This window comes from Gambusia affinis, linkage group LG03, assembly GCF_019740435.1.
Source record: "Gambusia affinis linkage group LG03, SWU_Gaff_1.0, whole genome shotgun sequence".
NCBI lineage: Eukaryota > Metazoa > Chordata > Actinopteri > Cyprinodontiformes > Poeciliidae > Gambusia > Gambusia affinis.
The window spans coordinates 3,090,639-3,611,617 of NC_057870.1; the positions used below are offsets into that span (position 1 = coordinate 3,090,639).

General features: G+C 40.7%; 6 protein-coding genes and 1 non-coding gene across 16 annotated transcripts; 5 read left to right on the plus strand and 2 right to left on the minus strand.

Moving 5' to 3' along the window:
* Positions 1–139,702: 139,702 nt before the first annotated feature.
* trnak-cuu lies at positions 139,703–139,783 on the minus strand. Its single transcript has one exon. It is a non-coding gene; the product is annotated as a tRNA-Lys (tRNA).
* Positions 139,784–160,015: 20,232 nt separating this feature from the next.
* Positions 160,016–369,467, plus strand: unc5db (unc-5 netrin receptor Db). The gene is made up of 18 exons (XM_044110930.1): positions 160,016–160,423; positions 161,213–161,691; positions 256,461–256,673; positions 285,557–285,700; positions 288,658–288,761; positions 300,727–300,853; positions 301,563–301,730; positions 312,644–312,808; positions 316,240–316,272; positions 320,235–320,420; positions 327,171–327,533; positions 330,764–330,848; positions 343,939–344,110; positions 350,081–350,308; positions 354,551–354,700; positions 356,921–357,085; positions 361,761–361,939; positions 365,160–369,467. Exons 2-18 carry the CDS (start codon positions 161,607–161,609, stop codon positions 365,422–365,424), a joined length of 2,832 nt encoding a protein of 943 aa, XP_043966865.1. The 5' UTR covers positions 160,016–160,423; positions 161,213–161,606; the 3' UTR covers positions 365,425–369,467.
* Positions 369,468–377,000: 7,533 nt separating this feature from the next.
* hdr (hematopoietic death receptor) lies at positions 377,001–385,519 on the plus strand. The gene is made up of 10 exons (XM_044109692.1): positions 377,001–377,159; positions 379,016–379,154; positions 379,235–379,363; positions 379,478–379,589; positions 379,699–379,790; positions 380,190–380,291; positions 381,607–381,626; positions 381,723–381,911; positions 383,801–383,837; positions 384,332–385,519. The coding sequence occupies exons 1-10, from the start codon at positions 377,148–377,150 to the stop codon at positions 384,637–384,639; spliced, it is 1,140 nt and encodes a 379-aa protein (XP_043965627.1). The 5' UTR covers positions 377,001–377,147; the 3' UTR covers positions 384,640–385,519.
* Positions 385,520–389,730: 4,211 nt separating this feature from the next.
* Positions 389,731–396,613, plus strand: LOC122827937 (lysosomal membrane ascorbate-dependent ferrireductase CYB561A3). 8 transcript variants are annotated; one of them, XM_044111066.1, is made up of 8 exons: positions 390,311–390,397; positions 390,548–390,583; positions 390,711–390,854; positions 391,190–391,376; positions 394,637–394,845; positions 394,941–395,095; positions 395,181–395,337; positions 396,068–396,613. In XM_044111066.1, the coding sequence occupies exons 3-8, from the start codon at positions 390,714–390,716 to the stop codon at positions 396,089–396,091; spliced, it is 873 nt and encodes a 290-aa protein (XP_043967001.1). In that variant the 5' UTR covers positions 390,311–390,397; positions 390,548–390,583; positions 390,711–390,713; the 3' UTR covers positions 396,092–396,613. The 8 variants fall into 8 exon arrangements, with proteins under 8 accessions (XP_043967005.1, XP_043966999.1, XP_043967002.1 ...); XM_044111070.1 differs by lacking the exons at positions 390,311–390,397; positions 390,548–390,583 and adding an exon at positions 389,731–389,746; XM_044111064.1 differs by lacking the exons at positions 390,311–390,397; positions 390,548–390,583 and adding an exon at positions 390,180–390,263.
* A 1,447-nt stretch (positions 396,614–398,060) lies between these two features.
* Positions 398,061–432,493, plus strand: loxl2b (lysyl oxidase-like 2b). Of its 2 annotated transcripts, none has more exons than XM_044111063.1 (14): positions 398,061–398,187; positions 400,463–400,822; positions 402,164–402,339; positions 412,273–412,484; positions 416,006–416,222; positions 420,779–420,959; positions 422,306–422,457; positions 422,762–422,929; positions 424,663–424,828; positions 426,000–426,240; positions 426,953–427,068; positions 428,767–428,903; positions 429,006–429,117; positions 429,895–432,493. In XM_044111063.1, exons 2-14 carry the CDS (start codon positions 400,474–400,476, stop codon positions 429,963–429,965), a joined length of 2,298 nt encoding a protein of 765 aa, XP_043966998.1. In that variant the 5' UTR covers positions 398,061–398,187; positions 400,463–400,473; the 3' UTR covers positions 429,966–432,493. The 2 variants fall into 2 exon arrangements, with proteins under 2 accessions (XP_043966998.1, XP_043966997.1); XM_044111062.1 differs by having other exon boundaries at positions 398,065–398,187; positions 420,776–420,959.
* Positions 432,494–438,182: 5,689 nt separating this feature from the next.
* LOC122828069 (golgin subfamily A member 7-like) lies at positions 438,183–456,892 on the minus strand. 2 transcript variants are annotated; one of them, XM_044111300.1, is made up of 6 exons: positions 456,814–456,892; positions 454,788–454,913; positions 449,096–449,248; positions 448,364–448,465; positions 446,227–446,281; positions 438,183–439,567 (listed from the first exon to the last, which is right to left on the minus strand). In XM_044111300.1, the coding sequence occupies exons 1-5, from the start codon at positions 456,820–456,822 to the stop codon at positions 446,240–446,242; spliced, it is 432 nt and encodes a 143-aa protein (XP_043967235.1). In that variant the 5' UTR covers positions 456,823–456,892; the 3' UTR covers positions 438,183–439,567; positions 446,227–446,239. The 2 variants fall into 2 exon arrangements, with proteins under 2 accessions (XP_043967235.1, XP_043967237.1); XM_044111302.1 differs by lacking the exon at positions 438,183–439,567 and adding an exon at positions 439,575–442,767.
* Positions 456,893–486,867: 29,975 nt separating this feature from the next.
* On the plus strand, positions 486,868–501,975 carry sfrp1a (secreted frizzled-related protein 1a). The gene is given in 4 exon segments (XM_044111874.1): positions 486,868–487,577; positions 487,579–487,736; positions 491,955–492,035; positions 500,798–501,975. Coding segments are annotated over 4 exon segments (804 nt in total). The 5' UTR covers positions 486,868–487,338; the 3' UTR covers positions 501,124–501,975.
* Positions 501,976–520,979: the final 19,004 nt, after the last annotated feature.

A 520,979-nucleotide genomic window follows, 5' to 3' on the forward strand; every position in this document is an offset into this window, starting at 1 on the left:
TCCTTCTGCCTGCTTGTTTAGCATACAAATCCACTCATTTCCTCTGGAAAACTCAGAATTAATAAGCATGTTACAGAGGGTGTGGAATAAAGCTGACTGTGTGTCCTCTGTGGAACTTCCTGATCAGAAATGTCCTAGTTTCCACCTTCTGGAGGTCGTTCCACTGACTTTGACACGATGTGCATCGTCCTCCTGCAACAGAAAGTCCAGATCACACAAACTTGCTGCTCCCCTGGTCTGTAGTGAGCTCTGCTCAGCCAATATTCTTCACAGCGTTGAAGTGAGCCAGGCCTCTGCCTCTCTCTGCTTTTTTGGGGGGTTGATGTCAGTGAAGCTGCTGCAGCTGGTGTGCCCACTACCAGCCAGTAGGGGGCAGAAGCAATCTATATTTGATTCTCGGTGTGGTCTGGGCCCCACCATCTAATTTGGGGCAAGACGTAGAACAGAGGGGTTGGTTTTTTTAGATCCACTGCCTCTGTAGACCCGTATGCAGCAGGGAAGAGCTGCTGCTCCCAAGGTCAGCCATCTGAGGACCAAGCACCAATCTCAACCCGGCTCCACTTCCACTCTCCACCTCTGGACTAATTGGCTATGAGTCGCCTCTGCGACACAGGAGATGAAACTGAAGAGAAATGACAGCCCCCCTCCCCAGACACACACACACACACACACACACACACACACACACACACACACACACACACACACACACACACACGCACACACACACACACACACACACACACAGACAAACAGTGTGTGACGCCGCCTCTTTAAAGATCCCATATGGTGATTGTGAGAGCCAAGCCTGTTTGCTGGAAACTCTACATATCCTGTTTCATTAGCCTCGTCTGCTGTTGTGGATGTAACGGCAAAGTGCAGCTCCACGTCCTCCTGTCTGAGGCGAGCTGTCAGATCAGCATCAGGGCAAGTGAGCTTAGTCACGGACATGGAGTCGAGTCCCTCACTGCCTCTGTTTGCTCACTGATGGCTGCTGGTTTGAATTGGTGGCCAGAAGTCCTTCTGATTGGACGCGTCACAGGACTGTCACAGATCTTTGTGTCCAAATTGAAGATATTTCTCTTGGTCACAGCATGCAGGATGGACACACTTGATCTCATGCCCCAGACTGTACTTCATTTATCTACAGAAGAATTCTGACATAAGTAAAACCAAAGTATTCAATATCATCCTTATTGAGAGAGGTGTTTGTATTTGGTCTAATTGGTATTCTCAGAAGGTCAAGCGTTAAACGAAAGCCCATTGTGAGGAAATAGGTTAACACAGACTTTAATATCAAAGAAAACAGCACACCTGGCATGTCAGAGGTTTAAATCAAATAATGCTTAAAGAGCTTAAGCCCTGATCCCTGGCTACATATATGAAGTCTTGTCTTCAGTTTATAATGAAGCTAGAAGAAAGCAAATCCACACAAGACACATTTTCACAGCTCAACATTCAGGTTTTGTGAAACAAAAGGAGTTTGTGTTTAATCCGTTGGGCAGAGAGACTTGTCACATATGATTTTAAGCTGCTGTCTTGCTTTTTTTTTCTTGCATGTATTGCTCATTTCCTGGCTACATGTTCATATTTTGATTTCACATGATGTATATGTGGTATTTATTTTTTTTAATATCAAAGCCAGCAGTGGTCTATGAGCTTCTATATTACTGGCCAAGACGCCATCAATAAAATAAAGGCTGTTTAACCTGCAGCTCACTTCCAGAAATTGGAAAGAAATACTGTGAGGTTCTTTCCAGTGAATTTATTTCCCAAATCCTTTCCAACTGTAAGGTCTGAGAGAAGATTCATCTTCATGGTCTGGCTTCTTATTGGATTTCACTTAGTTTCATATGAGATAGTTTTGAACTGTTGGCTTCTAGGACTTTGGTGGCCATCTGATAAGAGAGCACAATAATGATTTGGCTTTACAATTTCCCCTCTGAAGCAGGGCAGCAGTCACAGCTCTGAAAGGACAACAGTGTTTGTTTCAGAGCAGATTGATGTGTCATAAAGATGTGGAGGGAAGTGGAAATGAGCTAATTGCTGTTCATGCTTGACGCAGACTCCTACCAAACTTTACAACAGTTCATTTGGCCAAAGTTTGATTTTCATTGCTGCTATTGTATTCATTTATTTATTTATTTATTTTGCCATATGGGATGAGATATTTAAGTGCTGGAAGACTATAAATTGCAGGATTATGTTAATCTGCTAAAACAAAAGAAATATTGAGTTTGGCTTGCTAATCATACTATTGATAATCATGGTAGCATGGCAGACTGACTGCCACATCATTTATTTTGCCCCAAGTTTAGTTTCAGCCAATAGTCAAAATACAAAAGTAACAAAAGATCAGCAACAACCAATAAAATCTAATTTTAACACGGATTATTTCCTGACATCTTTAATTCACCTTTATTTACCAGAAAGAACTAAATCGCATCCTTACACACAGTCTGCTTTTCCACATGAAAGAATCTCAAATTCACAGCATAGTTCAGCATCACCTTTAAAAAAACAAACACATTTTAATAACTAGCAGAGTCTTAAGCTCAAATGTAGATGGACAGCAGAAACCCCCCAAAATGTTGACCTGTTCCAGCCATTTTTACAACATTATTTGATTTTAACATATTTAGAGTGCACAATCTCTGCACAATCTGTATGATTGCTGCCGTCTTTCATCAATTGCCACTGCGTGCTTGAATCAGTCCCACAAATCTGAGGAAGTGCTTGCATCACACTCCAAAACACCCGACTCTGCTCCTTGAATGACACCCATTTAGACCTCACTTTGGTGCTCCCCATCCATCCATTTTCAACTCCCAATCAAATATTGGGCTGTGGAGGAAACAACCCCTAGCAGAGAGCCGCACGCCGCTGCCGTGGCGCCACTGAGGCAAGGCAGCCGTGGAAACGACGCCATCCTTTCCAGGGAGTCCTGGATGCCCAAGTCATCTCAGCTCATCTCAGCAGCGGTAATCTCCGAGCTTTATAGGTCAGATATTCCTGTATATAAATTGGATTTGTTAGCTTGGTACAGTGAACAAGGATTCCCACTTCAATGCATTTTAATGTCCAGTCGCTCACTTTGCTCCCTAACTGACGAGACCTTGAAGATCTCTTGCGTTATTATTGGATTATGCAGAGATGAGGCTGTAAGGAGAAGGCTGTTAAGAAATAATCCATCATACCTGGAACGCATTTAAAAATATATAATTAAGAATGAAACGTTTATTTACTGAAGCTGGAATCTCTAAGACACCATAGAGTTTTTACAGCAGGTCATTTTCTTTGTGTCTCTGTTCCTCTTAAAGCGTCCAGTTCTACTGGAGGTTCCTTTCTGAATGGATAGGAGGATGGATTTCACGTAAGGTTTGACTCTCCATTGTTGAGCTGCGGTGGAGGGACAGGCAGCCAGATGTTAGCTGGTTGGGAGCTAACCAATCTGTACTACAAGTGTGCCTTGCCACGCCACTTCCTGATGAAGGTGTAGTTTGGTGGTGGTGAAAATGCAGTCTTACATAACTAAGAAAAACACGGGCTTGGAACTGACTTAATGCACCAACTCAGTCATGTAAAAAAAACAAAAAATAAATAAATAAATCAACTCACCTCTCAGAGGAAGAGCTCCAGTTGCAGTTGGATCAATTTAATTTAGACTTAGCAAATGATTCATTTATGAGATTTAGACCCAACTGGCTAGAGAAAGGTGAAAAGAAGATTAGAAAACAAGAAATGTTAAAAGAAAATTAGATCTCAGTTATTTAAATCCCAAAGGCTTTGTTTTCAATGAAGAAAAAAAAAATCACCAGGTATTCTGTAGTTTTGCATTCATTTTTAGAACATATACAAACCCGTTATTGTATTTGTTTATAGAATGCATCAATCATGAACAGATGTCTACTACAGAGAATCAGGGTATCATATTTCTTGTCTTTTAGCCCCATAAAGACGCCTTAATGTGTCCTATGAATCCTATAACTCTATTGATCAGAAGACTCTGACCTTAACATACACTAGCAGACTAAAGAAAAGTCTACACACTATATTTGCTGAACCCAAAATGTTATTAAAAGATCACAATATTAACAATAACACTCAAATAATTTTGGACTTTCTTGTTTCTAGACTCTATAAGACCTTTGACACCACTGAGCAGAATGTGCAAAAAAGCCCAATGAGAAGTGTGGTGTGTAATCATGTCTTTCTCAGCACAGCTAAGGCTCCACGTAAAAGATTTAGCTGTGGATATGGCTTCATGAATATTTCATAAGTCAGCTATTTACGTTTTACAGTTCTCTGCTGGCGAGCCTGCTGGTTATCTTCCACCTGCAACGAGCAGACACACGAGGGAGTGTTTGAAAGTTTATTTTTATAGCGACATCAGAGGGACGATCCAGTCCGCCTCAGCATGACAGTAATACACCGAAAACCGCCATGGCAGCTAAGGAGGTGAATCCAGCAAGCTTACACAGTTTTTCAGCAAAGGAGAAGCAAATGTAAGGAAAGCAGACAAAAGCAAACGGAGGAGAGATTCTTGTGTGGCTCAGTGTGTACATTCGTCTTCCGTCGCATGTGCTGGTGTTATGAACACTTGGGTGGATGAAAGCAGATGAGCACCGTGGCTTGTTGGTTGATCTTCTGACAAAGTTTTTCTTCTGCTTGTTTTCTTACTAACTGACAACTTTAAATTGCCGTTATGAGCGAGTTTGTGTCCAAGGGTGGTTTATCTCATGTGTCTCTGTGTTGCCCTGAGGATGACTAGCAAACGATCAGCAAACACTAAAAGACTCTTCAGTTTCTGCTAGATGGGGAATATGCAAATCTGCAATATTTCTGAAATCTGATGACTGATTGGCTCCTAATGTCATCCAGCTTATCAGGTCCAATCTGTGCACAGGGCGCTAACCTTCTGACACAGACAGCATGTAGATCCCATGTGTCAAATTCATAACATACTGTAGTAGGTAGTCATGCTCAGGCTTGTTTGTGTAATTTCTCAGCTGTTCCACAAATTTCGATTCTCCAATTTAAAAGCGTGAAGAAGTCAGGGTTTTCCGAACCTAAAACTTTTTTTGTAAATCAAATCAGGAGTTCTCTCTGGTGGTCAGCAACCTCTTCTATCTTGTTGCTTTTGGTCTATCAACTGCTTCCAAAGATGAGGAAGCAGCTGATAGATTTGCCTCTAGTTCAAGAAAAAAAGACCCCATTGACCAAAATGTCTTCCTAGCTGAAACTAGATGTTTCTGTTTACTTTGTCCCTTAGAACAAACCTGGAACACATTTCCTGAGTGGACTAGGAAAGCAGAATGATTAGACTAAGTTAACTTGGAGGTTACGTATTTAAGGACAAAAGTGTTCTGAACAATGCTTGTTCAGAACTGACCGTTTGGAGACACAACCTGTGTAAGGAAAGAACCATTTTTGACTTGCACTAGGTGAGAACCACATCCTCCAGACTCTGATAGGAAGGCAAGTAACTGAACATAGATGTAGTACTAAGTAGATAACCAATTATGACTGCAAGCTATTAGGTTACTGACCTTCTGTACTCATTGGAGATTTTAGTTCATTGGTGCCAGAGCACTACATTAGGACTCAGTTCATTTTGATGGACTTCACCATGAATTTTCTACATTTCCTGCTTTGTCCCAAGACCTTATTTACTTCCTTTGTGTCACTTTGAAATGTTCATTCATGCTGTTATCACAATTTGTTACGACTAGTGTAGTGTCCTTTAAGTTGGCCTCAGTCACTCGTTGCTGTCACGATGTGGGTGTGGTGGCGGTGGTGAGGCAGACGCAGCAGACCCAGATGATGTGTGATGAGGAGTTTAATGAGAAACAGAAATTAGTCCACAGACCTGGCAGCACTGCTGAGCGGAAGGCTAATGCTCATAACAGGTAGCAACAGGCGATGACGGACGAACACGGACGTACATAGACGTAAACTGACGTAGGACCCGACCAGACAGACACACACAGGTGACACTAAATACACAAGAGGGTAATCAGGGAACGAGACACACCTGGGAACTAATCAAGGGAAGACAGGACAACACGGAGACTCAGACACACAGGAAACTTCAAAATAAACACAGGAAACTAGAAATAAACATACAGAAAAACACAGACAGTACCCCCTTAACGGGCGGCTCCCAGACGCCCAAAACGGGAAACCCAACGAGGGTGGGCGGAGGGGAGCTGGATGGGGGGTCCAGAGTCCATAAACAACAAAAAACTACCCAACATAATTGGGCGGAAAAACACAAGGGTCCAGAGTCCAAAACAAACAAAACAAACCCAACTGGGTAGGCGCGCGCCGGAGGCGGGAACCACGGAGGCGGTCCGCGGCGTCCCGCGCGCCGAGGCGGGAACCACGGAGGCGGTCCGGCGGCCGTCCGCGCGCGAGGCGGGAACCACGAGGCGGTCCGCGGCCGCCCGGCGCGCCGAGGCGGGAACCACGGAGGCGGTCCGGCGGCCGTCCGCGCGCCGAGGCGGAAACCACGGAGGCGGTCCGCGGTTGCCCGCGGGCGCCGGAGGCGGGAACCACGGAGGCGGTCCGGCGGTTGCCCGTCGCGCCGAGGCGGGAAACCACGGAGGCGGTCAGCGGCGTCCCGCGCGCCGAGGCGGGAGCCACGGAGGAGGTCAGGGGCCCGCGGCGCGGAGGCGGGAAACCACGGAGGAGGTCCGGGCGACCCAGCGCAGGAGGCGCGAGCACGGAGGAGGTCCGGCGCCGTCCAGCGACGAGGAGCACAAGGAGTCTCTGGGCGACGGGGCGGCGACGAGAGCACAAGGAGTCTCTGGGGCCGCACGGGGGCGGCGACGAGGAGCACAAGGAGTCTCAGGGGCCGCACAGGGAAGGAGCTCGGGACTGGCACAGGGAAGGAGCTCGGGACTGGCACAGGGAAGGAGCTCGGGACTGGCACAGGGAAGGAGCTCGGACTGGCACAGGGAAGGAGCTCGGGACTGGCACAGGGAAGGAGCTCGGGACTGGCACAGGGAAGGAGCTGGGACTGGCACAGGGAAGGAGCTCGGGACTGGCACAGGGAAGGAGCTCGGGACTGGCACAGGGAAGGAGCCTGGGGAGCACAAGGAGTCTCGGGGAGCACAAGGAGTCTCGGGGAGCACAAGGAGTCTCGGGGAGCACAAGGAGTCTCGGGGAGCACAAGGAGTCTCGGGGGGAGCACAAGGAGTCTCGGGGGGAGCACAAGGAGTCTCGGGGGGAGCACAAGGAGTCTCGGGGGGAGCACAAGGAGTCTCGGGGGGAGCACAAGGAGTCTCGGGGGGAGCACAAGGAGTCTCGGGGGGAGCACTCTCTGTAGCGCTGGCTGGAGCGGCGGCAGGAACGGCTGGGTGCGCCCGGCTGGAGCGGGCGGCAGGAACGGGAGGCTCGGGTGCGCCCGGCTGGAGCGGCGGCAGGAACGGGCTCGGTGCGCCCGGCTGGAGCGGCGGCAGGAACGGGCTCCGTGCGCTGCTGGAGCGGGCGGCAGGAACGGGAGCTCCGTGCGCCGGCTGGAGCGGCGGCAGGAACGGGCTCCGGTGCGCCGGCTGGAGCGGCGGCAGGAACGGGCTCCGGTGCGCCGGCTGGAGCGGCGGCAGGAACGGGCTCCGGTGCGCCGGCTGGAGCGGCGGCAGGAACGGGCTCGGGTGGCGGAAGCGCTGCTGGGGGCTCCGGCCGCGGAAGCGCTGCTGGGGGCTCCGGCCGCGGAAGCGCTGCTGGCGGCTCCGGCCGCGGAAGCGCTGCTGGCGGCTCCGGCCGCGGAAGCGCTGCTGGCGGCTCCGGCCGCGGAAGCGGTGCTGGCGGCTCCGGCCGCGGAAGCGGTGCTGGCGGATCCGGCCGCGGAAGCGGTGCTGGCGGATCCGGCCGCGGAAGCGGTGCTGGCGGATCCGGCCGCGGAAGCGGTGCTGGCGGATCCGGCCGCGGAAGCGGTGCTGGCGGATCCGGCCGCGGAAGGGCTGCTGCTGGCTCGGGAGGCACGGGAGATGTCGGAGCTGGTGTGGTGGAACGGGAGGACAGAGATTCGGGTCTGGGAGGCAGCGGTTCTCCAGCCATTACAGCTAGCGCTGCCTCCCGCTCCCACTCTGCCTCCCTCTTCAATTCCACCAGCCGCGGGTGCGGAAAGCGCGGAACCCAGTAGTCCAGCAGCAGACCCAACCGGATGGCGAATCCGAGCCGTCGCCAGGCCATGTACGGCTTGGCCATGGCCTCCTCATACTCGCGTATGGTGTCTGTTAACTCCTGAATCTCCTCTGGGTCCATGGTGGTAATAGCTGCTCACCTTTCAGTTTGGTCGGGTCCTTCTGTCACGTTGTGGGTGTGGTGGCGGTGGTGAGGCAGACGCAGCAGACCCAGATGATGTGTGATGAGGAGTTTAATGAGAAACAGAAATTAGTCCACAGACCTGGCAGCACTGCTGAGCGGAAGGCTAATGCTCATAACAGGTAGCAACAGGCGATGACGGACGAACACGGACGTACATAGACGTAAACTGACGTAGGACCCGACCAGACAGACACACACAGGTGACACTAAATACACAAGAGGGTAATCAGGGAACGAGACACACCTGGGAACTAATCAAGGGAAGACAGGACAACACGGAGACTCAGACACACAGGAAACTTCAAAATAAACACAGGAAACTAGAAATAAACATACAGAAAAACACAGAACACGACAGTTGCCTCCTGGACTCCAGTTGGTTTGAATGCTGCTGCTCGGCTTTAGGAGGTAAGAACACGTTACTCCTGTTTGAGCTTCTCTTCACAGGCTTTCAGTTCATTTTAGGATAAATTTTAAATTTTTTCCCTTTGTTTTCAAGTGTCTGCATGGCCTCGCCCCACAGTATCAGTCTGACCTGCTTCAGCCGCATGTTCCCTCACTCAGTCTCAGGTCAGCAAATCAGTCATCCTGAAAATGAAGAGGAAGCTGAGATGTGACCGCTCATTCCCAGCGGCTGCCCCCCAAGACTGTGGAATGATTTATCATCACGTGTTGGAGTTTCTTAATGTTTCTAAGTCAAACAGAAAAGTAGTAGTAAAAAAAAATATTTTTGTTCTTGTTTAGGTATTCACATGTTTTTTCTGTCCTACTGATTGCTTTTTTTCCTTGTTTTGAAAAAGCTGATTGAAATATATAAATCAAATGAAAAAGCGTTCACTTAAAGCTTAATTTTTCCCACTCATCTTGAAGTGTAGGTTTTTACAGTTCCTATTATTATGTTGTGTTTTTTTTGTTTGTTTGTTTTCTTTCCTGTCTATGGTGTGCAGCATGTTGGTCTACTGCCTTGTTTTGTAAAGTGCTTAATAAGTAAACCTGAACTGCAATGGAATTAATTGAAAATAATTGGGGATTGTGATTGAAACCATGAGCAAAATGGCTGATGTTCAACAGTAGCAGACCTTTGTGTTTTCTGTTCCAACGTGAGGCGGACTGAGCGGGATGCTGATATTTCCCACATTTTGCTCAGCCTCTGAACGCAGCAGTGAGTAACTCCGACATCCTTCTCCAGCTGTATGTCCTTTAGTATGTCCACCTCATTAACATTTAACTAGTGATGGTGAGGGAGGCCGTCATTATGAGAGTGCTAGTGAGAGTAACAGATTGTGATTGATGTCTACTGAGATGGGGCTGGAAGAACCATTAATGTGCCACACAGCGCGCCAGCAGATGGCCAGTGGTATAAAGCAGCAGCCTTGTTCCAGATAGGTTAATTAGTCTGATGAGTAAAAAAAAAAACATGTTGAAATTGGCACCTTGTCTGTACCTGGTTGATGTGTTCTTTCACACAACTTATCTATCAATATTCAGGAGCCAGCAGCTGAGCCTGCCCATTCACTCTGCTGAGCACCAACCGCACACGTAGGTCATGTCAGCTTTCTGCGCAATTTTTAATCACAGACATTTTTAAGGATAAAGAAAGAAAGAAGGCAATAGTTCACATGTCTCAATAAACGGTGACACTCTGTCCTCTCATGTTTTAAAGGGGCAGAATTATGTGTTTTCTCATAATAGTGAGATAGTCATAGTGTCATTTTACAGCACAATCAAATAACTATGTGACCTTCAGTGGTTATAAAAATACTACTTAAATCAAATATGTCTTGGAAAAAATTTGACTTTGAATTTGGATCTCTGTGTCTTTAAAAACTGCTTTTTCTGAAGCTCCAAGACCTTCAGGAAGTCATCACAACGTGGCTCTATTAACCCTTTGACAACATTTTGACCAGTGTTTTGGTGAGAAGTAGTTTGTATAATGACCTCAGCTGATATCCAGTTCCACGACATGTTTGCTAATTGCTACTGGCTAGTCTGAAGGAGCTGAGTGGGGGAGATGGAGTGGAGGGCTTTGTGAGCAGAAGCTTGGAAAATGCAGGTCTCAGAAATATATTCATGTAAATGCATAGTAAACACTGGATATTGTCACTGGTGTAGTTTATCTTTTTCTAATATAGATATATTTCACAACTTTTAAATTCAAAGAAATTAATTTGGATCATTTTTTCCTGTCTGAATTGGCTTGTTGTAATTATGATGTTTAATTGTATTTTATTTATTTTTCACACTTAACTGTGCTCTGTCAGGGCCCGATCCAAACCAACTAACTACCATTAATTCTAGGTCCGAGCCCAAAAGTAAACCCAACATACGGTAATTAAGATTTTACTGATTTCGATTTAGATCATAATTTGCGAAAGCAATGTAACTCCTCCTCTTTTTTAGCTTTTGACCTTTCGTTGCTTATTGTAACTGCAGGGTGAGTCAGGTGTAAATCTTCTGGGATGTGTGATTGACAGGAGTGGGACAGAGCAGGGCTGCTCGTGCATCTATTGTGCAGCGCGCCATGCTTGTTATGGTCTAATGCACAGGTGTCCAGTCCTCAAGGGTCGCTGTCCTGCAGTTTTTAGATGTGCCACAGGAACAAACCACTGGAATGAAATGACTTAATTACCTCCTCCTTCTGCAGATCAGTTCTCCAGAGCCTTAATGACCTAATTATTCTATTCAGGTGGTGCAGCAGAGGCACATCTAAAAGTTGCAGGACAGTGGGCCTTGAGGACTGGAGTTTGACACTCCTGGTCTAACGAATGTCTGCACATTTCTTCCTTTCCTCAAGAGGTTGAGTTTTACCCTCTTTTATTTATACTATGATAAAAAAGATTAACACAACTTTGTGTCACACATTCTCATCTGGCATCCTCTGTGCTGAATCTGTTGTAGGCTTACTAAATGTGCCACAGACACTGAAGCCCAAACCGACCGTCAGGGAAGTAGATTTTGGTTTGGGTCGGGCTTGGCAAACAAAGGAGTGATTGGAGTCAGGTGTTGAGACTGCAACAGGAAGACCAAGCCTTACAACAGAGATCTTTTGTTCTGGGAAGAGCTCTCACATTCACACAACCACGTATGATGAAGCAAACATCCCATTGATATAAGGAACAGTTTTTTAGAGAAACCATTCCTCCATACAGGTTTTTCCTCCTTTCTTCTGTGTGCTGGGTGAAATCCCCCTGCAGCTACACTGGAATCCAACACATGGAAAGCCAGTTTAATTGAGCGATGGAGTTGGCTCATAAATAGAAATTCCTGTTGCAGCTCTCAAACAGTTTTTCTTCCAGCAAGTCACTTTCTGGAAGCTCCCAGTAAGCTAAGGAGCTATTTGAAAAATGGGGGGAATAAACTGCAGAGGGATGTTGTCACTCGTCGGGTTTTATTCTGAGCTCTGTTAGCGTTCAGAGCGCTGTCGGTGCAACAGCTCCTCACTCTGAGTAAGATGAAAGAGCTATAACTTCCCATAACAACTGCAAGTTGTCGTTTTTGTACGTGTTTCAGCCGGAGCTCAAAGCATGCAGCTCCTGACGGTGTTGAGGAAATGCTGCGTATTTCATCCTTCGGGGCGATCTGATACACAGGAAAGGCTTCCGAATGCTTCCAATGTTAGAAATGATTGAAGACATCAAAGAAAGCTCCAGCTCAGTTCTCGTCTTCCCGTCGTGTTAGTCTGACTCCCCTGTTCCGTTCCGCAAAACTGGTTTTCATTAGAAACTTTGTGCAGTAATTGCTAAGCAAGTTACCTGAGGTCATTGGTGTGGTAATTATCACAGAGGTACCTTTCACTTCATTTCAGTTTGATTCAAAATTACCTTAAAACCCCAAAAGGAAATTAAATCTTGTCGTACCTCATATTATCCAGGTTTCCTTCAAGGAGTCGCTGTAGATGTTGATGGCTGTCTTTATTTCAATCCTCTGTTGTTGTATGATAATGCAACCTCTTCATCATAATGTCTGATGAAGAGGATGCTCAGGGTTGTCCTTGTGCTTTTTTTTTTTTTTTTTTTTTTTTTTTGCATTATCATCTTCAGAGGTTGTACAGTGGTCCTCACAACAAACCCAGCCTTCTTTGCTTACTTTTCTTAACTCCCTGGTTCTGACGCTGCAGAAGAGATGACGCTCTGTTATTAAAGATCTGCAGCATTTTGAAGCAAACCCTGAAGGATCAAAGCTTCTTTAACAAGTAAACTCTCTTCTTTCTCATAGATGTTCGTACTTTGTGTCTCCAGTCTGCCATCCAGATGAACACAGATGTATTCATGCTCCTCGTCCACCTCCACTTCTTCTCCGATAATGGAAATATGATAGGACACAGTTCACAACTTACCTGAAATTTAAGGAGGCAGATGTATAAAGCTGCTGCATTGCAAGGATGCAGGATTAATCCTCAGTAAGACATTAAACAACCTTGTTTAGTTATTAGTTTCGCAATATCTGTTTATAGATACCTGATTGAACAAATCTCTGTGATATTTTCAAAGTTTGGAATATTGTTTCATAAACTAACTCTTCTTTGAACTTCTTCACATCTGTCTCCCTGACCTGTCTGCCATGTTCCTGAAACTCCATGAAGCTGCTTTCTCTAGCCTGGTAAAACCCCTCTGCACTGTGCCTAGCTTCATGCAGAGGGTCTGGACTCTCGGTTATTGAGAAACGATTGCCTCCCAGACTTCGTTGAAGTTTGAAATTTTACCCGTTAGCTAACGTTTGTTCGTGACGTATTTAGTTTAATGCTAAGTAGCTTACTGGAGATTGCCTGCGCTGCAAACAGCCATCCTACACTCCAAAGAGAGAAACGCTGATCTGAATGTTAATGTTAATGTTGATTCAGTATTTGGAAGTGTGGTCACTATGGACTGAACGGCTTTTTACACTTCCTCCGCTGACATTTCTTAAACTACAAGCAGGCTACAATTCTAAAACAGTGCTGAAAATATTCATCATCCTTCACAACGTTTCCTTTTTTTAGCTGATTGGTCCAGTTGAAATTCTACAGGAATCCAAGTGAATTGGAGGAAGCCAAGCGAGCTGTGAATCAGGAAGAGGGGCTGGTTTCTCTTTTATGTTCTCTGAGGCCTTCAAAGAACAGTTGAATTTACACAGAAACAGAATTACAGAATTACACACCCATCCAATAGTAATACATGTTATTCATGTTATGTCCTCTGAACTTAATTTTCTGTTGTTTCATTTAGCTTCATGACATAATGGATATTGAAAATACAGAAAGCCGTTCCCATTGTAGCTGAAATGGCAGCTGATGTTACTAACAACCTAAAGTTACGAGATCCACCCATCAAAGTCGTTCTGCTGAGCCCGGTGTCGTCTAACTGTCGCCTGATGGAGGAAAAGATATTCCTGGGCACAGGCCTGCTTCGCAGATCAATACCAACACCCGGTGAGTCCTTTCCAATGATTCATCATGTGCAGCAGGAACTCAGTGAGATGGATCACTTTGCTCAGCTGGGCACCTGTTGATAAACAGGATGAGCAAGCTGCAGATGTATTTCTGGATCATCAGCTTTCTGCAGGCAGAGAGGCCTGATGAGGCTGCTGGGTTTGATGCCACCAGTTTGATGCCATGTGTTTGTGCGGGTATCAATGGGTGATTTTTCAAGCAGTTGGTGAGTGGAGCGGATTTGTATCCCGGTGGGAACACTCGCGGTGCCACAGAGGGCTGGGAGCGAGCCTGTCACAGGGTCAGCTCAGCTTTTTGAGGCGGTGAGGTTCGTCACAGAAGCCGGGGAGTTCTCTGCAGGGTGGAAAACAGAGGTTTGAAGCTCAACCTGGAGTTCCCCTGAGCTGATGCTGGCCCAAGTTTCAGGGAATACTTTTCAAAGTGAACAAACTGAAGATTCGAACCATGACTTCAGCAGGGTTGATGTGGGTAGTTAATCAGTTTCATCTCCAGGAGGATTCATCTTTCTAGAAATCCAAATCCTGTAGGAAAACCAATGAGTTTAGAGCTAATGCTTCCCATGTGCAAGGTTTAGTAGTGAGGAATTTATACCATAACTCCAATCTCAATAGAATTAAATAAATGCATTGTATTTAAATATTGCCATGTTTTAGGGAAAGAACGCTCCCATCCTTCTTGACAGCCTGAAACTGATCTGAACTCTGGACTGGACATATTAAATGATGATGCAATCAGTGTTTTTTGATTTATTTATTTTTTTTAAAGAGGGGGATTGGTACGGAGCTCTAGCTTCCACAAAAAAAAAAAAAAAAAAAAAATGGTAACAGTCAGGAAAGTCAGTCCTAGACTGTTATGAAATTTGAAGAAAATACCAAAAACTAGTAATAAAATGAAATTTGTCTTGGTTTGAACTGCAGCCTCACCTTGAAATAACTTTCATACATAGTTAATAATCCATCAACTTTTTGAACATGAACATTTGAACTTATCCAAATGAAATACATTTCACATGTAAACTGGGAAATGAAACCCCAGGAAATTATTTCAATAATCACTGCTAATTATTTTTCTTAATTCAGTAGACAGAGTAGAAGAATCTTATGATTAAAAATGTCTTATATTGCAATTCTGAATTACAATATTTGTTTCCTTATAATATAACCCTGGATGTAATTTTAGATACAAAACTTTTTTGTTTTGTTGGTAAAGAAAAAAAAAGAGAAGCTTGGGCTTTCAGACTTTCTTTGTTCTCGAGGAAATCAGCCAGAGTAAACAACACTAAAAATGACAAACACTGACCATAAAAAGCAATAATTCAGCAGTGAAGATAATTCAGAGTGGTTGGTTTGGTTTTCTGTTGAGAGCTTGCCTGTGAAAAGAGGCTATATCTAAGCACCAACAAAAAAGAGAGCAAACCCAGACTCCATTTAGTTTGATTTAGTTGTGGTGCTGTGTCTACTCTTACACAGTTACTGCTGAAAGACAAGGTGGAAGGAGGATAACTGTGTGGACTTGCTCAACTGAGACCAAAAGAGACCAATTTATGGACTCTATTGTGGTACTAGAAAAGATTAGTGTCCACTTTCTGTCCACATTCCTTCCAGCAAACGAATCTTTGAAATCTTCATCAGGTCTGCTTAGCATTCCAACCTAAAGTTTAGGAAAAGTAAGCAAGTTTCCTCTTATTCGGCTTCATCTTTGTCCAATAAGAATAAACTACTTGTCTTTGTTGAGCAGGCATTTAGACACAGAAGGGCTTCGGTATTAAGAGAATAGAAAACATTCCCAATCTATATCCATCACTCTGAAGCCTGAAACCTTTTCTCACAGACCTCTCACAGCGGGAGTAAAACTGTTCTTGAATTTCACAGAGTCAGGTTCCCATTGATCTTCCTGGGCTTATGAGCTGGATATACTGCAGAAATCAGGATGTTGTGACCGCCGGAGCAGCTGGGAGAACGAACACCGTGATGCATTTCTTTTGCCCCAGCTTGCTTTAACTGTTGGAACAATTCAAGAAAATGTAAGCGCAGGACAATGACAATAGTGTTCACGTAACAATTGAAATCTAAATCGTTCCCGAAGCACAGACCTTCTTAAAGGGCCAGCGTAGTCAGATGTTGATGCCAGAAAACCAAATCAACTCTTGGTATTCCTCATGTAAACGATTCACAGTTGGCATTGCCATTGTTTCTTTCAGGAGTTAATTAATGCTGAAGCCTGTTTTTACTGCAGTGTCTGTGGAATCTGCACCAACACTGACTGATGATGTGTCATAAGGAACAGCAGAGCACGGTGGGCCATTGTTAGGAATAGAAACTGATTGTTCTGTTGAGAACAAAAAGAGCTTTCTCTGTGGTGGTGCAGCAAAAAACTGGCTAAAAGCTAAAATGAGAGCTCCCACTCTCCTCAAGGCTCAGCCCACACAAGAAAAGTGGTTTAGATAGATAAAGGTGAATATCTAGAGGGCAGATTACAGCAGTCAACAGGCGGGCCTTCAAGGCTGCGGGGGTCAGATTAAGTTTCTTAGATAAGAAAACATGTTTTATTCTGGTGTTATTAAACACTTCGGAGTCCGTTTTGGGCTCTGCATAATTAAAAACAATCACATTTCTCCTATGTTAGCTTTCCGTCATCCTGTTAAATCCAGAATAGAATGTGACTTTCTCCTCCCCACATCGAAAGCCCTTAATAATCAGCTGTCATACATCAGAGATCTGATTGTCCAGATGTTGCTAACAGAGCACTTTGCTCTCAGGCTGCAGGTCTACAGCTCATCAGTCTAGCTGTGTCTCTCTCATGGACAAGCAACTAAAGGAGCTACTTCTGCAATTAATGCTCTACTTTAACATAGAAAGTACTCATAGATCAGACCTTAATATATAACATGCTGAACTCGACTATGCTGTTTTATAACTAGGATTAATTGGAATAGATGTAATTGTGTTGGAATCTACGGAGCCCCATAGGGGACATGGGGACAAATCTTTCTTTTGCATTCCCTCGCGTTAAGCCTACAGCAATATTTGCTGGTTTATTTTGTATACAGTCACAAATGTCAGTTTCAAATATATATGGAACAGTTTCCTATACCCATCCCATCATGCACATGCGGAGGCCAGTTGGTTGGACTTCATGCCATTTACTGAAACACGATTCAGCGCAGTGAGCTTCCCTACTGGTCCACTAGTCATCCTATGTACTGTAACAAAACTCCAAGTTAGCCTTTAAACATAACCTCCAACGCTACTCAGAAGCAGGGGCGATTGTGGGGATTAAAATAAAATCTACTCAAAACTATACATTACCAGTCATTTGGAGAACATTTTACAAAATTCATAGGATTAATAAACCTATAACCAGTTTATTTTTAAAATTTTTCCCTCCAGGGGGTCTTTTGTAGGGTCTAGTGTCCCTTATATGACAGTAGGCTGACAGGAAAGGAGAAAGGAGAGAGGGGAAGACATGCGGCAAATCTCAGTCGGGTCCAGGAATCGAACCTGCGACGGCCGCGTTGAGGACTCAAGGCCTCCAAATGTGGGTCACACTATCGCCTACGCCCCTATAACCAGTTTATTATCGAGGTAGAGTTCAAGATAATGACTATTGAAAATGACTCTTTAACCTGAACTTTATTTAAAAATCATACTTAGAAATTTTTATCTAAATGTTATTTTTGTTATTTTTTTCTTTAAACAAGAATGTATGTCCATCTATGAAAAAGTATAAATTATGAGTCAGGTTTTTATTATTTCAGTTCACAGTTCTTAAAATGGGTCTATCATAGTTTCAGTACCAAACACCTTTCTGTTCACACAGTAACAGCCTAACATTCTGCACTGTTCTTTAGTTTTACCTTATGTAAGTGACTCCAGGGAGATTTAGGAAATTAATTACAAAACACAAGAGTCATTAATCAAACTTCAAAAAAGACCAATAAGAGTAATTAACAAGGCTAACCAACCCATTATTTATCCAAATATTTTGCACATATACAACATTTTGTACTGAAGTACAAAATACTCTTCAAATAAATAAAGCCAATGTTGTACACAATTTTATTCATACATATAAAAATAATTCTAAATTAATGAAGCACTGCATTGCCCATTGTGAAAAATCACTAAGCGTAATATTTTGCATTGCAAATTGTCATCTGAATAAAGGTGCTGATGATACAAGTCTGACAAGTTTGATCAATTCAAATTCAATATTATTATTGATTATTGTAACACTTACTGTTTTTCATACTTAATTGTATTCTTTTTAAAAATCATAGAGGCGAGAAGGAGTTTACAAAAACAAAGTGTCACAAAGATGGGATGAACAGATGTCAAAAGAATGATTATTTATTTAAGGAGGGGGAGAGAGGGAGGCGTCCAGTCACTGGATATTAAAAGCGATTAATTATTAAGGTCATATATCACTCTTATTGATTACATTTTGAAATAAGAGTGTCTATATAGTCTCTCACAATGAATAAAAGGCAATTTCATAGTTTCTAAGGAATCTGGACGAATGGGAAAGACAACGGTATACTTTAAACTTCTACTTTAGTAATTCTGTCCTTTCCACTTTTCCTTCTCTAATGTCCCCTACCACTTAGTTAATTAAGAAAACAGAGAAATGGTAAACTGCTCTAATATTCCCTAAGTAAACATTCTTTGAACTACATACAGAAGAGCATATTAAGTTTTCAATTAACTACTGTTCTATTGTATTTGTCTGCAAAGTAAAAATAAAGCATAACTTATTTTAAATGCTTTTTGTGAATGTCCATCCATCCATCTTCCGCTTATCCGGGGTCGGGTCGCGGGGGTAGTAGCTTCAGAAGGGAGGCCCAGACTTCCCTCTCCCCAGCCACTTCCAGCTCCTCCGGAGGAATCCCAAGGCGTTCCCAGGCCAGCCCAGAGACATAGTCCCTCCAGCGTGTCCTGGCTCTTCCCCAGGGCCTCCTCCCAGTGTGACGTCCCCAGAACACCTCACCAGGGAGGCGTCCAGGTGGCATCCTGACCAGATGCCTGAGCCACCTCAACTGGCCCCTCTCGACGTGAAGGAGCAGCGGCTCTACTCTGAGTCCCTCCCGGATGACTGAGCTTCTCACCCTATCTCTAAGGGAGAGCCCAGACACCCTGCGGAGAAAACCCATTTCGGCCACTTGTATCCATGATCTCGTTCTTTTGGTCATGACCCAAAGCTCATGACCATAGATGAGGGTGGGAACGCTTTTTGGGTTAGCTCTCTCTTCACCACGACGGACCGGTACAGCGCCCGCTGCGCCAATCCGCCTGTCGATCCCAAGATACTTGAACTCCTCCACTTGGGGCAGGACACCCCCCCGACCCGGAGAAGGCACCTTTACACTGATTTTAAAATTTTTTCTTTTTGTTGCCTTATAAACACAAACTTCAGTGTATTTTGTTTGAATTTGAATTAACACAATTGTAAAGTTTAAGCAGAAAGATTTTTTAAACAATTTTTCACTATAAATATTTGAAAAGCGTGGCATTCTGATATTCCAAAATAAAATTCAGCCAATTGCTTTTTTATTTCTTGATCTGTTAACATGTAATAAATGCACTGCGAAAACACAAACTCTGACCAAGTGGATTTGGTCCAGTTTTTTAGTACATGAAGTAAGACACAACTAACTTACAAGTAACCTTTTAGCAAGATGGGAGCGTTTTAAGTAAATAATTCCTCAATGTTAATTTAAAAAAAGTATTAGTTCCACTGACAGATCATACTTTAAACAAGATATTTTTCCCATAAGCGGTCGAACTAATACTTTTTTAAAATCATTGCTAAGGAATTATTAACTTAAAATAATCTCCTCTGTTGTGTGTAAAAGTGACTTGTAACGGACAAAATACACATAAAAAGTAAAAATAAAGTGCAGTACTAACTGGTGTATCAAACCAGAAATCAAGGACATCAAAATTACTGGCAAAATTCAGATTTGCTATTAAAAAAAAAGTTATTCAGAACTTAATTTATATATATGTAAATGTCCACATCTTTAACGGGTAAATCCAAAAGCTAATTTATTATAAAATGATATTAAAAGTTGGGCCCCATATAGTAAACCACATTAATAAAATATGAGTGAAATAATACATTAAATGACCACTGGGCAATTATTCATAAACACAAAAGAGATATGTCAGATATGATTTTTGGTAATAACTCAGAAGTAGTCCAAGCAGTTTGTATGTAGGTTTTCTTTCTTTCCTTCTTACGTAAACTTTGTTTACATGGAAAGCCCATTCTTGACCTGTTTCACTTTTGCATTTTGCACATAGGTTTGTGATGCTTTTCTATCCTAAAGAAAAAGATAATAACACTTCAGATATCTCACAAAGACGATACTAACATACATGGAAAAACCTTACAAAAACCTTATACAACAGGAGAAAATATGGTGCCCACCGTAAAAAATATTTTCAGTTTTCATTTATGCCACAAAAACAGATCAGTACATTATTGCAAGAAAACGCAAAACCTAGGTGCTTTTGTGGTACGTAATTAAAGCCAAAGTTTTGAGCTGACCTTTTTTTTTATTGTACAGTGCCCTGAAATGTGTGATGTGAAATAGCACTTCATTATACTGGAAGTAAGACAAGCCTGATAATGCTTACTATAACCCAATAGGTTCCTCTCAGAACAAAAAGAGATCTGCTCTTTCTGCCAAAACTGCATGAGTGTATGTGAAACATTCTAGATCCTTCCATACTTTGTTTTATTGCTTTAAGGAAGAATATGCAGATGCTGTACAACTTGGCAATCCAGAATTTCTGTTTGTTGTTGAAAATGTTGAAATCCGTCAGATGAAAGTACACAGATGGTGGGGTGTTATGTTGAGATAATTCTAGCAGACCCAGAAACACATTTTCATCTGTGAGAAATGTCAGCTGCAATCTTCATGTTTCAAACGGTGTCAGGGAGCGAACTCACCAGGGTTGAGTTCGTGAATGAGGTGTTGACAGTTACCCAAACTGACCGCATGGAAATAATTTAACACATTGTGCGTGTGCATGCAGCATATTTACATATTCACTTTCTGACTGAAAAGAAACTGATCCTCTTTTAGAAAAGCAAAAAAAAGATCACCCACTGCAGGAGCAGTCCCTGCACAATGTGACATGGTACTATAGGTTTTTTGAAGATGTTTGGTAAACTACATTAACCTGCCAACATAACCCTTGTTCTAATTTTGTTTGTACTGATGTCTCATGTAACAGAGTTCCACATGCCCACATTAAAATTTGTCGTTTAAACATATTAATTTAAAAAAAAAGAGAAAAAAACTTTGATCGTTGATCATCAGCCATGTTAACATAGTAATTTATGTAAAATTATATATTTTTGTGTTTTCTGTGTTCTTTACCAGTTGTGTTTTTGGAGTTAGAGGACAAAGATTAATTAATGTTGTTATTCATGTTGTTATTCATCATCAGTCACTGCTCGGCAACGGTGTCAATAATTCACCAGTAGGGGTCAGTATTGCTCCAACAAGTACAAAGGCATCAAGGGAGAAACAGAGTTCTCAGGGAAATATTACGTTATCAGACAGATAGAGCGATGACCTTTTGTTTGTTCTAAATTTGTGTAAAATATTTATTTAGCATCCACACACCATTCCAGTAGATGGCAGTAATGCGCATCCAAACGTTGCTTGCCAATTGCCACAAAAAAGAAGAAGAGAGATCGTTTCTAAGACAGATGGTCTTTAATTAAATGTTATGGCATCAGCAACCCAATCTCTTTAATAACACAGGCACAACCTACAGAGAGGAGATAAGAAACACTCCCAGAACACAAGCCAGTGGATATGACATCTTCGTTTATTACTTCTAAGCCAACACGGACTAACGTCAGTGCTGAGAATCTGGAATACTTGGTTTTTAAACAATGTTGTTCACAGTCGTAACTACTCTGTATTTTCTCTGTGGTTTTAGTACGTGTCTGTTGACTTTTGTTAAATTTTTGCCTAACCTACAAATGAGCATATTCAATTAAATTAACATGTAGTTTAGACTAGCCAAACCTATTTTACAGGGAGAGTGACACAAAATACGCTACCATACGTTTTCTATGCCATGTATTTCTAGAGGACAAGTTAATTGCACAGAAATCCGAAGAAACTAATGGCAATCAGAGAAAAACTCCCTTTTGGTCCATTAAATCCTAAATTATTTATTTAATAACTTGTGTAAAGGTGTTTCAAACACATCTGTGTGGTGTTTACTGCATTTCACTTTAGATAAGAAGCTGTTGCCAAAGGAGGCAGGTATTCTAACCTGAATGATGCCCAAATTGTAAGTGATATAAAGAGAGGCTGATAGGACCGAGAAAATAAGTAGCTTTTTTGTGGCTTGATTTCTCAGCTACTGAAACACGGCTCCTTTCCTGCCTCTTCACTCGCTCTTCAAACTTCAAGTCACTGTTAAAAAATCACCCTGAGCTTTCTGCTCGCTGACTGTGCACTGGAATGCACCCAGCTGCTAAGATGATTTAAAATGCAAAACCTTGCCACGGTGCTGTTATCTCCTCTCTGCTGGTGAGGAGGCTGCACCAGATCAGACATGAACTCCAATCCATGACTCCGTCTCATCTGAGACGTTGGGCGCCGTGAAACAAGGTCCCCTATGGCTGCCGCTCCCATCCTTTTTTGTATATTGTGTCTTAGAAACTGTTATCCATCTTGGTCAACCAGGTCCATCTCCTCCACCTCACACTGGACAGACAGTGGAGCGCCTGGTCCAACAGACAGATGCAGCTCCGCCGTCCAACAGATACAGAAAATCTTTCTTGCCACATCATCACCTGTACAATACTTGAGTCTGATTGTTGCTGGTTACTGTTCTGCATTATTTCTCTGAACACTTTTATGTTGTTTCCAGAAATTAACTTCATGGACCTGATGTAAGACCTTTTTCTTCTTTTTCTTTGCCTTACTAGGGTAGTACGATGGTTTTCTGGTCAGATAGTGCCATATTGTAGCACAATCAAATAATAATTGTTGTAGAAATGTTAATATGTTATGTGTCAATGTTAATGGCTCTTGTCACAAGAGTCATTTGACCAACAACTGGATGTTAATACTGGCGGGAAAGACGAAGAAGACGACAGAAAGTCTCAAGGACTTTTTTTTTATGACCTATTGCATAAAAATACATATTCACATGTGATTTTAATTATTTAATTGAAACAGCGCAATTGTGAAATTGTGTTTTTTTTTCTACACTATGCTGACAAAATTTTGTGCATATTTGTAATGTAAATGCTGCTAATGTGAGTCTTGTCAATTCCAGGTTATCCAAAGTGCAAAAGGATAGTATTATGTTGCCCTCTTCCCTTTTAAACCTTTCCATAATCATTGTTATGACAGTTAAACTAGTAGTGTCAGAGTAAGTTCCTTGTATTAATCCACTAACTCATTACTAATGCACAACTACCCTTCAGGCAGAACCAGGTGTCTTCTATTAGCTGTTTATTTTATACTCACGTAACCATCAGCCCCTTCCGTTTAGATGCTCCCTCATTATTTTTGCATTGATTGTTGCTGCAGCAACTAAAACACAGACTCCACTCTGCCTTACTTTGTGTTCAACGCAATTCTCCTGCGACACCATTCACATTTAATTAACCTTCTCAACATGGACATAAATCGATATGGAGATCAGGAAATCCATCAGTAAGCAACATTAGATAACAGATGGCTATGCAAATCAGGCTGGTTCAGAGTCAAACGGAAACCCTTGTTAGATTGAAACCTCACCCCACATTTGACATACATGGTTATTGCGTTAAGCTGAAGCTGTCAAGAAGTGTTTGTCGTGGTTAGATTATAATGACTGGGGAGAAAAAGAGTTAGCAGCTTTCTGTCGTACAGACCTTTTATCAATCGCCAGAAGTTGTTCTTCTAAGACTTACAGGAATGAAGACGGTTACTGACATGGGATATAAGCTCAAAAGTGACCCATAAACCTGAAGGAGAGTGACTGCTTCACAGTTGCATTTTTTAAGGGTTTTGTTGACTGTAGTGGGAGACAGTCCCAGTTGTCAGATAGGAAAGTGGGTTATGAGAGAAGGGGAAGACATGTGCAAAGGTCATTGGTCTGGGGATCGAACAGCTCCATCGAGGACTAAGGCTGGTCTCCAACACACAGTTGGTTTCTGTCTTTAATCTGTACATGCGGACTTCTTGTGAGTTCAGAAGCAATTGGCCACAGACAGCAACAATACTGATGAGAAGTCATGCTCAATTGGTTCCAAAGGGTCCAAGAAAATATCACACCATTATACTAGCACCTTTGGTTTCACTGTGATGACATTACCATCATCACAGTGCAAACACATCAGGCTACCAGAACACAGAAGGATCAATTACAACACACTTTCCACGTGAAACAAATTACATTGTGCTTTCAATATAATACCATTTTGTTAACACTTTATTTGATTTGACATTGTCATGAACGTGACATTACACCTGTCATCCAACTTTTAACTTCTCATTAAAAGTGTCATTATTTACTGAATGAAACTTCATGACACTTGTTGGTATGTTCCTAGCAGATGTTGTATCATGTTTATGACAGTATCATGTCAGTCTTATGCACACCCTGTCAAATAAAGTCTTACCCACATTATTCAAGAGTACATTGCCAACATACTATCACAGAACTGTACAAATTGTCATGTCATGCTTGTGCAAGTTAGTACAATAAAACAATAGATACACTTTAGAGGAAATGTGAAAAATATTTCACCAACGACAGAGTGCTGTCCTCTGTGCTCAAATCTTAGAGTTGAAGGCCAAGTTTGTTTTTAAATAAAGTTTACAATGGTCTTGTTTATGCACTGTTTATGCTGCAGATTGACAATGTACTGTATTTATTCAGCACACTGTTAGTGAGTGTAGGGCATATTGAATGTAATAGAAAGAAATGTTGTTGTCATGGTTTCAGAACGTGTTCTGATCCACAGGCAGAACCAAGTGCTGACATAATCTTAAGATGTAAACGGGTTTATTTACAGAGATAATTTAACTTATAACAACCACTTTTTTTCCATGTTTTAGGTGAAATAATATGCCAATAGAAGTCATACTTTTTCAGCAATATTAAGAAATTATTGCCCTGAAAAGTTACTTCCAAGTTAGTTTTGTCTTATTTCAAGTGTGCTAAGATGTTTGCACTAGAAACTAGACACTTGTTGGGATTGTGTGTTTAAGAACAACTACAGTAATAAGGAATTATAATTTAGTGAAAGTTTACGTTACCCTGGTGTGATTAACTGATATTCATTGTATGACTTTGAAAGTCAGGACGGTTTTTCTCTTCCTGCTCCTTGTCTGTCAGCCATGGAGCAATGTGGAACTTTAACCGTCAACACACTGAACTCTCTCCCTCTATTATTTCTACTCTTTTCATGTTCAGCTCTGTAAATCAAACAGTTACAGAATAATAACTATAGCAGACATTGTAATTGCAGCATGGACAATTAAATAGTGCAAAAGCTACACAGAGCGGAATCCTATTAAATGTGAAATACTTAAAATTACATCGGTGGCCTGCGGAAATATCTCATTCTGTCTATTAACATGTTGGGCTTCTCGTGGAAAATTGCTCTAATGAATATGGCTATGTGCAAGTCAAAGATTGAGGTTTAGAGGGAAGTGGAGAAAAAAGGCAATAATTGCAACATTAACAGCATTGGACATGTCTGCAGATGCTCAGCTTCACTGTGTGTATTTAAAGAAACAGCAACTGGTTCGTCTTTTCAGTCTGCATACAGCCAAAAAAGAAAAAAAAAATTATGTGGCTCTTATTATTAATGATGTAAAGTAATATGCATAAGAAAGCAACATGGATATTCTTAATGGGCTGTCGGGCTCTTTTCAGAGATTTGACTCTTTGGACTTGCAAATGATTCTTCAGCTAGAATTGTCTCATTTACAATGGTTTGGTTTGGAAAGTTATATTTTGTTCAGTTTTAGTTTTTTCATTTTCAGTTTTTTAAATATTTTTACTGACAAAACCACTTTATTGCTCTTGCTGCTGTTGAATAGTTTCAGCAAAACATTCATTGAACAACTGAAATTGTACAGAAATGAACCACAACAAACAAATCGGTTCAATAAAATACAAGTTTTAAACATTATATTATATTATATTATATTATATTATATTATATTATATTATATTATATTATATTATATTATATTATATTATATTATATTATATTCTAAAGCAGTGGGACACATTTGCATTTCAATCTGTCCACTGGTTTTATTTGGTATATCTTTACTTAGACACTTTCTAGCAGTAAGAAGTGAACATCTAGATGTTGTTCACATTGGATACATTAGATTATTAGAACAAATCATCTATGCCTGTTCCTTTCCACCTGGTGATTATTTCTCATAATCCATGAGCAAGGGTTGGGGTTTTGGAACCTGTCCAGGATCTCCATCACATGATCAACACAGACTTACACTACAAACTGACCTGCTCTCACTTTAAGGGTTGATGTAAAACAATGCCTTGATGCCACATCTACCACCAAAATTGGAATCATTGACAAATGAATAAAGATATCAACGAACTACATTTGGACTAGGAAACATATGTCTAAAAAACTAAAAACTGCAGTATATGACGTTTATTACATTTATTTATTTATTTATTTTTTTTACATATTTGTTAAAATAATGATTATGTCATTATTTTCATTAAGCCACAGCTGGTTCACCACAATATAGCCTGTCACAAATGCTAAGGCTAGTTAGCATAGCCACTGAAGGATAAAGTCTTTCTGGAACGATGGGTTGTTTTTCCACATTGAGCACATTGAGCAGCGTACAGGAGGATGATTGACAGCGTTTAGACCCTCCATTCTTTTTCACAGAATTTGTGTCTCATAGCATATTGTCACAACATGATGGCGTTTGTAACAAAATATGAAAAAAACAACAGTTTTTGTAAGTTACATACTTCAGCTTTAAGTGCAGTGAGGCATAATATTTTTTCTCATCCAAAGTTGATATCTCTCTTAATTATTCTGATATTCATATGAATGCAAACAAATTCATTTTTCTATTAAGAACTCAACATAATTAGAAAAGTACAAAACTAATGACGCAGAGAGGATGATTTTGCAACAGTATAAATGGAATGAGTAATGCTGCATGAGTAATGCTGCATCAAAGAGCAGACTGAAAGCATAATTGAATGTTTTCAACTAGCTGGATTTTTTTTTCCTGTTCTCAATCTAAGCTACGTTTGTAGCAGGTTATAATCACTCTCATATTCCGATGGTCTCTCATTATGAGAAAAGATGATTTTATACCGTTTCAGGGATAAGTTGGACGGATAATGTTTAAAAAAAATAAAATGGGGGAGAAAATTCGATTGTATCAGTAGAAAAAAAAAATACAAGTTAATGACGTTTTTTTTTTTTTTTAAAGAACTAGGATAATTCAAATGTGAGAAGAGAACAAACTGAATATTTTTCAATGCTACGTTAAGATGGAATGAAAAAATTCATAGAAGCTGCTCTCAAAATGTCTCCTGCATCTGCTTTTGTTTTGTTTGTTTTGTGTTGTTTTTTTAGTTTTTTTTTACTGAAGTGAGCAAGTAAAATCCTGCTCCGTTTTTCATGCAAGCAGCTCATGATAAGCTACCGGCCAAATCTCAATTGACACTCCAGAGACTGACATCCCACCAAAGTACTCCCAGCCTGCTGGGAGACCGTTCTGCACGGAGCAGCATGAAGGTACGCAGACAAAACCCTGCAGTGCTGCTGCTGCTAGCATCTGACTCAATGAGTTCCTCTATTATTTGGTTAGTGAAAAAAGATGTGAGAGCTTTGGATTATCAAACTCATATCCAACATTTGTCCTGGCTTACAGTGCGAGGCAGACATGTTTGTTTGAACACAGCAGCAGTCAGCTGGTAAAACAAGCATCACGGTGTTGATTTTTGTCTGGCATGCAGTCTTATGAAAGGTGGATTCTGTCTTCACTCTGGTTCAGACATTCAGGGCTCAACCAGAGAACCGACCACACTGAGAAACACTACAGACATTATGTGAAACCTCAGATAATTATACATCTATGTTGGCATTTACTCAAATTGGAAAAAAAATTGCAATTATTTTGCAGCAAAAATTAAATTTACAAAATATATACACATATATTGTAGTTTTTTGGAAATTGATAACAACCTCTTTAAAAAGATACATCTTTCATTTCTTTAATTATGTTGATATTTTATTTATTTATTTATTTATTTACCTATTTACTTGTCATAAGGTTGGGTTTGTTGTTTCAAACTAATTAGCAAAATATTACAGCTCCACACTGTATATTTGGTTGCAAAAATAAAATCCTCCCATTGCTCCACTTTTAAAAGTATAACTGATTACTTGTATTTACTTTGGGACAATCTGGATCTGCTCCTCCACAGCAGCGACTGCAGCAATTAGCATTCAAAGCTCTTAAGAACGGCTGCAAACTGTGTAAAAGAGAAGCAGTTTTCTGATAATGTGCTGAAGGTGGAGTGGTGGGAAAAGCAGCAGCTTCTTAAAGAGACAGAGACCCAAATTCAAGTAAATTTTCTTTTGATAGATCAGCTGAAGACGACATATTAATTGATAGTGCTATAAAATTGCACTTTTTAGTGTCCTTCCACCCCAATGCTCCACCGTTGGATCATGTCCATCCATAAAGCTCCACCTCCCCACCGGGGCTCTTTCTGGGGTAAAGTTTTGCTTGATTTGGACCTAGTTCTTATAAAATTGACCATTTAGCTCCAACAGTGAAAATGTAGAGGACGACAGTGGGAAAACTATTCAGGATGGTGAAAAGTTTGGTTCATATGTAGAAAAAGTTATAAACATCATAAGACATAACAGAATGGAACTGATGGATCAGGACTTTGTGTAAAGTAGCAAAAGTCGAGACAGAAGTTCAATCTCCAAGTTTACTGATCCACGCACCATGCAGCAAAATAAATGATGGCATTTATGTTTGGACCAAGATTCCTTAGATCACCTCAGAAATGACAAAAAGCAGTTTTCAAATGATTTTCTTTGTTGAGACTTTTTGCCTTTTGAGACTTAACCTACTTTCCGTTGTGAGAAAAGTTCTTTTTGGGTGATGTTTTGATCCTACAGGTCAGGCAGTACTGCCTGGATGTCACTAGCGAACATGAAGCGAACAATTTGGCTAACTGTCGTCAATTCATGATGGGGAGGCAACACACAGCTCTGAGCAATACGGCGCTCCTTAAAGACGTTGGACCAAAATGTAAATCTGCTGTACATCCTGTAAAACAGCTAGCTGTGGGACGAATAAGCCTGTACTCTCTGTTCAGAACGTCTGAGTGTAGAAACAGGATGGGAAATTAAGCCCATCAGTCTTTCCATGAAAAAATCATATGCAGAGATTCATCACCGCTAGTCTGGCAATTTGTCAGATGATTGAGCTCTTTTCGTCATTTGCAAGTGGGGATATTATTAGAATTGGAGATGACTTGTCTGCAACTCTGCACAGTTTGGCGGTTCGGCGCTGCTGAGGTGGAGCGCATGAAAACGTCGGAAATGACAGGTGACCCAGACGCAGCAGTTTTCAAACTCATACTGAACTAATTGAAAGCACCAATCACTGCAGGATACTTTTACCGATCTACATCAATGGCAGAAAGCTGACTTGTGCATTTAGCATGCACGTTGTCTTTCTTCAAATCTTTCCAAACCAATTCACTTGTATTACTCTCAGCTGGATGTATTCATATATAAAGTGAGAAAAATGAGCAGCCCTCTGCATGAAGGCTATAGAAGGCGTCCATTTTTCCTGCACCTCGGCGGCTGCCAGGTAAATGAGACCTTGGGGGAACTTCACATTTTGTCATGTTCATTCTTTGCTGCGTCATATTTCCCTGTTTGCAAGTCAATGCCACCAAAGTTTCCTCTGACAAGACAACGAGAGCTGCAGCTTAAAGGGAATGTTAAGGGGTCTGAGTCTGGGTTTTTTTTCATTTACTTCATATAATTACTGTTGATATAATCTCAGAATCATCTCTCCTCATGAAATTGCTGCATGTGTAATTTAATCAACTATAAATGTAGAGAAAATGATTAAGGATCTTTAGAGGGAAGTAATATTTTACTCATCTTCTAATTATGTAAGCAGTAATCTTGTCTGTGTGCACCGTTGCCGGTTTTCTATATCTACTGCTTATGTGTAATGTGAGATGTCTGTTTATTAACTCTCTGGATTTAGCATTCAATATTGGATATACAACATAGGCACGTTTACATGGACGTAAACGATTATACTTCATAGTCTGTTACATTTTTCTACCATCAGACGTCTGTGCTTAATAATCTAACCCACCATGGATGGAAATATCTTTATTCAGCTCTTTCCCTCTGATTCAAACAACGACCTACTGAACAATCCACCTTCCACTTTTCCTCCTGCATTGATGAGACAGATATCATCTGTGTTTCTGACACATGCACTGTTATACCTTCAGTTCAGCCTCAAGCAACAGCTATGTATTCATAGCCAAACTGAAATTACGAAGATGAATTCGCATAATGAAAACACTGCAATTTTTCAAAAACACGTTTTTCGCTAAAACGTTTTTGCGTCAGGATGAGGGGGTTTTTTTTAGCTGTATGTGTTTTGCAAAACTGCAATGGAAACACTTCATTCAGCCGGATGTTACTACTGGCAAAAACAACAAAGAAGACCACAGGAAGTGGTAGAAGGATGACGGTTTATTTTTTTTTTTTTTTTTCTGACAATGTGCAGCTGTCTCCACCAGAGCTCTCACAGAATCACACAGTTCATTAAAAGTTGCGTGTCACTCCAACATGTCTGTAAAATCTCTTACCAGAATTTTCTCAAAATGCTGCACATGTAGTCGCTCCCAAGTAGGCGGGGCTTGTTGCTCCAAAGCCTGAATAAGATGCCGACGTCTCCTTGATGACGAGTGCTAGCGCTTTGGCTGAACTATAACTATATCTCATTTAATTGTTTACATCTGTCTTTGCCATGATTTTTATTGACTTGTCAAGTGGACAAGTCAATGAAATAAAATCACAGGTCAAATTAAATTCACATCTGATTTAAATTTAACTTCTTATTTAACGGAAACACCACAATTTCAAAATTCTTATTAATTTTTTATCATTAGTAGAATAGCAACAAATATTTGCCCATCCCACCTGGATGAGTCATACTAAGCTTGGTGCCAATTGACCTTTTACAGCGTTTCTTTGACGAGTACGCCAGGTTCACAACTTGGCCACCTTAACATTCTCAACAACTCACGATTTTGATAACTTTTAATGACGCACAGGATCCAGGAAAGAGCCTCTGGTTTGTCACCCCTGGTTTAGTTAATTTGGTAAATTCTCATTACAGTTTCAGTTAATTTTTCCTTTTTTAGAAATGTTAATTTTTACTTTCATTTCAGCTAATGAAAATGTTATTTTACTACTTGTTGTTTTGTTATTATGTTAGTTTTTGTTGATGGTAATAAGATTGGTGTGAACAACTATATTTTACAGCCAAACTTTGTGACAAACGAAAAGTGTGTTTTTAGGCAGTAGAATAACAGACACAATCCCATTCCATCAGTCCCTGTCTTTTTAACCTTCTTGCTGATAAGAACCAGAATTATCAGCGGTAATTAATAAAAAAGAAAAAAAAAAAAGAAAAGCAAAAGCTGATTTAAATACAAAGTCAGTTTAGTGCTTTCTCCCCTGGAGGCTCTGTGTTCTTGGTGGTAGGAGCAGCGAGGCGTGCAGTGACTACCTCTCAACACATTTCATTGACACGTCGGGTCGATGGAAGATGTCGGCGAGTGAGGATAAATATTCTATGACCCCTGTCATGTATCAAACATGAGGTGAATGTAAACACAATAGGAATCGATACAGGAAAGAAATTCCTCCTGTTCTGCAGACTTGGTCTTCGACCCATGAAAAGATGGGGGACACTTGTGCTGCAGCACTTCTGACATCACACTTGTTTCATCCCACACTTGTTTTTTTATGGTAGAATTGAAACATCTGTCTGCTAAAATGTACACAGGACACATCTACTCTAACATAGATTATTTTTTTTGTCTTTTTATTTTTAAATGATAAGTTTAAGTGTGTGTTTTGGTGTCAGGTTCAAATCCTGAAACCCAGTCAGAAAAGTCTTTCACTCTGAATAAATTGGACTGTCAGAAACAGGCCTTTCCAAAAATTTGCAGTATTTGTGCAGTAAATATCTTCTCTTTTTACAACACAGCCAGCAGACCCTGTTGCCTTCACCTGAGTTGGTTAGACACAGTTTGATTCTTGGATGTTAGTAGAGTTTGGATGTTGTTCTTGGCCCTATCTGCTTCATATTGCCACACTGCTTGGTAAACAGTGGATTGCGAGCAATACTGGCTTCCAATTTTAGGAGTGCGACAGAGTAGTTGAAGATGGAAATATTCTCGGCTCCAGTAGATGGAACCCCTCAGGACGTTTGGCAGGTTTTGGTCCTCCAGTCCCTCATTAGCTGAGTTTCCATTAACCATGGATTTGTACAAATTGAAATTACAAAAATTTATTTACTTGGAAACATGCCACTTTAGAAAAAAACTAAGAAAAAAAAGAGATGGATTTTTTTTTCCCCCCCCCGTCACATGAGTCACATGATCAACAGCCGGATGTTAGCACTGGCAAAAACAATGAAGACAACAGGAAGGATGGCGGCTTCTTTTTTTATTTTTATTTTGACAATGTGCAGCATCACACAGTTCATAAAATGTTTTGTGTAATTCCAACGTGTTGTAACATGTTTTGTCAAATGTAAAATGTCCGTAGCTCAGCACTTTCCTTTGAGGCCTGCAGTTTGTCTCTAAAGGCTTCCAGCATTCACTAAAGGCTCAAGAAGGTCCCATACTGTAACATAGGAATCTTCAGACTCAATCAGAAAAGGTCGTTGAACGGCACAGGAGTCAAACTCCAGTCCTCAAGGGCCACTGTCCTGCAACTTTTAGATGTGCCTCTGCTGCACCACACCTGAATAGAATAATTAGGTCATTAAGGCTCTGGAGAACTGATCTACACAAGGAGGAGGTAATTACGCCTTTTGATTCCAGTGGTTTGTACCTGTTGTGGCACATCTAAAAACTGCAGGACAGCAGCCCTTGAGGACTGGAGTTTGAAACCTCTGTTCTTTTGTTCGTCCTCCAACGTATTTATTAATTTTTATGCACTGGTGAATAAAAATGAATAGGATCCCTTGGAGGGATCCAGTGCTTTCACTGGATCCCTTGTGCCACCTTAAGTCACTTCTCTTGGATCTGCAACTGTTTCTGGTGGCCTTGACTGACATGGATGATGAACATGATTAGGTGTTTGATTAACTGGAGGCAAACAGTTTTGCAAACCAGAAATTGGAAGGAACACCAAGGGCACTTCAGAGTGGTGTGGTTTACTTTCCCAGACTGGATGAATCTCAACTTCATCATGAACTTGGACCCTTGCTTTGGCTGCATTGAGCCTTTTCAGCTCATCCATATAATGAACCTCTCATTCGAAGTCCTCCACATTACTCCTTCTAGCTGCTTTGCCTTCTTGTTGTTTTCTTAGAAGAGCTGCCTCTTGACATTCACTGGATCCTATTTAGTAACTGATTTTTTTTCAGCGACTTTAGCTGGGGCCCTCCAGCGTTCATAAAGACTGTTGACGCGAAGCAATTATCTATTTATAATTTTTTCTCTTTATACATTCTTTCCCCTTTTCTGTGGACTCTTGTGGCTGTTCAGACTGGCCTGATGCTGCCTGGCTAGATTCAACTATCTCTGCAGGAACCACACACTGTTTTTACTTGATATTCTGATTTATTCGACGATTACCTGCATGCAACTTTTCTCAATGGGTAGTGTACTCATTTATTCAAGAAAACCTTTTAGGCATCTATGAACTGACATAAAGACCCATTCCAATAGCAGCTCCTTTCAGTATCACTTATCCTTGCAGTTGCACGTACTAAACCCCTTTTAATGCTTGATGAAGTAGTGAATAAGTTACTTTACCAGTAAAACAGTTCTTAAGTAAAATAATAAAAGGACCAAAGAACCAAGATATACAATAAATCTGTTAATGTCTTGCCATATAGTGTAGGACCAGAGACACATTTAAAAGTTGCAGGACTCTGGTGGCCCTTGGGGACCGCAGTTGAGACCACTGCTATAGACACACATAGCACAAACAAGCATAGACACATTCCTCACTAAGATCTTTATTTGTGTGTGTTTTTCAAATATTTCTAAGTAAGTTTGCGTATATGATGACGACTCCCAGGTAAAACAGACAAATGGGGAAAACAAAACCAAACGCAGGTCCTTCCTCCTTTGAGGTCAGAACAACTTCGCTGAGTTATTTTTCATTAACCATATTAGCCATGTCATACACTGTACTTCACTTAGAATCAATTTGTAAAAGTTTGATTTCAATGTCAAAATCTCTGTGTATGATGAAACGTAACCGTTTTACAAGATTATTACATTTCCTTTTTAAATCCTTCCTGCAGCCAGAGAAGAACTCGCAGCCTCTGAACTGTCATGTTGGCAGCGATGAATTGTTGGAAGGGAACAGCCATAGATCTGTGAGGGTTTTAGTGCCTCGGCTCTCTTGTGCCTTGAGACCAGCTATTCTGATGTTAGCATTACTCAAAGGAAATTGTGCTATTTGCATTGATGAAGTCTGTTCGAAATGGAAGACATTATTCTAAAGAGGAATTTGGCTTTCTGAGAGAAGCGGGGGGGGGGGGGGAGTCATATAAACCCGTTTATAGAGCCACTGGTGTGATGATGCATGTCTGTGCGGTATCAGTGTTTTTGTGGAGTGAACTGCAAGGCAAGAAAAAGAGGCAGACTGTTTTGAGATTAACATTTTTATTTGCAGACAGTGGAGATGTATTTGCCATGAGCCTCAGCGTGCATCCTTGGAACGAACGCATAAACCATTCAAACAGTTTATCTGTCTGTTGACAGGCCGAGGGGTAATGTCTACATGCAAAACTTCACCGTCAGCCCTCTCAACTTGCGCCGCCCAGGTCAACCCAAAGCATGGAATAAAACGTCAGACGGTGATTCACAAAGTGAGAAGGGTCAAGGAGCAGAGGTTCCATTTCACTGGTTCAGGAAGGAGGGATAAGGTGCCGCTTTTGTGCGTGTCTGTGCGTGTATGTGTGTGTGCACACACTGTACATGTGTCCTTTACAAAGGCTCATAAATGCAAGCCAGTTTTCTCTTAGATCCCCAGAGTACTTCACTGAGAATGCGATCCAGCTCATAGCAGAGCGTACGGCACAAAACAAAGATGCAGAGGTCAGGGCTGCGGAGAAACAACAGCATCTATGAATGTGAATGGCCTCCCTGCCACAGAGCTGTCACACTAAGCCTGCCCACACCATGCTAACAATACTGCTCATCACTACTCCGCTCCCTCTGCTTTAAGGTTCACCTCTACAGAGAATAGAGGGGTTTTTTGGGGGGGGGGTTTACACAAATTTGGGATTCTTTGCAGATATTTAACGGATTTTTGTAAAAAAAAATAAAAAATTGCCATATTTATTAAACTGTCACCATGTTGTGGCAGTATGTTATGAGGCAATCTGTGAATAAATTGATCTCATCCAGCTCTTTCCTGAGCTATCATTCCCATCTGAAAGAATGCAAAACAACCAATCGGAGGGTCCAGGAGGAGGGGCTTAGCGCTGTCAGTCAAATTCGTGTACCTGCTGCCATATGAACTCATGGCGGAGAAGCAACTTATCTTTACAGGAAAACTGTTTATCTGCCATTATCGGTGGCTACGCTAACTAGCCTGAGCATTCATGGCAGGTTATGCCACTGGGGTCCGAAGTTGGTCCTTGAGGGCTGACGACCTGCATGTTTTAGTTCTCTTTCTGGATTAACACACCTGGGTGAAATGATGGCTCATTAGAAGGCCTAAGAAGAACATAAGAGGTTTTCACTACCAGCAGGGAGAGAGAACTGAAACATGCAGGATGACGGCCCTCCATGACCGACTCTGGACACCACTGGGTTATGCTGTTGGGAAGACAATGTAGCACAGCAGAGAGGTAGATGGGAGATGACTGTGCGAGACCCGCCTCCTGGCTCCGATTGGTTGTTTCTAGTTAGCACTGGGAGATGACAGAGGAGCTCGGTTTTTCTCCCAGATTATCTGTCTCATATCGTACTGTCACAGCGTAGCGACCATCTCAGCAAATATGGATTTGTAATCCCTTTCTGTTTATTATAAATAAGTGATTATTTCCCTTAATGCCTTTAGTAAACAAATTAATTACTTAGATAACTACTTGCTTGTTAAGCATCATGAAATATCTGGAAAATGTGCTTCATGGAATTGCTTGAGACAATGACAAAGAACCAGAAAGAACACATGAGCTGTATTGTTATCTTCTCATGTCCAGGTGAACATTGCTGTACTTCTGCTGGTTGGTGGAAAACATTGCTGGTAGAACACCATGCTCTCTGCTATCAGTTTAATCTATTTACACTGCAACCTCCCTTCCCCTCTCTGCTACATAGCATCATAAATATTTGTCATGAGGGGCTGTGACCGCTGAGGCTTGCCTTTACCACTAGTCCCCTGTATTTGACAGCTGAGCTGTTGTGGAGGAAGAGGAGAGGCTGTCCATCAGCTGGAAGCAGGACGGCTGGATCTCCAACACTGTCAGTTCACAAACAACTTCATTCTATTTTATGTCCTCTTCACGTCACAAAAACAACTGTGGTCAAGATTATGGATGATTTTCATCCTTTTATAAGTGCACTCGAGGTTGTATTTTTAGGAAACGAAATATTATTTTGTACAGAGCTCCGTAACTTACTGCCGGCTAAACTGCTTGTGTGGGTGGAAGAAATACTATCAAATCGAAAGATAATAAATACATCCATAAAAATGAAAACAAAGGATATCATACATATAATTTTAGTGTGTTTTAGTTACTTTAATAAACGTGCAGGACAGTTCCAGTTAGTTATTGTCTTTCCCATTTAATTACAGTTTTTATTTATTTCAGCTGACAAAAATGTTTTCCCATTGTCAGTTTTTGTTATCTCATTAGTTTTAGTTAACTATTATAACCCTGATGAGAAATAGGAATCACAAAGATAAAAATAATTTATTACTGCAACGTATAGCTGCTGAAACTGTTTATTTTTATAATGTATTATTACATGTTAATAAATGACAGTAGACTACTATTGAGGCATTTCAATATTTAAAAGCCAATTGAGAGACTCATATATAATATTGGTACTTTACACACTGTGTTACATTTTGAATGTGTTTGTGTACTGAAACAGTATTTTATTACACAGTACAACATATCCATTCAGCTGTAGGAAGGAAACCCTTTCATCTGAATTACTGCATCAACGCGGCTCTGGCCTGTGAAGCTCAGGTTGATTTCATAGCAGCCTGCTGCCAGCCTGCATTGTTGGCTCCAGTGTCTCTCATGACAATACTTCATAGACTCTGTGGGGTTAGGTAGGTCAGGCCAGTCTGCTGGCCAGTCAAGCACAGTGATGCCACGGCTATCAAAGCAGGGATTGGTTATTTTTAGAAGTGCAGGGAGCAGCAAAGTTCAGCACCTCCATAAAACTTATCACAAGGAAGAATAAAGTGCGCTGAAACTTTCTGTTTCTATATATTTATATACTTCTGTCTCTCCTGCTGTTAGACACAGTCCAAGTGGCAAAAACATAAAATCCATCCAGCTGTTTTTTGGCAATAAGTTCGTATTTTTTGGTGTCTGGAAGACAAGCTGTTTCAAAAACCTCCCGATTATTATGACACAAGGTGCTGGCCTGTTATCTGGCAACCCCAGCAGAGTCCAGCCCCTCGTCCAGCGGAGCTCTGCTCGCGTCATATTTCCAAGACGAGCATGTTTGGTTGGCTGATTTTATCGCTTTACAGTGGTGCTGGAAAACACAAGTGTTTTGTTGTGCAATGAGCATCATGTGTCCATGCATACTCCCAGTTATAATAAACAGAGATGTGTGGCCTTCATTTTATTTTTAAACTATGTTTCTATGAATGATTTTTGCCTGATAGTGAAACAGCTCATTCTTAAAGGAGCTCAAAACAGTTAGAACTGAGCAGGTGAAATCTATTTGTCTGCAAATGACTGTGTCATGAGCATGTTGTGTTTAACACGTAGAACTTTCAAATTTTGTTCAAGGAAGCATAATAGGTCCACTTTAATTCATTTTGATTTGAAACTTTTTCACCGTTGTCTCTGGTCTGTGTGTCAGGGCCAGATGATGTGGGATTAGGACGAGAGCAGAATGACGGATTTATGTATTTTTGGTAATTTTCGAAAGATCAGCGATCATCCATCTGATTGTGTCTGCCCTTGTATTGTAACTATGCCCTAAAATCTAGTGGCTGATCAGTAATGAGATGATGATAAAATATGCATAAAATGAAACTGCATGTCATCTTTTTAAAAATCCAATTACATGTTCTATACTCCACAGTGAGCTCAGAGTTTCAACACATTTGCACCGAGAAAAAAAAATGCGGCATCGTGCTTTTTACGGTTCGTAACAAGGCTAAGGCTTGATAGAAAGATCATGTACTGGTGAAGCTGCTCTTCACCTTCCAAACAGGCCACTTTGAGTGGAAGCATATATAAATCTTGGTGAGCTTGTCTTTACTTTCACTGTTACTGGAGCATTAAAAACAAATAATTTAAAATAATTAATTAGCTTGTTTAGGGGGGGCAAGTGAAGCCTGGTGGCCCGCCAGGCTTACGATAGAGACAGACACACACTCACAGCTAAAGGCAATGAAAGGAAACCAATGAAGGTTGTTTCTGTTGAAGGAAGTCAGATTCTAGAGAGAAACCGGCATTCACAGGAAGAACACGCAGAAAGGCAGCAACTCATGACCTTCTCGCTGCTCAACAAGCAGCGTCCCTCCTGTGCAGTCTGTCCTCCAGCTGAGACGAAGCGGTTTTGAATGTGGATAAGACAAAAGCAATGTTTTTTTGTTTTTTTTCACACTCTGGAAAACTACCAGAAATCCCTCTACTGCTCACAACTGCTGTAGGAGCACAAATTGAGTTTGTCAGTAATTATAAATATCTTGTCTTTATTCTAGATCAAGAGCTTTCTTTTAAAAATCACACAGCAAATTTGTTACAAACATTGAAAAAGAAGATTGGGTTTTATTACTGACATGGATCTTGTTTCTCTCTCAAAGCTAGAAGTAAATTGGTAGCAGCAACATTCCTGCCACTCCTGGATTATGGAGATGTTTTATATATGAATGTGTAACGGGTACCGTAGCGACAGCACCGCTGTTGACAGATATACTCCTGAAGAACAGGAGAAAGACGAGGAAACGGCTTGTTCAGTTCAAGTGTCATGCAGCAATTTATTCAAGTTTTACATCCAAACATACTTATTGTATTGAGTTTCTTTCTTTATAGTTTATATATTCAAAGTCCAACCTTCCAGCAAACTTAAACTCTCTCTTACATAGATCTGTTATTTCCCATTCTTTACCCTCTAACAACATTTTGTTTTGCATGTTCCACGAGTTCGAATTGTAAAGGGGAAGCAAGTATTCAGTGTGATGCTCCTTTGTCTGGAATCAGCTCTAGTCTGAACTCAGGTTGTCAGAACTGATTTCATTGGATTCATTTCGAGCGGTTCTTAAAAACAGGCAACGAGATTCTATTAAACAGTGTCACTGCTTTTAAATCGCTTTCTATTCTTTTACACTTGTGCATATGTACTAATTAGTTTTATTTTGTAACCAGGTTACTGTGTATTACAGACTTCTGCCCAGGTCCCTCTTGAAAATGAGATCTAGATCTCAACGGGGTTTACTAATAATTTATATATATGTATATAAATAAATAAATAAATAAACAAAGCGCTGCCTCTCCATCTGTAGCTTCAGCTAATTACATGCTACGTTCTTGATGGCTGAAAATCCTGGGCCTTCACGTTTCACAACAGGACTTCACCAGACACATTTTGCTGCGCTTACTGCTGGGACATTAGCGCTGCAGTGAAATGATTATGCTTATTATATTCTAATGGAATGATAATTGCCGCCTCTTGCCAGTTTGTTGAATGCTCTACAAAGTGTTAGCCAGCAGACAGAACGGTGAGGCGGACGACTCAAAGCCACTTGCGTCCTTTTCCTCAGGGAACTAAAACGGCTTTATTAGCTTCATTTATTTAAGTGTTCTCTTATCATGTTAAGTGCAGTGAAGACCCTTGCAGTACGCTCTTATTCACAATTTTTTCCCCAGAGGTCTGAGAATCTAAATGTTCCCTTTTATTTGAAACACTGAAATTGGTTCACCTCTTTATGCTGAATCCCTTAAAGTGCATTTTTAAAATTACATTTGAAACCGGAATCTAATACGAAAATATTTTCTGAACATAAAAATCCTCAGTATTTGGTAGAATTACTTTTTAACTGTTTCCGGAAATTTCGACCCGTTTCTCCAGACAGAGCTGATGGGAGTCGGATCCAAAAGGAAATAAGTAAAAGTCTTGCATTCTGTCGCTTTTGAAACTGATAGATTGTGATTTAAAGAGTGAACTAAATGAACTTTTCAGTGATATTCCAGCAAAGAAACTGAGCCACCGCTCCTTTGAGTCCCTCCTTGGTTCAAAAGTTTACCTTCATTTATGTCCATGTCAGTCATCCATCGTAACTCTGAGAAATCATCTGACAAAGCCGCTAAGTGCCTCCTTCCGCATTGTTTCTGTGATGCACACACACACACACAATATGAATACATTACCTGTTAGAAATCCTCTACAATATGTAAATAATAACAGGAAACAGCCATTGGTTGATTTTCAGCAAAAAACAAAAACAAACTCCCTAACAGCGTAAAAAGCTGTCGGCTTTATAAGCATCCTCTGAATGAAAGAGTCATTATTGGTGCTGTGCTACAATAATAAGGGCTCCATTAGTATTGTATATGGAAACGTTAATGCTGCTCAGCTGTTGACTGTCAGAGGTTGAGAATGTAAGAGCTTCACTGTGAATCACTGTTAAGAGAGCCGAGTGGATACATTTTATTTAACATTAATATCTCCAGGGGAGTCACATTAATTGTTCTGGTTGGTCAACAAGACAAATAAAATATCAAGGTATTCTGAGTCTATTCACTCTGCAGAAATACGTTTTACCTTTGGACTATCTTGGGAAAAGGAGTTTTTGGATTTCTTCCAAATTTATTTCAATTGGAAAAAAATAGAAAATTTACAATTGAAAAATAACCTAAATAAACAAAGGTAATTAAAAAAATATGTTTTTTAGCTTAGATGTATCCACATCCACATGGTCAGCTGAGTTGGCAGAACAGGTGATGGTGATAATAGGGAGAATTTAACCACTTGGGTCATTTTTACACATTTATGAGGCCTGGAAAGTATCACAACATCACATCTTTAACCAAACCTACATCCAATGGTTTGCTCCATTCTTGAGGGAGCTGAGATTGACTGATAAGTCGGATCTATCTGATGGATTGACATGACTGGGAGGCTTAACCAGCATAATGACACATGGAAACACAAACACGGCTCAGCTGGACAACACAGCAAGAAATGCAACGACGGTCTCTCCTCATCTCTGCTCTGGGTGCAGCCAATCAGAACCATTCACCTACCAAATGAATGGTGCTCCTGGATCGGCTGCTTTGCGAACGTCAGCCTATGGCGTTTAAAGTAGCACAGAGCCTTGCTTTGTCACCTTTCTAGGCTGCATTTTCTTTCAAACATATTAAAAACAATTGGGATTTTACCCAAATAATTTACCAATATCAGTAATGGTGTGATGAAGTTTGAGTGGAATCCTTGTACCACTACGCCTCCAGTGCTGCTGATGTTCCATTTGCTGCTGCCTGTTGGAGCTCGCTGCTCCGTCCTGGTCCTGTCACATAACGGCTCCCTTCCACATGTCCCACATGAAAACAAGTGTCATTGGATGAGAGAATGACATTTTAAACAAGTTGTCACCTAATCTGTCAGCAGTTGATAGGTGAACTTGGAACTTTGAGGGAAATTGCTTTTGAAATGTCACCAGCAACAAGAGACAACACAGAGGTTCCCAAATAAAGGAACATCTGCTATGTGCTGGATGAACAGCCTGACAGTGGCTCCAAAGGAAAGAGTAGCTGCATCACGTCCGGAAGATTCAAGCTCAGATTCAATCAGTCGATTGGTAATGCATTATATTTTAATCTGGGATGGGCTTTTTTTGGGCTATTGATTTTCGTTTTCTAAAAGGATAGGATTTTTTGTTTTCCAGTGATATAGTGCAATATTATAGAAAAAGCAAGTAATCTTCAGTTGTTAAAAAAAAAAGCAAAATATATGAAAATAAACTTTACTGTGGAATTTAATGCCTTAAAATTGGGCCTTTGTCTCTTTAAAAACTCCTGTTTCCAACACTCCGCCTTCAGGAAGTCATCACAACATGGCTCCTCTGTTAATCCTTATGTGATCGAACTGTCCTAATTTTCCAATTAACTAGAAAAAAAATATTTGTTTGTAATATGCAAAAACTCAGAATTACTTCAAAAATGTTTAATCTTTTGTTATATTTTTCACCCGTGGGGTCGCCATTTTTTTACACCAGCGCAATTTATGCTGGGTAGATGATGCATTTCAGTCCTTTCTGTACTGGAACGTGCAGCGTAAATGTTTGCCGAGTTGCTGTTTATCACATTGAGTTTGACCGGTGTAAATTTAGACAATGCCACACGGCACCACCTGGTGTTTTACGCAGCTGAATGGTTGCCACTGGAGATTCAAGAATTTGTCAAAGATGCATGAAAGCATCACGGCAAAACTCTTGGTGTGTTTTTGATGAGGGGATACTGTCATAACATGATGCAATGCTCAATTTTACATAATACTTCCCTTTAAGGCCTGTTTCACACCTGCACACCTTTGGAGTTGCTTTTATTCCAACTGATCCGCGCCAGAAACAGGCCTTTCTCTGTGAAGTTAGAAATGATTAAAGTCATCTTTGAAGCTGTTGCATTCAGATCGATGTTATGGCAAGAGGAAGGCGATGGATGCTGACAGAGGAAACACAGATGACACATCGGCAGGGAGCCTCCCTCTGTGGGAGCAGGTGGGTCATGAACTTCAAAAGTGGCCAGCGGAGGGGATGAGAAACACGGCGAGTCGAAAACGGGAAACAAAAAATACGTGCGCCTCTGATCCTCCGTGTGACTGACAGTTGCTGCAGTGAAATACTGGGCTGGAGGCGCTGCCAGGAGGAATAAAGCCTCCCCCCCGATTCCCATCCAATTTGTGGCAGCCGGGTTACAGACTCGTGCATTTACTGAAAAAGACAAGAGGTTTGGAATTGGCATTCTGCAGGATGCCCATGAGGGTTCGCAGGGGGAGCAGTGTTGCATTTGGGAGATTGATCGTGTTTTCTGGCATGGCGCAGCGTTCAAAACACACACTCATCAGCAAGCAGCTCTCGAGTGTTCCTGACAGCGGACCTGCGCTGAAGATGAAACCCACCATTCTAATCCAGAGAGCCGCCCTCCCACTGAAACCCACTCACTCACTCACTCACGTGTTGCTGCCACTGCATGCTCCTGCATTAATTGGGCTGGAACGAGACCTCTGGATGACTGGTGGTTTGTGCTTTTCTGCTGGTGGAAATAATTTGCTTCTTTTTTTTTTTTACGTTGAAGGGTAGACGGAATGATGCAATTCTGGTCCAATTCCTCAGTGGTTTTAAGCCATGTGATTCCGCCTGCTTCCTAACTCTCTCTATTTAGTATTTTTACAACAATGATGTAACTTACACACAAGAGTGGCTAAACAATGTGACGTGTAGGTCACCATTTAGACATATTTTCCTTTTAGTTTATGACCAATTTTCAATCTTTTAAAGTTTTGATGTTTTTTCCCCCCAGTTTCAGACAGATTTTTCTTTGACAGCCATGAAGAAGAACTAAATTTCTGTTTCTCTTCATACATAAATTCAAAATCTTTAAAATTCTCAAACACAAATTAGTGTTGCCACACTGTCTCTCTATGCCTCTCTGAAAATGTGCAAATACAATTAAATTAAACTTTATAAATAAAACCTCACATAATAAAAACTACACCATGTCTCAGTTATAGTCCCTATAAATTAGATCTCACTAACTTTTTGAGGATATTTTTTATACACACTAATGTGGAACTGTATCATATTCAAATAAATTCTGTTCCATTTTGTTGTGCAACTCTACATCTTACTAGAGTTTCTGCAGAACAGCCTCAACACGCAAAGTTAACTTTGTGAATTTGCCATAATAATTCTTCCTGAAAATGAGTCACATAAAGCATGCTTTCTTTTTCATTTGACTTGAAACATATTTCTGCATACAGCTACACTGTTAGCCTTTGCAGTATTTTTTACACGTAAATAGATATAAAATGACTTAACTACAAAACATGAACAAGTATAAAATGACTTAACTACTAAACAATAACAAGAATAAAATGACTTAACTACTAAACATGAACAGATATAAAATGACTTAACTACTAAACATGAACAGATAAAAAATTACTTAACTACTGTCATTGTTTTGGGAATTCGTCTAACCCACATGCAGAAACACCATCAGGAGATAGATGTAGTACTTTCTTTTATTTACAACAGGTGTTGTTCTGGGAAAGTCTGGACGCTCGCAGCAGGAGCAGAAAGGCACCAGTGGTCAATAGGAACCATAAGCCGGGAAGCTGTCGGCTTAGGGAGCTACAGCACAGAGAGCAGAGAGGTAGCCAGCGGGACTGGGTTCTGCCAGGGGATGCGCCGAACCAGAGAATGGATCACACGATCGGACAGGTATCTGGTGTAGGAGAATACCTGGGAAGGCAGGAAACAAGAATTAACAAACAGGTCCCGTCAGTAGTCCGTTCAGTTTTCTAAGACTCCAAGGGGCAGGAGTTACCACATAAGCAGACACTCTGGTGTCGGAAAGAGCTAGCAGGTGTCCAGGGGAGGATCGAGGAGGCTCAGATCCATTCCGCTCTCTGAGGATATCTAGAGCAGAGCGGAAGAACTAGCGGGATATGGCACAGGCGCCCAACACCTACTAAACAATAACAAGTATAAAATGACGTAACTACTAAACATGAACAGATATAAAATGACTTAACTACTAAACAATATCGGGTATAAAATGAGTCATTTTATACCCGATATTGTTTAGTAGTTAAGTACTAAACATGATCAGATATGAAATGACTTAACTAGTAAACATGAACAAGTAATGTTTGGTCGGCCAAACTTTACTGATAGTGGAAAATACTTATACTTATATAAATATCTGTCAAGTTTTGGATTTGAGAATACAGGAAAGTCTAGCAGGTTGCTAAACCCCTCCCTTGCGACACGCAACCCTCCTCCCCCCCATAACAGCACACTAGCCCCGCCTCCTTTCCCCCAGCACTGTAGTCGAACTGTAACCCCCCCCCCCCTCTATCCACCGGCCCCCTCACACACTCTACTGCGGTACCGACTTTGCCTCCCCTCCCACACTGTAGTGGTGCGCTAACCCCCCACTACCCTCCGGTGCCAACAACCCCCCAGGGGTTGGTGGAATGCGGTGTCAATCAAAAGGGACTCTAGGCTGCCATATAAACGCATTATAATGGACACCGAGATGAAAGTGGAGAAAAATCAATGGGAAATGTAAATGAACTAACTATACCAGGGGTCTCAAACTCCAGTCCTCGATGGCTGCAATCCTGCAGCGTTTAGATGTGCCTCTTCTGCACCACTCCTGAATGCTTCCTCAGCTTCAGGCTTCTCATGTGGCTGTAATTCAATACAGCCACATGTAAATGTGGCTCGAAGCTTTTCTCCAAGGTTTCCTAGCGCTTCCCCAAAAGCCTTTTTAAAGGAGTTGATCTTCTTCCACCGAGGCAGTAGTCGATTTTCCATTAGATCCAGTACATTTTTCTCCATTATTGCCGTACCTGCCTGTAGGACAAGGAGGATATTCTCTGCCTTGCTGCACCCCTTCAGCAGGTTCTTATAGATGAGCTTCCCCTGCCATCTAATTGTGTCTGGGCTCATGTTAAGGGCCGTGGATTTCGTTTCAGCCCAGAGTTTTCTGAAGCTTCGATTACAGATGGTCTCATATTTTTCTGGAGGGTATTCCCTCTGTCCAGATTTTTCAATAACCATTGTGATCACGTCTTCGACCAGGTTTCGCAGAGCTGTTTTTGTCCTCTCCACCTCTTCCGATTGGTTTTCCTCGCTGGTGGACTCCCTTTCAGGTTCTTCTTGTTCCAGCTCACAGATTACATTTTGAGCTGGATATGAAACTATAAACCCAGGTAGATGTGAAGCCATTTCTTTTCTCTCCTCTTCATAGCAGTCTTGGGAACCTGTTAACTTCTCATTACCGTCATCGTCCAGCACTGAAGAAGTTGAAGAAGTCCCAGTCAATCTCAGACAGAGTGAAGGAAGGTGAGGAATCATCACAGCTATCATCAGAACTGTTATCAGGACTGTTATCAGAGCTGGACACCGGTTCTGAGTTGTTTTCCATCAGATTTTCAGCCAATGAGATCTCAGGTTCTAAAAGGGCTTCAGTGGGTGATACTTCATCCACCTTTGGCTGTCCTTCTAGTTTCTGTAGATCTTTGGTTGACTTACGTAGTGTTAGAGTTCTCCACATCTGCATCAAGAGGATCGAAAAGCTCAGTGGGTGAGATTAGGTCCACCTCAGGCTCCTCCTTTGCGGTTCCTTGGATGTCTGCCGGGGTTGTAGTTTTGTCGTCTTTCGCCGACTGAGCTTCTGCCACACATCCTTTACTATCTGAAAAGTTGTTGACATCTTCCAGGGTTGACTGGTTTTCAGGTAGAGAGGTTTCCTGCGGTTCCTGGATCATCAATGGAGCCACCTTTGATGAATGTTTGCCAGCAAAATGTTTGAAAAATCTTTTCATCTTTCCCATCAACCCTTCAGTCTTCTTCGGCTCACTAGTACCTTTGGCCGGTTTCTTGAATTACAATCTCTCCAAAAAGTCTTGCAAGATCAAACTGGTTTCATCGACCAAATGTTTCTTTATGCCAGCTGCTTGCTCAACATGATTTCTTGATGGAGCACCTGAGTGCAAGCTGTCATTGACTCTTCTGAGCAGATATTGCACAATCAGCCTGTTTAAATTGTTTGTGTTCTCAGTAATAATGTCGCCGTCGATCCCCAGAAGTTTACCAAAAGTTTCGGGAACTTTGTTTCCCACGGCAGTTTTCAAATCCTTCATTGTGCACCTATCCTTGGGGGGATTTTGCAGAATGTTGGATGCAAACAAATCCAAAATGTCTCCATAAATCTCCTGTAGAGCACAGATGGTGGTGGGTTCTAGGTTCCCCTTTGATAGTCCCATCCACTCCTTTGGGTCTGATGCTTCTAAAAAATTGTTGGACCACAGCCATCAGGGCTTCCATGCTGATGGTTTGGGTCTCTGCGGTTGGTGAAGTCTGCATGGTTGACATGATAGTTTGTAAGGTTTGAAGATTAAAAAAAAAAAATCCAGTTTTCTGTAAGAACAGGCTCTGAGAGGAACAACTGCGAAGTGACGTTTAGGGGAAAAGAACGAGTAAATAAAGACCCTGACCTGTGACATCCGTCCACACGTCATAGGCATCAAACCCGCCCACACAGCAGCCTTATGTCGACAAGTACGAAATCACGTTGTCAGCAGCCACTTTACTGCGCATGTCAGACTATCTATCTAACTATTTAAATGATTTACAGTTGGGATAATTCAATCATTTACAAGCGGAGCCACCGCAGATCGCCTCTCTTCGCCCGGCGCAACTCCCGTAGCTTTGCGCCGTCAGGTTTATTTTTAGCACATTATGTGTGAAGCTCACACTGCCTCAACCCGCTGCTTTTTTAAAAAAAATATATATTTCTGAAGGCTTAGTTTGTCAAATGTCGTGATGGAGGAAGCTACAGCTTCATTTTCCTTTGGTTGTGACCGGAATAGGGAGAAATTATTTTATTTGTCCTTTGCACTCTAAATATGAATTGCGCGGTATTTAGTTTTTTCATGAAAAAAATCTCATTGAGAGCTGATGATGTTACCGTGAACAAAATGGCTTTAATATCGCTACACTGTTAGCCTTTGCTGTATTTTTTTTAAGTTAAATACCACAAAATGCCCAGTAAAACTAACATAAGACATCTTTACAAGTAGTTACTGTAACTTGCATTCCATTATGGGTATACATAGTATTACAGTAACCACCCGCTTCGGATGTGCTGATAACCACTGATAATCGCCATTCTATGGGATGATAACATCCGAAGCGGGTGACAGTAACATACTATATGTTTTGAAGTTGCAGTAATTTACTGTTTGTCGTGAAATGTGTGGTGTGAGGTGAGGTAGACGCCGTAGACCCAGGTGAGTGGAGGAAAAGGCAAATTTAATAAATAATTTCAGCTTCAAAATAAATCTACAAAATTCTGGCGGCACGGCTGAGCGGAAGCCAGGGCTCACACCGGTAGCAACAGAATTAGCAGCGGCAAACAAAACAGGCAGACTCAGGGACGCAACAATCAACGAGGACCCGACAACACAGACAGACACAGGTGACTCTAAATACACATGAGGTAATCAGGGGACGAGACACACCTGGGAACTAATCAAGGGGATAGACAGGACAACACAGAGACTCAGGGACACAGGAAACTAGAAATAAACACACAGAAAAACATGGAACCTAACAGTACCCCCCCCTCAAAGGGCGGCTCCAAGACGCCCAAAAACAGTCCAAAACTCAAACACAACACGGGTGGGGGGTGGGGCGCTGTATGGTGGGCCAGAGTCCAAACAACGAAAAACTACCCACAGGGTGGGCGGAGGCAAAAAAGGCGGAGCCCACGGGGCAGGTCCGGGGGCCGTCCGCGGCGCTGAAGGCGGAGCCCACGGGGCAGGTCCGGGGGCCGTCCGCGGCGCTGAAGGCGGAGCCCACGGGGCAGGTCCGGGGCCGCGCCGGCGCTGAAGGCGGAGCCCACGGGCAGGTCCGGGGCCGCCCATGGGCGCTGAAGGCGGAGCCCACGGGCAGGTCCGGGGCCGCCCGCGGGCGCTGAAGGCGGAGCCCACGGGCAGCGCGGCGCTGAAGGCGGAGCCCACGGGCAGGGCGCTTGAAGGCGGAGCCCACGGGCAGGTCCGGGGCCGCCCTGCGCGCTGAAGGCGGAGTGGAGGCTCGGGGACTGGCTAGGAGGCTCGGGGACTGGCTAGGAGGCTCGGGGACTGGCTAGGAGGCTCGGGGACTGGCTAGGAGGCTCGGGGACTGGCTAGGAGGCCTGGGGACTGGCTAGGAGGCCTGGGGACTGGCTAGGAGGCTCGGGGGACTGGCTAGGAGGCTCGGGGACTGGCTAGGAGGCTCGGGGACTGGCTAGGAGGCTCGGGGACTGGCTAGGAGGCTCGGGGACTGGCTAGGAGGCCTGGGGACTGGCTAGGAGGCTCGGGGACTGGCTAGGAGGCCTCGGGACTGGCTAGGAGGCTCGGGGGACTGGCTAGGAGGCTCGGGGGACTGGCTAGGAGGCTCGGGGGACTGGCTAGGAGGCTCGGGGGACTGGCTAGGAGGCTCGGGGGATGAATGTTCGAACAAGTCGGGGGACTGGCTAGGAGGCTCGGGTGATGAATGTTCGAACGCGCCGGCTGGATCGCCGGCCTCGGGCGCGCGCTGCTGGATCGCTGCCTGGGCGCGCTGCTGGATCGCTGCCTCGGCGCGCTGCTGGATCGCTGCGCCTGGCGCGCTGCTGATCGCCGCCTGGCGCGCTGCTGGATCGCTGCCTCGGGCGCGCTGCTGGATCGCTGCCTGGGCGCGCTGCTGGATCGCTGCTCGGGCGCTGCTGCTGGAACGCTGCTCGGGCGCGCTGGCTGGAACGCCGCTCGAAGCGCTGCTGGAACGCCGCCTCGAAGCGCTGCTGAACGCTGCTCGGAAGCGCCTGGAACGCCGCCTCGAAGCGCCGCTTGAACGCCGCTCGAAGCGCCGCTGAACGCCGCTCGAAGCGCCGCTGACGGCCGGTTCCGGAGATACAGGAGCTGGGTTGGTGGAGCGGAAGAATGTAATGTCCGACTTACGAGGCAGAGGGTGTCCGTCCATGATGGCCAGAGCAGTCTGGCGTTCCCACTCTGCCTCCTGCCATAACTCCACCAACCCCAGGTGCGGAAGACGCGGAATCCAGTATTCCAGCGCCAGAACCATGCGAATGGCAAACCCGAGCCGTCTGCAGGCGGCGTAAGGTTTAGCCATCGCATCCACATAGTCCTTAATAGTTAAAGTAAGATCCTCCAAGCCTTCTGGGTCCATGATGGTGCGCTACCTCACCTTGTCGTTGGTCGGGTCCTTCTGTCGTGAAATGTGTGGTGTGAGGTGAGGTAGACGCCGTAGACCCAGGTGAGTGGAGGAAAAGGCAAATTTAATAAATAATTTCAGCTTCAAAATAAATCTACAAAATTCTGGCGGCACGGCTGAGCGGAAGCCAGGGCTCACACCGGTAGCAACAGAATTAGCAGCGGCAAACAAAACAGGCAGACTCAGGGACGCAACAATCAACGAGGACCCGACAACACAGACAGACACAGGTGACTCTAAATACACATGAGGTAATCAGGGGACGAGACACACCTGGGAACTAATCAAGGGGATAGACAGGACAACACAGAGACTCAGGGACACAGGAAACTAGAAATAAATACACAGAAAAACATGGAACCTAACACTGTTTACACATTGCAGTAGTGGTACTGCACTTATAATGTCTTTGCGCTGCCCATGTAAGAATTCTATTTGATTTCCAACGGTCATCATGGATGCTTCATCGTGGTTCCCTGATTCTGTATTTTTACTCCTTTAGTGGTTAACATATTTTTAAGGCAGAAAGAGAGCATGTACTTTTGTTTTTTTCACATCCTAGCTAACATTAATATGGAGTTTATCTAGCTACGTTATCAAGGGTGGCTTCGCTTCCAATTTTTTTCTGATAACTTTTGTTTTAAACTCCAAAGCTTTGTTCCTCCAAGTGCAAGTCCAGCTCTGTCACCGTGCTGTGGGCTCACACTGCTTCAGCTCTTCGCATGACAGGTAAAACAAACACCTCATAGAAAACAGTTTGAAGCCAAAACCTAGTCTGGAAATGTACATTTTAGATGGAGTTAACGTAAGTTATAGCTCATGCTGTAATGCTTGTTTGTGCTTGTTAGCCTGGTAAAATAACGTTACCTTTACCTTACTAACTCTGGCGTATTATATAACTAGCATATTGCAAAGTTATAAGTTACGTGTCTGTAAATGAGGTGAAAGATAGGACAATATGATGGTGTTATTTTTGAGCTGGTTCGGAATTGTTAGCTGAGGTGCTAATTTTACCGTTGAAGGTTTTAGCTTGACTTTTGCCGCTTAATCTTCCTCCGGCGGCTAGCTTTGGGTTGAGATAAGCTCAGTGCGTGAGCGTCTGTTAGCATTGTTGTTACATCCTTTGTCGAACAATATAACGTTAACTGATAATTGATTGATTAGCCATTCAAATACTATACTTGTGGAATGTAATGCTTTAAAAAAAAAAAAGCTTTTAGCCCCACAAACTGTCATTCACATCCGCTGTTTCAGAGTGGTAGCAGGATGTAGGGGTAAAGTCCAGTCTAGTCTCTGGGGTGAGGTTCTCAAAAACCTGTTGTAATCTGGGTGAACTGACCCTTTAAATATAAATTACTACCAGTAATTCATATTTAAAAGAGTTTTCCTTTTATGTTTTAAAGGTATCTTCCACAAAGATGTCTGTTGAGATGGAAATGACCTTACCCACTACACCAAGGGTAATCATGCTTGGTAAGAGGAATATTTTCTATCACTATGGTTTTTTTGTAGCAATGTATGTAATTGTTGTGTGCTTTTACTCACTAGCGCTAGCCTGACAAGGGTTTGTCTATTTTAGGAAATAGCTTGATGTCTGCAACCTGGTGGATGGTCAGTATGGAGGAGAAGGTATTTTTCGAGCCTGACCAACTACATGACTTTGCCAGCGTCCTTGCTGTCTTTTTTGGGTCATATTATGTCTTCAATCTGGAGTATCAGGTCAACACCTTCCTCAAACGACTCGCTGAATTTGAATGGAGGACTTCCAACTAGGTAAGTATTTTACCAAATGTTTATTATTTTGTTGTCTTTTCCTCCTATCTTGCATGTTCTGACTTTACTTTAGGCTTTTTAATATGATTTTAATGATTATTTATAAATAGCATGTGATTCCTACACAATAGCCCTTTAGAGTAGCCTGCATCTTTTCTGTGTCCGTGGTAAAAAGTGGATGTCGCTGCATCTCTTACTAAATCACAGAAATGTATAAGTGTGTAGTCGTTTAAGTGAGGTGTTTTTTTATACTATGCAGTTTTCAGTTTATTAGGCACACCTTTGCAGTAATCTGTCAGCACCAACAAAATGACTATAAAAGATTGTTATGACATGTTGTATTTCATCGTCTCCTTGGGGACACTTGCAGGGTCTCAATACAGTACGCAATCGTTTGAATTAGTGAAGACTGACTGACTGCTTTTGCCATAAACAATCCAAAAACCTGAAGTGAAGCCAGTCCTGCTCATTCTTTATGCAGCTTCTATTATCACTTCAGTGTAATTGATTTTTTTTAAACAAATTATCAACTTAATGTTGCTTTATGCCAATGATTTTATGCATTTGGACATTGTCACTTCAGCTTAATTTGTCAGCCTTCCTGTCGATTTGAAAATGTAGATAACTTCCTGACCATCTCATGACCTTCCACATTGTCTGTCTTATTCTTTACAGTTCAGCTTCCACAAGATGGATCTCACTGGTTTTGTTTGACGAATGGAATAAAAGTTCTTCTGATGTAGGAAATGCATCTGATATAACAATATTTATTGATATGAATGCCTACCATACAGTACATTATCACACTTGCACTGTTTTTGTGATGTATTGTGTAACAGTGCACATTTAAGCTACTGTTAACTGCTTTCTGACAATGCAGCCTCTGCTGGTTTTTGACTGTTCACCATTTGAATGATATACATGTTCATGTTGGTGCATACCTGATGTGGTACATAAAATTTGTAGTGCCCAATTTTTTTAGTTGTTCTTTTGTTGTACAGTGTGCAACAAATAGAAAAGGTTATGTAAAGATTGTTACTGTTATTGGATCCAGATGCATTCAAGTGTCCATATTGAATGAAATACAGTTCATATTCAAATGAAGTTAAGTATATTCTATATATTTTTTTAAAGTCAGTCTTTTAATAGTTTATGGCTGGTACTTGATGCACACGTTCATGTTGCTACATACATGTGCCATAAAAAATATTGACATGACCTGTAGTGAGTTCTATGGTTTTGTTGTTTTATAGCACATTATATTGTATTGTGACATTGTTCTTTATGACATTGTGAATATATAAATGGATTTTATTTCTACAAATCTGCTGAAAATAAATACCTGTTGTTATTCACAGTACTTGGACTAAAATTTCTTTTGTGAAATTTTTTCTGTTTATGGTAAAATATTCTTATATTAAAAAAAATGTAAACTTTAATTTACTGTAAAACTCTGACATGTTGTGAAACAGGTTTACAGTAGACCAGCTTTACTATAAAATACAATTACAGTATTATACTACAAACGACATTTACAGTAAAACAGTTATAACTGTAAATCACTCTCAGTAAAAATTAACTGAAATATCATACAATATCATTGTAGAATGGTAATTACAGTAACTTACTGGCAACACTGTTGCCAGTAGAATTACATTACATCTTATTGTAAAATTACAATAAAATGTCTAACTGTGAAATGTCAGTGAATTTGCTCCTGTTTGGATGATTTTATGTTGAGCACATTTAGCTAAGTTGTCAGGTAAACATTAGCATGTGTTCTCTGTGTGGTATAACTCATTCAGTTTCAGTATATTGCCCAGAAACAAGCTGGAAGAAAAAGGTTGTCTTCCTCTGAACGTCGAAAATGTTTTATTTTTTTTCGTGTTTTAGCTGCTTTCTGCTCATCTCTCCCTGGTCAGTTAGCTTTATGACTTTTCCACAATCAACGTCTTTCTATGGAGGTAAAAGCAGATAGTTTGACTAGAATTCTGAGCTGAACAACATTTCCTGCTTCTTCTTCAGAGTTTCCCAGAGCCTCTTTAACTCTTTGAGTCCTAAGTTTCAAATCTCCACCTGGACATTTTTGCTTATTTTAATTGTACAAAGTTCTTTAAATGTCCTGTGAGTAAATAAATATTGCCCGTTTATTCATAACAACTGGAACTTTCAATATCTAGAAAGTTATTTTTGCAATTTACCGTCTATTATGAGAGCACTTCAGATTAATTTCACTCCCTGCTACGGCAGCTGTAAAATTACCGTATTAACCTGATATCGGCTGGAAAGCTCAACGTCTCCTCTTGCAGAAACCGTTGGAATTGTTTTTAGATAGCGCAAAGTGTGGTGGAATTAAGATACTGGAAATTTGGCTAAATGCAAATAAACAAACAATGTACAAATGTGTTTTGCTAAATACATTTTGAATCAATGTTCTGTCCTTTTCGCAACTGCCCACTGCTTTCTGTTGGTCTGTCACATCACATCCCAATAAACGAGATTGAAATTTAAAGTGGAAAGCTTCAAGACCGGGGTAGGGAACTCCAGGCCTCGAGAGCCGGTTTCCTGCAACTTTTAGATGTATCTCATCTTCAGCACACCTGAATCCAATAGCTGAATGACCTCCTAAGTGCAGTCAGGTTCTCCAGAGTCCTGCTAATGACCTCATTATTTTACTCAGGTGTGTTGAAGCTGAGATACATCTAAAAGTCGCAGGAGACCGGCTCTAGAGACCTGGAGTTCCCTACCCCTGCTTTAAGAGGTAACATGACTTCTTCAAGCGTCTGTTTCTTAAGCATCACATTCATTTGCACAAGTGACCCTTTAAGAACACATTTGAGCTTTAGCAGTGGTGTACATTCACGTCATGACTACTTGTCAGATAAATTGTGCTCGGCTCAGCCGTGGAATAACGTTGTTGTTCCCCAGAGATCGTGGTCTTGTCAGCGCGAGGACTGTGGAGGAACTTGAGTGGCTCAGTCTGGAGGTGACACAGGACGGCCATCTGATCTGTAACCGCCGTCTCTTCTCCCAGGCCTAAACCTGGATGATGGAAGCTATCATCGGCTAAACTCGACCTTTTTCCGTTGCTGCTGTGTGTTCAAGTTAGACTGCATGCAAACATGGTGTTGAATTATCAATTAGCAGTTGTTCACTCAGAAAGTGCTGCTGAAGGAGACCTATCATGCTACATAAAATATTTATAGTACATTTTTTGCTCAAAGTAATTAGCAGGTGATGAGATTTTAATCTGACATTTTATCTAATATTCCCGACATGTATGGAATGATCATGAAGAGAGCAGCAACAGAATAAGAGCGAATCCTCTGGATTTACAGAAGCTGATCAGTTTCTCAGACGGAGAGCATGTTCCAGCTTTATGCAGATCAAATATTATCGATGATAAACTAAGTCTTTTTTTGTTTTTTTAGCGGGCTTGTTTCACATCAGCATGTAACTTGTGAACCTGAAGTTGATCCGGCTCACACCTCTAATCGGCTTTTATTGATTGGCCTCAGGCTTAACAAACTCCCGGCTCTGTTTAGTCTCTGTCGGTCTGTCAGCTCTTTTCAGTACAAGCCAGCGCTCCATGTTGGAGTCGTCTGATGACAAGAGATCAAAACGGCTCAGACGTTTGAGTTTTGCTGCTGTCAGAAGAGACTCCACCCACTTCCTTAAGAAGCATGTCATCTCCAGAACTTGGCCGACTTTAGCAGGTAGAATTGAAAACGCAGTTTTATTCAAGCTAATGAGCTCGTTATCTTGGCGTTCTTTCTGAACTTCAGTCTCGGCCTTTAAAATAAATATACTGGCATGTAGAATTAGCATTTTATACAACACTTGAAATACAATATCTGAGCAAATATTTCGCCACTGATGGTGCACACATTAATATTACAAAGACAATTGTGAAAAGTGTCGTTGGACACTGTACTTGGTGTGTAAAAATAACATGCAATGTTTGTTAGTGGCTTCACAATCGGTGACTGTGTCATGATGTAAAGCACTTTGAACTGAAATGTGCTGTAAAAATAAACTTGATCGACTTGATTGTTTTGTGAGCGAATGAAGAAATCAGATGCAGGTGCAGCAGGTGAATATTTTTGGTTCCTAAAGAATATTGACAGAAATACACAGTAGCTATTGGGAAAACGCCTGTAAAAACCAAAACCAGCCGCCCAGAAGCTCTGACAGACTCAAAAAGTGACATTAATGTGCAAAATATGTTTCTGAGCTTCACATAATTTCTTTATTTTGAGCCACTTTAGAAGATACAGCTGGCTAAATGTTTACAGGACAGCAGGGGTTAGTTCGCTAGCTAACAAAGAAATACAGTTTCTAATATTTCCTGTACAGCAGGGGTCTCAAACTCCAGTCCTCGAGGGCCGCAGTCCTGCAACTTTTAGATGTGCCTCTGCTGCACCACAGCTGAATAGAATAATTAAGGCTCTGGAGAACTGATCTACACAAGGTGGAGATAATTAAGCCATTTGATTCTAGCGTTTTTTGTACCTGTGGCACATCTAAAAACTGCAGGACTGCGGCCCTCGAGGCCTGGAGTTTGAGACCCCTGCTGTAGAGTGATATTAATTAAAAGAGACACAATGTGATGTAAAAAGTCTTCAAAAAAAATGTAAGTCAAAAATTGATTCGCATGAGACCGACTTGGTAGCAGGAACCTCCTGGTGACCCCTGGAGCCTATGAATGGCTGGATGGATGTAACTGTGACGTCATTTAACTTAGTTTAGCCAAAAGAACACATAAATAAACACCCTAAACTGCAACAGTTGTCTTAAACCTACTTTTGCTAATTGTTCTGAGCCCATCTTGGGTGCCATTTAAATGTCAGGTGAAAATCCATACTTTTTAAATGAAAATGCTTTTCTCCTGGCTTGGTGACATTTTATATTCGTCATGGCTGGAGACGGCAAAGTTACAACCAGTTAAAGGCGGAGAACAAAAGCCGTTCCTTAAGGAAGAATCATACGAAAGGCTCTGGTTCAGAGCAGACAAGATCTCTGTAATGTAAACATTTATTTCTAAAACTACAGCTCGGTTTGTCCAATCTACGATTTCATTAGGGCATCCTCTGCTTTTGTGTCAGCAGTTTGGAGAGTAAAATGTAACATCTGATCCAATGTTGCATCCAAGTCTTGCTTTGTGATTGTGATTAACAGTGTCATGAGGATTGTTGTACAACTGCATTTAAAACTATATTTTAACTTGACAACCGAATAAACTTCTTATATTTATTTGAGTAAACTTAACTTGATTACTTGTAACAAATTAACTCATTTTTTAAAAGATGGATGAGCTTTTTTTTTTTTCAGTGTATTCAGGTGGATGGTGCACCGACACACACACACGTGTCCGATGCAGTGTGTGTGTTACACTGAAGACCCCATTCATAGAAACAATTTTCCAGTGAATATTTTCTTACAATACCTGATTATCTTTTGAAATACACTTATTAAATCATCAATCAGAAACAGTAATAACAAGAATCATTAGTTTTGTCCAAACCTCTGAAGAATCTGTTCATTTAAAAGTCTCATCTTTTTCACACGTTGTGTTATAGATGATTTTTACACAGTGGGAGGACATTCTGGTCAAATATGCAATTGTTTTATATTTTATTTATTCAGCAGTCTGTAAGTGCAGGTGGTTCTATTTCTTTTCTGCTTTGCTCTCACCTTTATGGCATAATCTGGCACCCATGGGTGCATAAGTGACAGAGAAACATAGAACCTCACAGTAAACTCTGTGTCCTCACAATATGAAGTTTGTCACTGTGCAGGTAGAAATCCCATTTGGGATGGTTCTTAAGATTCAATAAGACGTGTGTGGAAGGTTTGTAAAAACATATGTCAGAATTTCTCATCCTTTTAACTGGTGCAGCGATTGTGGAGAAAAGGTAGCAAAACAGAACATTCCACAAATATTACATGGAATACATGTGATCATGTAGAGTATTAGGAAAAAAAAGAAAGAAAAAAAGTTATTTGTTGCAGGTTCGTTTTGAGACAAAGGAAGACATGATATGGTTGATATGTGGTTGAGGAGAAAATCTTCAACCACTAATCAGAAACAGATGAAAACTGTTTCTGTGGTTTATTGCAGATTTGCTTGTGCAAAAGTTAAAATTACAATGTTGATAGAAGAACATAATGTGACTGGGCAAGACAAAACCAGGTGCAAGTTCCCTTGTTTACAGATTCAGAACGGGTGGATTTTAAGCTTTCTCATTATATCAAATACAGAAATAATAATAATAAAAAAAAAACAATGAAGAAGAAAGATATGGGCATTTAAATGTTGGCAGTCCAGGAACAAGATCAGTGAGAAAACTGTCCTAAAGGTTTCAGAAACGGGTAGCTGATCAGGTTTGAACCCAAAACCAAACCTGGTGATTTTAAAGAGGCAGGATTATGTAAGATTGACCTTTTTTTTTTTTTAGCTTTACATCATGTCATAATCAAAAACATATCTGGAGTGTTGCTTTTGATTCTCTCCTTTAATTTGAGGAATAGTTTTATCTCCAGTGGCAACCATCCAGCTGTGCAAAACGAGTGGTGAAATCAAACTCAGCTTTTTCCACGCAGCTCCTCCACAGCCGCACAGACAACTCCCTCACTCAGCTCCTCCAGACTAGCGGCAGCAGCAATTGTCAAACACCTGGTGGGAATGCGTGTCAGCTGATCTCATTATGTAAACTACTTCTCAGTGTAATGCTCCTATGGATGGCTGCAAACGGCTGAAAGGTGAAGCATTGTTGTGATGACGTGCTGCAGGTGGAGGGTCAGACAGAGCAGGACCTTCTTAAAGAGACAGAGACCCAATTTCAAGGTGTTAACCGTAGAACCTGCAGACACTGATTCAGAGACGCATCGAGGGAATGAAGAATTTTATGCCGTACTAAACTTGAGGTCAGTACACTTCCTGCTGGTGAATTATAAAACACTTCTCACTTCATATATCATAAAATCACCTCCTCTTGCTCTGTGAGTTGTATCATTATTGCACCGGATGAAATGTGTCTCGCTCCGCACTCCAGCTCATGCAGTGTGTTATTGCATACCTGCATTATTCATGGAGAAAATCATTAATTGCTCAACTGTGAGTGCCTTAACCGACTACAAATCGTCTTTGCAGGAGGAGACGTCGGATGGTTTGTTGAACATGTGCGGATGTGATGTCTGAAAGCATATGCTGCGTGTTTGTTCAGGTCTCACCTACAATGTTGACAGAAGAACATAATATGTTTTTGGATTATCGCCTGAAGCGCCGAAAAGTCATTACAGCAAAGTAAAGAACGACGACTGAAAAACAGCAAATATACAGATACTGATGCTGTTACTGGTCATCAAATCTATCAGCCTCGGAAGAAATGAGATTTAATTAGCTGTCCGATTTAAACCTGGATTTTAATTAACCGGAGCTGACTAATCGAAACGGAACACAAACATCTTAATTAAAGTGGTTTTATCAGTAGAGTTGAAATGACCACTTATTATATATTGTTTTTCCCAGCTCTGTGAAACGGCTGAAAGCACAAAGAAAAGAGGCCAAAGATGGAGAGAACTGTCTGGCTGACTGGTAATGAGGACGGCGCGGCTGACGGGAGGCGCTGAATGCAATATGCTATGGATTAGAGTCAAGATGGCTTTTCGGGGTCTGCTAACATTCACGCTGCATTTTCAGGAGATATGATGTCTTCATGCTTACACTCCTGCTTGCAACTTTAGGCCGCTTCGCTCGCAGCGCAACGCCGGGAATCTAATTTATAACCGTGGGCGTTCCAGCCCATATATTACTCTGTCCAAGTTTGCTTTGGTTTATGGTTGGGGCGACAAAACCATGGCGATAAATCCAGCTGATGTAAATAATATGTAAATACACGTGGCGGCAAGATATACTGCATGATCATCACTCCAAAAATAGACGCTCTGTTGTTTTTTCAGAAACAAAACACATTTATGAGAGAATTTATTGGATTCCAATGCGCGTGCGCACACACACACGCACACACACACCCACACACACACACACACACACACACACAGCTCTGTGGCGTTAAGATAAATGAGGTAGAGTTTTGGTTTAATACTGATGGAAATTGGGTCGCAACACACAGCACTTTGTTAAGGCTGAGATCAACACAAACAGTCCAGTCCTGGTATTTCCCTGTTCACAGTGTTACAGTACAGGATTTGGTTAACCCTTGTTAGAGGGACGTGATTCTGCAAATTTTGTTTTGGATCTCATACCAAATAATTGCAGGGCCGTATTGCAAATACTGATACCCATACTTTTTATTGACGTTTGTTATATTATCAGACTTCTGGCCTTTTTGTGTTTTTGTAGTTTTTCATTTGAAATATTTTGTTAAAGGATAGAACAAAATTTGGATAATGTTCACAAGTGTCTACAAAATAGTTTAATAACATTAAAATAACAAACAGAAAGTAGGAATATTAGATCTTTGGTCGATATACGAAATAATTTAGGTAATTCTGAATAAGCGAAAACAAGAGAAGTTTGATCTGATTTAACTTCAAGCAGTGATTAAAATGTGTTTGCTTCTTTTTGTTCAGCTTAAGTAAAAACTGGTTTCAACTGTAAAAGCAATGGAATCATTTGAACGAATCGAACATTGGTAATGTTACGACTGGCTCAAGGTCATAACAAAAACGGGAGACCATGCAGTGGTTAAAGTGCTTAACAAAGAATATTTATTAACAAAAACAACAATGGATTGTGAATGTCGGTATCAGTGGTGTAATGCAAATGCTTGGATGTGGTGTATGAGTGCATATGGAAGTGTTGAAGTGCAAAAACAAAGACAAACTCAAATGTGCAGAAGGAGGGGAGGTGAGGCCTGACACCAAAACACAACAAGCGTCAAGTGGCAGAGTGGACGCCGAAGGCGACCCAGAAGGTGGAGACGGCCAGGTTTAAATGATCTGTGCTCCAAATGAACAAATCAGCAGCACCTGTAAAGGGGAGGAGCACAAAGACCGACAACAAGGCACCTGCAACTCAGCCCATAGGGCCCAGGGCCGTAACAGTAAGATGTGCTCTCCGCAGTCTGTCAGGACCTTTGCTGTTTTTGAAAACATTGACTAAAAAGACTTATTTGAATACCAGAATCATTTTCCTCCGGTTGTACAATTATGATCTACTCTGTGTTGGTCCATCACATTAAGTCCCTGTAAAAAAATGGACAGTTATGCACATAACAAATGAAAATGTGAAGAAAAATATTCAAAAAGAGCTCATTTCACTGTAATGTGTGGATGCAGAAATCACACTTTTTATGTGGCATCATAAAAAGCATCTTGTTTCTTTACAAATGAAACTCTAATTTGGAACACATCAGCGTTCTGGAGCGTCACAACTATTTTACTATTTCTGTTTTTTGTTTGTTTTCTCAAAATTGGGCTCTGTAAAATTTATTCCAATTTGTGCAAGTTTTACTGAGCTGTGCCATTCTCACAACATACCATCCAGTTCTGTCACTTATGAATACTGGATTATCTCCTTTCCCATCGCCAGCAGCCTCACGCCCGTCCTCATCTGGAGAGCTGTTGTAATCAAATCTCTCTGTTAGCAAGGAAAATGCTGAACTAAACTTGAAACCAGATGCTGCGTCATCTAGTTAGTGCCACACAAGTAAACATCTGTGTTGTGATGTCTAGAGGCACAATAATGGCCAAAAATGAACATTAACCATGAGCTTGATTTTGCATGCCGTTAATGGGGAAAACGCATGTTGAAAAATAGACAAAAGACAAGTCATGATTCGAGGTATAAGTCAAATAACAGATGAGCTCTCAACAGTAATCTCGAGTAACAGCTCATGGTTGACTGTCCTGCAGATGGATGTGATGTTGGACGGCGGGAAACATATTTATATCTATTACTGGATTTAGTTTTTCTCCCTCTTACATGTTTCAGATGATAAATCAGTCATATCAGATGAAGAGAGCCGGATTAACTGTAAAAGCAGTTTTTATTTTGGATTATATATTAAGGAGGAAAATCTATCTAAGCCAACCTGTAAGCTTTAAGTGCCTTGTTTACCACAGAGGACAGACTGAATAAGCTGAAACCATGTTTGCTCTACAATATTTCTTTAGGTCTCACGATGTCACAGAGAAGTGACAGTCATGTTGTGATTTGTACAGCTGTTAACGGGCCCCGTGGATGTTCTACATCTGTCATCTTATCACGCTTGTTGATAGGACAGCAGCTTCTTTACCTCATATTATTCAGTCAGAGCATCATCCCATCTTTGCTTTTGGCTCTTTCCCTCTTTTTAAAAAACAGACCCCAGCACATGGTGAGTTCACAGTTAGCTCACAGTAACACATCATCCTGCCGTCTTTGCTAACAGTGGCTCAGCTCTGAGAAACACTGAATATATTTACATAGTGATTTCAAGGCACACGTTCCAGATATTATTTTTCGCTCTGGACTCTGGAGGCTTAAGCTGCAGCATTACATGTGACCTTTGAGGAAATTAGATCTTTACCCCAGCGAGGTGTTTTTGTATATGCCAGCTGAAACTGAGAGTTACATGTAATGTAAATTCCAACATCTATTTGTTTATTCCATTCTGCATGTTCCCTGTTTATGCTTAAGCCAACATATACGGTGGACTCTCCAGGAGTCTATTTGACAAAAACAACCAAATGAAAATACATTTAACGTTTCATTTGTTTTCCTCGGAATAAATCATAGGTTTGAACCATGGCATGATGTGTAAATTCCAGAAAACCAAATATTAATAGGAAAGTCTGAAATGGGTTTCGTAAAAGGCAGACCCAGATACCAGATGAGGTTCCATTTTAATGTCTCATTTATTGTTGTAAATATATGTGGTTAGACAAAAAACACCCTTACAGATTTCTTCTGTTTTTATGTCTGCTTGTACAACAAGGATTCTGAAAATGGAAACATTCTTTGTTGAAATCATTAAAAACAGAAATAATCAAGCCTCCTGTGTCTGTGGCACCTGAACTCCACTCTGAACACAGCCTGCAATGAACTTGTCGACTTCTTTACAGAGAGATAAAAAATAGAGGGTTAAGCTGCACATCACAATGATGGGACAAGGGTAATGACTGTGGTAGGAGTTCACCTCACACTCGGCCTGCCTTTGTCGTTGTGTCCTTGGGCAAGACACTTCACCTGCCTTGCCTGCCAATGGTACCAGTTCATGGCATCTTCGCTTCTGTGAGATTGCCCCCAGGGCAGCTGTGGCTACTCTCCAGTAGCATGTGAGTGTGCGTGCATGGGTGAATTCACCTTGGCGTCCTCTGATATTGCTCTGTACAAGTAGGAGCCATTTACCATAAACATCAAATCCAATACCAATACTTTGTCAGATCGTTATAAAGGTACAGAAAATTACACAAAGGCACCAACTGAACCAGAAAAACTTAGAAGAAATTCTACATTTATTTATTAAGTTCCTCTTCCTGCTGTCTTGATATCTCACAGAACAGAACTTTCCTGAAGAAAGTTTTGCCTGTCACTGCATATGATCTGATTCAAATAGTAAACTCATCGCTCTCATCAGGCTTTAAAAACAAACTCCTAATAAAAGACAATGTGGACAAGTCACTTCTGCAGAACTACAGGCCAATCTCAAAACTTAGATCTGTTGCCTGAAAGCTGCTACTACTTTAGCAGGAGGAGTAAAACTGGCTTTTGTTACTCAGAGCTCAGCAACAAACTGCAGTCAATCAAACTAGGAATTCCTAAAACCAATGGCTAGGTATCGCTGGAGTGCGCAGTGTGTTAACACCAGACAGAAAAAGATACAATAAAACCATTAGAGTGAAAGAATAAAAGGTGTCACAAAATGTCAGATTAGTAAAACTAGCAGGTGGAGCAGGATGAAAGACTACAGTAGTAAATAGGTACCAAAGTCTCCAAAATTAAGCAGTCTTTTAGCATAACATTATTATGATTTTGACACTTTTTGATGCCCCTCCTGGGTGTCAATACGTGGTCGGCCACCAGCCTCTCTGTCCACTTCCTGTCAACAGCCTGAATGGATCCACACCAACCGCCTGTTGAGTCCTGGTCTCTGGCTCAGGTGCTCCTTCCTGTAGCTCCTCCATGGCTTCACTGTTCGCTGTTAACAGTCACCTCTGGCAGGCTTGTTCCCCACCTCACCTGCTCATGATTGCTGTACCTTCCAGCAGTTCCTGCTGCTTTTCTTTGTCTACCCTCCTTTGTTCCAGCCACTGGACCTCTGCCGGTCTGACTCTGTCTGCCGTTTTTTGCCACGGATGTCTGCCATCTTACCCCCAGCCATTCTGCCTGTCCCTTGCTGCTCAGTGCTCGCTCTTCCTCTTGCTGGCTTGTCGATCTGCCATTTTTATTTCTGGTTTTCCTGCATGCCACCATTGCTGATTGAACACTCCTGTGCCATTGGTGTGAGTGAGCATTTCTGTTTCGGGTAGCGTAATGGGAAATGCTCAGATCTTTCCTCTTTAGGTCATTTAGTATGTAGGTTCTGTTTCTGCGTGGCCCCAATGTCTCACATGTTTGTGGAATGGAAACAGAGACTCCAGCAATGCCAGAGCAATATGCAAAACTTCCACTTTCATCATCACTGCTTATCAAGAAGTTTTAATTGTAATCATCAACAATCTATCAGCGGTCCCTTTAAAGCGCCTCTCTCAGGGTACAGACAACCTCAAAGTGGGAATTGGTGTAAGCCCAAAACAAGTAGCTTGGCTGCTGGTGGGGAAGTGGAGCAGCGTTGTGTTTAAGGTTACCACTTCATGTGGGAAACCAGGCTCCCATGTGGACACATGATATATGAAATAGAAGGAGAGGGCACTGTCTGCTCAACACACAAAGATTAATGACCAATGCACTACATAAACCCAAATACTTTATCTCAAGCATAGCAACGGGAAGCTTAAATGTGGCTGCCGTTATTCTTTCCGGGACGCAGCAGGCATGATGTCTGTTACATATTCAGAAAGGAGCGCCGATTTAAACATTCTCCTTCTGAAACTGTTTACTGTTTGTCCAATCATTTAGAAACTGGAGTGCTAACCGTTTTCACATTTTTTTTTTTTTTTAGAATTTGAAAACTTGCCAGATACACAATAAGAGCAATGTTGTGTTTTTGTGCTCAGCGCTTTCAAGGCTGCGCAGGCGAAGGAAAGGGCAGGATGACATCAATTTCACTCAATTTTCCCGAGGACCTTGAAAAGTGGGCCTTGCTTTGTGTTGCATTTCTCTGTAAAATACTGATTAACAGCTTTCAATTTCGCCAACACAAGCCAGAGTTCTCTGAAACCGCCTCAGGACTGTGTTGTGGCTGTGCATTGAGTTTGACAGCACAGTTAGTCAGATTTTGCAGAGATTTGTTTCTCTTCCAGCTGAGCTGGTGTTGGAGCTATAACACAATCATAACACTCTGGTAGTGATGTCATCAACTACATGGTTAATTAGGTCGTAGTTGTTGTCAGCGCTCCGATCCACATGTAGAATCACACTCGAGACTCTTGGTGGTAAAATGCAAAATGTTTTGTTTACAACGGCGGTTTTCAGTAAGGCGCCTCCTGGGGAGCAGAGCACTTTAGGCGCGTAGGGAAAAAGTAAACCGGAAAAGCTATCTGCTTGCTGTCTACTGATGTGAGAGAAACGTCTTTTACGCACACGATCAACTCTGTGGATTTAGGAAAAAGTTGGTACTGTGGGGTGCGCGTGTGGAGCCGGGATCAGTGGAAATGTTTCCCCCCTTAGAGGATGTTTTGGCCAGTGATATCAGTAATGTTACTGACGTCGGACCACTTTTTTTCATAACGAGTAATCTAACGCGTTGCTATTTCAAATCCAGTAGTCAGACTATAGTTACTTATCAAAATCATTTTTGCGTTACTGTGCGTTACTATCTTCTTTTGTTATTTAATCGTATTTCCTCTACTCGTCTTGTCGAGTGACCGACGTCTCTATGCAACAGAAATGTAAACAATGCAGGGAGATGCGCATTTTGTTGGTGGAAAAACTGGAACTATTTTCAGTTTCTGTCGCCAAGTCCGATTATTATAAGCGGCTTTGGGCTTCATCTTTTAAAAGTCGCTTGCAAATTTAATGAGTGGCGGGTTGCGCCTTTTTGGGCTCGTTTTTGAACGTGAAGTTGCTCATTTGGGCTTGGAAATAAGCAGAGACTCACAATAAATCCCAGAATTTGTCCGTCATTAAGGTAGTTTTACTCCGTCTCTCCCTGTTCATCATTTCCCGGATGATCCGTCCCGCTGTGTCTTTGTTAATTTCAACTTAATTTATTACCTCTCAATGACATCGAGCGCGTTGCCCAGAAAACTGCAAACATCGAGACCAATATAAACAGCGCAATAAACGTGAAAACAGCCACGAATAAACGTGTCCGTAGTTGGCAATAGTTATAATGGCAAGTTAGCACCGTTATAATTATTATTATTACGGTAAGTGTCGCAGCCATCTGAGCTGTGGAGCTGCAGGAGGAGCTTTGTGCGCTGCGACATCAAACTCAGGGGCGTAACGCAGAATCTGGAGGCTGGGGGGGGGGGGGGGGGGGCTTTAAAATCCTTCTTGGAGTTTTCCAGACAACAGTGGACCACACAAATTACTCATGTTTTTTATTTTTTGTACTGTTTTTTTGTACAATCTCCTCTTCAGTTCAACCTTATCAGTGGAGACACATTGTTGATGTTACCATTATAAAATAACTTAGAATTAAGTATTGGCAAAGCTCAATGTGATTTTCACAGGAGGCGGAGCGTTGTTGTTAGCAGCTGCTGAAAGTAACTAAAAAGTTACTTAATCCTGCAGTTAGTTACTTTCCTGCAGTTAGTTACTACTTGACTTGGAAAGTAACTTAGTTACTTTCCAAGTTACTAAGTTACTTTTTCAAGGAGTAATCAATAGTCCGATTAAAGTTACTTTTTCAAAGTAACTATGACATCACTGGTTTTGTCCAGAGCGGGGCTGAAGGTGGAGTTTTTAGAACTCCACCCCCCTCCGGGGGGAGGGGGGGGGGGAGGCGCAGCAGGCCTTAGGCTCCTTGAAGGGGGGCTCACCCTTTCATACTTTGAAAACCCCTGGTTTACAATATTTACAGGAATAGAAATGTGCGACTGAAGATGTTCTGTTTCCTGGATCAGGTTCTGGAGAAGAAGAGTACAGCTATTTGCAAAACTGTGGTAAGAATCTGGTGGTCCATGTGTCATGAGGGTACCAGAGACTGCATTGCCCTGTGCGTTGCGTGTGCATTTGCGTTCCCCCACAATAATTTAAAGCAGAAATCATTTTTAGGGGAGTGTAGAGAAACAGCATGTTACCAGATCTACCGTGTTCACCAGATCTGTGAACTTTGAAAACGTTCGCAAACGAGATGAAACAAGATGAAGATAAAGAGATGAAACGACTTTCATCTCTTTAATCAGTCCCTTTGTGTCAAAGGAGGAGAAAGATGGATACATTTGTCAGACATGACAGAGGTTTACAATGGCACGGCTGCTAAGCATAAAAGAAAATAGGATGATTGTTCCTTGTTTTGGTCACCACGTTAAAGCCTCAAAGGCACAAAGAAACATCTTTAAACTTCACAACTATGCAGTTACCTAAGACACATTTAGGTAATGTGACACCGATATGACACATCTGTCGGTTAGCATGTAGCATAATTATCTTCCAGTCAGTACATCTGAGACACGGGAACTTGTTTCTCTGACCTGTTTCTCTGGTATAAACCCACACACTAGTATGTCCTTCTATCTACACAAGGACTTGGCATTGACTTCCACTCATTCTTCATTTAAGTCTAGAGCCTAACCCTGACCTTTACTCTAACGCAGGGGTGGGAAATCCTGGTCCTGGAGGGCCGGTGTCCTGCAGCTCTTAGATGTCTCCCTGGTCCAACACACCTGAATCTAACAGCTGAATCAAATCCCAAGTGCAGTCAGGTTCTCCAGAGTTCTGCTAATGACCTCATTATTTGACTCAGGTGTGTTGAAGCAGAGATACATCTAAAAGTTGTAGGAGACCGGCCCTCCAGACCCTCCCACCCCTGCTCTAACGCAACCTCTGTTCAGATGCTTGGCTACGTTCACACAGAAGGTTTTGATGCTGCATTCCATTTTTTTTTTCTTATTGTTTGTTACTTGGTCATTTGTACTAATTAAATATGATCGCAATGAAAGTACTGCATGAGTGGTTTACAGCCCCAAAACGACCCACATGTGCCGAAGAACATAGATGTCACACAGCAGCGCTCTGTTTACTAAAGTGATAACAGATGGATTTATTTAAAAGTTCATTCAGCAATGGAGTCTGACGGTATTGTGACAAACTCAGAACAAATGAAGAAAGCTAATAAAAAGAAAACAACAAAAAACAGCTAATAGCAACAACCTTTTGTGGAGCATTGAGTGAGACAATCTTGGAGAAGTCTGATTGGATGAGTAGAACCAGGAAGTGGTGGGATTTTGATGTGATGCGCTTCACTGACAGACTTCTTACATAATTATAAATCGAAGTCATCCTTTACATAAATTTACTGCATCTGGTTTCTTCTGGTGCAGAATTATCACGTATGTCTCACGTCAATCATCCTTCAGAAGGATGAAATGCGACCCGACCGTTCAGACTATCTCAAGCATAGCAAAAAAATCTATTTGGAACTGACTCTGTTTGAACTGGACCAAAACTCTGACAACTGATCTGTAATAAAGACACAAAATGTTATTTACCTAAGAAAAAACATTAACTACCCATGACTTAACAACAAAGTCTTTAATATAAATATATATATAAAGTAACTCTTTCTTTTTGTTTCATGAAAGGTGTTAAATAAATCTGAGGCATTTTTATTTTATAAAGAAAACATTTTGTGTCCAGCCACCTACGATGTGATTTCATTTTGAAGGCTTCGTTTGTTGGACTTTTAAATATGTAACAACCATCCTGTGTTTCTAATAATACAAAATTGTCCTTATTCACTGAGAATCAACATCACTCTGCCGTAATGTTTAGGAATACAGTTTCCTAACCCAGCTGCTGTACTCAACAGTTTTTTTCCAGTCTCCAGGAGGAACTTGTAATTCCACATATAGCTGATGCTAATGTAATTCTGTGGCAGCCTTGGCTTCACAGGAAACGAGCTGCGGTTCAGCATAATCAAATTTATTCCCCATAACCCCAGAGCAGATCTGTGAACGTTGATAACCCCAATAAGCTCTGATGCATGGGTCTGTCTCATAACGTGGGACGCATCAGTTTATCTCTTTGCCTCTTAATGTGGGGCTGCAAGACTTACTCCCAACAACCACAGCTTACTCTCTGCAGGCCCAGGGGAGGAATCCAATATTGACTTTGGGGTATTATAAAAGACTAAATTAAGTCAAAGCGGGGATGTGACACTGCGTAAAAACTTCCTGATGACACTAAGCTTATTCGGGGCCATAACAGATCAATTGTGTGCCGCTCAGATACACAAACGCTTGTAATTCTTCAGACAGCATCAAACACATTCCCGGCTTCATGCCTTGTTTTTTACTGGTAGCCTCACTTGGAAGTTCCTGTCTATTAATTTAAAACAACCTGGTTTAAAGGCCATAATTCCTTAATATTGATGAAAAAGTCTTAGCTCCACTGGCAGATTATTTAACTTTTAACATGGGAAAAATGTCTTGCTCTAAGTAAAATAATCTGCCAGTGTAACCAGTACTTTTTCCATCAATATTAATGAATTGTTGACTTAAAGCTACTGATACACTGATCACTTTTTTTCACTACTGATACAATACAGATATCTGAGGTTTAATATCGGCCAATACAGGAAAACAGCTGAACTGACTTCATGCTGTTTCTGTTTTAAACAAAGACATAAATGTACTGAATTATAAATGTGTTTAATAACTCTGCACCAGTACAGAACATTTAAATAGACCAACAGCTTCACATTGTCACCAATATTAAAAACTAGAAGTTTTTAATATCAGGACCAATGCAGATATTCATATTATATCGGTGCATCTCTACTTAACACTAACTCCTATATCTTGCTGAAAAGTTACTTGTGAGTTAGCTTTGACTTATTTATTCCAAGTTTGGTAAGACGTTACATTCACTAGACTAGAAACTAGACCAAAAACACTTGGTAAGATTTATTTTTATTTTTTAATTTTTTTGCAGTGCAATTCCAGTAAGTGGGAGGTGAAAGTTGGCGTAGTCAAAGTTGAAATCCAGTTAGAGCTGAAGTGAGGGGAGAGCAACATCTGTGTGGCCCTTTTTTCTGTAGAGCTGCTGGGCATTTCTACCCTGGAGGATGCGCCGCAGCTGCTCCACATAGGTGTCCTGCCATCTGACCACCACAGCTCATCCAAGTGGAGCAAGAGAGAGTCCTGCGTGACTGACCAAACCTTTAGCCAAGGTTATCCGGCGTGTGTGGGCATGGAAGGTTATGTGTGAGCAGTGCCCAGTGAATAATTACCCCTTTGGTTTCTCATTCTGCTTGGGACGGGGTGGGCGGAGGTAATCTCCATGCCGGTGTTGAGGCTAACCATTACAGACACTTTGTGTTGTTGGAAATCACCTTGGGAGCTTTCAACACATAAAAAATCATGTTGCTTGAACCCAGTCAGTGTTTGATGGATGGCAACGTGTGGAAGGAAGCCAAGCACCTCCTCCTAGATTTACATGGCACGTCAGCTACAAGGAGCATGAGATTCCAACAGAAAAAATAAAGATGAAAAATCTTGGGCAGTAGCCTGTATTATTATTATTATTATTATTGTTGTTGTTGTTGTTGTTGTTAGTTTAAAAGTACAGCAGATATTAAAGATAGCAGAAATCATCTCCTGGGGGATTCCCAGTAGTTTATTGTGATACTGGATGTAAATGCTGGGTGTTCCCAGTCAGACAGACAATATAAACTATTTTATACATTTTCCCTCTGAAAATCAACATAAGATTGCATTCATATGTTCTGGTTTTCATATGTGTTTGGGCGTGGCCATTCAGTCCAATCCATCTCAATTCCCTCCCACTATACAATTTGAAAAGATTTTATTGTGAAGTCTTTGTCTGATGTCCATCAAAAATGAAGATACACTCGCTGCCATTCTCCTTGTTTAGGAAATAGAAAACATTTTATTAAACTCTGTTAATCACTCAGTTATTATAATGCAAACGATAAGAAATCTTACTTTTGAGTTCAGTCGGATATTCCGACTGTAAACAACACACACGCACACACACACGCAAACTAGAGGTGCAAATTTTCATCTCAGAAATTCTGGATATCAACAGCATCTATGGCGTTTGCCTAGCTCCATTTATGAGACAAACAAAGCTTTTGGTCTTGTAAGTTCAACTAGGAAAAGTTCAAGCAATAGCATCCACACCCACTCTCCTACTGTTTGTCATGATTTGCGGTGGTGGAGGTGAGGCAAAAACGCTGATGGACCGGATTGAATGTAAAATAATGAATTTAATGACAAACCAGGATACAACAAGGGAACAGGACGACGAGGAGTGACATGTGACCAAACGTAGACGTGACGTGACGAGGATCCGACAAACACACGGAGACACAGGTGACATTAAATACACATGAGGTAATCAGGGAACGAGACACACCTGGGAACTAATCACGGGGAGACAGGACAACACAGAGACTCAGACACACAAGAAAACTAGAAATAAATACACAGAGAAACATGGATCCTGACAGTACCCCCCCCTTAACGGGCGGCTCCCAGACGCCCAAAACAGAAAATACAACGAGGGTGGGCGGAGGGGAGCTGGACGGGGGGCACAGAGTCTATAAACAACGAAAAACAACCCAAAAATAATTGGGCGGAGACACAAGGGTCCAGAGTCCAAAAAACCAAAACAAAACAAACCCAAATGGGTGGGCGGAGCACAGAAAGGCTGGAACCACGGAGGAGGTCAGGGGGCCGACCTCGGCGCCGGAAGCGGGAACCACGGAGGCTGTCCGGCGGCCGTCCGCGGCGCAGGAGGCGGGAACCACGGAGGCGGTCCGGCGGCCGTCCGCGGCGACGAGGAGGAGTCTCTGGGGCCCCACGGGGGCGGCGACGAGGAGCATAGAGGGGCTCTGGACTGGCACCAACAGGGGGCTCTGGACTGGCACCAACAGGGGGCTCTGGACTGGCACCAACAGGGGGCTCTGGACTGGCACCAACAGGGGGCTCTGGACTGGCACCAACAGGGGGCTCTGGACTGGCACCAACAGGGGGCTCTGGACTGGCACCAACAGGGGGCTCTGGACTGGCACCAACAGGGGGCTCTGGACTGGCACCAACAGGGGCTCTGGACTGGCACCAACAGGGGCTCTGGACTGGCACCAACAGGGGCTCTGGACTGGCACCAACAGGGGCTCTGGACAGGCACCAACAGGGGCTGGGACAGGCACCAACAGGGGCTCGGGACAGGCACCAACAGGGGCTCGGGACAGGCACCAACAGGGGCTCGGGACAGGCACCAACAGGGGCTCGGGACAGGCACCAACAGGGGGCCTGGACAGGCACCAACAGGGGGCTGGACAGGCACCAACAGGGGCTCGGGACAGGCACCAACAGGGGGCCTGGACAGGCACCAACAGGGGCCTCGGGACAGGCACCAACAGGGGCTCGGGACAGGCACCAACAGGGGGCCTGGGACAGGCACCAACAGGGGCCTGGGACAGGCACTGGGAAGCCTGGGACAGGCACTGGGAAGCTGGACAGGCACTGGAAGCCTGGACAGGCACTGGGAAGCCGACAGGCACTGGGACTTACTGGGGACAGGAGCGGAGGTAGTCCGCGAAGCGCCTGGGCCGGGTAGCGGAGGGAAGTCCGGCGAAGCGCCTGGGCCGGGTAGCGGAGGAAGTCCGCGGCGCCTGGGCCGGTAGCGGAGGAAGTCCGGCGAAGCGCTCGGCCGGGTAGCGGAGGAAGTCCGCGGCGCTGGGCTGGGTAGCGGAGGAAGTCCGCGCGGCGCTGGGCCGGGTAGCGGAGGAAGTCGGCGAAGCGCTGCCGGGTAGCGGAGGAAGTCGGCGGCGCTGGGCCGGGTAGCGGAGGAAGTCCGGCGAAGCGCTGCCGGGTAGCGGAGGGAAGTCGCGCAGCGCTGGGCCGGGTAGCGAGGAAGTCCGCGAGCGCTGGGCCGTAGCGGAGGAAGTTCGCGGCGCTGCCGGGTAGCGGAGGAAGTTCCGCGGCGCGGGCCGGTAGCGGAGGGAAGTTCGCGGCGCTGCCGCGCGGGGAAGTCCGGCGAGCCGCTCGCCGGCTGCGGGAAGTCCGCGAAGCGCCGGGCCGGGTAGCGGAGGAGTGCCGCGCGAAGCGCCGACCGCAGCGGAGGTGGCGTTTCCCGGAGGGCGACGAGGGGCCGGATCACCGCGGCTCACGCTCGTTGTCTCCGGTGGCCTGCAGAGGGGTTGATCCGGGAAGCGACGAGGGGCCGAGTTCATCGGCGGCTCACGCCGCTTTCCGGAATGACTGCGGAGGTGGTGGTTCCGGGAAGCAACGAGGGGCCGAGTTCATCGGCGGCTCACGCTGCTTTCTCCGGGCGAACTGTTGACCTGGTGTCCGCAGAGGGTAACGAGGGGCCGGATCCACCGGCGGCTCACGTCTCTTCCTCTGGGCTGGCTGCGGAGATTGTGCTCCCAGGCGGAAAACGGCCGGAGCGAATCCGGGGGGTGCCAAGGCCAGTCTCGTCCCCCGAAAGCCTCTCTCTGCAAGTCGTAGTCCGACTTCAGACCCATCTCCTCCAGCAACAGCGGAGAAGGCAGGATCTCTACATCCTTGTAGAGATCCCTCTGTGCCAACTCCAACTGCTGCTGGATCCAGTCCTCGCGGTTCTTCTGCCCCCAAAGGGGAGCGCCCTCACCTCGGTTGTGGTCGGATCCTACTGTCATGATTTGCGGTGGTGGAGGTGAGGCAAAAACGCTGATGGACCGGATTGAATGTAAAATAATGAATTTAATGACAAACCAGGATACAACAAGGGAACAGGACGACGAGGAGTGACATGTGACCAAACGTAGACGTGACGTGACGAGGATCCGACAAACACACGGAGACACAGGTGACATTAAATACACATGAGGTAATCAGGGAACGAGACACACCTGGGAACTAATCACGGGGAGACAGGACAACACAGAGACTCAGACACACAAGAAAACTAGAAATAAATACACAGAGAAACATGGATCCTGACACTGTTTAGTCTCACACAGAAGAGAGCTTCACCTCTAATTATTCCTGCTTGGCAGGGAGTCAGACTGACGAGTCTCGCTGCCCAGGCAAAAGAGAAAAAAATCAATAGTCTAATCAGCTGTGTTTGGAAGCCATCTATGTAGCACTGTTGTAAACTAAGTTCATGTTTTATGCATGTTTTCTACCCGGCTTAGATTATTTTCAGCTTTTTTAGCTAAACTTAGAAAAACTCTTCTGTGATCCCGTTGGTGCAAAAATGATCTATTTTTTTCACCTGTTAATTCAACACTGCATGGAATACATTGAACTCCTACCTATTTACAGTCATTATTCATGGAATTATTTATTCACTGATTTTTCTGCTAATTATTTGCAGACAATTCACATCGTTGGAGATTTTATTTTTTTTTTTTTCCATTGAGCAAATATAAAATCTTCAAAAGAAAATGCAGCTTGGGAAGGTGAAATATTTAGACACAATGGCACCTGACACACTATTGGTTGATGTTTTCAAAGCAGCCAATCCAAATTCATTTTCCTTTCTGTACCTCCAGGAGATAAAATAAGGAGGACTGTAGATTTTTGCTTTTGTAGTGGCGCCAACATGGTTTGCACTGTGCATATTATGCACATGTATATTTTGTATTTTAACTGTCAAAATAGTCTGCTATAAAAATTTATTTTTGGACAGGATTTCAGTCCTAACCACTGTGAATAGCAGCGGCTAGAATCCTACTTAAAGACACATCGCTGCCACCTACAGGACTGGAGTGTAAAGAGCAGCTCAGCAGGATTGGGAACACTTTATTGGACCACAAGCTGTTCTATGAAATTTATTGTAGAACATTGACATAAATATTAGAGGGGTGTATGTCTGCCTGAGTCGGTTTGTTAATTTTTTAAGATTAATTCAGATTTATGGGAGGGAGCTGCGTGGTATAGAGGCCCCATACACAGACACAGAAAGAAAATATTACTAAGTATCTTTGGTTTAGTTTCTAGTGCAAATATCTAAACATACCACTATAACTTTCTGTAAAGTTATTTGTAAGTTAGTCTTGTCTTATAAACAAAAAGTATTTAGTAAGACTTTGTTTTTTTTGCAGTGTAGTCCGCAACACGCCGGTCCCGGGTTCAATTCCCAACTCTGTGACCTTTGCTGGATGTCTTTCCTGCCCATTTCCTATCTGGTAATGAAAAAGTATATTCAAACTTCATTGAAGTTGGACTATATTATGAATCCCCCACAAGTATCACATTTAAATGACTGCTTGTAAATTTCTGAGCTGAAGCGCGTCACCCTTTATATTTGCTGCAGTGAGAAAGTGTTGCTCAAAGATCTTTCGTGCCATTTACCGGCAAACATGAGTTGCTGTAGATTCCCACCATCAAAACGACTTCCTAATCAATAATTCACTGACATTGAAGCCCCCACTGCTTCCCTGCTCAAATGAGATAATCAATTTTCCATCCATCCACGTTTTAGAAGGCTAAACTTTTCAATGCTGTCAACAAGGTGTGTGTTTAAGAGTGCACTCTACACCGCCCTTACAGAGGCTGCAGAGGGTTTGAAAACCAGCTGGGAGCAGTTGTTAGAAAGGTCAGGTATCAGCTACTCTGACCACAGCAAATGTCAGCAAGACAATCTGATAATTCTGACCCCAGGGTTGAGGGGAAAAAAAAACAAACAAAAGGCTGTAGGTGGAATCAGTAAAAAAATAAAAAAACTAGCGCAAAATGTCAGACAAATATGCCAGGATGAAGTGATGTGTCTGTCAGAGCTCAATATTCTGCAAAGGTTCAAGTCCCACTGGTCTGATCCATCAAACTGCAGCAGCTGGTTTTAAAAGCAGCAGTGAAATAGAGTATATTACACCAACGAAAGATACATGAGCGCTTTATGGAAAACATTAAACAAGCTACGGTGCTTATATTTAACAAAATGCAACATAATATGGTTCAGGTGCTGTTGGACAATGTAAGGGGCAGTAATATGTACAATGTATTTTTTTTTTTTTTTACATGATTCTTAATTCTTTTAACAAAAGTTTCTCACTACCATCAGTAAAAAAAAAAAAGACAATTTAATAGTTCCAACAATTAAATTTAATAGTTCATATGTTTTAATTAGCACTACTGCAGAGGCTAACATGACCTTCTTTATCTTGGGGGTACAGCCAGCAGCAGTGGCCAAAAAAATCAATGGCGTTCCTGGATTGTCTGCTTTGTTAATAGAGGAGCCATGTTCCTGATTATTATGAAGGACAAAACATAATTATGACTTTGTGAAAAAATAGCATTTGATCACGATAATCAAAAGTGAACAGAAACAATGTGTGACTCTATGTGTAATAAATTTATGAACGTTTCCCTGTTTGACTTCACCTTCTGAAACAAATATACTTTATAATGTTATTCTAAGTTATTGAGATTTCTCCTCTTATGTTCTTTTTCACATCACACTTGCTGAGAAAATGCATATTTTTACTGTTTTTTTTTATTTTTATAAAGCTGATGGAAAAACTAATCTTAGTAGAATAATGTGTTGTAAAAACAGGACATGTATTTCAATGTACAGTAGCTTGTTTCCTTCACAGTGGGCTACAGAACCCTGAATATGTACCAGTGAGTCTATCAGCTACTGGGTCCACAGTCCTGCTGAAACAATCAGCTCAGGAGCGAAGCACTAAAACAACCTAACCTTTACATAAATGTAGCTTCTCCTGTTTTAGGGTGGACGATCCAATCAGGCAACACGAATAACCCCGGTGCAAAAAAAGCAATTACCCTGCAGCCGAAAATAAAAAGGTCCCAGAGCAATGAGACCACCAGGGCCAGCGGGGTGGCGCCAGGTCGCCGCTGTCGCAGATACAGTAAAATCTAATATCCTTTGCATGGAGGCGTCATTACACAGAAATAGATGTCCTGCTCTGAAATCCCAATGTTTTCTGGTGGCAAACTACGACTTTTTTTCAGGGACATGTCTGTTGTTATTGCTTTCTCCTCCCTAAAAATTCAGCGCATGTTCAGATCCTGCTGTAATCACACGCCGTCATCCGGTGAATACGGACTGCAGCAGACGATTGGGTCCAGATCATCACATGGATGAGGAGGAAACGGGATTGCCATATTCTCAGATAAGTGAGGAAGTACCCTTCGTACAGCGCATACTTTCACACTTTGTGATGGACACCAAGTAAAAAGAAAATGAAACAAGAGAAGTTTTCTTTCCAAATGAAAATCGAATTTTGCAGAATCGCCTTTAGCTGCAGATGTTTGGAGTGAGTCTCTATCAGCATGGAACAGCATGGAACAGCATGGGCGTATCTATTCATTTCCACTGGATTTCACTGAGGTACATATTAGAGGAAATAAGATTCACCACATTTTTCAGATATTTTTTGGTTTAATAACTAAACCATGTAAAATTGGCCTTTCCATCCACAACGATGCCTACTGTTGTGTTGCTCCATCTTTTAAATGGACCCACCATTATTTGAAACACATTCCTTTTAGATGTAAAATCAACAGTAGAAACACTGTAATGTAGGCTGTTTAGTTTTGAACATTTTTAATGATATATTGACACATGGACGTTGCATTTTCGATGGATTCAGGGTGGACGACTTATCTGGGCAATTGCTAATGATTCTTTTGGATATGTTCAGGCAAAACAAGCATTTTTGCACAATGAGTAACATTCAGTCCTTTCAGTTTGAACTGTAACACATTGAGACAGAAGGCAATGCAGAAATGATGGGGGGGGCAGAGGGAATAAAAACAGTGGACCAAAGGAAAGAAGAGGAGAACGTTGAGTGAAAAAGCTGGTGTTTGTGCTGCTGCTGCCTGGAAATGCTAACCCAGAAGAAGAGCAGCTACACTAAAAAAAAAAAAAAAAAATAGTAATCACTCTTTCTAAATATTTACGGCAGGGGTCTCAAACTCCAGTCCTCGAGGGCCACAGTCCTGCAGTTTTTAGATGTGCCACAGGTACAAAACACTGGAATGAAATGGCTTAATTATCTCCACCTTGTGTAGACCAGTTCTCCAGAGCCTTAATTATTCTATTCAGGTGTGGTGCAGCAGAGAAACATCTAAAGGTTGCAGGACTGCGGCCCTCGAGGCCTGGAGTTTGAGACCCCTGATTTACGGTAAACACTGGGATTAAAACATTTGATCAAACATAGAAAAATAGTTTGTTCCAAAAACTTTCACATTAAACATTCATTCACCTTTCTGTTTGTTTGGATTTGGCATTAGCTCCTGCTAGTGCTTAATAATGTAAGGTATAGGTAATGGTGTTAGCTCTTTTACAAACAGTGCTAATTAGCTAATGGTTCTATTGGTGTTAGCTCCTGCTAATGGTATTAGCTCTAGCTGTTGGTTTTAGCTCCTGATGCTTGTGTTAGCTGTAGCCTATTGTGTTAGCTCCTCATAATTTGATTAGCCCCTGCTAGTGGTATTAGCTCCTCTTAATTGTGTTAGCTCCTCTTAATCTTGTTAGCTCCTGCTAATTGTCTTAGCTCTGGTTCATTTAGTTAACAGTAGTCAGGTCTTGAAAGCTTTGAGGCAGCTTGCTTTAATCCTGACGGTTTGTGGGCTGTCCTCATCACCCTCCCTGATCTTGATGTCTTGTTTTGTTCATTGACTCAAGTCCACTATAACCTACTGCTGGAGAATTATCCGTTCTCCATGCTGAGTTCTTGATGTATGAACTTCCAGGAGAGTCAGTGAGTTGAATTCATGAATTCCATTAATCAGTACCAAAATACAGCTGGTCCATTATAACCTGCTGCTTCTAAGAGCTAACAGACAAATGGCAACGAGCAACAATTGGTAACTTCTTTTGTTGGCCTCTGTCTAAGCTGCGCTCCAAAGAGGGCGTTCCCAAGTGTGTCATTTCTCCTAAGCAGAGCTCTCATTTGCATTCCCTAATATGTCATTTCTTGTAGGTTTAGCTTAGCAATGAGCTAGAAGAGATAGAAGGAAAACACAGAATTATTTATTCTCAACACTACCCATGTCATCAGCCGGTATGGATTGTATAAGTGAAAAAATGGCGACCTCTATCTGTGAAAAATATAATAAGGAGATAACATTTTTGATATAATAGTGAGTTTTAACATACTGTATCACAAACAACAACTTTTAATTACAACATATTTAGGTCAACATGCTGAACTAGTCGTGGATCCATTTTAAAAAAATGTACATAAAACCTGTACAGTACAGTGAATTTTACATCTTTCACAGCTCTTTCTGTTTGTTACTGTAATACAGACGTCTGAAAGACTATGTGCAAAAAGCATTATTCCCTGGATCATTCTAAATTGTTTAGCATTAGCAACTCTGAGCCTCAACATGTTGCTGAATAAGTGAATCTAATTTCTAAGTGCTTGAATAGAGCAGTGTGCCCCTTTGGTTAGCCTGCCTGGCTGGCTGGGGGAAGTACAGCGGGAAAGTCAATTAAAGCATCCTCAGTAAAAACGATTGTAGATCTTACACTTAATTAAAAGCACCTCAATTTACCGCTCTTATCTTAGGTAATCATGTTAAACAATAGGGGTGCTAAAAACCCATTAGGGCCATGGATTTTAATTAGCAACCTGGTAGATGTAACATAAAATCAGCTCTCTTCACCTTCCTTTGAACAGAAATCATTTAGCTGTGGGAATGCTCAGGCTTTGTAGTAGAGCGAAGGAATAATTATATGGTATTGTGTTATTTTTTTCCTTTGTTTATTTTGCAGACATCTTATGGTAAATTATGTAATTTACTTTTGCTTAAACATGCTTACATTCTCCTGTGAAGTCTTAAGGACTTTTTTTGGTGACATTAAATCATCTGAAAACACAGAACCTGGAGCGAGGACGGGAGGTTTTCACGGCCAGAGAAATCAAGGGGCTACGCTACAAAAACACAAAATCTTCATTTACTTCTCTGTTCCAAAACACAAGGTATTTTTTGGCATTGGTTATAGTGCAAACATCTTAGTACACTTGAAATAAGACAAAACTAACTAGCAACTACATTTTCAGCGAGCAGTTCCTTAATGTTGATTTAAAAAGTCCTAGTTATTAAATGTGAAGAATGGCAAAGTTCTAAGTTAAAATCTCTCATTTCACTGGCAGATTGTTGTCAGAAAATTAGACTATTATGTAAAAGTGTGATATTTTTGGCTAGTCATCTCAGAAAGCAAAACTCTTTTGCTATCCAGCATTGTCACACATGCTATTATATATGCCACACCTTTGTTTCTTGTAATTTAGATGATTATGACCTACACATAATGAAAAGACAAAATACTGCACAGAAAAAAAAAAAAAACCTTGAGTTTTTTTTGGCTGATCCTAATCAGCCAATGAACTCACAACACCTGCTAAGGTTTCCCAAGGCTTTAATCGGTCTCTCTCTCTGGATCATTAGGACACAATCACGGGGAAGACAACTGTGATCTGTGATCCAGATCTGTCCAGAAGACAGTCATGGACAGATTAACATGTTAACAGAAATTATTGACAGAAGATTTAGTGGAAGGTAGAAGTGCGGTGGGAAAAGGTGCAGCAGCAACACGGAGAACCACCGCTTTGAGTTCAAGCAAAATCCATTCCTGGAGAACCAAAAGTAATTATCTTGGTTCAGCCTAATTAGCCACAGTCAGGCCTGAAATTCAAAAGCACTTAATTAGAAACAACCTGAAGACAGTAATTAGGCTGAACAATTTCAAAATATAGCACATTGTGTCCTAAACTAAAAAAAAAAACAAAAAACACTGGATCTTAAATTTAGTGAGTCACTAAGGACAAAGGGACAAAACATGCAACAGTGTAAACATGGCTGGTCTATGAACATTTCTCCAAGAACAATCTTTAATAAAATTAAAAACATTATCTGATGAGTGCTGTGACGATTAGGATAATGTTCCTGTGATACATGTGGAGTAAAACTAACAACATTTGAAGAAAAAACCATCCAACCGAGGTTGCTGCGGTTACGTCACTGCTTCACAACCAAGACGACGACCACCAAAGCTCTGGACGGATCCATTTACACTTAAGATATTCAATGCTGCTCTGGTTCGGAGCAAAATACAGAATAAGGAAGCAGTTTTGCACCTATCATGTTTGAATATTGATCTCAAAAGACATAAACACTCACAAATTATCGGAAGTCTTACTTTCAAGGGCAAGAAGGATGGCAGCATGTTGTATTTCCTTAAACCCAAAAGTCATGTTTTTGTTAGAATGTATTTTGATCATTTTTTTTTTCAAATGATAAAAAATTTAGATTAATATTTAATGAGCCTTCTGAAATATGGTATTTCATATTAGCATGTAGGTATTTTTCATTTTTGCCAGCTTTATCAAATCAAATTTTATTTGAACAGCACATTTCAGCAGCAAGGCATTTCAAAGTGATTTACATCAAATCAAACACAGAAACACAAAGTCATGCAACATAGAATCAACAATCAAAACACGACAATAAGTCAAGTTCCATCATTAGATTTGTAATTGATTACATTTTAAATACAACTCTAAACAAGTGGGTTTTTAGTTGAGATTTAAAGGAAGTCAGTGTTTCAGCAGTTTTACAGTTTTCTGGAAGTTTGCTCCAGATTTTTGGTGCATAGATGCTGAATGCTGCTTCTCCTCGTTTGGTTCTGGTTGTAGAGATGCAGAGCAGAACCAGAACCAGAAGACCTGAGAGGTCTGGAAGGTTGATACAACAGCAGATCTTTAATGTATTGTGGTGCTAAACCATTCAGTGATTTATAAACTAACAACAATATTTCAAAGTCTATTCTTTGAGCTACAAGGAGCCAGTGGAGGGACTTTAAAACTGGTGTTATGTGCTCTATTTTCCTGGTTTTAGTGAGAACCCGAGCAGCAGCATTCTGGATCAGCTGCAGCTGTTTGACTGATTTGTGTATTTTATCTCTTACCAACACCTTCAGATACAAAGTGACAATTAATTCCTTGTTTACTTATTTTTTCAGAAAATGTTGTGAATCTAATAATCAGTGTTTACTGCAGTACAAATTGAAATCGGGATTTTTGTCCCCTCCCTACCCCCAGTGATACTGATCAAGTTTATTTTGGATAGTACATTTGCCAATACAGCTTTCCAGTCTAATATTAAAACCAAGGCCATTCATATGTTTAAAATCTAAGTAACCTCAAAGAACAGTACAATATTTACACTCCAGTTCAACAGTCTGCACCACCACTGAGATTTACCAGCCTCTGGACTTTCCTTTTATCTGTACTTTTTTTGATAGCAACACATATTTCACCCAAACCAAAGTTTCTGAAGCATATCCTCAATTTGCAAAGTTGTGCTGGCAGAGGCAGTCGCCTGTCCATCCAAATGATTGGCTGTGACTTATCAGACAACAGGAAAAGTTGTAAAACCTAAAGAGTAAGGAGGGCACACGCCATCATCACAGCCATCACAGAAATGACAAAATCCAATCTGCAGAAGAAAATTGAGTCCACTCAAATCCATAAAAGAGGAGAAAACTTTAATGTCAAAATTCTAATTGCTGATGTTGTACACCAAAGATATTAACTCTTTGCTTCAACCATTCAACAAGAAAAGAAAGTACTACTTGTAATGAACTCATAATTTTGCCTATAGATACATCTGATTTAACAATGCGACTCCCATCAGTGGGACTCTGATGATTTTTAAGTGACGTTTCAGTTTGCTTCCAGTCTCCTGGAGTAAAAGTTGATCCCATGTTTGAATTTAATGCCAATCATTTCAGCTGCTTTGTGTCAGGGCAGCTAGAGACAACACATTAAATTCAATACAATTCAGTTCACTTCATCCTATTCAGACATACTGTACTAAGCTGAATCTTCACCACATGCAGTCCGTGCAAATGCCGTCGTCTTGCAGGGTGACCATCCAGCTACCACCTACGGAGCCTGAATGTGTTTCAAGTTTCCCTGAGGGGGGGAGAAAAATGGTGATATGAAAAGGTCAGAGGAATGAGCATCCAGAGGAGACGGGACTAAATGACGAAAGTGTTGCCAGTGGAGTGCAGTGTGTGTGGTCATAACCAGCGAGCCTTCCGGTTAATTCAGAGGGGAAACAGCGGTCTGTCCATTGCTCTGCTCCCGGTACCTGTATGGAAGCACGCTCTGCCGTAATCGATTGTTCACGAGTAAGGCTGCCGTGGACGGCTCAACGCTCAGCCGAAACATAGCAGGAGAAGTATAAAGCCGAGGCTGGCAGAGACCAGGAGCGGAGCAGGGAGAGAGGGGAAACATTTAGGTGTAAATCTGCTCTGTGCTCTGCACGCTGCGAGTGCAAAGAAGCAGAAAAGTGAAACATCAAGGTCTAAACATTTTTGGAGATTAAGTCCTCGGAGATAAAATGGAACTGCTGGAAAAGAAAAAAAAAAAAAAAAAGCATCCGTGCTCCGAAAGGAACAATGTTTTGGGCTGGCCTCATTTCCATTTTTTCTATTTAAAATACTTTGATCATTTTTAGGAACAATCATGCGTGCGGCGGTGCGAGTGCAGAGCCGTTCCCCATCACGCAGGCACTTCTTTATGCTCATGTAACACGCCTCTGTATATGGAAACAGTGTTATTGCTGCAACATCTTATTTAAATAATGTTAAAAAAGAAAAACCTTTTTTCTTTTTCACAGTCTCGATCAACTTGTCAGATCGTTCTTACACTTTGAAACCTGCTTTTATCTCCTATTTGGTTTAATTTTGCTTTTCCCAGTACAAACTCAATTTAAAGTTAAAAACAATTAACTTAAGGAAGCTTTAAAGTTATGAAGTCTTAGTGGAAAAACAAGTACAACTCGTAAAAGCATCCTGCTGTAAAATATTAAGAGTAAAACATGTTTTCAGATCGTCTATTTATTTGCCAGACGTAGCCGAAAGCAACGCGGTTTTTAAAACTATAAATAAATGAACATTTATGATTTCTTGTTTTTTTATATTACCAACATTTTTGTTTCTGACTGGAAAGCAGTGACGTGCGGTGAGGTTCATAGCTGGTGAGGCACTGACGTCATCAGAATCAGATTTGCAAATAGATGCATAGATTGACAGCAGTTTACAGGTTATGTTTCACTTCTGCATCCTTACACATACAAACTGTAGCTCACAAAACACACATTTCCTTAAAAAACAAAACAAAATAAATGTCAAAAGTCGGGATAAGCGAGAGGGAAAAAAATCACTATCTCTATTATAATCTACCGCTGCACTTGACTTGCTTCCCGAATCGTTTAGCCTAGCTCGCTGTCACTTACTCGGCAGTTGAGGAGTGAACAAGACGAACATCTGGGATCTTGAGCGCCCCCTGCCATGAGGCAAGAGAACTGCCTGCCTCACCTCGAACCTGTTCTCTGCCGTTTATAATCGCTCATTACACGAAACACGTTACACAAACACAGTTGGTGACAAAAAGCACTGTACATTATATACATAAGCTAAATTATTGGAAATAAGTTCACACATTAAATTTGTTTAAACCATTTTATTGACGCCGTACAGCAACATGCTCTCTCCGCTTAGCAGCCAGCGCAGAGCCAGGGGTTGCGCAATCCAAGGTGAGGCAGAGCTCGCTGCTGCCTCACCGGCATCGCTTCCAAGCATTTGAATTGGAAAATAAGAAAATTCAGCGATTTTGAACAAATAAAAATCGAAATTGGTGAAGCTACATGAAAAATAAATATTTTTTAGTACAAACCACCGGATGAATATAACAATTTAAATTACTTTATGATTATATATTTTCTTTCTTTCCATGATGGCTGGTGAGGCACTGCCTCACCTGCCTCCCCTGACCGCACGTCACTGCTGGAAAGAGTATTAAAATTTTAGAATGACCAGAGTTAAAAACTCAGGTAATCATAAGGAAGCTCATAACAAAAGATGAATCATTCAAAAGATGACTGGTAAAACCCCCCAAATACTTTTCCACTGATAATTGACAAGAGTCATTTTTGAAATGATTTTATTTTTTTAAATTACACCAAAATATAATTATGTCAGTTTTATATTGCTTTAAAATCTCTTGGCAGAGGTCTGTCTCATTTCATATTAAATTATTCTAAAGTCTAAGCTAGAAGCCGGGAGTAGGGATTTATTTTGGGCTTAAATTCTGTAGCTATCTTGCTTTTAAGCCCTGCTATCAGGACGAATGAGAAGTAAATCATATTAAAAACAAAGCTCCCAGGAGCAATCATACCCATCGTTCAGCAAAGTTAACCTACAACATCCGAGATTTGCTTTTCGGGGGTTTTGGACACACGCAGCAAGGACGCGGTAGCAATAAGCTGTTTGAACTCTAACAGACGAAAATGAAATGAAAACAAAAGTTCAGGGGATTACAGCTTCAACTGAGCAGGACTGAGTGATGCTCGGTTTTTACCAGCTTTGTTTGAACTCAGAGGAAATGTTTGCTTTAAATCTGTTCACTCGCCCAGCTGCTCGTTTGCCAAACACCTACATGGCGACATGATCAGAGCTAACTCACCTCATGTTGCAGTTTGTTTAAACTGGAAAAAAAAATTGGAAACCTTAATTATAACATCTACAGAAATATTATGGTTTCCAACAAATGGGAACATGTAGACATGAAACTGAAGGGGTTCTAGAATTGAACCTTGGGGTACTCCACATGTGACGTCTGTTTTGCCCTACGACAAAGACAGATGTAGCACGGATTAAATGGGAAACCCACCGTCGTCCACAGGAAGTCAGTTCAGTAAGACTTCCTGACAGTGCAATCAGAAAACTGGAGTTTATTTTGTGGCAATCAAGATGAAAAACTTTCCCATTTGATTCCTCTGTAGGTTGCGAAGGCTGTCGAGGTTTCGTGGCGGCAGAGCAATTATTCTCCCGGTTTGCTGAGGCGCCTCAGGAAGGTTATTAAAAACGCTGAGCTCCAGTGTGTGTCCTGATCTCAGTGTGTTTTGGTAATCATGAGGTGGGAGACCATCAAACACAGGTTGCCTTGGCAGAAGGGATTAAAACATCATCCCGTAGATTGATTTGTTTGTGTGCTGAGCTGATGGATGCCGCGGTGACAGGAGGGGTGGGATGACCTCTTGTGCAGGAAACAAACAATCTGATTGGTTCAAGAAGCACCAGCTTAGGACGTCCACACAAGCTTTGATTCATCAAAGTCTGTGCTGGCTGCTGTTCTTTCTGTCTGTGCAGCACTGTTTATGGTTTCTCAGTGTTTTACTTTGTGACTCAGCACTTTGATGGAAAACGTAGACATGAGTGTGTGCAGCCAGAAACACTTTTAGTAATAACATCGAATATCCGTATTGGCCCAGATTTGGACATTCCTAATCTGAACCAATGTGTAAAGGTCAATATACCTAAAGAGGTCATGAACAGGCAGCACGGCGTGATCTAAGTCAGAATGTATTCACCACTGCCAGTTTTATTTATACTAGCAATGATCAAACATAAAACGGTGCAAAATGTCATTTATTAAGACGATAAATCAATATGAGAAATAATTACTATTAATACTATTATCAATGTTGTGTTACAATTTAATGAAGTTGTCAAGTATTGCACAATTTTAACACATTAAAAATGATTGATCCTTATCAATATTGGAATGTAAATATGAATGTATTGTACCAGTTATAGACATGGATAGAAAATACTGACTAAGAAAGAATGTCATAGAGGAATGGGTGTAAAAGTAAGTTCCCTCTTCTACCCACTCCTTTGAATGTGTCAGTATACATTACTGCTGTTCTTCCTTGGCTTGCTTTCAGTTTAAAATGTAATTTCTTTGTACATAACTTTGTTTATTGTTTAATTACACTGTGTTCAATAATGTCAAACTCAAACTTTTGTTCTTATAAACCTGCTGGAACACGGTGTCAAGTTGAAGCTAAGACCTGCTGTTATAAACTACATTATCCATGTGACAACTGGTACAAAAAGCTTCTATGGCAGCTGATCGGCACCGTGGCTTGGAGGAGTTAGCCCCATCGAGCTAATGAGACGTCCTTTGATTTCTTCTGATTGGACCAGCAGGACCAATGACAAACTCGTTGGCATAAATGTGACGTTTGTGTTAGCTAAGATCAGGATGACAAACGGATGGTATTCAAAATGTTTTGCAGATGAAATACATTAAATAAAGAAGGTTGTTTTGATTTCATCTTATATGCGGTATAATATTTGTGAGTGTTTTTACATTGTTCTTCTTTGCGTTCTTTTCTTTTTTTTTCTGCAAAAGACTTATGGATATCAAAGTTTATATAGACTTTACATTTGAGTGTTTGCACAGATGATTGTACCTGCTGTTTCCCACCTACTGGTTGTTAGAATTGGATCTAGCATCTCTTAACAGGACTTAATGAGAGACACTGCAAAGACGATCCTGTCTTTGGTCTTAGATGAACTGGTTGTTATTGGGCTGGAGAAATCATAATCAGGTGTGATCCCCAATACTGTGCCTTTTTTGACAAAAATGTTCCATTTAAAAGAGAATGTCACACAGTAATTACTGGTTAAATACTGTGAAAGCACAGCAGAGTGCAGAGCCTCTGGTGAGAAATTCAAACTATCCCACTGCTAAGCCCAGAGCGTCTTCCCTACGGAGAAGCACTCAACACATTAACAACACATTAACAACACATCTATTTGAAGCCCATTTTCAGATCAGCTTGAGGCAAATGGCTGCAAATCTGTAATATTACAATATAAACTATACAGAGTTGATCTTCACTGGTCAACACCTCTCTACTGACACATAGCAAGGGATGATTTCAAAGGAACTTATCACTGACCTTTGTATCTAAAAAAATGTAAAAAAAAACATGCGCTCATCAAAGTTACTATCTTTATTTCTTTTTCTTTTTTCAGTCCCGCTATGACTTGTATTCAGTTTCTATGGCTTCCCTAACATGGAAATCAGCCCAACATCTAACTTTGCTGCTCACCTGCTGCTTAATATTAATAAGTGAAATGGCACCTGGTGCTACTTATATTGAGTGCTGTCTCTGTCTCTGCCTGTACACTGCAGTTCAAAGTATTCCTCTGCTTAGAGTTTTACAGTCTTGAAAAATAAGTAATCCAGAGTAATAAGACGCCATCCCAAATGAACCGCCTGACCAGTATGATCCCAGGATGCCGAGTAGCCGAATGATGAAAAGTCATTCACACTTTCCTTTCAGATGTTGCAGGGAGGCAGAGTTTTTTGACAAGTCGGCTGGTGGCGGTCAGTGTCACCGAGCAGAAGGGGAACAAGAACAAGCTGCTGCAGCCCATCAGGTTTAGAGGCGCGTTCCCTCTGAAACCTGTAGCCGTGCAGGGGAACAGCTGCTGCAGCAGGCTTTGTTGAGCCTGCTGACCGCTTTTCCGTGCTCGCTCACACGGGCCCCGTGTGGCTCCGGTGACATGAGCAAATCCGAACGGATGCCTCCCTGCTTCAGGGGGGCAAAATTCATTCACATTTTCTGCCTTCTGAGCAGCCACACCGCATGGCTCCATATGTTATGGACGCATGGAGCCCCAGAAACGATTAGGAGATGTTAACACTGCCGTATTTGAGCAGACACGTTTTTCTAAACTATGGAAACTGCTAGCAGATAAAAATTATGCAGAAAAATCAGTTAGCTCCGACAAGTAAATTGAATAAGAAGAGCCAAAATGAACGGGAAAGTCGCTGGCAAATTTCTGAAGCCATTTATAGGTGCAGTGTTTTTGTAATCCTTTGTTTTCACATCTTTCTAATTTAAAAAAAAAAAAAGCAAAAGAAGATTCAATATTAAAATATCTCTACGAAACAAGGAGCTCTTCTCGTTGGAGGAAACTAAGACTATATTCCAGTACATTTGTCTAAATTACAGTAAAGACATAAAGAGTTGCGCTGGGTTAGAGACGTGATCAGTGTCTCTAACATAATAGTCTTATTTAAACACTATATCAGTAGATTGTGGGAAAAAATGAGGGACGCACCGATCCAGTTCTTTCACTTCTGATCACTTCTGTATTGGATCTGATACCGATATCTGATACCGATCCAATACAGAAAAGCAGCATTAAAATGATACAGACATAAATGTACTGAATGATAAGTACTTTTGATAACTCTGCACCAGATCAGCACATAAATACACCAACAGCTTCACAAGCTTGGCGAAACATGTAAAGAGAAGACAACTTTAATCTGTTCATTCAGTGCAGTTAAAGAGTAGAACAGCCAATGTAAATGACATAATAAAGAAACTGACAAAATATGTAAAAAATAAATTGCAATAAACCTTTAAAAATTTTCAGAAAATACCAGTAAGAAGTCTAAAAATAATGTAAACTAAATAGTAAAGCTCAGAATCTTGGAAACTGCAGCTCTGAGGAGGAGCTGTGTCTCGAAGGCGGAGCTAAGGCCAATCAGGCATTTTGCTCAGCTGTGTGGTTGCCATGAGGGTTGAAGGATTGCTCAAACATGCATAAAAGAATCAAGGTAAACCTCTAGGTGTGTTTGTGATGAGTGAATAACATTATGACATGACGCAAAGCTCAAAGCAGTAGATTTTACGTGACAGTGCTCCCATCTGCTGGACTTCATGGGGTCGTTTGTGTCTCCATATATTTAGTGCAATCTGCTTTGTAAATCCAATGCTGAGATGAAGGAAGCCAGTGAACGCAAAACGTCTGCAAAAACTAAAGAGTCTTACTCTGCGTTGTGAAATCCTCCCTCAAATCGTTGGTAGTTTCTTTCCCCTAAATGTCATGACAATAAACAAAGGACTGGAACAAAATTCAGCCACTTCTGTTTAGCACACTAACAGAGAGTGGATGGATATAAAAGTCTCAAAAAGTGTCAAGTTTAAAATGGTGAAAAATGTTCAGTAATTTGTAGATTACGGAGCCTCTGTGCCCTGCAGCAGTAACCCAACTGCTGTGACAAAACTCAGGAGAGAACTGACAGAGGCTCCACAGCACATCATCAGAATCTGTAAACTTAAGGAAGAGTGAGGCATGCAAAAGGCAATCTGTTTGATGAGTGCTTGAAAATCAATTTCAAGCAACGAGGTTCAACAGCAGGCTCCCGTGATTTCACAATGGTAGAGCTTACTGGCAGCCAGATGAATGGTGGCGGGTAGACCCGCACAATTACCCAGCATAAAACACTCCTGACTCCCGCCTAATTACAAACCCTTGTGAATAATCACGGCTCCCAGCAATTAATGGAGCGACTCCTCGGTGGAACATGGGAGTGTAGATTACGGAGCCTCTGTGCCCTGCAGCAGTAACCCAACTGCTGTGACAAAACTCAGGAGAGAACTGACAGAGGCTCCACAGCACATCATCAGAATCTGTAAACTTAAGGAAGAGTGAGGCATGCAAAAGGCAATCTGTTTGATGAGTGCTTGAAAATCAATTTCAAGCAACGAGGTTCAACAGCAGGCTCCCGTGATTTCACAATGGTAGAGCTTACTGGCAGCCAGATGAATGGTGGCGGGTAGACCCGCACAATTACCCAGCATAAAACACTCCTGACTCCCGCCTAATTACAAACCCTTGTGAATAATCACGGCTCCCAGCAATTAATGGAGCGACTCCTCGGTGGAACATGGGAGAGAGCTGCAGCACATTTTTAATTTTACAGATTTATTTAGTCCTATCTATTTGTGAAATTAGAGTTCTGAAATGTGTCTGACCTCCTGATGCCACACAAGCAGACACTAATTACAAACTGCTTCATGCTATTATGCTTAAAACCTGCAGACAACATTTTCTACGTCTCTATTCATAAAGTCCATTGAACCTTCTGGTGCTTAGTTTTATTATTATTATTGTCGGTTTTTTCATCCAACACATTTTACAAATAGCTTTTCGTTGTGCTCTACTCAGGCTTGTTCTGATTTTCCGTTGTGTTTCTTTCCAGTAAACTTTTGAGTCAGGATTTTATGTCTTCCCGTTTTCACATCTTTTTCTATCTTCTGCATTTCCGTCAGCTCACTTTTTTGTCGTTTCACACATTCTGCAATTTGATCAATCTTTTGTCTTCTGTAAATAGATGTTTTATTCGGTTAATTTAAGCCTCATTTTTATTCCTCTTTTCATGCATATCTGTTTGTTTTATGATCAGTGTTTTGGACTTTTCACTGGTCCTTTTCTCTCATTCTGTTCACAAAGTCTTTTGATCGTCATTCTGCCTTATTCTGCTGGGCTAAGTTCAGCGTCAGTTGTAACATTTTTACGTTAAGATCTTTTCTATCAGAGCCAAAATGTGCTGTGATGGAGTCAAATGTTGCATTTAAAGTGAATCTATATTTCTGTAGGTAAAAAATACATTTAGAAAGATGTTATATATATATATATATATATATATATATATATATATATATATATATATATATTATGCTTCCTTTCAGTAACAAAAGAAACTTCCAAAGAAAATTTTAAAAACTAGATATTTTAATATAATGTAGTATTATTGTGCATAAGTTTGAAAGTAAAGACAAAATGAATTTTTTTTCTTACTTAGAGAAAAGGTCTTCCAGATTATTTATTCATCTTTTTATGTCTATTGTTTGTCGTATCCTTCATAGTGTTTTATGCCTGATTACTTGTCAGCCTCCCACCAGATTATTGATGTATTCACTCTTCAACAGACTCACAGGTGTATGACATCTGACCTCTTCAGGTAACAGAGCTGTGACTGATAATATTTCTTCTCATTCTCACTTAATGAAATCTGAAATATTCCTTTAAAGTTAAAACATTCTCTAATATGTAATTTTTGTCTCAGTCGCAGAGGCAAGCATAGCAAATAAAGCAGCGTGGTATCATTTGTCAGGTGTTAACAATAATTTAGGTGATGGGGGGGGGCATACCTTGTTGCTATGGTTACCTACCATAGAAGCTGAAAGAAAGTAGAAAAGTAAGAGGGGAAAAAATCCTCCCAGTTGCTCATCATCCAAAACCAGAGGGAATATTGACAAGCAATGATTCACAAAAAGTCTAGAAAACGTGGAAATCAAAAATCTGTTACAGAGACAGACTTCAACACCCTTCCACCAGGGGGCGTGCAATTCTAGAATCTGATGGCCAATCAAGAACAGCAACACTGTGGTGACCTTCAGCAGCGATGAGCCACATCAAGTCCTGCTGGATCTCCATGAACCTTTCCAAAATCCAGAAATTGACTTTTTCATCCTACTCCACTGTTTCCCTTCACTCAACTTTCTATGAACACTTTGGATACAAAATTCTCTGAGCAACCAGATTATTTGTCAGTTCTGGACTTTCCTCCAGTCAGCAGTTTTCCCTTTGACTCAGAATGAGAGGAAGTGTAAAGGCTCAGGAGACGGTTGCAGGTGTTTTGAGTTAAGCTAATTAACAACACGAGTTTCACTGTTTTCCATTAGTTAAATTTTAAGATAAATTTTGTTGTCTTAAAGCCACAACGATCAAGATGTCAGAAAATAAAGTGTTGAAATAAGTTTAACTCTATCTGTAATCGATCTATATAATATGAGTTTCAATTTCTGATTCAAATTCTTATTTCAGAATATTGTAATTCTTTGAGTTGTACCTGCCTGTGATTAAAATGGCCTCAATTAATAAATGCATATAATAATTTAACTTCAGCAACTGAGATCAGAACTCTCCAATATAAACTCCTTGTTTAGAGCAATCCCAGGTTCACAGTTCTTGAGGAATAATCTGATCTTTTACTGATTCGCTTGAAGGATGGGAAAAGTTCAATAAAAAAACCCCCAAAAAAACAACAACATTATTTTGCTAAATTTTGCAATTTGTGTATGATAAAAGAGGAAAGGGGGAAATGTAGTAGTTGGAGCCATATGTGGGTGTGGCGACATCCAATGTGGTGGAAAGCCTGTGAGATGTTCTTCATGGAGCAGCAGAGCAGCCTGTGGCACAGCGCCAGCCTCGTTTCTCAGTTTGTTCAGTTTCTTTGAGTCACTCACTCTGTTGCTGCTGCTCCAACAGATGGTTGCGAAGATAATGGCTCTCCCCCCCACAGACACAGAAGATGTTTTGCATCATGCCACTCGTACTACAGGGCTTCAAGTCTTCAAAAAGATACACATTTCTAAAAACAATATTAGCTGACGTGGCGGAGGCCAACTTTTAGATAATTTTTTTGGTAACAATCTCTTATCTGATTTATTCATTGTGGCATTTTGTGAAATTTTTTCCCAACATACATTCATACAGTTCTCCTTTTTTCTTTTTTTTTTTTTCCCCTTTACGCTCTTCAAAATAGATTAAGTTTATTTGCAACACTCTCCATGACAGATTGACTCAACCATCGTCAATAAATAGATGAGAATTCTGATCGTGGAGAGTCTTTAAAGTCATAGTTGTTTGTTTTTGAAGTCGCACGTCAGGAGGGTAAATTCTAAAAAGTTACGTGGTCAGTTGTCTCTAACGTTAAAATACACAAATGTGTAGAAATGTATACGGTTCAAAAACCCACACTGAATGAAAACCAGCCATCTGCGGCGGCCAGACTGAACGTCCCACCGAGCAGAGGAGTAACCTAGCAACAACTTCCTCTGCGTAATGCTAACCTCAACCCTTGCATATGGAATCACACAGAAAAGCAAATTTTACACAAGAAAATGTTGATAATAAGTTTTTGTCAATGGCTCAAATTCAGTTCAGATGATGTCATTAAAAACCAACCCATTCATGAGACAAATATTGTTATATTTCTAAATTCCTTGTTTGATCAAAATGTTGCTCAGCTCCTGTCACATCCATGTGGAAGTGAGTTAGTAGCCAAAAATAATAATAATAAAAAATGATCTGAAACAAAAAACAGTGGAAAAATATTTTACACTGTTACCTTTCCATCCATCATTTCAATGTAATTATGCAAATGAATTTTTATTTACAGATGGTTATTTTATCGTTCTTCCATCAGGCAGAGCGGAAGCTGAAACACTCTGTTAACTCTGCAAGAGTTTGTTTTTAAAACTGGACATGGCATGTGGTTTATGGGATTTTTTATTGTTGTTGGTGTTTTTCATTGATTATGGAAGCCTTTTTTTCATTACTTTTTGTCTTATTTATTGTTACGTGATGTGATTTCTTTATGTTCTTAGTTTCACCGAGGGATGTCGAGAAATGTATTTTTGATTCCCTCGTACGTCTCATGAAAATGATGAATTGACAACAAAATAGACTTTATTCCCATTTTATTATAATATCTTTAAAGATTTTAAGTAGACAAGACAGGAGATAAAAATGAATCCAAACAAATGAATGTTTTTTTTTTGTAATGTTTGTGAAATAAAATGGTGGATGATAATGCTTTGTTTTACACATTGTGAAAATTGCATTATATTTACTGTTTAGGTTGTATTGACCTATCTGGAGATGAACGTCTTTGAATCGTTGCCACACTGACAGAGGGGCAGCAGGAACGCTTTGTTCAGACTGACTCCACACATTGCTGTGAACCCTAATAGACGACCTGTTCTCACCGCAGCAGGATGAAAAGCTCAGACAAACAAAGATCATCCATCTCGCTCACTGCTGTTTTTTTTTTTTTTTTTCCTTCACTGGCTGTTGTAAAACTTATCAAAGTTATGGGGGTTGGTTTCACACAAAATAATTCAGATTGGTTAAATGTGGACTAAATTACACCAAATCACCTCAAACAGTTTGTGTGAATAAGTTCCAAATTAGTTTCTCTTTTCTTCGATGACAGAGGTAGCGGCTAGAAGTAGTTCTGAACGTTTCTGTTTTAGTGTCCAGGTAGATTTCCGGCACTGATCTGTGAACCACTCAGATACACGTCCGTGTTTCACAGACTACAGGAAACTTTGGCGAGGCCAATCCTGAGCGCTGAGACGTGACGACAGAGATTTTGGTGAAGACACTGGCAAATTTCCACGAAACAAATGGAGTTAAAAAGCGACCCGCACCTCAATCTCGCCGAGCGCAGGTTGGAACATAAATGATTGATGAATGCATCAACACACCACTGACGCCTCATGATCCCTTCCTGTCACCCAAGGTGCCTTATCAATTTTGCACAGGGTCCAAGTGGCAATAAAAAAGCTTCCCTTACAGTATTTGATCAAAGTTTGGAGAGTAAGGCAAAAACTTCTCATATGGGACTTTCTATCCCCACCAGGGGGTCTTTTGTGGGCTCTAGTGTCCCTTATATGACAGTAGGCTGACAGGAAGGGGGGAGAAGACATGTGGCAAATGTCGCCGGGTCTGGGAATTGAACCTGCGACGGCTGCGTCGAGGACTCAGGGCCTCCAAATGTGGGTCGCGTTATCCCCTACACCACCACAGCACGGCCGTGTGCACACCATTAAAGTAAAAAATAAACTGTACCCATAGGTTTAAATTTTTAACAATTCAAAATCCAAAAAGTGTGATGTACATTTGCACATTTACTCTGATTCAGTAACAAACAGCACAATAAGAGCCTGTAACAGGATGCAAACGGCTTGAGATGGATGGAGGACAGCAGCAGTGGACGTCCAGAGCCACAAAGAAAGGGCACATTCACGGCTCAAAGTCCAGTCAAAATGGAATTCAGAAACTTTGGCAAACCTGAAAACTGATGTTTAGAGTTTTTCTCTGTCTCATCTAAACTTATCCAAAGAGGAAAAGACAAAAGATTTCAGTGTAGCGGATTCCCCTGGAGAGTTGGAGATGTTAGCAGCTACTAGATAAAATAACGACTCAGTGGGAATAAACACAGATGAGTTTTAAAAATGTTTTAAACCATCCACACTACTCTCTCCTGGTCTATCACATGCATTGTTTATAAAAGAAACCCAATATCATAAATCATAAAAGCAGAGCCCTGAGTGAGGGATTTAACCCTCTAGATATCAAATTAAGCATTAATAAAAGCACAGAAATTAGCTGAATATTGATTTTGAATTTGCTTTCATTTCGAACCGAGACCACGAGTTCCTATTCGGCGTAATGACAAACAACAGAAAGCACAGGACAGGACGCGGGACATCTCTGTCCTCGTCCTGACTCGTCACATTATCCTCCCAGACTCTGTCCTTCCTCTTTAATGAATTAATTATGAGACAGAGATCTCACCGCTCGTCATGGTTCTGCTCTCAGTCTGCAGCAGAGCTCTCTGCTCCACTGGATTCTCTTTCTGCATCAGTTTAGCTTTGGACTGGTGAGACGAACACGCAGCAGCACTGCCCCCTGTCTACTGCTGCCTGACTGTGTTTGCTGTATTTATGATTGGCTTTCGCACTGAATATATTCACTTGTTGCTTGAATACCGAAACCAAACTTAGAGTCATTACTAATTCTAGATCACCTGTCCTAGTCCAATCTGTAGAATTCCCAAACAGCTCCCTAATCTAGCAACTTGCAGTTTCACGATTTCGCCACGCTGGACCAACTGTCCCCATGTGTGTCCTTGTCTTTAACAGTAATCTCTCCCGGATTCCCGGCCTGGTTTATTTGGCAGCGCCTCCGTTTACAATGTTAACACTGTGTGGAGCTTAATGCGGCAGCAAGCGCTCTTCAAACGGCTGTTTGTGTCAGAAATCCAGCAGATGACCCCACTGCTGTTTTTGTTTGCAGCACAGCCAAACAAGCTTGTGTTGATTCAATTAAGATGCCAGTCAATAAGGGCCGGAAACCAAGATCAGATTGAAATACGTGCTGTGTACTCAGTTTGCCCAACACGTACCGGATGGGCAGACTTGCTTTCTTAGGAAAACAAATGTTGTGTTGCATAAGTCATCAGTATTAAAGCTACACCATGTAACTTTCATAAGAAAAACTTAAGTCTTTTACATATAGAATATGACAGATAATCTGTGAAAAAAAAAATGTCACCCCACTGCCTTCCCCCAGTGCTAACTAGCCTTAGCATTCATGGCAGGCTTTGTTGTGGCGAACCAGCTATAATGTGGTAGAGAAAAAGGGGGAAGTTGAGAAAATCGTGTACACCAGGATGATTGACAACGCTAAGACACTCCTCCTGGCTCTGATAGGTCGTTTCAAATCTATTTCTATAGTTAGCATAGCCGCAGATGATGGCAAATAAACAGTTCACATGGAATGGTGAGTCGTTTCTCTGCAATTAGCACGTTAAGCAGCGCATACATGAGGATGACTGACAGCGGGAACACCGTATTCCTGGCTGTGATTGGTTGTCTCATCCAGTCTCTACAGTATTTACAAATCTTGTTCCATTATCAATAATGAATAATAATGAAAATAATAATGAATCAATAATGAAACATTCTCATCTCGTCGGGGATCTGAGCGAGTAGCACAAAGAATCGTTAATGAAGTAAAGCAACGCTTTTAAAAACAGGATCTTCGTATTTTAAAGCTGATTTCTACATGATTGCATACAGATATAAAATGCTGCATACACGTGCTAGCAAATGGCATAAACTTCACTGCCATATGCAAGCCAGCCATGAACAAACAGACACATACGTCCAACGCAATACAGCCTGCCACATGGCAAGCCTTGATGGTCGCCATTGTTCCAATCTCTCTGGCTTGCAAAGGGAACAAGACATGTCAAGCCAAATATTTCTCAAACAACAGAGTATTTACAGCAGCAGTGCTACCAGCAGGGGGCCATGCTTGCTTCGACTAGGCCACTGAAACACAAACAGAGATTTGATGCCACCAGTTTCCTTCATGAGCTGGTGGCGTCAAAAAAGCAGGAATGCGGACACTGCATTACCCATGCTGCTTCATTTATTGTTGAACACAATTTATCTTACATGCAGCTGTCAAATGTAAGCAATGTAGGATAGAATAGAATGGAATAGAATAGAAAACTGTATTATCCCCAAGACAGGTTTTCTGCTCCAAATTCTATGATGTTTCACACATCAATTCCAGCCCAATTAGTTTATTTTAGTTTTTAATTTTTAAAGTTTTCCACAGTCGTATATGGTCCTTCCGCAAACAATTTGCAGTACTTTTATCATATTTTGTTATTCTAAATTGTATTCAATTATTCTCTTTCCTCAAAATCGGACACATAAATAGCCCATCATGACAATGTGGAAATTTGTTTTTGAGTGGTTTGCAGGCTTAGTAAAATATAAAACCAAGAAATCACATTTTGATTTGTTGATCATGAAGCCTCCAGCTCAGCTCACCTATCTTTAGACAATTTGCTCCGTTCTCCTCTGCAGTTCTTTTCCAACTCCATCAGGTTGGATGGGATTGGTCAGATCTCTCCAGAGACATTCAGTCAGATTCCAGTCCGGACTCTGGCTCGGTCTTTCCAGGACTCACACGGTGGTTCTGAAGCCTTTGAGATCTGGGTCATGTGCTTTGGGGTCGTTGTCCTGCTGAAAAATGAACCATCACCCAGACTGAGGTCAAGATGCTCTGCAGCAGGTTTTCATCAGGATCTTTGTACATTTCTACATTCATCTATTCTGACTAGGCTGCCAGTTGTCGCCTGGAGAGATTAAAGGATTTCACAAACTTGCATCAAAGAATCAAAGCAACACTCCAGGTCAATTCCCACCAATTCCCAAAGTCACACACACACCAAACAAATTGTAAAAGCGCACATGAGGTCAGTGCAACACCGCCAGGCTACGCACAGGCTAAAAAAACCCATAAGGTCCAAATGACTCCATCTCTCAAGACCAGAGAAATGTTAAAGCATTTGTTAAACATGCATGAAAAAATCATCCCAACACTCCAGGCATGTTTAGATGAGGGAATAACACCATGACAAGATGTAAAGCTAAAAAAAAGCCTCCTTCAGATAATACCGCCCCTTTAAATGTTCAGAGTTGAAAAACAGCCAGCACATCAGGTAAAAGCTCAATTTGTTATTACAGTTTGGTTTTGATAGTGATCATAAAATCCTCCTCAAAATATCCAAACTTCTCACTTTGCACAGAAAGAAGTTTATCTGTCAGAGGGTCAGCCTTCGACAGCGGGCCGTTCCGTTTCCAGCACAGAGTGGCCGTCTGATAAGGCAAATAGAGGGGCTCTGATCTTTTCATCTTATCTACTGTGATATTGCCGTCTTGGCATTCAGTTTGAAGTGTGAGGCAGCAAAGTAATTGTTGCCATGGAGAGCCCGGCGTAGCCCCGCAGAGGGCTTCCAGTGGCTGAGGAACATAATTAGTGAGGCGCGCTGACACGACGCATCCAAGAGCGGGAAGGTTAGCGGAGAGGCCCATGGAGCTTTGTGAGAGCTTCATGGGCCTCTCCACCACCACGATAATCATACATCTAATCAACAAGGCCTTTTGGAGATGTTAGATTAAATGATCCAGATAAGTGCTCAGGCTCTGTGGGAGCTAGAGGAGAGGGGAGCAGATGAGCACCGTGGGTAGGAGGTTAGCTTCATGAGGCGCCATAATAACCAACATATACATTAAGCTTTACATGGAGCTAAAGCTGTACTGTCCCGGAACAGCTTCATGTCTTAGAAGGCTTAAAACCCTTGCTCATTTTTTCTTATTGCATCAAACAAATTGGAACACATTATTAACAAATTAAAAACATTTAAGAGATATTAAGGTACCTTGTAGAACAAGGAAGGTCAGATATTGGTCACATCTGAACACACTCTGACCGTGGTGAGGATGTTCGTCTGCTAGCATCACGATGTCTTCGAGGTTACTTCGAACACAAACATTTGAAACTGGTGACAATATGTCGTTACCATAGCACTGGGTTACAAAAAAATATTTTTTTGGAAGTTGTCTATGTTTTTCAACTGAAGTAGGACTTTTTCTCACCACTGAATCCAAAAGTGACATCCATTTTTCTCAATCAGGTCAGGTTTTTATGCTAATTTGATTTAGAGAAATCTGATCTTCTAACTAAATCAATTACAATTTTGTGACATCGTCAACTTATTTCTGTTAACATTTCTCATCCAAAAAAAGTTTTAGGAGGAAAAACCTATTGTTTTCTAACAGAGTGTATTAATTAAATGTTACAAACTGGGATTTCTGTAAATTGAATAATAAACACGTCTTCATTGTGTAAAATTCTCCGTCTTTTTTCTGTCCTGACGGAGTCCCTCCTCCTGCTCATCACTCATTGATCCCAGATGCTGAGGAAACTGATTCATATGTGAAAACAAGTCGTGCATTTTGATGCTCATGATGCTCCACAGTTCAGAAAGTTGATGTGATGGAGCAAAACCAATGTGATTTTTGGATTCGGCACATCAAGATTCCCCTAAAACAGTTGACAAACCCCAGACGACTGTTTTGGCTGTTGACCAGTGTGGTTAACTATAGCTACTATAGTTAGTTAGAGCTGCCATAGTTAACTAAAACTAAAAAAGTAATGAAAACTGAAATTGAGGAAATAATTTTTTAACAGAAATAAATAAAAACAGTAATTATTGAGAAAAAAACTGAGGAACTGGAACCATATTGTGTGTTTATAAAACTAAGTATGACATACTGAAAATGTGTGTATATAAATATATATATATTCTTCATTTTCATGTTTATCAATCTGTTTATTCGCCTTTTGGACTTATTAAAGGCAGGCCAAAAATCACACATAAAAACAAAAATAAAAATGCTGCAAAACAAAAGAGTTGAACATATTTGGTTAAGACAGAGCTGCCAACAGTTTGGCACATCTCACACCATATAACAAAAGCCTGGGAGCAGCTCCATTACTGAACATGTAATCCTTTCCCAAACAATCTGCTCCAGAGAGGATCTGATTCTCTCTGTTTCTGATTTCAGACTCCAGCTAAGAAAAGAAATAAAAGTCATTCTTGGTTTCTTCAGGATGGCCAACAAAAACTGCAGACTAAACCAAACAACAAACAGAATTAGTGTCAGAAATTGCACAATTAGATTTCTGAGAAGATGTTTGTGTAGTTATTTTTAATGCATTATAACTGACGTCTATTGCCTTATATTTCTTTCTTTTTTTTATCTTCTTTTTTTTTGACCTAGCATGCCATTTCCCTGTTGCTGTGCATCACAGAGTTTACCTCTGCCTTACCCTGGCATTACATTTCAGACAGCTTCCCCAGCAGCAGTTATCTATCTGCTGATATCCAACAGGTGCAGGGGATATTTCTACCTCTAATATTTCCATTTCTCCCCCCTTTGTGTTGTGCCTGGAAACATAATACCTTGGAAAAACATCTCACACACAAACAACAGGCAGCTCTCAGACCTGAGACTTCTCTTCTATTTTCCCCTCAAAATATAAACCCTCACAGCAACGTAGTGGGGTTCTTCAGTAAATAAAAGGAAAACATCATTTGAAATCTCGTTCGTATTTGAGTGCAGGTCTTCCATTCGGGGTCCAGAGCTCTGAATCATCCATCTTCAAGGATTGGAATATATCTCGTCATATCATCTGTCCGTTCTGCTTCATCCTCGGGGTTCTGGCCTGGAGGTGTTGGGTGACTCTGGGGCAGAAATCTAAGCTACCTTTCATAGGACAACAGCTATGAACGAATTATGTTCAAATTGTTGAGAACCTTATGCTGCAAAAACACAAAGTCTTATCAAGTGTTGTCGGTCTGGTTTCTAATGCAAATATCTTAGAACACTTGAAATAAGACAAAACTAACTTGCCAGATATAGGAGCTTGTTTTAATAATTCTGGAATATCTAATAAAAAGTAGTTCCACTGGCAGATTATTTAACATATAAAATGGCGAAATTGTCTTGTTACAGGTGAAAGCAGTACATTTCTAACCTTTGTACCACTGTAACAGCATCGTAATTTCAGGTGACAAACTAGCACACGCTAACACAGCCACGAACACAGTTCACACAACAACATCCAAAAGGTTGGAGGTAATGCAAACTCCGGCTCAAATCTGATTAATCTTTAAAGCTTCCACTCATCAGACGTGGCCCTCATTCTCTCATGTCAATCAAGCGTTTAGGATTCCACCTCTAGTTGTCGTTTTTGTAAGAGACACAGAGCTTACAGCCTTGGGGATTGTACATTGAACAGCCAGCAGACAAAATAGGATGCACAATTTCCAGAAACACAAAATTAACAACTGGTGTGTGGACCAGATTCTTGTTTACACCGTAAAAGAAAAAAAAAAAAAAAAAAAACTGTTTTCCAGTGAACTGCAAAACCCAACCCAAGGTGCACAATAAAATCAAGGATATCGATTTGTTGACTTTTATCAGACTGATTCTAAAACAGTTCTACTGAGCACGTTACATCTCTGTGCTTTACAGACGTCTAAGTGAGGCACTCTGACTACATTTAGGTGAAGGTCTGCTGGTATTTATGCTGCTTTGCATTATTTACACTACAACCAGAGCAAATTGCTTTGAATTCTCAAAGACCTGAGCTGTTGGGGCCGTAGAGAGAGAAACATCCTCCGTCAGAGACCAAGAACTGATCAGAAACTCCAACCTTGGTTTTGACTGAAGACAAACTAAACCCACTAAAATAACATGAGCTGAGTGTATCTCATCTTCTTGCTGTTTGTTTTCATGTTAACCATCACACTGTTAATGTAGGTCAGTGCTTTGCATTGAGCTGCACTTGCGGCTGCTATTTTCTTCTAAATCCACGAGTGCAATTTCAGACCAAATCCTTAAGACAGTAACGATTTTTCAAGTAACATAAAGGTCCTGTTCTGGATGTTGTGGTTAAATCCCCTCTGCAGTTCAGCAGGTATTGATCAGAGATCAGCAGGTAGGGACAGTGAAGTGTTCACAAACACTGCATGTTGGTTGAAAGGGCTTTAATGAGTGGAGCTGGAGACATTGGGACAATTGTTTGCCCAGCATCTGCAGGCAGAGCTTGGATTGCTCTTCCCTTTGAATAATTGATTGTACATTCATTGATTGTACTTTAAAGGGACATTTCCAGCTCACATGCCGGGCCATTTACTTACAAGATATTGGAGATCTGAAAGGCGGAGGTGGTGGTGTAGGCTCTCCTACTAAAGTCAATCCCCATTTCTTTGGTCTGATGATCAATTTGTTTGTTTTTTTCTTTCTTTAAAACATAAGCTCCTCTAGGTGCAGTCCAGTTCTGTGGATACCTCACATAGCAATGTGTGTACAGGACGGCACTTATTTGTCCTTGAAATGTTTACCTAATTGTTCTAAAGCTAGTTTAACATTTAACCTAGCCTGACTCAGTGGAGTACAGCTGGGGAAACAGTTCAAACAGCGAGAAATAATTATGTTTTCTTTACCAAATTTACTGCTCTAGCCTTTTTGTGTCCGTTTGCGTGATCTCTAGAATAAAAGAGTGATCAGATGAAATTCAGTTTATTTTGAAAGTCAATGAATGTTAATGAAAGTGAACTCAATCACAAAAATTGAATCTACACTGTGGTATCAGTGACCTGTTAGCACCAGGTCACTGATTGTACATCTGGCTCAGGGCCAAGGTTTCTGTAAGGGCAGGACAGCTGTACAAATAAACTCACACTCTGTCTGAATTTGAGCTAGATAGATCGGCCAGACGCTGGCTGAGTCCAGAAGTCTCTGGAGTTACGTTTGGACCAGGATCCTGGTGACTCCAGCCTTGTAAAGAGAAATCACTTTGGAAAATCTGCCTCAGTGTGTGAAACCAGTTTTATTCCCATTGTGTCACAGACCCTTGATTTGTGAAGACTCCTTTGTGTTACTAACTTAGAGATCCTCTTAGACTCTTTCTTCTGTTAGTCTAATGTTAAAGCAAGCTTCTTAGCTAAACTGGATCCTTTTGTTTTTCCAAACTGAAGATTTTTTGCTGCCAAACCGTCACATATCTTCCTGTTGGTCCAAATATAAACCCTCATTTTTTATGGTGATGATTTTTTTTTAGTTGACCCTCCACATACACAAAGTTGTTTGCTTTATTTTTGTTTTCATTTTTTTAAATTAAACATCAAACCGTAAACTTTTTGTAGCTGTTAGAGACATTGTGTCTGGATGTCTGATCAAACTAAAGGCGGAGTTGAGTCCGATTGGTTGCTTCTCAAAATTAGACCCCAGCTCAGCTGGAAAACCGTTTTAAACAGTTTTGTTTTGAAATTATGATCACCTACATTATGGTATGTGTGTGTACAAAGTCTCCTGTCATCTTAGCAATAGACAAATATTGTTTTCCCGATCCTGTTGTTTAAACATATTTATAAATTTGCACTATTAAGTCAGTTTGATCCCCACAGGATCCTCAACGTGGAACTAACTTCCCTATAAGGCTAGTCATACTAGTGTTGTCACACTTCACAATTAATGTTCAGTCATGTATGATCACTTAAAAAAAAACAACATAATTTTGTGCTCTTTTTCTTCTTTCTCCTCCTTTCCTGTTCTTCTCTTTTCATTTTTAACTGTCTCCCATCTTATATAGCCTACAAGGGGACGACCACTAGGCACACACAACCTAATGTGTATGTGTATGTTCTGCTGTGAGAGACAGCCTCAGTTCAATTCAATATAATTCAGTTTATTTATATAGCATCAAAAACAAATGCTATTTAGAAGAAAAAAAAAATACAGTTATTTCAGTTACAAAACAATTACGATGAGGCATGTCTGTCGCCACTGCCGTGTTTTGAAGGTTTCAGCCAGGCGGATACCCGAGCGAGACCCGGACCGAACCTTTGTTCCTGCCTCCTTATGCCACGACCTGTTTATTGCTTTAAAAGAAAAGCTAACTCTACTTGGTACAGGACATTTGTCCAGATGCTAGTGCACAGTCCAGGAGTCGAAGGCAGACTCAATTCTGGGGTAGTGGGTTTACTGACACCTTATTTTCACATAAAGGATGCCACTATCAACAAGCCTGTCTTGTTATGCAGACTTTGTTGCCAGTTAACAAGGCAACATTTTTACAGTTGTCAGACTTTCTGTAGCCCTTGTTGTAGATCTCAGTCCCAAAGGGACGCCTCGTGTGCGTATGAGACGGTTTTATTTATTAAAGCAGAAAAAAATCAACATCCTGGGAATGACAAAAGCTGGGGAGAACAATGACCTGAAGCCGGAGACGTATTGCACGATACAGTGAAGGGGGCGACCTACAGGGAGGTGTAGGGTTTCCAGCCCTCCTCTGTTCCCTATAATTTCCACCTGTGAAAGCAAAGCAGCAGGCCTTGTGTTTTACAGCTGGAGATAGTTTGTCTCGGCTCCCTGACACGCTGCTGTTGTTATCGCTTGCTCCACCTAATAAAACCAGATGCTGGATGCTTCAATTTCAGGCCAGTCTCTGGGGGATGTAGAGATTCAGTCAAGAAGTCCTGCTTTATTTCAGAGAATAAAGCAGAATGAAAAAAAAAACCTAATAAAAACATTTCAAATACACAGAGAAGGAAGTGTTTATTTTTTCATTATCAACATTGATGTCGCTGCCAATCATTGACCCGGCTCAGGACCAAGTAATTGTTACCAGCACTCATTTTTTTAAAAACAGTTAATATTGTTGTAAATACTGAAACGAATGAATATTGATCTAATTGATTTAAGTTTGTGCCTTGTTTGACGTAGAAATAACACGACATCTTGGTGGTTAAATGAAAGGAATATTTTCACACACAGAAAACTAAAACAAGCTGGTGATATTATGGAAAAGTCACCTGGTCCCGACGGAGCAGAACACTGGGAACTTAGTGTTCACTCTGGTAAAAAGTTAATAGCAGGAGAGGGAGAGCAAGAAGTTGAAGGCAGCATTTTCTCAGCAGTGATGCAGTAGAAATTTATACCCATGCTGTTTGATGACTTTTCCAGTTTTCTATGCTTTGCTTCACACAGAGGGTCTGGGCTTTGAGAAATGATTGCTTCGTGGAGATGTGGACTCTATTAAGGGTTTAAATTTGATCCAACCACTAATATTTAGCACGACGAATGTAATGTGCCAGTTCAATGCTATGAAGCTTACTGAAAATGTCCTATGCTGTAAGCAACCATCCTGAACTGTGAAGAGAGAAGTGTTGCGGCGAACTGTTGATGTTAATTTAATATTTGGAAGTGTGGCCAACATGGACTCAACGGTGTTGTTCACTTCCTCCTCTGACATTGGTGAAACTACAGGCGGACTACAAAACTTACTAAAACGACGTAGAAAATCGTTGTAGTGGTTCAGAATTTCTCCTCCTGTTCGCTGATTGGCCCGGTTGAAATTCTCCTTGAGGGAATTCTAGTAAATGGTAGAAAGCCCAGATAGAGCTGTGGAAGGTAATTTGAGTCGAGCGGCAATGGCAAGGCTATCAAAAGCAGAACCTGAACAGACACTAGCCCCTTATCTGAGGATGAGAAAATATCACCTGTAACTTTCAAATGTTGATTCAGTGTTGACTGAAACTCTTCAAACAGGTCATTACTGTTTGGATGCTCACACCTCCAATTAGTAACTATCCTTTCAAGGATTTCATATATAAACTATTCTATCTGAAATCCATCAGCTCTTCAACTGAGGAGCTGAGAGAAGGTTTCTCAGGTAAAGATTTAATTGCAGGTACTTTGAAAGGTACCTCTCACAGAACCTGACCAGTGGTCTTCAATCCTTTTGGCTAATTCTTATGTTCGATATTATTTGCACTGTGCTATCCTTTTTTGGAAGTCACTTTGGAGACGTGCCCCAACACAAATATTCAGAGTGACATGCATCAAAATTGTCACGCCTACTTCAAGAACTTCTTAGGCTGCCCGAGTGAGTGTGTGTGTGTGAATGACTGTAGGGTGCAGCACTTTGGAGACAAAGTACAAAGCCGTTTACCATTTAATGTCCCCATGTTTAGACCCATTTAACACAGGACAGAATGGGAAATAGTGTGACTGCAGGAGATTCATTGTGAAAACACAAACTGAGGCTATGAAAAAAAAATACAGAACTCTCACCTGTCTTTACTTCCAGATGCTTATTGCAGAAAAGCATCTATCTGTTCTTGTGTTACAGCATGGGTGGAAAATACAAGCGAAAGCCTGTAAACAAGGTAACAAGTTCCCCTGTCATCTGATAATTAGAAGTGCAAAGGATGTGCCACCAATCCCCACGTCACGAGAATCTGACTTTCGATCCAAAAGTACCTCTAATTAGATCATACGCTCCCAGAAGGAAGAAGGTGCAAAGTCAACGCTTTGTAAAGTGAAGTGTCGAAAGTTGCACCTCAAGCCTAAAATCTGGTGCTAAAATGTGAATCAGAATGCAGACGTTGATACATTTCTACCTTACTTTACACACACACACACGCACACTTGTTCTGATATGACATTCTCTTTAGATGTCCCATTCATTTCAATTTCACATCCTAACAAAAGATAGTCTCTGCACGACGAGATGCATATGCCACAGATGATGTATCACCTAAAGAAGGTCTGCGGCTATGATAGACACTTACATAGCTCACATCACCTGATATATGCAAAGGAATTACCAGGCTGACATTCTGAGAGAAAGGGCCCAGGCTGCAGGAATATCACCTGCTCTGATCTCTCTGTGATTGTTCATTTCACGTTGGCTCACATGCCAGCTGAGCACATGGCCGGCTGCCGCAGACGGGGTCGAGAACACGGAAAATAACAAACAGGCGGAGACCGGGGCCCTTCGAATGGCGGCGCGTCACGTTCATAATGGACGCTCACCCTGAGCGTCCCGCCTTTGTCTGGCGCAAATGTGAGACTTGGCAAGGCAACGAGCGGGAGAGACACAGAGGTCAGGCCAGTTGAGCCGCTCGCTCCGTAACCTGCACATCCTCCTCATAATCTGCTGTCAAACATCCAGACAGGCCTGTCAGCCGTGACAGGAGAGCTCTGCGTCCTGGACAAGAGACGAACAAAAAACAGGACATTTTCTTAATCCACATGATTTAGATATATCTTCACACGGTTTTAGTAATAAGAAAAATCATTCAGAGACCTTCCAGCTGAAGTAGAAGGATAAGAAAGAAGGGTTTCTATTTTTTCTACAAATAAATGTCACATTCTCAGGAATTTCCCTGACTTGTATGCGGTATCAAGGACGGAATTCAAAATGGTTTTTTTGGGGTTTTTTTTATGAAGAGTTAAGTAAATGTGCAATAAAGGACAAAGTCCAGTTCTTCTAGAAACATCTGAAGGAGAAGAAACAAATGATTAAGAACCAACACTGATGATGAAGACGAAGAGGAAGAGATTGAACATTGACTGTTTTGATATCTGAAGATTATGTACAGTGAAGGACTCAATGTCCAATGCTAACACAGCCAGGGCCGGAGTACAATAGGGCTGGGCCAAAGTGGGCGGGGCCCCCAGGCCTTTAGAGCAAGACTCAGACATAAGACACTAATTACTAGCAGGTTGAGCATCTCCAACAAAGATCCTCTCTTCAAGAGGACCACACACTTTCACACAAACGGAGAAAGACACTCACACAAATCTTAAAAAATAAAAGTATAACACATTTGTCCATACCCCTAAACAAAACCCAACTCAGACACAGGTATTCAGCAGAAACCCAATGAGTAAAGAAAGACAATTGGTGTCATTCACATCAGCACTAGTGTTTCACAAAGAAGAGTTGACAAAGTAATGACAGTGTATGGAAATACGTCTCAACCTTTGCAGGTTTACTTGTAAAACCATGCATCCTTTTCCTTCTACTTCACAATGATGAAGGACCTTCTTTTTGTTTATTTTGTTAAATAATTGTGTTTGTAAATTAAGTTACAAATGTGGAACAGTTCAAAGAGAATATCTTTGGATTTATCACTACGTATAAATCGCAGTACCGAGTGAGCCAGCAAGTCATTTTTCTTGTTTTAATTTTCCCTTAACTTTTAATCTTTTTTTTATCTTTGACTCATTGTTCTGTTTTCGTCCTGTTCTTCTTGTAATGTCTCCCCTAAATTCAAATGTGCGATGTCTTGTTCTCCCTTAATATAATAATAGCGGATTGGACTATAAAGCTCCTGCGACCATAAATCCACTGAAAGCCATTTCCTTTGTCTAAATTTAGGAGCTTTTATGGGTTTCTCAGTTATCTGTCATTTGGAAAGTTTGTCTTATTTGTAAAATAAGTTTCCGCATCGCTTCCTTTGCTTTTGTGCTTCTCCGTATCTCTGTGTTCTCTGAAAGCTCATCGCTTCTCCTCCTCTACTTTGACTCGCTAGCCTTTTGCTTGAGTGCCCTCACTTCCAGATGCCCACCAAGGTATAAATTAATAAAGCTTCTTACTGAAACGACAGCATCTGTTGCCATGGATATGAGAAAGCGAGCCCTGGTTTTCTCAGCGGTGACTTGCTGGTTGCCAGTTGTGCAGCCTGCTTACAAAGATGTGTAAGTAAATAATGAATATGTCTGCTGCTAAGTGTCACACTGTGGCCACAGCCAATTGTATGACTCACTGACTACTGTCTTCAATCAGTTCTTAAATTCATTATGGGCATTTTCTGACTGGTGAAAATCATCATCATCATCATCATCATCATCATCATCATCATTCTGTATAGATGGTGAAAGTTACTAGGCAAAGATGGGAAGTCCAAACAGGAATCCTCTATCAGCTAAAACCACTCTGTTACTCCAGTGATCAGGCTGGTGGATATGATTTGGACAGATTTGTTTGAAATCAACATGCAGCCTTCGTTTCGCATTCAGCTGAGCCCACATGCAGGACACCGCCGCTAAGGTTCTGATGCTTTTTGGATCATCAAGAACAAAATGACGTGACGTTCAGCTGCAGTCAAAATCGCGTTTCCTTAAAATCCACCACCGGCGCAGAGCTTGTCCAACCACGGCAGCTGGTCGCTTTGAGGGAATCTCAAAAGTCTAAAATATTCTAGATATTTCAGAAATCTGGACGCTTACACGTCTTAGGGACGCTTGATTAAAGCAACCAGATTTGTTGGTAATATGTTTAGTATGTGTGTATATATATATAAATTTTTTAAAATACTTTTTATCATTTTTATAGTTATAAAAAGTATTTCATTAATAGCTTTTTAATGAAGAACTTTTTAGCAACAAAATAAGCAACATTTTCAATTCAAAACACTTTCTTGAATAAATAGACAGGTGAGCTCAGTAACAAAGACATTTATTGTTTTCAATTATTATTTGCTATTCTAAAAATAACACCAATCTGATAATAGATCTACTAATTTCCAGTTTTGTTTAGCATCTACAGGTGTAGATTTTATTTTTGCATAGATGATATATTAGCTAATAAAGGCATCTGAAACTGAATCCCACCTCTTGATACCATGCTGTGTAACTCTTCTCTCTTTTGACAAGCAATTCATTTTGTCTGTAAGGAATGTCAAAAACATCTGAGTCCTTAGAGTCACAGAGATTAGGAAAGGTTTTGACAGGCAGATTCATCATCTGAGGTGTTGATATGTGTTGTATTGAAGAGGCAGCATTCTGACTTGCTTGTTTCACTGCGTTTGCCTGCAGGCAAGGATGGAAGTCTTTCTAATAAGTGCTGAGGGTATTTCCCTCAACCTGAGCTCCACAAAGATGCTGATGAAGACAGAGGAGGCATGCTGCAGGTGATTGGAAACTGGGAGAGATTGAAGCCTTTCAGGTTGTTGTGTGTCTTTTCAACTGTGTCTTTTTTAAACTCTTTTCATGGTTAATAGGGGCAGAATTATGTAAAATCTACTTTTTTGAGCTTTACTCCACGTTATAATGATATTTCCTCATCAAAACCACAGCTGAAGTGTTCCCTTAATTATTTCATGCATGTTTAAGAAATCCTTGAATCTCCCGTGGCAACCATTCAGCTGTTCATAACGCGTGGGTGGACCTAGCTCCGCCTTCGAGACACAGCTCCTCCTCAGAGCTGCAGCTTCCAAGCTTCCCGGTTTCCTCCTCATGGGGCAGCTCTCTCCGGCAACATCCGAACTCAGCTCCTTCAGACTAGCCGGTAGCATTTAGCAAACACATATTGGAACTCTGCATCTGCTGAACTCATTATAGGAGCTTCTCCTCAGTGTGACGCTGGTTGAAACGTTATTAAAGGATTAATAGAGGAGCCATGCTGTGATGACCTCCTGAAGGCGGAGTTTCAGAAAGAGCAGGACATTTTACAGAGACAGAGGCCTGTTTCAAGGCGTTAAGTTACAAAGTCAAACATTCTTAAAGTCAAATTTCATATTCATAGCACTTTTATGATGACTGGACTTAACATAGTTACTTAACTCTGCTATAAAATGGCACTGTCTGCCTGGGAAATAAATAATACTGCCCCTTTAAAAAGTGTTTAATTGACCATAGTACTAATATTATGTGTGGACACTTAACAGGAGTTTGGCTAACTCTAGATTACAGTCAGCAATTATAGTTAAGATGTGTGTCTTACTGCAAACTCATTGAAACTGCTGGTTTTTCAAGGAGCATTAAGTAAGGATGAGTCCCTGCAGAGTCATTTGTGCCGAGGGAGAGAGTAAAAATCTCCTTATCCCCCTTGAGGCTTAGACATGGAATAGAGACATCATAGAAAAGGGACCAAAAGGGTCATTCATTTTGTTTTTCCACCAAGGTCTGTGCCTTTCATTTCCTGTCTATTGATTTGTGTGGCCTGAGGCAAAAGGTTGAGGGTAGACGTTGAGCTAGAGGCCACCTTTGGAAATTTTTTGCAAGGAGTTGTCGAAAGGCACCGCAACCAGAATCGTTGATTATTAATCTTTCTGCCAGCACAATGAGCATTGGTTCTACTCACTGTCTTGGAATCTAGAATGTTTTGATAGTAAAAAAAAGGGGCGGAGGGGCAATAGCAACACATGTTTAATTGTACAATAGGAAGTGGAGCTATAGTACTGCTTTTATTTTCTCTTTCATCATCAAGCCTAACAATAAATGTGTGCCTTTCTGATAAAATCGATGCCTGTTGTCTTCATCTTAGACGGCCAGCGAGCTTTGAATACCGGCAATCAACTCTTCATTGATTTAACATTCACAGGGAAAAGAAAACCTATTCAGGTTCAGGAGCGATGTTCAGCTTGTGAGGATTCAGGGAACCACGGCAGCCCTGCTGCTGCTGAGGAGGCAACTAGTCATTTATGGAAAGTGAGCTGAGTTCTTCTCATTGCGTGAATATTGCAACTCATCGTATTTGTGATCAAGCTTTGAGAGCTGATGTGGAGGATAGTGATTCACATTAGCAAGCTAATATATTTTGGATCACTACAGCGTAGTGATCATTACAGCGTCTCTGATTTATCCACCACAAACTCACCAATAAGACACAGAACACATCAACAGCAGATGGCAATTTCCTAAAATGTCCATGGGTGAGTGATTATTACGGCACTGTCGCTATTGGTCTAATATGTCAGGAAGACATTTCAATGACCAACACTTCACAAAATGATCTGTCTATGCACTGTACATGTATGTAGATTCAGAATATGAGGTATGCAATGTAACCTTTCCATAAAGATAACATGATAATACATTGGAGCCAAAAACCTCCTTTGTGCTTGCAGAGTTAATGCTACAGTCCACTGCTTGCAGGAACACAAAGAAGAAAAAGATTTTATCCTCTTCTTGTGTTGTCCTTCCATCTGACAAGACGTTCTGTTGCTAGGGGCACTGAGAGGGTCAGGACTGCAACAAGTCTGCTTTTTATACCCTCCTTTCCTTCAGCCTTTTGCATGTGGTTTTTGCATTGCTTTGTTTAAAATGCACAGTGTTCAAAGTAAAATTTACGGATCTTCTACGGATTTACTGAAAGGCAATCTGTAGGGGCAGAACGGACCAATCAGAAGGCCGCTTAACAGCATGATTTGGTCAACAAAGTACTGGACAATCTGGTTTGTGTAAGGCATTCAGGTTCTTTAAGATGTTGACACTACCCAGGCGCTCAATCTAATTGGCATCAGAGACACTTGAAGCCAGAATGAGTCTGGTGATAAATGTCGCCTCCCTGAGGTCCAGTGCATTTGTCTCTTTTTCAATTTGCTCCCTGAGTTCTCTTGGGTTTAATAGCACAGATGGGGACCTCAAGAACATGTTGGGTTTGAAATGTTACTGGTACACCTTGTGATAAGGTCAGTTTATGTGAATAGGTCTGGCAGTCTCAGTGCCCAGCCTGTGGGGGAAACGGTCTTTGAACAAGGTTGGGAATCTCTTATCTGTCCAGATGGAGCAGATAGGGAGGTCAGGAGTTTATATGTTTCTGAAACTAAACTAAAGACGGAGCAGTCTTCAGTTTAGTTTCTGAGGACTAAACTTCAGAAACTGCTAGCATAATTATAGAAAGGTGCAGATCAATATCAGCCCCTTAATGTGTCAGAGATTTAAAAATAAATAAGAGGCTTTGATTTTAACAGCCGGGAGCGCTGTACTTATGTTCAGACACACCTTTGTTGTCAGTAAAATATACGGCCCAAAGTCCATCCTGGCATCACAGTAAAAAGGGGCCGAAGAAGGTAAATCTCTTGCCTTTCATTTTACCTTTGAGGTCAATTTCATGAGTAACACCTCGCATTCTGACCCAACTCAGTGTCTATCCACAGCAGAAAATGACCCGGGTGAGGCAGTGACTCAGGGAAAGAGCCGAGGTGATGGATTCTCCTTAAAAGGGGGGGCAGATTGTGATAGATGTGCAGGTTCCCGGAGCCATTTCTCAGCTGCCTCTGCCAGCTGGGCAGCACACTGTAATGGTCTCTACAGGACACTCCAGCATATTTGGAAAACAGAGAAATTTGATTTGGGCCAAAGATAATATTTAAGTCACCTTTGTCTGGCAGTAATGGGAGTACAAATAACCACTAGTTTTTATCAAGAAGGCTCCAAAAATGCCAAACTGCCTTCACACACACGCACGCACACGCCCACACACACAAAAAAAAAACATTTTAATTTTGAAAAATGTGACCAATATGGTTGCTTTCCCACCCACCTTCGTATAATGCAACTAGAGAGCTACAGCCAACTGGACCGGTTATTATTGGCAATTTTTCATCTCCAGTTTGAAAAGCTTTGAGCTGCTAATACCGATTTCGGGCAATTCAAATATCAAATCAAAATATAGTTTGTCTAGCCTTCCTGCCTAGAGCGGTCGCTGATTTTATTTTCTACATTGGAAGCAGAGGCAACATCACACCACCTGTGTGACCTGCAATCCCAGTAAAACACAGTGTACTATCTTTTTAAAGCAACGGTTTTATTGGAGAGTTATTTCACACTATCTTTAGCATTTATGCTAGCAGTTAGCAGAGCTAGCACCAGCAAAATCACAGTCTCTGTTCTTTCCCTAAACAATGTAGGTCCCTTCCTTTCAGTCTAGGATTTTAAAATGCTGACTAAAAAATCCAGCATATTCCATGGTAGGCCAAGGGCAATTCACAGGCTAACAGGCTAACTAGCACAAAATCCTTCTTGTGTTAGGTAGCTGTCACAATAACAAATTTTGCAGGTATGTAACCAAAAAATTAGTTTTTTTCTAAATGTTTCCTTCTGCCATAGATTTTGTCACACAGTTGCAATTTTATTTTACAAAGAAATCTCATTTAATGGGAGGTGAGACATTTGTATTTGTGACATGCGAGGGCAGAAAGGAATACAAAGACAATTGTTTGAATGATGGGTTGTGGCACAATGCATGATATTGGGCTGTGCTGCCTCTCTCATAATTTGAGTGCGATCAGAGGTGACGGAGTCTGCAACCCTGTGTGGGCGGTCAGATTCTGCGTTGTGGATCCATGTCAGCGCCGGCTTGATTGGATGGGGTCTGTCAGCTGGCGCTTAAAAAAAAAAAAGAGGATGATAATTGGACAAGGTGCTATGACCTCGCCTCAAGTACTTTTCTACTTTTATCCTTCATTATTTATTTTGTTTCTGTTTAACACCCGTCACACTGGCTTCTGAGAGCGAGCCAAACGCTGTGTTTACGAAGGGCAGCACTGTTCAGGGAGACGCTTCTCCTGGGAGCATGTTGCCAGGAAACGACAAGATCACTCGTGATTTGGAACGGAGTTTTGTGCTACAGAGGGCCGTCTCCTCAGCCAGCTAAAGATGAATCTGGTTTGCTGGCTTTCAGTGAAATTTAATGGCCATTTTATTAGGTACACTCCTGCTTGGCACACATTTTTGTTTTCAGAGTTAGTCTGTTTTTATTTTTTTTTCTGACATTGATTTAGCAGGACCCTGGAAATGTCCTGCTAAATTCCTGGGTCGTGGGGGTGTGGAGGACCTGCTGGCCCAGATGTCAAGGTCAGAGGTCAAGGCCCAGCAGGATGACTCAGTGGCGACTTCCAGAGGAACCGGCTGCAGACTGAACCTGGAGCGGTCCATCGATACCAGCGCCCGCGAACGCAAAGCCAGCTGCAAGAACTTCTACTGGAAGGGCCTGACTTCCTGTTGATGCAGGAAGCAGCTGAGGCCACACCCCCTGGAACCAAACGACCAATCACCTGGGCCAGCAGGGGCAGCTGAAACGACCAATCAGCAGTCTTGCCTAAGTAATTATTCATATTTTGAAATTTTGCATTTTTTTCTGTACTGTGATTGTTTATTTAATGCAGATGGTGAAGCTGTTTTTATTGTGAAATTCACCCACAAAAACAGTTAATAGAAAACCATATTTTGGATACAATGGCTTGTTCTTCTGGATCTTTAGAACGGCTCTTTGAAGTGAACAGATCCTGAAGATTTGGTTGCTTTCGAAGAGCCATAAGTCCAATCACTGCCATTTTCATAAATCTATGTTGAACATTTATTGAGGCCTAATGATCAGCCGGGGACTTTTAATACAATCAGTTCAAAACACCAAAATAAAACAACCGGGGTTGATTTTATTTTAGTTGGTTTTTTTGTTATTGAGTGTGAAAGCAAGGAGAACCATATTTAGCCCTTCACTTCAGCGCCTCATGAATAATCCAATATTCTCTCCCACCTAATTAAGGGGTTGCTTTTTCGCCCCGGGTGCCTGGAGGGTCCCTATTCATCCCACCTTTACTTTACCTCCACACTGGGCTGCTCTTTGCACTTTCAACGAAATGTCTGAGCCAAGATTGTGGAAGAAATATTACCAAGCACAGGGTCATCCATCATCAGGGTCTGCTCCGGCTATGAAATACAGGCAGGTCCCTACCAACAATGGCTCCTATCTTGTACGTTAGACCTCATGCTCATGTATTTATCACATAAGCACCTTCACAACGTGTGATTCATTGAATGGTCTTGCTGATACAACACGCTGACTCCGTCTCTGGGCAGTCGGCCGCGCTGCTCTATGATAATGCTCCCCACCTCCTATTCCCCGGAGCACCCACAGGAGGATCTGCATTCTGTGTGTTTTGCTTTGCTTTGCTGTGCTGTGGCTGTGCGTCTCACGCTGCTGTTGTGCTTATAAAAGAGTCTCACGGTGTTGATGTATTTAGGTCGACCCCCTGGCTGGGCCTGCCGCCTGAGGGGTGGATGTGTTGCATTAGTGGGAGAAAAGCTGGAGATGCCTGGGATGCTCTTTAAAGGCAGCAGGAGCCTCCGTCTGCAGGCTTGCATCAGAGGCCGAAGGCTCGGCTTCACACGTCTCATCTGCTGCCAACTTTAGATTACATGGTGGCAGAAGTAATACTTAGTTTAAATCTCTGATTTCAGTCCTGCTGTGTGAATGTGACTTTGCCTTGTGGCTTAAGGGTGGGTGAACAATTTCAACATCTTCAGAGTCAATGTCTCAAAACATTGAGGTTTAGCTTTTGATGGAGACTAGCCCATCTTAAACCTAATGACCGCTAGAGATGGACACCAGCCCCCACCTCCACAAACCAGCTGATTGAGAAAATGGATGATAGAACAGATGAATTTGGAGGAGTCTGTGTGATCTGAAGTCAGATTCTTAAGAAACTCTCAGGTCTGTTGAAATACTTAAAACAGCCCGAGATTCACATTTGTCAATATATTTCCAGGATTTTTTTCATGGAAAGCTAAACAAAAAAAAAAAAGCATTCATGAAAAAAACCTTTATTTGAAGTGAAAAGGAAAATAAATAGAATTTACAGGATTTTACTGAAAAGTGAGGTTAGTTAAACTCCATGCACAAGCAGAAAGATTCATGTAAAAACTGAAATCAAATCTGAAAATACTGATATCTCATTAATATGTAGTGAAAGACTTCCACGGGAAAATCTTTCCAACTCATTTCTCTGACATATTCAGCGTTTTTGTCTCCAAAGGCTAAAGTGAGGTGATCCAGGGTGAGGAGTTCCCGTCCACTACCGGTTCATGATGTGTCCGTGCCTCAACCAGACACTACAATAATATTGCTGAAGAACCAAACACAACACTGTTTATGAAACAAACTATGTCATTTTTTTTTTCTGTAAATGAAGAAAGTGTGTAAACTCAGAAGATCGCCTTATTTCATTTTTCTGGTAAATGTCACTTCAGTAAGAAAAAACCTTTTGCTCCCTGAGTAGGAGTTTATATAAACTGCCTTTTAAGAACACATGTTAGCTACATTATGTTGATCACATTAATAACAAATTCATTCATTAACCGACGGATTAATGCATCCACCCATTAATGAATGCGTCAAGGCTGAATAAATTAATTAGCTGCTGTCATGATCACAATCATAATGTGACTTTCAATCGTGAAATCAAGTCTTGCCTTCAAGTGTCTGGTACAGAGACATTGTAATATCCTACAGTGATTATTAAAAGCAAAGAGACGAGTGAAGATCATTAAGCTCCCGGCTGTAGCACTAAGTGTTGGGTCATGTTTTAGAGGGCTGCTTTTGCTTTTTTCAAATTTTGTTTTTAAAGGTTTTGTTGGCTCTAATGGCCTTTAACTGAAAGTGGTACGAAAGGAAAGAGGGGGAAGACATGCAAATACCGTCAGGCCGGGAATTGAACCCGCGACTACTGCCAGGAGGACTACGGCCTCCATACGTGGGTCATGCTTCGCCACTGCGCCACCGCAGCACCCTTGTTTTTTTCTCATTTGAATGAATTTTATTCGTTCAAGCCAAACTTGTCCTCTAATGTCTCAGCACCAGAAATGACTGCCTCACTCATCTCCTCAACACAAATGCATTTCTCTTTCAATTACTGCTGATCAGACCTGTTCATTTGAAGCTGAGCCAGAGGATTCCACCCACTGTGGAAGGAAAATCTGTGTACAACCGTGTTCATTTTGAAGGATGACTTCTTCCTACCCCAGCTCAAGTCAAACGTCACCCGCTTGTCTGTTGGCTACAGCCTGGGTTTCAGACGTGTTGCTCCAACGGCGTGCCCTTCTCTTACTTGCTTCGGCTTCACTTTCTGCGGCAAAGTTCATTATGCACGCTGTCTGTGACAGACTACATTAGTTCAACACACCACAGCTGCCAGCCCCACTAATCTAATAGTGATGTATAAATTCCACGTGGCAGGCCAGTGAAACTCTGATTAGGTTCCCAGCATAGGTACACTGATGCGTCCTTTGACAGACATGTGAAGGGAAGATTAGCATATCATCAGGTCAGGTTCTCCGGGGACAGAGATGCTTGGTGGCCCTCGGTTCCACGTCCCCGCCGCCGACTTCGTCATGTTCGCTCTGATCTGGTTAACGGAGCCGTTTGATTTCGCACCAGCTCACTGCCACTGCCATGCCTCATGAGCTCATCAGCACCGCAGGTGCTTAAAGAAACAGGAGCAGAAAAGAAAAAAAGAAAAACTGAAGGTGTGAAATGGATTATGTAAATCTGCTTCTTTTTGTTTGTTTCCCCTCCCTTCAAACCTTATTGTTTTTTTTTTATCTTTATTTTTTAATCTCACTGTTTTTGTTGTTAGAAGGTAATGATTAAGACAAGCGATGCAAAGTTAGCTCTGCAGACTGGATTTTCAATTTAGTGAAAGTTATTCATAGGGGAGTGTGCTGAGAAATGGGATAAATACTCCTCCATGGTTCAGCTCCCTGAGCTTTATTGTCTTAAAATATTGCTGCATATTAGTTATGAAGGTAAAAAGTAATTCCTTCTGTTTCATTTCTAAGATTATACACACCAGGAATGAATGTTAATGCTGCAGGGGAATGCAGTAGCACCGCCGCCTTGCAGCAGAAGGTCATGAGTTTGAATCCCAGTCAGGAGTCTTTCTGCTTGGAGTTTGCTCGTTCTCCTGGTGCGTGCATTGGTCTGTTTGGCTATGCTGGTTTCCTCCCACAGTCCAAAACATGCTGGGCAGCCAGGATAAACCCACACATTCATAAAACAACTCAGAAGGCTCAGGGTCTGACCAGGAATCCTCCTGATCTTAACCAACAACGCTCGATGGTGTTTCATGAGGAAGTGGGTTAGAATAATCCAATTTAGTCTCAAACGCCACATGAGTTTTAAACGTGCAAGTTTGTTACCCAAATCTAATTTTCACCATATTTTTTTTTCTTTTTTTGATATAGAGAAATACATTGCCTGAGATACAGTAACTATTGCTCCAGCATCACCTTCCTACACATTTAACGTTGAGGTGTACATGTCTGGTATAGCTGTTGTTTTAACTCTGCAGTGTGAACACCACGGGTAGGCCGGTCATCTGGTGTGGCGGGCAATGCCCTGTGCCCACACATTTATGGGCCAACCCACGGCGGTCATAATTCATCCAAAAATTATTTTTTTCCAAATGATTTCTATTGACCATGATGGGCGGTCAACAGAAATCATTAGGCTGATTTTCTTTAGGAACATTGAATCCAATGAAATCTCTCAGCCCTCCTCGGTCCATCCGCTCACCAAAGTAATTAAATGTTGCCATTGGAGAAGCATAATGCTGCGTTCAGATCAAATGTGTGTCTTTTTATTAAGACAGACATCGAGCGTCAAAATCACTCCAGTCTGTGTAAAGTGGAACGACGTGCGATGTAAGGAGACTCCTGACTTTTGCATTTTTTTTTTCCTCTGCCAGTCTGTTTGTACAATGGCGGATGAAACTGAGAGAGTTTTGGCGTTATTTACTGAAAATAAGAGAACGTCATCACCTGGATCCACACAGACCAGGTGAGTTTCATCACCGACAACTGCTTGACGACGGTCACTTTCAGTGCTATTTTCCTCTCACTCAAACCCAGTTTGACAGCGAGCTGACCCGTATCGGTGTCTGCATCCTTTGCCACTACAGGCCACTACGTCACATAGCAGAGTCTCTCTGATTGTTAGACGCTCAACAATCACCACAGCTCCAGTGTCTGGTGCACCGGACGTGTCAAAATCTGAAATTGTGCAGCATGAGAAGCACAAAATGTGCAGTGCCAGACAAGATGTGAGAGAGACTTTTTGATGCGCCCTGCATGCGTGTACACAGACATAGCATTAAAAAGAATGTGTGCCCCACACAGTCAAATCACATTCAGTCTGAACACAGCCTAATTCTTACACCTCTGAGCTTGTTTTCTTCTCTTTGAAAAATACCTTATCAAGTTCCCCAAGTTCCTTTCTCGTACGCTCTCAAACCCAAGCTTCCTCTCAAATCTTTTGTAAATCATTTAGATTTTCAAGGACAAATCAAAGACACACTTGTTTATGTGTCCTTTAAAGCAGCAAAGTCAAGACTTCAGCCTGTATGGCATAGCATGTTCCTTGGTTTGCCCTTTCCAGCCTGTAGTTGTGAGCTGAGTCTCTGTTTGATCAGCCATTTCCAACTTGGTGTAGTTCCATTATATTGTCACTGATTTCTTTTGACAGCTCTTTGGGTTCTAGTCTTGATATTGAAGACATTGAAGTATGAGAAATGTACTGTCTAAGGCTGTGCTGAAGGTTAAGGTACTTATAGTAGATTAACTGATTGGTTTGATTGACCTGTGATAACATGACCAATCTGTCGGAGGGAGACCTCGAGGGTTCAAATTCTTATTCTGTACAATTTAATGCAAATCATTTTTTTCACTTTCATGTCAAGTGTTTTATTTGGCTAATATTCTGTCTGACCAAATGCATTTTTCCTGTGCTGTAAATACATTCACAAATACATTTTCTGCACCAATGTGATGTTGCTCTGGGTTACAGAGGTGCTCGAGCCAATCCCAGTAGTTAAGGCAAAGGAAGTGGATTACAGCCCTGGCAGTCTATCAGTCCATTATGGAGCCAAAACAAATTAATGCAACATGGATGTTGTTGGACTCTGATGAGAAAGCTGGAGAAAACCCAGAAAGCAAAAAATAAAAAATAAATAAAAACATTGCACTGGCATAAAGTTTCAAATCTACTGTTTGAGAAACCATACCAACCGTTTAATGTGATCTTTACACAAAATAAAAGGACATGTAAAATAATTAGGAGTATTTATTTAAAGAAGCAGGAATAGTTTGATGCAGCTGGGTGCACAAAATATTTGCACTCTATGCACTCTCAACTGTTATGACTAAATTAGAAGGAATTCCTTTCTAGATCAGTGATTCGAAAAAGAAAAGGTGTCAACATGAGAGCTTTAAAAGTTTACAGTGACCAACTTCAGAGTCCTCACATCTACATCATGTTACATAAGCTATAAAATCACTAACCCATTTATGAAAATGCTTCTTAACGTCAAATAGAAATGCTTGAGTTAATCTATTTTTTTTAAGCAACTCATTGCAATCAGACATGATGGTTCTTCCTCTCTGAAAATATGTCAGTACTGTACTGTCAGTACGTAGCTGAATGTCAGCTGAATGGCAGATAACAACTCAAATCTTCGATGTTTGCTTCCTGCGTAGTAAAGATGTAAAACTGTGCACAGGAACCGTGCCTATCTCACTCTCTCAAAACCAGGCCTGCTGCACACAAAAAGATTGGTTGTCTGTAAATTATACATTCAAAGATGATCCTCTTTAAAGGCCCCGGCCCTGTCACAGAGTCTCCCTCCTGGAGGAGACCATCCCAGGGAAAACACTGTTTTGTAGATCCTAAACTGCTTTTTCAAGGTCACTTGTTCCTACTCTGTTCCGGTATTAAACATCCAGCCTCAAGGCCTTTTCTATATTCATGACATAAACATTGTTCAAACCTAATATTTGAGAATTGTCCCCACCATAAACAATGGTTTCCTCTGCACCACCCGGGCTGAACTGGCTTTTTTATTGATCTGCTTGCAATAAAGGAGTGTTGAAGTACCTCTGGAAATGAGATTTTTATACTACAGAATATATGCTGGATGAAATTGCATTACCTTAGCACATTCATAACATTTTTGTCAGAAATTAAATCCCAGTCTTGTGGGCTGTTGTTATTTCTCCATGTTTAATCGTCGCCTTAGCCGTTATAAACACAAGTATCTTTACAGAAGATTTTTTTTTTTTGTATGCAGGAAAGATGCTTGTGGAAACTGTATGTCATGTTTTACAGAAATATTATTTAAAAAAAAAAAAAGCTTTGTGCATTCATTGGAACTATTTTTCTCGACTTTCCTGCGAGTTTACCTTTGCAAGATGAGAAACCCACCGAACCAAGTTCCACCATCCTACAGCTGCGGGCAGCATAATATATTTCTCAAACATAAAGGGATATCCATATTTTCTATGGGGAAGAAAAATTTTTCCCATCAATATGCTTTCTTGAATAAATCCATTTTTATACATTGTCCATGTACATATCACTTTCTGTGTCACGGAGCATGCTTTCCATGAAATTCCTTTTTTGTCTCTACGCTCATGATGAAAGTTTGGGTTCACATTCATTTATATACAATGCAAAGGACAGACAATGAGGTAGCACTCATAAAAATGTGATTTATTTCAATGTGAAACCTTCTGAAGGAAAACCAAACAAACCACATGATTGTGTTTGACTCTTCTGATCATTTCAGACGTTCTGCCAGCACTTGGCCCACATAAACTGATTTAGGGTTAAACTTAATAACCTCCAACTTGGATTTGTGTTTTGTGCAGTGTATGTTTCTGCTAGCTTAGTTCAGCTGCATCACAAATGCTTCCTCACAATATGTATGGTTAGCTCCTTGTTGTTTCCGGTGCACACACACAACCAGGTTTGTCTGCTGGTACCATAATCTTCATTTTTAGTGGAATATCGACTTGTGTTGTACTAAAGGCATTTTCAAATGATTGGATTTCTTGATGATCAGCCACCAATCCGTGTTGCTGATGTTATGTCATAGTTAGCCCAAACTTTTCAAACATGGTTTATTTTCATGTGCACAACTTGCAAAGCTGTGTTTCGAGCCGTGTACACAAATTATTGATCTAATTCATTTCAGTTTTCCAACAACTATTTCTAAGTGTTTCTCTGAAACAATGCAGGCAGTGAACGACAGATTGCGTTGACTGCTGCAGCATACGATACGTCCTGCCTGTCATCTGACCACCGTTGACTGCATGATATCCAGCATCCACCTGAACCGCTTACCGCTGTGATTGCCGGTACCCTTCAGCTCCTTCCAAGGTCCCACAGGTTCTAAAGAATCTGAAAGGATTCCTTCAGCCAACCCTTCTCAATGAGACTGTTTCCAGAGCCAAAGCCATGCATCAAGGCAAGCACAACAATATCCTGTTAAAACCTCTCAACTTCTGCACCTTCCCCAAGAGACAGGTCACATTCCATGTCCCAAGAGGCAGCTTCTGTAGCCAAGGTTCAGGAGCGCCAAGGTTCCCGCCTTTGGGCACCACACTCCTATGGCCCCTCCCACAAATTATGAGCCAATGGGCATCCAGGTGTGTCCTTTGGGCTTTCTCTCATGGAGCCCAAAGAAGAGCTGTGGGTCCCCAGGCGTTCATCAGCTTGCTCTACCTCCAAGTTTGACTCCAGAGTGGGTTGTTGTCATTAATATATGAAAGTGTCATAAGGGGTCTTTGGGCTGCACTTTATCTGAGGTATTAAAGAAAGGTGATCCCCAAAGGGCTCTTGTCTTGGGTAACCCCACTGGAGCCAGGAAGCCTCTGACAACACACCCCAGGGATGGGCGAGCATCTTTAATACATTTTGCATTGATCAGTTCATAATGCATTTTTAATTATGCTTCATTACATTTTCAAGACAGATTATATTATATTAATACATAATGTGGCATCACAGGGTTTCATAAATTGAAAGGAGTTTTGCAAATATAAATCATACTTTTATTTTAGTTTATTTATTTAACAAAAAAACCCAGACCTTTCTTCAGTTGTGTTCTCAGCTACTATACATACATTAAATCAGATTTTGGCAGGATATTTTTTTGCCGAGCCGCTCTTGTAACACTTGGACGGATAACCATGTAAAAGAAAAAAAAACAAACCGTTTCCTGATTCAAATTCTTCTTTCCAACTTTGCTACTTCCGGCAACACAATCAGGAACACTCAGGCAGCATCTGCCTGAGAGCTGAAGCAATGAACTCTCTTCCTCAGGGACATTACTATTGATAACCAAGTTACGAATCATTTAATACCATTAGAGTCTTCTTGCTGCCTCACAAGGAAATATCATCCCTACACCAATCCCACACACTGTGCGATTATCATCAGTGATGATGCAGTAGAATGCTGGATGATTTGTCAAGTTAATAAAATGAACTCCAGGGAGAGCTATTTCATGGCGCCGCTGAAGTATGTTTAAAGTAAGTGGAAGCTGTAGGTGGCCACTGCAGTCTTGCTCCGGATCCCCTGCAGCCAAGGAAAATCAAACATCTGCTCACTTAGACTCTGTGAGATTGGGGCAGATAATGTAAGAGCTCCTGTAATAGCCAGGCAGCTTCTTTGCGGAGCTACATTTACCTTACATAAGCATGCAGTCATATTTTGCTGTAGCCCTACTGGAGAGCACAATGGCAGAACAACAAAGACTCTTGGTTGGAGTTTAATTAGAAGTAGATAAAAGGGGATGGTGTCGCAGACTGCATGGTATGTGCAAAGTGACATTCACAGAAGAAGAACAAAATGTGAAAATAAGTAACATTTCACCTTATTTGCAACACCACAACAAGCGATTTCTGATTTGGGAATGCTCACAACTACCTATGGTGTGGTTAACTAAAGTCTATTATGCTTTCTCCAAAGTTTCAGTCACCATAATGTTAAAAATCATATTTCTGGATGGACAGTACAGAGTGAAATCAAAATGTAACTGGAGACTTCATAAGGTAATGATCCGTAATGGACTCTTTTCATGGAGGACTTAATAATGCCTCGGTATAAATGACTTGTTGGCTAGTCTGAAGGAGCTGAGTGGGGGTGGCAGTGGGGGAGGGCTGCTCTGTGAGGCAGAAGCTCGGAAGCTTGGAAGCTGCAGCTCAGAGGAGGAGCTGCTTCTTCACAGGTGGCGCTCTGTTCCCCAAAGCGTTTTGGGGAGCTGAATGGTCGCCATGTGGAAATTGAAGAAATTCTCAAACATGCATGAAATAATCAAGGCGACACTCCAGCTACAATTTCACAGTGTAGTGCCCCTTTAAAATACCACAAGTTAGAGAAAAGAATTGCAATGCAGGAGCCACAGATGCTTTTTCTTTATTACATTATTATTAATGATTATTTATATGTAAATCTTATTTGGAGAGATTAGAACAAAACGTCACCAGACATTCATCTTTGGCTGCATTGCAACACAAATCATCATGACATCCTGGAGGGACTGTAACCTCAATCAGCTGTTTCCCTTGTTCTGTTTTAGTAAGATGTTCCTCACACATGTAATATGTTTTCCGACCTGAGAAACATTATGCTTACAAACAACCCCAATTGCCTCCTGGATCTCTCTGCTGACTTTTGTTGTTGACACCGTTGCTCTTTATTTCCTTGAAGTCAAGATTTTAGGTGCTTATTTTATTTATTTATTTATTTACTTTAAAATATTCATATTTTAAAATAATTGACAGTCTTCTGCTCACAAGAAGAATGTTTTTAGGCAATGATGTCTGATATTTAATTATACGCTCGGGTGTAGCTGTGAATGGCGAGTTAGCTTGCAGCTAAAATATACATGTCTCTACATTTAGAGTAAGACAACCGTTTGTAGCAACACATCACCAAACCAGCCGCAGACTTTCAGATAAACTTTTTCAGCCTTGTTGCTGTTTGAACGCTTTGCACTGTGTGCTGTGACGCTTTTAGGAGGGAGCGCTGCACGGTACAAAGAAAAAGTTTGTGCTGGTGTCTCACTAAAGCTCTGCAGGCTGAAAATATGCATGCCTCGGACGCTGACTGAACGTCTTTATCTAACGGTGTTGGAAGAAGCTACACTTAAAAACATTCTGGCGCTTTTTACAGTGCAGCCTCGTGGTTTTGTAGCTTGGTTTTTCGGTTGACTTGCTAACTGTAGAGACTCGAAGGGATCCCTTTATCTATTATCACCGGTAAGTTTGGATGTCGTGGTAAACTGTGTTTTTTGTAACTGAGACATGTTTGTGAGGGACGAAGTAAATAATTCTCTGAGATTTTGCAACAGCGCTCACCAATCATGCAAGAGAAGCCATTTTTTATTCCAGTATCAGTAGCCGGATGAAGTGTCACAGAAACAGAAGAACAGGCATGAACCACTATATATGCATGAACAGAACCTATGTTTACTATAACGCATAGGCAAAAGTAACGATTATATAAAATGTGCAAAGCTTTTAGTCAAATATTCATTTCTGCACTCTGATGTCCTGTAACATGTTGTGTTCTCAGCTTCTTTTGTCAGTTGTCCGGTGTCCTGTGTGTTTTTGATGCTTTATTCAAATAGCTGAATTGCCCCTCAGTGTTACATCAAGCTCTACAGAGACTTGTGTGTGCTAATCTAGGGAAACTTCTAAAACACAAAGTGTGCTGCCCACCTTAGAGGTGACCTGCACACTAGTGTAAAAGGCATAGCAGTGAGTAACTTATTCTAATCTACTGAGAGCTGCAACTTTGTCCCGTCATTAATCAGAGTTATAGATGAAAAAAACAAAAACAAACATGCTGTATGAAGGAAATTGTCTCTCAAAGTTGATACAAAATCTGTTCCTTAATGAGAAATGAGTCTTGCAAAGACATCTCCAACTACAGCGAACTGCTGCTGAGCTGAGTTCAATGTGCTCTGGCTTAAAGAGGAAATTAAGATCTTGGCCTGCGCTGATGCAGCAGCTTGCACATAAAACATACACGAAGATGATGACAAACGGGGCAATGTAAACACAGCCTCTAAGACATTCCATATGTGGATTTTATTGCACTGCAGTAAAAGGTTTTCCTTCTGCTCCAGTTCTGTACACGGCCACTTCGTTTCAGTCTGAGCCCAGACCGACAGGATTAAAGATGCATGAGATAATCTTCATGTCCAGCAGGGCCAAATGAACACAGATCATGTTGAGCACATTGACCTTGTTCTAAGAGCTACTGACCAGGCCTTCTCTATTTAACATTATATGAAACCACTTAATTAGTATGCTGGTCTGCTGCCAAGTGATCTCCATGGACAGTTCCTCTCTCACCGTTATCTCATTTGTCTCTTTGAACTAACAGATGATGTACAGTAGCACCACGAGTCTGCATTAAGGTGTTTAGTGTGGTAAACTTGCAGGGAAGAACATTTAAAAATACATTTCCACAAACGTACAGTTTTACTGAAAACATACGTCGCTTTGGAAAATTTGATTCTTCTCAGAAATGAGAACCGTTTTTCTTTAAGCCACTTTCTGAACCCAAAGCAGCAACTCCGACGTCTCCACAAAGACTTCTTGAATATCACCTGATCACACTTTGGTTGTATTTTAATCTCTCTGGATCACATGCCAAAGGGCATGATTACTTTTGCAATGACAGGACACTAAAATGTCCAAGTGCAGTAACATTTAGTAAAAGACAACAAAGAAATACTTCATAGTAAAAGTAAAAACTGCTATTTTAAAAATAGCCCAATTCGTAACCCAGTGCTGGGTTAAATATGGAGCGATCCAAAGCTGGCGCGTTTTAACTCAACTGGGTTGGGTTGATGGTTTGACCCAACACATTGGGTTATGGCAGCTAACCAAAGGTTGGGTTAAATTGACTTGGTTAAATTGACCCAAAATTGGGTTGAAACTCATGACCCAACACCAGGGTTGTCATACCACTATATTTGGATAAAAAAAAAAAAGCTACATCTCAGTGAAACACAGGTAAAAACTTTGTTAAAGGGTTGATAGAGGAGTCATGTTGAGATGACGTCCTGAAGGTGGAGTTAAAGAAAGAGGAGTTTTTAAAGAGACAGATGCCCAATTTGAAGAGGTTGAAGTACAAAGTCAAATTCCATTTAACATTTCTATAACAGCTGGACTTAATATTGTTGCTTGATTGTGCTGTAAAATGGCTCTGTATGTCGGGAAAAAAAAAAAAAAAAAGATAATGCTCCGGCTTTAATAAAATAAACTTGAACTTGATAAATCAGCTACAAAAACTGACAAATAATCTACCAAGCCCTGATACTTGATCCAGATCTGGCCTGTTTGATTTATGTTGGTGCCCCATTCACTCTTACGATGAGAGAAAGGATTTATGATTAACATTAAATGTTCTCTCATGTTTCCCTTTTTTTGAAAGTAACTTAAAAAGAGATGATTCACAACCTCTTGGAGCTCCAGATTCAGAAGTATCATGAACAACAGCATATCTCTCTCTTGCAGTAAGATTCCGAGCAGACCTCATCCATCATGTATGCATGGATCCCTATTACAGGTTCATTTGAATGAGAGGAGAAAATCCCTCCCTCTCTATTTCTTTCGTTCCTTTTATCCCCCAAGCTCTAAAGGTCAGTGATTGAATATAGTCCTCATACAGAAGGTAACCCGATTTCCCTCTCACAGTTGCGCAGTGATTCCAGAGTTCTGCGGTTCAGAAAATAACAACGCCGACTTAGTATGCCACAGAACTTGTTGCATAAATCTTCCATGGAATTGGTGGAATTATTCTCTGCCAATTTGGCCTGGAATTGGGTTTATTATTCAAAGTGTTGTGGGGATTCGTCTTCCAGTGCGTGTTGCAGTTTATCTGAATGCGGGCGCCGCGTGTGCAGCAGCACCTTCAGTCTGTGGCATCAGTTGAACAGCTGCTGAGGCGAGGAAATGAGCCCTGACGTTACAGTTGTCCTGTGGCTTTATGCACCTGGCCGTCAATCAGTACAGAGTCTTTTAAATTAACTTTGGTATCATGTCTCTAGGATGCTCTGTAAACTTTGTATCATCCCATTGTACCTATTTGCAGATGGAAAAAAATCCACAGACATTTCAGCGTTGTGTTAATTTGCCTTAACTTGGCGATGCCTCCTCTGTTCTGATAGTGTTAAAGTGGAGACTGATGGATTTCTATTTTTAAGGCACATTGATTGTTCCAGGAGAAACATGCTACAGGCTCACATGTGCAACAAAGGAGTCTTTTTGCACAGAAACAGTGAACCAAACATTCTCTGCAGAGGCTGACATCGTAACATGCCTCTGTCCCACATTCTATGGAGTAACAGAAACTCAGAAAAAAGGACTTTAACAACACTAGCTGTGTTTTCATTGACCAAATAACTTGACATTTCCAAATTAAATTTGCTTAATGAAAACAGGTTGACTTTGAAAAAAAACAAACCTTTAATTTATTTATTTTTTTTTATGTTTTTGTTTTGGTTTTTTGCCGTACATAATTGGTTTGTTTTCATGAACTGCAATGGAAAAACTTTTCTTTGCGTCACACAAGTAGCGTAATCAGCAGCCAGATGTTGCCGCTGGCATAAACCATGAAGAATAAGAAAGCAGGAAATAGTTTGAGAATGATGTGCTGCTTGTTTTTTTTAATGACTTATCGCATGACCAAACTTACTAATGTGTAATTTTAATTGTGTTTCTTATTTCATGGAAACACTTTAAGTGCAAAATTGTGTTTTTTCGACATTGGCAGAATATTGACAAAGTTTTCCACACAATTGTAATGGAGACGCAGCTTCTGATGAGCAACATTCTCTGTGTTGTTATCCAAGGGTTAGATTCTGGAGTTTAAACATGATTTTTGTTTATGCACATGTGCAGCAAACAGGAAGTCTCCCACATGCTCCAATCTGGTTTGGTTGGTGAAGAACTCTATAAAACATGTACAGTGTCTTACAAAGTTTTTCTGACAGTTTCAAATTTTGACAATTATTTCACAGTCTTTGTTGTATTTTATTGGGATTTTATACACAAAAAACAACATAAATTATTACACAAATCTTGAACTGAAAGGACAGTAGAGCAAGGCTTTCAAAATGTTTACAACTGAAAACCTGTAAGATTTTATGTTGTTATGTTATTGTCATTAGTAATCAAAGGCATTATTTAAACAACAATAATAAAGAAAGTAATAAATTTAAAACAAGAAACAAAATCTGTAATTTAAAAACAAATATTTACTCTGGTTACTGATGAGGGGATTTAATTTTGTCCTTTTATTTCTCCATGGAACACAATTAAAGGGGGCTTAATTACAAAAGCAAGACCACCTTTTCAGATTTTTATTTGACTAACAAAAGTTAGTACCATATCATAACACAGAGCACAGTGGTTCACTACTTGAAGGTTTCTGAATACTTTTGGATATCACTGTAGTCTGATTACATACAAGAGACTTCTTAGAATAAACCCGGAAGAAAGGCCCCCCGGATGATCTGATAAGAATGCCTTAGGTAGCAGAAAATGTAGAGTCAGCAGAGGGAGCAGAGTCAGGTGGCAAATGAGGAAGTATCCGGGACGACATAACCCTCTCAATGGGATGTATCATCAGTGGCTTGGGGAAGTGGCTGACATCAAGAAACCCTATCAGGCACTCTGAAGGGCCGGCCTGGAGGATACACGATCAGGGGACCCGGCAGCGAGAGGCGACGTCCACCAAGCACCAGATCCACAGAGGAAGGGCTCCAGCTCTCTAATGCACTTTAATGACTGACATCGCTATTTGAAATCGGGGCCCAGCTTTGAAATCTGGAAAACAAAGCAGTGTCAGGAATGAAATCCTATCAGTGTGTAGCTCTGAATGAGCAAATGCGAAAGGCTGTCATTTTCAATTTTACACCCCGGCTAATGGGCTTTACGTAGCTACTTTTCATCCATCGCACTTCCCTGCAGGTCAAACCTCTGGTGGGAGACGTGGTCCGCTTTTAATATGACTCTTACATCAGTCTCTCCACAGAACCGCTGGTTGATAGCAAAGCAGCTTCCACAGCCTTGGCTGTCACACGGCTCAGATGAATGGAAATAATTAAAATGCCACACACACGTCTAATTTGAATGACTGAAGGGACGTATTCACCAAAGAACACGTAGGCTCACTATAGTCTCGGCTGTGCTAGACATCAGTCGGCTTTGATAACAGCAGCCCGGTGGTCACCCCGGCTGGGGGCCTCAGATCAACCGCGACAGTCAGCTGGGGGTCCAACAGAACAGACCATCCACAGCACAGCGGGGACTTTCTATCATCTCTGTCTGTTTTCCTCTTTCCCTTCTCTCATTTTGGCCTTGGAAATTCAACTGTTTGAGTTTCTGAAACACTTTTGAGTCAGAAGCTGCGTTTCCATAACGAACGTACGCCATCTGCCTCACCATCACGCCAATGTCGGAGAAACACAATTTCGCAATTGTGGTGTTTCCATTGAATGGGAAGCATGATAAAAATCGCAGGTGAATAAGTTTGTTCACGTGATGAGTGATTAGAAAACATGGCGTGGCATCATCATCATCCTCCAACTACTTCCTGTCGTCTTCTTCTTTGTGGCTTTCACCAGTAGGAACATCTGATTGTTTCCATTGCCGTTTTGTGAAATAAAATTTCAATCTGACCAGAAAACCAACTCATCCTAGCACCAAACATTTTTATTGAACAGAGCTTTTTTCAAAATTGCCATGTTTTCATTGAGCAAATTTATTTTCCGAATGTCAAACTGCACAATTATGTGGTCAATGAAAATGCATTTGGAGTCAAATAGACTTTATTTGGGACTGCAAATAAAAGCTGCCATTTAGTTTGTCATTATTTATCTGGAATATGATTTTTTTTTTTTCTCCAAGCAGGAAAACAACTTTCTCTGTGCCCTCCTGTGTGATTGGCGTTAATAGAATTTGAGTACATGCCAACTTCGATCCTCACAAGAGCTTTTAATCTAAAGGAGATGAAGAGCACTCTGTGCCGAAGTGATGGAAGGTTTGTAATTACTTGTCAGAGATTGGGGGTTTTTATATCAACATATTAACAGGTGCACAAAAGTAGCTCTGTGCTCTCAGTGGAACGGCAAAGATAAAGCCTTTTCTGCTCCTTGTTTGTCTCTTGACTGTAATCCCATCAAAGAGTTCCCTTTGCTTTTGTTTTTCTTGGCAGAATGCAGAGATCCACCTCAGAGTTTAGCTAAGCGACTCCCAGGACCGGCGTCTTGGAGCATAAGCTCGTTGGTGATTGCTCACTTCCCGCTGAACATATGGGAGCGTAAATCTGGCTAATCTATCATCGCCATGGCTTCACCGCTACCCCTCACCTTCACCTCAGAGAGTAAACACAAATGCAAAAGAAGTTCTGAAGAGCAAACAAAGTATTCACCGCTGCACTTGGAGGGTTTGAAGAGAAATTATACAATTTCTAACAGACAAAAATTTCAGCTTGCTGCGTCGTGCTAACATTTTATGTTAGCACAATCATAACAGTCCGTGACCGACACATGAGTCAAAACATAGTAAAAATATACACACGCCGTAAACTTTTGCTATTTCAGCCTCAGCAACCATAAGCTCCACTAACACCTGAAGAGGGTATTGTGAGTTTTTATTCATCGCCTTGAAGAAATTCCAATGTGACCAACTGAAGTAGCGTTACTTAGTAAGCATTTCCTCACAAACTAGCTGAAATGTTTCTTAAGTGTTGTCATGGAAACAAAGTCTACAATAACGTCTGAAACATTAACCCCTAGTTGACCCAAAGGTGGTCGCAATCAAAGATCAAGACAAGACTGACATCTGGAGTCAGTTTGCTGGAATTGCAAGTCTAACGTTTAGGGCAAAGAAACCACTGTCAAAAGAATGTACAAAGTCCAAGTATATGGGATATTTTTGGCAAAAATATGACAGTCAGAGAGCAAATGACTGGGATTTCACTGACCCAATGGGCACCAGTCTCTAACCCTGCGCTACCGTCTGATACATTAACCCTGAACCCTTTACACTGTCGGAGCATTCATCCAATCACACACAGTCATACACTAACATGCTGCCCAGGGAAAAACCAACATGTGACAGGAGGAAGCTAACCCACAACCTTTGGATTGTAAGTCGACTCCTCTGCCCACTCAACCACCGTCGCACTGTGCTGAACGACTTGCTTATCTCTGGGCTCCACACCAGCTCGCACACTCGTCACATTGGTCTCCCTCTGCTGTGTGTCTTCTTAAGTGCTGAGAGCACCAATAGAAACACACCAATCCTTTCAAAAGCATCATCAAAAGCATAGAAACACCTAACATACTTAGTTTTCCTCTGGCATGCAGTGCTAAAGACCCTTGTGGGTTCTTTGGGCCGCTGCGTTGGTGATAAAAAGCAGCATGATGAAGAACTCAGCAGACAGGTTGGGGAGAAAGCTTTAGTGAAGCAAAAATTTTTTAAAAGTCTTAAACTTTGAACATTTTGCAGAATTATCTTCAATCCACCATCTTGAACATGGAAAGAGTATGGTACATCTACACACTTACCAATACGTGATCATCCATCTAAACTGACCGGCTGAGGAAGCAGGAAGCAGCTAAGACATCAGATGGCCTCTAATAGCGGTGTAATCCAAAAACTTTGCCTTTATACAGACGTGGCAAGAAGAAAAGCCAAAAACAAGTACTAATTCAAGTTAAAAAACAAGCCATGCTCAATGAGGAGGATAAGCAATAAGCAGGAAGTACCTCTCTTTGCTTGGCACTATCAGCAGCAGCAGATATGTGGAGGAAAGTCTTCTGCTAACCCTAATATACCTTTTTAACTGAGAAACAAATGTGTTGTGAAAAAGCCCTACTACAGACTCACCCTTTACACACTGTGTGAAACATGGCAATGGCAGCTCAGGGAATGATTCCCTTCAACACGGACAGGAGAGATGGTCAAAGCTGAAGGGAGGATGAAGTAAGATAAATACAGGGCAGTCCTTGTGGAAATTTTTATCAGCGGATGGCCTTCCTGTAGGAGATAAACATAAACCCAGAGCTAGAAAAGGAGTGTTCAGGTCCCAGAATATCCATGTGGCGGAATGGTCCAGTAAGAGTCCAGGCCTAAAGCCAACTGAGATTTATGACAAGATTTGAAGATTGCTGCTTAGTCTGACTGAACTTGAATTTATTTGGTGAGAAGAGAAAATCCAGAGTTTGGTTCCCCGAGATGTCCCAGACAAGAAAGGTGATTCTACAAAGTGCTTTTCGGTGGTTAAAATGTGATAATATCAAAGTTTATTGGGAACATTTTGAAGGCGGTGTATCATGTCCTGCTATAGCCACTAGCTTTAAAGGGAAATTAGCACCAGTGAATTCAAATAAGTGGCCATGGTGACATAAGTCTAAGGACTTGCCTTGCATTCCTGACAGTTGCCATTACATTTGCATGATGTTGTGTTGTTGTGGGAAATTAAATCATGGTTATGGTTAGGATCAACACTCCCATAGGACATAAATGGAACCATGAGTAAAGCCATTCGTGAAGAGTGAAGGTCACCTGAAGGTCCTTATCCTAGGGGGAGCATTATGCATTACAACACAATGTAGTCAGACCTGAACAGTAACTTGACACAGTCAGTAGGAAAGAATTATTATTATTTTTTTTCAGAAGCATAGTTGTGAATTAAAAGTTGTGAAATAGTAATGAAGGAGAACAGAAATGAAAGACAGAATTAGTTTTAGCTGACTGGTATCAACGTTTCTTGTACACTCTAGCTACTCTAGTACTTCTTAGCTTTATACTTTTAATATCGGACCAAGACCTCAAGAAACACCTATTAGTTTACAAATGTAGAACAAACTTAAAAAGTTCCATCTACTCAACAAATATGGAGAACCAACAACTAGTTTTATCAGAACAAGAATCCAGAGAAATCCCAGCTAGTTTACAAATTATGGACTTATTGTTTTAATTAAACATGGGGAACCAATATGTAGTTTTATACTTTTAACTTTTTGTCTTTCTTTGTTTTTGTCTTTTGCTGTTGTTTTGTTTGTATTTCCATAAAGCACTTTGAACTGCCATGTTGCTGAAAATGTGCTATATAAATAAAATTACCTTACCTACACTCGTCTCCAAACTCCACTGGTAACTTACTGTGTTTATGGGTTTACATCAAATATCACTGTCTTTATGTTATGTACATTAAAGAAGTGGTAAAAAAGGATACAATATATAAAATAAACATAAAAGGTGCCATATTAGTTCTAAATTCACCTACATAACTTGTAGCATGAGTAATTTTCTCTTTTACCTTCGGTCTAAATGTGTTGTGCAGATTTTCTGCTGCATCTTTATTTCCAGAAAAGACGTAAGGTTTTTGAACCAGCGGAAAACTGCATTTGACCAAGACTGCACACATCCAGATCCTTCTGGGAGGAGAACTCTGAACTACATTATTATTTGTTATTGCATACTGTTTGTGGCAGAGGCAATCATATTAAATCAACCCGTGTTGCAAATAGTTTCTATTTTTATTATTTCAATCTGAGTAGAGCAGATTGATGCCTACACAACAACAGGGCTGCTAATTTGGAATATGCTTCTTTGGTTGTTTTTAGCTGACCAACATACGTTTAGTAATCCTAAAGGTAATAAAATGTAAAAAGGAGGAAGAATTGATGTGTGGTAGGATGCTGACCGCTACACATGTAACTCACACTGTGTGACATTTGAACAGTCATAACAAATGGTACACAGTGAGTATACAGAAGTATGTAAGTATATCATTCATATTTTTATGCTGTATCAACACAGCAGGTCCATGGAGGTTCCAGACAGAATATAAAACTATCTCTGCAGCAGCATGTGAGACTAAATTCAACTATTCTGCCCTCCTACAGGCACCAAGAAGGCCAGACAACAAAATGCACTTAAAGCTGCAGAATGTAACTTTTATAAATTTATTTATTGATTTTTTTATATATATGTTGAAACTGTCTCCATGTCGTGACAAGACAAATTATCCTTCTCCCGGTGCTAACTAGAAACAGCCAATCAGAGCCAGGAGGCGGGTCTTAGCGCTGTTCATCCCTCTCTTTGCCTCCCCCAATGCTCTCTGTTAGGCTGCTGCTAGCAAAGTCTGATATGAACGCTCAGGCTAATTAGCATAGCTACCAATGATGGTGGAATAGCACTTAGTAATGGTAGGTTGTTTCTTTGCCATTAGCACACTGAGCAGCAGGTACGTGAGATTGACTGACAGTAATAAGACCCTCCTGCTGGCTCTGATTGGTTGTTTTTGGCCGGGTGCATTTCTTGAGGCGGCAGTAGGAGATCAATGAGGTGGAGATCATTCTTTTCAGAGACCATGTGTCTTAGAACATACTGTCAAAACATGGTGACACTTTTAACAAGTATCTAAAAAAAAAAGAAGCTTTTTTAAAAATAAAAGTTAGAAAAAGTTTCTGACTAGGAATTGTTGTTCGGTTTAATGCTGTGCAGAATTGAACATCATGGTTAAAGAAATAAATGATTTGATAAGTTAAATGTGTTTAACTCAATAAATAAAAAGGAAAATCAACAGATATATTCTTTTGAAATCTATGGTGTAATTGATTGATTAACCCAGGCGACCATTTATCTCCTAATTTTCTGCTTTAAAGAAAACAACGTCTTTAAAGCCTGTTGTTAACAGCAACAGTCAGGGCATGTGGAGCAGCTTGTCACACTTATTTTTTTAAATGTGGGGGGATTTTCTTCCTCTACTTTCTGACCAAAATAAGACTTATTCCAGTCTGACAGTTTTACAAAGTCTCTGGTGTTTCAAAAACAAGATAAAAAAAATTAAATAAAAAAAAAACAGAGATATAAAACAGATTTGGTAAATCTGACTCAACTTTATGTATGTGTGTGCGTGTGTGTGTGTGTGTGTGCGTGTGTGTGTGTGTGTGTGTGTGTGTGTGTGTGTGTGTGTGTGTGTTTGGGGGTGGGAGGGGGGATCTTCTTTACAACTCTGTCCTCCCAACTTATACCAATAATATACCAATAATCAGACGTCTGCGATTACAGGCCTCTCCTCAACTCTCCTCAGTATTTCTGTTCTGCACTCTGAGCTTAAATCAAATTAAATATTGATGTTTGAATTATATACAAAGCATGTAGTATTGACAGAACCATGATCATACATTCAATAAACAGGTTTACAGCCAATCATGACACATATATCTGTTCAGTTAGACCGCTTTAAAACTGAGCTGAGATAAAAATGGGCTTCTTTAAACACAATGACAAAACCATTTGAGTATATGAAAAAAAAGCCATGGAGTTGCTAAGTGGTTATCAGGGTACTTAGTCACACAAAGCTGTTCATCAGTGCTTTTAGCATCGAGACACTTAATGAAAAACCCTTAAAATAAAATGGTGTCATGCTGACAAAAGGCCTTCTGAAAAAAGAGGTTTTTGAAGTGTGAATCGGTGCTACATATAATAATGTGATTTTTTTGAAATTTAAAATGTGATCACTTCTGTTAAAGGAGAGGTATCATGTATTTAAATTCAGTATGAAGTATAAACAACCTAGAAGAAATTTGACTTGAGCTGAAATAGGTCACTGTCTCTTTAAAGCACCAAAATATATTAAAGATCTGTGGTTGTATCAACCTTCCAGACCTCTCAGGTCTTCTGGTTCATGGAGAATGTGCTCTTTTTAAGCTAAATCAAACAAAGACGTGTGTTACAGGCCCAGCCTTTCCCTAGGGGGGGCGGTAGAGAGAGCAATAGGAGGAGCACGTAGAAGAAGAGGGTGTAAAAAGTTTGTGGAGACTAGACCTGGAGGTTGTTCGTTGTTCGCTTTGCCAAGAGTAGGAATAAAGTTCTGAAGCTTCCATCTGCCTCCTCCTCGTTCTTCTTTGCCGCTAGCAGAGCAGAACCTACGAGCTTGTTACCAGCAAACGAGCCGAAATAGACACCAGCCTGTTCTGGACTTACGAAGGTAACACTGGGGGCTCGTCCGGGATTGCTCTGCTTTAAAAAAAAAAAAAGTAATAATAATAATAAACGGAGTGGGGAACGGCAAGAAATGGATGAAGCAAGCCGAAAGAACTTTGTGGGAATTCCCAAGATGGCTGTGACTGGCGCCAACGCTGCTGCCGAAGTATCAACTCACGTGGAGGGAAAGAGCCGAAGAGTAAGCTTAAACCCGTTCGTGATGGATGTAGAAGAGACCCGACAGGACAATGCGGGTTTGTGTGATGAAATAGAGTGGAGTGGTGATGATCGGCGTGTGATGAGTATGGAATTAACTCCAGCTGGGAGCGAAGCTGCCGAATACGCTCCACCATGGCCGCTTACCCCGCCGCCATCAGAACACTACAACCCCTTTACAACGCCTACAAACTGCGGTGAGACTTTAGCCCATTTCTATCCAAGTCATGGTGGTGCTGGAAACGTAGCATGCACGCCTCGTGTGACGACATGTTATATGGATAAGACTGATAGCCGAGGTGTAGCTGCTGTTGAGGGATTTCCTTTTTCCCCGCTAACTGCACCGAACTGGGAACGCTGTGTAGCTTCAACGCTGACCCCCAGGGCACCGCTTACTCATCTAACGGAAGAGTTTGGACACACACTGCAAATTTCTCCACCTGCACGACTGGATTTCCCTCACCTGCGCGGAGGCTCTGTACATCATGTCGTAGCACCATTTGCCAGAGTAGAGAACAACCACAGATTTTGTATTTCGCCCCAGCCACAAGGTGCAGTCTGCAATCAGCAATCCGGTTCCTGTAATCTTATGCATGGTTTGAATGACATAGGCAACAGTGAGTGTCAAACATGTAATGAGAAGATTCCAACACTGCAGCCAGGCCATTTTGATGGAACAAGCTCATGGAAAGGTTTCCTTTACCAGTTTGAATGCTGTGCTAAGGCTAATCACTGGACTGAAAAGACTAAAGCTGTCCAGTTAAAGTTCTGCCTCACTGGTCCGGCTGGAGCCATTGTCCATAAAAATCCCAGATCAGCTGATTGGAGCTATCAACGGATTGTCGAGGAGGTCGAAGCTGCTTACGGGCCTTGTTCGGAACATGCTGCAGCTATTGGGATTGAACTGAGGCAAAGAGTCAGGAAAGTTGGAGAAGCTCTACATGTACTAAGAGATGACATCTATGAAAAGGTCTCTGTTGTTTATGCCAACTGTACAGAGAGGGAGCAAGATCGCATTAGTGTGGAGATTTTCACTAATGCTCTAGCAGACCCTGATCTGATCCAAAAACTGTTAGAGGAGCGATCACAAGACTTTGCATTGGCTTATGGAATCGCCCAAAGATATGAAGCTACAAGGATGGCTGCCCGTGCGGTCACACAATTGATGCGGCCCACCACACGTAACCTGACATCTCAGGGGGCCAGGCTAGCAATGGTGCATGAGGATCGCAACCTGTCCCAGTGGGAGCCGTCCGAGAAACATCGACAGCAATCCATCTCAAGTAAGAACAAGCATTTAAGCAATGTCATTTGTCATAACTGCTCTGGTGTGGGTCATCTACGGAGAAGCTGCCCTTCACCGCACCTCCCTGGCGCCCAACGTGGGGCTCGAACCCACGACCCTGAGATTAAGAGTCTCATGCTCTACCGACTGAGGGAGGTGCGGTGAAGGGCAGCTTTTCCGTAGATGACCCACACCAGAGCAGTTATGACAAATGACATTGCTTAAATGCTTGTTCTTACTTGAGATGGATTGCTGTCGATGTATCCCGGACGAGCCCCCAGCACAATGTTCTTGTGGCCCATGTTGTTGTCCAGCAGCAACAGTCAGCCAGCCTACCCATCAGGATCTTCAACCCCAGCACTATCCCTGTTAAGGTAAAGAAGGGAACAGTGGCTGGAGTGCTTCAGCCAGTACAGGTTGTTGCAGGAAAGGAGTTTCAGACAGCTGGAGCTGACAGAGCCAATAATGTGCATGAACCTATTAACCATGTCTCTTTTTCTATACCGAACCATCTCCAGGAACTGTATGCTGAAAGCTGTGGTGGATTGTTGGAGGAGGACCGCCATCAACTGGGCCAGTTATTGCAACGATACGCCGATGTGTTCTCCACTGGCCCAAATGATTTGGGTCGCACCAGCATTGTGAAACACGACATCCTGACTACTGTAGGGCCGCCGGTGAAACAGCCCCCCCGGAAAATGGCTCGGCAGAAACAAGAAGCAGCTGACCAGCAGGTGCTTCAGAGCTTGGAGGCTGGTCTTGCCCAACCCAGTAATAGCAGTTGGGCAGCACCAATTGTGATGGTAAGAAAGAAGGATCAGAGCTCTAGACTCTGTGTAGATTACAGGGCCCTGAATGAACAAACAATTAAGGATGCGTACCCACTGCCTCGAATTCAAGAAACCCTGGACACCCTCTCCACTGCGAAGTTCTTCAGTACACTTGACCTAACGTCTGGATACTGGCAAGTGGAGATGACACATATGGCGAGAAGAACCGCAGCATTTTGCACACGTAAAGGGCTTTTCGAATGGAATGTGATGCCTTTTGGACTGTGTAATGCTCCAGCCACTTTCCAAAGGCTCATGGACCGTGTCCTGGCAGGGCTGCAATGGGAGACCTGTTTGGTCTATCTCGATGACATTATAGTTCTAGGACGAGACACTGGTCAGATGTTAGAGCGACTGGAGCATGTGTTCGCCAGGCTGCGTGCAGCTAACCTCAAGCTCAAACCTTCCAAATGCTGCTTGTTTCGGGAGCAAGTAATTTTCCTAGGCCACAAAGTTTCTGCTGAAGGTGTTGCCACAGACCCCCAGAAGATTCAGCGGGTACAGGAGTGGCCCACACCTCAGAACGTGGGGGAGGTGCGGCAGTTTGTGGGGCTGGCTTCATATTATCGCCGTTATGTGGAAAATTTTGCCACCATTGCCAAGCCACTCCACGAGCTCACCAAAAAGTATGCACGTTTTAACTGGACGACTCAATGCCAGGAGGCTTTTGAAGAACTGAAACGACGCCTAACATCAGCGCCTGTCCTCGGCTACCCTCTGGATAGCGGTGAGTTGCTCCTTGATACTGATGCCAGTGATTGTGGTATTGGTGCTGTTCTCTCTCAGATGCAGGAGGGGGAGGAGAGAGTCCTGGCATATGGCAGCAGACGTCTGTCGGCTACTGAGAGGAACTACTGCACCACCAGACGGGAACTCCTAGCTGTGGTGGAGTTCACCTCACACTTCAGACAGTACCTGCTGGGGCGACACTTTACCATTCGAACTGACCACAGCAGCTTACGGTGGCTCACCAGACTGAGAGAACCTGAGGGTCAACTCGCTCGCTGGTTAGAGAAACTGGCAGAGTATGATTTCCAAGTGCTTCACCGCCCTGGGATTAAACACCTAAATGCGGATGCTCTCTCCAGGAAGCCCTGTCGTGAGAACTGTGCATGTAACATACCCGATCCAGAGCTGAGCAGGAAGCAGTTTCAACACAAGGCTGTGCAGTGTGACCTAATGGATTGCTCATCAGTCCACAATGACCTTTCAAATTCCCCAGGGCAGCCTCTAGTGGGGGTAGTGGGCAACTACATAAATGGTGACAGACAGAACTCCACTCATCCCAATATAAACCTGGTGAATGAAGCACCTCAGCCTAACCTGTTCTGTGGTTGGACTAACGAGCAGCTTGCTGCTGCCCAAAAGAACGACCCTGACATAGGACCAGTTTGGGAATGGATGGATAAAGGGGAAAGTCGTCCTGCCTGGGCCAGCATGTAGCCCGGCCACCAAAGCTCTATGGTCACAGTGGAAAAGACTCTACAGGAAAGATGGAATCATGTTGAGAAAATTTTATTGCAATGAGGGCAAAAGTTTCTACCCCCAGATAGTATTACCACACTCTTACCATAGCTCTGTATTGGAACAACTGCACGATGGGCCCGTAGGTGGTCATTTTGGGGCAGAGAGGACTCTGTCACGTCTGAAAAGCAGATATTATTGGTATAATATGAAAGATGATGTTACTCTGTGGTGCCGTACCTGCATCAGCTGCTCAGCCAAGGCCCGGCCAAGGAAAACGCCCCAGGCAGCCATGGGAACTGTGCGGGTTGGTGCTCCCATGGAAAGGGTAGCAGTTGACCTGATGGGACCCTTAAACGAAACTGAGAGACATAACCGCTATATATTGGTGGTGCAGGACTATTTCAGTAAGTGGGTGGAAGCTTATCCTCTATCTGACGAGCAAGCTCCCACTGTGGCAGAGAAGATTGTGTCTGAATGGGTCTGCAGATATGGAGCCCCACACTCACTCCATAGTGACCAGGGCACCAATTTTGAATCTGCTGTTTTCCAGAGCATGTGTGAGCTGCTGGGCATCGAAAAAACGCGAACTACCCCATTTCATCCCCAATCCGACGGCCAGGTGGAACGATTTAATGCTACTTTGCAGAAAATTCTGGCCACCACTGCAGAGCGATGCCACTGGGAGTGGGATCTGATGCTTCCATATGCACTTATGGCTTACCGGGCCACCAAGCACAGCTCTACTGGATTCACGCCTAATATGATGCTGTTTGGTCGGGAGATAACCGAGCCAATCGATCTTGTTGCTGTTTCCCTCCCTGACGATGGTTGTGCCAACATTCCACAGTGTGTCAGGCAACAAAAAGAGAGGTTACAACTCTCCCATCAACTGGCCAGGGAGTGGCTGGGTAGGTCTTCTGAGCGAGCAAAGAGGCAATATGATAAAAACATGCACAAATTGCAGTATAAGGTTGGAGAAGCTGTTTGGCTCCTGATTAAAGGCACCAAAAGAGTGAAAAACAGAATACGGAAGTTCCTCCCTTCCTATGAGGGTCCTTATTTTGTCACTGGAACATTGGATGACCTTGTTTATTGCATCAAGAAGGGCCCAAAGTCACGAACTAAAGTGGTTCATCATGATAAGCTTAAGCCTTATTACAGCAGAACCCCGTTGAACAATAGCTGGGTTTTCCAAGACTCTCATGGCCCAGCGTCAGTTGAGGTGCCTCCACCAGTGGTCGATGCTTCTTTGGATGTGGATCATGATGGTTTTTTGAATCCCCGAGATGGTTTCTCAGAGATTGAGGAATCAACTATGGACCATCCATCTCAGTCTCTGCCTGCCCATTCACTTTCATATGGAGACAACCAAATTCAAAACGAAGCTTGCCAGTTTCCACAGGACGGAGTTGACACCGAGGATTCTGTGGAGGAGCAGCGGCCGTTGGTCCTTCAAAGAACAGGACCTCAGCAAAGACCAAAAAGGAGATGCAGACCCCCTGACCGATTTGGTCAGTGGGTCAATGGCTAAATGCCCACATGCATGACTGTACTCTGTTTTCTTTTCTTTATTGGCCTGATTCTGGGTGTAGGCGGATCGCTGCCCAGTTCAGGTAATGGACATTTAAAAAAAAAAAAAAATGTATTCAGCATGCCTGTTCCAGTTCCTAGTGTAATGCACTACATGCCATAGTATTATTTTTCTTTAAGTTGACTTCGGCTTGTTATTCTGCAAGTATGTTGTTTTGTAACACTGTAGTCTCTGTCCGCATTAGATCATCGACGAACTGTTCTAGTTTAGATTTTGGGGGATTTGTTCTAACCAGTTTTGTTTGCTGGAGTAATGTTAAATCTGTTTAAACATCATCCAGAGTGGGGGTAGTGTTACAGGCCCAGCCTTTCCCTAGGGGGGGCGGTAGAGAGAGCAATAGGAGGAGCACGTAGAAGAAGAGGGTGTAAAAAGTTTGTGGAGACTAGACCTGGAGGGTGTTCGTTGTTCGCTTTGCCAAGAGTAGGAATAAAGTTCTGAAGCTTCCATCTGCCTCCTCCTCGTTCTTCTTTGCCGCTAGCAGAGCAGAACCTACGAGCTTGTTACCAGCAAACGAGCCGAAATAGACACCAGCCTGTTCTGGACTTACGAAGGTAACACGTGTAACTCTGCATTTGCTTTTAGAAGAGCTTTCAGTCTGTGGGTCGAAGGTTGTGTGTTGCGGCGCGGCTCCAGGATGATATCTTTCTAAGATCGAAACAACAATAAACTTTGAATACTTGCCTGAACACTTCCACTGGACTGAAATTACAAAGCACTAAACCAATATGTTTTAATATTTTACTGAAAGTTAATTGAGAACATTGCTAAAGTATTTATGTCCCTTGAACCTTCACACATTTTGCCCAAAATCTCAAATGAATTTGATCAGGGTTTTATGTGGCGGACGAGTGTGACGTAGGAGATGGTTAAGTAAGAAAAATAAATAAATAAACCACCAAAATAAAAGAGCCAGACATCTCCTTAAACAGCTCTGCAGTTTGGTCATAATGATCCTTGTTTTTAAGGTTAAAAATATTTAAATGCCACCAATCAGGCAGCATTACGACAAAAGGTCTGCTTTTATTTTGCACAAAGTTAAACATGCTTTGTGCAAAACAGAGACTGGTTTAAGGAGCTGGTGGTTTTAAAGGAAAGAAATGGAACCATTTATCCAAAGTGCCTGTGATGGATTACTTGTTGGGTCTCAGAGACAAATCCTGAGTTCCTGTGAGGTGATTTACATGGTGCAGAGAAGCACACAGAAATCTGTTCCAGCATGAAAAATGCATTTAATGAATATTTCTGGTATGTTTCTGAAAACAATCAGCGTTTTTTGTTTTTTTTTTCCTAACAGCATTTTGACAAAGAAATTGCACATATGCAGACTCAGACTCAGATATACCATGGGCCAGCTTGATGACAGTTTGAAGTCTGGGACAGAGGGGCGTCACGCTGCAGAGCGGCGGGTTCATCCTCTGGGTTTAAAACAATTAGTGGCAATGTTGCATTTTGTTGTTGTTTGTTGTTTGGTTTACTATTTCAGGATTACAGGTGATAGTGTCATCACTGCGTAATAACCTTTTTGTGGCGGTGGACATCCAACTCTATATCCTGAATTTAGATGAAATATTTAAGCCCAGAATGAACCCATACGTGGAGGAAGGAGGGCTCATGAGTGAGCAGACCGCACAAAAAAACAATCAAGGATCTGGATCGTCTCCTCGGCAACTAGCTCAGGTAATATACAACCAGACTTCATATAATAGTTACAGCTGTCTACAACAGGCATGCATGTTGGCAACATATTTAGCACAGTTGCCTCAGCTAAATGGTCACATGAGCGCTGCTGGCTGGAGCCTCTCTGTGTGGGGATTGCGTGATCTTCCTGTGCCTGACTGGGTTTTCCCTGGGAATTCTGCTCTCCTCCCGCTCCAAAGACATGCTTGTTAGGTTTACTGCCAATACTTAATTGCCCTTTGGTGAGAATCTGAGCGTGTGTGGTTGTTTGTCTCATGTGTTTTTGTGTTGGCCCTGTGATGAGCTGGCGACCTGTGAAGTGTGGAGTTTTGTCCTACCTTTGGCTGTTTATGAATCCTGTGTGTATGAATTGCCCTCCTGTTGCACTGTGCCGTTTGTTTCGATGGCGTAGGAAGACATGGTGCCATGAAAAAAAGATACTGCTCCGACAATGCGCGCCTCGCTGCATGAGACACTGTAGCACACACAACCAGCTCTCTAACTAAGTCAGGGTACAATAAAGTCAGCTGCATAAACAGTGCAGCTCTAACCATCCTGTGGAGAAAGTATGTTACCAAATGTGTAGCAACTCTACCTGCATTTCCATTAAAAATTTGCAAAGAATATTTGACCATGTTTTGCTAATGTAGAAAAATATTAATAATTTTACTGTTGAGATGCTTCCATTAAATATGAAATTAAAGTGACATCACACGTGAATAAACTTGTTCATAGCAGCAACAGATGTAAACATTTACATGAGATATATTTATAAGTCAGCCATGGAGCTTGAGCACATCATCTATCAGTCAATCAGAGAAGACGTCGGTGTCTTATTCAGACGTTGGAGCCACAAGCCCCTCCTACACTTCTGTGTTTTACAGAAGAGTTATGGATTTAACACGCTGGAATAACAAACAGGTTTTTGCACTGAGAGCTCTGGTGAAACCAGCTGAACCTTGCCTTAAAGAAACAAAAATAAACTATCTTCCTCCTACTACTTCCTGATGTCTTCTTTGTAATTTCCATCAGTAGTAACATCCGGCTGTTGATCACGTGATCCGTGATGTGGAAAAAGTGTGTTCATTGCAGTTTTGTGAAATATCTACTTCAGTACAGCTAAACCACGTCCTTCCAGCTCCAAATCTTTGTTTGTTTGGGTTTTTTTTAAGTAGGCATGTTTTCATTAAGAAAATGTATTTTTGTCATTTCAATTTGTGTCATTTTGTGGTAAACAGAAACTCAGCTGCTGTAAGCTTGTGATCTTGTACCACGTGTGTCTTTGCCTAACAAATGCTGCAGGTAGGCATCATCCTATGTTTTCAAAAATATACAAACTCAAGAAGATTGCATTCTGTGACTGATCAAATGATTTTTTTATCATCAGTTCACTGCTGCACACGTTTTTGCAACCGTTGCTTCTTTTTCACTCATATCATGCAGCATTCATGTCATGCAGAAAAAGTTTTTTATTGATTCATCAGCTTTAACAAGTGAATGCACGGTTTAGAGCGACTGTAGCTTTAAGGTTTCCACAATCCTTTTAAAGATGCAGGAGTTTTAACCCTTTGTATCACCTACCATAGTCTTGTTTCCAGTATATTAAAAAAAAAAAAAAACCCGGTTTGTTTAAAGATAAATAACAACCTAAATGTTCAGTTGAACAACACAGCATTTGATACTTAATCCTGTCACACATGCCATTGATCTGTGGTGAGATAAGCCCACATGTTATAGTGTCTGGATGCCTGCAGTCTCCCCGGAGAGGAGAACTTTACGCTCAACTGCCTGTGCGAAATAAGACCGTCCTCCAATATGCTGTCATGGCTCTTTTCTGCATTCTGACTCGAGCGCTGTGCCTTTCTGTAGCCGTGTCTCAGCATCACTTGCAGCTGTAAACGCTACAGAAATGTTTTATGGCTCAGGCCAAGCGCCATGCAAAGCTGATTAAGTGCTATAATATCTCAGTTTCTTTTAAAGCTCCCTGGCTCCGGGCTGTATTAATTCTGCCAAACACGATTTACAAGTGGGAACTCACGTAGAACTGGTTATTCCCACCCGGCCATCGGAAGTCCATCAATTGCGAGTTGCCTGCAAAGTGTATTAATTAAAATTTAATCTGTGTTTGGTCTGTCTTCTCATTTGTGCTTGGCAAGCTGGCGACCACGAAGAAGCTTTCTAACTCTTTTATAGTTTGTTCTCAGCCCCCGTGTTGGCATTAGTCATAATAACAACCTCTACCTCCTGATATTATTCATATGTCTATGATAATAGATATCTGCTGCTGTAGAGAAATATCAAAAGTGCACATCAAACAGGCTGGCTTTAACCTTTTTTCTAAGCATAGTTCATAGTTCATTTCAGCCATCCTCTTTCTGCAAAAAAAAAAAAAAAGCACCAAACAGAATTTATTGTTTTAATGTTTTGCGACAGAGTGTGCTTTAACAGAGATCAGCCCCAGTTTTCATCTCCTATTGCCCTTCATATATCTTCCAGTGCTCACAGTCTCACTGCAGAATTGAAGGTTAGCAAAGCAAATGCTTCAAATATTTCGGGTGTTTTTTCCTTTGTGCGTTAAAACGCATAACTAGCATAAACCTCTACAACTTTTCTTCCAAATGCTGTAGGCTACTCTCTCTGCCTTCAACCCAGACGTCCTCCATCAGCTCCGAGTGTCAGCCTCCACCTTTCAGAGGATCCCTGACTTCCTCATCAGCTGCATTTCCACCACAATTGTGTGCAAATCTTTGTCTATATCAAAAATTGTGTCGAAAAAAAAAACACAATTTTACAATTGCTTTGTTTCCATTAAAATAAGAAATGAAACTGAAATCAAATATAAATAAGATTGTATACGTGGTAAGTGGGTAAAAACCAAGGTAGGGACGCGTGTAAACAGTTACATTAGATATTCTCCTAATTCAGCCATGGCTCTAGCTCTTATCATCTATCAGCCAATCAGAGGAGACGTCGGCGTCTTATCCATGGGGTGGGAGTGACAAACCCTTCATACTTGGTAGCGGCTACTTATGCGGTGATTTGTGGAAATCATAGTCTGCGATTTTACAGAAGAGCTGTAGAGTCAACACCTGTGAGATCTCCGGTGGAGCCAGATGGACAGTCTGGAAAAAACAAAACCATCATCTTCCTACTTCCTGTCATCGTCTTCAATGTTTTTGCTAGCAGTAACATCCGGCTGTTGATCATGAAACTGTGTGGTGCCAAAAAAGTGTTCCCTTTACAGTTTTGTGAAATTATATCTGTTTCAATATGAAAACCGCCTCATTCTAAGACTTTTTTTTTTTTATCAGAAAATATGTTTTGTTTTTTATTGATATGTTTCTATTAAGGGAATTCCTTTTCATGTTTCCCATTTGTGCAATTTTATGGCTAATAGAAATGCAGCTGCTAATAGGCAGCAGAAGGAATTTCCTTAGTTGTGTTTACAAATCAAATAAAGTTGATTCTGAATCTGAAGACAAATGTGGACTAAAATTTGTAATGGATTGGCTTTTTTCGTTGTACAGCCTGTCTCTTGAACTACTAAATATAGTAAAATTATGATATTAGCAACCAACCAAACAGTGGCCTTATAGAACAATTATGTAAATTGATGTAAATTGTGTGCTTGTGTTTGGACCACATGCACTTTCAGGCATGAATACACCTGTGATTGACTAGATGATTTTCTTGTGCAGATGGTTTCATGAACAAAGTAGCTCATCTGAAGCTTTTTATCATATGACATGATATTTATAAGCAGCTGGACTCTGTCCTGTTGTCATGACCTTGACTGCTTGGCCATTTTTAAAACAGCTTTTGTAAATTTCCAGAATGAAAACCAACACAGCCCAAGCATAATCTCATCCACAAGTTGAGCCGGTGTCACTTTGTGTAAAGGAGGAATTGTTGGTTTAGTATCTGGCAGAAACTTGTTGTCTGGAAAGCAGAATTAGACATTAGTCAGTTAATAATCAGAAGGTACAAAGCACATATTCTGACTTGCATAATAAATGCAAATTGAAATTTAGGTCAAATTGGAAATTATCTTCAGCACAAACTTGAGTTCTGTCCTTGGTGGCCAATTAATTCATATATGGATGTGGTTTGTTTTCCATGTTTTTGATGTTTTTGTCTGAACCAGCGTTAGATGCCATTGAAACCATTCTTAGCTGCTTCGTGGATCTCCTGTTTGTTTAAGAAATGTGTTAAAATAACTATTCTGTCACTTTTATCGACGTCAAAAGGTGTCTATGGGACCATAACCGCAGAGAAGCGAATCAATACAACTGCCAGGCCTTTAAATTACTCTGGCTGTTACAGCTGGCACAAACAGCAAACTCACATTTTTATTGACTTTCTGTTGCAGGGGCAGTAAAAGTCTGGCTCTCCCCTTTAACTTCTCAGCGCCTCCCTGTTGAACTTTTACATCAGCTTCACGGATTCCTTTCAGTGTAATTTTTTGAAGTGGTAAAACCTGATCCTAAAAGCCAAAACACACCCAGGATTCTTCATTCTTCCCCGCTGGAAAACCTCCTGCATACAATATATGGGCCTCCACATGGTCAAAACCCAAACTGCAGTCCTGATCATGATAAATGACAGTCACACATCTCCTCTGTTTTTTACTCTCCTAACCACAGTGTGCTGTTGTGTCTTAAAGGAAGAGTAATGTGCCGCTGTTTTCAACAGACCTTGAGGAAGTGCACCTGGAGTTCAAAAGCTCCTATCAGAAATTCTTCCACAGAGCAGCGGACGTCCAGGAGGCTGAAGTCTGACACCAGAGCCGTGTGTCTTTGGGGGAATTGATCATCGCTCAGTAAAGCGTTGCAGATTTCCTTGGACTATATTCTTGGTAATTATTGTCTGTCTCATGTGCTCATGTGCTAATTGGAAGGTTGTGTTAGATCCCAGCTTCTTCAAACCAACATAAGAGTGTGTGAAGTTGTGTTTAGAGGTGGGCGGATGGATCCAAAATATCGATACCAAGTTGGTATCGGTATCTGACCGATACCAGGTTGGTGCTTTAGTTTCACATTTCCTCTTTAAATTTGACTTCATTTTTGTATTGTAGTTTTTCAACTCTACCTCGAAAAATATTTTAATTCAATTTGCTCTCAAATTAGATTTTTCTTTCCATATCCTTGTAGACAAATCCTGTCATTAAAGACTTTGTAGACACTGTTTGAGGTTTGAACAAAAAGTTGAAAGGAAAACACAAACAAATTTATCTAAAGGTAAGAAGTTGAGATATAAAACTTAAATAAGTATCAGTTTCGGTTTCTATTGATGATACGGTTCCGATACTGTTACTGATACTTGGAATCAGAGTGATAGGAGAATAAGCAGTATCACACTCCTCTACTTGTGGGATTTGTGATGTAGAATATCCATATATAGCTTCACTCCACCTAGCATGTAGCAAATGCTATTTTAGCTTTGCCCCAGATGAAGAGGGTAGTGCCTTGCTAAAGTATCAACTTTTGCCATATCAGTCCATAGAAGATGTCTTGTTGCATTCCTAATCTGCAGTGGGTTGGGCTTTGGAGCCCTCTTAGGATTTCTTTTTTTTTTGCTCTTTTTTATTGTCGAATATCAAAGCCACAGAGGCAGTGTGGTGCTTTTCCTGGAGCAATCCCTAAAGCATCTGTTATCTGATGGAGCAGCGGAACATGATAGCCAGAGCTTCCAAAGAGGGAGGAGAACGCAAAGAAACTGCATGAAGGAGCAGAGAGATATTCAGCAGCAGAGAGTCAGAGAAAGAAAGTTGAACAAAGATGAACTGGAATGGTCTCCAATAAAACGCATCGGGATAAGATCCCAGACAGAGATGAATGGTTTTCAACCCAAACCGAACCAGAATGCCACAGTAAGCCCGAACTGTTTTAGTTCATCCTGAAACTTGTGTAAACCATCTTTGGGCAACGATGTCCTTTCAATAATGGGTGGAGCAGGCTGTTAAATAAAGCAGCATGATCAAATATCAGTAGTTATATGATATTTGCTCTAATATTTCCCACCAATCAAACCTGATCAAAATGTTAGAGACTCAGATTCATACTTAGCCCTGGGACGTTTCACGTTATTCACATTTGTGCCTGGATTGGATGTTGTGCCTAACCAAAAAGCAGATACATTCTATGTTCTTTGCACTATTTCACAACATAATGACAGTTTTTACAAATATCTAAAAACAACAAAACTTTTTTTTATAATAGTTACATACGCTAGCTTTAAGTGACTGAGCATCTTTCAGCAGCTGCTGCAATCTGCTCAATTCTCAGGATTGGAGTTGGAGATGTGATTATTTGCCCTCTCTGTGGAGCAAACTGTCTGGAGCTGGCAGCACTGTGAGCATCACGAAACAATCCCAACAGTGTACAATTACAGGAGTGGGAGGGTGGGCTTCACAGCAGCAGGATGGGTAACGGAGCACACAATGTGATAGACAGAGGACAGTTTGTGCAACTAAAGGCTTGTGTCTGTGAGTAAAGGGTCAGCAGCAAAGGAACGCCATAGTTTGACCCTGATCAGCTCAGAGAAGAATCAAATACAAAAAAAATAAAAAAAATCTGTCAGTGGTGACAAGGAAGCCAGGAACCCTGCAGCTCAAAGTTTTATAAATAAATAAGTGCGTAAATTTGTATTTGTTTGGATTGCATAATGCTAAAATAATAGCCAGGCTGAGCCATCTAGATCACTGGTCAGCAACCTTTTCATTCCCAAGGCCACTTTTCCTCTGCTGCTACGAAATAAAACTCGCTTTGAGCCGCAAAAAAAGCTTCTATAAATGTACGGGATAAATGTTTTATCATGGAAACTAACAAATTTAGCTAAAATGTATTTACATTTTCAGATTTTAGAACAAAATGAATCCTCTCTCACAAAAGAAGAAGTAAACGATTTTGTTAATGATTGTGTTAAATGAAGCACAGTTTGAAGCTAGTTACTTTTAAAAGCCTGTTATAAGAACTTACAGAAAACTCTTAAAATTTCTCATTGGGTGACATGAGTAACTACCCAGGGCAGCATCTCGTCAGGGAACGTTGAGACCCCTTATGGCTGAGATCTGACAGAAATCTCTCAGGAGAAAGTTCTCAGACCTCGATTAGATGCAGCTCTGATTGGTTGTTTCTGGACGAGCTGTGTATTTGTACAGATGGCAGTAGAACCAGCAGAAGAGCTTGCTTTTTTTTTTGCAATTTTTCTAGGCACACAGATTGTCTTATCAGCAAAACCTCAGATACTCGAGCCACAAATTGAGTTTCTTTGTGCAGAGGTCAGCTGGTAGCTCAGATTAGGAGCTTATAGTTTATTTGGGGTGAGGCACTCGTAGCCTACAAATAGTCTGCAGTTCATTCAATGGGCTCTAGTCCCAGCGGAACAAGCCTGAAAAACCTTCAGAGGGAAACGTCCAGAAGGCAACTAACTGCACCTCCACTGACTCCTTCTAAATAATAGGATCTCCTTCTCTCTATCTATCTCTAACAATACCTCTACTACTAAATGTGATGGAATAACTATTGAAAGTGTTTCAGGTGTCAGGAAGACGTTGAAGCAGATGAATGTTACAGTCATAAAGTTCCCAATTAGCCACCTTAGCTCGTGACTAATGGTTAGCAGGTTGCCCTCATTGAAAGTCCGTAAGCGTGCCATGTGTCACATCTGCATGCAGGAGTCGGCTCACGTGTTACAGAACCTCTTGGGAGCAGCTACAGTAATCTTCCACCAGACAAAGCCTTCAGGCAGTTGGACGATCAAACTCTATCTGCTGGTTTGTTTATAGATTTCCAGCGTGTCCGCTTGAAGGAATTAAGATTTTATCCTCGCAGGATGTTCATCGTTACAGCCACTCAATACTTTCTGACAGGCTAAGCGACGAGTTCTCTGGCTCAGGTGCTGGGAGTAGCCACACTAGTTTGCTCACTTAAAGCAAAAAATATATAAATGCAGATCTCCAATAGGTTTGATTTTTGCATCACAGATGTGCAGCACAGACTCCCGCCCCACAGGAGAAAATGTGTTTGATAAAAAGCCAAGCCTCATGTCTGCCATGATAAATGGCATCTCTTTATAGGCACTCTGTTAAAAAGGCAGCCTGTGGTAATAAGAATACAGTAAGTAGTGTCATTCATCCCGTGCTCGGAAGAGCCCACTTCAAGCAGAGCATTCCATGTCGCTAGATGCACTGTTCTGCAGATAGAAAAGCTTCAAGGAATAATTGAAAGGGTCGCTCTATAAAAAGGTAATGGAACTTCTCCAGCGATGCTGCTGTGCGGCGCAAGAAGACAGTCAAAAAGAGCAATGCTTTTCATCCGTGGTTTCATCATTCATGTTGGCATGATATTATGCAGTTAATGTCTCAGCATGAAGTATTTTAGCAAAGGCAGCGGTGCATGGCGCTCGTCTTAATCCGATGCCGATTCAACCAAGGATCAGATGGAATTGAGAGCAGCTGAGTTTAAAGGAGGAAATACAGGAAGCTGGTTGAAACTGGAGCTGCACCGATTCCCCCCCCCCCCCCTTTTTTTTTTTACTTCCGATACCGATATCTGAGGCTTACAGCTGAAAAACTGCACTGAATTGACTTGAAGTGTTTCTTTTTTTATTCAAACCCACTTTATTTGAGAACTCTGCACCAGTACATCTTCACAAGCCTGGTCAAACATGTCAGAACAACACAAGTTATATTTGTTCAGTCGGTGCAGTTGGAGTAGAACTAAGAAACTGAACCTGACAAATGCAACAGGTTGACTAATTCAAAATAAACTTCAACAAACCTTTCAAATAGTTCTGAAAGTGCAATTAGGAATTCTTAATATAATCTTAGGTAAATAATGACATCACTCAGAGCATCAAGCATAGAATTAGACTGAATAGATCTGCCTCTATGGATCAGGTGCATTGTCACTAACCTCATTATAAAGGAGGGAGGAAACTAGTGACCTCTGGTGGTCATTGGGTGAGAGCCGGCTACACCATGGACTGGTTACTAGTCCATCACAGGAAAACATGGAGGACGAACAAGCACACACACTTCAATCTTAGAGAAACGTGTCATACCAGTCGTTGTTTTGGGCAGTGGGAGGAAGTCAGAGTCCAGCATTCACTGGGACAACATGGAAAACATTGCAGACAGACTCCAGGCTTGGATTTAACCCCAAGACCTTCTTACTGCAAGGCAACAGTTTCAACCGCTGCTCCATCATGCAGCCCACAAAGACACTTTTTAAACCTCAATCAGCGGCGATGAAATCAGCTGATGGCCAAACCAGACCCTCCCATGGCCCCTTGAAATCCCTTCACTGGGAATAGATCTGACTCAGTGTAGGTGATGCGAACCAAACTACGTCCGTTCTACTGCACAGAGAATGGATGGCCCCTGTTGAAGGGCTCTGGACTCTGTCCGTTTGTTTGCTATTTGTATTTGTTTTGCAAAGAAAACGTAAAAGGAAGAAATGTGTTTGTGTAGCATGCATACCATTATTGATGAACGTCTTCTATTAATGATCTTTTTTTATGTTTAAGTTTATGCGGATAGTAACTGCCTCAAAAAAATGTATTGCTTTTGATGCAGACAATACTGTACAAGCAACAATACTGTTGCTAGAGTACAAGTTCCAAAGTGACATGAGATACAGATTTTTTTTTACTATTTTTCTTTTTTGTAGCAACATTTAAGCACATTTCTCTTTATCCAATGCATCTTGGTGTAGCCCAAGGTTCTGTTTGGGGGCCTCTGCTGGCTTTATTGTATTGTATCTGCTATGCAAATGATATTCAGCTGTTCAGCTCATTTTACCCAAATGAAATCCACACATAAGTTGTGCTTAGACTCTGGTAAACAGTAGATGGAAAACATTTCCGATTCTTTATTAGCTTGTGTATTTCTAATGTCAGATCCCAGGTTTAAAACTGAATCCAGTGTGTCTCTTCAGACCTCTAAGCTACAATCTTATTGCATTAAAAATAAATCGCAATCTCAGTGTTTTGCTTGTTTTCTATGATGATAAAGTTATATGCTTGCAGCATATAACCTAAATGATTGGTGTACAAAAAGATGATGTGAACTATATTCTTAAATGTTAACAACTATAAGAACAAATGTGAAATCAGAAGGTCGAACTCCGAAGCTGGAGAGCCGGGAGGTGAGTTGGCTTGAACTTCTGTGGCAATATTCATATTGGCAGAAATCCCACTTTTCATGCAGAGCCTGTATGTTCTTGATATTGTTCTCGATGTGAAGAAGCCCAGTGAAACCAGATTAGATGAGAGAAACAGGGGAAACAGACCAGATTAAACGATGAAACTCGAACTACGCAGCAGATTCTTTCATAGACAAGCTTCAGGCTGTTACTGTTCTAAAATCCCTCAACTATTAAAAAAAAAATCTGAATCATTCCACCCATGTATTTTTCTGAGAAATTCTAGTGGATGATGCTGTTGATATGACTTTCCCCACATCATTTCATGTAGTAGAGTGCAACTGTTAACTTTCAAGATGTGGAAACAGGAGATCTGCACTTTTAAAGGCTAACTTCTTTTTTTAATCAATACAGTAAAGAGCGGGAGGTGGAGGCAGAAAATACACAAGAAGTAGAAAAAACTGACCTTGTTGGAGTTCTAAACTTTGTACGAATGTCATGCAGAATCACCGTTTAGTTCATGCAATGACTGATGTGCAAATCTGTAAAAATTATATCAAGGTAAAATGTAAAGATGGTGACAATATTCAAGAAATTCTGCTGGCTAAATGAGAGAAGAAACTAAAATGTTGGTTATTGTTGGTTAACCTCATAATGTTTGGTTTTAGTTTACTTGTGCAAAAATGACAAATGCACAGGTTCCAGTTAAAAAATAGCATTTACACAAAAGCGGTCTTCCCAGAAATATCTTTGGCTGATAACATGAAAAAGGTTAAGCATATCTCACTGGATTACACATCAGATGGAAGAATATTTTCCATGAACACTTAATCCTTTTCCAGGGATGGAAGGGGACCTGTTTTTGTGTTTCAGTTCAACTCTGGACAGGTCGCCATGACATCACAGGACACAGCATGCAATCTGGAAGAGCAATGCATAAAAAAGATAAATCCAACTTGCCTGGAACCACAATATGATTAATCCTCTTTAGCTGAATTATTGGGCTCTTCAAATGTTTCTGTATTTATTTATTATTTATTTATTGGTTAAAGCTGCGGTATGTGCCTTTTATTAAGTATGTCTTTTACATATTTGTTAAAACTGTCACCATGTTGTGACAGAACGTTGTAAGACAGATAATCTGTGAAAACATCAAACTCCTTCACTTCCTCCCTGAGCTACTACAACCTTCTGAAGAAATACACGACTCCCGAACAAAAACAACCAATCAGAGCCAGGAGGAGGGGCTTAACGCTTTCAATCAATACTGCTTAATGTTCCAATGGCGAAAAAACAACTTACTGTTACAGGAAATCTGTCTGTCAGCCGTTACTGTGGCTATGATAACTAGCATGAACATTCATGACAGGCTCTGCTAGCTGCAGTGTAGCAGAGAGCAAAGGGGGAAGCAGGTGGGGGAGATGAGCAGCGCCACATTGACGATGATTGACAGTCTGCTGGCTTTGATTTGCTGTTTCTAGTTGGCACTGGAAGCACTGGGAGAAGGAAGAGGGGCTTGACTTTTTTCCACATGCTAATAATGTTACAACATAAGGACAGTTTCAACAAATAGGTAAAAATTTATTATTTTTATATAAAAGTTAAATACTGCAGGTTATATAAACCATTTTTTTAACTACAGCCATTGTATCTGTTTATTTTTGGCGGGGCATTCAAAAAATATACATTAGAGTATATGCCTTTATTTTATTGTATCAGTATGTTGTACCTTATTGTGTATGCATAATGTGCTCTGAACTTCATGTAGCATTTGTAAAAACAATTAACATGACTTTCATAAGGAGATAAGCAGGGTTGGCTTGTGGAAGAATACAGAAAACAATACCGAGTTCCTGCGGTTACCAGAGAGGTTACCAGTCAGGTGGAGAAGGACTGGCGGTCAGCTCTGGGTTCTGACCTGCAGCTCCAAACCTCGGCTGGACTTCACAGCTAAAAACTGAGAGGAACAAAGCTTCACACTGAGACTTTCCCCCACATTCCACCATCCGTTATGGATCTCATTCTGCTTGTGTTACTAATAGAACAGCATGATATTATACAACCTTCACAGTTTTCTAAGAAGATAATCTTTTTATGCTTTTACATTACCCTCACGTCTTTCCTCTGACACTTCCCATCAGTGACTAAAACCAAACACCAAAATGTCAGGACAGGTTCCAGCTGAGGAGGTCTAATCACTTCATGTGAAGGTGGTGTAATTGCAGTGATGTACGCTCTGTTTCCTTTTTGTTATTATTATTACTTTGACAGAGTATTGTCATCACAGCTTTTGAGTTTGAGTCCCATCCTGTGAACTTTTAACTTCCTGTCTATTGAACTTTTATTCAGATGTAGTGATCCAAAGTTCCCTGGATCGATTGCTTACTTCCCTGATCAAAAATGAGTAAAGTGATCTATTTCATTGTAATAGAACAATACAAACTAAAACATAACTATAAAATAGAAGGAAAGGGATGCATGCTTTGTTTTTGTAAGGGTCATTCATTTGATATTTTTGAATTTAAAATTAAATTGAATTGCCCATTAATCTGATAACATTAGATTAAGTCAAATTCAGTCCAGTTGACTTCACACGGTGTGCGTGTCCGTGTGTGTCTGTGTGTGTGTGCGTGATTTATTCTCAATAAATGCAGGACGGATGGACCTGGAAGGACACCTGTTGCAGAAAACAAAAAATGTAGACTTGGACAGAGATTCACCGCAGAAAATGAACCCCAGACATACAGCAAGATCTACAGTGGAGTGGTTTAAATCAATGCAAAATCATGTCTTGGAATGGCCTAGTCCAAGGATCTGAAACCTGAGGTTCAGACACCACAAGTGGCTCTGAAGACTTTCCCCAGTGGTTCTTCATTTTCTTGCCATTTAGTTGAAAACTATCTGCTTTTTTGTGTTGTGATGCATCATTTTATGTTTTGTGAAAATGTTGCATTTTTCCCTTTCTTCAAAACCTTTAACATTTTAGAAAAATATGTTTCTGTACAAATCAGAACAAATTCTCTGTAAAAGACATTAATCAAAAATGACAAGTCATCTTTCTCCAGAAGGTCAAGTAATATTTGTTGCTTCATATGACTTTTATTTACCTGAAAAAATTGCACTCTGCAGATCCATGACCTAGTCAAAGCCCAGTCCTATAGAGTCGAAAACCTTAAAGATGAAAAATAAATTCAGTTGGTGTAAAACTGGAAAACAAACTGAGGTGTTATTGCAGTGAATGGGTGATTCTAAAAAGTATTAACCTAATGGGAGAAATTCAATTGTTTGTCACAATTTTGAGTTTTATTTGTAAAACAGAAAAAAGAAAAAGAAGTTTGAAAACTGTCAAAGATTTTCATTTCAACAAACAGCTAAAATTAATTGAAAACGTAAGTGAGGTACTGTATACATTTATTAATATCTGCATATCAGCCCATGCTAGCCGCTACTTCAACCTGTCGTCTACCAATATGCTGTTGACTTGTCGGACATTTTGGATGAAAGTGTCGGCTAAATGAATGTGATTTAAATCTAATTCATTTAACACCTGTGCAGGTGGATCACGGCTTTGTTGGGATTCTGGAAACAGAGCAGATATATAGGAAGGTAACCCGAACATGACAGTTTGATCAGAATTATTCATCGGTGATTAAACGTGTAAAATGCAGATCCAGAGTGTGTCCTCACCCAGCACCTGCTTCACATGTAAATGAGCCCAATGATTCATACTTTCCTGTTACAGTGTTGGCACAGCAGCACAGGCACCAGTGGAATGAGATGTGATTTTTCACAGGACAGACATTGCGCTTGAATGTATCCTGCTCCTGTGTTTTGCAAACATTAGAGCCTCATCTGAGTCTGATCAAATGGCTGAGAGATAAGCCAGGGAACCTTAGAAGGCTGCGGGTCGGATATTTGAGCGTGTTTCTGGGTATTTTTTCTGTGGCGCAACGCCACATGTTCTCCTGCTCCTCAAACAGACACTCAGAGAATCATCCTGGTCATTACCAGCGGCGTATCAGTTATCAGGTAAATTAAATTAGGCAATGTTGCATGTTTCATATAGCAGACTCCATCAAAGTAACTCTCTGGGGAAGGATCATGATATTAGTGTCACAGATGTGTATTCATACTATATATATATATATATATATATATATATATATATATATATATATATATATATATAGATATATAAACGTTAGTATTGTTGTTTCTAAATGAATATGAACTTGTTTTCTTTGCATTTTTTGAGGTCTGAAAGTTGTTTCCTCATGCATATTTTTTTATTATTTGGGCCATTTCTCATTTTCTGCAAATAAATACTAAACTCTTGCTTGGTATTTCGGAGATGTTGTCAGTAGTTCATTTTCATGCATTGTTGAATTTTATGGGAATTAGTGTTAGCATAGTAGCAGACCAGACTAGTGGTTTTTCATAAGTTTGCAAGTTAGTTAGCATTAGCAGTTAGCAAATGCTAACTGCTAATTATGCTAAAGTTCACAGTAGGCTACAATTGTGTGGTTTTTTTGTGTATGTTTATGTCTTTAAATGCAGAGTTGCAGTTGTTAAGAACACACTTGTAAACCAACACACTAAAGATTTTTATTTGTCTTCTTTTCAGTTTTATGACATTTCTTTGGAATAAAACAATGGAAGTAAGAAGTACTAGTAGAAGGCCTAAGAAGAACACTGACATGCTGAAAAGGTTGGATGAAGGACCAACTTTAGGCACCACTAGCATGGTTGTTCTCTCTCTCTTTTTTTCTTTCTTTTTCTTTTTTTCTCTTGCTCCTCTCCCACCTGCAACCCGTTAGCCAATCAGCCCAGGTAGTTTGTTCCAGCTTTTGCTCTCCCAGTATTTATACACCTCTTCTCTCTCTTCTCACTTGTTCCTCTTGTTATTTTCCTATTTCTTCCCTGCTGCATTTTCAATTGGATTTTCAGTTTTTGTTCTCCTCTGCCTCCCTGTGATCGGATCTTTTTTGTATGCTTTTTTTCCGCTCCTTTTTTCTTTAAATCTAGCATTCATTCGACACCTCTGCCTCACTGCATTTTGATCCACCGTCACCGCATGACAAAAATCAAGTCGTCAGTAAAGTAACTATTACTTTTTAAACTTACTATGACATCACTGCTTCTGAATATGTCCCTTATTTTTTCCAAAAGTGGTTATTTATTTATCCTTATTTCTTTTTTTTTATTATTTTCCCAGAATCACTAATGGCAAAAATACACCTTAGGCCATTACCTTAGGAAGGTGCTTTACAAAAGAAAATATTTAGTTCATTGGAGTTACAAAGCCTTAAGGATTACATAGCTTTATGACTTAGTGACTCTTTCCAGATTAACTTCGTTTCTCACCCGTTTTTTTCCTTTTTTAGAGTCCAAAAGGCTCCACTGATGTGTTTTTCAATCCCATATTTCAGGCATTAATCAAGCCAGGATGTGATCTATCATTGATAACTTAATAAGAAGGAATGGCTGTGGTATTTATATGTAGAAATCATCGTTACCCCTCTTGCCAAACTTGCTTCTAGCTTAGGAATTATTTGACACAAAGCAGCAGAACACAAATAATTTTCTATTATTCAACACATACAGAAAACATGTAGGAGTTAAAAGTAGCAATTTTCTCAATGAATTTGGTTTTAGCATAGTCCCTGTTCTGCTTAAAAAAAAATCAAGTGCCACTGCTGACCTCTGAACCCTAAGCAGCAGCTGCCTTGGTTCGACTCCGGATAGAATCAACCCGGTCAAGTTCAGGTCATCGGCGTCTCCTCCTCTGAGTTATGATATTATTTTTAATCAAGCAGCCACCTGAAGTCAGCTGTTGTGTTTTGTTCTTTGCCTCACCGTAACGGCGGACCTCTGCCTGCTGCATTACAGTAAGAAGAAGAAGAAGAAGAAGAAGAGGTGTTGGAGCGATCGGAGCCCACCTCTCCTCCTCTCTCCTCCTCCCGCTGCCATTGGTCGGAGCGCAGCGGGCTCCGGTGCCGATGATGCTTTGAAAGGGGGGAGTAAACAGAAAGCTCACGTCTCTCCCGCTGCGCGCACACTGCACGCACGGCGAAAGTGGAGTGAAAATGCTTGTCCCCCCTCGACCGGCAGCCCAGCCCGCCAGCCGTCCACTTGTCCCCCTGATTGTTTTTCTGCTGCCAGCCCGTCACACTGCCTCTGTGCCCGCTTTACGTGAGGAATCCGGAGCGGCAGGAGGAGGAGGCGAAGGGAGACGCGAGGGATCCGGAGAGCCGTCACCTCTATAGCGCATCAGTGGGAAGGTATGGATGCGCGGACAAAAGGACGCTTTCTCTTCGCCGTGGGCCTCCTGTGTGGGTTTTACTGGCCGGCATCAGTCACCTCCAAAGGTAGGAGCTTCCTCTCCATGAAGCACGCATGGTTACTTTGCGCTCACTGACTGTTTTCTGCGTGCCAACCCTCGTGGTTGCGCACCACTTGTCGCCTGAATGAAAACCTTACGGTATTGATGTTGTAAATACTCCAAAGCGCACACGCAATCATCAGAATGCGTTTTCATTCATCCCCGTTTTTTTTATTCTTATTATTTATTTATCTTTTGCTTTTGCTTTGCGCTGGAGTAGCTCGTCCTGATCGCGCAGCATATTGAATCATAAAGCTTAAAACTTCCGCTGTCAGCCGCTGGAGCTGCTTGGGTGTCACTGGGGTCGCTGCTGATTCTCCTGTTTCACTTGTTCTGAAATAAATCCATCAGATCGAGAGCCCGCTGCGTGGAGGAGAGCGGCGGCTGATGCAGGCACGCCTGTGCAACAGGCATGGTGCGTTTTTTTTTTTTTTTTTTTTTTTTTAAATAATCTGTGTAGAAAAGATAGATTTATGCAGCAAAAAAAGAAAAAAAACAAACAACATACAATATGTGATCAAGATGCCTTCAGTGATTCCTTTAAAGAACGTTTGCTGCAGATGTAATATGAAACCTTTTTGCAAACGATCTGCATGCTGGTTCACACTAGAGGTGGTGAAGCTCAGCTCTGCTCCTCTACACACTGTGTTGCTGCATTTTTCACTCAAACAAACAAACAAAAAAAAAGAGAGAAAAGACTCCAACATTTCTGATTTAGAGTGTTTTGGACTAAAGCTGGACTCTACGCTGCTGCACTGAGATAAAACCAAAATAAATTTCCTGTAATTCTGTGAGCTGTACGGCAACAAAACCTTCTTGGTTCTTTGTTCCCGATGTACCGACTGTAAAATTCCCCAAACTGCCTCCCACACATCTGTATTACTGCTAACTCTCCAGCCCGTTCTGTGTTTTCCTGCTGCTGTGGAGGACGACAGGGTGCAGTCGTGGTGTTTGTCAGAGATGCTCCTTCTTGTGGATGAACCCTCTGAAAAGTTGCTTCATGAAGTTTGACTGGTTGTTGTGATGTATTTAGGTTGCAGCGTACAGAGGCAGAGCGCCCGCCTTTTCATTGTACATGTGGAGTCTGTTGGATCGCGTGGCTTTTATCGTTCTGCCATGCTGTCACCTCCTGCTGTGCAAAGACAATCAGAGGCTCAGCCCATAATAACTACTTGATCCAGATAAACCCGACGTTTCTGCAGACTTGGAAATTTAAAATAAGGTTTGTGGGCTTATGCTGGCAGATGCAGGTTTCCGGTTTTCTTTCTGGGAATATGGCAAACACTGATTCCAAAAGAATTTTAAAAAGTGCCACACATTGCTTGACAGAAGCAAAGGTTTGAAATTTTTACTATGCTCAGAACAAACAGATTCATGGACTGTATTTAAACTCTGATAGAACAGAAAAGGTTTTAGGTTTTATCCAGGTTACTAAAGGCAGAAAACAAAGTGTTTTCATCGATGACCGGTTTATTTGTGCATCTTTACAAAAGTTTCATGTTGTTTTTTTCTATGTTTGCATCTTTTCACCTGCATTAAAAGTGGACTGTAAGGCTGCAGCTAACAATTATTTTAGGAATTAGTAATTCTGATGATTAATCGGATAAAAAAAATGACTAGAATGCAGTAACAGCTTTACTTTGATTATTGGAGCAGAGAACTCATCTAAACAAAGTACTTCTAACATCGACATGTGAAGAGGTCGTCTCTGCTTCCCTTCTCAACAAATCAGTGTAGGGATAATTGGACTATCTCTTTATTTTTCTGATAAACCTATTAATATTTGAATAGCAAAAGGTGCTTAATTCTAGTTATTGCTTTTGTAGAATTTGATCCAGGTGAATCAAAAACTGACTAGAACATATTTACAGACGAAGATGGGTTTTTTTATTGCTAAATACAAAATGTATACATTTGCACAGTTTAGGCTTTACTGCTCTGAGTTTTTGTTTTTCCATTTTGTGGCTTCATACTTGAGCTAACGATTGATCATCTACTGAATTAGTTTGCAATTATTTCAATAATCGATTCATCTTTGTTAATCCGATGAATTGCTTCGTCTCCAGGGGACATGCTCTCTTCAATTTTTAAAACCAATCACAAACAAAAAGAACTTTTGGAACTGCATCCCTTAAATTTATATATAAATTCTTATTTATTTCCTGGAATCCCACGGCCCAGCTGCTGTATATCTGTAGAACATAAAAAGAGAAACTCGTGAGGAAGAAAAATGGTTTCCTGCTCCCACTAATCAGACCTAATGAATATCAAATTAAAGCTGTTTTTGAAGGTAAAACATATCTGTTATTTGGTACTTTGCTCAGCAGGGGCTTAATGGAATGAAGTGAAAACAGCTTCTTTGTGTTTTTGCTGCCCTAAGTGGGATTCTTGATGAATGGAGGGATCCTACAGAGTGCGTTTCATTTTTCTCATTCAGAATTCTATGGTGGAAATGAAATTATGGAGCTACACCTGATGATATATGATATTGAAACTGTTAAAATGTTTTTGTGAAGTAAAAGAGCCGTTAAGCCAGGAAAATCTGAATAAAAGGAATAATCAAAGGAGCAGAAGTGGCCGGGATCAGGTCATCAGCAGTCACTACCTGGAGTACGATGACCCTTGTAAATGATGACCTTTAGTTTAAGAAGCACCTCTTTCAACTCCTTGTGAAAAGACTCATAATGAAACCCTGGTTTACCATCCCACTAAACCAATTTTCATTCTTCTACAGATTTTCTGTCTTATTTTTTGAAATTCTCATACATCTTCTAACCAGAATGGTAAAATCGAGTTTTTTCCACTAATAGCGATGGTTGAAATTGAAACTCCAGAAAACAACAAAAGCACTTCAAGGCGAGCTGCATCGATAAGCTGTACTTAGAACTGCTGTCATTCTCTGACTCTTGATACCAAAGGAGTCATCATCAAAAAAGCTCATAGAAGAGAAAAGAGATCAATAAGTCGTGGCTCCAGAGAACTCAGGCCAGATGGAGTGCTCACTGCCTTTTTCACGTTCAATTTGACAGTTTTTCACCTGTCGGATTTATCAGCGAATGCATCTCCGAAAGGAAGCCACGCCACAAAACATAACCTGTTAGCGCTTAGCTGCATGAAACTGTCTTCGTTTTAATTAGCATTTAATCATTTGGCTATGTTGGTATTCATGTATAAATTGTAAAGAGGACTAAATGTGATTTCTTATTTATTCTGATTAGGATGAATTAAAAAAAGGCTTACACCTGTAACCATGGTGAAGGAAATGGTGTGCAAGTACAGGCAGCTAAAGAGAGTATGACAGTTTATAGAAACAGACTTTGACCAAAGGGTTTTACAATCCAATAAAGTGGATTTATTGGATTGATTACGTTTCCTCCTCCAGCAGAGGAGGAGGAAACGTAATCAAGAAAAAGTAGACAGAAAACAACCAACATAATCTAACTAAGAACTGACTAGTTTGAAGTGAAACAGAAAAAATAGCTGATCTAAAGAAATGTTTAAAACTATAAACGCACAAACACACCCTGATATCCTCACAGATCTATTATTTTTCAAACCCAAACCTTATTTAAGTATTTGTCGCTAGCCACAGTTTCAGATTCATGAAACACACAAAAGTAGTTTATGGGTATGTGGGTGTTGGAACCACCTCAGACTGAGATATGCAGGAAAACCACAATGCATAGACTGCTCAAGTCTGGACTGAATTGTTGCTTCCACCAAGCAGTTTTTGACTTGTGAAACATTTGTTGGATTTGTTTGCCCTGATACTAGGGTTAAACTGGTCATGAAGCCAGAGAGGAACCTCAGGGTCGTGTTCTAAGTCATCTGTCAAAGATAGTCTGGTGATTTAGGGTCACATTTACATCATATAGGGAGAAGGTTTCTCATATAATTTTGTGGAATTGTGAACACGGAGAATTACCACAACTTGCAACAGTGGAAAACAATAACAGCTTTATTTTCCACCCAACAGCAGCTAAATGTAATGCAAATGTAGGAAAAGTATATTGAAAGTTTTCGCCTGTCAAGGTTTTTTTGATTCCAGAAACAATATTTTTGATTAAAACTGTTTTTTTAATTTAATTTTATTTGTATCCATGCTTATAAAATTCACAGCTGCATATTTTTTTATATTTCTATATATTAGCAAAATGAAACAAAGGAACCGGTGGATGCTGGGTCTGTCGTGGTAATACATTTTGCTGGATGATAAATTGTCCCAAGTTTGCCTTGTCAAAGATTAATACACTTTAATTTAGTGCAGAACATTCCACACTGGAAATGGAAGACATTTTAAATATCCAAAATGAAATACAACCTAAAGCAATAAAGAAAACCAAGATAAAAACTACTTACTACTGACAATATAAATAAATTATGTGTCTGTAAACAAAACTAACCTTCAAAAAATATCATGAGAATGAAAATTGTTGAGCTCATTTTACAGTCATACAATTAATTGCTTACTGGAACAGGCTTAGAGATGAACTATAGCGCCTGGTGATCCGTCTGCTGGGGCAGCGAGAGTTAAAAAGGCCATGATGAAACTTGAAGTAACAGTTCAGACAACAAAAAAAAAAAAAATCACATTTCGAATTCTAAATTCTCAATCAGAAAAAAACCCAAATGGCTTTGAAAAAACTAACCTGGAATTCTTCATCTCCAGGAACACGTGACACAGTTTGTTTTATCATTTCTTTCTACGTGACCTCAGTGACACAGGTCGGAAAAAAAAATAAATAAATGTCACGACTCGCGTCACTCCCTCTCTCTACCAACCAGAGTCCAGCCAGCCGGCCAGCAGCGGTCTGCTGCTGCAGCAGGACCTGACAGCTCCAGCCCGCACACAGCAGGACTTCAGCTGCCGACGATCAATGGCCGAAGTTAGCTGGGCCCCCGGTGGCTTGAAACGAGACTTTCGTGTAGGGTCACCAATGAGGGCTCCTTCATGCGCAACACATGAATAGCGCGGCCCCAGGGGGCCGCTTTAAAAAGCTCTCCTCATGTCTCTCAGCTGTGATGAAACACGCGGGGGGGTTATCTGAACACGCACATCTTTCTTAGCGCTGCCGTGACTCGCTTTTGATAAAGGAATTGGATTTTGTTTGTAAAGATCCTCTAACAGAACATGCTAAGAGGTTGTGGGAGTATTTTGGTAACATCTCTTGAAACCTGAATCCTGATGAAGCTCTTGTTGATTTGACTTGTCATGCAGGTGCATTTATTCAGGGCTTGATGATTAATTTATGTGCTGTGTGAGTTAGCAGGAGTGGGTTCTGTGTAGAATAAGAAGAGTGGTAATCGAGGGGATTAATTCAAGTTTGAGTGTTGATGTCATCCAGTTCATTTATTAGTCATTCAGGAAGTTGTGCTAATAATTATGAAGACAATATATTTTGTGAGATGAGAATATGGTAGCATTTGCTTACATCTTGGAATCTGTGTCACTTCATTTGATAAACTTTCGCAGTTATTGGTGCACCAGCTGCAGTTTTCTACCCAATTGCCCACTTATAAAAATCCTAACCTGCCAAATCCGATTTTGTTCATTGCCAATGTTTCAACTGATGCGTCAACCAATGCCGATCCGTTACAGGAAAACAGCTGAAATGACTTAAGGCATTTTTTTTTTTTTTTAAACGGACATAAATGTACTCAGTTAAGAATGTATTTGATAATTCTGCACAAGTACAGCCCAACAACAGCTTCACAAGCTTGGTCAAAATATGTCAAAACAGAACATTAATTTGTTCAGTCAGTGTAATTAGGAGGAGATCAGCTAATGTAAATAATTGGCTTTATTGATTATCTTGGTTAAACATGTAAAATGTAAAAATAAACTGCAGCAAACTTTCTTTCAGATGGTTGAGAAAATGGAATGAGGAATTCCAAATATAACTCAAGATAAAGCTTAGCTTCGACCAACACCCAATCTAGATTTATTTTTTCCAATACCGGAACTGATACAGATATCAATATCAGAACAGTTTATCTCCGGTTTGACATACAAGTTTATGCTTATTGCCAATTCCTCAAATGAATAAGGAAATCTGAGCCGATTTATCAGTGCATCCCTAGCATACAGCCTCTTCCCCACTCATGACGTGTACTTTTGTCAAACGTTGCTCTAATAATCATCACTGCCTGGCCCGCCACGGCGTTCTCCTCCATTCTGCTGCTGCTGCTGCTGCAGCCTCAGCTTTGCCCCTGACCCGGTCCCACAAACCCAATGTCTCTTTCCTCCTTAAAATAAAAAACTTTTTTTTTTTTAATGGTAAAAAACGACAAAATGTGGCTACTTTTGTTTTCCTTACAAAAAAAGGAAAATGAAAAAATATCTCAAGGTTTTTTTATTTTGCTGCTCACAGGGCTTTCAGTGAAACGGACAAAGGTCAAATCTGTTATTTTCCTTGAGAGAAAGCAAAGGGACTTTTTTATTCTGCCTGCAGATTCAAGAATGAATCATCATAGTCGGGCTGCCATAGACGGGGGGGACAACATGCGCAGTTGAGTGCCCAGATTTACATTTAAATGAAACCAAATGGCTGTACATTCAGAAATGATATACAGTAATGATGATGGTAATAAAAGCAAAGTCCTCTTTCATATTGGACCTGCTGCTGCTTGGAATTGCTGTCGTTCGGCAGGAATTTTCAGGTACAGTCAGTGAGTTATGTCTTTGCTATGTCAAGACTATTACCTTAACGTTTCAACGAGTAGATTCATCAGCATCCTGCCTAAGAGGCTTAATGTAGTCAGCAATCAGCCCTGCAGCTCATTGGGTTTTTCAGTCTGCCGCGTAGCAGAATGGGGCTTATAAATTCTGCTCTTTTTTTTTTTTTTTTTTTCCTGCCTTCATCATGACATATGAATCTCTAAGTTTCTGCCATTCCACAAGGCTCTCATCCATTCAGGTTTCTAAAAGTTATTTGGGGGTGTCATTTCTCTGGACCCAAGCCCAGCAATCATTACAGAAAGGCTGACGCATCTAAGTTCCTACATTGGTGGCAACCCCCCCAACCACTGGGTAACACAAGTTAAAGGTTTCATTGGAGATAAATTTACTAAGGATCTTTTGTCTGGTTTTGCTGTGTCACACATTAAATACAAGTTTCAAACAAAATATATAAAAACTTTAGAAAATGTGCACACGTGCGTGTGTGTGTGTGTGTGTGTGTGCGTATATATATATATATATATCAAAGATCACGCTAGACTTTTTTGTTCTCCGTCATTTTGACCGACAGCATTAAAAATCGGTCATGTACTATTTTTACCCGTCAAATTATAATATTATTAATATAGGTTACTTAGCTGCATTTTTAACCAGTTTAATTAATATTAAGCTAGTTGAACCATGAATCCAGATCCCCTCACACATAAAGCAGATGAACGCATCAAACGTTTTCCCCATAGTGACAAACACCACTGACTGTGGCCCCAGTAACTTATAATAAATGAAACTAATTGACTCCATTTAAATTACCAGCACTTCACCCACTATGGTCTGAACACACAGCCTCACAAATTCCTCCTGGTCGCATCTGCAGAGAAATCTGCACTAATTCATCGGTCAGTTGGATCTGTCAGATCCAAGCTGATCAGTTGAACTTTTTTTTTTTGTTTGTTTGTTTTTTTTACACTCTGTGCGTGTTTACAAGGATCTTTTTGCGTAATTTCGCTTCTTCAAAACACACAGACGGTTACCACCCATCACCATGATTGTCTGGTTTAGAATGTTGAAAGGACTGATAAAAGATGTTAGCTACCAATTTAAGTCTTAAACTCTGTAATATTCTCAAAAGGTCTAAATTTTGAGTAGGTGAAACATGCAGAAAACCTGTTAAAGGTGCATCCAACAGGCCAATTGTACGACTGGTATCATGAACACACTGTACAGAGCAGCCCACCCTGTCTACAAATCAGTTTTTACAGATTGACCTATTTGCTTATTTATTTATTCATTTGTTGGTTTTTTTCCAGAGCGCATGTCTAAAATTTTTGAGACAAAATACCGTCCTGCGGCACTGCTTAACACTATTGGCTGGCATTTGCAAAGCAGCCAGTCCAGGAGTGCCTTTCTTTGTCCTTGGTGCTGATTGGCTGTAGACACAAGAACAGAGATAAGGAAGACTGTAGCTGTTATCCCATGCGGTAGCACAGAGACGGTTTACACTGAGCGTAGTATTGCTTATTAAGTTATATTTGGTGTTTAGAAGCATCTTTAGCAACTGTTTCAAGTGTTTGTGGATTTTAGTTATTTGTTTGTGCTGTGGTCCCTAAACCCATGACTGCAAGGTGTTCAGTCATTTTCTCTTGGTAGTTTTTTAATTTTTTTTTTTTAATGTCTTAATGGCTGCTTAACTTTCTTATTTATCCCCAGTCTTTCCTGCTTTTTAGGCTACATGCTATACTAGTTCAGCCCCCCAGTATTTACGTGGTATTTAGGTATTTAGGTGGTATTCACAAATAGCATCACACATGACATTCCAGGGCCCTGATGCCCCTGACTTTTGATTTCTCCAAGACCCCGCAAACATCTGTTAAGGATTGTTGCAAGAAATGTGAGCGACGCGCCACCAGGGCGGGGTGAGGCGGCCCATTGGGTCACAGCGCTAAATCATGGAACAAAGCTGCAGATACCCTTCATCCATCCCAGTCTGCAGATTCAATCAGCTGTGCTCCTGGAGCCACATGTCTTCATTCCACAGCCACGTTCACGCCGCGGCTCAGTGGCTCGCCTTTCAGATAACTATTATAAAACCTGGGGAAAAATACATGTTGATTTATCCATTTATTTATCAGGATCTTTGTACGCTCTTTCCTTTTATTTAGTGTTTATTTGCTAAGATTGAAACCTTAAAATAATTTTTTCAAATGGTATGTGAAAATGTTTACATCCCGTTTACTTTTTCATATTTTGTGGTATTGCAGCCATAAACAGCCGTATGATTTATTGCCTTTTTATGTATGAGACCAACTCAGGAGATAATTGTGGTGTGGAAGGGCAAGGATATGATCTACTCACTTTTTGAGATAAAAGTTAAAAAAACATAAATGCGTCTAGCCTGGTATTACATTTAAATTGGTTTGTCCAAAATAACAGTAAAATTTATTGAAGTCTGGCATAGAAAAGTTAAACCATTAGGAACACTTTTGTAAGGGACTGTAGAAAACTATTGTAAATAATTATTCATATTGTGAAAAACATTCATGGATTAAACTACACGCCTTTTATAGCATCTATTTAAATTTTTATTCATCGTTTGATTATTTTTTTAAACTTGAACATGATGTTTTGTGTGATCACATAAACTGCACACCAAGCAATAATTTTGTACTTGAAGTCATAAGCTGAACATCTCAGTAGTATGAAAGGATTTTTCCATACACTATATAAACACACACATATTCCCTTAAAATGTAATTAAAAATGACTAAACTTTCAGTGAAGTAGTGTAGAGTTTATGAAAAAGCAGCTTCAAGGCCTGTCCCCCCTTAAAACTCATTAAAGCTTTTCTGAAAGGCACACCCACCGACCCTTTGCAGGCTTTAATGCTCTCCACATGTGGAGTTGTCCATCTGCACACACACTATGATATCTCACTACCTGTGTTTACAGATGGTGTGCAGCAGATGAGCTTTTTACAAGGGTGTTTCACGATGCCGTCCTGTTTAGCAAACCTCCGACTACTATAAAAGCCTCTGTGTGGACGGGGGCACGTTTAGATTGGCATGCACACAAAGAGGCAGTGAAGAAGCCCACACACACACACACACACACACGTTCCTTTGAAACTTGATTAAAATAACACGGCTAACCGTGTTTGATAGGATCGGCGTGAAGGCCTCTGTATGTTCACAGTCAACCGAGAGCCAAAGCCTCGTTTCTTATCAAGTTAGAGAGAGTTCAATAATGTTATCGAAAAACATGTCCTGTTGATGTATGGCTCCTGGTTGAAATCTATCTGAGCTGATCTCAAAGTAAATGGCTTTTTGAAAGACTGGAAGAGGAGAAGTCCTCAAAGTCCAACCAAAAAGGAGCCAAGGTTAAGACTGTCCTTCCATTCCTTCCATGTTCCGAATCAGGCTTTTTTTTTTACTTGGAGTGCAACGGAAAACAATGCAGCTTAATGGAAGAATACGGATATGCTCCAAAGATCGACGATTGTTCCACAGTGACTTGCTGTAAAATTGGATATAGAATCAGTTTGAATCCAGAACCTTTGGGATTCAAATTTTGTTTCCAGAAAATAACCTGGTTTTATGTGGCTTTTATTGGTTGTCTTTGCAACTTGGCATTTCTACAATGTAAATTAGTGGTGAAAATTGGGCTCTTTTGTTTTAGAGGCTAACATGTAGACCTCTGCTGTTAGTAAAATTTCAACCGACTATTGAGAAAAATATGATTTTAAAAAAGCCTTGCATCACATTAATTTCGACTTTGGGTATAAATTCACCAGTTTCTTTGATTGCACGATTTCTCCAACCCTCTGCAGCTGTCATAAAGTCAAACCGTCTCCCATGTCTTTAGTGACAAGTTTAATTAAAGCCCAACCACATAATTAAAACACAGGCTGTGCAAAAATAACAATGTTTGTGTTTTCTGCATCATTTTGAATAAATGCTGATGAATGGCCCTTAATACGTCTTTAATGTTGTTATGGGTGACAGAGCCTCCGTTGTCTGCTTTCATAAATATAATAGAAGTTAAAAAAGAAGTTTTATAAATCTCAAACTGTATTAAAGAAGCTCTGTCCATTGTAGAGTTTTCCAGTTCAGGTTTGATGAGTTATTGAAAAGCTGTTATTGAGGCTCAGAGAGAAAGTTACAACTTTTACTTCAGCGTGGTTGCAGCTGTATGTTCAGCCCTGCTGCTGCTCTCACATAGTGAACAGAAGTCATCGCTGTCCTGTCTGTCTCTGTGATTCTTTTCTGTAGTGAAAACTGCAGAGGTTGTCTGATAAAAGATTCAGTGGAGTGCGAAGGATCGTCAGTCGACTCCGTAAACACAACAGAGCTGCTTGAGAACTACTTCCATTCTTATTTCAAAATCAGAGTCTCAAAACAGATGCAACAGGGTGTCGACACCTGTTTTCATTCAGAGCTCCTATTGAGCTCCCGCTGCACCAAACAAAGTCGTTTTCGATGCAGGGTTTTAATGTGGCCAGATCCGTTTCACAGTATCTTCTTGTCACACCTCTTATATTCCCAGCAGCCACACACAAAACCTCCCAAACCTCAGCAGGTTGTATTTCATCATCACTAATGTGAGCATGGAGCCGTATCTGCCTGTGACTTTTTATTACACCTGAATGTAATGCAGGAGGGATCATCAGACAAAATAAAAGGCAGCAGTTCATTAAATCATAAATGAGGAAGTGGACAGGACAGCAAGCCGTAGACAAACAGAAAAGCTGCAAACCCACTTCCTACATCACAGGTCTTTTTCTTGGAGGTCTGATGCATTTCCTTTGATACGCCGACCCTGATGCTGTTATGTAGCTGCTGCACTAACTTTCATGGCCTTGGGTGAACTGTTCAAACATGTCCCGTGTTGATCCATGGTGGAGCAGCAGGCCTACCGGGACAGAACAGCGCTGAAGGACAGGATGTGATGAATGGACTGCCCAGCTGCAGTCCCAGCTCACTGTGTCCTGTACCTGCCTGCAGGACCTCTTGCTCTTGTTGCCAGCCTCATCATTGGAAGAAACTATTCCCAGTGAGCAGCAAACACTCCTTGATAGGAGGATTTTAACTTTCCTCACCTTAATGCATGGAGCTGGTAGTTAGGATCATGCTCTTTTTAAACAATGACATGTAACTAGTTGATTCATCATTTTACATTGGAGCTAATGCAACAATAAAAATGATAACGAGCAATTCTGAACTATTTTTTGACCGACTGTTGTTCAAAATAGATTAGCTGATACATCACGTTGGAGTTGAATGTGTTTCAGTGTCACTATGTTCTCACTCTGTGGAAAAGCTAAAATATTCTGCTGCTGTGAAACAGTAAATGCCTCCTCACATATTACTTTGGGTATAGTCTTTTTTTTTTTTTGTCACACATTATGTTTTAAAATGATGAATTCATTTACTAAGGGGACAAAGCAGCCTGATACTCTGGGGACAAGAAAATTGTCCTTGCTTAAAAAAAATTACGCAACTTTTATAAACCACACTTTTAAGAAAACTGAAATGAAAAGATGCTACATGTTGAACCTGAGAGTAAGACGTAGACAGTGATAAACTTTCCCAGGAGTGGCCAGCCTACGAAAAATTACTCCAAAGACAAGTTGAACATGGAAAGAGCCAACAGACTTCACATACTCTGGTTGAAATCAATGTTTGTGGTTCAATATTAATGACAAAGCAATCAGACAAAAACAGCATTTATAGAGAATTATCAAACCAGGACCACAGCTGTTCAAAGATACAAAAAACACTAACACCCGATTTATATCTGCCAAAAAAATATTTTGATGATCCTGAAATATCCGATTGATTTTCGAGACAAAAGAGAAACGTTTTGGAAGATGTGGTTTAAATTGAACACAACATTTCAGAAACGGAACATCAACACCAGCGGGAGACATGGTGGTTAGGAATGTTTCCTGGTTACCACTGTTAGACAAAGTGTTGCAGATTTGCATCAAACTGTTTCTGGTCTGAGTGCAGCCAAGGCCGTGGACAAATATCAATGATAGAACTGCACCGATTGCAGTTTTCTGGCAGATCAGCGATTACCGATCTATTAAAAATCCTGACCTGCCGATTCTGATTTTAGTCGATAACTGTTTTTGTCTAAAATGTCGCTAAATGTAGCAAGAACGATGATGAGTTGCAAACAGTGAGATGACTACTGTTAGCTGCAAACATAGGCCTGATCTGGTGGGCGGGTCTGCTAGACAAACCTCTCTCTCTACAGAGAAGAAGATAGCAGTTGATTTAAATACGTATGCCGAGGTAAGATCGATAATTGAGATCGGCTTCACATGTAAAATTCGGCCAATCACAGATTTCCCGAAATTGGCACCGATAAATCGGCTGGCCAATTAATCGGTGCATCCCTAATCAATAACCTTGGATGATACGTACAGTAAGCCTAGTATTTCACATAATGGTAATGACGTGATTTTGTTAGTGAATTTGGTAAGTGTTTACTTTGTAGACTGCATGGGAAATGACATGTTGCAATTAGATTTTTGAGCAGTAGCAGCACCAATAAAATATTTATACAGTTGTGATTGGAAAGTTGATGTTGTGATGTGTGAAACCATTAACCCTGCAGCTGGTCGGTCTGGTGGTTGGTTGACCGATGGCAGCTTGTTGTTGCTTCTTCTTCTGATGTCCTGTTGCTTGAAGGTAAACCACCTCCACACGAGAAATGGTCCTCAACTTCTGAAAAATAAGACCACAGGGTCTTCTAGTTAGCAAGCTAACAAGCCTATGTTTGGTCTTTCTCCATATAATTGTTCAATAGTTCAGGAACAGCTTGGCTTCAACTGACTGACTGAATAAAATGCTAACTATAACTTTAAATAGGCCATTTATGCTCTAAAAAAATTCTGGAAAGAATAGTGAGCAAAGTGATATAAAATAATGCCAGTTATTATACAACTGTTAGGAAAAACGCTAATTGCCTCCTAAATCTAAGATAAATTCAACTAATATTTATATTTATGTTTGTCTGATATAGAAATGTGTTTGAAATGATCAAATCATCAAATCCTAAATGATCTAGTCAAAGTCTGTATTTCAATGTGATTAAGGTGTTGTGGCATACTTAAAAAGGTTTGTCTGATATAGAAATGTGTTTGAAAGTCTTAAACATGTTGGTGTGAAAAGAAAGTACCAGTATCACTTCATCATTGTTTCCACAGGGACATTTTCCCTGCAACAGGGTGGAAAAAAACATAAACCAAAATCACACATCAGTGGCAAAAAACTGAAAATAAAGTCTGTGACAAAAGCAATCAGAGAAATGATAATCACGCCCACTTAAATTTTCCATTACAAGTTTACCTAAAAAATTACAGAGTTTTTCCATCTGTATAGAATCTCTTGAATTCTTGTATTTTACTTTTTTCTCAGCACTTTGAGTTTTAGAACAGTAATTATCAAATGTTCACTATTTGGAAAAAGTAAGACATTGACATCACTTGGCCTTGTTTCCTTAGAGACAAGGGGATTTATACTTTATACAAATGTGAGGTTACTACACAATACCGTTATCTTTGAATATGTTTATCTTAGGACAAAGCGAGTCATATTCAGGGCATATTTGCTTTGGAAGATAAGAAATTTAGAGGAAAGCTTTTATTGTCAATGTGTCCAACAGAAACATCACCTTCTATCTCTAGGTTCAGACAGAAAGTCTTCTGAGTGCAACATCTTTCCATCAAGCAGCTTTGAAAGCTCCAGTCTGATCTGTAAACAAACTGCTTTAGTCTAATTATTGCAAGAATATTGCTAAGAGAGCAGAATCTGTCACACATGGATTGACTCGCAGTGAGAGAAGAAAGTGAAGGGCAGAGAGATTTACAGAGTTTCTGTATTACTGGCTGATCTGAATGTTGCTGATTACACAGGACTTGATTAAGTGAAGTATTTCTCTGAATAATTTTAAATGTTAAACACTCCATTTGACCAATTACGCTGGTGCAGAACCTAATAGCCTAATTTAGACAAACATTTCCTGTGAGTAAATGAGACTGGGGGAGGTTAGAGCTGGAGACATGGACAGATAAACATTTTCAAGCTAGTGTAGCCATAGCATTATTAAAAATGCTGTCTAAATGAAACTACAACATTTGACTTCTCTTTGAATTAAATATTTATTTAATAAACTTAATAGTTGAATTGAATAGTGTTACTGTCCCTGAGCGTCCAGCAAACGGATCTGACCAGAACTTCTAGGAGGTTCTAGTATTTAGTTTATAGTAACAAACATACTTTTGAGAAGCTTAATATTTCCTTTTTGAATGGATATTATGCAATATTCTCCTTTCTTCTGAGAAAGTAAATTTTATCAGAATTACAAGAATGACTTGAACAATGTCAACCCACCTGGGGAAGAATTCAGGCCTGGGGTTTTTATGCAGGGTTGGACATGTCAATCTGTTTAACAGAACCATGGATTCTGATTTTTTGTCCACATGACTGTGATCTGCAGTGAGACCATGGCGTAAGTAGAGGAAGAGACAGGGAGGAATAAAGATGTCATATTCATCCCTGTTGGTATTGGCACAGTTTTCCTCTTTTCAAATAAGATTCCTGCTGGTATTTGTACATCTTTATAAGATGTCGCTTATTTTAAATAGGCTATTGCTTTTTAAGCTCAAATGCATATATAGATTTTGTACCTTTTTTTTTTTTATATGATCATTCTCTGATTCATTTATTTGATTTGATCCTTTGAGAAATAACCATAAATCAGGCCAGCTTGCCACACATATAATGACCTTCAGGTCGGTTTTAAACATTATTTAGGCAGAGATGTTTGGACTGTGTGATTAGGTTTGGCTCTCTCTCTCTCTCGTGACGACGGGCCGAGTGAAGCCCTGTGCAGCTGGCGCTTTCAGTGCAGCAGCAGAAACCGTGAACACAGCTGCAGCCTGAGCCAGTGCAGCTGCAGCAGAGGGTCCAAGCTCAGCCTTTCACGGGGAACAACGAGCAATGAATGGGTCAAGTACAGTAAAGTGCACAAAATGCAGGGTTTCATCTGGATTGGAACTGGCACAGCCATTTTCTAAATGTCTGTTTAAACAGCACAGGCACACTTACTGAATATGAATGATGTGGTAAACTGAACCTGCTGCAAGGATAAACAATAACAGTTAAAAATTCTTCAACCATCTTCAGCTTCTTAAAAATGAAACCCTGGGATTCGCTGCAGTCAGGGACAACATCCACCCATGAATAATTAAAATCCACCGAAACCTGAGACCCTCTCTTCTAACTGCCTGTCTTAATAGTTCAAACACAAAATATACCTTGATATCCTTTCCTACGGACAGTAGAAACCATGTTTATGCTTCTGATGCTAAACCTTTTTGTAAAATCTACATACTGTTCCTTTAATCATGTAGATTCCCTTGTTTTGACAACAACATTCTTTTTCTGAGAAAACCAAGAAAGGCTGAAGATGAGCAGAATTAGTCCGGTCATCCAGGGCCAGCTCCACGTGAAACATAAAACACTTCTCAGAAACTTTACTAACACAACTAACTATTAGCTCTAGGATTCCTAGGAGCTACATTTTCATACATTTTTCAGTTTATACAATACATTTCTGAGTTTGTAAAGAAAAAAAAATGCTCTCAATGCTATTTTGATATGGATTATTTTACCTTACTGTTCAGTCATAGCATGTGACTGAACTTTCTTTATGTTTTCACTTGGGATTTAATCATAAAGTTTGAACTTTACTCAGACATTATTATTTTGAACACTGTTTGTGCTGCATTCATTTGCAAAGCCAAATGTTTGTCCTCCATGTGTCAAAAAGTCTATCCTCTGATCTTTTCAGCTTTGTTAGAAAACATTGCTAGCGTTTTCTATTCCTAGAAGTGGCTGCGTGGCAGGCGGAGTGCAGGGTGAACATGTTGCCTCTCTGTCACAGGGCGAACACAGATGGACAGACACTGAGTGTGCTCTCACCCTCACACACGTCTGAGGCGGCCATTAAGCACCGCATCGCCATGCTGCTCCACACATTAACAATTCATCTGTAATGACGCCCAGCGGCAGAGCTTTACCATGTTGCGATACAAATTGATCTCTACTGTGATCAATAACGCTGAAAATACACATGAAAGTGTGTAAAAGTAAAGAAGAAACTTGTTATGAAAGGCCTGAAGAATTTCCTGAACTTTTCTTTGGTTGTCTGTTGGAGTTTCTCACAGGGGATCCAGCTGCTTCAAACACCGGATTAGTTTGTATGTTTTATTACTATAAAGGTATTAGTTTTGCTCATTCTCCAGTATTTCTACTCATGTTTATGCTCTCATCTGAATCTCAACACTGCAAAAACATAAAATCTGACCAAGTCTACGTTCTAGATGTATCTTAATACACCTGAAATAACATAAAGCTAAGTAACGTTTCAGCAAATTAATTGATATTAAGGGATTATTTACGTAAAACAAGCTGAAAATTTACCTATACGTACATGTCGTCGTATTTCTAGTGTACCAAGATGTTTGCAGTAGAAACTAACCAAAAATACTTGGTATGATTTTGTGTTTTTGCAGTGAAACTTGCCAATGACTTCTCATACATTTAATAAGTGTGCTCTATATTTGGTGGAACGGCGTGAAGCCTTCTTGTTGTCGCCTATGCCGTCACCCGCCGACGTCCAAACTATTCATTTGCGACAGCAGGGAGCTTCTGACGCCAATTATGTTCTGCTCTTTCAAACCCAGATCAGCCATGTTTAAAGGTTGTAATTAACCTGAAAGGAAATCTAAAAGTACAGTAGAATCAATCTTAAAGGGACTGAAAATGGTCGGCTTCCATCTTGATTTGTGAACCAGCAGTTAAGCCTGTCGCTACAACAAGAAGCATTTAATCAGTTGTTTTCCTAATAAATTAAGATGAGTTTGATGATTTCCTATGATTATTGGTATTGTTTGAAGGGCAATTTTCTTCACAGAGATTTCATAATTAATTTTCTTTATGGTGCTGGTGGTGTTTTTTTGTTTTTTTTTTCCACGTTTCATTTATTGGTTTTTGGTTGTGTTTTATTATAGATATTTAATATACCTTTCAGTTCCAGTGTTGTGTCCTTTACAAAACTACAGTTTGTTAGTCTCTGAGAGGGATATTATTATGCCATAATATCAAGATGTTATTTGAAAAATAACAATGTTATCATTTATCGCAATAACTTTTGGAGACATTTTATCATCAGGCAAAATTTGTTATTGTGAAAGGCTGCTGTTGCTGCATTCCCTCATGATGTTGTAAATAATAATAAAAAAAACCTCCACCAGAGGACTAACTTTCTACCAAATGTCTGCAAAATTTCAAGATTAATTGAACATTGTTATTCTCTGATGTTGAAAAACACTACAATTACAAAAATTCAATCATTTTCAACCAATAAAAGCATTAGGTTGTGATATTAAATTTAGGATCTTCTCTAACATTTTAAAGTCAGAAATCTGAATGAAAACAAAAAAGTCGGAACATTTGTAGGACTATAAAGTCAATCTGAAATGATTAAAACCAGGGTTATTTTAGTTAACTAAAATAAATAAAATGACAAAAGCTGAAATTGAGAGAGCATTTTTGCTTATTGAAGTAAATAAAACAATAAGTAATGGGGGGGAAAGAAAAAGACATCAACAACTAAGTAGGTGTTTGTGCGTTTGTAAAACTAGCTAAAACATAGAGAATTTAGAGATATAATTGCTTTTGTTTGTCTTTAAGAATCTTTATTAACCTTTCAAACCGATCTAAGATCCATTTACACCCCCTCTCTTCCCCACACACAAGTAGTTTTTGTCATCAGTCACCAATTATAGTTTGCAAAACTGCTGCAGCAAAAGTTGGGTGAAAACACCAGATTATGATTTATTCAACAATGAATGAATACATCTTATGAAAATGGTGTATTCTGTTGAGTATTCCTTACCCAATACATAATCACAATAGAATGGAATTCTGCACCAAAAAAGTAACCAAAGTAGGAAAAATCTAAAACTACTCGTACAAGAAATAAAAATTAAACTAGAACTAAAGCATATTTCGCCATTTATAAGAGGAAAAGCCACTCAAAAAACAAATGAAACTAATTAAAACTAGCTGAATGAGACAAACAAAAAGTCATAACAAATAAAACTCAACTGCAATGAAAAATCCCAAACTGTTATAAGAACCTGCAACTAAGATATTTGGTGAATTCAGACTTTTAATCCCACTTTAATCTGGTGTTATAGTGAAAACTCTGTTCTCCTTTGAATGTCAGCGCCCCAAACAATCAGCTGCGTTCTTCAAAACACTTCACAGTTTCACGACATGCAAAGAACGCTCTGAGATTCCCTTCCTGCCTTAGAGGCACCTTTTCTTCATCGCCGCCCTGCTTTACGGTCTGTCTGCTTTTTGACAAGTCCGTTCGCTCACAAGCCACACCAGCCATGCCTCGCACGTAACATCGCTCACTGCGAGCATGAATCGGGACTGACGGATGATCAGAACCGGCCCCTCGACAGGCGGCGGACGCTTTGAAACAGGCGGTAGCATGGAAACACATTCACCGTGGCAGTGACATCAAGCACAGGCGAACAACGCTCAGCGATGGCTTCTGGCGCAGTTTGAGGTAGACTTGTGGACAGGAACATGAGGTAGCCATGTTGTGGGGGAGAGCAGACAGATGCTGTAACATGCTGAGTGTCTCAGCAGGGAGGTGATGAAGCACCTGGATTATCTTCTGCATTTTAGCCTGTTTCATTCTTTTAGCTTTTGTTGGGGAGTTCTCCCGTCAGCAATTAAAGGGGCAGTATTATGTAAAATGTAGTTTTTTGAGCTTTACATCATGTTATAAGGTGATCCCCTCACCAAAAACATACCTGGAGTGTTACCTTGATTCTTTAATAAATGTTTGAGAATTCCATAAATCTCCATGGCAACCATTCAGCTGTGCACAACACCTGGACGCTGCTCCTCCTCTGAGTTGCAGTTTCTAAATTTCTGAGCTTCTGCCTTGGAGAGCAGCCCTCCACTTGACTCCTCCATCCAGCTCCTCGAGACTAGCCAGCACCAATTAGCAAACACCTGGTGGAACCGTTCACCTGCGGAGCTCATTATAGGAGCTACTTCTCAGTGCAACTCTGGTAAAAATGTTGATGAAGAGTTAACAGAAGAGTTAATGTTGTGACGACTTTCTGAAGGCGGAGTTTAATAAAGAGCCAGGTTTTAAGGCAACAGAAGCCTAATTTTGTGATGTTAAATTACAAAGTAAAATTTATTTTTAGTCATACTTGGTATTTAGAGAATTTTTTTAACAACTGGAGTTTACAAAGTGTTATAAAATGGCACTATGTTCCCTTGAACACATTTTCACATCGCTTATGAAGTCCTTGAAGTTTTTTACCTTTGGAGGTTCTGCTTGCTGACTTATGAACCAATGGAGCACTTACTGGATGGATTTTACATCGCTCTCCAAGTTGCTCTGTCTTGGCAGGAATTTGCTGCATTGCCTCTAAAGCTCCTGATGAGCCCGAGGCGTCCTCCCACTCCCTTCTCTCCATACTTTCATTTTTCCTTTTGAAACTCATTTTAGCTTTTGATACAATCTCCGAGGTCTCCCCGGTCAGGACCGCTGGGATTACCCAACCCTCCCATGTAAACCAACATATTCGTCTCAACCTGCCGCTCGTAGAGGCCCTTTTCACCGATTGGTTGCAGACTGCGCCCACACACCATCCCTTTGTTCCTAGTGTCTTTGAAGCTGCATTAACGTTGGTCAGAATTAATAGCGGTTATGAAACAAAGTGGCGTGCCACTGTATCACTTCCCTGAAGCCACTGCATGTTTGGGAACATCTCATGTCTGCCGCTGGTGCCTCTATGATTCACCGTGCAATTTATGTCATGAAATGCCATCAAGACGCATGCTGTCTGAAGACATTTTTTAATAACTGCATGATGAGCAGTAAGTGGTGTTTGGTACCGACTGCATTTTTCTTCCTGTTGCCAATATGCAGCAGGAAAAAAAAGCCTTTTCTTTGATGAATGCATTATATTGCATTGGCATATTGATGAAATTATGTATTCATGTTAAATAAGATGAGTCTTTTTGTTTTGTCTTGGTGATGTCATTGTGTAAAAGAGGAATGACTGTTCTTAATCTAATACAGACTTGGATTGAAATCTAAATCTGCATGAGAAAGTGACGATTATCAGTAGTGTTATTACAGAGTATTATCTAGAAGAGAAAGTCTTGATAAGTATGACAAAATGAAAAGAAACAGTCATACGCATACAGTGGTGTGAAAATGTTCAGACTTTTTTGCACATTTATGTGCAAAGTGTTTCAGAGAATCAAACTAATTAAAATATTAGTGGAAGACGATGCAAGTAAACGCAAAATGCAGTTGTTAAATGAAGGTGGCTGCTTCTATGGAAGAAATAAAATGAGCTGCATTTTTGTTACAAATGTGCACAGAACTTTGCCTGTTTTCTGTTCATTCCACATGAACACAATGTCATTAAAAAAGAAACATGCAGCGCCATTGTGCTCCAACTGCTTCGATTTGTCGACTTCTTCTTCGTGGTTTGTGCCAGTGCCATTTCACGTCCTCGGCTCGGAGACGCAGACTGCAATAGGCAGCGTTTCTTTCCATCAACCCTTCCGTGTGAAATCCATGTCCGCTCCACTGCTTAAGATCTCCAGAATACCACAAATCACCTTCCAACAGTGAAAAGCTTTTAACGTCAGGCTGCAGACACCGCTGTCTGGGAGAGGGGCGGTTCAACGTGACACGTCGCCTGTTGCACCAATTTAGTGACTGTATCTGTGGGTGGGAGCTCAGTGATGCTAATGGTTTCAAATAAAATCTGATTAATGCAAAAGACTGTCAAATACATTAAGGCAGTGGTCCCCCAACCTTGGTAATATGGGGAAATGTCCACTATATGTAAAGGTCTTGATCTTATATCGCTTAAAATGAGTCCACAAACTGTCACTACTGCTTCTATATGGTCATCCGTGTTTGATTATTCTAAATTCATGTATGGTATGTTGGGGGTTTTACTGAATCTTCTTCTAGAATCGGGATGTTCGTGAGTGGAATCAGTTCCTGTGTGGTGTGTTGCTCTGCCATGTGGCTGGACATACGAACCGATCAGATGCTCCACAAAATCAAACATTTTACTTTCGTGAAGATTTTAACTCATGATAACACTAATGGGAGCCCTGAGCTTGTTTCTCAGTAACTAGACGGTCCCATCTGGGAGGGATGAGACACAATGACACACCAAGTGTTGCTCATGCACAGGGTGTTTGGTCTCTACGTGGTGAAACAGTTTGAAGTTTCACTCCCTCATTAACGAGCCGGTCACCATATATTGTGGGAATCACCTACCGGGATAAATCCATTCTCCTGTCTCTTCTCTGGGCTTTTTCCCTTCACAAAGAAACTTTCCAAAGACATCTGATCTATTTCTTACTCATTTTGCTGCTTGTGGGTTCAATGTTGGCGCAAGATGTAAAGGAGAGAAGGGATGTGCTGTGGTAGCGCAGGGGTTAAGCACAACCCACATAAGGAGGCCTTAGTCCTCGACGCGGCCGTCGTAGGTTCGATTCCCGGCCTGGCGACCTTTGCCGCATGTCTTTCCCCTTCTCTCCTTACCCACTTTCCTGTCAATTAACTATCAAATAAAGGCCACAAGAGCCAGAGAATCCAATGTTTTTATCTTTCTTTTTTTTCCAACACTCCCTTCTTCTTTGAAAGAGAACAAGAAGTCACTGAATACTTCCAGAATATGCTGACCCTCCAGGATAATCTCAAGTAGTACATCATAGCTGGAACTCATTGAGTAACAAGCAGCACCCGCTCTTCCTCCCCAGGTGCATTGACAAGCTGAGTGGTAATTGCAGAGAAAAAGACTAAAAACAAATCCAAAGCCTTTGCTGGATGTCTTGTTGCACTCCAGCAGCATCTGGAATATTCCACATTTAGCTCAGCTTTAATCCGCCACAGGGGAGGATTGGAAACTAAAAAAAAATAAATAAATAAAAAATCATGTCTAAGCACATTTTAAAAACACAAGTTTAAAATATGAATAGTAATAAGACAAATGTCCAGACGGGAATTAAGAGACATAATGGATTACATAAAGTATAAAACCTTAATCCGTGTCATTTATTGTAATCCCCATGAGCGGGTTGTACTTACAAAACAGAATCTGCTGCAGCGCTGAATGCAACAAAACCATTCTGAGTTTTTCTAGTTTGCACTTTGGATTAAGGCTGCAGCTAAACTTTATTCGGGTCTCGACACTCCTGAAGACCCAACTTTTCTCCATTTATTCCCCACATTTTAACCAAAACCTTCAATTTCTTTTTAATCAGGGTTTAATTTTATGAACCAACACCGTCTTGTAGAATTGCTGAGGAAAAGGAAGTGTGGTTTAAAAAATCTTTTTACTAATAAAAATCTGAAAAGTGTGGTGTGTGTTTGTGTTCAGCTCTCCACCAGGCTGCACCTGCTGTGGGAGGAAGACCTTCGCCTCAATCTCAGTTTCAGGATCCTACTGTGGATTTTCATCCCTCCCTGCATCTGTTTAGTTTTGCAGTCACTGCCGACTGGTGGTGGCACATCATGATGAAGTGTTAATGGTGGTGGCCTACCTGCCACCACCATTTATATGGTGGTGGCAGGTAGGCCAAAAGGATACATGGAACTGAGGGCTTTCTTCTAGCAACAGCTTCCTTCTTACCACACTAAAGGGTTGGACGTCTGACAGAACAACTGATTGGCACTAAACTCTGCTGCTCCTCCAGAGTTAACTTATCAGGTGATATATTATTACTTTATTAAGCTGATGTTGAATGTATCACCAGATGCAGTTTTCCACCACAATCCCCTCCCCTGATATAATATGCAATATTTTTATATTAATCCCATCAAATTTTATTTCACCTCCACAGTTTAGGGTTTTGGCAGCAGAGTCCTCCACAGCAGGGCTGCTGAACGGTTCCTTCGGTCGTTCTCTTGTCAGAAACTTTTTCATTTGTAGCTTGAGGAGCAACTTGATCAATTTGTCTGGAAGCCAATCAGAAATACCAGCATGCCAAATAAAACATTTTCCTGAATTTCCCATCTGTGGGGCAATAAACACTTTTTCTACCTCCTATCTCCATCTTCAATAACTTAATTTTTAAATATATATATATATATATATAATTTTATAATAATGACAGAAAACAAATTACATTTATATAGAAATTAAAAAGTATGATATAAAAATGTATTAGTCTTTTTTTTTTTTTCCGTCATCTTTTTCGGAGGCCTCCATGGCGCCCCCTGGCTGTAAGGAACCTCTGAGGCCAGAAACCGAACTGCTACCTTAACCGCAACCCTCCATAAAAGAGTGTAGAACCATATTAACTTTCCAATGACTTTGTGTTGCTCCATCACATAAAATCTATTTAAAACAGTGAATTTTGTAGAAATTTTTCCTGCAGTTCAGATCATGCTCTCCGCCGGTCATTCACATGTTCGCCACAAATCTTCAAAGCTGACAGCCGTGTTGAAACAGACCAGTGAAAGTCGCCGCATGCTCTTGATGCTTGCCCGCTCATGCTCAAATGTAATTCCTGTTTATTGGCAAATGGTGTAAAACTGGACTCTTTGACCAGAGGCTCTCTCGCCTGCAGACTCTGACAATTGACCAACTGCGGGAAAACTAATTGCTTTAGCCGCCGTCGGTACGCCGCTCTAACCCTGGGTAATTTAACAAAGAGTGCACAGCGAACACGGCCCAGATATCTGGCTTATCCGTTGCGGCATCTGTCCCCTGAGCAGCCTGCCGTTGATGGTTCTGTGCCGTTTGCCTTTTTTTGCTCACTTGGAAGAGCAGCTTAATTGAATTTCCACTTGCAAAGCAACACAATCAATGGGGAAAAAGAGGGGGTTGCTTAAGAGTTCACGTTTAATGGTATGGACAACCCCACAGATCACAGAGGGAAGTGAAATTAAAGTCTCTTCGATTACACGCTGGAGCCCCGCAAGGCGACATCGCTCACACCTTTACGGAGCGTTACGTCTCCATGTTGGGCGGCTCCGGTGCTAATTGAAGTGCAGCTTCTGGTAATGATAAAATTATTCAACTGCTAACACAAATTCAGAAATTATGTATGTTATCAGTTCCATTAATTATGCTTATTTTGCCGTTCTATGTTAACAGAGGCTGAGGTGTGGTTTTCTGACACAGCAACATTTAATTTGTGGGGTTATTTTTATTAAAATCAACTATTTTGAGCTTTATATGTTACCCCCCTCATCAAAAACATACCTGGAGAGTTGCTTTGATTCTTCTACGCAGGTTTGAGAAATCCTTTAATCTCCCATGGTAACCGTTTGGGAGTGCCTAAAAGCTTGCTCTCACAAAGTAATTACTTTGTAATTAGTAAACACCTGGTGGAGCATCAGCAAGAACAATGTTAACGGCTTAATGGAGCAAAGTTGTGATGATGAGCTGAAGGAAAGAGCGGGAGATTCTTAAAGACACAGAGGCCTAATTTCAAGGCGTTAAACTGCAGTGTCAGATCTTTTGAACTGAAGGCAACAGTGATTGTGGTATAAAATGGTTCTATGTGCTTGGAAGACTTTTTAGCCATCCAGAACTCTCCACCTCATCCAGACTGAAAGAAAAATTGGTCAAATTTCATAAAAGAAAAAACAAACTGAGAAAATCAATATTGATCAATACAGAATTTGTTTAAATCCCATAGTTTTGTTCTTATGCTTTGTCATGTTGCGACAAGTAGAAAATAAAGCGCTCCCTAGTGCTCCTCCCGAGTCCTCCTCCCGAGTCCCAGCCTTCTAGTGCTCCTCCTAAGGCCCCCCGAGACTCCTTGTTGTCACCCTTGGCGTTATCGACTTCCGCTGGACCTGCCTCCAGGCGACGTCCTCCAGACCTTCCCCGTGGGTTCTGCCTTCAGCACCGTGGATGTTGCCCGCCGGACCTCCTCCGTTGTTCCTGCTTTCAGCGCCGCGGACAGCTTCCCTCCCTTCTGGTTCCCTCCAGTTGATTCTAGAGTTCCCCATAAAAAAAATTAACTGAAGATTTTGTGGCCACAACTCCTTGACAATGGAGGCAGGGACACATGTCCATGTGGGCCATGTTCCACACACTTCCTCCAAAATGTGTCTGAAGCACTATCTTTCTTGTTGGTCAGTTTTCACTTTGCGTCCTACACTGTATTCGTCCTGTCCTTCTGTGGGTTTTTCATAGATATAGATGTACCCATTGCTGCAAATGTCAGCTCCACAGTCGATATTTGACAGTGACACCCGCTCATCCTCTGCCTTAAACACCAGTTCTCCGCACATCAGATAAGTGTAAAGGCTGCTGGTGTCAGAAGTAGTTGCCTGCCTCCAGCAAATGACGGAGGAGAGATGATATGTCTGAGTTCCGCATTTTACAGGTACTTCTAGGACTCTGTTAGGTATCACAGGATGTCTTACATCGTCTGGACTGTCTGGCCATGGCAGTATCAGGATCATCACATCAGTATTATTGAAAAAGCAATCCCTCTTTTTATTGGACTTGCAGGTGTCACAACTTTCCGAAATTCTACTCCAATAACACTTCAACAGAGTTGATGTTGTGTCATTTTGTTGTTCCTTTGGTAGAGGAATGACGGGACCAAGGGTACGAATAGTTTGTAAAGACATCTGACATTGTTGACAGTAGTCAGCTGTATATAGCTTAGAGACTGTGGAGATGCCATACTGGGCCAGACAGTGTGACATGTAAAACAAAAGGATTCCTGGCTTGTCCTGATGTTTTACATCTCTAATCTTTAGTATGTCAACCAGTTCATTCTGAACAGCAAAGACTTCATGTGGTGGAAAATCTCTGCCTGGATGGTACATTGCTCTAGAGAAACACTGCGCAAATAATGGTGTCTCTGCAAAAATATCAGAAATCTCCTCCGGAAACTGAGCCACCAGCCTTCTGACAACAGACAAATTCATTATACTTTGTGTTGTGGCATTCATCCAACAGTTAAAAAACGAGTTGGAGAATTTACAGAAGTACATGGCTGGAAAAATATTTACATCCATGCAGTCTAAACGATCAGTGTCATCCTGATTTCCATCTTCTGAGTTTTCTTCTTCAGAAGATGAGTCCTCAGACGAAGAATACTCATATACTTCTCCGAAATCTGTCCACATATTCGCAGCATTTGGGCTTCCAGAACAAACTTCCTCATCCTCAGAGGAAGCGTGAATGTCTTTAGCACAAATGCTGTCAAAATGGTTAGGATCAATTTCAGAATCATTGTTTGAAGTTTCTTCTTCTGAAGACCATTCTTCTGATGAAGAATACTCAGAGACGTCATCAAAATGTGACACAACATTTGCTGCATTTCTGTTTCCAAACTCAACTTCCTTAGATGAAGCATCCATCTCTTTAGTGTCCACGTTGTCAAAATGGCCTGTGTGGTTTTGAATTTCATCCTTTGAGTTCTCGTCAAGCGAAGAGGCTTCCTCTGTTGATGAATTTTCAAAGTCTTTTGCAAAAGTCATCAGATTTTTCTGGCTTTCACAGCTTTCTTTCACTGCTGGATCTATTTGTTCATAAAGAACATCAACAAAATCATCCCCAGAGTGAGCTTCAAATTCCAGCTCCATTTCGGTATCAGGCAGACAGACACTTCCCAAAGTGTCTCCAGACGTCTTAACTATCAACTCGGTATTGACGGTAACTTCCTCAACTTTAATTTCAGGAGAATCCTCTTTCAATTCTCCTGAAAATCCATTGTCTTTTGTATCATCTTCAGCCACAATGTCAAAACCAAAATATTTGGACTGTTCATCAGATGAATTCTCTCCTGAAATATTCTTGTGTTTTACACAACTGTCAACAAAAACGTCAAATCCAAAGTACTTAAATTGTTTGTCTTCAGCTGAGCTTTCTTCTGAATTGGCACTGTGTTTTACGTCATCTTTGGTGACGATGTCAAAATCAAGGGGTTTTGAGGTTTTGGCAGGCGAGGTCTCTGCTGAAACATCCTTTGGTTTCATACAGTCTTCGACGAATTCGTCAAATCCAAAATACTTAAATTTGAGATCATCTGAGCTCTTCGCTGAAATGCCACTGTGTTTTTCATCTTCTTCTGCGACAATGTCAGAATCAAAGTGTTTAGAATTTTTGTCTAGTGAGGGCTTTGCTGAAATGTCTTCATCTGTAATCTGATGTCCCAGCAACTTTTCTATTCCTTTGGTGACAATATATCCAATGCCCCAACCGATAGAAAAAATCATTTTGACGGCAGTTGCAATGGTTTCTAAAATCCCTGTTTGAAATCGACTCTCTCTCAAAGTGTTGTACCTCCAACCAAGTTGTAAAGCAAACTGAGAATTCTTGTATTTGGAATGATAATCACAATCATTTGAACCTTTATGACATCATCGATGAGAACATTGATGACATGATGATGTCAAACAACCCGTGTCAGGTTTTTGTTTGTTTTAGTTGCTATGGCAACACAAGGAGTTATGTATGAGATAAGACTACTCTCAGTTAAAACTGCATGTGTTTACATCTAGATTTGTGAATTTAAGTTGATGAATGTGCATAAATGCAAGTTTTGTATTTGTCCTGTTTTTCTACGTACGTATAAAAATCTGAGATTTTATCTATGAGAATACTTGTAAACAAATAAGTTAATATTAGTTAATTAATGTTTTTGGTAGATTTTATAGAGAGAGTAAGTATTTTTTTCCAGAAGTTAGATACACGTCAGTCACATTTAGAAACTGTGACTGATGTATTTTGATCTATTTTGAAGTGTGAGTGAGGAGGATCCTCTTAAACTTAACATGTTTTGACTTAATTGCTTGCTCTTTTCATAAGGAAAACATTTAACGACATCTAATAATTACATTGTTATTATTTTTTTTACTTTTGAACTCAGTGAAAAGGATGATTCACCAAGCAGATGGTGTAGCTAGGCCATTGTGAGCAGGGTTGTCGTTGTGAACCTTTTAAATGTTGGTGAAGAAACACCCAGTGGGTCTTCACCGTTTATCTGCCTCAAGACTCCTACTTAATCCAGCTGCTAAGGGCCATAACACAGCTGTTGGTTACAGTACAAATAGGACACAGTGTGTTACAGTCACAGTCATGTATATTGGAACATTATAAACTAAGCTTGTTAGTTTATGATGAGTCTCCTTCAGTTAGTTAAAAGACAGCACACCACCTTGCTCTCTGCTCTCCCTCAACGCGCCTCAAGCTGCTTCACTGTAAATTACTTCATTGTTTTTGAACAATTCAAACTTTGTGACAAACTCACCAGATTTAACCGGAAAACGTGAAAGTGGGGTGGAGGTCCACCGACGTAAAGCATCCAGGCAGAGCTAGAGTGGAATGGTTTAAATGTCCGCTTATTAGAGCGGCCCAGTCAAAAGATGACATTTGTTCATCGTTGTAACAAAGAACATGAACAGGCTGTGTTGAAAATCGAAGCGGTGCACTAAACAAAAATCCAGTAGCAAAAAAGACGAGAACAAAAAACTATAAACAGAAAAGCTCTGTGGTAATCAGTAATTAAAGAAATTTATAATACATTTATCTACTGGAAAGCAAAATGTAGTAAAATATCACTTTTTATCCTCCTCTGTCTCCCCCGTCATCTGGTTACGCGCCTGTTCTTGCTCCAGTCTTTACTCGTATCGCTGCTCTCAGTTTTGATTTTCAACTCGATTTTATGAATCTAATAAAAGTTCCTGTCCAGACAGTCTGTAAAATTTCAGGTGATTGTTTTTTCTTTCTTTTTTTATTTGATAAATGACATGGCTCTTCTTTGGCTCCGAGCCACTCTGGTATTCAACAATGATACATTTCACTTCTCGTGGCTGTTTTTATTTTTATTTTTATTATTATTTATTTTCTCCTGGTCAAAAGGGACACTTCCAAAGGCCATGTTTGTCATAATCAGCTCTAAATGTTGTGAACCACTTTTACAGGAGAAGACATGAGCTTAAATGTCAACCCGCAGACAGGCTCAGAAAAAAACCAAAAAAACCACAGCGGTGTGGTAGGGACAGGCTGCGCGGCCGCTTGGCAGGCTGCAGCTTCAAGTGGTAATTGCTTCGCAGCATTAGCCGCCGTTTGAAGCAACGGCCAATGTAAATAGGATCAAATGAGATTGTGATGGTGGCCTGGAATGCAGAGGATGGGTGAAAAGTAATACGAAGAAATTATATCACTGGGGAGAACAAAGTGCAGTGATTACATTTATTTCCACTGGCCTATTACTGGAGCACTGGGGGGAAAACGCGCGCTGAGCTTTCTGTTTTTGCAGTCAGCCACGGGCTGTTAAGAGCCCACAGGCCTTTTTTATTCATGACATGTCAGAAAAACAGCTTGCTTTCCCCCCTTGTCCTCTGAGGGTTCTCGAATGATAGGCTGAATTCATTTGTGGGGAAAAGCATTTTCAAGCTTACAAATTTCAACTCGAGCTTTAAATATCTAAATGTATGCCTTTGGAGGATTGCTTTTTTTCCCTCTGTTACTGTAAATTCCTTATTTTTTCCAGTTCTCCAGTAATTTGCCAGTGGGATAGATAGCTTACTTGTCAACTGTCGGCGTCTTGAAACTGACATAATGGGTGAGTGTGATTTCATTTCACCTTGCCTAGATTAAGGGAAAACGTTAGCTTTTTCCAATATGACGACTGTAAATGAGCTCGATTTTTGTGGTTTTTGTTTTGCCAGAGACTGAGATGATTAATGTTTTATTTGGTCACCATAATGGGCAAAGTGGTCAACGCATCCCCCCTGCATACATCATCGGATCATTTCCAGGTGTTCATAATGTCATCCCTATAAGCTGTTGTGTTTCCCATAGTGCATCATGAATCTGGGTGGCAGCAGCCGTTGCAGTATCCTGACAGCTGACATGATGGATGCCTCTCCATTATCTGGGTGTGCTTTCCTGCTCTTCATCCTGGGAAACTGGGGGGCAGTTATTAATCGACTGCAGATAATTCCCAATAAAGTGTCAAGGCTGAACCACAATGAGCAGTGCTTCATGCATCACCATGCCAGTGCTTTGCAGTGACAAAAAACTGTTATTGCCGTAAAGACTGCAATACGGTGAATTACGGTGGCTTTTTGCCTCAGGAAGTATTACACAGCTGTATGGAAAGTCATTGTGGCATGATGGCGACTTTTACACACACACACACCTGATGTAGAGGACAATTTAAAAGACCTCAATCAGAAGAAATGAAAATCTTCTTGTTTAAATGATGTGCAGTAACTGGGGGTATTGTGTTGTGTGCAGTGCTAGCTTTGTGCTTTTGGTAGCTTAGTGTTTGTGTTAGCTTAGTTGGTGTGCAAGTTTAATGCTGGTGTTCTGGGTTAGTGCTTCTGTTAGTGAAGACATAATTGAATTGTGTGAATCATGCCTGTGTGGAAATTGGTTTCACAAAACTACAATAGAAAGCCTTTTTTTGCATCACGAGTCACCTGATCGACAACCAAATGTTGCCAGTGAGCAAGTCATGAAGAAGAAGACAGGAAGTGGAAGGAGCATGATGGCACAGCGTGTTATAAAATGACTTATTACATAACATATTCAAGTGTGATTTTAATTGTGTAAATAGAAACATTGCAATTGCAAAATTGTCTCTTTTTTTGATGTTAGCAGTGTACTGTATTGACAGGGTTTTGCTCACATTTATAATGGAAACGCAGCTAGCTCTACCTTTACCACTGTATCCTTTTTGTCATAATGTTCCAGGGCCTGCTGCCCATGCTTGTAAGTCTGTTCTCCTTTGTCAGGCAAAAACAGGACACACACAACAATGTGGGGATGGGGTGAGGACTGTTTTGCCAAGGGAAAAGAGCAAGAACCAGTGAAATGAAAGATGCTGGAAAGTACACAGGATGGGCGAGCAGCCAGGAAGGGGAAAGAGCTTTTCATTAGTCTAATATTCCTCCTGTGCATTGGCTGCTTCATTATGCCTCATTTTGCCTAACCAGGGAAACAGCTGAAGGCAATGATTGGGAGAAGCAGCAGAACCTCTTGACCTTCGATTTAAATTAATTGAAATATTCTCTCCTTCATCTGATAAATGGCAGGGGTTTGTTTGAGTGCTCTGAGTTTCTCTGGTTTTGTCCATCCAAGAAATGAATCAGAAAGGTTATTTTGGAAGTTGGGTCCTTTCCTCTCTGGGTGGGTTCAGTTTTAATGTAATGTGTTGGATATTACATAAGGACATGGTCATCCTGAAATAAGAAAAAAAAGTCTCTATCTGTTTCTGTAGGTGTGTTTCCATTACAAAAGTGTGCAAATGTTTGTCTCTTATGCTAATGTCAAAAAAAACTTACTATTGCGGTGTTTCCATTAAATAACAAATGAAATTTAAATCACATGTGAACTAGCCACTTTTCATGCGATAAGTCATTAAAAATCATGGCAGCGATGGACGTAAACAATTACATGAGACATATTCATCATTCAGCCATGATGGTAGTGCTCAGCCTTCATACAGAGGAGACGTCGGCGCTGGAGCAACAAGCCCCTTATACTTCAGAGCGGCTACATGTTCAGCATTTTTGATTTTACAGAAGAGATTCAATACGCTTGGATGGCACACAACCTTTTATAAAGTGTGACATGCTATGAGAGCTCAGATGGAGCCAGCTGCACATTGTCAGAAAAAAACCAAAACAAACCAAAACAACCAAAATTTGCATGTTTTACACAAAACAAATTTATTTTTGTGGTTTCAGTTTGGCAAATTTACAATTAATGGTAACTCAGCTAGAGAGACCTCGGTGCGGTGTGCGGCAGTAAGTACAGACAGATTAAAGGGCAGATTGACACACTGTTGGGATTAGTTTTAGGTCCCTGAATCCCAATTCACAGTAAGAGTTGGATGATTTTAGGTGTAACTGCAAAAATCCTTTACATCATCTAGGTTTATCTGCTACATTCTTCTCAAGTTCTCAGATCACAGCACAGTCTTTACTGTTCAATTTTGATATCTTACTAATTTGCTTTGGTTTTCTGACTGCTCCCACAAGCTTCAAAGTAAGAGATTAATTAATTTATGAAATTGTTCTGCAGTTGAGAAGATGCATAAAAGTACAAACTGTGACAAACTGTCAACACGGTGTATTTAGTTGTCCTGTTTTAAAATTCTGCTCCATCAGGTTGGATGGGATTTGTCTACGCAGCCATTTTCAGATCTCTGCAGAGATGTTAATCTGACTCCAGAGCAGAGTCTCGGTCTCTCCAGGACTCACACAGTGGTCCTGGAGCCATTTGGACCATGTACATTGGGTGGTTGTCCTGCTGAAAAATGGACCATCACCCAGCCGGAGGTCAAGATGCTCTGCAGCAATTTTTCATCCAGGATCTTTGTACATTTCTACATCTATCTTTTCCTCTATCCTGACTGATTTGCCAGTTTCTCCTGGTAGAGAATGTTCATCCTGACATGATGACTAGTATTCACACCATAGAGTTCAGTCTTTCTGTCATTAGACCAGAGAATCTTGTTTCACCTGGTCTGAGACACTTCAGGTACGGTGGTCTTGTGCCTTTCATTAAGAAGCAGCTGTTGTCTGGCTGCTCTAACATACAGAAATGATTGGTGGATTTTCTCACAGGTAGTTCCTCTTCTGGAAGGTTCTCCGTTCAACAGAGGAATGGTGGAGCTCCGACAGAGTTGACCTTGAGATTTTTGGTCTCCTTCCTGACTAAAGCTCTTCTCCCCCAATTGCTCAGTTTAGACGGTTGACTCTAGGAAAAGGGCTGCTGGTTCCAAACTTTTTCCATTGACCAATGATGGAGGTCGCTGAGGTCAGTGGGACCTTAAAGGAGCAGAAATGTTTTTGGATCCGTCCCAAGATTTGTGCCTCAAGACAAAATTGCCTTAAGGATCTGCAGAGAATTCTTATAATTTCATGAGTTGTGTTTGACCCCTGACCTGATGTAAACTGTGGGACCTTAGGTGTGTGCCATTCCAAATAAAGTCCAGTTAACACAAATTTCTCTGGGTATTTGTGTGTAGAGCTTTGAGGAAAGAGATTATTTTAATACAAAGTAGAATAAGGCTGAAACATAATAAAATGTGGAAAAAGCAAAGAGCTCTGGATCCTTTCCAGATGGACTGTATAATTAACTGCGGATATACTTTTGGTAGACAAGTTTTTCCATCATTCTGGTCTGGGATGTTTTAATTCATGAAACAATGGAAGGAATTTAATTAATAAGATAAAGACCAGCAGAAGTAATACTCCAGAGATGTCTTTCTATTGTTAATGGATTGTTCTCCTGTTGTGCCTAAAAAGCTCCTGAGCTTTTATTACTAATCCACAAACAGTTATACCTAATTAACTCTGTCATTTGGTTTTGTATGATGTGCTGTTTCTGGCTTCGCATCTTAGGAACAGGGAAATCAATTAGTGGGATAGAAATCTGTGTCCCAAAAAAAAGAACAAAGGCTAATGTCCAGTCCCCGAGGCACAGTTGGCAGTAGCGATGCAGCGCCGTTCATTTCAGTTGGGTCGTTTTCCTGGATCTGACTGGAAAGGATCCTTTATTCTCCACTGATGATGTCTAAATATACGAGGAGGATTTTTTTTTTATCCAAGGACAAGTGCAAAGCACTAAGAAACTGGAGCTTTGAAGCCAGCAGCGTTTAGAACAGCTATTCCTCTCTGTGCTAAATTTATGTGAACACATTCTTCTCGACTCCTTGCACCCGCCGCCCTCCTCGCCTTCACTCACCAAATTTAGCAAAGGGGTGAGACAGGGTCTAGCACAGTGGAGGGGGAACTGCATAATGCCACCTTCCCTGCCTGAGTGCTGGTCCATCCCTCTTTGGACATTGACAGGCAGAGGCAAGTGCACATTATGCCCACTTAGCCATATCAATGTTGGGGTGCTGTTTGGTTTCTCTTTGTCACAGTTTAAGAAGAAACAAAACAAAAACTGCAGCCCAGGTCAAGTAGAAAAAGTGGGGTAACATGAACCGGTCTGTTGATAAGACTGGTTTATTGTATGAGGTGCTGTATTAATATGATCCCCCGAAAGATAAAAAAAACAAAACAATATCAATCTTGCACTAACAGCACCAAGGGAGGCAGCGTCTCGCCCTCTCTATTCATTCTCTGTGGAATTTGTGCAATGTGATGATCACTTGCTCTTCTCCAGCCTAGTGAACACTTACATGTAGACATGCATGGTCGGGCTATCAATGTGACACAAGAAAGGTGGAACTTTTGTCACAACATGGCATCACAATCCCATCCTGCATGTTGGGTTCACCCCTAATGGCTTCACCTTTTGTTGTCGTTCGTCCCTCATTGGGCTTATCCTAAATATTCTATCACTGGGAATCTTGTGTTTGTAACAGAAAACAGAAGTGAATGAATACAGGCAACTTTCATAGAGGCAAAAGATTCACAGGCAGACAGGTAGGGTCTCCTCAGCAGCTGCCTTTGCAAGGATGTTCTTGGTCTGCAGCAGATTGGAGCTACTCAGGGTTGAGGAACCAAAATCATAAATGTCCAAAATTAGGACATTTATGAATAATTAAACCTTATTCCTACATGAGCCTATGGAAGACATGTCCATGTTACACAGTGGATTATCCACTGAATAGCTTACTCTTATAACACTGCATTTGTCATGTGGACAAGAGACGGAGTACGGGAGATGGTGGACTGCTTTGAGGAAAAAATCATTTCAACTTGAATACAAACAAAACAACGGAGCTGATAGAAGATTACCAGGAAGAAGTCAAAAAAGTAAGAGGCTTTAAATGTCCAACTAATCAAGTGATCAGACTGGAGTTATGATGTGTGACCATGACAATGAGTATTGGTTTTTCAACTGAGAGCAGCTGATCAGCACCTCAACAATTCAAATGACACTTCATGACTGCAGAGCAGAACAGAAAAGTGGAGCTCGAAGGATTCCCATTCCTAAGCAGAACTGGACCATTTATTGAAACTCAGGTAAAGCTTTTAGCTGAGAAGTGACATCATTAAGTACACATCCTTCCAATTGCAGGACTATTGTACTATTGTATTGTGTTCCCTGAAGGGGACTTTGAACTGGACTTGCCAAGTACATGCTTACCAAGCACACAACAACATACTTCTTGGATACTTGGCTATTAAGAAGGGCCCCAGGCCTTTGACGAACTGACTGACATGCTAAGGACACAATTCAGCCTGAGGTGGTTTGGAACAGAGTTGCATATCCAAGTAGCAGGACAGTAGCATTTGGAGACCGGAGCTGCAGACATCTGCTCTTTATATGATTAAATAAATTATACAGACTCTTTGAAACACAGGTCATAGTTTGTAGAGATCAAAGGAAAATAATTTTTTCCTGTATTTGATTTGGATTGCAAACTCTCCATGTCTCAGTCCAGACATGTTTGATCCCCTGCAGCTTCCAGCACTTTAACAGTTCAGTGCCAGATATCACCAGATGGACTCGGGTCCAGTGGAGGACAAAAGAAGGACATATTGAGTTATTAAGCATTCGATCATAATGTTATGACTTCGCCATTGACCTCTTTTGTTTCTCTCAAGTGTTCCTTTGTTAAATTGAAAGGCACCACCATTCACTAATAAAACTATGAACTTTGTTGTCATTGGTTCTGTAAAGTAATTTGGTATTATAAAGCATTTGACCTTCAGCTTCATTGCTGCACAAATCTTCTAATTGCATTTCTGTTTTCCTTCGGCGCATTCCCTTCAGTCGCTCAGACATTAAAAGTTGCGTGTTCACAGTCATTAGAGCCAACGCAATCGTTTTCTCTGCAGTACTCACGGGTTTTTGCATTTTGAGCCGACAAACAAGCTCCATATGGCACAAAATCTACACCGAGCATCTTTAGGACTACACTACCTCTCTCGCTTTAATTCTGCCTTAGTGAGTGTTGCTGTTTAACGCAACATAAAGTCTACCTGAAGGAAGAATTGGGTGAAAACAACCTTGAAACAGTGAAGTTCCACACCCCTTTAACTTTACTTCTAGACTAACCTTGAGATAAATTTCTGCTCTACAATTCAACCTCTGCACATAAGCTGCTGCTGCACCGCTGAATCCATCACTCCACGCAGTCACGCCTATCATTTCAGTGTGTCACAAATAGGCAGAGGGGCGATAAATTACTGTTACCTGCCATGTCAGGACACTGTTCATCACTCAGTGTGAGTAGTGAGAGCCGTCCATTCAAAAAGGAGGGGGAAAGGCACCTATGCTTTTTGCACTCCTCCTTTTTCCTGTTTCCTAGTGACTTTGGGACTAGTAAACAGTCCCAAAGTCTGTTTGTTTTCCAGTCACGGCAAAATAAAGATTTCTGTGGCTGCTGTTAGGTTCAGGGAAAAATACAGTACATTCAAGCTCAATCCTCCTGCTTAAAATTAGACCAGCTGCCAGTTTGGCTAGTCTGTTCGCTTGGAGCATGTAGGTGTGTGTTAACACAATGTGAAGTTGTGTGTACACCAGCAGTGGTCTTAGTGGAAGTAACTGTTATGTCCAATCGATATGAAAATTTCAACATTTTATGAACTTCCTTAGTCTACAAAGAGACCAACACAAAGTTTAACAGGGTTTTTGTGAGATCTTAAAAAAGGTTTCAGTAAGGTATTACATCAGAATTTCTATTTATTTTGGGACTTAAAAGTCATAGATTAGCCCAGGTATTTTTCATTGTACAGTTGAGCCTAAAATTATTTACACACCATTGGAGATTGAGGTTTAAAGCAAACATTTTACTTTACCAATATTGTCTTTCTTGCGGGATAGGGTATCAATGTTTGCATGTGACTCAGTCAGGGTGTAGACATAAATCTGGGTGGGAAGTAAAGATTAGGGCGATGGCAGGGAGGCCTAACAAACCCAAAGCTCTTTAGTAAAGGTAAATAATGAAAATAACTGGAAACATGAAAAAAGATGCTCAGCAGTTATAGAAGAGGTTTGATTGCTGTGATGATCAAATATGTCCTTTGAATAATGAGAAGGGTATACAGGCAATAATTGCAGACATGCTACGTTTTACCTGCTTTCATGCAGCTTTTTCAAGTTAGTAGAGTCTGTCATGAATGCTCAGGCTAGTTAGCATGCCCGCCGATGACAGCAGATAGACTCCTTATATGTATCAGGGAGTTGTTTCTCCACTATTAGCATCCATAAGGTTGATTGACAGCGCTAAGACCCTCCCGCTGGCTCTGATTGGTTGTTTTTCTCTGATTGGTTGCAATAGCAACACATAGAGGAGGTGGAGTTTATTTATTTATTTATTTATTTATTTATTTATTTTTCCACAAATTATCTGTCTCATATTACACTTTCACAACATGGTGGCAGTTTTAAAAAATATGTAAAAAAAATTAGAAAAAGTTACACACTGCACCTTTAAAGTAACAAACGGCAAAAAACACTCCATTTACTGAAGCAATGTTGTGAAGAACAGCACTGCTGGGTTACACTTCACTGCAAAGACAGAAGGAGAGGCACACATTTTGTGCAAAATGTGATTTTAAACAAACAAGCGTCGAGGGACCAGTACGTTTTATTTTTCTGAGAGCACTCATTGGTTAGTTTGAAACGAGCCGAGAGCCAAACTCTCCCCCAAGTGTGTGCGACTCGGTGTCAAATCAAGCGTTTCACGTGCAACACGGCCCCCGTTGACTCTGCAGGTACTCTGCAGCTTTCCCATCCACAGCGTGCTTCCTCAGTCATAATCCTCATGCGAGGAGCGAAATTCGGTGCGATAAGATTAGCTGTTTGGTATTAAAGCAGTTATCGTTCATTTGGGTATTGTTTGCTGGATCCCAGAAGGGAATTCAATGAATAAAATGTAATTAACTTGTGGCTGTTTGAATGTTATTTTAGGCTTCCATATTAACTAATCAGATGGCATGTTGTTGTTGTTTTTTTTTTTTTTTTCTGTTTTGTTTTCAGTGATAATACTTGACTGGCTCTTTCTTAATCTGTTCCACAAAGGATCTACAGTGCAATAAACAGGCAGGAGTGGCGCATCGTGTTGCTGTCGTGATAAATGAAAGAAGATTATGTGATGTTGGGGGTTTGAAGTGAGAGAACTCCTTAGCTGGGAGAGACGGCCCCAATTACATTTCAAAGGAGGATTAGGGAAACTTTTCGCTAAAAAGGATTGAAAAGTAATGTTTTAAAAAATTTGTAACACTTATTATTTCTAAGCATTTGTGATTATAACCAGACAGATTAAAGTGTTAAGATGAAAAAGCAGAAGATATTAACCCTTTGGGCCCAATTAACATTTTCGGGATTAGCATAATATTCTCCATTGGGATGTCACTTTCTTTTACGTGCTTTTGGAAGAAAAAAAAAAAGAAAGAAAGCATCAAAGCCGAATAAGCCCTGAGACATCCAGAGCCACCCAATTTAGCGTGAAGACAGCAGACCCCACGGACCCCCACTAGAAACAATGAGTGAGGGAATAATGGGGTAAAAGAGGCGACAATGGCTTCAGGAGGCTCTGTGCTGGAAGATTATTACCCTTATGTCACGGCAGCTTCCGACTCAAAAGTCATCCGTCAGTCACTCAAACTTCATTTTTACCACCAAGAGATGGTGAGAACCCCACTCTGTCAAAGATGAGCTAGTAACTTTGCTAAGAGGTGAAGTCATACTGATGCTGAATGGACATGGTTCAAGTTATAACCTCACATCATAATCAGCTTGGTTCCAGATAATCAGTTTTATGTTACAAAAATGATGCTTTTAGATGTAATCATCAAGTTGTTTTTGTCCTGTTTGGTGACAAAGGAAACAAAGGTGAGCCAAAATGCAAACGGCAGCGTGGAGTAAACAAGGATTTATTTCTGCTCCGACACTCGACTTGACAGATCGTGGTTATTCAACAAGCGACAGACGTGAGACGTACAAGAATCCCACACCAGACAAAGACATGACTGAAATGTTACGGGAGACAGGCGAGGGGAATCAGGAGACACGGGTGAAAAACATGAGCTACGTTAACAGGAAGGAGATTGAGCTGAAGAACTAATTACCATGATGCATGCAATCAAGAAATAAAACCTGACATCTGAAAGATAACTGAAGCTACAGATCACAAAACCTCACGATAACGCCCCAAAACACTGGCATAGTGACAATTTTTGGAAATTAGATTGAAACCGGGGGGTGGGGGGGGCTGTTTTGTCATCTTTCTTTCATAGTATTCCAGCACTCCCATATAAAGAGTTCAAGGCAACTTCTAAAATGCAATAAGAAGAAGAGATCATTGGTTTATCTGCTGCACGCTGCCAAAAGCTGGTTTAGAGCGGTTAGGTTTGAGGTTTTCCGTTAATGAAGTGCTGACTGAAATGGTTTTCTAATAAAGTCTGTGTCTGGGCCAGGCATTGATAATGCCATCAGCTGCTGCTGGCCATGTACTGCAGTGTCCATACAGTTCTGAATCACAGCAGACTGGCCATACTAATTGTAAACCAGCTGCACTTTATGTCCATAAGCAAGTCTATATCACTGACTCCTGGCAATAATAACACCATCAAACCTTCACTTCTTTATTTACCCTGTTATTGTATTCCCCAGGCCAGGACCTTATTGCTCTCCCTTCTCCCCCTCCCAGTAGCCCCCCCTACACTCCCACTACACTACCACTACACTCCCACTACACTACCAGCTCCAAACTTTTAGACATTCGAGAATACGTTCATAAATTACTAGTGATTCTGCTTATCTTCACTCCAGCTGCGTTTCCATTACAAATGTGTGAAAGTATTTGTCAATATTCTGCTAAGGTCACAAAAAAAAACAACACAATTTTGCAATTGTGGTGTTTCCATTAAATAAGAAATTAAATTAAAATCACTCATGAATAAGCTTGTTCACATGAAAAGTCAATGAAAATCATGGCAGTGACAGATGTAAACACTACCATACTAATTGTATAGTAGTGTTTACTATACAATATACACCATGGTGTCAGCACTCATCATTTGTCTATTAAGGTTATGGTTAAAGAAAAATTCAGCTCCAGCCACCATGTAGCTCAGAGAATAGACTAAAACACTTTCATTAGTTTATAAATCACTAACCGACTTAAATACCAAAAATACATTAAAACTCACTGAACATCTGCTGTTGTAGGATGAACCTTCCAGTCCTCTCAAGTCCTCTGATTCCGGTCTACTTTGCCGAGCCAGAACCAGAACCAAACATGGAGAAGCAGCACTCTGCACCACAAACCTGGAGCAAACTCCCAGAAAACTGCAGAACAGCTGAAACACTGAGTTCCTTTAAATCACCCATTTGTTTACAGTTTCCTTTGTGCTTTAATAAATGATTTGATTTTGATTTGATAACCCGAAGTGAGAGATGGATCGCTTCACTGACTCGTTGAGGTTGGCTTGATTGTTGAGCAACAATTATCAGCACCAGTACATCACACTCATAGCTTCACAATGGGGCATTAAGGTCTTTTAAAGGGAGGTTGTGCTACTTGCCCTGTCCAGCTGGTCTGTGCCAAGCTGTCTGCTGGGACGCCGCGCGCCATGATCAGCTGCAATGGGAATTGAAATCACTGTCTCCTTCAGGTACATGATTGATGCATAATGATGTACGTGACTGAAGTAATTAGTCACTGAGGGAAAAGATCTTACGTGATTACATCTCAGGGGGTTCTGCTTTAGCAATGACCCGCAGAACAAATTCCACAGATGAGGAGTAAAGTTAAACCGAATGCTCTGGAGTTCGGATAAAATGACAACGATTCTGATAAGAGGGGAGGAAAAAGAACCCACAGTGGAAGGACCTATTTTCCCTTGGCATAAATGCACAAAGTGCTCCAACAATGTGATTTGAAGCATAATTTGATGTTAGAGTTCTTTTCAAAGAGAACCCGAGGATGGCAGAGCGCGTGATGGATGTGTCGCTTGGCCTGTTTGACGAGTTAATTGAAAGCTGCGCTTCTGTCCTCGTCGAGATTAAGTGCCGCAAATGACAGGTTACTGTCAACGAACGGGACGAATGCACCAGCCGCTCACTTAACTGGAAAATCACTCATCGGAGTTGCAGAAGAAATTGTTCAGTGTGAATAACGGCGCTCGCATAATTCCGTCATGTGCTCCATTTGCTTAATTTGATTTCCATGTAACTAATTAATTATAATGCAAAACAGCCTGCAGTTATGTGCTGTTGACTCAGTGAACATTCTGTACCAAATAGGGAGTAAATTATTAATCATGGTCATTTTCAGTGGAGTGTGAGGCGAACACCGAGGACTTCTTGCAAATATTGAATCCGTGGAGCACAGACAGAAAGATTCAGATGTAACCCTGTGTTCCTGCCTCCAGAAGCTGCTGATGTTTCTTTTTCCAAGTCTCCCCCTGAAGTCACTTTAGTATATTGTCCCCCAAGAGATCACATGGGGCCCCATGGCAAACACGCCGTGAGAGCCGTGAGAGCCGGAGCAGGCGATGGACCTGCGACAGGCAGCCAGTGTGGAAACCTATTACTGCCATCAGTCTGGCCATGGCAAGAAGCTTTATATGATCACCAAGATCAATCTGTGAGGTAGCTTTTCCTTTTTTTATGCCTGCATTCCAAGCAGCCCAGAGTGACGGATGATTTTGGCCTCCAGTTTTCAGGAAACTCTTTGAAATTCGGCCTATTCTCAGCCGTGCCAGTCAATACGTTCTCAGAAGTTGCAGCTCCGGAGCAGCCGGGCCGTAGGTGGAGGCGCTGAAGGTCCCGGCTGTCAGGACCTTCACCGTAGGAAATCTACTCATAGTGAAAAAATATTCTGGAATTTTACTCTACGTAACAGATTCTGACCAGGTTTCACTAGTAATTAAATCTAACCTTTCATGTTAAAAACTAGAGATGCACAGATTCTGTTTTTTTTGTTTGTTTTTTTTTTTAAATACAGATGTAAATATTCTGAATGGCAAATTTGATAACCATGCACCAGCACAGCACACGTAAAGCTTCACAAGCATGGTCAAACATGTGAAAACAACACAACTTTCGTTTGTTCAGTCAGTGCAAATAAAATAAATAACTAAAACAATAGGTCGACTACCTTGGACATGCATGTAAAAAATAAACTGCAACAAACCTTTCAAATGGTTCAGAAAGTACAATTAAGAATTCTAAATATATTGTAACACAAACAATAAAGCCCAATGAAATAAAGGAGCAGTATTATGTAAAATCGACTTTTTTCAGCTTGACCTCATGTTACAATGTTATTCCTCATCAAAAACATACCTGGTGTGTTGCCTTGATTCTTTCATGCAGGTTTAATAAGTCTTCTACAGTATTTTCCTGTGGTATTTTGAAGAGGCCGTTCCCGAACAGCTCACTCAGAGTAGCGCCGGTCTTAGATAAGCACAAGAAACCTTCATTTTTAAATTCCTGACTTTCTTTAATCACCGTCTTTAATCCGCCCCCAGTTTTGCCTTTTATATAAATTTTTTTAATGTTTTGTAAACCTCCTCCTCACATCTGTTTTCAGATTTTTGGCAGGAGTTTCTTGATTCAGTGTGTAATTTATCTATAATCCAAAATTACATTTTATTTTTATGTCTTTGTTGTTTTGCATGAAAAGACACTTTTGAATAAGAGAGTTTCTGGCATCTGGGTTGACCATTCATAATTAATGGACCTTTGACTATTTGAAAAATGTCTTTGTAGAGCTTTTTTATATTTGAGTAACTCTGTCCTATATTGTGCTGAGAAGTTACTTGTAAGATGGCCTTGTCTTATTTCATGTGTACTAAGATATTAATACTAGAAACTAGACTCAAAATACGTGGTAAGATTTTGTGTTTTTGCAGTGTTGTACCAGTCTGAAAAACTGTGGTCAGTAACAGGTCATCTTGGTAAATGATAAATGACCTTTTCATACAAGACAAGGTAGATCTGTGTAGCTGTTTCTACTTTAGTTGTCTTTGTCTGCTATTAGAAAAATCAGCTCTGTGTGCTGTGTCATTAAACCTCAAACCACTTTTCAGGAAAAAAGAGCCGTTGTCTTGGCAACCCCTTCAAACAGCCTTGCACTTTTTCAGGCTGCTTAGAATTGTCCACCGTTAACGTTAGTATTTAGCATGCTAACTCAGGCTTGCAGACTCTCTGTGAGCATTGCATGCATCCTTAGTTGAATTTTCTGGTCCATCCACTCCTGGGAAGAGTGTTAGCTGTCTTAATCTGGGAAATGTTACTTCTGTTGAGTCGTTGTTTTCTCTTTGCTACTACACTCCTCTACCGTACTGCCTGTGATTCCTACTTTCCCTCTTAAATGACATTTAAGCAACTCAGTTTTCCTGCACGACCATGTTGACTGTTTTATTAAAGGGGCAGTAATATTTAAAGTTAATGTTATTCCCTCAGCAAAAACCTACATGGAGTGTTGCTTTGATTCTTTCATCCATGTTTGAGAACCCCTTTAATCTCCCATGGCAACCATTCAGCTGTATGAATCTTTTTGGGGAAGCAGGTGCCGCTTTTGAAGACAAACTCTCTCCTCGGAGTTGCAGTTTCCAAGCCAAGCTTCCGCCTCACAGAGCAGCCCTCCCTCACGACGCACCTACTGAACTCCTTCAGACTAGCCAGCAGCAATTAGCAAACACCTGGTGGAAGTGTGCATCAGCTGTGCTTATTTTAGGAGCTATTTCTCAGTGAAACATTGGTAAAAATGTTGTTAAAGGATCAATTGATGAGCCATGTTGTGATGACTTCCGAAGGCAGAGCTTCATAAAGAGCAAGAGTTTCTTAAAGCGACATGTTTGATATGTACATCACTTTTATATCATCTGGTGGTGAAATAATTATTTGAATAAAAAGTAATCAAGTAATTCCATAGTACACAGTTTGGCTAGAAAAAACAGTGCTGCTTCTTTAGTAAAAAAAGGAGGTATGATCAAAACGTAATCATTTAAAATTGCGGTAAAGCCCAGGTCACTTACACTTACAGGTTCTGAAACAACCACAGAACCGAAAAGAGGGGGAACGTTTTTTTTTCTTTTTTACCTGACTGATCAACTCCACTACGCATTCCACCTTAAACATATACGTAATTTCTTCCCTGGAATGTATTGACACGACATGATGGATCGCTGATGGAAAAAGCTCCATCCATCAACCTCGCAGAACGCTCGTGTTGCTGTAGGGAACCGCCGCGCCGGTAATTTTTCACAAAGATTAAATGAGCGTGCTCATCGAAGGTGGCACGGGTCATTAGTTTTCCCAAATATTCAACACATTTTCACAATTCTCCAGCTCTGTTTTGTTTCACACCTTTAAGAAAGAAAAAAAAAAAGCGCCAAAGTGTAATTCACGAGTTTAATTGAGCAGTGATGTGCCGCGTGTTGACTCCTCTGATTTAATGAGCTGTCAGCCCCGCATAAAGACACATCAGGAAGCCTCCTTTGCTGCTCCTCATAAAAGCTTCACATCAGACATGGTAATTAGTTCGCTCTCTGACATTATCCCATGACTTCACATTGTTCAACAACCTTGGAAGAAACCTTTAAAAAAATCATGGGGGTAACTGTGGGGAATTTCTCGCCGGTGCTAAAAATTCAGCAGGCATTTCCTGAGTCCTCTAATGGCTTTCTGCAAGAAATGCTGCGTGCTGTTTCATTAACATTGAAATATCCCTGGTCACTGTGTGTGTAGTGTGTAGTGTAACCACAGTGCTGTCCGCCTTCACCAGTGCAGTAAACAACTGGTGTGGCTGTTGTCGCACTCTGTCTAATGAACCCACACAAATGAGTTAATAGGGATCCAGCATGATACCGCCGTCCTGCCTCCCAGCTTCATGGTGCATGGCTAATTGTCACAAGTTTAATGACCATTTAAATGAGCAAAATAGAATGTGGACATGTGTATGTGCGCAGACAGAGCTGAGTGAGAGACGACGTGGGGCGGCAGGGGGGGTTGTGCAAAAAGTGCGACTGGAGGCGCGTGGAGGTCCAGTCGGGTTGTGTTCCCCTCAGGGCCACCGGAGAAGGTCAAACTTGATATTGTTTGTCTCAGCGGAGGACGGCGGCCGATGCCAGCAGGGGGCCTCGCCTTTCCGTGTCAGCCGCTGAACCAGAACCCTCTGCCTCATTCGGTTTGCGGAGCTGGTCGGCCCCAAGCTCTTAAAGCAATAGCACTTATTTGTGTTTGTTAGTGGTCCCTGTCCCATTTTCTGGCACACTGAACCAGAACTGAACCAATACGCTCCATTGCCAGGTGCCGCCCAGTGTTTTTTTTTTTCTTTTTCTTTTACTTTGAGCGTAATTCGATACGGCGCCATTCATCAGGGAGCATTCTTCCCCCAGATGAGTGGGATCCATCTGAGATTCCTTCTCCACCCTATTTCATACTTGGGGGCGTCGGGAGTGGCAAATGAGGATGATGTGTGATATTGCAAGGAGAATTTGTTACAGCTGGCTTATCAGAACCACCGCAGACAGATTGAAAGGCTGTGATCGAAATAATAATCAGTCCACAGTTTGACAGGGAAGAAGTTAAATAATTGTTTTCTCATAAGCTTTAGGAGCTAGACAGATCAGGCATAATGTTATGGCTGGTGCAGATGAAGTGAATAACAATAATGCTAGTCCATATTGTTACCTGTTATTGCACGGTATAAATTGGGCAGCAGCCAGACATTCAGTTTTCTAAGTTGATGTGTTGGAAACAGCAAAACCAGGACAGGCGTAAGAGTTTGAGAGAGTTTGAATATTGTGACGGTTTGATGGATTGTCAACAGTCCAACTCTTCTGCAGGGTAAAATAGTTTTGTGTTCTCATTATGGTTCAGTTTTATTTTATTGTGACTTTTTATTTGTGAAATTCAGTTAGTTTTGCCAGTTTTTAAAGGTTATTAGTTCAGTATTAGTTTTTATCAGTTATTGTTGTGGTTTTAGTTTCTTCTTACTTTGATTCATTTTTAGGTGCAGCATTCAAAAAGGTCAAAGTATTGTGTTGTGATTGTCTATATGTTGATTTGGTAATAAATACTCAACAGAATTTTCATAAAATGGATTAAATTATTCTTGAACAACAAACTGATTCTGAATTCTTCTCCCAAGTTTTGCTCTCGCCATTTTGCGGACCAGCGTTGGCGCCGCCAGGAGTATGGCGGGCCTGACAGAAAAAGTGTTTTCATTGCAGTTTTGCAAAATACACCAGTTTCAATATGACTGAAAAACTATTTCACACATGCTCAAAAACGTCTTTTTAATCAAAAACATATTTTTTCTTTTAGAAATTGCTGTTTAGCTAAAAGTGATGAATTGGAATTCATTACTGTTTGGGTTATTTATTACTATTACTATTCAATTGGTTAATCATTACCAATTCATTACTAAGAGTAACGAATTGGAATTCATTTTCAGAATTCCAAATTACACAATTTTATGGTCATTGGAAACATGGAGCCTGATGTATGAAGTGAAACAGGACCAAGACATACTGTAGATTTAAACAGCTGAGAAAGTTCATCTTTGTTGTGATGAAGTGGCAAAGTCCAAAGTTTGTTGGGTTAGGATTAAAACTAACAACCACTAATAGGTAACTAACATTACATTACATTATCCTTATATTGTAAGGATACATTTTGAGTCAAACCTGCAGGTTCAATTCTCCTTGCCTTCATGCATTTATAGAAGGTTAGCACAGAAAACTTAGCATGTGGCAAGGGTAAATAGGAATGTAACGTACAACAATCTGCAAAGCCATGGAAGACTTGTCAAATTTTTTACATTGTATGTATGGACATATGTGTGCTGTGTTTCATTGTGAAGCCTTGGGTCCTGCCCTCCATGTGGATGTTACTTTGGATTTCACTCTCTAAGCATTATTGCAGAAAATGAGCATCTATGGCATGTCTGCTGACTCTTAGTGGAGGAATGTACCCGACAGCAAGTGAAATAAGTGAATAATGCCAGGAGCACAATAATGACATCTATAGGTTTTGACTCGGCCTTCAATTTCCCAAGACCTAGAGAAGTATCAAGCAGTACTGTAATATTAAATATGTTTTTAAAATTGTCTCCCACATCCAGCGCTTTGCTCGCTGTTTATAGCCAGTTAAGGGGTAATTGTATTTTTTTTATTTAATTTTTTTTTAAAGTGCACCATCTTTTAACCGTAATCACCGTCACTGAGCGCGTTTGATCCAACTCACGCACACAGAGAAGAAGACATGAGAGGTGCAGACAAATAAAATTAGTCCTCTTTCTGTACTTTGGTGTGCCAATTAGCATATGATAATTAGTTATGGACAATTGGCCTCCTGGATGGTCTCATTAAAAAGTATCACACTGGGACCTCATTAGCACGCTAATATAAGAACTGTTAGACCTGTTCTACTCCACTTTACGGATCTCATTCATACCAGAGTCAAGGTCTGAGATGCTTGAAGTCTCCTGCAGCGAGGAGCCAAGTGGTGCATTCGACTTGCTCACGTCTTAACTTGTTTTCGAAGTTTTCTGGCTACCTGAGCATTACATAGAGTGTTTACAGGATGTTCATCGTCTGCTCAGAATTCCCTGGCGTGTAATTATTCACGGCGACAGGAATGATTGCAGCCCCCTTGATGAGCAGAGGCTCTAGAAGACATTAACAATGACTAAAAAGGTGCTAATTTAAAATAAGTCAGACATAAAGCCTCCGAATCCCCCTGCTGCTTCTAGCGACTGTAATTGACAAGAAAGGTTACCCTTGCTGAGGAGACAGCGGAGAGGGAGGGAGGGAGAAGTTTCCCCCCTGGATGTTATGGGAGCAGCCTGCAGCTCGCTACGATGTTCCACTTCCCTGCTCCTTTCTCTACAGGCCTCCTCCAAGAGTCTGACTGCCCCGGGTTGTTTCACAATAAAGCAAAGGACAGCCGTACAGTCACACTGCGAGGATGTAGAGCAGAAGCCACACTCAATCTGCCTTTCGTGAGCTCATCTGCTTCGACTTTGGAAGTAGGAAGGAAGACTCCATTCAAAAGATCAAGCGCTTGATTGGAGCTTGCTTCCCAGCACGCCCGCTGCCAAACAAGTGTTCCACATAGATGAACTGTGCTAATCTTTCCCTAAATCCCCTTAAAAACATCTTTTTTCCTGCGTTAGCTGGGGAGGGCAACAGATAAAGTCTTGCCAGCAAGACGGAGACGGCGTTGGCAGGACTTTCAAACAAGATTTGTTTCATGAGAGGGAGCAGGGTAGCACCGCGAGATGAATTATTGATACAAACTCAACAGTGACCCGCCATAGATCAGGGCACAAAAGTTCAGTGCTGCAAATCCCTGACAGCTCTCATTATAAGACCGAGCCGTGCTTCAGCAAAACGTCCCACAGCACCTTTGTTGCTGTCCTCGAGGAATAGCTCTCAGACGGCGCCGAGCTCCAGATGGGGGGGGAAACCGTGGCGTGTGGTAACAGGTGTCAGAAAGCTAAAGCTGCTGGAAAACGGCAAACTCTATAGTGCAAATTGCTCTACAGAATCTCAAACTGAATGTACAATCTTGCTTGGTGGATGTGATTTCCTCTGAGATTCAATGGGGTTTGTGGGGGGGGGCAAACAATGCTTTGAAAATGTTTGAGAGTTTGCAGGGGGGAAAATAAATGCTTGTCTGAAAGTGCTTTGGAGGAAAAAGATCTAGCTGTGCTTTTACTCTGCGCCTCACAGGCTCGCTGCATGTTTGAGAATTATGAAAATGTATGGGAATTTGTTTTAGGTCTTCCAATTCTGAACAGACAGAAACGAGATTAGACCTGGAGTGCAGATACAGGAAGAAAATAGGAAGGAGAAGTGCAGTCATGGCCAAAGTGCTGAAGCTAACAGAATATTTTCAGCTGTTTACTGAAGACACATGGAAAAGATTCCATAGACTGCAGAGAAGCACTTTGAGTTTGAGTTGTGTCTTTGGAATTCAGTTGTTCCTTTTTTGGACAGTTCAAACGGGTTTACATCTTAGCCTTTTGTACCTTGATTGAAACCCATAACATAGTCTATAAAAATATTATAAAAACCCATAGATCAGGGGTGTCAATTTTGGGCCTTATCAAAAATCTGAATGCTCTTAAAGGGCCAGAGTGTATTGAAAAGACCCATTTAGGTGTTAAAGTATTATTACGTAGCAGTCCCTCCAGGATTTTGTGATTGTTTTTGTTGTGACTTTTTGCAATCAAAATCATAGATTTTGTGGTACTAATTCAGAAATACTTTGAAGAAATTATTATGATATTAGCGTTAGCATGCAAGGTTGAGTGTGGCGTTTTTCACCAACTTTAAGAAAAAATTGCAGTAACGTGGGAATCTATTGACTTTGTGTGAATTTTGAGGGCTTGTGAAAAACTGGAGGGACTTATTGATGTAATTTGAAGTCTAGAGGGCCACATAAATAGGTACGGCGGGCCAGCATTGGCCCCCGGGCCTTGAATTTGACACGTGCCATAGTTGCATGCTGACAACCATAAATATGGTTGTTTTATTTGGAAAGTGCAAGATTTATCGTTCAGTCAGCTGCACACATTGATTTGTCTGACAAGGAACCAATCTTCAGGTTGCTTTACTTTTCACTGTGTTTACTGCTACTACGAGAAAACAACTGTATGAAAAGCACACTGGAATGTTTTTGAATTTGGTTCAAGGTAAAAAGTTCAGAGGATTTTTGTTTACAGACGTTAGTGATAAAGAGACAAAAACAACATATTTTATTCCCTCTTATTTTCTAAATTGTCACTGGAAATAACACACCAGTCATTATCAAATCCTACTCTGAAGAGTGTTGTTAGCTGGACTTAGGTACGGTGCATTTACTGATCAGGAAAAAATTCAGAATTTATGGTTTCTGACCGGTCACTAGGAAAGCTCGATAAATACAGAATATGGTAGAAACGATAAAAATTTGGCCTATGATGGAGATCTGTAGTTTACCGGCTAACCGCCGTAACGCTTGTTGATGACGGAACCGTTTTTACACAAACAAATATACACTTTCCACTCAATTAGCACGTGATTTTTTTTTCCCATTTCTATTGTAAGTTTTATAAAGATAATATTGTGATGTGTGTATCATTATCACCACTCATCACAATATATATCATGATATAAATTGTATGTCATATTACACAGTCCCACTGGTCACCAGTCAGACCTGCTTAAGTTGAATCTGAAGCCATTCCAGTCACCAACCCAAAGATGATACATCTCAGTACAGCCCATATCTTCACAATAGAACATAAACTGACCATCTCTCATGCAGTAAAATTTTAAATTGCCAAGACATGGAAAAAAAAAAAAACCCTCCACAGATTTTAGTCTGTTTAAATAGCATCGGGAGTAATCCTTCTGGTGAGGGAGTAACGTTAGCCTGGAGCTCACAGGAACACCTCTAACTAATAATCACATTTGCTGTGATGAAATCTGCTCAGTCGGCGCGCAGAGCGCCATTACTCAACTAATACAGTGGATGCATAATAATAACCTGCAGCCACGCCAAGATCTGCCTGAGCCACACGGCAGAAACAATGGCATCCATCATATTAATTTCAGTTAATTGTCTGTACTTATTAAGTCACCAGGACTGTGGACGGCAAAAACTAATTGTCTGACTTTAATTAGCGTCAGACAGGCTTTGTGCAGGCGGCCCAAAGATGATAAACCACGAGGAGGACAGCGAGGGAGAGGGCGTGAGGCAGCCTAAGCTAAAGCCAACAGTGACAACAAAGGCACCACGGGTCATTCATAACAGAAACTGCTGCATATGAAGTAAAAGTGGTTCCCAGTGCTGCCTGTAATGAAAGTCATGAATAAAATCCATAACTTCAAAGTGTGTGAAGTGATGTTGAAAATACAAAGGACTGTATATGTGCTGTTGTTTCTTATGCCCAAGCGAGCTTGTGCCGTTGTGCCTGGAGCAGTGCATATTAACAAGACATTTGATCTTTACACTTATATTACTTTATGTTTGTATGATGTGGTTGAGTTTATTAAAAAAGGACAGTGTCTGTTCCATTGTTGTAGCATTTAAGTTTGTTCTAATGTTAAGTTTGGGTGTGTGGAGCAAATAAAACCCTAGTGGCCCCTGAGGACGTTCGTCTTGTAACCAAGTTACTTTTAAAAAGTAATTTGTTATGGTTGCTAGTTACTTTCTCAAAAAAGTAACTGAGTTTGTAACTTTGTGTGTGAACACCCGCCCAAGTCTCACTCTGATTGGTTTACAACGACTACTTCAGTCATCCTCAGCCAATCAGCAGCACATTTGTAATCCTTTTCTGCTGGTCAGTGTCTCAGTCTTCCGTGTGCTGAATTAAAGTAACGTGCCTCATTTTATCGCCAGTGGTGCCAACGCCGTTTTAACGATGGGTAAAGTAATTCCCCCTGACTGAAAAAATCAGGGGTAATTGACTGAATGATGGTGTTTATTTTAACACCATCATTCCTGTCACTGAAAAGGTTGCTTTATAAAAACAAAATGCTTTGCTTTATATCTTGTAAAATTCAATGAGCAGTGTTTCAGCTGCTCTCTGTGCTGCTATTTCCTGCATTCGTCATACATCCAGCGAGCCATGTAGCAGACTGTAAGGAACTAAAAGTGTAAGAGCAAGCCAATGACTCAATGCTAACTTTTATTTGTATTCCTGTGTCATAATAGCGGTTCCCATTTTCATACAAATAAAAATGTGTCGTCGTAACTTTGTACCCAAACATTCAGTAGCAGCTGCTGGCTTTTAATTTGATTGATTAGAATGCGGTTTCCGGACTCTTTTTCTTTTCTTTTTGTTGTTTCTCCCTGAATCATTTGCAGTGAGGATTTTGTTTTTTCTATCACGCTGAAGCATGGCCGCTTTACTCTGCAGTCAAACATGCACCCCCATTAACCTGCCTTCCTGTGTCTCCCTGCAGAGGAAGGGGAGGGCAGCGCTGATCGCTGCTCTGGTTCTGAGGGAGGCATCAAGATAATTAAAGTTTCATTCCCAGCCAAAATGCAACCTGCTCATGATTAGGCTTTGAAAGCCCCTCTGAGGAAGCAGTTGCCCTGTGACAGTCCAAATGGACTTTTCTTGTTTGCAGAAATTCTGTTGTTCTGTGCCGCATTGGCTTTGCAGAGATGTGGTCAGAAGTAAGCTGCCTCTACACGTTTTATATATATATATATATATATATATATATATATATATATATACTTTTTACGGGAGTATATATATATATATTTTTTTTTTTGTGCTAAATTGCTTCAGGGCTTTTTAAAGTGTTGATCCTTTGGCTACTTTTTCCTCCTAGTTAGTCAAGCACAGGGATGCCTTTTAGTCTTTGCTTTGGATCATTTGCGATTGCGTCGGTGGAAGGAGCTCTCGCATCAAACCACACCTTATCTGCTTCCTGTGTGAAAGTGGAGCAAAAGCTGCCTGAAACGAGTTGCTTTTTACTGAAAACCCCTGTGACATACGTACATTAGCTGGACTGTATCGTGTACATAAGGCTACAAACCAATCTGTTGCTTTCTAAATGCTGAAATGGACCAATACACCAAATCTTGGAGGAGAGTCTCAAATTATCATACAGATTGGAGGGATTTCCAGTGTGTGATTTCTCTGATTTCCAACATTTAGCCTGCAGGCGGGAGGCCTGGCTACCTTGAATAGCCGCTGATCAGCAAAGGGAGGCAGAGCTGCTGGCGGACGGGCCCAGCAGGGTCCTGGTTTGGAGCTGAAATGGGTTTTCAGTGGTCAGGCTGGTGTGAGTGGTGATAATTTTGTGGATACCACATGTTCAGGCACAGATGACCATAAATAATCACCTTTTTGTGAATATTACGGGAGTTTGCTGGTTAGCTGTATGCACTGACCATTTTGCAGGTCTTATTAGTCAGCAGTTAGGTGTTTTATAGGAGACGGCCTGCTTTTTACAAACCATCTTTGAGAAAAAAAATAGTTGAAAAACTGCTAATAATTGTGTAAAACAATCTTAGTGCTATAACTCATTTCATTCTTTGTCGACAAAATCCAATCCCCAAAATCTGTTCTAATTTTTTTTTTGTATTGAATTGAAACCTTTTTGTGTTGATTTATTTTTTTTGTCTGAGATTCAAAAATAGTCATGTGGTTTAGGTTAGACGTTACAAAGACACAAACGGTGTGTGTGCTATCAGCTGGCTACCGGCTGTCTGCAGTTTGCCCTCAGTCCAGATCGTTATCCAGAAAACTCAATGGATATTGATCCGTTCTGGATTTTACAGGTCTGAAAATCCACCACTCTGTGACTTTGGTTTTGCTGGATTGTGCTAAAGTTGTGACAACAATCTGTTGACCGGCTGTAACTGGGTCAGACAGCTGAATGCTTTGGCTGTTAGAAAATACAACAAGTTAGCATAAAAGTTAGATGGACAAGAAAAACCAATGCTCTGACACTGTTTAACCCTCTCGCGGTCTTAGCGTGATGCTCAGGAGGGGCACAGCAGATGTCACGGTGGGACAGCAGGTAAGTGAAGGGCATCTCATCAGACCATCAGTTCCTGATTTAGTACTGCTAGTCCTGATTTCTTTATTCTCCCTGCAACCAGCAGGAGTTTCTTGTTTAAGTATGTAAGTAAGTAGAAACTTGAATATGAGACATTCTGGTTTGTGTGCTGACTGTTTATAATAGTTTGACTATTTATTGTTTATTGCTGTTTGTTACTTTAATATGCTGAAATATTTATAGAATCAACACTTCCCCAGATCTATCCCTAACCAGAAGTGGCAGAATACTTGATATAAAAAACACTTTGGCCATATTTCTCCAATTGTACATCTCAAACGCAGTTTTTTTATTTTTTTTTATGTCTCAACTATATTATGGGGCAGCTCAGTTTTTGGAGTGTGTGTGCCAGTTAATTGAATCTGATACCAACTTCATCATCATTGTCCCGTAAAGTCACTTGGGCTAACCTTGACATAAAAAAGCCGTTGCTGGAATTTCTCCCAGTGGAATTAATCTGCTGCTGGCCGTCCTTTTGTCCCTGCAGTGACGATATAATGAGGAATGAGTTGCTGACAATATTTTGACATTCATCTGTGGGGCCGTAATCACCGCTGAATCAATATCTCATCTGTTATCATTTCATCCAAGCCCGTCTCCAAAGAGGGTCATCTCAGAGGCGTCGTGGCTCCCTGGCTCTTTAACCACTCAGTGCTTTGCCGTCAGAATGCCGCAGGGACATATAAATGCAAAACCAGGGAGATGAATCGCTTAATTATATTATGGAAATGGGAAAGTGGGATCAGTCAGGTTCTTTCTGAAGACATAACCACATCCTCTGTCTTTTCCCTACTGAGCTAAATGTTATGTTGAAACCAAACAACCACACCTGCCTGCTATTTATTTAATACACAGATTGCAGCTGTACCGGCAGTTTCTCTGTCCTTTGGGCCGGCACTCCTTTCAGCTCCTTTCCTCAACTGTCTCTTTATATTGGAAGTGTCCATGTGACAAAGAAGGCAATTTTCCAAGACACACAAGCTATAGGACCAGTTTGCTTGCCAAGAAGCCAATGACAAAAGCCCTGACTTCATTCAGAGGACTTGGAAGATGAATACTGTACACTGCTGCCATCCTCACTCCCTCCAGTGGAGGACAGGGAGAGCTCCCTTCTCCTCATTTTTGTTGCTTTCCTCCCACGTTGAGCTACTCTAATATGCACTTTGAGTTCTGTACTCTGTTTTTATGATGGATATTAAAATATACCATACCTATGTTCTCTTTTTCATGTTCATAAAAGGCCCTATTCCTAACTCTATTACACCATATTTATGAAATGATGATCCATAACTAGGCTGATGAGATAAAATATTTTTTGCTATATTTTTGTCCTTTGAAGAAGACTTTAACACCCCCGGGTTGTAAGACATTAAAGAAGTTGGAGTGGATTTAGTCACAGATCAACGTTTAGGAACATTAGCCGCATTTCCATTAGAAGTATTGTTATATAAATATACATTTATAAATATATTAGCCATTACAATGTTCTGCTAATGTTAAAAAAGCACAATTTCTCCATAACTGTGTTTAAATTAAATACGAAATGCAATTAAAATCCCTCGTGAACAAGTTTGTTGACGCGATAAGTCAAAACATGCAACAAGTGGTTGTTGATCATGTGACTCATGATGTGAAAAAAGTGTTGTCATCGCAATTTTGCGAAGGAAGCTAATTTTAATACCGCCAAAACCAACTCATCCTAGCGGCGCCTTTTTCTGCTTTACACGTCTTAGACATGAAGTGAGTCACCCAGTACCTAATCCAACCTAAAGAATCTCCAGACAAAAAAAAATAAAAATGAAATGGTGGAAAACCACTGCAGCCAAACAGAACACACAGCCCTCACTATTTGCAAAAGAAATCTTCATGATCCCCTTGACTTTTAACAAACTATTCAATGGAAGTTGTGCATTCCATTAATTCTGGAGGAAAAGTCACATGACATTTCAGAGAAAGGAATACAACATCTACAGTCCAACATGGTGGGAATGTGAGTAAATGGAGCTTCTTAACTGCTGAAGGCGGGCAGGAGATATTATGTAATATCTCACTAAAGTTCAACATAAATTTGAACTTTATGTTAAAATTTTTGAACATAACGTTTAATAGCTATTTGCTATTGATGCTAGATTCACATAACACAAAGTTCAAAACAGTAGAGTGTTGGAAAGAGCAGGAGCTTCTTAAAGAGAAGGCACTAAATTACACTCAACTTTCTTTTAAGTCATGTTTGATATCTACAGTTTTATCATTTTTTATAACAACTGGAGGCAACATTGTTACTTGATTGTGCTGTAAAATGGCACTATGAGCTTGGAAAAGACACAATACTGCCCCTTTAAGTACCAGGATGACTATGATGGATGGAGCTATGAATTTTGACATCTACAAGTAAATCTCGTTACTCTTGGGCTAGGTTGGAATATTTAGCTTTTGGCAACAAAAAAACCCCCATAAAAACAACAACAATAATAAATTTAAAAAAAACACCACCTCTTTTTTCCAAAAAGATGTTTTTATAAAAAAAATTAATAAAAAAATAAAATAAAAAGTCCCTTTTGGCAAAAAATGACTTATTTTACGAAGGTGATTATTTTAAGTCTTGATTTTGTAATTACTCTAATTATCATTATCTGGTATCAAAAAGTGTTTGATCATTCAAAATATTCCTTCTATATTTAAATAAAAAGTAAAAAAAAACAAACAAATAAACTCCACTCTTTCTTAAGTAGCTGTGTGTAAGTAAACAAGCCTAACCACCTGCTGAGCCTGCGCCTCCGGGCTCTGTTTTGATACTTGGTGTTCACCCAGGAAGCTCTACTAAAATGACCCCTTGCCTCACTTTGATGTGAATACTAATCATGGTAATAGCTTCAATATTTACAACCACACTTGCCAGTGACACCGTCACAAGTGGTTGGCTAATTAAACAGGCTGCTTCGCACTTTATCTTGTACTTTTGATGAAGCGAAGACTGATGCGTGTCAAGTGGAAATGAAACAGAGAACAGCTCATTAAAACAGACTTCAGTCGGAGCAAATGCAGCTGAACAGCTAAGTGTTTGGTGGCCCAAACGAGTGGCTTCGTCACACAGACCCACCATCACGAGCAGGTCTGTGTGTTTTCTCAGTGTCTCTTTGAGGCCAAAACGAGTCAATAAGAAGGAAAAAAAAGTGCTTTATCTGCTGGAAAAAAAAAAAAAAAAGATGAAAGAAAAAGGTTTGAGCAAATGGCGTTGACATTAATACTCTTTCAAACCTATCTGTTCAGGTTTGAGAGACGGGTGAGACGAAGGGGGAGAACATGAAAGGGAACAGAGCAGATTTAATTACACTGAGCGTCCATGTGCTGCATTAGCTGCCTGCTCTTCAAACAACTCGCCGCGCCTCCTCTGCCCCGCCACAATGAAAGCTGCTGACACTGCAGCTTCATTCCCATGTCATAGTCTTTGCCCTCAATCTCACTTGATCAGGATCCTTGCTTAAAAAAAATAGAAAAGAAAGAAAATTGCATAGTTCTGCATTTTTTCCCAGCCTGCAGCAGGAGAGGATAGCTCAAGATATGTCAAATTAATCCTAGTGTAAATGACCAGGAGGGACAGAGTTGTGCATTATTCTACACAAAGAGCTGTGGATCAGCCATATTGGACTTGATTCACTTGGGGTTTATTGATGTTCACATCTTTTGTAAGCTAGAATTCATCAGAGAACCTCTCACGGTTCCATAGTGCACAATGCTTCAAAAAGGTGTTACAACCACAATTACCCATCTACTGTATTTGATTTTTAAATATCTTTTTTTTACCCAAATTAGTTTGTGAAAGAGAAGTGATGGAAAATCGGACCATAATGTTCATTTTGTTTTTGCTAATAAAAAAAACCTCCAGCTCATTCAGGTTGAATGAAGAATTTTTTGTTTTTTTTCCCCCTCAGATTCTCAGTTGGATTTAGATCCAGACTTTGACTGGGCCATTCTTACACAAGTGTTCTGCTCGACGGTGAACCTCTTCCATATTCTCAAGAAATTTGGTTTTCTTCTGGTGTCCTTACGTTTGAATCTGTCCATCCTCCCAGAGGTTGTCTCAAGCTTCCTTCTGCCCCCTACTGGGGAATAAATTATTGCCAAGCATTGTTAGGCTTATTGCCAAGCACTCAGTCAGGCTTATTAATATCATGAACCAAATATAAGCAGTTGCAGAGATACACTTTTGAACTGGTCAAAGTAAAAAGAAAAAACATATTGGTTTTCTAGGAACTGTAAAAGGAAATAAAATCCTAAACATTGAGCAAAGGAAAAAATATGACAAAACTAAAAAAAGAAAAAAAAATTGTGTCATAACCATCAGATGAACAAAGACATAAGATACTAGAGTAAAATAAAAACACCTTGTTGGTGGGGGAAAAAAGCCCACTGTCAATTGCTGCCACAGTAGAGATGGTGCATTCAGGAACATGCGATTATTTTCTGTCAAATGTGTTTGATTCTACTGAACTATGCTGGAGGCCAGAAGTTTAATCTTGGTCTCGTCTGACTAGAGCACCTTCTCCTTACAGGACTTGTGGCAAACTGCAAACAAAAATCCTATTTTCAACATTAGCTTTTCTTCCATACAGCCCATATTTGTGTAGTGCAACAGATAGTTGCCCTGACAACAGATTCTCCTTCTTGAGTTTATTCATTTTCTTTGATTAATGCCTAACCAGCCGGTCACGTTGGGCATTAGGTGGACTATGGCCAAGTCTTCATAAATCTGCAGATTTGCCATAATCTCTTCATTTGGGAACGACAGATTAACTGGTTCTCTGTAAGATGTTTAAATCTTGTGATGGTACGTTAGAATCTAACCCTCCCATAAACCTCTCCACAAATTTCCCCCTGACTTGTCTGTTGTGATCCTTGGTCATGATGTCATTTGTTCATGAATGCTCTCATTCAGATCTTAGAGGCATTCACTGAACCTGGATTTACTCTGAGATTAAATTATACCCTGGTATTTACTGATCTAATGACTGATGGGAGCTTGCCATACTGGGTTTTATTTAGGCTTATCAGAGTAAATGGGGAAGGGCTGCTACTATGGCCTGTCGCAAAATTCCAAGGAAACACATTTGTAGTTTCTGTCTTTAACATGACAAAATGTGAAAAAGGTAGAGTAAAACTTAACTTTATAAGTTAAGTTTTACAAGAATTGACAACGTCCTTCCCAGGTGATTTATCTAGTTAGAAGAGAAGACTCATTCTTTCAACTCAACTGATAACTGCAAAGTTTGAAGATGGACAACCTTGAGAAGGCTTTGCCTCATTTACTTTGGTCAAGAACATTCTGGGAGCTTTCAAAGTCAATTGAGTTTCCACCATTGAGTATGGCCAGTCCTGCTCCCAGCTCAATCTCCAAGGCTATTTTTATCCATCCGACTGACAGATCAAGTGGCACTGATCAGCACACCTGCCTCTCTGTGCTGCAGGGTGGAAGGAGCAAAAACTGGAGCTCATACATCAATGTGTCACCAGCCAGGACTGTCCAGCAGGCCCTCGGGAGCACGGCTCCCACTGGCTAAGGCCGTGACCGGAGACACGTCTCAAACTCCCACTCCAATGTGTGTGAATTAGAAAGAGCCTAACCTCTGAGCTGTGGCTCTCCTAGACTTTTACTTACCAGGAGGAATTTGAAAGTTCTGTTAACAAAAGAGATTTTACGGACATGGTTTAAATATTTTAAAGGTTCCAGAGAAATGTTTCAGCGGCCTTGCCCTGTGAATCTGGGCTGACTATTTTCCATCAAACTGAAGCTGTCAAGAAACTGTTCAAACACAGCAGCTAGCGACTGCCAACTGAGCGCTGATTTACCTTGGATATGAGCCATTTGTTGGCAACCTCTGGAGAGAGAGACAGTAGGATTTCAAACTGTGTATTGTGAACCTTATATATGAGCTTATTTTCTACATTTTGTCATTAATTTGGAAGAGAATGAAATGCTGTGCAACCACAGCTTCACCAGTGTTTTATTTAATGGGCACAACTGAATATAGTGTTAATATTTAAAGCTTGCCCAAAGGTATTTCAACCTTTGCCAACTTTCCCCTTAAACCTCAGCAAAAAAAGAAATGAAAAGAAAATTCACAGCTGTCACAAAATGTCCACCTTCTACTTTTTTTGATCGTTGTGGAAGTGAGAGTAAGTTGTGTAACACCACACAGTTCCCTTTTACACAGTTCTTTGTTTGTCTTTCTAATCAATTGAGAAGTTACTTCAATAGAACCTGTCTGACAACATAAAATAACACCAAGATAGTTGAAGAAAAGTAGAAACAACTCTGAAACAGTCATTGGTATCTGTTAGCCTGGAGCAAAGTACAGAGTATTTGGTGAACCACAGAGACATTTCCCACAAATGGAGGAGACATGGAACAGTGGCGATCCTTCTAGGGATGAAATTACAGAAATTATTGCAAGAGAGCGATGTCAAAGCCTAATTCACAGAGACATTAAGCCCATGTTGGCCACACTTCCTATTGCATCAACATTGACAGGCGCCTCATTTGGCTCGGCAGATCTCTCTCATCATTGGAGGATGTTTGTGTGCAGCGTAAGCAATTCCTGGTAAGCTTCATAGCTTCAAACTGATGCATTGCGTATATAATGGGCAAATGTTAGCGATTAGTAACATTTCAGACGTCAACACAGTCCATGCCTCCAGCAATCAAACTTTTCTCAATAGCCAAGAGAAAATCTGCTATTTTCTCCAGCAGAAACTCAGTTTGGGACACTAAGTTTAAATTCGCCTGAGTTGTTTCACAGTGGATACTTATCCAAAACACACCAGCAGTCCACCCTTTCAGTGGCTCAAATATCTTGGGATGGCTTCGTCAAGACTTTGTCTTTGACTTAAGTCTTTTTGTGATACTTTGGCATCACAAACAGACAATGTGTGAAATCAAGATTTACTAGCAGTTCTAGTATCAATTTTATTGATTTGAAACGTGAGTGAAAAGCAAAAACAGAAGACAAATAATTTTTTATAGGTACTGGAAGTCGTGTAACTTGTGTTTAGATGAGTGAGAGCAGCACACTGTTGAAGTGTGATGTATATTCCAGGTGAACTTTGAAAGCCATTGAAACTCTGGGCTATTAGGAAGAGGCTGCAGATGTCAGTGGCCATTTGTAAAGAATTGTTTGACAGTTGGAGTACACAACGTCTGAATGATGGAAGACTTGCTGGATAGCTGGTGAAGCCTCCTAATTGGTACTGCATGGTTTGGACATCTCCAAAGTCATTGTCACACTCTCTGACACACAAGGCTTATGGGGCTGTTATGCTGCAGGACACAGTGGAGAAACAATTAGTTGTGGATGTTAACTTGCTAGAACGTTTGACATATGTTGTTGAGTCCTCCCAAGGGGAGGAATCCCCCAAGGGGCTGGTGCTTATTTCCTGTATTCAAATGGTCCAGCAATAATCCTGAGCACAGACACTGGAAAACGAGTCACACACACTTGCACTGTGACTCCAAAGGGTAATTTGTGATCCCCAGCTTACAAATTGGGGATCACAAGTTTGAGACTTCTGATTTCATTTTTGGACTTTGATTCTGAAGAACCCAGAATAAAAATGCACACTTGAATTTTTATTCTGAGGCTGTTCATACATTGCTAATATTACTTTCTTTTTTTCCTCTCTGCCTGGTTTGCACTGGGAACCCGCTGTCCTGAACCAATTGATTAACTAGGTGAGTGATCTCTAAACGTCCTTGCTGTTGTGCGCCACTGTGGTTACAGCCTGTTCTTCAGTTCAGAGTTCAGCATGTTTGTTTTGTGACTGGCAGCGTTACAGTCCTTGTGGGTACGAGTTGATCCACCAAACTGGTTCCAGTACCAACGCTTGTACTCTCTGTTGTAACTACCAAACCAATGAGTTTTGCATAAATAAAAACTGATGCTGTCTGGGCACAAACTCTTAACTAGTACCACTATTTCAAACTGAGGGATATGCAGAACGGGATGAGTTCTCATGCTTGTTAACCAACCAAAGCGCAACACAACTGAATGTAAATGTAAACTGCTGCAGTGAAAATACTTTGAACCATTTCTATTTTGTCACTCTGGATGTTTGAGGTTGAAGCAGAAAGAATTAGCTCTGTAATACCAGGTGGGGGTGCAGTCTTTGCTCCAGGTGGATGTGCCCCAAATGTGTTCATGTATTGTTCCCAAGAGATAGTGTGGGGCAGGAGATGGATGGACAAAACATGGACTCAACTTAGTAATGCGGGATCAGCTCTGGTCTGTCATGGGGCGGGCGCCCACCTCCACTAGTCATTAGGTGCCAGGCGGAGCAACCCTGGAAAGGTTGTCGGTCCATCACAGGAACACAGAGAGACAGTTACACCTCAGTAACATTTAGAGTAGACCACTAAATGGGGTCGTGGGAAATAGCTGGAGTACCCAGAGAGAACGCATCAGGGAATCATTTGGAAAGAACCGAGGAGCTTCTTGCTGCAAGGCAACAGTACAATCACTGCTCCACCGTGTTACTATTATCTGCATCCTGCCAATCTTTACACCAAAGAATACTCTGTCTAAAAAATGTTTTAATCATATTCTTGGTTGTCAGTGGATTTGCATCATAGTATTTCTGCCACACAACACCGACTCTGTTATTGCAGTTTGCATCCTTCTTAATAACAGCTTAGTAAAAAAATTCACAGTTAACCCTCTCAGGTACTTCACCCCTCATCCCCTCTACTTCACCTCTCCTCCTACTCTCTCATTGACAGCCGCTTCTGCGATCCCAGGTGCCCACATCAGAAGTAATTCATAGATCACTCCATTACAGCCCCGAGTGCCTTTTTACTGAGCACCTTCTCTTGTGGCTGGATGAGGTCGGCTTATTCAGGCCACCTCTCACATGGCCTATTGTATATCTTCTGTAAAAGCTCAGTGCAGATAGATTTATATATATATATGTATAAAAAGCTCATGGTCACCCTCTTCTTCTCGGTTGTTCTCTGCCGCTCACCATGATATATCGGCCTAATAATTGCAGCCACAAGTTGACCAAGAATATATTTTGAGGCCAGCGGCAGCGCCTCGAGAGAACTGCTTTGTCGTGTTGAGTACATTACATATTATTAGAAGAGAAGAAAACACGCACCTTGAGGCTTGTTGGTTTTGAGACGAGACCTCTGAGAATTTATAAATCTGCAGCCGCAATATTCTTCAGGTCGAGTATATTGAGTTGTGGTTTTAAATTAGAGAGCACAATCCGCTGCATGGCCCAGTCTATCCATAAAAAGCTACTACTTGAAACACAGCGTTGAGAGAGAGCAGCAAAATGTTGTTTTGAGTCAAAGAGAGAAAAAAACCAACTTCTACTGCTGTGCATGTGATTGGATGGGAATATTTTGTAGCGAGAAGCTAAAAGAGCGTTACTACTAACACTGGCACAGATTTCCAATTCCTCTGACAGAGCGGGCTTCGTATTGGCTTTTACCGCGTGGAGGATTTGGCTCATAGAGGCGCTTTGATGAATGTCTTGACACATCTGTGACCATTATTTCAGAACGCCCCAGAAAGAATCAATAGTGTTTGCTCCGAGTGCCTGAGGCGATGATGCCCGTGAATGCTTTATTTACCTCTTTATGCGTGAAGATTTGAAGAACCATTCACTGTTGACTAATGAATGAACTGCCCCGCCAAACGCCACGGCTGTGGCACACAAGTGCATCTAATCGCCTCCAAATGTCACTCCGGCTGTCCTCCATTCGTATTCCATCCAGCCGCTGGCTCATCAATAATAGGTAAGAAGTGAACTCCAGGGAGCCGCAGCGAGGCGGATGTCAGTCCCCGGTGCTCCATCGAGGGCCCGTTGGAGGCCTGGGGGTGAGAACCGGCGCTCTGCTTCTCCTCCTGTTTCTCCAAGTTAATGAGGCAAATGTCAGTTAGGCCAAAGGAGCTCCTCCTTGGTGCATTGAGTTTAGAAGCAAATCAAGGTCCGCCTCTGTAATTGGCACCTGATACGGTGGACGAGCTTGGTACACTGACATTCATTACACTTAATAATGCTCTCCAGGCTCTGTGCTCCCCTTTCCTAGCCAGCTGTCTGCTCAACACCAATTCCATTAGGCTTCAAAGTCAGAGAGTCAAGCAATGCTTTTGACATACGTCCTCTGTGACGGGTTGGGGGGGCAAGGAAGTTCAAGCTATTTGTCCACCAGCCTGTCTTGCCTGTTTGACTCCACTGAGCTGGAGATAGCGCCACTATCCTGGAGAGTGACTTCCTCCTGCCTCTTGTAGATTTACCCAGGGTACTGGCTCCACTTTGAGACAAGTTCATGATTGTGGCTGCCTGTCATATGGCTGGATCTGCCTATCATCAGGTGTGGTGCTAGTGGGCCGTGCAGGCTCCCAGTGCCAATCAGAGCTCAGTAGACCCGTGTCCCTGCCAGGGCTCTATCACATATGCCGAATCCTGAACACTCTGCTGGCAACGGCGGAGCTGCATGTCCCCTCCAATCAGGCTCCAGTTTCCCAGAATCGCTGCGTGTGCAAGAAGCGTGTCTTGGGAGGGAGAAGTTCCTTCGAGTTAAAAATAAAAAAAATAAAAAATAACAAGACCTGCACCTATGTTTGGGGGAAGTATATGCATGTCAAATTGTGTCTAATAACACACTTGTTTTACTTTCCTAGCAGATCATGCAGAGGCGATGATGTTCTGATTATATTCTTTGTCACATTTTGCTGTAAAGGATTTTTTTTTTTTTTTTTAAGAATTATTGCAGTGGCAGGTGGGATGAGACAAGACAAGATGAGATAATAATCCAACAAGTGGGAAATGTTCATTGTCATGGCAGGAAGTGGATGCAAGGTAAAAGTAACAAAAATTAAAAACACGATAGAATAAAAGTACACCATAAAAAACACTTGCATGTCTCAACCCATAAACTGCCACTAGATCTAGTAATAAAACTTTACTGTTTGTGAAAACTTCAAAATGTAGCCTCAGATTTGATTGGTCAATCAATACACTGACTAATAAAATCTGGGCTGTATGATTTTATGCTGGCCATAACTTTTTAACACACTGTTTGAGATTTGAAAAACCTGTTCCTCTATTTATGTGGCTGGAAAACATTTGCAGAAAGCTGCTGTTGATTGTTTTTATTACGTAACATTGTTTACTGTGGTCCTCTTGATTAAGTATGTTTAAAATGAATTTTTAAACACTTTTTAGTGAGTATTTGTGCCCAATTGGAACCAAATCAACAGAATTCAATTGAATTATAACTAAATTGTTTTACTCATCATCTCATTATAGACTCGTTGTGGAGATGTGGTGATGCCGTTTACTGGAAGGGTAGGGGTCAGAATTGCAACTAATTTAAAGAAGCCTCTGACTGAAGACTGTTGTTGTGTGTCTGTCACATGCATGTCATGACATGCTAACTGCTCCATGTCCAGGCAGGAGAGGCGATATTCCACAGTAACATGTCCCGCCTCCTTAGCTTTTGCTTCTCCTCTTTAATTCTTGGTCTGAACATTTGGTTAGAAAGCTGGGAATAAAATAAAGAAATAAGGCAGGAGGGCAGAGAGACAGCCAGAGATGTGATCCTTGTCCATTTTGATTGGTAGAAGAGATGGTTTGAATTGTAGCTTTTTGAGATGCGAATTCACACCTTCTGGTTGTCACCATGGTCATGTGTCATAGCAACTGTAGTGTTTTATTGTTGTCTTGATTCATTATAACTGTCCAATGCTTTGTTTGGAAGTGCCTTCTAAACAAAGTTATTATTCACTGTCCAACGGTGAAAATTCAAAATGATTCTTCCAGATGCACAAGATTTGGAACCAGAAGGAATAATTGTCCAAAAAAGTGACGGCCAAAGTCCCCATCCAAAAACATCACGAAAAGTCTACAAACCAAAGAGAACTCAGAGCTAATCCAACATGCTGCCACCACGAGTGGCACAATTTGAGTTGAATATTTGCTCACTTTTAGATCATTTGTCCTTTTTTTGTTCCCAGCTGGGCCACAAAAACTTAGGATATCCAGAAAACATGGTGTTCTGTTTAAGCGATAGCCTGGCAAGCATTTTCGAATCATCTTGTCACGGGGTTGAGATGTCTGAAAGAAAGGACAAGACAGAAAAAAACTAATTCCTTGGACATGAAATATACCAGCTCCACCAAACGGCATGATTGTGCTTTGTGTTGGACGTAAAATGTGTGGATTATTCAGCAGGTGCTGAGAATAAGCAAAAGCGAGACGTGAGACAGCCTCCCTCTTTGTGCCTGGGTGTCTGAACGCTTCGGCACAGCTGCGTGGTCGAGACGGGTCGGACACTGACTCACTGTCAGCCTGATCCACACTGTAAGAGCCGACCCACTGATGGCAGAAAGCAGAGGCCCACTCCATGCTGAGCAGGAGAACCAGTGTGTTTCTGTTTGAACAGATGAACCAGTGAGGTCCATAAGGTTACTGCTAGAACGCAGCGCTGCGTAGTGAGCCGAGACTGAAGAAGAGTCAAATATTTACAGTTAGAAAACCCACTACCAGCTGGCAGCCTGTGTGAACACACATTGAGTGGTTAGCTCACTGTATATAGAACCACTAATCTTATAAAGTAGTTATCTTTTTACAGTGGTTGTAACAATTTACTCTGACCAAATAAATGTGTGCTTGTGAAAAAAGCAACAGCTGCACTCTGAGCCATCTTGTAAGTTCAGTTAAACAACAAGGATTTCCATCTGGCTGCAGTCCCACTGCTGTGTGCAAACTGCGTTCATGCTGAATTGTACAAGGCATGTTCAGTCAAGAATCCCAACCGGGAATTTCACACGGGGAAGATTTTAGGAGCTGACAGTGAGAAATGGCAGCAGCATTTATTGTCTTAATAACATTTCTAATAGCTACTCTTACAGGATGTCCAGTCAGTTGCTATATTTTGTGGCAAAACAAAGTCAGAAATAAGAGAAACTTGGTTCGGCTGTTAAAAAGCACTTATTGTAAGAACTTGTAAGGAAGTGAATTGACAGCAGTTGTAGAACATTCATTTAATCTCTAAGCAAAAACGCATTGAGCTAGTAGAGTTTTGAATTCTTCCTCTGCCATCATTTCCATTTTCTGATGAATAAACGGAGGGACTCGGAGAGCTCTTTTGTTTAACCATCAACCAGGAATTAAGTTTATCGCTCCGCCTAAACGCTATTAAAGATATCTGTTGAATCACATTTATTTGATTGCAGACTGGATTTTTATTGAACAATGCAATTATGTATTTATCCATTAGCGAGGAAGAGAGGCAGTAGAGCGTCGCGAGGAAGCCGAGGGATGGAGAGACAGACGTAGGAAACGTTTCAGTCTGAGAAATGAAACCCCACAATAAGGGCCGTCAGCAAATTGTGGGTAAAGTGGATAAAGACTGCTACTGTTTTATTCATCTGAGCGAATGAGTGCTGACCACTGTTTGTTTGTGTTCAACTCATTGTGTTTGCAATCACAACTGTGAATCTGCGAGTGTGTAATTAATTCCCTTATGTCTGGCGGCCAGCTTCGGCTTCGTTGGAGGAAAATCAAGTGTTTGTCGGGCCAGCGCCTTGGCCAGTACTGCAGCTGTTCAGGCGACTCCCTGTCACGAACGGGTGAAGGAGAACGGAGAGGACGGAGAGCTCTTACCGGTACCGCTCTGTTTTGAGGAAGGGATGCACCGACCCACTTTCTACTGCAGAAAAACAGCTGGACGGATTTAAAACATTTTTATGTTTAAACACAGACAAAAATGTGCTGAATTACAAATTTAATTGAGAACTCTGCACCACTACAGCACACTTAAGTTTCCCTGTAGCTTTAAGAACTCTGTCAAACATATAAAAATGGTTTTAATCTGTTCAATCAGTGAGATTAGGAGTAGAACGATCAATGTGCAATAGATAATAAAGAACTGAAACTGATTAAAAACAATATGGCGTCTATCTTGGTCAAGCACGTAAGAAGTAAACAACAAACCTTCATTTAAATGGTTCAGAATGTGCGAATAAGAATGCTAAATATAATGTAAAATGACAAATAATAAAGCACAGAATTGGACTGAATAGATCTGCCCTTATGGATTGAGCACATTGTCACCCATTCCAGATGTAGAATTTTCATTAAACATCAGGATCAATCCAGATATTAATATCATATTAATATTGATATCTGAATTTATTTTTCAAATTCTCATTTCACTTCAATGCTGTTAAATAGAAATACCCATCGAATGCAGGGAAAGCCTTAAAATATATTCTGCCACATTTTCGAGTACATTCATGGTCTTGATGTTACCCCCAAATAAAAATGAGGTTCGACACCCCTAGTTTAGGTCAAAATATTTATGACTTGAAATGGCCCAGTTAAAGTCCTGCTCAATATAAAGTTGAGAATTTGCTGTGAAAGTTGAAAATTGTTTTTCAGCCAATGGTACAGCTGGGCTGACAGGAAGCGCTGGGCTGGATTCTCCACCCTTTGGATCTGGAGCTGAAAGTGGCTCTTAAATCTGTTTTTAAATATAGACATAATCACAAAGGTAGGTTTTATCAGTTGTTGATTTTAGTTTATTAAAAATTGTGCTGAACTTCAACAATATAATGATTAATAGTACCAGAAAAAATACTTAGATCTATTTCTCTTTTTTATTAGTATAGAAACTTAAACTTAAAAAAAAAAGTTTTCCAAAAAAAATTAACACACTATAAGAGAAAATGTATCCATCTTCTGTTCACAAAGACTTAATTATAAGATGTAAAAGTAGAAATACAAAGACAACAAAGAATGTTAGATATTAAAAATCTCAAGTCTTGTTTTCCAAGTCATGTTAAACTTATGGCTCTAAATCAGTTTTGTTTATTGTGACTGTGAGGAACATCAGTTTTTTTTAGACAGTAAAGGCTGTTGACCTCTGACCCGGAGGGAATCCTGCAGCACTGGAAGCCTTGCTGCTGCTGCCGTTTTCTCCTTCTGTGAGGAATCAATCAGATGTAACGTAACCACAGATCTCTCTTGTGGTTTATATATTATGAATAAACCGCCTCACTCACATGGTCAGACTTTTTGCAACTCTTTGCAAATCTTTCCTTTTGGACGACGTGCCCTGCTCTCTGCCAATTTAGTGATTACTCACAAGAAAAAACCTAAAAAAAAAATTAATTCGTCAGTGTCATTTTGTCTCTCTTTGCCTTGCACCCCCTGCAGCTCCGTCTCAGTGGACTTATACACAACAATTCCCTTTTTTCTCCCAGTTGTTTGCGTTCCTAATCCAATAAAACTAACCTTTAAACCATAAAATATCTACAAATAATTCAAAACAACAACGGTGAAACACAGATTTGTGCTCTGAAAGCCAGCGAGGCAGACGTAGTGAAAGCTGGACGTTGCTTTCCTGACCTTCATAAAACATTTAGGCGCGTTGTGTTTTTAGCGCGCGCTCGCTCAGGGCGCGCCGCCTGATGAAAGAGCCGTGCCCTCTGTTGTACTTTTGCCCTCTGCTAAACTTGGCAACGAGCAGCACTTTCAAGTCTGCTGAATGTGGGTCACACAGCGCTGCGTTGCGGTCTCGGCGGTCTTGCTCTGCATAAATAGCAGCACATCTAAAGCGCCCTCCGCGTTTGGAGGCTCCAGTGTGATCAGCGGAGCTGAAAGGAGAACCTACAGTACGGCTGTTTCTTCGTTTTCATTGTGGCTAACGTGTTTTTGGACCTTGGTGGCGCTACAGTGGCTTTGAAGCGTCTCTGTTGGACTGAAACACCCTGAAGGACAGTGAACACTACTTTATGAGGTTAACTGAGCCACATTTTCTCACAGACCTTAAAGTGTTTTATTTGGATTTGACAAATTATGACATTAGGGCTCTAGCAGCTTTCCATATTTCAACATTTCCTTATTCATTATTTATGTTGAACTGCTCAGGTTCACTGAAATTGTTTTAATATATTTCAATATTTATTTATTTTCTCTCTCTTTTTTTTTTTTTTTTACTTTTTTAAGCACGAGTCAAAAGAAAAAGGAATGCTAAAACAAATGAAGACAAAACAAGTACAAAAATAGATAATATTAAACTTCCTGTCAATGGCAAGAACAAAAAGTGCACACTAAAAAATTGTTGGTTATATATTCACTTTGTTGTACATAAAGCATAATCACAACCTTTCTAATACACATGATGGAAGATAAACTCAGAAAATAAAACATAATCAGACTTTTAACTACTTGCTTAACAAATGATTTTTAAACATTTGTTTTTAATTTATGGAGTGGAAAATACAGATTTAGCTCACACATCCGAGTTCCTCCAACTGAAGCAAAATAGTTTTTAATATTTGTTCTGATCTTTGATTTTTTATTTTTTTTTAGATAAATCTCTCCTAATTCGTAGTTTGATCCTGTACAATGAGACATTCATTTTCAAACCCTCTTTGTAGATTTTTCAGTATATCAACACCTTACCTTTGTACAAACCACCAATATTCTTTTAATCTCACTGCTGTTTTGTTATTCTTGTTGTCTTATTTCCATTTTTTATACTTTTTATATGTGATTGTACCATTGTTGTGCATTTTATTTATCCTAAGTTGCGTTTACGTTGTGAAGCCCTCTGTGCAGTTTGAGCTGTAGGAAACGTGTTATATAAATAAACCTGACATTGACCGCTGTGTGTTTCTCTCCATCCATCTTCCCGTTAACTCTGACCAGCTTCCTGTCCTACATGAAGAGAAGCCAGATTCCTCCACATCAGCTTCGTTAACTTTAGGACTTATGGCATGTAGATATTTTTTCAACGACGTCTTTATTGAGCCACATTTGCGGCGTGTTACCAATCTGTGTTATGTTTATGAATTCTTCCTAATGAAGCTCTCCCAGAGTTAGAGTCTCTCAGGTGATTCTATGAATGAAACTCCTCTGACGGCTTCTAGGCGTTCCAAACTTCTTCCATATTTAGAAGACAGATTGAACTGGACATTTCAGTCAGATGTTCTAAGCCTGGGATATGACTTCCTAACTCATTCCTAACTGCATTAAAATGATCCAGGACCTCAGGCCTTATAGTTTGTTCAGACATCAAGGGTGTCTGTTTGTCACTCAAAGTCTACTGTGGACATGCGTCTGGTGTCAAGAAGTCTCTCACGCTTTGAAAAATTTTTAGATGTCCAGAATTTTACTCGGCACGTCAACCAATCAGAGACTCTGCCATGTGACGTAGTGGCTGATTATCCAACTGGGTGGAAGGACCAAGAGTCCAGGAAGTTGCACCACACAAAGACGCCAATGGAGGACAAACAAATGCGGTAACCGATACGGGTCAGCACGCCGTCTTCAAATTGTGTTGTACCTGTTTTGGTTTGGGATTGTTTTTGGATTTTTTTTTCTATATATTTCTGCTTAGTAATTTTTATACAAAAAGTGATATATTTAGGTTTTTATAACAAATATTTAATGATTTACGACGAGGTGGACGCCTTTTTGATGCACAAAATGTGTTCGGTCTGAGTGCAACATCACACCTCTGCTGTCTTCTTTTCTCTTCACGATGCTCTTTGTTCAATAATGTAATCATGCAGCATTTTTGTTGAGACATTTTGAAAATCATTCATTCTTTTCCCACTAGTTTGAAGTACTTTTTAAAAAAAAAATTTGTGCTGGTCTGTCTGACGTAGAATACACTTTAAAGTGGGTGATTGTGCAGCAGCAAAAAGGGAAAGCACTTCAAAGAGTATGAATACTTTACAAGGAATTATCTAGTGTTGTGTTTGGGAATACTTATGCACTTTAATTGCAGTTTTATCTACCTGCGTTCAAGTTAATATAGATGGGTAAAAAGAAATCTTGATATGTACCTCATGGTAAGTTGGATGGGCTCTAATTGTGCTGTGGCTGACGCAGTCTTCCTCCTCACACGGTGAAGCATTTCTGCAGCTTCTTTATGGAGGATAATGAGGCTGCCAGTGAAGGAGTAATGTTGAATAAGTGGGGAACTCTCCTGGCTCCTTGTTAAGTGTCAGGCAAATGAAGCAAAAACCTTTGGTAAAGGTATTCACGCCAACGTGAGGTGAGCCTATTTTTATTCGCGCCTTTAAAAGCCTCATCTCGAGAACATCTTCGTCTGCCGTGGTAGATGGAGCCGGGGCGTCTCTTAAACTGCCTGTTAAAGACGTTTCTAGATGGAGATTGTTCGTCACGGCTTCGCTGTCACCGGCGGGGACGGTAAGCAGTAACTCAGGCTGACCTGGCATGAAGGTCAGACATGACATATTCCACTGTGAAATTCTCAGAAACGTTCATCTTTTCTCGGAACGTTGGAGGAGCTTTGGGCAAAATAATTAAGGAATTATTTAGTGAGATGATGGGAAATGGACTGAGGTTTTTTTCATATATCCAGAAAGCATGATGCAATATGTTCAGAATGTAATGTTCTAACTCAACTTATAAATTAGAACATTGTAAAATTAATTTTACAATAAATTTTATTTATTTATTTTTTTTACATATAGCATTGGAGTGGATGGAGAAGTTTTCTACAGCCAACTTATTTCCAATTTTCAGCAGAGAGTCTAAAACTGTGGTTATTATTTACTTTGTCAAAAATATCCGAGACCATTGTACTCCCAAACCCAAAATACATACAAGATATACAAAACCGCAGAACTGTAAGGGGTGTACTTTCTTTATTAAGCAAAAGTATTGGTTTGTTCTTGTAGCAGTTTCATATTTGAAGGTGATATTTGCATGTAAACAAAAAAAAAAAAAAAAACAAAACACAGAATTATTCGGTACTTTTAGAGTTTAAAACCACAAAAGCTTACCAAGTATTTTAGGTTCAGTTTCTAGAACAAATATCTTAGTTTTGTCTTATTTAAGTGTACTAACTTAGAAGTGATTATTTAACTGAAATGAAGGGGCTAGTTTTAAGTCAATAATTCCTTAATATTGATGGAAAGGGCACTAGTTGTGCTGGCAGATTATTTCACTTCATAACTGGTACTTTTTCACCAACATTAAAGTCGATGAAGTCATCAAACATTTGGATGAACAAAAAAACATGTTTTAAGCTAAAATCTTACAGGAAAACAATGAAAACGGACCCATTCTTTTGTTGATGACAAAACAAATAGGCACTGAAATGTAAAACGTCTCCTTTATAGCTCATTTTGAAAAGATTCCTCTTAAATATAAAAGATTTTTTTTTTAAACCCACAACAAAAGCAGTCGCTTTACCCTTAAAGCTTTTCATTTCATTATTATCGCAACAGTTACAGCATTAGAGTTTAAAGAAATCACAAAGAACTAACTCTGGGCTACATTTTATGGCATAACCACAAAATATTTAGCTTGTTTTCTAAACTGTCCACACTCGTATAAGTCTAGTTGTTCATGCATCGTGGCCTTCATTCATAATGAACAGAAACACACTGCCTGACTCCACTCCATGCATGTTCAGAAACAGCACAGATATCTTTTGATGTGTTTTCCTGCTGCGCTGGCACATTTCAGAGTCTCTTTTTATCCTCCTGCCGTTTAAATAGTGTGGTCAGTGAGTGACGGTTTGTCCTCCCCTGCCGCTGCTGCCAGCGGTCCGTCCTGCTCTCCCCTGCTTTAGATGCACAACCAGACCAACTCCAGCACATTCCTCCCTCTTCCTTTGACTGTCATTCAACTCTGTGCTGACTTGGCACTCCTCCCCGGAGAGCGGAGAGACATCAACAGATCTGCGGAGGAGATCTGGCCGTTCAGGCTCTCTTTTCTCTCTCTTTGTCAGCTTTTCTTTCTCCCCGTGTGCGTGGGAGGGGGATGTGCATGGGTGTGTGTGCGTGGGCGCGTATGTGTGTGTGTGAGGCTGGGTGGTGTGAAAGCAGCCGGGCTGTGGCTTTTGGCCCCTTATTTTACTACAACAGGCTTGTTTCTGGGACCAGAACCCTGCTGGTGCTGCTGCTGGGACCAGGCAGCACCAAAGTTTGCTAATTGCTGCTGGTTAGTCTGAAGGAACTGAGTGGAGGAATCATAGTTGAATTTGTTTGCTTGTCAGCCGTTGCAAATAAGATATTCAGTGATATAATTTCATGAAAGTAAATAGATATATGAGTTTCACATATGATCAGCAGATCTTAATAGAATTATCCTCGGTTGTACAGTCATATGTTGTTTGGCTGTTGGGTTTCGTAAACAAGTCTTCCTTCTGAAGAGTCTCATGTTGTCCCGCCTGCTGTCTGCTACTATTAGACCATGATGTATTGCAAGTGCTGACATTTGTCATAAGAAGGTGGATTTTCTGTGCTACTGAAAAGGTCTGGTGAGGCTGAGACCCACCAGCTCTCCTCTGCACTGATTCACTCTGCAAAGATACAGGAATGGACTCACACCACCTTGTGAAAGTGTACAGACATATACGAGAAGGTTCACTTTCCCGTCGTTCTTCACCAATCAGCTTCTACTTTAACTATAAACCTTTGATTAGATCTCACTTTGCTCTGTCATTGTTTTGTGTTTAGTGTATTTTTGATCTCTTACGTTGTGTGTTTTCTTCCCTACCTGCTCTTCTCTTGTCATTTCTCTCCTCATATCCAGCAGTCAGGCCTTCCATTATTTAAGCTCTTCATTTTATTCCAGTTACTGCAGGATTCGACTGTTGTCTTTGCTACTCTCTGTGATATTTTGCAGCCCCTCTGAGCCCATCAGTCATGTCATGATGGAAAGGTTTCATGAAAACCTTAAACAAGCAGAGACGATCATGACAGACAGAAGTGAGGGTGAGCTGTAATGACATAACGACCAATTTAAGCTAACAATCGACACAGATCCCATCACCGCATCAGCAGTAAAGCCGATCTAAACGCTGCAAATCGTTAGTTACCCCAGCAGCTGCAGTTAGAGCAACAAAGTGTGGTGCATCTGTTTTTTCTTAGATTTACTATTATAGTCTTCCTTACAGATATCACAGCATGGCAACGGCGAGCCGTCTGTAAATTTAAATGAGATCTGATCCAGAGAGCAGGAGCAGCGGGGGCTCTGAGTGGCCAACTGGTTTTTTTTTTTGTTTGTTTTTTTTTTCTGTTTCATGCTGTTATTGCCTTCTGCTGCACATAAAAACAGGCAGCAAGATCAGCAGTGAGGCTCAAGAGTGGATCTGCCACTGACACGTCTTCAAATAGGCCTTACTAAGACACAGAGAGCTGGACCTAGAGAGGCGGTTTGTGGAGTATTTATTAATGGTCAGTGCTTTACCGGCCGAAGACGGATGTCTTGATTAGAAACAGTCGAGTCTTTCCAAACCGTTCCATCACAGACGCTCCACTCTGCTTCTGACTATATTATCAGAGAAGGTGGTCGTGTCTCTCTCTCACACACACCCACACACACGCACACCCTTTCTTAAACTTGAGGCACCACGAGAAAATGGGAACAACTGGAACTGAAAACTGGAAATAAAACAAAATAACACCTATTTCTTTTTTTGCTAAATATGTAAGTCAAAGTTTTAAAGAGTGCTTTAAATAAGAGTTTCGGGAGTTTTAAAATAGTAAACATTGCATTTGAATTGTCTACAGAGTAACTGTGAGGCGTTTCAGTGTGTGGGGGGTAAACACACAGCTGATCAACAGTCCAGGCTTCATTGGTTATTCACACACTTTTGTTGTTGGTTTCGTCCAATAACAATATTTTCAGTCAAAATTTTTGGTCATGTGAAAGTAACACATGGCTACGTAACTACTTAAGATTAATTACCATAGCTACGCAAAATTATACTCAACTCTACATCATAATGTCACCTGATGACTCTGAACCCATTCAAGCACTGAACAGATGCTTAGAAAAAGATGTTCCATTAGTTCCTCCAGGGGAACAGAAACAAAACTGAATTTATTATGTTTGGACCTGAACAGAAATGATCTAGAGTCGGCACACAACTTCAGTTACTATAGCTGGAAACTAGAGAACAGACCTGAAATCTGGGTGTACTGATGAACTTTGACCTTAACATTCAGAGTCACATAAAGTCAGTTTCAAAGTCGGCCTTCTATCACCTGAAGAACATTTTCAGAATTAGAGGACTGATGTCTCAGCGAGATCAGGAGAGACTTATCCGTGTGTTTATGTTGAACCTGACATGAAGAGGCAGCATTCAGCTTCTATGTGCCGCAAATCTGGAACAAACTTCCAAAAAACTGCAAAATAGCCGAAACACAGAGTTCCTTTAAATCGAGGTGAAAAATTTGCATTTAAAGTTGCCTTTGATTAGCAGTAAATAAAACATTAACCAACATGTTTGATGTGTATTACTTGATCATTTTGATGATGGCATTAGAGAAAATGTCATGTATATTGTATTATGCCTTATAATTGATGACTACATGTCTTTATGTTATAAAGCACTTTTAACATTAAAATAAAATATTTTGTTGACAAAATGCTTTGATATAGCAATAAAAACATCTAAGCAAACAATTATGGATTGACAAAACTGCCTTTATGAGACTCTAAGAGCCCAGGAGCCCTGAAGGAAGGAGCAGCACTTGTTTCTCTGACTAGTCGTGACAACTGCATGTGTGAAATGTTAATTGGACGGGATTAAAGTTTAACGCCACACGTTGCCTTTGGAGTCTCCTGAAGCTCGCAGTGTGACAGGCAAACGTGGAAACCTGCCGCCGCTCAGAGAGACGCCATCGTTTAACAACTTGTAGCTGCTGATGCCTGAACGAAAAAAAAAAGAAGAGGAAACAGTGAGTCATCTTATCTGGTTGTGGGTGGTAAAATGACATGTTCCAAAAACAATATGTCAGTTCAGCCGTGTGGAACGGCTGATTTCATGTCAACACATTGGTAATTGAAAAACTCCCTGCCCTTCACTGATATTTTAGATAAGAGGATTCTGTTCTGCGCTAGGTGGAAGTGGATCAACATCTGCTGAACCACTCGTGAAAATGTGAAAACACATCTTGGTGGTTTTCCTTTTCTCTGATATCCTTTCTGAAATTGGCTGCAGCCGCTCGTTCGGCAGGCTCCTTTTGAATGACATGATCATGGGACGGAACGCTAATCATTTAGGCCCATATTTCAGTAATGAGCTTAAGCATTCGCCTATCTTCTTCTCTGCTGAATAAAGATTTCCCCAGCTAGCTCACCAGAGAGCTGAGGAGGTTTAAAGATAGAAATAAATAAATAATAGAAGCAGAAATCAAAGGGGGATTTGAAACTCATTTGCATTGCACAATTGATTCCTCGCATCTTACCCTGTCCGCAATGTCAGTCAGTCCCCCTTTTGAGTTTTAATTAAATCCCCGACTTAGCTCTGTTCGAAATTGTGATTTGAAGCTGCAGTCAATAGCAGCAAAGTGTCCAAAGATTGGGCTCCACTTCACTAAATCAATTCCAACAATGCTTCCAGGCCCCACTCCTCTGCAGAGGGAGTTGGCTCCACAATGGGCGTCAGAGGAGATAATATCTGCCTGCTTGTAGCAATCCCATCCCTCCTGGAGGGGAACACCTCACCAGAGGCCTATCGGTTATCCCTTCCTCCTGCCTTTCCTGATATCATCTCATTAGAACGGATCATAATGTGGTGCGGCTCATTTGCGAATGGTAATTAAGACGGAATTATCCACGTTGTTCTTTTGTTTTTCTCTTTTTTTTTTTTAACGAACTGACATTTTCCCAACCTATTGATGGCATGTTTCATTCTATACATTACAACGATGGAAACTTGATTCATGTTTCTGCTGGTGGATGCTCACCCTTGGTCGACCTGTTACTGGACGTCACTTATCGTGTGACACACGTGTGCTTTGCATTGAGTCAGCAATATTGGTGGTGGGAAATGAACATAACACAAAAAAATCTGGAAAAAAGGAGCACTATTAGTTTTCAACACTACGACAATTAGGAGACATACTCAGAGTTTGCGGAAGTAAACATGGATGCTAATGGTGGCGCCTATATAATGATTTTAAAGATGTTGTCCAACCGAAGCCAGCACATTAACAACTTAATCCTCGTTATGGTTCGACATTGGTTGTTGTTTTTCTTCCAAGACACAGAATAGTGACGTATCAATAACATTCAGATTGGATCAATGCGACTTGGCCGTTCAGACTCGGGTCACATTAGAAGAGATTGGATACGTGTCGAATGTCCAAGTGGCCTGGGTCGCATTCGAAAAAAATCTGACCTGTGTTGTTCAGACTGTCATAAAAAGATCAGATGCAGGTTGTGTCATGGAAACAAAAAACAATTGGGTCACTTCTGGCTGCTAGCAAGCTAGCATCTGTCAGAGCTAGCATAACTGACGTACTAAACATGCTCAGAATTGGCACCTAAACATGGCGGCATGTATCTTCATGGATGAAAGTCACAAGTTGCTTCAAACTCTGTTGCAAGATTGCCATGTGTGCTCATCAATAATAAATGACACAAATGGAACAAACTGCAGACATTTAGGTGTTGAATTTGATTAATTAAAATCGATTCATTTGGAATTCAGGAGCTGCTGCCATCAAGCTGATAATTACCTTCAACTGGTAAAATCTGACGATGAAGCACAGAGGAGGAAAAACAAAGGTTTCCCTGAAAGAGCGGCAGGGTGAGCCGAGGCGGACGGGCCCCAGCGAGGTCCCGGCGCCCCGCTTCCGCTCATTACTCCTCACCTCCGGCAGGCTCCTCTGCTGCATTTTTAATGAAATGGAGAGGAGAGCAACAGCTTTCATTTCACTTCTCACACGCGAGTCATCTGTCAGAGCTGATAAGCTCCAGTTTGGTGAGAGGTCAAGTGAAATATTAACAAGAGCCTCCAGCAACCCATCCCAATCAATTACAGTGTCATATATTCATAAATCAATGGCGTGGAGCTGACAGCTGAAAACAGAGATGCCTCGTTCCAGCCTGACTGACATATTGGCTTTTGGCCTAAAGTACCATTGTCCTTTCCTGTTTACTGTAAATAGTTAATGTGTATTGAGAGCCTGAAGTTGCAATTCAGGGAACACACTGAGCAAGTGGGAATCATTGTTCAGTTTTTAAGTGTAACTTGTTTCCTCCAGAAGCTAACACCACAAGCGATTACACCGTGTGAAATTTGGTGATCTCACAATAGATCAGAAAACCTGTTTCCGCTGACTTCTTAAAATCGTTCTGTCGAACAGTGAATCTTTTTGTTTTCTTTTTGATTGATGGATCTCAGGGGGTTTTTCAGCCAGAGGTGAAGCTCAAAGACGGTGAAAACCATGTGCAGTGACGTTGTCCTACAGTTCTTGTGCCAGGATCCGGTTTAACAGAAGAATTGATCTGAAGTTAAGCTGGCACCTCTTTTGTCCTAGGCTCCAGGATCTGAGCTAAAACGCTACAGGAGCTGAGCACAGACGTAGAGCTGTCACTTTTACTATTCAGTCTGCGGTTGAGACCTAAACTAAACTCTGGTATTTTAGACTTTTTCTTATGGAAATCTAAGCCACCATGTTGAATGTAGACTAGGAGCATAGTATGTTTGAAAATGGATCAGATTAAAAAAAATCATTAGAAATGTAACAGATTCAGATGTTTAGTTAACTCTTAACTACGGTAACTAAACTTAGCTAACAGTTTAGCGAAGCTTAGCTAAGCTCTACCTGAAATGAAAATATACTTTCATGCATAAATATACTTCTACCTAACATGAAAGTAAAATAACTAACATTGTGATGTTTTGTTAAAGTTAACCTCAATTTATTGTTAAAATTTGGATTTTAAAAAATGTACATTTAAAAAATAAGCTCATGAGCTGATTTTGTATTTAGCGACATTTGCACAGCTGAAAGCTACAGTATGTAACTTTTACAACTGTCACTATGTCGTGACAGTGTGGTGGGAGACAGATAATCAAACTCCTCTGCCTTCTCCCAGTGCTAACTAGAAACAACCAATCAGAGCCAGGAGGCGGGTCATTAGCACATTGAGCTAATGAAGTACATGAAGTCAATGGACAGTGCTAAAACCCTCCTCCTGGCTCTGATTGGTTGTTTTTGTTTGGGAGCGGTGCATTTCTTCAGAAGGCAATAGGTCATCTGTCTGATATTACACTGTCACAACATAGATTAATTATGCCATTGTTCATAACTTCTCCTTCTTTTAGCTGATTGGTCAGAGCACTAAATGTGTTCAGTTTGTGGCTCCGCCAAACTGAACACCTTGCTCAGCTTTCCTCTTTTGAGTTTTAATTTACCACATGGTTCATCACGCTGGGAGACTGGAGTGAGCTGGACATCCAGAATGTACTAAGAGAAGGAGGTAGAGGATTATGCAAAGGGAGCCTGGAGTTTGACAAGTTCTAGTGTTCGCCCACCCGTCGTGTTTGACAAGGGAAATGAACTGGAATTGCAACTTTGTCACATAGTCACAGTTGGTAATTAGTTTCTGGCCTTTCAATTAAATTGTGGCAGGAGAGAACCCAGGTAACGCTTAAGGCATTTGTCATAGCTGAAACAGTGATTAAAGCCATTCAGACAAGTTTTAATTCTGAAGGGGTTGGAGACATTTTTCAAACAAGGTGCAACTATGTTGGTTTGTGAGATAATGTGTCTGTGGTATTTTGTTCTCATCTCCTTTTTATTCAAATGTCAGGAGCAATAAACAGAGCTCCCACCGGCTTCAACGGGCAGCGATCTTTGATTCAGAGTTTTCTCTCTGGTTTTTTTAAGACGTTTCAGATTGGAGTTGGATTGCTGCTCTGCTCTCCAGGCGTATTTCCAGCCACCACTGGAGCGTGCCAGGAGCATTTACATTTACATGCAGATTAAAGGTACACATTATTTAGCCATCCACATTTTCTAATATTGTGTTTAAAAGTGTTTTCAAAGCAATGCAGCAGAACTAAAAATAATTAGTCCACTTTTTTTCTTTTTTTTTATTACTCTCCTTTCCTTTTTTTGTTCGTGGTAAGTTAGGCTGCCTTGCTTTTCTGGACTTCTATACCTGTGAGACAGTAATATGTCAAATTTATTATTAAAATATTCTATATTGTATACATTTTAAATATAAAAAGGCAAGAACAAACAAGATTCAGCACAACGTGGTCAAATGTCATACAAACATCTGTAACAGCTTTCACATTGGGCTTTAAAGGTAGATCCTTTGAACATGCTTTAATTTGTCATCCTGGTACTAAACAAAATGAAAAATCAATTAATTCGGCTTCAAAATGTTCTTTAAACCTCTTGGCACAGACAGAAGATGTTCCAGGATTTTTTAAAATGTTTTTTTTCCTGGAAGCTTTAAGCTTCCTTTGAATCCTACGGTCTGAGGGCGCGTCTATCGATGCTTGTCTGCGATGCCTGGGGATTCATTTTTAATCTGATGATCCTGTGATTTACAACTGGAAGGTTAGTGTAGGTGTGAGGCAATCAGTAGTGATGTTGTGGTAAAACGTAAGTCTGTGTCACCTTCATTTCAGACGTTGACAGTGGTACACTGGCTGGTCGGCTAATAACAGCCTGCTGGCTTCAGACGCATTCTGGGGATTTGGATTGAAGGTACCACTACACATTTATGTACAAGAGCTAAATATAAAAGCTGATAAGCCTGCAGCTTTTGCGTACAACCATCTGTGTCCATATTGACTGCTTACAAAGTTATCAAGCTTCCTGAAAGCCCCATCATCACAGCAATAAATCTGCTTGTTTTTTGGGTTTGTTTTTTTTTTTTTTGGTTGTTGTTGTTTTTGTTTTTTAAGCAGGAGAAATGAAGTTAGATATAGTTACTTTCATAATCTAATTAAGCACATTTTTGAGATTTCTTTAATTTTGAATTGTTCATAGTTTACAGTAGTACGTTATGTTTTGGTCAGAACTCATTTCCAGAGAGTGTCAGAATGGATGAGTCTCTTAAATCATTCTCTGCTAGCTTTCCTTTAGCTACTAGTTCTTGTTAGCAGAACTTTTTATAGGATCTTCTTTGCTGGGTTTCCAAACAAACTAAAAATGGAACACCGAAAGACGTCCTGCCAATCACAGTTTGGCTAGATCAGGGGTGTCAAACTCCAGTCCTCGAGGGCCGCTGTCCTGCAGTTTTTAGATGTGCCACAGGTACAAAACACTGGAATGAAATGGCTTAATTACCTCCTCCTTGTGTAGATCAGTTCTCCAGAGTCCTGCTAACAACCTAATTATTTTATTTAGGTGGTGCAGCAGAGTCACATCTAAAGGTTGCAGAGCAGTGGCCCTCCAGGACTGGAGTTTGACTTTGAGTTGCAAGCTGATCTCATTGTGATATTAATACCCCATATTTTTAAAAACTCAGAGGAGTGACTCATCGTCCTCCCAGCTTTGAGGTAAATGGCTTCGCTCAAATTATCACTAGCGTCCAACGATGATGTGCAGACATTTTTTTGTACTGATGTAAAGAGTGCAATAGAGATTGACCCAAAAATATGAATTGTGTCGCATACAAGTCACGTCATGTCACTTTTCAGCCTGCCTTTGTATGACGATGATGACGGCATATTGAAGTAGAACTGAATCACAATGGAAAATGACCAAAGGCTCCAAAGAATCCAGTAGAGACGACTAGGTGCTAAAAGGAAACAGCTGTAAAAGTATTTCAATAACATGAAAAGGTGGAAAACAGAGAAAATTTAAAGAGACGTGTCACTGGAAAACATCAAGAGTGGCAGATATTAGATCGGCAATATCCACATCTCCGCCCATAAAAAAATAAAATAAAATACTTTCTGCTATTTTAAAAGAAAATACTCACACACCAGATCTTTGAGCACACCAAAGATAGAGTATACGCCTTCTCGTTTCTCTCTCGCTTCCGCTATTCGTTGCCCTTTCTGGGAAGCGCAGGAACCTGTCAATAACTGTCAGAGCCTGTCACTGTCTATCAGGCCTGCAAGGCTGTTTGGGCCTCTGGTGTAACAAGAGGATCTAACAGAAACAACCTAGAACTGACAGAGCTCCAGATCCATGCACTGTAATCACTGGGGAAGCCACCTCCCCTCTCCAACAGTGGACACATGTGCCGTGTAATTGCTTTTCATACCGTTCAACCTTTTAAAATTGATTACAGGCCGTGTAAGAGGCTTTGCTGAGAAGCATACAGGCGGGATGACGGGTGCTGGGGCAGGAAAATTGCTCGACAACGTCATGCCACAGTATGTGTATCTGTAAACAATGTGGCCGACTCCCCTCTCATTCTGGGAGGCTGAGCCTTCACCCGCTGATGTCTAATCCCCTGCAGTCGACTGACCATCTCCCAATATCCTGCTACATCCGAGTCCTATTTATTTCGAACACTAATGTGAAATTTCTGTTTTGCAATATTATACATGAACATTTCACTTTGCTCATCCCCGTCAGGGTTCCTATCCAGCACACATGTGAGCAGACCTCTTCCTGTAGCCCCATATATTCACCAGTCCATCCCGCTTCACTCAAGGTTATATTTTGTGCGCACAGGAACCTGTTTCAGCCAATCAGCATTAAATGGGTGGCTGTCTAGGTGTGAAGATAACAATGGTGGGTTGGAAAGACATTAGCAGAGAAGCTTTCATCATCTCCAACCAGTGAGGAGCTACACTGAAAGGCTTTTAGTGGCGGCTTCGTCACATTCCCAGCTCACTCTGTGTAAGTAGCACGAGTCGGATAAAACATCCAATAATATAAAATGCTGGGTTCAGGAGAAAGAGGACATGGAAAAAGTATATATTTTGGGGGAAAGTGAAAATCTCCTTTTCTGTTTTCTTTTCAGAAAGAAAGGTTCACAATCTGATCTGTTTTTTGAAGAAGAATCTGTAACCTATATATAGAGTACATGTGTAAATATATTGCAGTTATTAAGTATTTCCCAGGTACGCAATCAGGTAGCTGTTACCTTCAGCAGCAGTGAACAAGTGTTCATGGATGCTCAATAGCATGGAAGCCATTTTTAGAATCAGAATTACTGAATTGCACAATTTTGGGATTCAAGTCAGGTTTATCTCAGAGTTCACGTTGGGGTCAGAGTGAATGTCACTGAATTTATTCCTGTACTGTGTGTGTGTGTGTGTGTGTGTGTCTGCCTTGCCCTAAAGGCGTGTATTCACTGAAGTCGGTGTCCTTTCAGTGATTCTGGCGACTGTTTTCTAGAGTTCACCCTGCGGTCTCTCTGCGCCGCATGCAGAGCCTTTTGCTGCTTTCTTATTCAGCCACTTGTTTTCCTTATGTGTCAAGGATTGCTCTGACATTTCCTCACTCCTTGCCTATCAAATATTCGAGAACTGTTCCTGAAAAGCTGAGAGGGTCTTCACCATGTAGAGTCAAAACTCCCACTGCTGGCGCTGCTCAGATTTGGCTCCCACCTTTCTATGAAAATCCACAAGCAGTCCCCCGTGGTCTCCTGGATGTAAGAGATTTTGAAAGGACTTTGAATCTGCAGCTGCTGTGTGAAATAGTAATGTTCTGCTCAGCCAGGAGAACCAGGAAGGAGGAGCAGAAAGTCCTGTCAGCTTTCACAATTTCTTTTTCTTTGAATTTCACACCTTTTACAAGTGATGCTAATGCAAGCTGAGAGTGAGCTGCCATCATTTACCTTTCATGAAGGAGAAGTTTGGGAACTATTTGCCCGTGAGCCTGCAGTTAGATATTTATTTGTCTAAATCACTAATTAAAAAACATGTGAGTAGATATTTACAAATCTCTTGATGTAATTTAGATGCAACAGATCATACACGACCACAATATTTCATAATTTATTATCGCATAAAGCACAACATATTAGCTTCCATTACAAAAATCACACATGAATAAGCTTGTTCACCCTACAAGTCATGAATAATAATGACAGCGACAGAAGTAAGCCATTACAATAAATATATTCATAACTTAACCATATTTCTACTGCTCATCATCTATCTGTGGGAGGAGTTGCCAGCGTCTTGTTCAGGCATTGGAGCAACAAGCCCCGCCCACTAAAGAGCGGCTACCTGTGCAGCGTTTCGGGGAAATTGTAATCAGTGATTTTACAGAAGAGTTATGGACTCAACAAGTTGTAACGACACACAACTTGTTATGAACTTTGTGATGCTGCGAGAGCTCTGGTGGAGCCAGCTGAATATTGTCCAAAAGTTAAGTTTAAAAGTAATTTTGATTTAGTAAAATTTAGGGGACCTAGTTGACCTTTTGATCTTTAAACTTTCATTAATATCTTCAAAGCCAAAGCAGCACAAACAAAAAATGTTTTGCTGCACAAACGTAGTCGAGTTGATTGACACTAATTTTGTTTGATTTGAAGAAAGTAAGAGGGGCTGCTTGACCTTTCATGACCTCTGGAAACATTCCTTAATATCTTTAAAATGATAGCGGCACAAACAAAAGATTTTGCTGCACAAACTTGCGCAAACCAGCACAAACGTCTGATTTGAAGAAGGTGGGGAGGCCAACTTCTCTCGGGTTATTTTTGCTATGTTTGATACTTTTTGTTCCTGGTCTGGTTGCTCCAGTTTTTCAGCGGTGTCGGTCCTCCCTGTCTGCTGTGGCGCAGTGCTGGGAGACGGAGTAAACTTTCGGATTTCACATCAGCGACATCAAAGGCGGCGCCGCTCCTGAGCTCTCCAGGTCTCTTGGCTGTTTGAACGTTAGATGGAGGGACTCCGATTCAGCTGAGAAGCTCACTGTGATGTCGTATCTCTCTGCTACAGCTAAAAGGAACTATTACCGATATTACCCTCACAGAAGCTCAATCCAAACAAATCCAAACTAATCCTTCAGATTAGGATTAGTGAAAAGAATAGAAATGAAAGGAAAAGTTACCTTTGGAAAGGTTTGCTTTGCTCTCTCTCTCTCTGTTTGTAGATTGAATCCAGTGTGAGACTGCAGCTGGTGTTACTCTGAGCAAAGTTTGAGGTAACCAAAGTGTAAAGATGTCAATGTGCAGCTGGAGGTAAACATATGCAGTCTCAGAAACTCTAAACTGAATTTGGACACTTTTAGAGTTGACTCTTGTCTTAGACTAAATTTTATGAGAGGTGTGGAAAAGAGGAGTCTCCACTCTGACTTGGCTGAACAGCAGACAAAGCCGGTTTGTTGTTCTATGAGCATTAAGGCAGCTTTTAAAATGGCTTCTTCTTCTTTTTGGTTTTTATTGGCAGTTGACAAGAAACGTCTGTTATGTACGCAAGTGCACAATTTACAAGTCAATTTATTTTCTTTATTAATTTTGACTTTCTTCTAATTCTCAACCAATCAAACTCCGGCTCCTATCAGCTCACTTTCTGTGAAAGAGCTGGGTTTGAGGCTGGAACACAAGATGGCCGCCACAGAAGACGCAGCCACGTGGTAACAAACAAACATTTCAGCAGTACATTCATAGACAACAGAATGTTAATATTTACACACTCTGGGTCTAAAATAGAAATTCTGCTTCTTAACAGACTCCTAAAAATAAACACTGAAAAAAAGAGAAATGTCTTTAGTTTCAAGATTCTTTACCAAGTTAATTTGCAGGCAATATAGTAAAGAAGTACAAATATAATCCATATAAACAAGCAGCAAATATTGTTTGTGCTAAACATTTTTCATTTGTCAATTAGAGCTGAGGCTTTTGGATGCGCCTTTATGAAACTTTTATCCAACTCTAATTATATTCTCCGGGCTAACACGGTGTTCTCTATTATACTGTCTAGAATCTAATTTGTGGAGGACGCCTTTGTATATTACGATACGGTGGATTAAGGGCATGAGTAAATGATTTTATGCAAAGCGGACAGAAGTTCAGGCCTTGAACTATAGTGCCTCCTAGCTGTTTATTGAATCAGTTATAGATTCTGAAGCGAAACATAAAAGTGGGATGAATCCTAAATTGATAGCGAGGTTCCCAACTCTCCCACTGCTCATTACCACTGGTGTTAAGGGTTTGTGAGGGTCGGCACTGTGGACAAAGGTCATCCAAACTCATGTTACTGAAGCTTATGTGGAAATAAGGTCATTATTGAGAATGTCAGATGTTTTAATCGATGGAAGAGTTATGGACACACTGGAATGACACACAACTTTTTATAAACTGTGTGATGCTGAGAGCTCTGGAGGATCCAGTTCTACATTGTCTTGAGAAAAAGCCAGACCATCATCCTCCTACCACTTCCTGTTATTTTCTTAACTGTTTTCGCCAGCAGTAACATCTGGCTATTGATCATGTGACTTGTGTGATGTGAAAAAAGTGTTTCCGTTGCAGTTTTTCAAAACGGTCAAAAAGAAAGAAAAAAAAAAAACACCCGATCCCATTGCACAAACCATGAGTTCTTTATGAAATTGCCGTGTTTACTTATTTTTGTAATTTCAATTCAACCATAGAATTCCAATCCTATCGTTAACGAAAAAGTAGCTATTGATAAAATAAGGTAATGGCACGAGATCCCATAATCTGACAGGAATCAACTTATCGCCTGTTTTGATTCGCCCTCTTCAGAATGATTCGTTTTTAGTGTTTGGAAGCAGAACAGTCTTGGCGTGGTTGCGGTGCGACGGTGTGCGATGAAAGCCTCTCCATCATCAAACGCCGTCCATGTCTCTAGCCTCTCTTGCATCTCCAAACAGGCTCTGGGTGCAATGCTTGTTGACCTGGCATGTCTCTGAGAGACGGCGGATCTAAGTCTGTTTTTGTTGAACACGGCCCCCCTGGCTCGGAGGCGTCGTCAGCCGTCCTGATAGCCAGGTGCGTTTATCTGCTGCAGGTCTGACTCTGCTGCCAAGTCAGGTGGAAATCTGTGACAGGCAGCCAGCAGGGCGGAGGGAGTGCTTCAAAGGCAGCGTTAAAATTAACCAGCGTAATGAGGACATAAGTGACTTATAGGAGCCACAGTCATCTCCTTCATTAAGGCCGATATTTATGAGCATCCATCACAGGTAGAGCAGCAGGCTCCACGGCTGCAGGGCTTATGGAGCGTGAATTGTCACCTTGTACCAATTATCTGCTGCTTCTGTATGTGCCGAATGCCTAAGCAGTAAGAGAAAAGGACACAGCACATCATTAATGGATGAAAGAAAGAAGCAAAAGCCGTGTCAGAGTATTTTTTTTTTTGTCCACCACAGCAGCAATTAGCTGATTAGAGCGTGGAGGCTCAGTGGTTACGAAGGGGCTGGATGGAGGCGCATTTTAAGCCCTAGCTGTTGTTTTAGTCGTTGCTTTAAATGATGGTAAGGTGTTCTGTCTGCAAAAGTATTTTTATACATTAAAAATACATTAAAGTATAACAGTTTGAATGGTTTTGTGAAGAGATTGTAATAAATCATTTCAAAGCTTTTTTTTTTTTTTCTTTCCCCCACATTTTATGTGACTTTTATTCCTGCACCAAAACAAGGTCATCTGTTAGGAGGAAATAAAATACATCAACACCAAAGAGCAGCAATAGCCCATTTCTCTAAGTGTGCACTCCTTTAAAGCTCCTGGGCCCCGTTCAGTTTTTTTTTTTTTTTTTTTTGCATAATTTTGACCATGTTTATGGAAATTCTGCATAAACTCTGGGCTATTTTGAGTGACTCGTCATTTTCCATATTTTTTCTGTCTTGTTTAAACATGCTTTTCAAGCCATGTAATTGCATTACTTGTGAAAATGAAAGTTGAATATTTCTTTGGATGAAAATTCCTGCTGAGGCTAAAGTCATCTGCGGAAAATGTGCAGATTTTTATTTTTTTTTTATATTTTAACTTAACTGAACTGCTTCAATAGCAAGACTGACAGCTGAAAAGAGCTGAACAACCTGATTTTAGTATGAAAACACCAAGTAAAATACTACCAACATTCACACAGTCAATCCATCTGTGTCCCTCCTGCATGTTTTCTGTAACCGACTTTCATTGCTAAGGATTTTTTTAAAATTTGTAAACGTAATTTGCTTTCCATGGGCGTAACAGATAGTTGGGTCACGAGGGCCAAGTATCCCACACATCTATGCCCTCTGACCCCAGCGCTTTTCTCAGCCCTTCCAACTGTATGACCTGTTGTAAGAGAGGCAAGGTTATTTAAAATTAACCTTACACCTTGTTGTAATATTATTCACGCATCACAAACATACCTCACGTGTTGCCTGGATTCTTTTATACATGTTTGAGAAATCTTTTAATCTCCATAGCAACCATTCAGCTGTAATGGTTGCCATGGAGCATGCCTACAGAGATGGAATCACTTGGAGGACCTAGCTCCGCCTTCCAGGTGCAGCTCCTCCTCAGAGTTGCAGTTTCCAAACTTCCACCTCACCCGCAACTCCTTCACCCAGGTCCTTCAGACTAGCCAGCAGAAATGAGCAAACACCTGGTGGAACTGCACATCTGGTGAGCTCATTGTAGGAGCTGCTTCTCAGAGCAACGCTGGTAAAAACGTTGTTTAAAAGGTTAATAGAAGAGCCATGTTGTAATGACTTCCTGAAGGCGGCGTTTCAGAAAGAGCAGGAGTTTTTAAAGAGACAGTGGCCCAATTTACAATCTTTAAATTATGAAGTCATAAACAGCATTTTTTTGACAACTGAAGGTAATATAATTTGTTGATTGTGGTATAAAATATGTAATACTGTCCCTTTAACATGCTGTAACACATTTCCGAATCGTGTTTAAACTGTTTTTTTTGTTTGTTTGTTTGTTTGTTTGTTTGTTTGCTACAAACCCCTGGTGAAAAACAGGCAGTTTATGCATGCATTGTTTTCTGTTTCCTCCAAGTGATTCCATCTGTGTAGCTATTAAATATGCACATACAGTACAGACCAAAAGTTTGGACACACCTTCTCATTGAACTCAATGAGAAGGTGTGTCCAAACTTTTGGTGTATACTGTATATGATAATATCTTTATATTAAGGTGAACATTATGAAAAATCATTACAAATCAAAAGAATGGTGAAGTAAAATAATCATTTTCTTGGAAGCATAAGATTGGAATTGCTACATAGGGATAATTAGGTCAAACCTGTAAACAGAAAGCAGCTTATGGCATCACAGGTATCTTGATTTAGCTCCACAGGAAGAGTCTGTCACACTGCAGCACCTGGAAAGCCCAGTTTCTCAAATGATTGTGGGGAAAGAGAAGCAGCTCTGGAATAGAGAGCTGCCGAGGGCAGGTTTAGCTCTGCTGGAGCGAGAGTTGCTGACAGGAGGTAGCTGCCCTGAGACAGAGCGGGGCAGCAGCTGGACGTGGAGCAGAGCGGGGCCAGGGAGCTGGGAACAGGGGCCCGACTGAAGACTGGAGTCCAGAACCATGAGAGAGAGAGACGGACTGAGGTAGAATGAACCAAGAACTGAAATGAAAAGTGAACAGAGCTGTGCTCTTTAATGTATTTCGGAGTAAAGGGCGAGTTCATGTGGTTCAGGAATGCGTAACAACTGCAGGAGAACAATGACCATCTCAGCAGAGGGTCAGCTGGGTCAGATTCTGGGGTCTCGCTCTCTGTGAGGCAGAAGACAGAACCAAGATGGTGGGATTGATCAGAGCAACGTGTTTACAGAAAGAATGTGGACGATGTCAGGAAAAATGTTTCTGCGTTGAGAATGTTCAGTGTTCAATGATAAGAAATGAAAAAGATTCAAACTGAAACAATTTTCTAGTTTTGCTATTAGTGGTTTTCTTTCCCAAACTTTGGCCTTTATTAGACTTGTTTCAGCATTAGTCTGCAACCGTTACAATCCTAGGAACTATATTTGTCTTCAAGTAAAGATTTTACAGAAACAGACGTCTTAATTTTCTTTGATAAACGTCTGCTTCAAGAAGTAAGTGGCTGTATGGACCTTCCACAATGCTCTTAAAACCTCTGCCTTAAAATCATTATCAATGAAAGTTTTGAATTAGAAATTAAAAACAAATGATGGTTTAAAGCACAATCATTTCTGATGATTAATATTTATTAATTTCATAAACAAATATTCCATGACAGAATCATACTAAAAATACCAGTGGTGTTGTTTTAGATCTTTGTTGTTGGAAAATAGTACTTTCTTTCATTTTCCATAACTTTCCACATCCCATAAAAGGAAAACTATCCATCTTATTGTTTTTCTTGATTTTAAAGTCTGCAAACTGAAATAAAATGGGGTGCTCTGAAAATGAAACTTCCTAACGTAGAAACATTTGCAGCTCTTAAACAGTTGTCATTTATCTGGTCTGAATGCAAATATGGCTCCTAGGATTGTAAAGGTTGCAGAACTTTTTTTTTTTTTTTTTTCAGCATATTCATGTGGTAATACGGTCAAATTTCAGATTTAGTCAAAGTCTCAATTCAATGTGACTGAGTTTGATCTGCTTTGTAAAGAGAAAGGTGTAAATTCTCCGGGTGAAGACTGGGATGCACCGAACCATTTGCTTCATTTCCGATGCCGACATGAAGTTTTAGTGTGGGCCGATACGATCTGATACAGAAAAATTGTGCTGATTATAATTTTATTTTTAATGGGTTGACAACTGTATCTGAATCGCTCCTTTTGTTAAAACAGACATGATTAATTTGAAAACTCTGCTCCAGTATAGCACACTTAAATACACCAAGAGCTTGGTCATAAATGTTACAACTTTTACCTGTTCAGTCAGTGCAATTAGGAATAGAACAGCAAACGTAGAATAAATAATAGAGAGCACAAAGCATAGAATTACACTATGCTTTGTGCATAGTCTAATTGCACAAACAGGGAGACTATGGGTGACAACACCCAATCTACGATTTGTTTTTTTATCATCTTAACCGATTCAGATATTAGTATCGGATCGGAACATCTCTACTGGAGGCGTAATCCAACTGCTGGTGGAGTAGATATTCCCTCAGTATTGACACTTTTTTAAAATAAAATGGTGGTTTTTGGGTTGTAACGCTGCAGAATGTGGAAAACGTCACGCTCTGCTGCAGACATATTCTATTCGTATTTAAATGTAGGGGAGGAGCTTAGGCATAGGAGGAAATGAGTGACCAAGCACAAGTGCGAGACTAGTAGGTCTTGAAATAAAACACACATTAATATATGTCATCTTAAACAATAGGTTGCTACTTATTGTGTTTTTCTGTGTAGTTATTTGCAGGGTTTTTTTTCTTTTCTATGTCTGTGTGCTCTGACTTTAATTGAAAATAAAACACCATCCAAACTGAGCTCTAATGAGAATCATATCTGCTGAAAACTGTGTAATATCTCTTCTCTAATCATGTGATGTTTTCTTTACTCTTATTGTAATCGGCCTCCTGAGTCTTCTGCCTCCCTGTTTAGTAGCTTATTTAAAAGTCAATTTAATGCCCATTCTTTTTCTAAATTGCATTAGATGTAATTGCAGCAATTATTTATCCACACCACTTTAAAGGAACGCTCTATTTTTTCTTCAGGTTTGCCACACTCACACATCGCTCACGATGGGAAAGTTGGCGAAACAATTGGTTGGCAATATGTGCAGCTGAAACATGATACATGATGAGCATTATTGTACACTCAGCAGGTTTTAAAAAGAAAATGAATGCCTGCAAATTTGTGGAGACACAGCAAAGTGTGCAGACGGAGCTACTTGGCAGTTTGGCTCCAGAACAGCTTTTCAACAGACAGCAGTGGTGGAAGAGGCTTGGACTGCACCTTGTTTTATAGTGTATATATATATATATATATATATATATATATATATATATATATTAACAATTATTTTAGTAATCAATTAGTTTGATAATTAATTGATCAGATGAATAAAACCTTCACACTCTGCAAATTTTTCTTTTCACTACTAAATGTGTTCTTTTTTTATACATAACATTTAATATACATCACAAGACACATATGACTCAGTTACTTTTCTAAATAAGAAAATTAAAATCTTATTCCTTCAAAAGTAATAGCTTTCTTTTAATGAGCGCTTGATTACATGTAGCAAAAGATGCTTAAAAAGAGATTTCTTTTTCCTTTCTTTAATTTTATTACAGAATTTGAAGCAGGTGAAGCTAAAAAAGCCACTGTGTGTAACATGTTTACCTGGCAGACTGCGCTGAGTGGATTATTTCAATAATCAAATAATTACTCGGAATTTGATTCATTGTTTCATATATGCAACCTTGGGTGTGTGTGTGAGCATGGGCATGTGCGGCGCGGGCGTGGGGATGTGTGCGTGTGTGTGGGTGTGTGAGGCCTTGTATTTCATATAGTGTAAGGCCCATTTTCCCAAGAAATACTGCGTTTTGAGGACTTGCTGCTCCTTATGGGCCTTGAGGCGCATAATAAGACATGCTATGTGTGTGTGTGTGTGTGTGTGTGCGTGTGTGTGTGTGTGTTACTACATATAGACCACCACTTTCACAATATTTACCCAGCTCTTTTTCATTTTTCTCCTTTCACCATTTCTTCAGTATGTATAAAATTATTGAGTCTATTTATTTTTTTTTCCAATTTTGAAAATGACACCCCACGTCTCCGTGTGTTTTACCAATATTAAAGTAGGAAATACTTCAGCATAATGTGTTAAGACATCATGTAAATATATGTATTAGCATTAACCCAACAAACAATAAATAAAAAAAACAAGATAATAACAGCAGTGTGAATAATAAATGGAGCATATTCAGTCTAAATATGGTGGCCATCCATCTGCCAGCAGGTAATGTCAGCATATTATTCCTGTTTGTTTATTTCATTTCCTGTTGGAGTGCGCCTCCTCTCTACACCTGCATCCGTTCATTTACCCATTTAACAAGGACAACAGTGATAGAGAGCCGTGGAGAGAGGTCAGATTCGATTTCAGGGGACAGAGTTGGATGTGATGGGGAGTGGGTGGTGGTGGGTGGAGGTTAGGGGGTGGTGATGGCTTTCCTGGGCTTTTTACAGCAGTGAATAGCTCAACTAGAGCCGCTTTGATGGGGTTAGAGCGCTGTTCTTAGAAGGAGCTCAAACGTCCTGTTCCTCATTGTCCCTGCTCCGGAGGAAGCAGGAACAGCACAGAAGAAAAAAACACTCCAAGTCGCTCTGCCTCACTCTTCAAGATCAGCCTGTTTCAAACCTGTGGTTAGACTGATGAGCTGCCACGATGAAGAACAGTGGAGAACCGGGCTGTGCTTTTTGCTAACGTCAAACAAAAACAGTAACGTGACATGAAGCTTCATTAAAGCTGGAGTCCTGGTTGCTGCTGCCACAAAAAGCCTGTTTTGCTTTGAATCAGAATACAGGCTGAGAAGTGATGCATTCAGACTCCACTGCCACAATTTGGGTAATCAGCCTCCTCCTAATTCCTCTCCACTTGTTCCTTTCTGATTTCATTTATCCGCAAATTGCTGTCTAGCAGGTCTGCTAGAACGAGAAGAAGACGGGGGAATTATTCTGCTGCGCTTCGGCTTCTGATGAATAGAGAGCTGTCATTTGAGCTTTCTTTTGAAAATCCCGAGCACGTCTTCTATACTTTTGTTAGCAAAAATAAAGCAAAACTAACAGCTTTTTTTGTTGTTGTTTTTATTGTTGCTAAGTCGTGAAACCGACGGGAAACAGCTCTAGTGTTTGGCAGACTGCCCGTTCCTGTTTTTAGCCTGAATGATTGACGGAGGTGCTGTGTGTTTGCAGGCGCCCCGGCCGGCCAGGCCGACACGCTGCCCTCGGCGCAGGGCACGCTGCCACACTTCATCCAGGAGCCAGAGGACGCCTACATCGTGAAAAGCAATCCCATCAAGCTGCGCTGCCGAGCCACGCCCGCCTTACAGATCTTCTTCAAATGCAACGGGGAATGGGTGCACCAGAACGAACACACGTCCCAGGAGTATAAAGACCTCAACACCGGTAAGATCTGTTTTTTATCGAACGAGAGCATAAACCCTAAGGAAAACATGAAGTGAATTCACAGGAAATAAGGTGATGTATTATTTAAAGAGGTCACACACTACTTCCTGTGACCAACAGGAAGTGGTATCCTCAATTTTGTAAGAGAATCGCCTAGGAATGTACCAATCCAGATTTTTCCACTTCCGATATCGATACAGATATCTGTTGGCCGATACATGAAAACAGAGCTGAACTGATTTGAAACGTTTTTTTTTTTTTTCTAAAAGGGGCATAAAGGTACTAAATTACAAAGTTATTTCATGACTCTACACATTTAAATACACCAACAGCATCTCAAGCTTGGTCAAACATTTAATGAAATTTTTTCAGTATCGGTCCTGATAGGTTCATCTCTGGTAGTGCGCGTGGGCGGAGCTCTGGGTTTGACTCTGAGCCTGAACTGGAATCATTATGTTCCTCTTTCTGATCACTTTTAGATGGTAGACAGTATGTATATCTCCTGGTAAATATGTATTTCAGTAAGTATTACCCATATCACAATTTTTAATAGTAAACATATCCCTAATTTTCCTCTTTTCTAGGAACAGTTTTACGCCCAAAATAATGAAATGCATTTTTTTATTGTACTTTCTGGCTGTTATGGTGAACAGCAGCGTTTATTTGCAGTTCTGTGAATTTCTCAGTTTAAGTTTCTCACTCGCCTCCAAGACAGCGCTCTTTCTTTCCTCTCTGGTGAGAAGTTATTACTAGAATTCAGTCGTTGATTCCAATAGCTTTAATGCAGCTTCTTTCCTCTAAGAAGGTACAGAATGAGATTTTCACTAAGCTGCGAAATTCGTCAGCTACTGGCACGTGTCTTTTACCAGCACAGAGGCCGCCAGTTTTCACTCGCTTTGATCAGCGCTCCTCCTTTACGCAATGCGCTCAGACGATGTATCGATGCAGCGTTTCACTCTGAGGACAGACGAGTTGAGGTTCCGAATGTCGGATGGTTAAAGCCCTGATGCGGACGGGTGGCGGCGGCGGTAATCACAGCTCGGCCCGTTCACATGTGCGGCTGGAGCTTAGGGTAAGCTCCTGGCAGGCCGAGCTGAAGCTGGGAAATTCTGCAGGACGTCAGCACAATGAGCTTCCCTACCAGCCGTCACTCAGAGAGATGCAGAGGACTGTAGATTTGTTACACCAGCAGTTTGTTCCGACTGAGAAGATCATGAAATTAGGACCTGTTAGAGTGACTGAACTGTTCACATCACTGATTTAGAAGAACTAATATGAGTTGTTTAAATCAAACACGTGTGGCTTATATTTTTGAAGCACAGAGTTGGTCCAGAGTATTATGAGTTTAATCTATTTCATAGACAAATACTACCCTGTTATGTTTGGTTTGAGAATGATGAGGGATAAAGGCAAATCACAAATTTATTAAGGGTTGCTTTGACTCTTCAGTGCATTTTTGAGAAATATTTTAATCTCCCATGGCAACCATGCAGCCATGCAAAAAACCAGGGTGGAGCCGAGCGCCGCCTTCAAGGACAAAGCTCCTCCTCAGAGCTTCCGCCTGACAGAACAGCCCACCCATGTGAATTCCCGACTCAGCTCCTTCAGACTAGCCAGCGGCAATCAGCAAACACCTGGTGCAACTGAGCATCTGCTAAACTCATTATAGGAGCTACTTCTCTGTGCAAAGCTGGTAAAAACCAGACTTAATAGAGGAGCCATGTTGTGATGACTTCCTGAATGCGAAAGAGTGTTGGAAAGAGCAAGAGTTTCTTAAAGGTACAGAGGCCCAATTTCAAGGCACTAGATTACAAAGTTAATTTTTTTTTGCTATTCTTGAGTTGGTCTCTAGAAATCCTTCTAAGAGCCCCAGATGTCCCCCGAGCCACACCTTGGACTCTTCTGGTTCAGAACAATAATCATTCACTCTCATCCAGCCCGACTGGACAAATGTTCCAAAGTAATGTTCATGATCAGCTAATGCTTCTGACTGTTGGTGTGTATTAGCTCTACACTCATGTTTCGGTTCAACAGGTTCATGTTTAGGTGCAAATAATTGATACCAATTTATCACTTAATGCAGTGGTCCCCAACCTTTTTAGTACAGCGGACCGGTCAACCCTTCATAAATTTTCTGTGGACCTTGTTCTGTGGACAAGGTTGGGGGTGCCGATGCCGTTCTTTCTTACGGGTGGCACGCGAGTGTGCGTTGTGAGGATCAAGACCGATGCAGTTGTATCTTACTCATTCTGCTGCATGTTGGCACGCAACACATAACCGACAGCATCCGGTTTAGGATTTTCAAAATAAAAGCTCCTCCAGACTCGATACAGAGAACGGACATATTTAATTATTTCTTGCGCGGCCCGGTACTAATTGGTCCACGGACCGGTACTGGTCCGCAGCCCGGTGGTTGAGGACCACTGACTTAATGCACAACAAGCATGCTTCTAATCTCTATGGCTTTTTTATTTTCTTTATTGTATTCATTAATGCTAAACTAAAATCACAGCAGCCAGAGGAATCCAGGTTGACCTTTGGGCAGAATCTCATTGGGTATGAAAACTGGTTTATTTATGGTTTATAACTATAGTTATGGCTGTCTGATACTACCAACTGATGCCAAAGTTGAAAAATAAAAATGAAAGAAATCTGTCAAACCTACAGCAGAATGTTACAGGGGAAAAAGTCCTAGACATAAATAACAACTCTACATACAACTCAAGCCAGCAAAATATGCTAAAAATACATGATTAAAATCTTCAATTTTCTTTTCTCTAACTCCCAACAATAAGGAAGTCAAAAAGCTTTCCTTTATTAAAGCTGTACGTCTTCAGACAGTGAGGCTGCACTGAAATAAAAAGAAGCCCTGACTTGTGTCCTCATAAATCCAGACTTTTCCGCTGAGTAAATATCCATCCTGGTGCTGCAAACGTTCAGTTCCAGCTTAACTTTTTCATGTGAGGATGAGCTTGTAGCTCACTGTCGTTGGATTTAATGACGTGACTGATGCTGAGCACATCCACCCGGACCTTCAGTCTGTTCTCCTGAGCCACATGTTTGATTGTTGGTGACATGTTGCTCTTCTGGAAAACGTTGCTACTTTCCAGTCAGACATAGCAGCAGGATGTTGTCTGGACATCAGAGGACAGACTTCTTTTCGGTCAGCGCTGCTTCTGGGATCAGAAGCTGTTCTTTTCTGGCCATCCTGTTTCTCATTGTTGGATCTTGAACTAAAGTTCAGCTCGGGTAGAACTTTAGATCTTTCTGCCTCCCGAAAGAGTCTTTATCTGCATTTATATGCACCATAGATCTGTGCAAACTGGAATTACGAAAATAAATTTGCTTAAATGAAACACACCAATTTGGAAAAAAAACAAAAAACTTTTTGCCTTAGGTTGAGGTTGTTTGTTGACTGTATTGAAATCAGTGCATTTCACAAAATTGCTATGAAAAAAACATTTTTAAAAACTTTTTCACATAAATTAACAATGTTACTCAAGTACAGAAAAAACTATAGTGTTGTAAAACTACTCCTAAAATTATTTAGTCAATTAAATCCCAAGATAAATTTCCCCAGTATGTTAAATTTAAAAAAAAAAAAAAAAAGTTTATTTTAAAAAAAAAAAAAGAAAAACATACACTGTTTTTATTTTCCTTTTAATAAATGAAACAATGATTTGAACATTGCTGTTTTTGTATTTAGTGTAGTTATTTATGTCTAATATTAACATTTGTTATCTTCAATAAGTCTTTGAAGAATCTAAATGAAAGAGTTACATCAACATTTCATTTCCCTTTGGGATTAATAAAATGTTTCTGAATTTGAATTGAATTGAATTTGAATTTGAAAGAGATATATAAAAGAAAAAGGCATAATGATGGAAATCTCTAGAGGTGGAGAAATGGTGAAGTTTTTCTTTTGAATGTGAGCTTTTATCTTCACTGGAGGAGGATGTTTATTGGTAGTTTTTTGTTATTTAGTTATAAATTGCTGAATCAGAAATGTTCCTCTTCCTGTTGGATAGTTTGGATCATAATCAGACGTGATTCCAGCTCAGAGTTTTTGTGTTCCATAAGATTAGTGTTTTTTATTAAATCTGGATTACAATTATACATTAATATTTAATGTCCACAAGTCAGTAATTATGCTAGTATTTATTTAAATGCATTGTTCCTCTGCTTAAAACTCCATCCTGCTGGATTCACGGGGCCTCAGGCAAACAGGCTACCAACTAATGTCAGAGTTCCTGTTAAACATGATTCACCATCGTTATGTTTTACCCTCTCATATACGTTTCAGCTTCGGATTCTGTATAAATGAAGCAGAGGATTGCCACGGCAATTCTAGTTTTCACCACGTGGAGGCGTGCCGATTGGAGGATCGAGCTTTCGGCATCCTGAAGGGATTTCTGGCCAACAACAAAGCCGATGTGACGCCTCAGCTGGAGGGCGCCGTGATTACAGGCTGCTGGAAAGCCGTCTGTCTCCTATTCATGAAGGTCTCTCCACAGGAAAGGGCCTTTAATTACATCTGGAAGTTCATTATGGTGTGACTGCTGTGCTGTGAAATTGTTGTGAGCTTGGTAATGGCAAAATGAGAAATTTGGAGCCGGAATTTTACTCGGCTTGTTCCATGGGACAGAGCACGAGGGGAGAAAAGTTTTGGCTCGTCGGCGTGAGGCGGTTGGCTTCTCCTTCCCACTTTGCTCGGCGTCCAGCAGGACGGAGGCTAATCAGTGTGGATCTGACGGATGAGGTACCAAACGTCCTCTGCCCGCAGGCTGAAGCTCTCCACTGATGTGTTAACAAAAGGACAAAGTCGATGCTAGAAATGCCCGCAAGCTAAATTTAAATGCTTGCGGACATTCCAGTTTAGTTTGAAAACTAAACTGGAATAAAAGCAGCCAGCATGGAGTTTTACTGACACAATTTCCTAGATTTCATGACTGACTGAATGGGCTGGTGTTGGCATCATGTATCACTGACCTGCGTGGAGACCCGGGGGGAGTTCTGATGAGGGCTGTGGCTCACCTCCCAGGGCGACATTGAATACGGGGCGCTATCATGAGAAGAATTTTCTGTGTTTTTATTTTCTGCATGCGGACAGAACAGAACTAGCCATGCACCGCTGATGAACAATGACAGACGAAGAAAATGTTTCTTGACATTGTGCAAACACAAAAGACGCAGCAGCAAAGAGCCACGATGAAGGTGGAGACTTTGAAACAATTCCCTCGCTCTTGTGCTAAACAAAGACTCTTCATCTCAAGACCGAGCACATCCGCATCCTTCACGTTCATACGGACAAACTGAGGGAAAATCATTTTCAGGAACCGATGCCTGCCTGAAGGAGCAGGATTCTGAACCGACATCAGTGTGAAAAGCTGCAGAGGCTCAGCAGCTGGCTGCTACTTTAACCTCAGGCTAGAGCTTGAGTTAAGTCTGGCAGCTCCCTGTGATGAATGACAGCGGGGCGAAGCTAACACTCTGAAGCTGCTCTTCAAGCTATATATAAATGTATATATATATTTTTACTGTAGACATGAATAACTTGAAGGTGCATGACTAATGCTGACACTTCTTAGATGCAACTCTTCAGAGCAAAGAGCAACAAAGTGTTCAGCTTTTTTATTTTGTCACAACGCAAAAAAAGAAGAAAAACCACGGAAGAGTTGCTACAAAAATCATCACGATTGCAACAATTACCGTCTTCTCAAGTCACACCGGGTTTATTTTTACAGAACATTTCGGCAACGAGGCAGTTCAAAGCACTTTACACCATGGAAACAGAATACAGTCATCAATTAGGAAACAGGTGACAAACGTTACATTTTGTCAAATAAAAATCATAAAGCAGATATGCATTAAATATATTTAGCAATGTTCCAGTTTGCATGAGGGCTTTAGACCTTGATTTAAAGATGTTTCAGCATCTTTGCAGTTTTCTGGAAGTTTGTTCCAGATTAGTGTTGCAGAGAACCTGAATGCTGCCTCAAAATCCTACCAAGTATTCTTGGTCTGGCTTTTAGGGCAAATACTGTAGGGCACAAACTAACTTACAAGTAACTTGTCAGTAATATGTAGGACTTTGTTTTAAGTCAACAACTCCTTGATTTTGATGAAAAAGTCCTCCAGGAGGATCTGAGGCAGTCATCTAAAGCCCTGGGACGGAACCACCTCAGGAACAACAGAGTTCTTCACTTGATGGTTTAACTTTCAGTGATTTTCATCTCCAAGACCTTCGAGTTGGGTTTAAGAGGCAGTAGTATGTATTTCCCAGGCACACGGTCTCATATTATATCTTCAGTTATGATTAAATGCTTCATGTATCAAATAAAACTTGAAAAAGCATTTTACTTTGTACTTTAGCGCCTTGAAATTGGGCCTCTGTCTCTTTAAAAACTCCTGCTCTTTCTGACACTTCACCTTCAGGAAGTCATCACAACATGGCTCCTTTACTAACCCTTTAATGATTTTAAAAGTGTTGCACTGAGTACATTGAGATAAGCTGATTCGCAGACCCACCAGCTGTTTGCTAATTGCTGCTGGCTAGTCTGAAGGAGCTGAGTGGCGGAGTTGCGAGGATGAGCTGCTCTGTGAGGCAGAAGCTTGGAAACTGCAGCTCTAAGGCTCTAAGGAGGATCTTCGTCCTCGAAGGCGGGGCTTTGTCTCACCAAATGTTTTGCTCAGCAGATGGTTGCCATGGAAGATTGTAGAATTTCTCAAACATTAATGAAAGAATCAAAGCGACACTCCAGGTGTGTTTTTGACAAGGAAATACCTTTATAACATGATTGCAAACTCAAAAAAGTAAATGTTACCAAATATTTCCCCTTCAAAAACAACAGGTTAAGTCATAGTTAATTGTTGGCAGAACCAGGTTTCTTATTTCCAAGCGTTTCAAGTTGTCTATTCGTATAGCGTACTCTCTGAGTTGAAAAGAAAAGAAACTTCTCATCTCCCCTTTCATCAGTTATGCTTATTACAGATCATTTTGAGAAGGAAAATTAATGCACATTTTATAGTCATTAACTCAAATTAGCCTGAACTTACTCATCAGCATCAGATCATCAGTAAGTGGCTGCTGCCGCCTTACTGACGGCCGCCTCTCTCTGACTGACAGCCCGTCCGCCCCTCCTCGCCCTCAGCTCCCTCATTACTCCCGTCACTTTGCTTTCTGCCGTTTCCACCGAGGCGAGATGAAAAATTACAAGCCATTGTACCTCGGCGTGCCCTGCCTCCCGTGCGCCGGTTAGTTTACCGTCTCACCGCTTTAAAGGACTGCGGCGCTGCCAGGCGGAGTGACATCTCTTTGCTATCTGCCGGCCCAAACTTGACTAGCAATTAGAAGAGCCCGGGGAATGTCCTCGTTCTGTTCCCAAGCACCGGCGCGCCTCATATCGCTAAAACAACAGATAAGAGGGAGGTACGGGGGGGCAGTCTTAATAGGAAGGCTTTGTCCTGCCACCGTAATGGACAGCAACACTATGTATTGGATTAGTCTGGCTAATCACAGGCAGAGATCAGTGAAAAATTGGAAAGTTATTGATTAGGACAAGAGCCTTCAATGCCACCAGGAGCGCTTGATAGCATCTCTTATTTACCAACCAGCCTGATGAATCACCTGGCGCTGATAAAGCTGACAATGCCCTTGAGTTCCTAGCAACAACCGTTGAGGAAGGACTGCACATTTCCAGCTTGAGCAGCGGAACACCTGAGGACAAGCAGGCTTGCAGAGTGCGTGCATGGATATTGATTACATTTTTATGGATTATTGTTGTCCTATCTATAAAAAAAGGAAAGAAAAAAAACGGGGCTGTCGGCAGCTGTTTGCCGATTACACTTTAACAAGAACATTTGAAAGTCACTTTGAACCCTAAACGTTATGGGAAAAGTAGAGGACATCTCTCCAGGAATATTTACTTGTTTGACAGTAAAGAAGTTATTATGTGGATCGTTTCGCCGCATCTTCTCCAGCTGCAACATTTTGCGGCGAAGCTTGACCGTCGCTGGCGAAGGGCGGACCAGAATGCAACGCTGCCCCAGGGCAATTAGCATTTTAGCACCTGGAGCAGAGGTCAAGCAGCACTCTCTGTCATCCATAAACGACTCAGATGATCTGCAGCAGTGCTGTATTTATTTTATTTACTCACACAACCCTGCAGAAAAGAGCAAGTTTACTTTGTTTGAGCTTACTTTATATAGAAGTAAACTTGCACAAAGAAATGAACAGCAATATCATATTTTGTCAGTCATATTTTCAATATGTTATTCATACATGAATGTCATAGTTCCAAATTAATTTCTAGCTCAAAATTAAATATTTAGCTGTACTTAATATTTTGTTCTCCAAACTAAGCATTTAATTTCCAAACTAAATCTTATTTTGAAAACTAAATATTGAAGTTTCAAATGACGCCCCTTATATATTTCTGACAAACACGTTGATATGAAAAGGAAAGTAGATCTAAATGTTACAAGTGATGATAATTCCTTTCATCCAGTGGCCTGGCGAGACTCCAGGCTGTCATTACAATTACAGGGACACTTGATAACATCTGAAGAAAATGCTGTCATGGTGTGAATCCAGCTATTTTATTACTAACAAAGATTCTTTTTTTTTTTTAATTACAAAAGCCGGACCGGCGTTTTAACATCAGATTATCTTCTATGAAAGGTTTTATTCATGCTTGAAATGAACTGTTTTACATATGTGATAACCTTTTGGCAATTGTCATGCAAATCACTGTTCAGGAATGGAAAAAGGTCTTGGAGTTACTGATTCTGGATTCTAATATTAGATACAAGTAAAAGTTTACAGTTAAGAATAAAGAAAATATAGCCCCACAAAGCATCCACAGCACAACTCAGATTATGAATTAATCTGTCAAGTTCAAATAACATCCCCTTAAAACTCATAGTAGCCTACAATAAGCATCCATGCATATGCACTGGCTACTTAGAGCAGTTTGAAGACATTATTAACCACGTGAAGCCTTCTGTTGAAACCTGGGTCATTTCCATGCTCTTTTCTGAAGTTCACAGCAATTTCTTTGTCCAATAATAACTGTCTGACGCACGAAGTGAGAGAAATATGCGAGAAGTTATATGAAAAGAATATTAGAAGAGCTAATACCAATATGGGATTAGGACTGAGCTGAATAGTGTTCAGGGAGAACCCGTTCTGCTTTCTGCTGACATAAGGAGCTGCTGCTAAAGCATTTCACTGCTCTGACAGCCTGCAGGAGGTTCAGGCAGCTGTCCGTCAGGACAAGAATGCAAACCTGACAACAGACACAGATATATATGTGAGCTATGTACTGTAGAACCCCCACTGTGAATGATCTACTGCTGACAGCACATGAACAGCAGATGAAGGTTCATTTTAATCAAGACTCTTAAGGATCATATAGCTTATCGTATAGCATAGTTTTGGTTCAAACTCTGATCATTTCTAAAGGAAAGCTGTCAAATGCCTCACAGCAGCACAGAACGGAGAGCTGCTGTTTGCTAAGCTACATCCCAAAAAAAAAAAGAAGAAAAAACAACGAGGAACACGTGAGTAATGCACATCATCTGGACCTGAAGGCTTCTTGTTCTGTAGAAAGAGTTACAGACCCTGGGATTCCTCAATGGTCCATTAATGAATGAATGAAGTACACATAAAAGGAAGAGAAATAACACTACACATTACTCACTATGTATTATTTATTAGAAAACCTCGCAGCTCTTTTTTGGTTTGAAGATTTATGATGATAATCTTCAGTTTCACAACATCCTAAAAATGCTGGAAGTGTTGGACAGAGATCAGCTGACTGAGGATCCCAAGTCCACTAAGATCTGCCATTTTGTAGCATAATCAAGTAACTATGTTACCTTCATTTGTTGTGAACATGATGCATATGCAAAAAGACAAAAGAAATTTGTCTTCACAATGGGATGCCTCAAAACTGGGTCTCTGTCTCTTTAAGAAGCTCCAACCTGCTTTCAGCAGTCATCACAACAACTCTTCTCCATTAACCCTTTAACAACATTCAAACAAGTGGTTTGTTTTTTTAAAGCTCAGCAGATGCGCAGTTCCACCAGGTGTTTGCTAATTGCTGCTGCCACTAGTCTAAAGGAGCTGAGTGGTGGAGAAGCGGAGGAGAGCTGCTCTGTTTTCTGTTTGTCATTTCACACAAACGTTCCAATTGATCCCAGTTATCAGGCAGTTCATTAAGTTCAGTTTATTAGTCAAAGTAGTTCAATAAGTTTCTAAGTACACCCAGGAGATTGTATTGAGACACTGACTTGCAGCACTCACAGCTCCTGGATGACTAGCAAAAAATACATTTCTTATGTTGTTGACTTTATAGCAATCCCTCATACCAAGCATGCATGTAGCGACAGCAGAGAGGAAAAACTCCCAGCAGAACCAGAAGTCGGCTCAATACAAGCAGCATCTACAACGACCGACCGGAGGTTTGAGAAGACGGAGCCGAACGCACAGGAAGAAACAGAAGAACTGATTCCAGAGGACTTTGTATATTAGTGAAAAGTACAGAGTTAAAGGTGGTAGTAGCTCCTTTGGTGAAAGAGAGCAAGTCACAATAACAACTCTATTAATCATTTAGTCTGAGGAAGAGCTGATCACTAAAAGTAGGGCCAACTGCTTCATCTGTAAGTAGGATGTTAAGCTGATGTTCCCTTCAGGATGGAGGTAGAACCTGGTGTGGCACGGCTAACAGGATACCAGACCAGGTGTAACTTCTGTGGAGGGTTCTGAGAAAGCTGGACTTCAACACTTTTGATGCTTTTCTCTTTTGTTGAAGAATTGAAGAGTTTCTGATGGGAGCATCTGTAGGCTGAATGCAGGTGCTGCCTCTCCTGTCGTCTCGTCTCCCATTGGGAGTCAACTCTCAGCCGTTCCTCTCTCGGTTGCCATGAAAACCTTCCTGCCTCACCAACTCCACGAGACGCTCAGTGTCGTATTCTCCCCCAACCCCTCCCCCGAGACCAATTTCCCCTCCCCAGGGATCCCGCTGTAAACTTGTCGCCTCCTGTCCAAGACATCTGGGTGAGCTGTCACTCATCTGCGTCGCCTCAGTCTCAGTGTCCAACCCGGTGGTGGGGAAAGGAAATAAAGCCTCCACCGAGCTCTTTATCCCTGTTTGTTCAAAGAGTGGCGCCGTGTTTATACTGTCAGGACTCGTGCGTTTCCCCTTTATGTGATTTTAATTGAGGCCGTTAAACCTCCCTTGGAGAAATTCAGCTATTAAACACTTGAAGTTTCAGACAAAACATGTTTCTATGCAGCATCCTGGAGTTCAATAGTTACCCGCAGAGGAGAATGCAGAAGGGAGAGGGGGGCAAAAAACCCATTGACTTCTCTTACCTGCTGCTGCGGCATGAGAATGTTATCACCTGAGAGCAGCGTGCCTTCAGATACTGCAGGAAGATGCTCCATTTGTGTGTGTGTGTGTGTGTGTTGTGTGTGTGTGTTTTAGAGAGTTTATGGTTGGGAAGAATTTATCAGTGTGGAGATGTTGCCATGTGGGCTACATGTCTGCGACTGATTTAATGTGTTATTTGCATCGGCTGCATGTTGTAAGGACATAACGAGGTGGCGCCTCGGTGTGCAGGTTTGTTCGTACGCTTATCTGGATCGACACGAGGCTCCAGTACTGTACAGCGTAAAATAATGTGTGACTTTGCAAAGTTTACAGGGCACACACACGACTCCCTGTATGTGTTGATAGTAGGCATAAAGGAGTTAAGGCTTGTGTTTGCCGTGTGTGGGCGTGGGGGTGTGGGCGTGTGTGTGCGTGTGTGTGTGTGTGCGTGCGTGCGTGCGTGTGTGTGTGTGTGAAGGCCTGAGAGAAGCAGATAAACAGCCTCAGACTCGGTCCTGCCAAACAGCCTTGGGGGAGCTACTTGTCGGCGTGTTTGTGAGGTCTGGCTGGGGTTGCCGGGCGGACAGAGGGTTGGAGATGACAAAAGGGTGGCGACACCTTACCCCACCACCCCCTCCCTCCCACAACCCGGCCCCCCAGCTGCACGGCCGCGGGGGCCTCACCTCTCTCCGACGAAGAGCCACGTATATCTCTGGCCAGACGTAATGGGCCTCAAAAGCTGGGATTGATGTTATCGTTGCCCCGGGGGTTGCTTTGTGAGCCAGTTAATAGCGTTGTTAACCAAGTGTGGCCCGGACAAAACACCTCACACACACATCCACACGTCCCCTCTTAACTCTGCTATAGACTCCTGGAAGAGGGGGTGGGAGGGGCTGTGGCGATGCGTTCTTCCTAGAGATGGTTTTATGCTGCCTCACCTCACGTTTTCTGCCAGAGCTAAGTAGTAGAGAATTTCTTTTTATTTATTTATTTATTTATTTTTATGAGAGAAAAAGCAGCCCTTTGTCACAGCTGGTGAGTCAGCAGATTCTGCTTTAATACCTAAGCAGTCACAGAGGTATCCATGCATGCTTGACTGTTTTTATATCCAATTTTAAACCTTGGAAAAGAGCCCTGAAACACTTTCCTGCAGACACCAGGATGCAGATGAATTCAGGAGCCCTTCAGTGCTGCATGAGTTCAAGGCAAAATTAAAAGTGACAAGCTACTTTAGCCTGTTTTTTTTTTGTTTTGTTTTTTTTTTTTTTTTTATCACTATTGAAATAAAACAAAGGGTTGGGCATTCAGTGGAACACAGTTTTGATCCGTGTTCCATTGTCCGGGTCAGAATATTGACCGCCGTGTCCAGGGAACCATCTTCATACATGTTCATATGATGCCGTGATCAAGGATTTTCCTTTTTACAGTTCTCTCATTTATTCTTACGCTTTTGTTCACTTCCATGTTTTAAGTCATGAAACAAATTTTAATATCCAAGCTGGCGTCTACTTTTAAAATCAAAAAATTGTTTTCAAATAATGATTTTCTTTTCTAAAACTGCAGTATGCAACCGTCATAAAAGAAATTATACTTTTTTCCCAATGAAATGTTGTGACTGTATGGTATGAGACATCAATAATAATCAAAAAACAAACAATCCGGCTCCTCTGCCTTCTGCCAGTGCTTTCTAGAAACCACCAATCTGAGCCGAGGGGCGGGTTTTAGCGCTGTCCATCACAATCTCATGTGGCGCTGCTCCACCCCCCCTGACCGCTCCCTTCCTTTCTCTCAGCTTCTGTACAGAGAAATTTTGAAACAATTTGATTTGAAACAATTAAGAAGCAAAAATAGAAAAACTCTGTAAAAGGAAAATATATTTTCAGCGTTCTACTTTTTTTTTTACTATATTTTCTGCACATTTCCTTGACCTTTTCACCTGAGGGAGGGAGAATACTTTTCAGGGAAAATCTAAACATCTACTATATCTTTGACATCAGTCTCTATTAGTAAAATTACAGAAGGTGAGAGAACATACCTGAATTACTGAATGCGCTCTCATTAATGAGACTTTAATGAAATCTACAAGGTAGCAGCATCAAAAGAAATAAAAGGCTTTATTATCAAGGTTAAATAAGTTGAAAAAAAGATGTTTTTTACATATTTTTTTAATATGATGGTTCTGTAAATGTATCCCAGGCTGAAGCAAAAATCTCCCAAGCTCATTTTCTTAGCATTGAAGTGCTCCGCACTGCCCGTCATTTAACCCCCACTTGGAAATGTGCTGCCTTTGAGCAATAATAGCTACTAGGGGCGTCATGGTACAGATATGAATCATCCATTGTCTATTTCTGCTTGTCCTTGAGGAGTTGTGGGGGGAAATGGGGATACAAACCGTTTGAAAGTAAAAAAAAAAAAGGTTTTAGAAATGTTTTCTGGAAAAGTAAAAATACTTTTTTTCTTCTTTAGTGTAGTAAGGTAAAGGCTTCACAAATTACAAACTTTGCTATGAAAAATTTGTATTCACTGCATAATATTTGACAGGTTTATATATTGATGCTAGGATAACACAAATTTTATGTTTTCTATTATTTGTATTTTCACAACTACACTTTCATAAATCTCCAATTGTTTTTTTTTTTAATAACAGAGGGTTGATTCTCTACATTCGGAACAGTTTGGGGTCAGAGGTTACTAAAAAAATATACCTCAAAAAATAGTGTTTTTGAACACTGTTTCTATTGCGGGGCTGAAAATACTCTTTCAAATAAATATTAAATCAGGCTTTATTATATTTTCAGTCATTCTTTAAGCTTTGCACACAGTCCAACAGATATTAGTCTAATATTTGCTGTTATTATAAAAAAAATCATAACAATGTATCATGTATCAGGGTTGAACCTAGTGTAAACGTTGACCACATTGTAACGGGGTTGAACACTCTGACTGTGCTATTTTATAAATAATTCATGTATTTTTCTCATATTTCTTTTATTTAGATTAAAGTATACCAACATTTGTTTATATTAGTAGAAATAACCTGCAGTTACTGGCTATTTTTATTTGTTTTATATTCACTGAAAAAATAACATTGGTCAGTGGGGACATGGTCATTTGGCTGATCTCTTCAACAACCCATAGCATTTTTCAAACCAGAATTTTTAATATATATTTGCATGTTACATTATCAACACACATGGACATCTCCATTTCTTGATTTTTCTCAAAAAATGTTGTTTGCATTATATGAAAATCTTTGAGATAAACCTGTGAGACACAAAATGCACTGAATTCAGAGAATGACCCAAAGTTTACTTTAATCAGTCGAAGCAATTTGGAGTTTGAAGTAAAGATGATCAAATGCAACCCAGACTCATTAAAAACTGAAACAATCGAAGCAGAAGCTAAATTTAGCAGCTAACGGTTAGCCAGTTGTAGTATCTTCACAGAAACAGAAGCTAACTTAGTTTTGATTATTCACATATCCAATGGATGATGTGGAATTTTTATTTTATTTTTATTTTTTTTACAATGATTTGTTTTAAATATAAAATGCATGGGTACTTGTGGTTTATGCTTACATTGAGGCCTACCTGGAGCTCTGTGTCACTCATTCTCCACTTCAGGTCATAATATTATTGTGAGATAAGATAAGATTTATTAGTCATTGTCATCAACAGATTACAACGAGATTGAGAACGTGCTTGACTCAAGTTAAAGTGCAAGTTACATACACATACACAACACACAATAAAAAGATGAAGAAACAAACAGCACAAAACGAGAAATAAATAGACATCAGAAGATGGTTGCAGCGCCTGGAGGTGTCACAGAGTATACAGAATTTACATTTTTAACAGAGAAGTTCTTATGCCTTTGAATAATATTATTATTTACGACAGTTTGCTGATTTAGCCATTATTCAGGGTCAGAATGTCACAATGTTCTCTCAGACTATCACATTAACACTTTCAATCCCCTGAAAGACCACGACAGTTCTGAGAGTGGGCCCAGTATAGAATGGTTCAGCTACATCAAGATAGAATCAATTCTTTTTTTTTTTTCTATTTTAGACTGAATTTGTTTAAAACCCAAACAAATATCAGTAAGATTAATTCTTCATTTTGATGTGCCCAATATGGCAAAGTAATTCAGAGATGTTTCGTTTGAGAGGGCAGCCCATTACATACCTCACTGCTGAATCCAGTTACAGAGAGAAGCACTTTGGTTTCAATGAGTTTCCTCTTGAGTGGGCCGACTTGATGGATCAATTTGCATTTCACTCCTCATCCAGAGACAGTAGGTAGAAAAACATTGTTTTCCTCTTCTGAGTTTTTTAACGCCATTGTTGCTTTAATTACTGATGCTTCCCGCAGCCGCCTTCTACTATGGTATTTTATTCTCCCGGTCTCATTACACCACAGGATGTGTCATTTGTGAGCTTTATGTTTTGGGTTTGTCAGGCTTGATTTCACACATTTCAGGTTTGAAATTGAGTATCCTTTCAAGGAGAGATGGCTGCGTGTTGGGACTGTCTCCAGTTACAGAGCTAAGAGTTCCACACGAGGTCTAATGGAGCTGTAAAATAGAAGCTCTTCTTTCCACGAGGAATGGAAAGCAGTCAGATATCAGATGTTCCTCTCTGGAAGGTGAGGGAAGTAGATTCTAATGACTCTATGAATCTGTTTGTGTGCCGGAGTCAGTTTTGATGGAAGAGGCGCCAGTGCTGCTTTGAAAATTGCAGTCGTTTCGTTACGTTTACTTGAGGAATTCTTTCGTGGGTTTTATGTTGTCTGAGTAGCTCATGAATTTGGCCAAGTTCATGGGCAAAACGGATAAAACAAACATCTTTTGTTGCTTTTGAATAGCTCAGGAAAAAAAATATCTGGCAAACTAACATCTCAGGTTAAATAAGTCTAAAAGTAAGAAACTTTGGCCTGCAGACAAAGGACTTCTCTATGCACTACACACCAGTGTGAACAAACCGGCCTCCATAGCTGCATTTCCATTACAAATGTCCGCAAAACTTGGCGAAAAAACATCATTTTGCAATTGTGGTATTTCCAATGAATAGGAAACGGAATTAAAATTACACCTGAATAAGTTTGTTCACTCGATAAGCCAATGAAAATCATGCCAGGCTGTGATCCTACAACTAATTCCTGTCGTCGTCTTCTTCGGGGTTCTGCCAGTGGCAACATCTTTGAGATGTGGATCATGAAACTAGTGTGAGGCGAAAATAAGCATTTCCATTGGAGTTTTGCAAAATAAACCATTTTTGATGTTTCCAATAAGCAAATTTACTTTTGAAATATCAAATTGTGCAATTATAAGGTCAGTGGAAACATAGATACTGCAAACAATGGTAATGGAAGCATTAGTAGGTTGCTTTTTATTAACATGGATAGGGAAGGAGGTCAAAGGTGAGTGGTAGACTAATGAAGCTAAATACAATGCAACACTTGACCAAAATCGGACTCAGGTGAAGGGTCACTTTCCGAAAGGAAAATGATTTTAAATATCCAGACAGAGCTACCTGGCAATGTGTTAGAATGACCCAGTCAAAGACCAACATCTTATTGGAACTCAAAGTTTCACATGCATGTGTTTGCTTGACATGAGAAGGACAAGCTACTGTTGCCTCATTGCACAAGTTCCTTACACTGTAACAAATGGCTGTAAAAACTACAGCATGAAAATACAGTAAGGTGGCTGGGTTTTGAAAATACAGTATATGAGACGTGATTGGACCGTTGGATCATGTGCGGAAATTTACAGCTGTACTGTAAATTTTTAAAGAACAGTTGCATTGTGGGATATTTACTGGCTGGAGGCAAAGTGTCACGGGCTAGAGGGCGAGACCAACAATGACTTTCACCGGGTAAGTTCTTTTTAAAAAATATTATATTGCAGTTTTGTGTTTGTGTTCGATAATATATTTTATGTGGTTATATTGAGCTACTCTTGCTTGTTTGCTAAAGTTAACTTTGATTATTTCTTCAGTTATGTGCAACACAAGTGCTTTTTAGTATCTATATTTTTAATATATCTTAGTTGCTATTGAGTATGGGAGATTACAAAAGCAAGATAATTGCATGGATTTTAAATTGTTGGCGTGCAGCAAGAGGGGTTTGCACAGCTGTGTGCATATTTATATTTCAAGCTTACAAAGTTAGACGTAGTGATTAATTGTGATTAATCAGTCAGTGCCAGATTCTGCTATGGGCAACCGCCCAGGGCGGCATCTTGTGGGGTGACAAGACCGACCCTTCACCCCTCTCACCGCCCCAGATACTCCAATTGTCTCTGTCTCTCTGTAACGTCCATCCTTCTGTCCATCGACTAATGGATGGAAGACATAGTGAGATATTTCCATCTCACTGAATCTGCCAACCGTAGGTCTACAGATAGAGGCACAGGAGGTACAGAAAGTGTCTCTGTCTACAAACATAGTATATGGACAGAGACATCAGAATGTATCTGTTTACAGAAATGTCTCTATGAACCTGAGTATTACGTTAAAATTAAAACTAATATCACTGAACATTGTTATTTTTCAGGAAACAGCATCAAGGGCACAAGCGGCTCCAGCAGCTCCTTTTGCCCCCTAGAGTATTTTTTCATAGGTGAGAACTATGAGAACTATTTCAGTAATGCCTTTACAAAACATATTTGGCAGCTCACAACCATCTAATCTAAACATGTAATTTGTACATAAAAAAACAAAAGGGTAGTTTTGAATAGTCTCCAATCTGTTTTTAAGCAATTCATAGGCTTCAACCCAGAAAGAAGAACTAAAGCTGCAAATGGAAAAGTGACATCAAAACAACAGGAGAACTTATGCAAAACACAGCAGTGAACCTGTGTGTCTCCATTCTCCTACTTCATGAACCAGTGGAACTTTTAAAATGGTAAAATTACACATTACAGACAATCAGTTCTCTTACTCCATCTCTCTCCTTATCTCTCTGTTTCTCCATCTGTCTCTCTGTTTGTCTGTCCTGTCCATTTCTATTAGACAGACAGGAGGACAGCTACAATGAAAGAAGGTCAGAGAGAGTGTCTGACCACTAAATCTGTCCTTTCATCATGTCGTTCTTTATCTGACAGAAAGTTTAATGTTCTGTTTACCTCATGTATTAAAACATGTTTTTCTTTCTTTGTCTCCCAGCAACACTTTGATGATTTCTGGAGAAATTCAGGACTGAGACAACTCAGAACTCATCCATGTTGGTTTTGTTTGGCTGTTCATTAAGTCTTAAACTTGCCCAAATGTTTAAGATGTGCTATTGGGGTTCCAATAAAGTGATTTTAATAAAGTGATTTTAAGATATACATGTATATTTTATTTAATTAGAAATGTGAAACATTTTTTGGAGTTTGGTAAATGAAGTCACAAGTTCACATTTAAACTTCTAAAAGCAAAGTATGCAGTTTCATGAACTACTGTAAAATTTTGTAAAGGAAAGGGTAGAAAGAACACTCAACAATTAGAAAAGGTACAACAGAACTGTATTTTCAAAACTCAGCCACCTTACTGTATTTTCATGTTGTAGTTTTTACAGCCATTTGTTACAGTGCAGTTCTTAAATGCCAATAGTGCCCTGCAGAGCAAAACAAATATCTATAGTTTAATGTGTAACTAAAACTGCTTTGAAGAAAACCAAAACAGTTATGTCGCGTGATCTTGTTTATCCAACAGGATTGTATCACGTTTTTGTCTGAAACATGAAATTATTTAGTTAAAAGTACATGATATTCTTTTCTTAATGTGATAACCCCCTAAGTTCATTTTTTTCAGTGTAGCGGTACTTTAGAAAATCCTTTCACTTACCTCTTCTGACACCTCTGAGAGAACATCCACATTTAATTCTCCAGTTTTTCTCAAAAGTAAGAGCAAAACTTTGCTGTGTTCTTCCTGAAAGATTTCTCTCACCAGATGCCGAGTTGGTCCGTCTGCAGCTTTTTCAATCACTTGCCAAAGAAGTTCACTGAGAAAGTTCCTCTTTCTGTAATCTGGGGTTCTTAGAGCAGGATGGACTTTGTTGGAGAATGTTTTTTTTTCACTTCTTTTTCTAAAAGAGACCTGTAAGCTTTCGTCACTCATCTTGATTGAGCTGAGCTAAAACATCCAAATGAATTTTGTGTTAACTGATCAGTTGGTCATGTCATGGACACTATGACATCACAACGTCATCCCAGAAGGGCCTCATGACACAGAGATCATTTGACGTCATGCAGATGACATCAATGTCAGCAGCATGGCAGCTGTTGCTAGGGGTAGAAATAGCACACAGTGAGCATGCGCTATGAAAAAAAAAAGAGAATCTGTGGGCATTAAATACATTATTCCCACCAGTCTGAACTGGAAGTGACCTGCGCAGTTTCACCAGAACTGCGGTGCTGGACTCGCTTTTTTTTTTTTCTAACTGGATATTAGAATATTTTTGGAACTAATTTTAGCTTTGGACCTTAATGACAGTGGTAATTATGTCAGTTCTTCAGCGTGTAACGTTGAAGCCTACATCTAATTAGTTTGAACATTTGCTTTCGAAGCATCATGACTTACCTTAGAAATACTCAGAAAATTGTTTTGACATGCTTGCAATTAACACGATGAAAAACAACTTTTAGAATATTCAAGAGTCAGACACTAATGATGCTTTTCTCTTGTAAATTATAACGCTTGACCCTCTCACATGTCACACCCACTGAAACACACACACACACACATACACATACTCTGGGATTTATGTCGTTGTGAGAACTTTTAAGCCCTTTTCCTTAGATATGCTCCACATTTTAATTTTAAGCAACTGCACAAACAAGACTCCTAAGGTATATTCACAGCTTAAAAACCTTAATGGTTTTTAGAATAAACAGTGAGCTGCTGATGTCATTTTATTACAGTTTGGTGGCTCATGGCTTCATTCTTCACTGAAGAGAATTTGTTTTAAATATCTGTTTTGTTCTGGGTAGTCGTCAGATTGTTTATTTTTTATTTTTTGAAAACTGGATGTTTTATGTTGGTGCTGGGAGAGTGGATACTTTCAGCAGGTTTAATTTTAATAAATAAAACTAAATTATTCATTTATATTATTGCTATCATCTGTTTTTTGTTTTAATTTTTTATTTTTTTTTTGGTTGTAACTCAGGTAGCAGAACTTGCCTGCCCTCCAGTTTTTTTCTTTGGTGTGAAGCACTTTGGCCAGCCATGTTGTTTTAAACTAATTTCTGTTGTATTCCTTTCTGTCGACGTCTCTAACGGCAATTATAAATTCAAGAGCACCTCTTGATCTCTGACACATCCGCCGTCATTGAAATCAAAACATTTGAGGACATTTTTAGGAACTTTTAAGGACATGGATGTCATGGTCTGTGGCTGTGTGAGCGCTCTCAGCTGTTGGGAAGAGAATCAGCGAAGGAACCGTCAATGCACATCTGTACTGACCCCAGACATAAACACTAATGAGGCTCTCTGGGCAAACCTCAAACAAAAAAAGTGCAGGAGCTCACGGCACGGTCTCCAAAACCCAGCAGCTCTGTGACGTTGTCATGGAGAAGAGGGAGAGGATCAAATGGCAACCCATGAAGCTCTGGTGAACTCCATGGCCAAGAGAGTAAGGGAAGTCCTGGAAAATAATGGTGGCTGCAAAAAAATGCTGACATTTTGGTGGTAAAATTAAGCATTAATGGTTGAGTTTTTTTGAGTTGACGGCAAATTCACTGTTCTTCTGAGTACTTCACATCATAGAATCAGAGCTTCTGTCTTGTAAAAGGAAAAATAAGGGAGAAAGCATTTGAAGAGTTGAACATGCAGCTGTTAGCTTCCCTGGGTAGCTGACCAATTCCTAATCTCTATCAACTGTGCCACTGTTTTTTTCAAAATGTAGTCTTCATTTTCTTGCTGCATTTCACCCGGGTTTTTAATTCATTCACTAAATAACTCCGAACTGTGAGAAAACCTCAGGTAGAGATCTTTTGTTGGTTTATGTTGTGACGTTTCAGACTGTTCTCGAATTATTCTTCCTAAACAAAGCATCTGACTAAACCCAGAGTTGGTTTGTGTCAGAGTCAGCCATGCCTGCTCTCACCTCTCCTCCCTCTGCTGGGTGGATGAAAGGGTGGGAGCAGAGAGTGGGGTCGACTCTGCACATGGAGGAAGCTATTTCTGGTAATAGAGCATCTCAAGTCTCTGAAGATATTTAAATCCGTTGTCAGGAATCCCGAAATGAGGGACCACAGGATGTGTCATCACGAAGGGAAACTCTGTAAAATAACATCTAAAAAATAGAGATTTTCTTTTTTTGTGTGAATTCTGTATCCAAATTATGGATTTTTTTTTCTTCTCTTTTTTTATAAGCTTTTTGAAAGGATAATATTTACCGGTAATTACAATAATGGCAACACCGAAACAGTTTACTGTAGGTATGTGCAAGTTTTAGAAATTGGAGTGAGGGAAAAAAGAAATGCAATGTTAAATTAAACCCAATAATTTAGATAAAAATGTATTGGTATTCACTGAGGTTTGGTATCACAGCCGCCTGCAAACAGCTGAAATCAGTGAGTACTTGATGGCGCCTCTCAAGAACACACACATGCCGATTTTCATTGTTCAACACCAAGTTTGGCTTAGTGCTCATTAATGCACAGAGCGGAACTTTTTACAGACTGGATCCAGAGTTTGGTTAGAAAACCAACAACATCCTCCATCTGGGAGGGAGAGAGGACATGCAGGGTGAGCAGGAGCAGGGAAAACATGGAAGCATTAACAACTTTGACTAAAGTCACAGGTTTGAGTCAACCAGAGAGGTTGACTACCAGGTGAACGCAGGTCCTCATGTAGGATCATGCACTTGATACTTAGATGCCCAGCTGTCAAATAAAACAAATGCAGTCAAAGTGTGCAGTCTGCAACAAGACAACCCTGCCCTCCAGCAGAGATCCTCCGCTCCGGAAAGAGTCTCACACATGCATTTAAAATCAAGCCCACGCAAGATCAAAGTTTATTCAATAAAATAAATCAGGTTTTCCTCTTTTTCTGCCTCGAAACAACAGCAAACTATTGTAATTCCTGTAGATAGGAAGAAAGCTCTGTATGACTGGCCTGTTACTTTCCACGCACAGCAAACTGCTTCAGTTCAAGAGTTTGATGCATGACTCTGTAGATGTCTGCTGTGATTGTCGTCTACTAGAAGGAAGTTAGGGTTTATTTTGACAGTCAGTGTCTTGTGTTTTTTTTTTTTTTGTTAGAGAAATATTTCATATACTTCTTTTTCTTCAACCCTTCTTTGTGTGTGTGATGTATATACTCTATAAACACAGCTTTACTGATTTTGAGCATGTGTTTTTGGTTGTCTGGTTAACGGTGCAGGGCTAATGGAAATAAATGTTTCCCTCTCAGTGACTCCAGCAAACAGACAGATTGATGCCACCACGGGGTTCCTGGGAAATAATCTAAAAAATGTTGTGAATGTCAGGAAATCATGCTGCGTCCTTTTTTTTTTATTATTTCTTTGTCTATGAAGGCTTCATTCTGTCACAGGATGGGGACGAAAACGAGTCCATCCGCTTCCATTTCATGGTTTTAATTTCAAGATGGTTTAAGTGAAAAAGATAGTCAATTTAAAAGACTCACTAACATCAAAATATAGTTTTAAAGTCTGTTTGATCTAATTACATCACGAGTGAAAATAATTGTTAAATTTGACTATCTACTCGAGTGTTTTGTTCCATCTGGATGGATATACTATATCAGTTATCTATAGTATTGAGTGGACCCCTGGTATTCATGGAGGTTTGAGATCACAGCCATTTGTGATTACATAAAATCTGCAAATACTTGAGACGCAGTCTAGGAAAGCCTTAGAAGAGAATATTTTAAGAATAAACGTGTTTTTATTGTTTTTATGCTGCTGTTATGGAAAATTCAGGAGCATCGAGGTATGTAGGTTCACACAAAGATAAAAAAAAAAAAGTATGTAAAAACACACAAAAATCAACATGCTTTTGCGTAAGAACAATATTATAAGAAAATAAAATTTGAATATCATGGAAAAGTTGTTTAATTCCCATAATTTCTTCTGAATATTCAAATTGTTTGAATTCCTGTTTTCGTGGGTTTTATGAGCTGGAAGGTCAAATTATGTAACAATAAACAAACAAATACTTGAAATCGCTTAAACTGTGGGCCCTGAATCTACAACCTGTGAAAGTTTAACACTTTGAGTGGAATTATGGGAATTAAACAACTTTCCCATGATATTACAGTTTTTTAGAAAGGGTCTGTATGAACCAAACAGAAACTGTCATTTTCTGCAAAGACTTATTTTGATCGATGGCACATCTTCCCGTTCCTATTTACCTTCACTAGTCTGTAAAACCAAGGGAACCAGAGGAAGTGTGTGGACATGAAGAACGATGACTTGGCTCTACTCAAACTTTTCAGCAGAAATAATCCCCATGCAGCTTTTCAACGGAGCTCTCATCATCTGCAATAACAAGCTGACCTCGGGAAGAACTTTGGCTGCGACACACTTCTCTTCACCGGAAATCAGACCAGCCCAAACTTAATTCTAAGTCTAGCTTGTGGCCGTCTTTTTCTGCATCAGTCAGCCGTTTTGGATGGCTCTGTTAGAGACTCGGGAACCTGTGAAGAGCTGGAATAGAATCGGTGGAGGAGAATAGATGGAGTAGTTTTCTCTCTAATGAGCTCTGTCAAACAGTTCTACCTGTAAACAAGCGGGGCTGTCAGGGGGATGGGTCTCCTTCTCCAACTCTCCAGCAAAACCACACGTCGACGTCTCTTTACATTCCAGCAAAGACGATGTCTCGGAAAACGGACGCCGGTTTTTCCACTTCCCGCTCGGTCTTCCTGCTTCGTTCTCTCTTGTCGGTAACATAAAGCAGGCTCAAATCCATTTCGGGGGCATCGTGGAAAGTCATTAGTCAATATTTTCTCCACTGTCTCTCTTCCCACACGTAGGCTGTCACTTGCTGGCTCTGTGCCTCTGCTCCAGAAATTATGAATTATGCCAGCGTCTCGCTCTCCACATGGGGCCTGCGACTGGGAAGCACCAACCGTAGAGCTACTACTTTGTGTATTATTCCTCTTAAAAGTTCCCTCCAGCCCTGTCAGTCCTGATTTATATGAGCCCCGGTTGCCAAATATGTGGCTTTTACCATATTCAGACATATCACCTAATTTGTATCAGTATTGTACATCTAGTCAGCCGCAGTCGGTATGACAACCTAGCAGGAGGCATCTCTTTTTCTGTTGTCTGTTATAAGTGGTGTGCAGTGCAGACTGTCCCTCTAGTTTCATCTCAATCCCTCGCTACGCATGGATTGACATTGGCACAGTACAATTGTCTTGCCTTTCACTGATCACAACATTTGGGATCTGTTGGACTTCAGGGCATACTTTTGATTCTTTGAAGCGAGGTTCTGGGAAGCTTTCAGTACCTGTAGCAGAACAGGTCGTGCAGAGGGAATGTAGAAATGTAAAGAAAACCTAGAAATGTTCAAAAGTAACCTGTTTTTAGGGTGTTATTGCAGCTGAAAGAGGAACTGTTCATAATTGGGGGACAGAGTGCTATCTGCGGCAAGTGATCAGCCATCAGACAGGTGATTGGTTCAACTCCAGTGTTACACAAAACCTGTCAAAGTGTCCTTGAGCAAGACACTAAACCCCAAGTTTTCTCTCTGTTCAGTGTAGGATCGTGTCGTGACTGGTGGAACTGTGGAAGGTTCGGATAACTTAGAAGAAATTTAACTTTGACTCACTGAAATCAGCCTCTGTCTCTTTTAGATGCACCTAATCTTTGCGATACTCTGCCTACAACAGGAAGTAGCTGAAAGGTCATGGCACAACATTTTTTTAATAAATTATTGCATGAATTAACTTCTTCACATGTGATGTTAATTGTGTTCACTTAACAGAAACACTGCATTTGCGGAATTGTGTGTTTTTGACATTAGTGCACTATCGACAAAGATTTGCGCAAATTTGTAATGGAAACGCTGCTGGTGATGGATTTAAAAGAAGTGCACATTCAGGTCACACTTATAAAAGTGATGCTACGCTCACCTTAGCTTCAAGATAAACACAATATGGTGGTTCTTCCTCTGAGGAGCTGAAAATCACATACCCGTCGAATACTATTTTACTATGTTTTGGAAGATGATTTATAAATTATTTTTTTTCCTTCAGAAAAACATTATTGGTGCAACAGAAATAACTTTGCATCTAAACCTGCTGCAGGTACGAATAACATTAAGCCTCTCAAAAAGGTAAATATTTGATGTCTGCTCACAGAGTATTTTGTCTCATGGACATATTATGTTTAACCCTTCGGAGTCTTGGGTCTAAATGGAAGTCTTTTAAATGCATGACGTCATGCCCGCCACAGGACGGGCGTAGACCTCAAAAGGTTAATATAATAAATATAATATGTTTATTATATTAAACATATTAATAATGGATGCTCTGTTGAAGATTTCTTTACTTGTTCTACAAACTTACTGTGATGTATCTGTCCACTGTATGTTTGTAAAACTTCGTAAAATAACTTCACAAAAATGCATATCACTTTAAAGTATATAGGGAGACAGATTAAAGTATCATTTTCGATTAAGAGAGCATGCATGTGAACAGGAGGACCCAGGGTGGCTGTTAAGTCTTTCAGTCCCCAGCACATTACATAACACTTGTGTTTAATCCAGCTGTGGGCAGAGGGCCCGGAGGCTGCAGTCGGCTCAAAGAAATCACATGCGACAGGCTCTAAGCCAATGACTCAGATTAAATATGGTGAGTGTTTGCCCATGTGGAGCTATATGACAGGGTGACAACATTTCAAACAGGGGTGCTTGCAGCTTGTGCCATAGAGGATTATCAAATAGAGTCTGCCTCTGTTTATGTTGATGCATTCACGTACAATAATAGGGTTGTGAGGATTTTTTGCATGTATTTTTTGTTACACATTGTGGTGGATCGTTCTGGTGCTGCGCTCTGTGCGCCTACATGTGCCTTTTAGTGTAGGCCAGCTTATTAATGCTAATTCTGGTCCAGCTGATTTAGCGTTCCTCTTGTTAGTGCTTAGAACATACAGAACAGTTCTCTGGGGGTCTGCGTTTCTGCCAATTTCTTTAGACTTCTCTTGGAGCTAAGCAGTGAGGAGGTGGGGGATGCACTGATTTAGGAAGTGTGTCAGCTTTTCCTTAGAACTTGTGCATAAATAATCTTCTACAATCCATTTATTGTTGACTCAAGGCTCGAAAGGCATCAAACTATTGATTCAGGGTTTGTTAAGAGACCCTAATTTAAATTCAGGCCATTCTAAAGTGGCCTTTACCATGTGAACCATGTGTTAGCCAAAGCAAAATATTCAGGCGATATCGACTCTCTAATGTCACTAATACTGTCATTATAGTTAAAGCATTGCTACATGTGAATTAAAAATCTTGGCGTGTCATTAAAAACTTTGATTGTTATTGCATCACAGGAAAAAATGTATTCAGTACTAAATTATTGTTACTTCAAAAGGTCCTGCCAGCATTCTGGCCTCTCAGGTCGTGAAAGGTGACACAATGAAAGTTGGGTTTAAGTACTTGTAGGGTCCAGTGAGGGACATTCCCAGGACCAATGTGTGACCCTCAACCTCCACCCTCCCAGGTTAGAGGTCATCTCCACTTTCTTGGTCTGAACACTTCTCTTTCTACTTTCTTCATTTGTCTTCTTCATGCCTGACAATACTTTGCTGTTATTCTTCCAGATTGGGACCCACCTCTGGTTTTCTTGATGTTTAAAGCCTGATAAGCTCTTCAGATTCTATAACACCGATTCCTTCCCTCACCTGTAATGGATTTGAAAAAGGTTCCTCATGATCTTTTCAGGCGAAGTTGCAAAGAACCGTTGATTTGTGGGTAATGGTGGATGATGTTGGCAGGGGTATAATCCAAAAGAACTATTTAACATTAAAACTTTCTTCCTTGCCATTCATGCCTTAATTGAGAAAAAGTGATATAATTACAATGCAAATGTGTTCTATTTTTGCTCCCAGCAGGACAAATTGCTCCTGTGCTGCTGTTTCACTTTAAGATGGCCCCCTGGGCTCCACTATTCACACTCGTAGGAGAGCCCACAGTGGACTGCTGTGCCAAGTTACTTTGTCTGGAATGAGCCCACAATGGCACTAGAGGGACGTTGTTGCTTGCATGGGTTGATTAAACACATCAGTGTCAAGCAGCTGCTCACAGTTGGCCCCTACATGTGATTACAACCTAGAGATGAAGTCGCCTTTAGATATTTCTTCCAGCTCCTCTTGCATCTAAACTTGACATCCAGTCGGTGATGTAATTTATGATTTCAGAGTCTCAGAAGCACAATGAGAACCTAATGACACGATCAGCCCAGTTCTACTAGCAGACCTACTTTATTGATTGGTCCAATTAGGTTCCTGAAGAAAACCCAGTTATGGTTCACCTCTGGTTCCTGCAAGTGGAGATTACTCATAACCGCTTCATCATGTATTATAATAACAACAGTCCAGTGTTTGGGCTTGACGGTGGACACTTCCTCCATTAATCCTTCCTTCGTCTGCTCCCAGAAGGCTGGTCAATAAATCAATGACAACATATATAACAATAGACACATGCTCAATATTAATAGATAATATTAATTTTCAATAATTTCACTGAACTCTGATCCAGAGCTGCACAGCATTCTGGGGGATATAGGCAGATAAAAAGACTTTAGCTGCTCATCCTCTTAGGTGGGTGCTAAGTAAGGTGGGTGGCATCAACTAACACATTCTTTGGTTACCTAGCAACAACATGGTGAGTAACTTGCGCAGCAGCAGTTTCAGGTTTGGACGCTGTGCCTCATAACTGCTAAAAAGTGAAGGGAGGAAATGATTAGAGCACAAACATCACAGTATTTCAGGTATTTATATCAAAAACTAATTAACAATTATCAATATCTATCGATATGAAACTCTTATATTGTGATACGTTCTTCAGCCATATTGCCCTGCCCTACTTATAGGGCCACTGGGGGCTGCTGCCTACCTCCAATGGTCATTGGGGAGAAAACAGGTTACACCCTGAGGAGACCCTGTATGATAGACACACTTCAAGCAGCAGACAACCAGCCACACACTCATCACTGTGCTTTCTGCTATCTCCATGCAGAAAGAGTCCAGGACATGGTTCGTACCCAGACTGGTATAAAAACAAAAATTGTCAGCAGATGGATAAATCAGACGACCGTCTGGGTGCAGCCTAGGAACAATCTGGTGTCTACAGTCAAATACTTCTCCATCTTACCGTGTCTCAAACCCTGGCTGACCCTACTCTATAAGTGTCCAGAACATCACATCATCTTGACCTTTGCAGGATTTTATGACAAAAAAAAGATTTATTTGTTTTTTGAAGCCATTGAGTCTAAAGTGAGGTATTTTGTGCATACATATCTGTAATAACTGATTGCCTTTATCTTCTCTTTTCTCCCAGGGCTGAAGGTGCGTGAGGTGATGATCAATGTGTCCCGCCAGCAGGTGGAGGACTTCCACGGCCCCGAGGACTACTGGTGTCTCTGTGTGGCCTGGAGCCACCTGGGCACCTCCAAGAGCCGGAAGGCAACTGTCCGCATCGCCTGTGAGTGTGGAGGTCATTCATTACCATCGCTTCTCACAACAACAAACAAACAAAATAATAGGAGAACCTGTTTATCTCTGTGTGAATTTTAGAGATGAAGCGTTTGACTGAAGATAAATTTGCTGTTTGTATGACGCCCATCTTGCTGCATTTCTCTGTCTGGTGGAATCAAGTGCACAGCTCTTAAGTAGCTTGTAGCCTGTAATCTTCCATTTCTCTTGGCTACCCCAATGATTAAATTGCGTTTTGACAGTAGACAGACCATTTCACACACTACCCTACCATCACTCAGGAGGAAGACACAAAGATAACTGTATTCCACTAGAGGCAGAGACTAACCGCTTCTAACATAGAGGAAGCACTCAAACCGTTTTTATATGTAAATAACGGCCTCAGACTCAGAAATAATTACAGTACATTTGGAGAAACTTCAAAACTGCCGGGGCAAGTCCTTTAAGTCTGCGTCTGCATTTCACCTACGAATTTCTGCTAAATATAAAAACCATTTGTCCAAATATTTAGTGTTTGTTTTTCACCAGAGTGATTTTTATTTTTTTACAGTATTGTTTTTCTTTCTCCCAGCTGCAGAACACCGAGTAAAAACAACACAGAAAACTGTAATATGAGACACTTTCAGAAAACATGGAGAACATGCATTATCTGTGACGTTGATATAGTAAGATGACAGAATGAGGTTTTTTTGTCTCTTATCACCATGCTGAGATGAATGTGTGAACAGAGGAACGGTTGACTCCATCCCTTCGTAAAATGTAGCCTGGAAATGTTCCCTTTGATGTGATCGAGGTGCTTTTAAACTCCCATTTACTCTTCTGTTAATGTAGGAGTCAAATGTAATTCACAAATAATAACTCTGGCAGAGTCACAGCCTTTCGTGAGATGTTGTGATATTGGAAAAAAAAAAACAACACCAACAAACAAAGCAAAAAACAGATTTGTCACCAAAGTGAAGTCACAAAAGGCATAATCCTGTTGCTGTCCGTTACCTGGTGAGATAAAGGTCAGCTGGTGATATGAGCTCTGGTTTTTTTAGTGTTTTGTAAGGAATGATTTTGTGGCACTACTACTTCAGTCACAGTGTTTCAGACAGGAAATGGGTAGAGAGAGAAGCTACTGAGTTCGATTACTCTCAGGTCCAAAATCTAAAATACTGGCATTGATCAAACTGGGACTACATCATTCCACCAATATAAAAGTTCTGCATCACACACTGTGTGTTTTGAAACTCAATATAGCTTGAGCCTTGCTTGAGTTCATGACGAAAGAATCAGATTCATTTAGGTTTCCTGCATAATGTGGAACATAGAAGGATCCCTACTATGTGTAGTTGATGTCCTGTTCTTCATATTTGGGGGGGGGAAGTGAGATTTTTTCAAAACAAATCAAACTGAAATTCTTTGTTTTTTTTTCCTGAAATATTGCTATAATCTCATCTCATTCTTGTGGACCCTGTTCCATCTCGTTTTGTCCCTAAATAATAGCTGAGACTTTCAGCCTAAGAGTAGCTGTGATTCCATTATACATGTGCACTGAAAACCTTGTCCGTATTACGATACTGTCAAGCAAATACAATTTTGCAATTGCTGTGTTTTCATAAAATTAGAAAGATAAGCTTCATAAGTCATTAAAAAGCAAGCTGCGACACGATCCTCTACTTCTTGTCGTTTTCTTCTTTGTGGTTTGCACCGGTGGCAACATCCAGATGTTAAACACGTGACTCAAATGGTGAGAGAAAAAAAAGTTTCTACTGCAGTCCTGCGAAATAAACCAATTTTGATTCGACCAAAAAAAAACAACTCATCCTAGCACCAAAAAATTTTTATCAAAAAATGGCTTTTGGTTTTTAAATTGACGTGTTTCCGTTTAGCAAATTTACTCTTGAAATGTCAAATCGCGCAATTATATGGTCAATGGAAACACGGCCGTGCGATGCTTTTCTCTCCTTTCTCTCCTCATCAATCAGTTACAGAAATGTTGAAATGACTGAGTTCTTCACCACAAAGGGAAAAGTTTGCACCAACGTGGGGGCATGCTGTCAAAAACATGACAGAATTTTTTCACGCCATAAAAAAAACACTTATGGTTTACATGATCCCCGGTGTATCAAGCATCACTGAACGATAATGAGCCTGAAAGGCATTCTGTGTTGAATCCAGCGGTGATGGCGGCCATGTTGTGAGAACACCAACAGTTCAATTAGGTGAAAGATTTTGAAAGGATATTTTTGGCTACTTTGATCCACTGGTAATAACAGCATATTTCTTAGATAAAAAAAAAAATCAAATCACTTTCTGAGTGTTTTTTATCAAAACTCTCTGATAAAGTTTGTCTTCTAATAGGAAAAGGAGCTGCTGAATAAGCAGTCTCTGCTTTAGTTTGGACCAGGTAGTAAAACCCAATTGAGCTGTTTTTTTTTTTTGTTTTTTTTTTCAACATAAACTGAATTAGGTTGATCAGCATTAAAACTCCAAAGCCGCCTGATCAAGTTCGACACAATCAGTCAATTTCAGCCTGTGGTGTCTAAAACCAATACTCCCACTCCAAGATGTCAGAGGTTATCTGAAAGCCCTCCTCCATATTGAATTTATTGGTTTTACCTACTGGAGGCAGAGAAAATAGAAAATCAAATGCTGTGAAGAAAGAAGATGTGTGAAAATCCTTATCTGGCAGGTTTATTTGACACTTATTTATCTACGAGCTGAGTTCTGGTTTTGTGACCTCTAAAAAACGCAGGACTCTGTTCATAATCTGTCAGGACTGAGAAAAGCAGCCAATTTAAATGTCATTAGAGGTTGACTAAGATCCCTCACCAGGTCACCCTGAACATGGGGTTTGTCCTGCAAAGCACCATGGGACTGGACCGGTGCTGCATCGTCTTGTAGAGCTGAGGTCCAGGCTAACGGTGACACCTGACATCTGCCTCTTATCTCCCCACACAGATTTGAGGAAAAACTTTGAGCAGGACCCCCAGGGGAAGGAGGTGCCCATCAACGGGATGATCGTTCTGCACTGTCGCCCTCCAGAGGGAGTTCCAGCAGCGGAGGTGAGGCGTTCCCTCCATGCTGAAGCTGGAGAAGTTTGTGCTCCTCCAGCTTCCAGGAAAGATCTGGAGGATGATTCTGTATCTCTTTGACAGGGAATTCAACATCCTGCGCCGGTTTCCCTTCATGTTATTTTTCACCAATAAGTTAAGGATCATTTAAAAAAACTAAATAAACAAAGGGGATCTTTCAGAAAATTGGATCCTGTTAATTCAAAGGAAAAACCACAAAAACACCTAAAATCAGAAGTTTGATGATATATCAAAGTTCAACGAAAGTATTGATATCGGTATTGGCAATACTGGCCCTGTATTTACTTGCAGTATCACATGTCTCCACCAGTTAGCTCCTTTTAAAAGATGTTCATTTTCCAAAAGGTTCTTCATTTTCTTCACTGAAATAATTACTTCCTACTTTAGCTGGCACACGTATTTCAAAAGGAAAACAGTGATGTGAACTACAGCATGCTGTCTGTGACTCCTGTCATGTAAGCAAAGACACCCAGAGCAACGGGAGCGTTCCAGCAAACCCTCCTTAAATAGAACCAGTGGAAACCGCAGAGCACAAACTGATTCCACTGAGTGACTGGAGACTCATTAGCTCCTCTTTACACTGCTGCTGACAAGGATTATTTCCAAACAGTGGATGTGCTGCCTTCCCTCTTTCCCCCCACACCCAAACCGCAAGCTCACATTCTATTGTGTGTGCACTTTCATGTTGCAGCAGCAGCCGCGCCGCAGCTGAAACCTCACACCGGCCGCGCTCATGGATGCCATCTCAATATTTCATGGAGGAGGTGCGCTGAAATCGACAGGGCCGGGCAGCGCTGGCTCGCGCTCTTTCCATTCTTCACTGCCGTCTCCTGTGACCGCTCTCATTTGTGTTGACAAAGGACTAGATGGGAGATTGTGATTCCTTCAGTTCGGCTCACGCTCAACTATTTTTACCACCTCTGCGGGGCCACGCCGCGCCGCGGCCGGAATGACATCAATCCTCCATTTTTTTTCCATGCCTAGGCTGACCTCTTCCTAAATCTTCATCCTGCGCACGACATCCGCACGTGCGTTTCTCACGCCGATTCAGACCGGAACAAAGTGCCTCCGGGCGGAAGCCTTTGGGTTTCCTCGAAACGTTAAGCAAATTCTAAATGTTTGCGCTACAGAAAGGAGAGACAGTCAGAGGAAAACGAAAGGAGCTCTGCCAGCAGCAGGCGCTGCTCCTCTGTCCTGTTGGACGCTTTACCTCTTTACTTCTCTGGTTTAAAGGCTCCAAGTTTATACAAGCAGGAAATCACAGTGATCTGCTGACAGCTGAACGTCCATGTTAATGTTCATTAATATCGGAATCAAATAGATGATGTAGTTAAATGACCAGCATGATTCATTTTCTATAGTTTTTATCATAATGACACATTTTTCTTAATCCAATCCAGATTCAGTGATTAGTAGATTTCTATCAACTGATTACTGGGGGTGTATTGGATTTGTGTGTGTGGTTGTGCGTGTGTATGTGTGTGTGTGTCTTGTTTTGTTATATCAACCAATCACTAGCTGCATTTCCACTCCAAATGTGTGCAAAACTTTTTCAATTTTCTGCTAGTGAGAGAGAGAGAGAGAGAGAGAGAGAGAGAGAGAGAGAGAGATGTAATTAAAATCACATAAGCTTAGCCTTAAACCTTAGATTTAAAAAAATATTCTTTAGCAGGTTGCTGTCACTTTTTTAGCCTTCATCAGTGTTATGATGTAACCGTGGTTAGAAATGTGACTCTGTTTATGACAGATAATCTACCACTAAGACAAACCTTTTCAATCTGTCTTTAGTTTCAGAGCTACAATCATTTGACCCTGAAACCACGGATGGTTCTCAGCTCTAAGAGAATGTGGCCTTTATGTTGATGAGCTTATGTAACCTTTTGTTTGGCATTTTACAGTAAAGACTGATTCTGCTGATCTGCTGCTCTTGCCTAAAGTGTAGCTCTTAAATATGGCCGCCTTTTCATAAAAAAACAACAACAACAACACATATACCAGAAGAAACTGTTTCTATTCATGCTCACAGGTTTTGTACACCAGCATTTCAGTATGTGAACCATAAGGACTCCCAGATGGTACAGAATGCAAAGACAGCAAGAGAGAGAGAGAGAGAGAGAGAGGCACAGCATTCAGCAAAACTGTAGAAAAGTCAGCGCTGTGCTTGAAGAATCTTTTCTCGTAGTGGAAAACACCTTTTATGGAGAACCAGCAAAATAATCCTGTTCGCCCAGTATTCCACAAATCTGAGGATCTTTTTCACATTCGTGACTTCAGAAGCGATGAACCGACCTTTACAGGTCAAGTGGCTCTGAAACTTGCTTGACAGAAATGATTTTGGTTTCGTAACAGCAGCTTTTTGTTCGAGCATTACTTCAGGTTCTTATTGTTTATAGTCACTTTTACCTGTCTTTCAAACTGAAAAGTCATATTCAACACTTTAATTTATTATTTATGGATTTACCCGAGGCACTGCTTCATTCAGCTAAATTTAAGGATCAGGAGAAGAAACACTTTTCAACATTTTTGCTTCCTCAGTGTCATTTTCTAACTCTGCTCTCAGGTTTGCATAAAATGTTTTATTGAGGATCCAGAAGTTTCAGCTTGATGAATAATAATGTCTGCTGATCAGTTGGAAATGTTTCATGACAGCTAATGTCGAAATCAGCAACATGACAGTGTGATCTATAGTTAGTGCATACGGCCTGATTGTGAGCTGCTTTATGATTGCACTCATTATAACTGGTGGAAGATTTTGTTTTATTATCACGTTATAACAAGAGAAATCAACGTTGAAAACAAACGGGTCATTATGGTCTCGTGTGAGTCTTACTGGACACGTTTTTTGATTCAATATTTCAAATCTGGTCATAATAAAGTCAGTGTTAGTTTTATTATATTTTATTTACCTTTGTGTTAAGTCTGATTTTAGGGTCTAAAGTTTTATTCGACTTGTTGGGGATTATGGAGGTAAATAGACATTTAGCTCATATTATATATAATATATATATAATATAATTCATATTGGTATGATTCGAATAAAGAAAAATATTAATAAATATTTGAGAAGTCATAGAAGTCAATAAAAAATGAAAAACAATCCTCTCAATGAAAAATACACTTTTTCTGCATGAATTTTGATAAGAAATGTCACAATTATATAAGTGGGGGTAAAAAAATTGTATTCTGCTGTCCCCAGTAGAAAATCAATGGGGAATAATAATAAAAAGTTGCAATAACATCTCATTATACGCTTTGACTTTAAGACTTTACATGAAGGACATGATGGAAAACTTTTCATAATTATAATAATCATAATTATAATCAATATAATAATATCCATTACCTTTTGAAAGAAATAAAAACAAGGTTTCCCATGATGGACCATCCAAAATATAACTTATTTTCGTAGTTGTTTGTTTTGCGTAATTTGTAATTATTGAAGTATTATTACAAAACTATTTTACCACAAAAGAGTATTGAGAATTTTAAAGCCCCCCCAAGTTTATTTATGCTTTAAAGTGAGTTAAAAGTAGCAGAATAATTGATAGTTTTGAGTTATAAGTGTAGCACTACCTTACAACCACAACTGGGATGGAACAAACCTGGATGAATTTACACACACACACACACACACACACACACACGCACGCCGCCAGGAAAAAGATCGAGTCAAACCTACATGAAGTAATCCTGTTTTTAAATGTTCTACCTAAAAGCATCAGTGTTTCTGATTAAAGTCCATCATTCTGCTCTATTTACTCGTTTCTTATTATTTATTTACTCATTCATTTTGTTCTGTCTCAGACTAATGAGACAGAACAATTAGACTAATGGTTCTCTGGATGTTTCAACAGACCTGTGCTTCATCAGAGCTTTCCGGACACACCGATTTAAAAACAGCTTCTAGATACAAAAATGACAGATTTTTTTTAATCGCTGTTTTCTGGTTTTGCTCACATAACCCTTTTGTGAAGTTAAAATCCTCACAACAATTACTTTACATGTTAAAGTGTTATTAAGCCAGTATTTTTTCTCTCACTTGCTTTGGAACAATCCAAGCTTGCTCGCTCAGACTCTGAAAGCAAAAGTACCCTCATATCCATTTTAAAACTTATCCACAGCCAACGTTTCAAACAAAGCTGTGTCGGCTCTAGGTGTGACATTCAGATTCTCAATTGTATCTGAAGAGCAGACAGTGTAATTTGCCCACAGTTAATAAAATGTTCGAGTCGATTATTTGCGGTTTGGTTCCGCTCCAGCCAAACAGCTCCTTTGACTTCACACATTTCTGGGAGTGAATGTAGAGCACATCCTTTAACAGTGGGAGAAAGGAAGCCATGAGAACCCCGGTATAATGAGTTTCTTTTGAGTTGATTCTCAGGGAGAAAGTGTGAAATGAGAAGCAAAAACCAGAAGCCAATTTCCACTTCCCTGAATGAAAGCCTTTAATCCGAGAGGAATCCTGCTTGATCTACAGTAGCTGAGGTAGACCGACCGGGCCACGGCACAAAGGCGGTGAATCAACTAAATGCTCCCACACTGCGAAGCACGCCCAAGCTCAGTGTACACAGTGAGCCGCTGCTTTATAACTAGGAACCATTAACCTCCATCCCAGCCACCGTCTCTGTACGACTCAGTCCTGGGTGCAGATTCTTTGTTCGTCTCATAGGTCACAGAGAGTCTCCCACAGAGACGATGAAGAGATGCATTAAGTTATCCCAGGCCAGAAGTTCCCTCTGTTTACCTGGTTAAGATAAGACAGATTGAGGTGGGCTGGTAATGCAGTGGCACAGCATTGGAAGCGAAAGACAGGTGACACTTGTGACACAAAAGGGGAGGCAGGAGCGTGACCCCCCCCACACACACACACCTCCCTCTGTCACTTGTATCCTGTGATTAACCTCTAGAGCAGGAGAGAACAGCCGAACTCCCCCAGACTCCCCCTGCTGCCGACAGGCCTGCTGTTTGAGCGAACATAGAGCAGAGTTGGGTCAGAGCCCCATCCCAGACTTACGCATGTTTTCTTCACCCACACCGCCGATTAGTGGCAGGGAAGATGCGTGAAGAGGATTAGCTCTGTGCTCCTCAGCGTTGCCTCTGATATGCAGCTCAGTAGGTCCCCGCCGGCGTCCCTGGGTCCCAGAGCGAGCCGCTCGCAGTGGCGCTTAATCCGTGTAATTGCGCTGATGAGATACTCGGCAATTAAAAAGTTCTTCAGTGCTTCGCCGATAGCGTCGGAGTTAATGTAACCCCTAGACTGACCATGACTCAGCAGACTTGTCTCCCTCCAGCCCCAGAGAAAGCTTTTTCTTCTTGCAACACCTTGACACTGAGTGACCGCCAGACGCCCTGGGCGGGGGCGATGAGGCGCGGGAGCAGCACGAAGAATGCATCAGTTACTGAGGTCATGATGGGGGCTCTCCTCATAAGTCTTGAGGAAGGCGGTGGTGTCGCTCGCCCTCTTTGCTCCCCTGTCCTCTAATTGCCCGTCAACCGCTACATTTCTCAGCATCTAATCATCGGCAAATGTCAGCTGGATGAGCTGTGTTCGTGTGCATAAGCTGATGAGAGGACCCCGCCGACGCAGCGGGCCGGGGGGAGGCGACCTTCAGGGGAGATCTGGGTAATGGGTAATCACAAAAGGAGGCTCTACCGCTGGAAACTCCTCTGTCAATGCTGACACTGATGACCGCATCCTAATTGAAACAAATGTGCCAATTAGGTAATTCATTTCTCACATCCACTGTCTTGCACAGGCAAATTTGTGTCACTGTCATCCATTCCCCCGTCTCTCTCTCCTAATATCTCCGTATTAGGTAAGCAAAGTATTGATTAAGTATTAAAAGTATCGATTAGTATTGTTTAGTAAGTATCAGTTCAGTAACGATTAGTCTATCAATTGACTTTCTTAATTGATAAGCAGCCATTTTCTTATAAAACAAGTTTTCTGTTGTATCAAGAGTGTGGTCTCCATAATATGCAAAATTTGTCATGTTAAGCTGAATGTAAAAAAAGAAGCACATATTTTTTTAAATGGTTTTATTGGCTCTAGTGGCCTTTATTTGATAGTAAATCGACAGGACAGGAGGTAATAAGAGAGGAGGGAGACGTGGTGAAGGTCATCAGTCTGGGTCTCAAACCACGTCAAGGTCTCAGACTTCCACATGTGGGCTGTGCTTTACCCCTTCGCCAAGGACAGCTAACTTTTATTTGTCTACTGTACTAAATATTAATTGAATAAACTATTAAAATTTTGATTTCTCACATTAATATACTTGCATATTTATACAATACATCAAAACAGGAACCTCTTGGTTATTGAAAAATAAAATAGGAAAAGTAAGAAATATTTAAAATATTTAGTCCCCCATGGACCGAGAGGTGTTCAGAAGTGCAGACTTTACTTTACACTCAGTGTTGAAGAAGTGGACAGACTGTGATATAGCTTTCAGCTGTCTGGACACTCTATGATCAGTGCTGACAGTGAAACTTCATGCTGTTACGGGCTCGACACACAGGAAGTGATGTCGCTCCCTTTCCATTCATTTCCTATGGAAGTTGTTCTCCTCCAGCCAAGTAACCAGCGAATTTCATACAAAACCACATAAAGAGTTGGACTTTGTTCAGAGATTCACTTTAAGGATGATCAGCAGCACCTTTTGCTGGTTGGCGGCCAAACTACAACACAGAAGGTTTTAGAGGATGTTATTTGTTTAAATGGTAAATGGCCTGTACCTGTATAGCGCTTTATCAAGTCTATAGGACCCCAAAGTGCTTCACAGTACATTCTGACACCCATTCACACACCGATGATGGTAAGCTACTGCACAGCTTTGCTGGATAGCTGGGGCAGTCTGACAGAGGTGAGGCTACCATGCACTACTGCCACCAGGCCCCCTGATCTGGGGAGTGAGGTGTCTTGCTCAAGGACACAACGACAGAGGCCGACATCCACCAACAACAGAGGCGGATGGAGTAGGGATTGGACCGCAACCTATAATTGCGGGACGATCAAATAGAACTCATTTCAATCTAAAAACCATTAATCAACAATCAGAAGTAAGTTAATGAATTGATTGCTTCCCTGCTCTGTGTGTCACTTTTTTTGCCTCATGAATCTTTTCATGACGATTCCATGGCTGCTCATGGCAGGCAGACCCCAGACTGAGAGGAGCCTGCTGATGACACACAATAATTGCCTCTTTCAAGTCAGAGATTTCTGCGGATAAAAGAGAAATAAATGCATAAAAGAGGGGGGCAGCTGAAAAGACAGAGGGTGTGGACGGGCACCACGGCTCGTGCCACCCATCCAGACGGATGACTTTAATAATGAGAGATTAGACTCTATCCCGCACTCCTCTGTCTTCTTATCGACGCACGGCGCTTCACCTCTGATGAAATCCGGGTGCAAGGCCGTCTCTTAATTGTAGATAAGAATCGAGACTCCTTTGAGGATTGGCTTCTAAGTTTGCACTGAGACGGTGTGGGGAACATAGTTAAAGTCTACCCATCGCCTTTGAAAATGACACGATTCCAGCCAGCCAATGCATGCTTTAATTAGCTGAAATAACTGATAAAAAAAAATGACAGAACAATATGGGTTTTTCTACTGGTGATAGTGATTTATGAATTTCAGGATGGGTGATGATTGATGTTTTTGCCCTACTGGTATTGAGTTGAATGCTTTCTATTTTTACCCATCATCAGAAATTCATGTAGGCATGACTGACCAATGCCCTGTCATGTGAGTGCACACACGCACTCACACACGCACTCACACACACACACGAGTAAGACGAGATCTGATAAAATCCCAACAAAGCAACTTTTCTACAGGACAGTTCATTACATTTGAACTTGGTTAACACTGATTTAACTCTGAGACCAGATTCCTGTTGGAAACCGTTGCTCAACAGAGCAAACTGACTCAAAGCTTTATCATAAGCAGCTATTTTTCTCTGAAATGACATTTGACATCTAGAAAATAACTGGCAAACATTATATAAAAATAACAAGACATCTTTCCATTTCTTCTTGTAGATATGTTTGTTCAGAACTTGTTCCCACTAGGGGTTGAACGACTACATATTTTTTAAGGTCGACTACATCATGATAATAGTCGTCGATGTCAAATGACAACTACTTGGAGGCTTTATTAGCTATTTTCACGCCGCCTCCCCCCCCCCCCCCACACACACACACACACTCCCCTTCTCCTGCTTTTACTAAGTCTATTATGGAGAATTAAAAGAGCAATAAACAGATCATTCTTCGTGAGCAGCGGGGAAAAGTTTGTTGCACAAAGTCGGGTCTGACTTCTTTTTTTTTTTCTAAACACCGGCTGATGCTGATGATCTCTGGATAGTTACTATAGGAGTCAAATTATCACACTGACTACATGGTGCTTTTGGAACATCACAAGCCAAACTTGTTATGAACGGATCCCGTTTGGTTACAGCTGAATTCAACGAAACCACCTGCTTCTCCTCCGCCCGATCTTGTGGCAGGAAGCTCTGCTGACTCAGCAGATTGAACGATTTAAGATATTTTCTAGTCAACGCGTCAACATGATAAAAGTCGAGTCGATGTCGAGTTGACTAGTCGTTGTGATGTCATAGCAACGCAAGACGCAAAGCTTTGGAGTAACGTACAGGCTTTTCACGGAAAAATACGGCATTTACACAGAACAGCAACAAGTGAAACAACAAAACATCGGGATAGTTTATGATAAATAATAAGTTGCTGGGAAACCAACATTCAAAAGGAAACGCACATCTTTTAGATGGCATTACCACAGATCTTTATTTAATCAGCAACATAACATCATAATGTATTAGTTAGATCGTCAGCCGGCTAAGTGACATCCTTAGCGGGAAGGGGGCGAGTTTTAGACGGCTCGTGTTTTGTAGTTGACTGCAGCTGCAACTCCATCTCCTTTTAAAAACACTGTAAAACCACAAATATGCATCCATCTACATATCATTTTAACTAATGTATTAACTTATTTTTCTTGTGTCTTGTGACGTATACTGTGCTGTCAGATCAGCACAGGCTGTCACCACCGGCAATCACATGACTGCGACTAGTCGACATGAAATGTAAAAACTCGCGAGACGTCCTAGAGTTGACTAGTCGACTAATTGGTTCAACCCCTAGTTCCCACTGCAAATCACTGTCGCAACAGCAGCAGAGCGCTTGGAAAACCAGCCAAGTGTGCGCCGTCAAGGCCGGATGCCCATTCTCACAAAAATATTAAAATCCGTGACCCTCGAGGGAAAATGCTAAATGTCAGAAATTCTAAGTTTGTGTCAATGCAGGTCTTGCCCCCTGCTCTAATTATTCCTAATTTTGCTCTGTTGGGCTGAGGCCAGTCAAATTTTTACACCAAATTTGCTCATCCAGGTCTTACTGGACCCTGGATTTGTGCACTGATGCCCAGTCATAATGGAGCAGAAAAGAATCGTACCAAAACATGTCTCACCCAGTTGGAAGAATGAAATTCTCTGTAATGTGTTGGTGCATTAAAACAGAAAATTAGCAGGTCTTTCCCATAGTGGCCCTCAGCATGAAATGACCCAGCTCTCTGGTTGTACCTTCCCTCATAGCTGTGTATTTTTCCATTGCTGCTATTTGATTTAACTTTGGAATTTGTAGTTGTAAGGAAATTTTGTGACTAAGGCTGCGTTTGCACAGAGCTGCTATTTAACCTGTTCAGTTTAACAGAACTCCTGACTTGGACTACATATTTTCTGAGCACTTTGTTGGAGGCAGCTGTTTATTATGAGGGGGAACCTAAGGGTCAAAAACGTATGTGATGGCATTCTAAAGTCACAGTTCTGTATAGTGGCCTGGCATGACAACTTCAGCTGACAAGGGTGTCTTAGCGGGGTCGTCTAAATGTGGAACTTTTCCCCAATCAACATCCAAAAACACCAGCAGCTTTCAGGCAATAGTTTTGTGTAAATGTAGCCTGAATTCACTACACAAGTGGTTTCCTATCACAGCATCACATTGGGATTATCTGAACTTCTTAGCTTGAGCCATTCTCTCACAGATGCTGTCTGCAAGTATTTGTTCTAAATTTATACACATATGGCCAAGGATGTGACTGGAACTCTTAAATTCCTGTTAACCCAATACCTTTACTAATACAATACATACCTGCAGGCTGTCATTTCTCCTGTCCATCATTTCTATCTGCGCCGTCTCCCCATGCCCACCAGCACTCCCTATTTGCATCCAGACAAAGTGTTGATCATTGTAAATAGTGCCACTGCACTTCCTTTAAATCCATCAGCATTTCCCATTCTGCTTTGTTACAAATGTAATTTGCAAGTGCAGCGATGCAGCTCTCTTACCAGGCTAAAACCACTAAAGCGTCACTAAGTTTGTAATTCCTAATTAGTTTTCCTCTCAGGTGCTGGTAATTGGTTCCAGTGTTTCTCCTGACTGCCTAATGGAGGTGGAGATGGTGGTGGAGCCGCGCCCACTGGGACTAATCAGCAGTGGGAGGGCTTGTAACGCAGCTGACCAGCAGTCCTGCATGTAGCGACTTGAACATGAGCGATGTGTTCACGTCGATGTGATCTGAGAATGAGTTGAGTGATGTTTCAGAGGTCGCCAGCATGATGTCAGTGTCAAAGAACCGGAAGGAACGAGATCCGTGTCGGGTCAGGATTCAAACCCTGGACCAGTTTGAATTATTTCTTTAAAGAAATTTGAAAAATAACATTTTGCCATATCAGTAGAAAAATCATTTCAGACTAACATTACCTGTTCTGTCTTTTTCAAGTTTTGACATGACCACTCAGGAGTTCTACATCTCTTTTTGTTTGTTTGTTTGTTTGTTTTTGGCCAGATGCTCCATAGAAGTTAAAGACTTAAATTGAAATTGTTAAGAATATTTATCATTGTGAGGCAGCTTTAAACACTCTTTTACAAAGAAATTCTTTACACAGTCTTTGTATGTCAGAAGATGTTTTTCCAGATTTCCCCACTTCTATTTTTCCTCCTGCTGTGTCAGTTTTCTGAAACACTTAGTGCTTCTTTGTTGAAGTGTGCTGCGTTTCTGCCAAGTAAGTCTTGGAACTGTCTTTGGTAGTTCAGACGTACTTCCTTATGTTTGTTATGTTATTTTCGCTTTAACACTTTGAAGACATCAATAAGGGAACAGCAACAAAAATGTGTTCTTAAAGAAATTACGAACAAAAGAAAATCATTTTAAAAGGGTTCTTTGTGAAAAGGATAGTTCAGATTCTAAGAAAATGATGTCAGTAATACTTTTTACCCTTATGACAAATTTGAAAAATGTAATAAACAAATTTGTATCATTCTTCAACAGCAGTTGGGGGCCACAAAAAAGTCCAAGGGCCACAAAAGGCCCCAGGCCACTTTTTTACACCCCTCTTTTAGTCAGTATGAATATGATTGCAACTTTTGTTTGTTTTATGACACTCTCCTGTTTTCTGTTGTTTATTTTGTTGCATTATATTTTCTGAGCAGGTCGTTGAAAATCAGAATTTGTTCTCAATTTACCTGGTGAAGAAAAGCTTCAGAAAAGCAAATAAATCATAAAGAAAATGACCTCAACTGCAGATTTCTGATGTAAATAAAATCCTACTGGAAAAAAAAAAAAACATGACAGCACATTTCTTTGACTTGTTGTTTCCAAGAGAAATTATAGCAGATCTGAAGTTGTAATTTGTAAAAAAAAAAAAATTAAAATAAATATTTTAAAAAGCCTCTGCCTTGCAGCCTTGTTATCTGTCTGATTGTTAAATCAGTCAATAGTCTGAATAATACAGGAGGCTCCATTAGTTTTGATCCATTATTTATTATTTAGAAGAGGACTAGGGCACGTCACACTGTGTGCGTAAGCGATGCGATTTGACCTCATTCGCACGTTTGTTTGTTGTTGGGTTTTTTTTACCTGCAGGTGGAATGGCTGAAAAACGACGACTTGGTGAGTTCACTGACCGACAAGGTGGACACCCGGGCCGACTACAGCCTCATCATCAACGAGGCTCGCTTGTCCGACTCGGGCAACTACACGTGTCTGGCCAGCAACACGAAACAATGAGATCAATTTGTTTGGCTTCCCGTAACCTTACGCAACAGTGATTAAGAATCCCATCTTGAGGCTTCAGCTGAAGAGCGCCGTTTCCTCTTTATTCCAGGGAATGCATTATTCAACGAGTCAATTTACTGCCTCTCATTTAAAATCAATGCCTGCTGTATGAAAGGAAATAAGCCACTGTGTCTTAATCTCATTTAAAGGGAGTGTTGCTTGTTAATTATTTACTTGCCTGAAACCTTGCGGAAATCTCGAGTTCGGCCCCCTTTCAAAGCAGCTGCTCGAGATTTAGCTCCCAAATACGTAATAAACTGGGATCATAGAGTAAAGGGCTTCAGTCACGGCGCTAAGTGGTCGATTCCAACCTGTCAAGCTGTTTTTGGAAATGGCATTGCTGCTTAATGGCTTTCTTTGCTTTGCACAGTTCCACGGCTTTATCTTAATACAAGAGCAGAGAACGCTGAGCTGCCAATTAAGGAAAAGGGAGCCGTATATCCAGCAATCTGCTCCCGCTGTTATGCATTGTTGCCCCGTGCCGCCGTGGAGCCCGCAGGATCATTAATGGCTCCAACCCTTATTAGAGCTTTAGAGTGTGCCAGAGTTCTGTACGAGAAAAAGAGCGTGTGCTGTTTTGCACTCACTCAACTGTTTTCTTTTGCTTCTCTTTTCTTTTCTAACTTTGCTGGAACTTTCTCCAGTGAACGGCGGCTGGTCGCTGTGGACGGAGTGGTCGGCGTGCAACGTGCCGTGTGGGCGGGGCATCCAGAAACGCTCCAGGACCTGCACCAACCCGGCGCCGCTGAACGGAGGCGCTTTCTGCGAGGGCATGTCCGTGCAGAAGATCACCTGCAACGCGCTCTGCCCAAGTTAGTCCCACTTCTGATTTTCAGCAGAGATGAACAGAACCTGGGATGGATGGTGTGATCCGCGGCATGTTGGTAAAAAAAATAAATAAATACAAACAGGAGAAAAATGTGTGGAAGAAAACTAACATAGTGGTTCCATCATGCTGTGGAGATACTTTTCCTCAGGAAAGAACTCCGAGCTAGCCAGAGTTGATAAAAAGATGGATGAAGGGAAATCCTAGAAGAAGATCTGTCAGAGGTTGGAACAGGCGTGAAACTGGGCTGGAGGTTCACCAACCATATTCATATGTCAAACTGGCCCAGTCAAAGTCCAAATCATAAACTCAAATGGAAATCTGCAAGAAGACCCATATATTGACATTCCTAAACACAAGCTGCTTTTGCATTGAGCTTTAAATTGCGCAAATTGAAATTATGGAGACTTACTTTCATAATAGAAACACAGCTATTTAAAACAAACTATTTGTCAAAAAGGTTTTGCTTCGGGATGAGATGGTTTTTCAGCTTTATCGAAATTAGTGTGTTTCACAAAGCTGCAACGGAAACACTGTTTCTGCATCACGGGTCACGTGATCAACAACCGGATGTTACTACTGCTGAAAAAGACAAATAAGACAACAGGAAGTGGTGGGAGGATGATGGTGCAGCTTGCTTTTTTTATGATTTATCGGTTGAACAAACTAAACTGCATTTCTTTATAATGAAAGCGCCTCAATTACAAGATTGACAAAAGTTTTACGCATATTTGTAACGGAAACGCATGAATTGTTTATTTAGCAGGATGACTTTGCCCTAGTTTGAAAATGGGCAATTGCGTAAATTTGCAAAACTGAGACTTGCTTCCCAAAGAGGTGTGGCAGTAATTGCACCAAAATGTGTTCTACGAAGCAATGAACTGAAACTCACAATTCAAATTCAGCCTTATTGTCAATTTACCCACAGGTTCCTGGCAGAGGAATTGAAACCGTGTTTCTTGATGTGGTACGGTGAATTCAATTCACAATCAGGTGCTACTTTGTGTTGGTCTGACACAACAAATTAAAATCAAACACACTGAGGCGTGTAGTTGTCAGAAGAAGCATGTGGGGGTGTAAATTCTTCTGTCAAGTCCCTGTAAATGAGTTCAATATCCTGACTCAGCAGCATTACGGATGACCGATATTATAGACTGTACGACACAGATCGAGTGGTGACCTCACTGTGTCCCTAATGGTGCTGGACTGAGAAGTGCTGCACCAAGGAGAATCCAAAACCACGAAGGGATTTACTGTGCAAGTTAAAATGATTAGAGGAAGTTGAGAGAGGATAGCAGTGTGTGATACACTGGGAGAGGTGGAAGAAGCTGCAGGACTCGATTAAATGAGTTTATGACTCCCAGCAGGAAACGTAGAGAAACTTAGGCTGCGTTCACACAGCAGGCGAAGGCGACCCACTTCTGACTTTTTCAGGGCAGCCTGAACGCCTCAGTTTGGATCTTTTCACCTCTCAAATCTCTTATTTGTGCCACTACCATATGTGGAACTCAGTTGGACAGTTATGTGATACATTTCAAAGCGTCTGCAGTCTGAACAGTTGTGTCGCATTTCATCCGACTTTTACGTTGTTGACATGAGACATACATCATAACTCCACCAGAAGAATCTGGATGTAATGGCTGAAAATTATGATTATGAAATTATAAAGGAAGTGTATATCACATCATAGTCCACCATTTTTAGCTCTGACAGATTTTCCTACATGAATAGCAGTCAGTGCTCTACAAAAGCAAATTAAGAGCCAAATGCTTTTAAGTTAAAGCAGCAATTTCTGCATTCACGTGTAAAATAAATATCAAGATTTCATTTTTAAATTCTTGCACAGCAACAAAACACACACAATGTGAAGCTCAACAGAGCCAGACGACTTACAATAGTTAGAATCTGGGAGGCGATGCAGAAGTGTGAGAGTGGCTGCATCAGGCTGAGTTGTTTCCTCTTCTTTTCCCATTGACTATAGAGGGTAAAAATAATGAACTTTATTGAAACAAGTTGCATGTAAGGGTATTAAAAAACTGGATAGTTTAAAAATAAATGTTTTTTAAAAAGATGGAGTCCAGCAGTTGAACAGCAATGTTCCCTTGTTTTATTTTAATCATTCCTCTCTTGTGCCTTATTCAGCTTTTGTGTTCCTGTGAAATCTATACAGCTTGGTTGGAAACCATTGAATCAGCAGGAAAACCCTTGTGTTAGTTTCCCAGGCCTGTTCACCAACTGCCAGAGACGGAGGAGGGGAACGCGTCAGGGCAGGAGTTGATAAACACTGGACGTAACAGCTATATGAACATTTTCACAAAGCTCCAAGCAGACATGGTAAATTGAAAAGGTTTTAGAAATAAGTATATTCAACGGCTGTCAAGGCACAGCAAGTATGCTTTCCATCTGTCTGCTTCTCTGATCTGAGAGTCTGTCATATCAGGACATTTGCAAGGAAAATATGTCAGAAATGTCTCGTTTATCTGCAGGTGAATGCTTTACTAACCCTGAGCAGATATCGCCCCCTATACACCTTTCAGACTCTGTCCTTGCTTTTCTGATTTACACCAGGAGAAACAAAAACACAACAGTGGTGCATCAAGAAAAGCCACCAGTCTTTAGAGGGGCAGTGTTATGTAAGACTGGCTTTTTTGAGCTCTACATCATGTTAGAATGTTATCCATTCATGAAAAACATACCTGGAGTGTTGCTTTGATTCTTTCATGCATGTTTGAGAAATCCTTTAATCTCCCGCGGCAACCGTCCGGCTGTGCCAGACACTGAATTCCCCACTCAGCTCCTTCAGACTAGCCAGAAGCAATTAGCAAACACCTGGTGAAACTGTGAGTCAGCTGAGCTCATATGAGCTACTTCTCAGTTCAATGCTGGTTAAAAAAGAAAAAACAACATTGTGAAAGGAGTTTCAGAAACAGCAGGAGTTTCTTAAAGAGACAGAGACCCAATTTTAAGGTGTTAAATTACAAAGTCAAATTTCTTCTGTCATATTTGATATATAGGTCATTTTTATAACAACTGAAGGTATCATAGTTACTTGATTGTGCTATAAAATGGCACTATGTGCCTGGAAAACACATAATACTGCCTGTTCAAAAAACTGCTGATTGGCTTTTATTAAAGGAAACAGTCAGAAAACACCTTCAAATGTGTTTTTTGTTTGTTTGGTTGGTTGTTTTTTGGGGGGGGGGGTTTGCAATCAGCAACACAATGGTGGAGTGGTCAGGCTTGACACCTCAGAGAAAGGTTTGGAGTTTTCCTGTTTTCCTCTGCATGTCTGGGTTTTTGCAGTCACTCAGTCCAACAGTTAAGAAATATTCATTTTTAGGGCAAATTCCCTCAGGTGCAGCTATGATTGGCTGTTTTCCTTTGTGTTGGTTCTTTGATGAATTGCTAACAATCCCATGATGTACGCCTCGACTTCTCACCTGGAGGGGTTCCAGTAAATGAGTCTATTAAAAATAGTGTCTTTCATTTCACAGCAGCACAGAGCGTAAAGGAGTCGATGGGGTGAATGGATGACTGGATCAGGGACTTGAACTTGGATCAGAAAAACTGAGGATTCCGAGCCTTTTTACTCAAGACGTAAGCCCGACCATGTGGGCTCAGAATGTTACGCTGTAACGTCTGAGCTCCAAGTTGGGAAAAAAACGAGAAGAGGGAACGCTGAGTCTGGAATTTCTAACAGGAACGGCAGGTCAGAGGGTTCCCAATTTTAACACCCGATGCAAATATGGATTCCAATCAAACATTTACAAGCACTTCATTAGTTTACATCTCAATAAATTAATGGAACATGTGTTTGTTACTTCGATGTTTGACCAGCTAACATGAGGAAACATTTTCTTGTATTCGCTAGTGATAGTTAGCAACCAAGATAAATAACTTGTTCTTCTCTGATTCACAACTAGAGGCACTAAATGTGGTAGTGATGTCATTCTCAGAAGTCAATCAAAGCATAAACCTAGCTGGAAAAGTGCTTGAAATTGAGAATCTTTATCTCTCTCTTTTTTTTTTTTTATCTATAATTGAAAAGTTTATATCTACTCTTTTACAATCTGGGCCCATTTATGAAAGTTTTGTATCTGGTAATTATCTGTCCCTGTATAAATCTTGTAGGCTTGTTGCAGTCTGTAAGTGTCATGCTGCTGTAAGATTACGCAAGCCGGATCATTTCTGAAAGGTGTTTATGCAACTATTCAAAAGTCATGAAGGAACAATGACTGAGGCCTAAAAACAGATGATAACGTTAACCAGGTATAATGTAGCTGCTTTTATCACTGGAGATGAGTCACATGTGAAATCATTTACCAACATCAGTCATCCTAACACAAGCTTACTGAGTGTGTGTTTGGGGTCTTGCCACTGAAACATTGTCACTGTTGGAGCAGAAGTTGTGTGCAGGTATGCTGATGGCTAAGGTGTGTGTGTGTGTGGGTGTGTGTGTGTGTGTGTGTGTGAATCATTGACAGCGGTCCCATGTATCGGTTTGGAGGGGAATATGTCTTTAAGTTGGATTATATCAGACTGACTGGTTTTGGTTTCATATTTATGTTTGTCTCTGACATCGCAGTTGGTTAGGGCTCCACGTAATCTGTTTGTTTGTTTGTTTGTTTTTTTAGTAAACTCTGCCTTCAGTTTTATGACATACTTTTTTTTCATTCTAGCTATATTTTAGCCATGCAAAAGGTATGTAATTATGGAGTGAAATAAAATGATTAAACCAGTAGACAGACTTCCACATTATTCAATGCTTTTTATGTTCAGCAGTAGTTCGGGAAGATAATTTAAAAGTATTTACCTGGTTCTTCTCTTGAAGAAGAAAAGAACATTAATTATGGGCAAAACAATGAACGTGGTATTTCATGTAAAAAAAAACCCAAACAAATAAAAAAGAGCCAATTTTGTGAAATAAAAATGCTTTCGATTTTGACTTTCAGCTGAAGAATATTTCCCACAAAGACGTGGAACAGATGGTAAAACTGTGTGAAAACATGCACACTGCTCATTTTTCATCTCTTATCATCCGTAGACATCTCCACTGAAGACGATGATTGTCAGTCTTTTTGTGTGTAGCTCTTGTGTTCTGACAGCCGTCCCCCACCCCCAACCCCTCCCACCTAACCACCCCCAGCTGCAGTGCTTTTCTAAAAACGACAAGGCTTATTCTGTTTTCCTAAAGGAGTATTTGATTCGACACGGTTACCGACAAAATCTTCCAAAAACTCACGCTTTGGTTCTACTGATTTAGATAAATGTTCAAGAGCTACGAAACATGCGCGGCCTGCACGAGCCTTCTCCCTGTTTCTAAGTTTTGGGGGAGGGAAGCATCTGTGTTTTGGCGAGCTTTTTTTCATGGCTTGTCATTGGAAAAAGGTGGATTTGGATGCTAAAACAAGACAATGATCCAAAACACAGTGAAAAAATTTTCTACTATTATAGAAGTACAACTAGCAACAGTTGAAAACTTAAAGAATGTTACAGAGAAATCATCTCTCATCTCTACCCACTGACGTCAGGATTATTGAGCCTCTTAAAACTGCAGTATGCAACTTTTAGGCTCTAGATGCTGTCATTCATGCTCGTGTACGCACTGCTCAACGTGCTAATGGCAGAAAAACAACTTACCATCACAGGAACAGTGTTCATCCACCATCAAGCTAACTAGCATGGCTAACTGACTTGGAGGAGGCACAGGATCTTGATTTCTTTCAGAGATTATCTGCCATATACTGTCGAGACATGGTGATAATTTTAACAAATATGTAAAAAACAAAACAAAAATAAACTAATATTTATATATGTAAAGTTACATACTGCAGCTTTCAAGGGGATCTTAAACATGCAACTTGGTAAGATGGCCAAAGAATTGACAGTAACTTTACGCTTAAGTATCTCGTCCATCAACATCAATAAGACATCAAGGACCTGTTAATGTCAACTTTTTATCTGGGTCAGAATGACAGTCATTGTTTCCATTTTGCTTTATAATAAGAACAGCACAATTTGGCTAATAATTGGCTTCATCTGACCACTAATAATGAGTGACATTTGTTGTGGTATCAGTCATATTCTGATCAGGGTGACTGAATTTGTGTGTAATAGTGTGTAACCTGATGATCCCTGCTGTTTGGTTTTCACAGCGTTGCCATCAAACAGCTGATGAAAGCAAAAGATGCTGACCAATCAAAGTATCTGATCCAATATAACATGAAAGTCACTTCCAGGCGTGAACCGAAGGCAGGACATTTTTTTTTTAAACACTTGGTCAACGGAGAGAACATTTCCCCTAGGAAACCATTTTTAAAACGGCACAAATATATGAAGTCGTAGTGAGGATTTGCTTGTCAGGTTTGATGAAGTATTCCTTGTTTTGCATGTTGTGCCTCAGGCCAACATTCTGCAATAAGGTGCTTCTGGAGAGACACGATGCTGATAGTGTGTTTAAATCTAATATGCTATTTGATACATTTCTGCACAAATCTACCTGCAAGTGTAACAGTATTTTTATTTTGATTAAATATGGAGGGTGGGGAGGTTTCAGCACATTTGATCAGACATACAGTTCATCCAGAAATGATTCATTGTTTCAGTTTAGAATAAAGATCATTCTAAATTACATTTAATAAATCTCCCCAGAATTCTACAAATAAATACGCCGTTATGATGATGTTGAGTGTTGCCATGCGGCTACGCTAACACCTGCAGCACTTTGTATTCCTCAAAAACAATTTCACTTTACATAAAACATGTGCGTCTCTGTTTCGTATCATAGAAGTTTCACACCGTGACTTCTCACGACATGAATCTCAATACGACACAAGGAGATGCAATTCTAAACCCCGGTTAGGTCATACATGTAAATACTTTTTATGTTTTGTCTTGTAGTTGAATGAATGAAAGAATCTGTTCTAATTTAACTGCTGAACAGTTCTGACCTTAGGTCGTATTTATGAACTGGAACAGAACTGTGAAGGAAATAAGCAACTAAACTAACAATGATCAAGGTTGGAGCTCCTGTTTTTACACTACTGTATTCAGCACTGCAAAAATATGATTCACTAAAGTTTAGGTCCTCTACTGTGGCTGTTGTAAATCTGCATTTTCTTCTGTTTGAGCGTGATGAAGCCGGTTGGACTGTGAGTTTAGGTTGGACACGTTTTGGCCCTGACACTGAATATGAAATGTTCTGTATGCTGTATGCAAATCACTGAGCCTTCACAGATGTACTCTTAGATCACAGTATACATAATAAATATTCATGGCAGCCAAATGCAACGTTCAAACACAATGAAAAGCACTTAAAGCGTTATTGATTTTTAGAAAGAAAGATTTCAAGTAGTCCATGTTTAAAAGTCTTCTCCATAATCACCACACATTTTGAAACTGTTGTTCAGTTATCGTCTTTATGAGTTCACATAAATAGACGTCTTGATCCAGAGGGTCGAACTTTAATGTCACCAATCAATAACAGTGATGAGTGGGAGTTATATGCTATATGACTATGTATGTTTATTCATTTGCACAATGTCTAGTTAGAATTGCAACATGCAAATGAAAATGACTGGAGGTGCCACCTTGGATTTTATCACAACATAGAAAAATTAACAAAGACATAAATAACAGAGAAACTGCAGCTTGTGAATATTTTCATCTTGGCAGGTTGTACAAAACATAACCATGAATAAAGTAGGACTGTAGTTACTCCATGGTGTTGAGAACTTTTTTAAAAAGTCTGTAGTTACAGACTTTTTTTAAAAAGGTCATTAGCTGCAAAGACATATTCAGAGCAGTGATTTAGATTAATCAAAAATAAATAGACATTTTGCATTTAAGTTTAAAAAAACACAAATTTGTCTATAAATGTTTTTGCCAAAACACCTGGAGTAGAACAGTTTTTGTTTCACCTGATTCGAATTCTCCAAAGTAATGTCATGGTTTTGCAATGTAGGCAATGAAATGTTCATTTTCCTATTTAGAATGTCACTTATATAACGAGACATTTTTCATCATCATTAAGGAATTATTCGCTTAAAACAAGCTCCTATATCTCGTTGAAAAGTTACGTGTGAAAAGTTAGTTTAATCTTATTTGAAGTGCACTAATGTACCTGCACCAGAAAATGGAGCAAAAACACTTGGTAAGATTTTGTGTTGTTTCAAGGAGGGAAGGTCAGCCAGGATGATCGTCTCTGCAGACCTGATTGTTTGTTGTTGTCTGACTTGTCCGGTCCGGTCCAGTCCTGCTCTGTGGACGAGCCAAACCGCACAGTGATGGACATGCACAGGGCAGACCGAATAACGGTGTAGAAGAAGAAGAGAAGTCAGGTTGGACTCTGCTGGTTCTTCTTCCTGGGAACAGGAAGTTATAAACGCGTGTTGTTGAGAACGCTTCGTGTGAGGAGTGTGTATGTGTGCGTGTGCGTGTGTGTGTGTGTGTGTGTGTGGTGTGTGTGGGGGGGGAGCCTTCCAGCCTCATTTCTGCTGTCTTGAGCAGATTAAACTCCAGGTGGTTCTGATCACACCACTGGTCCAGCCAATCTGCCCACCTGTCTGGATGCAGACTCACCAGTGGGTCAGACCAGTCAGTGCTGTCATCTGCAGACTTCAGGTGCTGTCATTGGCTGCATTTCCATTACAAATGGTCGCAAATATTTTTCTATATTCTGCAAATGTCAAAACAAAAACTGTTTCGCAAATGCAGTGACATTAAACTCACACGAGAAGAAGCTCGAATGATAAGTAATTAAAAATCATGGCAGCGACAGACATAAACAGTTCTATGAAATATGTTCATAATGCTGGCGCTCATCGTCTATCAGCCAATCAGAGGACACGTCAGCTTCTTATACAGATGTTAGAGCAACAAGCCTGTTCCCTACTTGGGAACGGCTATGAGGTGTTTTGTGGTCAATGTCTTTGGCGATTTTACAGAAGAGCTGTGTCATTCGAATGACACACAACTATTTATGATGCTGTGAGAGCTGTGGTGGAGCCAGCAGTGACATCCGGCTGCTCATCACATGACTTGCATGATGTGACAAAAAGTGTTTTGATATGTCTGAAAAACCTCCTTAATGTATTTCCCTTAAAGCAATTTCTTTTCATAATTTTAATTTGCGCAGTTTTATAGTGAATGGAAACGCAGCTGCTGTGTACAGGGGGAACGGAGAGTCAGCCCAGTCAGCCACCGACAGCTGGAGGCCGATGTCTGGTGTTCCCAGAAACTTGCCTGAACGCCTCCAAGACATCCACAGCGGCACGCAGCAGTGAGGGAAGCCCGGTTCTGCTCTGGTGTCAGCATCGCTCTGTGTCACTGTGGGAGGAGGAAGAAGCGGACCAGGTTGAAGCGTAGGCAGGAACAAAGATCTCTTGGCAGATGAAGTCAGTTTCATTTTGAACGTTGTGCCAAGTTTGGCCTGAATGAAGGACAAATACAGAGGATGGAGGCCACGTGATCAGAGGTAATAAGCAGGTGATGGTGAGGGCGTGATGGTTCTTTTGGGGAGAGAAAGCCAGTTGGAACAAGGCAGAAGCTTTAGTTTGGGGCTGCTGACGGTAAAAATGGGAAATAATAGCTGGGAACGCAACAACAACGTTTGTCGGGTTTCAGTTTGACGCTGTTGGGTAGCTGGTGACAGATGTAATATCCTCAGAATCACAGGTGAATAACACACTCGCTCCACAACAACGGTGGTTCAGCCTCGCTCCGCTCACACACTCCCAACATGCAAGCGGTCTCACTAGCATTTCAAATAGCAAAGGAGAAAAACTGCAAGAGGCAAAAAAAAAATTCACAAAGGAAATAGATCCCACTCCACCACCCACACCGCTCTGAGGTGGGGTGTGTGTGGGGGGGGGTATCACAACCAGAAGTCCTCCGGCGCCATCTGGTCGCCCTGCATTTGTTAAGCTAAGCATGATGAGCTCTTCCTTGATCAGATGAAGGAGCGCAGAGGAAGATCCGCTGCTATTAGCATGCGCCAGGCTGTCTTGGTTTCATAGCCTCGCATCAAATCTCATTATATAAACAGGCCCAGGGGTTAATGAGGAGAAATGTGTCTCAGGCTGTCCCACCACACCTCGCTGTGCATTATCTGCCACACCAAGCCTGCATGTGCAGCTGCTGGAGAAAAACATCCACTTTTTTCAGTGATGTGAACTCAAGGTAGCTTCTTGTCATCAGATCAGCTGTTGACAAAACAACTGATATATGAATATGTTTTCATTTGTCCAGATAAAAGATGAGGTCATATTGCTAAAGTGCCAGGTTTTGTTGAGGTTAGTCCAGGGGTCTGCAACCTTTCCAATCCAAACTGCCATTTCTACCTTCAGTCCTGTTAAATAAAACTCCTATAGAGACACAAAAATGACCTGACCCTTTAAAAAAGACAGAATTTCTGATTAGTGATCTAAGAACGTTGTCAGATTCATAGAACCACAATTTGATTATTTATTTTAGGCTTTAAAGTAAATAAAAACAAAACTTTTTGAAAAATGATAATGCTTCTGTGGGATGACATACTTATAATGTTATGACAAGAAACCTGCGTGATTCAACAATGACAACAGGAAGTAACTCAATAAGTCTTGCCTCAATTAGGGAACTATTGAATGTACAGTACAGCAGCCATTATCCAAGGTCCCTTTTTGTTTTGTGGGATAATAATAATCCTAATTTTTGGACACATTGGTTTTGAAATGTAAAAGATATATAACTACTAACATTACATGCATCACAGCTCCTTCTAATAATTCAGTTCACCTTCAAAAATCTGTTACAATTCTTTTGATCTTAATTGATTTTAGGGCCTCATATGTCTGACTGCTTCTTAAATCGTTGCCGCCCCTTGTGACAGTCTGTTCCGTGTGTGTCTTCGCCCTTCAGTTGACGGCGGCTGGGACGAGTGGAGCGAATGGACGGTGTGCAGCAGCCAGTGCGAACGGCAGCGGAGTCGGGAATGCAACTCCCCGGCGCCCAGACACCGAGGCAAGACGTGCGAAGGGAGCAGCAAGGCCACCGAGAACTGCACAGACGGACTGTGCACCCAGAGTAAGGACCTTCTCTCCTCCAGGTGTCGCCATAATTTTCAGGGTTTGCTTGTCGTCGTGGTTACCATAAAGACCCCCTCTGTCACAGGACAGTTCATCACCAGCATGTTGACCAGGCGGTGTGTCTGTGGACTGACAGGCTCTCAGTGCATGACAATAGTTTGCTTTTTAGCACTCTCTCATAAAAAGCATGTCAAACTGAAATTATTAATGAAAAGTGCAGATTATAATAAGTCTGAGTCTTCAAAATACACGTGTCCAACTCGAGGCCCGTGGGCCAAATCTGGCCCGCCATAGCTTTTCATGTGGCCCTCTAGATTCTAGACTAAACATTAAGTGTTCTTAAATATTATGGCATCAGTTTAATCCGTTTACTGCCAAATTATGTTAATCAGTCCCTCCAGCTTCTTGACAATTATCGTGGAAAATTCACACAAAATCAACAAATCCACACACTTTATTTGCGTAAATACATGGTTGGGAGTTTATTGCAGATTTTTCTCAAAATTGTCAGAATCTTTCTTACTTGTACTACTTTAATTGATGTAAGATTATATAATAGTCCATGTTCTATCCAACTAAATATTTGAGAGAACTACTGTTTTATTTGCAGCTTTATGCTAGCTTGCTAAATGTTTGATTCATTAATCAAACTTATCCAGGAGCATAAAAATCCTGCCAGCGGTTGTTTAAAGAATATCTACATCAGGAGCAGAGGTGACGTCACACTGTGTTACACAGCTCTGCAGTTAAACAAGACTTCGACATCATTTCAAACCAAAAACCGACGTTGGCGTCTCAAATTTGTGGTCAGCTTGAATTGTGCTGTTTGCATTGCTAGCTGTAAACATTAGCATTCATTTTGTCCTCAACGGCCGGTGTCTGGCAGGTTTCATACGCTTTCCTGGTTTAGCAAAACTGAAAGAAAGGAAACGGCAGCAAGCATGTTGGAGAACCTGATGACACGACGAAAGGCTAATTAAGTCATGTGGACAATAGATGCTGTAGCAAGTCTGCTGGACACCAGATTGGAGGGCTGCAGTTGAGCACCGCTGCAGAGATAGTAGACTCTTACACCTGAACTGGATTTAAAAAAAGAAAAAAAACCTTCAGAATATCCTGTGCAGAATCTCTGGTGGCTGTTAGAAATGAACTCTCTAGTCTAGGATAATATAAAGGGATTTCAAACCAGAACTTTAATAGTGCATCTGTCCATCATCCCAGCCTGTTTTTTTTGGCATCAATTTTTCCCCGTTTTAATATGAATTATGTTTTCTTTAATTCATTTTTTGAATAGCTTGTTAGGTCAGTGAGCCTGACCTCTGTGTTTCGTCTGCATGTCTCATTCGTTCTCTTCATGCTCCTTCAGAGTTCTTGAAAGATTGTTTCCACGATCCTTCAAGACTGTTATGCAATGTTGGCATAACAGTCATTTTGAACCACCACTAACAGAGGGTCTTGTGGATGACAGAACTGATGGCAGTAATGTTAGTCTAAACACTAGAGCGTGGCCGACTTCCATGCTGCCGTCCCGTAGTGGTAGCCAAACTCTACACAGACAAGCAGACAACACCGTCCACCACGCCTGCCTCCGTCCTGCTGAGCCATGCAGACCTGCAGTATTAGCACAAATCACTCTAGGGTGTTCAGATAACAACGATCTTGACCTTACTGAGCACTAAAAGTATTTTAATCTAAACTCAAGTAGCTACATAAAACTTGGCATTTCACATCATCATTTATAAAAAGAAAAAAATATTCCACCAGGATGAAAAAGTGAGTAGATGAAATGATTCAGCATCTACTTAGCATAGTCCTTCCTGTCTGACTTTATCGTCTCATGTTTGAGGGGTCAGTCTGCTCCAGCTCATCCAGCTTCCATTTCTTATTGTCCCTCCACAGCCAGGCCTTATTGACTGGGTCACTGCTGCAGGTTGATGTCTGCCTTTTTATTCATAATGTACATTTGCTTCGCTTTTAGGATAATTCTGCCGCTGAAAACACATTACGTATATCAGAGTGTATCACTGTTGCTCCTATGAGACAGGAGTACTGGTTATGATCCAGATCTCCCAAAACGTTTTTCAGGAAATCTTCTGGATTCTGTCCTGAGTTTCGGTGGGTCCTTCAAGGACAGATGTTCCTGTTTGTCACAAAGGCAATTTAAAGAGCCTCACATACATACCGCAACTCACTGGACTCTCTTGAACATCATAAAGGCTTCTTGACTGTAATGTAATCTATGACTGAGTTTAATAATTGGGAAAAATATTTTTACAGATGGAGTCTTTTTTTAGCAAAAGTGTCCTTGTGTCCTTAATAACGTATTAATATGACACACATTGAGATCAAAACAAAATCTATCTTGAGTTGAGAAACTACAAAAACCAAACATAACCTAAAATTTCAAGAGGCTATCTGAAACTAAAGTATTAATCTTACTATGTTAGTATGACACTGATACCATCTTTGTATGGATTTTATTGATATTTTGGTTCAATCCACCCGCATCTACTAAAAACCAAAAGTAAATTGCTCTGATCTCCCAATTTACAGCAAGGGAGATCAGAGCAACATGGAAAACATTTCAAACAGCTACCAGTCTTCATAAAAATAAATGAGACTTGAGCCTAAAAACAGACTCTGCACCATGTAGAGAAAGTACTGAAAACCCAACAGTAAACATGTGAACCAAACAATGAGACCTAAATAGAGATATTTGACCATAACGCTCACAGATATATTTGATTTATGAAAAAAAAAATAAGAACACACCCATACACAGAGAGAGAGAGAGAGAGAGAGACCTCAAATCAACAGTAAAATCCGACCTGAATGACAAAAGTCACTATTTTGCGTTGTGAAACATGGAAGCGCAAAGAAAGAAAAAAAACAACAACCGTGGAGGACGATAATGAGGATTAAAGCTGTCGATGTGCTGCTTCCGGTTGGACAACAACTTTAAAATCACAATATTTGCTCCACCGTTAATCATCCATGTTTTCTTCCCAAACACTGAGCACGCGTCTCTGACGTTGTTGCGTCCTGAACTGCGCATGCGCGACATTTTCAGGGCGCTTGCAGTTCACACAGGAGATCACATTCAAGTCGCATGTATTTGGAAATTTGAACGACCTCGCAAAAAAAAAAAAAAAGTCAGATTTCACAAAAAAATCTGAAGTGATCATGAAAGCCTGTAGTGTGAACGTACAGTAGATTCCTGTCTGCGTTTTCCTTTGGTTGGATGAGGACAGTAACAGCGTCTTCCCCCCCATCATCGGTTTCTGTCCAGTCTCTGTGAACTCAGTCAGCAGGAGAGCGTCCTCCCACTCTGCGTTTTGAGTCCTCACTTGTTAGTCACTTCACAGCAGCTTGCACTTTAATCGCCACTTCCTCTCCTCTTTGTCTCATTCTATCTCTCTGTCTTTGCAGATCGAAAGCTGCTACATGATGTTAAACCTCAAAGTGAGTCTTCCTCTGTGGATTTCTTTCATCTTCTTCTCCCCCCATCCCCACTCCTCTCACCCTCCTCCCCCCAACCCCTCCCATCTGTCACTTACGTGTAATTTACCCTGAAATCTGAGGGCAGCAGATGATTTAAATTTAAAGCTGGCAGGAAAAGAAAACAAGAAGAGTGACGGGCTCTCTTTCACGCTCCCAGCACGCGGCCTGGAAATAGAAACATCACGAATTATCAACCGTTTAGTTCACCTTGATCTGTGCAGCTCCAGAAATTAACCCAGCAAACGCTCATTACGCATTCTCCGGCATTATTCAGCGGCTGACTTTTTATGACAACCGTGACATCACAGCTGTGTTTCTACTTTGAGCCAGGAGATGGATTGGTTGTGACAAGTGAACATGTGCTGCGTTGTGGAGGATTAATGGGCTGTAATCATTGCAAACGAGCTAATTTGTCCAATTTACTGCACTGTCCTGCCATTCCTGTGGCAGCTCTCAATCACGCGCAGGACTCGGCCCGGTAAAGTGATTGCCAGCCTCTACTGTAGCCTGAGTGTTTTCATTAGCTCGCCAATTTAGTGTAAAATCTTGCCTAGTCCTTTGCTGTCAGGCTGTAAGTGTGGGTTGAATGAGAACAGGAAGTGCATTTTGTTGGACTGTGGCGACTGATCCTCTGGCAAGGAGCGATCTGATTCAGCTTCATTTAGTCTGATTCTCGTTGCATCAGCTTCTGACCGTCATCTCTACGGTCAGGTGATTGCAAATCCTCTGAACACTGTCTGGGGGGAAAACACAGGTCAATAGACACAAAGGAAGTTGGCTTCCAAACAAAGATTCTGTCTCAGCAACTACACTGTATAATGTATATAGAGTTAATACAAAGTTTATGGAAAAGTGGAATTGTTAAAAGTATTACAGAAATTTTGTGGTGACAGAATTCCTTTTTCTCTCCCTAAGGACACATTATGTGTTCTTGTTTACATCTGGAAATTCCACGCATGCGCACAACACTGGAGGCCTAAAAGACTATTATTTTACATGCCATCCACAGCAATGCTGCCATGAAGAATGTCGTTAATAAAAATGAATCCTGGAGATGTAGGTATTATTAATTCAGTGCAGTGCACCACAGCAAAGGAAGAAATAACGCTGAAGAACAACTCAAAACCACTTGTGTTCTTTTTTTTTTCTTGCTCTTGTCGACTACACTACGCTCAGACTTGTTACTATAGCAACTGACAACAGCACCACTTATGCGTCAGGATTCAACACACGCAAACATTTCCTACACAAAGAACAGAACATTGGCTCTATTGCAGTATTATGTTTTCAGGTTGGATGTTTATTTTGCGATTATTAGTGCAATTATTAACTAGTGATTTCTGTGGCAGATTAGCTACCACATAGTAGCTAATTTAGATGAGCTAATTTCAACACTTGCTCTCCTGGTGATCTGTCAGAGTTGGTCTGTAGGTCACCTGGAACACATCAAATTCCACAGCATATCTACATGCTGAGGCTGTCAAAGTCAAGCTAGCATCACTGACCTACTTCCCTCTCCCCAGCTATTTATTTTTAAATTGAGACATTTTCCTGACTTTGCTATCTATTTCTGATAGTATTGACAATTAGTAGCAAAACACTCTGTCCCATTTTGTTTTACATATACAGAACAGACCAAAGGTTTGGACACACAGTTGTGTCCGAACTGTGTGTCATGAAACCCTGCAGTGTGAACATACAGTAGGAAACTTGTTTTCCTTTGATAAATCCAACAGATACGAATACTGTCCAGACTAACCCTCATTGCCGGAACCATGCTCTCTGATGATGTGTGCATTGACACTCGTCAGTGGAGGACTTACAGGTTGTGGTTTTGATGGACTCTTTGTTTTGGTTCAGACATGTTGAAAATAATTCAGATTAACTGACTGGTTCGCTGTACGTACAAGGCTATCTTTATTGAGGCAAATTATTTAGAATTTTTAAATATGTGCAACTTTTGAATTTGGGTAATGCATTCAAAATTTGTAAAGTAATATCCACTTAAAAATCTAAACAAAGACTAAAATGCAAAAGCTAATATTATGTAGTTCAGATGTTTCAAACCGAGTAGCTCCAACAGAACGCTGACCAGAGCTGTGACGTTTCTCTCTTCTTCATTGCTTTCTGTTCTTCAGAGACACGTAATGTTGGCTAAATCCTAGTCACTCTACTCCATAAGTGGACGCATGTGCTCAAGATTACACCTCTCCACTCTGAGAAGCTCTCTGACAGCAGACGGCATGTCCGCCGGTTGAGATGTTCGGTGGTTGAGATGTTGGGACTTAAATCACCGGCCAACCAGCGAATGCGGTCTGCTGTCAGTCAAATCTCTTCTGTGCATTACGTGGCTTGGTGTGGCTTGTACAAACTCTGAAGTGAGTGGAAAAAAAACCGGAGAATCTCTCAGAATCTGCTACAGTCTGACCAGGGCGAACTAAAGCGGAACCAGTGAAAGCCACTTGAGTGTAGAAGCATGTTAGAGTAATGGAAGGTGTGACGATCGGTTTCCATTTTGTTCAAGCTTTGAGAGGTAGAGCACGGGATTGCTCCAGCTTTCCGTTCTGTGTAATGCAGTCCTACTCCTGACGGAGTTTGCCCTTGAACATCTACATAATAACAGGCTTGTCTCCAACACCTTGCATCATGCCCTTTTCACTCTCTGTGGGTCTTTATTCATACAACAAAGACACTCCTCTTTCATCTTTAAGACGGTTTCATCTCAGAAAATAACTCACTGATTCCAAGTAATGTGATAAGAATCCTACATTTGATGCCCCAGAAAAAATAAAACCTCAACGCTCTACGCTAACTCTCCTGCTTTAAAGGAGACGGTCACCTGATGATTAATTAATCATGTGTCTTTGGAAAACAGCGCCATTACAGCAACCCCATATAAACTCCAGAGATGCATCAAAGATGTTCTCTGTTTTTCCCATGACTGAAAAAGATGTCTTAGTACAAAGTACCATCGAATCCAGTTTCACTGGGTTAGAGGTTTTAAGTTGGATGTGAAGTGCTGACACCAGACAGAACTGATCCATGGTGAGCCTCTGTGAATTGGACCATCGTTCTCCTCATCTAAGATGATCAGCATCAGTGGATGTGGTCCTCTGCTGCTGTAGCCCGTCTGCTTCAAAGTTGGTTGTACTGAGTGGTTGTTTGAGCCACAGTTGACTTCCCATCTCAAACCAGTTGGTCAGATGTTGCCTTTGTCATCAACAAGGAATTTTGTCCTAGTAACAGGTAGAGACTGAATATTTTTTCTTGTTGGGCTTGTCTTGAGTTAATTGGTGTAAGCTTCTGAAATACCAAAGAGCACACCACCTTCCTCAAATCTCTCTTCTACATTTTGATGTTCGATTTTTACCCCCAGCTGTCGTCACCGTGTTTAAAAGCAATTGAACAGGTGTAGCTAAAGAAGTGCCTAGTGAATCTGTAGATACTAACAAGTTGAAGATTCTGTGCTGTTGTTTTCCTAGGGCTCTTTATATCAAAATCAATGAAGCAAACGAAGCCTCTATGTGTTTACTCCACATAGTTGAGCTCTATTATGTACAACAACAATGTAACTCAGCCGCCCACACTCCAGTTCAGGTGAGCTCGGTTTCTAGCAGGTAATGTACACCTAGCAGGGAGGATGAGCGACCTCTAGAGGTCATGGATGTTTTCCTTCCTCTGAGTCTACACCCCCACGTTTTCTTTTGTTTTTAAAAGCTCACTTCAGGTCATGCTAAAGTCACACACATTTCACAACCTGCATAAATACACTGGTTTTATCCTCAACATAACAGTACAAACAAATCAAATTGGGTAGAACTATTATGTTTAGCTTACATAACATTAAAAACACAATAAACTGTTTAAAATCGGTGGAAGTTTACTTCTGTATGAGAACTCTTTCCTGTTTTTGTGTCTTACAGACATGGAGAGCTCCATCGACGTGGCTCTGTACTCGGGTCTCGGAGCAGGAATCGTTGCCGTGGTAATCCTGGTTGTGGCCGTCATGCTGTATAGGAAGAGCCACAGCGACTACGGCGTTGATGTGATTGACTCTTCGGCTCTCACTGGGGGTTTCCAGTCCTTCAACTTCAAGACGACCAGACAAGGTGAAGCTACTTCCTCTCCTTACGTTGTGTGCTGTGGCGTTGAAAAAGGGCCAGCTGTAAAGAAATGGAGAATATGCATAATTTTTTCCATGATTTCAGCATCTAATTTGATTTTTAAAATTCCATAATTTAATAGAAACTGGTTCTTTGAGAATGAACTTCTGAATTACAACACATTGTCAAATAAATCTTGATTAAATTATTCTGAAACTATGTTGGACTGCTTTCTGTTCGTTAGTGCAGACAGAGAATCTGCACAGCATAGCATGAGAGTAGCAATCGGGCATTACTGATAACATTTCAAAGCACTCACATTTAATACATTTGATGTGTATGTGATGTATACACCAATCAGACATAACATTATGACCACTGAAGGAGCTATTCCTGAAAGATATACTGTAATTCTCCCTAGTGGCTGCTTTTGTGATTCTATTGGACTATAATTATAATTGAACAAAGTCTTTTAAAAATGGTGGCACGAGTCAGTGAAGCACTTTGTTTGCTAGTGTAATATCTGAATAGACAATCATACTGTTCCAACTCAGAAAATTACACTTAGTTATATTTTACAGTAATGAAGTGAGTTATTCATCTTAATCCAGATTTTCTGAAGTCTGCTCAGAGTCTCCCTGTTGGCCGTGATGTGATCCTGCTTGCCTGAACCTTTTGAGGCAGGGCATATAATCCTCAATGGACAAGGCCAACTCCATTATTTGGGAATATGTTTATGAAACAGTGTGTCCTCCAGCAAAACAACACACACACACGCCTACACACCAGAAAACATGCTTTAGCAGTGACTTAGTTTCATTACTCTGGTTCAGGATGTCCATTGTCTCTTCTTCTGACAATGAACCAAACTGAGCATGGGGCCCCTGACTTTCTTGCATCTCCAAACACAGCAAACTGATGCTGTGTGTCTTCTAACACCTTCCTGTAAGAACCAGGGATGAACTTCTTCTGCAGCAGGAGCCAGCTTTCTGTTAACATGTGCATCAGTGAGTTTTGGCCACCCATGAATCTGTTGCCTGGACAACACTGTTGCTTCCTTAGATGAGATTTGATAGATACTGACCTCTTCGCCCCACTGGTTGGTCTAATCCGGTGTTCTGACAATAAGACCATAAAAAAATAATAATAAAAAGCATAATTATAGCCAAAGTTCTATACATTGTGGCTCATATGCAGTCAAAAGGTGGAACTCATAAATTCGCAGTGATATGGTGTTACCTTGCTGCCGGAGTGACGGAGGGAAGAGAAGAGGAGAAACAGCTGCAGCAAGGATTAAAACCTGCTGCTGTGATCATTTCATAGTGATTACACAGGGACACGCTTCAAAAATCAGAGAAAGTTTGTAACATACACATATATTTAAAAAAAATGTAGAGCAGATGTGTCTGAACACAACATAAAGCACACACACACTAACAGCCTCAGAAAGCTACGCTGCTTCCTGCCAACGATTTCTGTAGTGGAAACTAGAGGATACGGAACAGTTGACTTTGGGCCAAAGGTCCTTCCCAGAAGACAAAGACCCAAAACATGCAGTTAGAGATACAGTGATGGGGATCACATCATAATCATGTGTTCTTATTTCGGACATCCGTCAGATGTACCTGACTGCTGTGTGTGACCTCACAGAAATGTGACATTTATGCCAAAATGTTTGGCAACTCCAAATAAGCCCATGCCAAACATTATATAGCTGATTTGTGGTGATGCTGGAAGGGTTTTTTGCCTAAGGCAGCTGATGTTCTTACCTTGACACCCAAGGCAGATACATAATAGTGTGACAAGGGTATAAAAAGTAGTGTCATCGACAGACAGCAAGCACAAGGCCAACAGACGACGTCATGAGAAAGAGAGAGAGAGCTCTGCGGTGCGATTGATGGCGTTTGCCTGCATTAAGCAGAACGGGCTGCAGCCTCCCTATCGCTGTGAGATTTATGCCTCAATAATCAGTGAAAGGACCTGTCCATCTGTTTTGACAGACCTGCACTTCTGTTATTCTGTCGCAGGAGATAATCAATCTCTGACAGACAACAGCAGCACTCAGGCCGCCTCCCTCTTGACGGCGTGTCCAACTGTTGGTCCACCAATCTTCTACATCAGATTACAGCAGCATGAACCCACTGATGGATAAATGAGGGATTTGTGGGGGTGGAGGTGGAAGTGGGAGGGGTATGGAACAGTGAGCATCAATTCAATTTTTGTTGTGCGCAGCAATAACTTCTGTAGCCCATGTGACTGCTGCTCTCCCAGCCAGCCATGCTACAGGCATTCATATTGCAGGACCCTGACACTTCTGGGTTACTGCTAGTGATAGCCATTGTGGAGACAGGTGATCCATCCAGCCAAGGGTTCCCCATTACAGGCTTCCAGAAGCCTGGAGAGCTGGTCATGAACGCCCCCTCTCCTCCCTCCCCTGCCCCAAGCGCTACGTATTGAGATTGGAAAGATGTGCAGAGTGCCCCATTCAGCAGGTCATCAATCGTATTTAAATAGGCCAGTTCTCTGTGCAGCCTGCCTGCTGTGCCCTCCACCGGACACAATCCCTCCTCTCCGTTTAGCAGCCGGGTCGAGACTCCCTGGAAAATCTGGAGCAGTTCCTTCCTCTCTTCTCTACTTATTGCTCAACAGCCACAGTTTGTCTTTAAGGCGTTTTTTTCCCCCCCTCTCAACTGGCCTATTTGATTTTTTAGGGAAAATAAAAGATTTCACAGTTTGAAGCTGCCGTATTTAACTTTTCTAAAAACATATTTTTATACATGTTTGCTGAAACTGTCACTATGTCGTGACAGTATGGAACGAGACTGATAATCTGTGAAAAAAATCGAGCTCCTCCTCCGTCTCCCAATGCTAACTAGAAACAACCAATCAGAAACAGGAGATGGATCTTAGCACTACAGCTTCTTCCCGTTGATGCTAAGGCTAGTTAGCATAGCCACTGATGACGGTGGATAAACAGTTTTCTTGTAAGGCTAAATGGTTTCTCTGCCATTAGCAATTTAAGCTGCACATTCACAGGAATTATTGACAGAGTTGAGCCCCGACTCCTGGCTCTGATTGGTTGTTTTTGACCAAGAGTGGTGCATTTCTTCAGATGGGAAAAGTAGCTCAGGGAGAATGTTTATCGAAATATATGTATTTCGATCTTCTCGCTGACTGTCTGTCTCATAACAAACTGTCAAGACACGGTGACAGTTTTAACAAATATGTCAAAGAAAAATAAATAAAAGAACACATCAAATAAGCTTCATACTGCAGCTTAAATTAGCACTTTTGGATATCAAACTTGCGTCCAAATAGAAGGCCTCTCAAAGTTAGATATTGTTTTTTAACCTGAAGCATAAAAAAAATAAAAATAAAAAATGAAAGAAAAAAGAAACTAAAGTGCTTCCAAGTTGTTAGAAATGCTCTCAGGTGTTTCTCCAGAGAGGCGGAGTGCAGAGTGAGTCTGGGACCTGACCCTGTCTTTCCACATTCCTTCTCCTTCTGAGTGATTTTTAATCAGGGGCCCAATTCCAAACCCATCCCTCAAGGTATTCAACCCGAGGTACATTTCATTAACTTCTCTCATCTCACTGCTGCCATTCCATTTGCGCGGCGCCATTCTTAAAGATGCACACTCAAGCGATAATCAGATCATTCTCCGCCCGACCAGAGGTAAAAAAAATAATAAAAATTGGCAGCGATTGAATGTCGTCTGCAGTGGGCCGACGTCCGCGGTGCTGCAGCTCCGACCGAGACCCCAAGAAGCGTATAGAAATGTTTTTAATTCATTTCTGCGGAACATTACTTACATTTGAACAAACGCTGACTCTGTACCTTTTAAAACGCTGTCTCAGTTGTTGCAGGCCAGAGGTTAAATGGCCACCATGATGATGCTGAGAACCCTTAATGCTGGAGGTTTGGGGGGAGAGAATAAAGGATTAACCACCACAGCATTTGAGGAAGCAAACCTCTTTAATATGGATGTCTTTGTAATTTCATTGAGCATATGTGTTTTAATTGGCAATAAAGTGAATCAGAGACTGACGAGAAACTGCAGAACAGCAACACAGAAGATACAGAAATCTCAGATGGATCGTTAACACAGGAATAGGTTGGTAAAATCTCAGTAGTCAAACAAGAGGATCTGTCCCAATACGCAATACATCAATTAATCACATTGGAAACTAAAATTAGCTCGATCGTTTCCGTTGGCATGCTTGTTTGGTTTTGTCATGTCTCTTTCTACCAAACAGACTGGATGCACAGAAAGCTTCGCTGTGGTGCATCGACTGACTCCTCCTCTTCTCCTTTCCGTAAGGGTTTCGACATAGAGAAGGCCACATCGATCCCTCTCCTTTCATTTCTTACGGAACTATGGCGACGAGGCGACAACCGGTTGCCGTCCTCTCGTCAAGCGACTGGCGAAATCCGTGCATGTGAAATTTCGAGAAAGTTGGAAACCATTGCTACCATTGCTGTTGCGTCCAGGGAAAGAAGGAGGAGGAGAGAAACACAAGACCAGACGGAGAGGAGTGAAATGAGAGCCAAACATAAAACACTTGCTAAGGATGAGGCTGAACAAAAAACTAAAACATATATCAAGAACTAAATCAGAAAAATAAAATCCTCATGATAATGACATCATCTGAAGGCTTTTGGGAGAACATGTTAACTTTAAATGGCCTGTGGCTTGGAGTGTTTACCATAATGTGTCATCTTTTAATTTGCATTCTGAATTACGTTAAACGACCCCTTTACTTTGCTCAAAACATAAGAAGGTAATAACATTTATATTCCATGTTTATTAGTGCTATGCGATGACAAATACACAATGTCTGTTTCTACAGACAGGAATTTAGTTTTAATTTTAAATCAGGACAAAAAAAGACCCATTAAAAAAACACCAGCAGCCTCCACAAAGCTCATCACAGATCCCATCCCCGGTAATTAATGATTTTCCTAAAAATAAAACAACATTAGCCTCCCGCTTCGCACCCCTCGCCAGGCAACAGCTGGGCAGCAAGGACTCAGTGACTCCGGCGTTATCTTGGTGCCGCTGCCAGATCGATGCGGCGCCCTGCTCGCTCCGTTTGGCAGCTTCGCCACATTTAATGGCCACAGATGAAGACCTAAGCTCCCCCACCCCCCACATACCCTCATCACACACTCTCACACACACAGTGGGAGCTGAAGGACTCCTCTCATTTACAGGACAGACACCTCCTGGCCTCCCTTCTTCCCCTTCAGGAGGACAACCGTGTTGTCCTGAGGAGCTGACTCCAGCAGATGGATTATGGAGATCAAGCTGCGTGTGAGCTTGGTAATTAAATCTGACGCCCTGACCGTGGCTCCGAGCCCTGGACCTTCTGTCCAGGTTGTGCCCCTTTGGCCCTCGTGCTCCCCTCTCCTGGAAATGCAGTTTGAACTTCAGCGGTCAGCCACGGAGCGGCCAGAGCAGATAAAGTCTGATTTAAGCCACATTTACTTCACCAAAAGTTTCTATTTGATCAAAGTATGACACAAGCTTCTGTTTTAACTGAAATGTGTCACGTTAAATGAGCAGTGACTTGCAAACGTTTTCACACTAGAACTTTTTGACATTTTATAACATCACAACTGGAAACTTCATCGTGTCGTCTGTTAAAATATATATATTAAAAAAATAGATTACCTATAATAATAATAATAATAATAATAATATACTGTGCAAGATCGTAACATAAATCATACTGTGCAGTTATCAGAAAGAGAAGAAATTGAAATCATGTGCATATGGACTGACTGAACATTAAAAAAGAAACAACAGATTTATGATATTTAATGTCCAAAAACAATGCAACATATTTTTCCAACATATTTATTTTTCATTTATTTTCTAAAACTAAAAGGAGTCAAAACACTGTGTGTTGCTCTTTTTGTTGTTGTTGTTGTTTTTAAGCAATATGAAATGTTTTTACTGAATCAAAAGAAGTGAAAAAGTATTTGTGCCCTTCCTGATCAAGGTTACTGTCATTAATTAAAAGTAACGAAATAACAGGAATTGAAAAAACATTTTTGTAAACTGAAAATATAATACATATAATATCCTTTGTTTTTATGTTTATGACTATTTGTTAGACCTTTGAAATTATGTGAAATATATATATTCTTTTCCCCACCACACAAGGAGTTTACGTCACTTTACGTCAGCTGTCAGCAGTTTACGGCTCTCCATGCTCCTCCTGGTGGCGCTAAGGCTAGTCCGCTAAAGTTGGGAGAAAACTCCAGAGTCAGTTGGTTGTTCAACAATGACTGAATCCATTTTTTTGAAAATGGTATCATTACCCAACTGATGTAAGCACAATCACAATACAATACTTAGAGCTTTTTCAATTAAGTAAAGTATGAAAAAACTTATGCTACTACAGTTACTAAGAACTAAATATCTAACTCATAAAAACTAGCAAAAACTCTCTAAAAACTAACCAAAACTAACTGAATTAGACAAACAAAAATGTACAACAAAATAAAACTAAGCTACATTAAAAAACCCAAAACTATTACAACTCTGTTCCTGATTCCCTGATTTGTGTGACAAACATTCAGAGAATAGAAAACCAGAAACACTTCTCCACATCATTTTATCCCAGAAACTCGTTCAGCTCCAAGTAGGACAGTGATGAATGTCATTTTAAAAGATTCTTTGCTCTGTCTGTCGTTTCCCGTGAACACAGAGCTTTTAGGTGACTGTGCCGTGTCTCTCCGTGTGTCCAGGCAACCCGCTGCTCCTCAACTCCTCCATGGCGCCCGACATGACGGTAGGACGGACGTACAGCACGCCGCTCTGCTTCCACGACGGCGCCGACAAGGAGCTCTTTGACCCGCTGCCGGACATCAAAGTCAAAGTCCAGAGCTCCTTCATGGTGTCTCTGGGCGTGGCCGAGCGCGCCGAGTTCCACGCCAAAGCGCCCGGCGAGTCGTACCCACAGGACCTCGGCTGTGACTTCTGTAGCACTGTGGACAAACGCAAGAAGGGCCCGCTGATGCTCAACGGGCCCCTGAGCGGCAGCAGAGAGCAGCTGAGGACCAGCGGCGTGTTTGGCCATGTTGGAGGCCGGCTGGTGGTGCCCAACACAGGTGAGCGTCACTGGAAGGGGAGATGAAGGTGTGTAGATCCCAGCTCTGTTCTCGCTCTCTCAGTGACGACAGGCTGCAGTCATCAGAACTGCCTGCAGAGGCTCCTCAACACCAGCATGCAACAGCTTCCTCCAGGTCCCGGAAGTCCTGACATCCTGCTTCTGCTTTCACCAGTAAAACACGGCCTGTGTTTTAGGCCGTTTCATTCAGCAAATGAGGAGCACCGGACAGAAAAACGGATCCAAAACTGGGAGAAAGTTCAGGGTTGCATCAATCAGAGATTTGTAGAAATCACAATAACTCCTTCCAACCGTCCATCATCATCAATAAATGTCATAATAAACTTGTATTGATAGTATAGCCACATATTGATAAACGATCTCTAAATTGAATTCATCAGCTTACATTTCACAATAAGTGTAGGATTTTGTGTAAGTTGACAAAACCTAGAGTCTTGAGCCAGTTTGTCGAGACCCTTCGAGACCTGCAATTGAATCGGACAGGAGGAGTGCTAGTGGGAATACAAAATAAATGAGGCTGTCGAGGGCGTCTCCAGCAAATGTTGCAGTTGCCCAGAAGGTCGCAACAGTGTGTGTGTGTGTGCGCGTGTGCGTGTGTGTGTGTGTGTGTGTGTGTGTGTGAACTGTGGCACTCTTCGCCATCGGCCGGCTTTCTGGGCTGAAGTGAAATCAGCCTCCTGCAGGCGACTTTTCAGGCCGGAGGATCTGAGTCGAGAAGTTGCCGCCGTCGTGAAGTGCAGCGCTCACACGGCGCGTCTGCAGGGACCGCCGTTCATTAGCCTGAATCGCCAGCCCCCGCACACACTCCACTTTGCCGCAGATTACCGGAACCTCTGGTCACCTCGGCGATGAGCCGTAAAGCAGCAGCATCTCTCACATCTGCGCGAGTCTCGCGAAAGACTTTGAAGATGCAGCCCGTCGAGTTGAGGCTTCGCCGTGGATCCCAGCACAGCAGGAGCGGACCACATCGCAGTTTGAAAGATTGAATTAAGTTCAAATTAGAATAACATTTTTAAAAATTGACTAGCAGCTTCCCTCTGTGAATTTATGTCCTAATTATTCCACAAACCTCACTTTGAACGTTTGCCGCAACTGGAGCAACTTTCTGTCGAAGAAACGGCTCCTTGTGTGGATTCAGAGGCCGAGACGTTTTAAATGGAGGGAGAAAATCACTTCTTGTCTTTCGCAAAAGCGAACATTGTGACCAAACGTTTAGCGGACCTCAACGTGGAATGGCTTCAGCAGACAACTAGAGTTTTTTTTCTGCTTTCATAACGGCTCTGCGTGAAAATTAGTTCTCATTTAATTCAACCAGTTTATTTGTGCAGCGTTATTTCACAACAAATGGCGTCTTGAGGCAATTTACAAAAAAGTTATTTTCATTCAAACATGCATGCTTTCCAAGTGATCCTAGTTATTCATAAGTGATTTAAGCTCAGTTTATTCATCAAATTAATTACAAACGTTTATCATCATGTCACCTTCAGTTGTTATAAAAATGCTGTATGTACAAAATATGACTTAAACAAACTTTGACTTCATAATTTATCGCCTTGAAATTGGGCCTCTGTCTCTTTAAGAAACTCCTGCTCTTTTTGACACTCCACCTTTAGAAAGTCACCACAACATGGCTCCTCTATTAACACTTTAATAACTTTTTTTTATTAACGTTTCACTGAGAAGTAGGTGATGTAATGAGCTCAGCGGATGTTTGCTAATTACTGCTGGCTAGTCTGAAGGAGCTGAGTGGGAGAGTCAAGGGGAGGGGTGCTCGAACAGCTCGAAGGCGGAGCTAGGTTCACCCAGGTGTTCTTCACAGCTGAATGGTTGCCATAGGAGATTAAAGGATTTCTCAAACATGTATGAAAGAATCATGGTGACACATCAGCCGTGTTTTTCATGAAGGAATAATATTATAAAATGATGTCAACCTCCGAAAAGTTGATTTTACGTAATCTGCCCCTTTAAGCTGTTGCTAACTTGCTTTGATAGCTTGGAGAAGTGATCACTCCACACTTTATATATCGATAGTTTTTAGCTTATCTCACCCTTTATCAAAAGCAAGCCTGAAGTAATGCGGTTCTACGTGTTTTCCCTCCTCTGTGGTCCTGGCAGAGCCGCTTGTCTGATGTGTGAAACAGTGTTTATTTGATCCGAACAGACTTGTTAGAATTCGCATTTCACAAAACGTTTTGCTTTCCCCAAGGCATGGAAAAGCCTTCTTTTAAAGAAGTCTGCTCTGCTCTTGTAAAGCAGGACCTTTTATATGCTCTTTGCTCCTCCATGTAAATGCGTCGCCGCTTTGCTCAGCAGCAGATGAAAGGCATTACGCACCAGTAAAGGCACAGTGCTGATGTGTTAACATCCTGAAAAGACTCTCCACTTTCTTTGCTTTATAGTTGTCTAATCACCAGCTCAGTGAACATGGATGATTAGAAGAGGTTTGGAATTTTTCTTCTTCTTCTTCTTTACTTGAGCATACACATCAAACTTTGAGTACAGTTGCTGTCAGAAGTTTTCTTCTCATGGACATGAATGTTATTTTATGCCTAGTCTCAGATTCTTGACCATCATTGGTGGGGTGACTTTGGTATGAGGGCCATGTTGCAGAATAACTGTTAAATTATTCTAAATTTGTTACCTTAATTTCACCAGACTGTGTTTTGGTTTTTGATTAAACTGTGAAGCTTTCCAAACCAACCAGTCACACCGTACCTCAGAACGGAAAAATCACGTCCAGTTAAGCCTCAGCTAATGACAGAGGCGGATGGAGTGGGAATAGAACCCCCAACCCACCGATTGCAAGATGAACTCCTAGAACTGTCGCCATCATTTTAACATGAAATTGGCTGCAAATCAACACCTTCGAGCTCCTCCAGCACGAGACAAATGCTTTCTGGGTTTTCCTGAATGGACAATAATTCTCCTCTAACATACAGTACCTCAAAGCAATTTTTTTTCTCTCTCTCTATTCTCATTAACAATTTATTTTAAAAAATGAAAAGAATTGCGTGTTAAAACAGAATTTGTTCCCTGCTCAAGTCAAGTTAAAAGATCTGACAGGAGTATGGATAAAGCCGAATATCCAAGAAGTGTAAATGAAAGCTGAATGTTGCGGGAGCTTCGTTTGGCCCCGCGTTGTCAGGCGGCCATGTCTGCCCATGTTAACACGGATGTGTGTTTCTGTGTGTGTGTGTTTTTTCCCCTCAGGGGTCAGCCTTCTTGTTCCTCACGGAGCCGTGGCGGAAAATATGTCCTGGGAGATGTGCCTGGTCATCAATCAGGGCGAGGCGAGGTGAGGCTCCACTTTTACCCAAATATCATTACAAACATCTGTCTGTCTGTTTGTCTGTCTGTCTGTCTGTCTGTTGTCTGTCTGTCTGTCGGTCGCTCTGCATCGCGTCGTCCTCGCTGAACCGCTCGCCGTCGCTCTCCTGTCGCCCCGCAGCTGGCGGCGTTGCAGTCGGACCGTGACGTATCCGGCCGCCGTTATTCTCACCGAAACCAATTAGAAAGTTTAATGTGCTCTGTAATTGGCAGCTTAATTAGCAAAGAATTAGATTGAAGCTTCGGAGCGTCAGAGTAATGTGATTTGTTACCACATAATGTCTGTTGAGTGGAGTTTAATGAGCCTGTTATGTTTTTTGTTTGTTTGTTTTTTTTGTGTTTTGAAATCCTCTCATTCTGTGTGGTGAGCGTCATAAATCGAGTTAGAAAGAAAAAAAAAGGGGGCACTTAATGACGATAACTATATTTAACATTTGTTTATTTCACAACTTACTGCACCCTTTCCCCTCTTATTGGGATTACTTTCGGGTTGTTTGCTAATCTTTTACGTTGAAAGTGTCACAGTGACTAAAAAAATATGTCGAAAGTAACAACAAAAAAAAACAAAAAACAAAAACAAAAAAAGACAGATACAGCTATCAGTTTGAAGCTATTCTAAAAGGAGCTCTTTGCAGATTTGGGCTCATAAAATCCAGTTTCTCTGGCGAGGGTCAGCACTATTCAGTCTGTTCAGCTTTGGGGGAGCTGCGTCAGCTCTGAGAAAACGCTGTGTCATGTTGGACAAGGTGATTCTGAATTTTAATTGCATAGCTGTAGGCTGAGAAGGTCGCATAGAACGACAGAGCTGCGAAAAGGTCTCTCTTCTCTTCAAGTTTTTGTTTGTTTGTTTCTCACTTTAGTCTCTCAGACGACCAAACCACGTCACATCCAAATAGAGAAAAAATAAAGTTATCCAAACAAATCTACTTAAAAGATTAATCTTCCTCTGAATGGAGATACTTGTTGTGCCAACCTTATATAAAACTATAATAATAAAAAATAATTGCATTTTTGTTGTTGTCTTAAGTCATCAAAATAAGGAATGCTGTTGTCTTTTACCGATTTCAGACAAGCGGTCATTATTTGAGGACTGGATTTGGTACCGGCCTGTCACAATAAGCAATAAAACAATTAATGGCATAATAAATTCAAAAGATCTCTATAATTTCTATTTGCATGTTTTTTTGCTTTTTCTTGTCTTTCTACTAAAAACTAGATGTTAAAACTCTTCAGTTATGGTGTTTTGGTCTAAACTAGCCTCTTTTTTTGAAGGTCACTTTTGTTTCCCAAAACTTCATAAATCATTTCGTTTGTTGTTTCTCTTGTTTTGTTTATTCATTTTGGATATTTAAAATGTCGTGGAGGTGCCCTGCTCTGTGAGACGGAAAGTCGTTAGCTTGGAAACTGCACCTTAGAGGCGGGGCTAGGTCCACTCAGGCGTTTTGCACCGCTGAATGGTTGCCATGGAGATGAAAGGATTTCTCAAACATGCGTGAAAAGAATCAAAGCAACGCTCCAGGAATAACATTGACATGATGGAAAGCTCAAAAAAGGTGATTTCACATAACACTGCCCCTTTAAGAAATAAAATCATCATCAAAAACTTACACAGTTTATCTTTTTCTGACGAAAACAAAAACTTTCAAATATGACAAGAACAGAAGCGATATTACATATTACTCTCACATCGTGTAGTAGCTGGTGGGCAGTAGAACCCTCTGTCATGGAGGCTGGATGTCTGAACCATGACCGTCTCTCTTCGCTGGCTGACCCTGAGGCTACCGCAGCAGATGTGCCCAGCCCGACTGCCGCTCCCCACAGGACTCCTCCCGGCACCGCGGCGGTGCGGGTGTTCGCATCCAGAAGCCTCTCACAGGTGGCAGTCTGTGCTTTGATGTCCCAGCTACAGGGGAGGAAGTTGAGTTCGAGCCTCTCTGCAGTAGATCCCCTCATTTAGTACTTCACTTTGCTGTAGGAAGCAAAGTCCAACCTCCAGTCCTCCAGCTTTACAGCCCTCTTTCACTGCTCTGAGTGTCAATATGTAGTTATCAACTCCCCTTGGTGTCAACAATGCCGCCTCCCTGTCTCCCCTCCTCTCCCCGGGAGGCAGTCACGACCCACAGAGCTACTTTAAACCATGATGAATGCAGAGATGAACGACGCCTGGTGCGCCGCCGACGTCTCCCTCAGGCCCTTTCATCTCGCCATCACAGCGCGTTATGCATTCCCGTCACAGCTCGGTAATGACCCTCAGACGGACCGAGCTGCTCTGCAAGAAAGGCGGGGAGGGCGGGGTTCCGCTACTCACGCTCCCCACGAGAGCTTCCAGTTCCCTCTGAAGTGTCACCGTTTATTCAGGAGGATCTTTCTGAGCTAAGTCACAGACGGAAGAAAAAGAAAAAAAAAGACCATGCAACGAACGCGTTAGCTGGAGCAATGACGGGGCCGTGGCTCCTCTCGGCGGCCCCATTAAATAAGAAGACAGAGACAGCAGAGACATCATGCAAATGGAGTTTCTTTAGATCACTTATGAAAGTAAGGATTCAATGCTGGAGCCAGAAACACGACGGTGATATTTTGGTGGAGGGTTATGACAAAAAGGAGCAAGCCGATCTTCACGCTAGAAGTGTGATGCTGCATGTTTCAGTGTCGATCTGATGCCAAGTGAATGCAGGGCCTGTATCACCGATACCAACACTGATACTGACACCTTTTATCTAAGTTTGATGTGTCATTAAACGTCTGATTTTTTTTAAATTTTTTACTTGTAAAGCACATTTCAGTAACATGTCAGTTCAAAATGATTTACATCATAAAAACACAAGAGTAAGAAGTCATAATGACAACAGAGTCAACAATTGAGAAACCAGTAACAAACATTACATTTTGATGAGTGCTATCATAGACCATCAGTACTCATCATGTATGTTGGTCAATGATTCATTTATTGAAACCCAACGCTGAACAACCTGCAGCGCTGAAAGGCACTCTGTGTTTCAGCTGTGTTGCAGTTTTCTGGAACTCTCCTCCAGATTTGTGGTGCATAGAAGCTGAATGCTGCTTCCTCATGTTTGGTTCTGGTTGCGGGGATGCAGAACAGAACCAGAACCAAATGCGAGAATCTAAAGCTGGCAGGAGAAATGGTCTCTTACCAACGACGAAAGAGAAATCCTGCAGCTGCTCAAATGGGACACCACTCTGTTTTTGTTTACCTGTTGTAAAGAAGGAAGTCGCTCCCATGTCTTCTTTGAAGGATTTTGGTGTAGCGCCACCAAAGGTGAGGAGGTGAACAGGTTTTTCAAAGGTTTCTGTTCGTTTGACAGAGCACTGTGAAAGAGAAATCACTCTTTGAGGTTAAAGGTGGAAAAAAGGTGAGGCTGCAATTTTAGTAGTGCTAGCCACTGTTATTTGTGCTAGCTGCTAATGCACTATGCAGCAAGCAGTTAAAAATGTGAATTCTGTCCCTGCATTTTAAATCTGGGGTCACAATCTTGTGTACAGTGACGGCTCGCTCCCGCACTGCGTGGTGTTGCCTCTGCTCTTAATGGGGTAAACTAACGACTGCTCAGGAAGGAAGGCCAGGAAAATAAATGGAATGCTGGTCTCATGGATCTTTATTGTCTTTAACGTTAAAAAAGAAATTGAAATCAGTCAATATTTGTATCACAAAGTTGGGCACCAAGCATTATTAAAACCACAGATTGGACATCAGATAAAACATTCAAACTGGCATAAAGTACATATTCTTGAGACACACTTCAACAGGCGTTTCAGAGCCTTTCTTTAAACTCTGGCTTTCATCTTAAGAAACGGGTGAACCCGTCATTGCTACAACTTTAAAAACAGTTTTAAATGATTGTGTAAGCACTTACTGCCTTTGCACAAAGTCTGTTACCATTTTCTGTTGTTTTTGCAACAAAAAAACGAGTCAAAAGTCAACACAGTTTGCACTAAAATTATATTTTTGTATCAACAAAGTGAATCTCAATGAGCTATCTGTCAAATTCCATGTTAGCTGTTCAGCTAAAAGCTTTTTTACAAGTGTGGAGTAGAAAGCAAGACTAACTGACAGTCAGGAAATAAACTGAAGAAACACAACAGGGATACGAAATGCAAGAAAGAAAAAAAGCACATGAAACAGAATGCCTGAATGAGTTGAATAAAATCCAAATTAACCTGTAAAACACCAAGTGTTTTACAGTTGAGAACAACTAAGTAACACAAAACCAGGCACATGAAAAGTGCTGTCACGGTTTCTTTTGGAGTTTTTATTGTCTGGCGGCTGATGTGTGCTGATGTTTCTGGTAGAAGCCAGCATTCGTTCTGTGGTGTCCTGTGGTCGTCTTCTCCCTGGCTGTCAGTGCCTGTCTACATGTTGCCAGGCTACGGGACATCCAAAGTACTCTGTCTTTGACTTTACTGCAAAAACACCAGTCCCTTCCTGACCTAGTTCTCCAGATTCAGATCGTTTCCCACTGGAGGGTTTCTAATTACCTTCAGGTTCCTGAAGCGGCCAATACATACCTGAACATTTTAAACATGGTTTTTTTTTTCAGTCTGATAATATTCACTCTCCCTTTGTGGTTACCTAAGGAGGTCTGAAAGAAGACTATAAGTTGTAAACAAAGTTGTAACGATCATTGCTCCCGTTGGACAGAAATGACTGACAGGCTGGGAAAAACAAACATGGAGGTCCTGTTGTGTTCGCCACAGCTGCTGTTGCAGTTTTTCACATAAATAAACATACCCACAAAATTCAGACCAATCACACAATAGTTTTGCATGGAGAGGGGGGCAAAAAGTTTGCCAGGGTGGTTGTGACAAGAAGGTGCAGATGACATGAGGCGTGAGAAGAAAATGACGCCATTTTGTTCATGCAGCCGTGACAATGAGAACGGGTTTCACCTCAACCAAGCAGAGCCCTGTAGAAATTGTTCTGTAACCTTCAAATATTAATAGCTGTCTAGGTCTTTGTTGTTGTTGTTTATTCTTTTCATATTGGGATTACTGTGTTTTTTTTTTTTTTTCTTTTGGCCTACTTCATGATGTCAAACAGTTTCTCTTAAAATCATTTCTTTCAGGCCTGGCAGATGAAACTGAACCCAGTTGTCAAAATGTTAGGATTTGTCACTGTCACTTCATGAACTAACAAGAACAGGTTGGTTTGGATAGCCTTTTGTCTCAAAATTTGGTTAATTACCTTAATCAATAAAGTTTGACAAAAAGTGAAGCGTAGAGAGATCTGTAACATCTGTAACAGCGCGTTGTGTGCTAGCTTTTCAGCAGTAGCAAACATTTGGGACTTGCTGTTGTATCTCCAGTCTCAGCTTTGTTTCATTAATCAGAAACCTTTCAGTTTCAAACCGCCTCAGAGGATCGGTTTTATGAAGTGAGGGCTAAACCTTTTATCTTTTGTACACACTGTGAGCAGTGAAGCCCCCCCCGAGTGTAGGCACTATACGGTTTCCTGCTTTAATTCATAACCCTCTAGTCAGAGTCCAGGTCGCCTGCAGCCATTGACCCGGCTGATCCGTGTTTCTGGATGTTGCGTGGTGGCTGTGTTTGCCTTTAGCTGTCAGCGCTCACTGTTCCCAGTTCCAGCTGCCAAGAGCTTTGGACAGAGCCATCATTCAAGGTTTCAGTCCACAGTTCACTCCTTCCTTTCACGAATGCTCTTTCACAGCACTGTATGTTAATACTTTGGCCTGTGATGAAATGTTAAAGTTAATTCAAAAGGAATTTATGCTGAAAGTAAAACATCTCCAAAAATTTAATGAGACTATTAAGTTGATGGTTAAAGTAACTTTGATGGATAAAAATACTATTTTTACACATTTATTAAAAAATTTTCATTGTCGTGACCGTATAAGACAGATCATCTGCTACACTACAGCTTCTTCCCATCAGCAGAGGCTACCATGAAGTCTAAGGCTAGTTAGCATGGCCACCGATGACGTTGGATAAATAGTTTTCTTGTAAGTGTAAGTTGTTTCTCTGACACTGGCACATTTAGCAGCGCATACACAAAGTGATTGACAGCACTTAGACCCTCCTCCTGGCTCTCATGGAGTTTTTTTGACCAAGCATGGAGCATTTCTTTAGACTCAGGGAGGAAAAGTGAAGGAGATCAAATTATTCACAGATTAATATTTACAAAATAGTTTTTATAAAGTCACTCACCGCAGCTTAAATTTCTTAATACCTTTGACTGGTTCTGTATGTACTGTATGTCTAATCAGCATTTAATACAAAAGATCAGAGCAGAACGCAGCTTTGGTTGTTCTGATCTTGAGGTAATTGCAGCGTTGACCAGTGAAAATGGTTTTCTGTGTGTTGCCTTGTTCTGCTGATTTACTCTTGTGTCACAGTTTACAGTCCAATAACTTAGAGAGGTGTTCGTATAGAAAGCCTTTAGCCCATAAATCAGCCCGTAAAGCTGTGCTTGGATCAGCATCAGCCTTCTTGTACCTCCAGGTAACAATGGAGAAGAAGGACACTAAGAGAAATAATCCGGCGTTTGGTCTCTGCCATGACAAGTCATGCAATTAAGCTGCTTTGTGTCTCTAAACACAAAGATTTCTTTAGTTTTTTCATTTGAGGGTTATTTCCGTTTAATTAACTGTTCTTGTGTTTCCCGTAAGGATATTTTATTATTGGCAATTATCTAAGAGCTAAAATGGAACGGCATTGTTCACTGATTGGATTGAAGTTTGGACATCTTTTGAAAATGCTTTCTGTTTCTTTGTCAGCAGCTTCACTGCTGCTGTGACAAAGGATTAAAGTTGTGTTCTAAGTGATAACCAACACAGCCAGGGATTATATTTCACCATGACTGTTTCCATGAGGCTTGTTCCACTTCAATGTCTCCTGCTTTTATGGGAGCACTTCAGCTGTTGTTAAATGATTATTTTTAAAGAAAAAGGATGTTTAGAACAAGACATTTTGATTTGGAATGTTGAATAAGTGTCTTTCAAATATGTCTGATTGCTAATTCTGCCTTTTCAGAATCCGACAGTCATCAAAAGTTGTCTTTTTAAAATGGTAGCCATTTTGTCTTGTTCAGGGTCACCGAGGTGAGTTTATGTCCAACCAACCTCTGCACTCATAGGCAAGATCAAAAATAAATAAATACTACGATCTATTTTTGCAATGTTGACTCCCTGTCAGGCGCGGCATTGAGATGTAACCAGATTCAGGTCAAAGTGCACAACTTTCAGCTTCACTGTTCACAACTGGCACTTATGTCTGACCGGAAGAATCCGAGGGGATTTATTTGGAGGTCATTAGATCACACAGCTGTCAGCAACACTGCCCTCACCACGCAGAGGAGAAACTGTGTGAAACACAAAGTGTTTTTACATATTAATCAAATCAAGAGAATCTCAGACAGACGGTGTGTGTTTTACTCAACTGTCAAAGTTTCTTCCAACCAACATTAAACAGAGAGGCGTGACCAGTGAGTGAGCAATAGCCTCTTTAGAAATGTAAGCTGCAGCAGCTCTATACCCTGGTAAAAAAAAAAAATAGACCCTTGTAGTACATTCATCTATTTGCTACAGAGAAATGATTGCTGCCTGGAGATCTGAATTCTGCTGAAGTTTTACATTTGACCCAGTTGCTAACGTTAGCACGTGACATATGTGATGCACCAGTTCAACGCTATGAAGCTTACCAGAAATTCCCTGTGTTGTAAACAACCATCCTCCTCCACTGCGAAGAGAGAAGTGCCTAGCTGAGCGAGTCGGCTGTTGATGTTAATTCAATATTTGGAAGATTGGCCAACACGGACTGAACGGCTTTGTTCACTTCCTCCGCTGACATTACTAAAACTAATGGCAGACTAAAACAACGCAGAAAATTGATATCATCGTTCTCAGTTTCTCCTTCTGGTCGCTGATTGGCCCTGAAGGTAGAAAGCCCAGACTGAGCTGGAAGCAAGATTTGAATCGAGCAGAATTGCACAGGATGGCAACGTCCAGGCTAGCTCATCACCAGCTAGCTTCCAATCCTCACAGGTTTAATTTCCTTCTGCCCCCAAGAGTCCTGTCACCAGTTCACCTCCGTTCCTTCCTTAGATACTGACCACAGCAGACTGAAGATCCCCACCACTCCCATAACGCACACACACTCTTACACACACACACAAGAATAGCTGCCTAAAGAGAACAAAGTAAGAGAAGCACACTGTTAAGCTTCAAGTGAGAAAAACAAACTATTGTTTGTATTCCACTGCCTAAACCTTTCATTGAACTTGCTCAGGGAGTTGATGGTATTTTTAGTTGTCAGTTTAACACTCTTGGTAATAAGTGACCAAATAGCGTGCTGAGCCGTTTCAAGTGATTAGCTTTGTTGGGGCCACTTGTTTCCTCGTTCAAGGGGCTTTGGGAGGACAGCCGAAGTGGAGTCATGTCAGAACAGTCATTAGCGTTCCGAGTCGAGGTTTTGTGTCGTGTGCGACTGCTGATTGAAATTATTGCTCACATTTCAGGTTAGGCTCAGATGAAAGCATGACTAAGGAGACAAGTTTTGATCCGCGGCGAGGAATTGGAGAAATAAGAAGAAGAAGTGAAACTCCACCTCTTCCTTGGATATTTTGGCACTTCACCTCGAGATGCCTGACTGATTAATGTATCCGCGCTGCACATTAGGTGTCTGAGTCAACTCGAAATTGACAGAAGCACCGCGGGCCAAACAGGTGGAAGACTACAAGCAAATAAAGGTGAAGGTAATGGAGCGTGCTAATGGGTGCATTCATTAAGCACCGCCGTCTCCACCCGTGACCCAATCTCTCGCGCGTCCTGGAGAAGTGAGTCATTGCTCACGTTAAATAATGCGCCTCGTCAGGGAGCCGTGCAGAGCCCTTCAGCGTGATGACAATCGCGGTATTAGAAAAGAAATCACCGCCATGGGGGCCCGAGCCCGTCGGCTACTTAAGGAGCAGGCAGTCCGCTCCTTTTCTACGCTCTGAATTAAACACATGATCAGACTCGGCGCTGGCGGCTGAGGGATCAACAGCTCTCTCAGAAGCGGTCAAGAGGGGTCGCCGTGTTGTCTCGGTGCAGAAACCGAGAGAGGTACCTGCAAGCACTGACAGCTGGAGAAAATCCTGAGTATAACACACACAGAGACACGCACACGCACACACACACTGCGCCCTGCCATCCTGAACACCCCGGGTCAGACGTTGAGACAGTAATTGGGAAGTCTGGAATGGATGTCATCACCTAGAGAGAGCATTTACCATGAAGGTGTTCCAGGAGACAGAGGCAGATCTTAATTCTGATAAGACTGCTTTAATAGCCCAGGAGCTTACATAACTGCTCTCTTTAGAAAAAAAAAAAAAAGAGGACACAAAAGTTTCCAGGAGATGTGGGCGAGTGTCAGAAGAAGAAAAAGGAGAGAAAAAAAAGTTGGAGTATCATTTCAGAGGCTTTTAAGACAATTAAGGTGGTGGGAATCACGGCGTAACAAGTAAACAATCAGTTGTTCTGGGGATAAATATGTGATTTGAAAGGGTGTTTTTATCCGGCGCGGCCCACCGTGGGTGTTTGTTGCACGGCTGCTGTCAGCGGGAAACAAGCCCACCTCTCCCCCCACTGCCGGGTTTTTTTAGGTGACACGCTACACCCTCAGCAAGCCGTCTTTCAGCTGGCTTTAAAAGGAACAAAACGAGCGCCGTCTGCCTCCCTCGGAAGAGAAGTGAGCAAGACAATGAAAGCGACGAGCCGCGCTGAAGATGTTGAAGTGTACGTGTGAACAAAAGCGTTTGCTGACAGGCCTGAGAGTCGTCTGAAAAGCAGCAAGAACCTAAAGTTTCGATAAAAAAAACACTGTTTATGTTGTCATTACAGCAGTATTTAGACAGGAGGAATCACTAATAATTGTACCTTGTTATTATTATTATCACCGCAAGGGTAAACATTGTCTTCATTTGCTTATTTAAACTAGTAAACCTATTCACCCGTTCATCCATCGTCTTGTCCTCGTCAGCATCGCGAACATAGATGCATTCTACTAGAATTTGTTTGAAATCTGCTGAATAACTGAATAATTATGTAGAAGAGAAGATACAACGTGATGTAAAGGTATTTGCTCCTGCAGATTTCTTTCTTTTTTGTGTTTTTGTTTTCCACCACTCAGATGTTCTAGAATCCAGATAATTAGACTAATTCTAATTTTAGACAGAAATAATCAGAGTAAAAACTAAGGGCAGTTTTCAAGCAAATATTTCATATTTCTAAGGGATGAGCAGCCTCTAAGCTCAGCCAACAGCGTGAAAATCCTCTTTGATGATCCGTCTTCTGAATTGACTGAATTCACCGTGATACATCACATTCCTTTAGAGCTGATTTTAGTGTCACTATAATTAATCAGAGGCGTCCAAACTGGTGGCCCTCTGTGGCCCTTGGACTGATTTTTGTGTTTCAAATCAGACCAAAAATACATAAAACATAACCAAAATACAATTAAAACAAATATATATTTTTGCATGTCATTCTTATGACAGTGTCCAAAATGTTTTGACCCTTTATTTGTGACTTGTTGCTTTCTTCTTCTTTGAAGCTGAGGTCAAAAGACTGTTTGACCTCTGGCTTCCGCTAAAGCGGAGCAGAGCTAACAAATGACCCACCGTCTCTGTGACCCGTGGATACTGATAGCAGCGCACATATCTTCGTTAAGTTGTTTTCCTTATGCACTATCCGGAGCCCATCTGCTGCTGCTACCACGTATGTTTGTTGCGAGCAGCTTTTAATGAGCACGCTCCGACTCAAAGCCAGGGCACGGCGACTCCTCACCTGCGCCGGAGCTGATGCTCGCCGTCCTTCTGCGCAGAGAAACAACTTGAACCCGCGGAGCCGAAAGTCGGCGACACGCCGGCTCTGAGGCGTCTGGACCTGGAAGTCCGACCCCACGGGGACGTGTCCGGAGCCCAGCAGGGTTCAGGCTCCTCTCATTAGTCTGCTTTCCTCGCTGCAAGAACAAAGGCTCAAAGAGAAATGAACACGACACATCTGTTGTGACAAATAGAGCAACTTCAATACGGAAAGTCTGAACAGCACTTAAAGTGTTACAGCGCTGTGTGCAATGTGACTAAAACTTTTGTAGGTATATGTTTGAGTAAAGTGAACATTGTTCTTTTATCCTATGAGCTACTGACAGCAGAAGTTCCTGGCAAAATGCAGTTTTTATTTGCAGAAATTGAGACATAAAAATGTCAAAATAAGGGGGAAAAAAATGCAGTGCTTTCTTCTTTCAGACCTCAAATGATGCAAAGAAGACAAGTTCATATTCATTTAGAATCAACAATACTAGTGTTTGAACTGAAGAAGATTTTAGAAATCAGTATTTGGTGGAATAACCATGAGGTTTTTAATGAGGTTCAGTGCAGTGGTCTCGTCATTTGTTTCCAGAGCTGTCGTTGCATACAAAAACGATAAACCCCTTTTAATGCTGTCTGACCTGAAACATCAAACCTTTCCCATTTTAGCTCAGCAGTTAATAACTTTCTCCCAACGTTATTAGCCCTTTAAACAATTTGCAACAGCCTTGGTGATGATGCAACTTTTTATGTCTCTGGATACATGAGATAAAAAAAAGGAGGCGGATAGTCAGTGGCGTGGGCAGACATCTTGGGGCGCAAGAGCTCAAATACAAACAGGGGCACCTTGTGCTGCAGATGGAGCCGCCAGCTGTGTGAGATTTATTACAGGCCCAGACTGAACATTATGGATGTACAACTATTTCAATGACGCAGGTGTTTAACAATGTCCACCCACAAAATAAAATAAAATCAACTTAAAACAAGGATATGGTCTAAGTCCAGTGTTCTCTTGATGGCAAAATAAGGAAAATGTGGCCAATGGTTATATAGGCTTTGGAATCTGCAAATGCTGCCACAGTAAAATAAAAAAAGCAACAACAAAAAAAGTTTCAGAAGGGCACTTTTTTTGTCCAGAGAAAAAAGAGCAGGTGCTCTGGCAGCACTTAGGGTCTATCTGTGCAGAGTGGCAGATTTTCACTACGTTATGAGCATATTTCTAGAGTAGAATGCAAATGTAGGCACAAGGCCGGTAATTAATCTAGCTGTTAAATTTAAAAATTTCGTATTCACGGATGTGTATATGAAATTTTCCAGACATTTTTCATCTTCACCCCTTTCTTACCGTTTTGGTTAAGGAAATTGAACTGTATTTATCCACAATTTCCAAGAGTACAAACATGAAAAATTTTAAAATTTGAATATTTTGAATTCGTCATAACGTCTGTCTTTTTTGTGTTGTTGTTGTTTTTGTATGAATCTAAGTCTTGGATTGAAATGGCCTGAAAGGCCTCTCAGAGAGGAAGAAGCTATTATTTGAAAAGAAACATAAAAATCAAATTTCAGTTTACAAAGTAACTTCATTTTCGGACACGTTTCCTGTGAGAAACATGAGACTAAACTTTGCAGTGAGATTCCATTTGGAGGAAAGAGGTTTGAGGCGTCAGCATCATCCTTACTGTGAAGAGCAGCGGAGGCACCATGGTATTGTGTTTTACTGAAGGAGGGTCACAAGGAAAGTACATTGTGTGAAAATGTCCAACAGCGTCTTAAGACATGAGGCGGACAGTTAATGGACAATGCACCGCCAAATTAGTTTCAACAGTAAATATTTTGGAGTGGTCATCACAAAGCATTCATCTCAGTCCCAGAGAACAGAATCCCAGCAAACTGATACTTGTCAAAAGAAATCTAATTTATACAGAGGTATTGTACCTAATACTGAGAAAATGTACCTAATTTTCTGAATTTGAAGGAAGTAATAAAAATCATCTGGAAAAAAAAAGAATTATTCTGGCACTAAGCAAATACGGAGGGTTTTGCAAATCATACTTGAGCTAAAACAGAACAAGCTTAGTGTAGTTTAATGTCAGATGAATGTATAACACAATTTCTTTCAGTTATTCACTTCAGCATTTACCAAGGAAGACTACACGCTTGTTTCTGATGATTTCTACAAAATCACACTCACAAAAAACCCCCAAACATTTGGTTTACTTGTGTGTGCTTTCCCGTTTAGCGCCCAGACACTGGAAGGCTGTGAAATCCTCCTGGGCCCAGAGGTGACGTACGGTCCTTCAGGCCTGGATCTCTTTTGCCCCGTTGCCATGACTGTCGCCCACTGTGCAGAGGTGGAGGCTGAGAACTGGAACATTCAGCTCAAGAGAAAAACCCAGGACGGCAAATGGGAGGTAAGCCGCAGGCCGAACACCTGTCAAGTTACATTACAGTGCGTCCGATCTGAACCTGGCTCAGCAAATGCCACTTGGTCCACATTGCTTATCTTTTCTTTTGTACTTCCTTTTTTCTGTGTAGCTAAATGTCAGCAGTAATAGAGGTTTGGTAGCTCAGGAGCCAGACAGATCTGTCAGCTCCCTTTGTTTGCTGAGGCTGAATATGTTGTCTGCCTCTTGTTTGCACGTAGTTTCTCCAAGTCAAAGCAACAGCAGCTTGTCTTTGAGGATTGGGTGATAAATATATTAATAAAATGTGAATTTTAGTTAAAAGAATGTTTTCTACATTATTTAAATTATGTTAAACATCAGCAACATGCAGCTTCTGGTTCTTGTGAAGTTTCATGGACTTGCTATGTGAGTACTAAACGGTGTTTGGACATCAGGGATGCAAATTGTAAGTTGAGCCATATTTTACTTATTTCTGATGAGCTAAGGGTAAATATTTCATATCCATATCTTTCAGACGAATGAAGTGGTTTGTTTGAATAGGTTTGTTTAATTCAATTAAAAATACTCTATTGGTTCCCAAATAGCAGCGATGAAAACCAGTATGGATTCAAATGTTTTTCAAACACATCTATACATAATATCAGAAATTAATATAATCGGAATCCTAATTTTTTCCCCTGTACCATGAGAAAGGTCAAACTTGTTAAACTGGGATTTTTTTGATTGTTAGAAGAAAAAACTGTTTTTATCTAAGAAAAAAGGGTCTTTTCTAAATCTTTATTTAAAATAACTGATTCAGACACATAACAACAAAAAGGTGCAATTTATTATAAAAACCTGAAAGGGTAAAACAATCCACAAAAATACAAAAACAGTTAAAAATTAAACAGAAATATTACAATTACAAGCATAATCTTAATTCTTAAATGAATACATTTCTATAAATATTGAGATCTTTTTTATTTACCAGTAAGAAAGAGAAGGGAAAAGGGCTAACGTAGTAGCTAGCTAATTTTGTTAGCTTTGCACGGTGTTAACAACCTGTGCAATAATGTTGTGTATGTTTTGTGAGCAAAAATCCTAGCCAATCCTAGGCTAGGATTCCTAGCATGCCTACAACTAGGCATGCTAGTTGTTAGCCGCTTCAAAGCTAACTCCTTCTCATTGGCCAGCACTGGTCGCTCAGTTACCAGGGTGACCTATCATTAATCAGATCAATATCTAGCTTCAGAATGGGCGAAGCCTCCTGCAACAAGGAAGTAGACACAGACTCGGTGAGCAATAGTCTAAATTTTGGTGCATAAAAAATATCTTTATCACCGTGGTCACCAAACAAAGATTTTCCTATCATGTTTTATATCATATTTCGCTTGTTATTCATAATTTTTTATTCAAATGACAAAAGGATTTTTTTTTCAACATTAAAATCAATTAATTAAAATTAGATTTCTGAATATCTTGATAAGAAAAAAACTTATTAAATCAAATATTAGACATTTATTCCTCCCAACACAGATCATTTAAACTGTTGGTGATCACCCTCTGCCTGGCTATCTGTAAATATGTACTTTATAAGCCAAAAGTCACTTAGTCAGTGTAATATATGGCGAGTTATGTGCCACTCATAAAAGACTGTCGGGCTTACTTGGGCGAGTTGATTGATGCGACCTCCGATCCGCTCGGCCTCCAGAGTGTGACATAAGGCCATGTGGATGTAACACTGCTGCTCTGTCAGGAGGGAAATAAAGAAACAATTACAGCTTGTAATGGCCAGAGAGAGGCATGGCTGCTGTCAGTCTGCAAGTAGAGAATGGCAGACGGGCGTTGCGGGAGTTGGAAACAGGAACTATCGATTATTAGATCAGGAAAGGCACAACACAGCAAATTTAGGCGTAGGGCAATCATGAGCAAAATCATGGGAGTTGTTCCTCCAATGACCTTGGCTCTCCGGCCACACACAGTTGATCAAGCATTGATTTTAAACTCAACAGAGTGGTATTGCTCTCACTTTTCTGTTTCTCGCAGCTCGTTAATGCTGCTGTTCAACAGGACACGTTGTGTTTTCCTGAATTGGTCCCTTCTTTTTGTTTTGTTTTTCTGTCCTTTTTCCCCCTATTGGTGCTGATTGTTTCACTTGTCTGGATAAAATCCAGAGAGTTTAATCCCTGGCCCAGAGGCATAACATGCCCCAATAGCAGTTGTCGCCTCGCATTACTTGCTCGTGTTTTGGGGCAGAAACCGGCAAAATGATTACAAGACAAGTGGGAAAAGAAGATTGCCATGTTGGGACTGGGTTATAATGAAGAGAACGGGGACTAATGGAAATGTAAAGATGATGTAAACCTTTGGCAAGCCCAGAATAGATCAGAATAATGAATGGTGCAGGTTTGCCGCTGGCTGTTATGGTGCTTGTCACTTCTTAAGTGTTATTTGGGTCGCTGCTGCCTACAGTCTGCATTGTTAACTTTTGTCTTCTGTCATTGGGAATATCTAAGAGCGCAAGCTGCTTCTTTATCGAGCCCCAAACAAAGACTCAACAGAACACTATTCAGCTGGCAAAATTCAATTCAAAGTCCTTAATTAAAGCTATGTAACTTATACATTTAAAAAACAAAACATCAATGGTTGCTCTCTGCTACGCTGCAGCTAGCACAGCCTGTTGTGAACGCTAAAGCTAGCATTCACAGCTATAGCGTTCACAACAGGTTGTGGTAGTTGGAGGAGATCCATTTTATTCACAGATTATTTGTCTCATATCACACCCTCACAACATGGTGATGGTTTACAAAATATGTTTAAAAAAAATTATTTTTCTAAAATAAAAGTTACATTCTGCACCTCTGATCCCAGTTGGGAATAAAATGTGACAGTTTTCTTCAAATAAATTCTCATGACAGTGAACAAGAAGGTGACAAAACAACATTTTAACTTAGTGTAATGTGCTCCAGATGCAAAGTGTGAATATATAGGGTTTTTTTTATTATTATTTAAAAAAAATAGCTTGGAATAATCCAGATCAACACAGATCCTCAAATGGTAGGTAGCATCAGTAAACAGCAAAAAATAAAAAGCATGAAGAAGAAACATGTAATAATAATAATAATAATGATGAAAAAAAAAAAGCCGGTTTGCACCACAAAAATCCTTGTTTGCTTCTCCCATGACCACAGATTCATGTTTACGTAACTTTGGCTTTTACAAGCAACCTCTGTTTGCTCTTGTGTGACAAAAGGGAGGCAATTTCTTAAGATGTGCCAGAGTTCTGAGTGAGAGGAGAAAAGAAAAGAAGAGAGGAAATAAGAACGGAGTCAAGATTCATGTCACTTTGAGATTTCACTCTAATATTAAAAGGGCACAGAGCTCCTTGGAGCTTCTTGGTTGGAAATAATGACTCACCGTTGAGGTTTAACCTAAAGAGGCAGAGGGAGAGGGGTTTGAAGATGTTATAATACCTCCAAATCCACAGCGCCATCAAAACACCCTCATCTCAGCTGCCATTAAAATGCATATGACTCACAGAAGAGTCCTCAACACTCCCAGCTACACTGTGTTATTATTCAACACCATAACGCAGTGTGTTAAGCTGCGCTTACGAGAAAGAAGAAGGCATAAATACAAAATGCATAAACATAAAGTATTTACAGGAGTCCTTGCACCTGATTAGGATGGAGCTGAACCAAATGGTAGCGGTGCACGTCTCATCAGTAAAGCAGAGCAGACTGTCAAATAGGGCTGCAACTTGTGCTATTGGTTAATCTATCAATTATTCTGAGGATTAATCAATGAATTAGATTTAGAAAATTCCACATTCTGCAGATTTTTTTTAAGCAACACTCCAGATATGTTTTTAAAAAGGGAACGACATAACATGATGTAAAGCTCAAAAAGGTTGATTTTATAAAACTCGTCCACTTTAATTTTTTTTTTCCCAGAATTTGAGCCAGGTGAAGCTAAAGCTGCCACTTGAAGAATTTTGAGTAGACAAATGATTTTTGTTATTATAAATACAATATATATATATATATATATATATATATATATATATATATATATATATATATATATATATATATATATATATATATATATATTTTATATATATATATATATATATATATATATATATATATATATATATATATATATCTATCTATATATATATATATATATATATATATATAGTACAATTTTAGGGTTACATATTGCTCTGGGTGTGTTGTTCTTTCAGCAAAATGGCCTTGAAGTCCCCAACTAATGATTAATGGGTTACTAAGCTAGTTGATGATCATTTCAATAATCAATTAAACATAAGGAATCACAATTAATCTGATTAATTGTTTCGGCCCTATTGTCATGTTTTAGATGTTAAACTTTATTTCCCAACAGGAGCCGCCAAAACGTCTCCTCTGAATGACATGTTATCACAAGGAAATTAAATATCCTCCTAAATTTTCTCAAAACCCTCCTCCATTTTCTTGTTCAGAGTCCACCATGAATTGTCTTCGGTCCTCCAACTTTTGCTTTTTGTGTTTCTAAAAATGTTGTTCCCTTAGCAATCTCAAGAAAGTCAATTGTTGCCGTCTGATCAGGATCTGCACGATGAGGCAACTGAAAATGCATTGAGTCCCCCTGGAGACTGAAACACAACGAATCTCAGTTTACAATACTAAAAAATCAAAACATAACGCGGTTTGGAGAACAATATCTTAGAGTCATTCAGCCTCAGATAGTGAAGCGCTGTAATCTGGCTAAAGCTGTAATAAAACAAGGCGGGCAGGGAGCGAACATGTGCGGCTCTCCTGTCTCGCATGATGTGATTGCTGCTAGCATGACTTTTAATTGGCGCTTTGCCAGTTAACTTGATTATTTGCGAGCGGAGACGGCTCCTCCAGCTGTGTTTTAGCACGCCGTTTGGTCTCACTGCTCCTCATTAAATCGTACCTTCGCATGAATTTCATGGATTCCGTCTCCTTGCCAGGGAGCGGATCACAACGCGCTGCGTGACCGTACTGCGAGGAGGTTCTTGAAAAACCACTTCAACAAATCTGAATGGGGGCAGGAATCTGAATCCTACACCCACCTTTCTCTCTCCTGGAATATTTTACTGCCATTAAAAATCAAATTCCTTGAAGAACCTGCTTTCTCTATCATTATTAGCTACTGTTTGAGGAATTTGTCCCTTGAGGTGTGATTTAGGGGAAAGCAAGAGTGAAGAAAAAACAGATTCCTTCATTCCAGTCGGAAATAATGAAGTGCTTTCCAGCTGCTCGAGTCGTCTCATAAATAAAACAGTTTGTGTTGTTTATAATGACAACATTTTGTTCAGCTCTGTACTAACAACATCACTCATGTAGGAAATGGCTTTCTACGTTCTAGCTTCCAACCTCTCTGAGTTCATGCTGTGTGATTAAACCTACCATATGTCACCTAACTTATGATTTGAGAGCAGCTTCACATCGTGCTAAAGTTAATTGTCTCTGTCATGATATTGATGCAGCTCCTGAGATGAATATTCCTCTCTCCACTGAAGACTAGCAGCTTTGTCTGCCGTGTGAAACGGCTGCAGCGGCAGTGTGTTGGTTCTGAGTACTGAGGGGTGTTTTTTCAACTCTCATGTAAGGTTTTCAATCTTAGGCCTTGTACACGTAGTCAGGTCTTTATAAGAGCGCATATCTCCACCGCATCGTTTATAAATATGTCATACACACATTATATATATTCAATGTTGAACTGTTAACCTTTATTGTGGTTTGCAAACATTCATTCATTTGGAATTGGTCTAAAACACATTCCTAATAGTTCGGGAAAAAAAAAAATTAAATCTCTCTGGTGCTTTAAGTTGAAGCTCTCTGGTGTCATTTTCATTTTATGTTGTCCATTTAACTGAGCATTCGGAAATTAGAAATCTTCAACATGTTCGTATTTGCCTTCAGGTCTGCAGTCCGTCATGCGTGTTCTCCTTGTTTTCCTTGGCAGGAAGTGATGTCAGTGGAAGAGGAGTCCACTTCCTGTTACTGCCTGATGGATTCGAGCAGCTGCCACCTGCTGCTGGACCAGCCGGGCTCGTACGCGCTGGTGGGCGAGCCGCTGACGCAGGCGGCCGTGAAGAGGCTGAAGCTGGCCGTGTTTGGGAGCGTGGAGGCTGGCGCCCTGAACTACAGCCTGCGGGTGTACTGTGTGGACGACACGCCGCACGCCTTTCAGGTGGGGATGGAACGCCAGCATCACTTTGTGCTGCTGTACAAACAAAGACTGAATTGAGGACAGGATTTGGGAGTTAGATTTGTTTCGTTGTAGCTTTTCTTGGCTGTGGGTGGGTTGCATTTTTCTTAATAATGAAACTCTCTTGTTGAAACAAACAGAGTCATTGTTTGCTAGTGGCTGAAAACCGGAACATTTCTGGGTTTTTTTTTTTTTTTTTTTAGAAAACAGGCTTAACTAACTCTGAACAGCAGGCAGATAGTCTGAGAAAACTTACTCGGCTCTGTGATTGTCAGGGTTTTCAGGTTTCAGAACAAGGTAGCTCAACTCTGAGTCATGTTAGCTTAGCCCCGCCTTCGAGACGAAGCTCCTCCTCTGAACTGCAGCTTCCTATCTTCTGCCGCGCAGAACACTCCTGCTACTTCCTCACTCAGCTCCTTCAGACTAGCCAGCAGCAATTAGCAAACACCTGGTGCACATCTGCTGAGACGTGTACCAGCGACTTCTCAGAGCAATGCTGGTAGAAACCTTGTTAAAGGGTTGATTGAGGAGCCATGTTGGGATGATTTCCTAAAGCCATAGTTTCAGAAAGAGAAGAAGTTTTTAAAGAGACAGAGATCCAATTTCAGTTTGTGAAATTTAAATTGGATCTCTATATATAGCATTTTTATAACACCTGAAGTTACCATAGTTACTTGATTAAGCCATAAAGTGGCACCACATGCCTGGAATACACATAATACAGTCCATTTAACTAATTAGATGTGGTGGTATTAAATTACAGGACTTTCACTGGAAATCGATTTTTTTGTGTGTTTTTCACCCAAGAATGGTTAACTCATCTGAGAGAAATGAGAATCTGCAGCCTTCCTTCAAATAAGCCATCTGAGCTTTGCTTTATTTCCGGAGTCTTTATCAAAAGCAGAAGGATGCACAGATGCACTCGGAACGACTGGGAGAGACTCGGCCTACATTCAGAGGCCACATCTTGTGCGGTTGTTGGCTGGTTTCTGCGAGGGAGCCGGGGCCACAGAGAGCGACGCCATGTGAGCCGAAACAAGACGGCTGCGTTGTGAGGACTCTGACATAGCGCTGACGGATGCTCTGCTTGTGCTTGTAATAGTTCGAGGCAAAGACGGTGGCTGACTCCTGGCCGCTCCTGCGTCGGGTTGCAGGAAGTCGGCAGCAGCCGGCTGTAAGATGCGCCCTGGGTTGGCTTTATGGGTTTGCAGCCTGCCGAGCAGATGGCAGACGTTTTCTCGGGCTTTCCTTCCTGTTAACGACGCGTCTCTGTTGCGTGTTTTCCAGAGCTGCGGGACAAAATCACCCTTACAAAAAAATCCCATGAAAATCACATGTGGTTCACACAAATTTCACATGTGAATTATGTGAATCGCATGTGAAAGCACATGAATACGTGTGATTTTGGAACGTTCCGTGGTAAAATCACATGTGATTCACATCTGAATCACACATTTCCACATGTGATCACATAAAAATCACATGTGAAAACATGATTTTTTGGTGTGATTTTCATATGTGAAAATCACATGTGATTACATTTGATTTTCATGTGATTCACATGTGAACACATGTGATTTTCATGGGATTTTTTTGTAAGGGCAGCCACAGAGCAGATTCAGAAAACCTTTGTGGAAGTGTGACAGTTCACCATGTCATTGGTTTAGTTTTTTTCATACTTTGGTTAATTTTTAGATGCAGAAGGTCAAAGTATTGTGTTGTGATTCTGATTCTTGGGTAATCAGTCAACAGAAGATACAATTTTTCATAAAATGGATTCACTTATTGTTGAACAACCAGCTGAACATCTGAGTTTTCTCCCAACTTTTGTTGTCGCCATTTTGTGAACTGTGGAGTTCAGTAATTTGACGACAGTTAAACTGCTTGTGAAGGGAAAAAATTATTCAATTTCACATCAGTTTGAAAGACTAATAAATGGATTAATAAACACAAAAATGAAGGATATTATATCTCTAATTTAAGTATGTCCTAATTAGGTTTATAAATGCACAATATAGTTCCAAATAGTTACACTATTTCCCCATTAAATGCAGTTTTTATTTGTTTGTTTGCAAAAATGTTTTCTCAATTTCACTTTTTGTTACTTCTGACTATAAAAACCTTGATTCAGTGTACATTTTCAAAAGTGGTATAAACATTACAGGTTTTTTTTCACATAATGATGAATTAAAGCAAAGTGTCTCCAAGGGGCCATTTCACAGAAACTGGTTTTCGAGGACGACTTGGATGCAAATTGCCAGCGAACCGTTTCCCAAATGACTTAAACTGGCAGTTTGCAGAAAAACTTCCACTGCCCTTCGTCTGCGCTCAGGCACGGAGCGCGAGACTGCCTTCTCTGATGAGACTCTTTTTAAGTGCCAAAATTAACAGTAACTTGCTGCTGGACTGTTTCAAATTTAAATTAATTAACAGGCCTTTCCAGCTGGTATTTAATGCCTTAAATTAGATTATTTAGTGGTAGTGTTTGTACAGCTTTATAAATATAAAATAAATTAAATATGTCTCAAATTAGAGGGGTTTTTTAATATATTATTTCATTATGGTTGAGACCAAAGAATCACACTGGCATTATTGGTAGTTCCAAAACCAAGTCCCATTACCAGTTGTAACCTCCGGATTAATAACGGAGGATATTCTCATCTGTTTACGGAGCTGATATCCTCCAGAGGACATATACCCAAAGCAGCCCCCAGTAATTTTGTTGACATTTAAGAGCCACGCTGCAAAATAAATTCATTATCAAATCATATTCGTGCCTATTGTGAGATCTCATTTTGTGAAAATAAAACCAAAAAAAAAAACAAAACATGAATCCTAAACTGACAATATTGCTGAAAGCATTTTAAAGGGGAAAGCTACTACTGCCGTTCTGCTGATTTTCTTCTATAAGCCCATGTTTATTGGGCTAAATTTTGCACATTTTCTTGAATGAATAATGCATGAAGCTCCCAACGTGGGTTTGCTTTGGTCCACCGCAGAAAAGGCTGATCTATGAAGGCTGGAATAAAATCCTTCACTTATCATGACACAGACGTCTATGAATTGGTCCCAGATCACAGGCTGCTTTTGGACGTGGTGGACAGCTCCAGATACGTTCTTTTTCTTCATACTACGGAGACTCATCTCGATACTGAACATGAGCTCAAGGCTGTTTGAAGGTCCGATTTAATTTTCTAGCCTTTGAAAGCACGCAGGTCCGTGTCTACAGTTGTGAAAATTGAATCGAGGCGTACACGCGAGTCACATGCGACTGACCAAACAACACATCTAGAAATGTTTACTGGCTGCAGAACCAGATCAGGTTTCTGCTGATGGTCAAACAGGTTCGACTCTTGTTGCTGTTTCACTTACTGCATCTTCAAAGGCAGCAGAAACTGACCCTATTAAAACAAAAATAAAAACATGTTGCTTGTTTAATAAGCTTAAACTCTGATCAATGAGTCAGACAGATGTATAAATCTCCTTAGAGAGGCGGTATTGTGTGAAAGCTTTCCATCATGTTATGACGTTATCCCGTCATCGGAAACATACCCGGAATGTTGCGTTTATTCTGTCATGCATGTTTGAGAAATCCTTCAATCTCCATGGCAACCATTCCTCCCCTGCCACTTCCCCACTCTGCTCCTTCAGACTAGACAAAAGCAATTAGCAAACACTGCATCTGCTGACCTCATCACTCGTTGTGATGACTTCCTGAGTTTTTGAAAGAGCAGGAGTTTTTTTAAAGAGACAGAGGCCCAATTTCAAGATGTTATCGGACAACCATTAAATGCTAAAGCTAGCATCTGCTATCACAAACTAAAGGGGGATTTTTACATTTTTTATGGAATTTGGATTAAAGACTAAAATACCTGAATTCATAAAGAGTTTTTCTAAAACACAATTTGTGAATAGTCATACATGCGGCCTGCTTCTGTGTTAATATTTGCTGTGAGTCAATTAGCGGATGTGACAGACGAAAGGATTAGCAACAGGTGTTGGTGCTGATATGCGAAGTAAGTGTACCTTCATAGGGAAAGAGGATTCTGGGTTTTCTGATTGACTCTAGTTTCTTTAGTTTGGCCTGTCACAGCTTCCTCTCCGTTTCCTTCCTGTTCTCCTCTAGTTGTTGTTTCCTCTTCCTTTCCTTTCAGTTTCATTTCCACGCTCTCCTCTCTTTGTCCACCGTTCGTCACACTGTGCGTTGCGTCCTCTCGTCCTCAGGGAGTGGTGGCCGCCGAGACGTCCAGAGGGGGTCAGCTCCTCGAGGAGCCAAAGACGTTGCCTTTCAGAGCGAACACCTTCAGCCTCCAGGTGTCGATCCAGGACGTCCCCCAGTTCCTGTGGAGCATCAAACCCTTTACCACATGTCAGGTAAGCCACTGCCGAGGCGTCTGTGTCTCTCCGGAGGCAAACGGCTCATCTGCACGTTGTTTCCACTCCTCCTGGGTTCACTCATGAGTCAAACGGTGTGAGCAGCTCTCGCGTTTCCATCGGTGAAGTCGGAGGATTCCAGTGAACTCTAAACCTGTGAGCCGTTCTCTGGGCCTCTGCAGCACAGTAACACGCTCTGGTCCCTCCATGGTCACACTCCTGTCCTCCAGGGCCGGCATCCTGCAGCCTTCACATGGGTCCCTGGTCCTATAATGTGGAATTAAATGTCTAAACTGCCTCACTAGCATGAAGTCACGCTCTATAGAAACCTGATAATGAGCTGGTATTGGAGCCAGGTGTGCTGAGGCACAGAGACACTCTGACCGTTGCAGGAGACCGTCCCCTTCAGGACTCTAGGTTGAGAGAGCTGGACTGCGTTACATCCGCTACATAAATCCTACGAATGCGATTTGTTTTATTGCTTCTTCTACTGTGTGGTTCTGTTCCCTTGGTTTCAACGTTTTGATGTTATTAGGGATGAAAGGATTAATCAGATGAACCGCGATGAATCCATTTCTTTTAAACAAGAAAGGGAAGGGGAATCGTTTGTTTAGGTTTTTATTCTACTATGTTTTTAGTAGTTAGTTTTTACCAAGTTTAATCCAATTTTTCATTATATTATTTATTTGCTTGTCTTCTTTCATAATTGGATACTGTATTATTTTTATATGGTGTAAAGCACTCTGAACTGCCTCGTTGATAAAATATTCCATGCTAATAAACTTGACTTGCTAAACGCCCTGACAGCTCATACACACATCCTGTATGAAGAAACGTAACATCCTCCATCCACCTTGCATGGTGGAAATGGAAGAAGCCCAAAAGAATCACGTTGAAACATCTCCGGGTCGGTTGAAGCCCTGCGTGTTTCCGGTCCAAAAGCTTGCCTTGCAGCTGAACGCGGGTTGACACACAGCAGCTCACACAGCCACAGCTCTAGAGCACGCAGCATTCTGACTCGTTTTGTTCTTTCAAACAGTTTGTGTCTCTAATGTCAGACTCGTCGTCTTTCCGTTTGCCTCCTGCAGAGAGCGTGAACATAAGATGTGATTAATCGCGTTCGGTTTGCCGGCAGGAGCATTCATGTGCGAACTGAGGTAGAAGGAGGACGGTCTGTTGATGCTTTCTTGTGCTTTTTGTTGCAGTTCAGATACTCTCCCTCGACTCCCCTCCCAGCTCCTTCCTGTATGTTTCTGTTGCTTTAAGATCTGAAGACAGAGTGAAACACCCGCCACCTTATTTACGGAGACCCGGGGAACGTCAGGCGCGCCGAGCGAGCTGCTTTACGTGGGGCAGGTGCAGAATAACGGCCGCCGTAGATCAAGTCAGCTCTTTAGTGTCAGGCAGCGTCACAAGGTCCATGTCTGCAGCTGTTCTTTCTGATTATAGTGGCCTGAGAACAGAGCTGCAGCAGGCTGCATGGTTCCCGGTGCTCACAAAGGTCGTCGCCTCCAGCGTCTAGGTGTGGCTGAGATCAACATGATCGACATGTTTTTTTTATTCATCCTTCCAGGTCTGGTTAGCCGTGATGTAATATGAAACTACGCTGCATGTTGTTGGCGTTTTATGTGATAGATCAGCACATAATAGTGGAAAGGAGGGAAACTGATGCATGGTTTTCACTTTTTTCAACAACAAAAAAAACTCAAAAGTGTGTGGTAGGCCTTAGCACTCAACCTTTGTGATCTTTTTTGGACTTTTTTTTTCCCTTTTGTATCATTTTAAATCATGGAGTTTAACTGGAATTTCTATTTCACACCACCACCACACAGTGCCAGATTGTAGACACAATTACAACTATTTTTTTATTTGAACACTAAGAACCTGTCAAACTAGAAACGTCAAGCAGTCTAAATTAAAAAAATATGCTCAAAATCCAATTTTTCGAGTCTGACACGTTCCAGTTAAAACGTTCACTGGATATGAGCTGGATATCCAGGACTGCTGGATCTTTCTCTTCCTGAAGCTCTCTGCTCTTCCAAGTCCTGAAAACCACTTCCTGTGTGTTTCTTCAGTCATTTCCTCACGACAGGACGTCAAGCGCTGGGCGGGCGGAGACCTCAGAGCCGGAATGTCACCTGCCGACCGGGAGCTTCTCGTGAAGCAAATCTGTCGTTTCGAGCCGACGACGATAACGTTCCCTCCGCTTTTGTTTCGCAGGAATTCTCCTTCCCTCAAGTGTGGTGCAGCAACCAGCAGCCCCTGCACTGTGCCTTCCAGCTGGAGAGATACAGCCCCGCCGCCGCCCAGCTCTCCTGCAAAATCAGCGTGCGACAGGTCAAAGGTCACGAGCAGATCCTGCAGGTCTACACGGCCGTGGCCGAGGTGAGGCAGCGCAGCTTCCCCACTCTTCCTTTGTTCCAGGAGAATGAGGTGGTGGAGGTGAGACGGGGGGGAGGGCAGCTCTCCTGAGCATGCTCTGTGTGTATTAATAGAGCGACCAGGACGCTCCCGCCCGCCTCTCTCCGCAGATTTATGTCGAGCCTCCGCTGTTCTCCCCGCCGTACACATGGGGTAACTGTGTGTTTTGTAACCTTTATTTGCCCAGGGAGACGTGTGTTCCTGCAAAGAGCCTTCACACACACACACACACACATACACTGCCGTCAGCGGCTGAGCAGCTCCAGTGGAGCGGCAAGGAGCTGCGCCTCCTCACTCAAGAGCACCTTGACGGCGGTCGGGCTGCTGAGGCCCGTCCTCCCTCCAGGCCGCACGCCGCCGTAATAAAACGCAAACCCATGCACAGGAGAAATGTTATTTACAATTACTGTTTACACTTCGATTTAATTCCTCCCCGGTGATTAGCCCAGCTCCGTAAAAGCGGCGTTTTACAGGCGCCGCGTCGAGACTTCTCGGTTCTGATTCACCTCAGCCTGCCTCCAAGAACCTTCACCCCGTTACAACGACAGAGAAAAAAAACACAAACAGACGTGTGTTTTTGTCCACCGCTCTTATGCAAATATTAGAAAGTTTGGTGCATGAAGATCAACAGCTGGAGGGAGTAATTATCCAGTCAGGTCCAATTAAAGCCAACTGGAAGCAGAGGACGCCTTGAGTATGCATAATTAATAGAGCTCCAGTCATGAAAACATGGTGACTGGCTTTTAGTCCCCCGATCTGAGGAATGCAACGTAGTTTACCCACAAGAACTGCTCAACGTGTCAGTATCACCCACAGCCAGCAGGGGGCGTCATTTTGGTAACCAGGTACAACCTCTTCAACCATAACAAACATAATAGAGTCAGCATGTTGCGACAGAACGAAGGCCAATGTAGATAGAAGAAAGAAACTCAGAAATGTTGAGATTTATCTCAGAAAAGTCAAAATATTTTTACTTTTCAAACTCAGAAATTTTCTTGTTTTTTCTAGAAAATTTCTGCATTTTCTCTTCTATGTACCGTAGCCCTAATATGCCATCATAGCATGTTTTACTGCTTTACTACAGATAAAAAGAACGACTCCACCACTCCGAAAAATGCCTGGTAGTCACTGTAACACGTCTAACACAGGAACACCGCTGTCAGCTTCAGCTCTGCAGCTTCAGGCATATCTGGGGTTTTATTTTTTGCACACTTGATGTTTTAAAACATCATTAATTGCAATTTTCAACTTTTTTTCTCCCCTTAAGAATGTTCTGTTGAATATTTAGACTTTTTAAAGTATTTCTCGAGGCCAAGTCTGTAGGGGAAACACTGAAAACCAACATCTGGATGTCTAAAAAAAAAAGACATTTGTATTAATTCCTCTTTATTTGTAGCTCATAATCTAGTCTAAGCAACCCAAAGTTCTTCATGCTATCCAGTCATTTGCCCACTGATGGTGGTGAGCTACAATATAGTTACAGTCTGACAGAAGCGAGGTTGCCATGCCACCAGCCTTCCAACCACCATTAAAAAAAACAACTAAAGACAATAATCTTATAAAGTGTAACATAAGTTTTATTGACACTCAGTAATAGCCAAGCCAATGAGTTTCTAGATTTCAGAAACTCAGATCTAGTTTCTGAGACTGAGCAGAGAGTCGGTTCTGGCTCTGGGAGGGAAACTGTCCGTTCACTGAACTTCCAGCAGCTGAGTGACGTTCTGCTGTCGCCAGCGAGGCACAAACATCTCTGGCACCGTCGCCTTCCAGCCGCCGGCCTGACTGCAGCGGCTGCTTGTTGCGACGCTCCGACCATAACGACTCCTCCGCCTGCCAGCATCTCCGGCGGCGCACGTCAACCCGTCCCGGGTCCGTCACGGCTCCGTCCACATTAAACCCACCGCAGGCCGAGTCGGGAGGACATTCCAACAAAGCAGCAACAAAGAAACAGGACTAACACGGGATCCGCCTGGCTTCCAGCGACTTCCAGCTCATGATTTATACATTTCACAGCAAGAAAAAGTTGGGCTTTCTGTTGGAAAAGAAGAAGTCTAACTGCTTTCTGGAGTTGCTGGCAAGTCGCCAATGCAGTCTTGTTGTTCTAGTTGGAGAGTTTCCTCCTCCTCTTTCTTTTTCTTCTTCCCCCTGGAGGTTACGTTTAAGAAGAAAACAAAATGCTACCATCTGTTTGTCTCATGTGACCGTGTTTCTGCAAACTAGATGTTCCTGCTAAATGTTTCACAGCCATGAAGTTCTGTTTTACTTTCAACCAGCGACTTACACCGAGACTTACACCGTTCATCTGGGAATTCAGCTGACTTCCACTTCTTTACAGAGTTTTTTTTGGGGGGGGGGTTTATCCACGCTGTTCATTTTAGACTTTTAATGATTTATTTCAACTGGTATTGTTTTCAAAGTGGAAAACTTAAACAACATCCACCTCACAAGAATTTTAGAAACAATTGGTTCTGTAAATGCAGGGAAAGTTCAGGTCAGCAGCGGACCCTCGGTTACGGACCTCAGCTTCCCCCGAAAGGCTCCCCTCAAAAACTGAATCTCTATCTAAGAGTTCAAACATCAAACCTTCTTTAATACACTTCAACACACAGAGTGGAGCTGCCACAGCGGATGATATCTTCAGTCTTCTGCTGTGTTAAGTAGCGTTGCACCCAGGAAGTTCAGCTTTCCCAGCTGCATTTCCTCTTGAATATTTTAGAAAAGTCCTTGAATAGGCAAATTTTTCATGAATAATTTGTAGTTCAAAGTTGTTGTGTTGCAAAGACAAAATCTGCAAACAGGTGAATCCTGAATACTGAACCCTGAAAAGCCGAGGGTCCACTGCACCGAATAAAAGAAAATGGAGCTCCAACTTTAACAAAACGTAAATTAGACTACATTTGTCACATGTAGTCGAATTAAGTCGGTTAAACTCGCTTTATTTACGTATGTTTAAAGGGGCAGTATTACGTAAAATTGACTTTTTTGAGCTTTATGTCATGTTATAATGTTATTCACTTGTCAAAAACATACCCAAAGTGTTGTCCTTATGCTTTTATGGTGGGCACAATGGCAACCATTCCACTGTGTAAAATGCCTGGTTTGACCTAACTCCTTCTCTTGTGAGCCTCCGCCTCAAAGAACACCCCTCTCCCTTGACTCCCACATTCAGCTCCTTCAGACTAGCCAGCAGTAATTAGCAAACAGCTGGTGGAACAGCTCATCTGCTGAGCTCATTATTTCCCAGAGCTAGCATAAACATGGTTATAGGGTGAATAGGGGAGCCATGTTGTGACGACTTCCCGAAGAGCCGGATCTTCTTAAAGAGACAGAGTTCCAATTTTAATTTGTGAAATTATAAAATCTAATTTTTTCTAAGTCACATCGGATATATAAAGTAATAAAGCGACCCACATTTGGAGGCCTTGAGTCCTCGACGCGGCCGTTGCGGGTTCGATTCCCAGACCCAACCGACATTTGCCACATGTCTTCCCCCCTTTTCTGTCAGCCTATTGTCATATAAGGAACACTAGAGCCCACAAAAGGCCCCCTGGAGGGGGGGAAAAAAAACATAGTTTTTGATTGTTGTAAGAAATGGCACAATGTGTCTGGAAAATACTAAATATTGCCCCTTTAACATGACAACTTAATAAACATAGTATATTTACCTTTAAACTTAATTTGATTACTTGTAAGCAATTAACTCAAGTTGTTTTTTTGTTTGTTTGTTTTTTATGTTGGATGACCTGTTTTTGTTTTTCAGAAAAATGTGTTGTATTTTCTGATTCAACAAAATATGTAGAAAATGTTCAGCACATTGTATGGACTATTTCAATCATTATTCACCCACATTTTTCTGACTCATCTCTTACTAAGACCTGCTGTCTCCACAGCTCCCTATGAGCTTCAGCATTGTGTGGACATTAAGACAGCGGGTCAACCCGAATTGTATGGTGTGTGGTGAAAAACACAGATTAAACCAGGGGTGTCAAACTCCAGTCCTCAAGGGCCGGTGTCCTGCAACTTTTAGATGTGCCTCTGCTGCACCAAACCTGAATAGAATAATTAGGTCATTAAGGCTCTGGAGAACTGATCTACAGAAGGAGGAGGTAATTAAGTCATTTCATTCCAGTGTTTTATACCTGTGGCACATCTAAAAACTGCAGGACAGCGGCCCTTGAGGACTGGAGTTTGACACGTGTGGATTAAACGAATGAGTTGTGACTTTCTGATCTGAACTGTAATGTTTGGAAAATGATCAAAACGGCGAAAATAATCCCTCGAGAATTACATAGATAAATGTGATTTGTGGAAAATGTAATCTTACATTGATTTTTCTACTTCAGTCTCCTATTTGCATGTTGATGCAAGACTTTTAAACTTACTCAATTTAATTTAAAGTTACTCTATTTAATTTGGGTAAAAATTTTTGAAATGTAGCAGTTCCAGAGTTTCAGACACCCCAGTAAAGCGTACTTGGTTTCCCCATCTTTCTTCTTTTGGTTCATGGCCGGCATGGAGGCACTTTAAAACATTCAACATGCTGTGTGAATGATCTCAGCCCTAATGTTCCTCTATGAAATGCTTACAGCAGCTGCAGTCATTCATATCTGACAGTTGTCCTTTTTTTGCTGTCCGACAGGGTGAGAAAGAGCCAGTTCCATTTTTTATGCAGACAGACTGCACCGTCACGTCCCAAACGGGGCCCAAGGCCTTCAAAATCCCACTGTCCATCCGCCAGAGGATCTGTGCCACCTTTGACACTGCCAACGCCAAGGGCAAGGACTGGCAGCTCTTAGCCCAGAAACTCCACCTGGACCGGTGAGTTCTCCACCACTCTGTTAACGTATCGTGTTGGGAAATCGGGTTGGGCAAATCAGAGCAGGTGCACAGCATGCCAAGCACAGGAGGTTCAACCTTTTCACACTCGATTGGCTTATCACAAACCTCTTGGTGTTATATGGAGATTTTAGTTGATAGGCCAACAAAGGTAGCGCACAGTAGATGGTAAAGAATACACTTCAAGACATTGTACAAATAAAAAGATAAGTGTGGCATCTATTTATGTTAATTTCCCCTGAGTGAGTACTTTGCAGACCTTCCGATAAGTGAAGTGACAGTTCGGGATTTGGGTTTTGAGCCACGTTTCTTTGTACATCTAGAAACAACATTATTACACATTATTCTTTACAAATTGGTTCAACCTCAGTTTCTGAACCTCACATTTCAAGTCTCATGTGGTGTTTTGGCCTAGACCATTGCCTTGTATCTGCCTTTGTATCACCTTCTACCAGGAGCTGTCCTCCTGTCAGTGATGGGAGTGCTTAAATTAGTGTTTTTTGTAGCTTATGCATAGTTTCGATACGTATGCTTAAAATATGACGTTTTTCTTCCTTGTCAGTAACTACCAGTGTTTAAGTAGTTACCGACACTACTGAAACACTACTAGTGTTTAAGTCCTAGTAGGACAGCTACCAGCTGTCCTTCTGGTAGAAGGTGAGCCTGTGCTGCAGTCTCAGGTCTTCTCCAGTCTCCAACTGGTTTTCTTTCCACGACTGTCTTGTCTCAACTGGCCACCCTGCTTGTCCCTCCCGAAAGGACTGCATGATGATTGATTGGTTTGTTCATCGGACTCATGGTCCACATAGACATAAAAAAGAACAAAAGCATAATGCACATCACCATGGCGATGAACAGGTTGATTTGGGTCAGCTTTAGCCCTCCCTGGGCTGGGGGAGCTCTATCAGACGTATCCCCATCATTTTAATACTCAGCCATACTAATGCTCATGAGTATAGATATATATGTAGATATAGAAAATGTCAATTCTGACTTTCCAGATAACCTGTCTCCTCATGGCTTTCTTGCAATACTAACACAGCCATCTCATTTCTTGTCTGGTAATTGCTCTATCACAATGATGATGAGGAGAACTTGAGGTAACCGCTTGTCTTTGCTTGTTCCTGTGGCACCAATATTTTCAGTGGCCTCAGGCACTGAAGATCTTCCTCAGAGTTCTCCTCTGCAGCTTGACCAGCTCTGAATTGAGTCCAAAGTGACCAACAGCTGCAGCCTCTCTCATGTCGGCTCTAGGAAGGTGGCTTGGCTGCTGCAGTGGCACACTGCCCCCTGGTGGACTCGGGGGAAAACCAATACATTGACGCATCACCATATTGGCATGGCAACTGGCTCTCTGTTCTTCCTAAGCAAGTCAAACTTTAGTCGATTTCAAATCCTCGTGACTCGGGCTGTTAATTTATTCCTAATTATGTTCTTGAGGTAACAGCTTGTCTTTGCTTGTTCCTGTGGCACAATATTTTCAGTGGCCTCAGGCACTGAAGATCTTCCTCAGAGTATTTTCTAGTTTTAGATTCTTAGCTCTGAATTGATCCAAAGTGACCAACATGTGCAGTCTCATTTTTGAAATTCTGTTGTGCTCCAGTTAAAATCTTTCTCTGCAGGCTCTGCCACCTAAAACCACAGTCTGACACAACAAACACATTCTGTGCTCAGAATCAGCAGAGGGAAGTCCTGCTCATAAGTTTACATACGCCGGCAGAATTTCCGATCTTTATATTTGCTGAAAGACGACACGTTTTTTTTTTACTCACTGTTAGTGGTTAGATGAAGCTGCATTTGTTGTTAAAATAAACATATTTCTTGTTTTAAACCATAATAGCTGATAGAAGTTGTCAAATGACCCTAATGAAAAGTTTCCACGGAAACTTAGAACTGAAGTGTCAATCCAAATAACTAAAGGCTTTGACTCCTAATAATTGACGTGAGATTTTATGATAAATTAGGTTAATGCTATTAAATTTGGGTTGTTTTTTAACTGAATTTTTAACATTGTACATATGAACTGATCTTCTATGAGGTAAAAGAATCTCTTTACTTTGTTAAACTTGGAATTCTTCAACATCTGAAGGCAAATTGAATCCCTGTGGGTTTAGGGATCTAGCTGAAGGCAGACGTTTTGATTAAAATACGTTCTAAAGGTTTCTAACTGGAACTTCCTTCAGGAAACAGAGTTGAAGGTTTTTTCAGGCCATTATAATTATTTTGATTCTAATTTCCATCAGTAAGTTGGTAGGATTTATGGAGGGAGACGACTCAGAGCATTGATCTGGTTGAATTCAGTCATAAAAGTTTCAAAATATTCCAAAGTTTTTCTGTTAACTTTAATTGTGACATATTCTGAATCGTCATGGTTACAGGCGTCTGATCAATATTATCAAGTAATATTGTAGGGTTTTGAACAAGCCTGTGGATCAAGGAGGTTTTTTAAAAATCTGTTTGCTGCTGTGTTTGTGTGTGGCTTATTTATGTAATATCTGTGAATGTTGAAAAATTATTTTAGAGCTTTACAGCAGAAACACTGAGGTATGATCAAAAGGTTCTGACTAGAACAGCAGATTTTAATGTCTGTCTCAACTTCTGTCTCACCTCAGAAGCGACAAACTCACTTTAAAGTTCATTGTAACTCTTTTCTATATACATATATTTGTTAAAACTGTCACTATGTTGTGACAGTACTGTATGGGACAGTCAAACTGTGAAAAAAATCCAGCTCATCTACCTCTTCCCAGTGCTAACTAGAAGCAACCAATCAGAGCCAGGAGGCGGGTCTTAGTGCTGTCAATCATGCCCATTTGCTCGCCACTCCCCCCTTTGTTCTCTGCTATACTACTAGGCTAACGGCTAGTTAGCATGGCCATCAGTGACAGAGGATATCTGGTTTTCATGTGGTTGATTGACAGCGCTAAGCCCCTCCTCCTGTCTCTTATTGGTCGTTTTTAGTTGGGAGCGGTGGATTTTTTTGAGATGTCAATAGCAGCTCAGAGAGCTTTCTCATATTACATTGTCATGACATGATGACAGCTTAATTTGTTTAGCAAAAATATTTTTTAGAAATGTTGCTTAAACTTTAACATAACTGAGGAATAAAGCATGATCAGTGGATGTAACTTAATACGTCTTCATGTTATATCATGTAAAGAGTGAAATCCTCATCCCTCCGCCATGTTGTGCTCCTCCACAGTAACCTGAGCTACTTCGCCAAGCAGCGGAGTCCCTCCGCTGTCATCCTGAGCCTGTGGGAAGCTCGTCACCAGGACTCTGCCGACCTTGACTCTTTGGCCAGCGCCTTGGAGGAAATTGGCAAAATCCACTCCAAAAGCTCCCCAAAGGACCCGGACGAAGCAGAGCCTGACCTCAATCACATAGAAGCGGGCATCCTTTACGGCACGGCCAATCCTGCGGCGGTTCCGGAGGGCGAGGACTGCGCTCCTGAATACACGGGCTGAGAGGAAAGGTCGGCCGGCTCTAACTGGCAGAGCAGCGCGCGTGTGCATGCGCGCTCGACCGCTGACGGACATGGCGCTACCCCTGCAGCGCGTCGGGAGGTTGTCTGTGAGCGGACAGTGGCAGCGGTCAGCACGGCGAGCGATCACAGCGGGCCGAGGTGAACCAGCTCCTGCTGTGGATCTGCCCTTGTGTTTTAACGGATCTGTGGACTGACTGTAAATCTTTGTCGGCATTTCCTCAGTTGTTTTTTTTGTTTTGTTTGTTTTGTTTTGTTTTGATTTTTTTTCCCAGCTCTTTGTTTTAAGTTTATGTCTTTTGAGCATTCATTAGTTTTGACTTTTGCTCAAAATATAAAGGATTTTTTATTTCGTTTAGTTTTTATTTTCAAACACACCCTCTCCTTTTTATCTCAACAACGAGGAATGGCGTTTTGTATGTCCATCCTTTTATCTTTTTTTTTTAAGCTGGATATTACTAACATCGTTGTGAAAGTGAACTTTAAAAGCCAGATATTCAAAAGTCATTCATTTTCATACCCTTAAAAAAACTCTAAAACGTCAGAAAACCCTTCGTTTGCATTATCATTTCCACCAAAACAGAATTATCAGCATTAAGCAACATCAGAATTTAAACTGGAGATGGATGAAAACAATGTGGATGAAGAGGTTTGATCACTGTGCTGTTAGTTTGTTACAGTTTGGGAGGAAGCTGTAGAGCATCATTTCCTGTCTGGGGCATCTTATCACCTAATTACCACCATGAGCTCCCACAGTGGACCTCATATCAGGCTCTGACACATTTCGACTAAACCACCCAGCAAACACACACACACAATGTAGACACTTTGTGAAATGTGTGAACACTATCTGACAGTGGAATGCATTAAAGTCACAACAGCTTTGAGGTTGCAGAAACTAAAGATGTTTTTAGTTTCTCATTTAAAAATGGCTCTAAAGTATAAAACACCAAATCCAGATGACAGAAAGAAGGATGTATTTGACTGATTCCTGGTATACTACTAAAGTTATTGTTATTACGCTTTAATCCAGATGACACCCAAAAGCATTTCTGTTGTTTGGTAAAGGGCTAAAACAGAAAACTAGTAGTTCAAGAAAGCATCAAAAGCACTCCACACCACAGCAGTGCGAGGATGACTGGTAGTTAGCAAGAGCAGGAGCTTGAAGACAAACCCTAACCAGACAAACTAAACACCGCCAAGCCCTGAACGTGTACTAATATATTCAAACAGTGGAACTCCTGGGGATTTGTAATGTGTGCCGTCAAATTGGCAACCGGCCCATCTACACAGTTCTGCTCAATTCTCATCACCCTTAACTGCTCCATCTGGGCTTTCTCCCATTCAATTTGATTTCTCTGGCAGAAATTTTTCTTCGACGAGATTCGAAAACAATCGGTAAACAACATCATCGTTCACAACTTCTCCTTCTGTTTGCCAATTGTCTCTATAGTTTTAACAATGGCAGTTGAGGAAGTCAACGAAACCATTCAGTCCGTGTTGGCCACGCCTCCAAATGTTTCTTATCTTATTATAATTAGTATTCACAGCCATCTGGTTCTTCTCATCTCTACTCTCATCACAATGGTGGATGGTTGTTTATGGCGCAGGTCATTTCTGGTGCAAACGTTAGCAACCGGCTAAAATTTACAACTTCAACAGAACTTCACGCCTCCAGCAAGCAATTGTTTCTCAATAGCTGAGGTTCCACACACTCCATACGAAGTAAATTGTAGGGGCTGGTTCTTATTAGAAGTTATTTAGTTCCTCACTTCCTGTTATTTTGCATAAGGTTGAAGGTCCAATGGCTAGTGCAACTTATTGTCTTGTTTTCTTTAAAAGAGAAACTTTTCTCTCTGTTTATGTTCAGTTTAAAGTGGATGAAGATTTTAAAGTAATCCACATTTTTTTTGTGAATCCACCATGAAATGAGCCATGTTTTGTTTCACAGTTTTCCTCAGCACCGCAGCACTCGTAGTTTTCCTTTCTGTACCTGCAGTTATGAGGTTTTGTCTAAGAACGTTAAAAGAAACCTAACTTTTGAAGTTTCTTTATGTTGTTGTACCAAACATTATGCTTAACGGACTCCCCGAAACTCAGCAGTTTCCCAGTGTCAGCCGTGCTCATGTAGATCTAGTCTTGTTTTGATACTTTTTATGCTACCATTGTATTCTCCTGCTGACCAGCAGAATCATTTCACTACTTGTTTTTTTATTTTTGTTCAAATGAAGGCAAGCTTTGTTCTAATGTCAGTAGTGTTTTTATCCAACCTGACTCCACATTGTGGCAGTAAACTACTTTGATGTTGTGAAGCTACTACCCAAAACTTCACTTTTCCTACTGATGGACTAGTCATGGCTATAATTTCCATTCTGAGGGTATTTTAAATCTTGTTTTTTATATATATATATATAACAATTACATCAACATGCCAAGAAGCATGTTCATGTAATGGACGATAGTTTGAAGCCGATAGGAACATTTGGGTTTGTCCAACAATCCGCAGCCAGATTAAACGTGAGCTGAGCTAGCAGTTTCTCCAGAACCTCCACTCACACCTGGACAGCCTCCTGTGTGACACCAGCAGGCTTATGCTGAACCTTTTATAGTTCAACTAAAATGATACTTCGGTGGTTTCGCCTTTTCACAGAAAAAAACCTGTGGTAGGGCCATCAATTTTTTCAGCTAACATCAATGTTGTGACGCTAAGCTCAAGCTAGCTAGAGACTACCAACAAGATCTTGAGTCCGCCAGGAAACCTGGGAAAGTGCAGCCACAGCCCGTCTTCAAAGGCATTCCATAATCAACAGTCTGCTGAAAACCACTTAAAACACTTTTGGCGTACTTGCAGTATATCAAAACACCCAGCAGCATTAACCAACACAGCTTTAGCGTAGCATAGTGACAACTTATCATCATCCACCAGTGAGGAATTGAGTAGTTTGTATCCACATTATTCCGAGGACATCGTCCTCTTCGGTTGTATTTGTTTGAAATAGCTAAAAAAGCAAATAAAAGTGGTCAGTCAAGCTAGCATTTTGTTTTTGTGTTTTTACTGCATTTAAATTATACAAGTCATGACAAAAAAAATAAACTGAATGAAAGAGCAAGATTTATTTTTGGCTAACTACAAATTTCAATAAAAAGTCAGATAACAAGCCACAATAAAAATCAAAGACGAAAGAAACAACATTTTTTTGCACCTTCATTTACATGTCAATGAATGAGGTGTCTGCTTTTTTCCCTCAGATAAGACCAGTTATTGATAACGAACGTGTAACCGATTATCTCGCAATTTGAAAATATAAAATCTTTGCTGCCTATCTTTTTTCACCCACATCAACATGTCCTGTGGCTATTGCTGTTGTTTTATTGCTCATTTTTCCAGTGAAAACGGCTCATCTGTATTAGGGAAACGCACCTCAGCTTTTCATCGGGTGTTGCTTTGAACACATCAAATTATTTCTGACCTGCTACTGTACATTTGAGTGGTTGTTGTTGTCCCGCTATGCTGGTGAAATCTCTTTAATTTCCCGAATCATCTCTATGCATTTCAAACAGATTATAGAACTCCTTTTGTATACTTTAAGTGAAAAGTGTTCGTGTTTTCTTTCCTTCCTTTCAATCAACTGTGACTGATTTTTGTTATTCCTGCGGGATAAAAAGAGAGTTTCTGTAGGAGCTAAGCTGCTGTTGCATCAAGTGTCCATGCCCCTTGTCTCCTGTCACACTTTGCGTCCCCCCCCCAGCAGCCTGGACGTGTCCCAGTGACATCTGCTGTGTCTCATTATAACCTGAAAGTAATGCTCACATCCTCACTGTGTATAACCCTGTGGTGTCAGATATAATCCTGTTTCATGGGAGGAAACGTTCACTGTCGTGTCAACGGAGTTGGTTGGCCCCATGCTCTCTGTTGCTACACGCATGGCCTTCGGCTTCAGATCACTATTCTTGTGCCTTGTTTACCTACTGTAAATGGTGAATGTTGTAAAGTACAGGTGATGGGAAGAACAACAACAACAACGACGACGAAAAAGAACAAATAATCACGCTGACATACATTTAAAGGTATTAGTTGAAAAAGTATTTAAGATTATAATATTGAATAGGCTGCAGAGCTTTTCTAGTGCTGAACACCTACGTTTGGTAACGCCAGGGCAGCTTTGTGGTACACTGTATCTATAATTACGGACATTTTGGATGTTTTCTGTACAGTAGAATTTGCAAATGTATATGCAGCCTTTTGGAAATAAATGTACAGCTGAAAGATCATCTCGTCTCTCGTGTCATTTTGGGTCATTTTCCCGTCGCCTCACTCACGTTGGTGTGAAATGATATGCACATCTCAGAATTCAAAGTCAGATGGCATTACCTCTCGTGTGGAAAAACGAACGGCTGGGACTGGAAACAGTCGCCGATTCTTCGACTTTAACGCTGGGCTTCTGGAACGTCGGGTTTTAAGCATAAAAAACAGATTGGTAGACGTGCTCTGGTGATACTGTCATCATTTTGTAGTTATTTTGTTTCAAAAAAAGAAATGTAGCTGAAATTTCAGAGCTAGTGTGCAAATACAGACTTCAGCAGCAGCAAACACAAGGTTTCTGCTTCTGACTGTAGCAGTTTCTGTGTGCAAAAGGAAAAGTTGCTGTTGTTATACACATTGAACACTACAAAATTCATTACTGTGTTGCCCTTGTCAATGAGCTTTAGAAGGATTTTGATACCATTGTTTGTGACATTCTGTACCAAAAAGGTTGTGATATTGGCCTGGCTGACTGTGCTCTCAGTTGGTTTATGGATTTTCCATTAAATTGAAAGCAGAGCATTAAATGTAATGAATCTCTTTTGGATGTGGTTGGTGGTGGACCTCAAGGGTCAGTGTTAGGACTCACACTTCTTACTACTTACATAAATAAGATAAGATAAGACACGCATGCATATATCCATATTGATGTCAATGATGGTATTTGTATCAACCCCCCTTCAGTCAATACTTTGTAAGACCACATTTTACTTCAGTCAGTACTTCAGTACTTCTGTTGGGTTTTGGAGACTAAATAATTTGCCCGTTCTTTGAGAAACACCTTCAACTGAGTCAGGTTGCTAAGTCCTGTTTTTATCATGAAGAAGGCCTTCTGTTCTGCAGCTGGATGCGTGACTGGTGCCCAAAGTCTACTGAGATAGAATCATCTGGCTCCAAAGAGGTCAGTCCACATCCTCGCCATGCTGAACATAGACACAAACAAAAACTCCAAGTGAAGAGCCAAGTGACAACTTTCTCACAATTTCACCAGCTAAAAGCAACTGTGCTTTCTATAAATATTTTATTTGTGGTTCTCGAGCCACAAGAGGTAAAGTATCAAAGGAAAACATTGTCATTTATTTTTGTGTTTTTAACACAAGTAAAAATATATATTTCAGAATAAAACAATAACATTCCATGTTAAATGTGAAGCACATAGGGGTATTCAATTCTGAGTATTTATTGTACTCTCTAAACGAGTTGGCATATAAACAACAAGTACAAAAGTTAAGCAAAAGTGATAAGTAAACAAGAGCTTTGAGTTTGAGAAAATTTTGGTCTTTCCGGTTATTGTTGATATGGAAACGCTTTGACGTACTAAAGGCTCACAGGTGTTCAAAAGTGAGTCAACTCAATATTTGAGTGAGTCACTCAAAACATTGAGTGGAGTCAACTCAATGTTTTGAGTGAATCAATGAGTACATCTAGCAGGATCAACAACATTGCTTCATAATGACAAGACATAGTGACAACTTATCATCTTCCTCCAGTGACGGTTTGGATGAAAATGCTAAGGGCCCTAAGGTGGCCCTTAGCATTTTTTTTTTTTTTTTACAGTTTATGTTCTGAGTTTACGGTTTAAGTAAGCAGTGGGTAATGTTGAAAGACAACCCGTGCCACACCTTTTTTTCAGTCTGATAGAGTGGCCCATTAGGAAATATCAGGACTGTGTTATTTCTCTATTCTGTTCTGCCAAACCAGTATTTCTGGAAGAGGAATCCTGGCTTGTTTGACGTCTTCACCAGCAGTTAAATAGTTAACAAACAGAAAAGGAAGAAAATATTAAACATGATTAGCTGTACTGTAAAAAAAAAAAAAAAAAAAAAAAAAAACAAGAAGCAAGAACAAAATACATAAAGGAAGAGTACGGATTTGGTTTCTGGGTATGTTTCTAGTTTATTGTGTCTCTGTGTTTTTGAGTCTTCCACTTGATTGTCTCCAGCTGTCCCTTGTTTCCTTAGATTATCTCCCTGAGTATTTAATCCCACCCGTGTCCCCTGCTCCCTACTGGATCCTTGTAGTGTGTCGTGTTCCAGTCTAGTGTGTTATCAGTGTCTGAGTACCTTGCTTCATTGCTCACCTGTGCTCCCGGGATGTCTTTACTCTTCATTATTCATCTTTAAAAACCATCATTTACTCTTCAACTCGGGTCCGCCACATCTATCCTCACCACTACCAACAACCAACTCATGACAGGAAGGATGCATGTAAACATGACTGTTGGTGTGAGAATCACACAGGAGTGAAGACGCTGGGGTGGAATGTACACACCACATTCAGCCCACACCACACCAGTTGCCGGTACAGAGTCATGGAGACTCTAAAGTCTTCATAACTTTGGAGATGAGAGCATTTTTATAAAAAAAAAAATAAAAAATAAAAAAATAAAAAAATAAATAAAAAAAAAAAAAAAAAAAAGCTTGTTAAACTAACGGCTCCTGTGTGAAAGTCAAACAGACCATCCAGTTTATTGAACCTGAAGCTTCAGGAACATGTGAGAGGCTGTTTAGGACAAAAACTATGTTTTGTCTCACACACACTACTAAAGACTCATACACACGCACAAAATTGCGCATATACACTTCTAAAATATCACAAACACACACAGCATACAGACATACTATACTGAATGATGGGTCGAAAATGTGTGTGTGGGTGTGTGTGTGTGTGTGAGACAGAACATAGTTTTTGTCCTAAGGAACACTTCAAAGTCTCACTTAGTATGCTCCGTAGGGGAAAACAAGTATACAAATTATTCATGACAGGTTCCCTTAAAGAAAGAGTGAGTCGTAAACAGCTGGCCCCCACGCTGCACCAACTTTGATACTTTCCTTCAAAAGTCTCTTTTGACGCGGGGCCTCCGATGAAGCGTTGCTCATGGAGACCGTTCAGTCGCCGGCACAGAGCCGGTTTAATTAGCAGCTCCAGTTGTAGATTTGCTTAAAATGCTTGAAAAGCATTAGAGGAAACGGTCGTGATTTCAGCTAACTCAACATTGAGTGTTATAAATCAGGCAGTCGGGTTGTAAAATAAAAACACCCAGGATGAGGGAGCAGAAGAAATGAAGGACACGTGGGGGCAGAAAAGAGGCCAAAATTATTTGTACTTGGTGGATTTAGATTAGAATTTTTTTTCATTCAACCAATTAGTTTGTTTCTGATTGGAAATCCGTCTGTCTGCTTGTCATCCATCCATTCGCCCATCCTTTCATTCCTTCCTGTATTTTCTTCCTTTTTCTTTCTTTCCTTCCTGTTTTCCTTTATGTACTTCTTTCTTTAGGACTCAGTCTTCAATGAGGTCCTGGTCCATTGACCTGTGTCCTCTCTCACAGCCCACTTTCCTGTGAAATAAAGACCACGAAAGTTTTGTTTTGTTGTTTGTTTGTTTTTTAAATAGGAAAGAAAATGGATGGAGAAAAATGTGCCAAACTCACTGATATGTTTTCCTTCAAAAAGTTCAGAACCTGAAACAGAAGGAGACTTCTCCTAGACTTTAGGCTTATCGTAGTCAATGGTTACGGTTTCACGGGTTTTATCATTTGATAAAAAATGGATGGAGATAAAGTGATAACTTTCACCGTCTTGATAAGGAACATGCTGGTGTTCCTCAGGTCCAGTTGCAAAGCGGGAGGCAGAGCAGGGCCACAAGTACGTTTTTCAGGAACATGAGACTATTCTTACCATTCTATTTTTTGATAAATGAAAGGCTAGCTGGTTTAATCAGCTGGTTTAGTTAAAGTTGTTGTTCCACAATCGGTGGAAGAAAACCTGAATCAAAACTTGAGGTAAATTTATATTTACCTCAAGTATAATTTCCATATCTTTTAAAACTTATTTCAAAAGGCTATTTCTCCTCTGTAGGTTCAGAAAATATTTCTATTCGGCCTACACCTGCCCTTCAATGACTTGATCTACATATATTTATCAGCAATGTAACTGTAGGGAACTTGGCAGATAGCCAGTTTAATGTTGTCCATATTTAATCTCTAGAATGTCCTGTACGTTTCTCTATACAGTAGATTGTGGTGTTATAGTTTTGAATTCGTCTCGAGTGTGTGTGTGCGTGTGTGTGTGTGTGTGTGTGTAACCAGGGTTGCATATTTTTGTCTGAGGCATATCAGAGAGTCCCCACACTCCTCTTTTTCTCCTTGGAATTGTTTTTTGTTTTGTTTTGTTTTTTTAAATAGGAAAGAAAATGTATGGAGAAAAATGTGCCAAACTCACTGATATGTTTTCCTTCAAAAAGTTCAGAACCTGAAACAGAAGGAGACTTCTCCTAGACTTTAGGCTTATCGTAGTCAACGGTTACGATTTCACGGGTTTTATCATTTGATAACTTTCACCGTCTTAATAAGGAACATGCTGGTGTTCCTCAGGTCCAGTTGCAAAGCGGGAGGCAGAGCAGGGCCACAAGTACGTTTTTCAGGAACATGAGACTATTCTTATCATTCTATTTTTTGTGTGAATTAATATTTAATTCGAAGGCTTCTGGACAAAGACGAAGTTTGATTTTAAGGACATAAAATTCTAGGGGACAGTGGCCACATCCTCACCCCTTCGTCTCTGCAGATCTTCCCCTGAGGCAGCCAACTTTTGCAATAAAACTGCAAACCAATGTATTCAAGACAAACACAAGGTACTTAGTGCGTAAAAAAATAAATAAACAAAAGAAGGGTAGGTTTCAAATTCAGCTGAGAGTTCAGCTTAAAGGATGACAGTGAGTTCTTATCTTCATCAATCTAAGGTTATTTTGTTGCTTTATTATTCCTAAGAATCTCACAAATTACATTTAAAATCCATCCTTGTTTCAAGTTAATTTTTGTTCCCTGACTTGACGTTTTTAAACATCAGACGCCAGATATGGATATTTATTTAATATACACGATGTTCAGGCTGTGCCTGTCATACATCTCAAACCACTAAGGCAGAAGGTGTCTTTTTTTCCAAATGAGCTCCTGACCCCAGGCTGCCTGTCCGTGCCTCTGTATGTCTGGATCTATCTGTATGTATATCATTTTTCTTGATTGACTGATAACTCGTAGATGAGTTAATGTGAATTGATGTGTGCCCGAAGAAAACTGTCCTCTCGGTTCCTCAGAAAAAAAAAAAAAAAAAAAAAAAAAACATTTTCTCCATATCGTCGGCGTCGATCTCGCTGCGGACCCAACGGAAGAACTCGGCAATGTAAATTCAAAAATTCATGTCTTATCTTGGAAAAAGTAGCTCGGAGGTTTGGTTTCAGCCCCTTCGCCGGCCTTATCATCAAAAAGCACACGTTCAGAGAGAGTTGCAGGGGTAAACAGAGCAGAAATTCACGGCAGCGGCAAACTCTGAGTGATTGGGTGAATGAAAACAGGCTGTGAGACGCAGAAGAGGATGGCGGTGAGTGAAGCGCAGACATGCAGGAGGACTGCATGCTGTCCGTTACATGTGCCTAGTAGCCCATGAACCCAAGAGTTTCTCAGCTATGAGAGCAATCTTTGAGCCCGCAGCATGACCTCGACTACTCAGCACTGTCCGACCATTTTGGCCAGAGCTGAGGTTGCCATGATTGACAGGAACGGTTTTATTTCAGCCCTCACTAACATCTTCTTGTCACCACAGCCCATTACTTCCTGACGCTCTGCATATCCATGCTCTGCAGACAACCGCTTAATAGATAACGGCAAACCTGCAAACACAAGTTGTTAAACTCTACTGACTGTTAAATAAAACTGTAAAGAACATATGATGTCTTTTTTTTATCACTCTGTGCCAAACGATTCTTCATGAATGATGAGCAGGGAACATTTTTCAGCCATTTGTTGTTGAACTTTCTCAAGTACAATTCCTTGACCTTGTAGGCCCGACGTTTTGGGAATCCATACGTTTCTCAGTAGCTGCGTTTTCATTGACCGTATAATTGCACAATTTGACATTTCACAAATAAACTTGCTTAATGGAAACACGTTAAATTATAAAAAAAAATAAAATTAAATTCTAGTTCTGTAAAACTCTCTAGATGTTATGTACCAGACTCTAGATGATGTACCAGACAGATAAACAAACCTGGTTTTCTGTTTGGTACTTTCTCATAGTTTTAATTATGTCACAAAGGGAAGCAATGCGGTCTGAGGCGTTGCCTTACAATGAATGAATCTGCAAATATGCCTGCAGTTAATTCAGAGGTTATGTCTCTATTGATCAGAAGCTCATAAAGCCATAAGATCATGACATGGTGTTTGCTTAAAGGCCTAGTAATCTCAGTAATCTTTTAAATATGAACGGATCATGAGTTGCTGTTGAATAAACTATGATGGAAGAGGAGTGGCATATTCTTGGATCAAAGACATCAATATGTTCAAATAGCTCATGTGATTTCTGATTTACTGAGGGTGAGCAGTGGGGTCAGGGGTCAGTGCTGGGCCCTAAACTATTTTTTACACTACATAAATGTATCTATGTTGCTAGCATTTATTTTATTTGCTGATGATATCATGTCTGTTGAATCACCTGAGAGGATCTCATGCCCAGTTGACTACTGACATGCATCTTCCTCCTGCATAATACATTGAGATCTTCCATGTCTGCATGAAGCAGCGGAGAGTATTGATTAAAAATGGTCTTCCTCTGTAAATGAGCCTTTGTAGCAATACATCAGAGTGACGTGACACTTTTTCATTGACTGCCACCTGAGGACAAATGTATCTGATAGCAGTTTGAAGCTTTGGACATTTCATCCAAAATAGCACACTGGTCAGTCCAGAAACTGTCTGGTGACATGTCCAGAGTTTATATTCTGTGAGAATAAAAAGGATTTGGTAAAAAATTGTTATGAAGTACTGTGTGATTAATCAGAGCATCTCATTTGATGCATAATCAGACAGAAAAAATATATAGGATTAGTGCAAATTTGTGTCATTTAAAGACTATATTAGAATATTTTTTACAAATAAATTATTACAAAATAACACATGTAGGTAGAAGAAACATTTTTTTTAAACGTATTAAACCAATGCTTACAGTAGGTTGTTAGATCATGGTAAAATGCTTCCAGTGACAATGCTTATGCCCATTGTCATGGACCTTTAGACAGCCCAGCAGGTTGGGCTGATAAAAATAAATAAATAAACTTTAGAAAAACAAAGCTGGCTTAAAAATAATACGTTTCACTTCAAAATAAATTGTAGAGTTGTGGATGTCTGTCACTTTTTTTGCAGAAAACATCCTGGCACTTCATGTGAAGTAACTCAAGGAGTGTCGAAAACAAGCCGGATGAAATATTTCCGGGCTCTAGCCCCGCCCTAGAATGACGTCAACCATGACAACTATCACCTGAGGAGGATGGAAGAGGAGTAGACGGAGTTAGAAGTTGGAAGTGTGTAGAAGTCTTTAAGTGAGTTGTTACGACTTTGAAAAACCAACATGAGCACTAAGGTAAGTTTGTATTTTCCACTCTAGTGACACAACCCTAAACTCTCGCTACCGTTGGTTTGAGGCAGATATTTATTTTTTTTCTGTTGCCAGTCATTAAATTTGGTTTATCAACGCTGTAGCGTTTTTAATTAGAGGCGGCATGGGTTTAAACGGTGACGGTTGTGTTAAAGCTTATTAACAACGCTTTTAAGTCACAGTGTCGATGTGAAACTAGTCCGTGTTCACAGTGGGTCTATTAGAAATGTCATTTTATGGGTAATAAAAGTTTTAACTGAGCCTTCTCGTGTGTATATGCCAGGGCTTGTCCTCTCCGTCTTTACGCAGGTGTGAAATTCAACAAGTAGGCTCCTCATTCATACCCTCTCCGCTCATAGAAAACATGGAGCTGGGCACAGTTACTGTTATTTCGTTTTATTTCATTTTCTGTTGCTGTTTTGGGGTAGAAAGGCTATTTTAAATTTGGTGTTGGCTTTAAGGGAAAAGCTGATTATTCGTGTGAAGGCACGAGGAAGTTCGAAACGGTTTTCCTGTTTATCGCTGTCTAATTAAATAGTAGTTTAAAACATCTGGGTTTACAGCTCAGCTGTGTGTTCTTTCTTTTCGACTGAAATCAGTGCTCCTCTTAGCACGTGCTTTTTTTATAGGTAGGAGGTGCGTGCGCACTTTTCTTTCAGGTATTTACTACCTGACGTGAAGACATTCAGGGTGTGTTTTCTTTATTTGGCCAAACCTTGCGATGCCATGGCAACAAAGTGTTTTCTTTGCGAGGTTGGCTGTGACGTGTTGTGACTGCGTAGCTGAAGGAAGCTCTCTCCCTCACCTAATGGGCTGAGGCTGGCCAGTTGCCTGGTGTGAGCTAGTGTTGCATCATCGAACGGGATCAGGAAGTGTGAAAAATGTAACTTTATAAACTGTCTTACTGCAGGTTGTCTTTCATTAACTCCTTTTTTTCTGCTTGCATAAATGTCAAAACTCCCTAAGTTCTACATGACTGATTTCGGGTTTACAGTGACACTGAAAATCAGGACTTGGACAGAATTAATTTGATAGGTAGATGGATGTTTACATTACTCAGTTCTATTGATTTTAAGCCTTTTCCCCTCCTCAACCCATCAGATCGAATCGTGGCCAGTGGTTGTAGAATATTAAGACTACGCAGAAAGGCTAGCTGGTTTAATCAGCTGGTTTAGTTAAAGTTGTTGTTCCACAATCGGTGGAAGAAAACTTGAATCAAAACTTGAGGTAAATTTATATTTACCTCAAGTATAATTTCCATATCTTTTAAAACTTATTTCAAAAGGCTATTTCTCCTCTGTAGGTTCAGAAAACATTTTTATTCGGCCTACACCTGCCCTTCAATGACTTGATCTACATATATTTATCAGCAATGTAACTGTAGGGAACTTGGCAGATAGCCAGTTTAATGTTGTCCATATTTAATCTCTAGAATGTCCTGTACGTTTCTCTATACAGTAGATTGTGGTGTTATAGTTTTGAATTCGTCTCGTGTGTGTGTGCCTGCGTGTGTGTGTGTGTGTGTGTGTGTGAGCAGGGTTGCATATTTTTGTCTGACGCATATCAGAGAGGATGAACTTCAAGTCCCCACACTCCTCTTTTTCTCCTTGGAATTGTCTGATCTCAAAGTAAACACAGGCAGGAAGACGGGCGTGGCAGGGGGAAGGATTCTGAGCTAAACCTGGTTAATCAGGGGACAAGGTTCAACGTGTGGGATTTTCTAGAGCCTTATTTGGGTATTTTGTGTTTTTATGTGCAAACAAAGATGAGTCAGTGCAACTGTAACAAGGCTTAAGATTTGAGACAAGAATAAACCTTTTGAACTTGTTGTGTTTTCCAAGGTTTTTTGGACTTCCTTAGCTGTTCTCCAGTTGGTGGTAGCCTACCCACGGCAGGGTGTGAAGACGGGCCGGTCTATTTCTTGCAAAAAATACATAGAATACCCACACAATGGCATCTGCTGCGTGAATTGTGAAGCCGGTAAGTAACAGAGGCTGCCGCTTGAGCAGAGCTAAACGTCCATGGTAGAAATTAATATGGACGTTACTTATGGCTTTCAGGTCAGTATGTGCAAAGCCCCTGCACTGAAACGGGCAAGAAGGGAACGTGTGAGGAGTGTGACTATGGAACGTTCACGGAGCATGCCAACGGACTGAAACAATGCATCAAGTGCACCCAGTGCCCTCCAGGTAATTCCTCCTGACAGTTTGGTGCTATTGATTAAAAGGCCTGTAGAGGAAAATCAATGCCGCGCTCTGAGCATCAGCTCTGACTTAACAAGGCCTGTTTAATGTTGCTTTCAGATCAGGAAATAGTTAGGGTGTGCTCTCACACCCATGATACGTTGTGCCAGTGCAAGCCGGGGAGGTACTGTCATCCAGACGAAGCATGTGAAATATGCAGGAAGTGTTCCAGGTGAGGAGACAAGTGATCTCATTCATCCAGCATTTACTCGGAAACGCTCAGTGATGCTGTTGCTAGGGTCTTTGCCATTCACTAACCTGTTTTTCTGCCAATAAACTAGATGCAACAGTGATGAGGAGGTGGTGAAGAACTGCACATCTACCAGTAACACTGAATGCAAGAAACGGCAGGGCAACTTCAGCCCAGAAGCAGGTAGTTTTCTGTTCAAAATGTTCCCACAGATCAGCGTAGCAAACACAGCAACGCCACCTGGTTTCTCACCTATTAGTAGTCTGACACTGTAGGGCAGGGGTGGGCACGCCTGCTGCTGGACGGCCGGTGTCCTCCAACTTTTAGGTGTATCTCTGCTTCAACACACCTGAGTCAAATAATGAGGTCATTAGCAGAACTCTGGCGAACTTGACTGCACTTGTGAGGTGACTTAGCTGTTGGAGTCAGGTGTGTTGGACCATGGAGACAGCTAGGAGTTGCAGGACACTGGCCCTCCAGGACCAGGAGCGCCCACTCCTGCTGTAGGGAGATTGATTCACACCAAGATGTTTAATTTTTCCTCACAAAAATGTTGCTAATGTTGTGTTTTCCTTCTACCAGCTCCTACTCTGACCACAGGACTGACTGTTTTTTTTGTGGTACTTGTTATTGTTTTGGTCATAATTATCTTGATCTTCTGGGAGAAGAAATGGAGAAGAGAAGGTAGGTTGATTAAATTAGTCTTTTATATATTCAACCCTTGGAAATAATAATATTCACATACATAAATAATAATAGTAAAACAACTGTTCTATTTTGCCCTAGACTATTAGTCTGTTGTTGACCATGTAGCAGCTTGTATAGCTGGTTTATCATAGCTCCAGGTTAATGACTGCAGCAGTCTGACCTTTCTGTGGAGCAGAACCAGGTTTCTCCATGAGTCCGTCCACTCCTGTCATCATATCACACAATCTTCTGAGTCTCCTGAGGCATTTCTTCTCTAGAAAATGTCTGCCATCAGCAGCATCCCAGCACTGCCTTGTTTCACTGTTACACAATGGATTAATGCTCAAATGTTGCACTTGTCATTTAATTCAAAACAATAAGTGACAAGTGTAATGTTTGGATACAACCCGGCTCATAAGATGCCATGTTTATTATCCCACTGCTGCCCAGATGAGTGAAGAGGACCCTGGCTAATAATATTACTATATTATTAGTACTAATAGTAGTATGACTGAGGTCTGAACAGTTCCTCTTTACATTTAGTAGGAAGTGTGAATATGCTGGCCACACCTGATTGAGTCATCACTGACTTCAAACTTGCCACAGAACCTTTTTGTCTTTTAATCCCACAGTGTGCGTTTTATTTTCAGAGCAGCAAAGACAAGTTCTTTTTCATAAATTATTAGGCATATTGCTTCCTTGGAATATAACACCCCAAGTGAAAACAGTTCTGTTTACGCCTTCTAGACTGGGTGTGAGCTTTTTAAGGTTTCCTTAATGACTGTAGGAAACATCTGTGGTATCTGAGAGTTTGGATGAGCCACACCGAGTCACCCAGCATGGCCGTCCCTGCTACCACTGACAAAAACCGTCTGCCTCTTTAACTTGATGAGCCAAGTAAACCTCATCAAGATCAAGCAGCTACAGATAACTACCGTAATCAATTTTCAATCAGACATGCCCTCATGTAAACAAACTGATACAGTAGAAATTAGTTGTTTACTCTGAGAATCTCTTTGGTTTCTTTACGTCACAAGCCTCACTAACATCAAGATGGTTATACTGAACTAGAATGGATGAGTGGTGGTGTTTTCATGCTAACGATGTCGGTGCCATGGCAACTCGCACACTTTATACTTTTGGCTTATACAACATAGATGTACAGTAATCCCACAGAACAAACATATTTTGGTCATCAGCTGATCCTCTTTTGAAAGATGGCTGCTGGTTTTTCTCAGAACATTTTCCTGTTCAGGTTCCATCACTACAATAGGGTTGTTTCCTTACACTAATATCTGTTCTCTCTCCTCAGATTCCAACAATTTCAACCAGGTGAGTCGCTTTGATTCGGTCTCAAAATATTGACTAAACAATATTTCCTGAAACTGACAAATTTCAAGTCCATATTTGAATATGCTTCCCCCTCAGTGTCTCCAGGGTTGTATTTCAGTGAGAAAGCCACACAGCACCAGTCCAAGCACATATGCAAACATGTATCCTCAAAGAAAGGAGGAGATAATAAATCTGTGTGAAAGCAATTCCAGCTCTGCCAGGAGCTCTCAGCACAACCTAACTGACCCTGCTGAAACGCTCCCCTGTGAAGATCCCAACAGGAGGGTGAGATTAACCGCTCCTCTTCACCTCTTCTTCACCCAGCCTTCTCACTCCGATGTTGGGGTTCTCAGCTCTGCTTCCGCTTTCCTACAAAACAAACCTCAACTGTCTGCTTCCCAAAACCTGTCGCTTTCTTTACTTTCAGCCACTTATACCTAAAATATATGCATCAAATATTATTTATGTTTTAGGAATTTAATGCCTCACACACAAAATTATCCAACATAAATAATGACTTTTTCAGTAGAAACATGCCATGGACCAACTGGAGGGAAAAGTCTCACCATCTGTTGGCCAAGCATAAAACAAATTAAGCAAATCAAGAGAAGTCCACATTTCAGAAATGTTTTTTTTTTTTTAAATTGGTCCAATTTTTTATTTATTTTTTTATCTTTTAGGCTCAGGCAGCTTTTGTTTGAGAGTGGCTAAACAGGAAAGAAGGTAATTAGTTCATATTGTGGCACAAGAAATCTGACTTTAGTTTCATGTGCTCACAGCATACAGATATGAAATATAAATGTATAAATTTTACAGAAAATTAAATAAGATGGCTTATTAACCTCTGGCAAATAGTTATATTCATAACCTATCCAAAATAACTATCTTAGTTAAAAAAAACAAACAAACATAGTTTCAGGATTAATGAGCTTCAGCTGGTAAAATAGTGACCAACCTTTTTTATTGCCTTTTAATTTTCCATTAGTCAGCCTTTGATCCATTCCTTGTAAAAACCTTTGAGAGTGTTTCTGAAGCGGGAAGGAAACATGTTCAGTCTCTACCAAATGTCCGCTGTCCTGTTTGTCCTCATACCATCTTCTAGCAGTGGACAGCAGGGACATATGGGTTAAACATGAGGGAAAATGTTTGGTATGTTAATGAACACATCACTTATTGTAGAGCTGTTAATGTTGTTGACCTCCCCTTTTCCTCTCCCTTCTTCTCCTTTCTTATTTAGCATTCTTAATGTTTTGCCTGATGAAATAACAGTTTAACGAAGAAACTAAATCAACCTATTGGGACAAATCCATGTGAAAATTTAGTCGTTTAAGCTGTAGATCCACATGGACTTAGCATCCTTGGAGACCAGAAACAATCTTTTTTTCTTTTAAAGATTTTTTTGTCGCTAGTGGCTTTTATTCAACAGTAATCTGACAGGAAGGGGACAAAGATATGCAGCAAAAGAACCAAGGACAGAAACTCAAAACAACTGCGTCAAGGTATATGGGACGCCCGGTCTAGGTACTGCGTCACGCAACAATCATTTATGAAACAGATGGATTAAAAAAACATTTTGCAATGCGAACCGTCTTTTTTCTTCTTCTTTTTAGATGACTTTGACGCTTCATCTCTCTCTCTCTCTAGCCAACATGTGCCTCACTCACATTAACAAACATGATGCCTTTCTGTGTTGTTCTGTGGCAGTGTTACAGTGCCACCGATTGGCTTGGCATACCTACTACACCATTTCCTGTGATGCTGCATCCTGTTGAAACTCATATTTTGTTTGAATCATTTCCAAGAATACACAGTGCTAGTAGATGGTAATAAATGAATAACATTTTGGAGCCCTAATCTGTGCTGTTTCCATCTTGTTCATTTACCATAGTGAGCATTTTTCATAAATCTGTTCTAGCTAAGGTCAGTTATCTAGATCCCCTTTTTACACTACTGTAGCTCACAGCCTGAGCTCCTGTCTGCTCCACCCGGCCTCCAGCTGGCTTGTGCTGCGGCACAACCTCAGAGTCTGATTTGTTCTTTTTTTCCAGCAGACCTCACAGGACATAGTTACTTATTAATGATAGAATATCAAATCTGGTCTCTCACATAAATAAAAACCTATGCTTTTAATAAATCAGTTTGGTACATTAACCTGTTTCCTCTGTGTGTTTTAGGAAGAAGAGCCATTCCCCACCCTCATTCCTAAGAATGGTAAATCTATTCTTTTCATGTTTATATATATTCACACGCCTATAACTTGTCACATATGATGTTGCAATCAAAAATGCAATATAGCTTATTGGGATTTTTTGAAGTTGGAACTAAACAAATTATTGTTTCAAGTGGAAGAGGAAAACAAATAATCTCAGAAAACGGTATCTTGCATGTATGCAGCTTCCTTTACTCTGATACAATAAATAATCTTTCAAATGAAAAGATACTAGCTTTTGTTAAAACCTTTCTGGTTCATGATCACTGTCAAATACAGCTTAATACTGTTAAATAGCAATTGGATGTTGTTCAGACTCTAACTGCTAGATGATAGCAAAGTGCTTCTAGTATGATCCTTGGAATGTGCAGAAAATGCATCAACAGGCTCTTTGGCTGCATTATGACTAGAAGCATTTGGAAACAAAACAAAACAGGGCTTTTCTTTCTGCCTTATAATGCAATGTTGGCCTCTCACATAGTACCTTTGTTTCTAGGTGTTGAATCTCTCTTGGCCTGCTTTGAATTCTTTGAAGAGCTGAACGTGGACTTCCACCACAGGTTCTTCCGTAAGCTAAGCGTAGAAAATAACGAGATCAGAAGCAAAGATCATCTTTCTTATGAAGACCGGATCCATTATCTGCTGTCTTACTGGGTGGAGAAGAAGGGGAAAGAAGCCAATCTAAACCACCTGCTGAGAGCTTTACTGGACTTGAACCAGAGACGAACAGCAGAGGAAATCATGAACAAAGCTATTGAGAAGGGTTATTTTGAATTTGAGAGTTCGTCTATGGGAGACGATTAAAGGAGGATATTAAGTGTTTTTCATTTTATAGTACAGTGAACAATGTTACTGTGAGTTGTGAAAATGCTGTGAATACCAAATATGTCTTCTAAGAAATTTGACTTTGCATCACAGCCGCATCTTGAAACTGGTGCCTGTCTCTTTAAGAAGCTCCTATCCTCTCAGTCTTCAGAATATTGTCTCTGATTCCGTTTACTGCTCCCTCAGCAGAGTGCAATACCACCAGATGTTGCTAATTGCTGCTGCCACTAGTCTGGTGGAGCTGTACTCTGCCTGGAAATTAACTGTAGGAACTTCTGTCTCTCTGATGATGTTTTTATATCTGTATATTTATGTTATTGAGAATCCAGACCGAACAGAATGTTGTGTTCAGGGTGGTCAATGTTACCGTTTTTTTATTCCTCATGTACATTTTTATATTACATGGTGAATGAGGATTTAAAGTGTTCCATGAACATTTATTGAAATGTGTCTGATTTCATGTATTTATGCACTGAAAACAGGTTTAATTTATTATATCATCCTTTTTCATCCCTGTTTTGTATTAAATGTTTCCCCAATCATGAGATGCTTTTGCTAGGCTCGGAATTAATTTATATTTTGAGATATAATTTATTATCCTCAGGGGTTCTTAATAATAGCAAAACATTATAGAAGATCAATTCTGATTTTGTTCTGTTTGACATTTGATTGGAGTTTGCTGAAGTTTAATGTACATATTTTTTATCCACATTTTCTATGAAGTAATGTTCTGTTTGTCAGCTGGTTCTGATCAGATGTCTGCTTCAGTCCATTGTTTGAATGTTTTACGTTCATGTTTCAGTTTTGGTAACTTGCTGTTCAGCTCATTGTGATATTAAGATGAAAGAAACAAAAATCACCTTTCCTCTTTGTCATATTCTGCATTCACACCACACATGTTTAGGCCACTTTAATCCAACTCTTGTTTGTTTACCTAGACTGAAAAAGTGACTTCTCCTTAATATTAACTTACAAAAATATTAGTTCCACTGGCAGATATTTTAGTACATTTGAAATAAGACAAAGTATATATTTCAGCTTGTTTTAAGTCAATATATATTGTATAATTTTTATATATATGTAAAAAAGCAATAGTTCTACTGGCAGAATATTTCACTTACAAAACATTTTTCCTGTTAGAAGTGGATCTACCAGTTGAACTACTTTTTTAATCAATATTTTTGGAATTATTGACTTAAAGCAAGTTCTTATCTTGCTGAAAAGTTACTCATGATGTGTTGTCCATTTAAGTGTACTAAGATATTTGCACCAGAAACTAAATACTAAGACTGTTTATTTTAAGTGCAGTAATGATTTTAGCTTCTGTCACTAGATTAGGGTATTTGTTCTTTTTTTCTTTTTTTTTTTTGGTCATATTTCATTCCATAAAAAAGAGCCATCCTTTACTTACAACATATTTTCATCTTTAAATCATAAAGATGAAAATATGACTGCCTTTATACAGAGGCAGTCATGTTACAGTCATAGCTCTAAACGAGTTTTATTTTTGCTGGCTAGCGAGGAAAAATGGCTCTTTGGGTTGTAAATGTTCCAGACCCCGCTAGTCCTTTGATAAATTCATGAATACTGAACAGAATTATAAGTGACACCGGCCACATGCAGAGCGTTTCCTCGTTATGTGACCTTCAGATGACCCTCCACTGCTGCACGTGCATCGTGGAGTTCGACATTGTCCATCCTCCACCCCGACGGCAGCAGGCAGTGACTTAGCAGGTGGACCTGTAGGGACCTGTAGGGACCTGAAGAGCCCGCAGAGCTCTTTCTGTAGAAAAAAAAAACTCAAGCTAAGACTGGAAGCTATTGCGGCCCTTTTGTCTGTAGGGAGGGCCTGGCGTCAACCTGCTTTAACCTGTCATAAATGCTACATCCGTGTATTAATCTGGCCTCACGAGCTGCTCCGACTCGGTTTCACTCGCCAATAATGTCGGCAGCCCGCTGCCTCATTTTGCCCTTCATTCTTTATTCGGCGGGCTGGGCGGCGAGCTGCGCTTGCTGTTCATTTACTCTGAAGACAAGTGTCTTTTTCTAACATTACCATAATGAATGCTGATGGCCTCTCCGTGTCCGTCATTTCATAGCGCAGCCCTACGGTGCGCACTCCTGGTCTTTAATAGAGGTGTCACAGTATCCTTCTGTTAAATGATCCCTCCGCTGTAACAAATCAGCCTTCTGACTCTCATTCATCAAACTAATGTTGTCTGAGAATATTATTAAGCGTTCCGTCGCAGCTGTCCGCCGCAGCAGCCAAATTACCGCTCAAGAAAGGTGATTTGGTTCGCTTGTAATAAGGGTGTAGAGCGTGGCTGCACAGGGCCCATATTATACTTCATTACATCAAATATAAATGTGCTTGACATTGAATATTAAGGCTATATATTGCTGTGGCGGAGTCACGCTGATGCCATAAGCAGTTCTTTTCAGTTTTTAAAAAGAATCTCCTTATTCCCGGTTTTGCATGCGCTGGAGATTATCAAGAAAACTATTTTCTTGTGTTTATTCTAAAATAGTGTAATTCCAAGTAGAACAACTTTGCTATTTTCCTTGGTGGGAGTGCCATGGTGGATTCCTCTGGATCAAGTTTTTCTTCTTTTTCAGTGTTTAAACTACAGTACCTACAAAAAAAGCAAAAAGTAGTGAGACAGGGAGTGCAGGCCAGAAAGTCTGTGGTGATCTATCCATCTATCCATCCATGAGGGGTGTGCGATTTCATATTTAGGAAAAGTCCACAATTAAAAACTTTTTATCTATAAATCAATAGACAGGTCTATTGAAAAATATCATCCATATTTCTATCCCATATTTGTATGGCATTAAAAAGATCTGGCAGTTTTGTTTTTTCCACTAAAAGCTCTGGTTTGTACAGTAAATGCCACGTGGGTGAAATTTTATGGATGATACTCTGAGACTTAGCTCTTTTTTATGTCGAAGGTAGCCAGTGTTTCAATCATATTTAGCTCTGTAACTCTTACTTTCAATAAGAAGAGTTTGAAACAGGAGGGAGGGGCTGAGCGTTACCACTAGCCGGCAGCTCCGTATGGGAGCCAAAAGCAGAGGGGCTTTTATAGAGCAGCTGGCAGTAAAAATAAATAAATAAATAAAGTATGCCTTTATTTCTTACCTTCTTCAATGTAGAGCATCGAACCATGAATTAAAATGTGAATATTTTTCTAAATCCAAATCAAATTAACCCCCCCTCCAAAAAAAAAATAAATAAATAAAATAAAATAAAAATTGCTCTTAAGAAATTTTCAGATTTATGCCCCCCCCCCTCATTCACAATATTAAAACCCTCAAAACGACTCCTTCCCCCTCGTCTCAGCTGTCTGCATCTTCATGGATCTGAGGGCAAAAACCCAAAACCCTGGGAGTGTGAACAAAGGAGCCAATCGGACCTCTGGGATTGAATCAAGGGTGCAGACTGCAGTTGGTTCCTTTGATGAAATCACTCTCAAGTTGTTTCCTGTGGCTACAAGACAAAAGCAGTGACATATCAGGGCACCGTTACTGCTGTGCTACACACACACACCCACACACCTGCACAAACCAGTTTCAAATTCCATTTTCCTAACTATTATGCCTGCATGCATGCATCAAGAATAAATTCGATTTGCTCTTGATTACCTCTCACAGTTCTCCCCACACCAGGAGAAATGTGGTTTTATCTGAAGTGTTGCTGGGTACTTCTGAGCGATGCTGCATGAATAGCAGCTGATTGTGATGGAGGCGGCCATGATCACTCCATTCAGGCTAAGGAAGACAGGGATAAAACATCTGTTGATCAGTGATGAAGAGGAGGTAAAGAGGTTGCACTATTCCATTTTTAGCCTCAGGGCTCTTCTGCAAAACTTGAGGAATAACTAAATTAAAATAGGACTCTAAAACATGGAGCTTTAAGAGGTTGAATAATATTACTCTCTGTCCCCAGAAAAAGGAACCGATGTCTCTGGTGCAGGCCGAGTTTGTTAGACTGATGTGAAACCCTGCTGGGGATAAATAGTGGAATGTAGAAGGTAGCTGTGACAAAATTCATGATGATTTTCTAGGGGTGAAAGGAAGTTGGCAGATGCTTGATTTGCAGAATCAGCCTTCTGCTTACTGACAACAGATCAACATCCCAGATTCAGGCCTCCACTTTGTGCTCTGCTTCAGGACTGAATTTATCCCACAACTCTATAAGTCTGGTGTCGCTTTCAGCGGGGTTCTGAGAGGAGTGGAGTTTTGAGAACTGGGCCGCTGCATTACAAAAGCACAGAGTCTTACTAAGCATATATGGTCTAGTTCAGGGGTGGGCAACTCCAGGTCTCGAGGGCCGGTCTCCTGCAACTTTTAGATGTATCTCTACTTCAACATATCTGAGTCAAATAATGAGATCATTAGCAGAACTCTGGAGAACCTGACTGCACTTGGGAGGTGATTCAGCTGTTGGATTCAAGTGTGTTGGACCAGGGAGACATCTAAGAGTTGCAGGACACCGGCCCTCCAGGACCAGGAGTGCCCATCCCTGGTCTAGTTTCTAGTACAAATATGGTACCCTTGAAATAAGACAAAACTAAGTTACAAGTGACACTTCAGTAAGACAAAGGAGCTTGTTTTAAGTCAATAATATCATTGAGTCAATAACCCAATAGAGTCAATAATATTGATGAAAAGGTGTCAGTTTATTTGATATATTATTTTACTAGTAGGAAAAATGTCTTTTTATAAGTGAAATAATCTGCCTGTGGAACTAGTACTGTGCTCTAAACCAGAAATACAGCTGGATGTCATTCACAGAGATGTTACAGGAAATATCAGAAAAGGAAGGATAATGCCAGGAAGTGGAATAATATAAAAGAAAAATAATAGGCAGCCCAGAAGCCTTGTGGAACCTCACAAGTTCAGGGGGTAGCATCAGAGGAGAACCTCTCTGTCTTTACACAGTATGTCCTGTGAATCAGGTGTGGACATTGAGCCAGTCCAATGCTGATCCTTCTGCCTTAAAACAGGATTGTGCTGGACCTCTGTACAATCTGGCAGAGTTTAAGCTATTTTGTTAAACGAAAATCACTTCTCCGAAGAGCCACAGGTATTGTTTGATTAACTTATATTTTTTTCCAATTGTTGTTGTTTTATCAACTTTACATTTATTCATATTTTATTTAACATTTACCCCGTAACGCACTTTGGCCGGCCATGGTTGATGTGGTAATATCTTTGACTTTAGTATTAGACAGTTACATAACATCACCTCCAGGTGGAGCTGAAAGGAAACAGAGAAATGTTGACTGACTTCCGTTCACAGAGATCCCAGCGCAGCAGCGTTGGAAGGATAAACTCACTCAACATGTTCAACTGCCTTCTTTTCTATTGCTTTATAATAACACTAGTTTCTGATGGTCCACTGTTTGATTTATTTACATAATGAATAATTTTAATTTGGACAATGCAGACTGGAGGGCTGCAGCTCAAGCCTTGAATTTCACAAATAAACTCAAGTTTAGATAAACAAAAGTGTGCAGCAGGTCAGGTTGTCCGACCAGCCTATGACAGATAAAACCACATTTCCCACAGTGCCTTGCGCTGGGAATACGGAAACGGGAAAGGTGAGGGATTCTTTTTTCCCCTGAAATGAAAGTAGTCCACCTGTTTCTTTCACACCTGGACTTAATTCTTCACCCCTTTTGATTGTGAGCTGGCCAATTTGTCTATAAATGATACACAGTGAAACGGTTTTAAGGTTAGTCTTTTATTAACTTTAATTTGGAAAACTGGAAAATTTGAGGTCGCCTCGCGCCTGGTACGTCGATAAGACGACGCGCAGCCAGAGGTTAAATATTAACACAAATTTTCCATTTAAGCGCCTGTCTGTGTGTTTTCTGTTTGGAAGCTTTTTAGCAAGAGTTCATTCCTAGAATTTCTAGAGGTATTATTTTTCGACTAATAATTTTATTATAATAAAGTGGAGTGGTTTCTGTGTTTCTAAAAACACGGTGCACTTTTCTCATTATCTTTCCATCTGTACCGCCACCTGACTCGCTCCGCGAGGGCAGACGATGGAGCGCAGTGGTACTCCATCTCCCGACTGCCCCGGCTCGTTCCCCACCGTCTTTGAACGTTTCCCCCTCGTCGGCCTCAGCACAGAGGTTGAAAACGAAACTCCGACGCAGAAAAACGAAACGATCCCGACTGGCTATGTGAGTGTCTGAGCATACTCAGGGCGGGGAGGGACTACAGTAACTCCTACATAATGTGGCGCTAAGTTCGCGGATGGTACAGTAGTGTGGCGTGTTCGCACTGCTATCAGACAACCCAGTGGCTGTTGTCGAGGTAAGGTTATCCCTCTGACTCTTGGCTCTAATGGAGGAACTGGATTGTTTACCACAACCTGGGAGGGGACTACTTGTTGAGGATTTCTGAAATATCTGTACTTGATTCTGAATAACAGCTTCAAACTTATTTGATCTTTTTTTTTAACTGCTGCAAACTCAGAAAAGTGAGGTAAAATGTGATTCTCTGCTCTGCCTTTCAGATGAGGTCCACTGTGACGTTCTACCTGTGCTACCTGCTGTGCTTGGCTCTGGGGCTGGCCTGCGTGGTGTGTGTGTGTGTGTGGAACAGCCGGTGGAGGGGCGGCTTTGCCTGGGACGGCTCCGGCCTCCAGTTCAACTGGCACCCGGTGCTGATGGTGACGGGTCTGGTGGTTCTGTATGGCTACGGTAGGTGAGCTTCACAGCTTTGGATTGTGCAGAGTTTCATTTCTCTGTCTCACTTCTGTTTCTTCTTTTGATGCTGTAGGTGTATTTGAGTAGTCAGTACGCTTATGGATTTTGTATGGGGATACTGCGTCATGTGAATGTCAGGTGTTATGTGGTACAACTCATTGGTTAAAACTCCTCGGTGATGGTGATCCCCACAAATGCAGAACCTGTACCATCCATCCTGTTTTACAGTGTGGGTTGATGATCTTTCTTATTATGGAGCAATGTGATCAGCCACTCAGGTAATATTAACACTAGGAAGTTAGCACTTCTGCTAGCGTTGACCTTTATAGAGTGTTAACACTTACACACAGGCATTATGCTGATATAAAGTTAGTTTTACACTCTCATGCTGGTTAAATATAAACCTACAGTTAATCTCGTTTTATTTCTACGTTATGACAGGAACTCCTCTCTCAGATTTTTAGCAGAGGTTAAGGTCTAGTAAACTTCTTGCAGCCAGTGACAGATGTGCTGCGTTTGACCACTTCTGCAGTTATGTTGAATATTTTGCTTCTTGAACAAAATCCCTAGTAGTGGAAAACAACTTCTAAAACTGTTGGTCCTGAAGAAGGAGCTTTGAAGAACACAATTGGAAATTGCGTGGCAGCAAATCTTTTTGCTACGAAACTTGGTGGCGTCATTTTGGTACAAAAATGCCACTGTTAGCCATATTAAACTGTACCTTTTGTTTTCCTTTTTTACTTTGAAAACTACTTCTTTGACAGGAGGAGGAAGTGTGTAAGGATCCAATTTTGCTAGGTTTCAGTTCCTGTTTTGTGGATGATTCAAAGCTATGTTTTAACTGGGTTTCCAAGTAAACTATTAGTCTGGAAATGGTCAGGTAAAATGGACTACGCCAAAGCAGAATAGAACTGACCGAGGAAAAGATCTTTGGTCCAAAAGATGGCTTAAGAAAGACTGGAGAGCCTGCAGTCTCCAGGTTCTCCAAAGACTTGGGCTTTCCAGGGGAAGCAGAGAAGGACTGAGGGCTTTAATACCAGAGATGGATGATGTTAACATTTTCCTTAGCATCATGATGGCCGTGACATCAAATACAGATTCAGTGAGTGTAGCTGGTTGTTATCTGTGGAAGAAGGCTGGTGGGATTATTTGATTGATGACAATAGTTGGTACAATTTAGCTCAAAGCGAATCATGTGGGTAACACCAGTAGGGAGCAGGAAGTACGCTTACAGGTCAATTCAACCATAAAGCCAGGGGAACTAATCTCTTGTTCCTGTTGAATGCATCTTAATTTCCTCAAAATGCTAAAGCCATTGTTTCATCTTAAAAAAATATTTGACTTAAAGTTAAAGTTATGCTTGGACTGACGGGATCATTGGAATATAGTTAAGGTTAGAATTATTAGCTCCCCAATGAAATCACACAAAACTCTTCATATTTCCATAGAAAGCTGTTCATATGTGTATTGCTACCAAAAGAACAAAATCATTATGTCCACAGAGTTTGATCAGTAGATTGTATTCATGTTCCAAATTTAAATAAGATATCTACATTTCATATTTTACACTATTTAACCTCCTGAGATTTAATAATGAGTGGTCTTACAATGCCTCTTTCTGTATAATGTATGCTTAATTATTATATGACTTATTTTTGAGAATTGTCTTTATTAATCACCAACTACAATGCTGTCAGTTAATCCAAAATGTTGATAAACCTCAAACATGTATGTTTAAGGAAGTAAAAGTGAGGTTTTGGTTTTCTTGGGGGAATACCTATATTTACCCCTTCTTGGAGTCGCTGCATCTTAAGCACACGATTGTACATGAAGTGAAAAGTACATGTGAAACAGCAGCTGCTGAATCTGTAACCCACTCAGCTTCTCTTGAGTGAAATCAGATTTTTTCTTGTCTGACTGATTCTTGCCTGCAGCGCTTAACGACTCCTGTGTGTTGACTTACTGTTAGAGTAACCTTATTTAAACAGTAAGCTGTGGCTTTTTGTCCACACACACTACCTTCCTCTGTGTCAGTTATAGATTGGCCATTTGTTTAGTCTCTGACTGAGTTCGGAGCATGACCTCACCATTTACCTACAGAAGCTGGATCAGCGTTGCTGTGGTCAGTCAGCTCGGTCCGAACAAAATGGTCCCCTGGCTGTTTTTACTCAAGTCAGCCGAATTGATTTGAAGTGCGACTCTTCTGTCAGACACACAGGGAACACATGACTAGGTCTGTAACGATAACTAATTTTGCTGAACAGTAATTTTTCAGAGTAATTGCTGTAAATGGTATTTTTGAGACTATTTTTAAGTAATTGACGAGATAGTGCAATTTTGCCCAGTAAACTTTATTATTGTGAAGTACATTTAACACTGGAACTGGAAGACTTTTTAAATATCCAAAGATCAAACAACCAAAAATAACCAATAAAATGGTAATAAATAAACACACACATAGGAAACAATGATTAAAATAGATTGTGTCTCTGTAAACAAAACTACCATTCATAAAATATTAAAATACAATAGGTCTGTGTGTGGACTAATTGAGTTATTTTGAAAAAAAACCTATCAATTAATAATAAGAATGGAAATTGAATTCATTTTAATTTATAATGTGGTTAATTGCTCATCGTGACCGACTTGGACATGACCAACCAAGCTCAGGAGTTTGGAAGAAAAGGGAAGATAAAGATTTTCTGCTGTCTATTTCATGCCAGTAAACTGTCACAAAGTCTCATCTATTGGTATGCAGACGGAGAAAAAAGGAATGAAAGCATTCATACTGTTTGTACATTTCAGTCTGAATAAAAATGTCCAGGTTTCCAGCAACAGCTTTTTACATAAACAGGATGAAGTTTCTTCCAGAAAAGGTGACCCAGATGGTGAACGGGTTAGGAAAGTCCACCAGCTGCCCACCTGGTTTCAGGGTTAAACTATTAAAAGTTGACAGAAAATATGACTAGATGTTGTTAAATTGTTTGTTTTTTTGTATATTTTAAATGTGGTGTGACTCTACATGCTTCGACTGCTTGTCTCTTTGCCTCTGTCACGCCGGTGCTTTCCCACTGTGAGACAATACAGGAAATCACTTTTCTACCTGATAAACTACGATCACACACACAGCGCTGCTGGAACACGTATTGAGAATGCATAAGATAAACGCACACGTTATTCTTTGTTCACAAAGGGTATGATCCTTACTAAAAGTTATGGCTGTGTTTTGTTTTTGTTCCTTGTGCTGTCTCCAGGAGCCGTGGTGTACCGCGTGCCGCTGACCTGGGGTCAGAACAAACTCCCCTGGAAGCTGCTGCATGCCGCTCTGATGCTGGGCTCCCTGATCATGTCCATCTTGGGACTCTGTGCCGTCTTCGATGTCCACAACGCCAACAACACCCCCAACCTGTACTCATTACACAGCTGGATTGGAATCACAGCCGTAACTCTTTTTGCACTGCAGGTACCTGGCTTCAAACGGGACAAAATATATCTTGTCGTTTTCATTAGTGTCAATGTATTTTTTCTTTTCGTCTTTTCTGACCCACCGTTGGGCAGTGGGGTGTGGGGTTCGCAGGCTTCCTCTTGCCCTGCTCTCCCGTATTGCTCCGTAAACTCCTGAAACCCGTCCATGTGTGGCTGGGCGGCAGCATCCTGCTGCTCACCACCGCCGCCTGCATCTCAGGCATCAACGAGAAACTCTTCTTTGTCCTGTGAGTTCTCCTTGTGTTGCTTTTAAAACTGTATCTTTAACATAACATCATGATGCTCAGTCTTAACATCTGCTTCTTTCCACAGAAAAGGCAACGTCACGTACTCCAGGCTTCCACCTGAGGGTGTGTTAGGAAACTCATTAGGGGCTTTAGTCGTAGCCTTTGGCCTGGTCGTCCTCAAGATTCTATCCAACATCCAATGGCAGAGACCAGACTCCAGACCTGGGGAAATAGCTTACACGGTGGGTGTGTGAGAGAAAAATAGCCAATTTGATTCAGTTGAATTATAGTGTCCTTAAAGCTGCAATATGCAACTTTTATAAACTATGTTTTTTAAAATATTTGTTAAAACTGTTACCATGTTGTGACTGAGAGATAATCTCTGAAAAGTTCACTCTTCAGCTCCTCCTCCCTGAGCTTCTATTGCTGTCTGGTTGTTTTTCTCCAGGAGCCGTGCTTTTCTCCAATCAGAGTCAGGAGGAGTGGCTTAGGGTTGTTAATTATCATGTGCTAATGACAGAGAAACATTTTACCATTACAGGAAAACATTTAATCCGCCATCATCGTGGTCATGCTCAATAGCCTGAGCATTCACTACAGGCTCTGCTAGCTGCAGTGTAGCAGAGAGTGAGGGGAGAAGGTAGAGAGTGAGGATGAGCAGCGCTACAGGAGGCAGAGGGTGATTGACGGCACCAAGACCCGCTCTGATTGGTTGTTTCTAGGAAGCACTGGGAGAAGATGGAGGAACTGATATTTTTCTACAGATTATATCTCATACCATACTGTCATGACATAGCAATAGTTTCAACAAATATGTAAGAAAAAAATGATCAAAGTTGCATATTGCAGCTTTAAGTTTTATTTGATATTGTGAAATATATATTTAGCAAAAGTGGGAACCCAGACATATGCATATTTAACATAATTCAAATAAATGATAAAATATTAACACTGATGTATTTTATCTTCCAGCCACTTCAAGACGAAAATGACTAAAAGTTGAGGAACTGCAACCAGTTCACTGCTAAATCAATGCAGTCAAAACAGATTTGGTTTCCTGATGATGCTTAAAGTTGAAAAATAATCACCTTGTTATCAATGTAAATATATATTATATTTAAGATTGCTTTTTCACCCAAATAAAACTATTTCATCTGATTTCTTTCTTAGATTAATCTGTCCCATTATACACTGCAGCCCTGCCCTAACATCCTATAGAAATGACTTCTCTCCATGCCTTTTGTAATCAATCAAGTTTATTTATGTGGAACATTTCAGCAACAATGCAGTTCAGAGAGCTTTACATCATAAAAACACAGAAAGACAAAATCATTAAAAAACATACTGGTTTTCTCAATTGTTGACTGTATCAAACATATTTTGATGAGTGTCATCACCAAAATCATCAATACACATCAAATATGTTGGTTAATATTCCATTTATTATGGTTTAAGAGCAACTCTGAACAGAAGGGCTTATAATCTTGATTTAAGTTATTTCCATAAGTACACTACATGTACTTAGGTTGTGAATATAAACACAAATATAGGCATACGAGTATATATTGTCACAGTTATTAATGGGGCCCAAGTCTTTAGCAATTTTCACTACTAAGCCACTAAAGACATCCTTACTGATAATCAAATTAGTCCACTTAAATTTCCTCAGATTAGACGGATACAGTTTATTTTTTTATTATTATCCACGACTGATTCTGACTTTGTGCCACTGTGAGATTATTTTGCAGTAGGGAAAAAATTCAGCTTTTAACATTGGCAAGAGAAACATTTGTCAAGAGTGTCAAGAAGAAAGCCTTAGTTGAAATAAAGTCATGAGAAGTTCTGTTTGCAAGCCGAGCAGGGAACACGGTAAACGTGTGGACCAAGGTTCATGTGCTCGAATAGGCCCAAACCTTTTAGTGTGTCTCTGAGGCTGAGTCTACCCCGACTATCTTCCCTAGAGGTCACGTAGTGGGGTTCTTCTTCCAACAGAACGATGACCCCACCCAGAGCTACAAACGGGTTTAAAGGGTTTGAATGGAGGGTGATGGGCGACTAGCAGTGCTTGAAAGTGAAAGTGGTGGAACACATGACCCGAGAGGAAGCCACAAAGACTACCTTCTCTCTAAAAGGATCCCAGGTGCATTAGTCACATGATGGCAAAAAAAGGAAAAACCTCCACATATCGATAAAATAGTTCTCTGACCTCTTTGTCCATCAAACAAGCTCCAATTTGATGATATTTCACTACCAGAAGCAGCATATTGAGCGGCCTGATGTGTGCTGTGAGAAGGATCAAAAAAGGAGAGGATAATCTGACGTTCATGTGGCTTAAAAGAATCACTTCCAGTTGCACAGGGCGGAACATTTCGGGCATCCGCGATCCGAGTAGAAAAGGACGATTATCTGCCACGAGATGGCAGCAGAGAGCAGTCCAGATTAGGCTGAGAACACGCGAGATGTTGAACTAATAAGATACCTGAGCTGACATAAAACTAAAGGTTTCCACTTAAAGAACCTGTCGGTGATTATTTACATTTTTAAGAAAAGGTAAATGAAAGCATATTTTCCCCAAACCTGACTGTCCTTTGCTACATTTCAGAGGTGTTGTATTTTCTATCAGAAATTATTTTATTGGTTAAATTACAATAAATTTAAATCTAAATTTATTCAGGGTTGTGAATAATTTTGGTTCTTAACGACAGCTCAGTTAACAATGAGCCTCTTTCTGTGAGCTGAATTGATGAACCAAAATAACTGAGTGTATTCAGATGGATAACTATTTGATATAATTTGCCCTTCATGTAGATTATATTAATTTTGTTAAAGTACTTTAATCTTTGTGTGAGCCTATCTTAATCTCCTGACACTTTGCAGCTGTTAGACCCAGCATCCGGAACTATTCTCTAACGCTGTGGCAGAGTCTGATATCGGACAGGGTCGGTGGGCGGGGCCTCAGCGGTTTGGGCCACTCCCTCCGCCGGTCCTGATTTGCATAAAGAGCTGTGAAAGTTCGGAGCGCGGCAGAAAGAGGAGCAGCTGACTTCAGGATCCAGAGAAGGAGCTTCATCTCGCCAGAGGGGGAAATTACAGTAAGTTCAGCTGTAGCTGGAATTTTTCCGTCTCTGAGCCCAAACTTTGAGTCCATCTTTAAAAAAACTATTTATTCTGTGCATGACATGCTTATGTGTTGTAATCTGCACTGCTTTAATTTCAACACAATTTAGGAGCATGATGAAAATAATTTCAAAACCTAAGGAGTCTGTTTCTATGCCTGAGCTGACTTTCAGTTGACATGCCCTGACTGTAGGATCTCCTTTTTATCCCTCAGATTGACTACGTTTCTCTATCAGATAAATTTGTAATCACAAAGCGATTTAGCTTTTTCTTCTTAGTGGCTGCTTGCACTGTTTGGCAAGGGTCACTCAAAGAGTTGCTGGCATTCCTGCAAATTGACATTTTGACCTTTTCAGTCCTTCTATAGACCCCTGCCATCCCCGGTGGGGAAAAAAAAGGTTCACGTCACAACAAACCCTTAAATAGTCCTTAGACCAGAGCTTATGTAGGAAAATATCAGACAGCATGATTCCCGTTTCATATTTCAGGTTTTCTGACCCGTGTTTAGTTTTCCCTCAGACTGAAGAAAATCCTGCACAGCCTCATTGTGTTCAGATGTTTCAGCTCCAGCGTCACCCAGTCTGCATGCCTCATGATCGCTGTGGGAAGAGAGAGCCGCTGAGAAAACTCAGCTCGGATCAAAGCGCAACCAACTGCCTAATGATGGCGGTGCTGTTGTTCTCCCGTCCAGAGGCCGGAGCCTCATTCCACCCGTTCCCCGTGTGCGGATCAGCTTGTGTAACTGCTGCCACGTTACAGTGAGGAACGCAGAGAGTCTGCAGCCAGATGTTTTCACACCACACAGGACAGGCACATCTGCGGTGAAGTCATCCAATAACATCAATTCCCTGCATGTTTTTCAGCTCAGTAGTGGATGTTTTCTTGGTTCTGGAATGATGTGTTAATCCTGTTTTATGGCTTCTTGTTTTGTTTCTACATGTGAGGCTTAACAGTTTGTTTGTTTTTTTAAACGTGACATCCACTCGCTGCAGTGACAGAACAATTCCAGCTGTGTTTGTTGTCCAGGACTTTAACTGGACATTTGGGAACTATATGTAACCGGTCCTGTGGGTTCTTCTGGGACGTGAGGCGGTGTCTCTGTAGACCCAACTCATTCTATGTTCTACCTATAGAACATAGGGTTGCTTCACCGGCCACATTTTAGAGTGCATTCACACCAACCCTGTTCAGTCCAGTGTAATTGTAGTTTGTTTGCCCAGAACGTCCGGTTTGTTTGGAGAGATTTAACTCATCTTTGATGAAGACCAGAAAAGTCAACTTTCGTCCGCCTACAGACCTGGGCTCGGTTGAAGTGAATTTTGGTGCAGTTCAATTGTACATGTGGATGCCAAGTGGACCAGAGACCTCTCCAAAAATGTGGACTACAGTGCAGTGCTTTCTGGGGAAATGCAACCAAAACAAACACGGTACTATAGAGATAATGGGAGAAATGGCTCACTGTCTTTTACCATCGACTAAACACAACTACAACCACTAAAATCTGATGGCACTCAGTTTTCATTTACATTTTGTGAAGAAAGAAGTGACGCTTAGTGTCTTCCTTTGAGGTTTTTGTGTTGTTTCCTTTAGTGGTTCTTGCACTGTTTGGCTAGGGTCACTCAAAGAGTTGCTGGCAGCTCCTTGGTGCAGCTCCGCCAGAGGCGACGGCGTGAACAGGTAGCTCAAAGGATTTTGTTCATCTAACAGAGTGCAGTGTGACAGCAAACCGCACCAGTCGAAACTGTAACAAATGTGGCAATTTTGGTCTCTAGTCGAACCAAGTCTACCGGATTATCAGGTGTGGAAACACCCTGAGCTCTTTGATAACAGCTAACTCAAAAAATGTTGTGTAAAGCTGACTAAATGATCTGGTACCCTGCAAACCTTTAGTCTTGTGACACCAAACAGGCACTGTCCCACAAACTAACACGGTTCCAGTCTCTCTTTTTCAATGTCTATTAGTGGAGTTGCAGTTGAGTGGGTTATCAGTTTGTTTGACTGTGACTGCGGTCGGGTCAGATTGGGTCAGATTGGGTCAGATTGGGTCAGGTCGGGTCATTTCCACTCATGCACCTGCAGACTCCAGTCTTCACTCTTTTTGTGCCGACCCAACTTGCCAGCTGACTATAGATGGCAGCTTTATCTGACTGGAAATTTTGGCCAAAACTGGGGAGAATATCATCCCAATCTTTAATCGACTGCTAGAAGCTTTTAATGACTTCTCCTTCTTACTTATTTTTATTTTAACAGTTCCTATCAAAATGTTGGCAAAACAAAAGCTATCCTACTGGGTTGGCATCTTCTTGGTGGTGTTGAGGCTGGCCCACGCCCAGTACGAGTACCTCGGATACCCGCCGGGCTACCCAGACCCTGAACAGGAACAGTACACCCCCCCGGTCCTGGCTTCAGATACCCCCAGGATCCAGCTCCGACTAGCAGGACAAAAGAGGAAGCATAATGAGGGTCGAGTTGAGGTTTACTACAACGGTACATGGGGTACTGTCTGCGACGATGACTTCACCATCCATGGTGCCCAGGTGGTGTGTAAGGAACTGGGCTACCAGGAAGCAGTCTCATGGGTCCCATCTTCCAAATATGGGAAAGGAGAAGGTAAGGCACAGACATTCTCAATACATCACATCTATTAGTTTTGTACATGGTATTTATTGGGGTAATACATCCCAGTGGTGTGTAAACTAAGATTGGGCGACTGCACAAATTTATTGACCATTGATAATAGGCTGAGCCATTCACCAATGGACTTTTTAAGAGGGATTTTCCTTTTTCTTTTTGGCCTTTGAGTTGCTGTCTTAATTAATAACAATGCTTGACTGGAGCCACAAGATGCAGCCCATGGAAAAAATAAAAAAATAATATTCCGTTTTTAATGGTGCATGCAAACTCCTTGCAGCTGCAAGCAAAGCTTTTAATTTCTCCAGAGTTCCTCCAAGTTCAGCTGTGATTTATTTACTCAAACTTCTAACAGAAAGGCAGCATCCTATAGGAAAATAAATGTATTTAAATAGTACCCTAAACCTGTGATGGACTAGCGATCAGTCCAGGGTGCAGCCTGCCTCTCCTCCTTTGACCACTGGAGATCGACACCAGCACTCCTGGGAACCCCACAAGGGATAAGCGTGGCAGACAACAGATGGACTGATCTCAAATGTGGGAGGCAAACAAACACAAAGCACAAATTTTACAGAATTGAATTTGACTGTAAAATATTCAAAATAGAAAAAAATTGATGTCTCTTTGTTCAGGTTTAAGCCTCTGATCGATTTGCCTCAGTCAAAGTACATAAACGACAGAAAAATCCTAAAACCAGATGGAATGAGGACAAACAGAAAATAGGCAACATGCTGAAGGCAACAGCTAACGGTAACAGTTACTTGATGGGTTGTTTCGATTCTGGGGTCGACTGTGGAACCTCTGGAGTTGATGATGCAAAGAAGGATTTTAAATAAAATCAAGATCGTCATCTTCATGAGACTGTCTTAGAAAAACAGAGTGTCTTCAGTCAGAGGCTTCTTCAAATTCGCTGTAATACAAACTGATGCAGGAAATCTTTCCTGCCAACAGCCATCACCATCTACAGTAACTCTTTGAAGAATTTGAATTAATATGAGCTACAACAACATTTAATTGCCCTTTAGAATCAATAAAGTATTTTTTAACTGAATTAGAATTTGATTGTGCTGTAAAATGGAACTATGAACCTGGAACTGGACTTTTGTGTTCGAAATTAGAAAATTATCGTTCTGCCTAGAAAATGTCCGCTGTGCGAGTTCATCACCCACAGTCATTTGTTGACCTGATGAACATTGGTTGGGAAAATGTTACATATCGCAAAACCTTAGTGTAAACTTGAAATATTTTGTGGCAAGAAAACCAAGGAATGCTGAATGTTAACAATATGATGAAACCTTATTTTCTGTTTTATCCCATAAGGACCCATCTGGTTTGACAATCTCCAGTGCACTGGAAAAGAGAGGACGCTGGCTCTGTGTCCATCCAACGGGATTGGTGTTTCAGACTGCAAACACACCGAAGATGTAGGCGTGGTGTGCAGTGACCGCAGGATCCCTGGATTTAAATTTGTCAACACATTGCCCAATCATGTGGAGGTAAACGTCTCCAAAAGCTGCATGCGTCTTTTATTTTTTCTTCTTATTACTGTCCTTGTGGTCTGTGGGCCTCTAAGGTACCAGCTGGTGCTTTTGGTTTGTTCTGACGTAACCTCTGTCCAACAACAGCTTAAAAATGTAATGTTTTTCTTGTTATTGGAGTTTGTTATTTAACCTGACAAACTGACCTCTTCTGAATGCATATTCCAATTTATTGAATATGATTGTACTTCCCTTCTAATTTCACAATATTAGAACCTATATATTAAAGGGTGTCAAGAGTAAAAACACTCAAGTTCTCTTTGGCAAATACATCTCATAGGGTTTTATTCTGAATTATTTAATTAGGAATGGGCGAGATATTTTATTACATCTATAAAACTCATCATGAGCCTCTGTCGAACGATCCAAACTAACTGAAAAACCTGCTCACCCCTTTGCCTGCACCAAGAACTACTGAAGGAAGTGACAAGAAAACTTAAATTGTAGCTCTCTCACAAAGACATCAATTCTTCTATTATTATGTAAAACAAAAAGTAGCACCAGATTTTAGCGATTCAAGGATTTCTCTTTTCTATTCAGAAGAAAGCCACAAGCCATTTCTCCTGCTTGCACCAGACTCTCGTTTTTGCTTTGGTTCTATTTGCCCAAAATGTCCTGTACTATAGTTTGCCTCCTGTCCTTGGAGCGGTCTCTGATCCACTTGCATTCACATATGCATTGGAACTGTGCCAGAGTTCACTTCAACTGAACAGAGGCCGATGTTTGCAGGAGGACCAGCGTTCGTTTCTTTTGTCTGCATCACAGTTTGATTGAGCATTCACACCTCCTCAACCAAAGTCTCCAAAGTCTTCTAAAGCTAATGTTGAGTTGTTCACACCAAACATGTGAGCGTCAGAGACATCTGATTTACATTCAAGGTGTATGTGGAGGCGCATAGTGCCGTTGTGGGGCGTTTCGAGTGTCCAGTGCGGCACGATTTGAAATGTTTGGAGTGTTTTGAGCGTTAGAAGAGCTGAGCACGTCAACATGCCCGATGCTCCACATAGATTTTGAATGTAAACCGGACGCGCCTGATGCTCAAAACGCATTTGGAGTGAACTCACCATAGCACGCAATGCCCAGGAGAGGTGAAAAAAAAATGCTGCAAGATTTGACTCATCCAAGGGACAGCTTAGATTGAATGCTTGTCAGAAAAATGTAAAATGGGTAACATTCAAATTTAGATGGGACAGACTGTGTGGCCTAGCCCAACCTTCTGGAAGATCTCGGTCTCTACGTTGGGGTTGTGATGATGCATATTTTAAGAAAACTTTACAAAGAGTGTGATGCAATTCTATCAAACTATAAGACCGTAAAAAACCTTTTGTTTTAAAAAAATGAAAGACATCAAAGTTGAAGGATAAAGTTTCCTGATATGTTGGAAGTCAAACAGTCTTGATGCTTCATATTCACGATGTTACTTACAGCGGGGGATTTCTACACAATCCCTGCATGGGAAATTCTTAGAGTGAGACTTTTTGTATTCAATAAACATTTACCCAACCCAAATCTCAGCACAATGGACCCAAAGCATTCACAGGGATTTGGAACCACAGCTGCCTGCACATAGTTCAAAACTGTGAATATGTGAGGCCTCCTCTAAAACAGCTTCTAACAGTTCACACACCAAATATACCCTAAGCAGCATTAATACACCTACCGTATTAACTTGTCTTAACACTGCTGTAGAAGCTAACATCTTCAGTCTTCCTTTGTCCGCACTTGCAGTGTGGGGTGGGGGGGCAGCTAATCTGCTTCACGGAAAATAAATGTATGTAGCTCCCGGATTGTTCCGAATTTGATAACACCAGCCTATGGTGTGTCAAGTAGCATTGTGCCCAGTCATTTCAGCTTGCCATGCTGTGATCCACAAATAGGCAGATTTTCCATGAATAAATTGGAGTTACGTTCCACAGAAAAATCCAACAGCAGTGAACACTGAGGCTGTACTTGGAATGTTTCTGTCAGATGTGACCGTGCAGCGCTGCGTTGAGAAAACAGTACAGCTAAAAAAAATCTCTTTGGGTTTTGTACTACAAAACTCAAAATTGATAGCTGATCCCAGGGTCCTTTAAAAGTAGTCTTAAATGTCTCTGTGAAAGTGAAGCTGAGCAGGTAATTATGAGCTGTTTGTGCTTGTAACTGTCAGTCATTTAGCCAAACCTTTTAAAGCCCTTCTGATCGGACTGAGCAGCAAGCTCTGAGCTGCTACCGCCAGTCCAATGTGTTCTGCACTCCTTGCAGGCCTCACACATTCCAACGTTGTGAGCTCACTGCAGATTGGACTTAATGCTGTGACTCTGTTATCCTTTTTTTTGTTTGCTTCTCCTTTGGAGACATTTCCTCCAGGAATTAATAGTGACTATAAAATAGAGTTTAACTTAAGAGGAAGTAATGGGCATTGATGAAGCAAGCGATTAGTGACTGTGGTACCACATTTGCCTACAGAATTTGTGGTGCCAAGCAGGTTTGACAAGTCACATCATTTGATCAAGTCAATATAGAAGATTTATTAAAGGGGCAGTATTATGTAAAATCGACTTCTTGAGCTTTACATCATGTTATGTTATTCCAGGAGTTTTGCCTTGATTCTTTTATACATGTTTGAGAAATACTTTAATCTCTTGTGGCAACCATTCAGCTGTGCATAACGCCTGGATGGACCTAGCTCCGCCTTTGAGGGTTCAGCTCCTCCCCAGAGCTGCCGTTTCCAAGCTTCAGAGCTTCTGCCCCACAGAGCAGCCCTCCCAGATGACTCCCCACTCAGCTCCTTCAGACTAGCCAGCATCAATTAGCAAATACCTGGCAGAACTGAACATCAGCTGAGCTCATTATCCCTCTAACTGTTACCCAAATACTGTCACATGCAGGTCAATGGGTCAGTGGGGACACCGGCGTCCTCATGGCAGTTAAAGGGTTACAGAAGCGCTGGTTAAAATGTTGTTAAAGCTTTAATAGAAAGGTGATGTTGTGATGACTTCCCAAAGGCGTAGTGTTGGATAGAGCAGAACTTTCTTAAAGAGACAGAGGCCCAATTTCAAGGTATTTTATTAGAAAGTAACATTTATTTCATGTCATATTTGAAATTTGCAGCCTTTTTATAACAATTAAAGGTAACACAGTTACTTGAGTGTGGCTGGAAAACCCATAACACTGTCCCTTTAAGGTCCCGATCATTGCATGAAAATTTTGCTAGGATTTTTTAATCTAACAATTGATTGCTTTGACATCCCTGTTTGAGTTAAAAACAACAAACTCAGATCACAGACTGTTGTTGTATGGACTAGTGTGTCAGCTGTTCCATGGTGTTATTGCTTAGCGTGTTTTGGGGGAATCGTCTGTACGTCCGAACAGCGGATATTGTTTGTAAAAGGTTGATTTAGTTTATTAATATACTGCCCAACAATAGTTGTTTTCAAACAGCAAATAAACTCGAGATGAAGAACTGTTTTATATGTCACACAGCTGAAACAGAGACAGTGCGTGTTGCTCATGACGGCGTTGCTCACCATGGACGACAGGAGAGCTACAGACTTTTTCAAATTGATATTTATTTGGGAAAATGAACTGAAAAGGATGGAATATTTGTGTACTACTTACTACCAAATGAATAGTGAAGTATTTCAAGCAATATTAAAGTGAATTGAATTGTGACGTTCTTAACAATACTTCCCCTAGAAATATTTTTCCAATTGTGAGGGGAAGAGGTGCACCGATAAATCGGCCAACCGATAAATTGGCACAGATTTTCTTAATTTTGGGAGATCAGTGATCAGCAGTGATCGCAGTTTATAAAAATCACTCCGCTGTTGCCAACTCTGCAACTTTATTGCAATATTTAGCAACATTTCAGACCCCCCAAAAAAACAAAATCAGTATCGGCCAAAAGCGCTTTTTAAAGATTAGTAGTCAGTGAACACTCAGAAAAATGCAATCCGTTCAGCCCTACTGAGAGATCCCATCTACCCGATGACCGTTTGGTTGAAGACGTTTCTTAACGGAGGATTTTTGTCCCTCACTAAATGAAAGCTCTCGATGTTTAGCCTAATGTTCACCAGGAGTGCTAATAGATGAGCTTGGCTCTGTAGAAGGAGATGTCCTTGGACGTTAGAGCTAAGAAGCAGATTATGATTTTCTCCACAGAGTGCAGATGGACATGTCTAGACGTATGGAGCCAGACTGGCTAGCCTAAAAAAAACCCCAAAAAGCCAAACAAAAAAGACCATCAGACTCAACTTTTCCATTTACTGAAATAAGTCAGATGGGCCCCCAGCGGGTAAAACACACCCAGCTGGGAGCAGCGCTCCACCGCTGAGGCCAGGCCCTATCGTCCAGGCAGGCGCGCCGTAATGGCAGCCATGAACTGTATGCTGCTGGGGGGTTTTAGTGGTTTGGGATGATTATTAGGCTGCGTGCAGAGACTCTATCAGGTGAGCCAGAATAACCCACACAGGAAATGGCGAGAGAGTGAGGTAAGACGGAGGTGAAACGTGAAGCCCTCCTGGCTCACCCTGTCAGCCCCGTTCACGTTCTCCTGCATTCTCTGGCGTTTTGTGACAGACACAAAGTAAACATGTCATTCCATGACTTTGCTCTGCGGTCTGAGGTTCCCTTGATTTGCCTGGCTATATTCAGCTCTGCCTCTCTCAGCGGTCCAGTAAATAACACAGTGACCGTCAGTTGTGCTGCTCTGAAGTCGCCGTCACCTCATCTTTCCACTTCCTGCTTATCTGTCCTTTTATGGCTTTGAGGAAGTCCACTGACCTTCAGTTTATTCTGATTTGGGGCATGATAAATGATAGACAGACGATTAATATCAATAGAAAACACATCCGATAGAACTTTCAATAATTTCTCTGAACTTTAATCCAGAACCACACAGCATTCTGGGGGATGTAGGCAAAGGAAAGGCTTTGGCTGCTCAACCTTTCACAGCCAGATAAGGAAGATCAGTCATTGGTAAACTAGCATATTGCGCAACTTGAGTAACTTTTGACTTGACTTGTTACTTGAGTAACAGTTTTATGTTTTTCCCACAAGGCTTATAACCAGTTAAAAATAAAAAACTGAGGTTTTTAGCGAGAACTCAAGCGGAAAATGTGAATAAAACAGGAAAGTTTGGCCTTATTTCAGATATTTAAAACAAAGAATGAATCAATAATTATTGCTATTGACTGATAGAAAATCCTCATATCATGAAAACTTTTTCTGACGTTCAACTTTCAACTGTCTGAAAACACAGAAATAATCCCGCGTCAGTTCTTCCATTTCTTTTTTGTCTCTGCTCTGTCTTCTCAAGCTCGCAGCCGTTCAAGTCTGGCTCGTACTGAGCCCGGTTCTGGTTCTGCTGGAGCTTTCTTCCGGTTAAAGGGGAGTTTTTCCTCTCCAATCCCTCATGCATGTTCTGTATGAGAAGTTGAAGTAAAGTCAACGACTCAGCGCAGGCGATCGTCGCTCCATGCTGGTCCAGGAGGAGTGATTGCTGCCAGTCAATGACTCGATGCAATCTGCTGGGTTTCCTTAGAAACATTTTTAATCACTCTGAATAATTAACAGAGCCCATGGTACCGTTTGATAGGATCAATTCGAAGGTATGTGTAATTGAATTGAAATGATTTGTTAGTTTTTTGCTTTGCTTCTTAATCCCACTGTTCCCCTCCACTTTGGGAGTTTGTGTGAGTGAGTGTAGAGAGGCAGCGCCAACTTCTTTACACTGAACAGAGACAGAAAGAACCAAATAGATCACGGCAGGTGAGAACCAGGAAAAGAAACAAGAATCACAGCAAAACAAGAACAATGAGTTGATAAAAATGCTAAAGTAAACTCAAAGTGTCCGCTTACAAATAGAAGAAATGCATTTAAAACCAGTAAGCATTTTACTGCAAACTAAAATGCAGTCTCTCTGATTATGACTCAGACGGTAGTTGAAAATACTAAAGCTAAACAAAGAGTAGTGGAAATATTCATTTGAAAGACAGAAGAGAGAAAAATGTTGGTTTTATCCAAACTAATATCATCTCGGTGTTGGAACTGCTTGGCCTTCTGGTATCAGGCTGTTGTGCTGGAAACATTCAGAACATTTGTCTAAGGACGGCGCTCAGCGCTGGCTCAGAGCGCAGCGCTCTCAGTAATTAGGATTAGGAGTCATTTGGTGGATGGCTGCATTTGTATCCCTTCCCTTTGAGAATTAGAGCAATGTGTTGCTGGTTTCCTGGTGTGGATTTTATCCGGTGCGAACTTGACTTACATTAAAGATTTGACCGCACAACCTAAAGGTAGATGGTTTGTTTACCTGCTGTCCCCACACTGGAATACACCGGACCGGGCATGATGGGAAACGAGCCAAACACAGAGAGCGAAACTATTCAAAAAATTGCGTTTTTCGTTCCCTTCTGCTCAAGTGAGTTTTTATTTGTCAAACGCCTGATGTACTCTCAGTGGTGTGTTTTTTTTTTTTTTTGTTTTCTTTTGTTTTCTTTTTTAACCTGTTTAAGCTCATTATGAGACATTCTGATCCCTGAGTACTGCAGACATTTTCCACAAGCTTCAACTTTTATGCCATGTTGAATCACTTCATTTCCATTAAGTCATTGTCTCTGTAATTTATGCTCCAGTATGGCTCAGAGTGTCCCAGTGCTGTGAAACATCTGTTTCCAGTTTGTTAACAAAAGGCCCATTTTAATGGCTCTGAGCAGAGGACGTGAGAGCCAATGTTCTCCGTTTTCTGTAAATAACTGCAAAAAAATACATAATCCTAGATTCCCGTCCACCTGGTCAGTTAGTCAATGCCAAAAATTTAGCTCACTGTATTTTTGCTTTACATCGGCACTGGGTTCATATTGAAGATCGCACCAAACACATTCAGGAGTAAATCTGCTCATTAAAGCTGCAGTATGTAACTTTTATGAAAAACTGTTTTGTTTTTTCATATTTGTTGTCACTGTCGCCATGTTGTGACATTGTGGTATGAGACATAATCTGTGAAAAGGATCAAACTCATCTGCCTTCTCCCAGTAACTGGAAATAACCAATCAGAGCCAGGACGCGGGGCTTAGCGCTTTCAATCACCTTCTGTGAGGCGCTGCTCATTCTCTCGTTCCTGCTCAGGCTGGTTAGCATGGCTACCGATGACAGCAGATAAACAGTTTTTTTGTGACGTTTAGTTGTTTAGCATGTTCAACAGCAGGTTGATTGACAGCACTAAGACCCGCCTCCTGGCTCTGATTGGCTGTTTGAGGAGGGAGTGGTGCATTTCTTCAGATGGCAGTAATGGCTCAGGCAGGAGGTGGAGGAGATCCAACTTTTCATAGATTATCTGTCTCATATTATACTGTCACAAACTGGTGACAGTTTTATATGTAAAAGACATATTTGTATATATATATATATATAAAAGTTACATTTCCTTTTATTAAAGATTTTATTTATTTATTTTTTATAAAACCATGGCCGTGTTGATGCCATTGAAATCGTTCTGCATTTTTAATTTTCTCAACCTTCATTCCAAACAATGTCAACAATCTTTTCTTGTATTCCAAAAACTGTTATCATTTGGTTGTCCTTCCCCGTTGCGGAGAGTCCTTCAAAATGTCATTTTTGTGGTATCCACTAGTTTGACATACTTTTGCATGTGGTGTATATTTTCATTTTCAAGTTTCTCCGGAAATAAAAGAAGATATCTAAACCACTGTAAGTGACATTTAATGCTGTGATGGGCTGGGGTCTATCAAATGTCTCGGCCAAAGGAAATAGGGACCACCAAACATCCCAGCCCAACCCAGGAACCGTGTTGGAGGTAATCTACCTTGTATGATGATAGGTTGGAGCATCCAGAAAGAAAAATCCAGATTGTGTCTGTTCATTATTGATAGAAGCCTGACTCCCTTCTGCCTAACACACTAACAAGCGCTCACTGCTGTAACTGTTGCAAATTGTTGCAAATTAATTCTCATTTCTATTGATCCAAGAGAAAGGAAACAGAACGGTATTGAATGTTCATAAGATATGGACTTTTAAAAGAAAATGTATTGAAAAGGGACACACAAATGTTGGAGGAGTTTGATTGTTTTTGACATAAGTCTTCTGTAACAAATTTTCCATTTCTTGTAAATGTAAATAACCATACGAGTCTGTCGTAGCAGCTGGATGCTCATACTGAACCAGGTTCTGGTTCTGCTGGAGGTTTCTTCCTGTTAAAGGAGAGCTTTTCCTCTCCACTGTCACCACATGCATGTTCAGTGTGATAGGTCACTGTAAAGTTGACACTGATGGGCTTCCTTCTATAGAAACTTCTTAGACCACTTTGAAAAATGAGCTGGTCTTACTGTCCTGTTTGATAGCTAGGATCAAATGTGTGACTGATTTTTTTCTTAAAGCGCCTCTAGACAATGCTTTTGTTGTGAATAGGTGCTACTTAAATAAACTGAACTTAAAAAGGTAAAAACAAAAAAATAGTCAAGCATTGTCTGTGTTGAAGTAAATTTTGGCTCCTTTAAATCCTCCCATCAGTTAATCTGCCTGATGCTTTTTCCATCTGCAGCCATTTTCAGGAAAAGGCTTCACTCCTGGGACTCAGCTGAAATAAAACACACATGTGAGGAAGTCGGTGCTTTTCCAAGTCAGATTAGCTAGGACTTTTTTTTTTTTTTTTTTACCCCAGAAACATGCTCCTAATCTAAACAGGAAGTTCATCAAGATAAATCCCAAGGAACAAAATGGGAGCATGTAAAGAGGTGGAGCTGGAACCAGGAAACAGACCAATCAGGATCCGTTTCACTAAGCTCAGTGAGGCAATCCAACTCTGCCAATGAAAAGGGATTTTTTTATAATTTATTCTACAGTCAGTTTATATATATATATGTATGTATGTATTCATACCCAGTAATTATTGTGTACCAAAATGTTAGTTTTTTTAAAGTTTCACATTCCCCCAGACTAAAATGATTAATGTGCAGCGGGTAGAAAAACTGATGATGTTTTCTCTCTCGTGCCATCTGCCCTTCCGTGGACGAACATGTCAATTGTGGAAACCCTCCTCTCTCATTATTCCATGTCAGGGTTTTATTTTTTTGGCTCAGCATGAGAGAAGTCTGTGAGGAACCTGACAGATTTCCCCACTAATTAGATGTTCTCAGTCCATACTGTCACTTTAAAAATCCCCTTAAAAGAAAAAACAAATGTCTGTGTTTTTGTCCGGCCAAAACGTTGTTACCTTGGAAACAGGAGGCCAAAATGCAACGAGACATTCCTGTCTTACAAAAAATTCCGCTACGTTGCTGATGTTATAGATTTAGATCTCTTTCACATGCATATCAATAAATGAGTTATGCAGCATGTCACAGATTTTAATTCATTTATTTTTAATTAAACCTTAAAATTTCTCTCTTCCGTCATAAAAAAAAAAAAAAATGTGCGTAGAAGCATAATTCCAGTTTCAGATTTACTGGTGGGACGTTGAAGCACTTTTATACCTCTTTAAAGCTCGTCACGGTGATTAACATTAACAAGCTAATTCGTTGCGAAAATGTTTTTTGCCATCTGGAAAAGATTTACTGACAGCACACGGAGGTCAGGGGTCGCAGACATGGAGCTTGAAGGGCCAGGGTGTCGCTGGTTCCATCTTATGTAACACAGGAAGTGCAGTCTCTAGACAAATGCAACAGTCTGCTTAAAGAAATGTTTGTGTTTGCAAACCGCAATGATTCAAAGTTCGGTTTCACCGAATCTAAAGTCCAGGAAAGATATTCAGACCAATCTGACAAAAGAGAGCTCCATTAGGTAAAAACCAGAGTTGTGTGTGCGCTGCAGTCTGTTCATCACCTGTTCTCATTATTTGAAGGGCCGTGTTAAAAGCGCTCTGCCTGACATATTTCTCTCAATCTTCTTCCTCAGAACCTGGACATTCATGTGGAGGATGTGCGCATTCGAGCCATCCTGTCCTCTTACCGTAAGCGGATCCCGGTGACCGAGGGCTACGTAGAGGTGAAAGATGGCGGCAAATGGAAGCAGATCTGTAACGCAGAGTGGACCGAGTTTAACAGCAGAGTCATCTGTGGCATGTTTGGCTTCCCAGGAGAGAGGAGGTTTAATGCCAGGGTCTATAAGTAAGCATGGGTGTGTTGTTTTGGTGGGGCAATGAAACACTTGCGAAGAAATTCAATGTGTTAATTGGCGCAGTTTGAGACCATAATGTTCAACTTTTGGTGTAACTCAGTGAGAGTCTTCTTCGTGGAAGGGAGAGATTTATTGAAGGAATGTCTTCAACCACTTTGACTGTTGATCTTCTTCAGAATCGCCTTGAAGAGTTGCAAAAACAACAAATTGCTGATGGTCTTTCTATGTGAATCAGGTTAGATGTAATAACAGACCATTCTTGAGGAAAGATGAGTGTATGATATAAATGCCTCAGGAGGAGGAGCTTAATTGAGTTATAATTTCTTCTAAAACATCATGGGTGAGTTGGTGAAATTTAGCCATTTTCTCTACATTTGTCTGCTGGGCATATCATTTGTACTGGACTTGATGATAAAGTGCTCTGCACACAGATGGTCGACATTTGAGACTCAAGCATACTGACTGCCAAAAGTTCTCATGAGAAGTTCCTTCATTTCCCACAATCCCAATGGATTTTAGTGAGTTTAATGAACTGGTTGGGTGTACAGCCAGGCCAGATACTGTCAGTATCTTGGGAGCAACATGAAACTGCTACTGTGCATGTTACACAACAAGTTCTTGTTAGATAACCAAAAAGTGAGTTGATGTTATCTAATCCTCGGTTGAGTGAAATTTTAGATCGAAAACGATCTACCAACTCATCAGGATAGAGGCAAGAGTAGATTTGACTGAAAGTTTCTACAGTGCTGTTCTTAAGAAAACATTTTAGTCAACCGAACTTTCAAAGATAACAGAAAAATGATCAGTCAACGCAACATCAGTTAAAGACCTTGGAAGTATTTACACCCTTATTGGTAATCAAGTCCAGAGTGTGTCCCTGACTGCATGTTGCCTGTTTCACATGTTGAATCAAACCAAAGTTTTGAAGTTTATCACAGCAGATTGTCTTTGTCCTCTTTGTATCCACTGACTGTCCCATCACCGACAATAAGAACCTTTGGTATGTTTTCTCTTTTCTGGGCCAATTTAGGAGGAACCTGGTGCTAGTGCTACACAGAGAGCACAAGAGGTTAAAAAATGTTTTTATTTATTTTTTTTAAGCCAATGTGTAAGCCATGCTGCTGTGATTTTTAAATATGCATCCAGAGTAGCACAGGTGTGTGTGACATCAGAGACTGTAACCCGTACCTGACTCCTGGCTGTCTGGCATCAGTGCATTGCACTCAGCTCATGTAATGCCTGAGAAACCACTGATGAATCATAAATCCTGCTTACGTAAGGAAACTCTCCATCCTACTAGCCACAAATTAAACACGGCCCTCCATTAAAACTTGCAGGACTTTAGATAACCGTACATTTTCTGTCTGCTCACGCTGGAAGTCTCCTGATTTAGGTAACCGCAGTGGAGAACAGATGCTCCCCAACTTTCTGTCTACGTGTCAGGCTGCTCGTGCATCAGCCTTGTGAAACATACAGTGTGCTTCCACAGTCTGCCATTATGAGAACAGACCCAGGAGCAGCAGCAGTTTCATAATCCCGGCTTTCATAAGTCTTAGCTGTGTTTCATCCATACAGTAGAGTTTTAAGGTTTTGGAAACTGGAAAATGTTCACTTTCAATTTATTTAAACACATTTTTTTTTTTTACAATCAATTAATAAAGATGAAAAATATGTGATTTGAAGTAGATAAAAAGCTAAATGGGGGTTCTTGTGTGTGGCATTCTCTAATCAGTCTTATAACATTTAAAAAGTTGATCAAAACCAATTTACATGTTTTAAGAAACGTTACATGTTGTAAATCTTCCTACATTGTATTAATCATAACCAACTACAGACTCACAGATTATGTTCATGTTTCTATCTGAAGCTATTCTGGGTGTTTTCCGGATTGCTGTGAGGCTGGTTGCTTGTTTTCAGATTGCAAATGTGGATGTTTTTGACTTCCTGCTTTAAGACTAAGAATGACAGTTAGCTGTTGTGCTAATTTCAGCATCCAAAGATCAGAGAAATGGAGCAATCTTTTAGTCAGAGGAGAGCGATACTAATAATACAGAGTCCGTATCGCCGATACCAATACTGATGCCGATACTTTTTATTAAAGTTTGACACATCATCAAACGTCTGACTTGTAGGCAGTTTTGTGGTAGGACAGAATTTGGACAAAGTTTATAAATACATGAATAACATGATTTGTGTGCAGTTTTTCTAAATAAACAAACAAACAAAAAAAAACTATCGTCTGAAAACAAATTGAAACAACTTCGTCTTTGATGTAAAGTTGAGAAACTATAACACAAAAATAAGGTCAAATTTCAAGAGCGAATCAGGAACTAAAGTATCGATTTCTCCACACCAGCATAGATCCAATACTGATGCCATGTTGGTGTCAATGTCCTGATATTGTGGATCGATCTGCCCACCTCTACTTGTAGACCGATGAAACCAATAGTTTTGGCTCTAACATCCAGCAACGTCACACCCACTGTTAGGCGAAGTGGTGGAGTTCACAAACTCAAGTAATTTTGCAGCCACCAGTGATTTTCTTCTATTTACCAAAGTATTCTAGAGCCACAGAGTCACAGCTCTGCACCACAGAGCTTGATGTGAGGCCATCTCAAAAATGTTATTCCATTCATCTATAATTGGAAATGTCGAGCTGCACAGCTTCAGGGTGAATCAAGATGGGGCCCTCTGACTGCTGGGACATGTTCAGAACCTCTCAGTGGCCCTAAACGTGATGAAGCGAGTGAGGGACATGGGCTCCATATGGACAAAACGGAACGAGCAGCTTGTGAACAGACAGCGGAGCCGGTCCTAAGCCGGCTGCTTTGAACACCAGCTCTGGAGAGCTTCCAGTCGGCAGCCAGCTGCTCCTTGCCAGCTCCCAAATGAAAAACCATCGGTGCCTGTCCTGACCTGCTCAGCTTTTTGTATCGGCACCACAGAGACGGTTTTATTGATTGTCGTACTTTAACATTTCTGTAAATGTAAAGTGTGTTTTATGGGTAGAATTTACTGTTGTGATTCAAGATGAGACAGGAAGACAGGAGAAGATCATTAAATACATAACAGAGGATTATTCATAACCGGAGTGGATGAGATTACCACATGCTGTTATGTGATATGCTAATAATATTATAACTTGCCCCAATTAAATTGTGTGACTTATTAATTTTATGTACAGCAACAACAGAAAATCTTACCAGGTTTTTCTGGACTGGTTTCTTGTGCAAAGATCTTAGTACACTTGAAATAAGGCAAAACTAACTCATAAACAACTTTTCAGCAAGAAATAGGAGCTTGTTTTAAGTCAATAATTCATTAATATTAATATTAAATTTCTACTTTCATAGGCAGATTAATTCACTTATAACATGGAGAAAAATCTCTTGTTATAGGTTGCTCTGGATTCATCTGACCAGAGCATCTGCTCGTCCACATCATAGGATTTTTTTTTGAGTTACGTTCACAAAATAAAGCTTGAATTTGTTTTGCTCCTTCATCTGTCCAGGATGTTTGCTCGCAGAAGGAAGCCAACATACTGGGACTTCGCTGTCAACTGCACTGGCACCGAGGCCCACCTGTCCAGCTGCAAGCTGGGTCAGATTCTAGCCATGAAGTCCAATGAGACGTGCGCTGGAGGGATGCCTGTGGTGGTGAGCTGCGTGCCTGGCAGAGCCTTCGCCCCGGCGCCCATGACAGGGTATAGGAAGGCCTTCAGACAAGAGGTAACCACGGCTACGCCTCAGCGTAGTAAAGTCTTCAGCTCTTTGGGCGTATTACAGTAAAATGGGTAAAGTAATTTGCTACTTACACTGAAGCCGCAGTTGCTTATGAAATCTCTCAGCTCTTCCAGAGATTAAAATAAATTAGTGGTACAGTATTATGGATGTCATAGATCTGCATGATTAAGAAGACAGTTTACAGTAAACACACATGAGGATGATCAGGATTGTCCATAATGTTCAGAATTTTATGTTATATTTAGTTTATATTCAAAATGTAATGTAATTTTTCTTAAAAGGATCAACCTACTGTAGGATGTTTAAAATATGAAGTCCTTTCCATTCTCTACAAAATATATAGAAATCTGGGCCTTCAAAATAAGAGCATAAAAATTGTTATCATCAAACAGGTTTGATGCATAATTGCATCAGTGCTAGCACTTAGCGTTCGTCAACAATTCATAGGCAGAAGTGAGAGTGTTACGCAGCACAAATAATCACCCGGCCGGAACACAGTTAGCTAAAGAACAAAACATAATTTAACAAAGCTTCAAGGCAGATAATTTGCCTTGGGGAATTTTAATAATTAATGTGTTTTAATTACCTCAAGGAATCGCGACAGCCCTAATTTTGAGATTAGTTGTGTAGCAAGCAAAGAAATAGTTCTGCTTTGGTTGACGGTGTTGACTAAAACAGACGTTAGCACGCTAATCTGCATCATGCAGTCACAAAAGCACTGAAGGCGCCTCCTCCATATTTATGGCAGCTCTGTTGATATTTAGTAGAAATAAAGAAATGATGACAGATGCGTTATGAGAAAACATCATCTGCTAACAATGGTAAAGTTAGCATCTGCTTCTTTAGCATCCGAACTTCCCATGAACTCTGAACGATTCCTTAAGCAGTCTGGATCACATTTGATCCCTTCTAGATGAAAATAGAAATTACTTGGACTGATCGGACTGAACTGGATCATTTGAACAAAAATTAGACACTTTTGAAATCTTTCTTCTATTTTAAAAAACCCCCAAAAATGTCAAGATCAAGTTCCAATTTTTACATACAGCACATTTCCGACAGCACAGGCTGTCAGTACAGGAATAAAACAAACAAAATAGTTAGACCAACAGTCACAACACACACAAAAACAAAAAACACTTGCAACAGTGTGCACCAGAAGCCAGATCATAAAAGTGAGTCTTCAGAAGTGATTTAAAAGCTCCAGACTTTGCACTGGTTTAATATTAGGATGCAGGTTATTCAAGAGCCACAGCAAAGCCTCTGTCTCCGCAAACACCCTTGTAAAATTCTTTGCCATTAGATTAGACACGCAGAGGAACCTCAGTATGTAGACCAGTCAAACCTGGACTGGATTGTTCTACACCAATTAACTTTTATGATCCCTGACAACTTTATTTGTGAGATCTGTTCTCTATGGTTCCTCCTAACCTCATATGATCTCATTAGCCTATGTTTTTATTGTCTCGTGACGCAGACGTTTCATCACACCGCTCATAATCAAACACCTGGAACTGTTTCGCTGCCTCTCAAAAACCTGCCTGGTTATGGTTCTCCAGTAATATCTCTTTAAAAAAAAAAAAGCTGATATTTTTGTCAATACTTTTATTCTATGCTAATGTAGACAGTGTTTTCACCTTTTCCTCGTGTATTTACCTTCGAAACATTCTCAGCATGAAACCCTGCTGAGTCGGCCCGGTAGAGCGGCAGTCACGTTTTCTGTCGATCCGAACTGAAAACGTGATGGAATGGTAGACAGAGTGGGCATGGCCAAGGCCTCCACGCAGGTCCTGAAGCAACCTTGGAGAACGCCAGATGTGAGCCAGGCTGGCCTTGCATCACCCACCAGTGTGGTCATGTGGATGTTTATTAGTGGGAGAAAATGACTGCCGCCCTGCTGCTTTAACATCTGGTGGAAAACCTGAAACCAAAGGAGAGGAAGGGGGGGGAACTCCCCTGTGTGTGTGTTGAATGTTCAGGTCTGTGTTGGTGTAAAAGCCTCCATTTTTTCTGAGCTATCTTCCTGATTCAGCATTTACATCTGGGTGAGTTTTACTTTGGATCACCCAGAGGCACTGACCTCTGACCTCTCCACGGAGAAGAGGGAAGCGTATCCCCCCCCCATCTATCGTGAATGAACATCGTGCATCTTGATACCTTTTCCACGAGCGGCGCCGACAGGAATTTCTGTCTGGGTGACCTCACTGGTGCTGTGCGAGGTTTGAGCCTTCATGCTTCATGTCACGTTGCACAGCTGGGTGCTGAGCTGGGAGCGGCTCTGAACCTCCTGATGTCCGCAGCGCAGCGGTCCTCACTGACACCAAGCTCCGGCCCCAGCCGGATTTGTCGTGCTACGTTCACGAAAGAAGGCTGTTTTTGTTCTTATGCGTTTTTCATTCTGTCTGCCCTGCTGATGGGCAACAAGAGAACTTCTTCTGCTAACGGCTAGCTTGCATGATATCATTGTATCATACTGGCTGCTAAGCCTGTCCAATAAGCAATTAATCAATTAATTGCATGGTAAATTAAAATGAGCTTGATGATTTCCATCTTGATGATTAATGTGTATTATGAAGGGCAGTTTTATTTACAGAGGCTATTTTCTTCTGTTTTTATTCTTCTCTGGTTTTGATTTCCATTTCATTTTATGTTTTCTGTTGTTTTATTTTCCAGTTGTGGAGTGAAGTGCTCTTTACAAAATTAAAGCATTATGGTGTTTGAGAAAGCAAACTTCCATTTTTATGCTGTGATTGTGTATATTAAAGTATACACCATTCTACTTCACTTTTGTAGTCAATAGATCACTTGAAAATGTTCTCAGAACAACAATATTATTGATTATTTCAGTAATTGTTGGGACAGTTAGTTACCGTGACAGACAGGTCGACTGGCTTCAGTTTATTTACAGGCTGCTGGGCCAGGCAACGTGGCTTAAAAATATACATCTCCAATTTTTCCTACCAGGTCGGATTTATGACATTAATCGAGTTCTTTTCTTTTCTGAAAGAAAAATTACACCTTTAAGTAGTATTTCCTTATTTGTAAAACAAGAGGATGCTGAGAGTTATCCATAATTTTCTTGATTTTATGTAAAAGTAATTTTTTGCTCCAACGTCTCCAGAGGTTCCACAGTCGTTCACCGAACAAAACCAGAGCAGGACCAGATCAGAACCAGATCAGAACCAGCATTTTTTTTTCCCCACCAGGGGGTCTTTTTGTGGGCTCTAGTGTCCCTTATACCACAGTAGGCTGACAGGAAAGGGGGAAGAAGAGGGTGGAAGATATGCGGCAAATGTTGTCGGGTCCGGGAATCGAACCCGCGACGGCCGTGTCGAGGACTGAAGGCCTCCAAACGTGGGGCGCGCTACCCTCTACGCCACCGGAGCACGCCCCAGAACCAGCATTCTTGAGCCTGTTTAAGTCCCATCCCTGGTTCTGATGTGGGTTAATTTGATTTAAGATCAGTCTCTGTGACTGACATGACCTTTGAAGTCCTTTTATTTGTAACAGACTGTAATTATTATGTAGAAAATGTAACTTTGCCTCCTCTAAAACTTCCTCTCCTGTCACTGGGAGTGATTAAATGTCTCCTCAACTAGTTGAACAAATATGACTTAATGTCTGAATGTTTATAAGTGTTCCTGCTGTACATCTGGAAGTTAACAGCGTAACAAGCTTAAGAAGACTGACAGTGGCCTTATTACACCTTTATTACTTTTTAATTGCGGTCCAATGCAGTAAAACTGCAGCTGTGCAGTAATGAGGAGGAAACCCACACGTACACAAACTTAATAATATACAATGGTGTATTATTTTCACTAGAAAATGCACAAAACCAATAAAAACACAGCTTGCCAGGAGTCTACAACGTCACAAAATATAAAGTTTTTCATCCTAAACAAACAGCTATGCAGCAACCAGACAATTATGGTTTCTATAACAACCTGTCTCGAAATGATTGCTGAAGATCTCTGAAAATGAAATCTGGACTTTGTGGTTTCCTTCTTCGCAAACCGCTTCCATCGTTAAATAACTTTCAGTCCAGTGTCCCACGCCTGCAGCCTCAACGGTGGGTTGCTGTCGGAATGAAAGTAAAAACCTTGCATGGAAAGACTCGTCTGCTTTGTGGAAATAGTTAGTTATAGCAAGTGGTGTGCAAGTGTCATTAAGTCATAACCGCGTTTTTATTTTTCTCACTTGTCACCAGGTGGACTCCGTGTATGACGGAGAAGATGCTTGCAAAAAATATAAATTTCAGTTCTTTTCTAAATAGGAAAACAGTGGCACTTAGCATTCATCGACAGATTGCTGCGCAGCACAAATAATCATCTGGCTGGAAGACAGTGAGCTAAATAGTAAAACATAAGTTATCAAAACCTCCAGGCCGATAGTTTACCTCGAGAAATTTTAATAATCGAGATCCTCGTTTCAACGCCACTCATGAGAATAATCAACATATGTGGTTTTCTCTTTAAGACGTGTGGTCATTTCTGCTCTAACGGAGGCTCCTCTGGACGCTGTGTGTTTGTCGCTTTCAGCAGCCGCTGGTTCGCCTCCGCGGTGGAGCCATCGTAGGGGAGGGCCGGGTGGAGGTCATGAAGAATGGAGAGTGGGGCACCATATGTGATGACCACTGGAACCTGCTGTCGGCCACTGTGGTGTGTCGGGAGCTGGGCTTCGGCTCGGCAAAGGAAGCGCTGTCCGGAGGACAACTTGGACAAGGTACCATCATCCATGCTGTCTCTGGAGTGTCTGTTTTACGTTCATTGGTTTATTTCTAAATGTTTGGTCGTATGACTCTTTCATCCCCACTGCTGTTTGATGCACATTCAGATTCACCAGTGATTATGGTCTACAGAAACATGTGGCCAACATGTACAGAGGGGGGGGGAAGCAGCCAAACAGCCATGCTAATTAGAAAGCAGACCTGAAGCTAACCCATAATAGTTGAGAATGACAGTTTTTATTGCTGGAACAACTCGCTGTCTATAATTTCCGACATGCCGTCACTTTTCCTGTCGAGTAAAACCACGTCTTGGTAAAATTTTACAAACTGATTCTGCCCTTTTATTGTTACACCATATGCAAGATTTTCTTAGGGTCATGACCTCTCAGATCTTATGTGGATTAACTTCCACAGCAGTTTTCTAGTTCGTATAGCTGTGAAAATTATTAGTGGTACAGCGATTTATTGGCAGACTGTTTTATCAGCGCCGGTTTTCTTAATTTTGAGAGATCTGTGATCGGCCGATGTGATCTACCTCCGCAAATGTCTAAAACTCAAACACTTTCCTGTTCTGCTCTGCTGTGAGAGAGGTTTGACTGACACACATTATTTTTTATCCTTTACATGTTTTGAAATTTAACTAGAATTGAATTTAACTGAAAAAAGGAATTTTTTTTTATTTTAAGAAAATACTTGTAATAATGGACATTTGTTGTGTGGTACTGCTGGTTTGTATTATTTTCAGTAAACATATTTCATGTTGTGAATAATAACTTAACATTAAACATAGTTTGAATAAATACTTAGTTTAGCTTGCCATGTGTTACTTTAAATTATTCCATATAATTCTAACATAACTTGCTCATATCTTCACCTAGCTTAGCTATCTTGACTTAGCTTAGCTTATTTTAACTGGCTTAGCTTAGTTTAACGTTGTTTAACGTAGTCTATTTTATCTTAGGTTAGATTAAGGCTTATATTCATTTATGAGTCAGAGGGCTACAATTCATACAAAATTCTTTGGGAAACAAAATATTAATATTTTTATCAAAAAGGATATAGAACTATCTAACAATAAAGTGAAACTTTTTTCACATTAAAATGCCCATTTGTCTGGGCTGGAAACTCTCATTCTGAAATCAACAATCTGAAAATGAGAATGAATTTCCACAAGCCTGCAGCAATCAGTGTTGTCTGAATATCCAATAGAGTTTAGGGGAACCATGTTGAGTTATATCTTTGAGTACATAAAACTATCTTGTTGATCAAGTCTTCACTTTCGAATCACAAACGAATAAGTTTGAAATCCTGATCACCTCCTACGTGCTTGTGCGCCCTTCAGGGATGGGGCCGGTGCACATGAATGAAGTGAAGTGCTCCGGATTTGAGAAGTCCATAACCGAGTGTCCCTTCAACAAGGAGGCCCTGGGCTGCAGCCACGAAGAAGATGCAGGCGTCCGGTGTAACGTCCCAGCTATGGGCTTCGAGCAGAGGGTCAGTCTCTCCTCCATTTCAGTACAAATCTGAACCTCCAACAAGGAAACCAGATCCAGTTAGGGATTTACTAGTGTGTCTTCAACAGCTGATGTTGATGAGGGTGTGCTTGCCGAACAGCATGAGACGTATTCTGAACCACTAAGCTAAAGAATTTAGTTGTTGTTTTTTATGATCACAGAATGATTCACCGATGGCTTTTCTGACTGGTAGTGGAGGAATGTTAGTTCTTAATACTTTTCAGTGATGTTGCACTAAGCTGTGTTTTTTAAATGTTTTTCTTCTTCTAATTTTTAACCCACAGCTGCGTCTGAGAGGTGGCCGAAACCCCTTCGAAGGCCGTGTGGAGGTGCTGGTGGACAGGAACGGCTCTTTGGTGTGGGGCACAGTGTGCAGTGAGGGCTGGGGAACCATGGAGGCCATGGTGGTGTGCAGACAGCTGGGCCTGGGCTTCGCCAGCAGTGCCTTCCAGGTACTTGTGCCAACACACTTGAATCCAACAGCTGAATCACCTCCCAAGTGCAGTCAGGTTCTCCAGAGTCCTGCTAATGACCTCATCATTTGACTCAAGAGTGTTGAAGTAGAGATACATCTAAGAGTTCCAGGTCACCGGCCCTCGAGGGCCAGGACTGCCCAGCCCTGCTTTAGCAGAACAAGTCTGCGTGTGTTCTTAGAAAGAGGAAACTTCAGGTCTACTCGCGTGGATCCGACATCCTGTTTCATGAGGGGTTGCGGTCTTAAAGTCTTAAGTCTTAAATTCGTCATTCTACAATTAAGACATTAAAAGGTTTTAAAATGTAATTTGACTTTAAATACGTTAATTACAAGCCTTAAACTTTCTTGTGGCAGGACTATTTCATCTTGTATATTAACATCTTTTGTTGTGTGTATAGTGCTTTTTTTTCTCACAGGACTTTTCTGTCAGGAAAAAGTTTTAATTGCGAGCAGAGGTCTTCACGGTGTTTTGTGACTCAAGGCGGTTGAGGCTAATAAAAGCTGCTAACATAACCTTGCTACATGGCTAGCTTTTTTGGTGTCTCTTAAGGTTACATGCAGCTTTATCAGCAGTTGCTTGGACAACCTTTGTCTTCGCCACCGGCTAACCCATGTGATGCTACAAGCATTCTTTGCTAAACAGTTTGGCCCTAGCATTATGCATCTTTTAAGTTCAGTAAAATATATGCCTTATATAAAATGGGAGATGCTTTCATACCAAATCAGGGGGAAAAAATCCTCTTGTCTTTGGTCATCAAAACTCAAAAATCATCATGGCAAAGAAATGTTATTTCTGAGGTTTTAAAAATCTTTCCATTCAGAATAAACCTTTTTACTTAAAAACTGAATTTTTTGCTTGCATGTGTGATCTTTGACTAATAGCTAAATTATTTTGATATTCTGAAACACTTAAATGTGAAAAACATACAAAATAATAGGAATTTGGGAAGAGGGGCGAACACTTTTTCACACCACTGTGACATCTTACATCTTAATTAAATCATCATGTTAACACAGTTACATTTCAGTGTCAGTGACCTGTTTGTTTTTGGCAAGGCTGACAGGAGTAAGTGCTAAAACAAAATTTGGGCTCCTGGCATGAAGTGAGTGGCTCATAACATGGTTTACATTCGGAAACGTGGTGGTTAGCTCCAACAGCTTTTAAAAGTGTCTACAGAGCTGTGGAATGTAGAGCTGCCTGATCACAGGACGCCTCCAGACAATTAGTAAACACCTGATGAGCTCATGTTAGGACCTGCTTCTCAGAGCAACTGGCAAAAACATTGTTAAAGGGTTAATAAAGGAGCCATGCTGTTATGAAGGCGGAGTTTCAGAAAGAGCAGGAGCTTTTTTAAAGCGACAGAGGCCCAATTTCAAGGCATTAAATTACAAAGTCAAATTTCTTGTAAGTCATATCATTTTATCACAACCGAAGGTAACGTAGTTACTTGATAACTACGTTACCTTCTACGCACGGTGTGCCTGATAAACACATAATATTGTAATTTTAAACATTTGCTAGTTTTTCTTTTTAGTCCCATCACAGTGATGTGGAACATATGTAAGGGTTTCAGCAACTTTTATAATATGCTGTAATTGAAGAAGTCTATTCTGTCAGTTCTACTCATGAAACCTCTTTTTGTTTGTTGGGTTTTTTTTTTTCTGTACTTCAGAAAACAATTTTGCCTCTGAACGTTTGTGCGTCCACAGGAGACGTGGTATTGGCCGGGTGAGGTCAGTGCTGACGGTGTGGTGATGAGCGGCGTTCGCTGCTCCGGAACTGAGATGTCTCTGTCCCACTGCCTGCACCACGGACCCCACCTCAGCTGCCCCAGAGGAGGGGGACGCAACTCCGCTGGAGTCTCCTGCTCTGAAAGTAAGACTCTGGGAAAGGCTAAATCAAGAGCCTCACTTCTGCTCAGCATCAAGCATAACATTACAAATGTGTCATAAATTGTATTTCACTTTGTTTTGGCAAAGTGTTCACACTCCTGTGAATTTGAACGTGTATTTTATGTGACGGAATATAGTGGGCAATATGGACTTAGAATTTTATCGTGATATTTTCTTGTACTAATTTGATAAAAAAAAAAATTTATAATAAAGCTATTTATTTCTTATTTTTTTGCAATACAAACAAGACAATTGTTGTAGAAAACTTGAAATGGAGATTCACTTTCAAGCAGCACAAAAACACTATAAACATAGAACCAGAGTTATAGTAGGGTATTTGTGTGCTGGAACGGCCCAATCAAAGCTCAGGTCCATAGAAACCAGCTGAGTTTCTACACTGATTTTGCCTCTGAATGCCTTTGAATAACCCAAAATATTGAGTCAGGAGGACTGAACACCAATGGTTGTTATACATAATGGATTTGGATAGCTGTTATTTATTAAAAGACAATTAAAATGAACAGCAAGAATGACTCTTAAAGATTCTCAAAACATTGCAAAAGTTTCCAATAAAATACAGTATTGTAAATATAAATACCATCATTACAGTTAATGTCTGCTTTTCAGCTTCTGTAAGCTGGAACGCTTACATAAGCTTTTCAGCTTACAGAAAATCTTCTTTAAGCTTTTGTTTCTGTTCTGGGCCAATAAAAACCTGATGTTTTCTACAGTCTCCTCTGTCATGGAGCAAAAACTTTCCTTGGCTTAGAAAAGCCCAAAGTCCAATCGGTTCATCTGTTTCCTTGTGTTAAAACCCGCTGTCAACATTTGAAGCAAACACTGTTTCAACTGCGTAGTAGTTTAAGGGGGATGAATACTGATAGTTTTGCAAAGAGCTGTAAACTGACTGCAAACCTTAATTTTTTAGTCATAAAAGTCAATTTCCTTCGTCCTTTTACACAAAGCTTACCAAAACTGTGTTAAACTATTACAGAACCTTTGTCAAAGAGAAATCCCTGGTTCTTTCTTGGAATCTGTTGTTTGGGACAGAAAACTATTGTTTTACTTTGCTTGCAGCCATCTCTATGTGTTTCTAAATATCTTTGGTCTCCGTCTTTTCTTCTTCTTCTTTTTTTTTCCCTTCCCACCTTTAGCGGCTCCCGACCTGGTGCTGAACCCTCAGGTGGTGGAGCAGACCACCTACATGGAGGACCGGCCCATGTTCATGCTGCAGTGTGCGTACGAGGAGAACTGCCTGGCCTCCAACTCTGACCAGACGCCGGCCAACGCGTACCGCCGCCTGCTGCGCTTCTCCTCTCAGATCCACAACAACGGCCAGTCCGACTTCAAGCCCAAAGCTGCCAAGCACCTGTGGGTGTGGCACGACTGTCACAGGTCTGTCAGGATGGAAATGTTTCTAGAAATAAAGCATACTGGGGTGGGCATTTATTGTGAAAAATGTCTTATCATAATAAGAATTTTGATCCATTGTTGTCCCGATAGATTTCACCTATTGATGATAAATAAGAAAAACAAAACTGACAGCATCATCAGAGATCATCAGACATCCTGAAGAAGCCACTAGAATTTTTGAATTCTCAGTTTTCTTGAATTCTTAAAATTTTATCAAGATCAGTATTTAGGTTTGTGGCACTATGACTGATATGCCATGCAGTCTAAATTTTTATGATGATGATGATTATCGCAACAGTAAACTATTAAAGAATATATATTAAAAATAAAGCAAGAAACATTTAGGCTACTGTGGGTGTGGGTGTGTGAGTGCGTGTGTTCTTGTATTTGATACATTGTAAGGACCGTTTAAAACATACTACCTTATGGGTACTATCTGCTTCTTATGGGGCCCAAAGTCCACACCCCATAAGAAGAAGTGTTGTTTTTGGGTTGTGGGTAAGATTTAGGATTAAGGTGTGCCGTGCACTGGTAATGGTCAGGTTTATGGTAAAAGTCAGGTTAGGCTGTTGAAAGTATTGAAAAAGAAATGAAGTAAATCCAAAGTCCTTTTGAAGATTGAAAGACATACTGTATGTGTGTGTGCGTGGGTGTCTGTGTGTGCGGGTGTGTGTGGGTGGGCGTGTGTGTGCAGGCATTATCACAGCATGGAGGTGTTCACCACATATGACCTGATCAGCCTAAATGGAACCAAAGTGGCAGAGGGACACAAAGCAAGTTTCTGCCTGGAGGACTCAGAATGTGACGAAGGTTGGAATCTCACTGCTGTTGTTTTTAACGATGTAATAACAACAAAAACATTTTCAAAATGTTATCTCAAATAGTCTTCATTTTAACTTAGATGTTGCCTCAAGTGAGTATGAAAGCCAAAGGTCTTTCCATAGTTTGTTTAGCTAATTTTGTTCTGCTTTCAATGGTTTTCAATACATGGAGGGTTCCACCCCAAATCCAGTTGCTGTCCTCCCTACATCTGGGATATCCAAGCCAACTCTACATTCTGACTTAACATTTGGAGAACAGTAAACTTCCAATGCAACGGTGATCCTAGCATTTAGAGAGGTTTTTTGGACAAATTCACGACTCCATTTTCTTCTGAAATACGTTCCCCATCTGGGGAACTTGGAATTTGAAAAGCACTTGTAAAGAAAAGACATGGTACCCACGAAACCAAAGCTTGTGCTGTTACTTCAGCCACAGCTTTGGCTGCGAGGTCAGCTGCAGACAAATCCTCCCCTGCCGAGTTAGATTTTTCTGCGACTGTACTCTCACCTTCATGGTGTATGGTGGTCTTTGAATACACTTCCCCAGCCGGGTCAGTTTGTTCGAAGACAGTACGATCGTCCTCGGTACTGTCTCGTACCATCTCTGTCACATCAATGTCCGTGGTCCCACAGACATTGGTCGGGTGTTCAGAGAAAACTTCCCCAGCCGGGTCGGTTTGCCCAGAGACAGTACCGTTGTCCTCTGTACTTTCTTGTCCAGTCCTCGTCGGGTGAGAGTCTGCAGGCCCACAAACCTCTGTCGCCTTTTCAGAACAAACCTCCCCAGCCAGGTCGGTTTGTTCTTGGGCGTCGGATGGAAGATCTTCCCAAAACAAATTGTCTTCATCATCCTGATGGTAACCTTCGTTGGAATCCTTTCCTGGAAAGTAACGATCAAACGCTTTCTTCAAACCCATGGTTACAGCATATCGTAAGCCCCATCCAAGCAGGATAAACAAGGGAACGAGCACCTTTGAAACACAAAACATTGTTGCTCCGCACAAATCTAAATCTCCAAGAACCGTCTGGATCTGACTGATGCTTTGAGATTCAAGCATTCAAGCATCAGAACTTCTTTGATCTACTGTGATGTACATGATGCCATCTATGACCTCATTAGTGAGCTCACTGGACTTCTGGTGCAATGTCTCGCTTCTGATCGTTGTTATGGAAACGATGAGATCAGTTTTGCATGACTCAAGCTGTTATAAATACTTAAATAAAAATCTATATTTTTTATTTATTTAACGTAAAGTGATTAATAGATTTGTGTATGATTTAATTTTTGCATTTGTGGTTTTCCATACCTGCTGTGGTAAAGCAGACTCTATCAGGAATGACTGTTTGCTAGAAAATAGTGGGAGCAACTTTTTGGCACACACCTGAGACCACAGAACCTCATTGTCCACTAGACTTTGCAACCCTGTCGAGCTTGAAGACGTCAGCGACCTTTCTTCAAAGTGTCGAGTTTCTTTAGATTGGGTGAGGCATGAAGCTCTTTGAAGTCTTATTTCATGTCACCAGATAGTATATGTGGTTTTCTTGAACATGGCTACAAAGTGTAGATGCAAATGATCACTCCTTCTTTTGTCGCCCTCTAGTGGTCATATACTGTGGCTCACCTTGTGTAAATGTATTGTTTTCTCCAAGGTGTTTGCAGTGACGTTATCTTACTTTATCTTTGTAGGTATCGAAAAGAAGTATGAATGTGCTAACTTTGGAGAGCAGGGCATCACTGTAGGCTGCTGGGATACCTACAGGCATGACATTGACTGCCAGTGGGTCGACATCACCGACGTCAAACCTGGAGATTACATTTTTCAGGTGATTTCTCCTGTTGGTTTCTTCTTTCTATCGGTTGTGTTTCTGCGATGTCTTCTCTCTGCAGCCTTGACGTTAGTTTCATTCTTGCCTGTCCTTTAACAGATTGTAATTAACCCTAATTACGAAGTGCCAGAATCAGACTACACCAATAACATCACTAAATGCAGATGTCGATACGATGGTCATCGTGTGTGGATGTACAACTGCCATAATGGTGAGACCCTGCTATGATTTTGAAGGGTGGCTGCAGCTTTTACTGTCTTTGGGGGGCTTGTTGGTTTTTTTTTTACCAAAACAATCACTTTAGTTTTTCTGCATTTAATGAGACATTCAAAGAGAGTGACCCAAAGATGGAGCCTTGTGGAATCCCACATGGAATTTCATCACTTACTGTGATCAAATAGTCCTCCAACTATTTGAAGGAACTTTATTTAAGCATTTCTTCTTGGAATATGGACCTCCATATTTGGGTCACTTTTTTTCAGTGTCTCTTCTTTGTTTGTGTCAACTATATAAAAAAAAAATCTGTATTAAAAAAAAAAAAGTATTCCCTCTGCCAGTCACTCCACACACTGTCTTATGTGTCATAGCTTTGCTTTAACCAGTACTTCTGTGTTATTTTTTAAAAGTACAAACTCCGTACCTATAGTGAGATTTTTTTTACATTAATTTAGTCACAACTCAGATTCATTACTTTTTAGTCATTTGTAAAATTCACCTGCAATAGCATTTATCAGTTTTGCTCAAAATTGCATTTTTACGGTAACATGCATCTAAAATAAGTTAATAAAACAATTAACTTATTTTAATTTAGTTTAGATTTCATATTTCTTAGAATCCACTATTTCATAGCAACATTCTTCACTTTGAGCTGAAGACTTTGCTAACCTTATGTTCTACTAATACCTTATAATCAATTTACTTTGGAAGTTTTTGATCTGATTTTATATGCAGTATTTGGTCAATTGTATTTCTGCTGCTCTGCCTCTAGATGGCTCACTGAGCTCTGAGACAGAGATGATGTTCCCAGGCCTTCTAAACAACCAGGTGACCCACAGGTAAAACCGACAGAGTGGAGTCGAGAGGCAGTCACCTCCGATGGGAATTGTCCCACCAACCACTACCCATGCTGTCAAGGCTGGATTCTACTTCCTGTCCCTGAATGAATCATCTCTTCTTCTCCTCACCTTTCTTCCTCTACCCTCCTCACTTCCCAGCACATAGTATGTGTTGACCTATTCTGTCCATCACTCTCTGTAATGATCACAGGACTGGTGAATCTTTGTTTGGGTCTGTGACAGAGAGACTTTTTCACTTACTGTGATTAAATAAGAACTTCATTTAAATATCTCTTCATGGAAGTGCAGCACTTTAAGAAGCACTCAACTGCAGAACCTGGTGGATTTTGTTCGTGTTGTTTTGTCCCCACAGACCTGGAAGATTATCTTCAATGGAGAACTACTTTTTGTTTTCTTCTCACTAGATCAACCTTTTAATGTTTGACATCCAGTCTTTAGAAAACAAGAAGTCTATTCATCACTCCTAAGTGATGCTTGAACTGCCACATTCTAACAGAACATGAGGGCCGGTTCTGAAATATTGGCAGTGTTTGCTTTATTTTCTCCTTGGCAGACTTAGTAAATTACCCTATACCCATTTTTTGAAGAGTTGCTGAATAATCCAGTGGGGGTGAAGGGTCAGGGGTGAGTTTGTTAGAAATGTGTGTTAGAAGTATTGTAATTATTTCAAAAAGTGACTCGTCATTTCATTGTATAATTCAGCTGTAATGTGAGTGGTTGTTGATGCCAAACTTGCATATAAGCTAGTGTGTCATTCATACACTGCCACCTCCTGGTTAACTCATGTAAGCACTTCAGTTACGAACTAATGACTGATATATACATGTATTGTTGGATTGGAAAACCTTGAGTTTCCATTGGTATAAAAGTGAAAGAGGTGCAAGAACTGAGATCCCTGATTGCCTTCCATCAATGTTTTATATAAAAAAAACTCTTGTTATTTGTGCTTCTCTTAAACATTCATGTTCAATGATCCTGAAGGGGCAAGTACTTCAAAGACAAAATGATGAATCATAAGTTCATCATTTGTTATAAATTCTCTTCTAAGCGGATTGTGACCGAATGTAAAGGCGACCACGATTTCAGTCACAGATTATTCTTTAAAAACTTTGATAGAAGGTTCAGAAAAAGGCCTGACCATGGAGCATGTTAGAGCTCAGGGATGTCAGCTAGCTTTGGTGACCTGACTGAAGCTAAACTTAGCGGAAACAAGTTAAAGGTGTAATTTGCTTTACCTTTGCAGATTAAGAAACGACATTCTCCATGTTTCTGAGTTAGATGTGCCTCACAGGTCATAGTACCAAGTCAGAAACCATTTGGATTTGCCAGTAGTTATGAATCAAAGCAATACAAGCTGGTAACAGTGTCGTTCTATTCTATGTTTCCCTTGTTTTCACTGCGGCAAACAAACCTAAATGATTTAAAATTAGCTTTTTGGGTGCCTTCACACCAGCCTTGTTTGGTCCGCTTAAATTGAACTGGTGAGAACCAAACCTACCTCTCAGTTCGGTTGAGGTGAACTCTGGTGCGGTTCAAATGCATATATGAATGTCAAGCGGTCCGGAGACCACTCCAAATGCAGGAAGTGGACTACAGCGCAGGGCATTCTGGGTAAATACAACCAAAACAAACAAATTAGTCAAATTAGAGAAATAGCTCGTGGTCATTTTTCAGATTTCCTTCAGCGGTTTTGGTGCAGCGGCACCACAGGCCAGGAGGGAAACAGATCAAATTGTTTGGTTGGTTTTACAGTGTGAAACTGAACCAACAGCATGGAACTATCTGGGAACAGACAGAAGAAATCAGAAGTTCATTTTCACTTTTGATTGAACAGTTTATTTCTAAAGCTTCTACTGTTCTATAAATCTATCAACTATATTGGATGTTGAGGTCATGGTTGTTCTGGCACTTTTGAAGTTGGTATTCCAGATTCAGGGAGGAGTAAAGCTAGTTTTTCTAAATTGGAACACTCCTGAAATAACTTCACATTGACAAATCCAGATGGGCTTCCTATTAAATACCTAAGTTAGTTTGTTGGCTCACAATATGAGCAAATATGAGAGCACTTGTATTATTCAAGCAAGGAGTGGAACTAACATAGTGCATAGCTTGGATTCGGTATAAACCTGCAACATACTAGCATATCAGGCCAGTATGAAACCTGTGGAACATTCTTTGTGGGTCTCATTCACCATCCATGTGTTCCTCCAGCAGCAGCACAAGTTTGGGGAAGAACATCTTTCAACCCGGTGATGGCACAGATACCATTTTTGGCATTTTTTTATTTTTTTTTAAATTAATGTTATTACTTGTTTGTAATTCTTTGTATTTTAAGGTATGTGAATTCAGTTTATTTGTACTTTTTTGACATGGTGCTATCTAACTGGTCCTCTGTTTTCTGAGGGTTCAGTACATGTTGAACAGCTGCATTATGTGTATACTAACAGTATACTTGAATTGAAACAATGTGCTTTTGTGTGTTGACCTATAATAAAGAGTTAAGCAACTGAATCAGTGTGCCACTGAATGTTCTTTGTGTATTTATTGCAACACAATTAATTTTGTCAAATTGAAATCACAAACTTCAAAGCAATTTATTAGACTCTCATGTAGACCGCTGCAATGTTGCATATAGTGAAGTAAAATGAAAACTATCATGTAAAACTGATTTTGGTTTTAGCTTTATATCATGTTATAATGTTATTCCCTCATCAAAAACACACCTGGAGTATTGCTCTGATTTTTTGGTGCATGTTTGAAAAATCCTTTAATCTCCCATGGCAACCATTTAGCTGTGCAAAACGTCTGGGGAGATCGAGCACCGCCTTCAATGACAAAGCTCCTCCTCCTTTTCAATATTCTGCCTCACAGAGCAGCCCTAACCCTGCGCCTCCCTCACTCAGCCCCTTCAGACTAGCCAGCAGCAATTGGCCAACGCCTGGTGGAACTGAACATCAGCTGAACTCATTATCGGAAGTACTTCTCAGGGAAACACTGGTAAAAATGTTGTTTAAGGATTAAGAGGGCAGCCATGTGATGACTCCTTGAAGGCGGAGTTTTAGAAAGACAGAGTTTCTAAAAGAGACAAGAGGCCCAATTTTAATGCATCAAATTATATAGTCAAATTTCTTTTAAGACAAGTTTGATGTATATTTGGTGTTCCAGACACAGAAATGAATGAACCTCTTGATTTCAGATTCTGAGACACTTTCGGTGTGATTATGGTGGAGGCGGCTGTTTGGTTGCAAAGTTGAAGGTAAATAAATATAGCAAATCGCCACTGGTGGGCGCTCTTGCTGTGCACAAGAGATGTGAGCTGTTCCTGTTCAGAGGAGATGTCCTTTGATTAAAATAAACATTGCCTTGTGCTGCTTCCAGTTATCTGCTTAAATATTGTTTTATTTAACTATTGTGTATCATACAAAAGAGTATACAGTATTTTTATAGCAACCAAAAGTAGGATAATTACTTGATTGTGCTATAAAATGGTGATTTGTGTGTGGAAAACGTAATACTGCTCCTTTAAAGCTGTAATTACAGTACAAGAGGGGGTTCTACAAAGAATTGCTTCAGGGAGACAGAGCATAAAAATGAGAAAACCCTTTTGCATTTTCCTTCAACGATACAAATACTCACCATTTTTCTTTGATGTGTCAGATATGAACCTAATAAATCACATTGAGGTTTGAAGCACAACATGACAAAACAGGAAGAAATCCAGGGCGTATGAATACGTTTTCAAGCCTGTCTATGTATTTTTGTTCAATTAATTATGTTGTATTTGGAAAGAATTGGACAAAACCAGCATACAGGATTTTGTATAGTGATGGATTTATGCTCAGAACATTCCTAAGAACTTTTATAGTTTTTTTTTGTTTTTTTTTTTCTCTAGAAGGCTTTACTTTTGTTCTTCTAGTAGACGGAAAATTCTCCCCAAAGTAGCCTGGAAGTTCTCACCAGCATTCAAAGTCTAGGCAGTTGAGGAAGACCTTAAATGTGTCCTTTTACTCTAGGATGTGAAAAATTAAACTTCATCCCATGAAATAGGTGAACTTGGGATTCAGCAAAGAGATACGATCAGATCAGATCAGATCAGATCAGATCAGATAAAATAGTAGTTTATTCATCTTCTGGGAAATTCCAGATGCAAGTGGCATCCATGAAACCTACACATACACATTATCATGTGATTAAAAATGCACGTAATAAAAATACAATACAAATGCAAGATTACTAAAAGAGAGGAAAAACAGTGTGATCATAACCCAACACTGGCCTCTTGTGGCTATCAGGAGTCATTACATGTTTTATGTCTTGAAGTTTGACATTTTCCAAAGCACAATACTGAAGTCTATCGAAGCAGTTATTGGTTCATGATGGCAGGGAGAACTACCAATTATCTACAGGATGATAATCAGCAAAACGTTTTAGTAACTTCGCAAGACACAAACAGAAAAGGCTTTCTGTACGGACACTGACACTAATCTCACCGATAAATAACGTTTCTTAAAGCTGCAGTATTTCTGAAAAATAATTTTATAGAAATAAAGTTAAACTCTGCAGCTTTACAAGCAAGATAGACCAGGGAATCACTGCTCCTAATTTAAACAACTCACAGTTCAATATAAGACCTGGCCATAGTCTGGAACACTTCAACACACTCCTTAAAACTTATTTTTATTCTTTGGCATTTAATGCCTGACATTGTAATCTACCTGTCCTATCTGTTTAATTTATTGTTTTATTCCGGCGTGTCCTTATTGGTGGTTTTATTAATGCTGCGCAGCACTTTGGTGCAGCTAATAGCTGTTTTTAAAGTGCTTTATAAATAAAGCTGACATTGATATGAAGGGAAGTTTTGTTCTCTGCTGTCGCAACATGTAAACTCAGAATGAGGGACTGCTGTAAATCCAACAACGCAATGAAAGTGATCGCCTTCACGGGGCGCCCCCTGCTGGTCCAGAAGAAGGAGGTCAATCTGCTAGGTTTCTTTAACGAGAACCTTTTAAACTAATTTAATAATAAACGGAACTCGCTGCACAGATTGAGGGTTAACTGGAAAATATGTGTGATTAAATTTAAACTTTTTTTGTAAAGTTCCTTGTGATGGCATTTGGTGTGAAATGGCAATACATTCGTAAACTGTATTAAATTGAATTGAATTTAAATTCACTTCAGCAACCTGGAGCCTCACTAACTTCACTTCACTACAAAGTGAAGGAAGCTAAACCCAAAAAAACAACTTTGGTCCTGGGCGACTTCAAATAAACTCATACAGTTTAAGAAAATGTCCAGGAAATGTAAAACTATTTATAAAGGAAATTATAAGTAAAACAAAAATTCTCTATCATCCCTTTTTTCTAACAAATGGAAACAGTTTCACTAATCATCAAACATAAATAGTTACAGCAGATGTTCTAGAGGATCCAAAACTGAAGCTAATAACAGCTTGGGATCGATCCTTTTCAGGACGATCGATCACATTGTTACATTTTTCATGGTTTCTTACGATGTTGCCAATCGGCATGAGTGATCAGAAACCAATCGAAGGGTAAAGGTCAAGCGTCTTCTAGTGCTGTTTGGCAACCAGTGAACCATGCGCGGGGGACTGCCAGAGTAGTCAACGGCATGCTGCGTTCAGGACATTTTTACTGTTTGTTCGAACACACAATCAACGGCTGTAACGAGGTGGAACCCACACAAACTGGTCAAATCCGACTGTTGTGAAACAGCCTGCGCTGGTGCCAAGATCAAGTGGAATGTAGTAATTGTAACGAGCGCAGCCAGTTGGCTTTTAAGAGCCGGTTTAATAGCCGGAGAGCTCTTAACCCACTTTATCCACCAGAGGTGAGCCTGGCATGTTGCTCAGGTGGGGTGGAAGAGGCCTGGAGCGTTATCCAGATCCTGCCAACCGCTGCTCACAACAAAACACAAAGACGACACTGTTCACCCACCAGCAACTCCTGATGAGTAATCCTCAGGGATTGGAACTTTAAAAGCTATTAGTGGTGGAAAGAAACAGTAGTAAAACAAAAGAGACAACACTACAGAGATATAGGATTTAACTATATAATTATAAGCTAGACTGAAGACGTGTCCAGACCCGCCTCTCGCCTGCTGACCGCTGCAGACTGGCACCTGCAGCCTCTGTTACCCCACTAGAGACGAACATGTTGGAAAAAGGAACAAACTTATTCACGTGTGATTTTAATTCTGCTTCTTATTTAATTGAAACGCCCCAATTGCAAAAATTGTGGGGTTTCCTTTTCCACATTAATGCTAATGAAACATACAAAATTTTGCACACATAATGGAAATGCAGGTACTGCTGGTCAGACATGGTGGTGGTAGAGTCATGGACCTGGGCGAATTCATGAAAATGATACAACTGTGAATTCTGGTCTCTACTAGAAACTGCTTGAAGGAAAGTGTCTGACCATCAGTTTGTGAGCAGTGGACGATCTAGAGCAGTGGTCCCCAACCTTTTTAGTACCGCGGACCGGTCAACACCTCCAATATTTTCTGCGGACCGGGGGGTTGTAAGGGGTTGTTTCTTACTCATTCTGCTGCATGTTGGCGCGCAAGACGTAACCGACAGCATCCGGTTTAGAATTTTTGAAAATCCTAAACCGGATGCTGTCGGTTTTGTGCGGCCCGGTGGTTGGGGACCACTGATCTAAAGCACATCAGTACAAATAAAACAAAGGTTTGACAGTGGCCTAGTAAAATACTGGACTCAAAAGCCAGCAGTTTGGCTGGATGAAATCATTTGGACCAAAATCTCTTCACTGTGATGGAAAAGCCTGATTGCCTTTTGTTGCAGGTCTAGTTTTATTTTACCACAGATGGTTGAATAAATTCTTTTAATAATTGAAATAATGTGAAAATGTTTTTTGTGCTGACTCAGGTCACCTTTGATACTAAAATTCAAGTGTGACAAAAAGGCCTAAATAGAAGAAATATGAAAGGAGAAAGTACATTTTAATGACTTGTTAACTAAAGAATCCAAGCACAGTTTTTTTGTGTGTGTTGTTTCAGAAACTGACGGTCTGACGGATCTTTTTCTAACTCGATTAGAAAGTTTGTTGAACGAAACATTCAACAAATTAATTCAACAAACTCGCTGAGCTAGTTAGAAAAAGATCTGTCAGACCGTCAGTTTCCGAAACAACACACACAAAAACCCCTCATAAATGCAAACAGGATTGCAGTCCAACTGACTCTGTCTCTTTAAAAAGCAGCTGAGGCCCAGTCATCTGGGAAAAGTCGGGTCAAGCTTCCAATGGGAACATTGTCAGCAAGTCATAATTCTGAATTGCCTTCTGATCTGAGTTGGTGTTCAAACGAGTGAAGGTCTGACTCCTGCAGGCTAAATGAGGCCAATTCCAACAGTTTATATGACTAGAAAAGCTAAAAGTTCAGACCAGTAACATAGAGGAAAGACAGGGCTGGTAGTTTAGAGCGTTCAGGACTGTTAAAACTTGAGTTGGCAGAGTGGCTTCACCAGATTCCAGTCACAACCTCTGGGAACGGCTGGACACCGGAGCAAAGTCCAAGGAACAGTTGGAAGAAACCATATAGAGTCCTCAGTCTCACACACTTCAACCGAGAACGGATGCTTGGACTGAAGTTTCCCTCGCAGCGCAGAAACTCATCCAGTTTTGTTTTGACGACTGGGCAAACATTGTGGACGCTTTGATGAGCCAAACACGCAGACATACAATATGAATATGTGAAGCTGCGTCCCTGGCTGTTTCACAAGACTGTTGAACAGTTTAGATTCATTCAAGCCATTTTGCTTACAGGCTCAGGATTCCGTGGTGCATTTATTAAACCACAAAACCTGCAGCGCAGAGAAACCTAAACGAGAATGAACAATATAAAGTTGTGTTAATCTACTTATAACCTAAGTACGGCAGTGGGAAGCTTAGCCTGTTGAGGAACTAAATAAACTAAAGGTGCAGACGTTCAGTTGAGAAGACCTTCACAAAAGCAGCTAATTGCAGCTCCGCTCCCGTCAGTCACACACTCCAAAAGAGGTGAACTCCACTCACCCTGCAGTTACAACAAGCAACAAAATGGAGCTGGAAGATGTTGAGCAAAAGCTTAAATACCTAACCGATGTTATCTGTGGGGAAAATTATAAACTAAACCCTACATTATTTTTTAAAAAAAGGACTCAACTAAGCAAAGCACAGCATCATATTAACATGATTTATTAGCATATCATTTAGAATAGTTTATCAATACACTTGAGTTTCATTTGGCAAAATAACAACAAAAAAAAAGGTTCATTAGTGGGCTCAACATAATCTAAAGAATCCAAACAGATCAAACTTTTATGTACAGAAGACATCAAGACTTTCCACCTGATTCACAATCAAACTCTGATACCAGTACATGAAGAGGCTTTACCTTTAAAAGACGAGTGAAGCCCAACATCAGCGGCTTCCAGGTCACACTGGGAGACGGGAGGATTAATTAATGCCAAACTTTACTGTCAGGTTCAGAGAAAAAGAATCCAACATTGGGTTTTAGTAGAGATGCACTGATCCGGCTTTTCCTGGTCCAAACCGATTTCTAGAACTCAAAAACAAAATGTGCTGCAGGTTCCGTGGTAGAGGTAGTGGCTCTGATAAAGGTCTCCAACCTTTATAAGATTTCTGAATCACTGATTGGATGGTTTGAGTTGTTAGGTTACTTAAAGCATGATTGGTGCATCTCTAAAACAATCCACATTTTCAATTTGGACCTGGCAGAACCAGAACATCAGCCTTGTTCAGTGAAGTTTGTGCTTTCGTAACATGTGCTAATCCGAACCATGTGTGAAAGGAAAACTGTTCTGGCTCTGGACACCGTCGGCCAACAAGAGCACTTTCAATACTTCTGTCGAAGGCAATATTGGAGTATATGTACATATTACTAATAAAAAATGAACAGCAGTCAAATATTACGCATAGCACACATTCACAGCACCTGCAGTATGGTACACTGTTAAAATCAATACGTACAAATCAAATATTTACAGAAAACTGAAAATTTGTCACTGGACATTGGAGAGTTTTAAATAAACACTAATGTTTATGAAACAGGCAGATATGGCGCAAAAAAATAAAAAAAATTTAAAAAAGACGCAAATCTAGCAAACACCTTTTAGAAAACAACAAACTGTGAGGTAAACCCTCCAATAACCAATGAGCCCATTCGTTACAGGTGACCCTGTTTGATGGCTGTACCATTCCAAAAGGGAAATAAACAAACAAAAAGAAAACACAAAGAAAATTAGGGTATTTCTCCAACAACATTAACGTTCAAACAGCTGCATTAATCCAGCATAAATAACACTGGTTAAATTCTGAGTTCTACTCTTATTTCATCATATTTGTAGTCAGTTTAAACGCACTAAAATACAAAACGGGGCACATTAAAAGTCAAATGTTGCTACCACATTTCTTCAAAGGGATTCTCTGAAAGACACATGCTCTTCTACCAGGTGGGGGGGGGGGGGGGGTAGATTGTAAAGACGCAGCGTTAAGGTCGTAGGTCGTGGAGGAGTTCGGGGTGGTCGGTTCTTCTGCTCCGCCGCTGCACAAACAAACAAGAGCAGAAATCATCAAGACGACTGAAAAGACAAAGAAAAGCACCGATGGCAAGCAGCTGAACGTTTCGTTAAAACTGAAACAAGTACGGCGACATTTTTCCAGACGTGAGAGCAGCCAGGCGTTTCGCAGAGCTGAATGGTTGCTGTGGGAGACGGAAGGATTCCCAAACATGCATGACAGAATCAAGACAACGCTCCAGGCACGCTTTTGATGAGGGAACACCAATACAACATGACATTAAGCTAAAAAAAAAAGAAAAAAAAAAGTCAATATTACATAATACTGCCCCTTTAAAAATTAAATTACTTTTTTCATAAAAGATGCGATTTTTAAAAGATTTCCCCCCTCACTTTCTTTTCTAAAAAAAAGAGAAAGAAATAGATTTTTAACCAAGTCTCCTCCTCACTGAACCCTCTGAACTAGATGCTTTCCTGAACATGTAGCCTCTAGGTGATCATCACCCAGCAGAGTGAGAAGGGAAATGTCCATTTGACTTAATTCTAGTTCTTTCCACTTTACATCATACCCCTCTTCACACCAGTAAACAGCACAGTCATTAGTCATTTCCCAAACATTACTCCTTTATCTCTTGGTAATTGGTAATGTTTTATAGTGTACCCTCGGTTCCTCGTTCCGCCATATAAACCTAGAGACGGTTCGGTTCCACTCATTAAACTGCTTAGGGGAGACCGGAGGCAAGTTGAGTCGAGTGTTACTCCTCGTTTCTAGGGAACAGTTAAAATAAAAATTAAATACATAAATGATCGATCGTGTGACGTCATTTGATGAAGTTTGGGGAAGAGCGCCAAAGCCGTTAGACTTTGATTTCTTACAAACCGCTCTTTAATTTTTGGAAATGAATTAAGTCTGGCTTTTTATAAATTGTACCGAATTGGGTTTTGGTCAAACGAATGATGCGACCGCAACCAGACTTCTGTATGAACCAAGCAGAACCCCAGAGCGACCCGCAGACGTCACACAGCTGTGAGAACGGATAACGGAGCCTTTTAAGGACTTATTTAAAAGTTAATCCAGCAACGGGGAGCTGATGTTATTGTGAGACAATCAGGAGGAAACTGATTAAAAGGAAGCGGAGCTAAAAACAACGGCCCTCTGTGGAGCACTGAGCGCAAAACATGTAAAGAAATCTGTCTGGATGCGTAAGAAGAGCCCAGAGTGATGAGGCCGGGACGGGGACGAGCTTCACTGACACACTTCTTTCATAATTAGGGGTTGTTGTTTTGTTGGTTTTTTTTCCAGCCATTGTTTACATCCGGTCAGAATTATGACACGTCTCAGGTTAATGACATAAAAGTCAGATAAAATGAGACGCGACTGTTCTGCCTGCAGTCGCTTTGAAAACAATCGGATGCGTTTCCACATGTGGAAGAGAATCTGATGCGATTTTTATTTGGGGTGAAAAGTTGAGAATTGGGCAAGTCAGACTGCTGTGAGGGGAAAAAAAAGATTTAAATTGGGAAAAACGTACTGAATTAGCCTGCTCTGTGAAAGTATTATGAATAATAAAATACTGAAATTCCTGTCATAAGACATCTAGCTAAAGAAAATGCATCAGGTTGTTGTATTTCTTTATTTGAAATATCATATTTGTAATGTAAACATAACTTAAGGCTGTCTAATCATTTCATCAAGCCAGCAGCATTTTAATCCTGCTGTTACTGAATCCTTTTAAACTGGGAGACACTGAGCAGTGTTTACCTCCAAGTATTTCAATTCAACTTTCACTTCTTCCAACAATTTTTATTTTACTGCAACAATTTTCAAAAGGACTCTCTGAGCCGTTCACATGGCTCCTGCCGGCTTCACCAACTCAAATTCCATGAAATTTCCATTTCATGTATAGTTTTTAAGACTGTGAACAAAGTTTCAAAACCTGCACTGTGACAGAAATGACTGAGTCGGCAACAAATTCGGACTTAGCCAGGACGGACATGAAAAAGCTAGCTGGCTGTCAGGGGTATGTTAGCGGCTAGCTCCTGGTGTCCAACAGAAACCTCGAGTCAGAAGACGTCTGCAGTTGACTGACCTTAGCTGGACAGAAAAAATAACTACATAGAATATATGAGAAGAAATACTTTTATACTAAGATTAACATATTTAAGATCAACTTGCATTTAAAGAAGAAAGAAAAAGATTTTTAATAAAAAGACCTTTCAAGGCCTTAATTTTAGCTGCATCAATTTAAGACTTTAAAAAGATGCACAGACACTTTGACTTCAGCTGATATACTTTGTTGTCTTGAGTTTACATTTCAGGGGGATAAATCTGCTTCAATCCGCAGCTACTAGCATGTGTGACTCGGCCACAGACTACGTTTTGTTTTAAGCTAAAAGTCATTTTCCATTTATTTGAAGACATTTTGAGGAACAGATGACATTTTAACAATGTTCTATATAATCACTGATGTAAAGCAACAGAGGGAGCAGGTTGTCACCTCTGCTGACAGCAGGTCCAGAGTTACAGGCAGCCCTTCAGGCTTCAGCCAGCAGTAATGTGTGAATCAGCCTTAATCTGATCACACAATTGGAAGCGTTAAAGTACATGCACCAGGGTGTTTGGAAGAGAGACGCCGACTGCTTGTTAACCTGATTTACAGCCCTGCATAATAACAGCAATTTAAAAAACAGAAACAGGTGAAAATTATCCCCGTTTTGGCCTGTGAAAAATGAAATTGACAGCTAAGGAAAAGCTCCATTTTCAGGGAATGAAAAAAAAAAAAAAACATGGCGCTAATGACGAACATCTCTCCTGCCCTCGCCCCGTCCAGCAGTCTGCACAGACTGGATTTTTACAGGTTTGAGCGCCGAGCCAGGCGAGAGCGCGGCGACGGCAGGATGTGTTCGGAAATAGACGCCGGGACACGGACTTGGCGCCGTCGGCCTCCGACAGCCCAGGACGGTCTAGAGCCAAGCCCGTTTCCTCTCCCACCGGGGGCCGATCCATCACCGCCGCTCAACTTTTCACCTGGCAGACCGTCAGAAAGCAGAATTCCTGCTCTAAGCCTGCTAGACCTTCGACGGGAGGGAGACGAAGGTTTTATGTGTTCTGGAGGAGCACAAGTTCAATAAGGAATCCGTTGATTAAAGCTGAACATTCCAGAGATCAGAGCTCTGGACCAGAGTAGAGTTTCTTCATTTTCAGCAGGGATGCATCAGGCCGTGCCTGGAGGAGACAAAGGAGAGACCCTGGCAGGAAACAGAAACTCTGAGATGGATGTTCCGCCGGTCCCCGCAGTCGGCTCTCTGGCTACGGTTGATCCCGCTTTTGACCTTGGTAAATATCCCATGCACACTTCTATCAACAGCTACTTATAAAAGTCCTGGCTTTACATTCCTTTGAAGGACTTGCATGTGAGCTGAGGCCCTCAGCTAGGAATTTCAGATGAGCAGAGAAATCTTTTTGGTAGTTAACCAAAGTGCAGAGTGATCCACAGGGGTCTGTGGTCACAAAGACGTTGCCAGACACAACATACCTCCGGTAACGCATTTACTGAGAAAGTCTCGCTCCTGACTGATGGTGGCGTCTCTGATGTAGAGCCTCCATCTTACCCCATCCTGCCTCTAACACAGCAGAACCTTTCAGGATGATCTGGAGCCGGGAGGTCCTAGATGACCTGGACTTTCAGAAAGATTGATGAGTTGAGCAGTATGGAAGATCTGTAGGTATTTGAACCGCCATCTGTGGCTGATGATCATGCTGTTCTGCCTCAAGAGGGTGGAGCATCAGAAATACTCCAGAGCAAAGCGAGATGGAGACGGATGAGATGTTGGAAACCTTAGGAGATGCGAAGATTCCTGAAATCAGTATTAAGTATACCTTCATAAGATGTACTTTGGGATAAATTTGACCGTTAGATGGACCCTAACTCCGTTAACGCTCCTGCAAAAGGCTTCCAATGCAATCTTTTGTATGTGTTGAATATGCAGCAACTGGCAACAGTGGGAAGCATAGCAACATTAAGCCCAGATGCAGATTGAAGCAACAGTCTACACAGAGTTGAGGAACTTTTGAAGTAGTTACTTACTCTGGGTTTCATTTGGACTCACTAGAGGGTAAGGAGATTTTGACATATTAAAACATCACAGTGTTTCTCGTTGAGGTCGACTGTGGAATGAAGAGCTACCAGCCGGTTGTGGTCAGCATTGCTTCGTCTGACCAAGTTCTAGTAGAAGAGGCTACGATTATTCTTAAATTATTTGTTTTGCTGCATTTTGGGTTTCCAGTAGGAACGATAAATGACGTTGAGTGACGGACAAGACACAAACAACAGGTAAGGTTGAGGCATCGCTATAACAACCGACAGCAAGAGGTCCAGGGCTACGTTGAGTTACGTCACAGTCACAGCTCACCCCATCAGCAGACAGAGATGGTACAGTTACCTTGAAAAAGTAACTTAGTTACTTTACCGATTACTTGATTTTAAAACTACGTTACTTCATCGGTTATGACCAGCAGCTGCAGACCTCAGCCACCGCCGCCTCAACAAAGATGACAGCCAGGCGAGTCAGCCATGTTGAAGGGCAGCTGTTCCTCCACTACATCCTGTCCAAACGACTCCTCCCACTCCCTCCTTACTGGTTTTGACCAACATGACCCAGTCCGTTTGACCGGGTCATGACACCACTCCAAATGTTTCTTCAAATGATATCCAGTGTTTATGAAGCTGTACAGTTTGATTATATTCCAAGTGCAGAACTAAAAGATTCTATGCAGTTTAAGAGTTGGCAGTGGGAAAAAAAAAAACCACAATTTACAGCCGACAGTAAAAATATAAATATTAATTCATATTAGTTGACATAAACTTTAAAAAGTTGGTTTTCCATGTTGTATTAATGCTGGTGGCATTTAAGAAATTACTGTTTGTACATCAGCAATCAGCTAGTAATCCTGATCGGTGGTGGGTCCATCCTCCACCAGGGGGCGTTCTCACTCTGTCCTCATTGAGAAGTACTGAAAATTACTCATTATCATGTCTCCCATATTTTCAAGGGTGAGACAGCAGCACTTTGTCTCCTGCACAGAGGGAACGACGAGCCTTGATGCCGTCGTCTTTAGTTCAAACAAACTCCAAATAGTGACACGTTTCCAGCTAGAGATTTTGCGCATCTCTGTCCTCCCTGCATAGTTACCTTGGTGTCACTGCTGCCATGAGGAAAGCCACAGGATACCTTTTTATTACATGAAATAACAAAACAAAGTCATGTACAGTAACTTTGATAAGCAACTGTTCTGCTGCAGGCCCATGCATAGTTGAAGCTCTGCCCCAAGGTTTGAAGAGAATGAAAGAAATCATAGAAAGAGTGTGTTGAGTTTGTGGCAAAACTCAATAAAAATGCAGGACAAAGGCCTTTTGGGGGCATACATTTGGTCTTCATGATTGTTTTTAGTCAGATCTTAATATTAGAATCTCATCTTGCCTTGTGTGTTTTGGGTATCTTTATCCTCCTACGACTAACAGATTAAACAGGATTCAATATGAACGCACACCGTAATCCAGATTGTTATTTTCATCATTCTGTGGCGACGCTTGTGTTAAGCAGAGGGAAGCTGGTTAGAGGGCAGATAGATGGAGTTACATATCCATCTATCTAGGAGAAAACCAATTAAGCGTTTAAAGCAAATTCATGTAATAAAATGGTCCAGTCAAAGTCCTAACCCAAACCTCAGAGCCGATATCTGGAAAAACTTGAGTTTAAGCTTAGATGCAAAAAGAATGGGCAATAGTTTCTTTTTTACTACGCAAATGTGTGAAGCAACCCAAACGAGCTGGGGCAAAGTGAGAGGTGGTGCAACCAAACCTGACTCAGAGGCTTTAGGCTTTTTTATTTAAATGGTAGAAAAGGTTGAAACCCATTCATCACTCTCCTTCCACTTTCCAATTATGCACTACTTTGTGTCATTCACATAAAATCCCATTAAAACACACTGAAGTTTGTACGTGTTGTGACAAATCGCACACGCTTGGAGCCTCAGTCAGTTTAAATCAAAGCTTCGTTTCTCGCCCTCAGGAGACCTAAGAGCAACGCCGGAGCTCTTCTTAGCTCCTTCCAAATTTGGCTTGCACAGTCTCCAAGCTAATGACTTTTTAAGTGTGATAATCGCCTAATTAATCCCACTTATTGAAGGACTTAATATCCACAGAGCTCCTGTGATTAAGAGATTCTCCATCACTTTGTGTTTTGGATGTGTTGCTGGGGTTTTGGCGAGCTCGTGTGTTTTAAACATCAGGCTCTCGGTTAATTTACAGGATGACTAAACACTGGGCGCTATAATGCGAACATTGAGGAGGAAGAATAATCCCTAAAAAATGCTCCATAAAAACAGGCTTCCTGGTGGGGAAGTAGCTCGGTGATATTACTCACAGCTCCTAACTTTGATGTGGGATCCGTCTCCGAGTGGGTAGGAGGCGTTCTCTTTAAGAGCAATGGACAGAGGGCCGAAAGGGGAGAGCGGCTCGTTTTATTACTCCTCTTTACTTCCAGGGCCAAAGCGCTCCAAACTTCAGTTACAACTTGGGGAAAAAATGTGCGTGCTGTCGAAATGTTTAGCTTTGTTGAGCGTGATACGTCACCGTCTGAACTACCGGAACGGGTCGTTGGTTCTGGTTGCAGTTGGACTCACCATGGGATCGCTTTTATCTGCTGAAGCTTCTGTCTTCGTAGATGGTGATCTCGATCTGGTCGAGGCTGTTAAGGGAAGAGGAGCTGCAGCGAGTTCACACTGAGTTTCGACCCAAACCAAACAGGTTCAGCTTTCAAGAGACGTCTTAAAACAGGAAGTTAAATTAGAATGTGGCTAAGTGATTGGTCTAAATTCAGCTGAGTGGCAGTGATTGGTCCAAAACAAAAGGAAATACAGAAAACATTAAGCTCATTGGTCGGATTTGCAGAAAAGTTGTGATGACTGTTAAAAATTGCAAGTCGGTACAAAATTTGGAAATGGCGAGTGGATTTGCATTAAAGGTTTTAGTTTAAGTTCAGGATCTCCAGAAACTTTTCATTAGTAATTCAAAGGCTCTTTGTCTCACTTTGGATGTAAATATAACAGAGCTCCACTTGTCATAGTTTACTCTACATTGTTACAAGTTACAATTATTTGGGTATTGTATATCTGTCTATAAACTGATCTTTTTTATGAACACTGATATAATCTGAAAAAAGAAAGGGCAGCAGAGAGTGTATTCTTTAAGGAAGTTAAATATGCAAATACCATAAAAGCCTTTCTTATTGAATCGGTTCTAACTGTTTCTATTGTTTCTTGGTTTGGAAACTTACAAATCCAGAATTAAAAATGTCTCATCAAAATCATTAAGGTTAAGATAATCTGCAATCTGGTCTCTGAATTTGTGAGCTTTTTGAAATCTTGATGCTATAAAATCTTTTTACACATTTATGAATTTATGGGTATGACTTGTCTGTTTTTAACCAACACAGTTTGAGTACTTTTTTGTTGTGATGTAAGTTTGAAACGCATTTCCCCCCCCTGGAGGACAATGAAGCTGAACTGAACTGGACTGGATGACGTGGAGCTTGTAGGGAGAGAAACGCTCCCAGACTCCCACTCTGTACGCACCAACCTGGTGAAAAGCTGCCATCTTATCGGCATAGAATGACTGAGCATAAGTTTATGTGAAAAAACATTTTGTACATTGTACAAATGAGCAAAAAACCCTAGAAACATGATCTGAAAATTAGGACTAAAACGATTAATCAGATTAATCATGATTTTAGTTGACGATATTGAAACTAATTTATTAATCGATTCATCGTTAACTGGTGTATACAGACTAAAACAGGGCCATTTTCTGAAAGATCTGTACAAACTACACAAAATATATATATTTTCAACTTGAAAAATCTTAAATGCTTGTAATTATGTTTCACCCAGAACTCCTCAAATGCCAACGTAAATTAATGCTGTTATTGCATTGTAGGCAAAAATATTTTCTTATTTTTAAAGGGGAATTTTATTTGTCAAATTGCATCCATTAATGTATTTCTAATATTGTTTTAAAAAGGCTAAAGTGGTTAAATAGAAAATCTGCAGAATGAGAACTTTCACCCGATTAATCGTCAAAATGATAAATGATCAAATAATCGATTACAACAATAATCGCTTGTTGCAGGCCTACAGAAAATATTAAACTGCCATATTCATTTTGTTAAAATGTTAAAACCTTCCCACCCCTCCACCTCCATCCGTTGCTAAAATCAGCGCAGCAGTTTGACAGTGTTGGAGAAATAATCCAGATCGCTGTCACTCCACCGGCGAGACGGGGAACAAAGTTCAGCTGCAAACAATTTCAGTCATATTCTGTTAACCCTCATCTCCTCTTCCCACCCAGCTGGAATTAAAGAGCATGGTGAGCCACCACCACACACACACACACACACACACACACACACACACACACACACAGACAGCGACAGTCAGGATGTTGGGGAACCCATTGGTTTTATGGAGATGTTACAGATTACATAGGACTTTTATGTAACTTTTTGAAGAGTTCACATTCATAGCAGCAGATTTCCTGTAAGCCGCTTTGACTGCTAGATTCCATATTTACCCACCATCAGACGGACGGTAAAAACCCACCAATATTCAGAGCCGCTATGCGCCCTTTCCTGGAAATCCAGAGGCTCATACAAGATGGCCGTTTTTATGACGAGGACTGTAGTTTACAGTCGTCACTGTGTTTGTAGAAAAAAAAACGCTATTTTAAATTGGACTTATGGTTTCACAGAGAGTGGGAGGATACGACTCGGAGTCCTCTTTCGATGGGATCTGTCAGCAGGAGGCCTCGTGGCGCGTAGATCTTGTCGTTTTGTTCCTGGATATATTTGGCAATCCTCTTCAAAACCTAAAAAAAAAACAAAAAAAAATGCAAAGTTTTAAAACAAAATTGTGACTTTTGAGAACACAAATTCCAAAGTATAAAGAAAAAATATTAGGGTAGAAACGATTAATCGCTTTGATCTTGATTAATCGATTATTGAAGTACCCATCAACTAACTTGGTAATCAATTGATTGCAGACTGGAGCATAGAAATTCAAGAAAGGCCATTTGCATGTATTTGGATGCAGAGCAGCATTTTAGCCAAAATTGTATAAAAAAACATATAACAAATAAAACACCTGGGAAAAGGTTTTAGCCAAAACTCCTCGAGTTTTAGCTTCACCATGTTCAGATTTACTAAAGGAATGCCATTACTACATTTTAGACAATAAAATGTTCACTTTTCTCATCCCAAACAAAAGGAAATTAATTATTTGAATCTTTCCATGTAGAGTGTGCCATTAAAAAAATAAAAAATCCAATTACTTGTCAGAACAATCAATAGATAAAACAATTATTCAAATAATTATTAGTTCCAGCCTTAAAATGTATACATATATATTCACTAAGCCAAAAAAACCTTTTTTGGGTACAATGGACTCACTTCAAACAAATGTGAACACTGCGTAACTTTACACAGCCTCCATATCCCACCTTCTCGTAGTGAGTCTCCATACAGAGAAAGACGGTGTAAGCGGTGAGGCAGGCCAGGCAGCCTTCGATGAACGACTGACTTCCCAGCTTCTCTGCCTCCGCGTAAAGGTTGTTCAGCGTCCGTATCGTCTCCTCAAACTGCTGCTTATCAATCTGAAACATGCGGAAGCAATAAAACAAGACCAAGCAGGTCAAATTAGGACATCGGTAGGGCAATTATTTAAAAGGTGTGCGTAGGATTCATCTTAGCAGCTCTTTTCGTCTTGATAAACGAGGGGCTGGATGTTCTCTGACCGGTCATGCATCAAGAGAATTCTAGGCTTCCTTCCCGCATTTGGAAACACCTCCGGAGCCGATCGGGTCACCTCGGCTACGAGCCTCGGGAATGTTTTCTACTCGGCAACCGGCAGGAAACGGCCCAACTTGGACACAAACATCACAAGTATACAAAGCCAAGCAACTCTCGAAACGTTCGCTCTTCGGAGACACGGGTTCTCAGATTGTCTCAGATTGTCCCCGAACCAAAAGACACGATCTGGGTTTCTAGGTGAAATTGTTGGACTCGGAGCTCTAAAGTATTTACACCCTTGAACTGTTTGGAGTTTGTTGTGACCTGACCTCAGGCATCAAAGCGTTAAAGTTTGCATGAAGAAAATAGGATTTTTAAAGCCGTTACAAATAAAAACCGAGAAAGTTTTTTTATTCTAGAAGTCTGTTAAGAACATTTACCAGACATTTCCCTTGTGCAATCATAGAGTGTTTTTATTTTTTAATATGTACAACCTATTTTATGTTTATTATACATGTCTCTCTTTTTTTTACTGTACTTATGCTTTTTGTGATTTTTGGATTTTGTTCTGCGCGGGTCTTTGAAGTGATGCTAAATGACAACAAAGTGAATCTTTATTCGCCTCTCCTTCACTGAAACTTCTAAATAACTCTCAGATTTCACCAAATGACAAAGCAAAGCAACTCGGTTACATGTAGTACAAGTGTAAATCCAGCTGTTTCTGGCCTGTTTTTGTTGAACAATATCAACAATATCATGTTGGGCAAAAGCACATTGAATCAGATTCTCCAGTCAGAAGAAGCTAAAACAAGGACTGGGCGATTAATCAATTGAATACATTAATAGTATTTCTGTTTTTAGAAGATTTTATTTTTTTCAAAATTCAATATATAGGATTAAATAGTCTAACAGCCATGATTAATGTATTTAAGGCCAGCTTATTATATATTATTTTAAATAATTTAAGACATTTTAAGGCCTTCATTTTACATTAATTTAAGACTTTTTGCTGTACAACCAAACCATTTGTATCTACTACTCACCAAACCAAATCTCACCAAATCTTGGGTCAGTTCTGTGAAGTGCCACTTGTATTGAAGCTAAACATTAAAATTTTTTTAAAAGTATGTAGCGATTACTGAACTCTGATTCCTGTGTTCTGTTGTACCCGTGGTTCTGTATGAAGTATCGAGACGGGAAGAGAGAGAAAAAAGACAAGTGAATGAGTATCCTCTGAGTGGAACGAGGAGCAGCAGGAACACGTCTAGTGTTCTGTTTCTTGTGCCTGAGGAATGCATCATATCTGCCACTTCCCACCTAAAGTTTATTTTCCCACTAATTTCCCAGTTTGAAGGCTGTGATTCATCTGAGCATCTTCCCATTGGGAGCTTCAGGACACAGGCCAGCAAAACCAGACAATTAATGAAACTCCACTGATCAGTGTAAAAAGTGAGCAGCCACACTGACTCAAAATGCTCTCCTGGTACTTTGGTCTTTAAAGAAAACAACAATCACACAAACTAAAACAACAAATATGCCTGAAGAAAAAAAACAACAAAAAAACACTGCAAACCACTTGGCTTCTGAAAACCACAAAATATGCAAACCCTGCAAAAAGGGAAAAAATGTTGGCTCAAATAACAACAACAAAAAAAAAAGCAAAATTAACTAATTAAATAAAAATGAAGGCCATAAAAGGTTTGGCCCCATCTTGTGCTTTAAAAAAAATGAAAAAATAGTACAGCTAATCTTGAATGAATGTGTGGGGGCAGAATTTTATGGCAGTGGGAATGAGCTCCTTCACAGCCTCATCTGCCCAGCGTTGATGTGGATATGAAATAAATACCGGAAAAACACTGAAGACCACCAGACTCCTGGGGAAGTGCCAATAAAGCTTCTGAAATGATGGGAAGCAGCTCTTTCGTGGGGTAATGAGCGTCAAAGCCACAGTTCTTGCCTCAGACTTCAGCAACCTGCTCCTCCATCTACACATCCGAGTTCCAGCTACTGCCTCAGCAAACACAGACCTGGAGTTTCCTCCTCCGTATTATAGGCCTGGCAGGCCTCCAGGCTTTAACTGTCCCCTTCCAGGCAAAGCGTCATTTGTTTATTCATTTTAATTAGTTTATTTAAATATGCATATATCAAAAGCAGGGACTTTTGCATTGAACTAGGCAGTTGGGGGCGCTCACAAACTGTGGCGCATCCTACAACGTCAAATAACCTACAGTTATTAGAAATAGTGTACCGTATTTACCGGACAATAGAGCGCACTATACTATATTCCGCACCTACAAATTAAATAAAAACAAACTGGAAACGTGCACAGCGGTTTGTAGCCGCACCGGGCCGTAAGCTGCTGGTATGTCCGCCGCTTTCGGTTTTCCGTAAATCTGTTGGATTTATTAAGGACGCAGCCCTCTCTCCAACACCGAACCATGGTTTCGCTCACGCCGAGTTTACGTGCAGCGGCTCTATTAGCCCTCAACTTAAAAGCTGCATCATACGAGTCTGAAAACATTTCTCCGTTGTGTCTGCTGCTAGCATGTGCTTGTTCTAAATGAAAATTAGCACTTTCTTCTCTGAGTTCCAATTTTGACTTCCAGTGATTCATTTCCTGCTAAAGAGCCCCGTGGCGGTGGAAGGAAACCCCCCCAAAAAACAGAAAAGCCGCATGGTTCAAAACGAGGGGAAAAAGTAGCGGATTGTAGTCCGAAAAATACGGTACTCTGATCCAAAGGAATGTGAAGCTGAGTGGAATTATGGTAAAACTTTACAAAATATACATGTGTATATTTGTGCACTAAAAAAGACTGTTTATGTAAATTCTATGTAAATACCACCAACTAAACACAGACGGATCTTTTTCATCCAATCAGAGTTTTTCTTGTAAGCAGTGCATTCACGTGGATAAATGACAACCAATCACAACAGCCAATCCAAAATACTGCTCTAAGAAACACACAAGAAAGCCTAACACAACAAATGCCTGAATTTGTTGTGTTAATAATTTTTTGTTTACTACAAATGATTATTCATTTGTACTAAACAATTTTTAGGTAGCATTTCTTTGAATTTATTTTACTTTGAAAATGTGACCAGTATTACAAAGCTGGTTTTAAGATCCACTGGTAGATTATTTACCGTAATTTGGATTTTAACTTTAGTGCAAGAAAAAAAAAAAATAGTCATACATTTTTATTGTATGTTATTGTGTCTGAGACTCTGTAAGTGGTTACTTATTGTCGATGGTGTCTTCCACATAATAACATATTTTCAAATTTCTCCTTAACTTTTAACATTATTTAAATGATGTGCCGCCGGTGGACCGCCCTACCGCCCCGTACCACCAGGCTTTGCTGGTTTTCTGGGGGAAAACCTTTGAAACATAACAATTTGGATTCTCAGTAAAAAAAAGTAAACGAAAAAACTAGTAAGAAAACTATTTCAATGACTCACATCCAAATATTTAACAAAGTCTGCTCTTAGGTACTGGCGAGAGGTCAGCTGAGAACAATCATTTACACATAGCTGACCAGCTCCTATGAATCCTGAAATCAAACTCCTCATGATAGAAATGACAAACACATGTTGCGCGGCCTGGTTGGGTTCCAGCTGTGGACTGAGCCATGAGGAAATGTTCAGCTGCACCATGGGAGCACATTAGTGAGGAGAGGAGAGAGACAACCTGGCTACGAAGCGCCGCTCGTCCCGGGCGGCTCTGATGACGTCGATAACGTACGACGAAGCAGGTGTTCCTCGTCACTCTGACTCTGGAGTCTCCACCAATCAGTGATTCTCTTCTTCTGTTGAGAACTTTGACTTGAACCTTGTAAACTCTGTTTTGCACTCCAGGCCCCACCAACTAAAGCCAGTTGTATTAATGGCAGAGGTCGCGCTAAACTTCTGTTTCCCTCATTTATTTGGACTGACTGTCAAAAAAACATTCCATCATATTCTATTTTTATCCCATTTTCTCCAGGAGTCCCCTGGACTTATAGCCAGTGATGCTCAGGTCTATTACCAGACTGGACATAGTTACACACATGCGCCATTACTCTGCAGTAAGTCGGGAAAATGACACAATCACCCAAAAGAACTTGAGGAAGCGGCGCAGTGCTTTGCTATTAATAGCCAACAATACGACAGCTGGAGAAGTTCCACTGGTTTTACATTTCACAGGCCAGTAAAAGTTTTAATATAAAAAAAATTGGCAAAAAGGTGGGAAGTAGGTCAGTTATGCTAGCTTGATAACCTTGACATGTTCATGTGCTGCGCAAATTTAGTTTTTTGGTTCAATTAGCGCAAAAATAAGTGAGAAAAAAAAAAGAAAAGAGAAGAACACGAGTAGTTTTGAGATGTTTTCATTTTTCTTTTGTTTGAGGTAAAATGTAATTACTGAAAGTTCAGTAAACGACAAAAACCAAACTCATTTATTTGTAGAATATTGCCATGTTTATATCAACCACCAAATAGTGTAGAATATCTAATGAAGTATTGAACCAACTATGTCTCTTACAGTGGCAATTATGTACAAAAATTAATTATTGTCCATTATAGAAAAAATTTATTTGCTTAGTTCTCTTGGATCTTGACAATAAACAAATTGTTTATGGATTCATAACCATTTTTTTAAATGTCAAAACATCTGCAATTGTCTCAACTTTAATTTAGGTAATATCTTACAGAAATCGGATAAGAAATAAGGACGCTACGACCATTTCTGCGACAGACTGCTGCTCATGCCCCCCACTGGAGCAGTCTGGCTTTATGTTCATAATGTGTAAATATGGCGCCAGGAGGTACACATCACTAGCTAAGGCGGCTAACAGGCGCCTTCCTATCCATGAATAAATATTGATGTTTATAGCAACACCTCTCTCTGCAGACCAGCCTCCAGCCTCACTAAACACTTTAGATGAAACTCTGAGGCATTTTGAACGTCTTCTGAAACGAAGCGAACGTCTTAAAATTCCCTTCCTGCCACAGGGAGCCACACGGAGCCTCTTATCAGCTTCCTCCTACAACGGTGGAGCTGTGCTCAGCTGGAATGTGATGTGACGGCAGGCGGTCTGCTCTGCCAGCTGGCTGGAGGTTTCAGGGGAGAACACTGAGACCACCTCTGGGCCGTGAGTTGTTGATGAACATCATTTCGTCCCATTAGCCAAGAACGCACAGCTGATAATGGAGAACACTGAGAAAGAACAACTGCTCCTCAGATTTCAGCAAAACTCAGATCCGTCTCCGAGTGGGTAGGATTGAAGTCTAATCTTCAATCGGAAAGCCAGCGGCGGTCATCGAGGCATTCGGCCTCCTATTGGGATATTGTCATTTTACGAGGAACACTCTGCTGTTCCTCATGAAAGGACCAGTTGGGGTCCTGGTGTAAAACACGTCTCCCACCTTGGTCTCCAGCTCTGAAGGAAACTTGGTCTGGAACTGGCACATGGTTCCGTTGGAGTAGTCTCTCTGAATGAAGATTTTGGCTGCGACAGCCACCTGCTGCCTCATGTCCTGTAAGCTGTGGGTCTGTGGAAACAGAGAACCCGTCACAGCAAAACACAAACTCCTCACACTTGGACTTCAAGAAAAATCAAAAACAGCTTTCCATTCTCAATCCATCAGCCACTGAGAACATAAATATGGGTGATAAATTGATTTGACCAATGAATCAAATTTTTGGTTTTTAAAGATTTCATTTGACAGTTTAAGAAAGCTTTACAGTTGCTATTTATTTGGACTTTGAATTTAGGGAAACTCTATGATGAAATACAAGAGTTAGGCTAAGATTTAATTTTTTTCTCCCCAGAAAATAGAGTCATACTGTTACAAGAACACTGTCATGTGACAATAAGGTCAAAATAACACAACATTAAAGTTGTAATATTATGAGAACTCAAACACCAAAACAAAAGAAATAAATTATCCAAGCTAATAATGATAACACCCTATAGAGCGGATGTCCATGTACTCTACAGAATATGTTGTCAGCCTCCTTTTGCATGAATTACTGCATCAATGCAGCGTAGCATGTAGGAGGACAGCCTGTGGTTTTGCCGAGGTTGCTATGACAGCAGCTCTCTCAGGGTCCAACCAGTTTGTTGGCTTTTAAAACACACCAGTACCATGTCCATTAAAGCATGTGCTGGTTCTGGTTTGAAGCATGAGAAGGCGCCGAGAGGCTCTGGAATGTAAAATCAGCATCTCCTTGAAGCTCGTCAGTAGAGGGAAGCATTGTGTTGCCTGGAGCCTCTCAAGGCTGCGGTCATTCCTGTTGCTTGGGCTTATTTTCCACTACACTTTTTCCTTCCACCCAATTTCCCAAGGAGAGTCCAGAGAACAGTTGACTTTTATAGTTGAGTCAGGATGAGATTTTCAATGACACATTTATGTCTATATAAAATGGAAAGTGATGCATTAAAAATGTTTTTCCTTTTATAAGCTGTGGGGAGTTTTTGCCTATATTTTAATGTAGGTGTGGCAAAAAAAAAAAAAAGACTTTTTGGGTAAATAGGTTTTGGAAGAAAACTCTTGTTTTTGTTGCTGTGAAAAGACTAATGACATTTTCCTGATCAACAAAATAGAAAACATTCCCCCCAATGTATTTTATGGCCAGGTTGGAGATAAAAATGGATTCACAATAAAAATTAATCTGTTTTTAACTGGAAAAAATATCTGGCCTCAGAGGATTTTTAACTAAGCAAATTTGGCCTTTTTGGTTTAACAGGTTTTGGTACTACTGATTGGGACAATGATATAAAATCAGTATGTCTAACAGAACTTTCAATCGGTCCTAAAATAAGTTATAGATTTTTTGTTTGCTTGTTTTACTCATTTACTGAATTTTGGTTCTCTATTATAAGCAAGTATAAAAATTAACAGAAATAAAAGCCTCATATATGGCTGTGAGTAAATTTCGTAACTTTTTCCATTGACATATTCATTAGTAGAGATGCACCAGTAAATTTATCTGTTTAACAAAAATGTTCACTCTGAACAAATGTGGAACGAAAATGGGAGAAATTATTTAATTCAGCTTCTCATTTAGCTGATATTTGTTTATTGTCTAATACAGTCTGTATTATACAGGATAACACCATATTACGCAGTCAATTTTTATAGTAGTCACTGATTTTACTTCTTTTAGGAGCCAGTTTGCTGTCAGCAGTAAACGATTTTATAGATTAGTGATTTCAGAATCAACTAACCCTAATATTTGCCCGGATTAATTTAAAACTGTTTTCAGAACAAAATAGCTTAGCATCTTAGCAACTACACAGTGAGCTTGCAGCGGGCTAACACCGCCCGTTCACTCACGGTTTACTTCTTTAATAGTGATCCAAACCCGGCACCACTACTGGCATCTCAGGACATGTGTTAATGTTCTCCAGATGTGAGGAAATACAGAGGTTTAATTTACACAGCTTACCTCCGCCATGTTGAAGATATCTGAATTCCGCACGACGTGCTACGGAGTACTATTTCCGTCGGGAAACACTTGTGTAATATTGGGTTCCAGCTAAACTTGGCCAACAGAGACAGGCTTACTGCTGAAAAAAACGTGCAAAAATACAAAGAAAAAATAGAAGATGCTTCAAATATATATATATATATATGTGTGTGTGTGTGTGTGTGTGTGTGTGTGTGTGTGTGTGTGTGTGTGTGTGTAGAAATTAAAAAGTACAGGGAAAGGATATTGTTATTTAGGCAGAAAAAATCCTCAGATTAAAGACCGTTCTCTTTTTTTCACCCGAGCTGGAGAAAGAGCAACTATGGGAAGATTCAAGTAGTTGCCCTTTTTCCTTAGAGCAAAAATATGGTGTGAGGAGCCAATTTGTTTTTGTCACAGATCAGATGAAATTAAGATTTACATTGTGGGTGTGAAAGAAAAGTTGGAATATCTGGGCAATTACCTCATGACCACTCTTGGATAAGATCAAAGGTGTGTGATGATGTCTGTTTCTTTTCCAAAAGTTCTCATTGCATTAGTAAAGCAAATTGTATCACGTACTCTATAAAACCCTAGTATATTTAGGTGGATTTATTGCCTTTCTTTTTCAGTCTTTGCTGAACATCCCCCAGCCCTCATCAAGTCTGTTTTGTTTTATAAATCACAACTTTTTACATGTGAAGTTGCGTATGCAAGTTTCTGGACCCATTTTGTATGTATGCAAGCTTTAAAAATCAAACAATCAAGTTTATTTGTCTAGCACATTTCAGCAACAAGGCAGTTCAACGCGCTTTACATCATAAAATCAAAACATAATGAACACATCACATAGTCACCAGTTGTGAAAACCAGTAACACACATTGCATTTTCTCAAGTTCCATCATCAAACGCATCAATACACATCAAATATTTTGGTCAGTGTTCAATTTATTATATGGTTCGAAAGCAACCCTGAACAGGTACTCAGTGTTACAGCTGTTAAAAACAGAATGCTGCTTCTCCATGTTTGGTTCTGATTCTGGGGATGCAGAGCACAGTAGAACCAGAACCAGAAGACCTGACAGTTCTGGAACGTTGATACAATTGCAGCAGATCAAATCAAATCAAACTTTATTTGTATAGCACATTTCAGCAGCAAGGCATTTCAAAGTGCTTTACATCAAATCAAACACAAAAACACAATGCAACATAGAATCAACAATCAAAACACAACATCAAGTCAGATTCCGTCAATAAATTTGCAATTGATTACGTTTCAAATAAAACTCTAAACAAGTGGGTTTTTAGTTGAGATTTAAAGGAAGTCAGTGTTTCAGCTGTTTTACAGTTTTCTGGAAGTTTGTTCCAGATTTTTGGTGCATAGATGCTAAATGCTGCTTCTCCTCGTTTGGTTCTGGTTCTGGGGATGCAGAGCAGACCAGAACCAGAAGACCTGAGAGGTCTGGAAGGTTGATACAACAGCAGCAAATCTTTAATGTATTGTGGTGCTAAACCATTCAGTGATTTATAAACTAACAACAGTATTTTAAAGTCTATTCCTTGAGCTACAGGGAGCCAGTGGAGAATCTTTAAAACTGGTGTTATGTGCTCTATCTTCCTGGTTTTAGTGAGAACACGAGCAGCAGCTCAATAGAGATCTTTAATGTATTGTGGTACTAAGCCGTTCTGTGATTTATAGACAGTTGTAGTATTTTAAAGTCTATTCTCTGAGCTCCAGGGAGCCAGTGAAAGGACTTCAGAAGTGGGATGATTTACTTATTAAACATTCTCGATTTATTGAGGACACAGGCAGCAGCTGTCAAATTATTTTTAAGCAGATACTGTTGCAGTAATCAACGCAACTAAAGATAAATGTATGGATGAGTTCCTCCAGACCTCGCTGCGTCAGTAGATCTGTCCATATCTGACCCAAAAGAACCCACAGCTTCAGTTGATGCTGAGAACAACCGCCATCTCTTTATTGACAAGGTCGTTATTCAGATGCCAGTCTGTGTCTCACACTCTCCAATACTCACACTTGATGTGTGCCAAATGTTTTATGAGTAATGAAGCATTGGGAGAATTTGCAAAACATGATTTAATTATACCATAAACAATGTTCTCAGTGGCAATTTGGGTTTGCAACTCACCCTTGGAGTTCTCGGCTGACATCGTTCCAGATCACAGGGAGGTTTTTTTATGGCTTGGCTGCACACGTACAAAAGTCAGTCCGGATAAACACACATGCACACACACACACACGCACACACACACACACACACACACACACACACACACACACACACACACACACACACACACACAAATCTATATTTTCTCCAAAGTGGGATTTATCACAACAATTTGTTGCTTCTCTTCCTGTACTGTGAAAACTTCATTTCACCAAGGATTCCAGCTGCGTCTCTGTGGAGACATTCTGCAGGCCAAAAAGAAACCTTCAGTTTGCTGAACCGTTTCCTTCTGCAGTCTGTCTAACGTTTTTCTCTTCAGGTGTTTCAGTTCAGAAGATATGGAGACATTTCAGTGATGCACTGGCAGCCCTTTGGAACAAAAATACTTTGATCCCTTCTACATCCCCTCACTTGTAATTTACTTTTCACTGATTTTAACTGCAACATTTTAAAGGTCTGTGTTTCCTTCTTTGTGGTTGTTAATTCTTTTTAACAAGATTTTATCATCTAAAACCAGCAAAAATACAGAGAAATGTAAGATCAAGTAAAAAAAACAAAAAAAAAAACTAAACAAAAAAAAACTAAACAAAAAAAAAAACAAGATCTGTGGAAATCCAGAAATAAATATTTGTTTTACGTAAAACTGTGAATAAATGCAAGCATAAATAAACAGAGTGAAAACATACAAAGTTCTTCACAAGCAGTCACTGGTCAAAACAAAAATTTCTATTCAGTTTATTTAGCCGGCGTCGAACGGTCATCAAATGTCATCTGAGGGCCACTTCGAAGAGAAAGTAAACAAGCTCTGTTCAAATCAAATTCAGTGCATTCCAAAACAACAACACACAACACAGTACAGTACAATGTAAATCAGGATCAGGAAAGGATGACTTCTGCCTCAGTGACTTGCTGTCTGAACTCATGGCGACTCCAAGTCCTGATCCTTTGAATGAATTATGTTAGTGGCTTCCAAATCAACATTCTAATTTGTCAGCATTGTCTTGCACAATTTTTCTTCTAAATCTACCTCTTTCTATTTTTAGAAAAGTTTATAAATGTAAACTATTGGTAACTTAGCACAAATATTAAGTGAACATTAAAGAAGTAGCAAAATGAAGAACTGACTTTAACAAATAAAGTTTCCCCTCTACTCTTCAGTCCATTGTAAAAAAAAACCCCCCAAAAAACAAAAAAAAAAAAAACAGTAGAATGTTCATGGCTCCAACTCCTTTAGATGGTGTGTGTTTGCAGAAACAAGAACGTAGCGACAATTGTTGGTGTGGTGTCACTGATTTTACAGCAATCCCTCACACCAAGCGTGCAAGTAGCAACAGTGGAAAGGAAAAACTGTCCTTCAACAGGAAGAAACCGTCATCACAAGCGGTCATCTGCCCCGACAGACGGGGGGTTGGAGAAGACGCTTCACACTACATTCAGTCATTCACACTCTGATGGCGGCAAGCCAATGACAGAGGCGGACAGAGCAGGACTCGAACTGGCAACCCGCTGACTGAGGGTTTCCACCACTGTCCCATGTGGAATCTATCATAGCCAAACGGAACGACACACCAGGTGCAGCTTCTATAGGTAGAAAAAAAACTGGGAGAAAGCTAAGTTAGCAGTTAAAAAAATAATAATTCATTTGTATATTAGAGAGCAGAAGAAGAAGAAAGTGAGAAAAAAATGATCAGCTTGTCCTCCAGCAGTCCAAACCTACAGCAGCATCACTACAGAGATAGTCTTCCTACCATGGTGTGAAAAGTACTTACCCACTTTCTGATTTCCTGATATTTTGCACGCGTGTCGCACTTCAGTGTTTCAGAACATGAAACCATTTTAAATATCAGTCGAAGACAACACAAGTAAAGACAAAATGTAGTTTTTAAACAAGGATGTCTTTTTTTTTTCTTCCCTGTCTAAGTCGTGGAGGTGTTCCTGCATGTTTCAGAAGGTGCTCACTGTGAATAAACATTGAGTTATTTCTCTGACTCACTGCGGTCGACGAATCAGGTTTAGTGCTGAAAGGAAAAAGGAAAAAAGAAAGGAAATGACAGTCTTTAATTCTGTCCAATCAGGTGTAGTGAGTCATCCATCCATCCATCCATCCATTTATCCATCTATCCATCCATCAATCTTCTTCCACTTATCCGGGGTCGGGCTGCGGGGGTAGCAGCTTCAGAAGGGAGCTGCTACCCATGACAAACCCCATGACAGTTTTTATATTTTATGACTCAAATATTCTGAATGTTTCATTTTAAATTTTTTTATGGGAATGATTTAAAGAAAAAGAAGATGCCATTGAGAGATAAGCTATATAAGGATAATTTAAAATCTGTTGTCTATCTTTAGTCTGCTGGAGAAAACCACATAGGAATCCAACATGTACCAACATAACATGCAAAATCCACAGGGAGATCCCGCCTGGGATTTACACCCAGGACCTTGAAGCTGTTTGTTTTACAACTGCTCAATATAGTGATGAAATCACCCCTTGTTTACTCGTAGCAGTACCGTCCTTCTGAGCAACTGAAAAGTCTCAGCCTTCAAAAAGAATACTCTGAAACATTTTATGGTGTCAGTCTGCTTGGTAAATGAAAGCCAGAAGTCTCATCACTTGCCCACATAATTATTTAGCCATTGACTTTCATCAGCCACCGCAATAACCACTTGAGCACAAAACAGGAAAACAAATCATTTAATCTTATTATTTTGGTTTGGACATAAGGAATGTGCGGCTGGAGAGTGCTTTTTCTAGTCCTCGTCGGAGGAACTTTGGAACTCTGTTGTATTTCATGCTTCATTGCCTCGGTCACAGCTGGTTTCTATGTACCCACTCACGGGTCCCTCGTATCACCACAAATTACCAGAGTAATGACATGACGTTATTACCTCACCTCCACATGACTCACTCGCGTCAGATGTGGTCGACAGGGTGTATTCGAAGGCCCGTGGAAATTCAAACACTCAACTTTCCCCAGGACGCCTAGAGGGGACATAAAGGGAAGTGTGCATGCCTCCAAATGTTTATTAGCTGTTTAATATCCTGTTTAGGGTCTCTTTTATCAGTGTAGTGAAGTGCGGTCCCCCCCTGATTAAGTCACTGTTTCTTTTTGGTACAAGTGTTCGCTGAGTTTTAAAACGTAAACACATGGCACCTGAGTAATTTAACACAATTAGTTTCCAATACCAGAAGAACTACAATTTATACCGATGGACATCCTGTGTGGCGAGATGTTACGCGAAATGCTAACAGCTTTACTCAGCATATCCTGATGATGGCATTGGGCATGTTTGGACGGAGATCAGACTACTTCATATTTCAGTAAGCAGTTCGAGAGGCATTAATCTTCCTGATAGATCCAGACAGTTTTATAGTGTTGTGTGTGGGAATGTTTAGAACACACATAAATCTGCTCCAGACTTGTGCACCCGAATCTCCAAGTTAACAAGGACGAAGTCTGTAGAGCTAGGCATTCCTCCACAGCGTCACTGACCGAAACATTCCTGCACGTTATTCCCTCGCCAACACTTTGTCAGTTCTCTGGGCTTGCTCTTAACATTGCTTCATCTTGAAGGCAAAGGTGAATTTCAGTGAACTAAAAGACCTGAATCCACCGGTTCATGTGGCTCATGTCGCTGTGCAGCGTTGCCTGCCAGATCGGCAGAGAGAACGAGTGTTCATAAATCTCAGATTTCCCCCAGGACCAAAAAAGCCAGGTTTGCTTCATATTTAAAAGTCTTGAGTAATTTGCCCTACGGTCACAATCAGTGGTGGCTGGTGGAAAAAAAAAAACTGTCTTTGGCGGGTCTGATATGCCAATAGATTTCAGTTCTGAATCCAGTATAAGGATTCAAATAAATGGTAGGAAAATGATTACATTTCCACAGTAATTTAACATCATACAGCAAAATAACATGAGGAGTTACATTAGCCAAAAGTAGGAGGTGTATTCATTAATTTGCAAAATATACAGAATTCTTTCATAAAATACAACCCTGAATCAAACTAAAAACTGTGGAAGACATTAGATCAGCTGTAAGTTTGCAGCTCTAATCAAATTAAATGGCATTAAATCAGAAGAGAATCAACTGACACCCAGACACCAGGCCTTACCACCTACAACACACTGATGTATGATCAAATAATCACAGCTACTCGCATAAAATTAACCCAGAAATCAGAAGGACTTTTTCTTCTCCTGGAACCAGAGCACCAAACAATCCCCCCTGGATTTATCAAACAAACAGGAGCTCAGCAAAATCTGACAGACAATGACTGTTCACCACATCAGAATGGCCATGTGACCCCAAACATCATGATGCCAACCAAGACATTAATATTAGAACAGCGTCAGAAAGTCAAAAAAGGCAGCAAGAGCATCATCATTATTAGCAATTAAAGAAAAAGAAGCTGAGCAATGTGGAAGTTAAAACTAATAAAACACGCAGACGAACAGAAGCTACATCTGTAAAATCCTCCGCATTATCATGCAAGGTGGGAAATTACATCAAATTTTCCCCTGACTGCTGTGTTCGCCATCATCAATGGAAAAGGATCAGGGCAACTGGGAAAAAAAAAGAATTCGGAAGTTTTTCTCAGAATTTTTTTTTTTTTTTTCTGTAATCATCAAATGTATCAGAAAGTCTAATTAAAGTAATTAGACTTTCTGGCATCTTCCAGGGGCCTCAAGATTAAATTCAGCAATTCTGATTGAGCAAATGTTTATTTTTCCCTAGCAACCATTGGCTGCTTAGCTCCAATACTATGTCGCTATCTGCAGCGACCAAGAAGAGAACTGACAGCAGTCTGTAGCGGGAAATTTACAGCGGAATGAGAGTCATCTGGTGTAAATGCACATTTAGGCACATACATTAAGGAAAACAGGCTAATGCAACTTTTAAATAATATTTTTCTTCCCCATTCCACATCAGCGAGCCCCAGCGCCCCCTGTGGACCAGCCGCCCCTGATCACAATCCTATCCTACAGAGAGAAATAGTTTCCACAAAAGTGCTGATCCTGATCCTGGGGCTTTTGTGAACTTTCCTGACGGTGAGGCTGCAAATGGTGCCGGTATCCCGTTTTACAAATAACTGTCACTCACAAACAGCTATTACATTCACTATTACTTCATAACTTTGCAGAAGTCTCTTCTCCTGAGAAAACACAGGAAAACCCCAAACCACTGGCCCCAGAGTGGAGGAAAGAATCTCTGAGTATGTAGAGTAAATGGCAGCAAGGGCTTTTTGTAAATGGCCTAAAGCTTTAAGAAAAACATTGTTAAAAGATCAATTGCATGACAATAAGTTGGAAACTGGATTTTTTTTCTGATAATTACCCCATGTGGGCTGCACAGTGGCGCAGTTGGTAGAGCTGTTGCCTTGCAGCAAGAAGGTCCTGGGTTCGATTCCCGGCATGGGGTCTTTCTGCATGGAGTTTGCATGTTCTCCCTGTGCATGGTGGGTTCTCTCTGGGTTCTCCGGCTTCCTCCCACAGTCCAAAAACATGACTGTCAGGTTAATTGGTCTCTCTAAATTCTCCTTAGGTGTGAGTGTGTGTGTGTGTGTGTGTGTGTGTGAATGGTTGTGTGTTGTATGTCTCTGTGTTGCCCTGTGACAGACTGGTGACCTGTCCAGGGTGACCCCGCCTCTCGCCCGGAACGTAGCTGGAGAGGCACCAGCAACCCTCCTGACCCCATTAGGGACAAGGGTGAACAGAAAATGGATGGATGGATGGATGGAATTACCCCATGTTGAAATCAAGTTAAATTAACACAGAATATTTATGTTGTAATTTGTAAACCAATAAAAATTCTCTTGAACTTACCAGTAATTAAAACTAAATTGAATTTATCCTGCATTCAATTCATTTCACTCTATTGCATCTTTGTATTGATGAAACTGTAGCTTCATTGGTAACCACTTTTTCTTAATGACAAATGCTAAGCTTTTTTTTTTTTTTTAAGTCTACAGGAAGCCTCCTAAAAGCATATTGCAAATTCCAAGGGAATTACAAATTTATTACATGCAGGCTGAAAATATTCCATCCCCTCACATTAGAGCTCTTTGTCCACAGACAGCAGTTTTTGTACTGTAAGAAACCAAAAACTCCTTTTGGCCTCCATCCCAATAGAGTGGATTTTTGCAGGTCATCCTTTTTGTATCTTCCTCTGACAAACCTCCTGTTCCCTTCTGACACAGCAGAGAAAACGATACAAGCTGAAGGCAGATCAGCTTCAAGGACCTGGTGTTCATACAGTTTATTGTCATAAAACATATTGATTCTACAGCAAATAGTGAACCCAGACCAGTAATTATTAATATTATTTTAATTATACTATAATTGTTTCAAGACATAATTTCAATTTTATTAGAACCCCTAACAATAAACGTGAAGACATTCAAACCAAGGAGTTTATGGAGTGGAACGTAAAGAAGAACATTGTTTTCTGTAAACTTTGCCTGTAGACGGTAACCTGAAACCACTGGTGGACACACTCCGAGCAGAATTACCAACAACTCGTTCCAAAACTTTGTCAACATGCTAACCTCTGCAGTTCCGCAACATCGCCAGTAGGAGGAGGTGACATAAAGAAGACTAACGGTGTAAAAGGAACATCGAAAGACAATGGCGTGCACATTTCAGGTGACCTTTTGTCAGAATCATATTAGATTTCTTAATGCAGCCCAAGGTCTTCAACTCCAGGGTTTGATGTCCGGTGTCCTGTAACATTTAGACGTGTCCCTGTTCCAACACAACAGAATCATATGAAAATAACAAGGCTGCCTTCCCAAAACTCTAGCTAGGACCGAAGGTTTTGTTTTTCACTGTCGGTTCATGTCAACATATTTATGTTTGTTTGAGTTTAGTTATGCAGTACTTATTCACAAACAATGTCTAAAGGAAATTTATGAGGCAAACTCTGCTATTTGATCAAATCAACAAACACGTCAGAGAAGGTACTGGTCGATGTTTAAGCTAGTTATTTCCAGCTTTTGCAAATACTGCTTTATGAACTCCAACCACGTGTGCTACTTCCACAAACTAGTTAGCTTAACTTAAACAAGTTGAACCCATAGACACATAGACAAAAACAACTTGGTAAAATAACTGCAGTTGCACTGTTCAATACTGGCCACACTCACTTCCGACGTCCGTCGTGGCGCATAGAGTGATCAAGAAACAAAGTTGCAAAAGGGCATTAGTCAAATATCTATTCTTTTGAAACTTCTGTATGGATTTTACGTCTGAAGGTGCTGATGGAACAGACAGATACCTGTTGAGTTGAAGCCTGTATTTTCTTATTTTTTTATATAAGTCAAATATGCCACAGACTCAGTGACCAAAAGGACACAAGACACCCAACAGTGGAGTAGCTTTGTCTTGCTAACACAAAATCACCTCTTCGGGTTCCTCAGAGCTAAACGTTAGCCCTTATTGGCAAGATATTTTTTCTACACATTTCATCAACATAGTCAAAAAATGGCCTCGCTTTGTTTCTTTTATTGAAGTCAGAGTCACTGAGCATGAGACATTTTCAGCATTTCGTGAGTAAGAAAATTGTTTACCAGCTAAAAGAGTCCCCTTTAACTTAATTGTGATCCTTTTTCTGACATCCAGGTTGAGCCCCCAAGCATCTGCAAATGAAACAGCTGGACACTATAATGTCATGACAGCCAAATTTAGACACTGATTCCAAAGTTTTCCAAACAGATCTAGGTTTTTGTTTTTCTAAAAGTTCATCTGAATAGCTAAATCCTTTTGTTTCTTAGCAACAGAAAGCTCTTTGTGACCAGGAATGTTTGGGGGGAAAAGGGTTTATTAGATTAGAGAAATTAGTAGAAGGATATTAGTCATCTTTGTAATGTGCTCAGTATCGCCAGCAATAAACTGAACTGAACCATGGAGCTAATAAATCCATCTAGAATCCATCTGGGTCAGCCCACCGCTCTTTTATCTGCAGCTGAAACCGTCCTTCTGCCTGACAGCAGACCCGATAGACCAAGTAGACCATCACAACACTCCAATTTGCATTGTCCTGGAGTTAAATGCAGAGAATAAACAAACGCATCAGACCAACTGTGAAAGGGTCTGTGTGTGTGCAGCAACTTTTTACTAGAAAACAAGCTTTAAAGAAAGCATCAAAATAACGCAGATTTGGTTAAAGCATCGTATACGAGTCCAAAAGATGTACAATTACAGAAGTGGATGCATTTCACCATCCTTGTGATGGGATGTTTACTGTTTTATAGCTCAACGAGAATCTCTGAGTTCACTTCAACAAAGCTGCTCCAGTTATTTAGGTGACCTCATTCTCATTTACCTTCGATCTAAATGAGGAACATCAAACTCACAAGCAGTACTAGCTAAAATCCAGACTCTCATGTAAACTCAGAGGATGGAGATTTACAAGTAATTGTCAATAAAAGTTTCTAATTTGCAAAATGTCTCACTAGTCATATCATAAACTGTGTGGCGCACTGAACCAGAGAGAGAGAGAGAGAGAGAAACCATTTAGAGGCCCAGGAAACCTCTGCAGATGTTTTGAGTTAATTAGCTGATTAAGGTATGACACCATAATCTTTGTCACAAAATTAAGTGACCGTTACAAGTCACTTAATTTTGACTTGTAACAGGGGTTGGCGATACAGACTTAAAATATTGTCTCTACATTTTGTGGTAACTGTGTGATAGGGATAAAGAAAATGAGAAAAAAACTATTTAGTAATTATTCTTTAGATAACTGCATGGATGTGACTGTCTGGCACAGCATTCATACTGCCACAAACACAAATATTCTTCTACAAAAAAATCTTCCTATTTACAACAAGTTTCTTCACTTATTTAAAACAAAAAGTCTGATTTACGTCAATAAGGTGCACAGAGTAACTGCATTCAATCAGATCTTCAAATTACTGACGTTTATTGACGCGTTCGTGGATCAAGAAGGAGGAAATAGTATAAAAAAAAAACAACATTCCCAACCCCCTATTTTTTATGTTAAGAATAATTTAAATGAGTTACAGCAAAGATGAATTAACGTTTTCATCATGAGAAGAAATGCTTAAATGACAAACGGTGCGATGAAGGCTGGGCCTGAACCCCGTCATATACGTGATGATTCTGTGTAATGTCCAAGTTTCCCCACGGATTTCTAAGTGCTCTGTTGTGAGTGCACTTTACCACAAACTGCTCACACCTTCACCTCCAGGTCGCCGCTGTGCAACACCTCTGTTAGTAAAAATCAGGCGCCACAGAAGCCTGATTCCCTCCAGGCAGTTTCTGTGATGAACAGAACAAACACCTTCCAGTCTGAGTAGTCATCCACTCTGCTGCGAAACAAAACCAGCATATTTTCTAACTTCAACCTGCTTTTCTTGGTTTTTCATTCCTTTGCATATAGAAAATTGACTGTACATACACATAGATATACATAGTGGTTTTATTTTATTCTTTATTTTATTTTCTCTTACGTTTATCAATTTATGTCTGAGTGCTTATTTGTGCACTCAGTCTTGACCAACGAGGCCGATTCTGATGTCACTCCAAATCTGCACCACCAGCGCCCTAATGCCTCACCCCAATCAGATGTTATTCGTTAGGATAAGGAACATTGAGTAAATACAATAAACATATACTTGATGCCCCATTTGATATGCCATCAAGGATCAATTTGTTGTGTTACATTACGGCTACCAGGTCTGTTGCTTCATAAACCGACTTCAGCCACTTGAGCAAATTCTTACCATTTTTCAAAGGGGGCAAATTAAACTGATCAAAGCAAACCGCAGTCTTTGCACAAATCTCCCTCCCGACACTGTTGTAATTATGAGTTTCATAAGAAACATAACAATCGCAACGAGTGACTTTAGCAAAAGCAAGCAAGCTGTCTGGAAGACAGATCGTGTTTATCCCTCAAAAGACATGTGACTTCACATAAATTGAAATTAAAACGTCGTTTCTCCCCCAGTGCCTTTCATTCCCTCGTATTAAAACATTGATGGGAACAGTTGTTTCATGCTGTGATTGTCAAACAATAAGGTGCTGGAAAAACTTTATACCAGAACACAAACATACCACCCTCCATGATGCTCATTTTGAGCCAAATTGTTGACCAGTAATGTTCAGAACCCTTTTAAGCATCAATCACAGAAAAGCTTCCCCACACCCCCAAATGCTCAGTTGGATAACTACAGTTTGTACCCTTATGTACTGAACAAATTTACTGAAGCAATAAAAAAAACAAAAAAAAAAACTAAAACAGATAATGAAAATAAAATTAGAGCAAGTATTGTGGGAAATATGACTGTCAAGAAAAATGTTTCATTGAGCAGTTGATTTTGGTGTTTATGAATTAAGGTCTTGTAGTTTTCTTTTCCATAAGAGTCAGAGGTTAAAATAAGCTATAGATAAACATAACAACAACAACATTTATTTTTTAGCACCTTTCAAGACACCCAAAGACACTTTGCAAAACAAAACAATCTCACAACAATGCGCTAAAAATGAAAACAGATGTAGAAGAGGGAAAAAAAACGAAAGATGACAATGGAAAGGCCAGCTTGAACAGATGTGTTTTGAGATGAGGGTTATGGAGAGCTCCAGAGCCGGGGATCAGAGGGAGAGAAAAGGTCGACGAGGAGAAACCGTTTCATCACTGTTCACTTTGAGTTCAGTTTGTTTCTGCTAAACAGGAAGTGAGGAGGGAGGGTGAATGAGTGGAGTATGGTGAAGCAGGACAAGAAGAGACGGGTGAAACTGGCAAAGCAAGAGAAACTGATAAAGAATTTACAAAAAAAACAAAAACATTGCCAACATGAAGAAGGTATGTAATGAAAAAAAAGGGGACCCAAGTCAAAACCTTTGAATACACCTGAACTGACTGGGAAAGAGTGGGACCTGAAAGATTTGTGTTGGAGTATCAAATACTTAAAATGGGCAGTATTCTATAAAAACAACTCTTTGGAGCTTTATATCATCTAACGATGAAATTCCCTCATCAAAATCCTATCTAGCGTGTTGCCTTGACTCTTTCATCCTTTAAAATCCTTTAATCTCCCATGGCAACCATTCAGCTGTGCAAATGCCTCGGTGGATCTAGCTCCGCCTTCAAGGCGCAGCTCCTCCCCTGAGCTGCAGTTTCCAAGCTTATGCCTCACAGAGCAACCCTCCCCCGCAAAAACTCAGCTCCTTCAAACTAGCAGACTAGCAATTAGCCAACAGCCGGAGGAACTGCACAACCGCTCAATGATGTATTGACCAATTAAACACTTTCGGGAAACATTTAAAATCTTGAAATGTACCGTAAAGAGAACCAATGGAACTGGAAGAGGAGTGATGGGAAGGGAGAAAACTTTGATTTGTTCAGAGGTCTGACAGCAGGGTTTCTACAACCTCCAGTCAGTCCAGTGATGTTTTGTTAAGACAGGTGAATAAAGAACTACAAAATGCATAACACTCATTTACTTGTTTAGCTTTAGGATTAGATGGATTATTATATCTAGAGCGAAAAAAAGTCATACATCAAACAATTAATTCAAAGTCAAATGTGATTCAAAAATGTTACATAGATGTAGACCGAAGCTATTCAGCTTCTCACATCTTCATTACCAATAGACTATTTCCACTCTTTATTGTTTCAACATAGCAAATGTCAAGAGAATAAAAAGAATCACTAGTTAAGTCCCACCAAAGAAACAGGAAAAGGTTAACTAAGACAACTAAATCACCAGCATTAAGGTTTCAATCAATATTTTCTAATCTAGTATTTACACTTGCTTATTTGTAGCTCATATGTCCTCCTCCTTTCCTTAAATAATTTCAGAATGTTTGTTAGAGAGTATGTTTTTTTTATGGTAATGGTAAAACCACGTACAATGACCCAGCCGGCCTCCAGCCCCCAGAACAAACTGACGGCTCTGAGCAGGACTGGACGGCAGGGAGCAGCAAGAAAAGAGGGTGAAGGGGTTGGGGGTGGTTGTAAGAGGCTCGTTTATATCCATGTGAAACGAACCCAAACAAAGACTCCCTGTTTTTAGGCCCGGACAACCCCCCACATCTCCAACCAAGATAAATAAATAAATACAAATGGAAAGGAAACCAAATACGCCCACTGAAAAGGCTCATAAGAGAGTGACTGACAGACAGCTGGAGACAAATTGTTACATTATCCTTGGAGGGGGCCGGAGAGGAGCGCGATGCGCAAAGGTAACGACGAGCAGAAGTGAAGCGGAAGGGGTCAGGGGTCACAGTATGTGTCTGACCCTAAGCTTTAAGCCACCATTGGAGCAGAAAAAGTGAGATGAAGTGGGACGGATTTGCCCAGATTGGCCACCTAAAGACACAAAATGTCTTAGGGTTCTTTTAAAGAAGATATATATATATATATATTTCTATTTCTATGAACGCGTTTCATCACAAAATAAATCTCAGCTGCGAAATGCTGACTGGACATTTCTCTTGCAGCTACTCTCTCATGTTTGACTAAATTGCTTTTCAGCTCTGGGCGGCCTGGCCTGGCTCTGACTGACAGAGCTGGAAGCCACAGGGAAGGTAAAGTTATTTTGACAGTCAGCCGAGGAGACAAGGTTGATCTGACCCATGCTCACCCAGCTGGGTTTCCCATGGTGTGGAAGGGGCTGGGAACTCAACTGTTAGCTCCATTTGTCCCCACATCTCTGTCTCTGCGGCTCCGGAGCCACACGGAGCCTCTGTGAACCTTCCACCAACGCTCTTTAAAACTTTAGCTAAAAACAATAAAGAACTAACTACTTTTTTTTTTTTTTTTAATATAGGTATATTAACAAATGCATGTTTTATGAGGTTTTCTTTTTTTTTTTCATGGAAGAATTGCAAGGCAAGGCAACTTTTATTGGATTGTAACTTTCAGCCAGAAACCAGTCAAAGTGTTTGTACAAAGAAGTTAAAAGCAACATACAAAAAGAGGGAAAAAAACACATCAAGCAGATTAAAATTAGACAGATTAAGTTTGAACAAGTTTAATAATAATAATTAGTAAATAAAACTTTAAAAAAATAAGAGTAGGGAACAGCAAATAAAAAGGTTTTTAACCTTATTTTAAATCAACTCAGGGTGGGAGCAGTCTTACAGTGAACAGGAAGCTTATTCCAGAATGTGTTTAGTTTTCTGAATCGTGTTTAGTTCTAACTCTTGGAATGACGATTTGATTCCGATAATCTTAAAAGTCTTAGTGATATATTGGGTTAAAGATGATCAGAAATCTAGAAAGTTCTATATGAATTAATGGAATTTTGAATTCTATTCTTTGAGCAATAGGAAGTCAGTGCAAGGATCTCAGAACTGGACTGATATGCTGACCTCTTTTTGTTTTGGTAAGGACTCTTGCAGAGGGATTCTGGAGAAAATGAAAATGTGTGTGACAAAACCCACACACACACACAAACACAAAGCAAAATTGTGAAGGCATTATTTTTGACTTCATGCTAGCCAGAGTGTGTGGTGTCTGGAATAAATCACTAAATGACCTGGCAACAAAATGGATTAAAGAGCTGTAGTCATTGCATCAACCTTTGAGACCAGTGGGGTCTTCTGGTTCTGGTTTGCTCTGACTCACTAGAATCAGAACCAAACATGGAGAAGCAGCATTCAGCTTCTATTTACCACAAATCTGGAACAAACTTCCAGAAAACTGCATAACAGCCGAAACACTGAGTTCCTTGAAATTAAGGTTAAAAACTCAACTGTTTAGAGTTTCCTTAGTAAGCAAGTGGAACATCAATCAAAATATTTGATTTGTTTTTGCTTGATGATTTTGATTACAGCATTTGACAAAATGTAATGCTTATTGGTCGTTTTGTAATTGGTGACTGCATGATGTTTTTATGATGCAAAAGACTTTGAATTGCCTTGATGCTGAAATGTGCTGTATAAAAAACCTTGACTTGACTTGACTTGAAAGCCAAAGGAGACCTTTCACTCCCTGCCTACTAAGGATCCTGAAGTCCCACTATGATGAGATGGGGGGCCACTAAACAAGCTCTCATCACGGGTTCACAGCAGTAAGGACACTCCACAAAACTTCCTTCTGAGAGCTATGGACCTTCAGCAGAAGATTTTTTTTCACATCCCAAGAGGCTGAGTCAGGCCTAAAATATGATACACTTGGTTCAGAGTTTAATCATGCACGCCATCCTAACAGGTTTGCACATTGACAATGTAAAGACTGACATGCAGCCCTACCTTCTCCAGCCCACTACAACTAATGTGGTTTTGCTGGAGAAAGTGAGTATAGCATGTTTAAATAGAAAGTAACGACAAGAACAGAAAAAATAGTTTGTGTCAGTCCAATGAGTGACTACCATGAATGCCTTTCACCCCAGCAACTCTTCATTGCCCACTGACAAAAAACTTGTCCAAAATCAAGGCCCTTTTACGAGCACATCGCTGGTCACCTGATCTACTGTCCAAGATTAGGGAGATGAGGACTGAGACGGGACTTTTAAAAGACCTGTGAGCTGAGGTGTTGCAAATCAAAGAGACCATGCAAAAGTCTACTGCCATGACAGGAGCATACCAGCAGAGGACCTGAGGACCACTACCCAGCGCAGACCTCCACGCCTCACTCATTGTACCAGCTTGACCCATCTGCCCAACCACTACTACCCTCAGTGCTCCCATGCAGTTATTCAGGGTTACTATCCAATGCCTAGACTGGCACCAAAGAGAGGTACTGCACATTTACAGCATCACCTCGCTCCTCGGCGGTACTATATGCCCAGCCCACAACCAAAGTGGTATTTTCGTATTCAGACAAGTGACAAGTCACAGTTTAAAATGTTGTTCAGTGTGTAAAGGTGCCTTTTACTGCTCTTAAAACTACCAGGGGGAGCATTGGTCCATACGCAAAACCAAAAGTAAGCCTTGCTCCTCTGGTAGTACTCATAAGAATATGGTATGGTAGGAAGTTTGCTGAGAGACCAGTCAACAGGAAAATCTGCGAAAAAGACTGAATACATTGTGTCAGGCAATTAGTCTGTCTCATTAGGTTGTTTTTTGGCAACACAGGCTTGAAGCACTTTGGGATTCTGGTTCACAAGTTTACACCATATGGAATGACATAAACTTTCCTGAGATGCCACTGAATGATGTGGGTGAGCTTACTGGCCCGAATGAAGCCCTTCATCGAGAAGCAGTCAGTGCTACAGCAATGCCGTATTTTGCTGGGTTGAGGTACCATTTTAGCTCACAGCCAATCATTCCTAGTTACTCATAACTGTTTTAGTGCTTGAAGGTAACTAGCAGCGGTGTCAATTTAATGTTATCAATGAGCAATTGGTTTAGGAAAGTATGAACTCAGGTGGAAAAGAGAAATTTCTGAGAGCAGTGAAATTAGCTTTTCCAGCTCTTAGCAGAAACAGCAAGGCCCTGACCTAAGCAGTTTGTGAGAGACTAACACATGAGTACAAGTGGGAGTGACTGTGCCTAGATGGAGTTCAGTGTTTACTGAATGTAGGGTGTAAGTGCTACATTGATTACACTGATTTTTGAGCTAAGTGAAAATCTGCTGAGTTTCACTGCAAACATCAGAGGAGAGCTGATCACAGCTGCCGCCCACAATGGTGAGGAACAGACCGTATAATGGAAAAATTCCCTACCTGGGGTAGAACCGAATTACACATTAACTGGTAATCGAGCAACTTGAAAGTGGAAAAACACCTTTACAGGAATTTATAGCAGAAGGATGGATGGAATAGTCCACTTCCTCCTGCTCGTCTCCTGATGTCTGTGTAAGAAAGAAAGACAGTTTGCAGCATTTTAATATATTGATAACAGAAAACTGTACTGCAAAACACCCAGACAAACACCCCGTAAAACACCCCGTGCAGGATGTGATGGAGATCCTTGGGAGAAACACTATCTTCTTGCTACTGGACCAGGGTAAGGCACACCACCAGAGGTTTGTGTCCAAACAGAGCAGACATCTGACCATCTTTGTGACCTTCTGTGGCCTTTACAAATTGATTGTTATACCATTCTTCCTTATGAATACACCTGCTGCATTCAAGCAATGCATGCAGCAATGCCTGGAAGAACTACAGGGTGAGTATGTTCAGAAGGACCTATGGGGGTCATGTTGAGGATGTCAGAAAGTTGTTGCAATGCCTCAGAGACCATGGAATTAAGCTCAAACCAAGAAAATGTGACTTTTTCAAACCAAAAAACTTACAGTTGGTAGATATCTTGAGACATCGTGGCAGAATTGTTTCTGTTGGGGGAAATGAAAATCGACATGGCAGACAGGTCAGAAGTGCCATCTCTGAGGAACAGGCAGCTATGTTCTGTGGGTGAGCTTAGAGCAATTGTTTGACAGTTAAGCTACTATAAGGCAATCGATCAAAAACCTTCTCGTATTGCTAAACCCCTGCACCACTGAAAAACAGAAACTCAGCAGTACACAAGAAAAGGAAAAGAGAAAAATCAGACAGAACAACAATTTGTCCTCAGTTACCCCCAGTCAGTGGAGTGATGTGCATCAATCAATTCCATTTGTATGGAATTGATTAAGGCATCATTAAAGGCTTTAATCAGTTTAGGTCCAATTTGAAATATAAACTTTTCTATTGAATTTTGGATTTGTACATGTGATTCTGGGGAAGTCAGTTCCTCACCAGACATCACTGGCATATCGGTATTTTTGTGTAAGTGCATTCACACTATGTTTTCTAAGGAGGGTTTATTACAATATAAGGCTCTTTTAAAGTGCACAACACCACTGCTGGGCTGGCAAAAACAAAAATGATCCAAGCATCAGTGACTGTTGCAACAGATGTCAACAATCTTCAGGCAACTACACCCACATGTTTTGGTCCTGTCCAAACCTCCATAACTGTTGGAGCCAAGTATCGAGCGCTCCTACATGGGTGCAAACCTTTGCTCGGCTCTGCTTGGTACCCCACCTCCCGAATTATCTAAGCTCCCATCGATAAAAAGCAGAGTACTTGTCTTTACAACGCTTTTAGCTAGGTACCTCGTTCTGTTTCAAATGGAAACACGCTCCCTCACATAAAAATTGGCTTAGGGAAGTTTTGACTCATATCAAACTTGAAGAGATCAGATGCTCTCTTGCGGATTCTTTCAAAACATCCACCAAGCTCTGGTAACCCTTCTTAGTGTAGTCATACAGAACAGCTGTCCATTCAGAAAGCAAGTAGATGATGCCCAGACCACACAGTCTTTTGGCCTCCCTTCACACCACCTTATATTTTTCTTTCCTTCCCTAAATGAAGGGATAGAGTAAAACACAAGCTCTGTATAGATTGCCAAAAACTTTTCCATCAACTGCTTAGACTGGTATTAGTGGAATTGTTAGTTATTATGTTCAATAAACTTTTTTAGAGATTTACATCACTTTATAATGTTCCTCACATTATAAATACATACCTGGCGTGTTGTTTTGATGCATGTTTGAGAAATCCTTTAATCTCCCATGGCAACCATTCAGCTGTGCAAAATGCTGACCGAGCTCCACCTTCAAGGATGAAGCTCCTCCTCAGAGCTGCAGTATTCAAGCTTCCGCCTCTCAGAGCAGCGCTCCCCCTGTGACTCCTCCATTCAGTTCCTGCAGACTAGCCAGCTGCAATCAGCAAACGCCTGGTGGAACTGTGTATCAGCTGAGCTCATTATAGGAGCTGCTTCTTCGTGCTACGCAGGTAAAAACTTTCATAAATCAATCAATCAATCAATCAATCAATCAATCAATCAATCAATCAATCAAACTTTATTTGTATAGCACATTTCAGCAGCAAGGCATTTCAAAGTGCTTTACATCAAATCAAACACAAAAACACAATGCAACATAGAATCAACAATCAAAACACAACATCAAGTCAGATTCCGTCAATAAATTTGCAATTGATTACGTTTCGAATAAAACTCTAAACAAGTGGGTTTTTAGTTGAGATTTAAAGGAAGTTAGTGTTTCAGCTGTTTTACAGTTTTCTGGAAATTTGTTCCAGATTTTTGGTGCATAGATGCTAAATGCCACTTCTCCTTGTTTGGTTCTGGTTCTGGGGATGCAGAGCAGAACCAGAACCAGAAGACCTGAGAGTTCTGGAAGGTTGATAGAACAGCAGCAAATCTTTAATGTATTCTGGTGCTAAACCATTCAGTGATTTATAAACTAACAACAGTATTTTAAAGTCTATTCTTTGAGCGACAGGGAGCCAGTGGAGAGACTTTAAAACTGGTGTTATGTGCTCTATCTTCCTGGTTTTAGTGAGAACACGAGCAGCAGCATTCTGGATCAGCTGTAGCTGTTTGATTGATTTGTTGGACAGGCCTGTGAAGACGCCGTTACAATAATCAATACGACTGAAGATAAACGCATGGTTAAGGGTTAATTGAGGAGCCATGTTGCGATCGCCATCGCTTCCTGAAGGCGGAGTTTTAAGAAAGAGCAGCAGTTTTTAAAGAGACAGAGGCCCAGTTACGAGGTGTTAAATTTCAAAGTAAACCTTCTTTTAATTTATATTTGACGTACACAGCATTTTCAAGTGAAGGTAACATGCTGGATTGTTCTATAAAATGGCACTCTGTGCCCGGAAAACACACAATACTGCCCCTTTAATACCTGGAACACTGATCAATACATTTGACGATTATTCTTGATGACTTTGATGATGGCATTTGACAAAATGTAACGTTTGATGCTTATTTCATAACGGGTTACTGCATTATATTCTTATGCTTTAAAGCACTTTGAACTGCCTTGTTCCTGACACATGCTATACGAATAAACTTGATTTAACTTGACATGGGTAAGATGTCTCAGAATGAGATGTAGATATGAAGTATCATAACGACAAAGATTAAAGTGGTGGAGAAAACGTCCAGTTGTGAACAACTGATGAACTCGGGTCAGCATGCTTTCCTGATTAACTGCACTGAGTTCCTGGTAAAGCTACTCTGGGGTCGGTTGGGAAAACAAAAGCAGAGGCTGACAGAAGCTGGAAGAATTCCTGTTTGGTTGTCCTTAGACAATAGTGCATTTGGCTCACTTCCCTTGAACTATGGGCAGCAGCTAATAACAAAAAAGGCACTCACTAAACACACGTCAGATACCTTACACAGAAGTCGGCATGAGCTCTCGCTCAAATGCTGCATGGAACGGACAGCTTTGTCCAGTTTGATCCAAATTGACGTATTTGGATCATGTTACTTACATTCTGGTAGTTTTTCTTGAATTGTTTGCCTATTGTGAGCTGGAACATTGCAGTAATGATGCAGGATTGTTTTTGTATTTGAAAAGCTGCTGGCTGTTCTGTGGTTGCAGCATGGGCAGTTTTACATTTCTTAGGTGGGAGCGAGAATGAGGGAGGAAAAAAAAAAGGCCCCACACATTCAGTGTTTGGGTAGGAAACAGAGTGCTGGTAGCTGCAGAGTTTGTGCGAGTTGAAGGGAGGCCGTTCAGCTGGGTTTGTTTATCGGCCACACTACATAAAGCCTTTCCTTCGAGGTGAAGGAGGGAATGCAATCGATCGTTTGATAAATGGCTCCGTTATTGGGAGAGTGGAGGACGTTTACCTTTTACTGTCAATAGGGCTCATTAATTGTAATGTTTATGCGCGTTAATGTTTGTTTGTTTTTTTTTGTTTTTTACCCCTCCAGGGGGGGTTTTGTGGACTCTAGTGTCCCTTATATGAAAGCAGGCTGACAGGAAAGGGGAAGGAGAGAGGGGAAGACATGCGGCAAACATCGTTGGGTCCGGGAGTCGAAGCTGCGACGAGGACTCAAAGCTTCCAAACATGGGTCACGCCGTCCCCTACGCCACCACGGCACGCCCATATGCATGTTAATGTTAACCAAAAAGAAAAAAAACAAACAAACAAACAAAAAAAAACCTGGTTTATGTCAGGTTGACGTCATATTTGTCACGATGGGAAGTTAGCCTATCTGGCAGGCAACGGTTACGGACACGCAGAGTTTGTTGAACAGAAAAAATTGAATCTGGAGATTTTCGGCTGTGGGGGAGGAAAACTGAATAAGATCCGCACTGGAAGAAATGTGTCATTAATAACTGCAGATAAGGGGAGAGCAGGATGTTTGTGGGGAGATAAGACGAGGGAGATCTTTCTGCAAGTGAGGAGGAGGAGATTCAGGAAGGAAGGAGATGAATCTGCAGGTGTTGAGGCTGGCTGGATGATGGCGATGTACGTTCGCTAATTTTCTGCTGGAGCATGTAAAAATAAACTTCAGTGAAGTCCGTTTGGAATTATGCGCACTGAGAGAGAACTATATTTCATCCTCTCTGAGATGCCTTTTCAGTCTGCACAAAAAGACAACAAGCTTGTTAGGTCGTTGGTAATTTATTAAGCCAAAAATACTTACATACTCTCATAACAGCACTGGATCTCTTTTCCTTGCTATACAGGGGATAACATACAGTAAAAACATTTTCTGGTAATGGAGGTTGTGGCTGCAGATGGATCAGACCTGGGACCAGTCTGCAGCAATGCTAACAGCCAGTTGTCTGTTGCTAAGCTTTATCCATAGAAACATCCGCCAGGGACAGTTTCCCAACTAAATCCAGCTGTAAACTCTTAAAATAGGTTTATTAATTAAACCTCCGCTGCACCAATTCTCTGTACAACATAATCTGCTGAGGGTTCTCCTCTCAACGGAGTGCAGCGCTTTGATACGGCTGACAAATCCTATCAAAACACGTTTTCTCACATCCTTGTGCAAAAACAGTTTACCAAAAAAAAACTTGCTCAGTTTTTGCTCATTTTTCTATATTGCCATTATGCAAATTTATATTTGTAATTTCAATTTGTGCAATTTTATGGCTAATGGAAATGCAGATGTAGCTTTTTTTTTTTTTTTTTTTTTTTTGCAGGATTTTGAATTGTTCTGAAAATCTTTTTTACTATTAAAATCTTCTCCCCGAAGCGGCCGAAACTCAGATCTTAGGGTAATTTCATCTGAGCTCAGAAAACATGAAACATCAACAGAATTGTGCAGTCTTTCTCCGCTGAACTGATGTGTTGTTTTCTTCCTGCCTTATCCAGTTTCAGGTTACTCTTGTGGTTGCTGTGGGGAGCTGAGCTGAATGGCAATGGTTTTCCAAGGCTCTGTGGAGCCAGCGTGGCTATTTTGATTATTGTGGCCTGACAGCTTTCCATGCAATAAAGTTTGAGATCTCCTAAGTCACACACACAACCACACACACATTCAACTGATTTTTTTATTTTTTTTAGCCCTGATCATTACTCATTCAGCTTTCCACAAAAAGATTTTGAAAGACAAAGGTTACACGTCTGAAAACATCTTCATTTGAATTTCCCTCTACATTTACAGCTTCAACGAGGCAGACTACAAAAACAAATATATTTATTGCAATAATATTTTCCACAGCATTATATATATAAATATGTGTGTGTATTTTAAAATGACAAGATAATCTTAATCCAATGGGACTGAGAACCGGTCCGGGTTGCACCCCGGCTCTCACCCAGTGACTGTTGGAGACACCAGCCCTGTAAAGTTAGGCCGATACGGATAAAGAAGGGATCTAAAGATAAAGACTGAAATCTTGTGCAATTATCACAAAAATTGCTTGGAGTCAAATCTGACTTTAAAGGAGCGGTGTTATGTACTTTCCAGATAGGAGGTGGCCTGTCACCGGAGCCATTAAAGACTAAAACATAACCTCAACACAGGACGTGTTGCAGCAGCACCAACATCTGCAACGCTAATGTCAGCATCTACAGTCCACATTTATAAAGAAAGCATTTTTTTTATAGGGCTGCTATTTTGTTTGTCAAGGAACATCGTTTTTAAAATCAAGTTACCTTTAGTTGTAAAAGTACTGCACATATCAAATTTGACTTTTCAAAGTGACGCCTTGAAATTGGACGTCTGTCTCTTTAAGAAGCTCTTACTCTTTCCGACACTCCACCTTCAGCACGTGTCATCGCAACAGTGCTTCTCCATTCTGTTGCTTACAACTGTTTTTAAGAGCATTGGACTGAGAAGTCTCCTACAATGAGCTCAGCAAACGCACAGCTGCGCCAGCTGTTTGCTAATTGCTGCTGGCTAGTCTGAAGGAGCTCAATGGTGGAGCTATGTGGAAAAGGCAGCTCTTGGTAAGATCAAGAGCGTAGTCACCCCTGAATGGTTGTCACAGGAGATTGAAGAATTCCTCAAACATGCATGGAAGAATCAAAGCAACACTCCAGGTATGTTTTTTTTTTTTTTTTTTTTTATGAAGAAATATTAAAACCTGACATAAAGCTCAAACAATTTCTAAAGAAGTTGCTCCAGAAAAGGTGGAAAGGCTTTTTTCCCCTCTCTCTGTCTCTCTTTTCAACTCCTGTAGTGATAAATTAACTTTTTCATAACTCTTTCATAATAACAATGCAACCGTGTCTCTAAACAAAATGGAATGCTTTACATCACACGTTTCGTTTCCAAAACTTTACATCAAACAAAGAATTACCCAATCCAGTCTGACACATGAAGGCTTGGGAGCCAACGAAGCGAGAAATCAACCTTTAAAATGTGGTATGTAGTTTTAGTGCTTTTGCTCATTTAAATGTTCTCAATGCTTCGTTGTTTTCTCAATTAACGTCGAGCTGGTAAAGGAACCGGAGACGTAATTTGTCATGAGCAACACTGAAACAACAACTGAAAACAATAAACAAGATTGATGAGATGATTTCGGGCCTGAGAATCACGCACTTGTATCCAGGCATGTAGCCCATCAGCCATGATGCAGCGATTATAATTTTTCCATGACAACCTCAGTCAGAATCTGATCACGGAAAGTTGAGTCTAGTCCAGAAAGGAGCAGATTAGGACAGTCTGTTCCTCAATAAACTGATGTCATTCGGCCTTATATAGGTTGCCAGTGTTTTCTTAACTGTAGCATCAGAGAGAAATACAGATACTAAAAAAATGTTGATTTTTTTTTTTTTTTTTTTTTACGTTATCATGAACTCAAGATTTTTTTTTCCCATCATGTCGTTTTTCCTGATACATTGGAAGATCGCTTTTGAGGAGTCAAGCTCTGATGAATGTTGATTACTTAGGCAGTGCTTTTTTTCACAGCAGGTGCTTCATCTCTAACATATGGAAGACAATAAGGACCACTGGAAAAAATACTGTTCTCAGAATTGTGACTTTTTATTCCCTCTTAATTCTGACCTTGTTTTTCAAAATTCTGATCCCCCCCCTCCCCCCCCTCAAAATTCTGACTTTATTCTTCTGAGAAAGAAGTCCCTTACAAAAAATCCCATGAAAATCCCATGTGATCACATGTGAAAGTCACATGTGATCATATGTGACTTTCACATGTGATCATATGTGACTTTCACATGTGATCATATGTGATCACATGAAAATCACTTGTGACCACATGTAATTTTCACATGTGAAAATCACACAAAAAAATCACATGTTTTCACATGTGATTTTCATGTGATTACATGTGGTCACATGTGGAAATGTGTGATTCACATGTGATTTTACCACGAAACATTCCAAAAATCACACGTATTCATGTGCTTTCACATGTGATTCACATCATTCACATGTAAAATTTGTGTGAACCACATGTGATCACATGTGATTTTCATGGGATTTTTTTGTAAGGGGTCAGAATTCTTCCTTGTTTTGTTGCCAGTGGCCCTGATCCTCTGGACATATTTTCATGTACCTTTGAAACAAACGGTTACTTTCTCTGTAACAGTAATAGAAACACATGTCTAACTTCTAGTCAAAAGTCAAATTCCTGCTGTAGAACAGACTGAGGGCATTGAAATTCAGCCCAGGGTCTTAGTTTAAAAAGGCCTTTTATCTGAGCCACCAATTAAAAACAATACGGCTTCATTTGCGGTATAGAAAAACAACATTTAATAAACAATCACAACTAATGTGTTTGTGTGTTCGATGACAAGATTCAAAGTAAAAATCAGTCAGCAACAGTTTATTAATCAAGCAGCTTATAACAAAAATCAAATATTAGGGAACACAAAGGAACTCCCAAAGCGATGTTTTATGCATAGGGTTAAAAATAAAAAAAAGACAACAAGAAAAAGAGAAAAAACCAGTTCGAACATTCCGATAGCCGACCTGACCCCTTGGTGGACCATGCCACTTCTTTGGGAAACTGTCCTCCCAGGGGCCCAACAGTGTAAATATTTAGTCTCCCTATTGTTCCCCATAAGCTTTTAAGGCACCGAGGTTTAGAGGCTGAATGTTGCAGTGACATGCACGCTCCGATACTCATCTGCTTTTGCTTGCAAAATCCATTTTTCTCCCACTTCGCGTTCTTCCTGCTATTTATTTGGCTCCGTGGACCTTTTGGCTGAGCGCTCTCCCGGTGGGAGAGACTCACAACCAGATAGGACGCTTCCTCTTGCAGCTGAGCGAAGCCAGGTTCTTGTCTGAAGGGGAAAAGAAAATAAGAAAAAAAAAATAACAACACCCCTTCTCCCCCCCTCTGAGCTACACGGTTTTTTTGTTTGTTTTTTTTCCCCTTCTTCTTCTTTGCTTTAGCAACCAGATGCACAAACAGTTGTTGAGTGCCATCAGCCCATTAGGCAGTGAGTGTAGCGTTTCCAAAAACACGAACATCCTTGTTAAAACATCAGTTATTTTGATATGTTAATTGATGACTTGGTCCTCTCTTTTTGTTATTGTTGTTTATTTTTTTCTTTTTATCATATCATCACGTTGGTACGCAGATTTCCTCTCAAGGTAATTTTCTCATTTCGCTGATGAGCGTCGCCAGGTTATATTTTTGATTCGGAGTGATTATAGCTTATCGGTGATTTACGGCGTTCCTCTGACATTTACGCACTCCGCTCCGAGTTTTGCACGCAGCAGCACATTACAGTCACTGGCTGATTACAGCGCCATCTGTCACCTTCCCTCCACGCACCGGGATGCGTTAAGCATTCCACGTCTCGCTCCAGAGTATTTTCTGCTGGCTGCGGTTCACGATATGAAAAGGGGGGAAAAAAAAAAAAAAAGCAAAACAAAAAAAACAAAACAAAAAAAAGGGGGGGGGCGGGGGAGAATGTTGTGTCTCTGCAGAGCTGTCAGCTAGAATACACATTTATCTGATAAACAAGATGGGCTAAAGCTGTTACTCAGCGTTGCCTTCCAGCTGCTTCAGAGCGTGGCGTTAAATGGAGAAATTTGCCATCATTTTCAAGGGACCTCGAATTGTGAAGTGAGCTCTCTTCTAATTGGAGGAATTTCACACTTAATGGTTTTGTCGCACAGCGAGGAAAGACTGTCATGGTCTCTCTGGGGGCCTCGGCGAATAGACTTTTCGTCAGCAGAGTTTAATTTGGGTAATTACAAAAGCACTTCGATGTGAGTTGCTTGCAAAGCAGTGTTACTGCCTCTTGTCAGATATGAGTAAGAACTTAGATACCAGAAGAATAGCACATATTGTTCGATCGTGTTAGCAAGGCCTCAAGTAGTCCCATCAAGGCTTTGCTTGAAAGTTCTTTAAAGGGGCAGTATTAGGTTAAATCCACGGTTTTTTTTTTTAGGTTTTTTTTTTAGCTTTACCTCACAGGTGTCAAACTCCAGTCCTCAAGGGCCTGTCCTGCAGTTTTAAGATGTGCCACAGGCACAAAACACTGGAATCAACAGGCTTAATTACCTCCTCCTTGTGTAGATCAGTTCTCCAGAGCCTTAATGACCTAATTATTCTATTTAGGTGGTGCAGCAGAGGCACATCTAAAAATTGCAGGACAGTGGCCCTTGAGGACAGGAGTTTGACACCCCTGGTTTATGTCATGTTGTAGTGATATTCCCTAATAAAAAAAACATAACTGGAGTGTTTGCTTTGTTTCTTTTATGTTTGACAAATCCTTTAATCTCCCGTGGCGACCATTCAGCCGTGCAACTCTCCTCCAAACCGAGCTTCCGCCCTGCACCGTGACTGCCGCAGGCTTAGCTCCTGCAAACTAGCAGCAGCAGCTAGCAATTCCCACATCATGTCTTCTATGAAAGGGTGAACTCTCTTCAAAATCAGGTGTCCGACGTAAATGAGATCTTGTACAATGAGACAACCAGCATGAATAAAGGTCAACCAAAGAAGATTGGCGACTCACTCTACGTCATTCCCATCTGAAAGGCAGCAGCAACAACAAACGATTTATCAAACTGCAGGTTAAGTCATCTACAGCTGCTTTCAGAAGTATTCACACTACTGGAGCTTTCCAGGTTCATGGAGGCGCACCACAGTTTTCAGATTTTTATTCCCATAAAATGTAGAAAATCGTGTATCTGTCACGGTTGTAGATAGAAGTCAGACCCAGTAGCGGAGAACAGCTCAGAGAAAGACATGCGTCTTTATCAAGAGAGAGAGAGAGAGAGAGAGAGCCTGGCACACAGGGGCGAGCGAACACAAACAGAAATCAAATCCAACGAGGACAAAAAGCTAAACAGAGTCGAACTAAAATGACTAACACAGACTGAACTAAAGTGGAAGAGACAGAAGGCTGATCTGATCAAAATAAAACACCAAAGGCAAACACAGACAAGAAATAATCCCAACCATGAACACAAAACAGACCAAGGTTCTGACAGCCGTACAGTGACAGTCACTGTGTTGGTCTGGGACACAAAACCCCAATAAATACTTTGATGTTTCTGATTATAACATGAGGAAATGTCAGGGTTCTTCACTATCTAGATGGGTTTCCAATAGTATGGAAAAACACTTCATCCATCCGTCCGTCCATCCATCATCTTCACACACACACTCACACCTAGGGTGAATTTAGAGAGACCAATTAACCTGACAGTTATGTTTTTGGACTGTGGGAGAAGCCGGAGAACCTGGAGAGAACCCACCATGCACAGGGAGAACATGCAAACTCCATGCAGAAAGACCCGGCCAGGAAAACCTTGTCGTGACTCAGACTTGCTGCAAGGCAACAGCTCTACCAACTGTGCCACTGTGCAGCCCCCCAGAATAAAAACCGAATAAAGAAAATTCACTACCGAGTAAAGAAAATCTCCCTTTCATGAGATTTTTATTTGCGGTATTAGACTCTCCAGATAATCCTTTAAATAAGGAGCTCCAGCTTATTCCCTCTGGCCGGAGGTCTGGGTTCCTGGGAGATGAAAGAACTCCTTTATACCCAGGGGAATCAGGTTCCTGAATTTGTGACTTATGATCTCTCTCTCTCTCTCTCTCTCTCTCTCTCTCTCTCTCTCTCTCTCTCTGTCGTCTATTTCTAACATCGTCTATGTATTTTTATGTCGTTTCATACGTTTTGAAATTTCCCTGAACTGTCTGACCAGACAGGGCTGAATTCATGCATTGGAGTGACATAGTCAAAGTCCAATCCAGAGCACAAATCCAATTGCAAATCGATAGTAGGACCTAAAACCTGCTGTTGAGACGCTCTCCTTCCAGTCTGCCTGAGCTCGAACAATATTCCAGGAACGGGAATAGTTTCTAAACGTGCGAAGCCGCTCCATCCTGCTAAAGACTCGCAGCTGTAATTGCGACAAGAAGAGGACTTTGAAATAAATACTGTAAGTAGTCTGATTTGCAAAACCTTTAAAACCACTCTCTCTCTCTGTCTGTCGTCTATTTCTAACATCGTCTATGTATTTTTATGTCGTTTCATACGTTTTGAAATTTCCCTGAACTGTCTGACCAGACAGGGCTGAATTCATGCATTGGAGTGACATAGTCAAAGTCCAATCCAGAGCACAAATCCAATTGCAAATCGATAGTAGGACCTAAAACCTGCTGTTGAGACGCTCTCCTTCCAGTCTGCCTGAGCTCGAACAATATTCCAGGAACGGGAATAGTTTCTAAACGTGCGAAGCCGCTCCATCCTGCTAAAGACTCGCAGCTGTAATTGCGACAAGAAGAGGACTTTGAAATAAATACTGTAAGTAGTCTGATTTGCAAAACCTTTAAAACCACGCATTTATTTCCTCCCTCTAAGCATCAACAGCACCGAAAATGGAAGCGCGCGGCAGGACTGCAGGGGATGGGGGTAAAACAGGCTCCTGCGGTGTTTTACTCTGGGGGTAATTAAAACCTTTAACTGACAGCAGAGAAGCAAAAGGCGCAGACGCTCTGTGATTGGTCGGAGGGGGGAGCGCTTTACAATCCCCTCTTGTTTCCACCCTCAGCGCAAGCTGGGGCTTTATCTCGTCCAACTTTCGCTGAAGCCGGACGGAGACGCACAGAGCGGCGGAGCAAAGTTGGAGAGGCTTCCTCCGCACTCGCCTTCCGAGTCTCCCGAAAAAGTGAACGCCGCGGGTAGGACTAGAAAACAAAACTACAGCAGCAACAACAACAACAAACATGAGGTCCGTTTCTGCTCTCTGGAGAACGATCGGGATGGTCGTGACGGTGGCGATCATGTCGACGTGCAGAGCATCGGAGTACGAGTACTTGAGTTGGAAGATGGAGACCGTGGGGCCCATCTACGGCAAGACCCCCCAGTGCGTGGGGATCCCGGAGGACCTGCGGCTCTGCCACGGCGTGGGCTACACCGAGATGCTGCTGCCCAACCTGCTGGAGCACGAAACGATGGGGAGGTGCGTGCCGGAAGCTGTGCGAGACGGTGCGGGACGGCTGCACCCCGATCATGGAGGCGTTCGGCTACCCGTGGCCGGAGATGCTCACCTGCGACAAGTTTCCCGATCATGACGTGTGCATCTCCTTCACGCCCAACGTCACCGAGACCCTCGAGACTACAGGTAACGACACGTCCCGACACTCCTAATAATAATAATAATAATAATAATAATAATAATAATAATAATAATAATAATAATAATAATAATAATGAATTAATTAAAAAGCAGATTATTACTGGTAGTTTTGATGTGGATGTAAAATCATCGGCTTCCTAAAAATAATGGCTTAGGTCTTTATTTTTTTTTTTTTTTTTTGGCCTAAATCATTTTTCTGACTAAAAGGTGACGACACAAACGGTTAGTTCTTCACGTCGGTGATGGGTGGAGATGATAACTATGTTTAACATATTCATAAATGAATCAATGAATAATTTCTGATAATTAAAAAAAAAAACAAGAAAAAAAAAGCTAGATATAATGCTAACAAAGACATTTATTTTAAAGTCGAATTCTTGGCCTGTATTGTTAGTTATAGGAGGTTCAGTATTATGTGGTATTTGCAAATTAATCAACACTTTTGATAAAAAATATGTTTCTGCTGTCACGACGTCAGATATAAAACATTTCAACTGCTACGAATTGGGAGAAGTTAGAGGTTTACATCATTTACCTGCACATTCATCAACATCCTTCCTCAGTCTATAAAGGTCTGAAAAAACTTATATAAGAGCATTACTATAATATCTGCTGCTATGGCAACATAAACAATAATGAGAAAACAATAAAAGAGACGATTTTTCTTTTCATCTTTGGATGAGGAACTGGAACTTCAGCTGTAAATCAGTCAATAAATCTGTTGTCTAGAAAGTTTATGGAAAGTTGTACCAATAAATAACTTTGTTAATTCTGTTATTAATGCTGCATTAAACTTTTGTCAAGGAATCGGTGAGTTTCCATTGTAAATTCTGCAATTTTAGTGCAGTCTGGATGAAGACTGAATTTCACTCTTAGAAACAAAGGCCATAAGTTAGTTAAGACGTCCGGCGTTAACTAGAAATCTCCAGCAAGCGTCACGTCTACAAAACCAGACTGTAAGAAAAACAACAATAATGGGGACAAACAGTTAAAATGTGCAATGACAAAACCATAATGCTTAGATCCGTCCTCTGCAACGCTTTTTAAATTTAATAAGCAGCTTTTTATGTTTGTAAAATAATCAGGAATTCTTTTTAATGTCCCGAATTCTTTATGTTGTAAAAAGAAATACAGAACAGTGTACCAGCAGAACAGTGTATATTCATTCAGAGGCGCTTTAAAAAATGGAATATACCGACATACGTCTGGCTTTATTTTCATGTTCTGCATAATAAAACAATGTAGGGTTTTGCTCTCCAACAAAAATAAAAACAAAAAGATAAATTAGGTACCAAACTTAAGCTTCTTACCTAATATAGAAAACAAGTCCCAGGCACTTTTGCTGTTGTGCAAAAGTCAACACCCTCCTAGCCCTCGTAACACTCTTAAATGAGCTTGGGAATGTTGTTTTAGGGGTAACGGTGTATTTGCACATGCAAATCCCACACAAAGAAACCAAATAGGACCTTTTGGAAGAGAAAACTGAGCTGTGAAAAGCCAAATCTGCTCCCATTTAACCTCCTCCATCCCCCTCCGCCCAAAGAACTGCTAAAAGTAAAGGTGAATAGTTTATTTTCATCATAATCGGCTACCTAAGCACTCCCTTTAGTGTGAATGTGAAGCTGCCTGCTGTTGACTTTGAATGATCACAAAATATTGGGGGGGTGGGGGGGTAAAGCAGGGGTGAGGCGGGGGAGGAACTCCAGATGGTAGTGATTATTTTAAGGTGTTTGCCGAGTTTTGGAGGACAATGCTGGGAGGTAGTCCAGCTGCAATGAAAAAGCTAATACCTGCATATATTAACACTCATTGTCTAACAAACACATTCAGTCTGATGAGGGATGAAAAGCTGAAAGACAGTCGACTCGGAATACTGCGAGCCGCAATCTAGGCGGCGGGCGGATTCCGGCAGCGCTGCCGAGGACGCATTCCACCGTCGCTTCATGCGTCCTGCCAGAATCAGATGGGTTAGCTCAGGTTGTCCAAGGCAATACTACATGTTGTAAAACAAAACAAAATAAAAAAAACAACAACAACAAAAAACATACAAACAAGCAAAACACAGTTTCTTAAAGGATCAAGCTTGGACCGGTTCTGAATACTTGAGGTGTGGGAGGTGGGCCGCTGTGCCAGCAGCGTCGGCGCTGGGCACTTTAACGAACTGCACAGAGGAGGGAGTGGAGAAAGCACAACTGACTCGTTCACATTAAGCACTAGTGCGACCCTCCATCACCACATCATCAACTTACTCTTACTGCCACCTGGAGGTGTAAATGGAGCTTTCAGAGACATTTTTTTTATTAGTAGTATTTCATTTTGCTGAACACATTAGGCTTAAATACATAACTTAGACAGCGCTCAGGGCAGTTTAATGTTTCTGTGTCTGTTAACATTTAAGTTTTTTGGGGGGGTGGGGGTGGGGGGTTCTACTCCAAGATCAGCATGAAGTGACTTAGGGGGATTTTTGGTAAAAGTTTGCATTTGCAGGTTGAGGTTGGGGACCACACAAACTCTGTCCTCCCCAGACACCACCTGCTGTCACCTGGCAACTCAAAGGATAAAGTAAGACGGTGATTTCACGCAAGCTTCTTAAAGGGGCAGGATTCATTTATTTACATTTTTTTTTTAGCTTTACATCATGTCATATTGTTATTCCCCCATCGAAAACATGCCTGGAGTGTGGCCTTGACTCTTTCGTCCATGTTTGAGAAATCCTTGAATCTCCCGTGGCAACCGTTCAGCTGTGACAAACACTTGGTGAGACCGAGTGCCACCGTTTCAAAGCAACCCTCCCCTGCGACTTCCCCACTCAACTCCTTCAGACTAGCCAGCAGCAATTAGCAAACACCTGGTGAAACTGCAGCTCCTGCTCAGTGCATCGCTGGTAGAAACACTGCTGAAGGGTTAATAGAGGAGCCATGTTGTGACGACTTTCTGAAGGCGGAATTTCAGAAAGATGAAGAGTTTTTTAAAGAGGCAGAGGCCCAATTTCAAGGTGTTAAATAGTGAAGTCAAGCTTCTTTTAAGTCATATTTTATAAATATAAATTTTTTTTAGAACAACTGAAGGTAACAGTTATTTGATTGACCTGTATAAATGCATAATAAAGCTAATCAAAAAAAGTTTTGATTAAAGTTTAACGTTTTTTGTGTTTTCTGTTATCAGTAATGGCTCAGAAAGGGCCAGTATCTAATGCGGAGGTGGATAAAGACAGGACAAATGCAGGTCGATGTCCTTGGCCGTTACTGAGTGTTAACAGAGCTTTCTATGCAGTAGTCTGGTGTTAATGGATTTAAAGGGTACAGACAGACAAAAGATCCAGTGACTCTGAAAACAGAGTCTACTTCACACCAAACACTTTGTGCCTTGGGTGTTACTTTCACAATCCTACGTTAAACATGTGTAACTAGCATCTGGCAACTAAAAGAGGCTACTAGTCTCCATCATATCTGCCCCTATTTTTAGATGGATCTGAGTCAACACTCAGATCAATCTACCAGGATCTGTTAAAGGTCAGTGCTGCAGGACTCCACAAACAGGGGAAAAAATTTGCGAAAAAAGGAAGGTCCAACTTTGGAAAAGTAGGCTCAGCTGTTTGGCACAAAGCTTTCGTTTGCAGTATTATAAAAATTAAACTGTGGTAGTAAAGTATTTGCAGATATGCCTCCAGACAGAACTTTTTGGCTAAACCTATGTTGGCTTTCCTTGTTGTTCTCCATGAGCTAGCATTTCTTGGAATGTCTGACCATTCCAGTAAGCTGTAACTGAATATCAATAAGATTTCTTCTCTTTTTTTTTTTGGTGCATTTCTCAGACCTTTGTAGTTGTTTTCCACATAGAACAATGTTACCGTTGGGGAGGCTAGCTGTGAAAGCTGCGTAGAAAGTGAAGAGGAGTGTTTACTGCCGCACTTAGTTACAGCTGGCTATAAAAGCGGAGGACATTCTTCTCTGAGGTCAGGTCGCCAGGACACGTGAAGCCAAAGAAACAAGTTGAGTGACATCAAGAACAAGACGAGATGTTTGGCTAGAGAGAGAGAGAGAGAGAGAGAGATGGGGAAATTTGGAATCCAAAAAGCACAAAAGTTTCAGTTCTTTCAGATGGGCTATGCTAATTTGTGACTAATCAATTTCTGACATTTCACCAGCTTTATTCATTATATTTCCGCTTATTTATTTATTTTATTTTTGTTTTCCTTCCCAGGCTCCTCTCCCATCTGTCCTCCATGTGACAATGAAATGAAAACAGACACCATGTTGGAGCACATGTGTGCCAGCGAGTTTGGTAAGCGTCCCGCAGACATTCACTCAAGACGTCCTTCTCCACCTTGGCAATGATTAACTGGTTTTATTCAGATTATTTCTATGATCAGGGGAAATTGCTCAAATGTTCGAAGTGAAGCTTTCAACGCTTATAGTTGCAGACATTTCATCAGACTTTGCCTGTCAGTTAAATGTGAGTTATCTGTGCTGAGGCCTTGGTGGAGGACGAGGTCGTTTGACTAATGAATTTAGGGTCGTTGGAGTCTTTATGTGGCAGTAGTAAAGCTGGATGTGTGCTCTGCCGTCTGGGCCGGTTCGTGTTACAGGTGAACTTTTCCATATGGTGGACGGTCCGCTGTGACAAACCGTACAGAATGTTAAAAATGACGAGAAAGAATCTCCTGAAAGCACTGAATTCAAATAGTCATTTCTAAATGCTTTTTTCCGTTTCTTTTACTGTGGCGTGTTTTACGAGTCCTAATTAAAAAAAAGGACTTTGTTAGCCAATAAAAAGCTAATGAGTAAAATGGAAAAACATGTACCAGGGTGACACTTTCTACCAGAAATTTACGCAAAAGTTCATAAAATTCCTGATGATTTTGCCCTTTCTGTTGGCTAACAAACCATTCTTTCTTAACATATTTTTTTGTTGAAACTTTGGTTGCTAATTTTTACCCTGTGCTTGGAAATAATTAGTTTAAGTCATCCACCATATTTAAGCGTCATATTAAATCCAGCGATGCCATTTTCCAACTTAGCCAAAATGTTTGGCCAACTTGATTGGTCAAGTAAAACAAAGAAAGGAACAGAAGTGCAGAATTTCAAAAAGAACATCTTGACATTGTTACTTGCAGTGTGTTTCTGTATTAAAGCAGTATTATGTAAGTTTTATTTTTTTTAAATCCATATATATATTTTTTTACATATTTGTTGAAACAGTCACTATGTTGTGACAACATGCTATGAGACATATAGTCTGAGAAAAAAAATAAGCTTTTCTGCCAGCAGAACCACGCTCACTAGCCTCCCTTTGTTCTCTGCTACGCTGCAGCTAGCATAGCCTGCTGTGAACTATTTAGCAGTTAGCACTGCCACCAACAACAAATTCTGACCGCTGCTACTTTAAAGGGATAGTCCAGATATTTTTGAAGAGAAGTTCAGTGAATCCATCATCAGTAATGGCTCCTCTACACAAAGTACACAAGTGTCATAGTGCAGTAAGATTTTACAAAAGTGAAGAAATCCTCAGCAGAGGAAAGTTTGCAGGAAGTCAAACTGATCCCCAATTTTTAGCTGATCAAAGTGATTAAACCACTCAGACTGAAAATATACATTTCTTTCCAATACTTTACAGTGAAGCCCAGAATGACATATTTTTATGACAGATGGAGATTTAAAGTACTCTTTCGATTGGAAATAATATTAATGTTTGAAGTTGAGCAACCAGACAGGATCTTCCAACCTCCAAGACAAAAGATTTATAACAAAAGATAAATGGCCAAAAATACCAGATGAATCAAAGGACTGACTAGAAATTTCTAAGAATAGTTTAGTTTCTGTAATGTCATCAAAGACCTTTCCATTAATCTTTAAAAACAGCAAAAAGGGGTTTTAACCTGCAATTTGTTTTGATAAAACGTAAATAGAACATTTTTTTTGTTTCTATTATACATCGTGTATATTTTCTTTGCATCTTTTCCTATCAGACAAAAATGTATTCATAAAAAAATAGAATATCTTAATCTATCAGCAGAATAAATCATTTGGAATTTATACGTATTTAAACAGACATTTATTGCACATATTTTCAGGAAAAAAAAAGGTCTCTCGAGGTCTCAAGCAGCTTCGCTGTGCTGTCAAACCTCTGTTTGTTGAATCTGCCTCGTGTCAGTCTGTCCTAACGCTCGCAGAGGAATTTTGCATCTTGACAGTTTTGTAGTTGTCTGGGTTCTGTTGTATGGTAATCCTCCTTACGCTCACATCCAGCTGAGGAGGTCGTCTGATCCAGGCTGGACCAGTGTTTGTTTGCGTAGCAACGGGGAAATTGTTCTGCTGAGGAACGTGCATCCTAACATCAGTCTTTTGTGAAAGCATAGATGGCTGATGTCAGACAGTGAAGTGTTGTGTCCCATAGATCCAGTTTGAATTGTGTTTAAAATGTTAACTTCAGCTACAATAACGGCTCTACCTGAGCACCTGTGAGCCTGTCGCGTCGCAACTGATTTCTTCCCTTTTCTACAAAAGTTGAACTTTTCACCAAACCTCATCTGAAGAACACCAAAGCTTTCGCTGTAAAACTTCTATTCATGCCTAATTGTTGTTACATTTTGAGGGTTTATTAACCTTTCAAAGCCACCTACAGATTCTATTGGTCACTTTCTAGTTGGTAAAAAAGGGACAGAAAAATCTGCCCATCGATACTGAGGGAAGTTTGTGAGATGTCTAGCAGAGTGTTTTGAGTCCGACTTGAATGGAAAATGTCTAGCAGAGTGTTTTGAGTCCGACTTGAATGGAAAATGTCCAATAAACAACAAACCCAAGAAAGCAACTGAGGAAGGAACATAGCTGGCTGCAGTGGGCATTTAGAAGAGTGTAACCTTGGTAACCCAGTCGGTTTCAGCAAGTTCAACAGAGAAATTTAAGATGTTACACCTTGCATGTACCTGCAGATTGAAATGCCTGAGGCAAACAAAACAAATCCAAAAAAAAAGACAAAGTACAAACAAAATACAGCTGCAGAGTTCACCGTTACTCCCCGTGGTGAACCGAAAACAGCCTCTGGGACTGCACCTCGAGGGGACTCCAGCAATACATGCGAACGGTGTACATGAGACACAGAAGCGTCTGGTGTTCTAGTTGCTAGTGGAGCCTGGAGCCGCGGCACCCTGAGAGCCGGGTGCCATGCCGAGCGAACACAACCCGCCCGGACGCACATTGGAACCAGACTTTCCAGCAGTTCTGGAGAGGAGTTTAAGGTTACATTTGATTTAACGAACTGCCTCGGTGTTTATGTTGCGGTGATGGGACTTGCCTTTTTTTTTCTGTTTTTTTCTTCTGCGTGTCCTCATTTGCCAGGAGGAGAGCGAGGCGAGTGGTGGAGGGTCGGTGGGGGGCTGGAGGGTATTTTTGGCTCGTTTGAAGACAAATGTTGTTCTGCTTGCTTGCAATAAGTCCCCTAACCAGCTGACAAGTGAGGATACACAGGCAGATTTACTGTCAGGCTGAAGTTGACACACCGCTTTAAGTGAACGTGTGTGTAACAGGAGGGGAAGAGGGGCCATCATTTCTGCAAAGCATCAGGTTTTTAGCCTTCAGCTCAATTTAACTTTATTAAGACCAAAAAAAAAAAAAGAGAGAGAGAGAGAGTCTGACACGAGAAGAATATACATAAAAAACATTTTTTTGTATTTTCTTTTTCTTTCTTCCAGAAGAGTTAGGTTTCAGACCACAGAGAAAACTGCAGCTCTAAATATGCCTTGGGATACCTGAGGCCAAACACGGGTTGGTGTCTTGTCTTTGAGTAGAAAAGAAAACACACTGGTGGAAAAAGCCTGGCTCTAATTACGAAACACTTTACCCCCCTCAACAGATAAGGCCATCATCCGGATTCCATTCTGCCGGTTTCAACTTGACTCTTCAGTGTTTAGTGGGTAAAAAGTGTGTTTTTAGGATCCGGGGGCTTTTCTGCATCCCGGTTACGGGCGTGTTCTTTGTTGTCGCGGGGGAAAACGCAAAAGCAGATATGATAGGTGGACAGGATGTTGCTCCTCGTCCCCGTTGGATCGCTCCAACCGCAGGGAGGGTCGAGAAAAGAACCGGCGACTCGTGCCAGAGTCTCTGTTAGGAGGCACGGACCAATCGTGAGTAAAATATTCACGACCTGGCAGCGAGGGAGTATGTCTTTCTTTTTTGGGTTCTCCTTAAACCTCATTTACTGGAAGCTGGGAAAGACATAGTTCTTCTTAGCTGAGGTAAATGTCAAGAAGGATGCTGCTCTTCTCTTCACACTTCCAAGTAATTGTGCAATTGTCTGTTCCCAGAAGAGCAACACAGATCTAAAGCAAAGAGTGGAATAGTCTGGTGTATCATTTATTTATTTTATTTTATTTTTTTACATTAGGGCTGCAGTTCTTGTTGAGTTGATGAAGAGGTTGCAGTGTTTTTGGAAGTTATTGTTTTGCTGTTGGGCACTCACTGAGTTTTCTGACATCTCTCCATAATTTCTCTCCGAACAGACGCGTGTGTTTTGTTGATCGGCCGGTAAAACGAAACAAAAACAAATTTCATATTATAACAGACAAGTGAGCATTATTAATAGCAAAGATCATGACACCAACTCCAGAATCTTTAGTGCCTTAAATTGCTCGGCTGAGCATGTCGAGACAAAATGGAGCTGGACACTCTACTAAATTGATCTTTTGCTTAAATGGAGCTCTTGTTTTTCCATTTGTAGACATTGGAAAGTGTAGCAGAGCAAAAGGGCTTGTTGAAATCTGGCAGGAGCTGAACTTGTTGCCTTGCATCACATGAACTCCTGTCATTCTCTGCAAACAGTGATTTGGGTAAACATGTCGCGCTAGCGGTTCTTGATTTGGAGTTATTTTGTACGGTGCCATGAAAAAGTATCTCCTGTTGTAAAAACGGTTGCCAAGGCATGGAGAAGACTCTGTTGAAGTTAGCAATTGTGACACAGTTGTTAACATTTGACTGGAAAAAGCTTGAGCTGAAAACAAGCATCCTCTACTGCAAAGAGAGATTGCTGTTAATGTTCATTCAATATTTGGAAACAACCCCTCCTTCTGTTCGCTGATTGGCTAATGGATTCCTTTCTACTGGAGGAATCCAAGTCAATGGGAGGAATCCCAGACTGTCTGTGAAGTGAGATTTTAATCAAACTGAGTTGCACAACAGGGCAATGGCCAGGCTAGGGAACAGGTGAAATATGACCATTCTTGACTGCACTCGTTTTTGACAGTTTCAGTTCGAGTTAGGTTTCTGATCCTGGGTCTTTCGTAGTTTCTGATACAGACGACACGGAGCAGCCACTTTATGCTGCCTGCTTCGTGGTTCCATCAGATTTGGTAGTTTTGGCATCTGGTTTGGATCTTGTCTGTTTACTCATTTGCTACTGAGTAGCTAGTTAAAGCTAGCTTTAACTACTGAGTAATTAAAGCTACGCATAGATGACTGTATTTAACTACCGGGTAGTTAAAGCCACTTGCTTTAACTCAGCAATTTTGCTCCGTAATGGACCCAGGGTGCATTTTGTGCCACTGACACCAAGCTTTTGGAGGACTAGTATCAATCAATCAATCAATCAATCAATCAAACTTTAGCAGCAAGGCATTTCAAAGTGCTTTACATCAAATCAAACCCAAAAATACAATGCAACATAGAATCAGCAATAAAAACACAACATCAAGTCAGATTCCGTCAATAAATTTGCAATTGATTACGTTTCTAATAAAACTCTAAACAAGTGGGTTTTTAGTTGAGATTTAAAAGAAGTCAGTGTTTCAGCTGTTTTACAGTTTTCTGGAAGTTTGTTCCAGATTTTTGGTGCATAGATGCTAAATGCCGCTTCTCATCGTTTGGTTCTGGTTCTGGGGACGCAGAGCAGAACCAGAACCAGAAGACCTGAGAGTTCTAGAAGGTTGATACAACAGCAGCAAATCTTTAATGTATTGTGGTGCTAAACCATTCAGTGATTTATAAACTAACAACAGTATTATAAAGTCTATTCTTTGAGCGACAGGGAGCCAGTGGAGAGACTTTAAAACTGGTGTTATGTGCTCTATCTTCCTGGTTTTAGTGAGAACGCGAGCAGTAGAGTCCGTTTCAAAGAAATGACCAGATGTCACTGTTCCTATGTGATCCTGTTGAAAAAATCAGGTCCCCCGACAACAACAAGGGCAAAGAAAGTTCGAATTTCAGGAGATTATAGGTGCTGGAAGACTTATCTAGATGAACGTCTTGCAGGTATTGGCCAGGATGTCTCCATCGTGGCTCACTAACAATGAATGCTGTCCAGTTTGATTCCACAGAGCACTAAGCCCTTTCACGGCGAGGGGGATAAATCTTTTAATCCCTTACATGCGCACCGTTAATACAGTGGACGGAAAGAGAAGCACTTTATTACTTTAATTAGGGATGGAAGACAGAAGTGGAAAAGGAAAGTTCAGGAAGTCAAAAGGGATGTAATGTTTTAAAACTGGGGGAAATGAAAAGACCTGTTTAATTTTTAACCACTTCAGTTCTTTGCTGGAGGCAGACAATTATTCTTACTCTATTTTACTTGCACTGTTTGTCAAAGTCAGATGATTTTTTTTTAATTTTTTTTTATTTGGTCTCGTGTCCTCTGGGTGTGTGTGGAGTTTTTACTGTGCACCTGGAAGGTATTCACAGCTCTTCACTTTTTCCACATTTGGTTATGCTACAGCATGATTCCGTATTGCATTAAATGAATCTCTTTCCACTAAATCTTTTTTCTACACACCCAATACCTTGTTATGAAAATATGGAAACATTTTTGAGTGTTTAGCGAACTTATTAAAAACATAAAACCAAGATATCACAGTTATGCAAGCCTTCCCAGCCGTTGTTTAATACCTTATCGGTCCACCTGTGGCAGCAGTCCCATCTTTCAGTCTGTTTGATCATGAAGCCTCCAGCTCAGCTCACCTATCTTTAGACAATTTGCTCCGTTCTCCTCTGCAGTTCTTTTCCACCTCCATCAGGTTGGATGGGACTGGTCAGATCTCTCCAGAGACGTTCAGTCAGATTCCAGTCTGGACTCTGGCTCGGTCTCTCCAGGACTCACACGGTGGTTCTGAAGCCTTTGAGATCTGGGTCATGTGCTTTGGGGTCGTTGTCCTGCTGGAAAATGAGCCATAACGTGACGCCTGGCAATTTTTGAATTTTCTCCACAAAGAAGTTATCAAATCCATTGCAGGTTCTGGTAAAGTGGCGTTCAGATGCCACAGACATGGCAGGCTTTGGAAACCCGTCATCACCAAGGCACAAGCATTGCTGACATTTTAAAGGATTTACTCAAAGAATGTTTCTCTTATGTTTCAGTGTCTAAAAGCTTTGGAGTCCGTCTTTGTAGATTTCGTAGTGAACTTGGATCCAGGTTTTACCGCTATTCATATTCTGTCCTTTTTCATTTGTTCCATTGAGATTTCTTCACACTAACTGCCATTTTGACTGGAGTAATGATGTGAGATTTTAGAATGAGGATTATCTACCAACTCATATACTGGGGTTACAGGATAAAGGGGAGATGATGGAAGAGTAAGGCTGATATAAAAGTTTCAGATGTCTTGTCCTCAAAAGCCTTTTATAGTTGTATCTCTTTGGTTAAATGGGTCAACAGAAATTGTATTTTTGAAGATAACAGTCAAATCGTCATAGACGATGTGCAGAGTGTGTCCTCTACTGTGTGTTTCCTGTTTAGCGCGTTGATTCAAGTTTTGAAGTGTATCACAGTGTTTTTGCGCCTCTGTTTTGGGATTAACGTGGATGTTGACAATCTAAATAGTCATGATCAATACCAGTCACAGACAGAAGGTCACCGAACTCATGTATTGCACATTTGTTTTTTCTGCACTGCACTGATATACTGTGTTAAAAATAGTCTGTCATTTTGTGTTCAGTTCAGTACACACGCTCATTATGGTGCAGAACTGATGCCTGCTTTCTGTCCACATCAATATATCAGACATCCGGTTGAAAGTTGGTGAGGATATAGTATTTGTTGTTTGAATACTCGGTCAGGATGTTCACCTCTTTATTCGTCATCCATTAATTTTCTTCCAGTGACGTTCAGAAAGGGTAAGCCAGGAGATGGAGCACCAGCGGCTCGGTTATCAGGTGGTTTCCTAGGAGACAACGTCTTATCTGGTTGTTGTGGAACAGCGTGCTCCTGGGGTACAGTTGGCATCAGCCATTGTGAAGATGAGGGAATCTTTCTTCGGCTCATCTGTCCTCGAAGTTCTTGCGTTCTCTCCTCAGGGTCGGTGTTTAACGTGTTCTGCTGGTTCATGGAGTCGCGTTTCTGATTCACAGAGCAAAAGGTGGTTGATGTGATTCATTCTGGTTTATTGAGACAGGATCCGTCTGCTTTGAAGATGGAAGGCTCCGTGATTGTCGCCAGAGTTTACTGAACCTTTAAGTGTATCTCATCTTCACGTTGAACTGTTGGTAGCGGTCCAGTGATAAAGACTTTGGTTTTAAGATTTCTGATGGAGCTCACCAGACGACTGAGATTGTTTGTTTTTGCATAATCATTATTAATTTAAAGTACTTTATATGCTATATTAGACACCATGTAATTCAGTGTGTAAACTAAATATTTAGTTTGCAGTACTTTTTGTTTTTTAGCAATCTTATTTAGTTTGGAGCTAAATATTTAGTGGGCAAATTAGAGATTTAGTTTGAAAGTGTAACATTGTGAATATCTGACCTTGAGAAATGAACCTCAGATTTTTCTCTGACAGGCTAAATAACCCAAATTGTTGTTTGTAAAGTTTTGACTTTACAAACATCACCCTATATGAACGACCATGCAAAAAAAAAAAAAAAAAAAATTGTGATTTCAGCAGGAAATCTGAATTAGTCATAAAGACCTGCTGTGTGAAGACAACCTTAAATCTCTATTTTCCTGCGTATTAAACACTAACATGATGCCTTAAGCGGTAGGGATATGCTTAGACAAAATGTTTTCCCCCTCACGTTTGGATTTAAAGCAATCTATGTTTTTGTCTCGATGTGTCTTCATCACAGCTATCAAGGCCAAGATAAAGGAGGTGAAACGGGAAAACACGGACCGCAAGGTGCTCCTGCAAAAAAGAAAGAAGTTGATAAAACAAGGGAACCTGAAGAAGAAAGACCTAAAAAAGCTGGTGTTGTACTTGAAGAACGGCGCGGACTGCCCATGCCAACAGCTGGACAACATAGCGAACCAGTATCTAATCATGGGCCGGAAGGTGGATAAGCAGTACCTCCTCACAGGCATCCACAAGTGGGACAAGTCCAACACAGAGTTCAGAAAGGCCATGAAGACACTGAAAACCCACCAATGTCCTGAATTCACCAACGTCTTCAAGTAGTACACCCGCTGCCCCCGAATCTGGTCGAATTGCATTCTACATTTGAACTGGCAAAAGCAACGCCAAACTTTGCTTTCTGTTGTCCTGTTTATATTTCTACATATCTCTGTATTTTTACACGTATTCTTCAGAATGTCCACTGTTCGGTTTAGGATAAACTCGGCGGTGAATGACGACAAAAGGTGAGTTTCCTGTGTGCCCTTCAGGTCAAGGGGAAAGACTGCCGAGTCAGAGGGTGGGCTGGTTTTTCTGACCAAACGCTTGTATTTCTAAGAGTTAGATTAATTCTGCTTACAAGTTTTATACAGTAAATATAAAGTTATGTCAATTTTATTTTGATGTATGTAGGTGAAAATAGCAAACATTATATAATTGTTGCTAAGTATAGGCCTTGCTAGCATGTTCCTGCTTCAATATGCTAACGTTGGCTAACCCTGAAAAGAGGCAAGAAAATGTATTTTGAGTCTTGAGAACTTATTGTTTTAACCTTTATGTGTGTGCGCTTGTGCTTTGACGGTGACAAAAAGCATGAAATATTGCTTCTGTATGATAAATACATGTCAAGCTGAGCGATACACAGTTAGCATTAAGGTAATGCTTCTTGTTGGGTTTTATGATGCACATTGCGAAGTCTTCTTTAGTATTGGTTCATGTGTTTTTCTGTGTGTTTAAAATGCTAAATCTGGCACAGTGTATCTAAACTCGGTGTTTATGTCTGTTCTGCTTTGACATTTCTGGTCCACGTTAGCACAATAATTTTTTTCATATTTGAATGTCAGTATTGCTTATTACGTATACTGTACATATAAATTTGACATAAAATATGAAAAAATAAAACAGTGTCACAAAGTATTAATTCACTGTATAATGCTGACTTGTTCTGTGGTCACGTGAAAAATGTTTCAATTTTTCACATGCGGTCGTAGAAACATGCTAACATGTTGTGTTTAGAATCTTACTTGGAAAACTGGAGGTTACTTATTTTTTAAAAATGTTGTTTTAGGCTCTAGAGGACTTTATTGAGCAGGGAATAGACAGGAAATTAGGAGAGGGAGAAGGTGTAGACGTGCAGCAAATGATCCGAGGCAAGGAATGGAATCCAGGAGAACGGAGTTAGGACCACAGCCTCTCCTCATGGTGCGAACGCTCTACCAGCAGCCACCCAACGCTCCAAAGGCGGCGCTTTCTCAGGGCCTCAGAACCCTCAAACAGCAAAATCATTTCGTCCACAGTACCGAAACGGTGAAGTTAGTAGCAAAGTTTTAATTTACATTTTGTCCATTGCTGATGTGAGTTGCACACACATATCTTGTTCGTGCATATTTTTGCTTTGATCATTTTCAAAATGTAAAAACCACTAGCTTTACTAGCCTGGCTAACAAGTGCAATGTGAGCAGAACTCACTGTTTCCCCAATTTGTCACTTGGAACAGCACCAACTGAAAATGGATGCTTTCATTGTAAATACAACAAAACACCAGTCCAAGGTGTTCAGTTTGGATGAAGACATTTGAAATAACAAATTTCAAAGTGACAGTTCAAACACATTTTCCATGAGTGCAATGAAATTTCTTTTTCCCTAATCAAATGCAGAGGATTAGTAGTACTTGTTAACAACTGATGGCGTCATCCAGGATGTATTACTGTTCAATATTGTCTCTGCTGTTAGCATGTGGTGACAGAAATGAGTCTGTCACACAGTAACAGGGCAACTTTTTATCTGACATGTACCTGCACAGAAGGTAGGTGTACCCAAAGTTCTGACTGCATCGCATTTAACATCGCAGTTTTACAGCTTTATTTATTTTTTCTTAAATCCCTAAATTCTAAATAATTAACAATATAGTAAACATGATCTTTAATTGAAGCAGCATGAAAGGCAGCTTATCGAAAATGTGTTCACAGTGCATCAACTAAACCAAATTTAAACTTAAAAACCTCTTAAGATAAAATAATTAATGTGCTGGACCTCCAGCCCAGTGGCAACTGACTACAGGAGGCGACTGTGAAAACTACTAATCCCACATTGTACTTCTTTAACCTTCTTTCAGTTTCAACAGGAAGAGGAGGAGTTTCACTGTATGAAAATCCAACATCTAATTACAAAACTGAGCAGCAGAAGGAAGTATTCATCTCTTTCCCCTGTTGCTCAGAAGGGCAACATCAGAGAGGCCAGGATGTACCTTGCTATCTGAAACCCTTTCATCCTGCTGGCAGAGAGAAGCTCCACTCCTGAAGGCCACTGACTGTACTGCATTTGCCCCAACTGAAGAAATACACCTTCATTCTGGTTTTATTGTGAATTCTGCAGAAGGAACCTTGTAATTACAAGTTTCCCAAGACTGCCATCAACAAGCTGACTCCAGCCGCTGGCCACACGGCTAAGCTCACCTCATCCATCAGAACTGAGTTCACAGTAGATTGTGTTCTGGGCAGAAATAACAGCACAGTGAAGTGTTCATCAGTCACAATCGGAACAATAAATCCCAATTGTTAATGTTTAAAGGGCTGGGAAAATAATATTCCTCAACCTTAACAATAAAACATGAGAAATAAAATAATGCTTTCCTGGCTTAAGCTGCTATAAGCATCATCATATCATCATGTCTGGTGGACAGACCAGGCTCAGAGTTACAGGAAGGTCCAAACGGGTCAGACGTTTTTACATTACTGCCCTTCTTCTGAAGGTTTTCTCATTTTTTCAGCGCTACCTTTATGTTTTGTAGTTTGCTATTCCTGCTCCATCTTCATGGCTAACCTGAACCTATTTAGAGAAAACCTTTAATGAGTGAGGTAATGTTCCATGGAGGAATGAGATGCTGACAGCTGGCTAAATGAAAAGCAAACAGCTGCTTAGGCCCCCAACACCATCAGTGGTCCCTATGAATGGTTGAACTTTAACATAGACCATAGATCTAACAGTCTCATGAAGAAGGATGTTCAGGGCTGTCCATCATTTTCTTGATTTTAAGGAAAATCCTTCCTTGTATCATCGTCTCCAGAGATTCCAGAATTGTTCCCAAGAACAGAACCATCCTTCTTTATCAGATTGTTGGGCCTTTCTAAGTCTGAGGCTATGAAATTCCTACCCAACATTTGACAGTAGAAGAGACGACACTCTTGCATCTTGCTGCAAATACTGAAGGAACCAAGCTTCTTCTTGTAGACGTTTCACAGTCAAGGCTCGAGTCCAGTCTGTCTTTTAGGTGAACATTCAGGTATTTACATTCCTCAACCAACTCCGTTTCTTCTCCCATGATGGAAGTAGGGTTCCTTTTAAATTCCTTTAATCATAAACCAGATCCAAGTAGTGACAGACAATTTTTTTCTATTTACATTTTTCAAAAGGCAAGTCATGTGTGAGAAGCAGTTATCTGCAGTCTTATGCCTGAATACGTTTGCCATCTTGAAATCATCTCCTCAACTGTGAGATCTCTTATCTGTCTTAGCCCACATTTGGGTCTTTACACGTGACGTGTGACCCTGTTAGAACGCCTGGCGCAGACAGCTGCTGCTTGGACGAATGTATCAAACGGAGCTGTTTGTAACGAACAATTTCACGCTGTTTTGAAAGAACAAGCCGTGAGGTTGCCAGATCTCTGCACCAGAAACTCTCTGGAGCGTGACACGTCTTACCTCCCTCTTTTGGACGATATCTCGCCATCTTTCTGTTTGGATTTGCTGCTTCACACACTGTTGGCATCTTGGTATGTTGCCTGTAAATTCTAATGCAGAGATGAGCATCATTAACCATTTCTAACTCTCAGTTCAGAATTGAATTGAGAGTCTTATTTAAAGGAAATATTTTTCATAAAGTCAATTTTGATGGGCAGACTCAACAGGTTTCTCTTTTTTAAGGCCGTTTCATTTGAAACATTTAATGTGTGCAACTATCTAAAGCGAAGCAAAAACATACGTTTTTTTTTTTTAAACAGAAAAAAACATAAAACCAGCTTGACAATAAAAAAGCCTGTTAAAAACCAGGAGGTATCAAACAGGCGCACATTTTGCCCATATGGTTCCAGTAATGGCTTCACCATCGGAAAATATATCTCAGATGTGGATTTTACTTTTTAGTCGTTACTTTAACTTCCTTTAAAGGAGCCCCAGAAAATCCAGAGCATCTGTGCAATTAAGAGGTGATGTGAGAGATAGCATCCTGTTGCCCTCCTTGTTTCTCGGAAAACCTCAGACTGCCGGTGAACAAACTGGTTTTACTGGTTTCAAATCCCGTACTAACATAAGATTTAGTTATCTTTGCATTATTTAGTTTTTTCTGATGAACACATTTTGAGGCTGGGCAACAGAATCTAGAAGGTTAGCCACTTTCAGTTCTGACTAATTCAGTTTGTGCTTTATGTGCTAATTCTCTGCAGAGCGTGCAGAGCTGGGCTTTTTTTTTATAAGGATTCCCGTCTTTATTCCTGACATCAGCCTGGGGAGCCAAACAAAGTGCTGTTCTGTTTTAGATCACCAGAAGTGAAGTGAAGTCCCTACATCAGGGGTCACCAACCTTTTTGAGACTGGGAGCTACTTCACTGGTCCAGAGCAACACGAAGGGCTACTTGTTTGATACAGACATGAATTTTCTTGGCTCAGCCTTTGTGTATATACACGTATACATATAATTACATGCTGCCTGATCATATTAATGTTATGGACTACTGGCAATAATTATCAGTAATGATTTACCATGGCAGATATGGTTAATTGTTGTTATGTGATCAGAAGTTCTTAGTTCAGAGTTTTAAGTTTGATTCCCTTTTGGAGTTTTTCTGTGTGATTCTAAATTTCCCACAAGTGACTGACAGTCTGGATTGTTGCAGCAGCAGCTGTACAGCTGGACATACTGAGAGATTTTCCTTTAAATAAACAAAGAAAAGAACATTTATTGTATTTTTTTATTATTATTATTATTATCCCAGCCTCTTTACTATTAAGACAATTGTGGAGAAAAAAAATAAGATATTTTGTGCTCACATCAGTGTGAGTCTGTGGGGGTCAAAGGGTATGCCAAAGCCTAAATCTGATTGGTCAGTTTGCTTTTGTTTATTTCACGGCTTGGCATTTTTCTGTAAGCTAAAAATCTTTCTAAGTTATAAGAGCCCGCCTGAGCTTTTTACAGTGTGCGGTTCTGGCGGATCGCCGGTTTATTAGTTTTTTTTGTGCTTTCGCAAACTAAAAAGCTGACAGGTCACCTGTTGGCTGACACCAGCAGAAAAAAAAATGTCCGACAGATCGGAAGGTACAAAACTATCACTGGACCTGACCTGCAAGAGCCAGAGGTGATTCTAGGATCTGACCTTTTGACTGCTTAGCCCCCAGCAGGGCTAATCAACCTGGAAAGATAAAAAGATATTCGTTGGTGCGTTTTCTAAATCTAACTGCTTATTTACATACATTCACAAACAAAATTAAGAGACATGTTGTCAGTACATCACAGAACAAAAGAACAATGTTCATTTTACTCAAACATATATAAACTTATAAAGAGTAAAATCAGAGAAACTTAAAATTTTTCCCAGAGTTTTATAAACTCAGTTTGAAACAGAATCAGATCACATCATACCTGATAACATCTGCTAACATTAATGAAACACAAGCAGCTGTATAGTGACACAGTCCTAGTGTGGAGATTAAAATAAAATCTACTCAAAACTATACATTACCAGTCATTTGAAGAACATTTTACTAAAGGCATAGGATTAATAAACCTATAACCAATTCATTATAAAGGTAGACATTCAGGTTAATGACTATTGAAAATGACTCTTTAACCTGAACTTTATTTGAAAATAATACTTTGAAATTTTTATCTGAATGTTATGCGGCTGTTGGCCTTTTTTCTTTAAACAAGAATGTATGTCCATCTATGGACAAGTATAAATTATGAGTCAGGTTTTTATTATTTCAGTTCACAGTTCATAAAATGGGTCTATCATAGTTTCAGTACCAAACACCTTTCTGTTCATACAGTAACAGCCTAACATTCTGCACTGTTCTTTAGTTTTACCTTATGTAAGTGACTCCAGGGAGATTTAGGAAATTAATTACAAAACAACACAACAGTCACAAATCAAACTTGAAAAAAGACCAAGAAGAGTAATTAACAAGGCTAAGGACCAGTATCAAAGTTCCCCCCTTGCTGCTCCCAGCGCCCCCCAAAGATGTTGTTTAGAAATTAAAATATCCAGGTTGGCACCCAATACCTTAAAGTTCCTTATTGGTACATTTAAAAAAAAAAATTCTGCAATATTGTTGGCGTCTCTTCTGGCGTTTCCTCTTCCAGGGTCTTTTTTGTTCTTTTCATTTTGTGGCTCAGCCTTAGATTTTTCTTCCACCATGGTTTTAATTCTGTCCAGCTTTACTCTCATTCCAACAATTTCTTGATTGAGCTCGTTGCTTTCCCTGTCAAGCCAGTCCAGTTGTTCTGATTTTTTCTTCCAGTGATTCCTCAAAATTCTTCTTAACTGTAGCCTGTCTCCATTCTAGTTGGACATTCAATCTTGACATTGCCTCGTAATCTAATTTAAGATGCTTAACAGTCGATCTAGCTACCTCCAATTCAATATTCAAAGTCCTAATTTGTCTTTTATAGTAATTGTTTGCGTTGACTAGCACTTCGTTGTCAGCTCTCCAGCTCCTCGTGTTGTTTTTGCTGGCGGTCAGGTGCTCGATTTTCAGCCTGAGGTTTTCCACCATTTTCTGAAGCTGCTTGTTTTCTTCTTGAAGCTTCCCACTGCTCTTCTCCAAAAGGTCGACTTTTTCCAACAATAAATCGTTTCCTGCCATTGTTGCTTTCTGTGTGAAACTTCAAACTGCAAATGAATTTCTCTGTGGAATCTGGGAATACAAAGACAGTCACCAGTGATGTCACAGACAGGATGAGTGACATCACTGCTTCACAACAAAGCCACAAGAAGTTTGTTGGGTGAGGGGGAGGAAGGGGATGTTTTTTTTTAAAACTTTATTTGCAGACACACATAACACGACAGAGTTATGCCTCATTTGTTCTGCCTCCAGAAAAACAAATGCAGATAAATTCATATAAACATATTCAAGACAAAGAAAAAGCTAAGGGTTCATTTAAAGCAATACAGATTTCAATTGTTTTAATAGCTATTTTTTGTCAGAGTCTTTGATAGTCTGAATATAAAACTTAACTTCACTGTAAAATGCAGCAAGGCAGGCAGGTAGGGGAAGCCCAGGTAGGACTTTCCCTACCTGGAACAATGAATATGATATTTAGCTAGTGGCAATAAAGGATTTATGAGAAACACTGAGTTGTTGAGCTTTTAGGGAGGCCAAGTAAGACATCTTCCCATAACAGGATAAATTGTGCTTCTATGTTGTTGTTCATTTTTATCAGAAAAAGCACCAAGCTGTCAAATAAGCAAAAGCAAACTGACCAATAAGATTTAGGCTTCGACGTTTACTTTGACCCCCACAGACTTAGACGTGTGCTACCTACAAGATGTTTTGGCACAAAAGATCTCTTTTTTTCTCCACAATTTTGTTAATTGTAAAGAGGGTTCAATAATAAAAATTTCAGAAATTATTCTTTTCTTTTTTTACTTCAAGGTAAATCTTAAGGTATGCAGAGTGTGTGCAGCGGTACAGCTGGAGGCGCTGCTGCCCTCCAATAAAATTCTGCAGGCGTCTGCGCAGTTCTGAACTTTAACCATAGAAAAGAGTTTTATGCAAAAAGCAATTTATTTTAAACATTTTTTAAAACTCTAAATATAAACAAATGTTATTAATTCAATGTAAAAACATTAAATTAAATAATTACGTTGGCAGTGCTCCCTAATGACAATGGCTATTTTTAGAGTTGACATGCTAATTGCTCAATTTTCAGGTAACAAAGACAAAATTCCACTTATCGTTGTTGAGACTATCAATCAGTGGCAGCTCTGCTAATCCACTTCTTTAAATGTCTGTCGTAACGTTTGAAAGCCGGGTAGAGAGACGTTGGAGTCTGGGATATGAGCATCGTCCGTTACGATTGATGGAAGAGATGAGATTGACATCACAGATCAGGAAAATATTCACAAATCACATTTACATGTCGGAATAAAATAATTTCCTGATGCAGCATGATGTTTAATGTGCCTTTTTTAACACACACTGGGCTGACTTTGACATTTCAAAAGAGGACCACTGGCTTTACTGAAGCTTCCTTTGTGTGTGTGCGTGTGTGTGTGTGTGTGCGTGCGTGTGGGTGTGTGTGTGTGTGTGTTGCCGCATAAATTTTGTCTTTGAAATCCAGAAGTGTGTTTTTCCCTCTGTGGTTGACTCTGCCACAAAGCTCTTAGTTAATGTCTCTGGCTTGTCTGCAGGATTGAGGAGGAATGAGTCGGCAAAAGGGATTACAGAGCATAGTGCTGCAGAATTCTAAGATCGTTGTAAAATATGGCACATTGTTCCCATTAATCTTGGTTTTTTTTCTTTTTTTAACTGAACTTCAGGCAGTTTGATGTTGGTAGTAGCACTTAAAGCATACAATTATGACATGAACAGTCATCAAAATCCAGACAGCAGTTTAAGCAAAACAGAGGACCTTAAACATTGCATTTGTGTTCACAGAAGTACACAAGAGGACAGGAGGAGGTGTGTGTGTGTGTGTGTTTGTTTTTATTACCTTATGGGGACCAGTTCCTGACACATACTACATTGTCCTAGTGAGGACTGAAGCCAGGTCCCCACAAGAGGACCATAATTCACCCCTTAGATTTAGGACTAAGGTGTGAATTGAGTTTTGGATTGGGTAAGGTATGTAATAGATAGGGTTAGGGCTAGAATAAGGGGTTTAGGGTGTAGAAATGAATGGAAAGTCCCCACAAAGATAGCCACGCAAACGTGTGTGTGTGTGTGTTTAGTGTGGGCCACATGTGGGCAGCAGCCACATGTTTCTGAATAATAGCCATTAGTTTTAAGAGGGTGATATCATCGTAGGTGCGTTGTTGTTCCAGTAACCATATTCACCCGATTCTGGGTCATATCCCTCTGGCTTTAGTAATTCCTGCATAGCTCGATTCTTACTCCTCACTAAACGAGGTTAGCGGTTACCAATCAGTGATCAGAGAGCATTTGGTTTTAGAATAATCAGAGAAATCCAAACATCATATCAGGAATTCTGCAGCATTAAAAAGGCATAACTTTCTGCATGAAGTCCTGAGCTGCTAGCGCCAACATGGCGGTTCAGTTGTGGGTGACCATCAGCCGTGTGTGACTGGCCAAACACCATAGAGCTCCGGTGTGAAAAACGAGAAGTTATTATTGTTTTAAAACCAATAAAGACTTGTCAAAAAAAAAAAAACCACAGAGGGGCAATCAAACGGCGCTCTGAATCAGAAACAGCTGCTTCTACTTTGGAGACTTAAAATGTTTTGAATGGCTGATTCTTTAAGACAATTGTCTGTTGTTGCAGTGGCTTGCAAAACTGTTCACTTCCTGTGAACTTCTCTATGTTTGATGGAGTGGTAGAAATGTTCCTTTCTCTGCCTCTTTAAAAGTCTGAAAAGTGCTCCATGTATATTCAGTCTGGCCTTTTTTTTTTTTATAAATCTGGGACCACTCAGTCAGATCCAGCAAAACCAGTTTACCATCAGAAGTCACCTTGTCAGTAAATACAGTACATCTGTGTTTCATTGTAATCCAGCTGCTCTGTGAAGGCCTCACAGGTTTGTTCTCTAATAAACCTGTGAGGTCTTTAACTGATGGCAAGGACTTTAAAATACTTTGGTCAGTTTATAAATTACTGAAAGTCTTAGCACCACAATATATTTGAGATCTGCTGTTGTTGTATCAGCCTTTCAGATCTCTCGGGTCTTCTGGTTCTGGTTCTGCTCTGCATCCCCAGAACCAAACATAGAGAAGCAGGATTAAGCTTTTATGCACCGTTAATCTGGAATAAAGCTCCAGAAAACTCCTCCCCGTGCCACAGCAGCTGACGAAAATCTCTTCAGCATTGCAGGATTTGTCTTCAGTCCAAGAAGAGCGAGACTGAATTCACACGACTTTGAAAAACAACTCCAGCAAACACCTCTACAGCTTCAGGTAACTGCTCAGCTCCACACCAGTTAAAAGACAAGTTCAGTTTGTCTATAATTCTCCAGCGTTCATCGTAGATCTGTACTGGAGAGAGATGGGAACACTTTCATTGTCCACTTCCAATTTTCTAAGAGTTTCTTTTGTCATTGAATATTGCACCCAATAAATGTTATTTTCTAAACCATTTACTTTTACTTCAAGTACGTTTTACAAGGTAAATTTACTCTTAATATTTTAGTGTGGTGAATGTCAGATGCGTTCAGACTTCAATGTCAAACATTCAGAACAGAAATGTTTCGCTGTTGCTCAATGCCGCGTTCTCGGGTTTCTGAAGCCAAAATTCTCAGGTGAATTTCATCAGTTCTGCTCACAGAAACAAACATTTCTTACTCCAAGTTTTTTGGTTATTTGGAAAAAAAGGAGGGGTAGACCCAGTCTGAACAGTTGTTTTCTTCTTTCTTTCTCTGTTTTATTTTTACGGTCACTTGAAACGAGTTTACGCAGTCCTCAGCTTGAACACTTCATTCTCGGTGAAAGATGTTCCGAGCCTTATGGATCCATAAAGAAGGTGGAGTGGAATGATTTGCGACGTGTGTAAAGGTACGTACAGAGAGGGATGTCAAAAGTTTGAGTATTGAATATTTCAGTCAACAGAAGACAAAAAACACTCCACATCGCAACTTTGTCAGCATTATCCTCATTAATAAAGACTATAAGCAAGCACCTTTGCTAAAATTCAATTCAGTTGATACATAGTCCCATTTCACAACAGTCTCAAAGCACTTTATGAAAAAGAATTAATTCACTCACACTTATATTCCAACTGATCCAAGCTATTATCAATTATTAATTTTTCACCTAAAAGAGCAACTACTTGCTTTATATCAAAGGGGATATTGGTTCCTTAATGCAGAGTTCGGCAAAAAAACAAAACAAAACAAAAAAAAAACTAAAAGAAAATAATACCGTAGATTATATTATAATTCAAATAGTCCTCCAAAAGTTTACAGGCTCTCTCAGATTGAGAGCTGGCACACAAAGCCTGAAGGTCAAGATCCTGTTCCCATCCAACACAGCAGGATGTGTTTAGGCTGAGGCCCGATCAGCTTTGATATGAGCAGTGTGTGCAGCAGAGCAATTACAGCTGAAACCAGAGCCAGCTAATAAAGATTTGGACGCAAGCACAAAAGAAAATTTTCAACCATGTGCTCCGTAATGGAAGTCCAAAGCTCCATCTGGCCCTTTCAATTCCTATCTGTAGAAGAGCTCCTGATGCTGTGTAGCTCACCGCAAATTTGGGCTTGTAGCGAACTGATGGCAAACTAAAGATATCAATGATGATGATGGACACATTTTGTTGGTCTATCGCGTAGTATTAGTTTGACTCCAGCTTCGTAGATATTTTCCTCATAACTGAGTCAGAAAAGTTTTTATGCATAAGAAGTGGAACAGCTTGGAAGCAAGGACCCAGTGTTCATCGATGGACTGAGAACTCAGATCTGATAAAGCTCAGCATCTATATGGAAATTTCACCAGACTTACATTTTCTTGCATCAAAAGGAGAGATCCATGCAATGTACAATAAACCCAGCTCCCTGTAAATATCAAGAGCACTCAGAGGCAAACTGATATAAAGAAAAGCTCTGCCTCAAAAAGAAAGGATGTGTTTTAGAAGTGGTGTAGCTTTGATTACAAGGCGTCATAGAAAGAGTTAGGAAATATGTCTTGCTACATCAAAGACGTGGCTCTTGGCCCACCACATTTTAAAATCAAAGGCTGTTTTAGAATCCTGCACAAAGTCAGAGTGCAAAGTTGTTTTTTTTATTATACAACAGTTACTGCAGTTAGAAAAAATAGAGGCAAGCATCAATGGAGTTTGTGCAAATACCTGGCTGACAAAGGTATCAGTCAACAGACACAAAAGGGCCACGGCACTAATCCTAGTGGAAATACACTTTGGGCTACACCAGTAACACTGTCATGGTGGGAATCACACAGGACACCTCCTGGCCGGTTATGGACCGGTGCTGCCAGCAGGTGCTGCTGTCACGGTTGTCCAGAGATGTATGCGATGCACCTTGCTGCTCTCAACATGAGCACCCTTGGATGCATCTTCAGCAACAGCGTCATTGAGGATGGATGAGAGGCGAATTTTTAAAAGACACAAAGAATCAGGAGAGAGCAACAGAGCAGGAGATCCAAGAATCAGTGTCACCATTCTTCATATTTCAGTCTTCTTTTGATACTGGTATAGTACAGAACAGAATCTTATGAATGATTCATAAGTCAGCCTCTCTCCTACGAAAGCAACTTTTTTGATGTTCTGAATGACCTCTATTGTTGGGTATCTGTTCACAGTCTGGTCCACCTTCAGTGTGTGGAGGTGGACACCTGAGACCACTAACGCCCTGATGGACTGCTTTGGTTGCACAGACTGAAATACACAGTTAGGGGCTCCTGGTGATGATAGTGGAGACGATGCAGTTTAGTTTACTTCCTTATTTGAAGTAAACTAAATGATTTGAGTAAGACAGATTTAAATTAGGTTTATCCTAACCTAATTTAACCTCCTATGTCTACCTACATACAATTTCCTCCTGTGAAGCTGTGAATTTGAACTTTGCATCCATAAGAAGGGTATGTATGAAATAAATCTCAGTGTTTTGAGATGTGTTCAGGGTGAGTTGTTTCTGATGTAATCTGTTATGCACCAAAAGAACATCCCTGACAGAAACTGTTTTTGGCTGGGATGATTTTTGCAAATAGCGCTGTGTGGACCTGACCCAAATGTAAAAGTAAAAAACATTTTTGTCCAGGATGTGTGGGGTTTGTAAAATTCTTAGTTGCCTCCCTCCTGACCAAAGACCTATAAAGGTCCTGGATGGAGGGAAGGTCGGCCCTGACGATTGTTATGGGCCGACCGGAGTGTTTTGTGGCTCAGTACTATCAGGCCTCCTGAGATGCAGTCATTTCTGTTTTCTGATAATACTTTCTGTAAGCTTTCACTTTTGAGGTATACTGTCTAATGAGAATTTCCCAGTCATTATGTTGATTTAAAATAATAATGACAGATGGAAAAATTACAGCTTCATCGGAATTTTCCATCTGAAATGACATTATGGTGCCTCTTTAGTTTTCCTGGCTCTGTTCCCGTTGGAAAAATCAGATTTACTAAAGCTTCCTATGTTATCTGAAAAGGCTTGATGTCTCCACACTAATTATGAATGCACTCTTTAGCCAAAGAATGGCTCTGAAAGTTTCAGTGCAGTTAAGTTTGCACTTGTCACTTTTATAAGCATCCAAGATTCTTAACGCCGTTCCAATGGTTAGGGGGCAGGGTAGGGTAAATTAATTCATCACTTGAAAACTTCTTTTTGCGTTTTCTCACATCATTATTGACTGCTATAAAAGACAAAAAACCACCGATATGAACAGAGTCTCTTTTTAAAGCCGAATTGGAAGAATTTCTACAGCTCTGGAGATCAAATATGATTATTGTAATGACTTTAACAATGCCTGTAAATTATATTGATGCTTGTTTTCCTTTTTTTTTTAAAAAATGCTGTGAGTGGGGGATGAATCTGATAGCTGTCAATGATCAAAGCAAGACAACAGCAAAAAATGTTTAGAAAAATCTAAGAATAAAATCAAGGCCCAAGCTGTGGGACAAATTAAAGTAAGAGTTGTCTAAAATACCACTTGAAAGACCTTGAAGAGTTTGTGTACTGCTGTCTATACAAATATATAGAATAAAACCAGCTCACTTGAGTTAAAAATACAGTGTGTAACTTAAACAAATAATGTTTTTGTTTTTTTACACATTTGTTAAAAACTGTCACCATGTTGCGTTTCCAATGAAACACATAATCTGTGAAAAGATCCATCCATCTCCTCCACCTCCATTAATGTAACTTCTATTAAATAAACTGCTCCAGAGTCATCCAGACCAAAAACAACCAATCAGAGTCAGCTGGAGGGTCTCAGTGCTGTCAATTAACCTCATGTACTGTTCAATGTGCCTATGGCAGAAAAACAACGTACCGTTACATGCTAACTAGCCTGAGAATTCACAACTGACTATGTTAGCTTCAGATTAGCAGAGAGCAAAGTGAGGGGATGATGAAGGGGGATGAGCAGCAGCATACGTAGCATGATTGACAGTGCCAAGACCCGCCTCCTGGCTTTGATTGGTTATTTCTAGTTAGCACTGAGAGAAGATGGGGGAGCTTGATTTTTTTCCACAGATTATCTGTCTCATACTGTATCATCATGACATAGTGACAGTTTCAACAAATATAAAATTAATTGTTATTTATAAAAGTTACAGCACCTTACATAATAACTACATTACTAGGAACAGTAATAATCAAAATATTGCTAGAAACATGTGAGATATCTCAACATCCCTGAAGTGTTCAGAGAAATCTAATTATATTAAATTCTATTATTATTATTATTATTATTATTATTATTATTATTATTATTATTATTATTATTATTATTATTATTATTATTATTATTATTATTATTATTATTTTTATTATTTACCAGGCTTTTTGTATGGAAGGACTGTGCTATCTTACTAAATATATCCTGTCCTACAACTTTAACTTGTAGGAATGGAATGATAACTTTTTAAACCTTGAAATCAGTAACTATCCCACAGTACCTTTGAGCAAAGCACAGGAGTTTTTTTGGTGCAGTGGAAGAAAAATTGCTTGAGAAATCTATCAGAGCGCAGAATCGTTGACATGTTTTTGTTGGGCCAATGGTTAGACATCAGAAAATGAAATTCTAAACGTCAAAGGAATTCATGATTACATTTCTGTTTTGGTCCAGATAACCTAACAAGTGTGAGCACACCCAACTCTAATCTCAAAACACCCTATTAGACAGAATAGACATCTTCTGCGCACCTAGCATTACAGAAAATCTGGATCTCTTCCGTCTTAATCCGTACTGTTTGCTCATCACCGCTGCTGACTCTCCCAGCCCATGGAAGAGATCCTGGGGCTGTTGGCACCTCGTAATAAACCTATCAAGCCCGGGCACAGCTGTTGACATTGGTTTGTTCGCAACATGTCTGATGACTTGGGCCTTTGAGATTGCGTTGATTAAGTAAACTTTGAAATCACAAGCTCCTGGGGAAACATAAATTTCGATGTAAGAACAATATTTCACTGGAAGGATTTTTCCAGCTCTGTTTATACGACTCTCTTAAGTGAGGAAGATCCCCTGAGGGCGTCGTTTTCATGTGAGCACATGCTTACACACTGATTGAGTGAAAACCGTGCCTCGGCTACTCTTCTTTGCAAACACCTCTAACTGCAGTGTGTGGTCTAACAATCATGGTGTTGTACTGCGATTCTCAAACTGTTGTCTTCATGACAGTAATCAAAAGCAGGGACAGCACTTCGTGTACTTTGAAAAACTGCTGATATTAGCACTCTGTCATCAGCAGGTTTCTGTTACATGAGGCCCACCTGAAAGTCAGTACTTGTCCTCTGCTTGACTCTGGGTGCTGGCTTTCTTCAGTTCCTGTATTGGACCAGTTTGTTTATCGCCACTGATTGGATACTGGTAATTATGGCAGCGGCAGCACATTACTGACAAACTCTGAAAATGTGAATGACAAATTGATTTTATTTTGATTTGATTTTACCCATTTGATTAAAGATGTAAGTTAAATATCGATGCTTGTTCTAATGACAAACAGTCCAGATCTGAATTCCAAAATAACATGGTTTTTTGTTCCGTTGAGACTAATTGGTTTTTGTAAATGACTTGTGAACTAGGGCTGTTGGAAACAATTATTTCAGTAATGGAGTGATCTATCAGTTATCCTTGAGATTAATTGAGTAATTGAATAAAAATGGTGCTGTTCAGTAGTAGCTATGTGAGCCACTACACAAAAGAGAAAATGTTCATAAAAAGCCATTTCAGTTCCTTTTTTCAATAAGAAGACATTTTATCGTGTTGCTAATAGCGCTTAGCATTCATCGACAGCTCATTGGCGGAACTGAGAGCATTGCGCAACACAACTAATTAACCAGGCAGAACACAATGCGCTAAAAAGTGAAACATAAATTAATAAACCCTGAAGGTATAATTTGCAAAAAAAACATTTTGATAACAGGGTACTCTAATCATTGGATTAATTGTTACGGCCCCACTGTGAACATCTTTGTTGCAGTAGAAAGTTGCAGATCCTGGAGAAAGTTTCTAATTAAATGAGCAAAGTCCCTGTCAGGATCCAAACAGAAGACCCTCTTACTGTGAATATGTACTGATAACTTCAAAACACTGCTGGTATATCTACTCACGTCAAACAGAATCAAATACTGAAGAATAACAAATTTACTCTGGACAATTTTTAAATTACAATAAGTTTTTAGGTTTCTACAATAGAAGGAGGGTTCTGTAATGGAGAGGCTTGATGGTCCCGACAGTTAAAAACAGCATAATCGAGGAGAACTTAAATCCCTTCTGACTCTTTTGTTTGGCTTCTCTCTAAACATCATAAGGACGAGTTTGCTTTAAACTCTGAAAATATAAATAAAAATTCTGGCTGTGCCCCATATTCTAACAAAATGACCATATTAAGAAGATGTTGGGAAACGTGAAACTTGGCAACACAATAAAAGCAAAACTCTGAGATGGATGGGTGTTTTTAAACGCTGGTGATGTGATTTTAATTCCAACGTTATGCTCAGACGTTTTCTTCCACATGAGCAGCTTGTGGATTTTGGTGAATGTTTATTTTAATTAAAACATCCCCAGAAGCACGTAGCCAACTTTAAATAAACTCGAGTTGTCAAAACATTCACCAGATTCCTAGACTTAATCCCATTTCTAATTTCAACATAAATTGCTCCAATAATGAAACACTAAGGTCCAAACCATTGCTTTTAAACACATAGCTTTTATGCTCCAAAGATAATACAAAGATAATCTACTTTTGCACTATCAGCACTGTCATTTTTTTTCTTTTTTTTTTTTAAATAGAAGTTAATATTTGGCTTACGTTCACATGAATCTCACATGGTCGCTTCAGTTCGCTATTCAACTCAAAAAGCCTTGAAAAAGTTTTACTGGCAGATAATTTCACTTATAACATAGGAAAATGTCTTTGTCTTGTTTTTTAATTAAACTAAATTTTAGCTTTGTCTTATTTCAAGTGAGCTAAGATATTTGCACTTAAAACTAGACAAAAAATACTTGATAAGATTTTGGATTTTGCAGTGTAAATATGTTTTATTTTGTTAAGTTAGTTAAAAAAAAGTCAGGTATATTTAATATAACATTCAAGATTAAGAGGAGTTATTGTTCTTACAAGTTTTGAATTTTTCAATAGAAGCAACATATTTGTAAGTTTTTTTCTTCAAAATTATTGCATGAGGGGATTTTTTTCATTCCATTTCATCTTATATAATATTTTGCTAGGATTATAGCAAAGTCACCATCAGCCCCTGTAGCCCTACATGTAGGCCCACTGACTGATTATAAGAATGTAGACACCGGTGATGCTAATTAGTGGACACATATGGATTTAACATGTCTCTTTTGGTCCCATTATTTTCAGAGGTACCATCATGAGTTTATTTTTTAAAATGATTCTGTTGATGCATGTTTGAAAAGCAATGTCTGACTTTCATTTGTTCATTTCCATGGAATTTTTATTCATTATCTTTGTCAGATTCAAGTTATTTCTGTGACCATTATGGGTTTTTTCTTTCATTAATTGAAAGAAAAATTTTGTCTATGTGTGTGTGATGCAGTTATGATGAGATGTGTTCATACAGAAGAGCATGACATAACAGAATCTGCTGGTGGAACTAAACTAATTTGTCCAACTGAGAATGAACAATGCAACAAAAAATGTTGAACAACTAGTTTTCTAAACAGATGTTTTGGAAAAATATTTCACATAAAATTTTGATTTTTTTTTTTTTTTCGTCTTTGAAAACTCTTAATGTAATTCATTTTGAATATATGACAAAAAGACATTAAAACTTTTAAAACTCCTTCTTCTAATGAATTTGACAGAATATTTTTATTTTATGTGCTTTATTGTTTCCATCCAAACGTGAAGAGGATAGCGTCCAGATCAGAACATAGCACTTTGCTGACCCCTAGTGATGAAAGAACATATGACATTCTTAACAGTCCTGCTTTGCAGAACTCTACCATAGGTAAATTTCCTGGCTAAACATCTGTTAAATGTCATTTTAGTAGATTCACAAACAGGTGTAAAATTATAACCTATGTTGTTATGTTCTTTAACCATTTCAATACCTAGATAAGTTAGCGAGTTTTACAGATAAATTTCAGTAACAGCTGTCACTTATAAATGAAGGAGCTCAGGTGGGGTTTTTTTTAGATTAAGTTTCAATCCTGTAATGCTCTGTAAACCTTAACTTAAATAATTAACCTTAGACAAATGAACATGCTTTGCAAAATACTTTACCTTAACATTTATTTCTTTGCACTCAGTTATCAGACCGTCCTGAGACAGGTTAGTTTTACCCTACTGATAATGTGTTGTTGCAATAGTAATCCTGCTCAGTGAGGATTATAAAACACATAACATACACAAACAGATGTTAACGCCTCTCGCCCGTTAACCGCTGAGATCCACCCATCCATTATCCAACATATTGAGATCCCTTTAGAGGTTGTCAGGGGTGTTGGTGACCCCACAAGGGATAAGCGTGTTGGATAATGGACGGGTGGATGGATGATTCATATATTTAGGCCAATTTAGAGTATTTTGTTAAATTAAAGACCTTTTGAATTCTTAATTTTAGATTTAAAGCCTTTTCAAGACATTTAAGGATTTGCACCCATGCCTGTCTTCTGGAACTCAGGACTGAAACGCTCACACAGTATCTCTGCAATAATTTATGTCCTCTGATCATACATTGTAAATGTATTCACAAAATGATCATTCATTACAAGTATCTGTTCCCTGTTGAGGTGAGGGCAGTACAGTGATGTCTGTACATACAAAGAGGAAAGGTCTGTGTGCCTCTATAGACTGGAAGGGGGTTCTGCTCTGAGGAACAAGTTTTCAAGCTTCACATGTATGGCACAAGGTACAAAACCATTTATATATTTATTACCATATCAGATGTCACACTTGGTCAAAAGCACATAGATAATGTTTTTCTAAGCATGCAATCAGCACTGTAATAACCTGAAGATGGGTCACAAAGTAAACTACTTGAAATAAGAGTTGGAAACTGTCACCATGTACAGATCCAGGTCTCTCTGAATTCTCCCTAGGTGAGTGTGTGTGCGTGTGTGTGTCTGTGTGCGTGTGCATGGTTGTTTGTCCTGTCTGTCGCTGTGTTGCTCTGCTACAGACTGGTGACCTGTCCAGGGTGTGCCTTACCTCTCACCCGAAACGGTTGCTGGAGATAGGCTCCAGCACCCCTGCGGACCCCGCTAGGGAAAAGGGTGTATAGACAATGGATGGGATGTACAGATCAAACATGACTTGGTCATTTCTCTGTAACTTTGGCAACTTCTTGGTTCTCTTGAGTCCAGCTATCCATCCATCCATCCATTTTCTGTTCACCCTTGTCCCTAATGGGGTCAGGAGGGTTGCTGGTGCCTATCTCCAGCTAAGTTCTGGGCAAGAGGCGGGGTCACCCTGGACAGGTCACCAGTCTGTCGCAGGACAGCACAGAGACATACAAGACACACAACCACACACCTAGGGAGAATTTTGAGAGACCAATTAACCTGACAGTCATGTTTTTGGACTGTGGGAGGAAGCCGGAGAACCCAGAGAGAACCCGG

What these genes read in the sequence shown, in the direction of transcription:
- LOC122827937 (XM_044111064.1), top strand. Translation starts at nt 390,204, where the DNA reads ATGACAGATAAAACCACATTTCCCACAGTGCCTTGCGCTGGGAATACG. An exon ending in GGAATACGGAAACGGGAAAG is followed by an intron (nt 390,264 to 390,710) that starts GTGAGGGATTCT and finishes CCGCGAGGGCAG; the next exon opens with ACGATGGAGCGCAGTGGTAC. An exon ending in AAACGATCCCGACTGGCTAT is followed by an intron (nt 390,855 to 391,189) that starts GTGAGTGTCTGA and finishes TCTGCCTTTCAG; the next exon opens with ATGAGGTCCACTGTGACGTT.
- LOC122828069 (XM_044111300.1), bottom strand. An exon ending in TGGAGACTCACTACGAGAAG is followed by an intron (nt 448,466 to 449,095) that starts GTGGGATATGGA and finishes TTTTTTTTTTAG; the next exon opens with GTTTTGAAGAGGATTGCCAA. An exon ending in TCGAAAGAGGACTCCGAGTC is followed by an intron (nt 446,282 to 448,363) that starts GTATCCTCCCAC and finishes AGCCTCGACCAG; the next exon opens with ATCGAGATCACCATCTACGA.
- hdr (XM_044109692.1), top strand. An exon ending in GAAGAAATGGAGAAGAGAAG is followed by an intron (nt 380,292 to 381,606) that starts GTAGGTTGATTA and finishes CTCTCTCCTCAG; the next exon opens with ATTCCAACAATTTCAACCAG. An exon ending in CACCCTCATTCCTAAGAATG is followed by an intron (nt 383,838 to 384,331) that starts GTAAATCTATTC and finishes CTTTGTTTCTAG; the next exon opens with GTGTTGAATCTCTCTTGGCC.
- unc5db (XM_044110930.1), top strand. Translation starts at nt 161,607, where the DNA reads ATGGATGCGCGGACAAAAGGACGCTTTCTCTTCGCCGTGGGCCTCCTG. An exon ending in AGACGGACTGTGCACCCAGA is followed by an intron (nt 312,809 to 316,239) that starts GTAAGGACCTTC and finishes CTGTCTTTGCAG; the next exon opens with ATCGAAAGCTGCTACATGAT. An exon ending in CAGAAACTCCACCTGGACCG is followed by an intron (nt 361,940 to 365,159) that starts GTGAGTTCTCCA and finishes GCTCCTCCACAG; the next exon opens with TAACCTGAGCTACTTCGCCA.
- loxl2b (XM_044111062.1), top strand. Translation starts at nt 400,474, where the DNA reads ATGTTGGCAAAACAAAAGCTATCCTACTGGGTTGGCATCTTCTTGGTG. An exon ending in TGGAGTCTCCTGCTCTGAAA is followed by an intron (nt 424,829 to 425,999) that starts GTAAGACTCTGG and finishes TCCCACCTTTAG; the next exon opens with CGGCTCCCGACCTGGTGCTG. An exon ending in CTGGAGATTACATTTTTCAG is followed by an intron (nt 428,904 to 429,005) that starts GTGATTTCTCCT and finishes GTCCTTTAACAG; the next exon opens with ATTGTAATTAACCCTAATTA.